This window comes from Caretta caretta, chromosome 3 (genome assembly GCF_965140235.1).
Source record: "Caretta caretta isolate rCarCar2 chromosome 3, rCarCar1.hap1, whole genome shotgun sequence".
Classification (NCBI taxonomy): domain Eukaryota; kingdom Metazoa; phylum Chordata; order Testudines; family Cheloniidae; genus Caretta; species Caretta caretta.
Window position 1 is genome coordinate 80,599,676 of NC_134208.1, and position 573,071 is coordinate 81,172,746.

The following is a 573,071-nucleotide window of genomic DNA, read 5'->3' on the forward strand; positions in this document are numbered from 1 at the left end:
GTGTCTGATGAGAGGAAGGAAATGAGAGCAGTAATTTCTGACTGCTCTGAGCTACAGAAGGTTGATATGGAGGTGACCATATGCCCTTTGCTGTCAGAAAGCTGAGGTGCAACCCCCTCAATCCAACAGAGAGGCATCAGTGGTTACAGTTACTGCTGGTGCTGGCTGGTGGAAGGGGACCTCCTCCCCTACATTGTGATGAATCTTGCACCAGTCTAGGGAATGCTTCACCTGCTGGGGAATCAACACCTTCTTGTCTAGATTGTCTGGCAAGGAAACCAGTCTGAGCCACCCCTAGAAACAGCAGAAGCTTAACTTCTCATGCTCTGTCACTAAAATGAAAGCAGCCATGTGATCCAGAAGTCAAACACAGTTTCTGACTGAGGTGTGGGGGCAGTACTGGATTGTTTTGGCAAGGCTCAATAATGTCCGGAAGCTGTCCATGGGAAGAGAGGCCCTGGACATCAAGGAATCCAGATGCCTCTATGAATTCAATGTTCAGAATGGGCATTAGTGCGGATTTTCCTGTTTCCAGCTAAGGACCAGGTCTAAAAACAAAGAAAGTGGTGTCCTTATGGCGGACAACACGTCTTGGTAGGATCAACATTTAAGTAGTCAATTATCAAGGTACAGAAATACCATGAGAGACTGACAACGCAGATAAGCAGTCACTACCAACAGAACCTTCAAGAACACTCCCAAAGCAGAGGAGAGGCCAAAGGGGAACACTCAATACAGAAAATGATCCTGGCTCCCCACAAATCCGAGGAATCTCTTGTGAGATGGGTGTATCGCTATATGGAAGTACACATCTTAGAGGCTGAGTACCCAAAACCAATCCCTTAATCTAGAGAAGGAATTATAGCTACTAGATCAACATCCTTAACTTCTGGGATCTCATGAATTTGTTTAGAATCTTAGCTCTAGAATTGGTCTCCATCCTCCACCTGGCATCACAGATTTAGGAAAGGGAAGAGCAAGAGGATAATATGGGACGGGCCACCGCAGAGGGAGGAGGCATGACTTATTCCATCTCAGTGAACGAGCATCACAATTTTTTTGTTTTATAATGTCATAGAGAGGTTTGTAACAAAATCAGCAAAATATAAGGCAGAGCGTTGGTGCCAGCCGTGCTCATAAATATATGTTTAGCACAGCAGCTATAATAACATGCGCATCATCACACAAGAACAAATTCCTGTCATCTTGTTGGAGGTAGGGAAAAAAATGCTCTCTAAAATGCCTCACATGAAAATACAATGCTCTCATTACTGGAGAGTGCAGCTCTCACAGGACAAATAAGACTACAGTCTGAAAACTATTTTAATAAATCAAAACTAAATACATGACTGTCTAGATTCTCTTTAAGGGTTTATTTTGACTTTGGCTTGGTGTTTTGTAGAGCAGATTGGCAGTGTACAAGAGCATTTATTGTATCTTTTCTCTGTGTGTGTGTGTGTGTGTGTGTGTGTGTGTGCGCACATGTGCTTATAACCGCAACAGGCAGAAAACAAGTAGCATTTGATCATAGCTGTCTCTGATCCCAGCCGAACTGCTCAAAAGCTTCTTCTAGTATGTTGTCTTGCTCATAAAAATATTATGGGCAGAATAAGGGAGGAGCAAGCCCTTCCTTTAAAATAAGAAATGGACACCATAGGCTGCAAAGCTGGGGCGGGTAGGGGGGGTCATCTGAGCCATGGCCCAACAGCTTTTAAGCATCTACGTGAAAAATAGGGTTGCCACTTGACTGGTTTTTGACCAGTCTGGCCATTTTCTTGCCAGTTGCCAGTCAAAAGATGTAATTTGCCAGGTTTTCTTGCTGCACGCAGACGGGGCTGTGCACATCAGAGCCTGAAGCATGCCGCACCTGGCACCCAGCTCTCACTCTGTGTGCTCAGCATGTCATCACCCAGGACCTCACCCGCCTGCTGCCAAAACTGCAGTGGCTCCTCTCAGTGTCACAGAGCCAGCTGGGAAGCAGGACTGACCAGTCACCCAAGGGTGAGGCTTGCTAGCAGGGACAGGAAAGGTAAGAAGTGGAGTGGGAGAGGCAGGGGCTTCTGGGAGGGGACAATGCGGGGGCTCTCTCAAGAGCAGAAGCTCCTGGGAGGGTTGGTTGTAGGGGCTCTTAGGCCACAGGGGGTCAAGTTGTTAGTGGGTGGGGGCACTTGAGAGAGGAACAGGAGGGGGTGTAAATCCATGCCCTACACACACACACTAAGTGGCACTCCACAACCTCAATGGATACAGTATGGATGATGTTGTGGGGCACTGGACTGGGATTTAGGAGACCTGGGTTTTATTTCTAGATCTGCCATTGACCAGCTATGTGACTCCCTGTGCCTTGGTTTCCCTTCCTGTCCTTTGTCTGGCTTGTCAATTCAGACCATAAGCTCTTCAAGGGAGGAGCTATTTCACTATATGCTTGTCCAGTGCCTAGCACAATGGGGCCCGATCTTAGCTGCGGCCTCTAGGCTCTATTAGAATACAAATAATAAATGTATCTCTAATTGGTTATTGTCTGATCTGTTTGTACTTGTCATCTTTGTACACTTTGTACACCAATTAATACTTAACAATATATTGATACAGGGCCAAACTGTGAAACCTTTACTCACTTTGGAACTAAGAGGAGGAACTGCAATGCAATGAACCCATTGATGGGAGTAAATGCTCACCAAGGGAAGAGGTTCAGAATCTTGTCTGCTCTGCATTTACGTATTATGCTATTATTGAATTTAACATGTCAAACGTTTATTTTGTATATATGATTACTTACATATGTATCTTTCCGGAAATATATACATGTTACTTGTGGTTGGAATCAAGGAGGGGAACATGTACAATTCTTGTGTGTTTTTTTTTCTTTTACAATAATCACTTCAAAAATTAAGCCTATATTCATTCTCATAGTTCTGATTTGTTCACTCCAGTCTGTTTTCTTTTTGTATCCAGGGAGTCAGAGCTACAAGCTTCACGAGTCAGTTCAGATCGTTATCTGCAATTTCTCTTTGTAGTGCTCTTTGAAGTCAAATCCATTACAGCGTGTGCTCAGACAGTCTTTGCACACTTAGCTCCACTGGGCCTACTGTGACATACTCAGCAGTTCACCTGAGAACCTGTTATTCATAGATACAGGAGATGTTAAAATTGATACATTAAAAAAAAATCGGTTTCATGCCTGCTCGGCACCCTTGTGACTGAATAACCTACTGCACCTTAAAATGATCTAATAAACAGCCTTTGATTTTTATGATCAAGATAAAAATTATTTTAGTCATTAGATATTGCCATTACATCCAAAGAGAGTATGATTATGAGTTCTAAAGGCCATGAAGTTTAGCCACTATGGCCCTTGCTAAGAGCTATGGCTATATGATCTTCTGCTTCCATAGCATGCCAGTTGGGAAAGTAACATACCTCCACAGCTAAAGATGTGTAAGCATCAGCAGCTGACTTCTAAATTGAAAACATGGAGCTACAGTAACACAATTTTTTTTACTTGCATGAATCTGGGTAAACTGCTATGTACAACGGGTTTTTGCTTTTTCTAATGCTTCAGCAGATTTAATATACATCATTGACCTTTTAATGGACAGACAATTAGACTCTGATATCTATAATTTGGCTCCTAGTGGCACAATAGATTAATTCACTAGGTTTTCACCTTCAGAGATAATTTTTCACATCCAGTTAAGACTGAGGTGATTATGATGGTTTGGAAGAAAAAGCCAATAAGAGAGGACAGAGAAGGCATTAAAACTCCCATAATTGGCGTATGGTCTGTCAGTTCTCACCAGAGTTCACAATTTGGGAGGCTGGTAAGAATCCCAGCTGATTTTAGACAATAAAACCATGTGACCATGATTGTTTTCCCAGGTGCTTGTGACAAGCAGATTGAAACTTTTTCTCAAGTGTGGACCTTGGTCCCAACATCCAAAACTTTATTGCCTCTAGATTAAACTACTGCTTCACACTCTATATGAAATACGCACAGAAGCTGAAGATAAGAAAGCTGCTATATTCTGCACTAAGTGGTGTTTCTTGGCACAAACACAACACTTGTACTCAGGGATCAGCACTGGCTACCTATGAGTTTCCGGGAAGAATTTCAAGTATTGGTGTTAAACTATTATCCCAAAATGGCCTGAGGTCTGCCTAGCTGACAGACAGTCTCACGGTCTGTCTACACGGCAATTCAAAACCCACGGGTGGCCTGTGGCAGCTGCCTCAGCCTCCCAGGGCTTGGGCTATAAGGCTGTTTAATTGTTGTATGGATGTTCGGGTTCAGGCTGAAGCCTGGGCTCTAGGACCCTATGAGGTGGGAGAGTCCCAGAGCTTGGGCTACAGCTTGAGCCTGAACATTTACACTAGGCTGACAAGATGTCCCGATGTTATAGGGACAGTCCCGATTTTGGGGGCTTTTTCTTATATAGGCACCTATTGCCCCCCACACCCTGTCTTCATTTTTTACACTTGCTATCTGGTCACCCTAATCTACACCCAAACCCTGCAATCCCGAGTCAGCTGGCATGGTCCAGTCATGGGTTTTTAATTGCAGTGTAGACATATACTCTTTCTGTGCAAGGATACTGCTGCAACTGCTATTAACAGAGGTGCTCCAGTTGGAGTTCCCTCAGTCTTTGTCCAGCAGAGATCTTGAAGAAATTATGGTGTCTGAACACATATAATAATTCTGCTACAAGGGGCAGAGTTAAGGGTACACAGACACCCTTAATTTTGTCATTTCCTCACTTTATTTTGCAATGATGAGGAGGTTTGGAATGCCTGGTCTGGGTACACCTTCCAGATTTAACACTAGTTTCATGGCTGACTCACTGAGCTTCCATAGGCATGAATATAGGTAATTTTACAAGAAAAGACAGATTTTTTTTTTAAAAATCGGTGACTTTAGATGTTATAAAAAGCAAGAGGGAACCTTAGTGTGTCCTTATCACACGTACTGTAATGTACTTTCTTTAAATATTCTATAAAGTGCCTTTGATTTTCAATCAAAAGGTGCTTTGTGTCTGAGAGGTACAGTACAGTAGCTTGATTACCATTGTGTCATGGCATTTGCTACGATAATGACTTTTTTTGTGAATGACTGAGTCAATAAGCACATAAAATTCTCATATACTTTCAGCATCTGTATTATTGCTGCCCTTCGGCTGAAGTAATTATACCTTTTTCTTTTCAAAAATCTTACCCAGTGTTTTCTTTTTCCTTATTACTGCTGCTCTGACTTACATTTAATTACTCAAACACTGCTTGGTTTGGTTTGAGTCTCTGTGCTGTGAAAAAGAGGATTTACAGATTAGCTGATTAGGGTGATCAGATGTCCCGATTTTAAAGGGACAGTCCCAATATTTGGGGCTTTGTCTCATAAAGGATCCTATTATTCCTCAGCCACACTTGATACCTGGTCACCCTATAGCTGATACACAAGAATTTGATCAATCACAATTATCTAAATTCATAGACCAAAAAAAAGTTGTTGTTTTTTGTGAAACTTGTATAAGTTTGTTAAATGAAAATATGTTTCACCGAATTTACTCTTGAATATTCAAGTTTCCATATAAATCCTATGACAGGGCATAAAAGCATTTCCTCGTCCCCAGTACACAATGGGTTAAACTTCATCTTCCCTTTCCCTTCCTCTGGCTCACATGTTTAGGGAAAGGCTTCTGGATAGACAGAAAGATGAGAATATCTATGGAAAAGAAGATCAGATGGTTAAGGATCAGAACCAGGTCTCAGGAGATGGGAAGCAGAGCTATTCTAATAACTGATTTTTCAGTTCACTGGTTACTCTGAAAAAAAGTAATTTTGGATCAACACAAAAATGGAATTTTTTGGAAATTTTTGGCAAATTGAAAAGTCAAAAAAATTCTTTTTTGGGTCAAAGCATTTCATTTTGATTGAGCGATTTTTAACTTTATTTTTCCGATAAAACTGAAGAAGATTTTGAAATGAAAAGTAATTTCAAATCATAGAATCATAGAATATCAGGGTTGGAAGGGACCTCAGGAGGTCACCCCCTGGTCAAAGCTTAAAAACTTCTAAGGAAGGAGATTCCACCACCTCTCTAGGTAACGCATTCCAGTGTTTCACCACCCTCCTAGTGAAAAAGTTTTTCCTAATATCCAACCTAAACCTTCGCCACTGCAACTTGAGACCATTACTCCTCGTTCTGTCATCTGCTACCACTGAGAACAGTCTAGATCCATCCTCTTTAGAACCCCCTTTCAGGTAGTTGAAAGCAGCTATCAAATTCCCCCTTATTCTTCTCTTCTGCAGACTAAACAGTCCCAGTTCCCTCAGCCTCTCCTCATATGTCATGTGCTCCAGTCCCCTAATAATTTTTGTTGCCCTCCGCTGGACTCTTTCCAATTTTTCCACATCCTTTTTGTAGTGTGGGGCCCAAAACTGGACACAGTACTCCAGATGAGGCCTCACCAATGTCGAATAGAGGGGAACGACCATGTCCCTCGATCTGCTGGCAATGCCCCTACTTATACATCCCAAAATGCCATTGGCCTTCTTGGCAACAAGGGCACACTGTTGACTCATATCCAGCTTCTCGTCCACTGTAACCCCTAGGTCCTTTTCTGCAGAACTGCTGCCTAGCCATTTGGTCCCTAGCCTGTAGCGGTGCATGGGATTCTTCCGTCCTAAGTGCAGGACTCTGCACTTGTCCTTGTTGAACCTCATCACATTTCTTTTGGCCCAATCCTCTAATTTGTCCAGGGTCCTCTGTATCCTATCCCTACCCTCCAGTGTATCTACCTCTCCTCTCAGTTTAGTGTCATCTGCAAACTTGCTGAGGGTGCAATCCACATCATCCTCCAGATCATTAATGAAGATATTGAACAAAACCGGCCCGAGGACCGACCCTTGGGGCACTCCACTTGATACTGGCTGCCAACTAGACATGGAGCCATTGATCACTACCCGTTGAGCCCGACAATCTAGCCAGCTTTCTATCCACCTCATAGTCCATTCATCCAGCCCATACTTCTTTAACTTACTGGCAAGAATACTGTGGGAGACCATGTCAAAAGCTTTGCTAAAGTCAAGGAACAACAAGTCCACTGCTTTCCCCTCATCCACAGAGCCAGTTATCTTGTCATAGAAGGCAATTAGATTAGTCAGGCATGACTTGCCCTTGGTGAATCCATGCTGACTGTTCCTGATCACTTTTCTCTCCTCTAAGTGCTTCAGAATTGATTCCTTGAGGACCTGCTCCATGATTTTTCCAGGGACTGAGGTGAGGCTGACTGGCCTGTAGTTCCCAGGATCCTCCTTCTTCCCTTTTTTAGATATGGGCACTACATTAGCCTTTTTCCAGTCGTCTGGGACTTCCCCCGATCGCCATGAGTTTTCAATGAGAATGGCCAATGGCTCTGCAATCACATTTGCCGACTCCTTTAGCACTCTCGGATGCAGCGCATCTGGCCCCATGGACTTGTGCTCATCCAGCTTTTCTAAATAGTCCCGAACCACTTCTTTTTTCACAGTGGGCTGGTCACCTCCTCCCCATGCTGTGCTGCCCAGTGCAGCAGTCTGGGAGCTGACCTTGTTCGTGAAGACAGAGGCAAAAATCAAACACTCAAATCATTTCATGTAAAAAATGACAAAATGAAACATTTTGACTTTGAGAATTTTGAGGGGAGTGAGGGGACAGACGTATGGGAGGGTTACATGAACAACTCAAAAAAATCAACATGAATTCACAAAAGTTTCAGTGTTGATGAATCTGCATTTTTTGCCAAAAAAAGTTGAGATTAAAAATTTCACTCTGTTCTTAACTGAATTCATTTCCTTGCTCTGCCAGAGATTCCCTGTGTCACTTTGTACATGTCATTGCACCTCTCTGTGCCTCAGTTCCCCATCCGATAAATGGGGATAATGGCACTTACTTTTTCCCACCTTCTGTCTGTTTTGTGTACTTTATGCTGTTCAAGGCAGATACTCTTTTAGGTCATGCTGTACGGTGCCTCATACAGTGGGACCCCAACCTCAGTCTCTAAGCATTAATATAATACAAATATTAACAATTCATGATGGAAAGCCAAGGCCCCCTACTTAAGCCCTGGTTCAACAAGCTACTTAAACAGATGCCACTGAAGTCAATGGGTCAATTTAAAGTTGTGCACAGGCTTGAGTGCCTTGCTGAATTGGGGCCTTACGCTCTGAGGGATGGAAATTGCCCACCTTGATTATCGTTACAAAAGGTCCCCCCTCGCCTCCCCAGCTCTCCTGCTGGTAATATCTCACCTTACCTGATCACTCTCGTTACAGTGTGTATGGTAACACCCATTGCTTCATGTTCTCTGTGTATATAAATCTCCCCACTGTATTTTCCACTGAATGCATCCGATGAAGTGAGCTGTAGCTCACAAAAGCTTATGCTCAAATAAATTTGTTAGTCTCTAAGGTGCCACAAGTCCTCCTTTTCTTTCAGCCTGAGGTAGTTTTTGTTTTCCTCTTTGTTTTGATGTGGGCTAATATATAAAGATTCTCCTGGTCTTAACAGACATCACTGCCTGTTGCTGTGTTTTGTTTCTGCTCAGTAATCCCTCCAGGTTACAAAGGTTGCTAAATAGCTAATTAAAACTTTTACATCTGGCAATTGGACTTCTCCATGACTGACTACAAATCCTTTCATTTACAGTTTCGTGGCCTGAAGTTTGGCTAAGGCTAGTAGCAATTTTAAAGTCATTACCATCTTAGCATTGTCTAGTTGTCTTGTTCCAGTTTCTATGGGTCAGGTATCAGCCTCATGGGAAGCCCCATCACAATTAGGATCCACAAGGACAGCTTCATCAAAGCAGAGAAACTGAATGGAAATGGAATCTGAACTACTCTGTTACTGTTGTCTTCAAACAGAGGCGCGCTGAGACAACATAGGCAGGGCTGCATGGCAAGATTGCATTGCTGCTGCCCATACTGTACATATTGTGTGGCTAAGCAGAGAACTTCAGCCTCCAGTGTTTTCATCCTGGCATCTTTCATGAGCACTAAAATCTTACTGGAGGACTATTCATTCACCCACTTTAAAAGAGTGCCAGATTGGCACATTGCAGAGGCGAGAAGTCCCATGTATGTTTCCAAATGTGAGGTCTTTTCATCGGGGAGCAGCACCAATGTGAACAGCTTACTGGGCTGGTAGGCTCATAAAACAACCCAGTGTGAAGAGGTGTTTCTACCTTCAGAAGCAATGGAAATTTTCTGGTCAGCTTAGAATGAACTTCAACTGATTTGCTCTGTGAGATACCTGTCAAGAGGTTTGACTAATGTTATGTTTTCAGAGCACACTTGTATTGACTTTTCTGATAACCTTACCAAACAAATCGTGCATGAAAACCACTGAACAGTTGTTAGATCTCTTTTTTTTTTTTTTTGCTAGACCCTCTGCCCCATTTCTTTTGTCCTATACACTGCAGCATATTACACATTCACTGCAAATGTTTATAGCGTTGCAGCAGACTTGACAATTGGGTCAAATCCTCAACCTCAGCAGAAAGCCCAAGTGAAAGAAGTTTTCTGCAGGGGTTCTCAGTGGTGGGGGCATGGGGACTGAATCCTCTCCCTGGCTGTGCAGCTTTTGCTGTGGTGTTGGGATACCAGCTGTACATTTTCTGTTAACCATTCTGAATGTCAAGGGGGAGGTGATGAGAGGCTATAGAGGAGCTACCCTGTAGTTCTTTGTGGTTATTTTTATTTATTATTTCTATAAAAGTATTGCCTAGAAGTCTGAACCAAGATTGTAGCTCATTGTGTTAGGTACTGCACACACAAAGTAGTAAAAGACAGTCCCTGCATAGACGAGCTTACAATTTAAATAGACAAGGCAGACAAAGGGTGAGCAAAAGGAAGTGTTATTATCACGGTTGCCAGCAGTCCCTTATTACAAGAGACATCCCTTATTTTTTAATGTCTGTACAACAAGTTCAGGAGTTGCTGACTGCTCCAAAAAGTGGCAATAAGTACCCCTGGCAAATGTAGGTGAGTACTGTTTATTATTAAATAAAATAAATAATAATAATAGTTAATAATAATAACAATAATATCTGGCCGAAGGGTGGGGCCGGGGTGCTAAGGAAACAGTCCCTTATTTTTGAAATACAATGTTGGCAATCCTAGTTATTATCCCCATTTTACAGATGGGGAACTGACAAAGAGAGAGACTTAAGCCCAGATCCTCAAAGCTGCTTAGGCAACTAACTCCCATTGAAATCAATTAGTTCAGTTATATCGATTATTTCAATGGGAGTCAGCCACCTAAACAACTTTGGGAATCTGGGCCTAAATGATTTGCCCAAGGTCACACAGGAAGTCTGAAGCAGACTCAGCATCTGAATCCAGATCTTTTTTTGTCCAGGCCAATACCACACCATCATTTCACTCTACTAGTTGTGGGTCCACTGGCCAAAATGCTACTTCTCTCCACCCCATACCACCATATTATGAGCCTCCATGGAGTTCTGAGGGGTATAGCTCTTATCTTCTGACATCTCAGCTAGGGGGAGGCCCCCACAAGCAGAATCACAATGGTTCCATTCTGCTCATAGCCCTGTGCCTCTACAAAAGGGAACTGGAGGACTTCTTATTTCACACACAAAACACAAGACATGAAGCAGAATAAATTACAGTGTTTAGTAAACCAGGAACTCACAAGTACAATGTTAATCCCTATCACCCACGGATCAGTTGTTGACAACAGAGTTAATTTTAAATATAGCAAAAAATTAATTAGTAACTGCAGGGTTAGTCACTATTAATTATTACAATTATAAATTATGAACAATTTTGAGTCATTGTTCTTTTTAATGCTGTTATGGATATTCACCTTGTGGCTGAACTGCGCTGGAATCTCCTGGAGCAGTACACCGTCTCATTCAATGCTTTGTGGGCTCATATTCAGAAAGCCATTTGGCCTAAAAACTTGCTGGATTATCTGTAAACACAGTGAAAGAAGACAGTTATTGCATGAAGCCCAGGCAGCGCACCTGCATGCTAATGAGTTAAATGTCATGACAGAAACACAAAACCATTATTCCGTGCTACCTTTTAGCTGGAAACCAATTTACTTTTGTAACATTTCAAACAGAAAATTATCATGTAATTTCCTATGTCAATACATAATTTATTACGTAATAAATAACTAAATACATATTTATTGGGCTTTTTTTTAATCCATCTGTTGTGCTATTCTCACTTCTCCCTGCCCTACATGTACTATTCAGACTCATCATAACGCTTTCTGTCTAAGGCTGCTATACCCTTTAAGCTCTGTAATGATTGAGGAATGTATTATAGGATTAAACATAGCTACCATTTTCTTCAAAGAATCCTAAATTACTTATGTTAGGATTTATGAATTACTTTAAATTAAACCCCCAAAGGATTTATATTAACAAAGAGGAATAAACTGAAGGAAACATTAAGTCATAGTCTAAAACACAGAGGCGTTTAAAAAAAAATCTACATTACCGTTGTGGATCGGACGAATGAAAGCCAGCAAAATCAACTCTAAGGCTGGCACTCCAACTTTGACATTCCCACCATGCCTAAGGGTATGTCCACACTACGGAATAAGGTCGAATTTATAGAAGTCGGTTTTTTAGAAATCGGTTTTATATATTCGAGTGTGTGTGTCCCCACAGAAAACGCTCTAAGTGCATTAACTCGGCGGAGCGCTTCCACAGTACCGAGGCAAGAGTCAAATTCCGGAGCGTTGCACTATGGGTAGCTATCCCACAGTTCCCGCAGTCTCTGCTGCCCATTGGAATTCTGGGTTGAGATCCCAATGCCTGATGGGGTGAAAACATTGTCACGGGTGGTTCTGGGTACATATTGTCAGGCCCCCCTTCCCTCCCTCCCTCCCTCCGTGAAAGCAAGGGCAGACAATCGTTTAGCGCCTTTTTTCCTGAGTTACCTGTGCAGACGCCATACCACGGCAAGCATGGAGCCCGCTCAGGTAACCGTCACCCTATGTCTCCTGGGTGCTGGCAGATGCGGTACGGCATTGCTATACAGTAGCAGCAACCCCTTGCCTTGTGGCAGCAGACGGTACAGTACGACTGGTAGCCATCATCGTCATGTCCGAGGTGCTCCTGGCCACGTCGGCCACGAGCACCTGGGCAGACATGGGCGCAGGGACTAAATTTGGAGTGACTTGACCAGGTCATTCTCTTTAGTCCTGCAGTCAGTCCTATTGAACCATCTTATGGTGAGCAGGCAGGCGATACGGATTGCTAGCAGTCCTATTGCACCATCTTCTGCCGAGCAGCCATGAGATGTGGATGGCATGCAGTCCTTCTGCACTGTCTGCTGCCAGCCAAAGATGTAAAAGATAGATGGAGTGGATCAAAACAAGAAATAGACCAGATTTGTTTTGTACTCATTTGCCTCCTCCCCCGTCTAGGGGACTCATTCCTCTAGGTCACACTGCAGTCACTCACAGGGAAGGTGCAGCGAGGTAAATCTAGCCATGTATCAATCAGAGGCCAGACTAACCTCCTTGTTCCAATAAGAACAATAACTTAGGTGCACCATTTCTTATTGGAACCCTCCGTGAAGTCCTGCCTGAAATACTCCTTGATGTAAAGCCACCCCCTTTGTTGATTTTAGCTCCCTGAAGCCAACCCTGTAAGCCATGTCGTCAGTCGCCCCTCCCTCCGTCAGAGCAATGGCAGACAATTGTTCCGCACCTTTTTTCTGTGCGGATGCCATACCAAGGCAAGCATGGAGGCCGCTCAGCTCACTTTGGCAATTAGGAGCACATTAAACACCACATGTATTATCCAGCAGTATATGCAGCACCAGAACCTGGCAAAGCGATACCGGGCAAGGAGGCGACGTCAGCGCGGTCACGTGAGTGATCAGGACATAGACACAGATTTCTCTGAAAGCATGGGCCCTGCCAATGCATGCATCATGGTGCTAATGGGGCAGGTTCATGCTGTGGAATGCCGATTCTGGGCTCGGGAAACAAGCACAGACTGGTGGGACCACATAGTGTTGCAGGTCTGGGACGATTCCCAGTGGCTGCGAAACTTTCGCATGCGTAAGGGCACTTTCATGGAACTTTGTGACTTGCTTTCCCCTGCCCTGAAGCGCATGAATACCAAGATGAGAAAAGCCCTCACAGTTGAGAAGCAAGTGGCAATAGCCCTGTGGAAGCTTGCAACACCAGACAGCTACCGGTCAGTTGGGAATCAATTTGGAGTGGGCAAATCTACTGTTGGGGCTGCTGTGATGCAAGTAGCCCACGCAACCAAAGATCTGCTGATATCAAGGGTAGTGACCATGGGAAATGTGCAGGTCATAGTGGATGGCTTTGCTGCAATGGGATTCCCTAACTGTGGTGGGGTCATAGATGGAACCCATATCCCTATCTTGGCACTGGAGCACCAAGCCACCGGGTACATAAACCGCAAGGGGTACTTTTCAATAGTGCTGCAAGCTCTGGTGGATCACAAGGGACGTTTCATCAACATCAACGTGGGATGGCCGGGAAAGGTACATGACGCTCGCATCTTCAGGAACTCTGGTCTGTTTCAAAAGCTGCAGGAAGGGACTTCATTCCCAGACCAGAAAATAACCTTTGGGGATGTTGAAATGCCTATATGTATCCTTGGGGACCCAGCCTACACCTTAATGCCATGGCTCATGAAGCCGTACACAGGCAGCCTGGACAGTAGTCAGGAGCTGTTCAACTACAGGCTGAGCAAGTGCAGAATGGTGGTAGAATGTGCATTTGGACGTTTAAAGGCGCGCTGGCGCAGTTTACTGACTCGCTTAGACCTCAGCAAAACCAATATTCCCACAGTTATTACTGCTTGCTGTGTGCTCCACAATATCTGTGAGAGTAAGGGAGAGACGTTTATGGCAGTGTGGGAGGTTGAGGCAAATAGCCTGGCTGCTGGTTACGCGCAGCCAGACACCAGGGCGGTTAGAAGAGCACAGGAGGGCGCGGTACGCATCAGAGAAGCATTGAAAACCAGTTTCATGACTGGCCAGGCTACGGTGTGAAAGTTCTGTTTGTTTCTCCTTGATGAAACCCCCTGCCCCTTGGTTCACTCTACTTCCCTGTAAGCTAACCACCCTCCCCTCCTCCCTTCGATCACCGCTTGCAGAGGCAATAAAGTCATTGTTGCTTCACATTCATGCGTTCTTTATTCATTCATCACACAAATAGGGGGATGACTACCAAGGTAGCCCAGGAGGGGTGGTGGAGGAGGGAAGGAAAATGCCACACAGCACTTTAAAAGTTTACAACTTTAAAATTTATTGAATGCCAGCCTTCTTTTTTTGGGGCAATCCTCTGTGGTGGAGTGGCTGGTTGGCCGGTGGCCCCCCCCACCGCGTTCTTGGGCGTCTGGGTGTGGAGGCTATGGAACTTGGGGAGGAAGGCGGTTGGTTACACAGGGGCTGTAGTGGCAGTCTGTGCTCCAGCTGCCTTTGCTGCAGCTCAACCATACATCGGAGCATACTGGTTTGGTCCTCCAGCAGCCTCAGCATTGAATCCTGCCTCCTCTCATCACGCTGCCGCCACATTTGAGCTTCAGCCCTGTCTTCAGCCTGCCACTTACTCTCTTCAGCCCGCCACTTACTCTCTTCAGCCCGCCACCTCTCCTCCCGGTCATTTTGTGCTTTCCTGCACTCTGACATTATTTGCCTCCACGCATTCGTCTGTGCTCTGTCAGTGCAGGAGGACAGCATGAGCTCGGAGAACATTTCATCTCGAGTGCGGTTTTTTTCTTTCTAATCTTCATTAGCCTCAGGGAAGGAGAAGATCCTGTGATCATTGAAACACATGCAGCTGGTGGAGAAAAAAAAAGGGACAGCGGTATTTAAAAAGACACATTTTATAAAACAGTGGCTACACTCTTTCAGGGTAAACCTTGCTGTTAACATTACATACATAGCACATGTGCTTTCGTTACAAGGTCGCATTTTGCCTCCCCCCACCGCATGGCTACCCCCTCAACCCTCCCCCTCCCTGTGGCTAACAGCGGGGAACATTTCTGTTTAGCCACAGGCAAACAGCCCAGCAGGAACGGGCTCCTCTGAGTGTCCCCTGAAGAAAAGCACTCTATTTCAACCAGGTGACCATGAATTATATCTCACTCTGCTGAGGATAACACAGAGAGATAAAGAACGGATGTTGTTTGAACGCCAGCAAACATACACTGCAATGCTTTGTTGTACAATGATTCCCGAGTACGTGTTACTGGCCTGGAGTGGTAAAGTGTCCTACCATGAAGGATGCAATAAGGCTGCCCTCCCCAGAAACCTTTTGCAAAGGCTTTGGGAGTACATCTAGGAGAGCCGCGAATGCCAGGGCAAAGTAATCCTTTCACATGCTTGCTTTTAAACCATGTATAGTATTTTAAAAGGTACACTCACCGGAGGTCCCTTCTCCGCCTGCCGGGTCCAGGAAGCAGCCTTGAGTGGGTGCAGGGGGTACTGGCTCCAGGTCCAGGGTAAGAAACAGTTCCTGGCTGTCGGGAAAACCGGTTTCTCCGCTTGCTTGCTGTGAGCTATCTACAACCTCCTCATCATCATCATCATCTTCTTCGTCCCCAAAACCTGCTTCCGTGTTGCCTCCATCTTCATTGAAGGAGTCAAACAACACGGCTGGGATAGTGGTGGCTGAACCCCCTAAAATGGCATGCAGCTCATCATAGAAGCGGCATGTTTGGGACTCTGACCCGGAGCGGCCGTTGGCCTCTCTGGTTTTCTGGTAGGCTTGCCTCAGCTCCTTCAGTTTCACGCGGCACTGCTTCGGGTTCTTGTTATGGCTTCTGTCCTTCATGCCCTGGGAGATTTTGACAAAAGGTTTTGGCATTTCGAAAACTGGAACGGAGTTCTGATAGCACGGATTCCTCTCCCCAAACAGCGATCAGATCCTGTACCTCCCGTTCGGTCCATGCTGGAGCTCTTTTGGGATTCTGGGACTCCATCATGGTCACCTCTGCTGATGAGCTCTGCATGGTCACCTGCAGCTTGCCACGCTAGCCAAACAGAAAATGAGATTCAAAAGTTCGCGGTTCTTTTCCTGTCTACCTGGCCAGTGCATCTGAGTTGAGAGTGCTGTCCAGAGCGGTCACAATGGAGCACTCTGGGATAGCTCCCGGAGGCCAATACCGTCAAATTGTGTCCACAGTACCCCAAATTTGACCCGGCAAGGCCGATTTAAGCGCTAATCCACTTGTCAGGAGTGGAGTACGGAAATCGATTTTAAGAGCCCTTTAAGTCAAAATAAAGGGCTTCATCGTGTGGACGGGTGCAGGTTTACATCGATTTAACGCTGCTAAATTTGACCTAAAGTCCTAGTGTAGACCAGGGCTAAGAGTTGTAGCAGCATATATGACTTGTAACATAAACTGAGCTGAGGCTTATAGAATACATATTTGCAAACTATTTAAGACTTCTACAATACACTTCAAAAGGAGCAGAAGAGGGAGCTTTCTTTTTCACTCACGGTTTCACTTTGGCAGCAACTGAAAGTTATTGTCAGAAGGCTACTTGGCTAATCATGTAAAATGAGATGTATTTATTTCATTACTTGGTGGTCTTAGTCTAGTTCCTTACTAACAAGTTCCGATATTTCAAAACATTCATACACACAAATGGTACTAAATAGTAGTGATGGGTGCACTTCAAAAAAGGTTCAAAGTTTGGCTTCCTAGCAACATTAATGAAACAATATACATCTAAATATATGCACAAGATATAAATAGCATATAAATAACAATATTCAGTGTTCATTATTTGTAACAACTGGGTAAAAATAAAACAAAAAAACAAACATTTCTACCTGTAAAGGTCAGTGACTAGATAACATAGCCTATGAGCATTGGGGACTAATACCTACTAAACTGAAAAAGTATTCAATAGTTTCATGTGTGGCCAGACATCCTCATTTTTTTTTCCAGGCATTTCTTTTAGACAGTCATTTTTTCCATTAATGCAGTAGTACAAAGCTTACTAAGTCAGTCTGTGTATGAGGAAAGAATTGCAGATTTCCATTTTCTCAAATAACTCCTTTGGCCTTTAAAATAGTTACTAGAATCCATTTCTTAATGTTAACTGGTAATGCCAACTCATCCAGCACCCCCAAAATACAGAAGTTTGGAGAAGATAAGATAGTAACACAAAGTTTTTGAGAGCGCATTGAATATAGTGTTTTAGAACACATGCATTTTTTGACAGGCACAGAGGACGTGTGAAAGGTTTGCATGTGGCTGTTTGCACCTCCAACATTCACTGCATGTGCCAAACTATATTTAAATAAATGTTCGGGAGTCTAATAGTACCTGCTTAATATCCTGTTCCCATTCCTAGTATACTTTAAAGAATACTTGGTGGTCCTCTAGCATTATCCTATCAGATGCTTTAATAAAGCCTCAAAGAAACACCATATACTTATTATTAGTCTGGGCAGCTCTTACCACATCCTAGGGCAGTGGGCCCCAATCTGGGGTTTACACCCTAGCAGGGGATGGATGAACAGTTGGGGGGATGCAGCAGGGCCTGGGTCAGCCCCCATGGGGGATGGGCAGGGAGTGCCTTCCAGCCTTGCTGTGTCCCCCACTCCATTCTGGCCCCCCTGGAGCACCTCTCCCAGCCCCAACCGTGGCTCCACTCCTGTCCGCAGCCCTAGCCGCACCTCCGGCCCAGCTCCTGATCGTGGCCCCCAGCCCCACCTTGGGCCCTGGCCCCGGCTCCAAGGGGTGTGTGGACTGAGTGGGGGGTATGACTGAAATATTTTGGGGACCTGTGGCCTAGGGTGACTATACATCCCGTTTTGGCCCCAGACATCCAGATATTTTTGCAAAACTGGGCATTTGTCCTATTTGCTCTTGCCACTGATCACCAGTTGTCAAGAGCAAACAAGACAGATGTCCAGTTTTGCCAAAAAGGGGCTTGGGGGGCAGGGCGGTGAGAGGCAGTGTGAGTGGCAGGGCTCGGGCCAATCCTGCCCAGGGAAGGATGGGGACGTGGGTGAGTGGCTTGGGCCAGCTCTGCATGGGGTGAGAGAGAGGCTCAGGCCAGCAGTAGGGGAGAGAGACTCAGGCCAGCTCCATGTGGAGAGACTAGGGGGAAAGGGAGAGGGGCTTGGGCCAGCTCTCCATACCACAGGCTCCATATTATGGCCTGGCCATGGGCAGGGCCTCAGGGAGAAGAGGAGCAGCACGGCGGAGGAGCGGGGCTGAGAAGGTGGGTGGGAGAGGAGCAGCAGGGGTAGGGTTGCCAGGCATCTGTTTTTTTTATCAGAACGCCCAGTCAAAAAGGGACCTGGACAGCTCCGGTCGTCACAGCCGACCGGGCCATTAGAGGTCTGGTCATCAGTGCAGCAGAGGCCCGGGGCTAAGGCAGGCTCCCTGCCTGCCCTAGTTCCGCTTAGCTCCCAGAAGTGGCCGCCAGGGAACCGTGACCAATTGGAGCTGCGGGGGCAGCACCTGCGGGCACAAGGACAGCGCACGGAGTCTCCCTGGCTGCCCCTCCACCTAGGGGCTGCAGGGACCTGGTGGCCACTTCCTTGGAGCCACAGTAAGCGCTCAGGATCCCATGCTCCCCCCCAAAACCCTGCCCCAGCCTGGAGTCCCCTCCTGCATCCAAACTGCCTCCCAGAGTCCGCACCCCGTACCCCAACCACCTGCCCCAGCCCGGAGAAAGTGAGTGAGGGTGGGGGAGAGCAAACGACAGAGGGAGGGGGGGTTGGAACGAGCAGGGGCAGGGCCTCAGAGGAGGGGGCGGGGCAGGGCCTTGGGGCCCCCAAATTGGCCAGGGCCCCTGGGCATGGGCTCCATTGGCCCATGCAGTGATCTGACACTGGTTATACTACTGCATCCTCCTCTCAGAGGTACAGCATAAAATTAGAATGTGGTGTGTTTGCCTAGCCTGGAATCAGTGCAGAGGAAAACATAGGCTCAGACTCCACAGATCCTCAACCAGACTTGCAGAGTAGTTGTCTCTCTGTGTGCCCTTCAAGTATCCTCTTCCATTCAGGCAACAATGCTGCTTTCAGTTCCAAGTTACCACAAGTTCCTCCACTACAGCTGCATATTCTGTGAGGGATTAATGCTGCAATGGCGAATTTGGAAAGAAAGAAAATTACCAAAAACTTCCAGCTCCTTTCCCACTGGAACACAATGTACAGAGTGAGCTGTGTCTGACTATCCATGCTGTAATGGGGCTTACAAACTCCATACAGAAAGAGGCAGAAGAGAGAGAAGAACCTTCCCCACTTCAAGACAAGCAGGCTAACCACATCTCAGAACTGCCAATCATCGAGACCACACCCACAATAAGGAAAACAAGCCCAACTATAAAGGAAAGAGAACAGAGAGAGAAAGGCAGATGGGTGGGCCTAGGATAATGGAGGGAAACAGCCCCCCAGGCTACCTCTAGGGAACCAATAAGGAGGTAAAATAAAGGCTTCAAGCCCTGAAGCTTAAGAGCTGATTGATTCATGTTACATTAAGTTGCTGGACTGGGCTAATTTGAGTTGAATAGAAGAGAGCCAATTTGGTGAACGGTTTCAGAGTAGCAGCCGTGTTGGTCTGTATCCGCAAAAAGAACAGGAGTACTTGTGGCACCTTAGAGACTAACAAATTTATTAGAGCATTAGCTTTCGTGGGCTACAGCCCATTTCAACTGATGCATAGAACATGTAGTACGAAGATATATATATATACATACAGAAAAGGTGGAAGTTGCCATACAAACTGTAAGAGGCTAATTAATTAAGATGAGCTATTATCAGCAGGAGAAAAAAACTTTTGTAGTGATAATATATCTTCTTACTATATGTTCCATTCTATGCATCTGCTGAAGTGGGCTGTAGCCAACAAAAGCTTGTGTTCTAATAAATTTGTTAGTCTCTAAGGTGCCACAAGTACTCCTGTTCTCCGTTTGGTGAAAGTTGTGACACCAAAAAAGAGACTGCACTCAGAGTAGTTGACACATGCTCTCTAATATCCATGGAAATCCTAATCTTCACAGTCTGTACATCATGTGGAGACACCACTTCCCTGCAGACAGACCAGTCTGGTCCGTTTCCCTGTGCAGCACAAGAAAGGAAACACTGCTATTCCCTTGCAATAGCACAAGAAAGGAAACACTGAAACCTAACTATAAACATTTTGATAAAAAAATTTCCTATTCATTTAAACTGAAATTCCCCCTTGAAATCCCCATGCTATCTATACTTTCCCACTGTGCTGATTTCCTTTCTTTAAGAATGAGAAAGGAAGTGAAGGGGGAAAAATCCCTTCATCACATTTTCTGAGTTAATCGAAGAACATGAGGCAGAACAGCAGACTTTTTGAACGGTTACATTCACGTTCTAGGGAAGATCCAGCTCTCCTTACTAGCCCGAACACTCCCCTGTGGCTTGAGTGCAGCTAAGCTCCAATTCTGCTCCTATTGCTGGCAATGGGGAAAACTATCAGTATCAGAAGAACTAAAGTCCTACTCATACAATTAAAGGAAAAAGGGGTGGGTGTCCAGTGCATGAATAATATACATTTACAGGCCTTTTACAATGAAGCCTCTAGGATATAAATAAACAAGGAAGGCCTCTTAAGAGTGAATGCTGTTGAGCCATCAGGCTGACAACTCAAAGCTGCTATAATGAATCCGTTGTGCGACGGGGCTTTTCAGACTCCTTCAACACTCTCAGCACGCAAGCAGAGTGCTTCAAGAAGCAGCATAAGATGATCATTTATGATTCTTCTATTTACAGAATTCCCCAAAGGTGGTGGCATTGAACCATAAGTATTTTTCGAACAACATCAATAATATGCACGTCATCTGTGTAAAGCATGAAGCTGTTACTGAATTACAGAAAATAGAAAGCTGTCTAGATTGAGGGAAAGAAAAAAGAACTATTTTTACAAGTGAGAGCTAGACACTATACATAGCGGGGTTTGTATTGCTACTGGAAATAGTAGCATTGCCTTTGATATACAGTAACAGTGCAAATGACACTACTCTCTTGCATGTTTTATATTGTTGCCACCAGAAACAATTACATTGCCCAGGCAAACTTGTCACAAGGAGGTGGAGGAGAAGTTCAACAAGGCATTCCCTCCCTCCTTCAGAGAGACGCAATAGTGACCAGGGTGATTATGCTTTTAAGAGGAGAAAAATACCAGTTGTCTGGAGTGTTGCCCAAGAAACAGTTCCATGGTCTCCTGTTTCCATTTTTGCCTAAAAAGGAAGCCTAATTAATTGCTTTTATTGAATCTCTTCCAATTTGCTTTTGTTGAAGCATCAGCTAATGAAAAAGAAGTGAAGTTAGCACTTACACAAAATGGCAATGCCAGGAATAGACGGGGTGTTTGGTATATGTCACAGCTCATAAAAAGGGACAGCAATTGACATCATTATTAGCTTCTAACACAGTGTAATGTCATGGGCTTGTCTGGGAAGGGGGTGTTCTACTCTTGGTCTACTGTACATTTCTGTGACAGGCTACAGGTTGAGACACTACTGTCAAAATAGGCAAAACATTTTTTAAATATTTTGTTCATAAAAAAGTGGACTGTTCTATGTAAAATAATTTAAAAATAAAGCATTTTTATTTTGCTTTCATAAATTCTTTTAAAACATGTATACTTGGGAATACTTGAATAAAGAAAGTTTGTGGCCATTTCCTATAGAATGTCAAGGTCAAGTTGTGGAGGAGCTGAGTGAAAACGAACTAATAAATACTAATTTCCAAACATTTTCCATTGAGCATCAGTAGTGATACAGGAATAAAACCATCAGCTAAGACATTGTTCATTGAAGCCTGGGAGAGCTAAAGAGAAAAGTATATGCAGTTTTTACACGTCAGAAACCCATTTCATAGCATTAGTGACCTCTGTGTGCACTTCATATTTAATCAAAACAATACTAATTTTCAAAAATAAAACATAAAAATCCTAGTCTCTCTTTAGCTTTGATCTTATCCTTTTCTGTTCACTCAGGTGAATTAAGTATAAATAGATTAAATGGCAAAAATCTTCCTTAACGCAGAGTTAAGTTTGCGGGGTGATAGTTTGTGCCTTTTTGAAAATCAGGAAATACAGAGTTAAGGTAAACACCCACACAGCTTTAACACTGTCCCCTTGGAGCTGGTAATGCCTTCTGGGAATGATCTGCATTCACTCCAGATGCACTCACTATGTTAGGTATAGCTGTGTTGAATGGTGGAAGAGTAAGTCGGAGCAGCTTGGGAGAGCTGTGATTGTGATGTGAGAGGACCTGGGGATTAGTTTGAGGAGTGTCACAGAGCTGTGTGTGTTATCAAAGGAAAGAGATGCATGAGTATCTTGAGGTTCCAGTATGGATCATTTCAATACCAACTTGTGTCAGTAGCAGAGCACTGCGGTCTTCTTGCCATGAGTCAGTAATGAGGTGGGATATGAGAGCAGTATGGACGTAATGATGGGTAGGGGAGAGTATAGGTGTCGGTGGTGTCCTTTGTGCATGTGTGAAGGATTGTAAAAAGGATATGAAGTGGTTATTAAAATTTACAAGTATGATATCCTGGGTCAGTGTGAGTAGGGTCAGTGTTTGAGTGGAGTGCAAGTGGAAGCAGTACCTGTTCATTCCTTCGGAAAGGAAAGTAGGAGTGTGTGTTCTGGGTGCATCGGGAAATGGCTCAAGGAGGGCAGAGTTAAGATTGTGTAGGTGTTTACTTTAACTCTGTATTTCCTGGTTTTCTGAAGTTTGAGTTTTACTGAATTCAATATTCAGGATGAGCATAAGCTACCACCCAGCAGTCTTAACTCTGTGTTAAAGTGTTTTGCCATTTAATTTCCTAAACAGTAAGAAAAATGTTTCTTGGTAGGAAGTAGCAGTACTTTAGACAATTGTAGCTCTCACCTAGGTTTGATGCTGATACTGTGGTTAGGTAATAATCCTGACTTTTATATAATGTTTCTCAGCAGTAGATCTCACAGAACTTTACATCATTATCTCCATTTTACAGATGGGAAACTGAGGAACAGAGAGGTGAAGTGACTTGCCCGAGGTCACCCAGCAGGCCAGCGGCAGAGATAGGAATATCTCCAGTCCAGTGATCTGTCCACTAGGCAACATGGTTGCTACGTCATTCCTTGGTGTTCTTCCCACCTCCTGTAGATTGTGTTACAGTTCAATGGAGACAATGGTCATGCTTTGAAACATTTGTAATGAGCGGGGGACTGAAGATAACACAAATTTTTAAACATCTGAAACCCAGAAAATGAATAGTGACGAACACATCAACCCTGAGGGGAGAGGGCTGCCCAGAGCATATGGGGGCGGGACCCGTTCGGAGGGTGGGTAGAGTGGGCATGGCTGAGGAAGCCTGCCTGAAGCAGGGGCAAGAGTAGTGGAAGTAAGGAGCCCAACTCATTGTTGGTGAGTAGTGGAAGTAAGGGGCCGAACTCATTGTTGAGCTCTGACTAAATAACCAAGGTAGCATGCAGCCCTCCAGTAAGCTGCTGCCTGTGGTGTGTATGCAGTGGCATAGGGCAGGAAAGAGCAAGGAGCAACTCCTTACATGTTAATGACTTCTAGAGTGCCAACTAATGGCTTAATAGGATGGGAAGGGGAAAAAGAGCTAGAAATTTGGGCAGAGGGCCATATATTGCAGGCAATGGTGGGGCAGAGAGTGGACAAGGAGACAGACAGACACACCAGTCTTCCCTAACATGCTTAAAGGGACTGTAACAACCATTTAATAAAACTGTCAAGGTTTTGGGATATCAACCATGGATGAGATTTTGTTCACCAGCCCTTTTGGCAACCTAGGGTTGCCAACCCCCGAGGATTGTCATGAAGTCTCCAGGAATTAAAGATTAATCTTTAATTAAAGATTGTTATGTGATGAAACCTCCAAGAATACATCCTCCAACCAAATCTAGCAACCCTACCCACCCCGGTTCCCAGCTTGCATGGCAGGGCAGGGAGAGGACACCACAAGAGGAGCAGGATCCCCCCATGTCCCAAAACACACCGCAAGGAGAGGGAAGGGCTCAGACCTCTTCAGAGGGGTAGGACTCCCTCAGCTCCCAGCACATGGAAAGGGAGAATTCAGGGTTGACATTCCTCCACTCTAAACCCCATCTTCCTCTGCTACTCCTCTCATTCTCCAACTGCTCCCATCTTCTACCCTTACCCCCCTTAATTCCTACTCCCTGTCCCTTACCTTAGCCCTCCAACCCTGTCTCCTTTCACTACCATTCCCATTTATCATCCTCCCCGTAATATGCCATTGCTTGCTGCAGACCCCAAGCCCCTAATTGCTCTATTACCAGCTGTTCTTGCACCTCTAATAGCCACTTCCATCCCAGTGAGCATTCACACACGATTTATTTTCTTTTAAAAATAGTTTCAGCACCATCTAAATATTCTACTGTACTCAGGTTAGATGCATAAAAATAACCCTCTCTCACACACACACACAAACTGGACAGAAGCAGATTTTTTCCCAAATGTTTACAGTTCATTTGCATATTTCTGTCTAGCATAGGTTTCAAACTTCAAAGTTGCTTGAATCTGTGAACTTAATGAAATGCAACTGGTTTTGGCTTATTTTATTTTGTTTTCTCTAGGGGCTGTATCTTGGGAACTTCTTGCACAAATGACCCTGCATTTGGAACACTAACCCTATCCTACACTCCCACAAGGCATTCTAAATTTCAAGACATTCCATGGATGTACACAGATTTTAGAGTATAAAGAGTTGTCCTTTTAACAGAAAGGGCCTCCCAACCTTAGCTAGAGCAGAGATGGTGCTCCATTATAAATTTTATATATGTTTTTTTTAAATTAGAGGGAGAATGGAGGAAAGGGGCTCTACCCACCCATCAGAAACATATCAGGCTCAGAAAGGGGTGAATGTTCCTAGCTGAGAGAGAGTACCCAATTGTGGTGTTTAGATGCTGCTTGTAATTGTTAGAACTGGGAGCACTGGCTGTTGGGAGTCTGAAAGGAGAGGAAACAGGAAGGAGTGGGGAGGAGTTGAGGAGGCTAAGTGAGAGCTACTGAGGGTGCAGCAGCAGCTTGGTAAAGAGGTTTCCACTTTAAAAATAAAGTCCTGTTGAAGTTTGTTAGTACCTTGCCTGGTTGCTACAACACCAATGCAGATGAATAAAGCCTCAAACAATAGCTCTGAGATGTATGAACTGCTCCATACAGGTCAGTGTGTGTTCCCTTCCCTCCCTCCCCAGCACTGGAGAGTCTCTGATATGTGTCAGGGATGCCCATTTGCGGCTCTTCACCCCACTCTCAGCAGTGTGTTCTTGGTGTATGCTCCAAGCATGCCTGTTCTAAGCTCCACACCCAGAAGGGCAGGGCTTCTCCAGATCCTGGATCACAGGGGAATGGGGCTCAGACACCCTCAGAAAGGCAAGCCCCTCCGGAACCTAGTTCCCATAAGGTGCGGGGTCAGACTGCCATAGATGCATAGGGCTCCCCCAACCCGAAGAGGCTGGCACACACATGAGAGGGAAGAGAGCAGGGCTCAGACCCTCATGGAGAGCAAGGGAATACCAGATGCCAGCTCACATAGAACATATGGAGAGGCTCAGACTCCCCGTCAGCTTAGGCAAGCCCCGTCTAGAATTTGGCTCACATGAGGGGGGTCACACCCCTGTAGATAGGGACCCCCAGCTCATGGAACACACATGGGAGGGAATGTTGAGCTGACAGGTGTCCCTGCCTCTATTCTCCCCCAGTCTCCTTGTCACTCACCCCCATGTCCCCTTTCCATCCCCTCTCTTTCCCCTCCCCATCCCCTGATTCCCCAACCCCTCTCCCCCTATTCCCACCTACTCTTCCACCCCAGAATATTCTGCGGTGCTCACATTATATTTGCCCAAAATGAAAATCCCCATTTGATAGAGGCAGCATAGAGAACTCTACCTGTCCCTTCCCCCTTTTTTTTTTACCTTAAGATTTCTGCCGTGAGATTTATTTGAACTCACAATGCCTGAGGTATTGCTCATATTCAATGACCACGCTATACCTTTAGAGCCACCAAGGTCCTGTGACATAAGAGTGGTTTTCCTGACAGGTAGCCTCACTTTCTGCAGGGGCTCAGTGTAGTCTGTTAGAGCCTCAGTGCACCTAATTGGAGAAGCAAACTCTTCTTCAGACAACATTTTACCTCAGTTTCCTCCAAAGACCTGGTGGGTGCACTTGTTGGGATAACCCTCAAACATCTTAGACCCTGGCGCAATGATCTGAGCCCTCTTTTGATCTCTATCTGTGAGAAAGAAAAGAAAAAAAGTGCCAGAATGTGTCAACTTTAAGAAAAGCTGGGGGATGTATCTCAGGAAAGCCATGGTCAAATGGCCCTGAATTTGGAACACTGACAGTACCCTGTACCTCCATGAGGCACACCAAATTTCATGATAATCTGATTAACCAATGTTGGTTTTTTTCCCTCTTTAATAAAAGTTTCAGATTTTTCTGACCCTCGGTGCTCATGAAAGTAAGAATCTGACATCCTGAACTAAAACCAGGCCTGTTTCAACAGAAAGTATGCAAGCTTCCTCTCCTAGCTCTGTGAATTGCTCTAATGGTGACCCAGGTAACACCCCTCTTATTACAATCCTGAGCCTCTCTGGGAAAGCACACATCAATCAAGATAAATTTTGCTAAGTGCCAAGAAACATCCGTGATGTCTTAGCTGAGACTTGCATACTCATTTACCTGGTGACCTCAGCTAGATTTTAGCCTAGGCTTCCAGAATAGTAGGGCTAGTGTATTTGCCCAGTGCTTTGAAAATTAAAAGGGGGGTGGGGTCGGGGAGGAGGGTGGCTGGGAAAGAATACATTTATTTGAAGGCCTATATGTCAGATACTGGTCACCATATAACAGAAGTAGAAAAGCAGCCCTTATCAAACACAAATCATTTGTTTTCAAAAAACAAAAACATTTGATTTGTCTTACATTTCTAGAAATAGGCAGTGTTCTTACAACCATGTTACTTCTAGAACTAGGTAGCACTGATATGTATGCCTTATATGTTTTAATAACAGGTCATGATGGTTTTAATTTTGAAGCTTATTTTCTAAACTTTAGATTTAATGTATGAAATTTTTAAAAAGTGAATTTTGGGGATTGATGTAAATCTCAGAGAACGCATGCAGTTTTCCAATTTCTGCTTTTGCTTGGAGCTGTCTTAGAGCAACATCTAGTGGCAGACTGTATTTGCATCTTCAGTCAAAACTTCAAAATGAGGTAAGCAAAATCAGAAGCGTTAGCAGAACAACTGACAGTTAAAAGGTTTGCATATGCACACATAGAAAATAAGGAAATACAGTAGCCCATTCTGAAGAATATTTTCATACCTTTTCTTCTTATTCTTTATATTAAGGGTTTGATCCTTCAAGGCACTCTGCACCTTGGGCACTCTCCTATTGAACTCAGTGGAAGGTGAGATTGTTCAGTCAATCTCACCTCTTGTGAAAGACTGATTCTTGCATAGGACTCTACTCTATTTTACCAAATAACTTAAAAAGATAAAACTTTCGTTGCAGTAGGAATCCTACTGCATTAGTGTTCCAAGAATTCAAGGGGGGAAAGTATGCAGCTTCTTTTTCTGACCCAGCACCAGACTGATCTATGACTTATGGCTTCACAAAGCCATAAACTATTTGTACTTGATCTTGCAACCTTTATTTGCATGATTAATTCTTACTCAACTGTGTAGCCCCATTGATTTCAGTGGGATTATATGCTTGAGAAGTGTTGCATTGTCTGCCTCTTTGCATCCTACTCAGCTCTTCGACTTCATTTTCTCTCAGTAAATTCTTCAGCACATACACACCAGCACCAAAGAAAAACCTATTAACTATTCAAGTGATTTCTCCTGGTGCCTGGAAGAAAGAGAAAGAAAGAGTTACTGTTTCAATAGAGCTTTGATGGTGATGAGAGTCACATAAACACCTAGGTGGATTGATAGACCCTTTGCTGATGTGTGCAGCTTCACTGAACTCAACAGGACTGTTTATGTTAGGCAAGCATGATTTTCCCCTTCTTGTAGTAATGTATTTCTGAGAGAGTAGTTGTAATGTAGGTTACATAGATTAGCTCTAGGTAACTGGAAGATATCAATGGAAACATTACAACATACCTCATTTACCTTATTAGTCTCTGCAATAAGCTGGCATTAATGCAACGTTAAGTTTGAGAGAGAAAGCACTCAGTTTTAACCCTCTGTTTGACTTCTAAGTGGTCAACTTTAACTCTGTCTCAACTATGCTTATGGTTTAAAATCTTATCTGTCAATATCATTATACAATCTTACATAAAGATATATAGTACATAACGTCTTCAGACTTGGCTTGATTTGTAAACCTTATTGAAATCTACAAAGCAAGCCATGTTTGAATGGTGGCTGGAACTCCAGATAGCTAACTCAAGGATAAAAGACTAGGATAATCAGCCTAATGTAGATTTGAATCTGTGTCTCCGAGGTCATAAGTATGTCAAACCTAATTTTTTTTTTAACCACAATGCCTCGCCCTCCAGAAATGCTTAGAAGCTCTTTTGATGTATGTTCCTTCTCTCTTTCTTTTCCATTTGCTTCTCTATCTGCAGAAAATACTTCTGCCACATCCTCTCTTCCTTACTGCCTCCTATTTCCTTCTCATTGTACGTACCCTGAGAATTTCCTTCCCCAGCCCAAACAACATGGAAAACAGTAAACCTGGAGTACAGGGAAGGATGCTTGTTCTTCATGTGCCATGTTCCTATCTGCTCTTCCACACTGAAGAGGAAACAATTCTAAGTCTTGTATATTTTCAAAGCACTCTCCAAACAGTACAATGTTTTCCTTACAGTTCTCCTGTGAAGTAGGCTAGCCGATATTAACCTCATTTTACACATGGTGAAACTACTAGCAAAGAGAGATTACAGTGATTTACCCACAGTCTCACAACAAGTCAGAGTCAGGGCTAGAATCCTAGGCCCAAGTCGAATTCACTAGTCCAGAACTTCTCAATCTGTGGAATACGATGCAAAAGAGGACTGTCAAGGGGTCGCATGCCACTGGGTGAGAAAGCAAAGTAATAATAATCAGTAAAATCCCAGGACTCAGCAGAAGCCTATGAAGGGGAGGAAGCAGCAGCTCATTCCCTCTCTCCTCTTCCTTTTGTTGTCTGTGCCCTGCCCTATGACAAAATCCAACCATCAGGCTACATGTCCTGAGCCCTCCCCACCCCTGCAGTTCTAAACTCCAGGCAGGGAAAGCACCACTCAAAGAGGCTATGCAGCTGGTTTTGAAGCTTCTTTAAGTGGTGCTTCCCTACAGCAGAGTACTAGGTGGGCAGGGAGGGGAAATAAGGAAAGCATCTCTCTACCAGCTCGTTGTCCCCACACCTCAGTACCCAAAATCAGCCGCGCTTCCTCCCTGCCCTCAGCCTCAATCCTTTGCTGCTTCCAAGCACTGTGGGTTCATCTGGGTCTCAGCAAGGAACCATAGATGGTTTTTGGATCCCATGAAAATCATACACACCATAGGTGTATGAGATTAGGAGAGTAGAGTGGTCTAAGGTGCTATTTTGAGAACATGGCAACATGTGGTGGCATGGGTTTGCATTTCACTGCTGATGCTTGGTTAGCTTTTGAGGGGAGAAAGAGTCCAGTGGTTAAGGTGTGGCATACTACAGGATATTGGTTTTTGTAATAGCACTATCCTGTTTCCCATTCAAGTTTCCTCACCTAAAATAGACCTAGTGAGTGCATTCACACATACAGCATCGGAAGTCTGACAACTGTTCCACATGTTTGTTGAAATTTGAATTGTCCACCTTGCATACCACACCAAGTCTTTTGAATTGTCCGCCTTGCATACCACACCAAGTCAACAAATGAGAGTGCTCATATACCGAGTACCAGAAAGAAATCTATGGGATGGGTACCCCAGTGAAATAGATAAGCAAAGACATTTACTTTATTTGTAAAGTTATTAGAACGTCTAACTAAATAATGTTTGCAACATGCTATGGTAGTGCAGCATGTTATTAAATCCAATGGGATATAAATAGAAATCAGGAGGAGTTGTTGGCTTTGAGCCCTGTTTTATTTTGACAGGCCATGTGTTTCTCAGAAACCACAGAAGGAGGACTTTTAAAAGTTCTTGCGTATTTAGATCATGACAGTTTACTAATGAACAGAGGGCACATGTAGATAGCTGCATAGCACACTACAGATGGAGGTTACCTCTGTTTCATACTGTGCATGTGCACTATGGTGCATTTATAAATACGTGCAATGTCTCTATTTTATGACAATCTTTTCAAACAGCTCAGCTGCTCGTTATGGTCTATCTACATGGACAAGTGTAAAGGTTCAGTTGGATTTGAGTCGTTTCCCTCCTCTCCCGCCTACACAAAAGAGAAGAATTTATATTTATGAATAGGATTTTTATTCATTCTGTTATAACTCAAACATGGCTGAAAGTATTCTGCTGAAACTAAAACATTTTTTTCAGGCATGGAAAGTATCAGTTTTGAAGGTGAATATTTCAGGAAGTAACAGATGTGTAAAAACAGGACTTCATAATGAAAACTGATCTGAAACCTCCTGATTACCTCTATAATATATTCAGATTGAAGCTGCGTTCAGCTATATCTGTACTTCACATATACAGAGCCTAAGCATCTTTGGGACTTGAATTATTGGGTCTGACATATATTTTGCAGGAAGTTGTAAGCATATGGGTAAAAGTGCCCTGAGCTACCAGAGAACTTTGCATTTGAAAGTCTTCCTGTCCGGTGTTATATTACAATCCCTTCACCCCTTCCAATAAGTTACCCTAAGGGGAAATTGTATTCTAATTGCCTGTAGGGTTCAGCGTCTGAGAGGATCCACTAGACAAAAATCTTAAAATTTGGTACGTAAGGCTGAAGTTTGTGCCATTCCCTATTCTTGTTATACTCATTGTCATTAGCTTAGATTTGTATGGTTCTAATTTCTGTTTTTGTTACAGTAACCTGGACTCCTCTAACCTCCTCATTGTCCTGAAGTTTAGTGGCTGGGTAATATTAATTATCCCTTTTTGCAGCTCCAACAACCAGTATGGCCAGATAATCATAATCAAAATTCTAAGGTCGGGGGAAGTTATTTTGCCTTGAAGAAGGAGAGATTGGCCACAGCTGGAGATGGGGCACCGGATGGAGTAGACCAGTGCTCTGAGGTGGCACATAGAATCTCTTCCTAGATGCCTGGCTGGTGTGTCTTACTCACATGGTCACGGTGTGACACTCTGTACCTTGGGGGAACACCCTGCACCCCCATGTTCATCCTTATAATATGATTGTGTGGTATCCAATGCAAAGTTTGTCGTGTTGGGTGTCTTCAGAAGGCTCATGATGCACTGAGCATTGTTGTTATAGTAATGTTATAGGTTGTAATTTCATGTATATAGTTATGAGTCTGAAAATGTGTCCTCATGGCTTAAAACAAGCCCATGCAAAAACTCTCCAGGAGCAGAGGCCCAGGCAAAACTCCTCAAGAGCAGAGGGACACTTCACACCTCATCAGGGCATGTATGGGACAAACCCAGTTCAGCCTCACAGGAACAAAGGACACTGGCCTAGGCAGCAACAAAGGATCTGTTGGACTCTCAAGTGAGCACCCCCCTTCCCTTGGTCAGTTTGGGACTATGATGGGGTAATGCTCACCTGACTTTGAAGGGGGGGGAAGGAGCCAAAAGGGAAGAAAGGACATGATAAAAGGTAGAGATGTTTGCCATGCTCTCTCTCTCTTCCACCTCCATCTACAACCACCACCACCAAGCGACTGAAGCGCTGATCAAAGGGGACAGTCTACCTGAAGAGCAACCAACCAGCCTGTGGTGAGAAGCATCTAAGTTTGTAAGGGCACTGAAAGTGTTAAGATCAGCTTAGAATGTGTTTTGCTTTTATTTAATTTGACCAAATCTGACTTGTTATGCTTTGATTTATAATCACGTAAAATCTATCTTTTGTAGTTAATACATTTGTTTGTCTATTCTACCTGAAGCAGTGCATTTGGTTTGAAATGTGTCAGAGACTCCCCTTGGGATAACAAGTACATATCAATTTCTTTGTTAAATTGATGAACTCATATAAGCTTGCAGCATCCAGCAGGCATAACTGGACACTTCAAGACAGAGGTTCTTAGGGTTGTGTCTGGGACCAGGGATATTGGCTAGCGTCATTCCGTTGCACAATCCAAGCAGTGGCTTGCCAAAAGTGCTCATTCATGTATCTGGGAGAAGCTTACATCCAGAGGCTGTGCATCAACAGGCAGGAGTGGGAGATCTCAAAGTGGAGCGGGGTAAAGCTGGCTCCCAGAGTCAAGGATTGGAGTGACCTAGCAGATAACAAGTCCAGATAACATGAAGGGGAATGTCACACATGGTCATACTGATTGCCAGATTTGGAGTTGGGAAGGTACTTTTTCCCAGTCAAATCGGAAGAGACCTGGGGGGGCGGGTGGGGGTTGTCTCCTTCCACTGCAGCATGGGGTGTGGTTCGCCTGTTGGGATCATCTGGATATCTCTCACCTAAACCAATTCTCTGTCATCGCAGGGGCCTCAGGCACTGGTGTCACCATATTTTCTCCTGTACTCTAGTTGTGGTACCCAGTTTAGTCTCCTGCAATGCTTAAGGGTCTATCTATACTGCCATCACTAGGTGTGATTGCAGCCTATGTATGTATTCCTAAACTAGCTTAAATTTAGTTAGTTTGGGTAGCATACACCTTCTCCTGCAATCCCCCTAGACAACCTACTTCTAGATGTCACCTTTTCTACAGCTGGTTTGGATCTGTACTAGCATGGCTTCTTCTCACCACAAGCCCAGGAGATCCAATATATCCTTTCTACTCCAGGCCATGTGTCTGGAACATGTAGCCAGCACGGTCAGACGTACACAACAAGGAAAGCAGATAGAGGTGTGCTCACCAAGCTGGACACCAGAATAAGGCATTTCAAAAATTTGCAGGGATTTTAAGAGGACACCTCAGTCTATGTGGCCCCTAGGTAATGGAGCTCACAATTGTGACTAGAGCAGTCAGTGTCGGGCATTGTGCAACAGCTGCTGGATGACTGTTAGGAGTGGAAATCCATCAACATCAACAAAAAACTCGCACAGATACAGACAGACATCATCTTCCTCTCCAAGCGCAAACAGATGGACATCATACCAAATGGACTGAAGGTAAAAAATCCATTGCAATCAAAATACTACACTGACTGTGGTGAGAGACTGTGCCACACACTCTCAAAGAAACTGAGGAACCACCTGATCAGCATCCTGTACAGCAGGCAGGAGAAGATCAAGAATGAGCTCTCAAAACTGGAGACTCTCATACAAAATCAACCTTCCACACAAACTTCCATGTGGCTGGACTTTACAAAAACAAGCCAAGCCATTTACAATGCACACTTCACTTCTCTGCCGAGGAAAAAGGACAGCAAACTATCTAAACTCCTACATGCCACAGCGGGCTACAACAGTGGTACCCGCAAATCACCTAACAATATTGTTAATCTATCCAACCACACGCTTAACCCGGCGGAAGAGTCTGTCCTATCTTGGGGATTCTCTTTCTGCCCCACCACCCCACAAATATGATACAGTTCTGGTCATCTGGAAGCCTACTTTCATCGTCTCCGACTTAAGGAATATTTTCAACACACCACTGAACAGTGCACTGACCCACAGGAACCCTCCTACCAACACTACAAGAAGAAGAATTCTGCGTGGACTCCTCCTGACGGTCGAAATGACAGACTGGACTTCTACACAGAGTGCTTCCGCAGACGTGCATAGGCTGAAATAGTGAACAAACAAACAGCATCACTTGCCCCATAACCTCAGCCATACAGAACGCAACACCATCCACAGCCTCAGAAACAACTCTGACATTATAATCAAAGGGGCTGACAAAGGAGGTGCTGTAGTCATAATGAACAGGTCGGATTATGAACAGGAGGCTGCAGGCAACTCTCCAATACCACATTCTACAGCCCACTATTCTCTGACCCCACTGAGGAGTACCAAAAGAAACTACACCATCTGCTCAAGAAACTCCCTGCTACAGCACGGGAACAAGTCTACATGGACACACATCCAGAGCCCCGACCAGGGGTATTCTATCTGCTATCCAAGATCGATAAACCTGGAAACCCTGGACGCCCCATCATCTCAGGCATCGGCACTCTTACAGCAGGATTATCTGGCTATTTGGACTCTCTCCTCAGACCCTATCCTACCAGCACTCCTAGCTATCTTCGAGATACCACCGACTTTCTGAGGAAACTACAACGCAGTAGTGATCTTCCTGAAAACACCATCCTGGCCACCATGGATGTAGAAGCTCTTTATACCAATATTCCACATGAGGATGGACTACAAGCTGTCAATAACAGTATCCCTGATGAGGTCACAGCACACCTGGTGGCTGAGCTTTGTGACTTTGTCCTCACCCACAACCATTTCAGATTTGGAGACAACTTATACCTTCAAGTCAGTGGCACTGCTATGGGTACCCGCATGGCCCCACAGTATGCCAACATCTTTATGGCTGACTTAGAGCAACGCTTCTTCAGCTCTCGTCCCTTAGCGCCCCTCCTCTACTTGCCCTACATTGATGACATCTTCATCATATGGACCCATGGGAAGGAGGCCCTTGAAGAATTCCACCTGGATTTCAACAATTTCCACCCCACCATCAACCTCAGCCTGGACCAGTCCACACAAGAGATCCACTTTCTGGACACTACAGTGCAAATAAGTGACGGCCACATAACCACCACCCTATACCGGAAACCTACTGACCGCTATACTTACCTACATGCCTCCAGCTTCCATCCAGGACACACCACACGATCCATTGTCTACAGCCAAGCTCTAAGATACAACCACATTTTCTCCAGTCCCTCAGACAGAGACAAACACCTATAAGGTCTTTATCAAGCATTCTTAAAACTACAATACCCACCTGGGGAAGTGAGGAGACAGATTGACAGAGCGAGATGGGTACCCAGAAATCACCTACTACAGGACAGGCCCAACAAGGAAAATAACAGAACACCACTGGCCATCACGTACAGCCCTCAGCTAAAACCTCTCCAGCACATTATCAACAATCTACAACCTATCCTGGAAAACGATCCCTCACTCTCACAGACCTTGGGAGACAGGCCGGTTCTTGCTTACAGACAGCCCCCTAACCTGAAGCAAATACTCACCAGCAACTACACACCACACCACAGAAACACTAACCCAGGAACCAATCCCTGTAGCAAACCTCATTGCATACTCTGTCCCCATATCTACTCTAGCGACACCATCAGAGGACCCAACCACATCAGCCACACCATCAAAGGCTCATTCACCTGCATGTCTACTAATGTTATATATGCCATCATGTGCCAGCAATGCCCCTCTGCCACATACTTTGGCCAAACCAGACAGTCCCTACGTAAAAGAATAAATGGACACAAATCAGATATCAGGAATGGTAACATACAAAAGCCAGTGGGAAAACACTTCAATCTTCCTGTACATTCTATAACACGTTTGAAAGTAGCTATACTTGAACAAAAAAACTTCAGAAACAGACTTCAGAGAGAAACAGCGGAACTAAAATTCATTTGCAAATTTAACACCATTAATTTGGGCTTGAATAGGGACTGGTAGTGGCTGGCTCATTACAGAAGCAGCTTTGCCTTTCCTGGAATTGACACCTCCTCATCTATTGTTGGGAGTGGACTACATCCACCCTGATCGAATTGGCCCTGTCAACACTGGTTCTCCACTTGTGAGGTAACTCCCATCTCTTCATGTGTCAGTATATTTATGTCTGCATCTGTAACTGTCACTCCATGCATCTGAAGAAGTGAGGTTTTTACCCACGAAAGCTTATACTCAAATAAATCTGTTAGTCGTTAAGGTGCCACCAGACTCCTTGTTGTTATAAGTAACTTAGTGTCTACACTCACTCCATACTGACCGTCATACATCAGTCGGGGTTCTATGCCACTTGGGGACATGGTGTTAATATGTAGGCATAGTGGGATACGCCCATCAGTGGGAGACAAGTTTAAGTGTAGATACATGCATAACTAAGTCAACACAAAGCAGCTTATGTCAACCTCACTTTGTAGTGGAGACCAGGCTTTAATGATCAAAGTGCTAGGTCAACTCTAGGCTCCTAGCACTTTGTCACAAAACTCCAAGTGAATTTGCAGGGGATCATTCATTTTCAGCCCCTTACAAACCACACTGCAAGGTTCAGTTCACAAATACCATTGCAAATCAAATCCTGCAGGTTTAGAAAACCTCTGTCCAAAAGGCAGAGACTCCTGTAGGAATTAATTTCATAGGTGAGTACCTGAAAGAATCTAGTCCACCACAACTGACCATATACGTAAAGGAAGAGGCAATCGCATAACCACTTCAGCTATGTTTTTCAGAAATAAAACTAGTGATGTAGGGTGCTTCAAATGTTGAAGAGGCCCAATTTTCAGAAAGTGCTGAGCACTACGCTCTGAAAACCAGGCCCCTTTAACGCATCTCAAATTGAACTCCCAAAAACTGAGTACCTAAAATCACTAATCATTTCTGAAAATCTTGGCATTATGGCCTATACTAATACAGACTGTATAACCTATACTAAGATCTTGAACTGCATCTTTTGGAAAACCTTTTGACAGCCAGTGTAAATTGTAGGGGACAAATGTAACAACCAATCCCCTCACTCCTACTCTAAGGAATAACTGAGCAGTAGTTTGCAAAGGATAACCCAATTACATGTTTGAAACATATTATAATAAGTTTCCTCACTAGGCACAGAGATTTTGGCATTAATGATAAGTATCTGATTAAATCCACATGTCTTAAGAGGAGAATACTCCACTAAACACCAGGGAGGGAGAGGAGTTATTTAAGTTAAGGGCCAATGCTGGCACAAGAACAAATGGGTGTAAATAAGATCAATAAGTTTAGGCTTCAGATTACACAAAGGTTTCTAACAATCAGAGGAGGGAATTTCTGGAATACCGTCCCAAAGGGAATAAGGGGGGGGGGGGAGGGAAGGGGGCAAAAAAACCGTAACTTATTTTAAAAGCAAGCTTTGTAAGTTCATGGAGGGGATGATAGCATGAGTTACCTATAATGGCATATGGCCCATCTGCAACTGCTATTGGCAAATATTTCCAAAGGCCAAAGAGGGGACATTAGCGGTGGAGGGTTCTGAGTTAAATTCTCTGAGTTACAGAGAATTTTTTTGTACATGTCTGTTTGGTGGGACTTACCCACGTGCTCAGGTCTAACTGATCACCATATTTGGGGTCAGGAAGGAATTTTTCCCTGGGTTAGCGTGGCAGAGACTGAGGGGGGTTTTCACCTTCCTCTGCAGCTTGGGACATGGGTCACTTGCTGGTTTCAACTAGAGTAAACGGTGAATTCTCTGTCATGTGAACGCTTTAAAAATCAAGATTTGAGGACTTCAGTGGTTCAGAGAGAGATTATGGGCCTATGACATGGGTGGGTGGGTGGGTGGGTGAGTTTCTGTGGCCTGCAATGTGCAGAATGTCAAACTAGACCATGATGGTCCCTTCTAGCCTTGAAGTCTATGGGTATGTCTACACAGTAAAGAAAAACCCACAGCTGGCCTGTGTCAGCCAATTCAGGCTCATGGAGCTCGAGCTGCAGGGCTGTTTCATTGCTGTATACACTTCTGGGGCTGGGCTAGAAACTGGACTTTTAGAACCCTGCGAGGTGGGTGGGTCCCAGAGCTCAGGCTCCAGCCCGAGTCTAGAAGTTTATACAGCAATAAAAAAGCCCCACGAGCCCTAGTTGCCTGGCACAGGCCAGCCACAGGTATCTAGTTGCTGTGTCAACGTACCTATGAATCTACTAAAGGTTTTAATTTTGAAGTCGCCATCTTATAGAGAACATAATAGAAATGACATGGTCTCATTTTCTAACTATAACTAGTTATTGATTAGGTGGTGCAGTTCTTAAATAGTTCATTATATGAAAGCTTCTTATTACTTCCAATATTATTCAAAGGCTCATAAAGTTATGCTAGCATTTAAAAGCCAGTGCCAAAATTCCTTTGTACTATTTATATATAGTTATATGAGGGATGCCTTATCTAGTTTGATCTGGCTATGCATGTTTAACAGCTTGAAACGGGTTTAGTATTCTCCATTTACAGAAACCCTAGTAAAATAGTGTAAAGTGACACTGAATAGGCCTGAAAGCCATCTATTCAATTCATACTCTAACAGCAATACTTTATAAAATGTAGAATTTCATCAGCTTCTGACTTGAAAAGATTGATTCGCTTGTCATGTTGAATAGACTCTAAAAGTAGTTTAAGGAACAATTGACCCTAAGCACAGTACCAGCAAAGTCTTCTGGGTATCAAGCTGAAGGCAGTTAAAGATTTCTGAGATAACTCAAATTGTCTCTGTTGTGAATAAAACAGCAACACTGCTCACAACAGACTGAAAAACCTCAAGAGGATTTTCATAATTAAGGCTAGGAAAGAAAGGCTTTACTAAAAGCTGCATTTACATGAATATAGCTAAGACTCTATTTGCTTCTTCTGCGTGAAAAAAATCTGTGCAGCCTTCTTTTTGTATTATTTTCATTTGTATTTCCATTTTTAAATATAGTTCACCAAACTTAAACAACAGTGTGATTCTAGGACTTTGGATTGTCAGCTGTTGGCATGCATTGTCAATCAAACATCTCAGACTGGAGCTACCAAAAGAAAGACACACTAGAAGAAAGCAGTGACACTGGAAGGTTAGAAGTAAAATTATGAGACACATAATAGGATTAAAATTCCCTAGAGCAATATATTTAAACATGTGCGTGTGCATGCACACACTCGCAGACACACACAACTATTAATCATGTAGTGCTCCAAAGACTATCCACAGGTTTGGTTGTTGTGTGTCTCTGAGACCAACTTCCTTTTGGTATTTTAATCCTCGGATGCTCCAGCTAACAATCCTTGTATTTGCATAGCGAGGAATATGACATTTCTCATCAGAAAGCCTTCCACTCTGTAATTCACACCCCTTTAGTGTGAAAGAATCAAATTTTGCTGAGCTCCAGCTATACTGAAAGACCTGCTTGCCCAGGCTCTCTCGAAGGGGATTATTTGAGTGGTACGTGGAAGGACAGGCCCATTTGATGGCAGAATTGTTTTGTTTCCTGACATATTATGTTATTGTTGCATTAATTGAACACGAGACTAGAAGGTGACAAGAGGTTCAGAGAATTAATTGAAGAACTAAATTAAATAAAAATATATATTGGGGTGGCCAAACCATGGCTCGTGAGCTGCATGTGGCTCTTTTACAGTCAAAGTGAGGCTTGCAGAGCCCCGCCCATTCACCACCTATTAGACTGGGGGTGGAGGAAGAGCTTGGGACCTCTTCCTGGCACCAGGGTGGTGAGGTAGGGGCTTCTTCCCAGAAGGGAGGAAGGGCTCAGGGCTTCAGTCCCACCGGGTGCACCTGCCAAGGCTTGGGGCTTTAGCAGGAGCAGGGCTGAAGCCCCAAGCCCCAGCAGGTACTTCCCACCCGACTTGACTCCCGAGCTCCGGCAGGCACGCCCCAGCTCTCGAACTTTTGAAGATTGTTGAATGCAGCTCAGTGGATCAGTAAGTTTGCCCACCCCTGATATACACAGTAAGCATAAATCAGACAGCCATTCAACTTCACATAATATTACTTAGCATTATTCAATTACAGCAAGAGGGTACTCGGTGTGGGATCAAAAGAATTTTAAAAAAGCTTAGTATCCCTTACCCCATCTTTGTAAATTGCCTTAAGAAGTAAGAACCTCTGCAGGGCAGGAGCCTATCTTCTATAAATTTTGTTTAAGTGCCTAGTACATTTATGGGTACTCTAAAATAATCATAATAGCATTTAGTATGTTCTTTTACACAGAATTCCTTAGACAGGGTTGCATTACTCTACTTCTCAGATCACTGTGAGCCTGAAGTTTTCCCTTGACTTTAATGGGCTTTGAAATCAGGCCTTATTTAGTGAATTTTCTCATTGATTTTGAAGAGGGGGAGGGAGGGAAGCAGACACTGCCAACCACACCAGGGGGCAGGGAGAGCCACGATGAGCCTCTGCAGATACAGAAATGTGGTCATCTAGGAGATCTGCGTGGGCTACAGATTTCCAGCCAAGTGACCCTTTAAGAAAGTTCCAGCATCCTTCAGGAAAGAGATACTATGCAGCAGCCATCATAGGTGCTGGATCTAGGGGTGCTGCCACAACTTCTGGCTTGAAATGGTTTCCACCATATACAGGGTTTACTGTCTGGGTCAATGGTTCTTAGCACCCGCACTATACAAGTTTTTCCAGAACCCCTGGCAGCCATTGCTATCATCAGCAGCAGGTTGGAGGAGCAGACTAGCTGAACTGATCTCAGCCTCCCATAAAGCAAGGTCTAGAAGGAATTTGGCTTTCGTGGCCTTTCCCTTCTCTCAGCAACACCAGAAATTAGCACTTTTACAACGATGAGGTCCCAGATGACATTAGCAGCTTTGGACTCAGGTGTCAATTGACAGCTGAGGGCAGTGAAGGGAAGCAGATAATTGAGGCTATGTCTATGCTACAGTCCTTAGAGGGGCACAGCTGTACCGCTGCAGCTGCGCCACTGTAAGGTCTTGTGTGTAGCTGCTCTATGCCAGCAGGAAAAAGCTCTCCCGTCGCAAAACGAGCGGTGGTAGCTATGTCCGTGGGAGATGCTCTGCCGCTGACATAGCGCTGTCCACACCGATGCTTTTGTCAGTGAAACTTATGTTGGTTGGGGGGATGTTTTTTTCACACCCGGACCGACAAAAGTTTCATCAACAAAAGTGCTAGCATAGACAAAGCCTGAGTATGGCTGTAGTTAATTAATAACCATCCCGCAGTGACAAGAGAACATAAGCTTCAGACCTGATCAATGAACTTTCTGCTCTCTGGTACTGTACACACACAGGGTCACTCCTTTCACCCCAGGAGAAGACATCTGTTTGTGGAGCAGTGTTTCTCAGCCCCCAAGAGGGCCACGACAGGGAATCAGGTGGATTGGGAGGCACTGAAAATTTTATTTCAATCTAAAACTTGCTTCCCCCACTCTTCACACACTCATATCCTTCAAGGTCAAGTATTCCCTCTCAGCTTCTCAACACACACACACACACACACACACAAATGATAGAGATTTCTTGTGGGATACATTTTTAAAGAAAATGTAAGGGAATTCCGAACTTTTTTTGGGGGGGGCATACTTTGGCTAAGGTGTTGCCAACCTGAAAAGGTTAAGAAATACTGATGAATGGGATGGAGCAGTTGCTTTAGGGAGTAGTGGACAGTGCATTACTTGCTCTTTTAAAAATATATATATATAATAGGTAGGGGGCAGCTGGAGATAGTTTATATAGAAAGGGGGAAAACAACACAAAGGAAGTACATAAAATATTATAAAAACAACAGCCATGAACCACTTTTTCCAGGTTGCAAAGTCTTCTAGGAAAGGTGTTTGTAGAGTACCAAGCACAACAGGGTCCCAATCCTGACTAGAGCCTGGGAACAGGACTGTACTATAAATAAAGAGTTGACAATCCTCTAGGCCATAGACAAGTTTATGGAGAAGGCAAATATTTCTTGTTATATTTTCTATTGGGCAAATCTGACCCTTCATAACAGAAGACCAACTTTAGCAAAAAAGAAGAAAAAGAAGAAGAAGATGATGAAGATGAAGTACTTTGATATTGGTTTGCTGAGTAACTGAAAATCCCAGCTGTCATGTTATAACCACGTTCTAGGAACAGTATTTTTCCTTTTGTCCTGAAAATATAAGTAGGTAGAAGGAAGATTTCCACCTCACAAAACTGTTAACATCACATAATTTGGCATGATAAGCAACCATTAGTAAGGAGAGGATGACAATGGGAAGAGCATTTCAGCAGAGCTGCTCAAAACCAATTTTTTTTGTGTGTGGAAGTTCAATAGAAAAATGCAGTTTTACTGAAATCTAAACATTTTGTGGGAGAGTATTAATTTCAATGTAATTTTCACTGGGTAAAGTCAAGACTAATGGTTCTGACAAGGTTGAACTGTTTCATTTAGATTTTATCATTTTAATTTTGTTTAGACTTTTATATATTATTATATGGTGTATTATATTTAATATAATATGAAATTCAAAACAATTTGAGATCCCAAATCAAAATTTTCCAAAAGTTCACTTTACAGGAAATGTCAGCTTCCCACAAAACAGAAATTCCAGTTTCCACCAGCTCTACATTTCAGGTCAGAGTGAGAACCAATATATGAGGAACTGCTGTATGTTCCTTTTTATAAAGTGTTACACAAATTACAAGTAGATTGATCCAGCTAATCTAAACTATTAGACAGAATGAACTGAGGGGGCACTGGCAGAGCTATAAAAGGAGGTTGCTCGCACTGTGTCAGGCTCTGATGCACATGGGTTACTAAAAAGTAAGAAATGTCAATTTTGAGTGTTGACTGACATCACAGTTGCCTGTTATGGCCTGCCTAAAACATTTTAACTGTTCATTAAGTCCATTAAGCCTCGAAGGTGAGGTGAATGTTATATGAGTCCCACATTAGTTTAAATGGAACACACAATGCACATGCTTTTTTCACACCATTATTTTAAATGTGTCTAACGAAGAACGAGTGCTTTTACATCAGTGCACTCCAAGGTTGAGTTGCTGTATAATGTGAAGCCAATCACCTCAACTGGCTATGTTGCCTGTGGCAAAGCATAAAAAAAAGCTTACCATTAAATTGCAGTATAAAACTACAGTGTCATCGTTAGCAACGCTCAGATTAAGGTTGTGTCAGTAGTAGCCCTTCCATTATAAACCCCCATTTTTCAGGGGGTTTATGACTAGCCATAAAACTGATTGCAATTCTTCATTCAGTGTCTCAGCTCAGTAGTGAATGTTTACTACATATCAATGTCTTTTTGCAGTTCTACCTGTTTTCGTATTTTATACATTAAAAATAGAATTTTTCTAATTTTATTTGCAATATTAAAACTCAAAGACATACCAGATTCAGAAGAAAACAGGTCAGCATTTCAGGAGGCGGTAGTCGACACTTCGCCTATTCGATACATACTGCCAAACATGCAAAGACAGCTTGTTGGGAATTTTCCATCTAAACTTTTTTGACAAAAAAATCTAATTTCCACAGAGTGTTTTCTGAAGGAAAATTTCAATTTAGGAAAAATTTTTGAATTTCCATTTTCCATTCAGGATAAGAGAACAGTTTTGTTTCAGGTTTCAAATACAGATACTTCAGTTTGCTAAACTAACTTAAGATGGTTTGTTTCAGGTTTGTTTCAATTTTAGTCTGTATCCTCTTGAGCTGCCATGATGCTTCATAGCAGTTGTAGTTTGGGTCCCTCGTGCCCCCATTCTCTTCTTTAGGCCAGACTAGATCATGGTCTCTCTGCTGACTACCCTGTCACAGTGCATCATGGGAAATGTAGTCTGGTCAGAGAGCCCAGCCCTTATAGGAGAGCAGGGGCATGAAGAACCCGAACTGCAACTGCCATGATGTATAGCGACCATCAACAATATTGAACCAATCCAAAGCAAATCATTCAAGTTCTGTTCAACAAACTGAAATGAAGTGGTTTTGACATTTCCAAATTGAAGTTTTTCAAAAACTTTCCATTCCATGAAAAACCTCAGAGACTTTACTCTTCATCCCAATTTGGGATGAAAGCAGATGTCAAAATATCAGAATTTAATGGGATATTGAAATTTTTATTTTCAACCACTTCCAGTTCTGAACAGAAGAGCCACAAAAAAGTTAGTATTTGTACAGTATGGTAAGTGGAACTGGAGAAAGCGTCAGGATTCAGGAAGGACTTAGTTTGATGTGCTGCCAGGGATTCACGAATGCAAGCTGGGTCTTAGCTGCTACCAGACAAACACAAGCCCTCAGCCAGTTACACTGCACTTTGTGAATGCTAAATAAAGAACTTTCCTACTGTTCTGCTGGCCTGCTCCATCACTCATTCATTGCTAACAAAACATGGTGGCAGAAATTTGTCTCTAGGAAGTTCTGGAGTGCAGCAACTAGTACTTTGAACCCTGGTAAATAGCCTGAATCCCTTAGGCAGGCTGGATTTTGCAGGCAGAAATCTAGCCCAGGTGTGGACCTAGAGTTTGTTCACAGATTTCACCATGCAGCAGGATAATAGTAGGAATGTAAAACTTATTTTATTTCAGTGGGGTGTTGGGTCATGAAGTATGTCCCAATCTGAAGCTCATCACCACCTGAGCATGATCAGCTGTGTTTAGAGATCTGGAGACATTACCTTAGACCTTAGTCCATCCCGTGCTTTGCTGAACATTGGACTACCCACATTAGCCATCTTTGCCTGTCAACTGCCCTTCTCTCCAAATCTTCTCATTTCATGTTGAGGTGCTTGATGTCATTCAGAACTGTTTGTTTCTATGTTATTCATGGTCTTCCTCTCTTTCTTGTTGCATTTTCTGTTTTCCATTCAAGGGTGGTATTTGGTAAGCGTTCTTTTTCCATTCTCAGCACATGTCCCAGCCACTGATACCTTCTTTTGTAGATTATTTGTGACAGGGTACCTACTTCAGTAATTTTTCTGACTTCTTCATTCGTCTTCCTATCTCTATACCTATACCTAGGCTGGTTGGTCATCAGGGACTGACATGCATAGAATCATAGAATATCAGGGTTGGAAGGGAACTCAGGAGGCCATCTAGTCCAACCCCCGCTCAAAGCAGGACCAATGCCCAATTAAATCATCCCAGCCAGGGCTTTGTCAAGCCTGACCTTAAAAACTTCTAAGGAAGAAGATTCCACTACCTCCCTAGGTAACGCATTCCAGTGTTTCACCACCCTCCTAGTGAAAAAGTTTTTCCTAATATCCAACCTAAATCTCCCCCACTGCAACTTGAGACCATTACTCCTTGTTCTGTCATCTGCTACCACTGAGAACAGTCTAGAGCCATCTTCTTTGGAACTCCTTTTCAGGTAGTTGAAAGCAGCTATCAAATCCCCCCTCATTCTTCTCTTCCGTAGACTAAACATCCCCAGTTCCCTCAGCCTCTCCTCATAACTCATGTGTTCCAGTCCCTTAATCATTTTTGTTGGCCTCCGCTGGACTCTTTCCAATTTTTCCACATCCTTCTTGTAGTGTGGGGCCCAAAACTGGACACACTACTCCAGATGAGGCCTCACCAATGTCAAATAGAGGGGAATGATCACATCCCTCGATCTGCTGGCAATGCACCTACTTATACATCCCAAAATGCCATTGGCCTTCTTGGCAACAAGGGCACACTGTTGACTCTGTCCAGCTTCTCGTCCACTGTAACCCCTAGGTCCTTTTTTGCAGAACTGCTGCTGAGCCATTCGGTCCCTAATCTGTAGCGGTGCATGGGATTCTTCCGTCCTAAGTGCAGGACTCTGCACTTGTCCTTGTTGAACCTCATCACATTTCTTTTGGCCCAATCCTCCAATTTGTCTAGGTCCCTCTGTATCCTATCCCTGCCCTCCAGCGTATCTACCTCTCCGCCCAGTTTAGTGTCATCTGCAAACTTGCTGAGGGTGCAATCCACACCATCCTCCAAATCATTTATGAAGATATTGAACAAAACCAGCCCCAGGACCAACCCTTGGGGCACTCCACTTGATACCGGCTGCCAACTAGACATGGAGCCATTGATCACTACCCGTTGAGCCCGACAATCAAGCCAGCTTTCTATCCACCTTATAGTCCATTCATCCAGCCCATACTTCTTTAACTTGCTGGCAAGAATACTGTGGGAGACAGTGTCAAAAGCTTTGCTAAAGTCAAGGAACAACACATCCACTGCTTTCCCTTCATCCACAGAACCAGTTGCAAGCTGAGGCCAGGCCACTTGACAAACACTGACCTTTCATCATGCTCAACAGAGATCTATTTCCTATAATTGCCTGCTTGCTGCGTCACTTATTGTTTGTGAAAGAGGTCCAACCACCCACAGACAAAAGAAAGGAAGTGGGACAACAGAAAGCAGGGAAAGAGGAGACATGAGAATAGTTGCTTCAGACAACAAAGCTAGATGCTTGATGCACCGACCCTTTAATGAACCTCCTTATAAACAGCTGACCTAATAATTTAATTTCATAGCTGAACTTCTGATTTAAAGACAGCAACAAAATGCAAAAGCCCTCAGACTATGAAAAGGCATCAGGAAGAGGAGAAGAAAGCATCTTAAACAGTAATGGTCATGTATTTTCTGTGTATCACAAACATATGTAATGTTCTGACATTTGCAAAGCAGATTTATGGCTACAGTATGTTAAATCTTTGTATATTTACCTCATCTATAAGATTTTGTTCCAAATCTGTTGTATTGCCCTTTTCTTTGTAGTTTACAGGCAGTTCTTCTATATATTTGACAAGTTAATATGACCTTAAATTTCATTCATATATTGATATATCTACTTATCTGAAAATTATCCCCCAAGAGTCCTTCTGCTGCTTCTGGCCTCATACTTTCTGAGTAGCTGATAAGTCTGTGATTGATACTGAAAAGCTTCTGACAATTTAATGCAGCTGAAACAGAACTATTGCTTTGAGAATCTAGACACTAGCTTCAGTCCTCCCCATATATTTGTCACTGTCTTTTGTGGGCTATGTTAATGCACACTTTACCTCTGATTAAAAGCAAAGGGACCAAATTCACAGCACAGTCTGTGCCAGCTTCTATTGGGTCAGGTGCTAGTGGGGGGAGGCTTATGGCAGCATAAAGTCCACTATAGGGAGATTTGGCCAGAATTCTGCCAGAAAAGCTCCTATGTATCTCTTGGTGAACTTAAATATGCCCCCAAATGGCAGACCCTCCATGAGAAGGAAGTGGTGAAGAAATACTCCCACGGAGCACAAAGTGACGGGGCTGGTGCATTTGCATGAATAGCTGTCTATTTTTTCCTAGGAGCCCCTTACAGATTGCCTTACTTCACCAATTACATGTTCCTCCTGTGATTAAATCTTTTTCCCCCCCAGAGAATTGCCAGATTCTTTTTGACCATGATGAGGTCCATGGGGGTGTCTTGTTAAACCTTACTCTGATAGCTGCCCTGGATACACAATTTACAGTTTTTAGGTGGTACAGAATGTTGCTGCCTAGGATCAGACAGAGCAAGCACACAACTCCAAGTTTGGCTGTGAAAAGCAAATTGCTAATCAAAGTAAGTACTTTTCTTGACCTTTAAAACCCATCCAGAATCCATTGCTTAAGTTTATCGGGTCACTTATGAGACAGCTGAGGGCACTTTAGGCACTGGCAAGGCAGTGGGAGCAGCATAAACATGCAATATTGGTTGGCCATTGCTATAGCCGCACCTTTGCATTTGAGTTACTTTTCGGAAGAAGTGGATGCACAATTTTCATATTGAAACTGAAGATATCTTTTGCCTTTATTTGTCAGAGCTCTGTGTTTTATTAACGTACTGGAGACCCCTGTGCCTGGGGTCACCCAGTACAAGCTGAAGTCATCTTTGTTAATGAATCATCTGGATATAATTACTCACTATATTCAACTATTATTAAATATTTATATTATGATGGCCCTCAGAGGCTCCATGATAAAATGTAATATATCTGATATTTTGTCTAAATGTGGCACATGCATCTGTGAGAGTTTGTTCATGATGGCTTACTTGTTATGGAGTTAGATCAGTCGAGGTTGTTAGGGGAATCAGGCAGGAAAGGTAAAACAAACAATGGCTGAGATAAGACGCAACCCAGCAAAAAACACTCAAAACCCAACAGCCACAGCTCCCCAGCTCCAATCACAGTGACAGAGCTCTTTTGCCAAGTCAGAGAAGAGAAAGATCAAAGGGAACACTAAAATATTAGGGGAATCTGCGACCTAAGAAAAGGGTGTGGGTTGAATGAGTGGCCAGAAGCTGCCCAAAGAGTGCCAGCAAAAGCTGACAGGCTGGCCAGGGAACACAGAGAGACAGGAGAGCCTGCTGTGAGTCGGACAGCCTGTTCTCCCAGCCAGAGATGGGGGTTAGCTGGGCTGAGGGGAAACTTACAAAAGCTGGCAAGGCAAGACTAAAGTTTAAGAAAGAGCCACATGGATAGGCCTTTATTGATTGTACCCTTTGCTCTCTGTGTGTCAGACCTTTGGGGAAATGAATAAATAATGCTTTGTTTAGAAGATACTGTTTCTGAGTCACTTAAATCAACTCACTGGTCACGGGTCCCCAGAAGAAATGGGTTTACAAGTGCTAGACGCAGTTTGGCCAGTTGGATTAACACAATTGGTAAGCAACTCAGAAATCTAGTGCAAAGGGGCTGGACCATAGGATTCCACTCAGAGTAGTGACAAGACCCAGGCCTGTCACTTGAGGGGTGCATTTGATAGGGACTAGAAGGGGTGTAACGGGCATTTTGCCCTGTAACTTTGCCAGGCCCTAATCAGGATTAGGGCCACAATATGCTAGGTTCTGCAAAAGCAAAGATAAATATGATAACTGATCCACAGAGTTTATAATTGAAGACCATGAACAAAACACAAAGGAGGAATAATAGGGAGACAATCAAGTATAAATAATTTGCGTATATAGGCGAGGCTGGTGCACTGCCCCGATGCACCCCAGTGGCACTGTGGAGGAAGTAATCTGATTCACATGCACAGGGGACAAATGCCAGATCAGGAGGAGGAAAGAGAGTAGATTGGGACAAGGATCCTGGTGAGGCTGGGCTCGGCTAGGGGAAAGAGACATTGAGAGCCGATAAGGAGCTGGAAGAGAATTGGGACTGGCTGGGCAAAGAAGCCAGAAAGCGGGCTGAAGAGTCCATGCTGTCAGGGTGCACATTCACCACCAGAATACTCCTTCATGTCAGAGAGTGGTGTTGCAGGGGCTGTTTTCCTCTAGCATTCCTTTATCCATCCTGGTTTCACAGTGGTCTCCCTCTTTAGTGGCCTAGCCCTCCAACCAGCACACCTCTCAGTCCATTCTCCTGCTGGGGTTCACAGAGAAGTCCAAAATAAGGAAACCCAAAGATTAGTGGCCTCCAAACCCAGCTCTTGGCCTCTCTCGCTCTTGGCTTCTACTTCCCCCTTGGTCTGGGGAAGAGGTAGGGAAACCCAGACTAGCCCTCTCCTCCGGGTTCCAGCCCAGGGTCTCCATTTTAGGAGGCTAGGAATTGTTCCATCAATCCCTTTGCCACCTCCCTAGGCTGCTCTGATCTTTGCCCTGCTTGCCAGTGTCTTCATCAGGCCTGCCGACTCTGCTATTCCCACCTTAGATTTGTGGTTCCTCAGGGATTCTTCTAAGATGTTACAGAGGCACTTCCTCACAGTCACTTCCAGCCCCTCTGGCAGCAGCTGAACTGTATTTCAGGCAGCACCCCTGCCTCTTGCTTTGAGGCAGTCAGTATCTCCCTCTTTCAGACAGGAGTTTCCTCCTGCGGTAGGGCTATAGCCAGCTTCTCCTTGCGCTGGACCCTTTTCCCTGATTAACCCTCCAGTTTAGAAGAGTAGCAACCCAGTCTTCTCCTGACACTGTCTGTCCTGCTATAAGGGAAGGGACAGCATATATGCGGAGTCCATGCCTAAATCTCATCCCAACTGGCTGGGAGAGGGGAGCCTTACCTACCCCGTCTGCAAGGCTTCTGCGCCCTTAAAGAAACAGTAATGGGATTCCTCCCAAACACGACTTCCTCTCTCCCAGTATCTCTTCCATCTTTGTACATCAGACCTCCCAAAATTTTAAAGGAGCCACACCACGTGACAGGAATGTGCTGATCCCTAGGCACTACTATCCTTAAGGAAGCAGATCACCCCATCACATATCCACTACAGCACATTCCCCTCCAAGAGCCTGGAACAGAACCCATGACTCCTGCATCTCAACATTCCTCCACTGTCGGCAAATATCTGTGAAACTCTTTGGCAAAGTGTGTCTCTAATCCATTTCCAGTCCTGGTTCACGTAGAAGATGACAACCTACTACTTCTAACAGTTACTCCATTACCTCAAGTGGCAGAAGTCTGTGCGGGGGATCTAAAGGTTCCAACCCTCTTAATGACCCATGTGGGTATCAATATGCTGCCACATGATGGAATTTCTGTTTTTTCAGTTTGCTATTTAAAAAAAAAATCTAGGCAATTACACACAAAACCTGTGTGAAAAGAACATTATCATGGTTGCAAAGTCAAGCACTCAAATGTTAAGAAGTGACAGAATTAAGGTAAAATGTTTAATTATTTAAATGACTATCAGCTGCTACTCAGTCTCATTGTTACCTGTTGGCTGATTATTTGTATTTGTTGCAGCATAACTGGATCTTGAGAATGAATTATCCTCCCTCAAATTCCATCAGTTCCATGGCTTTCTGTGCTAACTGTATGCTGTAGAACTTTGACAGCATGCTCAACCTTGTTCAGAACAAAGGGGAGACCGGCCCTAGAGCAGTTTACAAATTAATGGCTTGATCCTGCAAATGTTCACTTCCATATATAGTGATTACTCATGTGAGTGGTCCTATTGTATGGCAATAGATCCCTAGTCTATTGTTTTCATTATGAATGATGCTAGACAATACTCCTACATGTTTTAATTAGTTGAATTCTTTTAGAATAGCATTAACAAAATTCAGGACCTGTTTAATTAAGATTTTGCACAGTGAACACCACCAAGCTTTTAATAGCCACACTCTCAATGCCACAAACAAATATGCTGACCTTGAAATTTTCAGAGCTTTATGATGGCTTCAAGAACAAATACAAATATTGATGTAGATGAAAATTTCCTGCACTCAGCCTTATCACTGAGTTTCCCACATTTCAATTTTCCTAAATATGCTCAGAAACTCTGCTTTGTGATGGAAAGCGAGAGAGAGGGTATTGTTGTCATAGCAACAAAAACATTTTCTTCTCTTTAAAAATATTGTATGTTAGAGACCAGTGGAAAAAATAGTGTGTGTATATAATTAATTTTACTCCCTGTCAATTTTTTTTTTAGATTTCAGAAAATTGTTTTTGAAAATGTTATAAAATACTGAAGCACAGACTATGGTAGGAGCCACTGCAGGTAGTGGGATGCTGCTGTTGATAATGCAGTGAACCAAAGGTTCATCTACATTTCTATGCGATATTCCAATGCCTCCTTGGGAATTTTATTTCCCACTTATGCTGCTGCATTGGATAGGAAGCTCATAGTGGAGCTAAATCTGCATTTTATGTTTTGAATTTAGGACTGTTGTCTCGATGTATTACTAATAGCCGGACAAGTAACAGTGAGAGAGATTTAATATGGAGAATGGATAGTTGTGTTAAAAATCAGGTGAGTACTGCTGTAAGATCTTAGGTTTCAGAGTAACAGCCGTGTTAGTCTGTATTCGCAAAAAGAAAAGGAGTACTTGTGGCACCTTAGAGACTAACCAATTTATTTGAGCATAAGCTTTCGTGAGCTACAGCTCACTTCATCGGATGCATACTGTGGAAAATACAGAAGATGTTTTTATACGCACAAACCATGAAAAAATGGGTGTTTATCACTACAAAAGGTTTTCTCTTCCCCCACCCCACTCTCCTGCTGGTAATAGCTTATCTAAAGTGATCACTCTCCTTACAATGTGTATGATAATCAAGGTGGGCCATTTCCAGCACAAATCCAGGTTTTCTCCCCACCCTCCCCAACAAACCCACTTTCCTGTTGGTAATAGCTTATCTAAAATGATCACTCTCCTTACAATGTGTATGATAATCAAGGTGGGCCATTTGTGCTGGAAATGCCCAAGAACGCGGTGAGAGGAGGCTCTGGGCATCCAACCACTACACCTCAGTGGACAGCTCAAGCAACAGAAGGCTGTCATTCAACAAGTTTTAAAGTGGCCTTTTCCTTCCCTCCTACTCTCCTCCCACACCCCATCCGGGCTACCTTGTGAGTTATCTCCCTATTTTTATAATCAATGAATAAAGAATACATGTTTTTTAAATGATAGTGACTTTATTTCCTTTGCAAGCAGGCTGTGATCGAAGGGGGGAGGGTGGGTGGCTTACAGGGAATTTAGAGGCAACCAAGGGGGGCGGGTTTTCATCAAGGAGAAACAAACAAAAATGTCACACAGTACCCTGGCCAGTCATGAAACTGGTTTTCAAAGCTTCTCTGATGCGCAGTGCTTCCAGCTGTGCTCTTCTAACCGCCCTGGTGTCTGGCTGTGCATAATCAGCGGCCAGGTGATTTGCCTCAACCTCCGACCCCACCATAAATGTCTCCCCCTTACTCTCACAGAGGTTGTGGAGCACACAGCAAGCAGCAATAACAATGGGAATATTGGTTTTGCTGAGGTCTGTGCCAGTGACCCTTTAAATGTCCAAATGCACACTCTACCACCATTCTGCACTTGCTCAGCCTATAGTTGAACAGCTCTTTACTACTGTCTAGGGTGCCTGTGTACAGCTTCATGAGCCAGGGCATTAAGGGGTAGACTGGGTCCCCAAGGATAACTATAGGCATTTCAAAATCCCCAACAGTTATTTTCTGGTCTGGGAAGTAAATCCCTTCCTGCAGCCGTTTAAACAGACCAGAGTTCCTGAAGACGCGAGCGTCATGAACCTTTCCCGGCCATCACACGCTGATGTTGGTGAAACGTCCCTTGTGATCCACCAGTGCTTGCAGCACCATTGAAAAGTGCCCCTTGCGGTTTATGTACTGGCTGCCTGGTGATCCAGTCCCAAGATAAGGATATGCATTCCATCTATAGCCCCACCAGAGTTAGGGAATCCCATTGCAGCAAAGCCATCCACTATGACCTGCACATTTCCCAGAGTCACTACCTTTGACAGAAGCAGCTCAATGATTGCACTGGCTACTTGCATCACAGGAACTCCCACAGTAGATTTGCCCACTCCAAATTGATCCCCGACTGACCGGTAGCTGTCTGATGTTGCAAGCTTCCACAGGGCTATTGCCACTCACTTCTCAACTGTGAGGGCTGCTCTCATCTTGGTATTCTTGCACTTCAGGGCAAGGGAAAGCAAGTCATAAAGTTCCATGAAAGTGCCCTTACGCATGCAAAAGTTTCAGAGCCACTGGGAATCATCCCAGACCTGCAACACTATGTGGTCCCACCACTCTGTGCTTGTTTCCTGGGCCCAGAATCAGCGTTTCATGGCATGAGCCTGCCCCATTAACACTATGATCTCCAAATTGCGGAAGAACGCAGTTTTAGAGAAAAGTGTGTTCATGTCCTCATCACCGCGCTTCCGTTGCCTCCTCGTCTGGTTTTTCAGGTGCTGGTTCTGCATAAACTGCATGATAATGCGCGAGGTGTTTACAATGGTCATAACTGTTGTGGTGAGCTGAACAGGGTTCATGCTTGCTGTGCTATGGCGTCTGCTCCTGCTTGGACCATCCAGGGAAAAGGGTGCGAAATGATTGTTTGCCATTGCTCTGATGGAGGGAGGGGCGACCGAAAACATGGCTTACAGGGTTGACTTACAGGGAATTAAAATAACAAAGGGGGTGGCTTTGCGAGAAACAGAATGGCCCCCTCAAGGATAGAACTCAAAACTGGTTTAGCAGACCGTTGATTTCACGGAGGGAGAGAGGGAGGAGAAAATGAATACAAAACAAATCTGGTCTATTTCTTGTTTTGATCCACTTCATCTATCTTTATACATCTTGCTGGCAGCAGACTGCGCAGTACGACCGCTAGCCATCGTCATCTCTTGGGTGCTCGGCAGAAGACGGTGCAGTATGACTGCTGGCCATCGTCATCTCCTGGCTGCTCATTAAAAGACAGTGCAGAAGGACTGCCGGTAGGACTGAATCACCATGAGACGAAACTTAAAAGGGTAATGACCTGGCTGAGTCACCCCCATGTTTGCCCAGGCGCCCCTGACCTCATTGAGGTCGGTTAAAAGAGCACCCTGGACTAAGTCAACAATGGCTACCAGTCATACTGCACTGTCTGCTGCCAAAAGGCAATAAGTTGCTGCTGTGTAGCAATGCCCTGCGCCCATGTCTGCCCATGTCCGCCCAGGCGCTCGTGGCCAACGTGGCCAGGAGCACCTCGGACATGACGATGATGGCTACCAGTCGTACTGTACCATCTGCTGCCACAAGGCAAGGGGTTGCTGCTACTGTATAGCAATGCCGTACCGCATCTGCCAGCACCCAGGAGACATAGGGTGACGGTTACCTGAGCGGGCTCCATGCTTGCCGTGGTATGGCGTCTGCACGGGTAACCCAGGAAAAAAGGCATTAAATGATTGTCTGCCATTGCTTTCATGGAGGGAGGGAGGGAAGGGGGGCCTGACTATATGTACCCAGAACCACCCACGACAATGTTTTAGCCCCATCAGGCATTGGGATTTCTACCCAGAATTCAAATGGGCGGCGGCGACTGCGGGAACTGTGGGATAGCTACCCACAGTGCAATGTTCCAGAAGTCGATGATTGCCTCGGTACTGTGGACGCACTCTGCCGACTACATGCTCTTAGATCATTTGTGTGGGGGGACACACAATCGACTGTATAAAAATGCTTTCTACAAAACCAACTTCTATAAATTTGACCTAATTTCGTAGTGTAGACAAGGCCTCAGTTCTCTCTGACCTTACTGTACCAGAGAACTGGGATTCCATGTGCCTTTGTTCTTAGGAACTACATTAGCATCTATATTGATTTTGTATAGCTGGCATGCAGCCTAATCTTTGTTGTCCTGAAATACATCTAAGTGCTTAGTAACAATTTCTGCTTTCATCAACCTTGTCATTAGGCCTTGTACTTTGTGAATTATATTTAGCTGTTTATAGTCCTTCAGAGCAAGTACTGGCTTTGTTAGTAAATTATTAAGTAAAAGCAAGTCAGATCTCTTACCTTTACATATACATACCCAAACTCTCTATATTCATGACATTAATTTATTTACAGTTATATTAGGATGAATTTGGTCCACTGTCCATTACTTTCAAATATATTTAGAATCATAGTTTCATAGAATATTAGGGTTGGAAGAGACCTCAGGAAGTCATCTAGTCCAATCCCCTGCTCAAAGCAGGACCAACACCAACTAAATCATCCTAGCCAAGGCTTTGTCAAGCCTGGCCTTAAAAACCTCTAAGGATGGAGATTCCACCACCTCCTTGGCTAACCCATTCCTGTGCTTCACCACCCTCCTAGTGAAAAAGCTTTTCCTAATATCCAACCTAAACCTCCCCCACTGCAACTTGAGACCATTACTCCTCGTCCTGTCATCTGCTACCACTGAGAACAGTCTAGATCCATCCTCTTTGGAACCCCCTTTCAGGTAGTTGAAGGCTGCTATCAAATCCCCCCTCACTCTTCTCTTCTGCAGACTAAATAACCCCAGTTCACTCAGCCTCTCCTCATAAGTCATGTGCCCCAGCCCCCTAATCATTTTCGTTGCCCTCCACTGGACTCTCTCCAATTTGTCCACATCCCTTCTGTAGTGGGGAGACTAAAATGGGACACAATACTCCAGGTGTGGCCTCACCAGTGCCAAATAGAGGGGAATAATCACTTCCCTCAATCTGCTGGCAATACTCCTGCTAATACAGCCCAATATGCTGTTGGCCTTCTTGGCAAGGAGGACACACCACTGAGTCATATCCAGCTTCTCATCCACTGTAATCCCCAGATCCTGAAGAACGGCTGCTCAGCCAGTCAGTCCCCAGCCTGTAGCGGTTTGTGGGATTCTTCCTTCCTAAGTGCAGGACTCTGCACTTGTCCTTGTTGAACCTCATCAGATTTCTTTTGGCCCAATCCTCCAATTTGTCTAGGTCACTTTGGACCCTATCCCTACCCTCCAGCATATCTACCTCTCCCCCCAGTTTAGTGTCATCTGGGAACTTGCTGAGTGTGCAATTAATCCCATCATCCAGATCACTGATAAAGATGTTGAACAAAACCGGCCCCGGGACCAACCCCTGGGGCACTCCGCTTGATACCGGCTGCCAAGTAGTTATCGAGCCATTGATCACTACCCGTTGAGCCCAACAATCTAGCCAGCTTTCTATCTACCTTATAGTCCATTCATCCAATCCATACATTTTTAACTTGCTGGCAAGAATACTGTGGGAGACCGTATCAAAAGCTTTGCTAAAGTCAAGATATATCACATCCACCGCTTTGTCCAATAGCTTCAGTCTTATCACCACTGGAAACTTAACAGTGATTGATTTCACAAGATTATCAACATTCAATGTATTCTCAAAGCTATCTTCCTGAGGTGGGGTTGCATATTGTGCCTATTCTTAAGTCTCAGGAGTTTTCCAGTGCAAAGATAATGTTCCCGCCACATGCTGTATTAACTTTTGCAGGCCTCCACCTATGACTGGGAATTTTCTTTTAAATGGGGGGTCAGCGAGACATCTGCTTTGAACCAAACTGCTAAGAGCTGAACAGAGAGTAGGAAATGCAAGAGCCACTGGAGAGGCAAAGGCCCTCTGGATGAGTGGGCCTGGTCTTCTGTCTGATCCATGGGCTCTAGAGACAGAACCATTGCACACACTGCAAAAGGAGAGGGAGTATATCCCACACTTGATGGAACAAACCCAGAAAAATGTCACAAGGGCTTTCCTCCCCCAGAGTCACCTCTTGCATGGATTTTCACAGCAATCAGACCCTTCATTCTCTCTCATTTGAATCCTTAACTTAGTAACATTCCTTTTGTCCAAGGTTATACCTTGCTCATATGCAGGTTACTACATCCTCCTGTCCTTCAACTGCTATGCCCTCTGCTTGCACCACATTACCAACCAACCAACTAAAATCTCTAATCAGAACCATACAAAATGCCAGTGAAGAAATATTTGGCTTTCCCAGAGATGTGTGTGTCTGCTGTTTCTTCTTTCTTAAAAGTTTAGGAGAAAATAATCTCGACACATTCAAATTCTATGGTTGTGATTTATTCTCTGGAGTACAATTAACAATGTAAACACAGTGAAATCTGCAGCAAAGACTACCCTCAAAAGGCAACGCATTATCCAATGTGACCACTTTAAAAATAATATTTGAAGGTATCAAGTTATACCAACTATAATTACTATATAATTTGCAGTGTTAAGATAGTACAAGAAGATCGTACCATGGAAGACAGAAATGAATATCTGCTAATTATTCTGTAACAATATAGCATTTACTGTGTAAGTAAATGATCAATATTTATTCTAATTATGTAGCTTTTTACGTGGTTGCTTGCTTGTGCCCAATAAAAATAAGGGAACACCATTAGTATATTGCTTGACAAGGGCTGAAACAGGTAAATTAGAAACACAGTCTTTTAGAAGCTCTTTGTTAGGATATAGATATTCAGACCTGTCTGTAAAGGCCTATACTCTAAGAATTTAGGTATATTCTTATCACTTGGCTAGTTAGAGGTATAAAAGAAAGAATCAAAATCACTGTCTGCCAATGTAAGGTCCTTCTCTTACTGTGACAGTCTGAGGCCCTGTTTTTAGGCTAAGGCCTTTGGCAAGGCAGCAGAGGCAGCCATAAACTGGGAAGCGAACGGTCACATCCTCACATTCCAAACTAGTCACATTGAAATAAGGTGCTATTGGGCTGTTAGGAATACAATCCTGTCCTGATAATGCCTATCACCTCCAGAGAAAGGGAAGTGCCTAGAAAATGTAAAAGGAAACTTAGTTTGATAGCATCCTGTCTGGCAAGAACTCACTTATCAATAGCTGGGATGTGAAATCCTCACTTCTGTATTGTTTTGTCATTATAGTTTCCACTTTGCTATTGTTTGTCTGTATAATCTCTGTCTGGTTCTGTGATTGTTCCTGTCTGCTGTATAATTAATTTTGCTGGGTGTAAACTAATTAAAGTGGTGGGATATAATTGGTTAAATAATCATGTTACAATATGTTAGGATTGGTTAGTTAAATTTCAGTAAAATGATTGGTTAAGGTATAGCTAAGCAGAACTCAAGTTTTACTATATAGTCTGCAGTCAATCAGGAAGTGGGTGGGTGTGTGGGTGGGAAATGGGAACAGGGAATGGGGGTGGGGAAATTGGAATCATGTTTGGCTAAGGGCAGGAATGGGAACAGGGACACAGGTGTAAGGCTCTGTAGTGTCAGAGCTGGGAAGGGGGACACTAAGGAAAGAAACTGGAATCATGCTTGCTGGAGGTTCACCCCAATAAACATTGAATTGTTTGCACCTTTGGACTTCGGGTATTGTTGTTCTCTGTTCATGCGAGAAGGACCAGGGAAGTAAGTGGGTGAAGGAATAAGCCCCCTAACACTCTTCTCAGTACTTTCTGGTAAATTCCTAATAGTTTTAAAACTATTTGCTACAATTTGCATATTTTGAAAATCACATAATGCTTAAAGATTTAAAGGGGATTGACCTAGATGAGCCTCAGTCTCTTTCTATTCTGAAATACCCGAAAAGGATAATGGTGCTATTTATAGAGCTGGAAAAATGTATCAATCTCACGCCATGTGAAGAAAAATGCCTAAGCTAAGCTTCCTGTCTACTTTTATTTCTTTATTTTCTACAATGTCTTATCATGAACACTGAAAAACACTGCTTCAAAACAGGCATTGTAAATTCTGTGGAGGCTGCAGTAAAATACTGTGGGTTCATAGTTCACTTTCAGAAGATGAAAGAGTCTAGAGAATGGAGAGTCCAAGCTGCTTTTAGACAGGTACCTCAGGAACAAAAGCAGTTCCATCCTGAAATGTGCCAACACTACCAACACACTGTGGATTTATGGTTTTGTTTGTAAAATGAAATTTACTGATCATGAATATCTGAAACCCTCAGATCACCTTTTCGGAATATTTGCAGACATACAAGGCTGAAAGAAATATTGCCATGGGAGGAGGGGAGCACTCAGAGCCTGCAGGGGAAAGGATGAGAAGGGAGAAATGAAAAACATTTGGTGTGGAACAACTGTAGCACTGAAAGAAAGATGGGGACCCTGATTCTGCCTCCATTGAAATAAATGGCAAAACTTCCACTGACTTCATTTGTAGCAGGAGTTGTGTCTTGGCCTCCCAGCTTGTGCCCTACATTCCCCAGCATCTGTACAATACTAAATTGAACAAATGTCATTTCTACTCATCTTTAATTGAAAATAAGAGAACATATTGTAGCCAGAGCAGGAAGTCTAATGATCTCCATATCATAATTATTCATAAAATCTTCCACCGTTGTAGCATAGAACTGGGTAAAAAGATGTTTTTTGTGGTAAAGTCTGAAGACTTTAATGCAATTAAATAATCCTTTGAAAATGTTGCATTCCTTTTCATACAAATCTTACAAAAGTTTGATTTAATGAAGTAAAAAAAAACTTTGTGCATGAGAGAGAGAGAGAGAGAGAGAGAAATCACATTTTAGGTTTTTCTCACAGTGTTATTTCAATACAGAAAAGTCACACTGTCCAATTTTGTTTTCAACTTGTTTTTCAAGAAAAGATTAAAATGAACTAATTTGGCATACGAGTGAACTTGCCACTTTTCGCAATTCCCCCATTAAAAAAAAATACTAGTAAGGACAATGGTGGCACAGCATACAAACTTTTATTCTGATCGAATTTGGGAATTAGTGCCTGGTAAGTCCCCCATGCATCTCCATCTACAAAGGATATGCTCTCTACACAGATTTCCCCTAAATGAAGCAGAAGGAGGAGAGGTCAACCAACTACACCACCATCCTCTCCCATTCCAGAAGTAGCACCAATTCAGACATTGAGGGAGGGCAAATTCTGGTTCCCACTCCTTGGCAGGGACCCCATTCTGATCCTTATTCACCCCCGCTCCTCCCTCGGACCCCCCAGTGTCCCTAAGCTGGGGACTTTCCCCTCTCTCTTACCTACAGGGTGCATGAGCCAGTACCACCAAGAGTTGAGATCTCTGTGGATTCTCCTGTGTTCCACCATAGAAGAAGAGACTCCCCATGTGCCAGGACACAACACAATTTGGCCAAGCCACCCCTCCATCTGGATGGAAGGATGGCCAAGTCTAATTTCAAAGTTGTTATGACCACACAGCTAGAGCAACACTCCAGACCGCTCTGGCAACAGCCATATTGATTTAGTATGGGACCACTGCCTACAAGTGCTCAGGTCATGCCGCTCCTGACCCCAGCCTATGGAACTTTGAGCAAATGCAAAAACCATGAGGCAGGGGCATTTGCCCCCTCAGCTCCCTCTGACTGACAATGCTGCATTCTAGATCCCAGCAGGCTTCCTGTGGATAAGCTGTCATGGGATAAGAGGGAATGTTCTCTCATGGGTTGGTAACTGGTTAAAAGATAGGAAACAAAGGGTAGGAATAAATGGTCAGTTTTCAGAATGGAGAGAGATAAATAGCGATGTCTCCCAGAGGGCTTTACTGGGCCCAGTCCTATTCAACTTATTCATAAATGATCTGGAGAAAGCGGTAAACAGTGAGGTGGCAAAATTTGTGGATGATACAAAATTACTAAAGATAGTTAAGACCCAGGCAAACTGCAAAGAGCTACAAAAGGATCTCACAAAACTGGGTGACTGGGCAACAAAATGTCAGATGAAATTCAGTGTTGATAAATGTGAAGGAATGCACATTGGAAAACATAATCCCAAACATACATATAAAATGATGGGGTCCAAATTAGCTGTTACCACTCAAGAAAGAGATCTTGGAATCATTGTGGATAGTTCTCTGAAATCATCCACCCAATATGCAGCGGCAGTCAAGAAAGGGAACAATACTGGCAATCATTACGACAGGGATAGGTATTGAGAAAGAAAATATCATATTGCCTCTATATAAATCCGTGGTATGCCCACATCTTGAATACTGCATGCAGATGTAGTCACCCCATCTCAAAAAAGATATATTGGAATTGGAAAAGGTTCAGAAAAGAGTAACAAAAATGATTAGTACATAGGAGCAAAGGGTAACAAGACTGGGACTTTTCAGCTTGGAAAAGAGACGACTAAGGGGGGGATAGGATAGAGGTCTATAAAATCATGACTGGTGTGGAGAAAGTAAATAAGGAAGTGTTATTGATTCCTTTTCATAACACAAGAACTAGGGGTCACCAAATGAAATTAAGAGGCAGCAGGTTTAAAACAAACAAAAGAAAGTATTTTTTCATGGAGGATAGATCCATCAATGGCTATTAGCCAGGATGGGCAGGGATGGTGTCCCTAGTCTGTTTGCCAGAAGCTGTGAATGGCCAACAGGGTATGAATCACTTGATTATTTCCTGTTCTGTTCATTCCTTATGGGGCACCTGGCACTGGCCACTGTAGGTAGACAGGATACTGGCCTAGATGGACCTTTGGTCTGACCCAGTATGGGTCTTATGTTTTTATGTCTGCACTGAGGAGGGGTCAGAGACTGGGGAGATCAAGGGGAGGAATGAGTTCCCCATACACACCAAGATTCCCTCCTCAACGTAATACACAGAGCTGCCCTTTGGGAGACTTGGGGTTGCCAAGGCCAAGGGGAACCGTTGCTTCTTCATCTACTATGGAGTCGGGGGGGATCTGACAGGTTTACAGGTAACTACAGTCTTTCCTGTGTGCATGTAGGGGAGGTAAACTCTACTTTCCCAAGAGGTTGATATGGGAGGTGACACCACCTCCCCCATGCCAGAGGATCTTCATATTGATTTTCCACCTCTGAGCAGTTTCACTGTGGGCAGAGATTATCTGTCTTTAGTTTAATGTCTAACTCCTCAACCAAGGAAATTAAAGGCCAAGTGTTTGACTCTGATCTCAGATTTACCCATGCACAATAACTGAAAACAGAATGGTCTGTGCATTCAAGGGACTAACAGCACCTTCGGTCAAAAATATTGCTCTTCAGGGAGATTGGAGCCTTCCTAGAAATCAGTCAGGTTACACACATGTATAGAAAATCTTTGCTTGAAAAGCATGAAAACAGTGCAATTTGGAAAGTTTTCATTCACCTGCTTGTAAGTTTTATCTGATTTTAAAAGATTCATATGAGAGTTTCAAAGCAAAATTAAATTAGGCAGCTTGTAGTAGGGGAAGGGCGTGGAAGGAATATACAACACCAATAAAGCAGAGAGTCACACTATGGCCCCTGGTTTCCCCCCTTGCTCTGGGGGGAGGTAATCCACATGAGCCCTATACCTGACACAAAGTACTTCCTAGACACTACAGTGCTAATAAGTGATGGTCACATAAACACCACCCTATATCAGAAACCTACTGACCACTACACTTACCTACATGTCTCCAGCTTTCATCCAGACCACATCACACACACATTGTCTACAGCCAAGCTCTAAGATACAATAGCATTTGCTCCGATCCCTCAGACAGAGACAAACACCTACAGGATCTCTATCAAGCGTTCTTAAAACTACAATACCCACCTGGTGAATTGAAGAAACAGATTGACAGAGCCAAAAGGATACCCAGAAGTCACCTACTACAAGACAGGTCCAACAAAGAGAGTAACAGAACACCACTAGCCGTCACCTACAGGCCCCAACTAAAACCTCTCCAGCACATCATCAAGGATCTACAAGCTGTCCTGAAGGACGATCCCTCACTCTCACAGACCTTGGGAGACAGCCCAGTCCTTGCTTACAGACAGCCTCCCCAACCTAAAGCAAATACTCACCAGCAACCACACACCACACAACAAAAACACCAACCCAAAACCTGCAACAAACCCCAGTGCCAACTCTGTCCACATATCTATTCAAGGGACACCATCATAGGACCTAACCACATCAGCCAGCAGGAATTTGTCCAAGCAGACACATTTTGAGATGAGGGTTCAGGATGAGGATAAATACCTACCAGAATCTAGGGGTCAAATCACCAAAAATTTGGAAGAAGTTCCCAGAATTCTGTTTCCTGGGGCAAGTTTAAGCCATGGATTCCTAAGGTGAAGGATATTCAGGAGAATAAAGGGAAGTCTCCTCAGGACCAGTAAGAATTTCCATGTTTATGCTGCTTGCGACCATTACTGTGCATCTCCCTGATTTTACAGAGATAACTGAAATAAATACTATGGAGATTCATAGGTTCCAAGGCCAGAAGAGACCATTGTGATCTTCTAGTCTGACCTATACAACGCAGGCCACAGAACTTCCCCAAAATAATCCCTAGAGCATATCTTTTAGAAAAACAGCCAACCTGGATTTTAAAATGGTCAGAGATGGACATTCGACCACAACCCTTGGTAAAAACTATTCCAACACTTAATTACCCTCACTGTTAAAATTTACACTTTATTTCAATCTGAATTTGTCTAACTTCAACTTCCAGCCATTGGATAGAGTTATACCTTTCTCTGCTAGATTGAAGAGACCATTATCAAATATTTGTTCCCAAGTAGGTACTTCTAGGCTGTAATAAAGTAGCCCCTTAACCTTCTCTTTGTTCTGTTAAATAGATTGAACTCTTTAAGTCTATCACTATGAAGGCATTTCTGCTAATCTTCTAATCATTCTCATGGCTCTTCTCTAAACCCTCTCCAATTTATCAACATCCTTCTTGAATTGTAGGCACCAGAAATGGATACAGTGTTCCAACAGCGGTCACACCAGTGCCAAATACAGAAGTAAGATAATCTCTACAGAATGAACACACACACACACACACACAGTGTAAAAATTAAATAAATGCAGAACAGGCTGAAATATCAAAGGGGTAACCTGAGGTCAAATTAGCAAAAATGTAAAGGTCATTTAACTTCATTAACTCACGTGCAGCAGCTTCACATATTTCTCCACCCCCATGTATTTTGCCTATAAAATGCATTTTTTCATTAAATGCCTCATTACTTTTAGGGCCTCTGCAATCACACTTTTAAACAGGAGAAACAAATCAGACAGACAAACATTTATAATTGATAGTTTCTTTTTCAGTGCGGATGGTGGTTTAAGGGTAAGAGAATGAGATTTCATTTCATGTTATACGATAAAGGAGATGGCTCTAGCTAGCAGACAGGAAACAAAGCCAACGTGTCTACTCCAAAAAAAAACAAGGCATTGTACTAAGGGGGAAAACAAGGCACGGATGATGAGAACAAGAAACAGTATGGCTCTTTCGCTCTTGTAATTTGTATGCCTTACTGAAATAGTGCTAGCTGATTCCAAAACCCTCTATTTTCCCGTCATACAGGTATAGCATATGCAAGTACTTCCCTCTCCAACATGCCTCTCAGCTACTCCACCTCTATCCAAGATACTTCAGTCTTTATGGCCATTCACTTCACCATTCTGGTGAGATCTCCATTAAATTAGTGCAAGTTTTGATATGAACACCTAACCCAGAGAACTGGACTGGTGCTACCAGCTTCTTTCTCACAAATTCCTTACTAGCTACTAGGTGTATTTATCTGGGAGCTCTTGAAAATGAGTTCATCATAGCTTCTTGGCATTCATACAACAGTTTGAAACCAGATCGCATCTGCACAAGCAACTTGACTGGTCGGCTAACAAGAATGCAACAAAATCAGCCCACTTAGGCAATAGCCTGCAAGCACAGGCTTGCTTCCTACAGAAATATTTTAAACTATACTCCAAAAATCCACAAACTCTAGCTCTGTCAGAGCAACAAGAAAGGTGAGTTCCAGATTCAAAAGTCCTTCACTGGCAAGCCAGTCTACCAAAAGCAACCCAGCTGATACCAACTATCAAGATGGCTCAAAAGAGGAAAGGAAGCCTCGAAAGTAGGCAGGATCCCAACCAAGGGCTTTTTAGATCAAAAACAACCACTTGGATTGCACAAAAAAAGTAAAGTGGTAGCCTGTGCAGACAATTGAGCAAAGGTATAATATGTTCCATTTGGAAAACACCAGAAATAAATGAAGTGCAGAGTAATAGTTCAATCAGGAGGTCACAAAAAGGCATACAGGACTTTGGCAATGTGCACTTGTATATGGAGGGAAAACTCCTGGTTGCTGCTACTAGCAAAACACTCATCTAGGATGATCTAAAGACAAAATCCACAAAAGGACTTAAGTACTGTGATCCTAAGCATCACAGCACTTATCTTTCAGGAGCCTATAATATCACAAGAACACAATGTGATCCACAAAGCCTGAGTTAGGCACCTATGCTCCCTTTACAATGAATTGGGAAAGAGGGGTGAATTAGAATGCAATCCACAAAAGCCAGCCTGCTAGGTAGGGAGCTTCCTAAAACAGTCAATGGAAGATGCTAATGAGACAGGTGTGTGCTAATCCCCACCCTGTCTCACAGTTGGGCACCTTAGTCCAGGCTGCAGGCAGGCACCCATCTCGGTTAAGTGATCCACAAACAGGAACCCAGTGCCTGGAATCAGATGGTTTATGTGCCTAAGGTGTTTCTTGAAGGAATGGGTTAATTGCCTCCCTCACTACATGCTAAACAGCTGGAGAAGATAGAAGGGATAGTGGGTATTGTACCTAGCTTATAAAACTTTTAGTCTAGTGGTTAGCGCATTCATTTGGGCAGTGGGAGACCAAGGCTCAATTCCCCCCTCAGTCAGATGTGAGCAAGCCCTGCTCAAATCCTCTCACAGGTGAATGCTCTAACCACTGGTCTATGGGATATTCTTATGTGGGGCTCCTCCCAGGTACAAATGGACTACAGAGTAACTTTTATGCTCTTGGGCCTAATGATTGTTCCACTGTAGATAAATACTTAAATAGTCTTTGGATATGAGGGAGACAGACAGATTCCATAGCCCCGTGATTAGGGCTCCTACCTGGGAGGCCTCAGGGCCAGTCTCTCTCCTCCAATCACTCTTTCACTATTTATCCACAGTGGAGCAGCTTCAACAGGAGAAACTGAAAGAGCCCTACATCAGAATATCCCATCGCCTGTTAGCACATTCATTTGAGAGGTCAAAGACTCTCTTTTCAATCCTCTCTGCCTCAGAGGGGGGAATTGAACCTGGGCTGCTGCTTCCTAAGCCAATGATCTAACCATTGGGCTAAGCGTTATAAGGGAGTCCAGAGGGCAAGGCTCCTCCTCTTCCATTCTGAATAGGACCAGATTTGGTAGATTGACTCAGAGCATGCCTACCAGATTGAACCCTGCACGCAGTTTAAGCAGATGAATGCCTGTCTGTGAATAGCTCTGGGGCTTAGATGGGGAGATACGTGTCTGGACACTTAGAGAGGCCACATATGTGCATATCCAGAGGCCAAACATAGGCAGTAAGGCAACTGAGAACTTAGGTGCTGGGTGAGTTTAGGCACCTACTGGGTTTGGCAGGAGTCTTGTGGATTGTAATGGAGCCAAAAACTGGGACTTAGGTGCCTAAATTTGGGGTTAAGGCACCTAAGTATCTTCATGGATCCCACCCTAGGTCCTAAAAGGAACTCCAGGTTGTGAATCTCATTAATGAACACCCTCTCCTGAGGAAAGTAAGGAGCTAGCACCTGAGCCACGTGGTCTAGATGATTCCTTCTGCAAGCAGCCAATAAGGGCCAGTCACTAAAAAGGAAGACCCCCTACTATCTGGATTTAATTAACCAGGTGGATGGCTGCTCAATTCTTTCTGAAAATCGTACCACTTTAAAAGGTGTGTCAAGTTGGGCAACCCAATTACTCATCAATTTTTAACCCGATAGAAGGCTAAGAAAGCTGAAAGGGCAGAGAAATAGACAGTCTGCTCCTGATGTGAGCCTGAAGGATGATGAGGAGCCATTGAGGGACGATGGCTAGCCTGAAACCTGAGAAGGTGGAGAACAGGGCCAGCCCTACCCTGTGGATAGATGAGAGGACACAGCATTACACAGGAGACTTTGCCTATCAGGGAAAGGGGTGGCCAGCTGAGCCCTATTGGGGTTGAAGATTCAGTTGTGTTTATATTTCTTTTGGACTTGTTAAAGGACTTTGTTAGCTTGAAAGGGGTGGGACTAAATGGTGACCTGGTCAGAGGGCTGATTGACAGAAACAGAAACCACTGCAAAACTAGAGCAACTATTGGCAGGGGGCACTTGAGAAGACAGCCGCTATGCTATGCCCAGCCACAAGGGTTTGTGTGTGTGGTGAACACACTCTTCTACAAGGACTTACAATGGAAAGTGTTAAAGTTGTTAGTGATGCTGGCTGCCTATAATCAAATAATAATAAAAATCAGAGCCTCAGTTCAGAAAATCCATACTGAATATGGTAACACTGATAAAGTGTATATTTCTGCAATTTTTCACCAATTAACTGCTTGATCTCCCATTAGTGACCTGTTAGAAGCTAAGCGTGCCAAGACTGAGCTCATCAGAGCAACAGCTCTCTCACTGTATATTTGTACAGTGCCTAGGACAAGGGGGTTCTGATCTCTGTTGGGACCTTTAGGTTCTACTGTAATACAAATAATAATGAAATACATGGATGAAGCTGTACCATGTTGTGGCTTTCTTTTCTCCCTCTCCTACCTGTTGAAAACTGTAGGTCTCACTCTAATAAGCAAATGATTCTGACCCAATTTATTGAAAACAAATGCTCTCCCACTGCTTATAGGAGAAAAATGTACTTACAAGCTTTTGTCTAGAAAGTCTATACTTCAGGAATATACTGTGCATGCTTGCCTCTGAGTGACTTATTAAATAGCAGATCAATACAGCACAGGCACTGGAAGAAATAAAAACAATTAGTTTGTCCTATGGATCTGTAATGCTCTATGTTAGGGGTCTTATTCCTTCACCCACTTACTTCCCTGCTCTTCCTCACATGAACAGAGAGCAACAATACCTGAAGTCCAAAGGTGCAAACAATTCAATGTTTATTGGGGTGAACTTCCAGCAAGCATGATTCGAGCTTCCTTCCTTAGTGTCTCCCTTCCCAGCTCTGACACCACAGAGCCTTACCTGTGTCCCTGTTCCCATTCCCCCGCACCTAGCAAAACATAATTCCAATTTCCCTACCTCCATTCCTGTTCCCATCTCCCCTCCCCCTTACTTCCTGATTGACTGCAGACTATATAGTAAAACTTGAGTTCTGCTTAGCTATACCTTAACCTATCATTTTACTGAAATTTAACTAACCAATCCTAACATATTATAACATGATTATTTAACCAATTATATCCCACCACCTTAATTAGTTTACACCCAGCAAAATTAATTATACAGCAGACAGAAACAATCACAGTATCAGACAGAGACCATGCAAATAAACAATAGCAAAGAGGGAACTATAATGACAAAACAATACAGAAGTAAGGATTTCACAACTACATCTATAAAAAGAAAAGGAGGACTTGTGGCACCTTAGAGACTAACCAATTTATTTGAGCATAAGCTTTCGTGAGCTACAGCTCACTTCATCATCTGTAGCTCATGAAAGCTTATGCTCAAATAAATTGGTTAGTCTCTAAGGTGCCACAGGTACTCCTTTTCTTTTTGCGAATACAGACTAACACGGCTGTTACTCTGAAATACATCTATAAAGACATAAGGGTTTCCCAGCTGTGTCTATTGATAAGTGAGTTCTTGCCAGACAGGATGCTATCAAACTAAGTTTCCTTTTACATTTTCTAGGCACTTCCCTTTCTCTGGAGGTGATAGGCACTATCAGGACAGGATTGTATTCCTAACAGCCCAATAGCACCTTATTTCAATGTGACTAGTTTGGAATGTGAGGAGGTGACCGTTCGCTTCCCAGCTTATGGCTGCCTCTGCTGCCTTGCCAAAGGCCTTAGCTTAAGCACAGGGCCTCAGACTGTCACAGCAAGAGAAGGCCCTATACAGTCAGACAGTGATTTTGATTCTCTCTTTTGTACCTCTATAACTAGCTAAGTGATAAGAATACACCTAAATTCTTAGAGTATAGGCCTTTACAGACAGGCCTGAATATCTATATCCTAACACTCTAATAGTCATTTAAGTAGATGCATATGTACAGCTGTAATACAGTACACATTACAAATAAAATCAGCACAAACTTTTGTGGACTTGAGAGCTAAATGTACTATTTTTATGGCAAGTGTGTTTGAGCTAAACTGTGCCCTGTCCTTGTGCAACCATGCAGTGGGAACTCATGTTACTCATGGTCAGCCACAGTTGAGTCCCAAATGATAGGGCTGTGCCCAAGATGTTCCATTCAAAAGTAATTGCATGGAAAAGGGGCAGGGAGGGGCTTCCACTTTTTCACTTATAAAGCATGATCTTTGATCTTAAGCTTTCCAATTAGTAGAACAATAAGACCCTGATGCATACCTGTTGAAGTCATGAAATCATCGGTCCCTTCTAACCGTCAAGGGTCAACTAGTCTAACCCCCTGCCAAGATGCAGGATTTGTTGTGTCTAAACCATCCAAGAGAGATGGCAATCCAGCCTCCTTTTGAAAGCCTCCAGTGAAGAAGCTTCCATAACCTCATGAGACAGTCTGTTCCATTGTCCTACTGTTCTTACAGTTAGGAAGTTTTTCCTAAAATTTAATCTAAATCTGCTATGCTGTAGTAAATGAACTTCAGTGGCCTTTCATTGACTTCAGTGACCTTTGGGTGAGCCATAGGCTTGTTGCACTTTCACAACAGTAGAGAAGGAGAAGAGGCTTATGCTGACATTGGCACAGTTTCCCATTGTCATGGTATTATTTAAAATCTCAAAAAGATTATTTGTCCTTAAATAAAATGGCCATGGATCAGGGACTGGGGGGGAAAAGTGATCAATTCCTAAGTAGGAAAAATAATGTTCTATTTCAGAACCAGAAAAAGAAAAAATATGTAATATTGCCAATATTATTTCACAGAGGACTGTAGATTGATGCACTTAAAGGAATAATAATAAATTTTTTGACATTTGTATTCAGATTATAGGGGAACTTTTCTCCTCATAATTTCCACAAAACAGATAGAAAAAATGAGGGCCCCATAGGATTTCATAGGGGAGACGTGAAAATAAACTATTCTATATTTCACTCACATATGTAACTTAGATATTAAAAATTCAGCAGCTGGTGCATCCCCAGCACAAGTTTTCTACTGTGACTGGTGAGAAATTTGTAGCTTTGAGGAAATTGCTGATTTTTTTTTAAACCGAACAGATTTGCACATTTATGCAACAGCCAGTAATTTAAAACTATTTATTTAGAAAGCATAGATGGTTTTAACGCACCAGTATAAAATCTATGGATCCTGCCATTTCAGTAGGGACTGTAGATCAAAAAATGGGTATTAATTTCTACTGTTCTCTTTTTCTGATCAACTGTAGTTTAAGAGACATCTAAAATAAAATGCACTCAGGAGGAATCCCTAAACAGAGCATTGCTGTCTTGCAGGGAGCGAATTTATCATTAGGTTTCAGAGTAGCAGCCGTGTTAGACTGTATTTGCAAAAAGAAAAGGAGGACTTGTGGCACCTTAGAGACTAACCAATTTATTTGAGCATAAGCTTTCGTGAGCTACGAAAGCTTATGCTCAAATAAATTTGTTGGTCTCTAAGGTGCCACAAGTACTCCTTTTCTTTTTTTATCATTAGTCACTTCTGTTACCTTTTGTATAAATGTTTTTCAAAAGCCTTCACTCTTCATTTTTTTTAAAGTACTCATTTCACTTAATTTTAGTGAGATAGGCCATGACCTTGCAGTCTTCATTCACCCACTGGGAATTTTGGATGAATAAAGAATGGGAAGGACTCTTCTTCTGTTGTTGAATAAACAGCATTTATTTGAAATCTCATTGTTCTATTTGTCTTAGAGCATCTCTCAGGCAAAGGAGCTACCAAGAACTCCAAGAAACAACTTTGGTCCTGATTCTTGCCTAAGGAGGTTGTTACTATTAAATATTTCTATCACAGTAGTGCCCATAAGGCCCCAGACGAGACTGAGGCCACATTGTGCTAGGTGCTCTATAACACATAGTTATAGAGTCCCTGCCCTGAAGAGTTTACAATCTAAATAATATGGTGTAAATCCATTGATTTCTATGACCTTGCTCTTAATTTACATCAGAGTAAGTGAGCCTTACACCTTGTGTATTCGTACATTCTGACCTAATAGCATTTTGCACCCACTTTGCACACCTTTAGTGACTACATAGCAGAGAATGAAGACCTCTGTCTCCTACTCAGAAAATAAATAGCACTTTTTTTTTGAGCAGTCACTGACAACAGTCCAATTTGCCTCCCCTGCTGGTTACTGACTCCCAAGCTACTTGTGTCTACATGGAACAGTGCTGCATGATCCTTGGTATAATTTGTAGCAGATTCAGTGACTATTTGTTTTTTAAACTCAGAAGTTCTGAGCTGGATCTGATTAATGTGAATATATGTAAATGATGTTTAACTAAATTACAAATAAACTACAAATTAACAAATCACTCAGTCTATGCTGTAAAACTGGTTACCACTTAAATCTTTTGGATAGTTTGATATATGCATATGCCAACCACAGCTTAAAGAGAATTGCCTTTGTATGAACAAAGCCTTAACCACATAAATATCCTCAGACAGTAATTAAATAGTCTTTCTGCAGAGCCAAGTACAATACCAGCATCCAGATATGCACTACAACAACTAAACTGGAAGGCAGATGGATATGAAAGCCTGCTTATTATCAAAAGATATTTGAAGAATTCCATTAAATTTTCTGCTTCAAGAAAATAATCATTTATTTATTTTTCTTTAAATGAGCTTTAGGTCCATGGCAATCTGGTTCAGGAGTTAATGTAGATTGGAGTTTTCCCATGACAAATTTCAGCTTTTAATTTCTTGTCATTTCAGCAGATTTTTTTAATTGAGGAAATGTCTGTTATTACTTTTACTCTCCTCATATTCAAAAACTGCTGAACTGTTTTTGTTCATACTAGAAAGTAGAATTCATTTCTGAGCAAAGACAATTGCAGGAGAATTTCTACCTGCAAGGGAAAATAGGGATTAGACTCAAAATCATCAGGCAACCTTAAATGTAGATGCAACTATTCCCTCTGCTACAGATTAACAGAGCTTTGATTTTATAATTACCACTTGGTTAGTCATAAGCAGCAAGGTTCATTGGGGATTTGGGTTTTGCAAGATCTCCAGAACTTTTTAAAAAATATGGGGTTTCATAAATTCGATGAAACGATGTTGTCTGGTTTTTCCTCATTAACTTAAGCGATTTTAAGGGAAATTTAAATTTTATTAAGTGGTTTACTAACTCCATGGAAGCCAGCGTGACATAAAAAGAAAGAATCTTGTCTGAAAAATAAGTTCTTGCCCTGCTTCTAGAACTAGAAGAATAAAATATTTTACATCTATAAAATATACAGCATCAGAATTTGTATTTTGCCAGAGTTAAACAATATTTCACAATCTTTGAGTTCTGTTTTACTTTTAGAGCTCATGATTTCCACGTTTTGACAAAATATATTCTATACCTAAGGTTTTATGACTTTTGGCCTACAGTACAGCTGCACAGAGAGAGAACACCACTAGCACTATCTTTCACCAGCAACGAGTGGTATCATAATGCAGAATTCTTCTTTCCATAGCACACACTCTAATGTCTTTATTAGGTTACCTCAAATAATAGCTTTTGATCTCTTAATAGTTCAGTGGAGGAGGAGGAGAGGGTAATGATGCATGGCCTTGCACTAACACCAACTAACTGCATCAGGAATAAAATGCATGATCATAGGCTTCTCTTCAGCGAACTCAATGACCAATGTCACTAGCTCAGGCAGCAACAGGAGCCTTGCGTAGAATTGTTTGTTTTAGCATGAGAGAGGTTGGCCACAAGTTTGCATGAAGTTATTTTCATGCTCCCGTCTGGCCCCTGAAGGTGAATGCTGGCATTTGGCTGTTGCTAGAAATAGTTGCTGTAAATTCATATTGCTGATGTTTCAAATATAATGGAAATTAATGTATACAGCGAGATGGAATGTAAAGACCCCATAATGGGCCTGAAGGGGTAAAGGAAAGTACGGGCCCCAGGGAGCTACCCCAGCAGACCCTGCTCCAACTGGAGAAAGCATTGAAAAGGGAACCACCCAGCTCAGAAGGGGAAGCAGGGAAGTCCTAGCTTGAAGGCTCCTTACAAGGGTGCAGGAGAAGCCTTCCCGAGGGGTCAAGACTGCATGTTAAGCCCAGTTGGGGCTGGCAGTTTTGCTTGCCTTTTCTTTTTCTTTTCAACTTATATTGGGCTGGAAGAGAAAGTCAGACAATAGGAAGTGACGCAGGGAGGGTAACTCAGAAGGCGCCTTTGTGGGCCAGACACTGTTGGCCTTCCTGTGGTCTTGGGTCATAGCCCAGTGGAGAAGGTGGGCCCGGGCTCTCCTACAAAATTCCCCTACTACAGGAGGGACATAGACCACCTGCCCACCTCTCCGCACATCTGTTTAAGAGATGGACTGGACAGAAAATCCTACCCATAGGGAGGTGGCACTAAGGATGCTAACCACTAGGACACCTGACCCCCGAGAACTCTATTACACAGGGATTATCTCCAGTTCTATGTTGTATATAACAGAGCAAGTCTGACATATTCCCTCAAGTGAATGGTAAACAAAAACCCTGACCATGGATTCACCAGGGGCAGCCAATGATCTCTCCAGTTTCCTCAGGTCTGCTTACAGCATTGACACTACAGAGATACAGTTTGACTAGACAGTTCTCCAGTGGTACAAGAAAGTAGAAAAGAATCTTCAGCTCTTTAAGGGTATGTCTATACTGCAAAAAATGCCCCATTTCAGCGAATCTTAGAGCCTGGGTCAACTGACTCTGGCTTGCGCTACGGGACTAAAAATATGCATGTAGACATTCCCACTTTGGCTCCAAGACCCTTCCCCCTCACTGGGGCCTGGGCTCTAGCCCAAGTAGGAATGTCTACACTGCTATTTTTTTAGCCCTGTAGCATGAGCCCCACACATCAGCTGACTTGGGCTCTGAGACTCGCTGCCACTTTTTCTTTTTTGCAGTGTAGATGCAGCTTAAGTAATTATTGCATCCCCATCCACCTATGAAAATATGATCCTCAGTGTGGCTTTAGTTATAGTAGTTTTAATATAATGAAAAAAACAACATCCAGACCAGCAAGGCAGTTTTTTAGACTCTAGATACTCTTTAGTTTGGTTGCGCTTTTCCACCTGAGGCCTAAGTTGCGGCTGTTAGGCACAGCCTTGAATAAGAGACATTGCAGAGCCCAAGATCACCAACATGGATAGAGAGGACACCCACTACTATGCCTCACATGGCATGCAGACTGCTGTTCCTTGCATGCTGATACCACTCTGCATTCCCAAGGAGCAGGGAAGCTGCACCACTTGTGTTCCCAAGTGCAAGGACTACAGTTCTGCCTGGCCTTTATAGGAGCCAGGCATTCATGGGGATGGATGATTCCTCCAGCCTCTCTTCTCAGGCCCTCCCCACCACCGTACAGCACAATCTAGCCCCAATTTTGTTAGCCAGGAACAGATTATAATAACTGGATGCATCTGATAGGTCTTCTAAATAAAATGTCTACAGAAACTTTAAAAGGTGATGGAAAAGATGGCTTATGTTCTTGAGAATCCCTAGAGACATTTATTCAAGGGAGAGCCTGCCACAAATCAAGTGTTTCTGGAACAAATCTAAACCTAATTGAAACAAACTGAGTTGTACTGCTGTGACACAAGACAAATTCTCCAAGCACTCATCCCGCAAACACCTGAATGGCTGACATGATTGGGCACGTATCAGCAATTTCTATTAATCCATGTTAGAAAAGCAAAATTCAAGACCAGAGTTCATCCACTCACTGTAGCCACTGATCATTAACGAGGTTCTTGAAGATTAGCTAAGACAAAGAATTATGCCACTTCCTATGTTTTCTTTTCCAGTAACAAAACCAGGCCAGCCACTACTGCACTTCAGGAAAATAATATTACTTTAGAGAAACAAAATCTAGTCCCTGGGTCTATAAAGGAATGCCATTTTGGTTACATGGTCCTTTGGCAAAACAGAGTTTGGCCAGCTAGACACAGCACATTAAGTGTTCACAGTGAATTCTGAACTCCCACTAAGATTTTCAAGGTGAAAATAGACAATTATAAAGTACATTAGCAGTGTGATCCAAGTGCTAAAATCCAATTTTTAAAAAGGATGAATATTAACTTACAAACAACTTAACTTTTGCTAAAACACAGCTGAAAAATCTAGCTCTGACAGACAGAACTATTGCACCTGCTGAGATCCAGGGTTCTGTCTTAGCCCCCAGTTCAGCGATGCAGTGTTATAGGTAAGACATGAGAGGTAAATGTCCTGCTCTATTCAGCACTGGTGACACCTCAGCTGGAGTATTGTATCCAGTTCTGGGTGCCACACTTTAAGAAAATATGGAGAGAGTCCATAGAGAGACACAAAAATGATAAAAGATTTAGAAAACCTGACCTATGAGGAAAAGTTTAAACATGCCCAGGTTTTGGCGGGTGGGCGGGCGGGCGGGCGGGGAGGGGGTGTGTGTTTCGTTTCGTCCTGAGAAAAGAATGCTGAGGGGGAATCTGATAACAATCTTCAAACATGTTAGAGGCTTTTATAAAGAGGATGGTGATCAATTGTTCTCCATGTCCACTGAAGGTAGGACAAGAAGTAATTGGCTTAATTTGAAGCAACGATATAAGGACAAACTTTCGAACTACAAGAATAGTTAAGCAATGGAATAAGCTTCTGTGACAGGGTGTACTGGCCCTTTAAGCCAAAGGGTGGCCAGAAGATTACATTCCATGGATGTTGGTGTGAGCACAGGCTCAGAAACTGGCTGAAACTAAATGAGAGGAGGTTGTCCCAGTGAGTTAGCACTAGGATAGGAAAATTCAAGGACTCTATTACTTTAAGGGCCCGATGTCAGGAGTCCTGTAGTGCAGGAAGGGGCAAGGCTCCCTTCTCTCCTGGCCAATCAGGAGGAGCTCTCAGAAGGAGAAGAGTATTTATGCCACTTTCCATCTCAGAACACAAATGTGCTGACAGAAAAAGAAAGGCAGAGCTGGAGGACAAGGCTTCAGCTGAGCTGGCTAAAGGCTCTGTACTCAGCAGGCATATTGGAGATGGGTACAAACACTGGTGTTACTATGATGGACCTTGTGCTTGGGACACTGAGGACTACCTTGAATTACTTTGGGCTACTGACCCAGTTTCAGGGCAAGACTGAGAAAGAGTACACAGCACTCCTAAGGGGACCTGAAGAGAGGAGGTACATGGAATGTGCTCTGGAAATGCCCCTGGCCACAACAAGGAAGCTGGCGAATGGTGTCCCTGCTATAGCTCCCAAGGGAGATTGTGGAATCCCCATCAATGGAGGTTTTTAAGAACAAGTTATAAAAATACCTGTGGAATGGTCTAGGTTTACTTAGTCTTGCCTCAGTGCATGGGGGTTGGACTAGGTGATCTCTTGAGATACCTTCCAGCCCTACATGTCTATGGTTCTATGAAAGTGCTTATGCAAAGCACTTTGCTGAATGAGGAATTGTAGAGCAGGCACAAACAGCGAAGTACTCAGATGCAGCAGAGGGCTGATTTACCAACACACTTATGATTTACTGTATCCCCTATCTGCTGATATAAGAATGTATTACTCCACTATGTGGGCTGACCATAGGCTAAAAGGAGAAATTTGCTTACATAAAGCAAGTCAACTGCAGATGCTTCGCACACACACACACCCCCACCCCTGTTCCCCCTTGGGAGTCAGCAGCAATGTAAGTGGGAAAAGAAAAGTGAGAGGCTAAAGATGACACATCATGATTTACTATGTGATGCTGCAGGGAGGAATTAATGGTTCTCTCTGGAAGAAATTAAACACTTTTTGTTGAATGACCCAAGGCCTGGAAAACTACATATGATAATTGCACTACTTGGTACCCTAAACAAGGCAAACGTAAGGGGACTATTGCCCCCTTACTAACATTCAGTGGTGTTTTAGTTACTAGCTCCCAGTACTAAAAAGGGGGGAAAGGTCGATGGGGAATCAGGACTCTGAGACTGACAGCCCACAGGAACAAAGGGGAGAGGCCAATGCTCCAGGTCAGCCTGAATGACAGGGCGGGCAGGTTAATCAGGGAGTCAGGAGGCCAGGGAGGTCCCGTCCTCCATGTGAGCTGGAATTGCCTGGGTCAGACAGAGTGGAGCCGAGCTAAGGAGAAAGCAGGGGCCCAAGCTAAGCTGGGGAGCAGAGCTGAGCCAGATCCAGAGGGACCAGAAAAGCAGCCCAGAGAGAGCAGACCCTGTGCTCAGAGCAGAGCTGCAGCCCCAAAGCCAGAGGCACAGCCCAGAGAGAGCAGACTTGCCCTGGGAGCAGAGCTGCAGCAACCAGAGCCAGAGGGGCCAGAAAAGCAGCCCAGGAAGCAGGTCAGTGCTGGGAGCAGAGTCACAGAAGCAGCGGGCAGAGCAGACCTGTCCTGGGAGCAGAGCTGCAGCAACCAGAGCCAGAGAGGCCAAAGAAGCAGCCCAGGGAGCTGGAGGCAGAGCAGCAGCAGGAGCTGCAGTGCTGAGACAGAGTGGCGGAGCTGGGGCTGGAGCAGTCTGGAGCTGGGTGCAGTGAGCAGCTGGGGAGAGTGAGGGGGACCCTGGGCAGCGGGCCCAGCATAGGGAGACACCTCAGCCAAGAGGCTCTGCAGGCCAGGCTTGGATCGTACCCCTGACAGGGTGGGGGCGACACTGGGAAGAAGGGTCCTACCACTTAGAGCCTGAGAGCGTGTGGCCACCACCAGAGCAAGTGTCCAACCCACAGCATCCCTGCAGCACAGCCAGGGCCTGAGAAGAAGGCCTGGGACTTACAAGGAACAGACTTCAGAGGAACAGCCGTGTTAGTCTGTATTCGCAAAAAGAAAAGGAGTACTTGTGGCACCTTAGAGACTAACCAATTTATTTGAGCATGAGCTTTCGTGAGCTACAGCTCACTTCATCAGATGTTTACCGTGGAAACTGCAGCAGACTTTATATACACACAGAAATCATGAAACAATACCTCCTCCCACCCCACTGTCCTGCTGGTAATAGCCCATCCAAAGTGATCAACAGGTGGGCCATTTCCAGCACAAATCCAGGTTTTCTCACCCTCCACCCCCCCACACAAACTCACTCTCCCGCTGGCGCTAGCCCATCCAAAGTGATTGTGTGGGGAGTTGTCACTTTGGATGGGCTAGCGCCAGCGGGAGAGTGAGTTTGTGTGGGGGGGTGGAGGGTGAGAAAACCTGGATTTGTGCTGGAAATGGCCCACCTGTTGATCACTTTGGATGGGCTATTACCAGCAGGACAGTGGGGTGGGAGGAGGTATTGTTTCATGATTTCTGTGTGTATATAAAGTCTGCTGCAGTTTCCACGGTAAACATCTGATGAAGTGAGCTGTAGCTCACGAAAGCTCATGCTCAAATAAATTGGTTAGTCTCTAAGGTGCCACAAGTACTCCTTTTCTTTTTAAGGAACAGACTGTGAACTGCCCTAACATTCCAGAGACACTGTTTGTGATGTTCCCTGCCACAGAGCTGGGTGATGTGTTTCCTTTAACCTTTCCCATTTTCCCTTATTCTTTTTAAAATTAATTGTTCATTAAATAACTTGCATTTGCTTTAAATTGTATGTAATGGTCAGTGGGTCAGAGAAGTGCCCAGTGCAGAGAGAGTACCCCGGAGTGGGGACCCTAACCCCTCTCCTAGGTGATCACAGCAGGGTTGGGGGTCGAGTCCCCCAGGAATCCTGGGCCCAGCCTTGTCGGGGTTACGAGGACTCTGCCAGACAGGAGAGTGGAAGGAGAGTCCTCAAGGGCAGGGAGACCACTGGGTAAAGGAAGTGGGAGTGAGGACTCATATCCTTTTGCTAGCCCACTTCACCGGGGTAGTGCAAAAGCCAGGAAAGTTCCCCACAATAGCGGGACTATTCCCCTGCTTACACAACTAACTTACTGGTCTGGTGGGAGAGGAAGGAGGAACAGATTTTTGTACTCTGTGAGCTTCTACCCTTTTGGCAGGGGGAAGAGGGGATGAGGAGGAAGGAGGAAATCATGTGAGTTCTTCAGTCTGGGGCCCCAGAAATGGAATTAACTTGGGTGTGTTTTGGGGGAGAAAGGAACAAAGGGGAGCCAATATGTACAGATTTGGGCTAGGGACCTGGGACACTATGTGTGCTGTGCTATGATGGGGGAGCATATCCTCAGGGGAGATTGTATGAGGTGAATTCAGTCAGGAACTGGTTGGTGCAGGGAAGAAACCTAAGTGGTATCTTAGCTTAAAAGGAATGTGGTAGGAGATTGAGTGCATATCAGAGGGCATAGTTTGGTACAAGTTAAAAAGTTTTTTTTTTAATTTTATAATAAACCAGAAATGAATTCTAAAACATTTGCTATTAATGGGGATAATAAAATGATGGTGTTATAATGAAACACCAAATTATCTTTACTCATATTCATGTCTCTACTGCCTAAATGTGAACAGTTGCTCTGAAGTAGCAGTTCTCAACCAGGTTCCGGAGCCCCCTTGGGGCCACAAGCAGGTTTCAGGGGGTCCGCCTACCAGAGCCAGCATTAGACTCACTGGGGCCTAGGGCAGAAAGCCAAAGCTCTGCCATACGGGACTGAAGCCCAAGGCCCCAAGCTCCACCACCCGGAGCTGAAGCAGAAACCTGAGCAACTTAGCTTTGAGGGATATGGGGCCCAGGTAATTGCCCTGCTTGCTACTCCCTAGCGCTAGCCCTTTCTTTTATATGTAGAAAAACAGTTGTGGCACAGCTGGGCTGTGGAGTTTTTAATAGCATGTTGGGGAACCTCAGAAAGAAAAAGGTGGAGAACGCTTTCTCTAAAGTACCAGGAAGTATCAAGTTTTCTCAAAGCACATAGGAACGATCAAATGAAAACAAAACTGAAGGGGGGGCGGAATATTGGTGCTTCTAAGGAGTTCATAGAAACATAAATCGAGGATTAAAAAGGTATTGAGTATGTGACTTTTATGTTAACTATGCCCCATTAAAGTGAAGTAGGGTCTCCTTGTGGAGGAGTCATCAAGTTGAGCTTGTTAAAGAAAGTCAGCCAGTCTTGCCCCTGAACATGAGACCTGACCAGAAAAGTCAACAGGCCAACTAGACATCGCACCAGTTCTAGAAGAGTGCAATAAAACATACAAGCCACAATGTGGGAAGAAGGAATCATATTTCCCAAGAACATAAGAACTTGAGTTTTTTTGGCACTAGTGTGACTGCTGCTGGAATAGTATGTGCAATTCTGGTGTCTGCAAGTCAAGAAGAATGTTGATAAATTGGAGAGGGTTCACAGAAGAGCCCCGAATGATTGATAGATTAGAAAACATGCTTTATAGCGATAGACTCAAAGAGCTCAATCTATTTAAGTTAACAAAGAGAAGGTTAAGGGGTGACTTGATTACAGTTTATAAGTACCTACATGGGGAAAACATATTTATTAAAAGGCTCCTAAATCTAACTGAGAAAGGTATAATACAATCCAATGGCTGTAAATTGAAGCTAGACCAATTCAGACTAGAAAAAGGGGGTAAATTTTTAATGGTGAGTAAAAATCCATTGGAACAATTTACCAATCACTGACAATTTTAAAATCAAGGTTGGAGGTTTTTCTAAAAGTTATGACCTACGAATTTTTGGGGGGGCGGAGGAGGGGTAGCAGGAAGAGGGAAGGGGAGTTCATTGGCCTGTGTTACACAGGAGGTCAGACTAGATGATCACAATGGTGATAGCTTTTGGCCTTGGAATCTACTAATTGAACTTCATTGTGCATCTGCATTAAGATGTTGTTTATTTACATATTTGTTCCACAAGAGCCCTGCCTCATTCAGTACACAGAATGAGCAGTGCTCACTGAATGGAAAGCTATTCCATATTTCTTAATATCCTCATCATTCAAAGTGATGCTCCATGCCTCATTTGCTGTATACCATTCAGACCTTGCTCTGAATACAGACTTATTCATTTAATCTTGGTGTCTTTTCTACAGGGCTCTTATTGCAGTATCACTCAGGAACTCTGTGACAGAGGCCGGGATAGAATTCAGTTCTCCAGGGCAGTATTCAACTGCCTTAACCATGAGTTTGTCCTTTCTCTTCTTGCAATCCCCTGCCGTATTCACTACACACCTTCCAACTTCTGCAACAAATGAGGTAATGGTCTACAGTCAACAGCCTCTTTCACTACACAGCCTGATTCATCCCAAAAGCAGATGCATCCTGTGCACTGAATGAAACCAGGGGTTTTATAGGGGGAAGTAAATAGTGTTTGATCAATTAAACTAAACAGTGTATAATAATGTATAAGCACAAAGGAGTCATGGACAACCTTAATTCAAGGACATCCTAACTTTTGAGTGCTTGACTTTCCAGTCATCACTTTTAATGTAGCTTTTTGGGGTGCAATTTCTCAAGTTTTTAAAAATCTTAAAAATTCAAAAACCAGAAATTCCATCATGTGAAGCCATATTGATTCGCCACGAGTCAGCAGCAGAGTGGGGATCTTTAGATCCACAGTACAGTCCTCTACTCCTTGAACTTAAAAAAAAAAAAAAAAAAAAAGACTGGCAGGTATCTTCTGCATGGACCTGCATAAAAGGAGGAAAAGACACTTCATCTGCATTTTTCACAAGTCTTTGAAAGACAAAGTAATGTTGAGATTTGGGAATCCTGGGTTCAATTCCAAGCTCTGGAAGGGAGCGTTCGCTAGTTGTTACAGACCCTTCAGTCCCTGTCCCTCCAGCCTCCCCATTGATTCCTGCCCCTCTCCCGACCATTTTCCTATTGCCCCTTCAGGCTTCTGCCCCCTCTGCTCCTGCCTCCTCCACCCAGCTCTTGCTCCTAACCCACTCTTGCCCTCTGACCCATCTTTCCCCTTGTGCTCCCCTCTGTTTACCCTGTCCTGCATCTCTTCCTGTTCCCCTCTGAATTTGAGTCAGGTGGCTTCCTCCTCCTCCCAGGCAGTGTGCATGGAGAGCACAGGAGAGAGTGCGTCTCCCTGGACTTAATGCTAGTGCCTGTCACCACAGTGGCACTTGGCTGCTAGGAGAAGCAGTTGCAGGGAAAGTCTTGTACTGCCCGAGGATGGTGCATGCTTAGATGAATCTTTGGAGAATTTAGCTCCCAAAATCTAATAAAACCTCTACTTTTGCAAACTGCAATTTTTTGAGGTGTTTAACTCAGCCAAATTTTCACAAGGTCAGAAAAAGGCATGCCCTAACAGTAGGGCAACTTCCCCTCTAAATTGCATGTACCAAAGCACGAAGATGTTTACTGTTGTAAGAATTTTTGTAACATGACAAAACAACGTTTTTCCCAAACCTCATTCTCAAACAACTGAACAGTTTTAACTGAAACTTTCTGAAGGAAAAAAAAATTCATTCTGAAGCAAACAGCACAGAAAATGTTAGTCTGAACAGTTTAAGTATAGTGACGGTTTAAGCTACTAAACCCAGGGTCTTGAAAAGAAAGTGTTGGGCTACCTCATCTACAGGCATAGTTACCTGCTCTGTCAATGTCAAGTGGGGAAGATATAAGAAACGGTGGGAGAGAAGAGAACAAAGATTATTTCTAAGTCAGCCCCATTAACCAGTTGTTTAGTCCCAAATACAGACAAGCAGCTTCTAATATAATCTAAAGTAGCCATCTCAGCCTGCTAGCAAAGAGTAAAAGTATCTGAGCATTTGGAGAAAAACAAAGGAAGTCTGAATTGAAAATATACTTAAAACACTGTTCACAAGCCTAAGTATAGCCTATGTATAGCTTTAAGGTTTTCACCTTTTTGTCTGGCACCATTCAGAGAGTGTCAGGAAGCTGATAAAACACTCAGTGGAATTTGCCATTCCTTTATCTGTCCTTCTATGGCCTTCAGAGTTTACAAACAAAAAAAATTTGGCTTTCAACGGTATAATTATATGTGAAAAGGCTCCCAGTGCCACACAGGCTTGCATTATGTCATATTAGAATTAAATGAGAAGAAAAACTTTTCATTATATGTTTTTATGGTTGTTCATTCATGCATTCATTTAACAATACTGACTCAGGCTTGTGTGTGTCCTCTTAAACTCCAACAAACAATTGATCTGCTAGTGCTTCACCCACCAGCCAGCATTAATTAAAACGAAAAGAATAGTTCTTATTCCTGTCATTCTAAATAGAGATGGATGATCTTCAGAAGGCTCCGATTTCTATCAGCGCCATAACAGAACCGTCAGATGCACTCTTTAGAAGACTGCACTTTTTATACAAGACTGGAAAAATAATCCAGACTTAGTGAGGCATGTTGGATTCAAAAAGGTGCTGCTTTCTGCCATCACAATTTGGAGCACAAATGACTCACATAATGTATGATGGAATGCATTTAAAGGATAAATGATTTGCTTTCCATTTTACAGAGAGTATATCCAGCATCACAGGGGACCAAATCTGTGAAAAGGTTAATGACTGAAAACCTGGCAGTGTCAAAGTAAAGCATACAGAATTTCACACATTTTATGCATGCAAATATCCAGTGTGCATATGCAAGTCAAATACAGTAGTCACACCTTTCTTTTTTGTTTGGTTGGTTGTTTTAGTTTGGTTGGTTGGTTTAAGTGGTTAGTATGGGGATCATGGGCCGGGTCCAATGCCCACTGAAGTCAGTGGAAAGTCTCCCATTTGCTTCAGTTGGGGTCTGATCCAAAGCCAAAGGTACAGTAAATAGATCATGAATATAGGGAAATGCACAAATACTGAGATAATAGTATCAAGCTGTATAAATCAACTGAAAAGATTTCTTTTAGAACAACAGGGGCTGTTTAGGTACTTAACTAGCCATGAGTATTTGTAAATATAGGATTTCGAAAGCTCTGGATCCCGCTCAGAACTTTCCCAAAGCTAGGGAGTTTTCAAATCCAGGTTTGTTAGTCAGGAATCGGACTAACATAAAACACACACAAAAATGAAGAGGAAACAAAAAACCTTGAATTTTGTCCTGAAGGATGCTATTGATAAACATTGTAGAATATGGACTGAAAGAGAATTCCAAAGAGTGGATATTTTTCAGCAGAAGATGCTTCGTTCCCTCTGCTAGCCTTGCTTTCTGAAGATTAGAGACTCTCCAGCTGTCTTGTAATTTGCTTCATTGATCCATACATTTGACTTCTTTTCTGATAGAGATTATTCATATCTTCTTCCACCTATGTTTAGTTTGGGATGATTTAGTCTTGTTTCTTCTATACAGGCTGATGTTTCTTTAAAAATGTTGCAAAAGCATAACCAATTCAAAAAATGGAATGTGATTTCATAGCCTTTCATTCCGTTTATCAAAGATTTAGGATAATTATCATCAGACGTGCAGTTGTGAACATGAGCAAGATCTAAATCAAGATTATTCTTGTTCATTTTGTCAGCTAGAACGTGAATAGTGGTTGAACTCAGATAAAAATCTTATCTGTAGTATGAATAGCTTTTCAACAAACAAAAATCATAAGGGAATTGTTACAGAAACTTATTTTTTCTGCCAAATGCAGAAATAAACTCAGATCCAAAACATCAGATGCTGGCATCTATGTCTAGGTGGTGTCTATTGGATATCATGTGACTTGCAGGGAGTAGTGGGATCCTAAATTATAACCAGTTTGCCCAAAACTGAATTATTCTTTGCCTTGAACAAAATGTTTTGTTGGAATCTAACTCTGGACTCTCTATAAAGGTATCGTGGAGAAGATGATCAAGAGACTGTGCATTTTTTTTAACACTACTTCTTACAGAAAGGAATAAGGACCATTATTTCATGAGCATTTAAGTCTGTCCTCCCTTATACATTTTCGTTTTGTATGATGCTAAGCTTCATGTTACACAAAAGATCAGGTTGATGTTTCCTATGACATTTTACTTTTTTAGATTTATTCACTGACCTTACATTATCGGAAAGGACAGCATGAAATGCCCTAGAAATTGTGGACATTATGAGATGATGCTATGACTTATTTCCTTTCTCCAGGGGGTTATATTACCCAGAGGAAGCAGAGGCCAGCCTGGGGTCCCCACTTACTGCAGTTATTGCCAATGTCTTTAAGGAGGAGTAGTTTGAACAACATGCTTTGCTGGAATCCAATTTAAGGCCAACATTCTGGCTCAGATATGTTAATGAGATTCTGGCAGCTTTTCTTTGCCCCCTACTTCTTCTTCTGAGATCTCAGTACTAGGTGTCGGAACCTCTAATTCCCTGATTTATACCAGAAGTGGAGGAAAAGGGGTAAGCACTGGTTGTTTTAAATGAATCTGTTTTATTCCTTTTGGTTTTTCATTGGCTTCTTCACAATCCTTTAAAATGATCCTGGGCTCATTTCAGAAGTGTAAACAGAACCGTCATCTGAGCCAGCAGAGACTGATTGATCTATTCCTAATTCTAAAGCACCTTTTTAAATACAACATTATTAATTTCCATTATTAATAAAACTAGACAGTTAGACTAATTGTGAACATTTAGCTCTCTTTACATTAGTAATTTGTATTACAATAGCACCTCAAAGGACCCAGCCCCATTGTGCTAAGCAATGCATACACAGAGAGAGAGAGAGAGAGAGAAAAGATTATCCCCCCAGCCTGCAAATAGCTTACAGTCTAAGCATAAAATGACACAACAGGGGGCTACCAACACAGTGGAGGAAAAAGGATAACAGGGAGATTATTATGTCTTCTTCCTCTTCCTTTACCTTTCCTACCATATATCTTTTCTTCCTGTCTCTCAAGATCTTCCTGCTGTTCACATATACATTAGAATAAAGAACTGTGTGTCAGTGACCTTGCAAACTAGAACCTTTCCCAACATTTTTAATAAATACTTCAATTTCAGTGAGCCCTAAAGACTTCTGGGTTGACTGACTGGGTGGATGGAGAACTTAGTAGGTAGAGCACAGGAAGCAGAGAACACATTTCACCTGCACCTCCTTGCTAGTGTTCCAAAGGATGATGGGATAGTTATGCCTCATTCAGGCCTCAATCTGTTACCGGCTGAGATTGCTAACAAATTAACATAGGACTTGAATGGACCTCCTAAAATGTTGCATCCAGTTCCCCAGGGGTGGTGGAACAAGAGGAGACAGAGTGGGGTTAGCACAGCCACAATGGAATTATTATTGGGGGTTCTGACCCCACGTAAACTCATGCATGCCCTGGGGCTGCCCATGCAATAACAGGACCAAGAGAGGCTGGAGCTGTTGCTGCAAAGTCCAGGATTGGTTTGGGAAGCAGGACCCAGAGGGGCTGGAACAGGCCCAGAAGCAGCTAGGAACCCCCAGGAATCTCCTTCCCAGGCTGGAGTCAGCTGCCTCCCACTGCTGAGATTCAGTACCTCCCCTCATTCCCTCTTCCATATCTCCACACTGTGACATTCTATACCTTGGGGGAACATACAGTAACCCCCATATTCCTCATTTTCATATAATCATGATTCTACATATAAAGCACGACTTGTAAGGTATCAGGGGAAAGGTTATGATCTGCTGAAAGTCATTTCTCTGTCCATATATGTGTATCATTAATGCATATGAAGTTATGAGAATTATGGAGTATGATGATCACTAAAACGTGTTGTAAGTTGAGGAATCAGACAGATATTAGCTCCCCAGAGGCAACAGCCAGGAAAGCAACCAATGCCTGGGCGAGGTGTCAAACAATCCATCAACAGCCATTGTCCAGCAAGGGAGTTACAATGCAATGACTCACCTGCATGAGGCCACACCATGGGAATTGCTCAACCTTGCTTGGAGAGACTCAGCAATGCCCCCAGACATGCCTGGACTTGTGCTCCCCAAGTACATTGACTGAGGGTATAAAACAGACAGAGTGGACACATACTGGGCCCCTCTCCTGCCCCCACCTTCGCTGCAAGCAACTAAGACACTGAGAAGAAGACAAGACTCCTACACAGTAGACTGGCCCAGGTTTAAGGAACAAACCTGTATATTTAGGACTTCAATATCCAGTGGGGTGAGAAAAACTGCTTAATTTAGATGTTGCCCAGTCTAATAGGGTTGAGAATTTAGAATGCATGCTTATATTTTATTTTATGTTGGTAATCACTCTGACTTGTTGTGCTTGGATTTATAATCAATTAAAATCTATCTTTATAGTTAATAAATTTGTTTGTTTATTCTATCTGAAGGAGTGTGTTTGTTTTGAAGTGTGTCAGAGACTCCCCTTGGGATAACAAGCCTGGTACATATCAATTTCTTTGTTAAATTTAGGAACTAATATAAGCTTGTAGTGTCCAGAGGGCATAACTGGACCTGCAAGATGAAGATTCCTAGGTTTGTGTCTGGGACTGGAGATATTGGCTAGTGTCATTCAGATGCACAATCCAAGGAGCAGCTTACATGCCAGAGGCTGTGTGTGAACAGCCCAGGAGTGGGGGGTTCTCATAGCAGAGCAGGGTAAAGCTGGTTCCCAGTGTCAAGGATTGATGTGACCTAGCAGATCACCGGTCCAGATAATACCAGGGGAATGTCACATACACCCATCCCCCCTTGCAGGGAGCTTCTGCTGCTCTGCCTACCACCCCACAGTTCCCTGCTATCACAAGTAGCCCTGTATTCATAAGCTTATCAACTTCCATCTTAAAATGAGTTAGGCTGTTTTCTCCCACTACTGCTGTAGGGAGGCTGTTCCAGAAACACAGACATGTAGGGCTGGAAGGGACCTTGAGAGGTCATCAGATCCAACTGCCTGCAACCTCCAATGACAGGGATTCCCTTGGAAACTTATTCCAGAACTTAACTACCCTCACAGTTAGAAAGATTTCTCCTAATATCTAACCTACATCTCCCTTGCTGCAGATTAAGCCCATTACTTCTTATTCTACCTGCAGTGGACGTGGAGAACAATTGATCATAATCCTCTTTGTAACAGCCCCTAATAAAGCTCAGACTTATCAGGTCTGTCCTCACTATTTTTTCCCTCAAGCCTAAACAGGCCCAGTTGTTTTTTAAACCATTCCACATAGGTCAGGTTTCCTAAACCTTTTATCATGTTTATTGTTCTCCTCTGGACACTCTCCAGTTTGTCCACATCTTTCCTAAAGTGTGGTGCCTAGAACTGGCCATAGTATTCCATCTGAGGCCTAACCAGTGCTGAATAGACTGGGACAATTACCTCCCGTGTCTACCATGCAACACTTCTGCTCGTGCACCCCAGAATGATAGTAGCCTTTTTTGCAATTGCATCACAGAACCTCACTCCAGTGATGGTTAGAAACAGTCTTCTAGTTTCCAGTCCAAATTTATTACCTATTTTACCTATTTATTCTTGTCCCAGCATTGTTCTTTAGCTTAAATAACTCTTTCCCCTCCCTGCTATATACCACCTGAGGTATTTATAAGAGAACAATCATAGGCCTTCATTTGGCTAGGCTAACAAATTTATGACAATGGGATGAAAGTTTAGTGATGCAGACTCTTGTCCAATAGGAATTAGATTGAAACCCTCAAGTAATTTAACATAGGCCACTGAATAGCTATTAGAAAGTAAAAAGAGAGAAAAAAGAGGAGAGAACAACATTATAAATGTACTGGTACATATACAACAGGAGGACAATCTGTGACTGAATATCCAACTGTGTGAAAAAGCTCTGAAGTGAGTTCTTTATTCTGCAGCAGGCCTAATGCATTCTAGTTTGCTTCAGTATTCTTTTCAAATAATATCATGCACTTAAAAAAAAAATCCATGGCTCCTCTGCTTAAGCAGAGCATGACTGCCACTGTTCAATTGCTGCAATATTACTGCCAACCTTCATGCTGTGTTCCAAAAGTACTTTTTCTCATGAGACATGAGAAGAACAAAAAAGCATTCCCTTTATCTTTCTCAGCTTTTCCATTCCATCACTTCTGCAGGGTTTGCCTTGTCAGGAGTTTGCAGAGAAGCAGGGAGGAAACATGTCCACTGCTCTAAAGAGTACTGCACCAAATATATATAAAAAAACCCTTGCAAAAAGAAAAAAGCATGATGTGATAAGGACGAGAATAAATAAAGAGTATTGTGCATGCAATCTTCTTAAGCAAGTGGGTAAATAAGATCAGAGAATTAGCAAGCTTGGCACCAGTGTTTGTTGTGCTGGTGGAAGTATCCCATAATGAATTACAATGATTAGAGCTACCAAAGTGGTTCTGTTTCTGCAGAAAATTCTCCCAACCTTCTGTCATTAATCAGGTTGCTTTCCTATTTTATCATGAGGATTATGGTGACTAAAGCCATTAATACCCAGCTTTGGTGACTCAACCCATTAATACACACTTTAAACACAAAGCTTAGTGAGAAATAGAGTATATTGACTAGGGCAGTATAAACTAAGCACTCCATCAGGTATTGGATCTCTCATAAGTTTGTGGGGAAAGAAAAAGGATAGATTGCTTGCTATATGTTTTCTAGAATATGAACTATGTACATTTTATTTTATTCACTATCCCCTTGGTGAAAGTTTCTTAATAATCATCACAGGCTTAACAGGGGATACTATCCATACTATATCAGGATACTTTCATTTCTCACAACCTAACCACGACTGGGCCTGGATAAGCTACAGCCAAGAAAATCCCAAGGTATTATAGGAAGTAGTCTTGGTGTTTCAGTAGGTTCCCTTTTTCCTGATGAATCAAATGAGCCAGTACCCCACGGATAGTTATGGAGGACAAGAGGAATTAAAGACAAGTTCCTGAATATTTCCGATCCCCTGTCTCAGTATTCTGGTCAAATTGCATTATGACGACTAATTCTATCCCAATTTACTCTGTTATAACTAGATACAGTAAAGGGATTCTAAAATGTATAGATTTCTGATTCTGCACAGCACTTTGAAAATTTTTCTATGTTGATTCACATGGTATCTTTTAGAAGCTTCATAGTCCAAAAGGACTTTTTAAACCAATATACTCTGTATTTAAGATATCAGAGTTTCCCAGGAAGAAATACTGTGACAAGGAAGACCCTGGGAAAGTCCGTCGAACAGGGTCACCAAGGTAGATCCAAAACACAAGGTTTCCTACCTGGTCTGCAGGGTAGGAAATCAGACTAGCAATGGTGAAGTGGCTGTAGCTCACCGAAACTAGTGCCTAGCTGGCAAATAGAAACAGAAGGAAGAGGAATGAAATGGGAAGTGGTATGGAAATACTAGACTCAACCCAAGGTGAAATTGCCAATTTTCACTATGGAAGGAGGAAAACTTTTTTTTCCATTTGCACCCTAGAAGGGGCAGAATGGTGTGTATGATTTCTGCTAATACCTTAGGAAAGACTGTGTTGGTTAAACAATGTTAAACCTTGGAAAGGGCAAAAAGAACTTTGTTTCTTTGTTCAATTAAGTGAACTTCCCTTGCTACCAGTGAAAGTCTACTCTGGGACAAATCAATCACATATGAATGATATGCATATGCTCTAAATAAATATACATTTACAGAAATGGCTCTCTAATATAGCTATAAAATAAAGCTAGAGGATTAAACTGTGAGTTAAGGAAATAGAAAAAGGAAGAAACCCACCAACTCCCTCTGGCTACATTACTGACTACCTTGTTTCCTCACAACAAAGGAGATAAAACTGAACAAGTTGCAACTGCCTTTGAAATTTCTTTAAATTACTTCAATAATGGTTTAATGTTCAAACATTAGATATAAGTGCTCTTATTTAAATAGTCATTTACTTAATTGAATTATGAATTGGATTTGGAAACACGGTAGAATTGATTCTCTTTACTAAATTACAAGCAGTCAATGACTAATTAATATTTAAATAAGCTAGCTTTATGTGGCTAAAGCTGACTTCCCAGTCATTCTGGGAAATGTCAACACACTGAAAGATGTTTTCTTGTGTCCTTCAGGTCATTTGATTCTTCCCATACTCTGGCTGGCCCAAGGAAACTTCCTTCCAGTGCCATTTGGGAATGAAAATCGCGATTTCCCACATACCTAAGACCTGTACACAAGTCATCTGTGTTTTCTGCCTCTTTAGTGGTCAGAGTTCAGTTTCTCTCTGGAGTCACCTACTGGTGATTCTTCCCACCATCAATGGACAGCAACTCAGGCAGGCTGTCATAGATAAGCAGATTCTATTGGTTTATAAAAGACATGAGTGAAAAATCATTTAATAAAAAGGATAGATAGAAAATTCACACACCTAGTCTAATACTGTGGAAAACTGCTCTAATACTTCACGAGCTATGTATGTTAACATAATTGAAATATTGTTTAAGAGCAAAAACGTTTTGTCCCAGCCTAAAAACTGTGACCCTTTCTGTTTGTCAGATCCTGGTCTGATAGACTGTTCTCTCCCCTCATGTCTCTGGGGCATTCCCTGTGTTTTGTATCCTTCCTCTCTATATTAAGTTTAATTTTGCATATGGTATCAAGTCTTCTCTCTGAAACCAAGCCATAAGTAACATTATGTAAATGTTACATAAATTAAGTGTGGCTACATTAAAAAATTACTCAATGTTTAATGCTTACAAAAGTAATCTTTGAAATCCAAGGAGTCTTTCAGAGAGGTCAGTTGTATTTTCTATCACTCTTCTATTCTGTTTTGGCTCTCTCTCCATAATGAAACAGCAAAGCTTGACCATTCAGATAGTTCTTGGGCATTGTATTGCATCAATAGTTTTTCAAGTAAGCAAAAGTAGTAGACAGTAGTAAAACCCCTTGGCAATAGCTGCATATTGTGATAGTGCTCCAGTAATAATACTGGGTATGATTTCCTTCTCTTGTGTCTTATTGCCAATACACAATAGGGGCCTGAGGCTTATCAAGAAAATATGGCAAGTAGTGGCTGAATGTTTGAGTTTCCTATAGCTGTATTTGCAGAAGTACTTTGGCAGAAATTCAGTAAGGCTGGAGGTTATTTTACTAGAAGCTCAAAATGTTATTTTGCTGCCTGAGCAAAGCAGCCATAAATACAAGAGATTGTGAATGTCTATTATACTGTTCTGTAGAGTCCAATGGTACATTCTTCTGGTCATGGTCTTGCTTGACAATACAGAGCACTGAGAACACTAGATAATATTTTCCATTTCTTTTACTTTTGTAAAGTATTTGTAAAGTGTATCCTCATTCTGACACCAATCTTGGAAGCTCTGGTTTCAGTGTTTCACTGTTATGGTTGGCAACATGCAAGTTAGCAGCCGTGCACTGTAGTGCAATGCTGACACTTGCCACATGCAAGCCTGTTTCTAGGGTGCTGAGAGAGAGAGTAAATTCTGCATCCTTTAAATCACAGAAGAGAACATTTGCATCTCTTGTGTGTTTGAACTTTCAAGGTCCTGCAGACAAGAGAATCTAGTGCTGAGTGCCTATTTGCTTGTTCAAAAAGCCTGAGAACAAACTAGAATGACTGGCTACAGAAGAGAACCTTGATATAAGTCATTGCTGAAACAGAGCAAAAAAGTCAATGGGATGGTATAATATTGTAGTAGAAACTATCCAGGAAGGAGAGATTAGGTCATGGAAGTGGAGGGGCAGCACTATGCTGAAGGTTCCACAGATTCTAATAAGATAAGTAGAACTAGTAGAGAAAAGAGTCCCAAGTTATAAGAATACACGAACTATAAGGTATTGTTACTGGCCTCTTGATCATGGAGAGGATACTGAGCACACAATGCTGTGAGATATCAGAAAGGCACCACCACCAACAAAAGAATGGATTATCTGACTACTCCACACAGCAAATATTGTAGATGGTCATTACCTTGTTCACTTAAGGCTACTTTACTCAGGCACCTAAATGACAGATTTAGAACTCAGTAAAATAGCCTCCAGATGTAATCCATTGATGTCTATGTGTTTCAGCAAATACTGCTGCAGTGAACATTATCAGTTACCCACCACTTGACTTTCAATAAAATAATGAGTTATTACTTCAACTTCTCACACAAACTGGTCAAGTGTCACAATGGGTGCTACCACAGGAGCTCTAAATACTGTTCTAGAGAAGTAATTTCTTCGCACCTGTCATAAATATAAAGGGAGGGGTAAACACCTTAAAATCCCTCCTGGCCAGAGGAAAAACCCTTTCACCTGTAAAGGGTTAAGAAGCTAAGACAACCTCGCTGGCACCTGACCACAATGACCAATGAGGAGACAAGATACTTTCAAAACTGGAAAGGGGGAGAGACAAAGGATTCTCTCTGTCTGTGTTGTTTTTTGCCGGGACCAGAGCAGGAATGCAGGTCAGAACTCCTGTAAAGAGTTAATAAGCAATCTAGTTAGATATGCGTTAGATTCTGTTTTGTTTAAATGGCTGATAAAATAAGTTGTGCTGAATGGAATGTATATTCCTGTTTTTGTGTCTTTTTGTAACTTAAGGTTTTGCCTAGAGGGATTCTCTATGTTTTGAATCTGATTACCTTGTAAGGTATTTACCATCCTGATTTTACGGAGGTGATTCTTTTACTTTTTCTTCTATTAAAATTCTTCTTTTAAGAAACTGATTGCTTTTTCATTGTTCTTAAGATTCAAGGGTTTGGATCTGTGTTCACCTATGCAAATTGGTGAGGATCTTTATCAAGCCTTCCCCAGGAAAGGGGGTGTAGGGCTTGGGGGGATTTGGGGGGGAAAGACATTTCCAAGTGGGCTCTTTCCCTGTTATATTTGTTAGATGCTTGGTGGTGGCAGCAATAAGGTCCAGGGACAAAAGGTAAAATAGTTTGTACCTTGGGGAAGTTTTAACCTAAGCTGGTAAAAATCAGCTTAGGGGGTTTTTCATGCAGGTCCCCACATCTGTACCCTAGAGTTCAAAGTGGGGAAGGAACCTTGACATGGTGGCAGAGCGGTGAGATTAACTTGAAATCATTTTGAGATCAATTTGAGATTTTTTGAACCAGAAGCCCAGATTTTTAAAAGGACATTTTTTTTTCCTTTGGGCTGCTGGAAAGCAGGTTTTAAGCTGAAAGCAGTTAGAGGTTTTTTTGCCTCTGCTTGGGGGCCAGAGCAGAGACAAAAGGGAATTGTCTTTTGTGAGCTGGAGTTTTCTCTACCTAAAGGCAGGGTAGTTAACCTCCTGCAGGGAAATTCACAAGTCTTCACAGATCTGAAGAGGTGGGTTGTTGTTTTTCTTACCTAAGAGCAACTAGAGGGGTTTTCTGTCTATTTGCCTGGAGACAAAGGTGCCTGGGTTTTTTTAAGGATTTTTCTGTAGGCTGACAATCACTATCAGAGAACATAGGTATCCAGTTACAGCACAACCTATATATATAACAGCCAAAGAGGCTGCCCACAGGAGAGAACTGGAGGCAGCTAGAGAGACAGAAAAAAAAACAAGAGGCTGCCCACAAGAGAGCTATAGAGGCAGAAAAACACCAAGACGCTGCTCACAGGAGAGCTATGGAGGCAAAGGAAAAAGAAATGGAGGCAAAGGAAAAATAAATGGAGGAGAGGGAAAAAGAGAGGAAGCATGAACTGGAGTTGGAGAAGGTAAGGGCTGAGTAGAATCTACTGAATAACCCTAACCATCCTTCCCCAACAATCCACAAATGGGAGCAACTATGTCCACCGTATGATGAATCCAGTGATATTGCTTAATATTTTCTCACCTTTGAGAGACTGTGCACCCTCCATAAAATACCTGAAGCTCACAAGATGACCACATTGGTCACAAAATTAACGAGAAGAGCTCTGGATATATTCAATAAGAAGCCTATTGATGAGGCTTCTGACTATAATAAGTTCAAGGATTTGGTTTTAAAGCAATTTCAAATTACATCTGAAACGTACAGAGTAAAATTTCAAACCCTTAAGAGAGGGCCTGGACTAAGTAATGTGGCTTATCTAAACCAGATGAGGGATCTGTTAGATAAATGGGTCCAAGGAAGGGGTGTCACTAGCTTTGATGGAATGTGTGATTTGATAGCTCAGGAGCAATAACTGAATATGTCCAAGGAGGAAATAAAACAGTGCGTATGAGATAAGGAAATGGACTCAGCAGAAAGTCTTGCTTCTTATGCTGATCGATACGAGCAGTCCCAGACCGCCAGAGAGACGGGGCAAGCCGGAACAAAACGGGTGGAGGAAGGAAAGAGGAACAACCTTGGTCGCAGTTGGAGTGGATACCAGAAGAGACACCCTCAGACCACACCCTATGACCAGGGTCAGCCCAAGGCCCCAACTACACACCAAGGAATACTCCAGACACCTTATCGTCCTGCCACACTGTTCTCCAGCAACCCACCTCGCCTCAGTGACCCGTCAGCTGGACAATGTTTTAAATGTAACGAGCCGGGGCATGTGAAGACCAACTGCCCCAAGAACCCCAACAGATTACAGTTCATTGCACTGGAATCACACCAGAGGTCCTCAGGCCCAGATACCTCCCAGATACCCTCAGAGAAGAGGGAAACTTTGAGTGTGGGCGGGAAGAAGGTCACCGCGTGGAGGGACACCAGAGCACAAGTGTCGGCTATCCACGCTTCCTTAGTGGACCCCAATTTAATCGACCCAGAGATCCAAGTGACAATTCAGCCCTACAAGTCCAACTCTTTCAATTTGCCTACAGCCAAGTTGCCTGTCCAGTACAAGGGCTGGTCAGGAACATGGACTTTTGCAGTCTATGATGATTATCCCATCCCCAGGCTGTTGAGGGAAGAGTTGGCTAATCATGTGAGGCTAGCCAAGAGGGTGGGAATGATCACCTGCAGCTAGGCTAAGCAAACTGTCACGCCTAGCTCTGTTCCGGAAACTTCTACCAGGACCCGGTCAGAGGTGATGGACCTGGACCCCATGCCAACGTCTGCAACAGCAGTAGTGGATCCAGTCCCAGAGACCCAGACAGAGCCAGCCCCAGAACCAGAACCAGCAGAACAACCAGCACCAGACCCATTGCCAGCACTGAATCCAGTACTTGCAACCCCAACACCAGAGGGCCCCACCGAACCTGAACCGGCAGCAGTCAATAACACTACACAAGAGGCTCAGCCGGAGCCTGAATCCCAACATAGTGCACCAGCGGAGAGCGGTTCACAGACAATGGAAACAGCCCCATCCCCTATATCGCTTCTAAAAGGACCAAGCCTAGGTCCACAATCCAGTGAGGAACTGATGTCTCCAGCATCAGGGGAACAGTTCCAGACCAAACAGGAAGCAGATGAACACCTCCAGAGAGCTTGGATGGCAGCACGGAGCAACCCACCGCCTTTCAACTCTTCTAATCGATCCAGGTTTGTTGTAGAAAGAGGACTTTTATACAAGGAAACTCTTTCTGGTGGACACCAGGAAGACTGGCATCCTCAGAGACAGTTGGTAGTTCCAACTAAGTACCAGTAAAGCTCTAGAGCTTAGCCCACTATCATCCTAGTGGCCATGCTGGGGTGAACAGGACCAAAGACCTTTTGGGGAGGTCATTCCACTGGGAGGGAATGGGAAAGGATGTTTCTACCTATGTCCGGTCTTGTGAGGTATGCCAAAGAGTGGGAAAACCCCAAGACCAGGTCAAAGCCCCTCTCCAGCCACTCCCCATCATTGAAGTTCCATTTCAGCGAGTAGCTGTGGATATTCTGGGTCCTTTTCCGAAAAAGACACCCAGAGGAAAGCAGTACATACTGACTTTCATGGATTTTGCCACCCGAAGGCCAGAAGCAGTAGCTCTAAGCAACACCAGGGCTAAAAGTGTATGCCAGGCAGTAGCAGACATTTTTGCCAGGGTAGGTTGGCCCTCCGACATCCTCACAGATGCAGGAACTAATTTCTTGGCAGGAACTATGGAAAGCCTTTGGGAAGCTCATGGGGTGAATCACTTGGTTGCCACCCCTTACCATCATCAAACAAATGACCATGATACATAAATTCATAAATGAGCACTCCAATGATTGGGACCTAGTGTTACAGCAGTTGCTCTTTGCCTACAGAGCTGTACCACTTCCCAGTTTAGGGTTTTCACCATTTGAACTTGTATATGGCCGTGAGGTTAAGGGGCCATTACAGTTGGTGAAGCAGCAATGGGAGGGGTTTACACCTTCCCCAGGAACTAACGTTCTGGACTTTGTAACCAACCTACAAAACACCCTCCAAACCTCTTTAGCCCTTGCTAAAGAAAACCTACAGGATGCTCAAAAAGAGCAAAAAGCCTGGTATGATAAACATGCCAGAGAGCGTTCCTTCAAAGTAGGGGACCAGGTCATGGTCTTAAAGGTGCTCCAGGCCCATAAAATGGAAGTGTCGTGGGAAAGGCCATTCACGGTCCAGGAGCGCCTGGAAACTGTTAATTATCTCATAGCCCTCCCCACCTCCAACCGAAAGCCTAAGGTGTACCATATTAATTCTCTAAAGCCCTTTTAATCCAGAGAATTAAAGGTTTGTCAGTTTACAGCCCAGGGAGGAGATGACGCTGAGTGGCCTGAAGGTGTCTACTACGAAGGGAAAAGTGCTGGTGGCGTGGAAGAGGTGAACCTCTCCATAACCCTTGGGCATATGCAGCGACAGCAGATCAAGGAGCTGTGCACTAGCTACACGCCGACGTTCTCAGCCACCCCAGGACTGACTAAACGAACATACCACTCCATTGACACAAGTAATGCTCACCCAATTAAAGTCTAACCTTACCAGGTGTCTCCTCAAGCTAAAATTGCTATAGAACGAGAGATCCAGGATATGCTACAGATGGGGGTAATCCGTCCCTCTGGCAGTGCATGGGCATCTCCAGTGGTTCTAGTTTCCAAACCAGATGGGGAGATACGTTTTTGCGTGGACTACCGTAAGCTAAATGCTGTAACTCGCCCAGACAACTATCCAATGCCACGCACAGATGAACTATTAGAGAAACTGGGATGGGCCCAGTTCATCTCTACCTTGGACTTGACCAAGGGATACTGGCAGGTACCGCTAGATGAATCCGCCAAGGAAAGGTCAGCCTTCACCACACATGTCAGGCTGTATGAATTTAATGTACTCCCTTTCGGGCTGCGGAATGCACCCGCCATCTTCCAAAGACTTGTAGATGGTCTCCTAGCGGGATTAGGAGAATATGCAGTCACCTACCTTGACAATGTGGCCATATTTTTGGATTCCTGGGCAGAACACCTGGAACATCTACAGAAAGTCTTTGAGCACATAAGGGAAGCAGGACTAACTGTTAAGGCTAAGAAGTGTCAAATAGGCCTAAACAGAGCCCTGGTCTACACTAGGAGTTGAGGTCGAATTTAGCAGCGTTAAATCAATTTAACCCTGCACCCGTCCACATGACGAAGCCCTTTTTTTTTACCTAAAGGGCTCTTAAAATCGATTTCCTTACTCCACCTCCGACAAGGGGATTAGCGCTGAAATCAGCCTTGCCTGGTCGAATTTGGGGTACTGTGGACGCAATTAGACGGTATTGTCCTCCAGGAGCGATCCCAGAGTGCTCCATTGTGACCACTCTGGACAGCACTCTCAACTCACATGCACTGGCCAGGTAGACAGCAAAAGGCCTGTGAACTTTTGAATTTCAATTTCCTGTTTGGCCAGCATGGCAAGCTGCTGGTGAGTGCAGAGCTCATCAGCAAAGGTGACCATGATGGAGTCCCAGAATCCCAAAACAGCTCCAGCATGGACCGAACGGGAGGTACTGGATCTGATCTCTGTATGGGGAAAGGAATCCATGCTATCAGAACTCCGTTCCAGTTTTCAAAATGCCAAAACCTTTGTCAAAATCTCCCAGGGCATGAAGGACAGAGGCCATAACAGGGATCCGAAGCAGTGCCACGTGAAGCTTAAGGAGCTGAGGCAAGCCTACCAGAAAACCAGAGAGGCAAACAGCCACTCCGGGTCAGAGCCCCAAATATGCCGCTTCTATGATGAGCTGCATGCCATTTTAGGGGGTTCAGCCACCACTACCCCAGCTGTGTTGTTTGACTCCTTCAATGGAGATGGAGGCAACATGGAAGCAGGTTTTGGGGACGAAAAAGATGATGATGATGAAGTTCTAGATAGCTCACAGCAAGCAAGCGGAGAAACTGCTTTTCCCGACAGCCAGGAACAGTTTCTCACCCTGGACCTGGAGCCAGTACTCCCCAAACCCACCCAAGGCTGCCTCCCGGACCCGCCAGGTGGAGAAGGACCTCTGGTGAGCGTACCTTTTAAAATAGTATACATGGTTTAAAAGCAAGCATGTTTAATGATTAATTCATCCTGGCATTTGCGGCTCTCCTGGCTGTACCCGCAAAGCCTTTGCAAAGGGTTTCTGGGGAGGGCAGCCTTATTCTGTCCACCATGGTAGGACACTTTACCACTCCAGGCCAGTAGCACGTACTTGGGAATCACTGTAGAACAAAGCATTGCAGTGTATGTTTGCTGGCGTTCAAACAACATCCGTTCTTTATCTCTCTGTGTTATCCTCAGGAGAGTGATATCATTCATGGTCACCTCGTTGAAATAGGGTGCTTTTCATAAGGGGACATTCAGAGGTGCCTGTTCCTGCTGAGCTGTTTGCCTGTGGCTGAAAAGAAATGTTCCCCGCTTTTAGCCATGGGGAGGGGGAAGGAGGAGGGGCTAGCCACATGGTGGGGGGAGGCAAAATGAGACCTTTGAACGAAAGCACATGTGCTATATATGTAATGTTAACAGCAAGGTTTACCATAAAAGAGTGTACCCATTGTTCTATAAAATGTCTCTTTTTAAATACCACTGTCCCTTTTTTTTTTCTCTCCACCAGCTGCTTGTATTTCAAGGATCACAGGATCTTCTCCTTCCCAGAGGCTAGTGAAGATTAGAAGGTGAAAAAAAAGCACTCGTGATGAAATGTTCTCTGAGCTCGTGCTGTCCTCCCACACTGACAGAGCACAGACGAATGCATGGAGGCAGACAATGTCAGAGTGCAGGAAAGCACAAAATGACCGGGAGGAGAGGTGGCGGGCTGAAGAGAGTAAGTGGTGGGCTGAAGAGAGGGCTGAGGCTGAAAGGTGGTGGCAGCATGATGAGAGGAGGCAGGATTCAATGCTGAGGCTGCTGGAGGATCAAACTAATATGCTCCAGCATATGGTTGAGCTGCAGGAAAGGCAGCTGGAGCACAGACCGCCGCTACAGCCCCTGTGTAACCAACTGCCCTCCTCCCCAAGTTCCATAGCCTTCTGACCCAGATGCCCAAGAACGCAGTGGTGGGGGCTCTAGCCACCCAGACACTCCACCTCAGAGGATTGCCCAAGCAACAGAAGGCTGGCATTCAATAAATTTTAAAGTTTTATACTTTTAAAGTGCTGTGTGGCCTTGTCCTTCCCTCCTCCACCACCCCTCCCGGTGCTTCTCTCCTCCACCAGCCCTCCTGGGCTACCTTGGCAGTTATCCCCCTATTTGTGTGATGAATTAATAAAGAATGCATGAATGTAAAGCAACAATGACTTTATTGCCTCTGCAAGTGGTGATCGAAGGGAGGAGGGGAGGGTAGTTAGCTTACAGGGAAGTAGAGTGGGGGGGGTGGGAGAGTTCATCAAGGAGAAACAAACAGAACCATCACACTGTAGCCTGGCCAGTCATGAAACTTTTCAAAGCTTCTCTGATGCACACCGGGCCCTCCTGTGCTCTTCTAACCGCCCTGGTGTCTGCCTGTGCATTACCAGTAGCCAGGCAATTTGCCTCAACCTCCCACCCCACCATAAACGTCTCCCCCTTATTCTCACAGATATTGTGGAGCACACAGCAAGCAGCAATAACAGTGGGAATATTAGTTTCGCTGAAGTCTAACCGAGTCAGTAAACTGCGCCAGCGGGCTTTTAAACATCCAAATGCACATTCTACCACCATTCTGCACTTGCTCAGCCTGTAGTTGAACAGCTCCTGACTACTGTCCAGGCTGCCTGTGTATGGCTTCATGAGCCATGGCATTAATGGGTAGGCTGGGTCCCCAAGGATACATATAGGCATTTCAACGTCCCCAGCGGTTATTTTCTGGTCTGGGAATAAAGTCCCTTCTTGCAGCTTTTGAAACAGACCAGAGTTCCTGAAGATGCGAGCGTCATGTACCTTTCCCGGCCATCCCACTTTGATGTTGGTGAAACGTCCCTTGTGATCCACCAGTGCTTGCAGCACTATTGAAAAGTACTCCTTGCGGTTTATGTACTCGCTGGCTTGGTGCTCCGGTGCCAAGATAGCGATATGGGTTCCGTCTATGGCCCCACCACAGTTAGGGAATCCCATTGCAGCAAAGCCATCCACTATGATCTGCACATTTCCCAGTGTCACTATCCTTGATATCAGCAGATCTTTGATTGTGTTGGTTACTTGCATCACAGCAGCCCCCACAGTAGATTTGCCCACTCCAAATTGATTCCCGACTGACCGGTAGCTGTCTGGCGTTGCAAGCTTCCACAGGGCTATTGCCACTCACTTGTGAACTGTGAGGGATGCTCTCATCTTGGTATTCTTGCGCTTCGGGGCAGGGGAAAACAAGTCACAAAGTTCCATAAAAGTGCCCTTACGCATGCAAAAGTTTTGCAGATGATTTTGCAGAATCATCCCAGACCTGCAACACTATGCGGTCCCACCAGTCTGTGCTTGTTTCCTGGGCTCAGAATTAACATTCCACTGCATGAACCTGCCCCATTAGCACCATGATGCCCACATTGCCAGGGCTCGTGCTTTGAGAGAAGTCTGTGTCATTGTCCTCATCACTCTTGTCACCGCGCTGATGTCGCCTTCTCGCCTGGTTTCGCTTTGACAGGTTCTGGTGCTGCATATACTGCTGGATAATGTGCGTGGTGTTTAATGTGCTCCTAATGTGCTCCTAATGTGCGTGGTGTTTAATGTGCCAAAGTGATCTGAGCGGGCTCCATGCTTGCCGTGGTATGGCGTCTGCACAGAAAAAAGGCGCGGAACGATTGTCTGCCGTTGCTCTGACGGAGGGAGGGGTGACTGACGACATGGCTTACAGGGTTGGCTTACAGGGAATTAAAATCAACAAAGTGGGTGGCTTTACATCAAGGAGAAACAAAAATAACTGTCACACAGAATGGCCCCCTCAAGGATTGAACTCAAAACCCTGGGTTTAGCAGGCCAATGCTCAACCCACTAAGCTAGCCCTCCCTCTGGTATTTCAGGCAGGACTGAATCTCCATTAAAGTTTTCCAGGTGCCCCGACAGACCTCACCAAAACGATTGTCGGCTGTTGATTTCATGGAGGGAGGGGGGAGCAAATGAATACAAAACAAATCTGGTCTATTTCTTGTTTTGATCTACTCCATCTATCTTTTACATTTTTGGCTGGCAACAGACAGTGCAGTAGGACTGCAAGCCACCCACATCTCCTAGGCTACTCAGCAGAAGATGGTGCAATAGGACTGCTAGCCATCCTCATCTTCTGCCTGCTCACCATAAGATGCTACAATAGGACTGCCTGCAGGACTAAAGAGAATGACCTGGTCGAGTCACTACTAATTTAGTCCCTGTACCCATGTCTGCCCAGGCACTCCTGACCAACCTTACTGAGGCGGCCAGGAGCACCTTAGACACGATGACCTATTGCACCATCTGCTGCCACAAGGTAATGGGTTGCTCCTGCTGTGTAGCAATGCAGTACCGCGTCTGCCAGCACCCAGGAGACATACGGTGACAGTGAGCTGAGCGGGCTCCATGCTTGCCGTGGTATGGCGTCTGCACAGGTAACTCAGGAAAAAAAGTGAGAAACGATTGACTGCTGTTGCTTTCACAGAGGGAGGGCCTGATGACATGTACACAGAACCACCTGTGACAATGTTTTTTGCCTCATCAGGCATTGGGATCTCAACCCAGAACTCCAATGGGCAGCAGAGACTGTGGGAACTGTGGTGCTTTTGCCGGGACCAGAGCAGGCATGCAGGTCAGAACTCCTGTAAAAAGTCAGTAAGCAATCTAGTTAGATATGTGTTAGATTCTGTTTTGTTTAAATGGCTGATAAAATAAGTTGTGCTGAATGGGATGTATATTCCTGTTTTTGTATCTTTTTGTAACTTAAGGTTTTGCCTAGAGGGATTCTCTATGTTTTGAATCTGATTACCCTGTAAGGTATTTACCATCCTGATTTTACAGAGGTGATTCTTTTACTTTTTCTTTAATTAACATTGTGGAATGTGATGTGGAAAAATTGAAAAACGTCCAGCAGAGGGAAATAAAAATGATTAGGGGACTGGAACATATGACTTATGAGGAGAGGCTGAGGGAACTGGGATTGTTTAGTCTGTGGAAGAGAAGAATGAGGGGGGATTTGATAGCTGCTTTCAACTACCTGAAAGGGGGTTCCAAAGAAGATGGATCTAGACTGTTCTCAGCAGATGACAGAATGAGGAGTAATGGTTTCAAGTTGCAGTGGGGGAGGTTTAGGTTGGATTTTAGGAAAAACTTTTTCACTAGGAGGGTGCTGAAACACTGGAATGCGTTACCTAGGGAGGTGGTGGAATCTCCTTCCTTAGAAGTTTTTAAGGTCAGGCTTGACAAAGCTCTGGCTGGGATGATTTAGTTGGGGATTGGTCCTGCTTTGAGCAGCGGGTTGGACTAGATGACCTCCTGAGGTCCCTTCCAACCCTGATATTTCATGATTCTATGATTCTTTTAAGAACCTGATTGCTTTTCATTGTTCTTAAGATCCAAGAGTTTGGGTCTGTGTTCTCACCTATGCAAATTGGTGAGGATTTTTATCAAGCCTTCCCCAGAAAAGGGGGTGTAGTGCTTGGGGGGATAATTTGGCGGGGAGACGTTTCCAAGTGGGCACTTCTCCTGTTCTTTGTGTAACACTTTGGTGGTGGCAGTGTTTAACCTAAGCTGGTAAGAATAAGCTTAGGGGGTCTTTCATGCAGGTCCCCACATCTGTACCCTAGAGTTCAGAGTGGGGAAGGAACCTTGACATGGTGACAGAGCGGTGGGATTAACTTGAAATCATTTTCAGATCATTTTGAGATTTTTTTTTTGAACCAGAAGCCCAGAAGGATTTTAAAAGATTTTAAAGGGTTTTGTAAAAGGGGACAAAGCAACAAGCATAACAAAAGGGAGCTTGCTTTTGTGAGATGGAGTTTCTCTACCAAAAAAGACAGGGTAGTTAACCTCCTGCAGGGAAATTCACAAGTCTTCACAGACCTGAAGAAGTTTTTTGTTTTTTTAGCTAAGAGCAGCTAGAGGGTTTTTCTGTCTATTTGCCTGGAGACAAAAGATTTTTCTGTAGGCTGACAATACTATCAGAGAACATCGGTATCCGGTTACAGCACAACCTATTTTTTTGACAAGCCAAGTTTTGTTTGTTTGTTTGTTTTATTTCTAACTCTCGGGTGTAAAGTTAGTTAAAAACAGAGAGGCAACCATGACAGAGCCCAAAACAGAAACAGCCAAAGAGGCTGCCCACAGGAGAGCTATGGAGGCAAAGGAAAAAGAAATGGAGGAAAAGGAAAAAGCCCACAAGGCTGCCCACAGGAGAGCTATGGAGGCAAAGGAAAAAGAATGGAAGCATGCTCAGGAGCTGAGGAGGAAAGGGAGGCTGCCCACAGGAGAGCTATGGAGGCAAGGGAAAAAGAAATGGAGGAGAAGGAAAAAGAGAGGAAGCATGCACTGGAGATGAAGAAGGCAAAGGCTTCAAGACTAAGCTTCATAAGTTTATAGAAGGGATGTTATGATGGGATAGCCTAATTTTGGCAATTAACTGATCTTCAACTATTAGCAGTAGATATCCCCAGTGGCCTATGATGGGATGTTAGATGGGGTGGGATCTGAGTTACTACAGAGAATTCTTTCCTGGGTGTCCGGCTGGTGAGTCTTGCCCATATGCTCAGGGTTTAGCTGATTGCCATATTTGGGGTCGGGAAGGAATTTTCCTCCAGGGCAGATTGGCAGAGGCCCTGGGGTTTTTTCTCCTTCCTCTGCAGCTTGGGGCACAGGTCACTTGCTGGAGGATTCTCTGCACCTTGAAGTCTTTAAACCACAATTTGAGGACTTCAATAGCTCAGACATAGGTTAGCGGTTTGTTACAGGAGTAGGTGGGTGAGATTCTGTGGCCTGCATTGTGCAGGAGGTTGGACTAGACAATCATAATCGTCCCTTCTGACCTTAAAGTCTATGATTCTATGAGGTCAAAACAAGCTATCTGCAGAGAAGAGAGAGAAAGAGACTCAAGGATTCAGAAGAAAATAAGCAATGTGCAGCCAGGGGATTCTGAACACCCCAGAGGACTCTTCACAAGCCCAATGTACTCTCCTGAATGGTGAGGATACTGAGGCAAGGAAATGCATGCTGGTATTTCATTATTTTTGTCTAGAGCTCTGTATTTTCTTTGCTATCAAAGTAAAGAGTAATTTGTTTTAGAATCCTGTTCAAAGCCTGTCTGTTTGCTTTCACTATCCCATGCTCCTGAAGAGTTAAACTGTAAACCCACAGTAATCACAAGGTTGGGGCTCTGGGAAAGGGTGCACTTAAGCTATGGGGGAGTCAGTACTGGTTCCAGGGGCCTAAGCAGTTGGGCTCCATGGACCTATTTCCATGAAGAGGTGACAGACAGAACGCCCATGTCCAAGGGATGTGTCAGAGAGGCCAAGGGGAGAAACACTGATGCAGGCTGCTGAGACCCATGGAAAGTTAGAGCACATACCTGTCCAGTGAGGTGGGCTCCAAAACCCAGCAGCCTGGTGCATGGAAGTTTAGCCATGGCTGTATGCCAAAGAGCATCTCAATCAGCCTCCGTTGAAATGAACTGGGAAGTTCACATCCTGAAAGAATAGCTCTGAGTTCTGCAGGCAGACATCTCTGCAACAATTACACTTCCTTCACATTCGGAAGGTTTTCTACACAACCATAATAGCTAGAGACTCAGTTTTCATTTAGACAAAAAGCGAGAGTCCAGAGTTCTATACACACACACACACACACACACCCTAGTCCTTCATGCCCTCGGGGGGCGGGGGACCGCATGACATTGGGAAATATTGCCTTAAACACTAGTTTCTTGGAACAGCTAGTCCTAGAGCACACAAGAGGAGAAGCTATGCTCTATGCTTTAGTTCTAAGAAAAACACATGAATTGGGCTGACAAATACCTATAATTCAGCCATTATGTGGTAGTGAGCTCACTATTCTGTAATTAAGATCTACTTTTTGGGGGAGGGCTCATACCAAAATTAGCACTCTAATGCTATGCTTTAGATAGAGATTTTAAAAAGGAAAATCAAATGTAAGGAAATGAAAATCCTTAAATTCAATCATGGATAAATAGCCTCTTTAAGGCTAAGATTCTGTCATGGGTAATTTTAGTAAAAATCACAGGCAGGTCTTGGGCAATAAACAAAAATGCACAGAAGAGCGCAACCTGTCCATGGGGGGCTGAAGCCCAAGCAGGGCAGGCAGGCTGGCAGCTCCAGTCCCACCTCGCAGCTGAAGTTGAAACCAAAGTAGTCACGGAAGTCCATTAAAGTCCATTAAAGGAATCTGACCATGACTAAACTGTCTCCTTATCCATGACAAATATGAAATTCTTGTCCATAAACAAAAAAGGACAGACTCAGAATGGTTAAATGGCAACGTTTAAGAGGTTATTAGAGCCAATCAGGCATTCATCAGAAAAATGGAACTCCAACCCTAGTGAAGTCAATTTTTAAAAAGGATAACCTATGGTATTTGGAATGCAATGCAGAAACAAGGAGGTCTAAGAGGGATTTTAATGACAAATGACTAAACAGAAGAAAAAATTTCCTTTAAGCATACCAGAATCAAGAGGCCACATCAGAGAATCAGTGGGTCTGCTGGACTACGAAGGAGCAAAGGGTGCAATTAAAGAGCTTAAGGATGTTGAATAATTTATTTGAATCAGCTTTTCTACAATCTTCACCATTAAAGATTTGGGAAGAGATACATAACCCAGACCCATCCTTTTCAGGGAACAGAGTACTGAGAAAGATTGAAACATCAAAAGAGGTGGTACTGGAACAAACAGAAGGAAACGTATCAACAAGTCACCAGGATCATATGGACTCTAACCAAGAGATCTGAAGAAATTTTATGAGGTAGGCCAGCGTCTCTCTGCAGCACCATCCCTTTCTTATCCCACAGGGAGCTTGGTAGATACCACAGCAAGAATTAATGCTTTCAGAAGAGGAGCACGACACAGCTATATTCTCTCAGGATATCTCCAAAGAAGGTGGTGCTAAGGGGTGCCAATCCATGAGTTAGGACGCTTCACCAACAGCCAAATCTACATTCCAAACTACATTTCTGCTAAAGAGGATAGTGCCTAGAAAACGTATTGAGTAGATCCTGGGAGTTTCCTGGTTCCTCTTGATTCCTTCTCACACTCCCTCCCCCAATATAAGGGCTGATCCAGTACTAAATAGACTTTAAATAGAATCATAGAATATCAGGGATGGAAGGAACCTCGGGAGGTCATCTAGTCCAAACCCTGCTCAAAGCAGGACCAATCCCCAAATAAATCATCCCAGCCAGGGCTTTGTCAAGCCTGACCTTAAAAAACTCTAAGGAAGGAGATTCCAGCACCTCTCTAGGTAACCCATTCCAGTGCTTCGACACCCTCCTAGTGAAAAAGTTTTTCCTAATATCCAACCTAAATCTCCCTTACTGCAACTTGAGACCATTACTCCTCATTCTGTCATCTGCTACCACAGAGAACAGTCTAGATCCATCCTCTTTGGAACCCCCTTTCAGGTAGTTGAAAGCTAGTTGAAAGCAGCTATCATTTTTGTTGCCCTCCGCTGGACTCTTTCCAATTTTTCCACATCCTTCTTTTAGTGCGGGGCCCAAAACTGGGCACAGTACTCCAGATGAGGCCTCACCAATGCCGAATAGCGGGGAATGATCACATCTCTGGATCTGCAGGTAATGCTCCTACTTATACAGTCCAAAATGCTGTTAGCCTTCTTGGCAACAAGGGCACACTATTGACTCATATCCAGCTTCTCATCCACTGTAACCCCTAGGTCCTTTTCTGCAGAACTGCTGCCTAGCCACTCAATCCCTACTCTGTAGCGGTGCATGAGATTCTTCTGTCCTAAGTGCAGGACTCTGCATTTGTCCTTGTTGAACCTCATCAGATTTCTTTTGGCCCAATCCTCTAATTTGTCTCGGTCCCTTTGTATCCTATCCCTACCCTCCAGTGTTTCTACCTCTCCTCCTGGTTTAGTGTCATCTGCAAACTAGCTGAGGGTGCAATCCCCATCATCCTCCAGATCATTAATGAAGATATTGAACAAAACCGGCCCCAGGACCAACCCTTAGGGCACTCCGCTTGATACCGGCTGCCAACTAGACATCAAGCTGTTGATCACTACCCGTTGATTCCGACAATCTAGCCAGCTTTCTATCCACCTTATAGTCCATTCATCCAATCCATACTTTTTTAACTTGCTGGCAAGAATACTATGGGAGACCGTATCAAAAGCTTTGCTAAAGTCAAGGAATAACATGTCCACTGCTCTCCCCTCATCCACAGAGCCAGTTATCTCATCATAGAGGGCAATTAGGTTAGTCAGGTATGACTTGCCCTTGGTGAATCCATGCTGTCTGTTCCTGATCACTTTCCTCTCCTCGAAGTGCTTCAAAATTGATTCCTTGATGACCTGCTCCACGATTTTTCCAGGGACTGAGGTGAGGCTGACTGGCCTATAGTTCCCCGGATCCTCCTCCTTCCCTTTTTTAAAGATGGGCACTACATTAGCCTTTTTCCAGTCATCCAGGACCTCCCCAATCGCCATGAGTTTTAAAAGATAATGGCCAATGGCTCTGCAATCACATCCGCCAACTCCTTTAGCACCCTTGGATGCAATGCATCCAGCCCCATGGACTTGTGCTCGTCCAGCTTTTCTAAATAGTCCTGAACCACTTCTTTCTCCACAGAGAGCTGGTCACCTGCTCCCCATACTGTGCTGCCCAGTGTAGTAGTCTGGGAGCTGACCTTGTTCATGAAGGCAGAGGCAAAAAAAGCATTGAGTACATTAGCTTTTTCCACATCCTCTGTCACTAGGTTGCCTCCCCCACTCAGTAAGGGGCCCACACTTTCCCTAACCTTCTTGTTGCTAACATATCTGAAGAAACCCTTCTTGTTACCCTTAACATCCCTTGCTAACTGCAATTCTAATTGTGATTTGGACTTCCTAATTTCACTCCTGCATGCCTGAGCAATATTTTTATACTCCTCCCTGGTCATTTGTCCAAGCTTCCACTTCTTGTAAGCTTTTTTGTGTTTAAGATCAGCAAGGATTTCACTATTAAGCCAAGCTGGTCACCTGCCATATTTACTATTCTTTCTACACATCAGGATGGTTTGTTCCTGCAACCTCAATAAGGATTCTTTAAAATACAGCCAGCTCTCCTGGACTCCTTTCCCTCTCATGTTATTCTCCCAGAGGATCCTGCCCATTAGTCCCCTGAGGGAATCAAAGTCTGCTTTTCTGAAGTCCAGGGTCGGTATTCTGCTGCTCTCCTTTCTCCTTTTGTCAGGATCCTGAACTCAACCATCTCATGGTCACTGCCTCCCAGGTTCCCATCCACTTTTGCTTCCCCTACTAATTCTTCCCAGTTGGGAGCAGCAGGTCAAGAAGAGCTCTGCCCCTAGTTGGTTCCTCCAGCACTTGCACTAGGAAATTGTCCCCTACACTTTCCAAAAACTTCCTGGATTGTCTGTGCGCCGCTGTATTTCTCTCCCAGCAGATATCAGGGTGATTGAAGTCCCCCATCAGAACCAGGGCCTGTGATCTAGTAACTTCTGTTAGTTGCTTGAAGAAAGCCTCATCCACCTCATCCCCCTGGTCTGGTGGTCTATAGCAGACTCCCACCACGCTATCACCCTTGTTGCTCATACTTCTAAACTTAATCCAGCGACTCTCAGGTTTTTCTGCAGTTTCATACTGGAGCTCTGAGCAGTCATACTGTTCTCTTACATACAATGCAACTCCCCCACCTTTTCTGCCCTGCCTATCCTTCCTGAACAACCAGGTGCAATAGGAGTGGAGTTTGTTTTGTTTTTCCTTTATTTTTGTCCTCCTCCTCCTTCTCCAGTTTTCATTCCCCACCCCAATTGGGGTGGAAAAGAGTGGAGGGGCTGAAATGGGATATGGGGATTGAAGCATATACCATATATTGAGAAGGATGGAGTTTTAATTTATGGGTTGTATATTTTTATGTACGTGAATAGTTAAATACTGTCTAAATTTAACATATACAACTGAATATTTTTTAATCCCACTGCAATACAATTTTCAGTTTCAGTTTTAAATTAGAATCCAACAGTCTGGTTTTGTTCTTGATAATGTTGAAGCTATACATTATTCAATCATCTTTAGAGAAAACAATATGGACCACAACACCAGTAGCACTATGTCCAGTGACAAATATTGGAACTTAATTACTGGCATTAATAGAGAAAACAAAGAGGCCAAAAGCTTGCAATTAATTTTTTTAATTTCTTGTAATCTTGCTCAGTTATGCACCACCAAAAATCACTGAGGAAGCTCAAAATTTGAAGGTTAAAATATTCAAAAATAAAGATTCGGTTCACGTTACAATCCTAAATAGTTCCCATTTGCCATTTCAATGGAAAGAGTAAGATTTTTCTTTTTTTTTTTCCACAGCAAGTCATTAGTGACATTTTGGGGGGGGAGGGGGGGAGATCACAACTGAACAAGGCAGTTATGTTACCATACAGTTTACAACATTAAGATTTATTTTGGCCTAAGGCAAAGTTAAGATTAAAGAGTTGGTGCCGCTAAGACTACAAAGGCTCATAAAACACTAAGCCATTCCCATGACCTTAATATAGAATTTAAGATTCAAGACATCAATATTGTGTTATAATAGTCCTATGCTCATTTAAAATTCAGTTATAGTTTGTCACAGGCCCATTTCCAGTTTTCATCTAAACTACCCTGAACTTTAGCTGCACACAATATTTATTATTTCTTTATTAGTTGGTTACCTACAAAATTCACGAGGTTAAAGGTGATAACCATGAAGTCCCTGAGAAATTCAGGGAACAACCACAGCAGTATTTAGTCTGTCATCCTGCTCTCCCTTTTTAGCATATAAAATAAATGTCTCACAATAGCCAACAGAATTACTACAATGCCAGCCTCACCATGCAGGAGCAAATTTGCAGAAGCAATGGTGCCCGGTTTCTCTGTTTGTTGATAGATTTTGCATTTGTGAGATTTCAGATCTGGGATTTTTTTGATTTTTTTTTGTTTGAATTATAGTAGGAAATTATAGTTAATTATAGTGGGAAATCTAACATGTGTGCCATTTACTGCCACCCACTGTCTGGTGGTTCAGAGATAAAAGTCCTCAGAACCTAAAAAATCCCAAAACAACAACAACAAAACCCAAACACCACCACCACAGAAACTGGGCGGGTAGCAGCTGCCTTGCACTGGGAATCATGCAGCTCATAAAGGGGGCAAAGAAAATGCATTCTGCCTCAGATTCTGCCCTTCCATGTCCCCCATGCAAGGATTAGAGATGGGACTTCCAGATAACCCGTAGGCTATTCATTCAGCACCAAGTAGTGAGGAGTTATCTATGTATCGGGGGAGCTATAGGGGACACAGGGATTTTGAACCCTCCTTCTCTTGATAATCCTGCGGATAGTGGGGCAAGGTAAAGCTGGCCAGTGTGCCCATGGTCCCCAGCTGACAGCTATAAGCTGGGGACCAATTTATCTCCAACTTTCGGCAGTCGGGGAGAAAAATCAGCTTTCCTCCATCTACATACACACTCCACAGTGCCTCTATTGCCATAAAAAGAAAAGGAGTACTTGTGGCACCTTAGAGATTAACCAGTTTATTTGAGCATAAGCTTTCATGAGCTACAGCTCACTTCATCGGATGCATACTGTGGAAAGTGTAGCAGATCTTTTTATATACACACAAAGCATGAAAAAATACCTCCTCCCACCCCACTCTCCTGCTGCTAATAGCTTATCTAAAGTGATCACTCTCCTTACAATGTGTATGATAATCAAGTTGGGCCATTTCCAGCACAAATCCAGGTTTTCTCACCCCCCCCCCCCACACACACACACAAACCCACTCTCCTGCTGGTAATAGCTTATCTAAAGTGACCACTCTCCTTACAATGTGTCTGATAATCAAGGTGGGCCATTTCCAGCACAAATCCAGGGTTTAACAAGAACGTCTGGGGGAGGGAGGGTAGGAAAAAACAAGGGGAAATAGGTTACCTTGCATAATGACTTAGCCACTCCCAGTCTCTATTCAGGCCTAAGTTAATTGTATCAAATTTGCAAATGAATTCCAATTCAACAGTTTCTCGCTGGAGTCTGGATTTGAAGTTTTTTTGTTGTAATATCACAACTTTCATGTCTGTAATCGCGTGACCAGAGAGAATGAAGTGTTCTCCGACTGGTTTATGAATGTTATAATTCTTGACATCTGATTTGTGTCCATTTATTCTTTTACGTAGAGACTGTCCAGTTTGACCAATGTACATGGCAGAGGGGCATTGCTGGCACATGATGGCATATATCACATTGGTGGATGTGCAGGTGAACGAGCCTCTGATAGTGTGGCTGATGTTATTAGGCCCTGTGATGGTGTCCCCTGAATAGATATGTGGGGACAGTTGGCAACGGGCTTTGTTGCAAGTTTAAGTTCCTGGGTTAGTGGTTCTGTTGTGTGGTATGTGGTTGCTGGTGAGTATTTGCTTCAGGTTGGGGGGCTCTCTGTAGGCAAGGACTGGCCTGTCTCCCAAGATTTGTGAGAGTGTTGGGTCATCCTTCAGGATAGGTTGTAGATCCTTAATAATGCGTTGGAGGGGTTTTAGTTGGGGGCTGAAGGTGACGGCTAGTGGCGTTCTGTTATTTTCTTTGTTAGGCCTGTCCTGTAGTAGGAGACTTCTGGGAACTCTTCTGGCTCTATCAATCTGTTTCTTCACTTCCGCAGGTGGGTATTGTAGTTGTAAGAATGCTTGATAGAGCTCTTGTAGGTGTTTGTCTCTGTCTGAGGGGTTGGAGCAAATGCGGTTGTATCGCAGAGCTTGGCTGTAGACGATGGATCGTGTGGTGTGGTCAGGGTGAAAGCTGGAGGCATGTAGGTAGGAATAGCGGTCAGTAAGTTTCCGGTATAGGGTAGTGTTTATGTGAGCATCGTTTATTAGCACTGTAGTGTCCAGGAAGTGGATCTCTTGTGTGGACTGGACCAGGCTGAGGTTGATGGTGGGATGGAAATGCTTTGTGTGTATATAAAAAGATCTTCTACACTTTCCACAGTATGCATCCGATGAAGTGAGCTGTAGCTCACGAAAGCTTATGCTCAAATAAATTGGTTAGTCTCTAAGGTGCCACAAGTACTCCTTTTCTTTTTGCGAATACAGACTAACACGGCTGTTACTCTGAAACCTGTCTATTGCCATAGGCATCTGTTCAGGTTTTGTATTGATTTATTATATGCCAATTGTAGCAGCATCCAAATGCATACCTTATATATTGTGTTTTTGACTATATGACTGAGGATGGGAGAGAGGCCTAGCCATGGACTTCACACCTGGGGGAGAGTGCAGGTGGTGGTCTGTGTGGTCACAGAGTCTCTCCACAGCTGCTGACTCCAAAGGTTTCACTACCTTTTCTGAGACCATAGCTGTGCTAAAGGCTCCAAGCTGCAGAGAGGACAAGAATCAGATTTTGGCCTGAAGTTTCTATAGAGCACCATAAGCCTACCTGATGCCTTTGAAATCTAAGGGCCAAATTCTATCCTTACTAAAACTCTTGCAAGCCTATTCAAGTCAATGGGTTCCATGGCATGAGAGAAGAATTTGGCCTAGTGTTCTATGTTTGAATTAGGAACAAACATTGCCCCATGTAAGGCACAAAGGAATGTAGTGCTATTTCAATCTAGTCCTCAAACCCAGCTTTCCCTTCCCTTGCTCTGCCATTTTTCTTTTTTCCCCTAGCTGCTGCAACACACACTTTTCACACAGGAATGAATAATGGGAACAATTAGTGGATCATCCAAGGATCAAAAACTTTAAGCCCTTGTTTTCAAGTTTTTATTTACGTTTATTAAAGTTTTCCAGCTCATTTTGTTATTTTTCTGTTTACCAAAGCCTGCCAAACACCCTCTTTGGTGGATAATAAAATAATTAAAAGAAAAACAGACATCAAATCCAATATTTCTTAGCAGGGAAGCATTAAAAGAAAAATGAAGGAAAATCTTCCCATCCACAAACATTATGCAACACTAATTCTCTGATTATGTCTATTTCCTTCTCCAGTTTTCTCTGTCTTCAGAAAACTACATGATAAATATATCTAATAGGGAATGAAATCTTATTCTGTGTGTGCCTCTGAGTACCTGTCCATGTCAACTACTGCAACTGATCAAGTTTAAAAGTCTTGGCTTTAAAATGGCCCATAAACAACAAAGATGCAAAGTGTCAAAACTGATATCAATACATATTCTTCAGACTGTCACATTCACTAGTACAGCTGGCCAGACAATTTGTAGCAAACAAGTTAGTGTATGAATTTCAGCATCTTTCTGTTCATAGTTCATTAACAGACTTTGAAGAATTATAAGTGATCACATTCATACAAATCAGACACTTTTATGTAAACAAATTTCAGCTTATGTAAAACCAAGTTCATTGCTTGTATCCTCTAATCATTAGATGTTATTAATAACACGTAATTTGTCACCTAAGCCACAGGGTGGTGTTGTTTCTGTTCCCTCCTTGGATGACTGTAACTGTAATAAAAAAAAAATTAGGAGATTATCAAAGTACTGGGCCTTTCATTTTATTACAAAGAGGAGGGGAACTATTTGTGAGGTTAGGAGGAGAGAGGCTGGCAGGATTAGGGAATTTTGTGACATTTTGGGTGAAATCCTAACCCCACCGAAGTCAATGCCAAAATTCCCATTGGCTTCACCAAGGTCAGGATTTCACCCTTTAAATAAGGCTAGACATAACTGTTAGAAAAGTGAGGCTACAGTAAATTTTATAATCTGACTTAATTTTAATACAGTTTTTTAAATGTTAAGTTTTTTAAATGGCTTTTAACACATAAAACAACGTGTTAAGAGCCCTATCATGAGAAGGGGAAAGGATACTGTATTCATACAGTGCCATTATGGTATTTTCTGTTTTATCTATCCCTTTCTTAATAGTTCCTAACATTGCTAGCCTTTTTGACTGTTGCTGCGCATTGAGCTGAAGTTTTTAAGAGAAATATCGATGACTGTATGCCAATTTAGTACCCTTCATTATGTATGTGTAGTTGGGATTATTTTTTTTCCCCAATGTGCATTATTTTGTACTTATCCGTATTGTATTTTATCTGCCATTTTATTGCCCGGTCACCCAGTTTTGTGATATCCCCCTGTAACTTTTTGCAGTCAGCTTTGGGCTCAACTATATTGAATAATTTTATATCTGCAAATTTTGCCACTTCACTCTTCAACCCTTTTCCAGAACACCACAGTTCCCAGTACAGATCCTTGGAAGACCTCACTGTTTACCAGTCTCCATTGTGAAAACTGACCATTTGTTCCTAATCTTTGTTTCCTATCTTTTAACCAGTTACTGATTAATGAGAGGACCTTCCCTCATATTGCATGACTACTTAAGAACCTTCGGGGAGGAACCTTGACAAAGGCTTTCTGAAAATCCAGGTACACTATATTGACAGGATCAACTTTATCCACATGCTTGTTGACCCCCTCCAAGAATTTTTATAGATTGATGAGGCATGACTTCCCTTTACAAACATCATGTTGACTCATTCCCAACAAATCATGTTTATCTATGGATCTGATAATTTTCTAAAGTTTCTATCAATTTTCTCAGTACTGAAGTTAGGCTTACCAGCCTGTAACTGGCAGGATTGACTCTGGAGCCCTTTTTAAAAATTGGTATTACATAGGCTACCCTTCCAAACATTCAGTACAGAGGCTTCTTTCAGCCATGGGTTACATACCACAGTTAGTAGTTCTGCAATTTCATAGCTGAGTTCCTTCAGAACTCTTGGGTGAATAACATCTCATCCTGGTGGCTTATTACTGTTTAAATTATCAGTTTGTTCTAAAACCTTTCTTCTATTGACACATCAATGTGAGACAGAACTTCAGATCTGTGAACAAAAAAAGAATAGCTCTGATGTATGTATCTCCCCCACAACCTCTGCAGTGAGGAACGATTCAGATAATTCATTTAAGCTTCTCTGCAATGGCCTGTAACATGGAAAGGAAGTACAACACAAAAAAACTAACCCAGTTAATTAGTAAGTCTTCCAGAATTTTAGCTATTTAATCAAGTTCCGGAAAAGAATGTGAGCTGAGGAGGAGAGGAGAGTGGGAAAATATTTTGGTTACCATTTTTTCTGAAAGGAGTGAGGATAGGGGTGGGGGACACTAAATCTTGTCCTTCATTCAGTCTTAGTCCTTTTTCCCCCACTCCCACAAGAAATTGCAAAGTAACCAACAGTCTTTGAAATGGCTCAAAGGATACTATGCCAGTACTCACCTGATGACACTTGAGATTAAGAAGATAATTGTACAAACAAATACCTTTGACTTCTTACCATACCGGTTCATGATAATGAAAGTTTTAGGGAGCACATTGACAACACTCAGCCATTTTACAAGATGCCAAAATGACATTACTTCTCCACAGTTACAGTGTGTCCGATATATGATACAGTGTAATTAAAGATAATGATTATGCTGAAAGAATCAATGCATTGTTCAAGTGTCTTAACTAAGAACTCCGTGTCAGCAATTGCACACTAAAAGTCATTCTTGAACACCCACTGCCACCCCAAGACAAACACAGTAACCAAGAATAAGTAAAGATCACAATTCCTGATACTGGGTAAATTTTTCAAAACAACCCACATGAACTAATTTAAGTCTACATTACAAAGTTTTGCCAAAGCAAGTTAAGTTGGCATACAGCTGCCACAGTTAGCATATTGTTTGTGCATGTGCATACTTAGCTCCTTGTGTCGGCACCACATGTACTCACCAGGAGTGCAGGGCTGGATTAACGCAGGCCTTTAGGGACTACAGCCCAGGGCCCCGGGCTAAGGGGGCCCCCAGCGCAGCAGGGCTCAGGCAGGCCACCTGCATGCATGGCCCCATGCTGCTCCCGGAAGCGGTCAGCTGCTGGAATGTCTCTGTGGCCCCTGGTGGAGGAGGGGGGGAGGCAGCTCCGTGCACTGCACCCACCCCCAGCACTGTCCCTGCAGCTCCCATTAGCCAGGAACCAACCAATGGGAGCTGTGAGGGCCGCGCTTGCAGGTGCGGGCATCACACGGAGACACGCTGTCCTCCTCCCCCCAAGGGCGCGCAGAGATGTGCCAGCAGCTGGCTGCTTCTGGAAGCAGCGTGGGGCTATGACAGGCAGGTAGCCTGCCTGAGCCCTGCTGTGCCGCAGCCCAAGAACCACCTGTGGTAAGCGCCTCCTGGCTGGACCCTGCACCTTGCACCCCTGCCTGCATTCCAACCCCCTCCCCTAGGTCAGAATCCCCTCTTGCACCAAACTCCCTCCCAGAGCCCACATCCCTCACCCCCCCCGTACCCCAACACTCTGCCCCAGCCTGGAGTCCCCTCCTGCACCAAACTCCCTCCCAGAAAGAAACTAATACAACAGCTGTTCTAAGGTTAGAAGTAAGCTATTTTGAATTAACTTACCTATATTCTACATGTTTTAGACTGAAATGTAACCACAGAACAGCTTTATATTAATTAAAAGGCATGTTTAGTATTGTGTTAATAGCCTTGATGCCATAATTGTGATCATTTTGTTTTAAATTAGAAAAAAAGACTTGTATATAGGGGCCCAGGCCCACAGGACAGTTAATACGGACCTGCAGGAGTGCTTGTGTCAATGCACAGTGCAGTGCACTATGGGTAGGTATCTCAGTGTGCAACCTTCCAGTATTCAGCACACTCTCTTTTGGGTAGTTTTGGCAATGCATAGGGGAACATAAATGAGTCACACAGGGGTGACAGGGAGCAAAGGGTCAATTTCCCATAATCCAACGTTCTCCCTCCCATAATCTCTCTATCCCAGAATTTTCATGCCTAGTTTCAATTTCCCACAAACCCACACAGGACCGCCACCGTTTTGTACTATTGTCATGAGCATTGCAAGCACAGGACACACTCTCTCTGGTATTCGCAAAGCCATAACAAGTACTACAAGTAACATGACAATTTTCTGGTGGTCAGTTTGCCTTGGGACATAGTGAGAACCAATTCAAGGTTATTAGTGGTGTTCACAAAGCAGTGGCAAACAGTGGAGCATTGCTTGTGGGCTCAAGAGACAAGCACTGACTGGTGGAAATCACATTGCAATGCAGGTTTGGGATGACGAGCAGTGGCTGCAGAACTTTCAGAATGGCAAAGCCATATTTCTGGAGTTGTACACTGATCTTGACCCATTCTTCCAACACAGGAACACCAAACTGAGAGCTGCACCGACAGCAGAGAAGCGAGTGGTGATCACACTGTGGAAACTTGCAACACTGGGTTGCTACCAGTCAATGGGAAGTCATTCTGGAGTGGAATAATCCACTGCAGGAGCCACCGTCATGCAAATGTGCAGGGCCATTAACTGTCTCCTGCTATACGCAGGACACAGTGCAGCAATGGAGTTCCTGAACTGTGGTGGAGCAATAGATGACATGCACTATCCCCATTTAGGCTCCAGAGCACCTTGCCACAGAGTACATCAAACAGAAAGGACTACTTTTGCATGGTAATGCAAGCAGTAGTGGATCACCTGAGATGCTTCACAGACATCAATACAGGCTGGTCAGGGAAGGTGCATGACACTTGCATCTTTAAGAACACAGGACTGTTCAGAAAGCTACAAGCAGGGACCTTCTTTCCCAACCAGCAGATTAACATGGACAATCTTGAAATGCAAATAATGATCCTGGAGGATCCAGCCTATCCATTACTTCCCCAGCTCATGAAGCCGTACACCGGCCAACTCAACAGCATGAAGGAAAGATTCAGCTACCAGCTCAGCAGGTGCAGAATGACAATTGAATGTGCTTTTGGTAGATTGAGAGGGTGCTGGGGTTGTTTATCACCAGATTGGATCTCTGGGCAAAAAAAATCATAGTGGTTATTAGCTGCTGTTGTGTCCTGCATAATATTTGTGAAGCAAAGGAGGAAATTGGCCACAGGGGTGAAGGAGGAAGTGGAGAGGCTGTTTGCTGAGTTTGAATAGCCAGACTCATCGGCCGTTAGATGAGCTCAATGGCATAGGGAGGCTTTGAAAAAACACTAACGGTGAGTCAGCCACAGTAGTGTGCTCAACTTGGAGTAGCAGTTTGGGGGCCTGTTAGTAATTGTATGTTGTGTGCTGCACAACTGTGCCTAAATCACTGATAGTGTACCTATTTATGTTGGGGCACTTGCTGTATATTTATGATGGGATAACATGATTTTGGCAATTAATTAATCTTTAAATATTCATGGTAAATAGGCCCAATGGCCTGTGATGGGATGTTAGATGGGGTGGGATCTGAGTCACTACAGAGAATTCTTTCCCGGGTTTCTGGCTGGTGAATCTTGCCCATATGCTCAGGGTTTAGCTGATCACCATATTTGGGATCAGGAAGGAATTTTCCTCCAGGGCAGATTGGAAGAGGCCCTGGAGGTTTTTCGCCTTCCTCTGTAGCATGGGGCACGGAACACTTGCTGGAGGATTCTCTGCTCCTTGAAGTCTTTAAACGACGATTTGAAGACTTCAGTAGCTCAGAAGTAGGTCAGAGGTTTTTTGCAGGAGTGGGTGGGTGAGATTCTGTGGCCTGCATTGTGCAGGAAGTTGGACTAGATGATCATAATGGTCCCTTCTGACCTTAGTATCTATGAATCTATGATGACTTAGCACTGATCCTATGGTTTGTAAGAGCATACAAGAGCACTACTTTCACTGCCAGCAGGCATTATACACCATGGCGTTGTAAACTAAAGATGAAGAACCTTTTTAAAAAAAAAAAAGAGTTGTGTTCATTTACGAAAACAAGTGCAAAAAATAATCTGTAGAACTTGAAAGTAAATACATGTTCACTTTACAAATGTTAGAAACCTTAATAAATAAACAAGAGGAAGGAACACTGATGTCCATTGTAGCTACACATACATCAACCCAGGATCTTACGGGTCAGTGTAGGTGAAGCTGTGGTTGTCCATACTTTCTCCCAGTGTGGAGTGGTAGGAGTAGACGTGCAGGCCCTGAGGTCATGAGGAATACTAAGAGGTGTAGGTGTAGGGAGGTGCTATGCTGCAGTTCTCTACCATCTGCAGTGGGAGTCAAGCCTGGGATTGTTGAACCTGGAGCGTCACAAGAGTCTGCAGCACCTAAGTTTGCTTACAGAGAAGCTCCATTTTGTCCTGGTGCATCTCTCTCTCCCTTTGCCTTTTTCCTGTCTGCTCTTTTCTTCTCCATATTAGTCTGCAATATTCACCCTCCACGCCCTCTGTTCAAGCTCTGATGCAGCACTGGTTCTGCGAGATCCTGCGAGCATTTCCTCCCAGGTCTTCTCTTTTCTCTTCTTTATCTAGGTTAGTCATTCTGCTGGTACGGAAGGGCTACTGCTCAAGGCAGCAACAGCTGCAGCTACTGATAAAATGCACAGGAGGTACCATTGCCAGTATAGTAGGAACGGAAAGTGAAACTTCAGATTCAGAACTGCCCCCCCTTGCTCCCCTAAAGTGTTGAACAAGACAAGCTTATTGAATTTTCTGCTTTGGAGTGCTTGTGCTCGGTGTCACTCTCGGCTCAAACCATGAGGAGCTTGACTAGGGTGACCAGATAGCAAGTGTAAAAAAATCAGGATAGAGAGTGGGGGGTAATAGGTGCCTATATAAGAAAAAGCCCCCATAATCAGGACTGTCCCTATAAAATCAGGACATCTGGTCACTCTGTCCCACCATGAGTGAGGGAAAAAGAAATATGGAATTGCCTTGTTGCCTAAAACTATGAGAATAGGGCACTGGCACTGAATACTGGCATAATTTTCCACAGGTTGCAATGGCTTTAGCAGATCTCTCTCTCCTGAGGGTAACAAAGGCAGAGAGAGCATAATTGTTGATGGCATCCTGAAGTCACACAGGCCCATATGCCGCTGTTTATGGCAATGGGACCTGCCAAAGTTGTTGCTGACTGACGTGGAAAAGTGTCCTCCCGCAGAGGAAGAAATAAGGCTGCCATCCCTATAAAATCTTTTTGGGAGAGGATTGCACTGTACCTCCAGAGAAGTTTCTTAAGATCTCTCCAGAAGATTCAAGAGACATCCCTGTGTACATAAACAAACTGCTCCACAGTCCCTCACCCCCACCTAAATATAGAGGGGAAGGAAAAGCAGATAGCCATTCTACCTCTCATGGTTGTACCATTACTTCTTGTAGTTTGAGTAAATTAAAAGTCAACAGATGTGTCCGGCTTAGTTGGAGGTGCCATTACTGTAATGGGACATTGATTTACACACTTACCCTAGATTCCTTCTCCTGCATTGGGCTTGCCAGTGCTCTACTGGTAGGAATGGCTGGACTGCAGAGGAATCAAAAACAGGGCCTGGCTCACAGCACAGCTGGACCCTTCTGTTGCCTGTCCGCTGTACTTCTCCTTCCTCTTCCTCATCCACCTCCTCCTCTTTGCTCTTCGTGGCAGGGGCCTGTGACTCTGGCTCCTCAGAGGTATCCACAGTGGTGTGCGAGTGGCGGTGGGGTCTCCACCAAGTGCAGCACGCAGCTCTTTGTAAAAGCAGCAGATCTGCAGCTCTGCACCAAATCAATCATTGGTCTCCCTGGCCTTATCGTACCCCTGCCGCAGCTCTGTAGCTTTCCTGTGGCACTGCTGCTGGTCCCGGTCACACCCCTTTTCCTGCACCCCCCGAGCAATCTGCTTGTAGATGTCAATGTTTTTACTCCTGGTTTGGAGCTGTGTCACAGCCTCTTTTACCCACAGACCCAGGATATCCAATATCTCCTGTCTGGAGTATCGGAAGCATGTAGCTGGCATGGTCAGCTGAGCAATTGCCCACATCAGAGAGCAGACAGAGGTGTGTTCACCAATTTGGACAATCAGGAAGAGGCATTTCAAAAATTCACAGGGGCTTTAAAAGGGGGTGGGGACGGTCTTCCGTTCCTATGTGGTCTCTGAGAAGTGGAGTTAACAATTGTGACCAGAGCAGTTAGTGTCGGGCATTGTGGGACAGCTGCTGGAGGGCTGTTAGGGTTGACATAGGTAACACAGTGTCTACATTCGTACTGTATTGACCTCCATACATCGACCATAGCTCAACCCCACTGTAATAAGCACTTACATCAGTGGGAGACAAATTAAATTATAGACAGGAGCACAACAGGTCAACGCCAGGCTGCTTACATTGACCTAACTTTATAGTGTAGACCAGGCCTTAAGCACTTAAGTCTCATTAAAAATCACTTAAAAAGTGGGACTTAAACTTGTAATTCACTTAGCTGCTTTTGAAAATTGTAATCACTGAGGAGAGAGAGAGAGCGAGAGAGAGAGACTGAAGTACTAAGAAACCAAATTTCTGCATAGCCCACCTTTTAAGAGCTTGTGAAGAGGTATATTATATCTGTAAATGGATCACAGTACATGCCCTATATGATAGCAACTTTCAATATACCCATTTTTCAGTGTACATATATAGTAGTAGAAAATAACTTCTCTGTTAGTACAGCTAACATTAAGACCTTAATGACACTGCTAAAATGGCCTGCTGCTATTTCAGTCACTACATCCAGTTGCAAGTTTCAGAAGCAACAGCACGAACAAGGATTGCAGCTTTAGAAGTACAAGTTATTTCCACTTATGAAACTCCACAAACTTTAGTAAGCATCCATGTAATGAGTAGCTGTAAATTTAGAGCACAAAGCCAGAAGGCATCTTTTACAACTTTCAACTATCGATACTTTGGGATCTTTTTGTTTCTGTATGTTGAAGTCTTCTGAATTAGCAACAAAATAAATCAGCTTTGACAGCACTTAGCCCCTCTGTTTTATTCTCTCACTCAGTCAAACTATAAAAACAGAGGCTCATTCTTCTCACTCTCGGTCAAGAAACAAAAATAAAACAAACATCATCCACAGTAGCTTTTCTAGATCATGAACTGTAACTGACCTGAACACCAAAACAACTTTGTTCCTGTTGATTTCTTATCTAAAGATTCTGATCGAGAGGAGCAGAAAATGCAGTTGTAGTGCTTCTCTTCACTCCCCAGGTGTGTCATTCCAAATACATCAGTTCAGGTTCTAGATAGAGAGACAGACAACTATTGGTACCAAAAACTCAAAGTCACAAAAAGAAAGATTACTGTGCATGTATCCAAGGGCTGAATTTGGCCCTAAGAAATAAATTCATCATCATCTTTTTTAATACATGGCTGTGATTTGGAAGGTTATCTCCAAGAGTCAATTACTTGTCACCAGGGTATTAAGGTGCTATACTAAGCCCTTCTTGGACAGTATGACACTTGACATCTTCAGAGTCCTGCACACATATTAGTTAAGTCATTTTCAGTAACTCAGCCTCACTTGCTCCCTTCCTGCCCTTCAAATACCCCAACACCTCTCTAGCTCCCCCAAAACTCCTCAAGAGAACTGAAATAGCTCTCCACCAGGCAAGCTGATCACTGTCTACTATGTACTCTTGCCTGCCAGCTCCATGCCCAGAGCTGCTCTGTGCTCCTACTATATCTCCCTCACCCACAGAGTTGTTGGAAGTTGGGCAGCAGAAAGGCAGGTCACGTCAGTATTGGCACCTGGCTCTCCAGCCAGCTTGGACACACTATTAGTCAAGACTTGTTCCACTCTAAATTCATGAACTGGTTCTGCTTCATAAAAACCAGGAAATGTCCCTGGCTGGGATGATTTACTTGGGGATTGGTCCTGCTTTGAGCAGAGGGTTGGACTAGATGACCTCCTGAGGTCCCTTCCAACCCTGATATTCTATGATTCTATGAAACACAACCTTCCCTTCACAGCTGCCATCCAAAACCTTAGGATTATCTAGTTAACATTGCTAAATGCCAAGATGCCATTTTCTAAATGTTAAAGGCAAAATTTTCAATCCCAGGTGCCTAAAATTAAGCACCCAGATCCATATTTAGACACCTAAATGGCCAGCTTTTCAGAAATGACTACAGCTCCCATTGAAGTCATGCCAGGGAGGTGGTATTACCCCAATACGCAGGCAGGAAGAGATCTCTCAGCATATGATCTGGCCCATGAACTTTCCATTTGCTTTGGGATCCATATGGTTAGTTTTCCATCCGTAAAAGCTTCTAATTTTCCAAAATCAGAACACCCTGCTCCTGCATACAGCTGCACTACAACCAAACACTTTTCTACTTATTCTGTGTGATCCTTCTGTTATATCTCTGAGGTATTTCTACATTCAACCGAATTCTTCACTAATTGCATGGTCCTCCCTTGCTCATGGATATAACATCTGAGCAGACAAAGTGAGAGACTTAATGGCTTTGGAATGTTGCTACCTTGCTATAATTAAGATGACGGTTACACATGAAATCTTACCTCTAATCATGATTCCTTTTCTGTATGTTCAAAGCTGTGTTTCATTCGGGGGGAAAAAAACTCTACCCTTCATTATTTGTAGCTAATTTTATATTTGCTTCCTTTCTATAAAAGATATTACAGTACTATCATTACAGAAAAGGTTTCAGTATACTCACTTCCTATCATCATCACTGGACAATTAACTTTGGGGTAATTTAAGCCTAACTAGAGAATGTTGGTTTAGCAAGTAATTTCAGAATACCATCATGCCTTGACCCAACAGCACTTCTGGGAACTCTTCAAATATCTTTTGGCTGCAAAACTCATTATCTTCCAGAATAACTACCAAAATCATTCTAGTCTTATGTACAGAAATTAAGGAGCTACTACACCCACACAAGCTTCACCATTATAAAGGAATATAGTACATTTTACCTGGCCCTTTGTAAAGATCTGCTTGCAAAAAAGTCTAGGCAAGTATTCTCCAACAATCTCAAAACAAATGCTTCAATGATATTTTCTATTTAAAAATTTTATGTCTACAAACAAGTACACAAACCATTGTCCACAGTCAGGGCCAGATTCTGCATTCTCTGAGGAGCACCTTTCACTTAGAGTACACCGACTGAATTCAATGGGACTAGTAGAAGAGTAATTGACTGAACTTGCAAACACTTAAGCACATGAGTAATTTTACTCACATGAACACGGTGGGACCACTCGTGTGTGCCTAAAGTTATTCATATGCATAATTGTTTGCGGAATCTGAAGTTCCACTTTTAATAATGGAGCTGGTTAGCACGATCTAGCCCTTAATGGAAGGAGAAAATAGAGCAAATGGAACACCTTTCAGTATCAGGCTCCCCAGGGATTAAAGACAATATTCTAAAACACATCCTATTCATAGCAACATGACCAGACCAGAACACAATCCCTAATTTGGCTTCCTAGCTAAAAATATTCCAGAACACTACAATTCTTATACATCTACATACAGTATTTAACTAAACAGTAAGTCAAAAAATACCACTAGAACAACAATAACACTTTCACCTTTTTTAACAATGCACTGTACAAATCATTTATGATTATTTGTTTGTATTACCATAGAGCCTAGGGGCCCTAGTCATGAACCAGGACCTCGCTGTGTTGGGTGCTGTACAAACACAGAACAAAAAGATGGCCCCTGTCCCAAAGAGCTTTTAATTTAAGTTTAAAAAGACAACAAATGGATGTAGATACATAGGGGAATACAATGAAATGATGAGACATTGGTCAGCATGACAGGCTGTGGTCACTGAGTACTAGCAGCCTAACCATTAAGTGTTTTGTAGGTATCATGACAAATATTAACCCCACAACATCCCTGTCAGCGAATAGAGATCATACATACTATTTAAAATGAGGCTAATAAGGGAAAACAGACAGATGTAGGCCTCAACTCCCCAGCTGTCCTCAACTCCCCAGGCCTCCAGTGATTTTTGTGTTCCCACCTTGAGACACATAGGGATTGGGATTGTTCAAATGTACGTAGCATCCGATGAAGTGAGCTGTAGCTCATGAAAGCTTATGCTCAAATAAATTGGTTAGTCTGTAAGGTGCCACAAGTCCTCCTTTTCTTTTTATAGAACCCCTGTACTTCAAATGGAGTTGTGGGTGCACCACACCTTTGAAGAGCAGAGCCCTGTAGGCACTTCAAGTCAGGTAAAATGGAGGCCTCAAAAATAAATGAACATTTTTGAAAATTTAGCCTCAGTGGTTTGCCCAGAGGCACAGTGAGCCATGACAGAACAAAGATTAAAATCCAGAAGCTCTTGACTATCAGTCCACAAGACCACATGGACCATGCTAATTTTAACCATCTTCACTGTGCCTGCCATGTAAGTCCTGCATGGCAAGTTTTGACTGTGGATCTAAAAATAATTTTTTTAAGTAAGCTACAATAGCAGACCAGTGTGTCAAACAAACGTGATAGTTTGCCTAAAGTTAAAGCTGAGATCTTAATGACCTGGAAACATGCCTGTTTAGAGAGAGAATCTATTATTTCGCTTATTGGATCAAATATTTTCTCAGGCTTGAGTAAGTTCAGTAATAAAATTCACTTGCATTTTTGTCATCCACCTTTCCAGGGGCATTGTGGGTTGCACACAGTCTTCATCGTTAATCTTCGCCAGTTTTAAATTGGCTGATCTCACTCATTTTAACCACTGTGCCTATAGCTATAGATGTATCAAATAAATTTGGATGAAAGGAAAAAAGGGTCAGGCAGGTCAGCTTCAGTGAGAAACTGTTACAATCACTTTGTTATATGGGTACCTGAGGAATTTTTGACCTGCTCCTATGGTTTTGCATCCCTGCCCACCCTGGCTAATAGCTATTGATGGACCTATCATCCATGAACTATTGATAAAGTGCCCAGCTCTTCTCCCGCTATGTTAGTTGCCTCACTTAAAAACCCGAGCTTTTGAAATCCTGTACCATGCTGCTAACAAGCTATTGCTGTACTATGGCATGTCAGTAACTTTAATATTCTGTATTTTGTATCATAATCCCAGAGACCTCTGAATGATGCAGATTAAGGGCTTGATTGCTGCAGGTCAAGAAAGAAAGTGCAAGGAGCCTTCGCCCACTCTCCCTTGTGTAGCAGCAGCCAATGTAATGATGTGGGGACTAGAAACTAGGTCTGCAGACATTCCCACAGTGCTACCAGGAGTCCATGCAGAGTCACCACCAGGGAACACTGTGGAGAGTAGGTGCTGCAGGAAGTACAGCCCAAGAGACCCAGAGTAAAGCTCTCCGATTTGCCAAGTGCCCTGTTTAACCCTGGATGTGCCCCAGGAAGTTGTTTGGAAAGCACACAGACTTCAGACCTGCTGTGACTCCAGACCTCACCTAGGCTCCTGATCTCCAACCCCAGCCTGACTTAGAACCAGGTGGAATCAGGGTCAATCTCTGATCTCAGGTCTCCATACTGACTTTGACCTCAACTCTTACTTATTGAACGCCAACTACCATCCCTGAGAGGTGGACCCCAGCTGTGACCACTAGACCAGACTGCCTATGCCCTGGTCCTTTGCAGCCAGGCACCAAGGCAGGCCCTGCAGTGCCCCTTTCTATGTAGACGCTAACACAGGAGAGTTGGCTCTGCATGGGGGGCAGAGAGTGCATACAACACATTGAAAAAGTGGTGCACTAAACATGCTTCCCCTCTGCTCTTGCATCTCATCCCCCACCCAGCACAGTGATTCACACCTATTGTATGGACGATACCTATCCATTAACATTCCAAAACTGGGCAAGTTGGACACACTTGTCATACAGCTAAGGAGAGAGAAAAAGAGAATCAAAAAGGCTTTTGTGACAATATCTAGTAATAGCATTTTGCCACACTTATTTTTAATCAACTCCGAGACAGCACACTCAGTTCATTAGGCACTGTTTGAAGATTATTATTCTGATTAACCTAAGGGATGAAAGTAGTTGTCTCTCAATTACACCCGACTTGCAAGATCAAATTTTATTGCGCTATTTATGGCTTGTGGAATTGATTCTTACACAGAGAACCTTAACTCCACTTGAGTAACTGACCTCAAACCTTCCATAAAAGAGTTTTCCCTATGTGACCATTTCCTCAGCTTGCCCTGCTAGATTACAATGTACTGTTTTCTTAAACATACACAGTTCTTATCACAGGAGAAAAAAGTCAATCATGAGACTGCAATTTCAGTGGTCTCAGGTAAGAACCTTCTCATAAACAAATACAATTCTTAGTCCATCAAATTACTAATGCCGGGGAAATGCTCCCTTATTCTATACAGAAAGATGTATGACGCACTCCCTGGAGAGCTCCAGCATAGGGAAAAGCTGGATATGCTGGTCCTCTTCCCAAACCCTCTTGCCCACACACCAGGATCCAGGGGAGAGCACAGAATCAGTACAAATTAATTTTAAAATTGTATATGTACTTTGTAATCAGACCTGGCAAAGGAAGGATTAGGTATGGCAACATGCAGCAGCATCATGTCATACAGCTTCCGCTAACTGCAAAGATTTACAGGGGCAGTGTCTGTATTGAAGTTACAATCTGAACAGTGATTGTCATTTTAGTCCACTGACACAGCTTTGTTAGGTTTGGATTCGGGACCAATACCAGGATGGTAATTAAAGGCTGCCATATCACTCATGACTGGAAAGCAAGATTGGTAAATTAACCACCATTTTGTGTGATGTCAATCTATGGTGTCTGTTAGCAGGAGGGGTAAAACAAAACCTTTCAATTGATTCTTGTGACAAATGAGCTCCAAGATGCCAGGCAGTGACATACTGTGCCCCTGATGAACTTATGCATTGCATGCAACCATTTCTGCAGCCTTGACTTTTATCCTGTTTTAACCATAAGTCCATCCAACAGCTTCCCTTCTCGAGCAGCCACATGGAATGTTTTCCTGGTCGTATATTTGATTTGATTTACATGCTCAGAGACCCACAAGCTTTACAGCACCATCCACAGCACGTTCAGTCCAACTCTGTAGTGTGGGGTGATGGAGGCAGAGGTAAATGTGTTACCTACAATTAATTTGTTAGACAAAATTTAAAGCACCTTCAAGAAAATGATTCTCTATTGAGGATGGTCCGCTCTGGGAATGAGTCTTATTTAGCAACGCTTTATTCTGAACACTTTTGGAAAGGAGATTCTGCCTGACACCAGTTTGGTTACTTCACAACAGGAAAGGCCAGATTAGTGGTACCTTTGGCTTGGTCTACACTATAGAGTTAGGTCGACATAACCTGCCTTACATCAACCTAACTATGTCAGTGTTCACACTACAGCCTCGCTCCTGCTGATGTAAGTGCCCTACTACACCAATACAACTCCACCTCCACGAGAGGCATAGGGCTTATGTCAGTATAGTTAGGGCAATGCAGTGTCCATGTAGACACTGTGTTACTTACATCGGCTCTTGGCTAAAATTCTTGTCAATTTCACGGCTCCATGCTGGACAAAAAACGCTGGTAGGTTCTCTGCCTTGAACCCTGCACTTGGCTCACACCTTGGGCTGTCACCACGGGGCAGGTGGGGGGCTCCAGTTAGATCCTGGCTGCCCCCAGCTCTCAGCTTGGGGCTGTCACTCCCAGGGTAGATGGGGTGCTCCAGCTGTGAGCCCCACATGGCTGTCAGTGTCCCCACAATGCCCCACTTCAGTCTGTGCAAACGCTCCTGAGGAGGACACGCTCCACCGGCAGAAGGAGGGTCGTGTGGACACCAATAGTCAATTAAATTACTGTGGTGGCTGTAGGTCGACCTAAATTAAGTCGACCTAATTTTGTAGTGTAAACATACCCTTACTCTAGCAGCAGTCCTATTGATTTCACTAGCACTTCTAATAGGATAAATTACTACTGAACATGGGTGAGAGTGGCAGAATCTGGCCTATCATCCTAGCCCTTCAAAAGACTCAAAACAAGAATATTGAAAAACTAGTATTATAGACTCAAGGAAATAATGGGTTATCCAGTCTACCCTTGGCCAGAGAGGATTATTCTCTACAACATATTTGAGTGCAAAAGGGCAACAAAGTTGAAATGATGCAAGAATTATTTCTCCGGGTGAGATTATCTGGCCAATATGAAGAGCACAGAGAATCTCCTCTGCAAGTACCCCACTCCCTCCAGTTTCTCCATATAGAAGGGTGGGTCAGCCACTTCCATTGTACCCACCTCATCCCCACTGAGGACTCCACAGAGACTCCCTCCATTTGGTGAGAGATCTGCAGCCAGTGAGAAGACAAGCAAGGGGAAGGCCAGGGCTGAGGATATGCGTATTAAACCTCCATCCCCAAAGCCCTAAGGAAAAAGCCAGCAGAAATATCAGAAGTGTTTCTGGAGCTAGTGGCAGCTGGAAGAAGATACTGGGAGCATGGTGTGATGCTGTGTATAAGAGAGGTGACCATTTATATCACTTCTGTTACCACTATTACACAATTTCCATAAGTCTTGTACAAAGTATGTCATGTAAGGTAAGTTATGATTTTCTAAGTATGATTAACTTGTTTATATGCATGTATCATCTTTGTATCTGAAGTTATGAATATTGGCTATTACTTGTATTTTAAACATGTGTTGTATTCCTGGATGACATTCCCAGTAGATTTACATCAGGGCTAGGCAGCCATGGATTGATGGCTCACTAAGGACACTCAGCTTTCACAACGAGCCATTGAAGAATCTCATCCCACCCACTAGGCCTTTCCTGTGGATTCCTTAGACAGCAAGGAGCCAACGGCCACTTCATGTGATTCAGCAAATCATGTAAGGGCATGTGATATTCTCGTGTGACCCTAGACTTGATCTTAGGACAGTAACTTTCCACACATGGGGCTGCGGGCTTTGTTTGGGACAGTAGATTTCCATGCACATGGCAGAGGATATAAAAAAAAAAACACCTGAGACATCTCCATGTTGCCTCTTTCCTGCTCTAGTTCTCTGGACTGTAGATTTACAACTAAAAGGAGTATCTTGAACTATGGACTGAGGACCTTCCAATCTCTTGCAAGTTACCAGAGAGACTTTTGCAAGCCAGCAGTCTGTTCCATCACTGCTACAGACCTGATGTAAGGACTTTGCAATCATTTGGATGTATATGATCTATTAACCATTTATAACTCTTCTTTTCTTTTATTAATACATCTTTTGTTAGTTTACTAAGGATTGGCTGACAGTGCGATATTTGGGTAAGATCTGAAATACATATTGACCTGAAGTAAGTGTTGGATTCTTTGGGATTAATAAGAATCTCACATATGGTGATATTGGTTTTCAATAACGCCTAACTATATTAAAGTTGGTTGTCTGGATGGGAGCCACGTAGGGTTGCCAGGTGTCCAGTTTTCTACCGGAACACCCAGTCATAAAGGGAACCTGGTGGCTCCAGTAAAAGTCTGGTTGGCGACACTGCCTGAGCAGCAGGGCTGGCAGACTCCCTGCCCAAGCAGCCTGGCTCCGTGCAGCTCCTGGAAGCGGCCAGCATGTCCCTCCGCCTCCTAGGCAGAAGGACAACCATGGGAGCTCCACACGCTGCCCCCATCCCGAGCACCAGCTCCACAGCTCCAATTGGCTGGGAACCGCGGCCAGTGGGAGTTGCACAGGCTGTGCCTGTGGGCGGGGGCAGCATGCGGAGCCCCTGTGGCCGTCCCTCCATGTAAGAGTCAGAGGGACATGCTGGCTGCTTCCAGGAGACACCTGACGTAAGCGCCGCCTGCAGCCCACACCCCAACCCCTTCCCATGCCCCAATTCTGAGTCCCCTCCATCACCCACACTCCCTCACGGAGCCCACACCCCATCCTGCACCTCAGCTTCCTGCCCCATCCTACAATCTGAACCCCTCATATCTGGCCCCACCCTGGAGCCTGCAAACCCAGCCCAGAGTCCGTACTCCCTCCCATACCTCAACCCCCTGCCCTAGCCAAGAGCCCCCTCCCACATGCTGAACCCCTTGTTCCCAGCCCGGAGCCCCCTCCTGCACCCCAAACTGCTCACTCCCAGCCCCACCCCAGAGCCCGCACCTCCAGCCAGAGCCCTCCCCCAGCCCAGTGAAAATGAGTGAGTAACGGAGGTCAGGGGGATGGAGTGAGCGGGGCAGGGCCTCAGAGAAGGGGTGGGGTAGGGGCAAGGCAAGGGTGTTGAGTTTTCTGTGATGAGAAAGTTGGCAACCCTAGAGACAAGGTCTGGAATGCCTAAAAGGGACTGTGTTTGGCTTCTGCTTCACCAGTGTGGTACTTCAGAAGCTCTTTTGTCACTGGCTTGGTGAATCTAATTATAGAATAAACCACAAGCTTTGGGGATTGTCTGCCTTATTTCTTGCAGTCTGCCCTGTGTGTGGCATTGTTAGTGTGATCCATCCAGGCACCCAGTCACACATGGCTGCATTGGAGCTGCACAATCAAAGAATCCTGAAGAGCCATATGGGGCAGAGGCCAAAGGGGCATTTCTAGTACTCCAGTGTGTATCTATCTAGTTATGACCAAGAAAGTAAAGAGATGGTGTGGGGGTATTGGTAGGATTAGTGGTCATTACAGAGAACTAACTGCAAGGAATTAATTCATAAAAAGTGTAAGTTCCTTCAGCATGCTCCTTACACATTTGCACTGATGGTCAGGGCAATGACTAGTAACTAAGGCTAAGATTGTGTTGTGGGTATTTTTAGTAAAAGTCACCGACAGGTCATGGACAACAAACAAAAACTCACAGACATCCAAGCCCTGTCCCTGACTTTTACTAAAAATACCCTCGAGGGGAGGGGGAATAGACCGAGCACTGCTACGGCTTGTAGCTGCTCCAGCCCTGCTGCTGCTCCTATGGCAGGGGCTGAGCGCTGCTGCTCTGGCAGCCCCGGGGCTGGCTGACCGAACCCCAGCCACTGCTCTGGCAGCCCCGGGGCTGGCTGACCGAACCCCAGCCACTGCTCTGGCAGCCCCGGGGCTGGCTGACCGAACCCCAGCCACTGCTCTGGCAGCCCCGGGGCTGGCTGACCGAACCCCAGCCACTGCTCTGGCAGCCCCGGGGCTGGCTGACCGAACCCCAGCCACTGCTCTGGCAGCCCTGGGGCTGAAAGTTGCTCCAGCCCTGCCCCAGAAGTAGTCATGGAATCTGTGACCTCCATGACAGAACTGGCCTTAACAGTAACTAATGATCATTAATAGTAACTAATGATTAAATAAGTCTGTTAGAGCTGAGTTGAACAATAATTAATGTGGGCTGATCTAGTTAAAAGAGTAGGGGAATTAATCATATGGTCCAAATTCTGCTCCCACGGACACTCGTAAAATTGTAGAGAAGCAGCTTTGATTTCAAGGGGGTTGCCATATTCCAGATTTACACCATGGCAATGAGAACAGAATTTGTATCCAACAGAAGAAATGGTTTATTTGAAATTCTGAACATAGGAACCATATTGGAAATTCTACTGTATTTTCAATATTCCTGTAGCTGGCAAGAGACTTGCCAAATTGTTAAATGTAAAATATATTATCATAGTATGACTCTTAATGAAGACTGATTCTTAACAAAGAGAGGCCTGCAGAAACTCTTCCAATTCTCCCCCACCCCTTGGCCACATTTGGAACTTGAATGATCTGTAACAGCTTTTGTTTTCAGAGGGAATTCTGTTTAACCATTTCAAAAATAGAATTAGCAGAACTGAGCTCACAATTTAGGTTACCTTGCCAGTATCCCTTTAATGTAATATGAAACACCAAGAGGCATCTGCCAAGGTTCCTCCCCCACTCTGAACTCTAGGGTACAGATGTGGGGACCTGCATGAAAACCTCCTAAGCTTACTTTTACCAGCTTAGGTTAAAACTTCCCCAAGGTACAAATTAATTTTATCCTTTGTCCTTGGAATATCCACTACCACCACCAAACTCTAACTGGGTTTATTGGGAAACGTAGTTTGGACACGTCTTTCCCCTCAAAATCCTCCCAACCCTTGCACCCCACTTCCTGGGAAAGGTTTGGTAAAAATCCTCACCAATTTGCATAGGTGACCACAGACCCAAACCCTTGGATCTGAGAACAATGAAAAAGCATTCAGTTTTCTTACAAGAAGACTTTTAATAGAAATAGAAGTAAGTAGAAGTAAAGGAATCACCTCTGTAAAATCAGGATGGTAGATACCTTACAGGGTAATTAGATTCAAAACATAGAGAATCCCTCTAGGCAAAACCTTAGGTTATAAAAAAGACACAGACAGAAATAGTCATTCTATTCAGCACAATTCTTTTCTCAGGCATTTAAAGAACTCATAATCTAACACATACCTAGCTAGATTACTTACTAAAAGTTCTAAGACTCCATTCCTGGTCTATCCCTGGCAAAAGCAGCGTACCGACAGACACAGACACAGACCCTTTGTTTCTCTCCCTCCTCCCAGCTTTTGAAAGTATCTTGTCTCCACGCTTCCTCAGCTCTCGTCCCCTAACGCCCCTACTCTACTTGCGCTATATTGATGACATCTTCATCATCTGGACCCATGGAAAAGAAGCCCTTGAGGAATTCCACCATGATTTCAACTATTTCCATCCCACCATCAACCTCAGCCTGGTCCAGTCCACACAAGAGATCCACTTCCTGGACACTACAGTGCTAATAAACGATGGTCACATAAACACCACCCTATACTGGAAACCTACTGACCGCTATTCCTACCTACATGCCTCCAGCTTTCACCCTGACCACACCACACGATCCATCGTCTACAGCCAAGCTCTGCGATACAACCGCATTTGCTCCAACCCCTCAGACAGAGACAAACACCTACAAGATCTCTATCAAGCATTCTTACAACTACAATACCCACCTGCGGAAGTGAAGAAACAAATTGATAGAGCCAGAAGAGTTCCCAGAAGTCACCTACTGCAGGACAGGCCTAACAAAGAAAATAACAGAACGCCACTAGCCGTCACCTTCAGCCCCCAACTAAAACCCCTCCAACGCATTATTAAGGATCTACAACCTATCCTGAAGGATGACCCAACACTCTCACAAATCTTGGGAGACAGGCCAGTCCTTGCCTACAGAGAGCCGCCCAACCTGAAGCAAATACTCACCAGCTACCACATACCACACAACAGAACCACTAACCCAGGAACTTAAACTTGCAACAAAGCCCATTGCCAACTGTCCCCACATATCTATTCAGGGGACACCATCACAGGGCCTAATAACATCAGCCACACTATCAGAGGCTCGTTCACCTGCACATCCACCAATATGATATATGCCATCATGTGCCAGCAATGCCCCTCTGCCATGTACATTGGTCAAACTGGACAGTCTCTACGTAAAAGAATAAATGGACACAAATCAGATGTCAAGAATTATAACATTCATAAACCAGTCGGAGAACACTTCAATCTCTCTGGTCATGCGATTACAGACATGAAAGTTGTGATATTACAACAAAAAAACTTCAAATCCAGACTCCAGCGAGAAACTGTTGAATTGGAATTCATTTGCAAATTGGATACAATTAACCTTAGGCTTGAATAGAGACTGGGAGTGGCTAAGTCATTATGCAAGGTAACCTATTTCCCCTTGTTTTTTCCTACCCCCTCCCCTCCCGGACGTTCTTGTTAAGCCCTGGATTTATGCTGGAAATGGCCCACCTTGATTATCATACACATTGTAAGGAGAGTGATCACTTTAGATAAGCTATTACCAGCAGGAGAGTGGGTTTGTGTGTGGGGGAGAGGGGGTGAGAAAACCTGGATTTGTGCTGGAAATGGCCCAACTTGATTAACATACTCATTGTAAGGAGAGTGATCATTTTAGATAAGCTATTACCAGCAGGAGAGTGGGGTGGGAGGAGGTATTTTTTCATGCTTTGTGTGAATATAAAAAGATCTTCTACACTTTCCACAGCATGCATCCAATGAAGTGAGCTGTAGCTCACGAAAGCTTATGCTCAAATAAATTGGTTAGTTTCTAAGGTGCCACAAGTACTCCTTTTCTTTTTGCGAATACAGACTAACAGGGCTGTTACTCTGAAACCTGTCTCCTCATCGGTCATTTTGGTCAGGTGCCAGCGAGGTTACCTTTAGCTTCTTAACCCTTTACAGGTGAGAGGATTTTTCCTCTGGCCAGGAGGGATTTTAAAGGGGTTTACCCTTCCCTTTATATTTATGACAGCATCCTTCACCAATCACCTTCCAAGAGTGGATTTACACTTATGTAATGATAGAACAGCTGAACAACTTATTTAAGCCTTTCATAAGCACCAAAAATTACTCTTAGGCCTGAAATCTTGTGAAATAAGTTCCAGTCCACTTACTAAACCCCCTGAAATAGGACGTTCATAATAGAAGTGGTGACACAACCCAATTGCTTTAGTTAAAAGCATGCCATGATAATCTGTCACTTATAACTATTGCCTGAAGATGTTGTCCCCACATATTTGCTTTACATGCAAGGGAAGGGAAAGAGGCACAAGCAAGAGTGGCCTTCCTTGTCTAACATCATTTGTTGAAAAATGCACTTTTGAAGTTAATCACATTACTTTCACCTCCATAACCAGTGTAGAACCTGAATGTTTAATTATGCTACTGGTTTTATACCTAATCAATCTTTTTCATTAAAATTCAGTGAAGCAGACAACTGAGATAATTAGAAGCTAAAAATTTTAATTAAGATGATTCTGCTGTAATTAAGAGTCATTGTTTACCTCATCAGAAAGCTATTAGGATTCAGGAGACGGTTTCCCTGTTCATTTTTTGTAAGCCTTTTTTGAGCTCTGCGCAAAATAAATCATATAGGTTTTATATATTTTAAAAAGCATTATAGTTGTATCCATCCTGCATGCAAGTCAGAGTCACCATCTGTCAGTGGCCTGATACCGTGGTTATGTCCTGAGTAATTACAGAATACTTTTGCATATTAATTATTGAAGCTCTCTTACTGCTTTAAGGTCCAACCGTACGTGTAGCTCACCTGCAAATGATCTCTTACAACCTTTGCTTATTGCTTTGATTTAAAATAGGGAATTACAAAAATATCAACACTCCTCTGCAGCATTCAGTAATGTCTACCCATTGTACAGTATTGCTTCATGCAAATACCCTCACAGAGGTGAGACAAAGGATCTATCTGAATTCCAAAAGAATAATCATTCTATTTGATTAAAGGATAGAAAATACATTCAGCTCTACATATAATTATTGCAATCTATTGACATTGTTTGTGATGTGTAGCCTTACTACATTCACACTTACTGTATGGTACTGTAACCAACTGAAGAAGTGCTCGCACCAATGCTATTACAAACCATAGAAGTAACCATAGAAGAGACCTATTCAGTCATGACCCTCTAGGATTCTAAGACACAAAAGTGCATACAACTGAATATGGGAGATGCTCAGTTTTTCCCCTACTAAACGCCGGCATTCAAAATTAAACTTTTACTTCAAAGGCCTTGTCTATGGATGGAGAGGAAACTGAGTTTGGAAACTGTAAAAATGCAAACTAAAATGGTTCCTAACAAGAACTGACCAGCCATTGTGGAGGGGAGCAATTCTTAAACAGACTATGTTCTCAGATGCAATAGTTTAATGTTTTAGCAAGGAAAAAAAATATGGATCTTCTCATTCACACCTTCAGTCTGCCCCTCTCTCCAACAGACTTTCCAGGGAGTCCAAACCAGAACAACAGGATGGATGCCTTGAAACAGATGACAGGCCCTCCCCCTCAGGGGCCAGGGAACATCTATGCAGAAGGAACACCCCTATTTTAATAGGTGAAAATAACATAAAAGGTTGCCAGAGAGTTAATCTGAAGATGCTTCAGGGGTCACCTGAAGTTATTCATTTATGGAATAACAGCCCATCTCCATCCACAGGATGTATGTTTGATAATAACAGAATGTAGCCATTCTTGTGATGCAGGAAAAGAATGTCTTGGGAAAAGCAGGAGAGAAAAAAACAGCTGTTCCCAACTTTTTCCAGACTAAGCTCTTGGCTGTGCTCATCAGGGCCCACCACTGCTCAATCAGTCATGACTGGTCTAACCTGTAATAAAGCTGAACTCTGATTGCAAGTGTTTGGAGCAGCCCTTCTTCCACCACAGGTTATATGAGCATAAACAATTGAATGGTAAGTGAGTAACAGTGATACAACAGGTTTCAGAGTAGCAGCCATGTTAGTCTGTATTCGCAAAAAGAAAAGGAGGACTTGTGGCACCTTAGAGACTAACAAATTTATTTGAGTGTAAGCTTTCGTGAGCTACAGACAGAGCCCCAACAAGGAAGGCAAGTCACAGGAGCCTGACATACCAGTAGCAGAACTAGCATATCTAGGCCTGGAATCCACAAGTACAAAGGACAGGTAGGGGAGACTGTTCACAAATAAAGCCTGCATTGTAGATGCTAATGGAAAGCACATGCTAGAGTTGTTACTCATTGCAGCTATATGAAAGCTAATGACATGAAACAGCCACAGTGCCTCTCCACTGACCCCCTGTGCAATTTTAGGCCTGCCTTTTTAATTGGCAGAACTAAATCAATTTATCTCTTAATTATGTGTCACATGTGAGATGTGGCTTTTCATTTGCTTAACATTCTAATGATTGGAGCTGCAGGGACTGGTGACTCAGAGATTTAAGCATAAGGAAATAGCACTCTTACCTGATCATCCATTTTAACAGCTCCTTTGACAAAAGGAGCATTTATCTGCTTATTGAGAGATGCAATCCTAAAGCCTCTGAAATGCATTGGTAGTGAAGACTGGTTGTGAATGATCAGAAGGAAACATAAGGTTTCTCTAGATCAGGAAAATGATCCCAAGTGGGTTATCTTACTCGGATCACCTTTCCTAGTCTAATGACAGGTTTCAGAGTAGCACCCATGTTAGTCTGTATTCGCAAAAAGAGAAGGAGGACTTGTGGCACCTTAGAGACTAACAAATTTATTTGAGCATAAGCTTTCGTGAGCTACAGCTCACTTCATCAGATGCATTCAGTGGAAAATACAGTGGGGAGATTTATATACACATAGAACATGAAACAATGGGTGTTACCATACACTCTGTAACGAGAGTGATCAGGTAAGGTGAGCTATTACCAGTAGGGGGTGGGGGGGGGGAGGAGAAACCTTTTGTAGTGATAATCAAGGTGGGCCATTTCCAGCAGTTGACAAGAATGTCTGAGGAACTGGGGGGGGAATAAACATGGTGAAATAGTTTTACTTTGTGTAATGACCCATTCACTCCCAGTCTCTATTCAATCCTGAGTTAATTGTATCCAGTTTGCAAATTAATTCCAGTTCAGCAGTCTCTCGCTGGAGTCTGTTTTTGAAGTTTTTTTGTTGAAGAATTGCCACTTTTAGGTCTGTCATCAAGTGACCAAAGAGATTGAAGTGTTCTCCGACTGGTTTTTGAATGTTATAATTCTTGACGTCTGATTTGTGTCCATTCATTCTTTTATGTAAAGACTATCCAGTTTGGCCAATGTACATGGCAGAGGGGCTTTGCTGGGTCATTACACAAAGTAAAACTATTTCCCCATGTTTATTTCCCCACCCCCGCACTGTTCCTCAGACGTTCTTGTCAACTGCTGGAAATGGCCCACCTTGATTATCACTACAAAAGGTTTTCTCCCTCCCCCCGCTCCTCCGTTCTCCTGCTGGTATTAGCTCATCTTAAGTGATCGCTCTCCTTACAGTATGTATGATAACACCCATTGTTTCATGTTCTCTGTGTTATATAAATCTCCCCACTGTATTTTCTACTGAATGCATCTGATGAAGTGAGCTGTAGCTCATGAAAGCTTATGCTCAAATAAATTTGTTAGTCTCTAAGGTGCCAGAAGTCCTCCTTTTCTTTTTTCCACTCATGCAATCTAAAGTTATTGGGGGAACCTGCATATCAACCTTCCCATTATAGCCCCCCACTGCCACTCCTTTCACTTTACCGACTTCAAGCATTTGAGCTGAAATTTTTCACGCTTGTTGTCTTCTTCCAGCTGACTTTAAAGTTTCAGGAACAAGGGTTTAGCCCTTTATAAAAACAAGGGAAAATAGTGTGGTTTCTGTTATCCCATTTGTATGACATTTTAAAAAAAAAAAAGTAAGAGCTCTAGCATCGCTGTAGTTTGGAGTTCCCTGTAATTTGGCAGAGGGATAAGTCCTGGGGTCAGGAACAACAGCGTTGCCAATACCCACTTGCCTAGAACCCCTGCGAGTGCTAAGCAAGCTGTTTGGGGCGGGTGAAGAGCTCAGAGGGTAACGCCGTTGTTGGGAACACTGGGGCATGGCCACTAGGTAACTCGAGGGGATGGAAGACCACGAGTGTCGATGAAGCCCCCTCGCACTGGGCCCCGGTGTCCTTGGCCCCCCTCCTGCCTGGAGGCACTCGCAGCAGCTCTGCGTGCTAGGCCCAAGTGTCCTTGGCACCCCCGCCTGGAGGCACACACAGCAGTTATGCTGAGAATCTGCAACAGTATGTTGCAGAGTCAGACTGCCTGAAACTAAGCAAGGCCAAACAGGGGAGATATGGAAGAACAATGCTGAATAAAGCAGCTTTATGTATAGTTTAACAAATGATACAGAGAATCAGGGAACTAGCTGGGAACTGGATTGGCTGGCTATATGGATACTTGGAGCAGCTTGCTATTGGATAAGTATGCTGGGAAAAAGGATGTAGAAAAGCCTGTGTAACTTCCTGCTCTGTTGTACAGGATTTGAGATTCAAATCTCCCTGTACCTTTTTGAAGCTTCAAATAAACTTTTCTGCTTCTCCACCCCGTTGTGATTATTGGGTGCAGCACACCGGATAACGAACCAACTCAAGCTGTTGTTCAGCCTCTCGGCGCTGGGTGCCGGCAACACCTATAACATAGCAGGGCCTGGTGGCCAATAAGAACTGATTGCTGCCAGTGGCAGCTCAGAGCAGGCTCTAGTTTGTGTGCCGTGGTGCATGCAGCATCATAAAGAAACTCATTTTCCACATTCATGCAAGAACAGATGCTAAACACCACATTCATGATAGTATTGTGAGTGGCATCACAATTTCTGGTCAATTTTGAGGTGGGGCCTACCAAGAAAATATAGGCAGCTCAGTAGTTTTGTTAGAGTTGCCTGTAGTTTCCCCCTTCAGACAGAGACAACTGTGCCACTTGTTCTGCAAGTCATAGTGTTGGGGACACTGGGGCATGGCCACTAGGTAACTCGAGGGGATGGAAGACCACGAGTGTCGATGAAGCCCCCTCACACTAGGCCCAGGTGTCCTTGCCCCGCCCCCCCGCCCGGAGGCACTCGCAGCAGCTCTGCGTACTAGGCCCAAGTGTCCTTGCCCCCCCACCCCCCGCCTGGAGGCACACACACAGCAGTTATGCTGAGAATCTGCATTAAGCAAGGCCACGCAGGGCAGATATGGAAGAACAATGCTGAATAAAGCAGCTTTAAATGATACAGAGAACCAGGGAACTAGCTGGGAACTGGATTGGCTGGCTATATGGATACGTAGGGCAGCTTGCTATTGGATAAGTATGCTGGGAAAAAGGATGTATAGAAGCCTGTGTAACTTCCTGCTCTGTGTACAGGATTTGAGATTCAAATCTCCCTTTTTGAAGCTTCAAATAAACTTTTCTGCTTCTCCACCCCGTTGTGATTATTGGGTGTAGCACACCGGGTAACGAACCATCTCAAGCTGTTGTTCAGCCTCTCGGCACTGGGTGCCGGCAACAGCTTTTGGCATCCCTGGGTGGGCGACGAGGCTGCAATTTAGCCTTGCCCGGACCCCTCCTGGAGGTCGAGGATTGCGGCGAGAACCGACGCCCAGCGTACACCGGTGAGTTCATCGGGGGCCTCGGAGAAGAAGCGATTTGATTGACCCCGGAGGGCACAATGGTGCAACGCACTCATATAGTGGAGAAGCAGTTGTGGTGGACGACGGTGAAGAACTGGTCCCTTGCAGTTGTGGACGACGGTGAAGAACTGGTCCCTTGGATAAGGTAGGAACCTTTTGAAATCCGGATTGTATGCTCTGTTGGAACCTGGGGATGCCCAGAGTTACCCTGTAGGTATGGGACAGGGACAGAGCTCAGGGGTTAGGGCACGGTGTACGCACCTAGAGTGCATTCTAGCAAACTGAAAGGTATTTGGTGCAGATCCGATGACTAAGAGCCAATTAAAACAATTCTGTACAGTTGACTGGCCTCAATATTAACTAGAGGACCAGGAGTGGTGGCCACCAGGAGGGTCAATTAATTACAACACGATCCTTCAGTTACTCCTGTTCTGTCAGAGAACAAGGAAATGGAATGAACATATGTATGCACATTTGTTTCTGACTTTATGTACTCGACCAGATATTTTACAGCACTGTAATCTGACTCCGACTGGTTCGGTAGCAGCTAATGTTAGTCCCCAGACCCCCACCCCCACTGTAATGGCAGAGCTGGTGTCCCCTACACCCACACCTTGTAAGTCCCCAATGGTTGGCCTATACCCCTTAATCACCGAAACTAAAGTCACTCGGTCTGGATCAGACAGGCGTCCGGCCACGACTATGCAGGTTTATACTCATGTGCCCTTTAATCCTGTGGATTTGGCTGCTTTCAAAGCACAGGCAGGAGAGTTTTCCACCAACCCAAGCAGGTTTATATCAGTCTTTGGGGGGTGCCTCAGTAGTCACAAGCCGGATTGAGACGACTGTAATATCCTCCTAAGAACTCTGTTGTCTGAGGTAAAGGAATCAGGTTACAGCTAAGGCAAGGGGAGCGTTAGCGTTCAAGAGAAAAAAAAAAAAAAAAGGAAAGGAAGCTATCTGTCAAGTTCCTACCCCAAGCACTCGTAAGCAGCTCAGGGCATTTCTGGGTATGGCAGGCTTTTGCAGGATATGGATCCCAGAGTTTGGACTGTGGGCTAAACCCCTGTACGACTGTGAAAAAGGAGCAGATCATTACCCCTTCTATTGGACCTCAGAGGCTGACAGGGCATTTAAAATCCTGAAAAGAAAATTGATGGAAGCCCCGGCTCTGGGCCTGCCGGATCTCTCTAAGCCGTTTCAGTTGTATGTACATGAACAAAGGGGGGTGGCCCTAGGAGAGCTTACACAGCTGTTAGGAGCATGGAGACGTCCCGTGGCTTATTTTTCTAAGCAATTGGATCAGGTTGCAAAGGGTTGGCCGGCATGTTTACGGGCGGTCGCAGCTACTGCCCTAGTGCTTGATGAAGCCGAGAAGCTAACATTGGGAGGGGTTATGCAAATCTATTCTCCCCATATGGTCCGAGCCTTATTGGATGCAAAGGGAGGGCTTTGGTTCACCCAGGCTCAGGTTGCTCGGTACCAGGCTAAGCTGTTAGAGAACTCTGAAGTCACCTTACAGCCTTGCCCCTCCCTTAACCCAGCCACTCTCTTGCCAGAAACAGAGGAATAGAAACATGACTGTTTAGAGATCATAGATGTCCAGTACTCCAGCCGTCCGGATTTAAAGGATGTACCCCTCCCAAATGCAGATTATGAGTGGTACACTGATGGTAGTAGTACTGTAATAGATGGACAAAGGAGGGCGGGTTATGCTGTTGTGACCCTCCATGACACTATGGAAGCTGAAGGTTTGCCTGCTGGGACCTCTGCCCAGCTTGCCGAACTAATAGCCCTGACCCGTGCACTTGAACCGTCAAAAGGAAAGCGGGTCAACATTTTTACTGATTCAAAGTATGCTTTTGGTGTGCTGCATGCTCATGCTGGCCTATGGAAGCAAAGGGGAATGCTGACAGCCCAAGGCTCTCCAGTCAAGTACGGGCCCCAAATCCTCCGGCTCCTAGAAGCCGTACAACTTCCCTCGGAAGTGGCGGTGGTACACTGTAAAGCCCATCAAAGGGAGGATCAAGATGTGGCCAGAGGTAATGCCCGGGCAGATAGAGAGGCTAAGCATGCTGCCACCCTGCCATCCCCTCAGACTGAGAACGCCCATATGCATGCCCTTATCCCATCAGTAGGGGAGCTTCCAACCCCTCAGTACTCTGGGGAGGAGAGACAGCTAACTGACAAACTCAGTCTCCGGGAAAAGGAGGGATGGCTCCATTCCCCAGAAGGGAAGGTCCTCTTACCAAAGGGCCTAATCCGGCCAGTGCTGCAGAAACTACATCAAACCACTCATGCTGGCAGGGAAGCACTTATCCAACTAATGGGAAAATACTTTATCACTTCCGGACTCCGACCCCTAGCTGCCCAGGTACAAGCGGACTGCTTAGTCTGCCAAAAGAATAACCCCAGACCGGGACATCCTGTGCCACCAGCTGCCCTAGAACCCACTCTGGGCCCTGGACAAGTGTGGCAAATAGACTTTACTGAATTTCCCCGGACCCAAGGGTTCAAATATCTCCTTGTTATAGTGGATCGGTTCAGCGGATGGCCAGAAGCCTTCCCATGCCGTAACTGCACTGCCAGAACAGTGGCCCTCAAGTTTCTTAAGGAGATCATTCCTCGCTTTGGACTCCCCCTGTGGATGGAATCTGACAACGGGACACACTTCACGTCAAAAATCATTCAAAGCATCTCACATGCCTTACAGATCCCCTGGAAACTCCATACGCCCTGGAGACCGCAAGCCAGTGGTGTAGTGGAGCGTATCAATCAGACCCTTAAATGGCATCTCTCAAAAGTGTGCCAAGAAGCCTCACTGCGATGGCCTGATGCTTTGCCCCTTGTCCTACTCCGTATCCATGTTCTCCCAAAGGGTAGATTAGGGCTCAGTCCCTTTGAAATTATGTTTGGAAGGGCATGGCCTATGAATGGCACCCCGGTTCTGTCAGGAGAATGGGAGTTGGGTAATGGTTTTTTGTCACAGTATATGTGTTCCCTGTCTGCTGTTCTCTTGTCTCTTCACAGGTATACCAAGGATTCCCAGCCTCTCCCCTTGGACACTCCCATCCACTCCTTACAGCCTGGTGACTCTGTGCTTGTTCGTACCTGGAAAGACGAGCCTCTCCAGGAAAAGTGGAAAGGACCCTATACCGTCCTGCTGATCTCCCATACAGCGGCAAAGATCGAGGGACACAAGAACTGGATCCATCACTCTCGTCTGAAGGCAGTACCCGCCCCCTCGTCAGCAGAACAGTGGACCGTCCAACCTGCTGACTCCTCATCTAGTGACGATCTCGGGCTAAAGCTACTGTTTAAAAGACACAAATAGCGGACACCTTAATGCTAAAATGGGCCCAGCCAGGTACTGGAGGCCCTGCGTTGGGAAGACTCTGGTGATAATTAATTGGGTAACATTGTTATTCTCTGTATTGGTATTTCCAAACTGTGCATATTGAAAGCATAACTCCTTTGTTTCGCTTGCGCACCATGTTGCTAATTTAACAAACCAGACTGATTGCTGGGTATGTGCTCCAATTCCACTGTCCCCCCAAAACGGGAATGCCTCTTGACATGCTGCCCTTGACCCTAGCAGAATTAGCCACCACCAAAGAGCAGGAAAGAACGGACTCGCCGTTCTGGAATAAGACCTCTTTACAGCAGGCCACCTATCAGGACCAGGAGTATTCAGTTGCAGTACTCGCTGAGGGAGAGTTATGTTTTACCTGAAACCAATCTGATCACTATGGGCGTCCTGTGGGAAAAAGCTCCTGTGTTATTACACAGTGGGCTGATGGGTATTGGATAAAGACCAACAAGGGAGGCCAACAGTGTGGGTGTAATGGTTCCTCCCCTTTTAGGGAAACTCTTACAAATAATCTTACCACAAAAGAGGGGTTTGGAAATATAACTTGCCATCCAGTTAGTATCTCCAATGTAGCAAGCCAATGGTAGGTTTGTAGTGGTCCCTATGGCGAGTGTAATTTGAACGGCACAATTAGAAATGCCCCCACTTGTACCCAGTCAGGAGGATGGGATGCCCCCTTAGGGGCATATGAACTGTTTGGAAAAGCAGCCAAAGCAGCCTTAAATATCCCAGGAATCCCCTTAAGAAACAGTCCTTACTGGGCCCTACAGGGTCACTATTTTGTATGTGGCCGAAAGGCTTACCAGGTGCTGCCAGCCAACTGGACAGGTAGCTGTTATATAGCTCATGGAGTTCCTCATCTGTCAATAACTGCCACACTGCCCAAAGGAAAGATTAGAAATGCCCGAAACACCTCTGTTAAGTCACGAGAAAAGACCCTGTGGCTACTGACTACAGCATTGGAGGACAATATGAAGAATTCCCTCACAACCGAGAAGCTTGTAGGGTGCTCTGTACTGGGAATAGCGCCACTGTTTTCCAGGCCAGCCATGGCATGCATAGGCCGCTATACTGTAAGGCTGCAAATGGTACTTGAGAAAGTGGCCTTATAGTTAGAGGACTCGGTTAGTGATTTAAGGTCAGCAGTAAAAACATTAAATACAGAGGTACAGCAGCTCAGGACATTTTCCCTCCAAAACAGGGAGGGGTTTGGCTTTGGACTATCTCTTGGCATCCCAAGGAGGGGTTTGTGCCCTCATCGGGCCCCGATGTTGTGTATATGTAAATGATAGCAGTTATGAGATCTATGAAAAGGTGGTACAGGCTGAGGCCCATGCCCAAGCCGGAGCACAGGTTGCCTATACTGCCCCCGAGAGCGATTGGTTGCAAACCTTGTTTGGCGTTTGTCATCTTGGCTTGGTGGTTTATTTAGCCTGCTATTGAAACTTCTCTTTCCTGTATTGCTTGTATTACCAGTATTATGCTGTGCAGTATCATGTGTTAGGGCCCTTTTGCAGAAGTTAATAAGTCATTCTCTTCAGGGCTATCACAAAGTGCTTATGCAAAGTCCTATTGTAAAGAAATAAGTAGCCCAAGTGAGAAAACTCAGAGCCAAGGTTGTTGAGTGTTCTCAAAGGGGGGAGTTGATGGGGACACTGGGGCATGGCCACTAGGTAACTCAAGGGGATGGAAGACCACGAGTGTCGATGAAGCCCCCTCGCATTAGGCCCAGGTGTCCTTGGCCCCCCCTCCTGCCTGGAGGCACTCGCAGCAGCTCTGCGTACTAGGCCCAAGTGTCCTTGGCCCCCCGCCTGGAGGCACACACACAGCAGTTATGCTGAGAATCTGCATTAAGCAAGGCCACACAGTGCAGATATGGAAGAACAATGCTGAGTAAAGCAGCTTTACGTATAGTTTAACAAATGATACAGAGAACCAGGGAACTAGCTGGGAATGGATTGGCTGGCTATATGGATACTTAGGGCAGCTTGCTATTGGATAAGTATGCTGGGAAAAAGGATGTAGAAAAGCTTGTGTAACTTCCTGCTCTGCGTACAGGATTTGAGATTCAAATCTCCCTGTACCTTTTTCAAGCTTCAGATAAACTTTTCTGCTTCTCCACCCCGTTGTGATTATTGGGTGCAGCACAGCGGGTAACGAACCAGCTCCAGCTGTTCTTCAGCCTCTCGGCGCTGGGTGCCGGCAACAAAAGCAACTGCCTGCAGTACGGGCGCACAGTTTTTGGCCCTGGCTCACAGCATGGTAACAGTGTAGTGGACTCATGCACCCCCCCACCCCCCCACGCGCACACACAGAGTAGTGCAGAAAGAAGAAGTTAAGCCTATGGGAAGCTTCCTCCTCCTACTCTGCTAGCTGGACACGTGGGGCAACTACTGGAGCCTGGAAGGGGATTGACAGAGCAGGAGGCTGCAGGAGCCTCTTGGAGGAGCAGGGGGGTGCCAGTGGGGAGCTTGGAGGGCTCTGGGCATTGGTGGGGGAGGAGGGACCTGCATCTGTATGCACATTTTGTATGCATTTAGGTTGCATTTTCCACACACATTGGGAGTGGGGGGATGAGATTGAAAAACCAAAACAGAAGATATCCCCAAAACGTGTTTGTAAAAGCTTGTGATGTTTTGATTTCCAACTGATTTTTATTTAAAAAAAAAACAATTCTATTGTGGTTGACAATCCTGGAAATGTTTTATCATCTCCATGAAAATCCATCCCGATTTGACCAATTCATAAGCCACAGAAGTCACCATTTGCACTGTGCAGTAGAACTTAGACACATGCTCATAAAATCTCTGAATATTGCACCTGCACTGAGTAGGAGTCCTGGCTCCACTGATTCTCCTACAGCAGAAGCAGCTACACAAGTCACACCAAAAATACCCTGTGGCCTAGGGTCCTGAAGGCTCTGCGTTTAAGACTAATTTGTATATTGACTGATGTGAAAATCTACATTTCACAATCCTTTTTGAGAAAGATGTCATACCCCTTTTCTACCAGAGACACAAAACTCAGCCTGCTGCATTTCACAGAAGCCATAACAGAGGTTGCATACGGTGACTTCTGGAAGAGCTGGAATAAAACTTTGGTTTTTAATATGTTAATTAAACCCAGTTCTCAGCCACACAGTCTCTTAAAAAGAGCCTGCAAAAGCTATCTGCTTGGATAGGCTGTCTGTAAAGTGGGGCCACTCATGCATATGTAATATACTGTTTCAGAGTGTTATGTGGTACTTTTTGAACCTGATTGGGATAACAGCCTATTGCTGCTGCTGCCTGTTTATGTCCTTCCATTAAAGGGGTAGGAGTCTGGTGTTCAAACCTTGATGATGACTAATGTGCAATGGTAACACCTCACATAATAGAATTTAATTCTTATTAAACAGAAAGTTACATATAAAAATAGCTACAAATGCTAATGTTGCAAAGTCAAGAACTGACTAGCGAATACCAGAATTAAGTTTACTCAGGCAACCTTAATTCTGCACCCTTGTGTATATGCATTCTGAGAGTCTAATTACATGACCACACACTATTATTTCTGGCATGACCCCACCTCACTCTTTGAAAAACAGGCTTCAAAGTCACAAAAAGGCATAACCAGACCTCCCAAGAAGTTTCTGGCTCCTAGGCCTAGGCTCAGTTACCGCTTGTATGTGGTAGCATCTAGAGGACCCAACTCGCTAGGCACTGTACAAACACGTAGCTGGGACACAGTTGATCCCCAAGCCCTTATACCCCCTTTCCTGGGGAGGCTTGAGAATAATATCTGAACCAATTGGTTACACAGTGATCACAGACCCAAACCCCTGGGTCTTAGGACCATAGAGAAATCAGTCAGGTTCTTAAAAGAAGGATTTTATTTTAAAAAAAATATCACCTCTGTAAAATCAGGATGGAAAATAACTTTACAGAGTAACAAAAGATTCAAAAACACAGAGGATTTCCCTCTGGGCCAAACTTTAAAGTTACAAAAAGAAAACCAGGAATACACCTTCCTCTCACCACAGAGAAAATCACAAGCCAAAACAAAAATAAGCTAACACATTTCCATGCTAGTACTTACTAATTCTAATGGAGTTGGATTATTTGCTTCCTTGATCTGTGTCCGGCAAGCACACAGAACAGACAGACCAAAACCTTCCCCCCGATCCCCAAATTTGAAAATATCTTGTCCCCTTATTGGTCCTTTTGGTCAGGTGCCAGTCAGGTTACCTGAGTTTCTTAACCCTTTACAGGTAAAAGGATTTTGTGCCTCTGGCCAGGAGGGATTTTACAGTACTGTACACAGGAAGGTTGTTACCCTTCCCTTTATATTTATGACACAGACCAGGAGGACTGGAAGCCACAGGGAGGTCAAGTGAGTCACCCAAGGCTACCCAGCAGGTGGAGGCTAGAATATGGGTCTCCTAAGTTCCAGCCCAGGGCCCTATCCACTAACCTATGCTATATCTCATCAAAAATTAGAGATTTGTTATAATACGGTATTCTAAAGTAATGGCCACATAAAAACATTACAGCTCACCATGATGCTTCCGAAGTGATTTGGACCATTAGTGCAAAACACTATTGTATTTACTGAGGTCTTTCCAATAAGGCCAGATTCTTCCAAACCCAGCAGTAAAGTGAGCCAGAACTGCTGGGGAGTCAAGAGAGCCTGGGTTCATATACATTTTATGTATCAATGGGTTTCAAATCCTTTAAAAGGAGCATAGTATCCATCACCCAATAGGAGGAATGACGGAGATTTAAAAAAAAAAAAAAAACCCTGACAGGGATCAGTAGTGATACATTAGTACTGATACTCCAGCAGCAGTCTAAACAGGAGACACATTAAGAACGTATCGCTAGAGATGATTTAGGAATGCTACATTGTGGGATCCAGCTACCCTTAAAGCACCATTTTCTGAAATATTAATATTTAATTATGGAGGTGGCAGCAAGCCGCAGGGTTTTTTATGTACACCCTGAGCTATAGATAAAATATTGGAGATAATATGAAAGCATGTACCTCCATAAACTAATAGTAGTAATGTGGCATAGTACGGGGTGGGGGGGGGGAGACAGACCTCAAACTGTGCATAGGGGTGCTGGTAATTGGAAGAGTCAATGGCTATATGATTCAAGAAAATAGCTTCCCTTGAGAAGGAGACTGATTGTCCTGCATTTATACAGCGGCTAACCAACACTAAGCAGGTTTTCCTTTGCATACTATTGGTGCCAGCCCAATGAGGCAGAAAATTGCATCATGTCATTTAATTTCCCAATCTTTGTTGTCATTGTATTAATCTTTTGGCTTTGCTTCACTTTATAATTTAAAGGCTCAGCAAGAAGCAAACCAAATGGAAATTCAGCTTACTTTCGTGTCTAGCTAATTGTGTTCGCTGCAGTTTCGGAAAGTTTAATTCTTCATAATCCCAACCATGAATAATAATCATGTTTTTGTATGCAGACATATTAGTGTTTATTAAAGGCTGTCTTAAAAATTCTTGGGACTGTGCCCAAAAGTCAGTCACCAAAACATGATTAACAAATAGGTTACAGGAAGAAAGCAGATAGTTTTAAAACAGAATTACATGCCCTGCTGTTAAAGGGGGAAAAGAGTTTCAGAACTCTGCAAACTGATAACCAGGCTAATTATTTTAAAGTTTTAAAATTCTAAAACTAAAATGGATATACAGAGGGCTAAGGGTTATGGAGGAAATGGTTCTTTTGGGAGCAGCACAGCACATTCTAAAGCTGTCACTGAAAATCACACTTATGCTCTAGGTATTGTTATTAACCAACTGAGATTGGCAGCGCATTGTGCTAGCCACTATTCAAACAGACAGTAAGGTATGGCTACACTGCAGCTGGGAGATGTAATTTCCAGCTCAGATAGATGTACAGGTGTTAACTTTGATTAAGCTAACATGATAAAAATAGCAGAGTAGCTCTTGTGGCACAGATGGCGGCACAGGGTAGCGGCCCCAAGTACAGTCCCATCCAAGAATCATAGGACTGGCAGGGACCTCAACAGGTCATCTAGTCCAGTCCCCTGCACTCAAGGCAGAACTAAGTATCTGACACGTGTTTGTCCAACCTGCTCTTAAAAATCTCCAATGATGGAGATTCCACAACCTCCCTAGGCAATTTATTCCAGTGCTTAACCACACTGACAGGAAGTTTTTTCCTAATGTCTGCCCTAAACCTCGCTTGTTGCAATTTTAGCCCATTGCTTCTTGTCCTATCCTCAGAGGTTAAGGAGAACAATTTTTCTCCTTCCTCCTTGCAACAATTTCCTCCTTGTAAGAATTTTATGTTCTTGAAAACTGTTATCATGTCCCCTCTCAGTCTTCTCTTCTCCAGACTGAACAAACCCAGTTTTTTCAATCTTCCCTCATAGGTCATGTTTTCTAGAATTGTAACCATTTTTGTTGCTCTCCTCTGGACTTTCTCCAATTTGTCCACATCTTTCCTGAAAGGTGGCACCCAGAACTGGACAGAATACTCCAGTTGAGGCCGAATCAGCATGGACTAGAGCAGAAGAATTACTTCTTGTGTCTTGCTTACAACAGTCCTGCTAATGCATCCCAGAATGATGTTTGCTTTTTTTTGCAACAGCATTACAGTGTTGACTCATATTTAGCTTGTGGTCCACTATGACCCCTTTCTGTAGTACTCCTTCCTAAGCAGTCATTTCCCATTTTGTATGTGTGTAACTGATTGCTCCTTCCTAAGTGGAGTACTTTGCATTTGTCCTTATTGAATTTCATCCTATTTACTTCAGACCATTTCTCCACTTTGTCCAGGTCATTTTGAATTTTAATCCTATCCTCCAAAGCACTTGCAACCCATCTCAGCTTGATATTGTTCACAGACTTTATAAGTGTACTCTCTATGACATTATCTAAATCATTGATGAAGATATTGAACAGAACCAGACCTAGAACTGATCCCTGTGGGATCCCACTCAATATGCCCTTCCAGCATGACTGTGAACCACTGATAACTACTCTCTGGGAAAGATTTTCCAACCAGTTCTGCACTCACAAATGTTGTACCAATAAAATAAAAACCAGCAGGATCTTATTAAAGGGAAAAAGGCAAAATACCACATTTATTGTGAATACAGAAAGAATCATAGTAAGCAGTTAGTTCTAGTTATAACATTCCATTCAATCTCATATTTATTCACACATTCATTCATACAAACACACACACACACACACACAGGTTTTGCAAGGTTGTTATCATAGTTACCAGCCTTAGAGTTGCTCATGCCAAGCCACTGGCCAGGTGGCCTGGACATGAGGAGGGAGCAGGGCCTTGTCAGATGCTCATCTGATGCTCCTGGAAGTTGGTTTGCAGAATCAGACCCCCCAAAGTTCTCACTTTTTAGAGTCTATTTTTATAGGAATTTCTTCCTATGCCAGTCTATGGGAATTGCTTCATCATGCTGTTGCTGAATCAATCAGCAGATAGCACATTCCTGACGGCTCCAAGATGTTATCTTGTTCTTTGGTTCTCCCATTCTTGAGGCTGTTGGGTGGATTCCAGTCTGCCCTCCGGGGGGTCCTCTGGTTATTTCCACTTGACGCCTTCTTCAGCCAATGGACAATGGATTCTTAGGCTGGCACCTCCCTGATCATTCAGTTATTATCCACACCAAGCATCCATCCACATACATCCTCTATCTCTATTTTAATCACAATTGTTAATACAACAAAAGGGTGGGGAGTCTCTGGGTGTTGTTTCTGTTGTTAGAGTATTGCTTTGAGTCTCTCTCTCTGTGAATTGCTTTGAGAACAGACTCTGTCTTAGAATGTACTAACACAATTAGCAGCTTGCAAGTTTCACACATAGAGGGAGAGAAACAGTACCAAAAACCAAGAGACTTCTTAATTAGTAATACCCTGGAATTTAAACTATGGGGAATCAAACTCATTTGTGATTTTAATACAGAACTTCTTTAATATGATCCAACATGTGAACCACTGATAACTACTCTCTGGGAAAGATTTTCCAACCAGTTCTGCACTCACCTTATAGTAGCTCCATCTAGGTTGTATTTCCCTCATTTGTTTATGAGAAGGTCAGGCGTGACAGTATCAAAAGCCTTACTAAAGTCAAATACCAAGAAGTTAGGTAACTACTCGGCTTAATCTCAGGCTTAATCTGGTGGTTTAAATCTTAAACGGAAAAAAAATGTTCCCCTCCTATTCTAGGGTCTCTATGAGCTCATTTAAATCAGCCTGAAAGTACTCTCATGCTCTCATGTAACCCTTCTGCCAGGTGAAGCCGGCAGCGACCAGGGCAGCTTCAATATCTAGGGGTTCCTTTTCAACAGTACGACACAGAACTGGCTCGAGCCCCCACCCAGTAACCTGGGAAAATTACACATCACCCCTGGGTGCCTCTGAGAGGCAATACTTCCCCACTCACAAGGAGGGAAGTCACCCGACATTAATTAGGGAAAATGCTGCAAGCAGGACTCATAATCATAAAACTGTGAGCAGGACACCCACCCCAGAGTGCATGGGGCAGTGTCTTCTGCCTCGTGTTCTTGAGTTCTACAACCAAAAGTTCCTTTACTGTGCCCCTCTCTGCTCCCTCACCATATCCCACTCACTGTGATTGTCCTTGTTCACTGAGGACCCAGGGTTCAGAGGTGCATCTCTGTGAGTTCGCCTCCCACCCACGGAAAAAGGCACCTTGCTTGCTCTTCCATCTGAGCATTTGTTCTGGCTGGCTGGCAGACCAGTCACTGTTCCTCTCTACTGGCAGCCTTGGCAGCCACAATTCTGTTACACTGTCCACCTTACCAGCCACCTGCTCACCGCTCTGCCAGCTGCCCTTGCCAGCTATTTGTCAGTCACCTTCTGCTGCCATCTGCCCCTCTGCTGTGACCTCTGCCAGTCAGTCTCTTGAAGTTCCACCCAGCTCTTACTGATTGTCAGCTCTTAGTGAGCACTTAACAAAACAAAAGACTCCCAATGGAGCCTACTTAGCTCTCTCTTTGAACAACGGGGAGGGCCAGGTTAAACCATACCGAGCACTCTTAGGCATACCTCCTGGCAGGGACACCTGCCCCCATCCCCTCTTACTGTCACGGGGGTCTGACATTTGAGCCCCTGGCTTAGCAAGTTCCTTTCAGCTGAGGGTGACCTCAATCAGGCTGGTTAAGTTCAGTTCTGTTTCCCTTTATTCGTACAATAAAGATAACAACATTGATAACAACATTTCACTACCCTTGCATTCAGTACCAAAGTGATTTGTAACCCAACGCCAGCCAAAGCTGATCACTGTGAGCAATACAGCTTCTGTCTGCTGGATACCTATGCAGAGTAGGTGTATTCATGTAAATATAGTTTGTTTCTGAAGTCTCTCCCTCTCCCTAGCTAGCTGTCAGGGGAAAGCTCATTCAGATCCTGCTTACACTCAAAAAACCTGAAACCCTTCATCATAAATTCAAATATCCCAGGAGCTCATTCAAACCACCAAAATCCTGAAAGCTTCTAAGCCCTCTAAGTTTGGTACATCTGCCGAGTCTGCTTCCATACATTAAGCGTGAAGTGAGTTATAGTAAAATAAAGAATTGGAATTAAAAACATTTAAATTTGGGCTACTCACATATGTCAAGAAATTCAACATGTTTCTACCAGCTTGTAAATTCATACAATAGATGGACATCTGTCATATGTTGTGTCATGGTATAAATTTAAAGTGCTCTTTTCATAAGGGTAAAGGTGTCTCTGGAAGTTAATTACTTGTATTTGTGCAAACTGACATGCAGTCTTCTTAACCAGCAGCTGGCATAAATACTCTTCTGATATTTAACCACAGAGATAATTGGGAATATGCATCAAGGCAACCAAATTATAAATGACAGATATGAGTCCTGAAGTTAGTATTTAAATTTTCTGTTTTAGGAAATTTGCCAATTTTTTTAATGGACATTATGTTCACTGCAAGGATTTTTTGCAGGTTCAATTTCTTTTTCCTAAATTAATAGCACTTGCCTCTAACACTGTTATTTACTACCTTATGGTAATGTGGCAAAGATATGGAACTTACTTTAAAGAGCAAGGTTTATATCTTTGAGAAGGAAAGAAATGTTTAAATGAAACCATGGAAGCCAAGAGAGTAATTTGGCTATCAATATATGGGATCAAATTTACTATTTTTTTCAAAAAATCAGGGCTCATTTTTATAACTGTATTTTATACCATCCAACTAATGATGGGTCTTCTTTTGAACTTGTAAATCAGGGTGGGTATTGGACACACCCGTGCACTGCCTGAAGAACATGGATTCACTACTGAATACATTGGCGAATATAGATAAGAGTATTAATGATTTGGAGTGGGCTGTTCAGAGATCTTTTGTCTTCATTACTCTCATCCTAAGAGAAGGAGCAAAACATACAGATTCAGGATCCTTGACTCCTATTCCCTATGGGAAAAGGCAACCATCTTTTAGTATTGCCCCACCAGTGGTTAGTCTCACTCTTTGAAATTAATTTGATCAACAGGATGTCTCATCTTAAGTGCAGAAAAAGCTTGGACACTTTTAAGAAGATGAGCCATGGGTTGGGGGTGAGGAGAAATAATGGCCACTAAGCTTCTCTGTTCTTTCTGCTATACTTCTGAATAACCAAGAATTAATCCCAAATCCCTTGCCCACTTGTTCTACCACTAAACCTGAAGAGATTCCTTGTTATGCTTTTGCACATGTTGCTGATAAACACTGCTGGAAGTGACAAAAATATTTGCAAATACAGTACATTATTGAAAGCAAAGCACAAGAATGAACACTGTTGATGGAATCCCCCATCTAGTATGGCATCCCATCTCAGATAATAGCCAGCAGTCGATTTTTAGGAAGAAATCCCATAGCAGGGAATTATGGAATGACCTCCCATAGGGGAAGTCCTTCTTCCTAAACTCATCAGTTAGTGGTTGGCTTATACCCTGAAGCAAAAAAATGCTCTAGATGATCAACAGTTGAATGTAACCATTAATGTTTCATTATCCAGAAAATGTTAATGTGAACTCGGTACCTTTTAGAGCATGCCAGCAGGGTCTGCATGGGGCAGTTAGAGCACAACGCATTAGAACACACACCTCTAAAGTGCTTTGCTGTGTAAACAAGCCTTTAGTATCTTTTTGTTCTTGAATCATTATCAGAAAAGGTTTACCACCTTCTCTGTACCATTCATATTGTGCATACCTCTAGTATGTCCCCTCTTAAGTTCTGATCCTGCAAAGATTTACAGTAGGTAAGCATGTGTCTGTAGTCTCATTCAGCTCACTTGGGCTCTATGCAGGTATCAGGGTCCATCTGCAGAGATCCAATTGCAGAATCTGAGCTCAAGTGATTAGCAATCATAGTTTAAGGTAACATTAACTTCCTGGATTGCTCAGAAATGAGGTTACAAAATTTAATAATTTAGTGCATTTGGAACACAATAGAAAATGTTTTGTAGAATTTTGGCAATACATACTATATATGATAAATGGATGATCATAGGAGCCATTATAAAATATTTACCATCACTTTGGCTGTTCCATTTAACTGGACAAGAAACAATACTGAATCAAATAGAAAAAAGGCATACAGTATGTAGAAGTCTTCAATAAGTATATACAAAAAAAGAGACGTGCACAATTTAAAAATAAATAAAATACTATACAATATATTAACCCCATCCATTATAAACGACATGTATGTATAAATATCACAGACTATTTTAATAGTCTATTTATTATAAAAAGCGCAACACATGAAAGGATGCTGTTAGCAAAACTTTTTTAAAGTTCTTTACTTCTCATTAATGCAATTCCAACTGGAAATAGCGAATATATTTTTCACCATTTACACTTTGCTGATAGTTTATTTTTTTTTTCATTCAACACAGCTTGGACAATGAAAATAGACTACTCAGTTTCACTTTTGTCTGTACAATCGTCAGTTTTCCTGAATTAGCAAAGTTATAAGGTAGTGTTGACATTAGCAGAAAAAGATTTCCAGGGAACTAATATCATGAAAACATTTGTAACTTATAAAATAGTAGTCAATTTTCTCTTTCCAATTCTACAAAGCCAACAGATTTAGAGAGAGATGAGAAATTCCATCTCTTGCTTGGACTACAATTGAGTTTCTTTATTTATTTGTTTGGGTTGATTTGTTTTTCCAACTAAAAATGTTGGAAAGAAATTGAGGGTTTCTTATTCTAATTCATTTTCCTGGTATCTCCTGGATTAACAACAAGAAATAGATCTTAAAGCTAATAGCAATCAGAATAGTGTTTTGGCATTTTCTACACTTTCACCACTGGGGGATATGTATTTGGACTTGAGAGATTTGGATGGTTTCGTTTCTAAAATGTTTGCAAAACTCTTGGAATTCTTTTGGGTTTTTTTGTACTTCTCTTCCTTAAATATAAAACAGGATACAATATTGTCCAGATATAAAATTTAAAATAAATTAATTAGAAGAGCAGTTATTAGTTCAAGGCAGCAGCAACTGTATTTCCCCTCAGTGGTCCAAAAAGGGCACCCACTCTCAGGCTTCCAGCTCCCTGGCCATTGCCTTTCTTGGGTGGAGACCTGCGTCTCTGACTTGGGTATTTCCAGGCTGCACAGCTCCCTGCCTTTACTGTTATTCCCAGCAAAGACAGACTGCCCAAATGTACCTCATTCTTTTCTCTTTATAGATGGTTAACAGGTGTGATTGCTAGTTATAGGTTACCTGCACAGCACTTCTTATGCAAGCCTATTTTATTCTTAAGGTAAAAACACTACAGAGAAAACATATCCTGAACAATAAAATAATCATTATTCATGCAATTGAGTTTACCAGAGAACCCACCCCCGCCCAGTTCTAACATGGGCTCTGGGAGGAGCAGTCCTTCAACACCCTGTCCACAGCGGTTCGTTTGTGGTCACAAGTTCATCACAGCCTCAGCTCAGAACAAGCACCCTCAAGCATGTTTATAGTCCATCCTTCATGCAGTTCAGGGGTCTTTAAACAGGAGTTTTCTGGAGCAGGTAATTAGTACACAATGGTCTCCCTTCCTAGAGTGTAGCTTCAACAGATTGGCTTTGGAGGAGAGAATTTGCATTCCTCTCACACACACACCCCAGGTGTTTCCTAAGGAATCTACTTCACATGTATTGCTCAAAAAAATCCTTAAAGTTCCTAATGTCTTCCAGAGATTGCATTAATCTTGTCTTCCTTCTAAAGAAGTTCCCTCTAATCTCAGAATAGTACAAAAACATTTAATTTTTAATACAATGAACTCCAAAGATATTACACTTAATTCAATAAAGTTTAAGTTAAAGTTCATTCTGGATATTGCAGGTTCCTATCCATCTGTCCCAGGGTGTTCAACTGTGTTTCTTCTAGTAAAACATAAAAGCCTGACCCAAAACCCATTGACTTTGATGAGCTTTGGGTCAGGCATCAGATTAACTGGTTCAGATAAAGCAATTGATCTGTGATAGATCCATGTGGAGGTGCATGGAGATCAGGGCTATCTGCATTGAGGGGCCCTGTACTCCTGCAGTGGCTCTGGTCCTGGTAGTGCCTTGGGAGAATGGTTACCATGGAGCCATGTTGCCAGGGTCCCCCGCTGACTGTGGCTTGCCTCAGGAATGAGAAGAGGTTGTATACACAAAGAAATGAACACAGCCTAGCAGTATATTACCTTTTACTGATACCTTAGGCAGGGCTGGATGGGAGACTGTCTACCTAATTTCTCCCCCAAAGTGGAGTCTTCATTGCACAGATAAGGCTCCACAAGACTGGGGGAGGGGAATGTCATGGATATGTCAGAGCTCCCTTTCCACACAGAAGTGCGTTGATTCATGCCTAACTTAAAGAGGGCATGATATGGGTCCATATTTTTAATTCTACACATATACTGAGATTTTACTAACTGGTCTGAGATTTTCAACAGTTAGCCTTTTAGCAATCTTAAAAGGTCATTTATTCACCTTTAGTGAACACAGCACACTGATAATTCTCTGAAAGTATTGGGGGAAATACAGGGACACACTCTACCCTCAGTCTTTGTAGAAAATGATCACGTATGTCGAGGAAGGTGGGCAATAGCACCAAAACTAAGGAAATTCTGTAGAAAAAAAGTCATTCAATTAAAGTAATCATAGTGGAGTATTCAAGACAAGATGGTCATATGCTTGACTATCCTGCTGGAACTCTTGGTTAATACTTCTAGCATAGAGCAGTGTGCATTACAAACATGCAATACAAATCCTGTGCCCACAGGAGCTCCGTGACCAGCGAGAGATCTGCAACTATTGTCATTGTTTGTATTAAAGTAGCCCCTAACAGGTTGAACTGAAATTGGGGCATTATTGTGCCAGTCGCTGTGCAGACACAGGGTATGTCTGCACTTAGATCTGAGAGTGCAATTCCCATCTTGAGGATGTGACCTACAACCACCTGTGATCGAGCTAGTGCACTAAAAAGAGAGTGTTGCCATAGTGGCACAAGCAGCAGGAGGGGCTGGCTGCCCTGAGTACATATCTAGCATCTTGGACAGGATCATCCATTAGGCCCTCCCACCATGGCTACACTACTTCGATCAGAGCTAATGCGGGTATGTCTCCTCAAGCTGGGTACCACATCTTCATCTCCAAGTGTAGATATACCTTCTGTGAGAGAGAATCCCTACCTGAAAGCCTTACAACCTAAATAGACCAGACAGAGTGGGAGAAAGTAACTATTATAATCCCCATTTTACAGTTGGGAAACCAAGGCAGAGAGATTCAGTGTCTTGCCCAAGGTCACACAAGTAGTCTGTGCCAGAGCCAGGAATTGGACTCAGATCTTGAGTCTCAGTTCAGTGCCTTAACCACAACCAACTTCCTACCTAGGTTACACGGATCCTGCCAAAGTGCACTCTCGCAATCACCTAACTCCCCCACCCTTTCTGAGGCAGAGTGTCTGTGTAAAGATGTCACAGAAGGCACAACTTGCACTAAAGGGAGTGATCAGGTGAAAGATCCTCCACCCAAGACAATCAACGAGGGTGCATCTATCTTCTCTCAAGGGTGTGAAAAGAAAAGGAGTACTTGTGGCACCTTAGAGACTAACCAATTTATTTGAGCATGAGCTTTCATGAGCTACAGCTCACTTCATCGGATGCATACCGTGTCATCCTTCCCAGCAGTTTGGGAATTTAAGTTTGGGATTTGGCCCTTAGGGAGGACCAGATGTTGTATTTCATCCTTGTATTCCACTTCCATTGATATCCGAATGTGCACCAATGAAGTGCACTGCCCTTAGACTTTCCAGCATATTTCACCAGGTGCCAGGCCAGAGGATCACGTCTATCTTGCAGTCAAGGAAGAAGCAGAAAGTGGCATGTTGGACTGAAAGGAGATTAACATGTCAAGTTTGCATTTAAAGTTAAATTGGGAGAGACAGCAAATAATAAACAATGCAGTCAGATAAAGAAGATCCTAGTGTAGATATTTTAAATACTAACACAGCAAATAAATGCCAATGAAGGTTTGTGTAGATAAGCACATAATTAAGAGTCTGAAAGCAAAGAATAAAAAGGAGGGACTATCTGCTTAGTGGAAATCAACTGCACTAAAATGACCAAGAATGAGATCTGGGGAATAATGATAGAAGAAATCCCTAAAGCCTTCAGTGAGAACCTGATGGAAATAAACAAGAGGATAGACTATCGGAAACCACAAGAATATACTGTTCGATGTGGGTTGTTACTTTGGCTTTAAGAGAATGAATAGCATCTCCACGGTGTGGGAGTGGAGAGACTGACTCGAGTTAAGATGATCTGTATATATGTTAACTACGTATCCAATAAAGGCAGTTGTTAAATTACTAGCAATGAATTATTATGAAGACTAATGGATTACTTTAATATAAAACAACACATGGTATCAGGAATGAAGGAAGTGATAAAAAGAACTGGAAAAGTGTACAAACCAAAACAAGGTAAAAGTTGCTCAGAAGTGGAAAACAAGTTACAATGAAATTAAATGGAACAATTAAGAGTTCCCAAATATCTAAAAATGTTGAGAAATGCTGCCAAAAACTGGCAAAGATTTAAACAAGACTGATTTGTTTTTGAGGACATTGGGATCTATCTACTCATAAGAAAGATGAACAAAAGATTGTCATTTTTTTTAATATTGCAGGCACTGAAGCAATTTCATTATATCATTTATTTGCGCTTAATATTAGAGAAGGAGCTGACTATGAGTTTGTCTTAAAAAAATTTTGAGGAATGCTATGTACCAAAAAGAAATGAAACATTTGAAAGGTTTCACTTTCACTAAAGAAATTAAATGGAGGACGAGAATTTTGAATCATTTTAATAGATCTAAAGATAAGAAGTCAAATAGTAATTTCCAGTATCTATCCAAGTCAATGATAAGAGACCAATTTGTGATGAGAATAAATTCTTTCAGCATAAGAAAAAGACTGTTAGAAGAGCCAGATCTAAATCTGGAATAGCAGTGAGAATTTGTCAAACTGCTCAACTTAATCAGTAATGATTGCTCGTTTTGGAAAGAAGACAAACTGATGTGAATATAGACTGTATAAGAAAAAGTGAAAAAAAGCAAGTTTATGGAGAAAAACAGAGTGAAAGTATTAAAGTTAAAACATATCAGCATATGAAAGAATGTTCTAGATGTGGAAGTAGGCACCAACCTAGACAATGTCCAGCATACAGTCAAACCTGTTACATCTGCAAGAAAAAAACACTTTGCAAAAGCTTGTAAAATGAGAAGCCTAGGAAAAACTTGGAAATATCACTTAGCTTAAAATTCAAAAGTCTCAGATGCCAAATAAGGAATACAGAGTTAACATTACACATGAAGAAAATTTGAGTGTTTTGAAACAGTCACTCTATGAACTACAAGGAGGATTAGACAGTGACACTATCTGCTAATGGAACATTTACTTCATATGTGGCAGATAAAAGGCACAAGCTAATGAATTTCAGAAGAAATTATAAAATGTCTAAAAGTAAAATCTGTAGTAATAGAACAAATGTGTATTAATTTACAATCTTAGAGTGGTGAAAAAAATATTTTTTATGGGTATCTGTGAATTACAGATTGTAGTTAAAGATAATTTAGAAAACGTGAGATTTTTAGTAGTTAAGGGACAACATATTTCTATTATAGGTGTAGAAACATGTTTAGCACTAAACTTAATCCGTACAATTCAAATTATTCAGGATTCTGAAACACTGGGAAAAGAAAATCCATTTACAGTTATTCACTGACACTTGTAAATTGGATACGATGTATAAAACAGAGTTAAATGAAACAAAGAAACCAGTTATACGTGCAACTAGAAAAACACTCAGCTTTAAGAAATAGAGTACAAAAGGAATTGGAAAGGTTAGTTAATTTAGATATAATTTAAAAGTATGGAAGAGTCGACTATATGGGTGAATTCATTAGTACTAGAAAAGAAAGATGGATCCCTACGGTTATTTTTAGATCCAAAAGACTTAAGTAAGTTTGTTAAAAGGGATTTTAAAATACCTATCAGGGAAAAAATATTTGTACAAATGTCAGGAGCAAAATACTTTTCTTTAGATTCTTCAGTGGATTTTGGCAAATACCATTGGAGCAAGAAAGTCAATTGCTATGTATATTTAACACACTTTTTGAATGTTACTGTTTTAAAAGGTTTCAGAGTAGCAGCCATGTTAGTCTGTATTAGCAAAAAGAAAAGGAGGACTTGTGGCACTTTAGAGACTAACAAATTTATTTGAGCATAAGCTTTCGTGAGCTACAGCTCACTTCATTGGATGCATTCAGTGGAAAATACAGTGGGGAGATTTATATACATAGAGAACATGAAACAATGGGTGTTACCATACACACTGTAAGGAGAGTGATCATTTAAGATGAGCTATTACCAGCAGGAGAGTGGGGGGTGGGGGGGAGAAAACCTTTTGTAGTGATAATCAAGGTGGGCCATTTCCAGCAGTTGACAAGAACATCTGAGGAACAGTGTTGGGGGGGGGGATAAACATGGGGAAATAGTTTTACTTTGTGTAATGACCCATCCACTCCCAGTCTCTATTCAAGACTGAGTTAATTGTATCCAGTTTGCAAATTAATTCCAATTTAGCAGTTTCTCGCTGGAGTCTGGATTTGAAGTTTTTTTGTTTTAAGATAGCGACCTTCATGTCTGTGATTGCGTGACCAGAGAGATTGAAGTGTTCTCCGACTGGTTTATGAATGTTATAATTCTTGACATCTGATTTATATCCATTTGTTCTTTTACGTAAAGACTGTCCAGTTTGACCAATGTAAATGGCAGAGGGGCATTGCTGGCACATGATGGCATATATCACATTGGTGGATGTGCAGGTGAACGAGCCTCTGATAGTGTGGCTGATGTGATTAGGCCCTATGATGGTGTCCAACGCATCATCAAGGATCTACAACCTATCCTGAAGGACGACCCATCGCTCTCACAGATCCTGGGAGACAGGCCAGTCCTTGCTTACACACAGTCCCCCAACCTGAAGCAAATACTCACCAGCAACCACACACCACACAACAGAACCACTAACCCAGGAACCTATCCTTGCAACAAAGCCCGTTGCCAACTGTGTCCACATATCTATTCAGGGGACATTCTAGGAGAAAAATGGACCCGCAATGAATACAAACTATTGGTAATATTCCTTACCCAGAAGATAAGGAGTCATTACAGAAATTTTGGGGGATGGTTAATTTTGTAGGAAAATACATACCAAACCTAGCAGAAAACACAACAAATTTGAGGGCTTTACTTTGTAAAAATAATCAATGGAAATGGGACTGTCAACATCAACAAGAATTAAATCAGCCTAAGCAACTAATCAAAACAGCTCCAGTATTAAAACTATCTGATGGTAACAGACTTACAAAATTGACTCCAGGTGCACCCAAACAAGGCTTAGGAGCAGTTCTCTTACAAAAGTATGGTGTTCTATGGAAACCAATTGTTTATACATCTAGAGCTATGTCGAAAAACAGAAAGTCAGTATATTCAAATAGAAAAGAAAAGTCTTTAGCATTGGTTTGTGCATGCAAAAAATGTCACATATTTATATCTGGTAGATCAGTACTGGCAGAAACAGATCATCAACCATTAGTTAATATTTCAAAAAGGAGCATGACAGACATACTGCCTTGGACTGTTATAGTAACTTGCACTGTTACTATATTTTGGCGGTCCCCAAGGTGTGTTTTTTGCTGAACAGACACATCAGAAGACAGTCCTTGCCCTAAAAACCTTTCAAACTAAGAAACAGACACCAGGTGAAAGCAGGAAAAGGATACAGCACATAAGCAGAATGTTCTGGGTATGATGGTTTGTCATTTTGTTTTGAATAAGGAAACAATTATGTAAATACTCATTTCTTATAGGTATCCCAGTAGAAGTAGGTCTTCAGGAGGGATTTCAATAAGGAGCATCAGCTCAAAATATTTTTTCTCCTGTACTTGTGGCTTATTTTAAACATTTAATTATTATTAATTAAATTATCTTATCTTAAACATACCGTTGTCACCATTACAAAGTTGACAGTTGCCATTTGCAGGTAAAATGAGCTTTTCTGAGATGTGGCATTCCACATTAGTCTACAAATGCATTGTGAATACCATAGTAAAGTTAGCTATGCCTGCCAATAGCAGTTGCCAAATTATATATTGATACCACTCTAAGGCCTAATTTTGGGCTCCATGCCATGTTATTTTTTCAGTAAATACTGTGTAATACTTCTGGTCAATCTAATGTGAGGGAGCTTAATCTAACATTTTCACACTCTCAGAAAAGGTACACTCCTACTGTGAAAAGAGACTTCAGTTTGTGGTGGAATCCAAGCTCTTCAGGACAGAGACTGTGTCCTCTGTTTGTATAACATTTAGCACAACAGGAACCCAATCTTCATTTGGACCTCTGAGCACAGCCATAATGCAGTACTAAAAAGGATAATGAGCTCTTGTGGCCAGATCCTTTGCCCCAACAAGGCTGATTTGCACTGCTCCATCATCGCAAAGCAGCCATAAAACTGGTGTAAGTAGCTGGCTGGGGAGTCCCAAGTGACACTAAGCTGACATAACCAACTTTATTCCAGTGCCTCGGCATAAAGAGCATGCTGGGAGAGCATAGCTAGGGTAGACTTGGCAGTCCTTGTTTGGCACAATGGTGTCTTAGGAGCTGTTACAAGTTGATATAACTAGGGCTACTCTAACCTACTCTGTGGGACAAACTGTCCCTCAGACACCCCAAATATCATAATAGAGCAAAGATGGTAAGGAACTACCTTTGACCTTCCTTGGGTCCTCTGCTGAAATCAAGGGCCTAGTTTTACCATCAAAATGTGCTCCTAACACATATTAGTCCTGGCCCTGACCCTGGGTCACCTTCTGGTCACTTAATGCTACTCCACTGGTGTAAGGAAGTCCTCAGCCTGGTAGATTTGGCCCCTGGATGATCTCTTCTATGTAGAAAGGCTTCTCAGATGTCAGAGAGTTACCATAGTAACTCCTACATTACTTTTCCTGCTGCCAGCATAGTGTGTACCCGTAGGGCTCTCGTGCACCCCAGCAATCCTCAACAGCCTTGGGTCACTGATAGCCAGCAAAGGTTAGAGCAACTCCAGAGTCAAAGGAGCACAAAGGGATCTTGTTTTACTCCTCACCTCAGCTGAAGTTTAGCAATCCTCAGATGCAGCTCAGCCTTTGTGATTTTTTTCAAACTGCAAGGAAACAGAGTTATGATAAAAAATAACTATGAAAATATTCCTTCAGTTGCATCTGCTAGTGGATAAATTGAACTCTGATTCAGAAACCTCTTTTGCCAAGGTGTCAGAAGGTCTAGTTTTATCTAATCTCCCAAGATTTATTACAGGGATGTCCTCTCACCTCTACAGCTAGTACTTTGTCAGCATGTCTATTATAAACCTGTGACGGAAAACATCCCTGTATGCACTCCGTACACACCATTGTAATAATCTTTATACAAAATATGCCTAGTAAGGTATCATTTGAAAACTAATAACTTGCTGGGCAATGACATCATGGTGAAATTTATGTGGCAACATTATATGTAAAGTTATTAACATAAGCTGAAATCATGACTGAAGTGTGTTTGCCAGACAAGTCTGGGGAGAGGGTAAACCTGTTTCTCAAAGACAAAGGACAAGTTGATGCCCCAGCCATGTGTCATCAAAGCTGATGGGCCACCACCTGTGAAGTGGTCATTCTTTGGCAAAGAATGGGGGGCAGGAATAAATGCAAATCTGCATCTTAGCAAACCTCTTCCACAGCAGACTCCATGTCTCCTTGCTCTCAGCTGGAAAGAACTTTATAAAGGGGTCACTCTCCAGAAAAGGCATCTCACAGGGGGACTGGATTATAAAAGTGAGGGGCAAAACACCTCAGTTTCTCTCTCCCTACCATCTTTTTCTTTTCAGCTAAGGTGTCAAAAGAAATATATGTTGGATTTGGGGAGCAGATTCTTTTCTGACAGTTTGGTCAGCAATGTACTGAAAACATGTGGTAAGGGACTTCCCTTCAACCAAGACTAATTTGTTAAGTTTAGGAAGCTTTTTTTCTTTATTTCTCATCACCATTTCTGACTTTAATTCCTTGTTACTAGAATCATAGAACTGGAAGGGACCTCATGAGGTCATCGAGTCCAGTCCCCTGCACTCAAGGCAGGACTAAGTATTATCTAGACCATCCCTGACAGGTGTTTGTCCAACCTGTTCTTAACAATCCCCACTGATGGAGATTTCACAACCTCCCTAGGCAATTTATTCCAGTGCTTAACCATTCTGCCGGTTAGGAAGTTTTTCCTAATGTCCAACCTAAACCGCCCTTGCTGCAATTTAAGCCCATTGCTTCTTGTCCTATCCTCAGAGATGAAGAAAAACATTTTTCTCCCTCCTCCTTGTAACAATCTTTTATGTACTTGAAAACTGTTCTCATGTCCCCTTTCAGTCTTCTCTTCTCCAGACTAAACAAACCCAATTTTTTCAATCTTCCCTCATAGGTCATGCTTTCTAGACCTCTAATCATTTTTGTTGCTCTTCTCTGGACTTTCTCCAATTTGTCCACATCTTTCCTGAAATGTGGTGCCCAGAACTGGACACAAAACTCCAGTTGAGGCCTAATCAGTGCGGAGTAGTAGTACTAGTACTCGAACTCACTTAAAACCTCTCTCTTTTTAGTTAAATAAACTTGTTTTATTCTTTAATCAAAACTAAACAGTGCTGTGAACTGTGTGGGTAACTCAGTTTAAAATGGCAAACTGTTTTATATTGATCCCCTTAGAGGGGCTATAGACCTAATATATCTGGACTGTCCATCAGAGGGTTGGACAATGCAGAACACTTATTTTGGAGGGAAAATCTGCGACTAAAAGTCAACCTGCGTGTAGACACTAAGGCTTCTAGAAGCCAGAGTCTGGCTGGCATTTACTGACAGGTTGTTGGAGTCAGAGCTGCTGGACCAGAGTTGTGGCTATAACCCGTGTACAGCAAGGTGTGACCTGAAAGCTATCTGGCTGTTTGTGTGAAGCCCGGGTTGGGACGTACAGAAGGTTACTGTACACATTGCTGAGCAAAAGAGAGCATTACAGAAGGTTACTGTACACATTGCTGAGCAAAAGAGATGCCAAGTCACTACTTTTCCTCTGCACTGCTAAAGTTTGTCATTACCTCGTCAAATAAGCAGACGTCAATTAATAAATTAGTTTACAGTGAGGAGACAGTGGTGAAACTAAACCCATAGTCTTCATCAGTTCAGTCTCCAGGGATAAGGGGCTCTGTTAAAACGTTAGTGATCCTGGTTTAGTGTTAGGCAGTAGGCTTTTTGAGATGTTCGCCATGTCTTACATATTTTTTGTTCAGCGATGGCTCTTTCTATGTTCAGAAAGTTATATTTGTAGCCTATCATCTGCCAACAAGTGTAACAGTAGTGACAGCACAATGTGCTGTTCACAGATTTTAGGCCAAAAGGGACCACTGTGAGCATCTAGTCTAACCCCCTGCATCACACAGGCCATAGAATTTCGACAAGTAATTTATGCATCAAGCTCAATAATGTGTTTGAACTGGAGCATCGGTTAGAAAGACATCCAGTCTTGACTTAAAGATTTCTAGTGACAGAGACTGCATTGCATTCCTCAGTAAACTGTTTCAATGGTTAATTACCCTCACTGTTAAACATTTGCTCCTTATTTGTAGTTTGAATGTATCTAGCTTCCAGCCCCTGGATTTTCTTGTGCCATTGTGTGCTAGATTAAAGGAGATCTCTATTGTTGGAGAAGGTAGCACAATAAGGAAGTTTTATGGCATTAATGGTTAATGTTAAATTTGTCTGCTCGATCCCTCCAAACACCCATTCCAAGATGGCAGCCGTGGCATCTCCAATAGACAAAACTGAAAAGTTATTGTAGTTTTACATAAAACATATTGAAAAACAACACCTAATCTTCTGGTTAGAAGAGAAGCAGCTTTAATACCAGAGGTACTAGATCTCACAGTATCTGTCACTAGCTCCTGGTGGGGGCTTTTAAGGGGTCCCTGCTGATCCCAACTAGCCCTCCTTAATTTGCCCTCAGTCAGAACAATTCTTGGACTCTCACCTCTAATTAAGTCTAGCAGTCTGCTTCAGTCTCTTGGCTGTGTTTATGGATGCAGCCTAGGACAGGGGTGTTACCCCTTTGTTGTCCCAGGCCTTTCTGCCTCCCCTTCCTTCTCTGTATTCTCCCTTTTATAGCAGGCCTTGCCTCCTCTGTTGGTTGCAGCTGTAGGTGCCTGCTTCAGTGAATATGTTTGTAGCTAAATGTATGAGAATGAGAAAGTGGTTGTGGATGGCAAGAGGAGCAGACGCTGCAGCAGCTTGGGCAGAGAAAAGAAGGTGAGGTGAAGGGATACGTGTGGTGAATGGAAATGGAGAATAAATTTGTTGTGCTAGAAGTGCTGTTTTCCAAGCAAAAGAAATGGTTGTATATTAGGGGCTTGGCAGAGGAAAGATTCCTGGATTTGTGGTGTTTTCAGGAGATAGGTTATGTTGACTGTTTTATGGAGTGGAATCAAGAAGGCTGGTGTGGGGGTGGGGGAGAAAAGACAGGAAAGGGAGTTAGAACTATATTGAAAGGGGAGTCCCCTTACAAGTTTTGTTGATTACATCAGTAGGTGTATTAACTTGTGCTGTGATCTCATCAGGATCTGACTGAGCGGATGCCATACTTGGATAGATGGTCTTTCAGGCCATGTTGTGAGAAATTCAACCCTTGGCTGTCTTCTCTCTGACTCTGTACTGAAATGCATTAGTAAAGGTGATTTTTTTTTTAGATAAGATCAAACTAATTTCCCATACCATTTTATGAAATATGAACCACTGCCCCAGTGTTCTGCCTAAATTCCATCTCTGGTGATTATATCCTCTCCACCTAAAGTCCCCTAGTAATTTCAGCTGGATACAGTATTCTTCACTTCCTTTCCTAAACAGTTGTGTAGGGTTGCAGTGTACTGTTTTCAATTATGTTGTGGGTAAAGTGATCCCTATATACCTCTCACAGGTGAGGCTTAATTAGTTCACATTAAAGTGCATTGAAATCCTTGGCTGAAAAGCACTATAAAACTGCTTAAGTGGTAGTTTTTACTATGCAATTTAATTTTTGAAGATATATGAATCATAGCATCTGGAAAGTAGAACCATTTACAACCTAGTTAGGATGTTGGACATTTTCTGCTGCATTTATCATTTAGTTCCACAGAGAACTTGTATAAGCAGGTACTTTTCCCCAGCAACAAATACTGCAATGACACATAACGGAACTACATTTACTTTTTCTCAGACTGTCACAGTTGAAAACATTCTAAAGCGTTTCTATATTCTCTTTATCAAAATCAACTGTATAAAAATAGAATACATGTTCAAAGAGAACGTCAAATAATACATTGCAGTCTCACTATAAAACAGTCTAACTCTGGATGATGGGACTAGAGTTAACTACACTGACATTGTTACCAAGTGTTACAGCTTTAGAGACCTGCAATGCGGTAAATGTTTGATAGTAAAATGAAATGAGAGGGCTAGGAAATGAAATAGATAGGAAGATTTCCTTTCCACGTACTCACAGCATTTCATATTTCAATGTATTTATAAATATGGCCTTGTTTTAAGAGTTTAGAAAAACAAGCATAGTTTACTACTAACTTCATCCTATCTACAAGTGGCAATTGCAGCTAACAGCCTGTAATTTGTCAGTGACAGATAACAGAATGCTGTTAAACTGATCTTAGATTAACCAGATACAGTATATCTGGCATATGTGTCTGGGTAGCCCAGAGATATAAGTGCTAACAAATCTCCTGGCACACGCAGGTACGTTGTTGCCTTGTTCATCTGATTTTTTTTAATCCATATAAAATGTTCTTCCAAGGTCTGATAACTATAAAATGTACCTTTTGAACTCTGGGAAAACTGAAACTTAATGGAAAACTCCAATTTCATTCAGCATTTTGGAAAGAGGTAATGAGAGGGGGAGAAAGATTTTTCTAAACAAACGAGTTTTCACATCATAAACAATTTTCTTTATGTTGTTCTGTTTCACAGTAGAACATTAGAGTCTGTATTGTGCAATCTTTTTAAGAGGAGGGAATATTACTGTTTGTGGTTAGTTACCATTTTTAGCCTATTATTTGGAGAAAATATTATCCACTAATGGCAGCACATAGGAAATTGCTCCCTGGACAGAAATGGCCTACAGCAACCAGGAAACATCTTTGGGAATGGGGATTCATTAATAACTTTACCTCTTTGAAACTTTTTATAGTATTCTTTGTTTTACTGCAAAGTTGGCTATAGAAGAGGATATTCACTTTACCAGAGACTATTAGTCACTAAACATAGATCATGCTGTACATGGAAGGAATAAATCACTACAAATGGAAATTGTTTCTTAAAGACCAACCAAAGCATCCTTGTATAAATTGGGCCATTAGATACAATTATTTTACTTCCATCTAGGTGTAAATTTTCCAATTTGTATTTTGTTCATTTTGCCAAAGAACTTAATTTGCACTTTGTCTTTTCAGTATGAGCAAGCATACTCTAAGCTTAAATTTATAGAAAACCTGATAACGATAGTTCATTTTGTAGTAAATATGAGATAAGTACAGTGTGCACAGACTACTAAACTATCAGGCAAGTATAATACAGACTACCATTAATTCAGCCTTAAATCTAAATACTACACATAGTACTCTATCAGTGGACATTACAGAATACAGAGTCTTCAGTACACCCCTTCTTTAGACTCAGATTTAGCTGTATAGCTCAATTTTTAACATTTTGGTATTAATATTTTGCATTTCCATAGTAGCTTTCAGCTGAGGAAAATCTCAGATAGCTTTACAAGTGTTAATACAGTGTGGTTGTAGCAAAAAAATGATATAATGACAGAAAAATGATGAAAGACAAAAACACCGTATCACCTGAACGTGAACACTTTTCACAAAATGATCACTTAATATCTAACCTCTCGGTCCTCATTCTCAAAGGAAATCTGCCCGACACCTTCAAAGGATGAGCCTGTGAGCTTTAATTTATAACTTTGCTAGACACTAAAAATCATGGACTAAACAGAGACACTGGATTTATGGTTTATGACAACAATCTATAATCCACCAACAACTCGCTCCCAGCTGCCATTTTCCCCCCGGCCTACCTGTCCTCCCTGTGACTGGAGGGGTGTTAACTGGCCACTCAGGGTCCCTTGAAACACGCATTAACTACTTATGCTAAACAATCTGTTCCACCTTGTATTTACCTGTGACACTCTGAGTATAGCTACACTGCAATTAAAAACCCACAGCTGGCCTGTTCCAGCTGACTTGGGCTAAGTTAGTTAGTTACAGCTGGCGTTTAGGGCAGTGACAAAACTCTTCCAGTCCTATCAGTTTCTGGCAAGTCTTTCAATGGTTCCCCAGCTGTGCCCCAGATATTTCAGCTCAGCTTCCACAGCTCTTTGCCATGTTGTTTTCAGGTGGCCTCGTTTTCGCTTGCCTTCAGGTGCCCATCTTATTGCTATTCTGGTGATGGAATCAGTTTCCATCCGAAGCACATGGCCAATCCATCTCCAGCGCCTCCTGGTAATGATGGTGCTCAATCCTCTTGGCTAGACTGTGTCAATAGGTCTTGGTTTGAGATTATTCTGGGCCAAAAGAGGCAGGTTGTATGGAATGAAGACAGTTTGGACATGTCACACTTGGGCTAAGGGGGTGTTTAATTGGGGTGTAGCTGTTCAGGCTTGGGCTGGAGCACAGGATCTGGGACCCTGTGAGGTGGGAGGGTCTCAGAGCTCAGGCTACAGTCCAAGCCCAAATGTCTACACTGCAATTAAACAGCCCCTTAGCCCTACTCACCTGGCATGGGCCAGCTGTGGGTGTCTAATTGCAGTGTAGACATATCCTCTGAGGACTTTTCCCAGACCTGAAGAAGAGCTCTGTGTAAGCTCGAGAGCTTGTCTCTCTCACCAACAACAGAGGTTGGTCCCAGAAAAGATATGACCTCACCCACCTCGTATCTTTTGTAAGTGTTAAGGCAGGCTCACAATGATTCTCTCAAGTAAAATAGGTAAAGGATATAGAAGCAAACTTAACTCATCCCAGAAGTGCACCCACTTTTAAGGTGTAATGTAGCAGCAGACCATAGCCACACCACACAACACTGGACAATGGGAAGTGAAGAAGAATACCAGTTGAAACTGTAGGTGGTATTTAAGGATGCAGAATGCAATTATCAGAGGTGAAATTTAGCCAAGACAATGAAGTTAATATTCCTCTTCTTAGAAAAAACAAAAGTTAAATGGGATTTTTAGTGAAGGTGAACAGGGACTCTGTGAGTGTCTTCCAAACAGCAGCCACCCCAGTAGCACAAGTGCCCCAGGACACCATGCTGGAGTACTAGTTTGGGACAAATTGCCACCTACTGAATGACCACCTCCACTTCCTGACACTCTCAGATGTTCTGTGGAAGTCCTTTGTGCAAAGACTGGCCCAGCTCAACTGCACTTAGCTTTTGAGCTCTGATGGCATCACAGCACAAGATGGTACCGTTCATGGTTAGTTTAAATTTAAACATAATTCTAACTGTTATGAATATCAGAATGACTGCACCAGACAGTCTTCAGAAAAAGCAGGTTGTTTGTAGTATGCCCCGTAAAAAAACCCAACAATTTAATGAACCTGGAATTAAGAAATTATTTTAAATTGCTTTCTTCAGCCAAAACAGTCCAGTTTTCTTAAAAATAAAGGTTAGAAATCCTGACAATTCTAAGTTAAGGTTCCACTTTACAAAACAATCTGGAATATTTAAGCATATGTAGATACACAGTAAAGATCACCCAACAACTTTAATTCTGCTCCTGTAACATCATTAACCTTTCATCAGCCATTCTAACAACCCATGTGGAGAAGACACTACTTCTCCAGGTTGTGGGTAAAGTACTGAAAATGTGAACTGAATGGTAGTTTTGTAATTGATCTGGATTTGTCTCCAATATGAAGATAGATTCTTTGTTCCTCAGGAAACAAGGGGAATTTTCAAAGCAGAATGTGAGGCAATGATGATGCTTTGAGAATATACTCTCCATACTGGGCTCCATACAAGCTGTCCAGGTACTCACATCTCAGAAGGATCCCTCACATCTGGGATGTTCAGAACCTTACAATGATGAGATACTATACTCTTCTGAACAATTCTGTTGTCCCTGTTTCTTAATATCACGGGCTCTTGGCACTTCTGAAGATAGTCTATGGGTGCCCATCTCCCAGGACACACCACGCCCCTGCCTCCTCATCCCCTTGGAATACTCTAGCCACTGAGTACTCAGATAACTGGAGCATGAGCTAATAACACCTAGTTTGAAATTGCCTAGTTGTCCAGCTGTCACTTGAGCTCCTAGATTGGAGTCCAAATGATTATACCCATCCACGCATCTGGACCAAGTGACCAGGAAGTCCGTGGTGAATTAAAGATCATTATACCATTAGGTAGATAAATAGGGTTATCCCCATTTCACAAAAGTGGAAACTGAGGGTCAAAGCTTTTCCTTGCCTAGCTTCACATGGTGACAGTACCACAGATAAAACTCAGAATTCCTGACTCCCAGTCCTGAGCTCTAACCTTTAAATTATTCTCCCTTCACACCCCAACGTAGAGATTCACAATGTAAAGAGACAGTTCTTCATTTCCCCATCTACCAGATATTCCGCAACCTCTCAGAACCAGCAGGGAGGAAGGGCAGGGAATGGAAGCCACATAAGGCTTCACTCTATATGCAAATGCCAACCCATCAGGAAGATCATTATACATGATAGAACCACACCGCTTAATTTTCTCTGGAGGAGATAAATAAGGGCTCACATTCATTTGATATGCTGTACTTGCATGGCTAAAAGAACAATAACAACATTTGCCTATGGCTATATATACCATGAACATTAACTTACAGATGACTGGATAAATAATAAAGAGGAAGGTCTGATCTGATTGGGCGGGGACCGTATTTGTCACTTTTCTTTCAGTTAAGAGGTCGGATGACAATGGGGAGAGAAAAAATAGAAAAAGATGAAGCCATCAGAAAGAAAGATAAGAAATTAATAAAATAAAAGTTTCCCCTTTTCACTATTACATCAGTATCCATGTCACGTAGGGCCCATTTCAGTAAGATGCTGATCAGCCTCAGCTCCACTAAGATCAATGTGCGTTGAAGCTGCAATCAGCACCTTGCAGGATTGGGCCCATGTTCACCACTATATTAGATATCCCTGTGCAGCTTTTTAGAGCTTTACAAGTCACAAAGCTTGCTCACCCAGCTATACAAAAACACACCAAGAATGATGCAGTGTTCTTCTACGTCAAACAGCATGGACAGGAAAGATGGTATAGTGGTGAGGGTGCTAGGGTGAGACTCTGGAGGACCCAAGTGCAATTGCCTGCTCTACCATACGCTTCCTGCATGACCTTGAACAAGTCATTTTGTCTGTTTGTACCTCTGTTTTCTCTATCTGTGAAATAGGGATAATAGTCCTACCCCACCTCACACGAGTGTTGTGAGGATGCATTAAAAGTTGTAAGGCACCATATAAGCACCTTAGCTAGACAGAATGGTAGTCAGGAGGTACTTTGTGAAACGATGCTGAATGTCCTTGTGGGCAGATAACATCTTTGTTCTGTGTTTGTACAATGTCTAGCACAATGGGGTCCTGGTCCATGACTGGGAGTTTCTAGGTGTTACCCCAATACAAATACGTAACACAGTAAGACCTCTGGAAGCTTCAAGTTGAGATGAAATTGTCTGCTGAATATTAGAACTTCCTCTTCAGTTCAGGGATTGAACTGCAGGCCTCCAGAGCGAAAAGAATGAGCTGGAGGCTGTAACAGATTCACACCCTCTATTCACACCCTCAAGCACAAAGGGGAACTTGTAACACATGCTGACCAGGGTGTCACACATGAACTACATAACCCACAATTTGATAGGCCACTTATTAGCTGGAATGCTATTAACCTCAGAATAGAAATCTACCACCATTTTAACTGCTAAGAGGAACTGGTGCAAAAGAGGACAAAATGGATCAGTATTTTGGGCATGTTGTGCTTTGTGGATTAATTTGGTGTTATTCTGTGCACCCCCCAGCCAATGCTAAAATTTCTGTGTTCTCGCTCATGATCTAGGGCAAGGATTGGCAACCTTTGGCACACGGCCCATCAGGGAAATCCACTGGTGGGCTGGAACGGTTTGTTTACCTGCAGCATCTGCAGGTTCAGCCGATCGCAGCTTCCACTGGCTGCGGTTTGCTGTTCCAGGCCAATAGGGGCTGCAGGAAGCAGCGGCCAGCACATTCCTCTGCCCACGCCACTTTCCGCAGCCCCCATTGGTCTGAAATGGTGAACCACGGCCAGTGGGAGCTACAATCGACTGAACCTGCGGATGCTGCAGGTAAACAAACTGTCCCAGCCCGCCAGCGGATTTCCCTGACAGGTTGCATGCCAAAGGTTGCCAATCCCTGATCTAGGGCTTTAACCCCTTATCCTTACATGATGTTAAACCTTTTATCTTTGACTGACCTAAGCATAAAGGCAAAAAGGCAAGCTAAACTAGTGGTTCTCAACCAGGGATCCAGGGCCCCTAGGGGGCCTCAAGCAGGTTTCAGGGGGGTTTCCAATCAGGGCCAACATTAGACTCGCTGGGGCCCAGGACAGAAAGCCAAAGCCCCACCACCTGGGGCTGAAGCCCAGGTCCCTGAGCCCCACCAACTGGGGCTGAAGCTGAAGCCTGAGCAATGTAGCTTTGTGGGGATCCCGTAGCATGTGGCACCAGACAATTGCCCTGCTTGCTACCTCTAACAATGGCTCAGGTTTTTATATGCAGAAAACCAGATATTGTGGCACAGGTGGACTGTGAAGTTTTTATAGAATGTTGTGGGGGGGCCTTAGAAAGAAGAACACCACAAGCATTTCCCCCTCCTTAAAGGATGGAAACACCAAACTATTGACTACTCTCTCACAATACTGTTAATGTGATTGTGTAATTCAGTAAGATGTGTAAATGGATGTTTTATGGATGTATTTATGAATGCTACACCAGAATTGATTTTTATATGGAAAATTATATGTGTGTGTGTGTATACACACCCAGCCACTAATAAGTTACACTTTGTCAGCAGATTTCCAAGCACCTTACAAAGGAGGTCAGTATCATTACCCCCATTTTATACATAGGTAAACTGAGGCACAGAAGGGCAGTGGCTTGCCCAAGGTCACCCAGCAGAGCCAGGAACAGAACTCAGGTTCCCTGAGGCCCAGTCTAGTTCTCTGTCCACTAGCCTCCTATCAACATAGTTACTAACTGTTCTAGAACTGTTAGAAGGCAACAGCGAATAAATATTACATATTGCCCATTTGGTATCATTAGCACTGGGAACATTTGGGCCCCAATCCTGCACTTGCCACCACATAACCCCGTGCCTGCATTCAACCACATTAACTTCAGTGAGATGGTGCCTGCACATGATCAGTTATGGACCAGAGCCTCAGGAGTATTACTGCAATTGGATAAACACCCTTGTGAGCAACTGAGCATCCTTATCTCCCAGTGAAGTAGTAGGAGTGAGGTATTGAGTGCTCCCTACAAGTTCTAACTACCTCCCAGGAGCAAGCTAGTAGCGGTCTTAGTTAGCTATCCATTAAACAAGGAGAGTCCACCTATCCCGACTTCCCTTCCTTAATATATTGTAATAGTAGAATATAATTCAGTTGATGGAGATTGAATCTGTAATTCAGATGCCCAAGTACTTCATAGGTGAATTAGATTTATGTTGTTTGAATTTTGTCTAAAAGCATTTTCAGCTCAGAGATTGAAAAAAGTCAGTTATGTATTATTTAACATTTTCTTTGGTCTCAGTAACCTACTTTACCTCAGATTAATTTGCATTAGATACATCAGTGGACTAGAGTTTATCAAAAGCCTGTGTCAAATAGTTTTACAATGATGTGGATGCATTAAAAAGATTTTGTAAAAGCATGGTCTTTTTGTACAGTGGATGTTACTTGACCTTTCAAAGTTATTTGATAAATTTTCACCTTATGTATATAAATTGGTAAGGAGCAAGGTCAGCTCTATGCCTTAATTTTTCCCCATTCTGGTTTAAGTCACTCCTTGAGCCTGGGAAACTCAGATTCACTCAGCAACTAATCATATGGTCAGCAGTGAAGTGCACCATTACAAGTGGCACCAAAGAGTGGAGCATATTTTATCTTTATTTGAAACATCTTCATTATAATGGTATGCATCACATACTAATTCTCATGCTCTACTACAGATAGTTATAAGTCTAGTCACTTGTGTATTAGTTATAAGTCTAGTCACTTGTGTATCTAGTATTGTGTTTAATAAGTGGTTCCACATCATCTGTCCTCAATTTATCTCAGGAGAAAGTGCTTAAAAATATGCAGAGATCCCAGTTCACCCTTTCCCTCCACAGTTTTCAGAGTGGTTTCCACAACCATTCTGCCTTGGTAGCATTCTGTACCCACTTTTGCAGTGGTATAAGTACAACTCACCTGTCAATGTGTATTACATGCTCCTCTGTATCCAGCCCAAGTATATAGGGCTATTCCGACTGCCCACTTGAGTGCCTGGCTGCTTTCAGTTCTAGAGGTCCCTGGTGTGTTGGCCAAGATGGCTGCCATCACAAAAGGCAATGGGGAATCATGCCCACGATTTGCTAAGCAGAACCATGTAACAGTAGAATTATTCCCTTACTCAATATTTCTCATCCTTCTTTTATTTAATATTAATTTTCTTAGATAAACACACACAGAGAGAAACAGATTGTTAATTAACCCTGATAAACCCTATTATTTTAACACTTCAAATACAAAGCGTAGAAGCAAGAGAGCATCAGAGTGGAATTCATATTATTTCAACACTCTTTCTGTCTTCAGCCATCTAGCGTATCACTTCACACATCAGGTGTTGCCAGCATGTTGTATAAGGCCAACTTGTTCTGTGTCGAGCAGAGTTCAGCAATGACAGGCCAGCTGTTTGACAGAGAAAGGGAACCAGCTACTCTAATCACCAGTTTAGAGTTCCATAAAGAAGCACTGGATGACTGGGAAGCAACAGAGAGCCAGAAATAGAGAGCTATGGGCTAGAGTGCAATTGAAGGGCCCTGTGGGATAGTATTGGTAGTAATAGTGGAGATCATAAGATGAAGTGGAGAAGCAGCAAAGAGGAGCAATATTCATGTCCAAATAACCCTCTAATTCTTGTCTAATATTTAAGGGAGCTGCAGAAGGAGCAATATAACCACTAGTAATGATTATTGTATCACCTTCCATCCCAAAGGATCCCAACATACCTTACAGATTACAGAATTGTTCATCCACTATTGAATTACCACCAGGGTGGAACACAGCAGCCATTGGGCAGTACCATACAATGGCTATTATTTAGGACATTAAGAATAACATCCCTATGGAGCCAGCATGGGGAATTTTCAGTAGGCAGAATAGAATTGCCTGCTCTCAAGCATCGGAAGGCTGTGGAAAGGCAGACAGAATGTGCCCAAAGAGTACCAGCAAAGTTGCAGAATGTTTTAAATTGCTTGAGAACCTTTGGAAAAGGCCCGGAGGACCCAGGGACAAGCAGCAGAAACGTTTACACACCACATCTGGCAGTAACAGAGGAAAGGCACCAGAGAGGTGCCAGAAGCCAAGCTAAGAAAATGCCAGAAAAATTCAGTGATATCAGCCCTAGCATTCAAAGCCATAAAAGCAGCCTCATTTCTGAAGAGATGGTGGCTGAAGGCGTGGAAGGAGACATTTGCCTGAGTAAAAAAAAAAAGAGGTTCATCTTCTACACCCACCATTTCTCTTCATCTCTTCTACTGCTACTGGTTGCACTGCATCCGATGAAGTGAGCTGTAGCTCACGAAAGCTCACGCTCAAATAAATTGGTTAGTCTCTAAGGTGCCGCAAGTCCTCCTTTTCTGGTTGCACTGTTTATGCACAAACTGATGGTCTCCTCGTTCTCTGGAAGATAAATGCCCCCCCACACACTTTTTTCCCTTCCTCTATCCACCCCGCTAGCAACGTCATACTTGCCATGTTGTGTCTCTCTCCATCACCACGGCAGTAATTAATTTTATTGCTAGTGAACAGTTATAAGCTGCAAATCTATTCTTTGTATTTAGATATCTATTTGCTACTGACTGTGAAGTTATCCGTCTGCTGCACCTCTGTGAGTCTGCACCTATTGATAGTGTATCTATCTTGTCCTTTCTCAGTTAAATGTGATGCTTTTTTCCAGCTTGTTTTAATTCCCCTTTATACAGATTGTAAAATATTAAGTTGTAGATGTTCCTTTACCCTTTTCTCGAGCCATTTGGAAAGATTGAGGGGATTTCTCCTCCTTCTCCATCTGCTGTGAAATGCTCCAGCACAGGCAACACTAAATAAGGTACTAAGGATTCCAATCTCCTCTACGAAGCAAGATCATCCACTCAGATGCTCCTCACTTATATTCTACTGTGCAGCCTACAGCCTCTTACGGGCCCCTGAAAAGAACATCCTCCTGCAGGAACTGCATTTCCTGGCTCTCCCACAGCTGTGGTTGCTTCAGGATATTCATAAAAGGGAGGTTCTGTACTGCAAATTGCAGTCTTAGCTCTCCCCATCCACAGAGCCCAGATGGGTAGGTTTCCACAGTGTGCCACCTATGCAGAACTCCCCCTTTTCTGCATCTCAGGATCCTCTCATGTACAGCTGTGGGAACAACAAGCTTCTCTCCCAAGACCAGTTCAAGCCTTCTTGTTACATTTAGATAAAATCAGAAGAATGGCCAGAGTTGGTCAGATCAATGGTCCATCTAACCCAGCATCATTATGCTGACAATGGCCAGTGCAAGATACTTCAGAGGGAATGAACAGAGCAGGGCAGTTTCAAATGATCCATCCCTCGTCCTCCAGACCCAGCTTGTGGCAATTGGAGTTTTTAAGAACACCTTGAGCATAGGATTGTGTCCCTGATCATCTTGACAAATAGCCATTGATGGACCTCTCCTCCATGAACTTATCTAGTACTTTTTGAACACTTTTGCCCTTCACAACATCACTGGCAACAAGATCCACAAGTTGACGGTGCATTGTGTGAAGAAACACTTGCTTTTGTTTGTTTTAAACCTGATGCCTATTAATTTCCTCAGGTGACCCCTAGTTCTTGTGTTAAGTGAGGGGGTAAATTACACTTCCCTATTAATTTTCTCCATACAATTCATGATTTTATAGACGCCTATCATATCCCCGCTTGGCTGTCTCTTTTCTAACCTGAACAGTCTGTCTTCTTAATCTCTCTTGGTATGTAACTGTTCCATACCCCTGATAATGTTTGTTGTCCTTCTCTGCACCTTTTCCAATTCTAATATATACATAGTTTTATGAGGTAGGGCAAACACAACTGCACACAGTATGTGGGCATACCATGGAATTAGAAAGTGACATTATGATATTTTCTGTCTTATTATCTATCCCTTTCCTAATGGTTCCTAAAATTGTTAGCTTTTTTGACTGCTGCTGCACATTGCATGGATGTTTTCAGAGAACTATCCATAAGTCTAAGATCTGTTTCTTAAGTGATAACAGTTAAATTAGATCATATCATTTTGTACATTTTGTATGTTTAGTTGGGATTTTTTTTCCCAATATGCATTACATTGTACTTATCAACCTGATTGCCTTCTATGATGAGATAACTGGCTCTGTGGATATGGGGAAAGTAGTGGATGTGATCTTGACTTTAGCAAAACTTTTGATACGGTCTCCCACAGTATTCTTGCCAGCAAGTTAAAAAAGTATGGATTGGATGAATGGACTATATGTTGGAAAGAAAGCTGGCTAGAAAGCTGAAGCTCAATGGGTAGTGATCAACGGCTCAATGTCTAGTTGGCAGCCGGTATCAAGCGGAGTGCCCCAGAGGTCGGTTTTGTTCAAAATCTTTATCAATGATCTAGATGATGGGATAGATTGCACCCTCAGCAAGTTCACAGATGACACTAAGCTGGGGGGAGAGGTAGATCTGCTGGAGGGTAGGGATAGGATCCAGAGTGAGCTAGACAAATTGGAGGATTTAGCCAAAAGAAATATGATGAGGTTCGACAAGGACAAGTGCAGAGTCCTGCACTTAGGAAGGAAGAATCCCATGCACTGCTACAGCTGGGGACCGACTGGCTCAGCAGCAGTTCTGCAGAAAAGGACCTGGGGATTACAGTGGAAGAGAAGCTGGATATGAGTCAGCGGTGTGCCCTCGTTGCCAAGGCCAATGGCATATTGGGCTATATTAGTAGGAGCATTGCCAGCAGATTGAGGGAAGTGATTATTCCCCTCTATTCGGCACTGGTGAGGCCACACTTGGAGTATTGCATCCAGTTTTAGTCCCCCCACTACAGAAGAGCTGTGGACAAATTGGAAAGAGTCCAGCAGAGGGCAATGAAAATGATTAGGGGGCTGGGGCACATGACTTACGAGGAGAGGCTGAGGGAACTGGGGTTATTTGGTTTGCAGAAGAGAAGAGTGTGGGGAGGGGGGGAATTTGATACCAGCCTTCAACTACCTGAAGGAAGGTTCCAAAGAGGATGGAGCTAGGCTGTTCTCAGTGGTGGCAGATGACAGAACAAGAAGCAATGGTCTCAAGTTGCAGTGGGGGAGATCTAGGTTGGATATTAGGAAACACCATTTAACTAGGAGGGTGGTGGAGCACTGGAATGGGTTACTTAGGGAGGTGGTGGAATCTCTATCCTTAGAGGTTTTTAAGGCCAGGCTTGACAAAGCCCTGGCTGGGATGATTTAGTTGGTGTTGGTCCTGCTTTGAGCAGGGGTTTGGACTAGATGACCTCATGAGGTCTATTCCAACCCTGATATTCTATGATTCTATGAATTTCATTTTGCCATTTTGTTGCCCAGTCACCCAGTTTTGTGAGATCCTTTTGTAACCCTTTGCAGTCAACTTTGGACTTAACTATCTTGAGTAATTTTGTATCGCCTGCAAGTTTTGCCCAGCCCTCCTGTCCACTTCCTTTTTCCAGATCATTTATGAGGACGTTGAATAGCACACATGCTAGTACAGATTCTTGGGGGACCCTGCTATTCAATGTGAAAACTGGACTAGTCAGTTACTGATTCATGAGAGGACCTTCCCTCTGATCTAGCCCATGACTGCTTAGTTTGCTTAAGGTGAGGGACCTTGACAAAGGCTTTCTGAAAATCCAAGTATACTATATCAGCTGGATCACCCTTATCCTCATGCTTGTTGACTCCCCCAAAGAATTCTAATAGATTAGTGAGGCATGATTTCCCTTTAAAAACACTGTGTTGATATTTCTCTAACAGACCACGTTTATATGTGTGTCTGATCATTTTGGTTTTTTACTATAGTTTCAACCAATTTGCCTTGTACTGAAGCTAGGCTTAATTGCCTGTAATTGCCAGAATTGCCTCTGGAGACCTTTTTAAAAATTGTTGTTACATTAGCTATCCTTCAGTCATCTGGTACAGAGAGTGAGTTAAACAATAGGGTACATACCACAGTTAGTAGTTCTGCAGTTTCATATTTGAGTTCCTCTGACATCTTACTGATGTTTTCTCACTAATCTAACCCTGGGAACCACTTTTTGTCCATTTGTCATTTTTTGTTGTTGTTGAATTTGGACCCCAAGCTCCAAGAAGGAGAAGCTTGTCTTTATTTCCTTCTAAGTCACCACTCATACCTATAGCACTTTATAATAAATAATGTTCCATTTCAAACCTCAGTCACCCATTTCTGGAAACAACAAAAGTCACAGAATTCTTAGACCAGGCAATAAAGATTATACTTAGATTTCAACTCCGCACACTCGCTTGATTTTGCAATTCAAATAATCTGGAAGAAAAAATAATATAATTAGGAGTAAAATTTGCATATAACACACAAATGGGTGGAATGGTAAATAATGATGGGGACAAGTCAGTAACACAGGCCAATATTTTAATTCATCCAATGGCAAAGTCATACATCTAGGAACAAAGAATGAGGTATTTTATGTAGGTCATTTATAAGATGGGGCACTGTCTCCTGGAAACCATTGACTTTGAAAAAGATGTTGGGGTCACGATGTAGGCCTGGCTTGACATAAGTAACTTGCCTTATTTCTTAGTGGGCATGACTGAGAAGGTGAATGGATGGTTAAGTTGTAAGTGGAGTCAGGAGGTGCTTGGAGGATAGGAGTTAGCCCGTTCAGGGAGTTGACCCTAAGGATTTAAAGTGGAAGCCCATCTATAGCAAAGTTATAGTTTTCATGGCATGCCAGGTGCATATGAATGTATATGCTCAGGGGTGACTTTCTGCAGATAGGTGTCATTAGAAGCCCTCAGATACCTGTGCTAATACCAAATGTCTCTCTAGATTGTGAAATGAAACCAAGACTAACAAGAGACATTGAAATTGCCCAGAAAATGATAGTAATGAAGCAGCAGGAAGACAAACAACACTTCGGCAATTACATCAAGCTACACGGAAAGCTGTCTGTCAACAAAAACTGACCTCTTTAAGTTGTCATGCAAAAAATCTGATTGTACCATTTACCATCTATTGCACTGAAGGGAGACAAAGCTGTCAAGCATAATTTCTTTATCATCATAATTTGCTGTGGATTCAAATGCTCTTTGAAGTGAGTAAAGATTAATAAATAGAAACAGCTGGTCTGTTCCATCACTCTATGAAGATTAACATGATTGTGTCCTTGATGAAACCTTGCTGTGCAAGGCTATTTTAAACTCTGCAGTAAAAACTTAACTAACAAAACTCCTAAAGACTTTCAAGAGCCTAAACCTGCAGCCCTTTGAGTATTAGGTCCACGAAAGGAAAGTCAGGCTTTGTCTCATGAAGGCTGGATAAGTTTTTCTAGGGCTTTTTTACACTCTTCTGCAAGAAACTGGGGCCTACAGAATGCTTTCATTACCAAAGTTAGAAAGAAGAAGCTATAGAACTGCAGTACATATGGCCCCCCTCCTGTAATAGCTGAGCACCTCAAACTCTTTAGTACGTTTATCCCACAACACCCCTGTGAGGTGGGAAAGTACTATTATGGGGAACGGAGTCACAGTGAGATTAAGTGACTTGACTATGGTCACACAGGAAATCTTGGTAGAGCAGGAACCTGAACCTGTCTCTTCTAAGTCCCAGACAAGTGTCTTAACCACTGGATAATCCTTCTTCTCTCAAATAGTTGTCAAACTACTTCACAATTCATTGCCTTTCTAGATAACTTTATGTTAGCTTGGTGCCCAAGTAAAGTATGTTTCAAAAGTCTTGCAGATGAAGATAGAGAACTCTTCAGAAGGTGGGTGAGGAAAGATTTGAGATAAGTAAGATATTGCTTTGAAGGAAGTCACAGGAGCAGGTCCACCGCAGTTATGTCGCAAAACTGAAATGCTCAGCAGTTAGCTTCAAACCTGAACTAAGGAGCCCTTATCACCGACCAATCAACATAGCCTTTTCATTATGCCCTAGATTCTTTGAAGCTCATTCATTCCTCCAAATGGCTTTTGTGAGATCTTCCAGATTCTAGGCCTGGTCCATACATAGTTTTTGTACATCTATGTCAGTTAAGGAAGTGGGGGAGAGGGGGAGGTTTGTGGGAGGTTTTTTAAAACAGATCTGGTCATATCAGTACAACCCCTAGGTAGATTCAGTTATACTGTTATAGAGATGTCTTTTACCAATGTAGCTTATGCTTCTTATACGGGAATAGGGGATACCAGTATAAGCATCTTTATACTGGTATAATTGTGTCTGCGCTTGGTTTGTTTAGTTGGTATACCACTTTGCCTGTACTGATTAGTCAAAATGGTACAATTTGTGTTTGGACAAGGCCTCACTTCACTAATCTGACAGAGCTAGGCAGAGTCTCCTCCATGATTTTTGGCCAAACCCACTTAAGATCAGGTACTGTTGAGGTACATTCTTTTTCTATTAGAAAACTAGTGTTATGCTATATGGGGACACAGGCTGCTGGATTGACTAAGAATTTTTAGTTGGGATGAAGGGGCTGTATCTTAATATTCTAAATAGGTACAGTCAGAAATATCCTAGTGAAAAGCTTATTCTGTTTGTATTTGCTGGAAACTGTACACAAATTTGCTAAGTGGGTTCATGAACCCTCCAACATATCTGCTGTGAGTTTTAAGTTTGTAACAAAATCAGTAAATGGTGTGATTTCAGGTTTACTTCTCAATATTTTATCCAGAGGACAGCAGAGACTGGAACCCTGAACTATATAGTGAAACTGTTTTCAAACTTTGGGCCATTGGCAGTCCATAAGATGCTGGCATGCCACATGGCGCTGTTCCAAATCTTTGTTTCAAGCTGCTTCTGCAGGCCTCTAAGCTTGTCAAAGAAGAGCCAGCGTGTCTGTCAAAGCCGCTAAAAACTAGGAGGATCAGCCAGCTTAATTGGCACTGCTGTGTTAAAGGAGGAGAAATGCTAGCAGGAGCTGCTCTTGGGCTGTCACCATCAGTAGGACAGTTACAAATAACTACATAAACACCTTTCTAATCTCATCAGCTATGTAAATAACTCTAGTTGCCACAGCGATGGAGTGGAATTCTTTGGCATTGCCATGTGAGAGAGGAGATGCAGTTACTCAGGCATTTCTTAGAGGTGTTCAACTATGACAGTTTGAAGACCCTTCACATAGGAGGTTCATTCTGTCAGCATCAGTTATCTACTAGTTAGCCTTGTTTCTTTCTTGCGATGTTTGGTTTTAACTGGATTGTTGTTTAGTAGCCTTAAATTGTCACTCCCTGATCCAGACTCTGCCTTATGGCAGAAATTGACCTGAAATTAGCAATCCACTTCTCCTTAATATAATATCATCATTAGAGCTGATGGTTATTTTTCAAATGAAAAGGTAGTTTGGTTAAAAAAAATTGCCTTTAAAAAAAATTAGAAATGGTTTATGATTTTCAAAGTTTTTATCTAACAAAATCACTTAAAATTTGATCAGTTTTGAACACTTCAAAACAAGAATGTCACAACTTGTCACAACAATAGCTCTGTAAATTACCTATCAGCTCTAGTTATCACACTATGGAATTCAGTTTGGGAGGGAGGGGGTGGTAAAATCAATCAGTTCTATTAGGTCTCTTTTGGTTACATCCTTAGACACTTAGCCCTGGTCTACACTAGGACTTTAGGTCAAATTTAGCAGCGTTAAATCGATGTAAACCTGCACCCGTCCACAAGATGAAGCCCTTTATTTCGACTTAAAGGGCTCTTAAAATCGATTTCCTTACTCTACCCCTGACAAGTGGATTAGCGCTTAAATCGGCCTTGCTGGGTCAAATTTGGGGTACTGTGGACACAATTTGACGGTATTGGCCTCCGGGAGCTATCCCAGAGTGCTCCATTGTGACTGCTCTGGACAGCACTCTCAACTCAGATGCACTGGCCAGGTAGACAGGAAAAGAACCGTGAACTTTTGAATCTCATTTCCTGTTTGGCCAGCGTGGCAAGCTGCAGGTGACCATGCAGAGCTCATCAGCAGAGGTGACCATGCAGAGCTTATCAGCAGAGGTGACCATGATGGAGTCCCAGAATTGCAAAAGAGCTCCAGCATGGACTGAACGGGAGGTACGGGATCTGATCGCTGTATGGGGAGAGGAATCCGTGCTATCAGAACTCCGTTCCAGTTTTCAAAATGCCAAAACCTTTGTCAAAATCTCCCAGGGCATGAAGGATAGAGGCCATAACAGGGACCCGAAGCAGTGCCGCGTGAAACTTAAGGAGCTGAGGCAAGCCTACCAGAAAACCAGAGAGGCCAACGGCCGCTCCAGGTCAGAGCCCCAAACATGCCCCTTCTATGATGAGCTGCATGCCATTTTAGGGGGTTCAGCCACCACTACCCCAGCCGTGTTGTTTGACTCCTTCAATGGAGATGGAGGCAACACGGAAGCAGGTTTTGGGGACGAAGAAGATGATGAGGAGGAGGAGGAGGTTGTAGATAGCTCACAGCAAGCAAGTGGAGAAACCGGTTTTCCCGACAGCCAGGAACTGTTTCTTACCCTGGACCTGGAGCCAGCACTCCCTGAACCCACCCAAGGCTGCCTCCTGGATCCGGCAGGCGGAGAAGGGACCTCCGGTGAGTGTACCTTTTAAAATACTATACATGGTTTAAAAGCAAGCATGTGAAAGGATTAATTTGCCCTGGCATTCACGGCTTTCCTGGATGTACTCCCAAAGCCTTTGCAAAAGGTTTCTGGGGAGGGCAGCCTTATTGCATCCTTCATGGTAGGACACTTTACCACTCCAGGCCAGTAACACGTACTCGGGAATCATTGTACAACAAAGCATTGCAGTGTATGTTTGCTGGTGTTCAAACAACATCCGTTCTTTATCTCTCTGTGTTATCCTCAGGAGAGTGAGATATCATTCATGGTCTCCTGGTTGAAATAGGGTGCTTTTCTTCAGGGGACACTCAGAGGTGCCCGTTCCTGCTGGGCTGTTTGCCTGTGGCTGAACAGAAATGTTCCCCGCTGTTAGCCACGGGGAGGGGGGAGGGGGTAGCCACGCGGTGTGGGGAGGCAAAATGCAACCTTGTAACAAAAGCACATGTGCTATGTATGTAATGTTAACAGCAAGGTTTACCCTGAAAGAGTGTAGCCACTGTTTTATAAAATGTGTCTTTTTAAATACCGCTATCCCTTTTTTTTTCTCCACCAGCTGCATGTGTTTCAATGCTCACAGGATCTTCTCCTTCCCAGAGGCTAGTGAAGATTAGAAAGAAAAAAAACACACTTGTGATGAAATGTTCTCTGAGCTCATGCTGTCCTCCCACACTGACAGAGCACAGACAAATGCGTGGAGGCAAATAATGTCAGAGTGCAGGAAAGCACAAAATGACTGGGAGGAGAGGTGGCGGGCTGAAGAGAGTAAGTGGCGGCAGCATGATGAGAGGAGGCAGGATTCAATGCTGTGGCTGCTGGAGGATCAAACCAATATGCTCCAGTGTATGGTTGAGCTGCAGCAAAGGCAGCTGGAGCACAGACTGCCACTACAGCTCCTGTGTAACCAACCGCCCTCCTCCCCAAGTTCCATAGCCTCCACACCCAGACGCCCAAGAACGTGGTGGGGGGGCCACTGGCCAACCAGTCACTCCACCACAGAGGATTGCCCAAAAAACAGAAGGCTGGCATTCAATAAATTTTAAAGTTGTAAACTTTTAAAGTGCTGTGTGGCATTTTCCTTCCCTCCTCCACCACCCCTCCTGGGCTACCTTGGTAGTCATCCCCCTATTTGTGTGATGAATGAATAAAGAATGCATGAATGTGAAGCAACAATGACTTTATTGCCTCTGCAAGCGGTGATCGAAGGGAGATGGGGAGGGTGGTTAGCTTACAGGGAAGAAGAGTGAACCAAGGGGAGGGGGGTTTCATCAAGGAGAAACAAACAGAACTTTCACATTATAGCCTGGCCAGTCATGAAACTGGTTTTCAAAGCTTCTCTGATGCGTACCGCGCCCTCCTGTGCTCTTCTAACTGCCTGGTGTCTGGCTGTGCGTAACCAGCAGCCAGGCGATTTGCCTCAACCTCCCACCCCGCCATAAACGTCTCCCCCTTACTCTCACAGATATTGTGGCGTGCACAGCAAGCAGTAATAACAGTGGGAATATTGGTTTCGCTGAGATCTAAGCGAGTCAGTAAACTGCGCCAGCGCGCTTTCAAATGTCCAAACACACATTCTACCACCATTTTGCACTTGCTCAGCCTGTAGTTGAACAGTTCCTGACTACTGTCCAGGCTGCCTGTGTACGGCTTCATGAGCCATGGCATTAAGGGGTAGGCTGGGTCCCCAAGGATAACTATAGGCATTTCAACATCCCCAAAGGTTATTTTCTGGTCTGGGAATAAAGTCCCTTCCTGCAGCTTTTGAAACAGACCAGAGTTCCTGAAGATGCGAGCATCATGTACCTTTCCCGGCCATCCCACGTTGATGTTGGTGAAACATCCCTTGTGATCCACCAGAGCTTGCAGCACTATCAAAAAGTACCCCTTGCGGTTTATGTACTCACTGGCTTGGTGCTCCAGTGCCAAGATAGGGATATGGGTACCGTCTATGGCCCCACCGCAGTTAGGGAATCCCATTGCAGCAAAGCCATCCACTATGACCTGCACATTTCCCACGGTCACTACCCTTGATATCAGCAGATCTTTGATTGCGTGAGCTACTTGCATCACAGCAGCCCCCACAGTAGATTTGCCCACTCCAAATTGATTCCCAGCTGACCGGTAGCTGTCTGGCATTGCAAGCTTCCACAGGGCTGTCGCCACTCGCTTCTCAACTGTGAGGGCTGCTCTCATCTTGGTATTCATGCGCTTCAGGGCAGGGGAAAGCAAGTCACAAAGTTCCATGAAAGTGCCCTTACGCATGCGAAAGTTTCACAGCCACTGGGAATCGTCCCAGACCTGCAACACTATGCGGTCCCACCAGTCTGTGCTTGTTTCCCGAGCCCAGAATCGGCATTCCACAGCATGAACCCGCCCCATTAGCACCATGATGCATGCATTGGCAGGGCCCATGCTTTCAGAGAAATCTGTGTCCATGTCCTGATCACTCACGTGACCTCACTGACGTCGCCTCCTCGCCCGGTATCGCTCTGCCAGGTTCTGGTGCTTCATATACTACTGGATAATGTGTGTGGTGTTTAATGTGCTCCTAATTGCCAAAGTGAGCTGAGCGGCGTCCATGCTTGCCTTGGTATGGCATCTGCACAGAAAAAAGGCGTGGAACAATTGTCTGCCTTTGCTCTGACGGAGGGAGGGGCGACTGATGACATGGCTTACAGGGTTGGCTTCAGGGAGCTAAAATCAACAAAGGGGGTGGCTTTACATCAAGGAGTATTTCAGGCAGGACTTCACGGAGGGTTCCAATAAGAAATGGTGCATCTAAGTTATTGTTCTGATTGGAACAAGGAGGTTAGTCTGGCCTCTGATTGATACATGGCTAAATTTACCTCGCTGCACCTTCTCTGTGAGTGACTGCAGTGTGACCTAGAGGAATGAGTCCCCTAGACAGGGGAAGCAAATGAGTACAAAACAAATCTGGTCTATTTCTTGTTTTGATCCACTCCATCTATCTTTTACATCTTTGGCTGGCAGCAGACGGTGCAGAAGGCCTGCAAGCCATCCACATCTCATGGCTGCTCGGCAGAAGATGGTGCAGTAGGACTGCTAGCCATCCTCATCTCTTGCCTGCCTGGCAGAAGATGGTACAGTAGGACTGCTAGCAATCCATATCGCCTGCCTGCTCACCATAAGATGGTTCAATAGGACTGACTGCAGAACTAAAGAGAATGACCTGGTCAAGTCACTCCAAATTTAGTCCCTGCACCCATGTCTGCCCAGGCGCTCCTGGCCGACGTGGCCCAGAGCACCTCGGACATGACGATGATGGCTACCAGTCATACTGTACCGTCTGCTGCCACAAGGCATGGGGTTGATGCTGCTGTGTAGCAATGCAGTACCACGTCTGCCAGCACCCAGGAGACATAGGGTGACGGTTACCTGAGCGGGCTCCATGCTTGCCGTGGTATGGCATCTGCACAGGTAACTCAGGAAAAAAGGCACTAAACGATTGTCTGACCTTGCTTTCACGGAGGGAGGGAGGGAACGGGGGCCTGACGATATATACCCAGAACCACCCGTGACAATGTTTTAGCGCCATCAGGCATTGGGATCTCAACCCAGAATTCCAATGGGCAGTGGAAACTGCAGGAACTGTGGGATAGCTACCCACAGTGCAACACTCTGGAAGTCGATGCTTGCCTCGGTACTGTGGAAGCACTCCGCCGAGTTAATGCACTTAATGCACTTAGAGCATTTTCTGTGGGGACACACACACTCGAATATATAAAACCGATTTCTAAAAAAATGACTTCTATAAATTCGACCTAATTTCATAGTGTAGACATACCCTAAGTCAGGCAAATTACTGCTATCATTGCACAGCTTTCTCCACTGTTTCCCCTTTCTGCCACTGGGCCTACATACACATTTTGCAGAGTGGCAGCATGGATCCCGTAGTACGAACAGTATCGTCAAAGGGTGTCAGGTGTATAGAGACAAGAGTCTTCTCATGGATCCCCAGGCCTCATATATAGAGGGGTAAACCTCACACTTGGTAGAATAATTGCAGTGGAATGCTATGCCCCTGTGAGAACCACCTGTGTAGGGGAGAATTTAGCCTTTTATTGGTGCATTGAAGAAAAGAGTCTGAAAATAGCATATTGAGAGTGTTTTGTCTTTGGTTTGTGGGGTGGATTTTTTTGTATATTTTTTTAAAAGCATAGAGATAAGAGACATTGACTTCTTGACACAATCAGTCTTAAAACTACCTCTAGGAAACCAGGAAGATACTTATGGTTTATATGTTGATAAGAATATCAATTTGGGAGCTTTCACTCACACTGGAGAGGTATCCCTTTTTTTATTTTGGTTTCTTCTCCATCTCTCAAGTGACACCGATTAGATTTTCTTCTCCAATAATTCAGAGAGATTACCCTGATTTTTCCTCTCACCAATATTTCGAGAGTACTCTTGCTATTTGCTTTTTGTCAGAATTAATGTATCATGCAAGCCACCAGGTTAAAATGTTATCCAAGCATCTTCATTATTCTTGCGTTTCTGATCTTTGATTCCACAGTGGTGAACAGATGGGCCTTTGCTTAGTCTTTTGCTTCACCACCACTAATATTGATACTGCTATGTATTATAGTCAATTGTGCTAGAATTTATTGAGCTCTGCTCACTTGTTCAGCTGGGGCCCAGCAATAACAGTATGTGTGGGAAGTCAGGCAGGTAGCTTGACACATTATTTTGGCAGTATCTTAAAATCAGAGCTATTTGGTCAAATGTTATAGAACTAGTATAGCATTGTGTTACCTGCTGAGTCAGCACTATGTTTGCTACACGCTTCTTCAATTCTCTTGGTTAAAGAAAAATCTTAGTTTTAAATAAAGTTACAATTGCTCATTTTTGTGAAAAAATCAATTCCTAAAAGATGGAGAAGCTCATGCTGCACTTTGGAAAGATGCTGAAATGGCATAAATTGTTTCATATGAATATCTTATTTATATTAATGATAAAACTGAAGATTTCCATGTAATGGCAAAGATTTTCTCTCTTCTCTAAAGGAGAACCCAAATGTGTGTGAGAGAGAGGTACTGGTAAATAGCATCAGTTAGGACTCATGGCTATGAACCAATATAGCACTACCGGACTTCAAAATCCATTAAAGTCAATAGGAGTCTTTCAGTTGAAACAGTGGGCTTTGAATCAAGCCTTTTCTTTGTGGCAAGTATTGGCTTGCTTCTCTGATGGTCCCTAATTAATAACAAAGCCAAAACAAAATATTTTATATTTATGTTTGGGTACTCCATAGTGATGCTACATCAGGACTAGAGCCCCATTTTGCTATCTGTTGTACAAACATATGGTTCCCTGCCCCAGAGATTTTAAAATCCAAGATGACAAGTGACATGCAAAGGGTAGAAAGAAAGGGATACGAGACATACATTTAGAATTTTTCAAAGTGATCATAAGTAGATAAAGTAAGTGTCAGCTATCCACATCTGCTCATCAATCCGGCTAACATTAGAATGGATAGACTTTTTAGAAAGTGTAACTAGGAACACCCTAGGAGACTTGCAGGACTGGTGGGTAGATACGCAAACGAGGATATGTTCTCAAACTGTCTCTGATTCAATAGTGCATGGGCCAAATTTCAGAGCCACAGTGCCCGGGGGGAATAAAGTTAAGTGCACTGTGTTTTCCTGTCCCTTCTTGGTGCCTCAACTTATTCTCACCATCTTTGTTCTAGAATTTTTTCCCTGGTTGCCGTGAAGTACTCCTTTTGCAGTACATGCAATGATTTAATATGCATTTTAACCTTCTGAAATGTTGAGTCTGCCCTTGTGTTTCCAGTGTCAGAAGTAATAGCCTTTATTTGTGGACCTAGCTTCATTTCAGTTTTAGCATCGCTCAAGTGGTCTAATACTTTGCTGTAAAACAAAGATTTCTCATGCCTGAGCTCGAGGAGCAATGCTAATATTTTTCTTATTTCCTAGGGAAGGCTTTCCTCAACCATAGGCTTACATTTTACATGTGTTCTACTGTACAACTTATTGCACATTTCAGAAGTAATTATTGTGCAAGTTTCAAAGCTGAGCAACAGAGCCACTTCAGGAGCATTTTTCTTTTCTTTTGGCGGTATGATCTCATGTTAGCAGTGTGCACGCATTCTTTGCTGTTTAGTCCGAATTGCATTTATCACTCTGCAAGTGGGAACAACTTGCCTGTCTCTCTTTATGTGAATTCATGTAATTCATCGATTTCCATTACTCTAGTCATAGCTATACATTTATCATATGTCAGTACTGGTTTACTTAGAGGTCCCCTATGCTGCACAACGTAGTTCAGAACATGGAAAAAGAGAGAGAGAGAAAGAAAAGAAAAAGATTTCATGTACAATGGTAACAGTCAGCAGCAGCCCCTTCCAGACTGATGTAGCATAACTTATTGATTATGAGGACATCAGCTTTCCAGTGATTGCTCATGTTTTTATGGAGGGCTTAAAGATCTAATTACAGAATAGTAGAAAAAGAGTTGAATCCTAAACAGGTGTTCCCCCCATTCAGCTATGGCAGATGAAGCAATTTCTGGTGGTTAAAGGATTCATCTGGGACCCCCATGCTGTGTTTTTGTTCCTGGCTCAGTCACAGGTCTGCTGTTTGGCCCTGAGAAAGTCATTTTGGCCAAAAATTTGTAAGAGGTGCCTCCATTTGAGTGAGCACCCAGATATTAAGGTATTCTGTTTCAGAGGCCATTTTCAACAGTTTGATCCTTTCTGCCTCAGGTTTACAACCTTAATGTGGAGATCATTTGCTTACCTACTGGTTATGCTGGAAAGCTTAATTAATATAGAGTGCTTTTGATATTATGGTGAGTAAATGATTTGTTTAGTGTTCTTCCTGCTCCTTTTCTTAGTTTAACATTTCCAAAATTGGAGCAGTTTTACAAAATTTCCACTACATTTTTGAGGTTTTTCCTCTAAATGTTTGACTAAACTTTGACACCTGGCTAGAGGCATCAGCTTGTCCTTTGTCTTTGAGAAACAGGTTTACCTCCCTCCCTAAACTCGTCTGGTAAACACATTACAAGTCATAATTTCAGCTTATGTTCATAACTTTTAATATGCATTTTGTACACACACTATACAAGAATACTGATGATCAGTGTGTTATTAAATTTCAAATGATACCTCTGTGACGGGATCCCCAGGATGCAGCCTGGGACTGCTGTGCCCACTTAACTCTCTCCAGCCTGGCCTGTCTCTCACAATGCCTTGCTAGTGACAAGCAGCAAACCCCTCCGGGAGCTGGGATCACTCAGGACAACCAGATGTGGAAACCCACACCCAGCTAGATCGCATGAATGCTCGCAGAGCCACTCATGTGTCACACAAAGAAAGACACCAGAGCCAAATCCTCCCCATCTCCCAGCCATGTACCCCAGGTATATACTGTCTTGCACTGCTCAAGACAAGAAGTGCAAATTTATTAATTGGTTCACCACTTCATCAATGGAAAGTGGATATATACCAGCCTTTGCAAAACCTGAGCAGATTTACCACACACTTCAGGCAAACTCACTAGTAAAAATAAACAGTAAAACAAATGTATTGACCATAAAAGATGGATTTTAAGTGATTATAAGTGATAGGCAAAAAGTCAGAGTTAGTTACCAACAGAAATAAAATACAAGCACGCAGTCTAAACTCTCAACCCTATTAGACTGGGGAACAACTAGACTAAGCAGTTTTTCTCACCCCACTGGATATTGCAGTTCATAGTACACAGATTTCACCCTTGAAATCTGGGCCAGTTGCCTCAGTTGGAGTTTTCAGAGCGTCCTTGTTGATCGTAGCATAGGTGGGTGAAGAAAAAGGCCCAGCATGTGGCTACTGTGTTCTGTTTTATATCCTCAGTCCCATGTGCTTGGGGAGCACAAGTCCAGGATGTCTGGGGGGCATTGCTGAGTCTCCAGGCAAGCTGGAGCAATTCCCCTGGTGTGGCCTTATGTAGGTGAGTCATTGAATTGTAGCTCCCTTGCTGGACAATGGCTGTTGATGGGTTGTTTGACACCTCGCCCGGGCATGGTTACTTTCCTTGCTGTTGCCTCTGGGGAATGAATATCTGGCTGATTCCCCAACTTGCAGCATGGTTTAGTGACAACCATACAACACAATTCTCATAACTTCATATGCATTAATGATATATATATATGGATAGAGAAATGACTTTCAGCAGATCATAACCTTTCCTCTGATACATATAAAGCATGCCTTGTAGGGTAAGATCACAATTTATATAACAATGAGGAATATGAGGGTTACAGGATGCTCCCTCAAGTACAGAATGTCACAACCTCACAAGGCACATATTGCACAAAGATTATTACAATAATGTGTAGGATGTGAATACAGGGGTGGTTGCAGTCACATGGTAGTAAGAGCAACAATGGGCCAGAGATAATGTGTTTACCTCCAATCTCAAGGGCATCCCAACCACCTGCATGACTTTGGCATGCAGATGTACAGTGGCAATGTGGCCCAAGCTCCCTCTCACTGAGAAGCCACAGCAACTGGTCATCCAGTGTCCCCTCCCAGTCCTTTTATACTGCATAATATCAGCCCCAAACCAATGCCAGGACAACTGCTTGTCCCCCACTCAGTGGAAAGAATTAGCAGTTGTCCCCCAGATTGGCCCTCTTGCCGTGGCTGGATCACACTCTTGGGTGGATGGGAGAAAGAGGCAGAAGTGACTTTTTTTAAACGAGTACAGAGGACTGGAGGGAGAAAAGGAGGCTGGGACAAAATGTACTTTCACCAGAATGTAAAACTTGTCTCATCTTGTAATTATGCTGTGTACTTCTTTACTGTCTCAACCAATAAGACAAAAAGCGATCTCCTTCCCTTAACCTTGTTGATGGTTTCTTTTAATGTGGAGGTGCATTCAAACAAGTGAACACAGCATGCCTGGAGGGTTTTCACATAAGCAGTGCCTTTATTACATATGAAAGAGGAGTTTTAGGTTTGTGGTTTTGTTTGTTTTAAATGAACAAATTTTGCTGAGTTTCAAGAGTGCCTCGAATGAAAGGCAGTAAAAGGCCAACTCCTGAAAATCATGTGTTTTCCACAATGGTAAAGAAATATTTTCTAGTAGAAAATAAACCATGAAATTGTTGGGTTTGTGTGTTCAGAGATCGAAGAGCAAGTTATTTAAATGAGTAATGCTCAAATGTGTGATCAGCTAAGAGCCTTTCCCTGTAGAAAAAGACAAATCGTTCTCTTTAATGTTTGTCAGAAAGGACTAAGATTTTCCACTATATCACGGGTATTAATGCAATCCTTGGATGTACCAATAAGGAGTAGTAAGTAGGAGTAAGGAAGTGATTTTACCTCTGTCTTCAGCATTGGTACTAGAATAATGCATACAGCTCTGGTGTCCACATTTTTAAAAGAATGTGGAAAAATTGGACAGGATGCAGAAAAAGCCACACAGAGTTATTAGACACTGGAAAAATGCCTTACAGGGATACTTTAAAAGTTCTGTTTACCTTATGAGAAAGAAAGGTCAAGAGGTGACTTGATCATAGTGTAATAATTATCTTCCCAGGGTGAAGATACCAGGTGTTAGAGAGCCCTCTAGCACAGTAGAGAAAGGCATAACAAGAACCAATGACTGAAGTTGGGGGGGGGTTGTTTTGTTTTTTTAAAATAGTTTTTGGAAACATTACCTTAACTTCAGAACAAAACAAGTAAGTTGAAGCAATTAAGTTCCCTGCTCCCTGAAGTCCATGTAAATGCTAGTAAAAACAGAGAGCTAGAATGCCAAGTTGGATCAGTGTTCAGTTAAGGCCTCATGGCATTAACTCGGTTTTCTGTTTTTAGTGGACTTATCAACTTGTCAGACCAGACTTCTAGACTGCTTTAATGTGTTCCAAAAAGAAACAAACTTCTTCTCTTTAGAAAAGGACACCCATGACTTCTTACCTTGATGATAAAATATATCATTTACAAAAGGGGTTAAAGACAGAACCTTCGCAATTATAAATGCCATTTAAACACTTTTCTAAAGTATCAACAAAACCAGAATGTCAGCATAATTCTATTTGTTAATTTAAACTTGATTTACTAGGAATAATCCCTTTGAGCCAGTAGCTGACCTCCAAAACATTGATGTTTCCTGTGGGATATCAAGGAATAATAAGAAACATGTTACTGTAAAGAAAAAGCAAGCCTGGTGATGTGTGAAGTTTGTTCCTATGTTGTCAGTTAGACAAGCTTGTAGCAAGTACTCAGCAATAATAAGATAAATGTCCAGAGACCTTTTTCTAACAGACAAGCAGACAACTCAGCAGTTCAAAGAGATTTTTTTAAGCTAATTCACCAGCGGTATGGGCTGATAAAGCAGTATTAATCTCCTGCTTTAAATCAAGTTTCCATCATAAGGATCCATTAATCTCTCTAATGTTATCAAGTGTCGCAGTGGCAGGAAATTATATTTCCAAATTGAATTTTGTTCTGTTTCGGTGTAGTAAAGAAATATTTTCCAAACTACTAATAGGATGCATAAAGCTGTGACTCTGACAATACCTCTGAATAAATACAAGCTATAAATTAAAGCTACTTTCTTCCAAGAGCCAATGTTATAGCAAAATAGAGGACAATGATTACCCAGAAAAGAGTAAGCAAATACTGTACAAGATTTTAAATGAAATATAAGGCAGCAGATGGTTAACTTTTTAAATTTACCTTTTTTGAACAATTGGCTGTAAAGGTTAAAAACAATCCAGCTAGTCTCCTGGTGCTAATAAAACACATATTAATTCTTACCGCATACGCTTACTCTACAAGATGTCGTATCTTGCAGCTACCTCCATTAATGGAAACCGATATTGTTTACAGGAGTCTTGGCATCTAGTGTCCTTTTGTTTCAGTGGAGACAAATTTACTGTAAGTAAATGTCTATGGGTTAAATGGATTATGCTAGGACTACAATGTATAACCCCAAGCAACAAAGCAACTTCATTTTATGACCAGTAATAGAGTTACAGTGAAGATGGGGTGTATGGCAGAATTGTAGCAGCCCTTACGTATTTTACAGCCTTCTTTTCCCAAGAACAATACAGCAATTTCAATAATGTTTAAATAGATTTGTCCTGCAGACTTCTTTAGATTTTATCTATTACCGATCATGACCATCTTGCTGAGTGCTATTAAACAGCACTTGTAAGAGTGAAGCCAAATAGCAAGTTTTTGATCATAGGCAATATCTACAAAATTGCATAATGGTTACCACAAGAAAGTAAAAATACATACCTATAAGTTAGAACAATCTAATTCAGCAATGGACACTGGAATGTTTCCTAAGCTATTTCTGTGCATCAAGACTCTGAATATACAGTGGATTTGGGGACAGATCCAAAGCCAATGGAAGTGGATGAAAAGACTCATTTACTTCATTGGGCTTTGATACAATCTAAGATGCTGATCCAAAGTTAAATTGTTTATTTTTTTAATAGAAAATTGTAAATGGAGATTACCCCACTCACCCACAGAAACACATGCTGTGTTATAGACACAACATGATTTAGTTGGGGATTGGTCCTGCTTTGAGCAGGGAGTTGGACTAGGTGACGTCCTGAGGTCCCTTCCAACCCTGATATTCTATGATTCTATGAAAATAGAAATACATGATCTTTACCAGTAAGAACTTAGACGTCTTTGTTTTTCCGTGATCTCTGATGTGATGAGGGAGGGTAACAGGCAGCAAGGCAGGCATGGGGTGAGGAATGATGAACAATATAACTGTACGTTGACTCAATTTAGAGCTCAGTTATTACATGATAGTGATTGTCTTGCTTCTTGTGGATGTTGTAGTGACTTACACAATAGAGCTCTTACTCTTACTTCATTGAAAGTCTATTATAGGTACCTCGATGGCACTCATTACTGTAGCAAACTGATCACCTCTCGGTCTTTATCGTATTTATATCGCAACACCCCTGTGAGGCAGGGAATTACTATCATCATTTTACATATGGGGAAGTGAGGCACACGGAGACTAAGTTACTTGCCCACGGTCACACAGGAAGTGTGGGGAAGAGCAGGGAACTGAAACCAGATCTCCCAGATACCAGGCTAGTATCTTAACCACTGGATCTCCCTTCCTTTCCCTGTCAGTTAGTGGTTCTCAACTCTGGTCCACCGCTTGTTCAGGGAAAGCTGCTGGCAGGCTGGGACGGTTTGTTTACCTGCCACATCCACAGGTTTGGCCAATCGCGGCTCAAACTGCCCACTGTTTGCCGCTTCAGGCCAATGGGGGCTGTGGGAAGGGCAGCCAGCACATCCCTCAGCCCATGCCACTTCCCGCAGTCCCCACTGGCCTAGAGCGGCAAACCGCAGCCAGTGGGAGCCACGATCGGCTGAACCTGTGGACGCGGCAGATAAACAAACCATCCCGCCCTGCCAGGGGCTTTCCCTGAACAAGCAGTGGACCAGAGTTGAGAACCACTGCTGTAAGTGAACAAGTATGAAAGGAACCTGTTCTTTCCAGGTCACCAGAGAAGCTGCTTTGCTACACCCCTCCTGAAAGAGTCTGCAGCTACACTGTCAAAGTGTCTCACATGTGAAGCTCCAGTCAGGAATCTGGGAGTAGCACACTTCTTCATAACCACAACAAGGCGTTTTGCTCCAAGTATCTCTCATAATATGCCAATGGCATTTTGGGATGTATATGTAGGGGCATTGCCAGCAGATCGAGGGACGTGATCGTTCCCCTCTATTCAACATTGGTGAGGCCTCATCTGGAGTACTGTGTCCAGTTTTGGGCCCCACACTAAAAGAAGGATGTGGAAAAATTGGAAAGAGTCCAGCAGAGAGTAACAAAAATGATTAGGGGACTGGAACACATGACTTATGAGGAGAGGCTGAGGGAACTGGGATTGTTTAGTCTGCGGAAGAGAAGAATGAGGGGGGATTTGATAGCTGCTTTCAACTACCTGAAAGGGGGTTCCAAAGAGGATGGATCTAGACTGTTCTCAGTGGTAGCTGATGACAGAACAAGGAGTAATGGTCTCAAGCTGCAGTGGGGGAGGTTTAGGTTGGATATTAGGAAAAACTTTTTCACTAGGAGGGTGGTGAAGCACTGGAATGCCTTACCTAGGGAGGTGGTGGAATCTCCTTCCTTAGATATTTTTAAGGTCAGGCTTGACAAAGCCCTGGCTGGGATGATTTAGTTGGGGATTGGTCCTGCTTTGAGCAGGGGGTTGGACTAGATGACCTCCTGAGGTCCCTTCCAACCCTGATAGTCTCTGATTCTATGATTAATTGAGGAGACTTCATTCTCAACTCACCAATGCTTTTCTTGGAAGACACCAGATCAGTGTCTTTCTCCTATACTAACTCGTGCCCAATGATAAGGAAAAAAATATAACCAGGATCACATGTTCTTCTAAACAACACAGCTTGAGAGTCACCCTGAAGGGCTTTTCAAAATATATTATGAGGGCAGATATTAACTTTTCAGGGTCATTTTTCGGTATGGAGTGGAGTCCCAACAAGAGACCTCAATGGCTTGCGATTCCTCTATTTTGTGTTGCCCAAATTCAGCAAAAGTACATATAAATCATAATCAGAGCAGAAGCATATCAGACTTGGAGTCCTCCAGCAGGAAAGCATGGCCTGCATTCTTTGTTTTACATTTAGTAGTCTGAAAACACACATTTTACCAAGTTATCTAGAATGCTCTTGATTAGTGACCTATCCTCTTCATTGTTTACCACTCCCCCAATTTATGTGTCATCTGCAAACTTTATCAGTGATGATTGTGTTGTTTTTTCCCCCCAGATCATTGATAAAAATGTTTAATAGTGTAGGGACGATAATCAATCCCTGCAGCTACTGGGAACTAATTAAAACTCCGTAAAGAAAGAACCATTGTTTATTACATTGTCAGGGCCGGCTCTAGGGTTTTTGTCAGCCCAAGCAAAAAATTTGCTCCCCCAAGCTCCGAAAGCACAACTGCCCAAGCAAAAAAAAAAGGGGGGGGGCGCAGAATGGCTGGAACGCCGCCCCTGGAATTGTGCCGCCCCAAGCATGTGCTTGCTTTGCTGGTCCCTAGAGCCGGTCCTGTACATTGTTCATAATTGTCTCACTGTGACCTTGTCTTTCCTCCGTCTGTTTGTTGTAGCCTGTTATCGCTTGTCTAATATGTAGATTGTAAATTCATCAGGGCAGGGATTTTTTTCATGCAGGTACAGTGTCTAGCACTATAGAGCTCTAATCCCTGATTGGGGCCCATTAGTGCTACTGCAACACAAATAATAAATAGATTCCAGAGTTCTCCATATGGTATGCACTACCATAGAAGAAAATGACCTACACCTCCCGTCCCAAGGTCCTCTCATTCTGGTTTGCAAATAGATGGGCCCTTTTCTACACCCATAATTTGGTGGAAATGCCCTCCCCCCCCATTTAAAATATCTTAGGAAGCCATCCCACCAGAAAACATTCCCAAATGTGGAACCCCATTTTGCTCCCCCACCAAGTTACACTGGCCTGAGGTGCAGGATGTACAAAAGTTAGTCCGGCCCTGTGCCAGTGACAGGTTTAAGGTCAGACATCCTGCAAAGACAGAAGTCAGAGCTGTCTGATGCTGCAAAAGGAGAGGTAACAGCAAATAATTCATGATAATTACACTTAAAAGCATTCCCATAGCTTAACAATTCTTCACATAAAACCACTCCAAAAAACAAAACCAGATGTCTACCCCGGCACTAATTTTACCTCACTAACAACTGCTTTCAGCCCCTGAAAGATGTAGTTTTAAAATATTTTATTGGAACTATTTGTTGTATCCTTCCACCTGTAATGCCAGGTCTCTTCAATATCAGAATCCAAATTCTTGATGGCTCTAAAGTAGAAAGTTATAACAAAAACATTTATAATAATCAAATAGTTACACAATAGGTTTTCTATACAGAAAACTGTCCACTTTGAAGTCTGATATTTTGGGAACTTCCACTTGCTCTATATTCCACTGGAAATGTCCCAGGGTGGCAATAATCCGAACATTTATATAAAACTGGAGTTTCAGATAACCAGGGACCTCCAGGGCTGATGAGATGGGAGAGAAAGAGGGGATGACAGTTGTACCAGGGTCCAGAATTATGGGGTGAGGCCCAAAACATCTGTAATATCTGTGTAAATAAAGTACCAGTATTTAGGTTAAAAAAAATCAATTCAACTGATTAGTAGAAGCAACAAGATGAATACAAGACTGAAATATGAGTTAAAGATAAGCAAAGAGAATGCTGTAAGTCTGTGATAATAAACAATACAGTGAAGAATAAAAGGTTTCTGTATGATTTATTTTAAGATTCTCAACTTATAATGGTGTTTTCTTGCCTTTTTTTTTCAGCAAATGAATCAATAATGTCATTATACTGACCTATCTTGCCAGATCACTTTCAGTTGCAAGAGTTGCTAAGTTATTAACTCTTCACTGACCCATGATTGCATGGCGGTAATTCTTCACATGTTTGACCACACTAATGATCTTTCTGCACTGGCTACAGACTCTGGCATGCAGCAAAATATTGGAAGTGCAACAATCAGGTTGGGGAAAAGGTTCTGCAGAGAGATTTCATGCAGTCAGTGAAATGGCGATTATGATAAATGAAGGTGGGGTAGGGATTGGGGTAGCTCCCTTTTAGGGACACCCAGCCAGCCAGCTATAAAATCCCACTTAGTAGTTGTTCTCTACTTGCTTTACCTGTAAAGGGTTAAAAAGTCTCCCTGCATAGGTAAAAGAAAGGGAGTGGGCACTTCACCAAAAGAGCCAATGGAAAGGCTAGAACTTTTTAAAATTTGGAAAAAACATCCCCTTTGTCCATCTGTGTTGTTCTCCTGGATAGAAGGGACAGAGCAGCAATGCTGTAAGAAGCTTTGGGCCAGGTATGAAAAATCATCAGATCATACCTAGAAACTACTCATTTAAAACCCCAGATGTGTAAGTAGATCAGGAAATGTCTAGGAAGACATGATTAGGTTTATTTCTTTATGGTTAGTGGATTCCTCTGTGCTAACCCCAAATGCTTTTGTTTTGCTTGTAACCTTTAAACTGGACCTCAAGAAAGTTATTCTTGATGTTGAATTTTTGTAAGTGGGTTTTTTAAATTTAGCAATAACCTGAGTTTTCAAATGTATTTTCTTTCTTTTTTGTTTTTAATAAAATTTACCTTTTTTAAGAACGGGGGGGGGGGTAAAAGAACTTGAGGGTACCCCACAGGAAAGAATTCCCAACTGAGCCTTCCTGGGTTCTCAAAGGGGTTTTTGCACTTGGGTGGTGGCAGTATATACCCATCCAAGGTCAGAGAAAAGCTGTAACCTTGGGAGTTTAATACAAGTCTGGAGCGGCCAGTATTAATTAGTAAAATCCTTGTGAGCCCCCACCTTCTGCACTTTAAGTGCCAGAGTGGGGAAATCAGCCTTGACAGCGACAGTACTTCGGGGCCACTCTTTTCTTTGTCAGTGCATCTGAGAAACACTAATTCCTCTTTTACGTCACCAGAGATGTCAGTGGAATAAAATATTCAGAAAGTCATTGAGAGCAACTTCATCCTTTTCCTGAAAGGTCCATAGAAATTCAATTTTTTGACAGAAACATGCAAATGCAGCAAAACACCTTTTGAGGCCACCTATGACAAAGTCCACAAGGAGAAAGAAAATACGGTCCTAAAGACGGTCCTTTACAGGCTTGTCTTGATCACCTCCATCATCTCCTCTGTTTTTGGATGGGTGTATTGCTCCTAGAGGATTGATGTCAGTGTTTGCTGCAACACATGCTTTGTAAATTTAATTCCATTTCTCATACAATTGTTCAGTGAGAAGACCCTCAATGTTGTCTCTTTCAACATCAAGTGTAGCATCTCAGTGCTGAAGGACCAGATTCTTTTCACTGATGGGGGTTAGAATTTTCAGCCAAACTGAAGCAAATAGAACACTTAAATTTTGACATGTATTTTACTAGTCTAGGAATATCACTTCTGCTTTTAGCAGTCAGGCTCAATTCAGTCAACTCATTCTATGTCACTTGTAAGCCTTTCAGGTTATTGGCAAAAGAATGCATACAATCAATATGTGCAGTCCATCATGTACTACACATTGAATGGAGTTAATCGGGAACATTTTTTTCAAAATTTCCCATCACTGTCAACTTGTGTTAAAAATCTTGTACAATGACTGGGAGATATCCAAAGAATATACTGTAATACAGCCAATGGACAACTCAGCTGAGTCAGCATGACCAAGTTCAGTGTATGTGATGCACATGTTGGGGGTGGGGGGTGGGGGGAGAGGGGTTTGGAAAGTGCCTGAGGATTCAGTCAAAGAAGCCTGAGCTCTAGTGTACTTTCCTATGGTGCATATTAGCACCATTCTCATAAATTTGTCCATGACAAAGTTAGAAATCTAATTCACGTTCTGCTGTGATGTTGTGAATCAGTACAGCTATTTCCTCATCAGTCTTCTTGGTCAAGTCTCTCAAGCACAAAAATTGTTCCTGAATCACAAAGTGACCAGCAAGTATTTGAGGAATGTTTGTTCCTCGTGGGAGCTGGGTGGTGTCGCACTGGAAATTATTGAAAAGCATGTGGCTTATTTAACCTCATCTAGGATTGTTTTCATGACTTCCCTGTGCATTCTTGAATAAAATTTATTTTGCCTCTCAGGTAGTAAGTAATGTACCTGAACTCTCTGATGTTACACCTGTGCCTTTTACCCACAGTCAGTATGGTCACTGAAAATCTGGCCCTGCTTGGCTAATGAATCAATAATACCCAAGAAATTGCCATTGGATTTATCACTCAGCTTGCAACTTGTGCCACAGAAAGCTAATCCTCATTCTCCAAGAAACAAAATAACATCTAAAATACATTTCAGAATTTTCTTCCACTTTTCTTTTACATTTGCAAAATCTGTCTCCCATAACAAGTGGATGGTTTTATCACCTTTCAATCTTCTTGGGTCCATCCATTTAATACGGCAAGCTCTGTGTGTGCTGTTTTTTCCATAGTCAGGGATTCACCTATACAGCTGGTGCCAGCTGCAACCTGCAGCCACCCAATTAGCTTGGCTAATGTTGGAAGAACACCTTGTGTTGTTGCACCTTGTGGGAAAAGTTGACCTGGAATGCAATAAATAGCATGTCACATCACACTATCCAGACATGGTTAACTATTTCTCTGTTAGGAAGAGTACAGGGGAGAAGTGCATAAGGAAACAGCTTTTCTTTGGTATCCCTTTCTGGATGGATTTTTATCTTCCATTTATGAAGCACAAGTCTACCTATCTATGTCATCCTGTTTTACAGGTCCTGCACTTGAAAGGATGTTCTCAATGGAAAAATGAGGTAGTTCACATCCATCCTTATCCTATAGATGTTGTTCCTTCTTCTCCTAGTCCTGGTCTAGATGAAGTGCATCAGGAGGAGGATTACTGTCATCTTTCTCTTCTTCACCACTCCCTAATTTCCATCCAAAGCATTCTAAAGTTTGATGTTGTGAAGGCAAAGGCTCTAACAGGGTTCAAAAAAGAACTAGATAAGTTCATGGAGGATAGTTCCATCAATGGCTATTAGCCAGGATGGGCAGAGATGGTGTCCGTAGCCTCTGTTTGCCAGAAGCTGGGAATGAGCGACAGGGGATGGATCACTTGATGATTTCCTGTTCTGTTCATTCCCTCTGAAGCACCTGGCATTGGCCACTGTTGGAAGATAAGATACTGGGCTAGATGGACCTTTGGTCTGACCCAGTATGGCCATTTTTATGTTTTTAAAGTTATTTTCCCTGCTTCTTGTTCTGCAATTTTTCTTTCTTTTTTTCCCCTGAACCTGACTTGTATATACTTGTATTTGACTGAATTCAACTCTATGAGGGTAAACAAAGTTCAGTGCTGTGTTGCCAGCATAAATGCAATGTTTCAACATGGTTTTACAAAAGGTAGATCGTGCCAGACCAACCTGCTCTCCCTCTTTGAGAAGATCACTGATTTTTTAGACAAAGGAAATACAATAAATCTAATCTACCTGGATTTCAGTAAGGCATTTGATACAATTCCACATGGGAAATTAAGTAAATTGGAGAAGATAAGGATTAATATGAGAATTTAAAGGTGGATAAGGAGCTGGTTTAAGAGGAGACAACAACAGGTCATACTGAAAGGTGGACTGTCAGGCTGGAGGGAGGTTACTGGTGGAGTTCCTCAGGGATCAGTTTTGGGACCAATTTTATTACTGACTTTGGCACAAAAAGTGAGACCACGCAAATAAAATTTGTGGATGACACAATGTTGGGAACTACTGCCAATAGGGAGGAGGACTGGAATATCTTGTATGATATTCCAGTCCTCCTCCCTATTGGCAATAGTTCTGGGCACCTTGTAAACTGGAATAATAGAAATGAGAAATGAGATTTAATAGTGAAAAGTGCATTTAGGAACTAATAAGAATTTTTGCTATACGCTGGGGACATATCAGTTGAAAGTGACAAAGAAGGAGAAAGACCTGGGTGTATTAGTTGATCACAGGATGACTATGAGCTGCCAATGTGCTGCAGCTGTGATAAAGGCTAATGCAGTCCTAGGATGCATCAGGTGAGGTATTTCCAATAGAGACAGGGTAGTCACTCTCTCACCATTATATAAAGCACTGGTGAGACCTCATCGGGAATACTGTATTTAATTCTGGTCTCCCGTGGCCAAGAAAGAAGTCAAATTGGAACACGTGCAGAGAAGGGCTACTAGGATGATCCAAGGAATAAAAAACCTATCTTATGAGAGGAGTCTCAAGGAGCTTGGCTTATTTAGCCTAACTGAAAGAAGGCTGAGGGGAGATACGATTGTTCTCTATAAATACAACAGAGGGATAAATACCAGGGAGGGAGAGGAGTTATCTAAGTTAAGTACCAATGTGGACGCAAGAACAAATGGATATAAACTGGCCATCAACCAGTTTAACCTTGAAATTAGGTGAAGGTTTCTAACCATCAGAGGATCGAAGTTCTGAAACAGCCTTCCAAGGGGAGCAGTGGGGGAAAAAAATGAACTGGCTTCAAGACTGAGCTTAATAAGTTTATGAAGGGACTAGTATGATGAAATTGCTTAAAATGGCATGTCGCTGATCTGCAACAGCTAGTGACAAATATTTCCAATGGCTGGTGATAGGATATTAGATAGGGAGCACTCTAAGTCACTACAGACAGTTCTTTCCCAGGAATCTGCCTGGGGGGTCTTGCCCCCATGCTCAGGGTCTAACTGACCACCATATTTGGGGTCGGGAAGGAATTTTCCCTGGGAGATTTTCACCTTCCTCTTCAGCATAGGACACACGTTACTTGCAGGTTTAAACTAGTGTAAATTGTGGATTCTCTGTAACTTGAAGTCTTTAAATCATGATTTGAGGACTCAGTAACTCAGCCAGAGGTTAGGAGTCTATTAGAGGAGTGGGTGGCTGAGTTTCTGGGGCCTGCAATGTGCAGGGTCAGACTAGATTATCACAATGGTCCTTTCTGACCTTAAAGTCTAGGAGTCTCTGACAACATGGACAATGTCCCTACATCTAGGGCAGTGGCTACCAAACGGTGGTTTCCAATCAGAGCTGCTGCCAAGCTCTCTCTCTCTCTTTCACCTGCTCTTTCCCCTACCTCCTGTGGGAGGGGATGGCTCCTCCTCTCCCTGCAGCATGCCAACGAGAAAGGGGAAGGAGGAAGCCCTTGGAGCAGTCCTTCCCCCGGCCTAGAAGTGGGAGAGGGGACTGGGAACCCTGAAGCAGTCACCCCTGGCCTGGGAAATGGTGATGAAGAACCCTAGGAGCAAAGTTAAGCAGGGTGAACAAAATTGATGGGGCACTGGGAGCTGAAGTGGGCACATGGGGCCAGAATTATGGAAATGGGGGTGGGGGGCAGCCTGGAATGCATAGTTTTTAGATTCCACAGTCACAGAAGAATGGTACATTTTACAAAGCCAGCTTCCCCTGCAATGTTGTGGGATGGCCTCCACATACCAAGACAAAGAAGTTCCACAAGACTGCAGCAAATGTAGCTATATTTTTTCCTTTTCAAATGAGCTTTTTTTTATTATTAAATGCTGCTCATTTCGACTGCGGAGTTAAATATTTGTTCCAATACAATGGTCAAGCTAGCGGAAATACTGCAAACGGAACACAATTTAAAACTGAGAAAATAGCACTAGTCACTGGGCTTAAAGATTTGTCCTTACACGATGAAACCAGTGTTTCATTTTGTAGCTGATGTAAGGAGCCAAAGGACTTTCTCCCCCCAGAGAATCTTTTTGAAGGCTGAAGGTGTATGACTGCATCTGTTGTTCCAGCAGAAGGCTTTAAAATACACTGTACTGCTGGCGGAGGGAATGGGGGAGGGAGAACAAAGCTATTTCAATCTATGAATAAAAATTCTGGCATACAGATACAAAGTGTTTTTTATTAAAATAATTCAGCATCCCCTGACTACCTAAAGTAATCCCACCCGGAATAACTCCAAGATGAATGACCATATTTTGGAAAAAAACAGTTGTCATGTATTGGATTGAGAATCACAGCCTGTAAGAAGCAAGGAAAGATCCCAGATTTTCTTAGGCAGAGACTGTGTAAGTAACAGATTGGATCTAAAAAGATTAGTTCTAGTTCAGCTACAAGGTGTTGGGCTCGACAGAGTTAAGGACTGGGTAAAATTCTATGGTCTGAGTTATTTATCCAGGTGGCCAGTCAAGATGATCACAATGGTCTCTTTTGGCCTTAAATTCTATGGCCGAGGACTTGGTTTATATAAGACATTGGACATAAAAATAGATTTAAAGGAAGGGTTGGATCAAAAAGTCACCAGAAAGGGAAAGGGATTACAGAGTTAGCACTGATGCACTAGCCAAGTAAGCAGCGTCCTTTTCTTTTGGATGGAAACTTCATGATTGCTATCGATCTTTCACCTCGACGTTGGATTAGTGCAGTATACTCCACATGGTGCTAAGCCTTTCAGCCCTCTGAAGACTGCAGACAGTAGAAATGCAGTTGCCCACCTATCAAGCAGTATTTCTGAAAGGAAACACACTACTCCAGTAATCTGAAAGTTAGGAACTCTGTTTTAACCTACTAAATCCTAGATAGTTTGGGATCTACCTGCCTTATAAACTGCCTCTCACCTCCCAATTCCATGGCAGGTGTGTTTTTCTGATGTGCTGAAGGTAAAAAACCCCAACTGTAAATGATGGGGTCTGCTGAGAGGATGGTCTTCATAGGGCAATTTCTGAACTTGAATGTATTTTTTTCTTATCTTTCCCCATTGGCTCACCAGATCCAAAGGTGATCGTCTCCAAAGCAGACTGCAAGAACATCTGCTCTTCAGTGAAATGGGATGATTCATTAGCTACTGTGTTTTGCCAGTAAAGGCATTGAGTTGTGGGAGGGAGAGGGTCAGCAACTGATGTCTGGGAAAATATTTTGTTGGCAGGGTGCCATTTTCTAGTGTTGATCAATGTATTAAACTATAGCTAGATTAATAAAATTCCTGGTTAATTTTTTTTTTTTGTATTACAGTAGCACATAGAGGCCCCGTGGGCCCATTGAGATCCTTATTGTACAAACATCATAAGATAACCCCCTGCCCCAAAGAACTTGCAATATCGAAAGACCAAAACACACACACACACCAAAAAACACTGTGGAAGAAAAACATGCACAAAGAGACAAAAGTGACTTGACCAGATCAGTAGCAAAGCCAGGAATAGAACTGCAGTGTCCCGAGGCCCAATGCACTACCTGCAATCACTGGACCATGCTGCTTCTCAAGCATAAAGACAGCTGAAAGAGGCTAAAAGCCCTTACTGCCTCTGTGGAGCAAGGCAGTCAAAACTTGTATAACTGGGGTATAGGGTCTGGAGGCAAGTTAGTCACTTTTCTGACTGGGTTGATCTGAAGCAGAAGCAAGATCTGCAGCCTAACACTTCAAGGAAAGGCCAGGGATGTTTTCTGTGGAATGGGGTCTGCAATGAGAACAGGGTTTCTTATTTTTATGCTACTGAAAAAAGTACACATAGCTAAGAGCTGTAATTCAATTAACATAATGATCTCTTCAATAGTCTAAATCAAATCAAAATATTAATACAAATTATTGCAATGTATTGGAAAAGGATGACTTTTTACATTAAAGGGTTATCATAGTTTTTAATGCACTTTTTCATTACCTCAGCTCACTTTGCATTTGATAACACTATTATTAGAGTCACAACAGATCATCATCAAATAGAAAAGAAACCTTAATGAATTTTAAAAAGGCTGTAAGTAGGCTTGTCCAGTGTTTTGAATGTCATTCTTAAACCACCAGGACCTGTTCAAAGCGACACAGATTCCAGCTCTGTTCAAAAAAGTCATTTCCATCAAGAATGATAAACTTAATGCAAGAAAGCACCGTCTGTTTGAATTTCAACTAGCTTGAGTTTCAATCTTTGTATGGAAATTGCTTTAGAGTAAGGTCAAGAGAGATTCTCTCTTCTTAAAGGGAAGACAGACTACCACTGTTCTAAGTAGTTTTTAAACCACACACACAATTAATATTTCAAAGGCCTTTTCTAGACTAGGAAGGTGGGGTTGAAAATGTTTGAGCTAGATAAGGCTCAAAGGTGTAGATGTGGTAATGAACCATTAAGTTCTCTGCCCGCAGAATTTATGTTCACAGGAGTTACCATAAATAACCTAGTCATTTTTAATTATAAATGCTTCTAATAGTCAAAGAATGATGCACTCTAAGAATGGGAGTTCTTTCATATTGGCAACCTGTGCCCCATCACTAGAAGCCCAATAGGCTACAGCAAACACTGTAGAAAAAAATGCATCTCACAGCAGGGTAGGAAAAACTCACGCTAAGCAAAAAACTCTCTGCTGAATTAGCAAAAGGCCCACTATAGACTGGAGTCAATTGTAAAGAAACAAACCCTGCCAAACCCTATTTATTGGTCTTTCCTTTCTCTCCAGGTGGCTCTCCCAATTTCTGTGGTTGTGAACAACTTTTACACTCCAAACAGGGGGTGGGGGGAAGGGGAAAATCTACAGACTCAAGAATTTCTTTACCTCAGGGAGACCTGGCCAGTCCTCCCACTCACCAGCTAGACCAGGGGTGGCCAACCTGAGCCTGAGAAGGAGCCAGAATTTACCAATGTACATTGCCAAAGAGCCACAGTAATACGTCATCAGCTCCCCATCAGCCCCCCCGGCCCGTGGCTTCCATCATTGGCAGCTCCACCGATCAGCGCCTCCCCCTCCCTCCCTGCACCTCCTGATCAGCTGTTTCGTGGCGTGTGGGAAGCTTGGAACGGAAGGAGAGAGGGCAGAAAGGGGTGGAGTGGGAGCAGGGCCTGTGGCAGAGCAGTGAGCACCCCTTGGCACATTGGAAAGTTGGCGCCTGTAGCTCCAGCCCCGGAGTCGGTGCCTATACAAGGAGCCGTACATTAACTTCTGAAGAGCAGCATGTGGCTCCGGAGCCAGAGGTTGGCCACCCCAGAGCTAGAAGTATCTGTGGCCGAAGCATCCCCATCATTTCAGACATTAATTCTCAGAGCCATGAGATCTAATTTCTCACAGGCACCATTCTACCAGGGCAAACAACCCTTTGTAGTCTGCTTCCTGCCTTTAATTTCCTGTTTCTCCCCTGCTCATGCCATCCAGCTGGAGCGTTTCTGGCAGAATTTGCAAGGCAAAGCTCATTGCAGTGCCTATCTGTAGGTCAGATCATTAACCCAGTCCTGCGTGGGGTTTGTATACCCTATCATATATTGCCATTCTGCGCCGCAATAGCACACAAATATTCAGAACAAGTCCAAATCCTAACAAAACCTGCATCTATTTACATTCCTAGCAGTATGGGGTATGCTTGGAAGCGTTAGTCTTTAAATATTTGTATAGTAGACTCACAATATATAGTATATTTCTAGCATTAAATGCACAGACAAAGCACATTAGCCACTTGTGTATTTGTTGAAATCTTTGCACATCCACCCCACCCCCCTATATCACTCTTCAAATATGCAGAGTTTTCTTTCCTCTTCACATAATTTGTAGACCAAGATGTTTTTTTTATATTGGACAATGCTAGGGTTCAGTTTCCTGTCACCAAAGTGTTTAAATTTGACTTGACAGTAGCAATTGCTTTTTAATCTAAGCAAACTGATCTGTCAAAGGCAATCAGTACAGTGAAGTTATCCCTGGAGAATCCTAATAATCCAACAGTTGAACTCTTGGCATAGAATGTCACAAGCACTTAATGCAGTACATATATACAGCTACACAACATTCCTACACAAAAACTACAGGCTCAGTTGTGCACCACTTAATAGTTCCAGCACTTCTTATGAAACAATAGACCTGGTTTTGGCCTTTGTCTATTTCTAATTATATTAGTATGAAATTCTCAGGCAAAAATAAGGACACATTCAATGCCATGAAGATATTTATTACTAAGCTTCTAAATCAGTTAATATTCAAAAAGTGTTTGAGAGAGCTCTCCCTCGGGGCAGAGTAAGAGTTAGGAGTAAGGAGTAAGAAGGTACAGTGTTTGGCAACTAATCTGATGGGAAGGAAGTCAAAGTGGCTAGAAAACTGGCCTTAGAGGAAACATCTCTTGATGGCTCATTACAGCCCCCCGACATTTAGGTCCCAATCCTGTAGACACTAAGGTATGCGTTGCATTCTAAATGCGTGAGAAGGTCATTGAAAAGGAATATGTTCTACCCACATGACATGGCACAAAGGGAAAGATTAGAAATAATGGGCATCTAATAACTTTCTTTGCAATCAAAATAGAATGGAAAATTTTTGACCTTCAAATCAAAGCTGCCATGGTCTCAAAATTACAAATTAAACATTTTACTCACTCGAGCCGTCATCTTAACTCAGTGGTTTATGTCGAAGTTTTTATCTTACTTAAAATAGCTCAGTTATCTTTAAGTAAACTAAAAGAATTGCAAAATAAACAGCCGCATCATTTCCTAGTTTCCCCCCCTCCCCCCGCCGCCCCTCATTCTGTGGTCCCCCTTGTCTGTACACGATGCTTAGTCGGTAGAGAAGTTAGTTCCTTGATTTAAATTTTGCTGATCTTTGACAAACTGGAGTGGGTTTCTTGAATTGGTTTGTGTACTGTATGCCTATAAAACAGATCACGGTCTCTACCCTATCGCTGTGTATTACCTCTGGTCATAAACCGATGTGTTGAACTGAAGAGAATACTTGTATTCTTACAGCCCAAGGACCCCTAAGGAACTTGAATTATTTTAATTTGAAGCTTTGACTCCTAATATCAATTTACAGCTGCAAGTGGCTAATTTTATGTTTTAACTGGACAAATAACTCTGTTGTGTGGCATGCTCAGAAGTTCATTGTACCATCTCATGTGTAAAAAAGTTAATCTGGGGTTTACTAAAGTGCTGGTGATTTCAAAAGGTTCACTGAAAAGTTATCCAGTTTCAAAACACTGTACAAGCTAATAAAGGCATAAATTCAGTACAAAAATCTCTCTGTCCATGCTGAAAACAAAGCTTCCTTTTCTCTGCGCAAAAGTAGCTCAGTTACAAGTAATTAAAAAAAAAACAAGAAAGTTAGATTCCTCACAGCCTAGAAGAAATAATCAAATTTACAGTACTTTGCATTCTCTTTAATGTGTTTATTTCATTTTATAAACATAATTAAGAAAATAGTACAAGCTTGCTTGAAAAACACAAAGATTTTTCTCTTGTGAAACTGTCTCCCCAATTCCCCATTCTCTGTCCCAAGGGCCTCAGATTAATTCAAAAAACACTTAGAAACGGGCCACAGGCCACCACACCTGTATAGCTTGGCACTGAGACAAAGCACATAGCTCCTTCTCCCTCAGTTCTTGTTTAGCAGCCTGTTGACTGACCTTGCAATCAGCCACACAGCTGGATTTTTCAAACATTTTTCTGAAGCGGGAGGAAAGTTTTCTCTAAGACTGTGTCATCTCAGGAATAAGAAAAGGAAAACACAGAGGGAACTGAGCACTTAACAGTGGGAAACAAGAGATTCCAAAAACAACAGCCAGTTGCTAAATGACCACTTTAGGGCTGCAGATGCTTGGCTCTGTTAAATGTAAAGGGTCTGCCCCAGAAAGGTTCCCTGGGGAAAAGGTTCCTATTGGAGGACAACCCTGAAAACCTTGTGTAACTTCTCTACTGACAGCAGCCAGTGCCAGATTCGTCAGAGAGAATTAACAGAACAGGGAAGTTATCAAGTGATCCATCCCTGGCTGTCCAGTGCCAGCTTCTGGCAGTCAGTTGTTTAGGGACACCCAGATCATGGGGTTGTATCCCTGCCCATCCTGGCTAATCGCCATTGGTGGACCTAGCCTCCATGAGCTTATCTAATTCTTTTTTGAACCCAGTTATAGTTTTGGCCTTCACAACATCCCCAGGCAATGAGTTCCACAGATTGGTTCTGTGAAGAAATACTTCCTCATGTTTATTTTAAACCTGCTGTCTATTAATTTCATCATGTGACCCCTAATTCTTGTGTTATGTGAAAGGGTAAATAGCACTTCCCTATTCACTTTCTCCACATCATTCATAATTTTATAGACCTCTATCATAACCCCCTTTAATCATCTCTTTTCTAAGATGAATGGGCCTAGTTTTTTTAATATCACCTTGTATGGAAGCTGTTCTATATCACTAATTATTGTTGTTGCTCATCTCTGTACTTTTTCCAATTTCTAATATATCTTTCCTGAGATGGGACGATGCAGTATTCATTAATACATGGATTTCTATAGTGGCATTATGATATTTTGTCATTATCTATCCCTTTCCTTATGGTTCCTGACATTGTTAGCTTTTTTTAAATGCTCCTGCACATTGAACAGATATTTTCAGAGAACTATTCCCAAGACTTCAAGATCTCTTTCTCAAGTGCTAATTTAGAACCCATCATTTTGTATGTATAATTGGAATTATGTTTTGCAATTTGCATTACTTTGCATTTATCATCATTGAATTCATCTGTCATTCTGTCGTCCAATCATAGCGTTTTGAGAGATCCCTTTGTAACTCATCGCAGTCAGCTTTGGACTTATCTTGAGAAATTTTGTATCCTCTGCAAATTTTTCCACCTCACACCCTTTCCCAGATCATTTATGAATATGTTGAACAATCCAGGTCCTACTACAGGTCCTTGAAGTACCCACAATTTAGCTTCTTTCCATTCGAAAGCTAACCATTTATTCCTACCCTTTGTTTCCCATCTTTTAACCAGTTACTGATCCATGAGAAGACCTTCTCTTTTATTCCATGACTGCGTAGTTTGCTAAAGAGCCTTTGGGGAAGGATCTTGTCAAAGGCTTTCTGAAAGTCCAAGTACAATATATCCACTAGATTGCCCTTGTTCGCATGTTGACACCCTCAGAAATTCTAACAGATTGGTGAGGCATGACTTCCCTTTCTAAAAGCCATGTTGACTCTTCCCTAACATACTGTATAGGAAGCTGTAGCAAAGTGCGGCAGGGCCCCTTTGGCTCCTGCCTCTGCTAGGTCCACAAAGTCTCTCTGAGGCCCTGGGGTAGTCACCACTGATGCAGTTTGTTCACAGACTTCTTCCCACCACCATTTCACCATGTACAGTTGGCCCTTCCCTCCCTCTAGCCTGCAGATGGTGAAGAGCTACTTCCCCACTTCCACTCCCTGCCTTTTCCCTTTCTTTCTGCTTCTCTTCCCTTTCTTTCCCCCTTGGCTTCCTTCCCCTGAGGCTTTTATATAGCCCCAGGCTAATTAGCCAACAGCTGTCTCTGCTTCCCCAATTCGGGCCAGGTCATCTCCAGCCCGCTCTAATTTAGTTCCCTAAAAAGAAGCTGGTGCAACAGAGGGCTGAATCAGCAACATTTTGCCCAGCACCCTGTCACACACCTCCCCACCTTCTCCAACTGCCTGGTTCGCCCCTCCATGTCCTTCCCTTCCTCTACCGAGGGGGAGAGGGCTTTACGGGGGAGTCTCTTTCCCTCTTTCAGGTCAATTCCAGGGTTTGCAAACTACACTACATGGGGTGGACAGCCCCACAGCTCTGCTGAAACCCACAGGTCCTTGTGCCATTCACAGCCCCTGAGTGTTCCCCCGTTTTTCCCCCCTTCCCTTCTGTCATGGGTTTGTGGTTGGTCCCAGCCCTCTCTCAGACACTCAGGGCCTCCTGTCTCCAAAGCTTGTCCACTGGGGCCTGGTCTCTTCCTTTGGGAGTCCGCTAATAAGGGCCTCTGCTGGGCCTTGCTCTCCAGTCAAAGACTCTGGGGTGGACATTTCGTCCATACCTTCCCTCTCCCTTTTCAGGCTCTATTGGCTTTTTTGCTCGGGGGTCTCTACCCCCATCCTCAGGGAATCTCCTCTTTTTCTTATCTTGGGCTCGAGGGGCACCTGGGCCGTAGGGTATTGCCTCCTATCCCCAGGGACGCATTCTATGTCCATCTTCTCACGAGGAATCCACCAGTGGGCCTCACCAGCTTCCTTTGTGCCAGAGAGCAGGCCAAGGCAGAGTCCACCAAGCATTGCTGGGGTTTCCTCCCCACCATTACTGTAATGGTGGACAGCTTCCGCCCCTTCCCCTGCCCTCCAACATTTGCCCAGCCATAATCCATGTCCGGGCAATCCCCCTTCTTGTGTCCCGGTCATCTGCACTGCCAGAGACCGCCAGTCTGAACCCCATGGGGGCCCCTCGGGAATCCTCCTGTTTGTTCTTTGGGCCCTTCCCGGGCGGGGGTTTTCTGGACAGTCTCCCAGTCTCCACTTCCCTGCTCTGCCATCTCTCCTTCCTGGTGAAGTCAGTCTCCACATGCTCCTCCGTAAGCTTTAGAGCAACCTCGACCATATTCGGCTGGTGCCTCCTCACCCACACCTGTATGTTCTCGGGAAGGCCCCATAAAAACTGCTCTAGGATGAGCTCATCCATGATCTCCCCCACTGTCTGGGCATCCGGCCTCAGCAGCAGATGGCCCAGTCCATTAACTTTTGGGCAAATGCCCAGGGCCGCAAACCCCCCCATCTACCTCGCCAACCAGAACTTCTGGTGGTACTTCTCTGCGGACACAATCCAGGATGGCTGCCTTTACCGCTTCACAATTCCATGTAGGCTGCTTGGCCTTCGCCGGCTAGGTAGAGAACCAGTCGCAGGGCTCAGGTTGCCCTGTCCCATCCAGCCCCCATAGCTACTAGTTCAGATATGCCTAGGAAAGCATCGGGGTCATTGGCCAGGCCCATTTTACACAGTCCTAAGCCCAGTACCCGAACACCATTCTCTCCCATGAGACTCACCACTTTCTGCAAGAGCTGCTGTTGGATGCCGGCCTGCTCCCAAATGAAGTCCTGCAGGCTCTTCTGCTGTTCTGCCTTTCAGGTGAGCAAGGCCTGTCTCTCCAGCTGCTGGGCTTGCTGAAAACTCTGCATTGCCTTCTTCACCTCCTCTTGCTGCTTAAACCAGCCATTGCAGGGTCTCCTCCATCTCTGGGCTACCAAACACTTGCTCTAGCATGGAATCCTGGACAAGCCCCCATTTGTAGCAGAGCATGGCAAGGCCCCTCAGACTCCTAAGTCCACAAAGTCACTCTGAGACTCTCAAGTTAGTCACCACTAGTGCAGTTTATTCATAAGCTTGTTCCCACCATGTAAAGTTGGCCCTTCACCATCTACAGATGGGAGGGAAGCGCTACCTCCCCTCTTCTACTCCCTGCCTTTTCTTTCTGCTCTCCCCCCCCTTGGCTTCCTTCCCCTAAGGCTTTTATACAACCCCAAGCTAATCAGACAACAGCTGTCTCTGCTTCGCCAATTAGGGCCACATCATCTCCAGCCAGCTCTAATGTATTCCCCTAAATGAGAGCTGGCATGACAGAGGGCTGAATCAGCAACCCTTTGCCCAGCACCCTCTAACAGAAGCCTATATGCCTAACTCAGGCTTTGTAAATTCCATTGTTGTTCTAGTGGCTTTATAAATCAGGCACTGCAATGCTCAGCATCACAATGCCTAAGTCCCTTTGTGGGCTCAGGCCTTAGTTAAAGTTGTAGTGACCTATGCTTTTAGCTTTGGAGATGCCCGCTTCAACCCCCAGTCATGGCCAAGATGGCAGTCACCACCAAAGCAGGGACTTGTCTGGGAGGAGTTTCAAAATCTGTAACGTTTTGGCAACAGGCAAGATTTCCTAGCTGACTCCAAAAAACTGAGAACAAGTCAACTATTAACAGAGGACTGCTGCTAGCCAGAAAGAGGCTAAATTTTCTGTTTGCTCATTAGGTAAATTAAACTGGTGGTCTCTAAGGCTCAAAAGGGGAGAGGGTGTAGAGAGAGAGCGTAGCTAGATGTGAGAAAACAGAAGTGTAAATGTTATTCTGAAATCCTACCTCATGATACAAATGCTACAAACGAAATTTTTATTCCATGAACATGCATTGCTATAGCAGCAGAAAGAGTTTGGAGAAGTCTATATTGGAAGAACATAGTGGTGGGCTTAACAATGTCTGTTTAAAAAATGTAATGTTTTTCAAATTGCTTACAATGATTTTATTAAATGTAAATATTTGTACAGTAAGCAGTTGTTTGGTACTCTCTCTTTAATAAGACCTGCAGTCAGGATTTTGACTACAATTGCCCTGGGATTTGACTAATCTTTCTGAGACAGAACTTTGGCCTGTGCTACATCAAAGAGTTAACCAGAGGTGCAGAAAGGGGAGTGTAAAAGTTTGCTCCTGCGGGAATCTGTGCCATTGCACACACACAGAATTCATGTCCCTTGCAGAATTTTTTTTCTCTGCAGAAAATGCATTCTGCCAGAGAGGCACTGAAATTATGCCTTTCGCCCACCAGGGGCTGCTATGGTGCCAGAACAGAGAGCAGCTCCCACATGGGAGCAGCCCAGCTTTGGATAGGGAGAAGAGGCTACTTTCCTCCAGTGCCCTACCCCTGGGGCCAGGTGAAGAGACATGGGTTATGGAGGGAAGGGACTACTTAGGGTACATGGGACTGCTACATGGTCCCACACTTGAGAAAGGCTTTGAAAACTGCCCAACGTAAATACAACCACAAAGGATTTTTTTAAACATGAATTGCCAGATTTCTTAAGTGGAATTGGCATTAAATATTTTTAATAGTACAATCTTAGAATCCTCAGAAATTAGCCTACAGAAGATTTAGCTCAAAGAAATTATTTCCCTCCTTCTTCCACTTTTAGCCCGTTACTGTATATTCCATGTGAATTACAACAGTCGTAGTCATTAGGTTACTTCTCACAGTTTATGGTTTTAATGATTTTTGCAACATTAGACGCACAACATTTTCAAGCATCAAAAACCAGCCTTTCCTATCTAACATTTTTATAAAGATAATAAAAGCTAATGAGCACTCATGATCTATGATCTGACAAGACATCTGTTCTTTTCTTTCTGAGATGATAAAACACCTACTGTGTCTTGTTCTGGCACAGTGGGAGAGAACAAATATGATCCAATTAATCATTTTAAACTATAAGCTATATTAAGTTATAGTTTCTCAACAGGCTTGTCATACTCTGTTAATAGCTTGCAGGTGTTCTAAAATAGCCTTTGCAATATGATTATTAAATCTTGCTTTCATCATGTGGTCAGCTCCACCTAGTAATCCTGTTTATGTATATTAAATACAAAAAAATGGTTAATGCACATTTAAGGCTGAGCTTCAAAACCTGCAGAAGCAAGGATAGGGAATTCTACATATCATGGCAACAAAAGCTCTACTTCCTAACACGTATTTTGATAGAGTTTTTCATTACATACTCATAAAAAACTTGGCACTGATACACTAGCAGGCAAATATTCTATAAATATGTATGTAACAGAATAGAGCCCTTTATCCACGCCCTATTGTAATAATTTTGTACAAGCATGTCTTGTAAGGTGTCATTTGAAAACTCAGTTTGCTGGAATCATCCTGATAAAATATGTATGGCAACATATAATTTTACATACAAAGATTTCCCTGTATGATAACACATGTTCCCAATCCCACAGCTCTGACTAAACAGAAGTTGGTAAACAGGTCCGTCAAAAACAAAGGAACGTGTGTTCCGCTTAATTTGCATTTAAGCAGTAAACAGCAAGTAGGGAGGGAAGACAACAAAAGTTCAAACAGGTGAGAAAAAAGCAACAGGGACCATCCTTCCACATAGACTTTTTGTCTCCAGGTGCCCAGCTAGAAATGTTTCTCAAGACAGGGACTGAAACTACAAAAAAGGAGGGACAAACACCCCCAGGCACTCCACTCTTCCCGCCCATTGCACTCACTGCACCTGAAGGGACAAAGGAAGCAGTCAGACTCTAGGGGAGGGGTCCAGACCTACAAGGTTTGGTCAGTAAGACTGCTGTGAAAGCATGTGGTGAGAAACTTTGCTTCAATCTGATATAGTTTGTTAAGTTAGGTAGTAGTAGGTGTCTTATCTTTATTTTTCTTGTAACCATTTCTGTCTTTTATACCTCATTACTTGTACTCACTTTAAAATCTATTTTAATAGTTAATAAACCTGTTTTACCTAATCCAGTGTGTTTAAACTGAAGTGTCTGAATAACTATTTGAGATAATCAACTGGCATATTATTCCCTTTAAGGAATAACAGACTTAAAATATTTTATTCTGTCCAGGAGAGGGCTGGACATACATTTTGGGAGGGAAATCGGAGACTGCGGTGTGTTGGGATCATCCTGCAGTATAACCAAGGCTGATGAGAGCCAGAGTGCAACCCAAGTGTGGCTGGAAGGCTGCATTACACACAGACATTCAGGGTGTAGCTTGCATGCTGGAAGGCTGTTTGTGAGCAGCCCCAGTGGGAGCTACTTCAGCAAGGCATTGCAAGGCACTCAGGGTTGCAGGGCAGCTGCTCATTAGTCTGGATTGTACCCTGGTATGTCACAACAGATTAATTAAGTGGAAGTACAGACATGTGGACAGTGAAATATTTTATTTCTCACCATTTATCTGTGTCAGAAATGGTGTGATTGGTGACACTGTAGAACATAACAGAAAACAGTTGCCCTTTGCAATTTATCATACATGTATACCACCGTCCAAATACTTTAGGAATATTTTTCTGAGAAGAGCATTTATTTAGCTCAACTAGTATTTACACTGTTTATGTTTAGTGTATTGTATGTAGACATCTGTGACCTTTTAAAAGGGGAGGGGCAGGGATGCCACCTTTGAAATTAGAATATAATAATTAGCTCCGATCTTTTTAAAGAAAGATATTTAAAAGGTAGTATCTCTCAACATAGGAGAAGTATGGTAAAATATGCAAGTCTCTATCTTTCTGTAGAATAAAACTGCAACACGTTTGCTCAGCCACCTATAATTATACAAGAATCCATGTATAAATCAAGTTATTTTAAAACAATGTTTACTATTTGTTTGACAACACTATTATGCCAACAGGTAAAATCCCTTGAATACATTACCCCTGTATGTTTTGGTACAAAGTGGTTAGATTGTCCTATGGATCAAAGTATTTACTTCTTTGATAAGAAATTACTTTTAAAAATAGTGGATTACTTGTGTGAGCTTTGTCCTCCTTTTCCTATGTCAATTACTGTCCTTTTAACATCACTGCTTGCTGTCCAGGATCCTTAAGAATATGTAGGGATTTAAAGACTCATTTGAAGATTTTTCAGACCTCCCTCCATATACATGATAATATTTCTGCATCAATGGACTGTTGCAAATCCATTAACAGAAAAGTATAAGACAAATATAAATACAACTTTGAAAATTGTGCATTCAGTCTTATGCCATTTGATGTTTAGTGTTTTAGATATTTCTTTTTAGCAGGCAGAGTTTTATGCTCTTTGCAAACAGCTGTACTCCACAATGAAAGAGAAAATGTGAGAAGTAAATGTTTGACAGAAATTGCTTAGTCATTACAAACCAAAAGCACTTGCAAGTTAAACGCCTGACATAAGCAAAAATATCCCAGGTTAGCTAGAAAAGGCAAAAAGTACAATTTTGTAGGGAGTAATGCTTATTTTACAGAAGGAAAACAAGATGGCAGTAACACTATTCAAAAGTCTTATGGTGTAGGACTTCATGTACAACCAGGGAAAAAACTCTTATCAAGATGGATGAACTGAGCTTGTGTGTAGGTGGGTTGCCCTCTATACAAGCATCTTAGGGGAAAAAATGCCAAGACAGGAGAGTCCTCCAATAGTTTAAAGAAGCTTTTTTCAATGTAATGTGAAGTATTACTCAGGAGTGGTATGTTTTCTTTGCTAATTCTCTATGAGATGTGGCATAGGATTCTTAGTTATTACAGTCTCCTTGGTATCTCCACACATTCAAGCTTTTTCCTTTGTGCAATGTGAAAGCCTACTCAAAGCAACAGTCTTTGTCAACACAATGAAAGGTATATACTCATGCAAATGATGGTGCAATATGATTGTTCAGACCATTAATATATGAATTCGGTCCAGACAAAAACCAAACACTGGACAGTCACAGATTCTGCTAAAATATTAAAATTTAATTATACCTTTTCCACAGAGGACTATCGCAAGGCACGAGAAAAGGTATTCTTCGAATAAAGAACAGATATACATCTAAAACAATATATATAAGTTCTAAACGGCAAATTGACAACGAAGTCACAAATACTTTAATATTTAGTATAATATAGTGTACATGTTCATATAGAATATAAATTAGATCTTAATTCCATCCGCCGTTTACTTTTTCAGTGACAATGGTCTAAATTTTTACATTATATACATTAAAATACTAAAATGTTAAAAACCTTTTAATATAGGTACAATTCAATAACTGGGAAAATACATTAGATCTGTCATTTTGTACACTATCTAAATCAAACTTTCTATACAGTGTTCTCTGCAAAAATAAATGGCACTTTTACATGCAACAAGACACACAATACAAGTGTGTGTGTTAACAGCATATTATGTGAGTAGGAGGGAAACTATAAAACTCATTCACTCACACAGTTGAGAATCAGAAATAAAATTGGTGGGAAACATTGTGACAAACCTTCTCTTCTTCGTGTTATTTTAATGCTAATGAAAGTATACTGCTTTCAATACTAATCTAACATTAAAAAACAAAGATACAGTGTACTATGAAATTTAAGTCATGTAACAGTATCACAGACTTACTTAGACAACATAATGGACAGCAAACAGATCCTTTATGAATTTAAAAAAAAAAGTCAGCCCTGTCTCTGGGTCACAGCATCTAGGCTGCTTTTGTGTTGACAGTTTCCAAAATTACTTCTGCCACTCTGAATTGTGCATCAGTAGTCAGGTGAGTTTTCCAGACTTCATTATGCCATTGTGTAACCATAGCTTCCACAGTGTAATGCCACAAGAAGCCTGTTCTTAAGGGTTTCTTTGCTTGGGTATTCAGGTAACTTGAGCATGTTGATACTAAAATAAAAGCATCACCATTAAATAGGAGAAGTAGAAGTAAAAATTTGATTGTTTTGTACTAGGTAATTAACATGAAACTGTCCTCTCAAATATGTATTCAAATCAGAAAACCCTGAAGTTGTCATATTTATGAAAAAACGCACTGCTGCATTGCAGTACCCGTCAGCATTCAAATGTACTGCAAGAAAATAAGTTCCTTGTGGTTTAAAGTAAAAAGCAATACAGTAATTTAGCTTGAAGCGTCCCTTAGTGATATTGTACTGCCTTCCATTAACTACATGGGAGTAGTTAAGGTTTCTCCTTCAAAAATATACCTATTTATGGCTTAACAACCAGTTTTATGTTGGATCGTGGGTATGCTCCAAACTGACCAAAGGTTTTCCTTTTAATTAGGTTGTACAAGAGGGTTGTACCTGAAGTGTAAAACAAATAATGAAAACAATGAAAGGATTCTGCTCAGTTTCTTAATGCATTTAAATGAAACTATTTAACATACCATGTACTTGATGTTGGTAGCAAATTTGGAGTGTATGGCACAGCTGCAATTGTGAAATTCTGCAATCCACTGCCACCCATTATATGGGCAAAGCCACCATGAGGAACCCTGGAACTGAAAGCATCCACCAATTATTAAAACATTAAAAGGGTACTTGGGAGCTGAAAAACCAGCACACTGTAGAAATCTTGTATTGCCACAGCTAATGACCACCTGCTAAAAAATGGTTACCGACCTTTCCGCAACTATTGTTCTTCGAGATGTGTTGCACATGTCCACTCCATTAGAGGTGCATGTACAACTCATATACAGTTCGCAGATAACGTTTTCCCCCTCAGCAGTACTCACTGGGGCAGCTCAAGCACCCTCTACGGCCAAGCGCCACTGCATGCCAGTAGAAGAGGACAGAGTCGCGCCCAATCCTCCTCAGCTCCTTCTTACTGGATAGATTCTGATAGAGAGAGGAAGGAGGGCAGGTTGTAGAATGGACTGGGCAACACATCTGAAAGAACGACAGTTACAGAAAGGTAGGTAACAGCTTTTTCTTCAAGTGATTGCACATGTTCATTCCATTATAGGTGATTCACAAGCAGATTAACATGGAGGTGGACTTGGAGTCTACCCGATCATTGTAAAACTGGCATTGTTCCTGGACTGATGGGAAACTGCATAATGCGCAGTAAAAGCGAGTACTGATGACCAGGCTGCTGCTTTGCAAATATCTAAATAGGTACTTGGACTAGAAAAGCTCCTGAAGTTGTATGTTCTCTACTCAAACGAGCCAACAATCGTGGCATGACATTAGCTAACTGGCAGCACAAACAAATACGAGAGAAAATCCTCTGAGTGGAAACTAGCATGCCTTTCACCCTGTCCACAAATCACAACAAATGACTGCATTGAAGTTCTAAAGGGTCTGGTGCTATCCAAGAATACGGCTTTCCTCGCACCCAACAAATAAAACTTCTCCTCATCTGTATGCATGGTGAGGCTTCAGGAAAAACATCAGGCAATGTATTTGCTAATGTGGAAACTGGAAGCCACCTTGGTCAAGAATTTTGGGTGAGGGTACAGGTAAATTTTATCCCCATGGAAAATTGTACAAGGATGTTCTGAAACCACGGCTCAAAATTCACCCAATCTCCTTGTTGATGTTATAGGAACCAGAGAAAACACTTTCACAGAGAGGTAGAGTAGGGAGAGCATGTCGCAAGAGGTGCAAAGAGAGGTCCCACTGATTTTGTTAGTAAAGTTGAGATCCCACGGGGGAACAAGTCTTATACTCAAGGGTATAATCTGTTCAACTCTTAGAAATCTGGGCACTGCCTTGAGAGGTGGGCGGCTGCGGAGCAGTGGCTGTTGGCTGGGCATCAAGCTCTGAAGGCAGCGTCCTGCCAGCAGCAGTGCAGAAGTAAGGGTAGCAGTACTTCAACCCCCACTTCAATAAACTTGCAACTCCCCCCTCCCCACAACTCCTTTTTGGGTTAGGACTCCTACAATTACAACAATGTGAAATTTCGATTTAAATAGCTGAAATAATAAAATTTACAATTTTTAAAATCCTATGACTGTGAAATTGACCAAAATAGACTGTGAATTTGTCCAGACGTCGTGACCATTCATGGTGAGGGGAGAGAGTCCTGTGTCGGTGATCTGCCAACTTGTTCTACTCTCCTGGAAGGCAAACAACTTGGAGGTGAATGGAGTTAGTTATGCAGACTTCCCAAAATAGAACTGCCTCTGGCACAGTTGGGCGGAACATGATCCTTCTTGTCTATTTATATAAAACAGTGTTTAACAGACAAGATATCAACAGATTTTTTTTCCCAGAATACGTGGATTAAAGACAGAGAAGGCTAGACGACATGTAGTTTCCTGATGTTTATTCGAGTCCTCAGATTCCCATTCTTCTCAGATAAGCAGCTACCAGTGCCATTCACTTTGTAAAAAAAGAAAGGGGCTGCTGATATGGCAAATGGATGTTGTCAAGGTTCCTTCCCCACTCTGGATTCTAGGGTACAGATGTGGGGACCTGCATGAAAACCCCCCAAGCTTACTTTTACCAGCTTCGGTTAAAACTTTCCCAATGTACAAACTATTTTACCTTTTGCCCTTGGACTTATCGCTGCCACCACCAAACGTCTAACAGGGATATAATTTGGAAAGAGTCCGTTTGGAAACGTCTTTCCCCCCAAAATCCTCCCAAACGTTACATCCCCTTTCCTGGGGAAGGTTTGATAAAAATCCTCACCAATTTGCATAGGTGACCACAGACCCAAATCCTTGGATCTTAAGAACAATGAAAAAAAATTCAGTTTCTTAAAAGAAGAATTTTAATAGAAGAAAAAGTAAAAAGAATCACCTCTGTAAAATCAAGATGGTAAATACCTTACAGGGTAATCAGATTCAAAACAGAGAATCCCCCTAGGCAAAACCTTAAGTTACAAAAAGACACAAACAGGAATATCCATTCCATTCAGCACAGCTTATTTTTTCAGCCATTTAAAGAAACCAGAATCTAACGCATACCTAGCTAGATTACTTACTAAGTTCTAAGACTCCATTCCTGTTCTGTCCCTGGCAAAAACATCACACAGAGAGAGAGAGAGCGCGCGCAAGAGCGAGAGAGCTTTGTTTCTCCCTCCCCCCAGCTTTTGAAAGTATCTGGTCTCCTCATTGGTCATTTTGTTCAGGTGCCAGCGAGGTTGTCCTAGCTTCTTAACCCTTTACAGGTGAAAGGGTTTTTCCTCTGGCCAGAAGGGATTTAAAGGTGTTTACCCTTCCCTTTATATTTATGACAGATGTACTGTGAATTGGTAATATGTTCCATTTGCTATGAACCCGAGGAACTTGTGGTTGTCTGGACAGATTGCTATATGGAAGTAAGCATCCTTTAAGATGAGAGCAGTGAAGCAATCACCCTTTTCCAGAGAAGGAATAATGTAAATTGGGTGACCGTGCACAACTTTATTTTCTTCAAGTTCTTTATTTTCTTGTTTAACTCTCAAATCTAAAATAGACTGAGACAACCTTTTGCTTCAGGAATAAGGAAAGAGCAGGAATTAAAAATCCTGCCCTCTGAGGAATAGAGGAACTTCTGCTATTGCTCCCACTAGAAAGAGATTGGTCCTCCTGCTGAAGAACGATCTCATGAGAGTGGTCCGTGAAAAGAGGTGGGGATGTGGAGACAGGAATAAATTGAAGGAAATATCCCACATCCACCATGCGCAGGACCCACTGACCCGATGTGAGTCCTAGCACACAGGAAGTGGGACAGAAGACTGGCAAAGGTATGGGTAGGAACCGATTCATCTGCAAGTACTGGTATGCTGCCCTCAACGAGCCCATCACAATGCATGTTTAGACTGGGCCACTGGTTGAGAGGAACCTGCTGTTGCAGATAACTAGAGGGGTGATGGTAGCTTCCTACAATTCCTGCCTCCTTTTCTTGGCAGGTCTGGGGGACAAAGTACAAAGAGCTGATATCTGCAAGCTTGCTGGAGCCAGAATTGCATCCTCTGTTACCTCTGTGTGTAAATTCCAAGGGATTTTAGTGCTACCCTGGAATCTTTTAGGTAATGCAGCCTAACATCCTGTCTTTTCAGAAAAGAGGGATAAACCCTCAAATGGCAAATCCTGGATGGCCTGCTGTACTTCAGGAGCAAGACTAGAACAGAGGTGGGCAAACTACAGCCCGCAGGACTCTCCTGCCCAGCCCCTGAGCTCCTGGCCCAGGAGACTACCCCTGGCTCCTCCCCCGCTGTTCCCCTCCCCCACAGCCTCAGCTCACTGCGCCACCAGTGCAATGCTCTGGGCAACGGGACTGTGAGCTCCTGTGGCAGCGCAGCTGCAGAGCCCGGCCAGACCCGGTGCTCTGTGCTGCATGGCTGCCTGTCCTGGTGCAGCCGCGCCGCTAGCCACTGGTGCTCCAGGCAGCACAGTAAGGGGGCGGGGAGGGGATTGGATAGAGGGCAAGGGAGTTCGGGGGGTGATCAGGGGCTGGATAGGGGTCGAGGCGGTCAGAAGGCAGGGAACAGGGGGGTTGAATGCGGTCAGGGGACAGGGAGAAGGGGTAGTTGGATGGGGTAGGGGTGCTAGGGGGGCAGTCCCAGGTGGGCCCTCCATACAATTTCAAAAACCCGATGGGGCCCTCAGGCCAAAAAGTTTGCCCGCCCCTGGACTAGAAAATTACAGCGACGAACACCTCCTCATAGAAATAGCAAATGCCATAGAACGAGTCTGGTGCATCCGAACTGTCACAAGCTTACCTTTCGCTACCATGAGAGTGAACTCCTGCCTGGAGTCCTCTGGTAGCCTGTTCTTAAACTTCACGATATTTTCCCATAGGGTGAAGTCATAGCACAGTGATAGACCTCAGTGGTACAAGAGCCAAATTAGCATTCAACATTATCCAAAAGAGCCACAGGTAGCGTGAATTCATTTTTTCATTTACTACAGAACTACATATTCACATTTAAACAGTATAGGAGGGAAAATATTTAGTTTCTATTGGGGTGTCGAATAATCACAGTTAACTCATGTGATTAACTCAAAAAAAGTAATCATGATTAAAAAAAGTAATAGCAATTAATCAGTTTTAATAACACTGTTAAACAATACAATAGCAATTTAAATGTATTAAATATTTTGGATGTTTTCTCTACATTTTCAAATATATTAATTTCAAATTACAACACAGTATACAAAGTAGAGAGAGTGCTCACTATATAGTATTTTTATTACAAATATTTGCACTGTAAAAACAACAAAAGAAATAGTATTTTTCAATTCACATCATACAAGTACCATAGTGCAATCTCTTTATAGTGAAAGTGCAACTTACAAATGTAGATTTTTTTTGTTACATTCCTGCAGTCATAAACGAAACAATGTAAAACTTTAGAGCCTACAAATCCGCTCAGTCCTACTTCTTGTTCAGCCAATTGCTAAGACAAACAAGTTTGTTCACATTTACGGGAGATAATGCTGCCCGCTTCTTATTTACAATGTCACCTGAAAGTGAGAACAGGAGTTCTCATGGCACTTTTGTAGCTGGCACTGCAAGGTATTTACGTGCCAGATATGTGAAACATTTGTATGTCCCTTCATGCTTCAGCCACCATTCCAGAAGACATGCTTCCATGCAGATGATGTTCATTAAAAAAATAATGCATTAATTAAATTTGTGGCTGAACTCCTTGGGGGAGAACTGCATGTCTCCTACTCTGTTTTACCCGCATTCTGCCATTTATTTCATATTACAGCAGTCTTGCACGATAAGCCAGCACATGTTGTTTGCTTTAAAAACACTTTCACTGCAGATCTGACAAAACGCAAAGAAGATACCAATGTGAGATTTCTGAAGATAGCTACAGTACTCAACCCAAGGTTTAAGAATCTGAAGGGCCTTCCAAAATCCAAGCGGGACAAGACGTAGAGCATGCTTTCAGAAGTCTTAAAAGAGTAACATTCTGATACGGAAACTACAAAACCTGAACCACCAAAAAAGAATATCGACCTTCTGCTGGTGGCATCTGATTCAGATGAAAATGAATATTGTCGGACCACACTGCTTTGGATTGTTATCGAGCAGATCATCATCAGCACGGACACATGTCCTCTGGAATGGTTGTTGAAGAATGAAGGGACATATGAAACTTTAGGGCATCTGGCACACAAATATCTTGTGATGCCAGCTACAAAAATGCCATATGAATGCCTGTTCTCACTTTCAGGTGATATTGTAAACAAGAAGCAGGCAGCATTATCTCCTGCAAACAAACTTGTTTGTCTAAGTCATTGGCTGAACAAGAAATAGAACTGAGTGGACTTATAGGCTCTAAAGTTTTATTTTTGAATGCAGTTATTTTTTGTACATAATTCTACATTTGTAAGTTCAACTTGCATGATAGAGATTGCACTACAGTACTTCTATTAGGTGAATTGAAAAATATTACTACTTTTGTTTTTTACAGTGCAAATATTTGTAATAAAAAACATAAACTGAGCACTATACACTTTGTATTGGTGTTGTAATTGAAGTCAATATTTTTGAAAATGTAGAAAATATTCCAAACTATTTAAATAAATAGTATTCTATTATTAACACTATGGTTAATCGCAATTATTTTTTAATCGCTTGACAGACTAAGTTTTTATATATATTATTCTCACAACAAAATGATGAATCAAGTATTATTTTATCAAATACAACTGGCTAACAACACAGTAAAAGCTTCCTGATTGGTTAATAAGTTAGAATGGTTAATAATTAAATCACAGTGTTTTAATATGTGCTGCAAAGAGCCAAAGGAGAGACATTAAAGAGCCACAGTCGGAGTGTCACTGTCATAACATCTTAGGAGAGCCTGCTGGTAAGCAATTCTTAGTTGTAGACCTCCTGTTGAATAAAGTTATTACTCACTCCTTGGCATTGATGCTTAGTGACCCTGCCTCTTGTGCTCATTAGCTGCTGTCTCCACCAACACCTAATGGCAAGTGAGGGTTGAAGCCCTTAGAAGGGGTGGAGTATCTCCTTTCTGCCCATTTTATCATAGGTGAGAGGAAAGAAGGGAATCTGTCAAAGCATTTTATCCAGTTCCAGAAGGGCTTCATTAAATCAGAAGTGCAACTCTGGAGGGTCCAGCAAACGGTAAAATGTCCAGATTGTGGAATTTCTCATGGACCTCTTCCACGTGAAGGTCTAAAACAGAGGGCACCTTTTTAAGCAGTTCCTGGTGAGCCTTGTGATACTCTGGTGGCAGCGAATCACTCACCCATCTCTACAGCCTCATTTGGTGATGAGGAAGATGATGCACCAGGATGCAGAGACATTGGCTGGTCTGCCTCTTGCAGGGGAGGAGCTCTCAGACTTCCAGTTGCTCAGTACCTGTACAGGTACTAGGCCTCCAAGACTGTTGCCTATGCTGCCAATTATCTCAGTGCATCCTTGAGGAAGTCAACTCAGATGGGTGAGGAAAAGGTCCTAGCAGAGGGAGGGACACCCCACGGTGTCCAGAGCGATCACTGGTATAGGGTGAGGGGGTGGATCCCATGGTTGACTTGTCACTTGCAACGTGCCTATTATTGAGACTGTCTTGACTTCCATGGATCCCAGGGCTCTAATGGAGGACAACCCTCCCTTCCGGTATGGGACACAAAAGATCCCACTTCCAAATCTGACAAAGGTGACTCAGTCCTGCGATAACGGTGGAGCAGAATCATTGTGCACTGGAGACAGTTAAGCTGAACCCAGAGATGCTGATACCGGGGATATTAATGGTGGCATGCCCCTGGAGTGTACCGGCCTCCTAGGTATCAGGAGTGGCACTGGCATCACAGACTCTTGCAGAGCTGGCATAGAGACCTGATATCAGGAGCAGCTGGAACACTTCCTACACTGCCAGGGATACCGGTGCCAGAGGGTTAAGTAATTCTTTTGCAGTAACGTACACTTCCAGCATCCTCGGGACCGGGTCTGAAACAAACTTCAGGGGTTGGCCTCGACAGACCTGACACTGGCTCTGGAGTTGATTAGCCTCGCTTTGCAGCAGTGAAGCACTCAGGGGAATTGTTAGGATATAGATATTCAGGCCTGTCTGTAAAGGCCTATACTCTAAGAATTTAGGTGTATTCTTATCACTTGGCTAGTGATAGAGGTATAAAAGAAAGAAAGAATCAAAACCACTGTCTGCCAGTGTAAGGGCCTTCTCTTACTGTGACAGTTTGTGGCCCTGTGCTTAGGCTCAGGCCTTTGGCTAAGCAGCAGAGGCAGCCATAAGCTGGGAAGCGAACGGTCACATCCTCACATTCCAAACTAGTCACATTGAAATAAGGTGCTATTGGGCTGTTAGGCACTATCAGGCCAGAGAAAGGGAAGTGCCTAGAAAATGTAAAAGGAAACTTAGTTTGATAGCATCCTGTCTGGCAAGAACTCACTTATCAATAGCTGGGATGTGAAATCCTCACTTCTGTATTGTTTTGTCATTATAGTTCCCACTTTGCTGTTGTTTGTCTGTATAATCTCTGTCTGGTTCTGTGATTGTTCCTGTCTGCTGTATAATTAATTTTGCTGGGTGTAAACTAATTGAGGTGGTGGGATATAATTGGTTACATAATCATGTTACAATATGTTAGGATTGGTTAGTTAAATTTCAGGAAAATGATTGGTTAAGGTATAGCTAAGCAGAACTCAAGTTTCACTATATAATCTGTAGTCAATGAGGAAGTGACGGGGTGTGGGTGGGGGTGGGCATGTGGGTGTGTGAGATGGGAACAGGGAATGGGGGTAAGAAAATTGGAATCATGTTTTGCTAAAGGGGGAAATGGGAACAGGGAATGGGAGTAAGGAAGTTGGAATCATGTTTTGCTAAAGGGGGAAATGGGAACAGGGAATGGGAGTAAGGAAGTTGGAATCATGTTTGGCTAAGGGCAGGAATGGGAACAGGGACACAGGTGTAAGGCTCTGTGGTGTCAGAGCTGGGAAGGAGGATACTAAGGAAGGAAACTGGAATCATGCTTGCTGGAAGTTCACCCCAATAAACATCGAATTGTTTGCACCTTTGGACTTCGGGTATTGTTGCTCTCTGTTCATGCGAGAAGGACCAGGGAAGTAAGTGGGTGAAGGAATAAGCCCCCTAACAGGGATCTTTGCCTTCAAAGTCCGTCCCACAAATCTTTCTTTTACCTGACCTCAGTACCAAGATCTTACTGGATAAGGTACCATGTCATTGGCAGATGTGTCTCTCTCTTCTTCGGTACTGTCGATACAGAACATGGTGCCAAAGATGTCTTGGGAGGCACACACTGCGCTGATGGTCTAAGAATGTTCTGAACCCAATGGCTCTGATGAAGGGTGAAGTGCCATCCTCATAAAGAGACAGTTAAGTCTCGCTGCTCTGTCTTTTTGAGTAAGGCTTAAATTCTGAGCAAATGTGTTACCTGTCACTGACATGGGACTCCCCCAGATACTTTTGGCAGCTGGGGTGTGGGTCACTGACTGGCATCAGTCTGACACATGACCGGCAAGACTTGAACCCTGGAGAGCAAGGCATGACTTCAGTACCAAATATCAAATTTGATCCAAAAGGGACCTAACAACTGAAACCTAACTATGTATTACAACTCACTAACTAAGTACTAAATGGAAAAGACTATATACAGAGAGTGAGGGAACTAAACTTGCGATAGCAAGACTGGAAGTGCTCCAACCACTGTCACTGGCTGTAAGAAGGAACTGAGGGTGGATGAGGGGCAGTTCCAGCCTCTTATATTGGCACGCAGCAGTAGAGGGTGCTCGAGCCACCCTAACAGGTACCTCTGAGGAGGAAAGTTCTCTGACAACTGTGCACAAGGCACACACATACCTACAGTGGAACGGACATGTGCAATCACTCAAGGAAGAATGGTTGTTAGCAATAGGTCCCACTCTTCACCAATAGTGAAAATCTCTGCCTCACTCATGTTTTCTGTAATGCTGTTGAAAATGGGAGTGTCCCATTTATGATAGCTGTTAAATTGTTTAAACACTAGATAAGAGGGGCAAGCATGTGTTTGAGGAACTCACCCATTGTTAGCACTTGATGATTTTCCTTTATATATATATAAACCTGTTGTCTTTATAGTTGAAGAAACATCAGTTAAAAAACTACCCTTCCATTATAAAAAGTAAGTTAATCTACCAAATATTGTTGACATGTCTTTTCCAGAGCTTTGGCTTTTTTAAGAGTCAAGACTTAACAGTGTGGTATTTCTCACAGTAAAGCCAGTATACTAAAGAAAAGTGACTTAATAGAGTAATTACCAATTGTAATATTGTGGAACACTAAGGAAAATATTAACCGAAGAAATACTGTGAGCTTGACTATAAATCCATTCTCACCCTGAATAATGTGACTCACACTAACCTATAGTATGAGACTCAGCATAGTACCTATACCATTAGAGGCCATCTTTAAAATAGTGGTATAAAAACCTCTTCAATGGTGGTTGTGGGAGGGGTGTTTTGTTTTTTGTTTTGTATAGTAGTGGTGTTTTCTCTCAGGAGACATGATCCCCCCTCCCATAGTATTCAAAAACAATTAAAAAAAAAAAAGAGACAACCAGATAGAGACATAACTCCAAATGATCCCTCAACCCAAATTCTCAGTAATGAAAAGTCACAATAGTTTCGTAAAAGTGCAACCATTATTTGATATCAACTTAAATTCTTATGTATACAGTGCACATGAATGTTAAAATATAAATGACATTACTATGAGACCCTCACTTGGAATATTAAAATACTGTTCAGTAAGAGCTGTAGCTAGAATAAAATAATCTGATAAACACAAGGACATTCTTCTAAAGAATCTGAATATGACTTAAAATTCTGGATTTCAGGTACAGTTTTAAAAATATGCTTGCAAAATAATGAAAAAACACTGAGTCTTTGCAAGGATTGAATGCGGAAGGAGAATGAAATACCTTCTCAATTCTAGGGGTCAATCTCTCTTTCAAACAGGGTTAAAGCCTACTGGGTGAAGTAGTGGAAATGGGGAGGACTTGCACTGCCATGTATGTTTTGTGACTAAATAAAGGATTTTATAGTCTAACAGTAATCCAATTAATGGTACTTAAATATTTAGATGCTAAATATCAGTACTAGCTATCCATATCCAACAGATAACCAATATAAACTATTACCACGATGAGATTTAACAGACAGTTTTCTTCTTCCAGTATTTATGGTCACCCATGGATGTACAGACTTGGGCTTACACCTTCTGAAGTAACAAAGTTTCTCAAACGGAACTGTGCTTAGAGCTACAATTCAGAATGGTTACAAGTAAAGATTATAAAAGTATCCACTTGTAATGTGCTTATGGTTGTATCTCTCTAACATGATTTTTCCTCCTGAGAATGATGATCTTTTGCTCTACAAACAGTTAGAGTTCCACATTCAAATACAAAATAAAACTCAGGCCTTCTCATTCATCCAGCTATTAGCTACTGATTCTATGGCTTGGCATCTCATGTCAGTAAGTCAAAATGATACAAAATAGCTAGCTAGGGATATTCTGAAAGACTAATTTGCTACAGAATTGTGCTTCACAGTATAAACTTTCATTCTGAAAAAAGTTTTAGTCATTTTTATGAAGAAAACCTTTCAGATGTGAACCAAATATAAAGTGGTATTATGATATTAACCTCCTGAGTCTGCAGACAGTCTTCAGCAATAGCTCTCGGGGCATAAACTGTTCCCATTCATTTCAATGGAATCCAAACTTGAAGTTTAATGATAACTAAAATATAAACATTAAATATGTCCATCCTCATGATTAAGAACAAACATATCCATCACTACTGGATGACCCTGAAGCATATTGGGGAAACTGTTGAGCTAAAGAACTACAAGCTAAAGTTCTTCAAAAATTTCTACTCACCAGAAATCACAAGCCTGCTCCCACAAATGGAAGGAAAATGGAAAATGCATATCCTCCTCAGTGATAAAACATTAACCGACTCCTGGTGCAAAATCACTTTTCCTCCCATGACTTCCTCCATGCCAAAAGCCCCAAGTTACCTCCCACCCACAGCAAACGGTAGACTCCTAAGTGAGTATTCAGTTAAGAAAAAACACAGTTCTTGGTCAAGAAATGTGTCTTTCCATTTGCAATCCAGTTGATTCAAGAGTACGAGTAACATATGAAATATAAACAGAAATATTTCTCACCTGCCAGTAACAAATTGTAATAGTAACACTCGCTCTTCCTGAGTTAGTTCTTCTACAACATCCCAGAACCACTAAGTGAAAAATAAGTTTAAAAAAAGTTTTCATTTTCCATTAATTTGGAAAAAAAGATATAAACAAATAAGGGCACATTTATAAATTTATGGTTTAAATTATGGAAATTAGCTCCGAGTCGGATTCATACCTCATTTTATTATGCGACATTCCCATCTTAAGTGATTTATAGGAATACTTTGGTTAATGTAAGTTTTCATCCAAAAATAGCAAAAACTTTGAAGGATTAAAATACAATATTCTCCATCCATTCAGCTGGGACTTTACCTGAACAACAGGGTCTTCTCTTTCATAGCCACTTGTGTAGTCTGTATTTTTTATCCAATCACTCACATCAATTTCTGGCATACCAGACAGCAACAGCTCCTTCAGGGGAAAAAAAAACAAATCCTGATTAGTCTTCTCGACAAACAATTAATTTTGAAGAGTGCAGTTGCCTTAATTAAAGAATAATCCTGAATGAAACCAAGATGCCTTTTCTGTTCCAATTTGCTTTTAATACTTTATTCCTTATAATAAATAAGATATCAAATCTTATAATACAGGATCCTTGAGTCTCCTACATTTTAAAAAAGACAGGCAAACCTTTGTGTATTATTTAATTCCACCTGCAAGTCATCAGAAGTAGAAATTTAATTACAAGCAAGTGCAGTGTAAGCAAGGGAGCTAGTACAGTCCTGGTACCGGAGTTCCTCTAGAGCCAACCTATCCACCCGTCCTGCAGGCAAGGTGGATCTTTGCAGACTACTAGCTCTCCAATGAACAGAAATGGATTGAATGAAAAACCTCTCTCCTTGACTGGGAAAGTCTTGTGCCACAGCTGGAGGTAATTTTTTCTTTGGCCTTCTCTCCTGGCAAGGGGGAAGCAACGTTCATCCTTTTTGGCAGAGATAATCCAAATCCATATCTGATCTACTGTGAGACAGAAGGAAGACTAGCATCTTTCTAAACAGGCTGTTCTCAGTAGAGGGATGCCAAAAATCCATTAGAGTTGGAGGATCAACCTACGCTGAGACAATGAGGAGGGGCACCATACTAATTCATTACTTCCAGACTAAGACAATTTAATATTTTAGATATGAAAGTAGAAGTCAAAGATACAAGGTCAAAGTAGGTAAAAGCATTCTCAGACACCAGGACCCCTTTAATAAAACAGATTCTAAGGGGAATAGTTAAGTGTATGAGGGCTGCAAAGTTTGTCTGCACTGAACTACATATTCAACCTTACTATAAAATGCATCAGATCCCTTATATAAGAATGAGAAATCCTTTGTGTTTTATGGTTGCACAGACCTCTGATAATGGAAGAAATCCTCTTAAAAAGCATACTTGAATATTAAAAACCAAAACACTTGCATAACTGGAAGACTGTGGTATTAATTTCATTTTGAAAGGTCTGAATCAGTTGCTATCTCTACAATAAAACCTGCTAAAGATTTTACAGGTTAAGAAATTTTAAGTCTGTAAGTGATCACCTGATATGACAGGTTTTCCCTTTTAATAATAATAAAACATTCTTTAAATTTTAATATAATATTTTTGAATGCTATATTAAAATATCAATGTTGGTTTTAAATTTAGAGAAGTACAGGTTAGTGGCTGTACCACAAACTACTATTCAGAAGGCCAAATTTGGAGCTTAAAGCTGTGTTTTGTTCCTTGCCCAGCAGGAGCTGAATGCATTGTGGAGAAGAAGAAAAGGGAGCAAAAGAGGCACACTGTTCTTAACACTTGTCTGACACACCTTGCTGATATGAGGATTGAAGATCAGGTTCTAGACTGACCCCACCACCTTAATCGAGGTGACAGTGACAGAACAGACATGAGGGGAGGAGATACCCAATGATCAAAAAAGCATCCCTGAGAGGGGACAGAAGAAAATAAAATGCTTAATGAACAGCAGCAAAACTTTTGTGAAGGCCTCCAGTTAGAACTCAGTGGACTGGCAGAACAGCATAATCTACAATATGGGGGGTGGGGGTGTAATTTCAACATTCTACAAAAAAATAGCACATATGACGAATCACAGGGCAATATTTCAACTCCTTCAGATAGTGTGTCTAATGAACTGGTGTCCCTAACATGACAACTTGGAATTGTATTTAAGCTTGCATGTGTGCGCACATGTGTACTATGTACAACAGGATCTTAGATGTACATAGATAGGGGGCAGCAAGACAAAGGACAAAACGCTGAAGAAATTAAAGTCTGCATTTCTTTAAGAACAAGGGAAGCAAATTAATTTTCAGTGGCTTCTCTGTTCCCCCTCCAATGACCCCCTAAATGTGTGTACAAATACACATACACTTTGCAGGAGAAAACATGAGAGCATTTTAGAAATTTGTAATATCAGCACATGCCAGTGTTGGTTTCACAAGTACAAACATTAGAACACATGCTGAACTTTTCAATATGTACACGTAGTGGAGGCTAGAACTCCAATTTACCCTTCGGAATCAAATAAATGGGGCAAGACTGCCTAAGAAGGATTTTTTATGAAATTTCTGCTCTGAATTTTCTGGTTTTAGTAAAAGATTTGGGTGTTAGTTTAACTGCAAAACTCCAGTAGAAGTAAAATTTCCAATCTTAACTATTTTACATTAAATAATATTTAATGCTTGTAGTTTGATCTATATTTTTACATTCAGTGAGACTTGGGCTCCTAGATCATTATGAAAATTTTACACCAAGTGATTTTGTGGCTTAGGAAGAAGGAAAGAAGAGAAACATCCAGATAGGGAAACAAATCATGGAATATCATGGAAAACAGGCAGAAAAGACCCAGACTGGTCATTTTCTCCAAGGTATTAAGTAGGTATATATGTAGTCAGAGATGAAAAATGCAGCAACTCCACGAAGATTTTTTAGGAAAGTAAATTTGAATTTGATTCAGAGAGTAGGAAATGGGTGAAGATGATAAATAAACTAGGCAATAGGAGCGTTTCCTGAAGTTTACTGAAGGGAATTATGGACACCACAAGACACATGCACTTTCTATCTTGGGTATTACAAAGCAAGACTTTACTCTTATAATGAGTGATCAATACTACCATCTTTCAGGAAAATGCTCACCTAAGGTAATCAGCGTGAACAAGGACAGATATTTCAGAGCAGGTGTACAGAAGTGAAAACTAAAGCATGGATATCAAATTATCATCTTTCAAAACACTGAGCTTTACTTTTACCTCATTACATTAGTGATCAAGTGCTGAATGCTGTCAGTTACAAATATAGGCACTGCTGCTTACCAGTTCATATTCATCAAAAAGCTGTATAAGAGAAGGTGGTATGAACATATGAAATCCTTGCAAAAAAGCATTTATCTGAGGTTGAATGGCTCTTGTCATTCGAAGTTCAGTAACAAGTTGGACATACTCAGCCTGCAAAGAAAGATACTGAACATTAAAACGAGATATTTTATGGTAAAAATACATGAACATACATATGCACAAACAAAGTTCTGCCTACATTAGGATTATCATTAAAAGTAAATTCTAGCTGCGACTTTGAATGCATCCTTCAGTCACCTAACCGAGACTGGCAACTGCAGCACACATGGCCACATTTTCAAAAGGCCTCTTAAAAAGAGAAAGAGAGACCTACGAAGTTTGAGCAAGCACCCTTCTGTTTCCTTTTTGCCCATATAAATGTACGTAGCACAGCCATATTTTGTGGGGCATGTTTTTGGAGACTACTTCTGGAATGACAGTGCAGCACAGTCCCAGCAGGGGTTTGGATCTAGTCCAGGGGTTTGGATCTATACCAGGGGTGACCTATCTGAGCTTGAGAAGGAGCCAGAATTTACCAATGTACATTGCCAAAGAGCCATAGTAATATGTCAGCAGCCCCCCACTGGCTCCCCCCTCACTCCCAGCAGCAGCCCCACCGATCAGCGCCTCCCCCTCCCTCCCCACACCTCCCAATCAGCTGTTTCATGGCATGCAGGAGGCGGGGGGGACGGGGAGGAAGAGGAGGAGCGAGGGCACGGCCTGTGAAAGAGCCAGGGGTTGAGCAGTGAGTATCCCCAGCACATTGGAAAGTTGGCACCTGTAGCTTCAGCCCCAGAGTCGGTGCCTATACAAAGAGCCGTACATTAACTTCTGAAGAGCAACATGTGGCTCCAGAGCCACATGTTGGCCACTCCAATCTAGACCAAGAATGTTAATGGAATTTTACCTTGTCATTTTCTGACTGAATGAACAATACAACCTCAACGTTCTTAAAATCAGTTTGGATGGAATTTCCTTTTCTTGTTTTTTAACAAACAGGAGAAAAACAGAAGACTCACAATATGAAAATTTTCAGTTGGACACCACTGAAATACTGTATCCCATACATTTTAAGCAATTGCCAGTGGGAACCTCTTACTCACCACCTTCCAAGATACACACTAAATGAAACAAGGCCTTGGCTCACTCCCATTTTATCATTCAAAACTGCTACTACTATGGAGCAGACAAAAAGGAAAAGGGACTTTCAGATGGGGGCAGAAAGACAGCCCCTTCCAGCTTTACACTGCCTGGACCATGTACATAGCACCATGCGCTTGTGCACAGCTTGCCAGTCTATTCCAGCTCATCTTGATGCACAATATATAAGTCTTTAACACATTCTCTTTACTCAATGCAGACATCTTTCTACTTGGGAACCGAAAACTTATGCCAAGACTTCTCAAAACTAAGTTAAATCAACTTTGACTCCAAGTGATGCATGATTTCTAATTATTGGGAAAAAAAAAGGTATTTCCAGGCTTACCCACCAAACAGATTAACTGAGTTACTGTTTGTGATGATTTGGGGAATCTGTCTATGTACAGTTTATAAATTCTGCTTGGATGTTATGAAGTTGCTATAAAATTTTAATCAGGGAATTCTATGTGGACGTGGAATCCATCATGTGCTAACATGGACCGTAGCACATTCCTACCAGACCAGGGTCAATAGAAAGTCATTAACTTTAACGTGTACTGGACTGAAAAACTGCTTTGCTAAAGAGGCTGACTGGAACTGGAAGACGCTTCTTCCTCCAACTTGTCTGAAAGGATGGAAAAGTAGAGAGAAACTGGAAAATTCCCCAAACAGAACAAAGGGATAGAGGTGACAGAGCAGGATTTAAAAAGGACTCCCAGGGAGAAGCCTTTTAGAGGGACAGAAAGCTTGGGACAGGCATAGAAGAGACAAGTATGCTTTTGTAGCAGCGGTCTGTTTGAACTGTGGGACGAACCAAGGTCAGAGAAAGCAAGCTGAGCTGGAAAGATTCCACGTTTCTGAAGAAAAGAAAAAGTTGCAGGGAAAGGATCCTCGGCACCCCAGGGGACTCTGCCCAAGGGCAAAGAACTCTCAAAATGGTGAAGAACCCAAGACAGGGAAATTAATATAGGTTTATTTTATACACATCTGTATATTTCTTGTGCTAAGTGGAGATCAATGGTGTTTTTGGATCCTGTACAAAGTCTGTCTGTTGGCTTTCACTGTCACACACCTCTTAAGAGGTGAATTGTAAACCAGAAGGTTCACAGCTTTGGTAGGATTCTGGGGACTGTTCAAGAGCTGCTGGGGATGTCTGGGGCAGACTGCACTAATTTAAGGGCTTAGACAATGGAGTACCCACTCCCATGAGGGGCATCACACACGAAGTCTGCATCTTGAGTGTGTGCTTAGAGGCCCAAAGCCACAAACAGTGCCTAAACTCTGCCCAGTCCCATCAAGTGAAGGGCACAGAGGATTCAGCATTGAATCCCCTCACAGCTGTCTAGTGAAAGTCCAACAGCAGGAGCTCAGCCAGATCTGAGACACCATCTTGTTCCAAAACAACAAGTTTGGACACAGTTTCTACTTAAGTTTTTATACCATACCCATCACCACAGCATCTAAGCATCTGGTTTCTTGAAGAATCAATTAACCTCTCTGCCTCCAGTTCCCCATTTACACACTGAAGATACAATAGAAACTCAGAGTTACGAACACCAGAGTTACAAACTGACCAGTCAACCACACATCTCATTTGGAACTGGAAGTATGCAATCAGGCAGCAGCAGAGAAAAAAAGCAATACAGTACAGTACTGTATTAAACATAAAGTACTAAAAAATAACGGGAACGTGTAAAAAAAGATTTGTCAAGGTAAGGAAACTGTTTTCGTGCTGATTTCATTTAAATTAACATGGTTAAAAGCAGCATTTTTTTTTCTGCACAGTAAAGTTTCAAAGCTGAATTAAGTCAATGGTCAGCTGTAAACTTCTGAAAGAACAACCATAATGTTTTGTTCAGCGTTACAAACATTTCAGAGTTACAAACAACCTCCATTCCCAAGGTGTTTGTAACTCCGAGGTTATACTGTAAGTTGATATCTAAAGTGACATTTTAAAAATATCCCTATTTTGAAAGCCTGCCCAATTTCAGAGAAATCCCTTATACACCTCTGCCCCAATATAACATGGGTTTGCATACAACACAGTAAAGCAGGCCTCCTCCCCTGCACCCCAGGATCTGGGAGCTGGGGGGGGGCACTTTTGGGGGCCCCGCAGGCCCAGGTGATTAGCAGGGGGCCAGGAGCAGCCCGCTCCACTTCCCTCGCCTCAGCCCCAGCTGTGTCGCTCGGGGGAGGGAGCTTGGGGGAAGAGATCTCTCCCCCCCCCCCAACCCTCACCGGCAGCACCGGAAGCGGAGCAGCCCGACCCCAGCCCTCTCCACTCTGCCAGCTCCCAGCCACGGCGCTTCGCTCCCAGCCACCAATGAGTGCGGTGGGCATCCTTTCCCCAACCTCTCTGCACTCCCCGGCGGCAGGAAGTGGAGAGCTGCGGCTGAGAGCTGGAGGAGTGCAGCGGGCTGGGGCTGCATCGCTCCACTTCCCGCCGCAGGTGAGTGCGGGGGGCGTCTTTTCCCCAACCTCCGTGCACTCCCCGGCAGCAGCGGAAGCGAAGCAGATCGGTCCCAGTCCGCTCCACTCCGCCAGCTCCCAGCTGCAGTGGGAAGCGGAGCGCCGCTAGTGAGTGTGGGGGGTGTCCTTTCCCCAACCCCCCCGCACTGACCAATGGAGGGAAGCAGAGCGCCACAGCTGGGAGCTGACGGAGTGCAGTGGGCTGGGGCCACATTTCTCTGCTTTCCACAGCTGCCGGTGAGTGACTGTCAGGGGACAGGGATGTGGATAGGGGTCGGGGCAGTCAGGGGACAGGGAGGTTGGGTAGGGGGTGGGGTCCTGGGGTGATTAGGGACGGGGGTCTCTGGAGGGGACGGTCAGGGAACAAGGAGCAGGAGGGCCAAAGCAAGTTCGATATAACGCGGTTTCACATAGAACATGGTTTCACATATAACACGGTAAGATTTTTTTGGCTCCTGCGGACCGCGTTACATTGGGATAGAGGTGTACTTTATCCTAACAAGAACTGGTAGCCTCTTCAAAATTGGAAGAAATTTTTTTTTCAGTGTAAATGTGAGATGAATGATTAGTTAAATGTTTGTGAAGTGCTTGCAAGAGGAGAAGGGTTACTTAAGTACATCTTCAACCAAGATTCCGGTCTCTTCCAAGGTCACCACTGAATGGTAGGCTAAACCAGGTTGAGGGAACCCATGGGGGGAGAGACACCTCTGGTGAGAAAAAATGCTAATCTCCAACATGCATAGGACGGAATGGTTTAAGAACACTTTTCTAGATGCCCAAAAAGCCACAATCCCACAGTTGAGGAAGGCGGCCATAATGGTTTTAAAAAACAAAAAACCAAAACGGATTTAACAGGGAAGTGAAGACGGCTATAAAAAAAATTCATTTGTATATCAGGAGGATGTTAAATAGCGGCTACTAAAGTTAAGCATTTTAAAATCAGCAGTTCCAGACAATCTGCATCCAAGGGTCTTAAAAGCTGGCTGAAGAGTTCACTGGATTGGTAATGATTATTTTCAGTTAAGTTAACATACCGCGGAAGTTCCAGTAGACTGGAAGAAAGCTCATTATGTGCCAATATATGAAAAGAAACAGGATGACCCAGGTAATTATAGGCCTGTCTGTCTGACATTGACCCTGGGCAAGATAGTGGAACAGTTGGTACAGGAAAGAATTCAAGAAGGGTAATATGGGTTTATGGAAACATGGGTTTATGGAAAATAAACATGGGTTCATGGAAAATAGTCTATCAAACTAACTTGATATCTTTTTCTTATGAGATTACAGGTTTTCTTGACTAAGGCAATAGTGTTGATGTAGTATACTTTGACTTAGTCCCAACATGACATTTTGATAAAAAAATAGAAAGATATAAAATGTACCTGTCACTCGTTAAATGAATTAAAATCAGGCTAACTGATAGGTCTCAAAATGTATCTGTACATAGGACATAATCAAGTGGGTGTGTTTTTAGTGGGGTACCGCAGGGATCAGTTCTTGACCCTTACTATAACGTTCTTATTGAACGACATGGAATAAAACAAAGGTCAATCACTAATAAAGTTTTCAGACGACACAAAAATTGGGGAGTGGTAAATAATGAAGAGGACAGGTTACTGATACAGAGCAATCTACATCGCTTAGTAAACTGGGCACAAGCAAACAATATGCACTTTAACAGGGCTAAATGTAAACATTTCCTTACATAGTGGAAGACTCTCTCCTGGGAAAAGGATTTGGGGATTGTGGTGGATAATCAGCTGAACATGAGCTCCCAGTGTGCCGCTGTGGCCAAAAGGGCTAATGTAGTCCTTGGATGCATAATAAACAGGGGAATCTCAAGTAGGACCAGAGAGGTTATTTTACCTCATCTGCTGGAATACCATGTCCAGTTCTGGTATCCACCATTCAAGGTGGTTGATAAATTGGAGAGGCTTCAGAGAAAAGCCACAAGAATCACTGAAGGATCAAAAACCCTTCCTCATAGTGACTGAGCTCCTTGAGTCTATTAGCTTAACAAAGAGAAGTTTAAACGGTGACTTGATTACAGACTAAGTACCTACATGGGGAACATATTTAAGAATGGACTCTTCAATCTAACAGAGAAAGGTATACCATGATCCAATGGCCGGAAGTGAAGCTAAACAAATTCAGACTGAAAATAAGGTGTAAAGTACAATGAGAGTAATTAACCACTGAAGAAACTTAACAAGGTCATGGTGTCTTGTCCATCACTGAAAATTTTTAAATCAAAACCATATGATCCAGTTCTACAGCCTGTGTTATACAGGAGGTCAGACTACATGATCACAATGATCCCTTCTGGACTTGGAATCTGTACTAAGTCTGCTTTGGTGGTCAGGGAGGAGGAATCCTTTTGGTCCAACAGAGGGAAAGGTACTGCAGCCACATTCCATGATATATGCACCGCTTGACAAGACACAAAAGACATCAGTGGCTATTCACTGTAGCTAATGAAGTTCCTAGTCTTTATGACCCTTCAAGCCACTGGTCTTTGATTTCAGCAGCCCAGAGACCAAAATTGCCTTTTACACATCATAGAAAGGAAGTCCTCCAGCAATGCCAAGAGGTGAAATGTCAGGTGTAGGTGCATACTGGAAGTCAGTCACAAACCTTCATCCTTGGCACCAAGGATGTTAGGCAACATCCCAGGTGACTGAATAACCCCTTTTAAGACAGCACCGCTCACCCCCATAAAGGAAGAGGCCAGCAAAAGTGCCATAATATTGCCTGCCCAACTCTAATCTGGACAGTTTACCATATCTGGTGAATCATCCACACACTTGGTCATTCTATAAGCAAAAGAAGAGCTCTCACCATGAGGATATGGAACATATGGACTTTAATGGATAATAACAAATCAAGACCTGAAAGGTGTATATTATTAATTGCAAGGGAACTTGCAAGATGCAGCATCAATATAGCTGCCCTCAGCAAAAGAATACTTGCAGAAGGAGGCTCCAGAAAGGAACTAGGACAGAGGTCCCCAAAGTGTGGGGTGTGCCCCCCCCAGGAGGGGCATGGAGGAAAATCCAGGGCCCAGGCCAGCCCACACAGAGGCAGGGAGGGAGCGCCATCCAGCCCCGTCCTGTCCCTGGCTCCCGGCCCTGTGCCTTGGCCCCATCACCAGCCTCAGTGTGGCTCTGCTCCTGTCCCCCCTCTCCCCGCCAACCCCCAGCCTCAGCCACAGCTCCATTCCTGGCCCGGGGCAAAGCCGGGAGCAGAGCAGCACCAGGCCAGGGGCTGGCTTCTGGCCCCCAGTACAACCCAGTTCCTGCTCCACTTCCGTCCCCAGCCTCGCCACTGCTCCTGGCCCCAGACCCACCCACCAGCTGCGGCCCCAGCCTTGGCCCCCTTACCCAATCTGCGTCTTCCCCCTCCCTGTCCCATGAGCCACGTCCCCGTTCCCAGCTCCGGGGAGACGGGGGGATGCGCACGGCAGGGGGATGGGGGGGAGGAGGACTGTCAAAAGTTTGGGGATCTCTGAACTAGTAGGTGGCTAATCTTTTGGAAAAAGGGAAAAACAGCAGAGGAAGAAACGATTTATGGCATTTATTTTGCCATTAGAAACAGCTTTCTGAAGTCACTGAAAGATTTACCTGTGGGAGACTAATACCAGAGTAGGAAAAGATAGGAAGACTTGGAACGGTGTAATAAAGACCAATGGAGTTGGAAAAATGAACAGCAATGGTCTCCTACTTCAGCAAGTGTGCTGAGCATGAGCTCTATTACCAACACAGTATTTAAGCAAGCAGACAAATATAAAACATCTTGGATGCATATCTGAGATCAAAGCACTGGCACCTGAATGATTCATTATACGGCAAAGGGACGCTAATATCACCAGAGCAATGCAAGGGGCGAACAGCTGGAATCACCACACAATGATCAGAGCCATTTTTAAATTACATGCGGCTGAAGATATTAAATCTAAAATTGAACATAGCAAAGCTGAGACATCCATTTCTTCAAGAAAAACTAAGGGAAGACTTAATGGAAAAGTCTGATAACCTTACACCATCGACCAATAATGTACTGTAAAAGTGGAATATATTCAAGATCGGCCATTCTTCAAGGCTCAGAAGATATTCTAGCTATACATCAAAGCTGGCACCAGGATTGTTTCAATGAAAAAATCCTCAAGCAAAAGAATAGTGTGTGTGTCTTGGCAAAATGACAAAAACAACATTAAAGAAAGATAAATTCAAGTACCTGCAAGCCAAGGGTTAAAGACTGCATTCATTCCTACAGGAGAACTGGTGGGAAAAGAAAGCAGAAGAAACACTGCATTATGTCAATACTAACATAACATTGTTTTAGGATTTCCTGAAAGCTATTTATGACCATCAAAATCTGGACCAGCTCCACTAAAGAATTCACGTGGATCTATCTTAATCAAGGACAAATGAGGCATCTCTGAAAGATGAGTACAACACTTCACTGAGCCACTGAATCACCCTTTACTATCAACCCACAGGTGCTCGAGGAATTGACCCCATATATGAAGAAATCACCCAAACCTACCATTGAGGAGTGCAAAGAGCTATCAAACAAATGAAGTCAGGTAAATCATCTGGCAAAGATGACATTTCAGATGAAATCTTTAAAACCTGCAGGCCTAAATGCTGTCAACTATCCACATGAAATCATCAAAGATGGGAAGCCAAGCAAATTCCTCAGGGCTTCAAAGATGCAATCAGTTACACTATACAAAAATAAAGGCATCAAATCTGACTGTGGTAACTACTGGGGTATTACTCTGCTATCTGTTAGTAGAAAAATTCTCACCACCCATATTTTGCTCAATCAGCTTGTCACAACAGTATCAGAGAAGTTTCTACCAGAGACCCACTGTGGATTTAGTTCAGCTCAGGGCACCAAAGACATGGTTTTTGTTGAGACAGAGATTCAGGAAAAAAAAAGCTGAACACAGAACTGTATACTGTCTTCATTTATCTAAAAATAGCACTCGATACCGTGAGCAGAAATGGCCTCTGCAAAATTCTAGAAAAGTTTGGCTGCTCCACCAAATCTGCCAACATCATATATCAATTTCACAAAGGCGCAAGTGGTCAAGTCCTCTCAGATAGTGACCTTTTAAACAATTTCCCACACATAATGGAGTGAAGCAAACCTGTGTGCTGGTACTGGCCCTTTCTGGTCTCTTTGCAGCTGTTCTGAATTACGCAATGACCAGCCTTCCAAAGGGCATCTACGTAAGGTGCGGAACTGATGGAAAACTATTCAATTTCCAAAGGCTTACTGCAAAGACAAAAATTCTTGAAGAACTCATATGTGAAGCCCTTTTTGTGGATGACTGTACGCCACTTCGCCATAGTGAAACTGATCTACAGTTTATCCTTGGCAGGTTCTCTGAGGCAACTAAACAGTTTAAACTCAACATCAGCCTGGAAAAAAAAAAAGTCTTCTTCCAACCAACCACCAGGCAAATATCACCACTTATTGTTTAAGCCAAAGACTGAATAACTTTACATACCTGGGCAGTACTATCTTAAGAGGTGGTTCGCTGGATCAAGAAATAGCAAGTTGAATATAAAAGGCAAGCCAGGCCTTCAGAAGACACTGCCATAGGATACTCAACCAGCACACCATCCAACACTTAAAACTAATAATTCCCAATGCAGCACTATTAGTATCCCTTTTAGACAGGTGTGAAACATCAGTTTACTGCAGACATATTAAGCAACTTGAAAAATTTCACACATGCCGCCTCTACTCTATTCTGAAAGTCAACTGGCAAGACAGTCTCAAACATTAATTCCTTGAAAGAACAAAAACAGTAATTGAGGCCAGTTGAGGCCAAGTAAATGATCAAAGCTCAGCTTAGACTGACAGATCATGTTATCAGAGTGTGCTACAACAGACTTCAGCAAAAAAAAAGTTTTCTATGAGCTGGTACTCTTGAAAGCACAGGCATTTTTCAAATCTGCCAGAACCATTAAGTTATACAGTTCAAATCCAGGTCATTAAGAAAATATTGAATGAATAGGTATGTCCAAGAACTGGCATAGGATAAAGAGTCCTTGACTTTTAAATCATTAGACTGTATCTAGCCCAGATCAGTAGAAAGCTCATGAAATAGTTTGATAATCTCCACATTCCTAAGGGACTAACATCCATATTTCAAAAGTCACCACAACGATTAGCAACATCAAAAGGTGCTACGGACAATAAGGGAATAGAGATATCACCTCTAGAGGGGATCTCTGCAGGTCAGCGTTGAGCATGTAGTTGAAGTAGTATGAGAATATTTATAAAGCAAATATACATAAAACTATCAAACTAAAATATGTAAAATTCTTGTAGGGTAAGTCAAACAGAAGAATTTAAATATTAGATTAGGGATAACATCATGTTAGCAAATTTCTAACTTCATTCATATTGAAAAGAGCATTGTAAATAGACGATAGACTTTATAATGGCAACACTGAAACCACCAATTATTGTAGGATATATTATATTATATTAAAATATAATATATACAAGGAGAATTTAAAAGACTGGAAACAAGCAACAGTGTATTTGTTCCCTGACTCCATCCATGTAGAATATTGATAAAGGGGCCAAATCTCCACTGACTTGCATTGTGTAGTCATTTATACCTGTGCAAAGTGGGTGGAAAACCAATTCTGAATGGTACAAGACAGTGGAGAATCAGTCTCATAACATGCATGTTAGTTATCTGAATGACATTTCTGCCCTGATAGAAAGGAAGAGTATGCATGTAAGCATTCACTGTCAAAGTCCCAGAAACAAGAAAACGTTAAAATAAATGATGACACCAAGTGGTCATTTGCCAATATAACAGCCTAGTATCATACCAACAAAAACCTAGACAAATACTATATACCAGGGATACCTTGGGCATGCAACCAGTCAGGGAAATCTGCTGGCGGGCCGGAATGGTTTGTTTACCTGCAGCGTCCGCAGGTTTGGCCAATCGCGGCTCCCAGTGGCCACAGTTCACTGTTCCAGGCCAGTGGGGGCTGTGGGAAGTGGTGTGGGCTGAGGGATGTGCTGGCCACTTCTTCCCGTAGCCCCCATTGGCCTGGAACAGCGAACTGCGGCCAGTGGGAGCTGCAAATCGGAAGAACCTGCAGACGCTGCAGGTAAACAAACTGTCCCGCCAGCAGATTTCTCTGATGGGACCAGTTGCCAAAGGTTGCCGATCCCTGCTATACATACATCGTATGCTGAAGTCAGAACCAATGCAAAGAAAGTACAAAATTTGATTGGAACAATGTCTGCTTTACTCTTCTACAAAGTGTTAAAGTTATAACACCAACTATATTCATGCTCGTTTGCTTAACAATGAAAAGGATTATATGACTCTACGATGCTGGACTCCCAGACTCTCAATGTCACAAATAAAACTGTGATTAAAACTATTTTCATATATACTAAACAACTTATATATGGTTGGAAATGCTTCTCCTGGGAACTTTCAGATCACTACATTGAATAAACTGAGCACAGTTTTCCTTTTAAATCTATTCATACACAATGTGCTTGTACTGGTAACAGAACCACCACCAAACAACCATTTAATACATATGGAAAGATTAATGAAGAAAACACATATGGTAAATTTCTGAAGTGTCAGTAACATGAAGGCATATTACCAAATACTGAACATGAAGTGTATTCTTCATGCAGCCTTTAGCTATTGAATAAAGGACAAAATTCAATAAAAAGGAAAGTTATATCATAATTTAGAACTATTTTTTTTTTAAGAAGAGCTGGGCAAAGGATACTATTTTAACCCGTGTTATGGTAATTACACACCAGACTAATGACTTTCTTCATGTAGGCACTGCAGGAAACAAATCTCAGTACTAAATTTTAGAAGTCTACATTACTTTATATCTTTTCCAAAAAAAATTCTCTTTAGATTTCACTATTCCATTCCATTTTCAAGGGTTTATAGCCACAGGGTATACTGTACATATTTAATTTAGGTTTAGTTTTTATGTAGCACAACCAGCAGCAAGTTGCTTACAAAATATTTAGCACATAGAACAGAAACAGACTTTGCTTTAGTACTGTATTTAAATATTAGGCCCACCTGCGCTACTACACAGATTTTAACCCAGTTATAATTCTGTTTGTCAGCTTCCGCTTTACACAGATCAAAATGTTCTACGGTTAAACTCTGTTTTTGGCTCATAAAATATGCCTGGAATTGTTGAAAGATGAAAGGCCTAATAAGTTTATTTCAAAATCCTATTCCTTTCCATTAAGTGAATGAATTCACACCATGTTTTGTTCAATGATAACATAAGGCCAAACTGTCTGGGTAGCTGAGCAGCACAATTCCTACCGACTTCAAATGGAGTTTTGGGTGCTCTGCACTTCTCTGTCCCAACATACCTTAAATACGCCACTGCTCAGTGAACAGGCCATGTTTAACAGTGAATTTTGCAACACTTAAGCAACATTACCTACAGCTGTATTTTTGAAAGGCACCACAGGTGTTCCTTGTTAATATTCCCCTTCCTCTCCCCCCGCCAAGAGCCTGACCATGTGCAATACAGGTATGATGTCACTTCTAAAAAGTCCTTCATTTGAGTTTTACCTTGTTTTTCTTCATAAAAACTCCAACAAAAGAGGAGACAGACAATTTCGGAGAGCTGTTTAAAGAACTTTCTTCAGAAGAGTGGCCCAATTTACTGACACATACGAATGCGGACCATTTTGCCAGCTACTTTTTAATATTGTGGGTATGATTACTTTAAGTACATAATTTATGCTTCTACTCACTCATAAGTCAGTTCAATTGTTCTTATCAGTAACTTCTGGATAAACATGAACACTCACTTTGTTGTCTTGTGTAACAAGAATACTTGCACCCCCTGGTTTCAAAGGCACTTCTTCCATTGCTCCAAACACATCAGTCTCGACAGAGAAGGTCAGTTCCAGCCCAAGATCACCGATATCATTATCTAAAATCCACTGCAAGTTCTTTGCATACTCTGGATCAATAGATGCCACATCCTGATAATTTACAGGAATACCTGAGAAAATAAAATCAAAATCCACATATTCAGTTTGCCTTAGCCTGCTTGTTCTATGGTAGAAGATTGCCCTCTAGAGAGAGACTGGAATAATGCAAGGATAAAAAAACATTTATAGTCATGATACACTGCAGAATTTAAACTTGCCATATCTTCTGTATTTTGGACACAGCCATAGAAAGTAAAACATGTCCTTTGATATAGACTCTCCTGGTGAACCAAAAAGTTACACACCATTTACTCAAACTACAACAAGTGTACATTCCTGGGACACTGACTCAAGCCTCACTGTGAAGCCCAAGGCTTTCAACCCCATACACCTTCAGCCTCATGAAAATACACCAGTCCAACAGGTGTTTACAACCAGTAAGTTTTACAAAACCAGTTGCTTTAGTATATTTAAAAAATGTCTCTTTTCACTAAAAAGCAGTTTGTAGTTGGAAGAAAAATACTAAGAAAGTAGTTATGGAGATCTTTTATATACTCAGAATAAATTAATTTCCTTGGCTCTTTAGATTTCTTTTTTCTACAATTTCCTATGAGACTTGCTGCTCTTTCAGCAACAATTGTGGTCTAGCTACAAATCATTTTTAGTACAAAAACTAAGTTGTGAAACTCTAAACCAACTTCCAGATTTGCTTTTATAATGTAAAGAGACTGAAAAGCAAAAGTTGTTAGAGGCTCAGCTGAGTACAGAAAGAAGTTTTAGAATTTCCTATTTTTATCCCCCTTCCCAAATACACATCTAAATTACAGCTTACATTTTGAAAGCACCACTGCTAACCTGATCCTTCCCCATCTCCCCCCCCCGTGATTCCTTGGAGAAAGAGGGAAGATCAACAGCTCCTCCAATCTCAGCCCTGGTCACTCCTTGCCTATCACACAGTCATAGCCAGAGCCAAAGAAATGACTTTAATTTTTAGTTCCAGCTTTCTTCTCTGCCGGCACAGTAATGTGAACGAGATTACTTACTAGTAACTATTAAAGAGCTACCTCTGTGCAGTTCACTGCAATGTGTCACCCCTGGTGTCAAGCTACTTTGCAAAACTACATCCACTGGCAGGTGCACAAGAGTTCTTGTGTATGAGTGACATCACCACCTTACTCTACATAAGGAATTACCCCAGTTCCTTCTTCCAAACTACAGTGTCCTGATGTTACTCCACAGCAAAGAGGAAGGGGGGCCGGTAGCATGAATACAGAGAGTTAACTCTGTAACCACACTAGTTACCAGCCTATATGCTTCTCACATATGGGAGTTTAGCAAGCATGGCTCAACCAGGTAGATAGTGGGTGAGAAGTTCTTAGCTAAATATGGACAATTTAACTGCTACACGAAACCAGGCACTGGAGCATGATGCTAAGTCTAAGGAGAAGCATCTGGTGAAAGTGTACACTGAATTCTCAAATGGCTTCTTTGCAAGTCTCCACCAGGGGAAGCCAGCCTAAGATGGGCCACTGACACTGAGGTGGTGGTTGTAGAGTGAGTCTTCGAACGAGGCACTGTTTTCCTAGCGAAGGTAATATATGGAACATAGCAACATGTAATCTTGTGGAGAGTGTCTGGTAATAGGTTCTCCCACATGCTACAAATAACCAATTTGATTATTGAAAGGGCTTAATTTTTTTCCAGGTAAAGCACCCTCATATCTAGTGTATCTGCTTCCCCTGGGTGGGAATGAGGTGTTAGAAAGGAAATAGACTAAGATAGATGGAAATCTGAGACTAACTTAGGCATGAAGTTGGGATGCGGCCTCAGGATGATTTTGTCCTTTATGAGCACAGCATAGAGTGGAGTGGTGATCCAAGCACTAAGCTCACTTGCTCATCTTCCTACCAATTACCTCTGCTATCAAGAAGGCCATTTTGATTGATATATGCTTGAGAGAAGCCTGAGCGAGAGGCTCATAAGGAGGGTCCCAATAGCTTTACTAGGACAAGATTTAGATCCCGTGTTGACAGGGACTCTCTAATTGGCGAGAGGGTGGAACATTTAATATGCCCTTGAGGAACCTGTAAAGTGAAAGAAGGGTTTGTCCTTAACAAAACATTCTGATAAGCAGATATTGGTGCCACATGGACCTTCAGGGAGAGGTGAAGACTACTAAATCCTGAGACTAAGTTTAGAAGGAACTCAAAGATTGAAGTAACTTCAGCTTCAAATATAGCAAAGCCACCCAGACAACAGTTGCCATTTTTATTTATAACAACATTTCAAAGTAAAAGCTGTAAGAGAATGGCTTGAGGTCATTGAGATCAGGAACTGTTCACATTAGTCCCAGAGTAGCTTAGAAGTTAGATAACAAGTGGAGTGTCTCTATGCTAGGATGAAGAGTCCTTCCTTGCTGTTGAGACAAGAAGTCTGGGGACAGAAGCCAATGAAAAAGCAGCACCATGGCCAGCAGCAGGAGATCTGGATACAAGTGCTGACAAGACCATGTTGCAGCTATTACTATGATGTTTGCTCTGTCCAACCTGATCTTCCTTATGTGACCCTGGGAATCAGGGAAATGGAAGAGATGTTCTTATGTATCTGTTGAGGTTTGTGAGATCCAGAATGGACCTCAGACATTCACTCTTCTTGGGAATCAGGAAACCAAGGTGTTAAAATCCTTTCCCACAGTATTCCTCTGGAAACTCCTTTATGGTTCCCTTCTTGAGGAGGGAATCCACCTCTTCCATAGGACTCTCTCATGAGATGGGAGAGAATGGTGAAGTGGCCTGGTGCAGAACTGGATGGAGCATCCATCATCAGTGCTGTTCACTATCCACTGATCCAAAGTAATCGTGCACCAGAAGCTGTAGGAGGAGAAACTAAGCCATTGTCCTTGCACTCAAGTCTGAGGCACCATATGCTGGTCTTAAGAGTGTCTTGTGAGCATACAACTATCTGTGACCAAGGACTTAGCCACTTCCTTCTGTTCCTCCGGTCAAGATTCCAAGATGGGGCTCATGGCATCCCAGAGTGTAACTGCAGAAGGACAAGATGGTTTAGTCATCAGCCATTTGGGAGGTCTAGACATGTAGGCTCTCCTGCCAAAAGCATCCAGCTTACATCCCTCGGTCAGGAGCAGAAAGAGAGGTTTTGTTGCCTCTAACTTTCTCTAATGCTGCAGACACCACCAGGGAATTGGCTGGAAAAAGTTGTTTGATGTCCATTGTTTGCTGGACTGTACATCCTGTCTGCTCACCTGGTCGCAGACAAGGAAGAAAAAGGAGATAGTCAAATAGTTCTGTCATCCTCAACCCATCAAAGAATAAGAGGCAGAGACTACTCCTCACTAGTCTGTACCTGTAATATGTCAAACGGAATTGGATATCTCTGGTGCCATGACCCATTTGCAGCGGACGTGTATCTGACATTCTTCCCAGGAGCCCCTGAAACAGTCTGATTGTTTGGAGTGTAAACAGATGAGGAACCAATTTGGTCTTCAGGAAAGGTACTATCTGTATGTTCCTCCAAAGGGGACTCAGATGGTTACTCTGAAGGAGTCTCATCCCATTCCTTAGATACAGGCAGGTCCTCCTGCACATCTACTGGATTCAGTGGCAGCATCAGTGCTGATGAGGAAGGTTATTTTGGCACTGGATGAATGATCGGTACTATGAGGGCATCAATGCCAAGTGGAGCCCTGGTGCCAGATAGGGCATTGGAACCAGTGCCACAATCAGTGCCGGGTCTTCAGAGTCCTGTATGTCTGGCCACATGAGCAGCTGAAGAAAGCCTATGGCAGATTTCCATGACTTCTGGACCTAAGACAAGAGAAGAGGTCCAGTGCCCTGAGATCAATTCTGGGGACCCTGTAAAGTTCATCTCCAAAGGGGTCAGAGATATTCAGAGGCACCTGTTGATTGGGACTGGAGGATTAAGTTTCAGTTTAGAGTCAAGCAGTGGAAAAGCATGCTGTAGGGTGGTTATTAGATTCAGACACAGAAAGATCCAAAGTATTATTGGGATCTGAACTGGTTAGAAGTCCAAGTTAACTGGTGCTGAGATGTCCGACTCAAAAGGAGCTTTGAAAAGAGATGAGAGTGGTACCATTTGAGAATTTCTGAGGCAGTTGTGTGTCAGCGAATATAGGAGAGACGCAACAAATCCTCTTTTCTTTTTTGTGTCTCATGAGGAGGTGTTGCTTCTCCTTTCTTTTACCTGAATGGACCTCTGAATGAACCCTTGTAGAGCTGAGACAGTAGATGAACAGAAGGAGTGCCAAATCATCATGTGAGGAGCGGGTGGCAAGATGGGCACTTCTTGTGTTAGCACTGGCGCTAAAGAAACTTTTAAGGTGGTGCCAACTTGGTCTTTGGTGCTAGGTGAAGGATTCATTCCCAGCATGCAACCAAGGAGATTCTGGTCTCAAGCCCATGGTAAAAAGCTGGCACTGATGCCAGAGCAGTAAAACCCATCTTGGGTCCTGCATAAGACAACCTCTGCACTGAGGCTGGGGTCTCTGCACCATCAATTAGCCCAGGCTATCCAGGCTGTAGGCACACTGAGACACTAGATGAGCCTAGTAGGAAATGAAGTCACCCTCATCCAAGACTTCTCGTGCACTCCCCAAAGGACACTGCTTTTCATGGCTCTTCTGCAGCTCAATGCCAGAGACAACATATCCCATAAGGGTACTGCACAGAGGTCCTCAAAGAAGAACAGATGCGTGCTTTTTCCTCAGGGAGGAGTCAAAGACACCAGAGTTCTTAGTTTCCCCATTTCTAAAGAAGAAAGAACAGAACTCCAGCACCTTTCTGGGGACTGGAACAGTGCTGTTGCATCTGGGGCAATCTTTGAGACACTAGGGTTCTCCCACGGGAGAAAGACTTGAGGTTTTGGTGGACATGGTTATGCTGAGGCAGCTATGGCAGCCATGAGACTCTTATGGAAAAATCCCATAGAATTTAAGGTGGGTGAAACCAAAAGGGTACTATAGAAATTGGTATGAAATTCTTTGGAAACTTGAGCAAGAATAATCTCCTTTCTATTAAGAGTTGTTAGATTCCGAGAGGATAGTTTATAGAAAGGACACAAAACTTACATTCTAAATGATGACTCAAAAATAGTTCCATTGAAAAGAAAAAGAGGGTGAGAAGGCTACTGCAGCAGCATCAACGAGCCACTACTGAGAAGTAATAAATTTGTCAGGGGAAGGAATGGTTAGTAATGGCGGTGGTAAAAATACAGATTTACTTTGGTGCAATGGGATGAGAACCTGAGTGTGTATGTGGGTGTTTATGGTAAGAGTGGAGTAGTAGATTTTTTTCCCTAGATCTGGCAAGTTTCTTAGTTAAGACAACGTTGCAAATTTATCAAAGGGAGGGGGGAAGGGGGGCGAGAGGGGAACTATTTTCATTCACTGGAAAAACTTCTTAGTCAATCTTTTTCATAAGTTATCAAATCAAGCACCCTTCACTGAGGGACAGAGTTTTAAGTTAAAACCCCGAATGTTTGAATTAGAGTTCACGGATCCACTATGAAGAGATTTTTGTCAGAATTCCTGAAAGGTCTCATACTTCTAGGCTAAGGAACATAAGTAATTTCAGACTAGAACATATCTAAGAAATTACAAACCTTGGAAAACAAGGTTTAGAATGAACGTGCCATTTAAATATCAACAGGGTGTTATTACATGATAAAACTAATAAACCTGCTGGCTATAATGCCTGTACTTCTGGTCTCTGAACTAAGAATGTTTTTAAAAAGACAATCGAATGCAAAGTGGCAGTGGCCACTAATTATATATTTACACTTGAAAGGGGTTATAGCAGTGGCACTGTAATTTTTTCTTAAGAAAAATCCACAAGTGAGCTTCATATATTGGTTAATAAGAGTGAAGGACGAGCTATTTGCTCCAGTTGATATAGCGCAAAAGTTGCTCTACTAAGATTCCCCGTACAGAAGTACCCAGTATACTTCCATTTTCAACAACTTTAGTATTCCAATCTAAGTCTTTCTTCAGAGAATGCCAGTCATGACGTATTGTGCTGCAACTCTGATGCACGCAAAAAAAGACTTACTTTCACATCCACCATTTTTTACCATAGGTCACCGAAGATGAAAGCCTAGTACATAAGTAACTATACCACCAAGCCACATCATTTATATCATTTACTGAAATGAATTTGTTGTCTAAAACAGGATTTTAATAGAACCATACCAAGAATATGCTTGTAGAATGACCTTGTGAAGTAAATGTTGACCAGCTGCCTGTGATTCAGAGCTAAACCCAAGATCTGTCCAGCAAATCGAAAGTAGTTCAAGTGATCAGGATTTACAGAAGAGTTGCTGTTTGGCTGGAAGGTTGTTCCTATGAAACAAAAGGGTGCTATTATATTTAGTCATAGTTTTAGCCTGTATCTTACAACTGCAGCCTATATAATTTTTACTGTAATTTGAATCTCTCAAATATATTCAACAGTTGCAATTTGTTCGTAGGACAACAAAAACAAAAACACACCCACACTATCCCCTTTTCTGAGCAATCTATTGTGACCAAAAGCAAAAAAAGCAAAAAGCAAAAAAACAGGATAAAACTTGTAATTACTGATTAAAACTGAAACTTTGATATTTCTTACTGCACATATACATTCTTAACATTTCAAACAAAAACAACATTTCCCAGGGCCAAAGTGTGTGTACCTTCTTCGCCTCAATCTACTGAATTTACAAAAATTTGAATATTTTTCAGAAATATTTACATTCTTGCTGGTTTGGAGTTAAAGTATAAAGGCCATCTAGAGCGAATATAAAACACGCATAGCCAAAACTTGGGCACAACTTACAATAGGCAAGGTCTGACACTATGAAAAAGGAGGAGGAAATGTTCCTCTGTATAATTAAAATTTAATTATGTAATTTCAAGTTCTCGGTAACTTTCTACATAATAAAAAGTTGAAGCAAGTTCTCCAGACTTTTAGAATTAGCGTGCATTGTTCAATAGACTATCATTAGAGCCAAACAACTTGCTTAAGTGTAGCTGTACTTACCTGTGGTCTATTTCAAAGTTATTTTTCTTCTACCTAAGTAATCAGCTTGTTTGATTATCTGAAACACTGAAGTAAAAATTTGTTCTGGTTTTTGTGTGTGTTTGTTTTTAGCATATTCTAATTCAGATTGTAATTTCTGTACTACATTCAGCAGGACTAAAGTGATTTAGGAAAGAAATGGGTTAAAATGGAATTTTAATAGACAATCAGGGATACCCTCATCATAAGGGTAATAATGAGCTACTACATATAGGCCCCAATACCGACAATCCTTATGCACAGGCATCATTTTACTCACATAAGCAGTTCCATGGCTATTCACATGGCTAAAGTTCTGAACATACTTTAAGTGTTTGCAGGATTAAAGCCTAACAGCTCCTCTTCATCTATTAAAGCAAGGTGACAGAAAGTTCAGTCTCTCTCACACACCTTCCTAAATCCTTTTTCCCAGCTTTCAGGATGCAACATTTGCTGGCTGGGTTCTCTTTGCAGTTTCCTAAGAAACTGGTAGAAGGAGTGAGACAGACAATCCCTACTGCTGAAGAAAGCTTTACAGCTAGAAGATCTGTTGGGTACCCAAGAGACAAGACGCTAGGCACTGAAGAGCAATTCCAGGGAGATGAATAGCTGTTTTTACTGCAGAAACCAGTTGTGGGGCTGATGTCAAGACGTGATGAAAAACTCCCCATATCCTGCCTGCATCAGCCCAGACATACAAGTAACTGCAAGGGGAAAGACTGCACCCTTTTGCTGCTGATGCATGAGGTATGTCTTCTTACTACCAAGAAAAAGACAGGAAGATAAAACTGGAAAGTCAAAAAGACCTAAAATAGAATTTCTCCACCCATGCCAAAGAAAGAGCAATACTGGCAAGTCAGTCAGCAACACTTCAACTAATAAAAGTTGTTTAGTTCTCAGTTGTAGTTAATGGACAGTGCACACTATTTCTTTAATAGCAAAGGATTTTTTCTGTTCTTTATATCTTAATTGATAACGGTTTGCATTATGAATAATTTATCTGACCTTTTCCTTAGATTATGATCATTTGCTGAAGCAAAATGTAAAGTTAGAAGAACAAGAGATACCAACATACCATCAGCTGACTGGGTGAACAGTGCATAATCTGGATTAACTATCTCATTGGATAAGATATCAAACCATTCACGTACCACACCTTGACCCTACATGTCAAAAGGATAACAATACAGCACAAAGAAATTTAATTTTACAAATAGTTTAACAAAATGAGTAACCAAATATATTTCTTAAGCAAAAGTATAAGAGTATTGTTAAAATTTCATTTAGATTAAAATTTTAGTTAGAATTAGTATAAATGATTTATATGTATATCAAAAAATTGTTTATGAAGGTTTTACCCACCATGCCTTCTTCGCCATGGAATCGCACCGCAATCCCCTGCTTTAGCTTTGCACAATTTGCTTTAAACACAACTTCACAGCTACTCCTAAAAATAGAATCTAAATATGAAACACTAGTTAATTTTATATCTTAAAAGAAAATCACAAAAATATTACGCACTTTATACATGCACTCCTTCTCCTTGTAGTCTAATACCTCTGTGAACCAACAGGATGTCATTTTCATTGACTGGTCTGTGCACCATGTCTGAATCTGGCTGTCCAGAGTGCAAATGTTCATAGAACCACTCACAACGATCTTTAAAGGGCTACAAAACAAAACAGGTGAAAAATGCCCAATGTATTAGTCAATCATACTCAAGGCTAGTAATCAAAGCATTCTGTTAAATTCACTTTAAATATTAAGCTCCAGTAAGGGACTTCATTAAAGAGTAATTAGACATTTCAACAAGATTTCACAAAGGAACTAAAAGCAAAATCAAGCACTAATCCTGAGAAAAGAATATACAAACATTCTGTATAGCTCATTTTTGTATTTGGAAAAGACGACACTTAACAATTCAAGTGCTTATGTCCAGGCACTTTGAACATTAGATCTGTAATTGAATACATTTGCAACCAATTAGCTCACTTTTAAGTTCAATAATGAATTCTCACGAATAATGTTTTCTTTGAAACTATCCTCCACATGGTCTATTTAACATATTAACACAAGCATATGCTTCCATTCTTATTCCTCATTGATCCCCTATGCTGAAGAGGCCATAATCAATAGTACCAGACAATAATAGGACTTTACCGAATACGATGATAGAAGAGGTCTTCGGTAAAAGTGAGCAAATTCAGAATGGTTTTTGGTTGGTTGGTTTTTAAGTCAGTTATTTTCTTCAGCTTTGAGAGAAATTCAGTATGTCTGATTTGGTTTTGACCGAAGTTAGGCCCTGATCATACAACAAGTACAGTCATGTTTTTGTAACCAGTTCATGACACCCATGTGACCCAGTTATGTGTTTGTCTTTCAGTACATCACTTCTATCTCACAACCATAGTTAAAATACAATTATGCATGTGCACTTACTATGCTAACTGCATCAGTGCATTCTGGGAAATGTGGGCAGCTATCTCACACATCTCAGCAGACAGAACGCTTAGAGAAAATGCCAGAAGCAGCATTGCGGGTTACGTGTTCAGGCAAGGAGGACTGGCCTCACCAGTTACACCGTCAAGCTTTGAAGTCCTTTCCACACAGGACCGGGGGGGGGGGGGGGGCTAAGGGGGCAGATGCACTGAAGATGCATTATTTGAGATGCACTGAAGAAGTGGGTTTTTTACCCACAAAAGCTTATGCTCAAATAAATCTGTTAGTCTTTAAGGTGCCTTGTTGTTTTTGTGGGTATAGACTAACACAGCTACCCCCTGATACTTGACAGGTTATCAACTGTGGCAGCTGACAGTGAACAGAGAGTTGTGGAGACAAATCATGTTTATGGCCAACCATGCTGCTAAGTGGTTACAAACTTATTTAAATTATGTAGCATAGACAGGGCCTTAATGTGAAACTGCTCTGGTTTTTAAGAAGCTGTTTGATGAAAGAGGTTTTCCTCATTTAGGGTACTGATTCTCTGTTTCCTCAATTTAATAAAGGAAAAAGTCTCATAGACCCACCTCCCCTCACAACACCCAAAACCCCACTGTTGGATTCTCAGAATGTTTTATTTTAGAGTCCCCTGATACTCCAGAGACTATAATGAGAATTACTGACTCAGAAATTCAATATTTTAAATCCTTATTCATATGGTGTTTTGTCCACCATTGCAGGTTTATCTTAAAACTAAAAGTAGAAGCTGTTCTAAGATACAAACAAAAAACCAAATATAACTCTCGATAGAAAAGTCAACACTGTCATTAAAATGACAGCAACAATGAAAGGTATGATTTACAGTAATTCAAAGTACTTTTGTGACCTCTAATTCAATAGCAAATAAGAGCTATGGAAATGGAAACAGCCAGGATTCCCTAGAAATCTATACAAAATGACATTTTTCAGCAGATCTCACCAGAAAGGTAGTTCCATCTTGTTTGACTCATAAGATTCAAACAATTGTGGCGACTGTTAGGGATTTTGCTTAGAACAAGGCCTGACACGAGGTGTGTTCTCTCCCCACTGATCATCACTTGGGGGAAGCAGAACGTGCCTTTACTTGCTTCAGTGGATAGGATACCAGAATACGGGGCTTGGCTGGGTACAATATGGAATAGAATTGAAAATCATCTAGGGCACTGACAGCTAGCACACACCTCACACCATACCCTGAAAAGTTAGTCACATGGCAATGGATGTGGGTTCATAAACTCTAAGTTCTTAAAATATTTTTTTTCCTTCCGGATTATGGAGGAGAGGGGAATCCTCTCCAGACCTTTATAACTCTCAAAATACAGAATTTCTTTAAAGAGATTTTTGCTACTCAGGCAGCATGGCCCAGAGCTGGCCTCCATGCCTTCTTAGGATTTGAGCAAATCTTTAGAGAAACTTGTCTAAAGGACCAACAAAAATGGTTTCTTATCATAGGTCTTTCTAATGAGCAGGACTACAGAGAATATTAGGAAATCACCAGACTATCCCCAGGAGTAAAGGTGCTCTCTTGTGCAATTTGTTGAAGATTGAAAGAAACACAAAGTGCTGGCCACAAGCCACCCACCAGCAGTCCTAATGCAGACTTGGATAATGATCACATTGCAGCCGATGCTAACATGTGTGGCCTTGTTTGCAGCAGTAATACACTGACTGTACTGGGTTTTGTTTCCTGCCCTTTTACTTAACTCACAGGAACACAAAAAAGAAAGAAAGCAATTGCAATAATACCCAAGTTTTTTAACCTCAGATGGCACGTGACAGGTGGTAGGAGGTATACTACAGAGAGCAAGAGTGTCCTGGCAACATATCTGACTGAAGTGAGCAGCCATAGCAGAATTATAAATTGAAGACTCAGACTAATCATTGCGCAGCTACAGGCCAGAAACAGTTGGTCACAATTGTCCTCAAAGTACTTCAGTTATATTTTAAGTGGAAAAGATAGCAGTTAAAAAGTTCACCCTGACAACTATCACAATCTATTTGTTTAAGCTCAAATACTAGAGGTAGTTAACCTCCACTGTTTAGAGTTAATCAGTACTTTATGGCTGTGCAAATGAAAAAAAAAGAGTGTTGTATTGAAGATGTAAATAAGCAGTGCTTAACATTTACCTGTGCTTTTATGATGTGCATGAATCTTGACATCAGTTCAGGGCACTCAAGGAGAAAATGAAAGTGGTCAAAAATTATTTTGGGGTTTCTGAAAAAAAACGTTTTAGGTTGGAAGTTTACTAGTTGCAGGTGCACAGATCTAACCAAAGTCTCATGACAGAAATGAGCATACCTAAAAAGGTATTTTAAAAAGTCTAACAAACCAAAAATGATTACAGGATATTTTCAAGAAACAAGGTCATTGCATAAAGTGTGTTTTCCTGACTCATTTCGCGGGAGGCTTGCATTACCTCACCTCACCTAAAGAGGCTCTTTAGAGAGAGGACAAGGGAGTAGACGGAGCAATCCTCAGAGGAACTATGGGAGCAGCCAAGCATAAGGAGAAGACAAACTAGGCTACATGTTTCATTCAACATTCCTTTTGTGAGTAAACCAAACTCTTGGGAGATGGAGGGTAATTCTGACCGCTCGTGTGGGCTGTGTTTGGAGCAGCGTAGGAAATGGCACCTACTCACAGACCAATAGTTCTAGTTCTTTCTTGACAAGTTTTGGGATACGAAACATACAGAACAGTTGCTTACATACATATTCATTCAAGCCTCATTCCTACAAACGCTTGTGGACATGCATCATTTATGCACAGGAGTACTTCCACAGAGTGCAATGGGCCTACTAATGTGCATAATTAGATGTGTATGAATACATGCTAGATCAGGATTGTACCCAGCAACGAACACCTCTGAATCACAATTAAATATGAATTTGTAACTAACATTTTAGTCAAGTAAAAACAAACTTTTGAAGGCCTACCGGTTAACGAAGCACTTAAGAACATTGTCATGTTTGCAGACAAATTCTATAAAACGAGGTGATGTCATCCTGTAATACAAACAAAATGTACTTAGTTGTAAATAATTTTTGTTCAATGAAAATAAAACAAATGGAGAATTTAAGATTATACAACAAACCTTGTAATTTTAAGTAAAAAAATCCTATGCAATCCCTGTATCATGTTGAGGTAAAGGATTTTTCAAGTATATAACTAACTAGTTATACTATAAGATTAAACACCACCACTGTGGATGCAATGTAAAGCAAACAAGAAGGCAAGAAGAGTCAAAGAGTCATGCAGCCTGACTAGTAACTGCTCTCCTGGGCGTACGATTTATGTTACAGCCTAACTGATCACATGCTTTTTCTGCAGAATTTTTGCTTCTTTCACTATGCAGGTGGGAGTACACGCTAAATTGTATCATCCAGTGCATACATCCTTTCTACTATAACGTTAAGAGCACCTAACATCTTGAGTTTATATTTAAATATACAGAGAATGTTAACATTACTATGTTTTTAGTGGAGCTTTTAACTGTTTAAGATAGATCTCAAAAGGTATTAACATCTGAAGATGAACTAAAACATTTAATACAAACACAGATACCAAAGGCTTGTCTACACATACAGAGCTGCAGCTGCACCACTGTAGCACTTAGTGGAGATGCTACCCACATCCCTGGTAGGTACTCTGCCTCCCTGAGAGGCGGTAGCTATACTGACAGGAGAAGCCCTCCTGTTGACATAGCACTGTCTGCACTGGGAGTTAAGTTAGCATAACTGCGTCGCTCAGGGATGTGGATTTTCCAAACCCGTGAGCAATGTAGTTATAGCGACATAAGTCTGTAGTATCGACCAAGCCAAAAGACATTAATATGATCATGACCTTTCACCTGCCCACACCTGAACTCAGAAACCTGTATTTCTCCAGCAAGAGGTGATGACATAAAAGACCTCAAACATTTTAGGGAACTGCATCTTTTACACTGCTTTAGGCTTCTGATTTATCAGTTCTTGCAGGAGAACAGTTCTGGAACTTCCTCTTAACTGCCAAGACCTGAAGTTATTTTAAAATATATTAAATGCTTTTAAAAGTTTTTATGGTTTTAAGCCTACCCTATATCTACATCCAGTATTGTGCTAACCATTGAGTGGCTAAGAGTTTTGTGCAATCATTATAATCCTCACTTAGAGGGGGAACCCTATTTTTAACCTATTTTTCTAGTTTTCTTTAATCTATTTTCCAAAGTATACTCAATATTTAGAAAGAGTTGGAGACTGTAAAAGTTTGACTCCCTTCTCAACTTAAAAAAGAGGACATGTTGCCCATGTCAAAAAACTTCCATCTACAACTGATCAGCCTTCAATTAATTTTGCTCTGTTGGGAATATCCTCTGGATTCTAATCTAATCTTGTAGAGTTAGACAAGAAGTTTTTTTTTATTACTCCTACTGCTAAGTATATTTATGAAAGCAGAAACATTTTCTTTTAGATTTGAATTTGTGAAAGAAGTGTTGCATGGACAATACTATTCAATGAAATTCTAGCCTTAGTAAAACTGAGGGAGCAGCAATACAAGCTCTCTTACACTATCCCACTAATACCAACAGTGTTATGCTTCCAGGGCAAGTAGCATATTATCAAGCCAAGTTCAATCCTTTATGTCCAATAGATTAACAAGAAGAGTTCAGTTATAATGGAGACACTTGTCTACTAACTAGGTATTGGACTGCATCCAATGAAGTGGGTATTCACCCACAAAAGCTTATGCTCCAATATGCCTGTTAGTCTATAAGGTGCCACAGGACTCTTTGCCACTTTTATAGGTATTGGACTGAGACCACCAATCTATTTCACATGGGCCATTAGAACAGATGTCATAGGGTAACAGCTTTTTAGTGTCTGCTAACCTGGGACTGAATTCATAATGGGCGTGACCTAGAGATAAAGGTTTTGTACACCATTACAATTCTCTGCAACATCAAGTCAGATGAGTTCTGCCACCGGTGCTTATTTTTGCATGAATGACAGCTCTGATTTTTCTGACATCACAATTATAGTAGCAGTTATGAACATAATTATGTGAAACTAGGGAGGACTTCACATGTGGAATATAAAGTGGAAGTAGTTGAACCCCAGGAGATCACGTTTTCCCACAACTATCACATGTAATAAGACAAAAAAGGCAAAAACTACTCAAGATACTCAATGTGAGCAGAATCGCACTGAGAATTTTCATGAGACAGCAGCAACACTAAGAAAAGGAAGGTAAGCTACATTGTTTAGAAGCGTTAGGAAAATAAAATACTTGAACAAATGAAAGAAGCACAGAGAAATCCCTTCATTGTCGTTAGTTTAATATGTCAGTATTCATATTTTCACAAGAAATCAGACTAATTTTAAAAAATAAAATTTTAGATAACAAGCAGAATCCTCCTTACCCTTGAGGCATCTGACAGGAGCAGCACATATAAAACGCTTGAATGACAGCACTCAGCCTGTTTGCTGTCACTGAGATAACATCCTGGCAATCCGCACAAGCTTCTTGCTTCCTTGCAACATCATATGCTTTAGAATCCCCTGTGTCAGTAGATAGCTTTTCTCTGCTCTCAGTTCCTGCAGCATCAAAGGCAGGCTTAAGAGTATCATCCTGCTGATTTGGCCCTTTCTGCTTTAGTAAAATGGATGTAATGTTAGCAGAGTCTCTCTTGTTTTTCATCAATTCTGTAGCTATTAGAACTAGCCATTCATCTAACGAGTGCCAGAGTAATTCCAGCGGCTGCAATGCACAAGGAAATGACAAAAATGTAATTGGACATATTCGTGAATATTAGAAATAAGATCACACCATAAATAAAGACAAGTACAGCATGACTTCCATGCAAATGGTGAAGCTGCTGAATTAAATTCTAATAAAGCTTATCTCATAGATGAGTCAAGTACTTGTTCAAGTAAAATCTTTTCACATATCCATACAATAATCTAAAAAACCTACATACAACCGTGGAGAAAGGAGCAGGGGAGGGGAATCAAGTAGTAGATAAAGAAGAGATATATGATCACCTGGTGTTTTATACCAACATTAATTTATAACTCTCTCACACATGCGTGCTGGTCCAGCAGTTGCTATGTACACACCACTGACCAGAAGTAGCACTATCCTAACTGCTAGGGTCAGGCAGTGAGACAGATGAAATTCAAGTCTTAACAATCCTGAGTATACTATTTGAAATGCTGGAAGTCTGAACAAGTCTGTTCTTTTTTATATCTAGATCAAGCAAGCTGCTCCAATCAGGTAGACCCTTGCACCTATACAGAGCCCCCGTTAAGTCAACAGGGCTCTATGCAAGCGCACACTAACCATCAACATACAGTTTGCCAGAGCAGGACCAAAATTAGTATTTTTATGAGTAGTTCTGCTAGTATCACCAACATCTCAGTTCATATGGCTAATATGATCATTTCACCAGCTAGAAATAAGTTTATTGGTATAATTATGGAAGTTTCCCCACTGCCCTTTAAAAACCAATCTCATTCACTATTTTGCAACCTGATTCATAGAGCAGTTTAATTTTTGTTGGGTTTTTTTGTTTTGTTTTTGTTTTTTTTACAGGACAAGATATTTAGTATCTATTTTGTTTAAGACCATAGCTCACTAGAGGTGTAACTGAAGAGTATGGATTAAGTAAGGCAGCTTTTGTACGCACACACGTATTATCAGTTCATCCCCCATCTTAAAAGCATTATTGCAGAGGTACAGTTATGAGGTATTTCCCCATTAATCTGGTCAAACTGGAACCGGAACCAGATCAGATAATCCAGATTCTGGAAAAAACAGAAAATGGGAAAATGTGATGCTGCAGCACCATCTAGTGGCCACAGGAGAGATTGCCCACTTCTGATCCTGGAGTCCTGGTTCATCTGGTAAAATGTGTAGAGCCTGTTAAGGGAGGGTCAGTAAAGAGGGTTCTGCTGTGCTTGAGAAGTGGGATCTGGACCTCTCCCCTTATAACTTCAGTACTCTGTTCCTGCCACTGACTGATACCTGTTTTCTTTGCACCCATGCTGACAAAACAGCATACGGATGACACTTCTTAGGGGTCACATCAACTGAGTGCTTCAACATAGGAGTCATTTTTACCTCAATTATTTCTCACAAGAGATCAGAAGGTTAGCTTCCCTTCAAGTTTCAGAGGAACAGCCGTGTTAGTCTGTATTCGCAAAAAGAAAAGGAGTACTTGTGGCACCTTAGAGACTAACCAATTTATTTGAGCATGAGCTTTCGTGAGCTACAGCTAGCTGTAGCTCACGAAAGCTCATGCTCAAATAAATTGGTTAGTCTCTAAGGTACCACAAGTACTCCTTTTCTTCTTCCCTTCAAGGATGCATGACAGACTTTACCACAAAACAATGCAAGACTTAAATGTTTTAATTAAAAACAAGATTTACTGAATTACAGAAAAATCAGATTAAAAAGTAGCTGTATACATAACATATATACTCAGAAAGACAAATCTAGCCTTGCATTTCTAAAGCGTGCTTTCTCCTAAGTATTTCAGATGCTTATCAGACACCCTTCTTGATTTCTTAGGACTCCTGTTTTTTATTCTCTGTTCCATTATGCCCTTAAGGCATCAAATTGGTATTCCTGGAGGTCTGACCCAAAATTCATTCCGATTGTATTCAGAGCTGTGGTCGAGACAGTTTCAGTTCCTGTTTTCCTATTTCAACATTATAAAACTTACCAAATGTAAATCCGCCCCACCCACACACACTTCCAAAGCGGTCTACGTTTTATGCCAGCATTAATGACCATGCCTAAGCAGGATGACTTAGTTGAAGTGGTCACCAAGAAACCAACTTCATTGGCTTTTAAAAATGTAGACCTTACACTTCATTCTATAATGGTAAGAATTAATTTAATTCTATTCTATATCCAATATGAATAAGGAAAAAGTAACTGATCTCCATTTTCTCCTTGCGCAAGGGGCTGTACTTGACCTCTCAAGGCCCCTTCCAGTTTTATATTTCTATGATTCTAGCACATATATCAAACATCCTTTGAGTCACATCATTTTTATTTTGTGTGTCCAGAAAGGCTACCGTTCAGTAACACACGGCACTACCCCTTCCCTTAAACCTATTCATGTTGCTTGTGCAGCACTTTCATTCTCTACTACAGTGGTTCTCAACCAGGGGTACGTGTACAATATTTCAATAATAGTGTACTGTGACACTTTTGTATTTCTATGTCGGATTTGTAAGCAAGTAGTTTAAGTGAGGTGAAACTTGCAAGTACGAAAGACAAATCAGACTCTTGAAAGGGGTACAGTAATCCAGAAAGGTTGAGAGCCACTTCTCTACTGACCTGGAATGCCAGAAATCAAACCCAGCTCTCATGCTGCAGTATACAGCAATACCTTCCAGTCAACTGACAAATGTTTAAGTTTTAGAGCAGGGAACCACTAGTCCATAAAAGCGATAGCCATATAACAACAAAAAATCATAATTTGATTCTAGAAATGAGAGAATCAAATGTTACAGGCTTCTCTGATTAGGACAAGGAGATTATGCAAAGAGGTTCATTAGTACACTGTCATATTTAACAAAACTATCAGAAAAAAATCAAAGACTTCTTAGAAAAATCAGCAGAACAAGAGGATTAAAAACTTAATAGAGGCACTGAAGCCTACAGAATACTAAACCACAATTCAGGCATAGCATGTCTAACATTTATTTGTCCCAGTGATCTCTTAGTGTATGTCTACACTACGGAATAAGGTCGAATTTATAGAAGTCGTTTTTTTAGAAATCGGTTTTATATATTCGAGTGTGTGTGTCCCCACAGAAAATGCTCTAAGTGCATTAACTCGGCGGAGCGCTTCCACAGTACCGAGGCAAGCGTCGACTTCCGGAGTGTTGCACTGTGGGTAGCTATCCCACAGTTCCCGCAGTCTCCGCTGCCCATTAGAATTCTGGGTTGAGATCCCAATGCCTGAGGGCACTAAAACATTGTCGCGGGTGGTTCTGGGTACATATTGTCAGGCCCCCCTTCCCTCCCTCCCTCCGTGAAAGCAAGGGCAGACAATCGTTTCGCGCCTTTTTTCCTAAGTTACCTGTGCAGACGCCATACCACGGCAAGCATGGAGCCCGCTCAGGTAACCGTCACCCTATGTCTCCTGGGTGCTGGCAGACGCGGTACGGCATTGCTACACAGTAGCAGCAACCCATTGCCTTGTGGCAGCAGACGGTGCAATATGACTGGTAGCCATCATCGTCATGTCCGAGGTGCTCCTGGCCACGTCGGCCAGGAGCACCTGGGCAGACATGGGCGCAGGGACTAAATTTGGAGTGACTTGACCAGGTCATGCTCTTTAGTCCTGCAGTCAGTCCTATTGAACTGTCTTATGGTGAGCAGGCAGGCGATATGGATTGCTAGCAGTCGCACTGTACCATCTTCTGCGGGCAGGCAAGAGATGTGGATGGCATGCAGTCCTTTTGCACCGTCTGCTGCCAGCCAAAGATGTAAAAGATAGATGGAGTGGATCAAAACAAAAAATAGACCAGATTTGTTTTGTACTCATTTGCTTCCCCCCCCCTCCCCTGTCTAGGGGACTCATTCCTCTAGGTCACACTGCAGTCACTCACAGAGAAGGTGCAGTGAGGTAAATCTAGCCATGTATCAATCAGAGGCCAGACTAACCTCCTTGTTCCAATAAGAACAATAACTTAGGTGCACCATTTCTTATTGGAACCCTCCGTGAAGTCCTGCCTGAAATACTCCTTGATGTAAAGCCACCCCCTTTGTTGATTTTAGCTCCCTGAAGCCAACCCTGTAAGCCATGTCGTCAGTCGCCCCTCCCTCCGTCAGAGCAATGGCAGACAATCGTTCCGCGCCTTTTTTCTGTGCGGACGCCATACCAAGGCAAGCATGGAGGCCGCTCAGCTCACTTTGGCAATTAGGAGCACATTAAACACCACACGCATTATCCAGCAGTATATGCAGCACCAGAATCTGGCAGAGCAATACCGGGCGAGGAGGCGACGTCAGCGCGGTCACATGAGTGATCAGGACATGGACACGGATTTCTCTGAAAGCATGGGCCCTGCCGATGCATGCATCATGGTGCTAATGGGGCAGGTTCATGCTGTGGAACGCCGATTCTGGGCTCGGGAAACAAGCACAGACTGGTGGGACCGCACAGTGTTGCAGGTCTGGGATGATTCCCAGTGGCTGCGAAACTTTCGCATGCGTAAGGGCACTTTCATGGAACTTTGTGACTTGCTTTCCCCTGCCCTGAAGAGCATGAATACCAAGATGAGAGCAGCCCTCACAGTTGAGAAGCGACTGGCGACAGCCCTGTGGAAGCTTGCAATGCCAGACAGCTACTGGTCAGTTGGGAATCAATTTGGAGTGGGCAAGTCTACTGTTGGGGCTGCTGTGATGCAAGTAGCCCACGCAATCAAAGATCTGCTGATATCAAGGGTAGTGACCCTGGGAAATGTGCAGGTCATAGTGGATGGCTTTGCTGCAATGGGATTCCCTAACTGTGGTGGGGCCATAGACGGAACCCATATCGCTATCTTGGCACCGGAGCACCAAGCTGGTGAGTACATAAACCGCAAGGGGTACTTTTCAATAGTGCTGCAAGCTCTGGTGGATCACAAGGGATGTTTCACCAACATCAACATGGGATGGCCAGGAAAGGTACATGATGCTCGCATCTTCAGGAACTCTGGTCTGTTTCAAAAGCTGCAGGAAGGGACTTTATTCCCAGACCAGAAAATAACCTTTGGGGATGTTGAAATGCCTATAGTTATCCTTGGGGACCCAGCCTACCCCTTAATGCCATGGCTCATGAAGCCGTACACAGGCAGCCTGGACAGTAGTCAGGAACTGTTCAACTACAGGCTGAGCAAGTACAAAATGGTGGTAAAATGTGCATTTGGACGTTTAAAGGCGCGCTGGCGCAATTTACTGACTCGCTTAGACCTCAGCAAAACCAATATTCCCAGTTATTACTGCTTGTTGTGTGCTCCACAATATCTGTGAGAGTAAGGGGGAGACGTTTATGGTGGGGTAGGAGGTTGAGGCAAATCGCCTGGCTGCTGGTTACGCGCAGCCAGACATCAAGGCGGTTAGAAGAGCACAGGAGGGCGCAGTACGCATCAGAGAAGCTCTGAAAACAAGTTTCACGACTGGCCAGGCTATAGTGTGAAAGTTCTGTTTGTTTCTCCTTGATAAAACCCCCCGCCCCTTGGTTCACTCTACTTCCCTGTAAGCTAACCACCCTCCCCATCTCCCTTCAATCATTGCTTGCAGAGGCAATAAGGTCATTGTTGCTTCACATTCATGCATTCTTTATTCATTCATCACACAAATAGGGGGATGACTACCAAGGTAGCCCAGGAGGGGTGGTGGAGGAGGGAAGGAAAATGCCACACAGCACTTTAAAAGTTTACAACTTTAAAATTTATTGAATGTCAGCCTTCTGTTTTTTGGGCAATCCTCTGTGGTGGAGTGGCTGGTTGGCCGGTGGCCCCCCCACCGCGTTCTTGGGCGTCTGGGTGTGGAAGCTATGGAACTTGGGGAGGAGGGCGGTTGGTTGCACAGGAGCTGTAGTGGCAGTCTGTGCTCCAGCTGCCTTTGCTGCAGCTCAACCATACACTGGAGCATACTGGTTTGGTCCTCCAGCAGCCTCAGCATTGAATCCTGCCTCCTCTCATCACGCTGCCGTCACATTTGAGCTTCAGCCCTGTCTTCAGCCCACAACTTACTCTCTTCAGCCCGCCACCTCTCCTCCTGGTCATTTTGTGCTTTCCTGCACTCTGACATTATTTGCCTCCACGCATTCGTCTGTGCTCTGTCAGTGTGGGAGGACAGCATGAGCTCAGAGAACATTTCATCACGAGTGTGTTTTTTTTTTCTTTCTAATCTTCACTAGCCTATGGGAAGGAGAAGATCCTGTGTTCATTGAAACACATGCAGCTGGTGGAGAAAAAAAAAGGGACAGCGGTATTTAAAGACACATTTTATAAAACAATGGCTACACTCTTTCAAGGTAAACCTTGCTGTTAACATTACATACATAGCACATGTGCTTTCGTTACAAGGTCGTATTTTGCCTCCCCCCACCGCGTGGCTACCCCCTCCCCCCGGCTAACAGCGGGGAACATTTCTGTTCAGCCACAGGCAAACAGCTAAGCAGGAACAGGCTCCTCTGAATGTCCCCTGAAGAAAAGCACCCTATTTCAACCAGGAGACCATGAATGATATCTCACTCTCCTGAGGATAACACAGAGAGATAAAGAACGGATGTTGCTTGAACGCCAGCAAACATACACTGCAATGCTTTGTTGTACAATGATTCCCGAGTACGTGTTACTGGCCTGGAGTGGTAAAGTGTCCTACCATGAAGGAAGCAATAAGGCTGCCCTCCCCAGAAACCTTTTGCAAAGGCTTTGGGAGTACATCCAGGAGAGCCGCGAATGCCAGGGCAAATTAATCCTTTCACATGCTTGCTTTTAAACCATGTATAGTATTTTAAAAGGTACACTCACCGGAAGTCCCTTCTCCACCTGCCGGGTCCAGGAGGCAGCCTTGGGTGTGTTCGGGGGGTACTGGCTCCAGGTCCAGGGTGAGAAACAGTTCCTGGCTGTCGGGAAAACCGGTTTCTCCGCTTGCTTGCTGTGAGCTATCTACAACCTCCTCCTCATCATCGTCCCCAAAACCTGCTTCCGTGTTGCCTCCATCTCCATTGAAGGAGTCAAACAACACGGCTGGGGTAGTGGTGGCTGAACCCCCTAAAATGGCATGCAGCTCATCATAGAAGCGGCATGTTTGGGGCTCTGACCCGGAGCGGCCGTTGGCCTCTCTGGTTTTCTGGTAGGCTTGCCTCAGCTCCTTAAGTTTCATGCGGCACTGCTTCGGATCCCTGTTATGGCCTTTGTCCTTCATGCCCTGGGAGATTTTGACAAAGGTTTTGGCATTTCGAAAACTGGAACGGAGTTCTGATAGCACGGATTCCTCTCCCCATACAGCGATCAGATCCCGTACCTCCCGTTCGGTCCATGCTGGAGCTCTTTTGCGATTCTGGGACTCCATCATGGTCACCTCTGCTGATGAGCTCTGCATGGTCACCTGCAGCTTGCCACGCTGGCCCAACAGGAAATGAGATTCAAAAGTTTGCAGTTCTTTTTCTGTCTACCTGGCCAGTGCATCTGAGTTGAGAGTGCTGTCCAGAGCGGTCACAATGGAGCACTCTGGGATAGCTCCCAGAGGCCAATACCGTCGAATTGTGTCCACAGTACCCCAAATTCGACCCGGCAAGGCCGATTTAAGCGCTAATCCACTTGTCAGGGGTGGAGTACGGAAATCGATTTTAAGACCCCTTTAAGTCGAACTAAAGGGCTTCATCGTGTGGACGGGTGCAGGTTTACATCGATTTAACGCTGCTAAATTCGACCTAAAGTCCTAGTGTAGACCAGGGCTTAAAGGATATTGCTTTGGATGCACAGGGAAATTGGTCAACACCAACATCAACTTTGGGCTATTTAATGCTTAATCAATAACAAGACCATCATAATCTTTAATTTACCCATGGATGAGGCATCTGACCTTGCATATACTACCACCACTTAATTGGATTGCATTGTGTTAGTACCTGGCTGGAATAAGATGAGCTAAGTCCAATGTGAACTGAATTTGGACCAGGAAAGAGGTATTGCTACGTTTTTTGTATTCGATCTCAGGTTTAGAAGATGCCCACTCTCAAGGACATGACTATCAAGTTCAAGTGTCCTGGAATACAATTAATTTGTAAATCTGGAAGTGTGCAGATCACATCAGTATTTATTGGAATTACTAGCCAAGTTTATTGACTTCTACAGTCTTAAAATTGTCCCAGTGTTAGACCCAGATAAAAGCAAACTGGCTATGACTTAAGCAATGTAAGACAGAAGCATGCTTGCAGGGAGAAACATTTAGCATAAGCAAAAGTAGCGCCTGCATGATTTTTTCAAAGATAGTTTGCTCTTTTAGGGTCCTATTGGACAAACTGTTGCCTCCAGTTTACAAGGTAGCAAAGGTAATCTATAGTGAGCTTGAACACACAATGCAGAACAAGAAGTTCTGATCCTTTTCTAATAACTACCTCAAAGCAGCCATCCATGCCTGTTACTGACAAACTAAAGCTGCAATTTGATGTGGGACCATTACTTCAGTCTTGAATCTGAAATAATTTGAGGTATTCAATGGAATATAATGGAGAGGAGACTAGAGCCTGGTCAAAGTAAACAGAAAAGGGGCTTCTCACAGGCAGACTTTTAATTTGAGTTAAAAGGGATTTTCCTTCAAACTTGGGTTTCTAAACAAAATGTATATTAGCCAAAGGACTTCCTTGCACAGCCAAAGTTGAGTATAATCAAGCAGTGAGTTTTAATTAGCTAGTGATTCCTTCACCCACGAAGTGGGGCTGACTCCTAGTGCATTCTATCATCTGCATGACACAGGTAATACACCCACTTTTAGTACCTTTGGAATAGCTTAAATGAAGCTTGCTCCAGTAAGATCACAGCTATTCTCTTCCCTCAAACTGTGAGCTTTTTCCATGTTAGCCCATGCTCAGGGTCTATCCAAACCCTTTTCACCTCTCCATGCCAGATTACTGTGGCCATTTTTTTTTTTTTTTTACTTAAGTGTATAAGCAGGGATGGGCAAACTGCAGCCCGTGGGTAACATCTGGCCCGTCGGCCCTTTTAATCTGGCCCTTGAGCTCCCGCCGGGGAGCAGGGTCGAGGGCTTGCCCCGCTCCAGCGCTCCAGTTGGGGAGTGGGGCCAGGGATTTTCATGTAGGGGCAGCTAGGGAGCTCCACATGCTGCCCCGCCCCAAGCGCCCGTCTCCTCCTCCACCTGCAGTTCCCATTGGCTGGGAACCATGGCCAATGGGACCTGCAGGGATGGCGCCTGCAGATAGGACGGCCATGGCGCTGCTTCCGGGAGCAGCTTGAAGTAAGCGACACCCAGAGCCTGCACCCCTGACCCTCCCCGTACCCCAACCCCCTGCCCCAGCCCTGATCCCCCTCCTGGCCTCTGAATCTCTTGGTCCGAGCCTGGAACACCCTCCTGCACCCCAAACCACTCATCCCCAGCCCCACCCCAGAGCCCACATCCCTAGCTGGAGCCCTCACCCACTCCCGCACTCCAACCGCCTGCCCCAGAATGGAGCCTCCTCCCACAGCCTGAACGCCTCATTTCTGGCCCCACCCCAGAGCTCTCACCCCCTCCCACACTCCAACCCCCATTTCGGGGGCATTCATGGCCCAAGACCTTAAGCACTTCTGAAAATTTTAAAATACAATAAATCAGTATATTAAGAGGAGTAACCAGATTGCATATGATCATATTTATTAAACCACACATTTCCCTACACAGCAACATGGGTAACATTTGCTCCATCTACAGCCTTTTTAAAACAGTCTTGCAACATGTCCAAAAGGTCAGCAGATTCAGGGTCCTTTGAACCCTGAGGATTACATTCCAAAGGAAAGGGCTCCTTCACAGAGGACACCCTGCTATTCTTTTATACTTAGGGGTAGGAGGGGGAAGAGAGGACCAGTTCCCATGCCTGTACTCATCTTCACAGCACAACATGACACAGGAAGGTGGTTTCTCAAAAAGGAAATTTCTAGAGTTGCTCTTTCCTTGAAGGGCACCCAGCGGCTTCACCTAGTGAAGAATACATCCACCTGCCTACAAGAGGGAACACTTGCATACAATATCTGTTCTCAGAGCTCTGCACTAGTTCAAATGAATGCATAGCATTCATCCTTTGCACTAGTTCTTCTCACTGCTTGGTGCAATTCAAAGCAAAGCCCTAATGGTTTGAAAGCCAGCTACATAAGACTACTACTTTCATAACAGCAGTCATGAAAGTTAAGATCAACTGGAATCCTATATCAACTCCGTAGCGTACTTCGGGGAGGAGCGGGGCAGCGGCTGCTCCCCCACCAACCACAAGTGGCGCCTTTTTAATTTTCACTCACCCGGCAGTGAGCCGGGTCTTCGGCAGCTCTTCGGCAGCGGGGTGTATCCTTCAGTGCCACCGAAGACTGGAGTGAGTGAAGGACCCAATGCTGAAGTGCCGCTGAAGACCCGGAGCGCTGCCAGGTGAGTACAAGCGGGTGGCGCCTTTTTTTTTTTTTTTTTTTTTTTATCATCTCCGCTCCCCGTTTTCTGCACCTAGCTACGCCACTGGATAAACTGTAAAGCCAGTGGCAGAACTCTAAGTTAAGGACCTTTGCCTTTAAGTATCTTCCAATCTAAAGCCTAAATTTAGCAATGTTGAGGGTACTATGGAAGATATTTTAATATGATTTGACATGGTGCTTATTTCACCTTTGCATGGATTTATATTTTGACTTGTGGCAGTAACTTTTGCTACTCACTGTAGTTATTTCAGAAGCTTGTACTGATATGTATCAATCAATCGATTTTGGCCCCACTGAAGTTAACAGCAGCAGTCAGTTTAAGCATTGACTTCAGTAGGGCCAGAATGTCACCCGAGACATACATTTTAAAATGTATTAAATATGTACACATTGTTTGGTACCATTGAGAGATCTTAAGCAGCCTCCACTTGAAACAGTATCCACTGCTGACTGGCAGGCACAGTATGACGTCTTCCTTCCCAAAGGATTAAAGTGATCAGGACCACTACATACCTAAGGAAGGATTAAAGAGGAAAACATGCCTTCTGGGAGCCAAATACTTTCTGGCCCCCACCACCTAAGCTATCTGAATACTGTGAGTCCAAAAGAAGCATACTCCTTGCAACATGCCACTGAAGATTTTTAAACTAGCCCTCCCTATTGCTTGTAAAGTAAAATGTAAAACTGGAGATGAGGGCTAACACCTGAAAGTGAAAATGAATCTGTCCTAAAAATGCCCAGACAGAAAAGCCATCAGAAGCCAAGGCAGAATCCTCTCTTCAAAATTTAAGGTTTCTAAACACAGACAAACTTCGCTAAAAACAAACAAAACAAACTGAGACCCATCATGCAATTCTCACTTTTGCTAATTAGCAAGTTAAGATTTAAAGCCATGTTAGTACAGAACATCGTTAAATATACTCAGCTCATGTATTTGAAAATATAAGTTTTGCTTTATATAGTGTAAAAAGGCTATTACCAGTGTATTTTGAGAAGCAATGAGATCTTAGTAACACAAACCTTCCCCACAGCACTCTGCCATTAAATCTTTGCTGACAATAAGGGAGGGCACTGTGAGTAGAGTTTAGTGATGTTCACCTGCATATCAAGTTATTCAACTGTAATATTTCAGTTTTAGGAAAAAGCTTTAGTTATATTAGCAATATTTCTTCTGCAGTAGATTTCATATTTCCCAGTAGAGTCCACTGAGAAAAAGGACAGACTATTTTACCAACAAGAATCAGACATCATCTGAAACAGAGAGGCTTTTTAATTTATATATTTTCTCCCCTCCTTCCAGTAGGTAACACTATTCAACAAAAAGAAGAATTACAAGGTTCAAATTTTGAGTATTCTCTTTTGGGGCTGCTTTGTTTCTACCAATATATTCATCTCTCAACAAAGATACATACCTACCTCAATGCTAACGTGATTTTCACGTCATTAAGAAAATGTAACAACTCTGTTTTGAAAAGATGAAATTTAGCGGACAGCAAAAACGGAATGCTTTACAAAATAGCAAGTTACGCAATTTCCTACAGAAGTATCATATACATGAAAAATATACATTCAGAGGTGAGACTTCATTAACCAGAGCTTTGTACAGATGTGTCAAGATAGTAGAAAGCCAATAAGCTTTAAAGTATTCAGTAATAAAGTTATTGACTGAAAGTTCTTAAACAAGATTACTTCAGAAAAGACTTGGTGATGAAAGCGAAGAAACAAACAAATTAAATTTAATCTATTTTGAGAAATATAAAAGAAGTGATAAAAACCTGATAAACCTCTAATTATCATATTTTGGATTTACATTTATGCATTCTAGTATATTTCTTAACATTACAGCATTGAGATTACAAGCTATACTACTAAACCTAAAACAGAAATTAAAAACTAAGATCTACCATTACAAACACAGAGTGATAATAAGACATTTTAAATGTTTTAAAATGACATGAGATTATTAGTAGGAGAAATTAAGAAGAGAAAAAGAAAAGGTAAGTTGTAGGTCAATAAAAAAATGTAAAAAATTGATTACACAAAACGTAAAGAGGTGGGCCTAGCTTAAAAACAGATATGGGTATCAACCAAACTTACTTCCTGTTCATGAGATGTCTGATTAATGAATGCATGCTTTGTGAAATTCATCTCTTTAACGTCTATCTTCCTAACAACGTCATATACTTTTCTGACCTTGAACACCTGACTTCTTGGAGTTTTATTTCCATTGTAGCCCATGTCATTTCCATTATTGGGAGAGGATGGGCCTATGCGAAAGACATGACAAAATATCCTCACGATCCTTAAGAGACTCTTCATTTGAGCTTCATAGTTACTTGACAAGCTGGGGGGAAAAAAATTGAAGTATTTTTCCGTAAATTAAATGATTCAGTATATAAAGGGGTAAACACAACCCAACACTTCGGGATTTAACAGTTCTCCAACACACATGGCTAACAAATGATGGACCTATTTCCCATCCCAAAAGGACAAGGAACACATGCTGTAATTTTTATTGATTTCTAACCATATTTAAATTCCAGATATTTTGCAATAATAGCTAAATAAAAATAGCAAATACAAACTTTTAGGGTATATTTTGTTAGTGTTTGTATATACCTACACCATTTCTGAAGCATGGTAAGAGATAACATCTACAACAGTAAGGTCTTAACACACCACTAATCATAAACCAAGTTGACTCAGAAGAAAATGTTTTCTCCAAGTGAAATTATCTTTCAGCCTACTACTAGAACTGTGCCAGCCAAAGAGACTGTGCTAAAGTCCAGTATTAGCAAAATACTTGTGCTGAATACATCAAATTAGACCAATCTGCTTATGGGCCAGGATGATAGAAATCACACTGCTTCCACAAAAAAAAAGTTGTGATGAACAGCATGCTAGCTATTATTAATAATACTCAAAAAAGTCACTAAATAGATAAAAAGTTTAATACCTGTGTGACTACTTTGGCCAGAACTTCAACTGTAGACCAGTATCCCTGCACCATCAGTGTAATTATTAATATATAATCTAGATATCAGTGAATTCATTCAACACCACAGACTCAATCATGTTCAGATTGCTTTCTGTTAACAAGTTGTACAACCAAGCTTCAAGAATTTTTCAAGCCTGGTAAAAAGGATGCTTGTCCTCTATGAAAAATCTGAAGACACCATAACAGTTTTAAACAACTTCAAGGAGTTAAACTTAGCATTCAACATATTAAAATACAGGTGTTGACTGCCAACTCTGACTTTAAATACAATAAATCAGTGGTTCTCAACCAAGGGTCTAGGGCGAAGCAGGTTTCAGGGAGTCCGCCAAGCAGGGTCGACATTACACTTGCTAGGGCCCAGGGCAGAAAGCCAATGCCCCACCACATGGGGCTGAAGCTCATGGCCCTGAGCCCTGCCAATGAGCCCTGAGCAACTTAGCTTCATGGGGGCCCAAGCAACTGCCCTGCTTGCTACCCCCAACACTGGCCCTGGCTTTTATATGCAGAAAAACAGTTGTGGCACAAGTGGGCCATGGAATTTTTTTCGCATGTTGGGGAGGGCCTCAGAAAGAAAAAGGTTGACAACCCCTGCAATAAATTATACCCTCTAATTTTTGAGATGCATGTGGTGACATAGCTATAAAAAGCCATATACCTACTATCTTGAAGGGTATTGTGATAGTGCCCTGACTAGGTTACTGAACCAGTGAATATTAATGTTATAGCATAGGTTGTTCCAATCTATGCAGCATACCAAATAACAATCATGCCCCAACAGTATTATAATATTCCTTAAAGAAGATTTGTCAGTGAGGAAGCAGCCTAGATCTGCTGCAATGGCCTATACATAGTATATAAACACTTGGTATTAAAATGTCGTATTAGCCAGTTTTCAGTATTTCTTAAAACATGGTTTGCCTGTCCGTCGCAGAAGGTAGTATAACCATTTTTAAATAATAACCTAAACCAGACCAAACCACATATAAAATTGGATCAAGCAACATTAGAGTGCCAACAGCATATGAAGCACTGTACTAAACAAAGCACTTCTTCTGATTTTGATTGGGTCTGAAAGAGTTCATCCTCTAAAAAAGGAAACAAAGAAGGGGGGAAACTACATTTTTTTTAAAAAAGACTGCCTTTTTTAAATAAAAGGTACTACTAAAATATTTGAGTATTTAAATTAACACCTTTTCGGAAAAGTGATATGTTGAGTTCACATCTTTCCTGCTGTTGTTTGATCTTTGACCAGGGAGCTTTTTTGTAAGCCAGGATTAACAAAAAACAGTATTACAATGTGACAGAAAAGGCTGCATTTTCCCTGGTTAAATTTTAAAAAAGGAAAAAGAAAAACAAAATGTACAGGTTCAAAATCGTGGTCACCTAAGGCCTTGGTCATAGCCACACATTTATCATTTTGGAGATTCTTATCTAGCCACCACCAAAGTTTCTGAACACAAGATTTTTTAATTTAGATATGAGACAAACTTAATCCATCCATGTGGATCAGCTTAACAGCAATGCTTTCCACATTAGAATTTGGTTCCAATCTTTTGCTTCCCAGGCTGAGAATGCTTCATAAGTATATGACCAGCCCAAAAGAAGAAATAAGCTAACATTTTCCCTAAACTAGTATTAATTAATCCTGGATTGAGTTCCATCCAGTCCTCTTCTGCAAATAGTATCCCACCACATCTGCTATATATGTTTCAGAAAAGCTATACTAGACATGCTGAGTATTAAAAAGAGATACTACTTGCATTGCTCCACCTGCAAAACTAGCTTCCCTTAGTTACAAAGGTTAACTATACTAGCATCAGCACGCATTGTCTAGGTACTCATGACCCCCAACACTAATACCTGACTACCTCATAATTTATTTGAAACACTTTCGTGCGTGGAGAGGTATTATGCCCATTTTACATATGGGGAACTGAGGCACAGAGATTCAACTGTGACCTTGGGCAAATCACCTAAAGCCTGTGGCAGGGAACTAAACCCAGGATCTCTCAAGTACCATTTCTTCACCTGCACGATGCTGGTAACAAAATAACCGCTATAAAACCTTGCTGAAGTATAGAGATGGCTTGCAATGTAGGAAGTGGGAATAACCAACAAAGTTTTTTTGAAAATCTGAAAGTATTTTGTCAAATTTTTTCATTATACCCCTTGAGATATAAAATATTAAGATTTTTTTTGAAACTACTCCACATGGCATATACAAAAATGTCACTCCATTTCTGTTAGCTGACTCCTATAGGTTGCTTTCATGTTTCAGCAGGATTATGTGCCGTTTGTGACACTACCATCTTACACGGTGGTACATTTGTTGTGACTCCATGAATTTAGAGACCTAAAACAATGCATTGCAAAAATGTATACATTTAATCTGGTGTTCAACTCAAAAGTCTACAGGTCTTTTAAAACAAGAACAAAAAAAACAAAAAAAAACAAAAAGTGAGCTTATCTTTGTATGCAATACATAAAATTAAAATGGCATTAAACCAATACATTTTAATGTTGTTTAACTTGCGATGAATTAATATATTTTTTAAATATACCTTTAACGTTTTTCTAGTGAAGTAGATCCATGTCAAAAGGAGAAGGCAACAAATGAGTTTGTGGAAGAATCTGAAGTTCTAGACATAGTAGGAAGCTCTGACCTGCTACCTACAAATTGGATCCATACTCGACAATGCTGGTAAAACAAATTTAGTTGGGAGTGGAAGGGGACCTATTTGATCCCCTGTTGATTGAAAGGACAAGCTGCCAACTTCCCTCAAACTGTTCATGAGCATTGCCCAAATAAGTCCTTTCCTTTCCTTGATACAGAGAATCTATCCAATTAATACCCTCTCTCTAAATCACTCCTTTTCCAGAAAGGTTTCAAGAAGGTTTTAATGAGGCAATTCCACTCTGGAGTTATCTTATTTCAGTTAGCCCTTTCAGAGAAAGTCTCACTCACTTCTCTAGCAAGGGACAAGAGAGTCTGTGCCAATCCATTACTACTGAAAGCAATGAAATCTGGTAAACTTTCCTGTAAAAAGTAAGAGGTGTTTTATGCCAACAACAAGATTGCGTGAAGTAACAAAGAAGGTCAGTGCAAGACAGAGTTAGCAAGTAGCTTACAAGGTCTGAGGTAAAACCTATATCCCACCACACACTGTACAGCAACGAAAGATGTAGAACACCAGAGGAAGAAAGGACTTAGGTGGAGAAAGGTGCAGAAAAGATATTGCCAATGGCAGGAGCTGCTTCTCGGAAGTGCTCCTAATAGCAAATTCAAAGAAAGAACCAGCTTCTTCTGGGTGTCAGCAGACATATCCAGAGGCAAGATCCTACCAGGACATTTTAGTAGGCTTGCAAAGAAAAATCTTCTTTAAATGGAGTTCTCTAACGTACAGGGAGCCAGCATAATAATTTGACACTAGAGAAGTGAGTACACTTGTATGCAAGACTACTGACATCCACTTTCTGCACATTAGTCTGAAGAATGGGGACATAAGATACTTATACGGGTGTTATTAAAGGAGCGAGAGGAGGTGAGGGAATGGATGAGGATGGCAACAAACGAAGTTGAGGCAGTGGCATAATAGCCATACAGGATCAGACATGAGGCCCATGTAGACCAAGATCCAGCCTGCAATAGCAACATGATTCAGATGCTTCAGAGGAATACTTAAGACAATGCTGTCAAACAGCAGAAGCCTGATCTGTGGAGTAGCTAGATGCGAGAAGAGAATTCAACTTAAGGAAAATGCTAGTGTTAGACAGCAGAAGCAAAATGAAGCATGGGAGATAGGAGTACCTTGTATGTGAGGATACTCTTGCCTTGCAGAAGCACCTATGTTAGGGAAACATTTAGCTGAAGGAACATGAAGCAACAAGTTATAGCTAAACTGTATCAAAATGGTAGACATGGCCTGTAACGTTACACCCAATATTCTTCATAGAAATATTGTTATGATATGAATATAGCATAACAAAGATATGTTTTATGCAAGAGGAGTCATGTGAGATTAATGGATAGGTTATGATTTACTGAATGTGATTATCCAGTGCATATGCAGGTATCATTTCTGTACCTAAAGTTAGGAATATGGACTATGTAACTATTACAACTGGGTGTTTTTGGAAGACACCCACCATACAACAGGCCATCACATTTGATGGTCCATTAGGCAGAAACAACAAGACTGAAGATACTAATCTCTCTCCTTCCTGAGAAGCATCCTGGGACGTAGCTGTGACGCTACCAGGCCAGGTGGCCTTGTCACTTGATACTAAACATTATCTTGGACTTGTAACTTTCCACTAAAAGAAGGGGGGTGAGGGGGTCTGTCAAGTTGGAAAACAAAAAGAGTCCAGCCTTATGTAAATATTATTGAAGGGTGGGGAGGAGGGCAAATGGGACTCTACTCCATTGCCTGCCTGCCCAAGAAGAAAGACAGCTAAGAGACACCTGAAGGGATGGCAAGGGGGGAGTCCAGACTGAGACCGTGGTCCAGTCTGAAAAGAGGTATAACTGGAACTCTAAGCTCCAGAAACTTTGCAACCTGCCTAAAACAACATTTAGAGTAAGAAATTACATTTTGTTACCTGTTTCTTGAGTGTATTAAGCTTAGCTTGCGTATTTTGTTTTATTTGCTTTGTTCTGTTTATCTCTTATACTCACTTAAAATCCGCCTTTTAGGGTTAATAAATTTGTTTTGTTTATTATTAAACTCAGCTTGTGCAATTTCTAACTGGGAGGGACAGGGGGGCAAGAAGTTGTGCATCTCTCTCTTCACATTGAGGTAGAGGGTGAATTTTTATGAGTTTGCATTGTACAGATCCTTGTATACAATGCAAGACAGTATTATTTTGGGGTTATTTCCGAAAAGGGGTGTACACGTGAGTGCTTGGTGAATCCTCTCACACAGAGCTGACTTCGGTCTGTGTCTGCAGCTGGATGTGGCCCTACGTGTGTGTGTGGAGCCCAGAGAGCTGAATTCAGCAAAACAGAGAGAGGGAATCCAGGCTAGTGGAGCAGGAGGCGGGGCTTAATACATCAGATGGCATCCCAAAGGGGATCTAACCCATCACACAGTCATTAAGGATTCTAAAGACACATGGTTGAGTATTATCAACATAGGTACATAAAAATCTTAAAATTAAAAAGGTACAAATGAGATGACTAGGGAATAGGCAGCAGGAAAGGGCCAGGAGATGATGTGTCTTTCACAGCTCGGCAGACAGCTTGTTGAATTTGGATGATCTTGACACACCAAACAAAACACATTAGCCCATAATAAACCCATCCTAAAGATCTACTTACCTTAAATCTCAAAGAATGACTATGGACCCCATTCTTTGCAGCTTACTACCTGCCCTTTCAAGTGAAAAGAGGTGGCAGAAAACTCCACTAGATCCTAGATCCGTCATTACAGAGCCCCCAAAATCATAATGCCTACCTGATCTCCACTTAAAAAAAAATGCACTGTTTCTTTTAAAGAGCCTTTTAAAGAAATTCGTTTAAAATGCAAAATGAAAGCCCCACTAGGATGGTCTTTCTTCAAATGTTTCTACCAAGTATGACTGATATTTGTCTTCATGCCAGTCGGACAAGAAATCAAATGAAAATAAATATTCTGTTCTTGATATAACAAGTGGAACTAAGTATCTTTAAGCATATTTTTCATTACTAACCTACTTGCATATTTTGACACTTACCTAAGTAGTTTGTGACCATTTGTTGTAGCAACTTCAGCAAGGCTTGTTAGGATCTTAAGGTACTGGCTTTCACTCTGCTGGGATAAGTGTTCTAGAACTTGCCGTAACTGGATATGGTAAAATAAAGTAGATAACATGTTCTATTACAGATTAATCCAAAATAGAACATATAGCTAGGTGAGGCAGGAAACCCATAGAAACAGTAATATGTATGTGCCCAACCATTTCATAATTAGCACCTAATACTCAAAAAGATCTTTTAAACTGAAAATTTATTCAAAAATTTATTTTAGAAGTTGGTTTTTGTATTATAGGACTTGAGAATATAGCATGAATAAATGCTCTGAAAGTACTAATAAAAAAATCATCATTATGCAAAGTGTCTTTTTTTTTTGGTATGAAAATCCATCAAGTACATTTTAGAATTTATGAACATGTAAGAAGGCAAATTCAAGATTAGCACAAGCTTCATCACTCTGCCGATATGACTAAGTTTCTTGATTTGTTCCTTTGCTGCCCTATAATGTTACATTGATAGCCTGGCTGATCCCTAACTTTCACTACCTCCATTCTTATTCAAATAGTGATGAGCTCCAAAGTCCAAATTGTGCTAACCACCAGTTCTTTAAATTCATTCTCTCCTCTTCCTTGCTAAACAACTTTACTTCTCCCAAGCAGACTTATCTTGCCAACAACCAGAATCTCTTCTCTACCTTCAGTTCCTCCTTTCACCCCTCATCTGCACCCTTCACTGTCCAGGACCTTGAAAGTTTTCCCAGTCACAAAAATTCTCTAACTCTTCTATCTGTGCTCTTCACTACATCCTTTCATGCCTGCTGTCATCCCTTGTTACTTTTCCTATTCCCTTCTCTTCATGCATATTTTTGCATCCATCCCCCCAAAAAAAACCTGTTCCTCAAACAAACTAAAAAAACCTTCAGCCCTGCTGAGCTCACTTTCAACCCCCTTCTTTTCATACACACCCCAGCTGCAGCTTCTTGCCTTAATGCACACCAGGGAATTTCTGGTAACCATTCAAACGAACAGTGGGTCAGGCCTACCCTCCCGCAGGGAGTCTTTGGCACACTACAGTCTTCCGTCAGTTTCCAGTCCTAGCCAGCTTTCTTGCATGATGTGGTAGCTGCCAGCCTACTCTCATGCCAAGTCAGCATCCAGTTGAGCTGTGCTTCTTCCTTCCAACTCCTCCTTCCAGCCTGACACCTAGGCTGACTGGGGTCACTGAAGCTTAACAACCCCTTCCTAACGCATATGGGGTTTGTATACCCCATCACAGCTACTTTATTCTCAGGACCCGACTTTGGGGTGGGTTGGGTCACTGACCCTGGCGCCTTGCTGAGAGGGGCACTTTCAAAGCAGGATGTCCTGTCCCTCCTCCCCCTGGCTGCTCTGTGGCCATCTGCAGCTGCTGCTTCTCCTGCCTCTACCTCAGCTTGGAGCTGCCCCGGCCAAGCTGCTCCTGAGAACCTCCTGTCTGCTGTGCAGAGCACAGGTGGACGGCTGATGTTGGGGTGTTCCCATCTTCCCGCCGTGTACCCAATCTCCATTGAGCTGGGGGGGGAGGGGCAGGAGTCTGTGCTGCTACCAATTTCACAACCTGAAGAACATGTCAGTGACTGTGAAATAAGCCCTTCCCAGTGAAATCTGATCTCCCTGAAATTAGCTGGACTGCAGAGGGACAGGACTTGTCTTTCCCCTGCACAGCTGTTACCAGAGGGAGATCAGTCCTACCTCCACAGCACCCTCACTTCTGCGCTACAGCAGCCCCAGAGCTGGGCTGGGGGCTGCCTCCCCCCAGCAGCTCCTACCCATGCTCGGGTGGGCCCGGGCTGGGGGATGCCACGCCCCCCCCCCCCCGCAGCCCCTGTCCAAGCTCAGGGTGCCCTGCCCAGACTTGGGGCTGCCACCCCCCAGAGCTGCTCCTGCCAGGGCTGTAGGCAAACAGGCTCCAGCCGGAACTCGGGGCTCCTGACCCTGCAACTCTTGCCCAGGCTCAGGGTTGCCGACCCCCCACCCATCCCCCTCAGCTCCTGCCCGGGCTCAGGGACTTGGGCTGGGGGCTGCCACCTCTTGCTGCTCCAACTGGAACTAAGGGCTTTCACCCCCCATAGCTCCTGCCTGAGCTCCAGGCTTCCACCCCCTCTGCCTGTGAAATTGACCAAACTGAACTGTGAATTTGGTAGGGCCCTAGTCATGAGTGGGAGCTGCCGGCTGCTGCTGTACTTCAGACTAATGAGTTCTGTGCTTAAAGAGACAGCTCACTGTCTCTCTCTCATACACACACTCTCCCCCCCAACACATACTTGTATTACTGTTGTTGTTACTTCTTGGTACTTCCTCTCAAAATGCACAATGCACATATATTCTCTGTAACTTTATTCTTTCAAAGTTAGTTAAGGATTACAGTACTGTTATTTTACTTTATTGGTCTGCACATTTCATAATTTTATTTCTCTTTTATGTTTAAAATTCTTTGAGTAGTGAGTTCTAAAATGCCTGGCTGGAGTAATTATCATGACTACCTTTATTACCATATTGTGCTTTGTAATTCATTATTTAAAGTGGTACAACCAAATAATAGTATCCTTCTAGAATGTAAATTAGGTTTGTATTCACTTTAGCAGAGCCAGTTTAAAAAATATTAGCTAAACACATAACTTTAGACATGGTGCACATGGAGGTCACTTATTTTTAGTTATATCTGTAAAATAACTTAATTTGTATGAAAATAAATGCAGTTCCAAGTATGGTACTCATAGCAAGGATGGAGTCAAATGCTAGTGAGTCACGTACATGATTGTGATCAGTAAACAAATTCCAAAATAAATTAGGAAAATTCCCATTCTTAATAAAAGAGAAGAATCCTTAATCACATATGTTAAAATTAAATAAATACATTTTAATGGAGTGAAAAACAATGGACTAAAATACAGTAGATAATGGCACTAACAGAGTGTGTTAGAGAAAGTAAGGAGAGAGAGACTGATGTAGACACAGCATAGAAAATATGTATTACCATGTTTTCCCGTAGCTCTTCATTCTGTGTCATTTGAATAATTGCCTGGAAGAGTCTAGGATGATGCTGTATTAAAACTTCACAAGTCTCTCCATACCCACCCTGTAAGACAGCATTTTTAAAGCAAGAAACTATTATAAAACAATTTTAAGAACAAGTGCTATATACATCCTTACAGACAGGCAATCCATCCTCAGGGACCTATACTAAAGAGCAAATGCAAAAGACTCAAAGTCCTCATCTCAAAGTAAAGACTTGAAAGTTAAATAAAAAGTGAGCTTCAGGTGTTGAGTGGATTTTTTGTTAATACAGATAAATGAACATTCATGTGTCAAGCATTAGTAGTCTCAGTTTCTCTTCTCAAGGTAATCAATTTCATCTTTGAAAAACTACAATAACTTTACATTCCAGCAGCCATTTTAACTGATAATTAAGAAGAATGCTGAAAACAACAGAGTTATACATAAATCATATTAGCTCCTGCTTTCACATTTGGTGGGTATTGCTATTCTAGCTTGTTGCACCCAGAAAACTAATTCCCCAAAACATGATTAAGATGCCTTAGTTAAAGATTCCCAAATCCCAAGCTCATGAGACAATTTTTTTTTTATCTTATAGATCCCGGCAATAGGATAATCCCATAAACAATGTATAACTTTTTAAATTAAAATGAACAAGACAAGAAAATTGAAGTATTATGACTAGATATGCACCCAAGACACAAGGTTTAAAAATGAACTTCCCAAAAGCTTCCCAAAATCTGGAGTTCTGAATTGTATCACATCACTAATTTTGTTTCAGGAAATCTACCCTAGATGACTTTTTGGATTTCCCTACCAGTCAACAGCACTTATGCTTCAGTTATATTTAACAGTATTAGAATATTAATATAGGTCTTTATAACACTCAGTTTCCTCAACAGTATCACACCAGCACAATCTTCAAGGTCCTGTGTCACAATCATCTTTACAGACAAAGCTCACTAGCCAGGACTCCTTTAAGCACCAGTAAATGACACTTTAGAAGTCAGCCAAGTATAATCCTCCAGAACTAAGCACTTGCACAAACACACCCCAAGTTCCTGTAAGCCCACAGAGGACAGTACTTCAGGTATCCAACTAGAGTCATGCCAGAATATGCTGACTGATGAAGAAAATATACAAAAGCAAGCAGCTACACATATTAGAGGAATCCCCAGCTTGCATTCCTTTCACAGCTCACTCAGCACAGAACTGAATCCAGGCAGAGTTTAGCTGGCTGACTATTAGAGTCTAAAAACTAGTCTCAGTTCTGCAATCTGATTTCTCAGATGGGGGGGGAGGGGAGGAGGGAAGAGAAGAAGAATATATTCAAAATTAAATGCACCAAAGGATCAGTAACCACTCCCTTCTCATCACAAATGAGTTGAGCTACCAACGCAGAACTATTAAGAGTGAGCAATAAAAATCAGTAGTGATTAGGAAATATAGTTTTGATAACTATATAAGAAAGCCACATGCTAAGGATGGCCTAGTGTGCTATTTAAAAGGATATAAAGTATGAGTGAGTTAAAAAAAAATTGGGTAAGTTCATGGAGGATAGGTGGCTATTAGCCAAGATGGTCAGGGATGCAACCCCAGACTCTGGGTGTCCCTAAGCCTCTGACTGCCAGATGCTGGGACTGGATGGCAGGGGACGGATCATTCAATAATTGTTCTGTTCATTCCTTCCGAAGTGTCTGGCATTTACCACTGTCAGAAGACAGGATACAAGACTAGATGGGCCATCGCCATTTTTATAAAGCCTCTAACTATTCTCTTCAGTACTGTCCTAGAGGCAGCAACATCCTTAATACTCTTTCCTATCTCTAGGATTCCAATGTATCATTTACCCACTTTCTAACTTACACTGTATAGATTCCACCTACTTTTCTGGCAACTAACCAGCTATTTGTTTAATTTTTCTAATTAATGTCAAAATTTTCCACTTACAGAGAATCTTGCATATGCTAAATGGTGTCACATGAGTTCTTCCAGTCTGATCTCATGTTTGATAAACTAAAAGACACTTTACAGGTTAAACCCGATTTGGAATTATACTAAGGTATGTTACTCCCTAAGGTTTTTGTAGAACCAAAAGAAATGCTAGCAAAAACGTAGACCAGGGATTGGCAACCTTTGGCACGCAGCCCGTTAGGGAAAGCCGCTGGTGGGCTGGGATGGTTTGTTTACCTGCAGCGTCTGCAGGTTCAGCCGATCGTAGCTCCCACTGGTTCACTGTGGTTCACCGTCCCAGGCCAACAGGGGCTGCGGGAAGGGCAGCCAGCATATCCCTTGGCCCACACCGCTTCCCACAACCCCTATTGGCCTGGGACAGTGAACTGCTGCCAGTGGGAGCTGCGATCGGCCAAACCTGTAGAAGCTGTAGGTAAACAAGCCATCCCTGCCCACCAGCGGCTTTCCCTGGCCGACAACATGCCAAAGGTTGCCAATCCCTGATGTAGACTGAGGGAAAGCAGCGTACTGGAGCTGAGGGAACTGTGCCCAAAGTGATAGTAATTAAAGCCCGTAGACTTATTAGATACAAAGGTGATTCTAAAAGTGCTACGAATTGAGCAAGATATTTTACAGATTAATCTATTAAACAACTCGTTCAGAATCATCCCTCTTTAAAAGATTCCAGAAGCATGAATAGCACAATTGCTGCCAAACACATGTAGACATTCTTTAACTGTAAGTGACCAGGCATGAATCTGTCTGTGCAGTCTTCAGAAAGTAGAAGGCAATAAGAGAGCTTGCCTAACTTTTAAAGATGACTTGGAAATAGTGTATTTAATATCCTGAATCTTGACCCTTTGTCTTGCCAGACAAAAAGAAACAGGTCACTGGAGTTACAAGATACTCACTAACGTACATTCTATAAAACCTCGTAGACTTCTGACAAAACTAGATTTTGTTTTGCATGGCAGCTGAAAATGTGTAGGAACAGGAAGTCATAACATCCTCATCCTTTTTAAAATAGAGGCCTGGATGTAGAGATTGCAATACCTTTGGAAAAACTGAAGGCTCAGCAGCAAAATCTTCATCTCCTTGAAAAGTTAACATCTGAAGTAATAAGTTACTCTTACGTAGAGGCCTTCGGCTCTTAGCTGTTATAGCAGTTTACACATGAACACCTAAAAGAGAATGTATTACCCCAAGATGATATAATTATGGTCTGAATAAATGTGGCCTTTAAGAAGAGACTAACTGAATGGCTGTCTGTTTACTTCTTTTAAGACCCTAACCTCGTGAGCAGCTATTTTGTGACAGAAGCATCAATCTTCTATATGCCTACCCTAATAAGAAGGTAATCTTGGTTGATCTAGATTATAGCAAGAATATACATTCTTCCTAATTACTCAGGAGAAGAAAAATAAAACATTTTCTAATGGAATTAATAGACAAAAAATAGCATATGTTGTGCTATTCTGAACTAATCCAAGAAGTCAAACCAAAAGAGTCAGGTGGAGCCGCTTCCCTGTAACTCCTCAAAAGAGGTCTCTGACCTCTAGGGATGAAGTCCTTGTTTTCAGATAGCAGAAACAAAGGAGGAGAAAAAAAATCATTCCATATCAATTGTACACAAAACACTGGTTAATGTAAAGCACATGTATACCTGTACACAGAGATCCAGTGGTGTAACTCCATTTTTGTCTGGTAAGTATTTGGCTCCTCTCATCAAAAGGATTTGTGCGGTGTCTCTTTGACCATGGCTGCATGAAACACAGAAGGTTTACCAAAACGTATTTAGCCCCTGAGTGGTACATGTGTCTACATTAAATAGCTAATTAACAGTGCAATAGGTGTTCCTCCCAAACTTTGATTCCCAGCCCAATACAAACTAGAGACCAAATGCATAAAGTTACATTACAGAAATCCATAAGCAGAAGCACAGCATGGAAGATGACACCTCTTCTGGTCCCTCTGACATACTGCTAAGTGGCTGTTCTCCAGCCTGCTTCAAAGGTATATTACAAGCACTGGCCTGGCCTGGAATTTTTTGCCTATTCATGCAGGAACAGTCTGACCACAAGTAGCCCCTAGGCCCATTTGATGGTTCCTGAGTTTAATACAGTGCACAAGGAAAAATATAGGCATTTTTAATGATACTTTTACATTGGAAAAGTGTACTTAGAGAAGATGAGATATTATGATTCTTTCCAGATGCCTAGTAAGCTTTCATCCAATAAATTTTAAATAAAAGAATCACTTACATAATTTGTTTCTAACTAACCATGTTCTTACAATAGACTGTAAGGGTAGGAAAACAGAAGTTATCCGTTATTAAAAAACTCTTGCCAAATACAGCAATGTTAAATATACTATATTTGCATTAGTGGTGTTTGAAAGATAGAACAGACCTATTCTGTCATCTAGTACATCATCCTGACAGTGCAATAACATGGTGTATGCGTGTGGTTTTTTTACAATAAGTTTTTAGTGTCTAATCTAGATAAAAGTATTCAGAGTGATGGGCTTTACTACTTCCCTTGGGAGACTATTTCACAGTCTAATACATCTCATTGTCAAAGCTCTGGGTCAAGGAAACAATATAACTACTTTATGTAACATATAATCAGCTATTTTCTCGCAGCCAGTGGTGGCGCATTAAAGACCAAAAAGCGGTAAGTATGCCACACATCCCATACAGTTGCACTTAAGAAAATTAATTTTCCAAGTAAATTTTAAAGGAGAAAGGAAAAATTAGATATAAGTGCTTCTATAGTCACCAGAATACTATAATAGGATGTTATATTATATTGGTGTTAGCCTTTATAACTGCTCACTTTTTAGGCATATATCATCCATTACAGTAGTTTTTAATTCAGAATGGGTGAAATTCAGTCCTCCAGGAAGACCTGGCACAAAGACTTCTACACCAATCAAGGACTGTCTTTACTCTCTGCAAATGAAGCAGTTGCACAGAAGAGGATTACTTGGTTGACTACTACTCAAAACCAATTGGCCTAAAACCATGCATAAGAGCTTCCATTACTACTCCAGCTACAGAGGCTCTATGCTGCATTCTAATGCCCTAACCCTAGATTTGTTCAGCCCTTAAACATCTCCTACAAAGCCCAAGTAATGTGGCTTTAAGTGTATTACATGAATTTCATTTTGCAAATAATTAGTCTTAACCCCTGTATGCCCTTAAACATAGAAAATATTTAGCAGTCTTATAGGGGATACACACAATATTACAATGCAAATGGAATACAGAATTAGCATTTCAGGGTTCTCCCCTTAAATTTACCTGAACCAGGCAGAATAAACCAGGTTTATTCTCAACCAAGGATTTTTCATTGTTAGAAGTTACCATTGTACCCACCACACACTCCTTTCTTTTCTGAAAGGTTTAAATGCCTCTAATCTGGAGCAACTCAGCTGCTTCTTCTAATATCAATACCAGTCCCTAAATTGAGTGCCAGAAGACATTCAATTAGCTAGCCACTATTTATGCTCTCCTTCCCCTCTCCCCAACTGTCAGCATATGTCTGACCTCCAGCAGACCAGTCTCCCACAATCTAGCTCTTAGCAGGCCAATGGGTTAGCTCATTTCTCACTTTGTTTACATTTATAATTTCACCACAGGTGAACTATTTAACCTGTAATCAAAGCACCAGGATTACAGAATTGTAGATGTGCTAACAAACAGCTGAAAGGATCCAATTAGAATAAGAAGCTATTGGAAATTGAATTAATCAATGTAGAAAACAAAATTTCACTCCAATACAAAGTCTTTAGGACATGGTGTGTATTTCATGACAGATTAGTTTAGATAGCTGATTCACTTTATGTTGGTTAGTTTATAACGGCATGATTTATAAAGGCTTATTTGACCATATTATAGGTTAGCATCCATTACAGCAATGATTCCAAACCATTTCCATTATAATCCACCTTTTTCACATGTTCAATTTGCAACCCCCTGAATTTTTTTTAAATGTACAACTGTTTTAAAAACAGAACTGGAACACAATTAGTCTTCCAATGAAGTCTTAAACTTGCCACAGATATAACCTTCCTGGAAGTGTAGTACCATTGATTGTCTGAATTTTTTTTCCATAGTGTTGTTTGAGAATTGTATACAAAGAATAAATTGTATACCTAGAATATTGACCCAGCATACAAAGCTGGTTAAATACTGGTTATTTTAACAGCTTCCTTATTTTAAATCTAAAATTATGATTCATTAGTTTATTAGGGTATACCCTGGTACAGGTGTAGAAAGGTGCTTAGCCTGCAATATTGACAGACATGTATCTTATACACGTGTGCATGTCTGAAAATGTTGACAAAATATTCAAATACTATACCATACAGCATTCCAGCAAGAAGGAGAGCTTAGACGAAATACATTCTTCGTTTTTGTATTTCCTGATTTGAGTTCTTTGCTATGGATTGAATTAGTGTAGTATTGTGTATTTAAAAATTAAAATTTTAAATTTTGTACAGTATTAGGAAGTCAAACATACCATACCTGCAAGCAAAATAGAGTGGAGTTGCTCCTGACACGTTTGGCCTGTTAATATCTGCACCACTGTCTAATAAACACTGCACTGTCTTTTGGGTAAAGGAAAAAAGTAGTGTCAGAACCAGAAATTAACAAAGATATCACTTGGCTTGAAACTTTAGTTTTATGCATCTCTCTTCAGTTATACGAGTACATTTAATTTCCAGTAATACATCTCAAAAGCAAGATACCTAAAAATTAGGAAAAGGATTATGACAGTTACACCCTGAAATGCTTTCGCATTCTCTAGTCTCTATTTCTAGGACTTGGCTTTTTAATTAAAATGCCTTTTATAGGACTTGGCCATTCTGTAAGACCTCTGAAATCAGATTCCCCCCCCCAAAAAAGCTTATACTGACGTTTAAATATTTATCAGTAAATTGAGGTTAAAAAAGATATTGCCTTTTTGAAAAATATATTAAGAGGAAATTCTAAGTAAAAACAAACACTGTAAAGTATGAAAATGCTGAGCTAAGGTACCTAAACAACCTCAACTCTATCCCATCCACATGAGGTAGATGTGTCTATAATTATCAGTCTGATTACTAGCTGATGTCTTGAACCTTGTAACCCTTGACAGCTTGTCTTCAGGAGCCCTTTCTGGTGGTTCACAGAGTAACTTTCTGACCGCAGCAGAATGGAGAATTGGGTTGGGAAATAGTCTAGAGACCATTTCTTACTCAAAGTGGTCTATATCATTGGATAACAGGATCACTGTTCCATATGATCTTAAAAAAAAAAATTATTTTAAAGGTCCAAATCTGCAAAATCTATTCTGCATGTATATGCTTAATCCTAATGCAAAATCAATCCCCAAAAGTACAAACACTTAACTGTATCTGATTAAAAGTTGTCATATACGCTTTTCTGTATGTAGTCATTCTGACAAACATGGCTCAAAATACTACACATTATAGTGAGTAATGCATGAACAAATATTCAAGAACATTTAACACTACACCAATATCTGCAATCAACTATGTAATAATACATTAATCAATTGTATGAACAGCTGTGGGATGTGCATTAATTTATTTAAACTCTCAAAGGAGACTGCAGGTTTTAACAATTACAGTCAGTTCAAATGAGTTTTGTGAACTTACTGTCTTGTGACCGTTCTGGCAAGCCACGTGTAGCGCTGTCTGTCCCATTGCATCTTCAACATCTACGTTATTGACATGCTGTACAAGATCATGAAGTAGTTCTGTTCGCCCATTGACAGCAAGCCAGTGAATCTAAGTAAAAAAAAATCAAATTACTAATATTCTTAGTAGTCAATACATACATATATTTCATAAACACAAGTGTACAAAACCTAAGGCTATGGGGCCAAGATTTTCATAAAAAGGATCCTAGAATTACCTGCCTAAATATGCATCTAGAAGTCTAAATCTGTGCCTGAATTCACAGCAGCTCCCTTTGAACACGAGTAGATTGCAAGAATGTGTTTAAGAAAGGATCCTCAAACACCATACCTGCTGAGGAACGTAACCAGTAGACTGAACACCCTATTGATAGGAGGTACAACCAGAGGACAGAGTTAAATTTAGATTCTTGGACTCATGAGGTGCACGAGAGGGACTGGTGCCAGCTAAGACAATCAAGAATGTTTGAGGGAGGAGCCCTCTGCTTTGATATCAGAAGTCCACATTCATTGTTCAGGTCAGCAAAACTAGTAGTTACAAATATAATACCATGTGGTGCCACAACTTTACCCTCCTTAATTTCAAGTCAAAGCAGTTTGCTACAATACCAGTTACACAAAGGAAAAAAGTTAAAATCCTGTATAAAAGTGAAATTTTGTTATGTTGCCTGCTCACTGACGAAGGAGGTAGAAAAATAAAAAAGAACCTTGAGCATATAAAGTTGCATTTCTGAAAGTGTTTTATTTGAATCAAAGATTTTACTGTTTTAGAAATATTTTGATCAATTTTAATCACTGGTAAATTAACAGTTCCACAATACTTTACAATTATATATTAACGGGGACCCTTCCAGTTTTAATGATAGCCGAGCTCGTCAAACACTTATCAGGCACAAGGTACAGGTGTTTTCAGTAAAGTTAGCATATCACTGGTTTATTAATTTCAAGAGAAGCACTTCAGTAACTTAACTAAAATGGATAGCACTTACTGCAGTCAGACCTTCATTATTGCAAATATTGACATCTGCACTATATTCTAAGAGCTTGCTCATACATTTCTTCTGCCTGTAAAGGAAAGAACATATTCAGTTCCAGTCATGAAAGAAGAAAAAGGGTCTGCAGAAAACAAATATCTTCCCCATGCCCCTTTCAGACTAATTCATCACATGCATCGACTGCAGTATGTAAGTTTTCTTCATAACAGTGCACCATTAACTGATATTTAAAGACAAGCAAATGGTCACCAATGCCATAGCAGACTCACACAGCCAAGAGTTTTAGCTTACAGGAGATAGAGGGAGAATGCTGGGTTGATTAGACAGGTTTCTATGTTACAAATATCAGAATACTTAAGTGTCCTGTTCTAACACATCATTTCAAAATCCATAAAAGCATGCTGGGAGAATAGAGGCTGCCGGTGAACGAAAAATGACAGTTAAAGAGGGAGGGAGTTTGGGTGCATGAGGCGATGCAGGGCACAGGCTCTGGGAGGGAGTTTACGTGCAGGAGGGTGCTTGGGGCACAGGAAGAGGTGCGAGGTGCTCAACTCGGGTGGCTCCCTGCAAGCGGCGACCTATCTCGGCTGCTACTAGGCAGAGGCACAGCAGGTGGCTCTGCGCGGTGCCCCCGCTCTGCCCTGAGTGCTGCTTTGCAGCTCCCATTGGCTACGAACAGCAGTCAGTGGAAGCTGTGGGGGCCACGCCTGCGGCCGAATGCAGCATGCAGAGCCTCCTGCCGCGCATCTGCCTAGGACCCGCCCGAGGTGAGCAGCCCCCAATCCAGCACCCCACACCTCCTCCTATGCCCAAACTCCCTCCCAGAGCCCACGCTCCACACCCCCTCCCATGCCCCAACCGGCCCTGTGCCAACCAGACTATAAACCGGACTTTCAATTAAGATCAGAAATGCCGGTTTATAGAGCTTTCCATTTGGTGAAGTGCCAGATAAAACAGCTTTTACTCTAAATGGAAGGAAGGACGATCCACTCAGAAGACCTCAGATAAGTTCCCTGCTCCATGACACTTTACCTGTGTTACCTTATGCAAGCTACTTAGGCCCTTTGAATATGTCCACGCAGCATGCAGCAGCACGCGCCCAAGCTCAGGTCAACCAATTCAGGCTCGCACTTCAAATAGCTGCAGGGACAGTACCTTCAAGTTGCAGCTCAGGCTGCAGCTTGGGCTTTGAAGTTTATCCCCCGCCCCAGGCTTCAAAGAGCAAAGCGGTCAGGGTAATAGGCACATGTCTTCTTAATTTCATGTGGACTTTTGCTTTAGTGCAAGCAAGTGTGATTGTTGACAGCAATAACCTGTTCTTTTAACAAAATAACCCAGCCCTAGAATCACTGCTAATATTGCACCTACCTTTAAAAGGGACAACTTGAAGAGTCAGATTTCCTTCTGAAAATTCTGTAACTATTACCTTTACAACCACCACTTAAGATAACTGAAAAGTATTTTCCTCATTTTTTTTCATTTCACTTTGTATACTTGACATAGTATATTTTCAGTTCCACTTCTTCACTGATGGTTAATTGCATTTCCCATCATCTTCACTATCATAACATAACTCACATATGCTGCCCTAGAGAACTTATAAGTATATTCTTTCCCAGGCCCTTGAAGAGGCTGTCTGCCAGTCACACGATCAGAAAAGCGGAAAGCGAAGAGGCATCAGGCATGCATGTACACAGAGAAAAGGGTTGGATGGGAGGCAGCGAGTCAGAGCTTTTAAGTGGCGTTATTCTCAAGATGCCCCCAAAAAACCCACACTTAACCAGCCATCAGCAGGATGGCTAGAGAAATCCACTACCAGATAAGAGGGAGCCCAGGTAGGCCAAGCCCTCTTGTCCTATTAATACCATACATGTAATACTACGCTATGTCTACACTACTAAGATAAATTGACCTATGTTAGGTCGACTTATAGCCACAGCATTAGTTACTATGGTGGCTAATGTTCACACTACCTCACTTCTGTCAGTGGAGCACATCCTCACCAGGAGCATTTCTACCAACTGAAGAGGGGCAGTGTGGGAGGACTGAGAGCCAGGCCAAACATGTCAGGGGGGTCGAAGAGAGAAGAGAAGAGAAGAGAAGAGATTCACACCTGGAGTCGTCAGCTGCTGTGCGCCAGAGTTCCCAGTGTGGAGCCCAGGTGACAGCCCGGTTTGGAGGGGAGATCAGGCAGCAACAGGGCTCAGGAGCCAGGAATCTGCTTCTTATCCATTTCACACCTCCAGCAGCCAAGAGTGACAGCCAACAGCCAACATAAGGACTGCAGTGTCAGCACATACACTGCATCTCCCTAACTATGTCAACGTAAGCCCTAAGCCTCTTGTTGAGGTGGTTGTTTTATGTCAGCAAAGCAGGGGGTTACATTGGCGGGAGGAGCATTTCAGGGTGTACACCTACACCATTTATTCAACAAAAGCTCACTTTTGTCAACAAAAGTGTGTAGTGTAGACAAGGCCTGAGTCTTTTTGTCTTGCAGAAGATGTTCCTTCAGGGAACACAGTTAATTTCTTGATATCTAAATACCAATCCAAACAGTGAAACCCCTTCAACTTCGTCTTCCAGATCCTGAATAATCCAATCCATGCTTTACACCTTTAATGTATTTACCTTGTTCATTGTCAAGTGTTGTATTACATACAATTACAATATTGCAATAAGAGTTTTATTATTATGAGTCACTAAATAAAATCTCTCCAACTATCAAACTGATGATGAGCAAAAATGCTTAAATGGTCATAGAAGTTTATGTTTCTTGCTTGGTTGTATTTAGATAGATCAATATTCTAAAATTAAAAAATTAAATATCCTACAAATTCATGGTTCACATTCTGGTTTTACTTATATTTTCGAAAGTGCAAAACATAATTTAACCAGTATGCAAACCAAAATTATAAAACATTCTTAAAACAGGTCTATAATCTGTGTTAAGTAAAATCAGCATGCTTTGAGAAGGTAATAGTTTTCTTACCCATTTCTAGCTGCCAAATGAAGGGGTGTACATCCCGAAATATCCTGGTAGTTAGGATTTGCTCCCTTTTTTAACAGCAGAACTAGACATTCAACTGATCCACAGCTTGGATGGAGGTATGGAAAGAAAGAAAGGAAATGGCAAAAATCAGTAAAATGAAAATGTAATGGTAAACCATAGCAAGAATCTTTGAGAGAGTCAAATTCTACACTGATGTACACTATCATGCAACTTCAATAACTTCCACAGGTTGAAGCCAACACAAAATTTGGCTTTAATGTCACTAGGTTTTTTACAACTTGAAAACTTAGGTTACTTAAAAAAAAAAAAAAGGACACTCCACTGGAGTGAGAACTGATAATACAACATTTGGTTAACATTACAGGGAAAGAGTTAATTGACTCAAGACCAAATCGCAGAAGCATGTGCAAGGAAACCTCAAAGATATCGGATTTGCACACCCTTGGCATTATGTTTATGTTTCCCCTCAACTAATGTCCTTTCGCAGTATTGGACTGGCCAAACCTCTAACTTACTTTAATTACAACACTACTTGTTAAAAAATATATGCTAAAAAAGTTTAGTTTTCAGAAGAAAGGTAGATACTCAAATATAAGCATAGCAAAAAGAAAACACAAAGACTGAGGGTTACATGATACATCCAAATATCTGAGTCTGCCATAGTTTTGTTACATAACTGCTTTCTCTTTATTTTCTGTTTGCAACTTAATTGGTCATTATTCATAGAATATCAGGGTTGGAAGGGACCTCAGGAGGTCATCTAGTCCAACCCCCTGCTCAAAGCAGGACCAATGCCCAACTAAATCATCCCAGCCAGGGCTTTGTCAAGCCTGACCTTAAAAACCTGTAAGGAAGGAGATTCCACCACCTCCCTAGGTAACCCATTCCAGTGCTTCACCACCCTCCTAGTGAAACGGTGTTTCCTAATATCCAACTTAAACCTCCCCCACTGCAACTTGAGACCACTGCTTCTTGTTCTGTCATCTGCTACCACTGAGAACAGTCTAGATCCATTCTCCTTGGAACCCCCTTTCAGGTAGTTGAAAGCAGCTATCAAATCCCCCCTCATTCTTCTCTTCTGCAGACTAAATAATCCCAGTTCCCTCAGCCTCTCCTCATAAGTCATGTGCTCCAGACCCCTAATCATTTTTGATGCCCTCAGCTGGACTCTTCCCAATTTGTCCACATCCTTCTTGTGGTGTGGGGCCCAAAATTGGACACAGTACTCCAGATGTGGCCTCACCAGTGTCAAATAGAGGGGAACGATCACGTCCCTTGATCTGCTGGCAATGCTCCTACTTATACAGCCCAAAATGCCGTTAGCCTTCTTGGCAACAAGGGCACAATGTTGACTCATATCCAGCTTCTCATCCACTGTAACCCCTAGGTCCTTTTCTGCAGAACTGCTGCGTAGCCACTCAGTCCCTAGTCTGTAGCAGTGCATGGGATTCCTCCGTCCTAAGTACAGGACTCTGCACTTGTCCTTGTTGAACCTCATCAGATTTCTTTTGGCCCAATCCTCTAATTTGTCTAGGGCCCTCTGTATCCCTATCCCTACCCTCCAGTGTATCTACCACTCCTCCCAGTTTAGTGTCATCCGCAAATTTGCTGAGGGTGCAATCCATGCCGTCCTCCAGATCATTAATGAAGATATTGAACAAAACCGGCTGCAGGACCAACCCTTGGGGCACTCCACTTGATACCATCTGCCAACTAGACATGGAGCCATTGATCACTACCCGTTGAGCCCGATGATCTAGCCAGCTTTCTACCCACCTTATAGTCCATTCATCCAGCCCAAACTACTCTAACTTGTTGGCAAGAATACTGTGGGAGACCAGATCAAAAGCTTTGCTGAAGTCAAGGAATAACACATCCACGGCTTTCTCCTCATCCACAGAGCCAGTTATTTCATCATAGAAGGCAATTAGGCTAGTTAGGGATAACCTGCCCTTGGTGAATCCATGCTGACTGTTCCTGATCACTTTCCTCTCCTTGCAAGTTGGGGCTGTCAAGCGATTAAAAAAAATTAATCGCATTATTAAACAGCAGAATACCATTTAAATATTTTTGATGTTTTCTACATTTTCAAACATATTTATTTCAGTTACACAGAATACAGAGTGTACAGTGCTCACTATGTTTATTTTTATTACAAATATTTGAACTGTAAAAAATAGTACATTTCAAGTATATTTCAGTATATTTCACCTAATACAAGTACTGTAGTGAAATCTCTATATAATGAAAGTTGAACTTACAAATGTAGAATTATGTACAAAAAATAACTGCATTCAAAAATAGAACAATGTAAAACTTTAGAGCCTTCAAGTCCACTCAGTCCTACTTCAGCCAATAATTCAGTCAAACAAGTTTGGTTACAGTTTGCAGGAGATAAATGCTGCCCACATCTTGTTTACAATGTCACCTGAAAGTGAGAACAGGTATTTGTATGGCACTGTTATAGCCAGCATCGCAAGATATTTACGTGCCAGATGCACTAAAGATTCAAAATGCCCCTTCATGCTTCAACCACCATTCCAGAATATGAGTCCATGCTGATGACGGGTTCTGCTCGATAACGATCCAAAGCAGAGCGGACTAATGCATGTCCATTTTCATCATCTGAGTCCGATGCCACCAGAAGATAGATTTTCCTTTCTTGGTGGTTCGGGTTCTGTAGTTTCCACATCGGAGTGTTGCTCTTTTAAGACATCTGAAACCATTCTCCACACCTCATCCCAGTCAGATTTTGGATGGCACTTCAGATTCTTAAACCTTGGGCTGAGTGTGTGACAGGTTTGGCATAGCAATTGGCTGAACAAGAAGTAGAACTGAGTGGACTTGTAGGCTCTAAAGTTTTACAGTGTTTTGTTTTTGAGTGCAGTTAAGTAACAACAAAAAATATCTACATTTGTAAGTTACATTTTCACAGTAAAGAGATTGCATTATAGTATTTGTATGAGATGAATTAAAGACACGTTCTTTATCATTTTTACAATGAAAATATTTGTAATCAAAAATAATGTAAAGTGAGCTCTGTACACTTTGTATTCTGTGTTGTAACAAATCAATATATTCGAAAATGTAGGAAAAAACCAAAAATATTTAATAAATTTCCATTGGCATTCCATTGTTTAACAGTGTGATTAATCACAGTTAATTTTTTTTTAGTTAATTGCGTGCATTAACTGTGATTAATCGACAGCCTTAATCATCAGATCAAGAATATCCAGCATTACTTGCCATCAAGAAAGTTTTAAATGGGCATGAGGAGTAGTTGATTAACTTTCTGATTTTCATTATATCTTGGTCATAAGGAACATTATTAAAAAATTGGATACATATTTTATGTTTATTGCTATGGCCAGGTTCAGAGCTTAGGCCTGGTCTACAGAACGCAGTTATTTCAGACTTAGCCGAGTCATCTCGAAATAAAACTGATTCCGTCCACACGACCAAACCAGTTTTTTTCAATTTAAAGGGCTCATTAATCCAATTTCTTTACTCCACCTCGACAAGTGGAGTAGCGCTAAAATTGAGATCGCAGGTCCGGGTTACAGGTACTGTGGACGCAATTCGACGATATTGGACTCCGGGAGCTATCCTAGAACGCTCCCTTGTGACCGCTCTGGACAACACTCTGAGCTCCGATGCACTAGCCAGGTAGGCAGTAAAAGCCCCGGGAACTTTTGAATTTCCTGTTTGGTCACCATCAGCACAGGTGACCATCAGCACAGTCCACCATCACAGGCGACCACGCAGAGTCCACCATCACAGGCGACCACGCAGTCCCAGATTCGCAGACGAGCTCCAGCATGGTCCGAATGGGAGGTACTGGATCTCATTGCATGCTGGGGAGATTAATCTGTTACGGCAAAATTACATTCCAAAAAAAGAAACGCAAATACGTACACTAAAGTCTCCAGGGCCATGACGGAAAGAGGCTACTCCAGGGACACAGAGCAGTGTCATACAAAAAATCAAGGAGCTCAGGCAAGCATACCAAAAAGCCAGGGAGGCAAACAGGCACTCTGGATCACAGCCCCATACATGCCACTTCTACCGTGAGCTGCATGCAATTATGGGTGGGTGACGCCACCACTACCCCACCACTGTCCATGGCCACCTACAAGGGAAGAGTAGCACAGAGCGAGGAAGATGAGTTTTTAGAGGACAAAGAGGAGCAGGACAGTGCACAGGCAGCAAGTGGGGAATCTGTATTCTTAACGCTGAAGCCAATAGCCTCCCCCCACTCCCAAAGCATGCTCCCGGACCATGACCCTGGAGAAGGCACTTCCGGTGAGTGAGAGCTTGATCGGAACCATGGAATGGGGGGAAACCCAGCCACGCTGGGCTGTTCGCGTTTAGTTTGAAGGGCTCATCCCTGCTCAGAGCCTCATCGGAGCCCCGCGGTGGGTGGCTGTGTATGAAGCGATCATCCCAGAGAGCCCCCAGACCCTCCTTTTATATGGCAAATCCACCATACATTGCTTGCTATAGGAAAGGGGGTCCGGCAGTTTGAAAGCATTGAAATGAATGCGGAAGAAGCAGAACCCCGCGTGCCCCAGGGCTTACCATGGCTGCCTGCAAGCTGAATTCTGTTGCCTAGCGGCATGTGATGGCTTACTCACACCAAAGTGGCAGGCACTTCAGTATAAGAGGCAAAATGAGACCTTGTACAGAAAGAACATGCACTATGAATTGCCGGTTTCACTGAGAAAGTGTGTCCCCTTTGTTCTCTAAAATGTATCTTTTAAAATACTACCCTCCCTTTTTCTCCTCCCGCAGCAGGTGCAAATGTTTCAACGCAGCCCCTATCTACTCCATCCCAGAGGCTGGTTCAGATTAGAAGGCGGGAAAAACGAACTTGGGATGACATGTTTGCGGAGCTCATGCAGTCCTCCTGTACTGATAAGGCCCAGTTGAATGCGTAGAGGCAAACAATAGTGGAGTCACGTAAAGCATTACATGAATACGAAGAGAGGAGGGACACGTGCAATGAGAGCAGGCAGGATGCTATGGTCAAGCTCATGGGCGAGCAAACTGACATGCTCCACTGGATGGTGGATCTAATGCGGGAAAGGCAGACCGACCACAGACTGCCACTGCACTCCTGTATAACCGCCCTCCCTTCTCCCCAAGTTCCATAGCCTCCTCACCCAGACGCCCAAGAACATGGCGGGGGAGGCTACAGGGACCCACACAGTCCACCCCAGAAGATAGCACAAGCAGCAGAAAGCTGGCATATCCTAAATTTTGATTTGGTTTCTGCACTTGTCCTTCCCTCCTCCTCCACCCCCCTAACCCAATTACCCCCCCACACACTTCTAGCTTCTGATTTCTCTCAATGTTTTGTGCAACAAATAATAAAGAACGGTTTTTAAACAATTTGACTTTATTTCCTATATCTATATCTATCTATCTGGGGTGGGCAACTTTAAGAGAAACAAACACAACTGTCACACCGTACCCTGGCCAGTCATGAAAGCGGCTTTCAAAGCTTCTCTGATGTGCAGCGCGCCCTGCTGCGCTCTTCTAATCACCCTGTTGTCTAGCTGTGCGAAACTGGCCACCAAGCAAGTTGCCTCAACCTCCCACCCCGCCATAAATGTCTCCCCCTTACTCTCACAGATATTGTGGAGCACACAACAAGCAGCAATTACAATTGGAATACTGGTTGTGCTGAGATCTAACCAAGTCAGTAAACTGCACCAGTGCGCTTTCAAACGTCCAAACGCACATTCTACCACCATTCTGCACTTGCTCAGCCTAGAGTTGAACTGCTCCTTACTACTGTCCAGGGTGCTTGTATACGGCTTCATGAGCCATGGCATTAAGTGGCAGGCGGGGTCCCCGAGGAGAACTATAGGCATTTCAACATCCCCAACAGTAATTTTCTGGTCTGGGAAGCAAGTTCCTTCCTGCAGCTGTTCAAACAGACCAGAGTTCCTGTAGATGCGAGCATCATGCACCTTTACCAGCCATCCACGCTGATGTCAGTGAAACATCCCTTGTGATCCACCACTGCTTGCAGAACCATGGAAAAGTACCCCTTGCGGTTTATGTACTGGCTGCTCCAGTGTTCCGGGGTCAAGATAGGTGATAGACTGAACACATATCCGCTGCTGCAGTTAGGGAACCCCAGCGCATTAAAGCCATCCACAATGGTCTGCACATTTCCCAAAATCACTACCTTGGAGAGCAGCCGGTCAATGATTGCACTGGCTACTTGCAGCACAGCAGCCCCCACAGTAGATTTGCCCACTTCAAACTGATTCCCGACTGACCAGTAGCTGTCGGGTGTTGCAAGCTTCCACAGGGTTATGGCCACTTGCTTCTCAACTGTGAGGGCTGCTCTCATTTTGGTGTCGTTGCGCTTCAGGGCAGGGGACAGCAAGTCACAAAGTTCCATGAAAGTGGCCCTACACACATGAAAGTTTCTCAGCCACTGGGAATCATCCCATACCTGCAACACTATGTGGTCCCACCAGTCCAAGAATGGGCATTCCACGGCATGAACCTGGCCCAACACCCCCATGATCTCCCAAACGCCACATGCCGTGCTTCTAGGAACGTCTGTGTCCATGTTCTCATCAGTATAGTAATCGCGCTATCATCACTTTCTCGCCTGGTTCTGCAGGTACTGCACATACTGCTGGATAATGCGCGAGGTATTTACAATGGTCAAAACTGCAGCGGACATCTGATCGGGCTCCATGGCTATGGCATCTGCATGGGTAATCCTAGAAAAAGGGCGCGAAACGTAGGAGAGCAGAGTGGCAGAGGAAGCTGTGCTGTTCGGTTCACGGTAGCCAAAAAAAGGAGGAAAATGGTTGTTTTTTGTAGTTTCTGTAGTGGGAGCCCAGGACAGACAACATGGAGAAGCTCAGAAGCGCGGCAATAGCAGGAGAGCAGAGTTGGCAGCGGAAGCGTTCGATGAGGAAGAGAAAGAGTAGATAGTAGAGATTACATAGGAAGATGAGAGGTGGATTCATAGTAGCAGGAGAGCAGCGGTGCACCATCTCCTGAAAGCAGTATGGCGTCTGCACGCCAAAAAGGCGCGAAACGATTGTCTGCCGTAGCTTTCACGATGGGAGGAGTAACTGACAACACATACCCAGAAACACCCGCGAGAATATCTTTGTCATCGTGCATTTCATATTTACAGGCAAGGACTTCAGCCTGGATAGAAATGTTCAGCATACAGCCTAAAATTCTTCCCTGTCTGCTCATAATTGAGCAAAGTACCAACCCACCATATTATGACAGCAAAGCACCTAATGAATAGTGCAGCGCTTCTCACTTCCTTGATGTCATTATCATGAGACAGAATGACTGAATGCTTCCCAAAAAAAGCCAACTGTCTACTACAGAGGGGAAAAGCAAGTCTGGAATAGCAAAGCTCAGGCAGCTAGCAACTGCAGAGGTAACTCTTTAACCAACATACACCGTAAACAGGCTTTATTCCTCCCACAGCAGTCCTATTTCAAAAAGGATGAAAAAGCAACCATCAGTAGTTAATGTTGCCTATCCACAAGCTTGTCAGGATATGGAAGCCCACTTGAAATCCTGAGTGTAAGCTGCCTGGTTTTGTGTTAAAAGTTATTCTTGAAGTGGTAAGTGTGCACACTGGTAATTCAAGAAAGGTTAGGGAAAAAATATAGCAACAAATATGCACTGAAGGGTTTTCCCGTTTAATGGTCTAGATTTCTGTGGTACTGTAATCCTTTAAGTGATCTCCCAGACAACTTAAAAGTGCTAAATCTTACTTTGCTGCAATATGAAGCAAGCTCCTCTTCACACGTCCAAATGCATAATTCACATCAAATTTTGAATTTGACAGCAGCTCTGAAACAGACCTTAAGCAGATAAAACTGTGTGTTAGGGAAAAAAGTCTAAAGATAGTTTTACCCACTTTCAGATACACATCACAAAACATTTGCATGACTGAATACTTTATCTGTTTTACCATCATCTCAGTGTACCACTTTTCTCCCTTACAGCCTATAAACAAGGCAGGGCTCCACAGCTCAGTTAAAATACCTGAATACTAACCTGCAATGCCCCTTGCTCTTCCACTTCCTAGTTCAAACTGACATCAACAAATATGTCATATTGTGTGGTTATTTTGGATGTACATTAATGTGGACTAGGACAAGATGTTCAAGACATTTCTTTACTCTGGTAAGCACTGACTTTGCTTTGAGCAATTATAAATAAATGTATACCAATACTTCTCCCCACTCCTCTACATGTTCCCTGTCCACATTTCTGGCAAGTTCCCTATGCATACACCAAGTTTAGAAGGAAAAAGCGCCAATATAATAAAATTTAAGGCAGACTGTTCGACTGAACTTCCATGATTATGGAAGAACTCTGACATGTAAGACACACAGCCGTATAAACCTGGATGGATCACAGCATTAACTACAAGACACACATTTCAAATTAGGCTCAGGTTGAAACAACCTGGTGACTTGGTGTCCAGGAGGCTGCATAACTGAAACTCTAGTATATGTGTCAGCATAAACATATTGTGGAGAAGGAACAACATACATGCTGATATCAGATCAACAAATTTCAGTGCTTCTTACTTGTCTACAAAACTCAACAGGGGTAGGGAAGTAGCAGCAAACTCTTTTGACACATCCCTCAGACAGATTCCAACAGCTTCCCCGCTTCCCAAACAACTGTCATTTAAGAAGGCCCCCAGCCATCAGTCTTGTCTGATCAACACATGTTGGACAATCTCCCCTAGAGATAGATACTATGAGTTTCAATACCAACAGTACATCAACTCCTAGTGCTACATCTCATTCACAAAGAAACTACCATTGTTCTGTTCTCCCAGTATTCATTACATACTGGCTCCTTCTCCATCACTGGACCCACTTCAAACGCCTGGTCTTAAGCGCACACACAGGCATTTCCAGGATTGAGTCAACCGGATTTCTCAGGTACATAAAGTATATACATAGTCTTTTGCAGGTTTGGGCATTCAGTGAGCTAGGCCCCAGCTATGCAAGAATCTTCTCTTTGGGCAGGTCTACACTACAAACTTGCATCAGCACAGCTATACCAATGCAGATGTGTCGCTGCAGCACTTCTGGAGAAGACGCTCTAGGCAGAAAACACCTCTGCAAAAGGCAATAGCTATGTCTGGAGGAAAAACTCTCCCACCGACATTCTGCTGCCTACACAGGGGGTTAAGGTCAATATAACCATGTTGATAGGGGTGTGAAAAATCCAGACCAGTAAGCAATGTAGTTATATCAAAGAAAGTATGTAGTACAGACCTGGCCTCTGTGACCCTGGATGGCAGCTCAGCAACAGAAACCCTGGAGCCAACACTACTTTAATAAATAAAGCTCTACTAAACATGTTGCTTCCTATGCCCTTAAAAATATTTAGCTGCAGACTACTACTATGGAGGATGTTTATAGTTATTACCATTTAGACGCATGTTACAGACAGGCTAATGGTTGTAACCTTACAAGTAAGATAATTTAAAAAGTAGTAATTTACGCACAAACCTGTAGGAAGAAACACTCACCTGTGCTGGTCAGCCATAACCATTGGCATTAGTGTGTAGACAGCAGTTTCATTATCTGCGCAGAAATTAGATTATTCAGTTACCATAATATCTTGTGTGTAAATTTATCCAGTAATTATTGTCTGTTTTTAGAAGTTACTGTAGATGAATAGAATTTTTACTCTGTATGATAGACCTAGATATAGATATGACAAATTATTGAATAATTCTAAAAGAAAAGCTACTGTTGTTTATATGGAAAATATATGATGAATTAATGAGATTACTGTAGGTGAAAAACTACTCTTCCTAAGTAAGAAAAATGTACGTTACTAATTTTATTTTTAATTTTTGTCTATTCTTTTATCCTTCAGATTGCTGCTAAGTTCTCATTACTGAATTGTCTCACTATCATGCAAGTTAATTTAAAAGTGAAGATATTCTAGATTTCCTGTATTTACATATTATTTCCATAGTTGTGTTACTGATGTTACTAAAATGATTTTTTTTTAAATCTAATCTACTTAATAGTATTAATGCTGTCGACTTTTTTGTTTCAACTTATACACTGAAAAATAGTCAATTTCCCCTTTTGTTTCTAGACCTTTTCACCTTTTTGGTTCTGACAAGCACAAATCTACAGTGTTTGGGTTCAAACACTGCAGTAGAATTACTCCTGAGGGAAATTCTGCAACAAAAAATAAAAATTCAGCACACAATATTTTAAAATTCTATGAAATTCTGCATATTTTATTTGTCAATAAATAAATGTGGAGGCGCCTACATGGCCATGGGAAGCACAGGTCAATGGGTGGGAGATCACCCTGCAGCCCTCCCGCTCAGGGACACAGACTGAACGGTGAGGCTGTACCCGACCCTGGCAGTGCAAGGCCCGAGCCTGGCCCAGAAACACCCTAGGGCCCTGCACCTCCACACCAGGCCCACCAAGATAGGGAGCAAGAGGGACAGAGTTTCACATGCATGCCCAGTCTGGCCTCTGATCCAGGTGTGTGGCAAGCAGGCTCAGCCTGGCAGGATCCAACTGGGGAGGGACTTAGTATGGGGAGGATCCAGGTGAGGGGCAATCTGGATGCACAGGAACTCACTGGGGGGGTTCTGAGTGCAGATGAAGGGGGTGGGGGTTCAGCGAAGAGGTATGGGGGGAATGAGCTCAGAAAGCGGGGGGATGCTGGGGAAGTGGGGCTTGGCATCCAGGTGCAGCTGTTTGGGGCTTAATGGGGTGGGGGTCTAGGTGCAGCTAGTTGGGGCTCAGTGGGGTGGGGGTCCAGGTGCAGGGAGTTCATCAGGGTAGTTCAGGTGCAGAGGAGGTGGGCTCGTCAGGGGGAATGGAGGTAGGGGTCCAGATGTAGGCAGAGATGCTCTGTGGGAGGGTTCTGGGTACAGGCGACTCGGGTGGGGGGGTTCTGGGTGGACTGGGAAGCAACTCCCCATACAGAGTGGCCCTCGTCCAGCAGCTGAAGAACGATGCCGGGAGGAGAGGCACACCTTGTGAGGTTTCTAGGGGTAGGTCTGAACCAGCCCTAACCCCGCCTTGCAGGGGAAGAGGAAGTCCTGTCCTCCTCTGCCCCCAGCCCAGCCAGGACTAGCAGCTGAGCCTAACAAAGAACTGGAGCCACTGACCAGTGCATCTCCAACCCCCCCTCCCCAAGATTTACCTCTCCGTCAGCTGCTCCAGGTGCCCAAAATGACGCACCAGTGCTGTTGGGGAGGGGCACATGACTGCTCTTGCAGCTTCCCTTTGCTTCCCAGTTAGAAGTCATTTTTCTTCAAGGAAACAAAGAAATCTGCAGGGGACATTAATTCCGCATGCGTGCGGTGGTGCAGAATTCCCCCAGGAGTACTGGAATGTTATTCTTTTTAAAAAATTAATGCTTTCAAAACATGTAAAAAAAAAACAAAACCCAGAACCTTTATTGCAATACCTAAACTGATTTTTGATATAGTATAAGATATGAAGGAATCAAAATATTCAGCATTAACAAAAGAATATAAAGTAGAAACAGGTGAATTTGTATGAAATATATTTTGTAAATGCTTTTTCTCTCATAATTTTAAACTTGGCTCGGAAACTTAAGGCTGGTCTTACTCCATATACAGTTTGTGCCAATTTAACTATACCAATTTAGAAACAGACATATAGCAGTTAAATCTGCACAATCTCTCATAAGCACCTTTATATCAGTGTAACTGCTTCCATACTAGATGGTTGTGCAGATTTAACTATGTCAATTAACCAACACAGCTAAATCACTAAAAAAAACCTGTGCATAAACAAGCTCTTAGAAAGGGTGGTTTAGGGTTGGTTTTGTGAAGTTTTTGGTAAATCTAGCCCTTAAGAAGAAGTAGTAAACAAAATCCTATTAATTCAAAGAACAGGTACAGCACAAAGAAGAGAGAAATCTGTTCTTTACTTAGCTAAATAATGAAACTTACAATGCGACTCTTCCTTGTCCATGAAACTAACCTTTTTATTCAACCTTTGTGCAGAACGATATACACTTGAAGACAAAGAGCATATATATTTTAAACTTCATTTAGTCCTGCACAGCTAACACAACTAAGAGTGAAGGAGCTGGATTCTCCTCCATTTTGCGTATCAGCAACAGCACTTGTTTACTATTGAAGATTTGGGGGATGTTCTAGTATCACTAAGGGCATAATTTTCCCTGAAGAACCATTATTACTAATGATGATATTGGAGATGAAAACACAATTTGACTCAAAACCCCGGTTGAGTTTGCAGGGCTGTCAGTTACAAAAAACAAAACACTGATTTACTTGTAAAGTTTGAATATTTTGTAACAAAATTAAGCAATGAACAAAGCCCTACAAAGAGTTTTGTTTTTAATTAAGGAGTGACAAGTCAGAGTAGACACAAAGCCTTGCATTAAAACGGTTTAAAGAGATATTTGCCTACCCATTACTGGTGAATGCCAAGTTGAGGGGGCCTAAGCCATTAGCTTCTGAGAATTAAAGCTTTCATTTAAAAATGAAGTTTCTAGACATTACAGATTACAACAATGTTCTAAACATGAACAGATACTATCTTCCTGAGTCTGCAGATATACACTCATGCCTCTGCACAGATTTCCCAAACAGCTGCAGAATGAAAATAAGGGCTTAACTGAACACAGACATTGCATTAGTTTACTATAACCTCCTTTAAATCAGTGCAACTTTTGCACCTGAACTCTTTAGTATCCATTTAAAACTGACCCGAAGAAGAGCTCTTTGTAACCTTGAAAGTTTGTCTCTCTCATCACCAGAAGTTGGTTCAAGAAAAAAATATTACCTCACCCACTTTGTCTCTCTAATGCCTGGGACCAACCCAACTATGACAACATTGCATAGGACTGTTTATGTCAATTCAGAGAGCACCTGTGTAAATGTCCACACAAAGTTGCACCAGTTTAAGTCAGTCAGTATAACTGAAGGCGTGATTTTATGTCAGTACAACTTCCTGTTTAGACGAAGTCTAAAAGGATTATTCAGTTTTTACTGCTGCTCTTCAGAAGCCAGAGGTTAACTCCTTTCCCCTCAGTACTATTTGTTTGTATTATCATAGTAACTAAAAGCATGAGGGAAGACCCCCCCCCCCCAGAGTAGCAAGGATGCTTGAGACAGGGCGAGGGGCGAAAAGGAAAAGAAATTCTTCCTCCCTTCCAGTAGGAAAAGAGGGGAATGGAGAGCCATTAGACAGAGAACAGTCTAAAACCAGCCCTGGAGTAGGGTCCAGAGACAGTACATCAGTAAGGTTGTCCACACTACAAGCGCTACTATCCTGCTTGTAGCACGGACACCTGCTACAGCAAGGGAAGGGTTTTTTCCACTGCTGTAATAAATCCATCCCCTCAAGAGATGCTAGTTAGGTCGACAGAAGAATTGTTCTGTCCACCTAGCGGTGCCTACCCTGGCTCAGCCGAACTACATCTTTTTTCACACCCCTGAGCAACGTAGCTAAATTAACCTACATTTTAGGTGCAGACCAGGTTTCAGAATCCCAGCCACCTCCCCAGGCCCAAAAGCAGCCTGGTGGGGCCCGGACTTCTCACTGGAGCTCTGCCCTATCGCCCGTCGGGGCATCGAGTCCTAGATGGGGGACCTGGGGGAGCGGAGGGCAGCGGGATCCCCTCGCCGGGGGACGGCGCTGGACCGAGGAACCGCCCCCGGCACCGCTCCCCTCTTACCTTCGGGCAGCTCCACGGTGCGGGCGCGGCGCAGGGACCTGGTGAGACGGTTGAGCTGTTCCATGGCTCTCTCCATCCTCGGGGGGGGGGGCCGCTCCACCCAGCCCCGCGGACCCGCCTCAGCCCATCGCAGCGCCGCTTGCGTGCGGCCAGAGCGGGGCCCGCGGCCCTCTTCGCAGGCTCCCACCCACACGGTCCCAGAGCCACGGCGCATGCGCGCTCCTACGCGCGTGCCCACCGGCGGAAGGGCACCTCATTGAAGTGGCTGCCCTTACCCGCAACAGCGCCCCGCCCACCCAGCGTTGCCAACGGTACTACGGGGGGCCGGAGGGGGAGGGACGAGGAGCGGGGCCGCGGCTAGGAGCTGTGGGCGGGGCCGGAGCCGAGGGGCTGAGCTCGGTAGGAGCTGGCTCAGCAGCGGGGGAGGGGGGCGGGAGTGAGTGAGTGAGGACGGCGCAGGCGCAGGCGCAGGCGCTCCTCTCTCCCTTCGCTTTGGAGGCTGGGGCTCGAGGAAGCGCAGAGGGAGCAAACTCTCTGCCCTGGGGCTTAGAGGGAGCCACCACCGTAGCTCCTGCACCCCTCAAAATATTAGTGCCCCCTCCCGCACACCCTTCGGTTTCCTTCCCATGTCCTCAAGGGCGGGAGGGTGCTTGTGTCGCTGTGTGCTGTTGCGAGAAGACTGCGTCCTCCGGTGATTGTGCGTTGTGAAATAGAAAATGACTGTGGCTATCAGGTGACTGAATAAAGATCATAGTAGACACTAAAAGAAAAGGCGGACTTGTGGCACCTTAGAGACTAACCAATTTGTCTGAGCGTAAGCTTTCGTGAGCTACAGCTCACTTCATCGGATGCAGCTGTAGCTGTGGCTCACGAAAGCTTACGCTCAGACAAATTGGTTAGTCTCTAAGGTGCCACAAGTCCGCCTTTTCTTTTTGCGAATACAGACTAACAGGGCTGCTACTCTGAAATAGACACTAGAAGACCAGGAGAGGCACATGCATATTTGCAGGATTCAGGTCTACACCCAGAAATTGCACTGAATTATGCAATTTCTGGGTGTAGAGCTGAACCCTGCAAATATGCATGAGCTACGCCTTACTGCCAGGAGTAGTCCAACTGAAATCAGTATACTACTCCCAGTAAAAGTCAGACTTATGTAAGTGTAAACAGTATCAGGCCCCCGAGATACTGCTAAAATTCTTTGAGTAGGTCTCTTCTTTTAGTTAGACAAGTCCTTGGTGGTGTGATGAGTAGATTATTTTCACAAAAGGACATTGGAAAACTTGAGTGATATTAGCATCAAGAATACTGAAAAGAAAGAGGCTGCAGTAGTTAGGTATGAAGATGACATTGATCACTGACTTGAAAAGGACTTCTGCAGTGAAAAAGGAGAATTAAGGGCAGATTTGGGAGCTATTACAGAGATTAAACCCTCAGGATTTGATAACAGTAACCATAATGCAATGGAGAATAGAGTGACATGAGAAGTAAAGAACATGAACATATGAAAATACATACTTTCAAAATATATTGTTTGTTGCTTGTATTGCAGTAGAAAATAGAGGTCCCAGTTAAGGATCATTGAGCTAGGTACTGTATATACATAAAAGTCTAAAAGACTGAGGGGAAACTTCATGTTAAAAAAAGAAAATATAGAACTGATGTGGAGGCACACAAACATATACATAAACTGATGTAGTAAGTTTTAATATTGAAAAATGACATTAAATGTAATTTACCAGAGGATAAAATGTACTGGCAATGCTGAAAAATCCACTCCATTTTTGTATAAGTAAATGCAATTTTAAAAAATATTCACAGCATTATAAAAATTCTGTAATTACATTTATTTAAAAATGTATGTAGCATGTAAGCTATTTTGAAAGTCCTAACACAGTTGGAGCCTGATGATTACACATAGAAATATAAATGAAAGGCTACATATGTGCTTTGTTAACAGCCATTCATTTATTGTGTTTATTTTGTTGACTCAAAAGAATTAGTTAAAAGTATGCACAAGTAGCTGATCTGTTGCACAGTCAATTGTGTACTTGCATATAACTGATTAGCAAACTTACACTGATTTTAAGAAGTTAAGAATGATCAACTATAAGTGTATAGTGTTGTGTGCCCAACTTCAAATATTTGACTATATGATGTTTACATTTTTGATCAGTCTAAAAAAGGAAAAATTATGGTATCTGGTGTCAATCCAATCCTGACTCAAACAAAACTCTAGATGTTTATGGCCAGACTGCAGTCAACTCTTAGCCCTGGTCGATGTAAAGCAGCTTTTGTCGACTTAACTCTGTAAACATCTACACTAAATTGTTGCTCCCACTGATGTAATTTGCCCAGTACACTGATTAATAACTCCTCAGGAGGTGTAGAGTCAATGTTAATGCAGTTAGGTCAACTCAGTGTCAGTGTAGACACTGCATTACTTACATCAACTGTTGCTACCTCTCAGAAATCATCCCACAGTGCCCCGAACTGACAGTTAAATCAATGCAAGCACTCCCACTGAGGACGTGCACCGCCAACACAAGGAGCATAGTGTGGACATGCAAAAGCAATGTAATTACTGCGGTGGCTGTATGTTGATGTAACTTAGGTCAACATAATTTTGTCATGTAGACATACTCTTAGAAGTTATCAGATGGCTTCTAGTTTTTGTATCATATTTATTCACAACATTTTTAAAAGGTAATTGAGATGCTGATTGTGCAGACAAGACTATAAAGTAAACACCCAACTGATGATGAATAAGGGAAATTCACTCTTTCTAAGGCTCAGTTTTCCTTTATATATAACTGATAAAAATAAAGCAGATGTTTAAATTCTGAAGGCTGCCTTCAACAAGAGAGAAAAAGGTAGAAATGAAACAAAGGATCAGACTCAGGCTTGGTCTACGCTACAGAGTTAGGTCGTGTCAAGGTTCCTTCCCCACTCTGAACGCTAGGGTACAGATGTGGGGACCTGCATGAAAAATCTCCTAAGCTTCTCTTTACCAGCTTAGGTCAAAACTTCCCCAAGGTACAAAATATTCCACTCTTTGTCCTTGGATTGGCCGCTACCACCACCAAACAAATACTGGTTACTGGGGAAGAGCTGTTTGGACACGTCTTTCCCCCCAAAATACTTCCCAAAACCTTGCACCCCACTTTCTGGGCAAGCTTTGGTAAAAAGCCTCACCAATTTGCCTAGGTGACTACAGACCCAGACCCTTGGATCTTAAGAACAATGAACAATCCTCCCAACACTTGCACCCCCCCCCCTTTCCTGGGAAATGTTGGATAAAAAGCCTCACCAATTTGCATAGGTGACCACAGACCCAAACCCTTGGATCTGAGAACAATGAAAAAGCATTCAGTTTTCTTACAAGAAGACTTTTAATAAAAATAGAAGTAAATAGAAATAAAGAAATCCCCTCTGTAAAATCAGGATGGTAGATACCTTACAGGGTAATTAGATTCAAAACATAGAGAACCCCTCTAGGCAAAACCTTAAGTTACAAAAAAGATACACAGGCAGAAATAGTTATTCTATTCAGCACAATTCTTTTCTCAGCCATTTAAAGAAATCATAATCTAACACATACCTAGCTAGATTACTTACTAAAAGTTCTAAGACTCCATTCCTGGTCTATCCCCAGCAGAAACCAGCATATAGACAGACTGAGACCCTTTGTTTCTCTCCCTCCTCCCAACTTTTGAAAGTATCTTGTCTCCTCGTTGGTCATTTTGGTCAGGTGCCAGCGAGGTTACCTTTAGCTTCTTAACCCTTTACAGGTGAGAGGATTTTTTTCTCCGGCCAGGAGGGATTTTAAAGGGGTTTACCCTTCCCTTTATATTTATGACAGGTCGACATAAGCTGTCTTATGTCGACCTAACTGTGTCAGTGTCTACACTACAGCCTTGTTCCCACCAATGTAAGTGCCATACTACCAGCGGTGCTGGAACAATTTTTATAATGGGGGTGGTGAGAGCCATTTAACCAAACTGCAAACCTTGTATATAATGGAAACCATTTCAAGCCAGGGGTTGCAGCAGCACCCCCAGCTCCTGCACCTATGCTTACTACACCGACATAATAACTCCACCTCCACAAGAGGCATAGGGCTTATGTTGGTGTAGTTAGGGCAACACCATGTCTGTGTAGACACTGCAATACTTACATAGGCTGCTGGCTGTCTTGTCAATTTCATGGCTCCTCTGGAGGAGCCATGGAATTGACAAGAAAGCCAGCTGCCAGGGGGGCTGCTTCCAGTTCACCCTGACCTCCAAGCCAGGCTGCCACCCAGGCTCCCCACTCCCCGCTGAGAGCCCTGTTGCCCCCCGGCTACCCACTCCCCGCTGGGAGCACTGTGGCCAATTGGACTCTGGGCACAGATCTCCCTGCCAGAGGCAAGAAGCCCTGGGCAGCTGCCACCTCCCACCTCACTTCTGGCTGGGAGTGGGGAGGCAAGAAACACTGGGGAGCAGCTGGGCTCATGGTGGGGAGCTGCGCAGAGCTGAGAGCCCTGGCTCTAAGCCCCCCACACTGCTCCTCTTCAGTCGGTGGAAGCTTTCAGAAGGAAGGTAGTGTGGACATCAGCCACCACAGTAATTACTGAGGTGGCTGTAAATCGACCTAACTTAATGTAACCCACACACCTCCTGGGTATGGTATTCTGTGCCATCTAGTGGCACTGAGACCACTTAGAGAGAGAGAGATTAATGAGTCTGCTCTACAGCCTTATTTAAGAGCCGCATGGCTTTTAGCTCATGAAGTAGAGGTTCATGCACTAAGTTCCAAGGGCCCCAGGTTCTATCCTGACGACCGTGGTCTGTTGGTGTTACAAGTGGGTGCTCGTCCAGGATTTCAACTGGGAAGTTTCTGAAGCTCGGGATGCGCTTCCTCAGCTAAGGGAAGTATGTAACCCACATGCCTCCTGGGTGTGATGTTCTGTCCCATCTACTGGTACTGAGACCACGTAGAGCAGGGATCTCAAACTCAAATGACCACGAGGGCCACATGAGGACTAGTACACTGACCACATCACTGACACCTTTTCGTACAAAGATACAAAAGGCTGCCCGCCCACCCCTGTTCCCACTCCACCCCTTCCCCAAAGTCTCCGCCCCCTCCTTGCCCCTATTCCAACCCCTTCCCCAAATCCCCGCCCCAGCCCTGCCTCTTCTCCGCCGCCTCCCCTGAGCGCATGGCTCCTGCTCCTCCCCCTCCCTCCTGGAAAGTCCTAAGCGCCGCCAAACAGTTGTTTGGTGGAGGGAAGCGCTGGGAGGTAGGCAGAGGAGCAGGGACACGGCGCGGTTGGGCGGGGAGTGAGAGCAGGGCCGGCTCCAGGCACCAGCGAAGGAAGCAGGTGCCTGGGGTGGCTAATAGAAAGGGGCAGCAGTCCATGCATCATTGGGGCAGCACGTCCGGGTCTTCGGCCGCAATTCAGCGGTGGTCCATGCAGTGCCTCTCTTCCTCTTCGGCGGCAGCTCAACCAGGCTGGGTTTGTTTGTTTTTTTCTTTCGCCGCTTGGGGCAGCAAAAAAGCTGGAGCCAGCCCTGGGTGAGGGGCAGAGTGGGGGGAGTCTGCGCCTATGGCAGGCTGCAGGAAATAGCTCCGCAGGCCGCATGGGGCCTGTGGGCCGCATGTTTGAGACTCCTGACTTAGAGAGAGAGAGAGATTAATGAGTCTGCTCTATGGCCTTAGTTAAGAACCACATGGCTTTTGGCTCATGCGCTAAGCTCCAGAGGTCCCAGGTTCGATCCCACCCACCGACAACTGGGGTCTGTCAGTGTTACAATAGGTCTACTTAAGATTGTAGTGAAGGCATGCCCTTAGAAAAAAGGGAAGCACTGACCATTTTAACAGACCTGTGGCAGGGAGAGGAAGGATGGTCTAGTGGTTAAGGTTCCAAGCCATAACATAGGAGATGTGGGGTCAGTTCCTTGTTTCACCAAAGACTTCTTGTGTGGCTTGGCCAAGCCTCACTTCCCTATGGGGACAATAGTACTTCTTCCTTACCTCATGGGTGCTGTGAGGATGAATAAATTCAAGACTATAAGGTGCTCAGAGACTCAGATAATGGGGGTCAGATACCTCACCTTAGATAGACATGGATGAATGTGGATCTATGACTTCAAGGATTTATTTGAAAATAAATAAAAATACTTCCTGACATTATTCAAATCCTAAGTATTTAAATGTATGCTATTATTGTGTTCCAAATATTTGCCCAAAAATATAATAATATCTAAAATATGATGAAACAACGGTTAATCAGAGAAAGATAAAGTCTCTCCACTCGAAGTACTTCAGCTCTTATTTTAAAATTTCTGGGCTGAACATGGAGTTTAAATTTACAATTTTTTCTATAGTTATCCCAAATCACATGCATCCAGAAAGGAGGATTAAATACCTTGAAAAGTATCAATTCTAGCTGTTAAGTGAATTGAGCACTTCTTGAAAGCCTGAATATTTGAAATAGGAAAGAAAACAAAGTTTCTTATTAAAATTGCACCAAATACAGTTATTTTACTTTTACATAAATTCAATTAACGAATAAGGGTCACAGCATTGAAAGAACACTAATGCAGTGGAAAGCAGCAAGATGTATTAGCAGGAGTATTGTAAGCAAGACACGAGAAGTAATTCTTCCGCTCTACTCCACTCTGATTAGGCCTCAACTGGAGTATTGTGTCCACTTCTGGGCGCCACATTTCAGGAAAGATGTGGACAAATTGGAGAAAGTCCAGAGAAGAGCAACAAAAGTGATTAAAGGTCTAGAAAACGTGACCTATGAGGGAAGATTGAAAAAAATGGGTTTGTTTAGTCGAGAGAAGAGAAGACAGAGAGGGGACAGGATAACAGTTTTCAAGTACATAACAGGTTATTACAAGGAGGAGGGAGAAAAATTGTTTTTCTTAACCTCTGAGGAGAGGACAAGAAGCAATGGGTTTAAATTGCAGCAAGGGTGGTTTAGGTTGGACATTAGGAAAAACTTCCTAACTGTCAGAGTGGTTAAGCACTGGAATAAATTGCCTTGGGAGGTCATGGAATCTCCATCATTGGGGATTTTTAAGAGCAGGTTGGACAAACACCTGTCAGGGATGGTCTAGATCAGTGGTTCTCAAAGCCAGTCCACCGCTTGTTCAGGGACAGCCCCTGGCGGGCTGGGCCGGTTTGTTTACCTGCCGCGTCTGCAGGTTTGGCTGATCGTGGTTCCCACTGGCCGCGGTTCGCCGCTCCAGGCCAATGGGGGCTTCAGGAAGGGCAGCCAGCATATCCCTCGGCCCGCACCACTTCCTGCAGCCCCCATTGAGACTTTAAGATTCAGAAGGAGTGACAGAAACTATTAAGCCCCTTTTGGAAAAGCTGAGCATCTTTAGGAATAATACTGTTTTCCTTATGCTTATTAAGTTTCTCGTTCTGTGATAGAAGAAAATAATGCTTTATAACATTCTTTATCATTTTCATGACAACCTCAGCTCCTATTAGCATATTTATCTTTATATTCCTCTTTTTTGGCTTTAACTTTAATTCCTTTAAGACAAAAGATGTAATTTTGAAATAATATGTCAGGTTACTTAAATAGTAAATTATAGGGATTTAGGAATTGCCACACTGAAGGTCTGTCTACTCCAGTATACTGTCTCCCAACAATGACCAGCACTAGATGCTTCAGAGGAAGATGCAAGAAAAACCTCACAGTAGGCAGATGTAAACTAATCTGCCTGACATGAACGTCATGTCCCAATCCCCGATAGTTAGCGATTGGTTTAAGTCCTGAAACCTGCTTGTTAAGGATAGGTAAGTGTTGTAGCTGCATAAGGAATATGGTTGTCTGAAGGATACCCTTTGTGTGAAGAAGTGTTATCTCTCCCTTCCCTTCCTCTCCCAGCTCCATAAACGAGCTCAGGCTCATGGCCCCTTCCTCCCTCCCCTGTGAACTTCTGATTAAGGGAATTTGTGTCTACAATTACCTCAAAGAAATGTATCTTCAAGGTAAAAATGTCTGTGTAATATGTTTAATGCTGTAAACAGGGGCAGGTATAATTATATTCAGTATATAGCTATTAATATTAATTATATGGGCGTTCATATAGTTAAAGAAGGGTTTGGGGGGCATTGTAGTAAATGTGAGTATTTACATATTTACTTAGATAAAAAAGAGTGTGATGTGATTAATTTGGGGCTTACTCAACAACTGGGTCGAGGGGAACAAGTACCACAATAAAGAAATCTGTTTACTCAATCCATCTCTGGGTCCTTCTGCTCCTTCTTTCTATCTCTAACACTTAACTCCATGTTAATGTAGGTTTTTGCCACTGAATATCCATATAGTACTACTCATGTAAAAAAGTTAGTCATTAACTTAGCCAGCCCTTTCCTGCCATTGTAATGAACAAAACTGCAGTCAAAATATCATTAAGGGGTGATTCAAAATTGTTCTAGTTGTTTTAGGCTTTACAGCACGAGACTAGTGATGTGGAGAAGGTACCAGAAAACCTGTGGAGGGAAGTAATGGAGTTTTAGTGTAACATGGTTCAGAAGCCAGCATGTGACTGATTAAAAGTGCCTCTGATCTAGCCATATCTTATAATTACCTCTTGGAAGATTTGTGTGCTGCCAGAATAAGGACCGTGTTTGGGAGCACCTCCAAAGAACTATTTTCCCTCTGTGATGGGATTCCCACACATCATGAAAAGGGTAAAAATAGGCTTGAGAGGCAAATTAACCTGCCTGCTTGCAGGAGGATGGTGGGCCTGGCCTAATTAGTGATAAAGCACAGCTGGAGAAAGGGTTGGAAGGAGGTTCTGTGACCCTGAGGCTCCTTGGCAAAGAATCCCTTGCTCTTTACATCCAACTTTCATCTTAGGCCTCACAAACTTGCTACACCAAGCACATCCTGCAGGGTATTCATCCATCAAGAACAGCAAGTGAGGTATCTACAGAAAGCTGATAACTGATCAAGACTCAATCATGGTGAAATGCATTTCTAATACATTTATTCTTAATATTTAAGGAATAATGTAACTATATTGAAAATATGCTTAGAGTAAAAGTTAGTCACCAGTGGATAACATGTCTCGGTGATGGCCCATTCATGCAGGAGGGAGTTGCTACCCCAACTTGGTTAGCCGGAGATGTAATGCAAGGCTCAATTGTCTAGCTTTGCTCCACCCCAAGACTATTAATGGAAAACCATCAGACACCACTGCAAACAATTGACACCACTTGGAGGTAAAAATGGAATATTACAACAAGCAGAGGTTTGTCCTGTCTATGAATAAAAAACAGTATAATAGAGGAGAAGGAAAGATCCTCCGCATCTTTTCCCTGAGGAGACATGTTGGAGAGCTCTCATGAAAAATTGGATCCTTGTTCCTGAAGTCAGCCAGCTCTGCAACAGACTGAAGTTTGCAGGAGGGGGAAACCTATTTTATTAAATAGGAAAGGTAACTACTGATAAGTGTAGACCCAGGGTCATGTTTTATGATTCTCTTTTATATTGTAACCATTTGTTTCCACCACTCTCCTGGTTCTAGTTAACTCTCCATTGTTTCTTCTATAGCCTACTGTTGTTTTAATGTAAGTGCTCACAAATGCTGTAGGGATTACAGAAGTGGTGGTTTAAGGTAAAACCAGAAAATTGAGATGCATTGCAATTTTGGTGCAGAGGATTTGGGATTTCTGAGAGTAACCCATGTCAGTGTCTGGATATCACAGGGGAATGACTCAAAGGGACTTGAGGACTGTGATGCACCTATAATTAACCTGTAAGGCAAAGATGGGGCTGGCATAGCGCAAAGGAGAGTACTTGAGTAGCTAATAGGCTGGTGGTGTTAGGTCGCTAACACCTAGCCACCACAAGCAAAACTACCTCTATCTGGAGGCAGAGGATGACAAGGTGATTCACAGTCCTTGGTACCCCAAGAACCATCACAGGTTCCCATAAAAGGAATGAGCAAGCTCAATTAGGGAGAGAAGTTAGAAAGCTCCTTCTCTCTCCCCGGAAGTATGACTGAAAATGGCTACATAGATGGGATCAATCCCTGGGGTAGATCTGCAAGCCCATCAGCACAGGAAGTGGCCCAGAGAAACCACAGTGCATCTGAAGGAGCTGACCTAACAGCTCAATACAGGGTCCCTGGGCTGAATTCCCCTACCAGGGGAGGGGCATACAAGCCCATCTTAAGTACTGTTGAGTCCAGCATGGGGCTGCAAACTGAGCCTCAAGGACGGGCTGAGGAATTGTCCAAAGGTGGGAAAGAAAAATGTTTTGGGGAACTTCCGTTGTTACCCTGGAAGGGGTGGATGGAAAAAGTGACTTGGCTGGAGGGCCAAGTCAAGGGAAGAGAGATCACTGTAGGGCTGGAACTCCAGTTAACATGGGGTGCTAAATAACAAACAAGCTGCTGTGCCAATCCCAGCCACGGGATGTGAGTGCATTCTTTACATTGCTGCTTGTGAACATTAACAAGGCAAATTTCAGGTCACAGCTGAAATCAATAATGAAATTAGCTTCTCCAGAAAAACTGAAACCCAGACATTGATGCACTTGTTCATAACAGATGATACCACATGTGAGAGTGGTCCAACTCACATAAATAATTGAAACCTGCTGTTTTCACAGATTTTTCTCATTGGTATATTTGTACAACAGCAGGACTTTACAACACCTTTGACTAGACCTAGAATTTTGTCCACAGGCATACCAAAAGAGAGCCATCTATTTTGTTACTTGTGCTTGACCACATGGTAAAACCACCTGAGAGACTGAATCTATAAACACTTGTTACGAAGGTAATATTTGAATAATATTATTTCGCCTTAAATAGCAATGTTCTGAAAAATCTGGTCAGAACTAATGTCAAGTCTGTATTAAATAGTGAACTTAATTAGTTTTGTGATGATGATGTTGAGTCCCTGTTACATATAGCCTTGCATGTTCTGTTTATGCAAATGTACAGACAGTTCTGGTGCAATTTTTATTTTATTTGCAGCTGAGCTTAACATGGTTATTCCTTGCCTTAGTCTCTGTCTGTCTCGTTCTTAGGGGCAGAGCTTTTGCTCTCAGATTATAACCCCACAAGCAAACCAAAACATTACTTTAGTGGCAGAATACCTTATTCCAGTGGTCCCCAAACTGTGGGGCACACACACACCCCTAGGGGAGTGTGGAGGAACATTCAGGGGGTGCACAGCAGGGGCCAGGCCAGACCCCATAGGGGGCAGGGAGGGAATGCCCCCCCCCTCCAACCACAGCTGTCCCTTGCTCGGCTCCACCTCCAACCCAGCTCTGCCCTCATTCCTTCTTGCCCCTAGGCCAGCTCCACTTCTAGCCCCAGTTCCTCCCCCCTCTCCTGTTCTGCCCCCAGCTCCACCTTGAGCCCAAGCTGTGCTGAGGAAGCCTTGGCTGTGCAGTAATGGGGGGAGGGGTGCAGACAGATTCCATTACTGGTAAGGGGTGGCATTACAGGAAAAGTTTGGACACCATTTCCTTACATGTACAGGGGGCTTTCAAAGGGAATAAGATGGCCCCAAGTTTAGTGTGAAGTAACTGGCATGGTGGTTTTACAGTTCTGCACATCTTAAGTGACCAATTTCAGCTTGAACTAGGACAACCCTAAAAAGTCTGTTGTCTATATAAGTTTTTAGACCATGCTCAGTATTGTAGTATCTGATTGTCACCTAGAAGGACATTAAGCAATTTGCCTAAACATCTGTCACATGTTGTTCTCTCAGCCTCTTCCCAGAAGGAGAAGCATGTGCAGGGAAGTAACTTGTTTTGATTAGAAGTTTCTCTTTTAAATAATAATAATTGTAGCTGTTAGGTATTTATATTAGAGATGTCAAGGTCAAGGTTGTGTGCCTAACCCTTGACGCAGAAAGTGGTGATGTTTGTGATGGCCCTTAGTTCTTGAGGCAAGTCATTCCACAGTCCTGAAATCAGTCTGTTGGCCAGTTGTTTCCTGGTCAGTGCCCTAAGTCCTCTGTTGCCATACCAAATTGTTGAGGCGGGGAGGGGGCGTTGAATGTTTGCTTGTTTCAGTTTAGCAGCTTTAGATGTTTAAGCTACTTGGGGGTTATTTTAGTTTAAAAAGGGGGGGGGGGCTTAAAGCAACTTAAAACCTAACCCTCCACCTCCTGAAAAATCCACACCCTTCTGGGAACAGGAAGGGGGCTGGAGAAATGGACTTGCACTGCCTTAAAAGTGTTCTGAAGTGCATGCTTACAAGGGCATATAACATGCAGAGGGAAAGAAATGCATATCTAGCCTGGAGAACTAAGAGAAACAAGTTGACCTTTGGCCAACTGGTGCCTGTTAAATCTAAAGGGTACAGTTTACTAATGTTGTTGTTAAAAACCTAGGGAATTAAATATAACTAATATATTTAATATAATTAAATAACTGTTAAGGTTAGACAGTTAAGCTACCAAAAGTAAGAAAATGTGAAACTTTTAAGACCAAATGCAAAACTTTCATTCTACCCATTTAAATATAAACGGTGACAGGAGGAGAGCTAGAAGTTGACAGGTCATCATAGCTCCCACCTGTGTCCACCATCAGTCAGGACTTCTGCATGATGACAGATGAGCCCTCTGAGACACAACCACCCCTCTTGCCACAGCTTAGTACCAGAGGCAGCAGTGGTGCTAGAATTTATTGGACCATCATGGCTCCATTCCTTCCATACCTAAACCTAACCCACACCAGCTGGGGCTCTTCCTGGGGGCAGGGGGTGACCTCCTTTAAGAGGGACATGCACACTGCCCCAACCATATGACAGCAGTGAAGCAGAAAGGTTGGGAGCTGCCAAGTCGTCATGGCTCCAAACCATTCTGCCTCCTCACCAACCATGACTCTTGCACAGTGAAAGATGAACCTCTTTAAATCCATTCAGGCCCCTTTAGGTCAACTCCATTTTGTTCACTGGGGGCTGTGATGGTCTTTGCTCATGGCAATTGTTGCCTAGTGGTCAGGGATTAGGTCCTTCAACATGCAGGAGCGGGGTGGTAGGGGAGCCCAGGGCCTCGTGAGGGTCTGACACCTAGGAGCACCTTCAGGCTGCCCTCTGTGGACTACTTCCTACCACCTTGCTATTGTCCAAAGTTTAGCCTATCACAGGAGGCCGTGTAGAGGGTCAGCTCACCACATGGCACCGCTTTGCAGCCAGGCATGGCATGAAAGCTCTCTCCCTCTTAAGACAGCAGTTGTCTCCTCTCCTCTAGCCAGGTCAGTTCCAAGTCTTTCCCTTTCAGGGGTGGGCCATAAACACATCACAAGGAATTAACACAAACTGCGTGAGAGGGGAAGCTCTTCCTTCTCCAGGTATAACAAAAACCAGCCCTTCCTTCCCTCGGAGAGGGACCTTCAGGCAATTGTTGAGGGAGATAGGCTGCCTTCCCTCAGCCCTTTTCTCAGGAGCAGTAAGGCAGAGTCCTTTTTCTTTTCTGACCTGCACACATGTGAGCTGTTCTACTCCCTTTTAATTCCTCCTCCAGTCTGTCCATCTCTTGCCCATATGGCTGGACAGGGCTGGCTGATCCCAGAGCCGGGCCCTAACCCCTTGTTGCCCAGTGTGGGGTTTGTCTATTCCAGGGGTTGGCAACCTGCGGCACACAAGCTGATTTTTTGTGGCACTCTGCTGCCAGCCAGGGTCCCGGCCGACAGTCCCGCTCAGCCCACTGCTGGCCTGGATGGACGGAACCCCGGGCTGGCAGCAGGTTGAGCAGGGCCGGTGCCGGGATCCTGGCTGGCAGGGGCCGGTGGACGGAACCCCAGACTGGCAGCAGGCTGATCGGCTCAGCGCACTGCCGGTCTGGGGTTCCATCTGCAACCTGCGCTGCCGGTCTGGGGTTCTGTCTGTCGGCCCCTGCCAGCCAGGATCTCAGCCACCAGCCCCGCTCATCCCGCTGCCGGCCCAGGGTTCTGTCCATCCAGGCCGGCAGCAGGATGAGTGGGGCTAGCAGCTGGGATCCCAGAGCAGCAGTGTGGGTGGCAGATGGAACCCCAGACTGGCAGTGGGCTGAGCGGCTCGTGCTGCTGGTCTGGGGTTCCGGCCGCTGGCCCCTGCCAGCACCGCTCAGCCCGTTGGGTGGGGGGGCCCTGTAAATGTAAAATTTGTTACTGGCATGTGAAACCTTAAATCAATGAAGACTTGGCACACCGCTTCTCAAAGGTTGCCGACCCCCGGCCTATTCCGTCACAGGGGCTAAGCACAATAAGATTTTGTCTGGGTGTTTTTTTGCATTGGTTGAATATAGTACCCAATATAATGTGAGCAAGCCTTTCGGCCAGAAGCCTACTCTGCTTCGTGTTCAATGGGTCTTAGAGGCTAGATTCTCATACCCTTATTCACAGAGAGTACCACCTTAATTTTCAAATAGACCCACTGAAACCAGTGGGATTACATTTGAAGAAAGGTACTACCCATTCAGGGTGGATTGACTTAAATCACCAATTTTAATCATGATTTAAATCAGCAAGCAGGAAACCTTGATTTAAATAATCTATTTTAATTTTATTTTTCATTTGTTCTTTTTAGGACTTGCCAATATAAGGCAAGTCTACACTACAAACTAAAGTGGACCTATGTTAGGTCGACTTACAGTCACCACAGTAATTACTGCGGTGGTTCATGTCCACATTGCCCTCCTTCTGTCAGTGGTGCGCATCCTAACTTCTTCCCTCCCCCAGGCTCTTGGCTCCCTGCTCCCCACCAGAAGCAGGGCATCCACCCAGGCTCCTAGTGAGAAGCTCCACACCCCAAGCCTGGACAGCTCCCAGTGGGGAGCTGGGCAAACATAACCTGGCTGGGAGCCTGGGTAGCAGCCCGGCTGGGAGCCAGGAGCCCCACACCTGCCCCAGGGTGACAGCCTAAGCTGTAAGCAGCTTTCTTGTCAATTTCAGGGCTCCATGGGTGGTGGGTATGGTATGCTGGTGGAGGCTGTGCCTCCCCAAACAGCCTAGCATGGCCCCACCCATGCTCTTCCCCCCCAGGCAGGCCCCCTTCTCCAGTTCCCAGCCCTCTGTCCTGGCCCGGGCTGGCTGGCCTGCCTCCCGCAGGGACTTAGGGTGGCTGGCACTGGGGCAGCGCTGCCTGCCTGGCGCTTGGACCATGCTACCTCGCTGCCCGTAGCACCAGGGCTGCCGAGGCTGTGGCTGCACTGCCTGGGGCTGGGGGTGCTCTGGACTCCTGAGGGCGTAGGGAGCACGTGGATGAGGAAGGGAGGGGCCTCGGGCACAAGGAGAGGGGCTGGGGACTAGCCTCCCCCAATGGCCGGGTCACCAGCCACACGTCCATGGAGCCCTGAAATTGACAAGAATTACCACCAACTGCCAATGTAAGTAACCCACAGTGTCTACACAGACACTGCATCGCCCAAACTACATTGACATAAACCCTACGCCCCTCATGGAGGTCGAATTATTATGTTGGTGTAGTGGGACACTTACATGAGTGGAAGCAAGGCTCTGGTGTAGACACTGACATAATTAGGTCAACATAAGCTGCTTTACATTGACCAAACTCTGTAGTATAGACCAAGCTTTAGTGCACAGAAAGCTGGGGTGAAAATCTATCTTGTACTAGATTGCTGTGTACTAATTGTCCATGTGAACCAATGCTCCTGTGCATTAGAAGTTCTCTATTGCACTCTTATTTATCCTGCTTTTGAAATTTTCCTTAAAAATAAATTTTTTAAAAAGGTTGATTCTCATTGACTGGTAACCATTAAAACATGTTGAATTGCAACTAAATATAGCCTTTATATAAACGTGATGCTGGTTTTGTTAACTAGGAGAGTGTGTGTGTGTGATATATACATATAGTATAACGTACATTTATTTATATTCTTAATTTTTACATTTGTATTACATTAGACAATGGTGAATGATGCATTTCTTATTTACTATGATTATTATATGTTTACCTGGGATTTGTCAAGCTGTTTTTGGATGGAAATTCAAATTCAGTTAAAAATGCACAAAAACTGCATTTCAAATTATTTGTTAACTAAAACTATCTTACATTTGCTGTGTAAATAAGGGGAAAGTTCATATTTTGTAGTAAAAGTGATGAATTAATTCTTGTTTATCTGTAGTTAGTGAATTAAGCTGTCTTTTTTTTTTTTTTCTGGTCTCCATGTCCTTCAAGATTTTAGAACTAGTAGATCTTATCCTCTCACACTTAGTTCTTATACTTAAATTGGAAGAGGAAAACAAACTTCCCTGCTTTGTTTTCAACTCCCATTGGTTTCTTAACTTTGAATGAACTAGTCATTGAACTGAACTAGTTGAATAAAATGAAGTGAAGAGAACATTCTCTGCACCTGCATAAGAGGCTACTGCTGTAAAAAGCTATTTCAACAAACTCAAATTCCAGGTGCTTAGCCAGTAACTACCATTTTAGTGGTTTAACTTTCTTTAAAACTTGGCAGCAAAGGTGAACTGCTTAACATTTTTTTTATTTTATTTTAAATCTAGGTCTTAACATAGGTTGTTATAATTTCAAATGGGTTTATTTTTAAATTGTTTTTTTTAATTCAGATTTTTATTCATCCCGCTACCCAGCATGAATAAGGGTATCTGAATCTAACCTTACTGAGTAAACAGGGTTCACCTCCTTATGTCTGTTTTGGAACTATTTTAAATCTTTGTATTACTATGTCTAGGGGTAATGGGGAAGGCATAATACGTATAGACACTTTTTAGCAGAACATAATGCAAATAAGTCATTGAATTAAAAAATGAACTACATTGTAAGAAAAGCTGTCTCATTGAAAAAAGTTTAAAATGGAAAAAAAATCTCATAATTTAAATCCATTTAGTCACAAACTTCAATGATGTTAGAATATTTTTTGAAAAAACAGAATAGATTAGACTGTAGACATTCCTGTCTGAGAGCAGTATGGTTCAGAAATCCTGGCTAGGCATAAAGGAGTTATTTATGTTCTGAAACAGAGCAGACAGAAATGTTAGCATTGGCTTATATAAACCTGATATATAGTATTTACATTTCATTACATTTACATTTCAACTCCAGCCTTCAGCTGGATGATGAGAAATCTAGTTCTGCTGCATTTCTCCCCCTATTCCACCTCAAGGGGAAAAGAAGTCCATAGTAATAGTTTTTAAATGAAATTAGGGACAATCAGCATGTAAAATATGACAAAACAGTGTAGTGTTTTCAAGTCGTATGATGACATAATTTCAGGTCATTAACAAAAGGGGACAATTCAAGCTATTTTTAAACTAAAACTGATTTCCACAGTGCACACTTACATAATTGTTTTGTGTGTTTATTATGTGTATTAATTAGCAAAGGTATATGCACAGGTTCTGTCACTTTACTCAGGTTGAATAGTACCTTGCTTTATAAGCCCCACTGAAATTAATGGGACCACATGTGGAGTAAAGTACTACTCAGCATGATTAAAGGAATCAGAATCTCTTCCTTACTGGATAATACATGCTTATTAATATAAGCATTATCTAGTGCCCTATTAAGCAGATTATCTAATGTCCTACTAGGCACAAATGCAGAGTCTAACCCTTCAGGAATTGTGGACTTCTACAGGATAGTGTCTTCATCTAATCGTGATTACCCCAATCTTAAATCTGAAGAGAAAATTCCTTCTCTCTCTCATTGATACCTTACTCCTGGTTTCCTATAATATGTACCCCACTAATTATATAAAAAAAAATTGAAGGCATCCTCCTCTATAAACACATACAAAAGATAGCTCATATAGATGAGGCATACATTTCAGATTCTCTTATCCTATTATGCTGTCCAATACTATACACACAAAGATTCCACGATGTTTTTTTACTAATTACTAGACGTGTGTTTTTTCTACTCCCTTTGGCCAAATTCAGAGCTAATATAAGAACTTCACTGACTTCAACAGAACTGCACCAGCTTGGTTTTATGCCCTTGATAATATTACAGAACAATTATATGGACTCTGCACTGTTCATCTCTAGGTGATCCAAGAGGTCCCTTCCCAACCATACCATCTATGATTCCATCAATATCACAAGATCCTTCTCTTCTAGGACCAAAGTAGGGAAGTCAAAACAGGCCAATGGATAGGGATCTTCCAAATAAAAGGGGCTTCTTACCAGAACTAGTGCAAGATCTTCTATATGTCCCTTTACACTACTGTGCATTAGAATCAATATGGTTAATTAACCAGTCTTAAAATACAGCTAAAAATTCAAGCGTTGCCTTACCCTAAATAAGTCTTTGGTTTGTACCTTAACAAATTTTAAACCAATATGTTGCCCCGCGTGAGAACAATTACAGACACAGACATGCCAAAGATACAACATATGCCTCAAATAGAGTATTAGGGCCATGTTATAAGAAGAATCTAAAGCTTCAGTGCCTGGTGTTAGAAGATATACCATCATATTCTAGCGAGATGGATTAACTTTGACTATCCAAAAATAGCTTCTGTGGCTGTGTAAAGTGAGTTTTGGCTTTGGAGAATCTGGATTAGTGTTTCACAGGAAGGAGACATAGTCTAACAAAGACTCTCCCCTTAATCACTTCCCAGGGAACAGTGGTCTGAAGACCAGCCAAATGAACTGCTGACCAGGCTGCGCAACACAGGTTGGACAGTTTTGACTTTACACCGCTTTGCCCCCCATTTCTGCTGTATATGGTCCATAACACATGAGCTGCAAATCAATAAATGACCCTCATATGAGGTAGCAAGCTTTGGACACAGTAACAAATGAGCATCCAGAGGTACTTCCCTGACAGCCCTATATAGTGATTAATATTCAAAACATTTACCATAGTTCTTTAAACTTGTCCATTATGTAATTGCTATCTTTCTTACCTTTATCTTGTTTCCCTCAATCCCAGCTGTAGAATGTCAGTGATAGCCTGACAAGCATAAAACTACCCTGCCTAGAACTATTCAAGTACAAATAGTTTTTAAATTAGAGGTTTCAGAGTAGAAGCCATATTAAAAAAGAAAAGGAGTACTTGTGGCACCTTAGAGACTTACAAATTTATTTGAGCATAAGCTTTCGTGAGCTACAGCTCACTTCATCGGATGCATCCGATGAAGTGAGCTCTAGCTCACAAAAGCATGCATCCGATGAAGTGAGGTCTAGCTCACGAAAGCTTCTGCTCAAATGAATTGGTTAGTCTCTAAGGTGCCACTAGTACTCCTTTTCTTTTTTTAAATTAGAGTTTTTCTCTGTCACTTGAAAGCTTGGTTAACAAAAGTACTATTGCCCACTTTGTAACTGGAGCAGCTAGTCAAAGTTCAGGGTCCTGGGGATATTCCAGCTGGGAGTAGAAATGGATGACTTTGTCTTTTTTTGGTGGTTGTTTGATGCAATCTTGTTTATGTACAAGGATTTTGTACAACATTCAGGCACTGTAAAGAGACAAAGTTTACACTAAAATCCCTGGTCAGAATAGCAGGAAAATGGGGCACCTATTGAGAAAGCAATGTTACAATAAAAAAAAAAAAAACACCTGGGAAAAGAGAGACTGTAACTATATATCATGAAATCCTGCCCCAATGATTATAGACTTAGAATGTGAGTCTGCTACACCATACAATTCAAGATTAATAAGATGAAGATGTGGATAGAGATCTGTAAGAAGCAGGAGGTCCCTGGGTGGGAAAAAATGGAAGGGAGAAGAGAAAGGTACAGGAAGCACGTTGGGGTGTCTGGCAGGTTCTGGAAAAGGGTGACACAAACACACGACTGTTCTAATCTGGGTTGAAAAGTCAGTGATGTTGTGCATAGGTTTGCCCAAATGAAAATTGAATTAGTAAAACATGATAGATGGCGAGCAGGTTTGGGCCCTTAAGTAGGTCTGTGGTGGGTTGTGCTGAGAGCAATAATATTTGTGGCTTTAGAAATCTAAAATGTATATCCTGCTTTGAGACCAATATCTCCAAAGATCTGTATGAAAAATGTGTATTGTTATGAACTGGGTTCAATCTTGTTAGGGGTTGAGTTAAAACCTCATTAAAACTGATCTGTGAACATGCCTTTTACTTAACTGATTGTAAAAGACAGTGAAGGGGCCACACCTAAAAGAAGGCCTAATGGAGTCTGCCCAGAAACTAGCACCATAGAATATCAGGGTTGGAAGGGACCTCAGGAGGTCATCTAGTCCAACCCCCTGCTCAAAGCAGGACCAAATCCCCAATATTTGCCCCAGATCCCTAAATGGCCCCCTCAAGGATTCAACTCACAACCCTAGATTTAGTAGGCCAATGCTCAAATCACTGAGCTATCTCACCCCCCATGTACAGAGAGGATTTCACTGGGTATTCTGACGGGGGCGGGGGGGTGGTGTGTGTGTCTCAGATAAGCAAGCGTGAAGACTTAGAAACAGACAGAACACATAAAGACTCAGAGACAAAAAGCAAGAAAGCCAAGCAGCAGCCTGGCTGTGAGCACAGTATAGGACTCTGAAAAAAGCTAGAGAGGTGTGGTTGGGGTTTTTTGAGGGGGGGCTCTGGTGTTAGCTAATGAGACTTGGGGCTGCAAGCTAAGAAACTATTCTTTTGTTTCTGGTTCCTCCCATGTTTGGAGAATCAGGACTTTGTACATTCCTTGTACATAAACAAGATTTCATCAAACAACCACCAAAAAAAGACGAAGTCATCCATTTCTACTCCCAGCTGGAATATCCCCAGGACTCTGAACTTCAACTATCTGCTCCAGTTACAAAGTGGGCAATAGTACTTTTGTTAACCAAGCTTTCAAGTGACAGAGAAAAACTCTAATTTAAAAAAAGAAAAGGAGTACTAGTGGCACCTTAGAGACTAACCAATTCATTTGAGCATAAGCTTTCGTGAGCTAGACCTCACTTCATCGGATGCAAGCTTTCGTGAGCTAGACCTCACTTCGTCGGATGCATCCGACGAAGTGAGCTGTAGCTCACGAAAGCTTATGCTCAAATAAATTGGTTAGTCTCTAAGGTGCCACAAGTACTCCTTTTCTTTTTGCGAATACAGACTCACATTCTAAGTCTATAATCAACAGGGGCGGGATTTCATGATATATAGTTACAGTCTCTCTTTTCCCAGGTGTTGTTTTTTTTAATTGTAGCATTGCTTTCTCAATAGGTGCCCCATTTTCCTGCTATTCTGACCAGGGATTTTAGTGTAAACTTTGTCTCTTTACAGTGCCTGAATGTTACACACTACAAACTCCCAAAGGATGTGATCAACTGTTTCTTTGATTTTACATGTTTCACACAGCCCATCTTGGTGTTTATTAATTAAGGTCAAATTATTCTTTAATCCACAGTGTCCAGTGAGTATTTGGAATAGAGCTATCTCACTTTTTTCCTCAGGTTCTTGCAGCATGTCAGCATTTTCAATTCAAGAGCATACTTCATATACTCTTCTCCCCTTGTTTCTTCTGTCCATATTTCCTGCCACTCCTCTCCTGGTTCATTTTAAACTCCTGTTTACTTATAGGGATCTTTGTTGGGTGGTGTTTTTTTTTTCATTTTTTTTGCAGCATATTTTGCTGCTTTGTCTTGTCTTCATTTCCTGCTATCCCAACGTGACTGGGATTTATGCTATTTCAATGTTTGTTCTCATCTGTGCCAATTCTGTTAACAAATTTTCATTAATTATATAATTCTGCCATCTGAATTCTCAGTTTGGATTTCCGGTAGTGCCGATCGTGAATTTGACAAGAAGACAATGGAGGCACGTCACACATTCCATGTAATGCCAACATTAGCCCTGCTAGTTCGGCCATCATAAGGCTATAAAATTTTGATAGTCGAATGGATTTCTTTATTCCGCAGAATGCTGTCCCCACAATCCCGGTTTTTTAATCTTTAGACTCCTCCATAAAGATTTAGCAATGTTTTCTCCATTTATCACATATATATTGATTTAATACATTTAGCTCTCCTTTTCCTCTTTTAACTATATTGTAAAGTTCCACATTTATATGGGGGGAGTATTTTTTTCACCCATAATGCTTTTTTCCATGACTATATATGCTAATTTCTTTTAGGTCTTTCTTTTCTCTTAATTCCTTTGTCCATATTTTAATCCTATTCACATGAGGCATTCCGGGGTTTTCCTACCCACTAAATCCCCAGCATTCTTCATATATTTTAGCGTTTCCATCTTCTCTATTTCCTCTGACTCTTGCCAAAAGGTTAAGTCCAATAATTTCTTTCTTAACACTACAGCATTTTAGCAGCAGCAATCTGTGTTAAACACAAAGGGGTTGCAATAAAGGCACCATATATAATGCCTGAACTTGGATTGAGTCCTACACCCATCTGACCCATGTCCTGGCTTTTATGATCAGCTGAGGTCACGTGATTAGGCACAGGTGAGGCAGGGCTCAATTTCCCTTATAAGAAAAACCCCTCAGTGACAGAGGTTGGTAGAGGGTTGTGAATAAGAGAGGTGTTTCAGTTGTCACTTATGATGGAAAAGCTTTCTCAAAGAGAGAGGCTTTGCAACATTTTCTAAAGATGGTCAGACTCTGAATTTACCTAATCTTCTCTGGAAGTGCATTCCATAGTATCCGAGAATGGCTTTGTCCTTAGCTCTCACGTGCTTTGTGTATGATCTGCATTGTCCTAGAAGAGCATAGTTGTCTTCAATGTAGCTGGGGCTTGATCCATTAATTGCTTTGAAAATCAATGGAATAATGACAATTTATGCCAGCTGAGGATCTTCCCCTAAATACCTGGGGCTCTCAGCCTCATAAAAATGGTTGTTCCATATCAAATTTCCATCCTGGTTTTGTCCAAGTTTCAAATAAGGCAGAAGAGTGGATACGCTTTCCAGTCATTCCCTGGGATGGTAGAGTTCTTGTGACAAAAATGACTTGGATGACCACAATTACTTTTTATATGTTTGATAGTGCCTTCAAGTTGTATCTGCCAACTAATTAGCAAGTAACTATGGGAGGAAGGGGGTTAGTCATTTTCACATGCATTAGTACATGCAGAAGGAGAGTGTATATGCTTAGCTCTATCTGTTGAGAAAAGCCTCCTCACTTCCCTTGGGTATCCAAGGGCAGACCTAGCTGAAGACTTAAAGGCACTATTGTCTTATTTAGTTCATGGAGGCAATAGTTACCCTTGAGGACCCAGCCAACCCCTTGCTCCCATGGCTCATGAAGCCATACACAGGCAGCCTGGACAGTAGTAAGGAGCAGTTCAACTATAGGCTGGGCAAGTGCAGAATGGTGGTAGAATGTGCCTTTGAATGTTTAAAAGCTCGCTGGCGCTGTTTGACTAGGTCAGACCTCAGCACAACCAACATTCCCATTGTTGCTGCTGCTTGCTGTGTGCTCCATAATATCTGTGAGAGTAAGGGGGAGATGTTTGATGGGGTGGGAGGTTGAGGCAAATCGCCTGGTATCCAAATCTGAGCAGCCAGACACCAGGGTGATTAGAAGAGCACAGCAAGGTGCACTGTGCATCAGAGAGGCTTTGAAAACCAGTTTCGTGACTGGCCAGGCTTCGGTGTGACAGTTGTGTGTGTTTCTCCTTGATGCAAACCCGCCCCCTTTGTTGATTTTAATTCCCTCTAAGCCAACCACCCTCTCCCCTTCTAAATAAAGTAACTATTGTTTTGAAACCATGCATTCTTTCTCTCTTAATTAAAAAAAAAATAAAAAAGAGATAGCGGACAAGGTAGCCCGGGTGGGGTGGGGGAGAAGGGAAGGACAAGACCCCATTGTTTATTGTAGCCACACTAAAAATCAAACTGTTTGAATGACAGCCTTCTGTTGCTTAGGCCATCCTCTGGAGTGGTTGGGTGCCCGGAGCATCCCCCGCCCCTGCGTTCTTGGGCATCTGGGCGAGTAGGCAGTTATACAGTGGATGCAGCGGGGGCGGGGGGGAGGTCTGTGCTCTTGTTGGCTTTCCTGCAGCTCCAACAGCTGCTTCATCATGTCCGTTTGCTCCCCCATTAGCCTCAGCATCATGTCCTGCCTCCGCTCTTCGCGCTCACTTAATTCTTTCCTGGCATCTGCCACTGAATGCCTCCATGCATTAAGCTGTGCCCTATCAGTGCAGGAGGACTGCATGAGCTCGGAAAACATGTTAGCATGAGTGCATTTTTTTTTTGCCTTCTAATCTGCGATAACCTCAGGGACGGAGATGATAGGGGTAGCGTAGAAACATTTGCACCGGGGGGGGAGGAGATAAAAAGGGAGAGTAAAACTGGGTTGGCTTCTTCTGCCTTCATAACATGGGGGAATGTTTTCAAACTGTAGCACCCCCCTTTCCCCGAACAAGCAATGGGCTGGGTTTCACATTTAAAAGGAGGGGCTACAGTATTGGGGTAGATGTGCAGCCCACACCTACCCCCAGGGCTGGCTCCAGGCACCAGCTTTCCAAGCAGGTGCTTGGGGCGGCAATCAGAACGGGGCGGCCGTCCATGTCCCCCTGCAGCGGCAATTTGGCGGCAGCTCCGCCGCTCTTCCCGCTGCAGCGGCTTCTGGGTGGCAGCTCCGCTGCTCTTCCGGGGGCGGCGGCAATTTGGCGGCGACTGCTTGGGGTGGCAAAATTGGTAGAGCTGCCCCTACCTACCCCCCCCCGCCACATGGCTATTCTCTGGGATGATCCCATCACCCCTCCCCCCGCCACATGGCTATTCTCTGGGATGATCCCTGTTAGACAAGCACAAACAGACCAGCATGAACGGGGTCCTTTTACTGTTCCCTTACAAAAATTCCCCTCTTTCAACCAGGTGACCATGAACACTACTGGTTTTAAACCCTGTACTGTAGTTACAAATGTGCACTCAACAGAGGTGCCTTCTCTGGCTTCAGAGTCGGGGATCCCGCCTTGGGAGGGTATTGGCTCCAGGGTGATGAAAAGGTCCTGGCTGCCAGGGAGAACGGATTCATCCCTTGCCTGCTGCGCATTCTCCTCCTCCTCCTCCTCCTCCACAAAATCCTCCTCCCTGTTGCATGAGACTCCCCCCTTACAGGTGTCCACAGACAATGGTGGGATAGTGGTAGGGTTCCCCCCCCCCTGAATGCCATGCAGCTGATCATAGAAGCGACACGTATGCGGCTTTGACCCGGAGCAACCATTTGCCTCCTTTGTCTTTTGGTAGGCTTGCCTGAGCTCCTTCACTTTCACGCAGCACTGCTGTGTATCCCTGTTGTAGCCTCTCTCCACCATGCCCTGTGAGATTTTGGCAAATATATTGGCATTTCTTCCTTTGGATCAGAGTTCGGCCTGCACAGATTCTTCTCCCCATACAGCAATCGGATCCAGTGTCTCCCTTCTCGTCCATGCTGGAGCTCGTTTGCGATTCTGGGACTGCATGGTCACCTGTGCTGCTGAGCTCGTCACGCTGACCAAACAGGAAATGAAATTCAAAAGTTCCTGAGGCTTTTCCTGTGTACCTGGCTAGTGCATCGGAGTGGAAAGTGCTGTCCAGAGCGGTCACAATGGAGCACTCTGGGATAGCTCCCGGAGGCCAATACCGTCGATTTGCGTCCACCCTACCCCAAATTTGACCCAGCAAGGTCGATTTTAGCGCTACTCTCCTTGTTAGGGAGAAGTACAGATGATGATTTTAAGAGCCGTTTTGGTTGACAAAACGGGGTTGGTTGTGTGGATGCGGTCATTTTGAATTTGACCTAACTCTGTAGTGTAGACCAGGCCTTAGAGGCAATTAAGGCAACTTCGTAGATGATCTATTCAATAATGAGATGTTGACTCCCACCTCTAATCAGCCAATGATGGTCGCCTCCATCGACCACTTGTCTGAAAATTTAACAAGTATCTTTGTGCTTTTTCCCGTGCTTGAGAAGAGCTCCATAAACAAAACTAATGTATTTTCTTCCTTCAAATTGCTCATTAAAAAAACTCCTTCTCTATTATGCCTACAAAAAATTTGATAATAGTTATTCTGCTGGTGTGCAGAGATCTCAGACTACCATGCTGACCAAGATTGTCTCATTGCTCCTTCCCTCATCTGCCTGTGTCCATCTGTTTTCTCTTGTCTTATACTTGGATTGTAAGCTCTTTATTGTCTTTTTGACCAGTGTTTTGTACAGGGGCTAGCACAATGAGGATCTGGTCCATGACTGGGCACTGTAGTAATACAAGCATAACAAATAATAATAATAAATAATCAGTTTCTTCCAGGTGTCCTAACTCACCCATTGTCTGCCAGTCCTGCTCACTTTGTGGACTATGCCTGCAGGCTCTAGGCCTCCTAGAGAAACAAGGTTTGTGGAAGATTTGTGTGGCTACAGCTTGGGTCTCCCCAAGAAGAACTCAAAGAGTGAATGATGACAAATAGACCTGAAAAGAGAATGGTCAGCTCAGACCTCAAATGGATGTCTCTTCTGTCTTCAACAGACTGTGTCTTGACCCTGGAGATAATGAGGGGATAAATCCTTTATCCCCTTCTTTCTTTCTTTTTTTTTTTTTTTTTGGTCGTCCTTTCCCACTTCAGTTTAATGACTAGTTAGTTAAAGAAGGGGAGAGAGAGAGAGAGAGAGAGAGGCCTCTTTTCAGTAGACTGCTAGCAGTGTTTAAAAAAAGAAAAGGAGTACTTGTGGCACCTTGGAGACTAACAAATTTATTTGAGCATAAGCATCCGATGAAGTGAGCTGTAGCTCACGAAAGCTTATGCTCAAATAAATTTGCTAGTCTCTAAGGTGCCACAAGTACTCCTTTTCTTTTTGCGAATACAGACAACACGGCTGCTACTCTGAAACCTAGCAGTGTTTAAGTATCTTATTTAGATGTTCCCAGCTCTCACATAGTACAAGAGGATGGCTCTGCAGAATTCTATGAGACTTGCCTCCTCTTATTAAGATCCAGTTCATGGTTGAATGGCAAAGGGATTTAAGTCAAATTAGATATAAGATACTGGAAAGGATTATGATGAAGGGTAGGAAGTGTCTATTTATCTAATAAGGATTTATGCAAAGCTCATCACTGTGGTATCTCACTATCTCGTTTCCATTTCATTGTCCTTTGAGAAACCTCACTACAAAACAGTTAATGGGAACATATGACATGCACTCAGGCTGAAGCATGCAAATCCCAGTATTTCTCATTTAGAGTGGAGAAAGTGCACGCAGTGGGTGGACTCTCCTCCATTCCTTCTGGATTTTTCCCCAAATTGTTGACTTTATTGTTTGTTTATTGGAATTTTACTGGGTGCTGAGATGCTAATGAACTTTGCAAAGGGTTCCTTTTTCTAAACTCTTGTCAGATGAGCATACCTTCATTCTGAGGAGATAAGGTGGCAGGGCCCACTGCCTAGGGGTGTTCCCTTCTTCTGCAACCCAGCTTTTCTTCCTAGCCTTCTAGTCCAGCTAGGATCCCAGAGTTTATTCTCCCTCCCCACCCCCAGGCTCACTTCTCACTTCCTTTCTATTCCCAGAGAGTCACTATAGATGCTCTTTCTGCTACAAACTTCTTCTCCCTATACTAATCAGCCTGCTCCTGCCAGAGCTGGGCTTTATGGTCAGTTAAGCCTGACTCCCTTTCCAGGTGCAGCATGGTACCTTTAAATGGCCTCTCAGGTCCACATTAGCACATTGGGTACACACGCCATAGAATCATAGAATATAAGGGTTGGAAGGGACCCCAGAAGGTCATCTAGTCCAACCCCCTGCCATCACGGGTGATAAGTGAAAAGTAGCATTAGCAATTGGTTAGTGTGTAGCTAGGGGACTGCATCTCTCTTCTGGCTGGCACTTTGTAACAACAATCAACATAATAAATAGAAGAGCTTTAGAGGTGGTCAGAAAGATCATAGTCATCCTTGCCCTTTTGAACTGTGCTCATGTATACCTCCACCCCGGGCTGTAGCGTGGGGCCAGAGCATCTCCAGTCTTGGGGCCACAGTGGAGGGCAGGGCAGAAAGGAGCAAAAGGGGTTGCAGGCTAGCATCCCTGTGCATCAAAGGGAACACTGAGGCAGACTCATGACTTGTCACAATCTTGTTCAAATAGCAAGGCATTCTGAGACTGTGTTTTAGAAGGACTCATGAGATGTATAGGCTGGAGAGTAATGCTTGCTGGGAAAGTGGACAGCTATAAAAGAGCTCCTCCATTTTTTCAGTATAAGAGAGAAGCTAGACCTGGTGTGGGTTTCTACACAGAAAAAGAAAGATGTGAGTACAGCAGTGGTAGTTGAGGCATCTCTCCAGGATGGGCCCTAGAAGGAGTCTGAGCTGTGACTAAAAAGCGTTGAAGCACAGAGGAAAGAGAAATCCCAAGCAGGGGAGTTCGTTCATTTTTGGTGTGTTTAAGGGGTTTCGTTTGAAGATTTATTCCCCCCCCCCGTTGAAGAAGTGGCCCTATGCATTGAAACAGAGATTACATACCCTAGAGTGAAGAACTGCTACCTTCCAGGGCCCCAGCAGGGTTAGCACTTCTGGTAGACCAATGGAGGAAGTTCCCGCTGTAGCCAGCAGGGGAGCTTGTCATAAACTGGCAGAGAGCCTAGGACCAGGTAGCTGAGGATCTGGACCAGTATTTGGTGGGAACCCTATATGTTTGTCACTTACTTTCTGTACAGCAGCTACAGAGTTGAATTGAATCCTCAGAAGAAATTCAAGGTAAAGAAGGAACATGACCAAGAAGTGGCTTGTTTCCCTGGGCTCTGTGCCAGGGAGGCTGTTTATTTTGGACCTTTGTTACTCTGGAATGGGTATAATTCAGTTTGGCTAGAGGTCTAAACTACCATTACCAGAAAGGCAAACTGAGGGGCAGCACCACCATCACAGGAGGAGGCAGAAGATCTGAGACACTTGGCAAGGGTCAGCATCCATTACCCAAGAGGTTATTGTTCCAACTGAGAGCCTTTGAATTTTCCACAGCAACCTAGTAGTACTTCTAATTGTTGAGATGGGTGAAGCTGGCGTGGAGCAGTGTAGTTACTCCTAGGCTCAAGTCCACTATTCACCAAGTGGTTTGAAATCTTTCTATCAACTATTATGAAAAATCTAGTCCAGAAAGGTAGTTATGTCAAATTCTTATCCTGCCTGCTTACATGAGATCCCTATATGAAATAATGACAGGTTTCAGAGTAGCAACCGTGTTAGTCTGTATCCACAAAAAGAACAGGAGTACCTTTGGCACCTTGGAGACTAACAAATTTATTAGAGCATAGCCCATGAAAGCTTATACTCTAATAAATTTGTTAGTCTCTAAGGTGCCACAAGTACTCCTGTTCTTTTTTTATATGAAATAAGTTAGTGATCTCTACCTTGTTCCTAATGGGCACACATCAAGAGATGACACACATCCCTGTCACAACTGGTATTAATTTGGCAATATCTGTAGACACGACAAATATGGAAACCTCTTACGCACCACCATTATTATTTGTATTACAGTAGTGCCTACATTGTACTAGGCACTGTAAACACAGTGAAAGAGTCCCAGTCAGGAAGAGCTTACAATCTAAATTGACAAGATGGACAAAAAGAGGGAGAGAAACAAAGGCACAGAGGTGTAGACTTGCCCAAGGTCACACCGCTGGTCAGTGGTAGAGCTGGAAATAGAACCACAGTCTCTTGAGTCCCAGTACAATGCCCTAGACCTGTGCTTCTCAAGCTATCTGATGTGGGGGACTGGCAATTTTTTTTCCCCAATGTGCAAGCAGACTGGCAGCCAATGGCTCGCGGACTGGCACCAGTCCGCGGACCACCACTTTGAGTAGCTCTGTTCTAGACCACACTTTCTCTCATACTACACTCTGATGCCTAGATGGTTCCTTCAGGTCAAAACTGATGCATATTGTCTCAGTAAGGGTGTCAAGGTTCCTTCCCCACTCTGAACTCTAGGTCTAGATGTGGGGACCTGCATGAAAACCTCCTACGCTTACTTTTACCAGCTTAGGTTAAAACTTCCCCAAGGTACAAATTATTTTACCCTTTGCCCTTGGATTTCCACTGCCACCACCAAACTTTATCTGGGTTCCTGAAAAAATGGAGTTTGGACACGTCTTTCCCCCCAAAATCCTCCCAACCCTTGCACCCCACTTCCTGGGGAAGGTTTGGTAAAAATCCTCACCAATTTGCATAGGTGACCACAGACCCAAACCCTTGGATCTTAGAACAATGAAAAAGCATTCCATTTCCTTACAAGAAGACTTTTAATAGAAGTAAAAAAAAAATAATCACCTCTGTAAAATCAGGATGGTGAATACCTTACAGGGTAATTAGATTCAAAACATAGAGAATCCCTCTAGGCAAAACCTTAAGTTACAAAAAAGACACACAGACAGGAATATTCATTCTATTCAGCACAGCTATTTTCTCAGCCATTTAAAGAAATCAGAATCTAACACATACCTAGCTAGATTACTTACTAAGTTCTAAGACTCCATTCCTGTTCTGTCTCCAGCAAAAGCATCACACAGACAGACACAGACCCTTTTGTTTTTCTCCCTCCTCCCAGCTTTTGAAAGTATCTTGTCTCCTCATTGGTCATTTTGGTCAGGTGCCAGCGAGGTTACCTTTAGCTTCTTAACCCTTTACAGGTGAGAGGATTTTTCCTCTGGCCAGGAGGGATTTTAAAGGGGTTTACCTTTCCCTTTATATTTATGACAAAGGGGAACCTGGCACAGCTATGATCCATGTTGCAATTGTTCCAATCTACAGTAGATTCTGTTTTAAGTGGCTGTCAGTCTGGGTCCTTTCAACACCACCACATTCACTTACTAAAAAAAGAAAAGCAAATACAAACTATATATATATTAGTGTATATCTTTCACTTCGTAGTATATTATTTCTTGTTCTAACCATTATTTGCTTAGTAACTCTCTTTTCTTTAGCATCTCAGGTTGTATGTTGGCTAATTTTAGTCTCCTTTTTTCACTGTTACATATCTTTACTTCTTTCCAGGATTTTTTTGGTTTAATGATTCTCCATCCCATGTAGTAATTCTATTTCTTCATAAGTAGAAAGCAGGCTAGATGGGCTTCAAATTATCCTCTTCTAAACTAACTGCAATGCACCTATAATTTACAATAGAAACAAAAGGTTTAGTATACCAAAGGTCATGGTAATTGAAGCTGATTCCATTAGACAGTGTGGGTATGTAATTGTTCCCAGTGTCAAAATCCATGTGTAAATCATAGGGCTAGAAAAGACCACAAGGGTCATCTAGCCTAACCTGACGATAATGCATTTATAAAACTGGGCCACAGGAAATAATCACTTTTCCATTAATTGTGGGTCACCTGCTAATGTTAGCTTAATTGGGGTCATAAACTGACACTGCCAATAAATAAATGTCATGTGCTTTTATTAAACCAACTCATTAAGGGCCAGACTCAGTGCCCCTTACTCACTTAGTAGAAACTTTATACCATGGGTGTCCTGCAAGGAAGGGTGGAGAAATCTGGTTCCATTTGGCTTGCATCTTTTTTCCCCCTAAGAGTAAAATACTTTGGAATTAAGAAATTTAGGGTCATGTGCTCATTGAAGGTTCAGATGAATGAAAATAAAGCTACTGTTATGATGACATATCATAGTTATATGAATTCAAATGGGTATGCTTGTTTTATCTTTGGAGGATCTGGGGGTGGCAAATGCACCTCCATATTGACACCCTGCACACTAATGTAATTATCTTTGTACAAAATATGCCTTGTGAGGTATCATTTGAAAACTAAACTCACTGGTCAATAATATGGTGAAATCTGTGTAGCATGAACGTAAGCTGAAATGACTGAAGTACGTTTACCAAACAAGTCTGGGGAGAGGGTAAACCTGTTTCTCAAAGACAAAGGAAAAGCTAACACCTCTAGCCAGGTGTCAAAGTTGATTGGCAATTGACTGGTCAAGTGGCTGAACTTTGAAATGTACCTGCTCCCTTCCATTGCCAATCTCCATTTTAGCAAACAACAACATGGAACCTCTTTCACCATGGGACTCCATGTCTCCATCCTCACAGCTGGAAGGAACTTTATCTAAGGGGAACCCTCAGGAAAATGCATTTCAAAGGATGACTGGACCTTAAAAGTGATGGGCAAAACACACCCCAGATATTCTCTCTCTCTCACCTAAGACAATGAAAGCAGCCATTTTACTTTGGGAGAGAGCCTGACATGAGAAGCTGTCAACCATGTTGCTGAGAACATATGGTAAGGATTTTACCTTGAACCAAGTCTAGTTTAAGTCAAGTCTTAAAACACTTATCTTCATTTCTCTTGTGACCGTTCTGACTTGTACTCACTTAAAATCTTTTAAATTTAATAAACTTGTTTTTATCCTTTAATCAAAACCAATCCAGTGCTGTGTTTAAACTGAATTGTTTGGTAACTCCAATTAAAGAATAAGCCTGGGGAAATTCTGCAGGACTGCGTGCCCATTGAGAAAACACCCCTCCCCCACAGAACACCTGTGGTTCCCTGCAGAAAATGGCAGGGAAGCCATGCAGGGGTGGTGATGGGGGGAGGGGATGACTGTGTGCTGTTTTGGGGGGATTGGCCCCCCAATCAGAGGGAAGGCATGGCGGGGGGCATAGAGGGTTACCTGCCACTGCCCCTCCTCATTTCTGCAAGTGCAGAGCTGCCCCACTGTAGGAGGCTGCATCTGGGCTCCAGCTGACTCTGCAGCTGAACGCCACCTCCTAGGTCCTAGTGCTAGTCGGGCTCCCCTTCTGTGTGCTGGAATCTGGGGTGAAAGTAATAATAATTTCTTACTGGTACACGGGGGCAGGGCTCTGGCCCCCAGAAGGGGCGGGGCTGAGGGATCCGCCTCCCACAGCCAGCCCATCCACACTGTCTGGCCCCCACCACCTGAGGCTCTAGAGGTGATTTAAAAGGGCCCAGGGCTCTGGCCCCTGCCGTGGTAATGGCAGCGGTAGCCAGGAACCCTGGGCCCTTTTAAATCGCCGGCCCAGGGGCAGCTTCACTTTTGCCGCCCTCGCTGTCAGCAGCCCAGCGGGACTAAAGGGGCAATGACTTTAAAGCGCTGTGGCAGCACTTTAATGTTGCTGCCCCTTCTCCCCCCCCCCCCCCCGCCCCGCATCGGTGGCCCTGCCAATACAGACTCTACCGGCAGGGCCACCAGCAGGGAAGGCAAAAGGGGCAGGGACATTAAAGCGCTGCCGCAGCAATGCTTTAAGGTGGGCTGCTTGCGGGCCACTACCGGCTTCTCAGCGGTATGCCATACCGGCTCACTTTCACCCCTGGCTGGAATCCTCCCTGTTTTCTGTGCAACAGTGAGTGCCCGTGGTGGGGCGGGGAACGAAGGAAGGGGGTGTGAGGTGGTGGGGGAGAAGAGGCAGTGGGAGGGGAACAGGGGATGGAATAGGACAGGGGATGGGGCATGGGGAAGAAAAGGGGATAGGGCAGTCAGGGGGTGGAAACAGGAGCCCAACATGGGGCATCCCCTGGGCAGCAGCTGGGGCTTTCCTCACTCTGTGAAGCCCCTATACCTGGACCCCCTGATGAGCTGCCCACACACACACCCAGACTCCCACCCCACTTAGCTCCAACCAGCTGTACTTTAGTCTCCCCACCCCATCAAGCCCCAATCCCCCAGCACCCAGATTCTCCTCCCCCCCACACACACACACACCCTGCCAAGCTCCATCACCCTACACCTGGACCTCCCACACCCAATCTCCCCCCCCCCCCCCCGCTGAGCCCTATTGCTCCACAACTGTATCCCCACTGAGGCCCCCAGCTCCCTACACCCACACCCCTACCAGCTGAGCCCCAACTACCTCAATACCCTGCAGAGTCCCATTGCCCTTGCACCCAGAACCCCTCTGTGCATCCAGATCTCCCACTGAGCCGCCTGTAACCAAATTGCCTAGCACAGAAACCTCTCACCCCACACCAAGCCCCTCCACACTTGGATCCTGCTGGGCTGAGCCTGCCCACCCACACCTCGTGCGCCTGGCCTGGCACAGAGAAGCAGGGCCCCAGGGTGCTTCTGGGGCAGGCCTGGCCCTTGCACTGTATAAGGGCTAGGTGCAGTCTCACTGCCATGTCCCTGTACTAGGGGAGGTGGGTGTTTTAGGGTGTACCTCAGTGCAGCCAGGGGCCTGTGCTCCTTACTGCCATTCTGAAGCCACATTTATCTGAGAAATAAAATTTGCAAAATATTAAAATATTGTGTGAATAATTTTTTTTGGTGTAGAAGTTTTAATTTTTTGGCACAGAATTCCCTTTGGAATAAAAGTAGCAAATTTTTGTACATGGACCCCTTTGAAGGGCAAAGGACCTATAAATGCTGAACTGTCCAGGAGAGCTCTCGACAGAACAGAACACATATTTTGGGGGGAAATCCAGGACTGGGAGTGTGTTGGGGTCACCCTGCAAGTGGTAACCAGGGATAGTGGAAGCCAGAGTGTGACTGGAGTATTGGTGGCAGGCTGCAGCCATACACAGACACTTAGGGTCTGACCTGCTTGCTGTTTGGCTGTTTGTGAGCGGCACAGGTTGGGAGCCGCAGCAGCAAAGCATTGTGAGGCACACAAGATTTCAGGCCAGGTGATTCTTGAACAAGATTGTTACCAATGATAAAAGTCAGTCTCAAAGGTCCTTTGTTGCACTGGAGTACTAAAAGCAGCCATGCCTAGGCTGAAGCATAAAGAAAACATTCTAAAGGAAAGACTGTTTAGTTTCTTCATGCATAAAATGAAGTTTTCAATCTGTGTTCTAAAAACTCTGAATCCCCTGTAGCAAAATGAATTTTTCACTGTTTAAAAAATAAGAGATTGTTATAGGAAATCATACTGGAGAGTGGAGTTGGGGGTGCCAGAAAATGCTAGAATACACATTGTAGTTCCCCCTCAGATGAAAGGCGAACTGTCGAAGTACAAAGTGCTGTATGAAGATGAGCAAGTATTTCTCTCTCCTCGTGGCAGAAGGAGGAGGGAGGCAGAGAGTTTAAGGACAAAAGCTTCAAACTTCAGTGCCTAATATGATATACATTGATATTTAGATGTCTAAGTACTTATATAGCTCCCATCACTGTTGTATCCGAAGGCTGCATTAATCTCTGGGATGGAGTTACAGCAGGGATTAATTTGGCTGTGAGCTTAAATAGCATGATATCAGAGTTGGTGCTCTCACCAAGAAACTGTCAGTTCTCAGCCCCTCAGAAAACCAAGCCACTTATTTAGCTATTTACATTTCAATACCCAGCTTGCCATCTGCCTTCTGAGCCACCTGACCCCAGTGGCTCCATTTTTTCTCTCCCTTTCTCTGCACTGACTCTCTCACTTGCTGTGTTTGTCACCTTTCACCGGCACTCTCAAATCTCTCCATTTCAGTTTCCCCTTTCTGATTGTCACACTTTCTCCTCTTTCCCTATCACTCATCCCTTCAGTGACTGTCAGTCTTGGAACCCTGGACGACTTTGCTACTCTCTCTACCCTTTTTTTTCTTCTTTTTTTAAATCTTCAGGCCCTCTACCCTCTCTAATAGTTACTACTCTCAGCTCTACCTATTTCTTCTACACTTGCCTACTTTGTTCTCTATCATTCTGCTGGCTGTATATGTTCAGACTTGGTTCTTCCTTTATCTATTTATGTCCACTCCTGCTCTCACTCTGCTACTTGGGGAGGAAGTCCCATGACCTTGCCATTTCCACCAAGTCCTTTTTCTCTTCCTTCATTTCTGTTCTTATTATGGCTAACCAGTCTCATTTCTTCTCCCTCCATCCCACACCTTTAATCCTTGGCTACTGTCTGTTGCCTTTGACTTTCTAGGCAAATTCATAAGAGGTGACATTGTCAGGATCAGAGGAGCTCTCTCACCCCCCTTCCCCTCTCCTTGAATTTTTTTTTTTTTTTATTTCCCGTAACACTTATGTTGAACTCTGTTCATCAGGTTTCTATCTGTCTTCAGCTCCTTGACTTGGCCCTGTTTTCTACTGCTTCCTTACCTCTGTTCTCCATTAATCCTCTTTTCTCTTAGGAATCACGCTCCTCCAACTGCTTTCCTTCTGCCTTCAGACAATGTTTCCCCTAGCCTAAAGAAGTCCTTCCCTGACCTCTATGCCCTCTCTATCACCACCTTTGTCTTCTTCTTGTATACTCTGCCCTTCACTGGAACTGCCCTCGGAATCATCAGTTAGCTCTTCCTTACCACCACATCTAAGGGTCACTTCCTCATACCTCCTTCTTGCCTTTGACATAGTTGAAGAGTCACTATTAATCTTCCATCAGTGTGCCCTTTCATGGCTCATTCTGCCTTGCTAGTTGCTCTCAGGGCTACCTTCCACTGATCCCTTTCTTCTTCTCTGATCCATAGGGCTCTTATCCTTCTGCCAACTCATTGTCTCTCATGACCTTAACCAGCCCCATAATTTCTTACTACCTTTTCATTATTATTTTATTTAATACTTGTTAAAGATACTTGTCTAACTTAGCACCTAAAGGACCAATATTTAAGAGTCAAGCCAACACCTTGAATTCTAAACCTCTTACACTCTATTTCTTCTGTACTCCACCTGCCATGGTCTTCTACTATGTGTTGTGTTCTGTCTGATTTACATGATAACCACATTGGAAAAGGGACCCTGTAAGTCTCCATGCACAAACGTGGTGCTATACTAATAACTAACCCTCTAAAACATAACAAGGTAAATGAAAAAGGAAGGTGATCAATTCAGAGTCAGCAGATTCTGAAAAGAGGGCAAAAATCAATATAGTATAGAATCTACAGTAGGACTCATTAAAATGACTTAAATACTTGGAAAAAAATTCAGACAAGGCAAGATAAAAGACTATGCTTTAGCTACCATTATTTTGGATTTTTTTTTTTATTTAATAGTTTATGGAAAAATATTTAGCAAGACCATCCTCTAAGATAACACTCTCCATTACCAGCATTTCAAGTGGCTCAGAGTGGAGTTTGTCCACTGTCTTGTAGCATAGTGTATCTCGGTCTTTAAGAGTGAATTCTAGTTAACTAGAAATGAAGAGGTTCAGGAAGGGCTGGGGGAAAACAGAGTTTGTCCAGGGTCCCAAGGGGGTCATGCTGAGATTTCTCAATTAGGGCAAATTGCAGAGAATGGGGCAGACAATCCCCCAAAACTGGTGGTTATTCTAATACTTAGATCCACCAAGCTAGCAACAAAACAGTTTCTATAATACCTTATTGGTTACCCAGAAGCCAAAAAAACAGTTACCTTAAAGCAACCAAGCCTTTGGCCTTCCACCCAGACAGTCAAGTCAAATATGATGAGGATTACCGAAAATCTTATACATCAGATGAAAAGTTCTACTAATCCCAAAGGATTGGGCACATTACCTCCAGGTCTATGAATATTTCAGATCTTACTCAAATACATACTTACAGCCAGTTCTTATTAACTACACTAAAATTTATTAAATAAGAGTATTGGTTAAAAGATTATGCATACAGGTATAAATAGAGTTCTTAGGTCAGTTTCATAGTAGAGATGGTGAGCTGTAGATTTGCGAAGAGTTCTTTCAGAATCAGGCTATAACTTCAGTCCAATGTTCCACATCCAGGTGATCCAAAAATGGGACTGGAGACCTCAGTCTTTCAACTTACACTTTGCCTGATGAAGCTTAAGGAGTTCTGAAATGAAAGGATCAGGTCCCAGGAGTGTTTTAGTTTTCGAAAGCTCATGCTCAAATAAATTGGTTAGTCTCTAAGGTGCCACAAGTACTCCTTTTCTTTTTGCGAATACAGACTAACACGGCTGTTCCTCTGAAACCTGTCATTAGTTTTCTGGCAGGCTATAAGAGTCTCTTGACAGCAGGTGTTCTTTGGGTGAAGTGTAGTTGCTTTGAAATGGAATTACCGATTTCCTATGTATACACAGGTTAGTTGCATTCATCAGCATGAGATAATTATCCATTAAGCAATTCATAGACTATATACTACAAACGTCTAAGAGAAATATAGGCAATGACATTATTACACCCAAGTTTCATCTAAATGTTAATATTCCCTTTTGATCTCTGAATTAATAGACATAGAAACAGACAGGAACCATCCGTTTACATGGTTAACAACAAGATATAAGTAAACACATACAATTAGTATGATCTCTAATTCTCTAACAATACAGGTTTGCATTTCAAAGCTCTAGTCCATTTAACATGGCTATGTTAACTATTGATAAGGAATACTCCTAATTACCATATATATACTTTTCTAACATGTCTTTAAAGGTTGAATGTGGGTGAATTAGCTTGCTAGTTGTGTAACCCTTTCTGACCCTATGCCACACAGAGTTTTCTTTGAGGGTGTATTTTTGCAGTGCTGTAACAGTCCACTCAGTCAGTTCCTGTTAAACTCATCATTAGCAATAAAAGGTGATACTGCTTTATAATGCTTTAGAAGTGACTACTCTAATTGTGTCACATTTCAGTTCAGCGAGGAGGGCACAGGGAAGCCCTCTAAATATTGTTGGTTTCTGTCATGCTTTTCCATAGACGAGAAATGCTGATCTAAATGACTAATTACTTCTCATGACTGTGTAGGGGACTATAAGGCAGGTCTTCACTACCAATATTAAAGCGCGGCTCTGCCAGCACTTTAACATGGCTGTGTAGTCGCGGCATCAGTGCTGGGAGAGCTCTCCCAGTGCTGTTAAAAAAAAGAAGAAGAAAAAAAAACACCACCCCAGGAGGGGAGTAGCGACCAGCACTGGTGCACCGTCTACGGGTCACTTTACAGCACTGAAACTTGCATTGTTCGGGGGGGTGTTTTTTCACACCCCTGAGCGAGAAAGTTTCAGCGCTGTAAAGTGGCACTGTAGACAAGGCCTTAGATAAAAAACAACGCAAACGTAGAGATCAGCGATGGCATATCAACCCACAGATTCTTAAAGAAGGTACTTCCTTTCCTACTCAACCCACCCTTGCAGCCCCAAGTAATCATTACCCATTTTCCCCACTGTATACTCTGAAACATGTTTTATATGCAAAAAGAAAAGGAGTACTTGTGGCACCTTAGAGACTAACCAATTTATTTGAGCATGAGCTTTCGTGAGCCACAGCTCACTTCATCAGATGTGTACCGTGGAAACTGCAGCAGACTTTATATACACACAGAGAATATTCTCTGTGTGTATATAAAGTCTGCTGCAGTTTCCACGGTACACATCTGATGAAGTGAGCTGTGGCTCACGAAAGCTCATGCTCAAATAAATTGGTTAGTCTCTAAGGTGCCACAAGTACTCCTTTTCTTTTTGCGAATACAGACTAACACGGCTGTTCCTCTGAAACATGTTTTATATGATTTCTCTTGCCTGCCATCCAGACATTTTTGAGCCTGCAGTTCCCCAAAGGAACTAGTTCAAACTCATTTCATCAGGCTTCAGCAAGAAGATAAAGAATTGTGTTGATGAAGACTGCATACTACATAATGCAATAAAAGTCACAACCAGTCTAAATCATAACCAGATAAAACGTATTCCCAATGTGAGGCTAGCATTTCTTATGGTGACCATAATTAAAGGTAGATTTTAAATGTGTTGGTTTTCAAATGTAACCAAATATGCCAATGAATTTCAAAAAGTATTTGAAGACTACTGGATTTCCAGTTGTACCTTGTGAAATAATTATTTAAAGGGTGTGTGACCCAAGAACCTCTTAATGCCAATTGACAAGGAGCCCAGAGGGGCCCTCTAGGGATTACTGGGATATCGTGGGTCTGGTATTTGTTGGTGAACTGAAATGTAGAGTGTCATGTGAGCTAGTAATGGGGTTCACTACTGACCCCTAGGATACCTTCTCATGAGTCATCTGGGATTAGCTGGCCACTGGTTGTCTTTCTGGAGTCACTTATCCTGTTGTTTCAATCTCACCTTCTAGGACTCTGGATAGTCATCTTTTGTGACTTGGCTACTCCCTCTTTTTGATTTGGCCCTCCAGCCAGGTCACTATAGTCCTCCCCTTCTGGGGTCTGTCAGAGTCCCTCTGAACAAGCTGTCCCCCTTCCACTCCAGGCAGTCCTCCAATCTATGTCCAAGGCTGTACCACTGTTCCAGTGGCTGGTAGGGGAATCCGGTCCCACCCTCTACACTGGGTTCCACTGCAGGAACCCTATGCTCTGCAGCTATGGTCTACTCATTCCCTACTCCTGAGAGAATTCTGTACCCAAAAACAAAAACCTGCATCCAATTTTAAAATTCTGCATATTTTATTTGTCAATAAATGTGGAGGCTCCAGCATAACAAGTGGGAAGCACAGGTCACTGGGTGCACAGAGGTGGGAGATCACCCTGCAGACCTTCCCCATCCCCAAATACAGTGCAAGGGCCGGGCCTGCCCCTTCACGCCAGGTGCACCAAGACAAATGAGAGAGAGAGAGGGACAGAGTTTCACATGCACACGCAGACCTGGCCCCCAAGGCCAGGTGTGGGACAAATAGGCTCAGGCCAACAGAATCCAAGTGTGGAGAGAGAGGGTTCTGTGTGGGGTGCCAGGGGAATGGGACTCTGCAGAGGGGGCCACATGAAGGTCATCAGGGCTCAGTGGGGGGGGGTCCTCAGTGCAGGGGGGATGGGTCTTATCAGGGTAGGGGTTCAAATGCAGGTGGTCTGGATACAGGGATGGGGCTTTGGATTCAGAGGGTGAGGCTTTTTGAGGTGGGGGTTCAGGGGGTGGTCAGATGGGGCAGCAGCTTCACATACAGTGACTTCACACAGCTAGGGAGTGATGAAGGCTGGAAGCAGGGGAGATGCACAGTCATGGGGTGGGTCTGACATGGCCCCAACCGCTCTTTGCGGGGGAAGAGGAAGTCCTGTTCTTCCGCATTCCCAGCCCAGCCAGGACTAGCAGCTGAGCCCCACACAGCATAGGAACCACTGCCTGGGGCATCTCCAGTTCCACCCCACCACGATTTACCCCTTTGTCAGCTGCTCTGGGTGCCCAAAAGGACACACCCACACCGCTGGGGAGGGAAGCACACAACTGCTGTTGCAGCTTCCCTTTGCTTACCCATCAGAAGTCATTTTTCTTCAGGGAAACAAAGAAATCTGTAGGGGATATGAGTTCTGCACACCCCCAGTGGCGCAGAATTCCCCCAAGAGTAATTCCCAGACTGTTTGCTGCTTCCCTGGAGTCATACTACTCCCTCTTTCTAGTCTCTGGCACCTCTGAGATTAACACCCATCTGAGTTTCCTCCACTCCTTGTGGCTTCTTCTTCTACTAGCTTCTCTCCAGACCTTGTAACCTCCAGCACACCTTCCTCTGGTCAGGAAGTAACTACAGATAACTTCCTCTTTCAGCCTTCTTTTGTTCTCAGCTTCTTAGTCTTATGGAAGCCCTTCCTGTTCCTGTCCAGGTGAACCTCATCCTTAATTAAGCATTATTGATCCCCGGCTCCCCTCCAGGTGCAGCCTGTGCAGTTAATTGGCTCATGTAATCTCCCTTAGCCCATTCAAGACTGGTGTGGGGTGAACACCCCATCACAGAGGTCTCTAATAAAAAGCCTGTCACACTGGTCATTAATATCATTGGGAAACACATGTATGGATGTTGTGTAAGGAATTATGGATATACATTGAAAATTATGTTGTTAAGGCCTGCATCTAGGGACTAGTAATCAGGAAAGGTGAAAAAACAGGTTATTTCAGGCAAGAAATCTTTATCTGTTTGTTTACATGTAAATTAAGTACTGCATGATTCACATCAGGCCTCAAATCACCAGTATGAACTGAATGCTAAAGAAGAATTGTGAAAATTTCAGAGAGAGGAAAGTACCAGGAAGAATTAAAGGTGGGTGGGAAGGGACATATACAATATCTCATGGTGCACATCAAAGGTTTGTTTTGGTATATTTGGTGGGCAAAGAGGATATCCTGGCATCCTTCTCCTATGAAGTAAAGGGACAGTGAGTTTGCTTCATGAAAGAGAAGTTTCAGCCAGACATGGCTGAAAACACTGGAGAGAAATTTGGGTGAGATAAGTTTATTTAGACAGGAGGATAACTTGCTAGTTTTATATGTAACTGTGACGATATGAGGCCCTCAGTGCCAACTGACAAAGGGGTCCCTGTCACATAAAAGCAACTCTCATCAGGCCTGACAAACTCACTACACCTAACACTTTGCTGTCATAGTATTTAGCTATAAAGAATGTCGTGTAAGGTATCAGAAAAAAGCTTATATCATACTGGGATCATAAGCATTGCAAGATGCATGTGCAGGTGTCATACATACAACTTCCTGCATGTACTAAAAATATGTTTAAACCATGGACCAGGCAGGGTTGATAAATAAGTTTGTTCTAGACAAAGGAATGTTGATTTACCTGTTTGCATGGGTCTCTGAAGTAAATCGAGCATTGTAAAAGCCAAAACACAATGGAAGCCCCACACTCATATTAAATCAACAGGAAAACAGGTTGATGGGAGATGTGAAATCAGCATGGTAGACCAAAGCCACAGGAGGCTGTCTTGTCTCTGGTGTCAAAACAATGAGTTTTGGAGAAATATAAGGTGAAGCAAAAAAGGCATTTTGTTATCCATGTATTTACTGATGAGACCTCAGTAGAGGGGAGGGATCATGAAAATCTGGATCCTGATTTGACTGAAAATCAGAGGCGGTACAGAAAAACTTTGAGAATGAGAAAAGTGCTTTTGCCAAAGGACTGTAGCTTGCTAAAGTGCTGTTTAGTCTTAGAAACATGTTATACTTTTGTTTTATTTGTAACCACTTTTGTTTCCACTGTCCTTACTCAATACTCACTTGAACATGTGAATCTGTTCTTTAGTAAAACTTACTCTTTACTATAAAGTCATCTCACTGCTGTGATGTTAAGTAAAGTGTGCCTTCTCAGTTGAATCAAGTAAGCCCGTATGTACGCTCTTTTGAGGAAGTAGAATTGATCATTACTGTGAGCTTCCAGTGACAGGGGCTGGATACTCCAAGGAAACAGTTTTCCAGGGGGATTGGGAAATGAAGTGCACCACATGTTACCTGAAAAGCAATGGCTGGTAGAATCCTGAGAAGTTTGTATGGGGTGACTAATAGCCTGGAGTCACAGGGAGCTGTCACCCATTTAGCATCAGCAAGTCTCTCTGTCACTGAGGCCAGGTGACTTACGTTCTCAGAGTGCCCAGAACTATGTCTTACTATTCTTACTATCACTTGAGTCTCATTTATTTGTTAATAAACTTATTGTTTTGACTATAAATATATCTCAGTGCTGTGTGTTACGCAAAGTGCTGGTCCTGAGTTGACTATACTGGGCTGGATTAAGGTTATGAGGGGTCTAAGGCTAATGGGAGGGAAGGGCCTAAGTATGAATTACATATTGCAAAAGAAAATTATGAAGTTAGCAGACATTTATCTACATACATATTTACATATTTATGTAAATTTAACAAGTTTATTCTACTCTCACTACACTCAATTCTTCAAACAATTTTTCCCCCCTAGCTTTAGCTGTACCAAAGTCATGAATTATATCATCATAATTCAAAGATCTGATGATTTCATTCTCAGTGCTCAAGAGGGACAAAGCACTAAGATGCTCTTGAGTCATGGTGGATTGGAAGACATTTTTTACCCTTGTTAGAAGAGAGAAGAAACGTTGTCCACTACAGTTAGTGATCATTAGTGATAAATACAGCCATAATGTAGTTTCAACATTTGGGAAACATTCTATCACATTGGATTCAGTGATAACTTGGTACATCCAAATAGTTTTGCTTTCATCATCTTTTCTCTGTGATGTGAATTCAATAAATTGAAGAAATTCTTTAGTAAAATCTAGTAGGAGACTGTCTGGGTGCTTCTGACCCAGGTGTTTGATACCTTTACTGACTTGGGAACTTGAAATGTTAGGCGAAAAATTTGTCAATACACTAAAGGTTTTGTCAATATTTTTATAAGCCTTGATCTGATGGTCTAATGGACTCTTCAGTTTAATGATTGTGATGAAGGTATTAACTCTGAAGGCCTCCTTGTCACTGAATGAGTGGGCAGTTGCATTGTAACATGTCTTCTGTCTTTTGCGACACATCTGGTGCTGAGTCGACGGACACTGAAAAATATCCCACATCTTTGATCTCATCTACAGTGGCCAATAGCAAAAACTTTGCCAGTAGTGCAATGAATTTGTCACAAATAGTCTTTGATACATATGATGTATGGCCTTTTCTATGATTTGCCTGTTCCTTGATGTGCTGAGCTAAGAAAGGGGCGAACTTAGCGATTAACTCCAGAACACCAACATAATTGCCATTGTGTTTCGATCCAACAATCTCATCTGAGCCACGGAATGGCAGACCATGCTCAGCAAGAAAAACAATGGTTTCAACTACGCATCTGAGAACGTTCTTCCAATAAGCAGGAGGTTCCAAAAAGTGGTTTTCAATTTGGGTGTCAATTCTGCAACTAACTTTCTTTCGGGCATGGTAGCTGCTAACTGACAATGTAGGCTGCTCACTCATTGCATGATTGGTAATGTACGCAGTATTCTTCCAATCACTGAAGCCTTCGCAGAACATTCCCCACCCACTTTTTGGTATCAGAAAACAGGCGGCAATAAAAACAGTACGCTTTCTTCTTAGAAGGGAATAGATGAGCCATTCTTGCTTGCCAATCTGTGTGTTAGGCTTCACATATTCAAACATTGATTTGGTCAGATAACAATTCTGATTGGTACTCATTTTGTCAATGAAAAGTCAGCATCTAGATTCTGGCATTTCTGTGGGCCTTTCTCAGTCCAGTATACAAGGAGACTTAAGAAGTCATATCCCACTCGCCTGGATCGTTGGAGAAGGATATTTTTGGATTACTGTCATTGGGAAAGTCTTCAGAGGAGTGGGGTGAGACTGCAGCTAGAGAAGTCACAGGAGGCTGCTCCTTTTCATCAGGCGCAGGCGCAGCAGGTTCACTTGGGTTCATATTTGCCCGGACTTCCTCACCACCAGACATAGTAGGAGGAAAAAATGTTAGGAGAGAAGGAGTACCTTTCAGAACTACATCTTATTTTTGCCGTCTTTTTTTGGCCTCCTTCATTTCTGCCATCCTCCTTTCTTCGACACGGTTTCTATTGTCCAGGGTAGGCCTACTATGTACAAAGTTCAATATTGCTTGGGCCCACAAACAGTTACTTAGCCCAGAAAGACAAAATCACAACCACCATAAATTGAATTCACAATCCCCTTTCTTCTCCACACTGTCCCCTGCCCCATTTCCCCCACCCCCGTATCTTCCCCCGTCCTATATCACGCCTCTTCCTTCCCCCTGAAGAGAGCAAGGCTTAAACACAATTGTCAGCGTGCACACAGTGTGGCTGTAGAGCTGTAATCTGCCTCTTGGATGGCTGTTTAGTCCAAGCTATGATTTAGAGACCCTCTTTGTGGGGACTCTGGCTACCACAGGTGGCTTTTGGTTAGTGTGGGAGTTAAAGAGCCTGGGGTCTCTACACTGTCCTGTCTGTAGTCAGCAGCCTCAAAAAATAAATACATTTCCTCTGTATTCATTATAACTAGGTCTTGTCGTTTCTTTTCCAGGATGGGGGATGCTACGTTGTCCTTCTCTTAGGCCTCCTTCCTCCTAGGTAGTGGACTGCTCATCTGTTTGAGGATGAACACTGCAACATTCACCATTCTGCTCACCTCTTTCCGCCTTGTGATTCACCCTCAGCTCTTCACATGGCACGGTGCAAAGCCAAGCCCTGTAGGTGTTTCCCCCAAGCTATGGACTCTACACTGCATACCCTATCTCACTCTGACTGCAGTCTGGGAGGCAGCCAGCTTTTAATATGCAAAAGAAAACCACTCAGGTGTAAAATCCACTGAAGTAGAGGAAGTAGTAGTGGAAAAATTACATTGGGTGGCATTGTATTTTAGGCTGTCTTGCTCTGACAGCTGCCTCCCAGTGTTGCACCTTCTGAGGACAATGAATTACTGTTTTCACATTGAACCCAAATATTATTTGTGGGATGATACCCAGTTTATGTAGTTAATCTCCAGTGATTCACCATATCAGGCCATTCTGTCACCAAGCTCTTCCACAATTAGAATCATAGAATAGAATCATAGGATTGGAAGGGACCTCGAGAGGCAGGATCTCATGGCAGGACTATGTATTATCTATTCTAGAATGTTCGATCAGCAGCTTTGACATGAGGTTTAAGCATGAGTTCTACGTGCAACAGCCCTCTACGGTTTGTATTTGTTTGTTTTAAGCTTTCTCTAAGAAAAATGTAACTGCTAGAAGTGACGCAGATCTTTAGATGATTGCCCAGTCATAATATTTTGCACTTCTGTACTATGTTAGCTCTTCAAAATCACTGTACAAACTTAATTTAAAGGCCTTTCAGCTTTTAAATGACTAGGAGTTGACAAAACAGAGCTATTCCCTGTTGTGTTCTCTGCCTCCCTGAACAAAAAGACTTCACTGAAAATCAGCATCTTAAAAGAACCATTAAGGATCTTTCAAAAGAACAGTCCAACCAAGACTGCTGTAGTTGCATCAGGTCTGGGGTTTGTTTAAGGCTGGTGTAGAATGAAGGGAAAGCTTCCTGTTTCATTTGCATGTATAAATCAAGCAGACTTGCTTATTTTTTTTCCTTAAAGTGCTCAGAGTTTAGGGGAGGAAAGTGAAAGATTTTGCTTATACCAAGAGTGAAAAAGCAGAAGGGACTAAAATCTATTCTTGTGCAAAAATCTGTTGTCCCTGAAGTCAATAAGGCTACAGAGGTGTAACTGTCTGCAGGAATTGGCCTGTGTTCTCATTCCCTTCCCAAATCACTCACCTTCCATGCTTGCCCAACATTTTTCACTTGGGAAGGAAGTTAGTTTGAGTTGAGGCAGAAAAATGAGGACTAACTTCAGGTTTATTTAGCTTTAAGTTTTTGGAATGAAACTCAAAAGAAACCAAATGTGAGGTACTTTTATGATGGATTGAACAGCTAGAGAACTAGCAAATGGACAGAACCTACCTTTAGCCTATTCAGCCAATCTTTCTATCATAGCCTGCTAAGAAGTGGATTTAAAATCCTGGAGGGAGAGGGGAGGGAAACACCTAAAACATTGTGTGTTGAGCTTCCTCTGAAATGTTCGTAACTCTGAACAAAACATTATGGTGGTTCTTTCAAAAGTTTACAATTGGACATTGACTTAATACAGCTTTGAGACTTTACTAAAAAAAAATAAAGGGAAAACAGCATTTTTCTTCTGCATAGCAGTTTACATTTAACACAGTACTGGACTGTATTAGCTTTTTTTAGTCTCTGCTGCTGCCTGATTATGTACTTCCGGTTCCAAATGAGGTGTGTGGTTGACTGGTCAGTTTTTAACTCTGGTGTTCATAACTCTGAGGCTCTGCTGTACTTTAAAACAGAATTGTGACACTGTATTAGAAGGTGAGAACTCAAATTGACTTTCCAATTCCAGGTTGGGTTTCGGTGCTTGGTGGGTAAAAAGAACATCTTTGTACTTGTAAACTGAGCCTATTTGGTTGAGAAATCACTGAGTGACAAACATTAAACTCTATCATGCGGTTTATGCTTGACCTTTAAGTGATTGATAAGGCCTTGAATTTCACCCTAGTAGTATAACAATTGCCCTATAAAATATTCAGAATAAATCAATTCAAACACCATTTAATTGCATATCTACAGCCAAGTCAATTATATCAAACTATATATCTTTCTCACTTGGGCATCAAACCAGCAAAGTGCTTACAATCCTCAATTGCTACCGAAGTTGAAGGTGCTGAACACCTTATAGGACTGAGCCTTAACATCCCACCGATAGCATAACTGAATTATGGGTAGCATTTCTAATTCTGAAATAACTAAGGGTAGAAAATAGTCTGTTGTGCCAAGTCCAGTCCAAAAGTTGGAGAGAAATGCTGACACATTAGACTAAAACTGAATGAATGCATATTATACATGTTCAGCATGCAACAATAAATCTTACAAGAAAAATTCCATTTTGCTTTTTTCCATTATTTATACACAACCAATGCCTACACACTGTCTCTAGGCACCCTGACAACAATTAAATTTACAATCCATATTAAGATCCATTCAGCAGCATAACACAATAAGTTAATATACTAGCCAGTACCCCACTTCATCTAAACTCCACACTATCAGCCCTACCCAAAAGCCCTATCAAACAGCCTATTGAATGTCCTTACAATCAACAAACTTAAGCTATTTTGGATCTATAAGTCTATGTTTTTAGTAGTACAGTTGGTCATATGAGACTGTTAAAATCCTAAAGATTTTTATAAAATTCAAACCATTTACAGAAAAGTAACTCTGAAATTAAATATACACTTATTTGTGAGTATTGAATCAGATCAAGCCAGACAGTATCTTTTTTCTGGTATAGAACTTGATTATTCATTTGTATTCCATTAGGCCCCAATTAATACTGGGATTCCCACTGTGCTAGGGACTGCATGCGCACACATACATGCATGTGCATGCATAAGATGGTCCTGCCTTGAAGAATTTTCAGTCTTAATAGATAGACAAAAGGTATTGACATTCAATTGTGATGGCTTGAAAATGTCATGTTAGTTCCATGATTTGTTTGTTCTAAACTTTTGGGGGTACACTTTCATTTATTTTACTTTATCTATTATAAGACAGGAATGGGGCAAAGAGGGAAGGCAGGAAAGGATTAGCTAAAAGGGAAGACAAAAGAAAAGGAGAGGGACCATTAAAGAGAGAGCAGTGATGGGAATGGGGAGGGAAGGATGGAAAGGAGCATGGAGGATAGCTAGAGTGAATTTAGGCACCTACAGGGTTAAGCGGCAGCTGAGGTGGGGGTTTTGTGGATTGCGGTGTCACCTAACATGGGTCTTGGGTGCCTAAGTACCTTTGTGGATTGCACTCTTAGTCTCTGGTCCTCAATTTCCCATCTGTAAAAAGAAGATAAATATGTTAAAGACTGTGAGGTGCTCAGCTACTATAATAATGAAGGCTATATACGTACCTGAGATAGAACATGCCAATATTTTGAGCACCTAATTATCCACTTTCTCAAATTAGGAACAATACAAGTATAACTTAGAGAAGAATCAGAACCTGATTTTTAAACTTGTAAAGAAGACTACTTGTTCTTCCTTACAATAAATAAGAGTATGTGCATCTGCTCTAGGGTGGGTGTGATTTCTCAGAGGGGGAAAGCACATGCACATATAGGGGAGTGCACGAAGATGAGTTGCAGCAAATTAACCTAAAAAAAGAGTTTCTATACCGATTGGTATAATTTTCTTGTGTAGACAAGGCCAGAAAAGATGGCAGCAGTGTGGAGCGTAGCCTCAGAACTAGATCGAATTGGAAGATCTGAACTCCGACCCCACAGCTATTGGAGCATACCCGTGGAATACCTGCCTCTGCATAAGTTGTTCATCTTTCCCCATCCCCATCAATGTGTCTATGTCTTCACAGCAAACAAAGTGTGTTTCTTACTTATTCATAGATTCATAGATATTTAGGCCAGAAGGGACCATTATGATCATCCAGTCTGACCTCCTGCACAATGCAGGCCACAGAATTTCACCCACCACTCCTAAAAAAGACCTCACATCTATATCTGTGCTATTGAAGTCCCCAAATTGTAGTTTGAAGACCTCAAGGAGCAGAGAATCCTCCAGCAAGTGACCCGTGCCCCATGCTACAGAGGAAGGCGAAAAACCTCCAGGGCCTTCCAATCTGCCCTGGAGGAAAATTCCTTCCCGACCCCAAATATGGCGATCAGCTAAACCCTGAGCATATGGGCAAGATTCATCAGCCAGATACTACAGAAAATTCCTTCCCGGGTAACTTGGATCTTACCCCATCTAAAAACCCATCACAGGCCATTGGGCCTATTTACCATGAATATTTAATTACCAAAACCATGTTATCCCATCATACCATCTCCTCCATAAACTTATCGAGTTTAATCTTAAAGCAAGATAGATCTTTTGTCCCCACTACTTCCCTCGGAAGGCTATTCCAAAACTTCACTCCTCTGATACTTTGAGATCCTGATGTCAAAAACACTGATTTTTTGTAGTGAAGACAAAAATTATGAGTGCTCTAGACCCATGCTGCTATTGATCCTTTAGCCTGCAGCAATATACCTTCTCTCCAAGAGAGTAGAATGCATGGTTCAGCTTCATACTACATGGATCACCATTGAATTATGATTGAATTTCCTTCCCAAATTGTGTGGATTTTGTAGAGGAGCTGCTGATCCACAGTTCTATTTCTCTTCTCATCCACCCCTTCAAAGCCAGCCAGACCCTTAAATCCCAGAGACTTCCCTCCAAATACATATTGTTTATTTCCAGGGTGTCACATGACTCAGCAAAAGAAGAGAGAGAGACTGTGGAGAGCAGCAGAAGTCAAGACCTTTACATAAACTATTCCCAATGGACCATTTGGTTAGCCCCTGTGATTCTCCACATGCAGAATCTCTATTGATTTCAGAGGGAATTCAGTTCACACAACAACTACAAAACTGCAACACTGAGTGATTTTCAAAGTTTTCTTGTTTTTTGTTTTGTTTGTTTTGTTTTTAAATGTCAGAGGGCTTTGGTGTACACCCTTTATGAAAAAGATGATGAAAGTTGAGTTATGTGAGCTGCTTCTGTATGTAAACACGAATGTAATGATTGATTAATTATCACTGCAAACTCAGAAATCGTATTTGCTTTGGGAAAGATCTCTGCTGTTCCAGATGGCCACAGCAGATGCAGAAGACATGGGCTTAAGTGTGGTGCTGAGTCACATCATAGATCCCTGAACGCCAGCTGGCAAGCACGTTACAGGAATGTCCTGATTCTGGTATGTACATTCTGGTTCACCAAAGATTGTCAAGTGAGGTCTTAAATGAAAGCCAGGATCCTACTGGTCATGAATATCATTGTGAAATGTAGGTACAGATATTATACAAGGAGTTTTGTATATTTACTGGAAATATATGTTTTAAAGTCTGTAGAAAGGTGGAATTGACACAGGTTTAGAAATGTTTATTCACCTGTCTGTCAAGATGTAAATCAAGCATTGTAAGCTAACACAATGGATACTATTTACATACAAAGTCAACAGAGATGTGACATCAACAATGAAACAACACACAGGAAAAATAAGCCACAGGTAGTTATCCTGATTGAGTACAGACAATGAGCTCTAGGGATATCAGCAGAAGGCAAAGACAACACCCCTTGATCCTGCATGTAGGAGGCAGTGAATTTACATTCATGAAATTAAGATTGCAAACATCCTTGGTTGGAAACACTGTAGAAGACAGTGGGTGTGAGAACCTCCTTAACCTGTTTAGACTCTAGAAAGCACATTATGGATTTTGTTTTATATGTAACCATTTATTTCTAATATTCTTATTCACTATCAGTTGAATCTTAGATATGTTTATAGTGAAAACAATAATATGTTTATTATCAAAGTGTTGTGATATTAACCAAGGTGTTGGTCCTGGAATCATACAAGCTGGTGTGCACATTGCTCCTTTGGGGAGAGCAGACCTGGTATTTCTGTGAGAGTTCCATGAATAAGGAGTTGAACACTACAGGGGAATGTTTCAAAGGAGCTTGTGAACTAGGGTGCACATATTGCTAATCTGCAAGGCAAAGTAAGGGCTAGTGTTGCCCAGAAGAGAGTGCTTGGGTGACTAACAGGCTGGTGGTGTCAGGAAGCTGACACCCAGATAAGCACAAATCTCCTTCATACTGGAGACAGGGGGTAACAAGGTGACTCACAGCCCTGAGTATCCCAAGGACCATCAGAGTAGTGTATAGAAAGGTTTTGACTTATGTTGCCCTCCACTATCTTTCTCTCTTCTTTTTTTGCTACAGTATGCAGAAGACATGGGTTTCAGCGTGATACTGAGCCACAGCATAGTCAGTTCACTGCACCTCTCATTGTGGTCATAAATTGATTGTAGGTACCTTAGCAAAAATATGCCTTGCAGACATTTCTCCTACATCCTTGGAAGTTGAAAGACTAGTTAGGAATCTGTCTCTTGTTAAAGTTGATAACGCATCAGTATATTGAGGAAGTTCTCATATGAAGAGTTTGGGTTCCAGAAAGGACTATGCCTTGTTGGTCAACCCATAGAATAGCACAGGTTTTGGCCTCAGAGGAAGCTACTTGCATGGTTCTGTCCCCTGACAAGAGGAAGAGCAATTTACTGTGAAGAGAAGTATTGACTTAAAAATGGGGCTGGAGGGGATAAAAAGAGGACTTGCTAACTTTCTTATGAGAGGTAAAAAATGTGAGACTAGTGAGAGGATTATTTAAAAAACTTCCATATTTGTTAAAGTCCTTTTAAAACCTTATTTTAAAATGTACAGATTAGTGTATGCATATTGAAACCAATCCCCTCTAACTGTACAATAAAAACCGTATAAACTACTTTTCTGTAGCAGATCTCCTTCAACTGAGAGGACAGGAAAGGTCCTATCTGAAAGGCTGTGCTTATCCTGCAGCATCTCCCCAGCTCTCCAAAACTTCTTCATGGAAAAGAAGAAGACTGTTGTCTTCCCTCTGCCAAAGGAGAACAACCAAAGGCAGCCTTCTCTGCTCTCTAAGCAGCATCTTCACAGCAGAAACCTTTGATTATTTCAATAAATTTCCTAGAGACAAGAGCCCAGAGCCCCTAACCAGATTAAAAGGAAGGAAAACTCTTTATGACACCTTTGACCTCTCTAGGTCTTAGTGTGTATCAAATTTACAAATGAATAACACCTACACCACACAGGAGTCATGGGAGGCTAATAAGCCCTTTGAGTTCTTTGAAAAACAAGTAGTACTCAAATGCAAAGTATCATACTGTTTCGATGTGACCTTACACTCAAACCATTGGTGAGCAACCACAAGTCTGTTAAACCAAATGTATTGCCGGCAGAGTATGCAGTCAGTTTACCACATGCTGTTGTTAAAGTCATAATTTCCCTTCAAGGCCCAGTCTACGCTCACTTAGATTGACTCAGCTATGTTGCTCAGGGCTGTGAAAAATTTTGTGCAATGTAGTTAAATAGACCTAATCTCTGATGTAGACACAGCTAGGTCAGTGGAATAATTCTGCTCTCCACCAAACTACCACGTCTCAAAGAGGCAGATTAACTACGTCGACAGAAACCCCCTTCCCTCACTATAGGAAGGGTCTGTGCTACAGCGTCACAGCTGCAGCGCCGGAGCTGTGCTGCTATAGAACTGTAATGTAGACATACTTTGAGAGTCTGGAAAACCAGAAACATCCCTTAATTTCCTGAGCCAAGAGTTCACTCCCTTTGGTGACTGGGAGCGTGTGCACATGTTGTGTGTGCATGCCAAGAAACCCTGGCCCAGCCCAGTAATTCTGTTACAATGTTATACAGAGTTATTAGTAATATGCTACTTATGAAAAATCAAATCCAAAATTATATATTCAACAATGAAAGCAAAAGACACTCACAAATTAAAGGCATTTATACTTCCCTCATAGATTTCCACTGCAATTTCAACAGCCACCCCCCATCCAATAAACTCTCTAGAAGAGGGATTGGCAACCTTTGGCACGCGGCCCATCAGGGAAAGCCGCTGACAGGCCGGGCCAGTTTGTTTACCTGCAGCGTCCGCAGGTTCGGCTGATTGCAGCTCCCGTTGGCTGTGGTTCGCCGTTCCTGGCCAATGGGGGCTGCGGGAAGCGCGGACGCTGCAGGTAAACAAATCGGCCCGGCCCGCCAGCGGCTTTCCCTGACGGGCCGCATGCCAAAGGTTGCCGATCCCTGCTTTAGAACATTCCCATATTAGTGTCAGCTTCCTGGACACCATGATCGGCTTCAACAATGGAACCCTACCCAACAACTGAAAAACAAGAAACCCATGGCTAATCACATCTACCATCATAGATCCAAAAACCACTCCAACAGATTTCTTGACGTGTTTATCTATAGCCAGGCACACAGAATATGCTCAGAGAAGAAAGTCTGGGACATACACCTTAAAACACTTAAAACCGCCTTCAACAAACAAGGATGCTCCAGAGAAGTAGATCCCAGCATGGAATGGGTCACCCATATATACCGAGAACCTGCTTCAAAACAGAAATAAAGCCCCATCCCACGCCCATCACTAGCTGTCACATATCACCCCACACTGGAACCCATATGGAGTATCAAACAACTTCAACCCATATTCGATGGGACCACATCCTGAAAGAAATCTTTCCTGAACCCCCCATCTGGCATTCAAACAACCATCCAATCTCTCCAAGCTCATCATCAGAAGCAAGTTCCCCACAGACCAGGACACACCAACTCAAAGCAGCACCAGATCCTGCCAGAACAGATGCAAAACCTGTACATATATCTCTGCTAAAATGATCAATACCCTGTCACAACACAACTATCGAGATTCATTGGTGTACACATGTGGTGTACGTCATCCAGAGCACTAAATATCCCAATAACCACCATGAGGGTGCAACAAGACAATCACTACGCTCTCAAAAGAACTCTTACAGTACAATGATAAAGGACAAAAACACCATTTCACCTATGGGTGAACACTTTCACAAAACTATCATGCTATATCTGACCTCACAGTCCTTGTCATCAAAGGAAACCTGCATACCACTGTCAAAAGACAAGTCTGGGAGTTTAAATTCATAACTTAGCCTGAGTTTTTAGTATCTAGCAAACAGACACACACTGGATTTATGGCTTATTGCAACAATCTGTAACTCACTTAACCCCTTCCTCCACCCTTTTTTCCTTCCCTCTTTTCCCCCTATGAATGGAGTGTTAATAAACCACTTCACCTTGAATGGTCCTTTGCTTAGCGTAAGAAGTTAACACATTTTTCAATGTTCCATCTTGTATTTAGCTGTGACACTCTGAGAACATTTCTTAGACCTGAAAAAGAGCTCTGTAAGCTTGAATGTTTGTCTCTTGACAACAGAAGTTGGTCCAAATAAAAAAATTTTTACCTCACCCACTTTGTCTCTCTAATATCCTGGGACTGTCTACAGGATACATGGCTACAACACTGCATGCAGGTATTTACTTGTCCTTTGTTAACAATATACGACTTAGACACAATTATAGGGTAGGCTTTTTCTTCCTGTAAAAGATAACTTTCTGACAAGATGATTTATAATGCACAGCTGTATTTTGCATCTACAGTAATTGTATCTAACTGCAAACAAAATCATCTTTTTAATGTGTTTCAAGGTAGATAGCCAAAAAACTTGCATTCCCAATCCTGATTCCACTGATTTCAACAGGGTTTGGACTGGGCTCATTATGTTGATATCAATCAGTAGTGACCATTTCATTCAGAGCAGATCTTCTGAACATAAACCTTTGACATTATAAAAGCTTTATCCTGTAAAGTGCTGAAAACTGCCTAGGAAGTTCTGGATATGTTCAACTCCCATTGAAATTAATGGGCACTGAGAGGGCTTGGCAACTTACAGAATCAGCCTCCAAGACTCAAGATAATGTCCAGAAAGATAAATCTTTAAAACAGGTAATATGCAACATAGAGCAATACTCAGTTAATTGTATGCAGTATACCCACTTAACAAAAACCACTAGTAGCATGAGTATATAATTCTATTGGATATAGTTAAGGATACGATTTAGTCATGGATTCCATTACTCTACCGGACCTCCGGGACTCCGGCTTCAGCTATGTGCCCCCTCTGTCCCCTGCAGCTTCAGCCTATGGCTTGGGCTGGGGCCAGGGCTGGAGCCAGGGCTGTACCCCCCCCCCGCCATTCTGTCTCCTGTGGCTGCTGCCAGAGCCTGGGCTATGCACCCCCCAGCCCCCATGGCTTCGGCCAGTGCCGGAGCTGGGGCTGTGCATACCTCTGTGGCTTTGGCAGTAGCCGCTGCTGTGTGCCCCCACCCCATGGCTTTGGACAGGGCTGAAACCGGGGATGTGCACCTCCCCCATGGCAGTGGGCTTGGGGCTATCAATCCTTCCCCCCCATAGGGCCCCAGCCCTCTCTCTCCACATTTATTTTTCGTAAAATTCATGGACAAGTCCTGGCTCCCATGATTTTTGTATATTGCCTGTGACCTGCCTGTGACTTTTACTAAAAAAAATGACAAAATCTTAACCTTACATATAGTCAATGACCACAGGTCTGTGCCAAAGATCCTAGAAGTTCTCAATACTCACTTGAGACCACAGCCCAAGGAGGGGCTTGTCTACGGCTAGAGCTGCAATGATTTAATTAAGGGCTTCTCAATGTAAGAATGTCACACTGGATGACTTAAACCAATTTAGTTAAACAGGTGCTGTCTGGTTTAATTTAAATTGATTATGAACAGATTTAAGCTAAATTCCAATAAGCCAAACTTAAATAGATGCAGGGTTTGGAAAGTATCATGTAGACAGTCTCAAAAGTGTTATATTTCCTTCCACTCTGAGCAATGTAATCATGGCTACAGAAAGACTTTAAATACTGAAATAGTCCCCTACCATCCTATTTACTCAAATTCAGACTGCAACAGTTGTGAGGAAAACAACTCTGTTAGGGTATGTCTACACTACGGAATAAGGTCGAATTTATAGAAGTCGTTTTTTTAGAAATCGGTTTTATATATTCGAGTGTGTGTGTCCCCACAGAAAATGCTCTAAGTGCATTAAGTGCATTAACTCGGCGGAGCGCTTCCACAGTACCGAGGCTAGAGTCGACTTCCGGAGCGTTGCACTGTGGGTAGCTATCCCACAGTTCCCGCAGTCTCCGCTGCCCATTGGAATTCTGGGTTGAGATTCCAATGCCTGATGGGGCTAAAACATTGTCGCGGGTGGTTCTGGGTACATATCGTCAGGCCCCCGTTCCCTCCCTCCCTCCGTGAAAGCAAGGGCAGACAATCATTTCACGCCTTTTTTCCTGAGTTACCTGTGCAGACGCCATACCACGGCAAGCATGGAGCCCGCTCAGGTAACCGTCACCCTATGTCTCCTGGGTGCTGGCAGACGCGGTACGGCATTGCTACACAGTAGCAGCAACCCCTTGCCTTGTGGCAGCAGACGGTACAGTACGACTGGTAGCCGTCATCGTCATGTCCGAGGTGCTCCTGGCCACGTCGGCTGGGAGCGCCTGGGCAGACATGGGTGCAGGGACTAAATTTGGAGTGACTTGACCAGGTCATTCTCTTTAGTCCTGCCTGCAGTCAGTCCTATTGAACCGTCTTATGGTGAGCGGGCAGGCGATACGGACGGCTAGCAGTCGTACTGTACCATCTTCTGCCGAGCAGCCATGAGACGTGGATGGCATGCAGTCCTTCTGCACCGTCTGCTGCCAGCCAAAGATGTAAAAGATAGATGGAGTGGATCAAAACAAGAAATAGACCAGATTTGTTTTGTACTCATTTGCTTCCCCCCCTCCCCTGTCTAGGGGACTCATTCTTCTAGATCACACTGCAGTCACTCACAGAGAAGGTGCAGTGAGGTAAATCTAGCCATGTATCAATCAGAGGCCAGGCTAACCTTCTTGTTCCAATAAGGACAATAACTTAGGTGCACCATTTCTTATTGGAACCCTCCGTGAAGTCCTGCCTGAAATACTCCTAGATGTAAAGCCACCCCCTTTGTTGATTTTAGCTCCCTGAAGCCAACCCTGTAAGCGCCCCTCCCGGCGTCAGAGCAACGGCAAACAATCGGGCATCTGAGAGTGCTGTCCAGAGCAGTAACAATGGAGCACTCTGATGGGGCTAAAACATTGTCGCGGGTGGTTCTGGGTACGTATCGTCAGGCCCCCGTTCCCTCCCTCCCTCCGTGAAAGCAAGGGCAGACAATCATTTCGCGCCTTTTTTCCTGAGTTACCTGTGCAGACGCCATACCACGGCAAGCATGGAGCCCGCTCAGGTAACCGTCACCCTATGTCTCCTGGGTGCTGGCAGACGTGGTACGGCTTTGCTGCACAGTAGCAGCAACCCATTGCCTTCTGGCAGCAGACGGTGCAATACGATTGGTAGTCGTCCTCGTCGTGTCCGAGGTGCTCCTGGCCACGTCGGCTGCGAGTGCCTGGGCAGACATGGGCACAGGGACTAAATTTGGAGTGACTTGACCAGGTCATTCTCTTTAGTCCTGCAGTCAGTCCTATTGAACTGTCTTATGGTGAGCGGGCAGGCGATACGGACTGCTAGCAGTCGTACTGTACCATCTTCTGCCAGGCAGGCAAGAGATGAGTATTGCTAGCAGTCGTATTGTACCATCTTCTGCCAGGCAGGCAAGAGATGGGGATGGCTAGCAGTCGTACTGTACCATCTTCTGCCGAGCAGCCATGAGATGTGGATGGCATGCAGTCCTTCTGCACCGTCTGCTGCCAGCCAAAGATGTAAAAGATAGATGGAGTGGATCAAAACAAGAAATAGACCAGATTTGTTTTGTACTCATTTGCCTCCTCCCCTGTCTAGGGGACTCATTCCTCTAGGTCACACTGCAGTCACTCACAGAGAAGGTGCAGCGAGGTAAATCTAGGCATGTATCAGTCAGAGGCCAGGCTAACCTCCTTGTTCCAATAAGAACAATAACTTAGGTGCACCATTTCTTATTGGAACCCTCCGTGAAGTCCTGCCTGAAATACTCCTTGATGTACAGGCACCCCCTTTGTTGATTTTAGCTCCCTGAAGCCAACCCTGTAAGCCGTGTCGTCAGTCGCCCCTCCCTCCGTCAGAGCAACGGCAGACAATCGTTCCGCGCCTTTTTTCTGTGCGGACGCCATACCAAGGCAAGCATGGAGGCCGCTCAGCTCACTTTGGCAATTAGGAGCACATTAAACACCACACGCATTATCCAGCACCAGAACCTGGCAAAGCGATACCGGGCGAGGAGGCGACGTCAGCGCGGTCACGTGAGTGATCAGGACACGGACACAGATTTCTCTGAAAGCATGGGCCCTGCCAATGCATGCATCATGGTGCTAATGGGGCAGGTTCATGCTGTGGAACGCCGATTCTGGGCTCAGGAAACAAGCACAGACTGGTGGGACCGCATAGTGTTGCAGGTCTGGGACGATTCCCAGTGGCTGCGAAACTTTCGCATGCGTAAGGGCACTTTCATGGAACTTTGTGACTTGCTTTCCCCTGCCCTGAAGCGCATGAATACCAAGATGAGAGCAGCCCTCACAGTTGAGAAGTGAATGGTGATAGCCCTGTGGAAGCTTGCAACGCCAGACAGCTACCGGTCAGTCAGGAATCAATTTGGAGTGGGCATATCTACTGCGGGGGCTGCTGTGATGCAAGTAGCCCACGCAATCAAAGATCTGCTGATATCAAGGGTAGTGACCCTGGGAAATGTGCAGGTCATAGTGGATGGCTTTGCTGCAATGGGATTCCCTAACTGTGGTGGGGCCATAGACGGAACCCATATCCCTATCTTGGCACCGGAGCACCAAGCCGCCGAGTACATAAACCGCAAGGGGTACTTTTCGATAGTGCTGCAAGCTCTGGTGGATCACAAGGGACGTTTCACCAACATTAACGTGGGATGGCCGGGAAAGGTGCATGATGCTCGCATCTTCAGGAACTCTGGTCTGTTTCAAAAGCTGCAGGAAGGGACTTTATTCCCAGACCAGAAAATAACTGTTGGGGATGTTGAAATGCCTATATGTATCCTTGGGGACCCAGCCTACCCCTTAATGCCATGGCTCATGAAGCCGTACACAGGCAGCCTGGACAGTAGTCAGGAGCTGTTCAACTACAGGTTGAGCAAGTGCAGAATGGTGGTAGAATGTGCATTTGGACGTTTAAAGGCGCGCTGGCGCAGTTTACTGACTCGCTTAGACCTCAGCGAAACCAATATTCCCACTGTTATTACTGCTTGCTGTGTGCTCCACAATATCTGTGAGAGTAAGGGGGAGACGTTTATGGCGGGGTGGGAGGTTGAGGCAAATCGCCTGGCTGCTGGTTACGCGCAGCCAGACACCAGGGCGGTTAGAAGAGCACAGGAGGGCGCGGTACGCATCAGAGAAGCTTTGAAAACCAGTTTCATGACTGGCCAGGCTACGGTGTGAAAGTTCTGTTTGTTTCTCCTTGATGAAACCCCCCGCCCCTTGGTTCACTCTACTTCCCTGTAAGCTAACCACCCGCCCCTCCTCCCTTCAATCACCGCTTGCAGAGGCAATAAAGTCATTGTTGCTTCACATTCATGCATTCTTTATTCATTCATCACACAAATAGGGGGATGACTACCAAGGTAGCCCAGGAGGGGTGGTGGAGGAGGGAAGGAAAATGCCACACAGCACTTTAAGCACAGCACTTTAAAAGTTTACAACTTTAAAATTTATTGAATGACAGCCTTCTTTTTTTGGGGCAATCCTCTGTGGTGGAGTGGCTGGTTGGCCGGAGGCCCCCCCACCGCGTTCTTGGGCGTCTGGGTGTGGAGGCTATGGAACTTGGGGAGGAGGGCGGTTGGTTACAGAGGGGCTGCAGTGGCAGTCTGTGCTCCAGCTGCCTTTGCTGCAGCTCAACCATACACTGGAGCATACTGGTTTGGTCCTGCAGCAGCCTCAGCATTGAATCCTGCCTCCTCTCATCACGCTGCTGCCACATTTGAGCTTCAGCCCTGTCTTCAGCCCGCCACTTACTCTCTTCAGCCCACCACTTACTCTCTTCAGCCCGCCACCTCTCCTCCCGGTCATTTTGTGCTTTCCTGCACTCTGACATTATTTGCCTCCACGCATTCGTCTGTGCTCTGTCAGTGTGGGAGGACAGCATGAGCTCGGAGAACATTTCATCGCGAGTGCGTTTTTTTTTCTTTCTAAGCTTCACTAGCCTCTGGGAAGGAGAAGATCCTGTGATCATTGAAACACATGCAGCTGGTGGAGAAAAAAAAAGGGACAGCGGTATTTAAAAAGACACATTTTATAAAACAGTGGCTACACTCTTTCAGGGTAAACCTTGCTGTTAACATTACATACATAGCACATGTGCTTTCGTTACAAGGTCGCATTTTGCCTCCTCCCACCGCGTGACTACCCCCTCAACCTTCCCCCCTCCCTGTGGCTAACAGCAGGGAACATTTCTGTTTAGCCACAGGCAAACAGCCCAGCAGGAATGGGCTCCTCTGAGTGTCCCCTGAAGAAAAGCACTCTATTTCAACCAGGTGACCATGAATTATATCTCACTCTCCTGAGGATAACACAGAGAGATAAAGAACGGATGTTGTTTGAATGCCAGCAAACATACACTGCAATGCTTTGTTCTACAATGATTCCCGAGTACGTGTTACTGGCCTGGAGTGGTAAAGTGTCCTACCATGAAGGACGCAATAAGGCTGCCCTCCCCAGAAACCTTTTGCAAAGGCTTTAGGAGTACATCTAGGAGAACCGCGAATGCCAGGGCAAAGTAATCCTTTCATATGCTTGCTTTTAAACCATGTATAGTATTTTAAAAGGTACACTCACCAGAGGTCCCTTCTCCGCCTGCTGGGTCCAGGAGGCAGCCTTGGGTGGGTTCGGGGGGTACTGGCTCCAGGTCTAGGGTGAGAAACAGTTCCTGGCTGTCGGGAAAACCGGTTTCTCCGCTTGCTTGCTGTGAGCTATCTACAACCTCCTCATCATCATCATCTTCTTCGTCCCCAAAACCTGCTTCTGTATTGCCTCCATCTCCATTGAAGGAGTCAAACAACACGGCTGGGGTAGTGGTGGCTGAACCCCCTAAAATGGCATGCAGCTCATCATAGAAGCGGCATGTTTGGGGCTCTGACCCAGAGCGGCTGTTCGCCTCTCTGGTTTTCTGGTAGGCTTGCCTCAGCTCCTTCAGTTTCACGCGGCACTGCTTCAGGTCCCTGTTATGGCCTCTGTCCTTCATGCCCTGGGAGATTTTCACAAAGGTTTTGGCATTTCGAAAACTGGAACGGAGTTCTGATAGCACGGATTCCTCTCCCCAAACAGCGATCAGATCCCGTACCTCCCGTTCGGTCCATGCTGGAGCTCTTTTGCGATTCTGGGACTCCATCATGGTCACCTGTGCTGATGAGCTCTGCATGGTCACCTGCAGCTTGCCACGCTGGCCAAACAGGAAATGAGATTCAAAAGTTCGCGGTTCTTTTCCTGTCTACCTGGCCAGTGCATCTGAGTTGAGAGTGCTGTCCAGAGCAGTCACAATGGAGCACTCTGGGATAGCTCCCGGAGGCCAATACCATCGAATTGTGTCCACAGTACCCCAAATTCGAGCCGGCAACGTCGATTTAAGCGCTAATCCACTTGTCAGGGGTGGAGTAAGGAAATCGATTTTAAGAGCCCTTTAAGTCGAAATAAAGGGCTTCATTGTGTGGACGGGTGCAGGTTTACATCGATTTAACGCTGCTAAATTCGACCTAAAGTCCTAGTGTAGACCAGGGCTTAGTAAGTGCAAGTACAAAAGCATTAAGCCTTGCAGTTCTTTTGATTTCTTATGGAGCTGCCTGCATAAAGGAGTCTGGCATGTACTGTGAAATCAGGCCCTTTCTATAAATGACCACTTGTGGCTAAATTTGTTTGTGACCCAACCAAGTTAAAACAGTTTGGCCAGATGGAGGGGGCTAGAGCCAAGGCACATTACGGCTAAAAACCTGCGTTGGTTCATTTTTCATAACTCTAATCAGGTCTGCTAAGAGTCATGCATCCAGCAGTCCTGACACACACTGCTACAGCTCAGCTGAGATGTCAGTTCCAGCTGTGATACAGGAGGGTTGCAGGTGTTTGGCTGCTACTGGCCACGGAAGCACCTGCTGAGCAAGCAGCCAAGCACCTCCCCTCTCTGCTCAACTTCCTAGATCAGAACCCAAAACAGCCGCTGGAAGGAGGTGGCAGCCAGAGGAGAAGGTGGCAAGGGCAGGGACAGCAGCACAAGGGGAATAGTGAAGAGTATCATACTTGCCCTAAACTCCCTCCACCCTGCAACCAGCTAAAGCAAGCTGCTCCTAGGTACCCAACCTGCACCTTTTACTCCCAGGAGTCCACCCCCAAGGAGCCCTAGCATCTCCTCCTGCTTCCTCCCTTCCCACCCCTTGAGGAGACTCTGACCCCCAGAATCCTCTACTCTGAGGAGCCTCCTGGCCTCCAGCAGCTCCTGCACTCACTGCCTCCCCCACAGCACCCACCCACTCCCCAGGAGTTCCCTGCATCCCAGGACTCCGTACCTCCCATTAGCCCTCGAATCCCACGCAGCAGCAACAGCCACAGTGGAGACCCACCCAATACCTACACAGACACTGAAGCACCTACCCCAGCCACAGATGCCTAGTTTTGTGCAGCTTCGTGTCCTACCCTGGCCATTGCTTGGGGCGAGGTGTGTGGACGATAACTCATTTATGGTTATACGCAAATTACCTCATTATGTATTTTGTGGAAAATGTTCCACTTGAAGCGGAACACAACTTGACAGCTATGCCCAACGCTATTTTCAACACCAAATTGACATCCAAGACCACAATCCTGCAATGAACTCTGCACATCTGGACTCTTGTGCAGAGTCCCGCTGACTTAAACATGGCTCTGCACAGACACAGGGATCACCCTGCTCAGAGTTCTCTGCAGGACTGTGGCCCAAGAGGGCTGTGATCTCTCTGCAAGAGCAAAGCTCTAGGAGACAAGTGCAAGTCTTTCCAATAACAAAATGAGGGGCACTGAGGCTGAGCAGCCCTGCTCTTATTAGTTTCCTGGCAGAAACAGCCACCATGAAAGACAAATGTCCACAGTTGTTCGCACTAGCCTGGCCAGCCATAGCAGGGCCGGTGTCTCCTTTCCTAGGCATAAAAACCAGCAAATGTGCTGAAATAATTCTTTCAGTCTGTGATGCACTGTACCCAAAGTAACACCCTGGAACCCCCTTATTTATCACTTGTATATGGTTGTGATATTTCATACGAGGCATGTCTTGTAAGGTACCATATGGAAGGTCATGATCTGTTGAAACTCATTGTTCTGTCAAAATATGTACATCATTAAAGTGTATGAAGTTATAAGATTTTGCTATATGGTTGTTATTGAAATATGTTGAGAGTCTCTGGGAGATGCCCACTGCTGGCTCTCCAGTGGCAACAGAGGAGGTGACCCACACCCAGGTAGGTGTTAAATGACCATTGACCAGTAAGGGAATTGTAAACAAGAAATTTACAATTCAATAAGAGACAGTTGTGCAAGCAACACAGTGGAGATTGCTCAACTCTGTTACTCAGCAAGGACTACCAAGTCATGTCTGGGCCAGTATCTTTCCTGGGACATGAACTGAGAGTATAAAATAAGGGACAGTGGCATCTTGAGACCACCTCTCTCCACCTATGCTGAAGGCAACAAGGATGTTGGGAAGACAAAGACTTTGAACTGAGGAGACTGGTCCCAGCCTGAGACAGAAATTCAGCCTCTGTATTAAGAACTGCAACCTTCCTGCAACATCCAGTAGGGTGAGCAAAGATTGCTTGATACCAATCTTGCTTAGTCTGATGAAGTTCAGGATTTAGACTGTGATTTTACTTTTTATTTATTATGTAACTATCTCTGACCTTTACCCCTACCACTTAGTCTTTCTATAGCCAATTCCCCAGTGGCAAGTGGTGGGGGAGCTAGGGCCACCCACAACTCCAGGTCCCCGGTCAGGGACCCTGTGGATCACAGTCTCCTGCTCCACCTCAAATTCCTCTCACTGCTGCTATGTCTCCCTGGGCCATCTCCCCATGGCCCTAGCACCTTCTTCACTGTTCCTCAGGGCATGCAACTACCCAGTCCCAGCAGTCAGCCAGGAGCTCCTCGTGTTCTTCAGTTCCTGCCAGCAGTTGCTCTCTCCAAGGTGCTGCAGGTCCCTCAGCCTGCTAGAGAGACAGTCTTTGCTCCTTGAGCTGCAAGCAGTGACTGACTGCTACTGGCCCTGCAGCTCCTTTTATATGGGCTTGCTTGGCCCTGATTGGCTGTTCCTCACAGCCCCTCTCTATTGACTGCACAACCTCCCTAGGCTGCTTTTAACCCCGTCTCTGCCAATGTGGGGCAGATACCCCATCACACTCTCATTCCAGCCTCAGCTGCTTATGCAGCATGTCTGTTCTGCCACTGATCATTGTTTTTAGGAAGATATCACAACTTAAAGCTGACATTTGGAGTAATTGTTTCACTCCCATTGGCAGAAAACACCCAAATGTAGTCCCCAGACCCTGTCAGGTTTAAACAGACATACACACACACGTTAATTAGATGCACACACCAAGGAAATGTATGTCATTAAATTCTACAAATAGCCACAGCATAAAAAAATAGATGGGCTAGGCTGCATACCAAAACTGTCCATGCTTGTGGGTAGAATCTTCACAGATTTAATGGAGATAAGAATTCCTTTTTAATTTGTTTTTTCTCTGATCATCAACTGCCATGGCAAATCTCTCTGACACCCGCTCAACCAGTTTCTGCACCAGTTTAAACAGCAGGCATCTCCTCAGATTTGGAGCAGTGGACCATTCTGGTGCTGGCATCGTGTTTTCAGTCTTCCTGTAATAAAAGAGTTGCATCATAGCACATGTTTCAATCAATAAAATGAACATGTACAAATATAGGCTCTGTAATTTTTTTTTTTTTTTTTTTTGCTTTGATTGCCATACTGGATGCTCATTTACCTGCATAGCTGCCTGACATTTGGAGGCAGAATGGAAAATGGTCTTGAAAATGTTATATTAAAGGTTTATTTTATAATTTCAAGGCCACAGAATACAGTAATGCATATTTTTGAGAGAGCTGTTCCACACTAACTTTTTTTAAAAACCTCTTCCTTTTCCTAACACTTCCCGCCCCCCCCCCCCACCCTCCGCAACAAGAAAATAAAATAAAAAGGAAGATGTAGTGTGACATTGTGCTCAGGACACCCAGAATTGTGAGCCACTTACCCCTCTGCCTCAGTAAGAGTAAGTGTTGCTTCTGCTAAGCTGTGTCAGCTCCTTGTCACACCAGCCTGTCTGTCTTGCCACTAAACTCTTCAGGGCTCTGCCAGTGCATTATGTTTGCTGCCTCCAAAGAGGCTGAACACACACCAGCCTGTTAGGTTAGCTGAGGATTCACCCTCCATGATCAATACACAGCGCCGGGATGGTTTTGTAATAAAACCAGAATGAATTTATTAATAAAGAGCAGAGATTTACGTGATATGAAACAAGAATCAATGAGACAGGTCTGGTTGCAAACAAAACAAAACCCATTTTTTAATGACTAAAACTTAATTTTAGGAAGTTACAGTCTTTGTCTCAGCAGGTTTCTTACTTTCATCAAGTTTTTAGCAGCTCTTTCCTTTCTGGCCAAGAGGATCCAGCATTCCTAGGCTCAGAGGGTTCCTGAAGCAGGCCCCAGAGCAGGCTTTGGGACAGGAGCAGCATCAGCACATCCTGGGGCCATACTCAGAGGAGCTGTTTGATGTCCCCCGGAGGAACAGCCCACTGCAGAGCCTGCAGCGGTCACAGATCGGGCAGAAGCTGCCCCTGAGTCCAGTACTTTCGAGATCCATATGTTTATTATACAGCAATGAGGGATTTCTGCTCTATGAACCAATGCAAAAGTTACTAGCTGCCCCAGCTAGCAACCTGTATCAGCTAATGGTGGATTGTATGCCAGCAACGTGGCTCACCCCTCCTCATCCCCCACCACATGTAGTTCAAAATGGCAACTGGGAAATGTAAACAGTAAAACTGCCTTGAAAGTTTTTTTTTTTTTAATTTGAGAAGACAGATTTTTGCTGGGGCCATTCCTGTTTCTTTAAAATAACAACCTTACACTACCATACCTGTGAGTACACTTCTCTGCAACCACTCAGCTGTGTAATGAGCCACCTGGAACTGTGGTGGGAGGAGCTAGAAATGTTCTCCATCTATAGCTCAGGCCATTTCAGTTACAAGTAGTCTATGCAGTTTGAGATTTTGTCCAGAAATGTGGCAGTGAAGGATGGGGATTAGGAGAAGGCTGTGGAGTTGTGTGTGTTTGCATGCAGCCATGACAGGGTGAGCCATGTGGAAGTGAACACAGCATCCTGTTGATTTCCCTCATGGATTATGACCCAATCTTAGGTCCTGAAAGCTGCAACTCTAGATCAATAGTCACGTTGCGGGGAAGGGCGTATTTTCCAGAGCCACCTCGATAGCTGACCAGCCAGATGTGCTTTTTTGGTCACTTTTATTTGAATACTTTGATTGCATAAACTGGAAGATTTCCCACTAGCAGCTTGGAACAACATCTCCTTTGCCAGTCGGGCACCACAAAGACTGATATGTCCTTTGAAACATGGAGGATCTGAAATGATAGAAAAAGCTTTTATAGCATGACCACTGATGGCACACACACACCCAAACCCAAATAGTTCTGCAATTTTTAGGGGGAAAAAACAACTTTGAATTTTTAACTTACCATTGTCTCTGCACTTCCTTTGCTGTGTTTAACAAGGCTGTATCTGTGATCTGAAGCCTCCTTCTCACACTATATTGAAGTTCAGGTAGGAAAAGAAACATTTTATGTCCTTGAATTGCCTCAAGAATTTTTTCTGTGTTCCTCCACTGAGCTCTTTGAGGCAATAACCCTCTGTGTCTTGTCCTGTTCCAGGCTGCACAACCTCTACAGGCTGCAGTACCTTCACAACTCGCCCACACTGCAGTACAAGCCTGGCTCACCATACCTTCACAGGCAGTTCCAAGAGCAAGTGTTTCCATGATGAACACTTCAACATGATGGTTGAAGTTCTGGACAGGGCCAACGAGCAGGTCCAGTACCAAAGACAGAGGGACTTGTGGCTAGAGGAAAGGTATGACAAGAGGCAAGATTCAGGCTGCACAGCTCGAGGATAGGGTTTCAGTGCAGGTGTAGGCACTTGCTTTGCAGTTCCTGGAACAGGAATGGAGGCTAAGGGAGGAGGACAGAGCTCAGCAGAGAGAACTGTTTGAGTGTCTGATATCAATAATGGCTCCTGCTTCATCACTCACATCACGGCCTGAGTCCCTTGTTGTGATGCAGTCCAGAGACAGCTTGGAAAACTCAGTGGCTGGGTAGCCCATGCAATTGACCCCCCTGAGCAACAAGGCAGAGCAACTTTGCCCAAGGGAAACTTCCATATTGACCCACTCCCCTGTGGATGCCTCAATCCCCTTCACTGGTAACAAGTGCACAGTAAATAGGGAAAGGAGAACAGGGGGTCAGGGACATACAACAGGAGGGGGGTTCTGTCTTGTAAATGGTTTCACTGTTTGCACTTGTTCACGCACTTTGTTTTGTGTATGTTTGTTTTGTTAAGATTCTGCTGCTATGGTGTGTTGGTGTGGCAATGGCTGGTCTGCCTGGCAATGGGTTGAATGTTGTATTTTTCTAATACATGTTTGTAAATAAAGCTTTTTATTTTATCAAGAAAGTTTATTGTTATCACTGTATCACATCATACAATATGCATTTAAAATAATTAAAGGTAAATACATGATCAGGGACAATTAGGAATTAGTATGCAAACACTATTCCTCAATACAGTTGTGTACATCAATCCATACTTCAATCACTTCTTACAATCAATCACCCCCACCTCCATTGATAAATGGTCACATTATTCATAAGTACATTGTATGGCAATCAATCCCCAAGCGCAGAAACCATACACTATGAGCCCAATCCCCCCCGAGCACATTCATAATGGTACTATTCCCCTCTTCTCTGGGGTCATGCAAGTCCATAATTTGGCAGACAGAGCATCCCTGACTTCTGCTGCCCAGGTGCACCCAGGTCCAGCAGTGGTAGGTCCACAGTCTGGCTGAGCGTACCTCTTCAGTGGGCCCACCCTGTCATAGGTCCATTCAGGGGGAAATGGCTCACCGCTGGCTTCACAAAGGTTGTGAAGAGCACAGCAAGCCACAGTACTGCAATCAGCACTGATGACACTGGCATGCAAACGAGTCTGTAAACATCTCCAGTGGGATTTCAATCTGCCAAAAGCACATATAGCAACCATTCTACACCTGCTGAGAGTGTAATTGAACCGGTATGGTTCCATAAGCTAAGGCAAAAGTGGGTATACAGGGTACCCCCGAATAATGGTGGGGACAGTAACTCCATTTATTATGTCATTTGACAGGAACAGTGTCCAGCCTCTCCATGAATACAGACTCCCAATTGGTGAAAAACACTGGCACCATTTACTTTCCCAGTGTAACTCACATTAGCATTTATAAATCAATCTCTGTGGTCCATTAGGGCCTGCACTACAATAGAGTAGTACCCTTTGGTTTATGTACTCATGTGCTCCTTGAGGAGGACAAACTATGGGCATGAGTCCCATCAATGGCCCCAGGAAAGTTTGGAAACCCCATTCTTTCAAAGACAGCAGTTAATTCAGGGAAGTCTTTTATGCCTGCCACCTTGGGATAAATCACACACCTGATTGCCTCACAAACCTCTACCTCCACTTTATCCACAGTCAACTTTTCAACACAGAACTGGTTTGCAACAGGCCTGCAGCAGTCTGGGGTAGCCAGTTTCCAGACAGTTATAGCAACCTGCTTCTGGATCAGGATGGCTGCCCTCATGTGTGTATCTTCATGGTAAAGGGTCCAAGCAGGTTGCTCACAAAGCTCCAGAAATTTAGCCTTCTTCATGCAAAAGTTCTGGACTCATTGCTCATCCCAGGTCTGCAGGACAACGTGATCCCACCAGTCTATGCTTGTGACCCTGTTCCGGAACTGCCAGTCTATGTAGGGGATATCAGCGGCTATATTGAGTGTCATGAGCAGCATCAGCTAGTCAGAGTCTGCCATGGCTATGTCCTCCTCCTCCTGTTCCTTCATAAGCTCTGTCAGGGACGTTTGGTGGTTCAGAAAACACCACCAAAATGTCCACTAATGCCTCATGGAAGCTCTGCCCATTTCCTGACACAGAAGTGAAAGTACAAGCAGGATAACTTCTTCAAAAGACTCCTCCATGTTGGTGACTCAAGTACCTGGGAGCACACAGACCAAAATGACTGCTTGGCCAGGATGGGCAGGGATAGTGTCCCTAGCCTCTGTTTGCCAGAAGCTAGGAATGGGCAACAGGGAATGGATCACTTGATTACTTGCCTCTGTTCATTCCCTCTGGGGAACCTGGCATTGGCCACTTTTGGAAGACAGAATTCTGGGCTAGATGGACCTTTGGTCTGACCCACTATGGTTGTTCTTATGTTCCTGGCAGGATGTGTTGGTGGACTGTTCAAACTTCCTGTAATATGCAGGATGGACAGTCAAGTTTTCCCACAGTGCACCATGGTTAAAGGGCTAGAGCAGCCACATCTCAGGATGCCATGAGGGAGTCTGGGATATGGTCGGTTTGCTTCAGGTCTGTGTGCTGCAGTGTGGATACCAAAGCCCCAGGTTCAAGCCTGGGTTAGAAAATTCTTAACATATGATTAACAATCAGAGTAGATGCTCAAACCTTTGGGTTCTCTAGCTGACTTAAGTTCCACTAACCTTGGGCTTATATTGGAGTGTAGACATGGGTGCCAAAATGGCTTTTTGCTTCTACTTATATTTCCCAAAACTCATTGTTTTGTCCCCAGAGTCAGGATGACCTCCTGCTGTTCTTCCCTTCCTGTTGATTTCTCATCCCCCTGCTGTGGAAGTATAACATTGTATAAGTATAACATTGTATAAGGGGACATGCTGGATACATTGTATATGAGAGGGCATGCCAAAACATGTTACAAAGTATCTGAGGGAGCACACGTAGGGACAGTTAGCTTTTGAATGGAGAAGCAATTAAGATAGAGCCAGCACATCTAAGAAGCAGGCATCAGAATGGAAGGTGTGAAGGGCAATTAGTTAAGTTAACTGGAAGCTGTTAAAGGAGATTGTTAAGGGTGGCAGGTAATTGAAGATACGTGACTGGTCTCAGGGATCTCGAAGGGTGGTGACTAAAATCTTTTTCTTCTTTTGTCTGTAACTTCTCTGTAACTTGTTCTCCAAAAAACTGTATAAATTAAAAGACACAAGCCCCACTCGGGGGGCTTACTTCTAAATGTATTAGCAGAGCAGCTTTGCTAATAAAACAGAGTGGTCTGATAAATTGTGAGTCTGAGTCAAACTTTGACACTGCTGATTCGTAAATAAATGAGGTTGCCATTGTTTTGATTCCATAATGCTTAGTTTACATTGGAGAGAGGTAGGTAGCTACCTTCCCTGCTCTCTGGGAGAAAACCTGTTTCTCCCTTTGTTTGGTCACAGACTTTAAAGCATAATATCAGTGAGTGTCCATAATTCCTCATGTAGTGCTAATACATACATTTCAAAGTTATATTAATCACCATTGTACCATTAGCTTTCATAAAAGACCTGACTCAATACTTTTTTATAATATAGTAATATTGTTTATAGTCAGTTGATTCAATTGATTTTTTTCTTTGGGATTCAGACTCCCTGTTCTCCCCCAGACAGTGCTGTTCCACACTAGCTTTTTAAAAATCTCTTCCTTTTTCCAGCCTTAACAAAACAATAAAATACAAAGGAAGATGCCTGGAAAATGAAAGAATGCTCTGATTTCCATTGTAGGAGCAACATCAATCTTTCACTGGATCATAAAAACACAACCTCACAGCTGCACTCTGAAGAGGCAGTCACCAGCAGAAAGGCTCTACAACTGTGTAAAGCCATTGCTGGCCAATAAATAGAAGAGAGAGGTGGCATTCATGACCCATGGTGAGGGAGAGGGAGTGCAAACTGGAAATGGAGAACAAGGACCTCACTGGGCTCATTCAGCACTGCATTTTACTTTAGCTTTGCTGCCAGCATGAAGACAGCTACAGCATCAGGCCTTTGCCACCCACCTCTCGAGCAGAACTCTACCTATCACACATTTACAGGGTTAGTTCAATCTGAGGTCCCCTATGAGCACACTTGATTGGGGCATCTTCCCAAGTAATCATTCATTTGGTCACCACACACCCAACGTTGTTAAATCTGCATGATGTATGTATAAAATTGCACACAAAACTACATTAAAAGAACACTATTAAGGTTGCAAAGTTAAGCACTCACAAGGTAGGAAATGCCAAAATTAAAGCTGCCTGTGCAACCTTAATTTGGCTCACTGGGGATACGGATTATGATACCATCTTTAATTACGTGATCATATTCTATTTTTTATTTAAAAAAAAAAAAGCCTGCCTCATTCAGTGCACAGGATATACGGTGCTCATTTAATGACCAGCTATGAAACATTTTGTTTTCCTCTCAGTGATCAATGTATGGCACCATGCCTCATTTACTATACACTATTCAAACATTGCTATGAATTATTTCATTTCCTCATGGGCTTTTCATCACTATAGTATTTGAGTGTTTCAGAAACATTAATTTATCTTCACAAGACACCTGTGAAGTGAGGGGGATGGTATTATTCTCCATTTTACGGATGAAGAAGTGAGGCACAGAGCGATTAAGGTAAAAAACATCCACTAGTTTTGGGTACCAAATTCAGATGTCTAGGGGATCTGATTTTTCAGAACACTTAACATTATAGATCACTTTACATGTATTCAAACACAGCTCCCAATGACTTCAGTTGCAGCTGTGAGTGCTCAGCGTTTCTGCAAATCAGGCCCCACAGTCTCAAGTTGGGCACCCAAAAAATGAGAAACACACAATTAATGGTCACCTTTGAAAAGCTTGGTTTAAGTAACTTGCTTAGCTTCCTACAAGAACTCAGTGTCAGAGACAAGGACAGAATCCAGTTCTCCAGGATAGCATTCATCTACCTTACCCATGTCCTTTCTTTTCCTGCAATCACCACCTCATTCACAATAAACCTTCCAATTTCTGTAATAAATGAGATACAGGTCCTAAAGACAACAGTCTCCTTCACTACATTTCCTAACTTGTGAATGCTTGACCTTACATATTGTAAAATATTTTAATATAGTTTTGTATGTAATTTCCTGTTTTTTCTTAAAAGAAAGCAACCTGAGCACCCCCCCCCCGCACGAAATTCCATCCTGTGGCACCATATTGGTACCCACATGGGTCATTAGCACTGGTGGAACTTTTAGATCCATTGCACAGTCCCCTGACACTTGAGATACCAGAATAACTGGCACAAGAGTATTTTATCATCCTTTATGTTATTGTGGATCAGTACTAGAAGAGGATCAAACACATACTTTAGAAAAACAGTTTTATTTATTTATTTAGGAAGTTTTAACAAGTTTACAAATCCTTATCATGTAAACATCAGAAACAAAAGAACCATTACAACAGCTGACTTTCGTTTAAAGAGACTTATACTGTAATATTGTCATCAGATCTTTCTATTTAGCAGGCTGTTACTATATTACAGAATGAACATCATTACAGCGCCTATAGTATGTAATTTCTAGTGATTTTATTAAGTTGAGTGAAATCTCAATATACACATATTTAACAGACCAGGTATGTCTATTAAATGTTAATATTGGGAAAAAATGGACAGGTATGCTGGGTTATTTTGCAAGTGAATGTACTTTGAGTACTTTATAAAAGGTAACATAATATCTAAACATCTATCTATCCTCTGTCTGTTTTGCTGGGTACATAATTGGTGTGTTATTTTTCTATTAACCACAACCTCCCATATTTTTTGAACCATTCCTCAATGGTTGGGCTGTTTTTCTTTTTCCAGTGAGAGGCTACCATTAGCTGAGCAGGTACAGGCAGATAAGAGACTAATTCTTAATTTCCTTTTGTGTGATCATTTCTGCAAGGAAGCCCTGGGTGGATTACCAGGGGTAATAAATATCCAAATAAATATTTGTGATATTTGGTTACAGATTGCATCCCAATACTCTTTAATGAGTGTACACATCCACTCTATATGCATAAAAATCCCCTCTTTCACCATCATTTCTCCAATATTTATCCCTATTCAGTCTATCTATATATTTTTAACCTCACTGGAGTGAGGTGCCATTGAAACAGTATCTTAAAGAAATTTTCCTTTTTTGTGCTAAAGGCTGAGATTGCTGGTACTCTGTTCCAGATCAAACAACATTTCTCTGGGGTAATTTGTCTATCCACATCCCTTTTCCAGCATGCAATATATGGACACTTTTTCATTAGGAAAGCTGTCTCCAAAAATTGATATAAATTTGTTAAAATTGTTATTTGTTTATTTTCTAATTGACCAGACACCATTGCTTCTGTTAAATTTAGCTTTCTGTATAAAACAGTGTGAACCCAAGTGCCTGGAGGGGCCACGCTGAGAATGCTTACTCAGGGCAAACTGCAAGGAATAAGGCAGACAATCCCCCAAACTGGTGGTTTGTTCTATAATTAGATTCACCAAGCCAGGAGCCAAACAGATTCTGTAATATCGCACTGGTTATCAAGAAGCCACAATACAGACCCCTTTAAGCAATCCAGCCTTTGGCTCCCACCCAGGCAGCCAAGTCTAAAATAGTGAAAGATTACTGAAAACTTTATTTGCCATACTTAAAGTTCTACCCATTCCAAAGGACCAGACACATTGCCCACCAGGTCAATGAATATTTCAGATCTCACCCAAATACATGCTTACAGCTAATCCTTATTAACTAAATCTAAGATTTATTAATAAAAAAGAAAGTTATATATAGTTAAGAGATCAATATACATAAAAATGTGTGTAAAGTCCTTAGGTCAGTTTCATTGCAGAGATGGTGAGGCTGCTGATTTGTAAAAGTCTTTCTGGAACCAATTTAAAAGGTTATAGTACAGTATGCAGTCCAGGTACAGAGTTGGTTCAAATCCTTCCATGAAAATACCAGGGTGAATCCAGAGTAAACCTGGAGACCTAAGTCTTAGGGCTTCGAATTTCCCTGTCAAAATTTAAGCAGATCTGAGATAAAAAAAGATCAGGCCTGAAGCTTTCTTTATAGTTCTCTAGCAGGCTGATAGCCTCTTGACAGCAATTGTCACAGCAGGGCCTTCCTCGAATGAAGAATAGGTAATGTATATTGCTGCTTTGAATAATATTCTGTCTCCTATGCAAACACAGATAACTAGTTGTATTAATTAACACAGGGCAATTAACAATTCAAACTATCAAGGCAGTTTATTATGACTTAGACAATTAAATTGAAGATGTAAATAACATGATTAATTCCTACAGTATCTTTGAGTCAATAGAATACAGTAATGAATCATTAAAAGACAGGAATAGGATTTTAGCATCTACAAGTGAATTAGATCACACGGTTAAACTTCTAACAAGATATAGGCAAACACAGTTGAATACAATTAGCATTTACTCTTGATTCTCTAACACTACCAGCAAACATGTTAAAGATTCGAGTCTAGTACACTTCTTTGAAATGCACATAAAAGTAGATTGTCTTGATTACATTTCAATGCCTCCCGTTAAGTTATTATGGGTCCCACACAATTGACCAGTCTGTCAGTGTCACAAATTCCCAAATTTTGAAGCTCTCTAGTTTCTGGATTATTTGCAAGGGAGAAACCCACACTTTTGCCAGTGGGTTTCACAAATATTTCACAGAGGAATAGTGAGACTCAGAAATCTTGGGTTCCTGCCCAGGTTCCATAGGAGAGTGTTCTTTAGCAAGCACCGACTCTTCTGCTTCTTTCCCTGTCCCTTGACACCCTTCTGTGTCATCCACTGGTCTCTCACTGGCCAGTGCCTGTCTCTTCCCCTCCAGCACCTCAGGTCTTTTTCCTAGTCCTATTTTCCTTGCCTATCCAGTCTCAGTTGCCACTCCTTGGGCTTCTCATACCAGTCCCAGTCTTCTTGCCTAGCCGGTCTTAGTCTCCTTCTCTGGGCTCACTATCTGAGTCCCAATCTCCCTCAGATCACTGTGTGTCTCCCCCTCTTCTAACCACTCCCCATCTCCTTGCCCACCAAGCCCCAGTTTCTCTCCCTCCCAGTTCCTCATCTGATCTGTCTGTCCCCTCCCATCACACTTTCCCAGTCATTCTCACAAGGTTCCTCATCCAATCTCAGTCACTCCCACACACCTTCCATGCCTTTCTGTTCCAGTCTCTTTTCCTAGCCAGTGCCAGTTCTTCCTCTGCAACCCAGCTCCTTGTCAGAACTTTCTTTCCTCCCCTTTCCCTTCGTTTCTCCCCAGGACCTAGTCAGATTCCTTCTTCAGTCAGTCCCAGTGTCCACAAACTCCTCCTCTGATCTCAGTGAGCTCAGCATTCCCCACCCTCAGCCAACTGGCTTCCAGTCCCCCACCCCATTTCCCTTATGGGCTTCCAGTCCCCTCACCCAACCAGTCCCCAAACTTCCCTTCTCCCCCAACCAGTTCCAGTCTCCCTTCCCATTGGCTCCCAGTCAGTCTCCCACTCCACTTCCCAGTCACAGTTTATCTTCCTCCAGTCCCAAGTCTCACCAGAATCCTTATCCCAATCTACTCCTTTCCCTCCCCACAGCCTGGCTTTTGTCCCCTCTGCATTCAAATCAGATAGCTTCCTCTTTCCAGTGTCCTGGCTGCCAGCAGTGGGGTGACTGAGAGCACAAGAGAGACAAGATCTTTGCTCTTAGTTCTGGTGCCTAGCACCACCGCATTCTGGAGTGGCTATTATAGGGAAAGTCCTTCTGAGACCCTGTAGAAGGCTCTGTCGCTCTACGGGGATGGTGCATGTGCAGTCTGGTCAGCACTAGGAGCTGTGAGAGGCTCAGACATGTTCAGCGAGGATGGTATATTTGGAAATAGAAAAGGAGGACTTGTGGCACCTTAGAGACTAACAAGTACTCCTGTTCTTTTTGAGGATACAGACTAACATGGCTGCTACTCTGAAACCTGTCATATTTGGAAATGTTAGCTGTTAATCTGTAACAAGTCTCTACTAAGCATGTGAAAACTGAGCTTACAAAGGCTTATAACGTCTCCAAATTTAGGTGGATTTTCAGCAGGATAGCAAAATGCACATCCCCGACACAACGGTTACCCACTGCCAAATTTCAAGAACCTGTTCCAAAGCACAAGGATTCTAGAACTTTTCAAAGAAAAAGTCTCAAGTATTCTTAACATGGGCAAAACAACATATTTTTTCCTAGTCTCATTTTCAGAAATGGCTGAAATTTTCAACAACAAAAAGAGAAAGAAAGAAAGAAAGAAAGAAAGAAAGAAAGAAAGAAAGAAAGAAAGAAAGAAAGAAAGAATCAGCCTGAGGCAGACATCTACCATGGAAAATTTAAGCCCAAACAATTAAATGTTGGTGCTGCCAGCCCCTCCCATAATAAATAACATATATTACTATTGCTAATAAAAATATACAAAATCCCAAGAATTGTACCAAACCAGAATATTTTTAGGCTGTGGGGCTGTGGGGAATGACACTGAGGTTTCCTGTCAAAGGATCTCCCGTTCTTTGCAAACAACTCTCACCTCAGACCTGACAAACTCACTACACCAAACACAAGCCTTGCAGGAGATTTATAAAGAGTAGCATGTGAGGTATCCACAAAAAGTTTGTAACTTATCAAGGTTCATAATCATGGTGAGATGTATGTACAGGTAATATTTAAGGAATAATGTAACTATATTGAAAGTATGCTTTAGAGTCTTGGACTAAAAGTTAGTCACCAGTGGACAATATGTCTTGGTGATGGACCATTCACAGAGGAGGGAATTGTAACCCCTATCTGTTTAGCAAGTGATGTAATGCAAGGCTCAATTGTCTAGCCTTGCTGCTTCCCAAGACTATCAACAGAAAACCACCATAGACAACTATAAACAATCAAAACCACTTGGAGGTAAACAAAGAAACACTACAACAGACAGAGGTTTGCCCTGTCTGTGAATAAAGACAAAACATGGTTTCAGTATAACAGATTCTTTAGATTCTTTGACTGAAGAGACATCTTAGGAAGTAGAGACATTCTCATGAAAAACTGGATCCTTGTTCCTGTGAAGCCAGCCAGCTCAGCAATAGACTGCACTTTAGATAGAAAAGGTAACCATCAATAACTGTAGACATAAGTTTGCATTTTGTTATTTATTTTGTATAGTAACCATTTGTTTCTGTCACTACCTCTTGTTTCTAGTTAACTCTCCAATCTTTCTTAAATAAATCTACTTTTGTTTAATTATAAGTGCTCACAAGTGATGTGTGATATACAAGAGCAGTGGTTTAAGGTAAAACTAGTAAACTTGGGCACACTGCTCCTATGGGACAGAGGATCTGAGATTTCTGTGAGTAGTCAGTGTCAGGGGCTGGATATCACAGAGGAACGATTTGAAGGGACTTGGGGACTGTGATGTCCCTATTGTTAACCTGCAAGGCAAAAACAAGGCTGGCATAGACCAGAGAAGAGTGCTTGAGAGGTTGCTGGTGTTAGGGAACTGACACCCAACTAGGCACAGGCAAGACTCCTGCACACTAGAGGCAAGATGTAGCAAGGAGAATTCACAGCCCTGGATGCCCTGAGAACCATCACAGGAGGCAGTAAGAGACAGGCAAATTGGGGATTGGGGAGGATGCTGAAAGAGAAGAAATCTGGTATAATGAGGATGGGAAGGCTGAGAGGAGACGTGTATGAACATGAAATATCAGATAGCATGAAGCTATGGGGACAAAGGAAGTACCTGGATGGTTGCAGCACTGGGGAAATGGAGGAAATTCTGATAAAAGCTTGAGTAGCCACTGGGAGAGGGACATGAAGGTAGCCATGGTTGGTGGCAGAAACAGCCCCCAGAAGGTGGATGGTGTCCTGAAAGAAACTTTACTTAGGCCAGGAGTCTGGGAAATTCAGTCCACAAGAGTCTCTAGAAAACCTGGCAGTTTCTTATTCACAGTTTCAAGGGCAAGTGGCATGTGTAACAATATGTAATACTCCATAGTTAGAGGTACCATTAGAAGATAGAAAATGAAATTATTTATCAGATGTTCCACTTTTATTTTACCAAAGTGACAAAGGCTCCCATAAACTTCACTAGAAAAATGTCATATTTAAATGGGTTGAAGCAGTCTCATTAACTCTGCAGCATTTGGTGTTGAAAGGAGCAGAACAGAGAGGGACTATATGTTATGTTTTAAGCAGAACATGCAACTTCACAAGCTAAAAGTGCTTCTGTATTTATTTTTCCAAAATGTCAAACCTGCCAATTCTTTTTCACAAGCCGTAACAACTCATTGATTTTAGTGAAAATATTATGTTCTGGGAAAATGCATAAACTGAGTAATCCACACAGAAACTGGTAGAATTCACAAAGGCTCTCAGGAATGAAACCCTGTGAATGAGCATTGTGGATCAAAGCTGGGGAATGGAACTTGCAAGTGGAAGGAATGCTCAGCGACATCAGGGAGAATGACTGTGCAACATGTTGTCACCCCTCTGCCATGTGGTTGTAATGTCGAGACCTTAGAGCGTTCAGTTTGTTGTCGGAAGAGAAATCAGTGATACAGAGTCTGGGTATTTTCTTAGTATAACTTGTTTTACTAACACTGTATACACCAGTCCTTCAACAGAGGTGGTCACAAGTGCCACACAGGCAAATCCCTCTTTCAAAAATCTCAGCCCAAATCCCAGTGCCCAATTCCCAGGAAGCAAGTCTACTCCTGGTGTTGACTCTAGATAGAGAGAATAAGGTGGAGAGCAAACTCTCTTGCTGTTTACTGCAGCTTCTAGAAAGAACCTGCACCCCACAACTAACAAAATATGGCGTTTCTTCAAAGACTATATGTTGCTCACACCCTAAGGGTATGTCTACACTACGAAATTAGGTCGAATTTATAGAACTCAGTTTTGTAGAAAGCGGTTTTATACAGTTGATTGTGTGTGTCCCCACACAAGTGCTCTAAGTGCATGTAGTCGGCGGAGTGTGTCTACAGTACCGAGGCAACTGTCGACTTCCGGAGCGTTGCACCTTGGGTGGCTATCCCACAGTTCCCGCAATCTCCGCCGCCCATCTGAATTCTGGGTAGAAATCCCAGTATCTGATGGGGCTAAAACATTGTCGCGGGTGGTTCTGGGTACATATCGTCAGGCCTCCGTTTCCTCCCTCCCTCCGTGAAAGGGGCAGACAATCGTTTTGCGCCTTTTTTCTTGAGTTATCTGTGCAGACGCCATACCACGGCAAGCATGGAGCCCGCTCAGCAAACCGTCACCATATGTCTCCTGGGTGCTGGCAGACGTGGTACTGCATTGCTACACAGCAGCAGTTCGTTGCCTTTTGGCAGCAGACAGTGCAGTATGACTGGTAGCCATCATCGACGTAGTCCTGGGTGCTCTTTTAATCGGGCGCCTGGGCAACTATGGGAGTGACTCAGCCAGGTCATTTCCCTTTTAAGTTTCGTCTCGTGGCGATTCAGTCCTACCGGCAGTGCACTGTCTTTTAACCTCCAGCCAGCAGAATATGATGGCTAGTCGTCATACTGCACCGTCTTCTGCCGAGCCCCAGGAAATGATGACGGCTAGCGGTCGTACTGCACAGTCTGCTGCCAGCAAGATGTATAAAGATAGATGAAGTGGCTCAAAACAAGAAATAGACCAGATTTGTTTTGTATTCATTTTCTCCTCCTTCCCTCTGTGAAATCAATGGCCTTCCAAACCCAGTTTTGAGTTCTATCCTTGAGGTTCTGAGTTCTATCCTTGAGGGAGCCATTCAGTTTCTCGCAAAGCCACCCCCTTTGTTGATTTTAATTCCCTGTAAGCCAACCCTGTAAGCCATGTCGTCAGTTGCCCCTCCCTCCATCAGGGCAACGGCAGACAATCGTTCCGCGCCTTTTTTCTGTGCAGATGCCATACCACGGCAAGCATGGAGACCGCTCAGATCACTTTGGCAATTAGGAGCACATTAAACACCACGCACATTATCCAGCTGTATATGCAGCACTAGAACCTGGCAAAGCAAAACCGGGCGAGTAGGCGATGTCAGCGCGGTGACAAGAGTGATGAGGACATGGACACAGACTTCTCTCCAAGCAGGGGCCCTGGCAATGTGGGCATCATGGTGCTAATGGGCCAGGTTCATGCGGTGGAATGCCGATTCTGGGCTCAGGAAACAAGCACAGACTGGTGGGACCGCATAGTGTTGCAGGTCTGGGACGATTCCCAGTGGTTGCGAAAGTTTCGCATGCGTAAGGGCACTTTTATGGAACTTTGTGACTTGCTTTCCCCTGCCCTGAGGTGCAAGAATACCAAGATGAGAGCAGCCCTCACAGTTGAGAAGTGAATGGTGATAGCCCTGTGGAAGCTTGCAACGCCAGACAGCTACCGGTCAGTCAGGAATCAATTTGGAGTGGGCATATCTACTGCGGGGGCTGCTGTGATGCAAGTAGCCCACGCAATCAAAGATCTGCTGATATCAAGGGTAGTGACCCTGGGAAATGTGCAGGTCATAGTGGATGGCTTTGCTGCAATGGGATTCCCTAACTGTGGTGGGGCCATAGACGGAACCCATATCCCTATCTTGGCACTGGAGCACCAAGCCGGCGAGTACATAAACCGCAAGGGGTACTTTTCAATAGTGCTCCAAGCACTGGTGGATCACAAGGGACGTTTCACCAACATCAACGTGGGATGGCCGGGAAAGGTACATGACGCTCGCATCCTCAGGAACGCTGGTCTGTTTCAAAAGCTGCAAGAAGGGACTTTATTCCCAGACCAGAAAATAACCGTTGGGGATGTTGAAATGCCTATATGTATCCTTGGGGACCCAACCTACCCCTTAATGCCATGGCTCATGAAGCCATACATAGGCAGCCTGGACAGTAGGTCAGGAGCTGTTCAACTACACGCTGAGCAAGTGCAGAATGGTGGTAGAATGTGCATTTGGACGTTTAAAAGTGCGCTGGTGCAGTTCACTGACTCGGTTAGACCTCAGCGAAACCAATATTCCCACTGTTATTACTGCTTGCTGTGCGCTCCATAATATCTGACAGTAAGGGGGAGACGTTTATGGCGGGGTGGGAGGTTGAGGCAAATCGCCTGGCTGCTGGTTTCGCACAGCAGACACCAGGGCGGTTAGAAGAGCACAGGAGGGCGCAGTGCACATCAGAGAAGCTTTGAAAACCAGTTTCATGACTGGACAGGCCACGGTGTGAAAGTTCTGCTTGTTTCTCCATGATGAAACCCACCGCCCCTTGGTTCACTCTGCTTCCCTGTAAGCTAACCACCCTCCCCTCCTCCCTTCGATCTCCGCTGTCAGAGGCAATAAAGTCATTGTTGCTTCACATTCATACATTCTTTATTCATTCATCACACAAATAGGGGGATAACTACCAAGGTAGCCCCGGGAGGTGTGGTGGAGGAGAGAAGCACCAGGAGGGGTGGTGGAGGAGGGAAGAACAAGGCCACACAGCACTTTAAAAGTTTAAAACTTTAAAACTTATTGAATGCCAGTCTTCTGTTGCTTGGGCAATCCTCTGGGGTGGAGTGGCCGGAGGCCCCCCCACCGCGTTCTTGGGCGTCTGGGTGAGGAGGCTATGGAACTTGGGGAGGAGGGCGGTTGGTTACACAGGGGCTGTAGCGGCGGTCTGTGCTCCTGCTGCCTTTCCTGCAGCTCAACCATACGCTGGAGCATATTGGTTTGATCCTCCAGCAGCCTCAGCATTGAATCCTGCCTCCTCTCATCACGCTGCCACCACACTTGAGCTTCAGCCCTCTCTTCAGCCCGCCACTTACTCTCTTCAGCCCGCCACCTCTGCTCCCGGTCATATTGTGCTTTCCTGCACTCTGACATTGTCTGCCTCCACACAGTCATCTGTGCTCTGTCAGTGTGGGAGGACACCATGAGCTCAGAGAATATTTCATCACGAGTGCGTTTTTTTCGCCTTCTAATCTTCACTAGCCTCTGGGAAGGAGAAGATCCTGTGATCATTGAAACACATGCAGCTGGTGGAGAAAAAAAAAGAGGGAGGGGTATTTAAAAAGACACATTTTCTAGAACAATGGCTACACTCTTTCACGGTAAACCTTGCTGTTAACATTACATAAACAGCACATGTGCTTTCGTTCCAAGGTCGCATTTTGCCTTCCCCCACCATGTGACTAGCCCCTCACCCCCCCATCCCCTCTTCCATCTCCATTGAAGGAGTCAAACAACACAGCTGGGGTCATGGTGGCTGAACCCCCTAAAATGGCATGCAGCTCACCATAGAAGCGGCATGTTTGGGGCTCTGACCCGGAGCAGCTGTTCGCCTCTCTGGTTTTCTGGTAGGCTTGCCTCAGCTCCTTAAGTTTCATGCGGCATTGCTTCGGGTCCCTGCTATGGCCTCTGTCCTTCATGCCCTGGGAGATTTTGACAAAGGTTTTGGCATTTCGAAAACTGGAATGGAGTTGGACTAGATAACCTCCTGAGGTCCCTTCCAACTCTGATATTCTATGATTCTATGATTCTGACAGCACGGATTCCTCTCCCCATACAGCAATCAGATCCCGTACCTCCCGTTCGGTCCATGCTGGAGCTCTTTTGTGATTCTGGGACTCCATCATGGTCACCTCTGCTGATAAGCTCTGGCCGGCGTGGCAAGCTGCAGGTGACCATGCAAACAGGAAATTGAAATTCAAAAGTTCGCGGGCCTTTTCCTGTCTACCTGGCCAGTGCATTTAAGTTGAGAGTGCTGTCCAGAGCGGTCATAATAGAGCACTCTGGGATAGCTCCCGGAGGCCAATACCATCTAATTGCGTCTACAGTACCCCAAATTTGACCCAGCAAGGCCAATTTAAGCGCTAATCCACTTGTCAGAGGTGGATTAAGGAAATCGATTTTAAGAGCCCTTTAAGTCGAAAAAAAGGGCTTCATCGTGTGGACGGGTGCAGGTTTACATCGATTTAACGCTGCTAAATTCGATCTAAACTCCTAGTGTAGACCAAGGCTAAGAAAAGCAACTTGTAAGACTAAGCACTTGTAAGACTAAGCAACTTGTAATAGCACTATTTGATTACTTTTATGTTGAGCTCTAAGAATGGAACCCCAGCCACAAGAAAAGCAGGAATCCATGATGGCAGCTGAGTGAGCAAAATGTTTGAAGGTCTGAGAATGGTACAGTATGTTGTGTAACTATACAGCACAGGCTGAGATCATGTAACAGAACTTTGTGATCAGCATGTAGTACATAGACAAAAGGAATTAAAAGCTACACATTGTAAGTACAGCAACCCCTTACTGGAACCTCATGACTGCAATGTATGTATAGAGACCTGGGAATAGAATTCTGACTAGACGGCATGTTCAGAGACTCAAGAATTAAATCCCAAACATGGGTGGGCCACTGGAGACTCAGTAAAGGAACTCCACATGTGAGATCTGAGACTAGAACCTTATGAGCAGGGCAAGTATGCCAAAACTACCAATGGAACCCTATACACACCATGCACATGGGCCCAGGAATGGGACTCTGCAAAAAAGCAACCTGTTCTGAGACCCACTTTTTCACTCTAATTTGAACTGTGGCAGTGGCACATAATAAGAGCTATGAATGGTATGCTGTGAGCAGGTCAGTTAGGTCAAGTCTGAGAAAAAGAACTTGGAAGTAGGTGATGGATTCAGAGACCTCGGCATGCAACACTGTCACCATGCAACATGTGATGAGAGTTGAGAGCAGCTCATGCACAGAACAGACCAGGTATTGGAATTAGAACACTGGAATGTGTGGGCTGGGTCAAGACCTGGAAATCTGGAAGTGAATAATATGCTGAGACCCAGAAATGACAACCTGGTCAAGACCTGGGAATAGAACCTTGTGTGTAGCACAAGCCAAGACACAAGATTGGAGCCTTGCAAGTGATTGGCACACTTAGAGACCCAGGAGTGCAAGTGGGTTGAACATACTGAGTGGTGAAGTCAGATCAAACCAAAAAATGGAAGCCTGAGTGTGCAGAAAATACTGAGATCTGGAAATGGAGCCCTGACAGAAACCTGGACATGAACTGTTGAGACAAGGAGGTACCTGCAAACTCTTGGAGAACAGGTTGTTGTGATGTCAGGCACATTCAGAGAGAGGAGTGGAGAGAGAGGAGTGGATCTCTATGCAAGACATGTTTTGGCCCTGTGGGATAGGACCTTCTGCGACCTGATCAGACAGAACCCTGTGCCCGTAGAACAACTTCTTACCCTGGGGGACAGAACAGGGGATTGCCTTGCTTAGTTTCTGATGGCCGCTCACTGCTGGGGGCACCAGCAGAGACCTTGGGCTAGGTGACAAAACCGTGTGATGTAATTACTGGTGTTGTGTAGAGTAGACTATGGGATGGAGGGAGGCACAGCCTGGAGAGAGGGAGGAACTGCCTGGGGGAAGCCTGTAACATGGGGGGTTGGGTGGTCTCTGTCGGAAGGCAAGGGCTGGGAAATGGAAGAAGGTTTCAGCCCCTAGGGAAGGCGGGAAAGCGAACCCAGCGCCGGCCACCCCTTCTGGAGGCAGGGGGAGGAGCCCTGCGTGCGGCACAGCCCGAGCAGGGGCGGAGCATAGCTGAACCCGTCTGGGTGGGCTGGGAGCGCCTCAGCCCCTGGATGGCTCGGCCTCGGTGCCGGTTTCAGGCTGGGAGCCTGCCAAGGAGGGGAGGTGTCAGACCTGGCCGGGGGCCGGGGCCAGGCTGAGGCGGGGCGGGCGGGAAGCGCCCTGTGCGGACCGGTTCCAGCCCCGAGGCTGGGGGGCGGGTCGCCCCCCGGACAAGCCGAGTCCCCCCGGGCTCGCGTGGGAGCCCGCCTGGGGAAGTGACTCGCGCTTGGGCTTCAACCTGCCGCGCCCCCTGGTGCAGCCAGGGCGGGCCGGGCCGGGCAGGTGCACGCCTGCCGCGGCGTGACCCAGCGTTGGAGCGGTAACGGGCTGCTGCGTCCCTGCCCAGCCATCCAGCCACCGCCGCTCCGCCACCGGCTGGGAGCGTGAGCGCCGCTTCCCTCCCCCGCCGCCAGCCCCGCTCCGCCGCCGCCCCACAGCGCCTTAGGAAGCCAAGCGCCACCCGCTGCCCCCCCCCAGCCCCGCCCGCCCGCCCGCGTAGCCCAGCGACCATGGCGCCCGGGAGGTAAGCGAGCTCCAGTCACTGCTCCTTCGCCGTCCGTGCCGCGCCGGGTCCCGGCCGCTGCCAGCGCCGCAGCTGGCACCTGCCCGGCACCTTGCCCGCGGAGTCCGCGCGCCCTGCGCAGATGCGGGGAGGGGGGGGGGTTGTGGGGCGCCTTCGCTTCCCCTGCAGGGAAAGTTGCTTCCCGCCGCCCGAGCGCCCCTTTATTTCTCCCCAGTGTTGCCATTGAGATGCTGCTGCCGTGCCGAGTGTACTTCCGGGTTCACACCTTTCCCCCCCCCACCCCCCCACTACCGCCCTTCTCCGAGGGCTGCGGTTACCCTGGAGAAGATCAGACGCCTCGGAGCCCAGCGGCCAAGTTGCTGCTTCCCCTGGGGGGGGGGGAGAGGGAGGGGGGGAGAGTGCCTTGCATGTGATATTACAAATAAAACAATAATTAAAAAAGGGATCGAGAGACAAGAGCCGAGCCTCCCTGGCATGTCACCCCGGGGTGCGCGAGGAGAGCGGCAGCGCTCGCATGGTGCATCTGCAAAGCGATGGGCAGCTCCAGGTGCGAGCACAAAGGGATTGTATTAACTTGCTCCGGTCAAGGTACAGGTTGGGATGCCCGCAGGTGAAACTGCGCCCGTTCGACGCCAGGGGGCGTCCCGTGCTCTTGGGATCCCTCCACTCCCTGCCTTTGCCCTCTGGTAGCAAAGAGATCTTTGTATTTGTAACCTACCAAGGAAACAATCTTGTACTGTCAATGTGTGTGCGGGGGGGGGGGCGGAAGGGGGGGAAGTTTGTGGGGGGAGGGAAAGATGCAGAGGCACAAACACAAATTAGGACTCTGGAGGAGCGAAGGAGAACGATCCTGGAGCTTGAGCTGTTGCAAAAGGAAAGAGAAGGAGGAAAGTAGATGGACAACTACATTGTGTTTGCCAATCGGTGCGTCAGCTTTAAACTGACTAGAGAGCAGAGGATGCAGCTGTCTTGTACGGATTTGTGCCCCAAAGGACTGTTTTTTAATTGCACCTTGGTAACTATTCCTGCCCTTTAGTGCTTTTTTTTGGTGGGGGCGTGGCGGGCGGGGATGTTACTATTTGATCTCATACATAATTCCGTGTCCTCTCTACGGGGGTTTTAAATGTAAGTAATGGTAAGGCCGCCATTTTGAATTGTTTCATGCAACAGAACGAAATCTTAGGTCGATCTCCGTGTTTCCTTGCATTTTCCCCTCAGTGTTTTTTATAAATTGCTCCTAGTGGTACTGTGTATAGTTGGGGTCATTTTATAGTAAACTTAAAAAAAAAAAAGTAGCACTGTGCTATTCTCCTGTGAAGTTGTCCTGTTGATGGCATGTAATGTAAGGGAAAACAAATAAATGTCTTTAAACTTTGTAGTTTCTGTTTTCTGGTTTCAAACACTGATAGAAATCTGGCTATGTCAATTTGATTTATGAGTATAGACTAGAATGGCTGGCTTCAGAACTAGTTTCAGAAGTATATATTTCTCTTTTAGCAATGTAAAATTGAATTCAATCCTGGTCCAGGAAATATTTTGTATTTAATTTCTTGTTTTGAGTTATATTTTTATTAACATTTTAATTAAGCACATGTTATTTTAGTCATCTGATTTAACAGGAAATCAGTCAATTCAGACCCTGTGTGTATATGCATAAAAGATCAGAAAATATAACTACACACTTAATGTTGCTATTTAGCCAAGCTCTTTTAAAAGCGTAACACCAGTATATTTTAAATAGTGTAAATTCTAAAGTAAGTTTTAGAGGAAGAGAGGTTTAACACTTGTTTGAGTTACCTATTTTAATTTGTTAACATCACCTAGAAAAGATGCTAGGCATTTAATTGTTCATCACTTTTCCCTGAGTGTACTTACTTGATATCTACTTAGTCTCATATTGTAGTACAAATGAATGAAATAGTAATACAGGTTATCAACTTTTGCTAAAGGATTTAGGCATGTTACTTATGTAACCAGCATTACATTTAAAAAGCCATTAACTAATATTCTAGTTATAGTCTGTTTTGGAACTTCACATTTTATGTGCATACGCTGTCTAACTACATCTACAGCAAAGTATGTGTTGTCATCAGTATTAGCTACTGTTAAGAAAATAAGAATTGTAGCTATAGTTTTATAATGGTCTAAATTGTTTTCAACATTTTAATTTAATGAAGCATCCATCAAATTTATATTAAATTACAGTAACAACCATTTAGAGTTAGATTGATACTGGATTGTACAGTAAACCATATAGGAAACAGACATTTCATTTTTAAAGGTGTAAAGATGGTACCTTATTTGTTGGGGGGAAATATTCTGCCATTTACTTTTTTGAAAATTATTCACAGGATATGCAGTTAAACTGTAGTCTTCTGAAAGAATGATACTGTACAGCAAGAAAGATCACTAAAATATGGAATAAATATATAACCTCAAATTTATTAATAAGTATACCAAGAAGTCAAGTTGTCTTTGTTCTCATGAAACAATGTAACACAAAATAGCAAAGTAATGGTTACTTATAAGCAGACTGTTTAGTACATATTTAAAAACAGCTGAGGTAGAAAATACAAGATTGCGTGAAGAAATGAGCTATCAAACTTACATGTATATAAAAAAAATCTTACCAGAAATCAATAGTAAAGTCAATGTAGGAGACACATTAGCTGATATGTATTAGAAACTTGAGGAGACAGGAGAGGAAAAATGAAAATTTCATATGTCTAGGCCCAAATCTTCATTGCTAGGATGCAGTGATAAGTCACAAGCAGTGTTTCAGATCACATTCTCCAAGCAGAAGGATGACTTAATAAGTCTTAGGCAGTTAAAGGTTTTGTTCTTCCTTTTTTCATTTTGAAGTAGCTTTTTGTTTGCATCATAGTTAAACAATGTGATTTATAATGTGATCTTGGGGAGGGGGAGAGAAAGACCTACCAGATGATTCTCCTATTACAATATGTCTGGACAGAAGGTAGGTTCTAAAGGAACCATTTTTCCTCCAGAATGAGCCTAAAAACAATACATTGTGAGGCATAACTGCTAACTTGTTAATCAGAATAATAAGATTCCAGTTATCAAGTATGACTAAAATTCACACTATTTATAGCTGGCAGATGTACTTTATAAAGCCAGCTGTATTTTGAAAATATGAGGGTACATGCCTTTATGGAGTAGCTCCTCCTATGACATGATACTGTATGATGTCGCTGACCGGAGTGCTGAATCAAGACAGCCATGTTGATCACTACTAAATCCAACTGAAAAACACATCCTGAAGTTCTGTGGAGGTTCAAATACAAGAATAACTATAGTAAGTTTTGTCTTTATTATCTTATTTTTGCATCATTCATTCACTAAATGTAGTAGGCAGATAGATGCTGTCTCAAGGAAGCTTTTTCCAGTGAATTGTATTAGTTTGGTATTGAATGAGTATAGGAAAATCAATTAGATCAATACTATGGCACTCTCTTGTTTTGAAAATGGTCCTTTACCACCATAAAGACATTTTAAACCATCTTACATAAAAATTAAGCCTAATTTTAAAAAAATACACATTTTTGAGTCAAACAAATTTTAGACCTAAGTTTGCTATTAGCCATTTTTAAACACAGTTTCAGATTGTGAAAGGGTATTTTGAGAGCTAATATCAAAGCATGTGATCAGTGACTAAAAAAAATCAATGATGATATGGACAAAGTTCATGTAATTGCGTATACGCATTAACAACAAAAGATATGAGCATGAGGCTTTTGTTAAAAAGAGTTAAAATTTGGAGGAGCCAAGCAGACTATAGGAGAATCTTCTCTAAATTTGTTTTGTGTTCCAATATCTCTGGTAGGAAAAGCTCTTTCTTACATAAAGCATTTTGTGGACTAGTTCATGGTGTGTGTTATTTCAAAAACAGTTGTATAATAAAAAAGCAAAATAATTTTAATTTGCTACTCTTTTTGATACATAAGTGGTAAAAATTTTAACACAGGACTTTGACATACTGCTTCTAAAAATAGAATGACTTGATATGCAGGATCCTCAAATTAAAGGTCAAAGGTGACAAACCAGGACAAAGGTCATGCAGCTCATTTTCAAGCAATCAGTTTCTAGTTTTTTCATGGCTGAACAAAAGCTTAATTATACAGAGGGAAAAAAAAGAGGCCTGTAATGTTAACTGATCAGTTTTCACAAAGAAATCGAGATTTACACAATTTCCCAAATAATGTACATTCTCAACTATGATTCTTAATACTGAATTTATGCTGACTTTTATAGAAATATGTATATACATGTTTAGGTTTAAACACTAAAATGTCTTCCTTAATTTAATATTTTACCATCTCTAAATGGTCTAGATGCTAGTAGTATGTACAACTGGGAATTTGTAGGATGGAATGCAGTCATTTTTCTAATAGTATATGGTAAAGTTCTTAGATATATATCTAATGTTTGCTTTAAACAAAATTCTAAAATTGAAGACCATGTATTCTGACAGTGGTGTATGTGTAGATGCACACTAGGTTAAAAATAATCCCCCTCCCCTCCAAAAATGTATCCAGAATAAATAGCTCTCTATATCAATAGCTAGTTGCTAGCAAAGAAACAGCTTCTAAAACTGTCAATTTTATATTGTTGGAATAAACCTTGTTATTTTATTACATATAGTGTTGTGTTCTGCTACCCCACTACCTTTCAGAAAGGTGTGAGGGTTTTATTTTTAACTACAAACACATTTTAAAATGCTCTTATTTCTCTGTGTAGGTATGCATGCTATTTAGGCCAGTTATTTTTAATAATTTAACCCTGTTCAATGTATCTTACATCTATCTATCATCACTACCTATGTTACTGACAGTACTTCAATGCATAAAAGGTTTTTCAGTCTGGCCACAACATACACATGTAGATTGTTAAACTAGTGTTGAAAATATTCGCACACTGAGCATTATTTTGTAACTCAATACTGAGACTATTTGTTTAGTAATATTTTAGATGTTCTACCACTATTGTACATACTTCATAATAAATTCTTGCATGTGCAATCCTTCTGTAAGAAAAAATAAAATTCAAGATAAATGACAATTTCTAATCTCCAAGAATTTAGTATCAGTGATACTGTTCTGTAGTCTCATTTTAAATTAATAAACAATTTCAACTAAAACAAACAAGATCTACCATTGCATTATTTTGTTCAATAACTTATTTTAAACAATGACTCAGCAGGAATGTTTATTATATGGAACTATTTTTTTTTACAATTAGGAAAATTTCACATACCCTGAACTGTTTATGCTGCATTACTCAAACTTATGTGAAAAGAAAATTTCAATATTAGATTGACATTAGTGTTGTAAGCACTGTCTTTTGACAAACACACATTTTACTTTTAATATGTTTTCTTTAGCTTGGTTGCTTTGTTCCTGGTAAATTCCTAATATTCACACCAAAAAGAAGACCTATAAAGGAGCTGAATTTAAGCTTGTGAATCTGTTAGACTCCGAAATGATAATTCACTAATTATAATTACAGAAAAAAATTGTTGTTTTACAGGTAAATGGCCTGTATAAAGGTATAACAAAAGTAGTGTGGGGCACAAAGGATGTAACAGAGATGAAATGTTAACTCCATGAAGAGTAAATATTAATTTGAAGTACAACAAATGACCTTAGAAATGCTTCGGTAGCATCTACAACCAGTCATGCTGAAGCTTTTACAGAAGTATATGAATTTTTTTAAACATATAGAATATTTTTAAGTAAAATTTTAAAAAGTAGTGCAATACATAAAGAACAGCAACTTCATCCACTGAAGTAGTTTTAACATGGTTAAGTTCTAATTGGCAAAAAATGCTTTTATTACCTGACTGCAAATTATACATTATGCAGTTTACAGTTTCATTTTATTTATAAATCCAAATTCTGATTTTGGCTTAATTAATTCCATTTAAATTGAGGCTCTGAGTTTAGGGAAAGGTTACAAACACAGATTTAGAATTATTTTCTGTGTGATGTTCATACCTCATTTGTACTGTAGAGGACATATCAAATGTAATGTCATTATGCGGAATGGAAGAATTGTACATATATTTTTATAAGTTAAAGCTGAATAATTTTAATTTACAATATTGCCATAACAGCTCTTATTTGATACACATCTTTCCAACATTTATTAAACATTATTTCATTCGTGAGCAAATATTATTCTTAAAAATGGCTTCAAAATGAATATGAACCACAAGTTTAAGATACATTTACATTTGTTTAACTTTTTAATAACTTGAATACAAATTAAACCAATGATCATAAGTAGGCTTTTCAGAATTAGATTTTTTTTATAACTGATGGATAATATTTATTTTTTAACCTTTTTTTCCCCCAGTTGTTATCTATTTAAGTTGTCATAGTTGCAGGAAACTATAGGGGTGTCAGAGAATTAATAATAGTAGATGGTGAGATTTAAAAAGTAAAAGCTGTATAACTGATTAAATCAAATTCTGATAAGTTCTCAAGAAGCATTTTTCTTTCTCTGCCTATCTTTAAATTTTGATTGTCAGTAGAAATATTTTTTCATTGGTTTGTGTGTGTGTATGGTGAAATCACTGTTGACATTTGACAATAAAAATCTAATCCTTCAAAGCCTATAAACTATGCAAAATATCTAATAAATTTGGATTTTTTTTATTTGTCTCAGTCACATGGGTACTCAAGTTATTGTGAACAAAAGAACAATACTAGCAACTTCTGGAGATAATCACTTTGAAAGCTAAATGAAGTAAATTGTTAGTAAATGAAGCCCAGTAAATGAAGGCTATTTAACTTCATTTGCTTAAGAAAATGCAAATTGCTCCAAATTTGGACAAATTAGCTTTAAATTACTATTTTACATGCTAGCTGTAAATTTGAATAAAATGCTGAAAATATGACAAGTAAAAAGAGACTAAATAGTTGCTTTTCAAAATATTTTATGTTTAGACATATTTTTGTACCCTTGAAAAGTAAAATTGGTTACAATCATATGAAAATATAGTCACTATTCATATTATGGAATTTTTTTAGATATACAGAACATTTTCTATTTAAGGTATTTTTTCAAATTCTTCTAAATACAGAACATATAAAATAGATCATATGGATTAAGAACAATTAATCTCACTAAAAGGCAATGAGAAATGACTTTATCCAATTGTATTTCTTGATTATACAATTATTGTCATTTTACTACTAAATAAAAATGTAACTTTAGTGCATATGATTAAAGTTTTAGCCTTGTTGATCTTGGGGTCAAAGCACATCATTTAAAAGAAACTAAAAATTAAATTGAATGGTGGTATTTCACTTTTAAGAGTCAAATGTTGGTTCTGTTGGAGTCAGTGGCAGACTCCACACCATCGAAGTCAATGGAGCTAGTTATTCCCAATTTACATTGCTTTACTAGAACAGTCCAGAGTCTTGACATCAATGGGTGCAGATTTTGTTCTTATGTGCTCCTGTTCCAACTGAACTCAAATGGGAGTCTAGTAACTGATTGAGTGGGAGCAGAACTGGGCCCTCTGGTTATCAGAAATGCCTACATTATTGTGTACCAAACAGTCCACCTTACTCCTTTCATATGTCAGCAAAACATAGCTAGAGAATATCACCAAGTTATTCATATTGTTAACCACAAAGGGTAATCAATTTAACACATAACAAAAGATTCAAAGGTTCAGATCAGCAAAGAAAGATTAAACCTCTATTTGCTGATCATTAAAAAACAAAACAGAACCAAGTCAGTTTGAAGGATTTTTACTAAAAAAGTGTGTCAAGGTGAATTCTTGAATTTAGAAGATAATTGAAAGGAGTTACTTTTCCCATACCTGCTTTATCACTTCACTTCCTAAAAATGTTTATTGCAATGCTCACAGTATTGGGATGGGAAGAAAATTGTGAACAAAATTACACAATGTATGTAATTACACAAGAAAATGAAATCTAGTTATATAATTTCAGAAGAGAATAATTCACAGGAATTATGTTGTATCTTTAGCAAATTATACAATATTGAATAGGTAAGCCACTGGTTTGAGGATGTGGATCAGTTCCAATGTTTTTCTATGTGTTTTATTTCCAAACTTTGAGATGTTTTGAATTTTACAGAATGCAATTCAATTTCTTTGGGATATTATAAATTGATTTCTGTACCTTACTTAATGAAATATTAAAAGAAAGTAAGGGATACAATATCAGATACCTTTAAAAAAAAACACACATTTTAATGAAGTGTAGACCCATCACTTAGGATTTTGTTTTAAAACTATTGATATTTCTAAAAATTCAAAAATATTTTAGCATTGTTAAGTGTCAGGTAATTTGTTTGATTTAGCACTCCTCTGCAGCATTTGCAACTAAGATAGTGCAGCATGGTGCTAGTGCATTCAATCAGAAGTTGAAGTGACTATAAACAGAAATAAACTGATTAGTCTGTGTTACTGTCCAGCAGCTGAATCAAGTGCAAAAGGTAAAGCATACACTATATAATATATAAATATATTTTTTTTAATTCACAGTTTTTAAACAAATTCGTTAATGTTACCATAAGGTCTTTATTTTTTTTTAAGAGTACCTGGCATTTTCTCTTAAAAATAAACAGCCTGTAGTATTTAGGTGTTCACAATTTATCTAATTCAGTTTCTATGACAGGTACACCTGAAATCCTTAAAAAAAATCCATCCTAGATAAGGGTTGCAAATAGAAAATAAAGGAATGTTGTATCTTTTTCTGCCCCATATGAAATTTGCTCACTAGTTAGTAGTGACTTTTTATTATTGTATATTTTACTTTTGTGTTCTGATGCATTTTGTAACTGTTTTAAACAATATTAATAAAATATTGAGTCCACTCTTGCTCACAGTAAAATCAATGTCCAAATTTTGATGGATTTCAGTGGAGGCAGGAGCAGGATCATTGTTTTAAAATTTTTGTTCTAGCTAATCTCTGAAATAGAGCAAACAATTTTCTAGGTAAACAGGCAAACTATAAATACCTGATTTTCTAACCCTATTACTATACATTCAATTTTCATATGGCAGTAAAATTGTTTAAATTAACACTCTGCATTATGTGAAATCCAAAACACTGTATAATTTTGCTGGTCACTAAGAATTTTGGGGAAAAATGAATGATTGGAGGCATACTATTGCCTTTCACTGTCCAATATGAATGAACTGCCAAAGATAAACAGTAAGTGGCAGAAAAAAACCCTCAAATTATTTTATGTGTTATCTGTAACAAAGGTAAAGATTATTTCATAGGTATAATTTATAACTTTAACTTTCACTCTCCTTGAGTAGGTTTTATTTCCTGTTCTGTGATGATTGCATGATATCTTCAAATATCACCTTATTCCTACAACTAGTTTCCACTCAGACATGTTACGATTAAATGCCTATAGACATTTAATCAGGCTTTTAAAGCAAAGAACAATTTCTCTCCAAAACCCTCTTACTAGGCTTGATTATTATATAATCCTTGATAAGCATTTATTAAATATTAGCAATTATGAAGCCTATTTAAATATGAATTTCAATTTCAGCACTAGCAGATCCCAATTTGCTTGAAATATTTATACCGAAGTAGTGTAGGAAAATACTAACCTATCACTGTTACTATTAGTTGCTTTAGGGCCCAAGCCTGCTCCCATTTAAATCAGTGACTAAATTCCTATTGGCTTCAGTATGATGCAGTAGAATATATGAGGACTAGTTTTTTGTTTATACAGTTTTAAGAATTAATTTAATAGAATTAAGATGTTCAGACTTTTGAAGTTATTTTTATAAGCTAGCATTTCTTACAATTATATGTCAAGACTTCTATAGCCTATTAAGAAACAATTAACACCAAGTCTTTTAGAACAGTTACATCCCATTTACTTTCTGTATAATAATCTATTCTGATGCTTATGATATCCACATATTTATATACATGTTTACAAATACATTGAAGTGACAAAAACAAGGTTTTTTTTTAACCCTATCCAATTTTCAGAGTACCAAACTCGGTAGTTACTGCAATTCTTAATATATTTCTTTTCCAAAGTATTTTGAATCCTCCCATAAACTAAAGCACATCACTTGTCAAAGCCAGGAAAGGATCTCTTACTCTATGTTTGCATATTTCATTATGCTGCATAAATAATGTAGCTAAATCCGAGAGACAAAAGCCACACAGCTGCAGGTTGGCAGAAGAGACAAGTAAAAACAGGGATTGGGCTGTAATAGTTGAAGGTGAAAAGGAAGGACAGGTTTAATATTAAATTTATAAACTGCCAAGGAAGGATAGGTTTAATATTAAATTTATAAACTGCTCTACTGGAAAACAAAACTTGATATAGATGATCACAAAAAAAAAACCCGAAAAACAAAAAACAAAACGGAGACCAGTTGCTGGTGTTATTTCACTGCAAGGGAAAACAAGCTGGCTATCACCTTTTCTAGTTGCTGATGCTGTATAGAAGTGGGGTTAACTAGAGGATAAGAAGTTAATATACAGAAATTTGATTCTCACTTGTCTTTGGCTGTTCACACAGTGAGAGAAGGAAGGTGGAGATTCCACATTTGTAGGAAAAGGCTAGAATCAACAGTCAGGACATGATCTCCAATTGCAAAAAATCTCAATTTTCTTTAAAGGAAGAAGAGATTTAGATTCACATCCAAATAGAACATGAAGTGGTTTATTTGCTTTGGATGGGTCTTACTTAAGGTAGAGTGTATAAAAATCAGGTAGAGGGAGACAAAAAGGACATAGGCTGGTAGCAGGTGAGTTTGTGTATGTTCAAATCTATTAATCTTCCTTGCTCTAAATAATCTGCACAGCCTGAGCAACAAGATTACTCTAAACAGAGTCAGTGGCTTTCCTTGAGTGTCTCTCACTATCTACTGTACTATGTTACTGCATGGCATTTTTGCTGTCATTATTATGCTATGAAATCAGATAGATCCTGCTTAATTGGAAGTGGACCAGAAATACATCTAGCACCAACAAAGCCATATTGTGTGTTGGTCTCTGATCAAATATTTTTGTTAATTTATTGAGACTTTCCTGGTTTAAAATGCAAATGATTGTCTGGGATTTTACTGTATTAAAGGGAAGGCATTTTCCTACTGATTCTCTTAGGTTGTTACTATGACCTATAATGTTTAGTACAATTTGACCAAAAATTTATTCCAAGATACTTCCTTTGAAATATATGTAAAGACACACATTGATTGAATTTTTTAAAATGATTTAAGGTGTACAATTTAAGCATGGCAAAGCCAACAACCACTAGTACTTGAGTTACCTATTGCGATGAAATATTGATAAGTGAAAACAACACCTTGCAGTATCCAGCAAATCTGTGTATTTGTCTACTTCCTCATTAACTTGTATAAAAAGATTATTAATGGGGCAATGCCTTTAAAGAATGGAGAAGGCCCCCCCCCTTTTTTTTGTAACAGGCTGATTGTTACCTCTTGGTTATCTAATTGTGGTTCTGATGAGCTAGGTAAGTCGCAAACAGTTAAAAAGTTTACAGGTCACTTCACAGAGTCAAAGCCCTGGCATTTTATGGCCTTCTAATGAGCCGTTAAACTGGAGAAGGGGTAATTAAATACTGTGCTCTAGTACAATTTGCCGGCTAGTACTGACTTCAGTTCTCTGATTTTAGGTTCCTTAGAAGACGATGAGGTCATTCAAGAAGGTCTCCTCGGGACCAGGTCAGTCTTTTTTTTTTTTTTTTATAAAGTCTTACATGGCTGACTTTTCATATATGATTGGGGAATTGGTATTTGATAACTACTTTATGCCTCCCACTGTCACAACAGAATATACTGTAATGAAGCTAATATCTGTCTGGAAAAGTGCGATTGGACTCGAAGAAAGAATTTCATTCAGTTTTCTCCAAGGTATAACTTTGGAATTCTTGATTGGTCTAACGGTTTGTAAATGGATTTTTTTTTTCTGGGCTGGGGGCAAAAAGACAGTATAGAATGTTTATTCCCAGGTGTCATCTTGTGAGCCTAAATAATGGATTTAAAGACATCTTGAAATACATTACAGAATTACTCTTAGAAGAAATATGGTGTGTCACAGCCATCTCTAACAGGTCGAGTTATTAATGATAAAAAACGCAATAGTTTAAGTACTGTATAACAAACATATCAACAAGTAAAAGGTCAGTGCCCATCTTTTAGCGATATTAAATTGATTTTTAATGCAGCAGCAATGTAAACATGTTATCCCGCACAGTCCTCACATTTATAGACAATTCCTACCTACATCTATTTTTGAGGCAGTACTATACGTTGCCAAACCCTGTTTTTGGCATATGAAACTGGAGAAGAACAAAAAAAAGCCTCAGAGTTCACTGATCTTGGTCAGGTTTCATTAGGCAGTATCCATTGATTTTATTCCCTGGAAGCTGTGCTAACAAATCCTGTATTTCACTTTGCAAATGGTCACCTGGGAAAACTCATTGCCCAACTACTCTCCCTACAGCAACACCCGCTGTTCCCATTTTGTTTCCCCATTTGTCCACTGCCTGCTGTCTGGCTCCTTAGAACATGTACTACAATAGCCGCGTCAGGAGAAGGGGTGACCATATTCTGTTGCTTACCTTGGTTTCAAGAGTTTGCATAGTTGTATGTAGCCTGCGTCCAGCCCTGCTTAGGCTCTGTAGCGTTGTTGGGTGCTCTCCTGTTGCCCACTGAAGTTTAGTGTTTTGGGCTCTGTTCCGAAGTTGCTACTTTTTTGTTAGGCGCATGCCTGTTAGGGATCTGTAAGGTGCTCCTGACGTCACTCAGACTAGCAAATAAAAGGGGCCGGGGGTCCTCTGGTGCGATCCTTTATCCTCCTCCCTGGGGCACTGAACACATACCGCTGAGTGAGGCTTATGCAGCGCCGCGGCACAATGGTCTGGGAATTCCGTGCATGCTTAATCACAAGCTACATCTTGTGCTTAAGGCAATGGCTTTGGTCAGCTATAGCCGTTCAGAATAGTCAGTGGGCAACAAGCGTCCATAGCATCCAGCTTCTCTGTGCAATAGAGAGCTGCATATGTATTTATATGCACCACATAATACAAACCCACCTTCAGATTATACCTCCATCTAGGGCCCGATCCTGCTCCCTTTGGGAGTGTTGCTGTTGACTGCAGATGGGAGCAGGGTTGGTCCCCTAATCTCTGTAGCAATATATTGTAGTATGCGCACGTGCTGTTACTAAAATGGGTAACAGAGACTGGTGTGTCTACCTGCCAGTGGGCGGGACAGCCTTAAACACACACAGTCCCGCGCTCTCGCTCCCTCTCAACCCAATGTTTACTGCCATTGCTATGAAACTTGAAAAAGCAATAGGAGCTTTGAGAAGCAGCTGCAATCTTTAATTTCTTGGCTTCTCTTCCTTTCCTTCGTTCCCGAAATGAAATGTAGGGAAGCATATACAATGTCTCCTTATGTGCCATCTATTTTGAGTATTTTTGACAGTGAAATGCAAGTGGTCTTACAAAAGCGGGACTCTTCTATAGGGCTTGTTTTCCAAATATAACCACGTTTTCCGCAAGTTACTGATGTGGCGCCTCCTTAAATATAACCATGGAAGCAGTCCTTATGAGTCCTTGCAAATCCACAGCTGAAAAACTGCTAATGTACATGAGGCCACAGCTTGCAGTGAGCTCTGGAAGGGCTCTCAGTGTTCTAATGCCCTTGGATTACATCTAGGATTAGAGCAGTTTCTGGTATTTTAATAATGCCTCTCCAAACCATCAGAATTACAGGCAAAAATGCAGAGTGCATTGTTAGCTATTCCAGAATGTTTACAGTATCACTTTTGATATCAACATTCATTTTATTTTTTTACTATCAAATATTTCAAATCACCTATTTTAAACCTTCCTCCCCCAAACTCTGGTTATTAATTAAAATAACACCACCTATGGACGAAAAAAATAAAACACAGGCTTTAAGATATGGAATATTTTAGTCAGAAATGAGGAGAAAATCGTGGTTCATAAATATTTGTTAACACATTAAAAGTTCAGATTTAAAATAAACTTTAGGTATATTCCAATCATTCAGCTACCTCCTTGAGATGTGACACATCCTTTAAAAACATTAATTCATCATCAAGTTTTTATATACGTCACTATTTTCCACTGCAGTGTGACGTCAACTTTCTATAACAACTTGTACAAAATACAAATGGCAGAAAAAACTATCAATTTTTATGATTAAGTATTTAATAACTTTTGGAAAACAATGGAAATATTTAACGGTCCGTTAAACTAATCGATAATTAACAATAAAATAATTAAAAACGTGTAAATAGCGACGGTATTGGCATAAAATGTTAGTCACTTAATATTCATAGATGTATACAAGTGTATGTTTGAATTTTTCGTAGTTTATAATTATGGAGAGAACGATTCAATCGTAACGGGGTTTATTTATTTTAAAATTTAAATTAAGTCTAAGAAGCATCTTCGGTTAAGAAGTATAAACTTATACACACACAAAAAGAAAAGGAGGACTTGTGGCACCTTAGAGAGTAACAAATTTATTTGAGCATAACCTCACGAAAGTTTATGCTCAAATACATTTGTTAGTCTCTAAGGTGCCACAAGTCCTCCTTTTCTTTTTGCGAATACAGACTAACAGGGCTGCTACTCGGAAACTTTACACACACACATACACACACCCCTGAAGTTATTTACAGGTGTTAACTTTTATAGTCGGGACATCGGAATCTTCGAAAGGGGTAAGGAAATCACCGTAAACAATAGTGAAATGGGGAAAGGAAGAAAGTTTCCCCCCTTTTTAAAAAAAGTGTTTTATTCATTGGAACCGCTATAGCTGATTTAGGGCGTTGTTAAATTTCTTCTCGCTGTTTTTCTACACACAGCCCACGTTTCCTGACATGAGGGCAGCTAAGGAGGAGTCTTCAAAGCTAAAGGAACAAGTAAAATTGACAGAGCTACCTAGATCCAACAGGACAGGCAGTCTTTGCAACAAAGACAGCTAGCCAGCTCGAAGTGGTCGTTGTATTGCAGGTCAATAATGGAAAGTGGTTGCGGTGGAGGGATTATATAGGTAATAATTAGGATCTTCACATAATGAAGATTTGAATATGAAAAGCAGCCATACCAACCTCTCTTGCATTTCAAATTAATGCATGGAATGCATTAATGATCCCAGAAAACTCTCCCGGAAAAACTAACGCTGAGGGTTTAAAAAAAAAAAAAAAGAAATGCGTGTGAGAAAGGAGATCATTGCCCTGGCCCTGTTTCTAATGAACGCTGGGGTGCCGAGGAAACCCCTGCCCAGGCTGCAGCGGAGAAGGAACCAGAGGACAATTTTGGCGCCTGCGCTGCAGGTGAGACCATGGGCTCGAAGAGCCTTTGCACCCGCTGATATTTTCTCTCACGCCGTGATCTTACCCCCTTGCAACTCCTCTGGCGAAACCGTTCGACATGACACGACACCCGATATACTACAGCCCCGACCGGGCAGTCTGACTGTGAAGAGAAACACGGTGTGGAGCGGGGCGGGGAGGGAGGGAGAAGGTGTTATTTCCCCGACACACAGACTCTGGGTTCCTAACGTGAGGGCTCAGGAGGAATCTCCAAAACTAAAGAACAGGAGGACTTTGTGGCACCTTAGAGACTAACCCATTTATTTGAGCGTAAGCTTTCGTGGGTTACAGCTCACTTCATTGGATGCATCAAAGCTTACGCTCAAATAAATGGGTTAGTCTCTACGGTGCCACAAGTCCTCCTGTTCTTTTTGCGGATACAGACTAACAGGGCTGCTACTCTGAAACCATCTCTAAGGTTGGCAGCGTTACCTAGATCCACTGGGACAGACCCGATCTTCCTAGCAGGGAGCAGGTTCTGTGAGTGGGGAATTCGCCATCCCAGGAGAGCTTTTTCCTCAAACATGCAACTTCCCGGGGGCATCCCTGCCGGTAACAACCTGGAGAGGACGGGCTCTCCCTGAAGCCGAAGGGGCTGGACTGGGCGGCCCCCCAGCGCCAATGAGAAAGCCACCGTGAACCACCCCGTGACAGGTCCACTCCGCTTAGCGCGGCTCGGGCGGGACCTTGCGGATCCCCCTCACGTGGGGAGGGGCCGAAAGTTGGCTGGCTGGGTGGAAGCAGACCCGGGTTGGCTAGAACCAGGAGGTGCCCGAAAGGCGGGAGTCCACCGGCTCTCACGTGGGGCCAGGCTTGGAGGGCGCCGTCGCGTCTGGTCCCTGCCAAGCGGGTGAGTTCCGAGGCAAAGCCAGGAGCGCCCCTCAGCCAGGTCCTGGAACCGGGCTCCACGTGGGGGAGGAGAGATGGGTGGGTGACTTGACCTGACCAGCCCCAGTGGCGCTGCCCCTCCCCCTCGTTTTCGGAAGAACCGCAGCAGCGGCGGATCTGGTTTTAATAGAGACCATCGCACCAAGCACCAGGCACTTCTGATCTGCACGAAAAGAAAGGACACCAAGCGCGGCGCGCGGGGGCTCCCTCTTCCCCCGCAGCCACACCGGCACGGTTGAGTGAAATGGGCCGTCGGGGGAGGGGAACCTGGGGCTTCCAGCTCTGAGTGATGATAATAGTTCAAACAGAGAAGCCCCCACCCCCTTTTCGATGTGGTTATCACAGGGCAATGGCAGAGGCGCGCGCTCCTGCTTTTCTTGATTAGCGACCTGAGCAAAACTACAAAGTGTTTTCAAAACATGGTAAATCGAAGTTATCTTAAGAGCTCAGTTTTCACAGTGTTAAACATGAGTTTTGATCCAAATACATGGAGGTGGGAGGAGTGGAAAAGGGTATTAAAAGAAATCGGAAATGAGAAAAAAATTAAAACCAGAGAAGTTTTAGAAACATGACAAATTAGAAAACAGGCACCCAGAGCTCTGGCCGTTTTGATGCCAAAGGAGTCCTGGGACAGCTTCATGAATACGTTTCTTTCTCCGCGTAATTATCTCAACGAAAAAGCACGTTTTCTGTGGGGAGAGCAAGTCGATGTTAAAGACAGCGGCATCTTTCTAACGCCTGAAATATGACCATGATCCTGGAATTCCCCCGACCTGGGTCTGCTTAAAAAAAGTGGGTGTTTGTGGCCGATTGTTTGTGAATGAATTTTGGAAGGTTTTTGAGGGTTCCCAGCTGGCAACAGCTCTCTACCTTCCACAAAACTTGAAAGGCTGATGTCCTTTGCAGGAAATGAATGAGTCGATAACATCTGACACCAGTGACCAGTCCGGTGACCCCAACCTTAATTCCAGAAATACTGGAGGCCTGGAAATCTCAGTAAAGACCACTTGCAAATCTCCCCCCTCCCCAACACGCGTAATTTACACAATCAGCATTTATTTTGTAATGTAGGAAATCCTTTCAACTAGCTCTTATACTTGCATTCAGCTTTCTTTTGCTGTTTTCACACTCCTCCCTTTACTCTGATAAAAAGCATAATACTGTATTGCTTTAAAAATATCAAACTATCTGGAAACAAAGGACAGTTTCTCCATAAAAAAACAACGACCTGGGTCAACTTATTTGCGTCCAGTATCGGTAAACCCAAGAGCCTAGTCTCCATTGCATTTTTCAGCCAAATGCGGATAGAGGAGACCAATCTGAGAAAAATACAGACTCTTATAACAGATACTATTTTAAAAAATCATATATATATAGATGCCTCCTGGTTTTGGTAGACATATCAAATAGTTGATAGATATTTTCATATATACACTACATTCGTTTTCAATCTTTTTGCAGAAAAACGCTTTAAATATTTGTTCTCTCCAGCTGCCCTGCTTTTATTTTTCCATTGATTATATCAGAATTGAAATTATATATAGTAGTTCATATATATATATAGATTAGATATAGATATAGGAAATATTTAGTTTTTAATCTTTCACATAGATAAAGTGAGTTGAATACTGATTTAACTTAGTAAAATAATTGCATTTATTAGGAAGTGGAAACGAAAAAAGGAATGGTTTATTGCACAAATGTGTAAAGGCAGGTCAGTGTAGGAAGTCGACCTCCACTGTTGAAATAACCTATAGGAAATTTACGGTTGAAGACTGCAAAGGAATTTCAGGATTTAGAGTTTCTGCTCCACTTGCCAGATTGCTTGTATTTTTACACTTTTGCCCACCCCCTTCTCTTTTTACCAAACGTTCAACTGGGCACCTTGTTATTTCAAACAGAAATTAAAGACAAAGGAAAGAGATTTATACACTTTCCTGAAAAGCAACAAAAAGAGTAAACAGGCCTATCAGAGCAAAGGGGGTTTGCTTAATTGGGCAGACTGAAACAGCAAGTGCTTTGAAATTTTATAAAATACAATTGTACAAGATCTGGGCGGATCACAGTTTGTTGTTTTGGCTTTTTATTTATTTATGTTTGTGTGGATGGGACAGGAGGGGTAATGCCAGAAAATAATCAAAAAATAATTTAACCCAGTGTCCTCAGATTTTAACAAGGTATAAACTACCTTTTAAATGTTACAGGGGCAGAAGTGTCACCAAATCTTAGTTTATGATTGTGTAGTGCCTGTGAATAGGATGTTTACTGACAAGAAAAAATGGGCAATGTGATTTTATATTTTTTATGCCTACCCAAACATATACTGTATATTTATCCATGTTCTTCCCCAGGAAGAAAAGGAAGGAAATAGGCATTTTTGATAAGTATTTTTTCTTAACATATTAAAACCTATTATTTGAAATACGTGGGTTGCGAAGTACAGTAGTAGAAATAACACATTGTTCTTTCCTACTTGTATACCTGAGAGAGGTCCAATGCCAAGGGAATTCGTGAAGGAACACGTGAAAGCTGTATCAAGCCAGTTAGATTTTTTTTTTCTTTTATGTGCTTGACTCTCCCACCCACTAGTAGTGGAGATTTAAAAGTGCAGTCTCCAGGCCAGCATTATTCCTCTTCTCTTTGTCTTCTTCCTCCTGTTTTTTTTTTTTTTTGTCTTCCTCCTGCCTAGCAAATTCTCCTGTTCTCTTTCAGCCTTTCCTCCTCCTCCTCCTCCATCATGCTCCTGGAGAACAATCGCTGCTGATTGAGGTTCACTCTAATGCTAGGCTTGAAAACTGGGCTCTTATTTAGGAAGTCATTAATCACATCTCCTCCCCCGGAAAGAGATGGCGGAGAAACCTGTGAAGTGCAATCCCTCGCCCCGTCCCCCTCCAAAAATGTTTTGAAACGCTAAACCTCAACACATTCTGAACCATATTAAGGTGATATCGCGTTTCCGGTACGCGTTTCTTTTGAATATGAAATAGTCATGTGAAACAAAGGGAGGAACACTAGCGATTCTCTGTGTATATGTTGAACCCAAGTGTGTATATGTTTCTGCGTGCAGTACATATAAAGTTTTCCTGGCAACCTAAGTAGGTTAAAATAAGGTGATCAGCATGTTAAATTCCCTGAAGCAGTCGAATTTTGGCTAACGTGTCTACAAGAAAATAAATACAAGGTTAAAAGGCAAAAATACAGTTATAATTCAAAGGTGTTTAAATGCCACTTTTATTAAGGAAGTAGCAACACTTGCAAATATGTACATTTTTTTGTACACACGGCAATGTGTGTAGTAAGGTGTGTATCTGTACAGAGTGCACATATGGTTATGCATGCATACATAGTATATGTGATCCTGTATACATATTTGTGTGTCTATTCACATAATATATCTCCTCCCTATGACAGTATATATATATATAAAATCTCAGTTGTATGTCTAGGGGTTGGATGTAACTCCATATGTAGCTATACGTGTATCTCTACACATATGTGTAAATACACACGCGCACAGAAACCCCCAAAATACGTCATCTTGATTTCCCGTGGAGTGTGCAAAGTAGCTGTAAGACAAGTTCGTATTTGAATTTTCTTGTTCATTCATAAATTATTTTGGTGTGTCAGCCTAAGTTGAAATGGCGATTGGCTACTTCAGACTCTTGCCAACCCCTTAAGGATCTGATGTGAAATTAGTCGCAAGAAAGCATGTAATTGACAAAGTCACGTGTGCGTAGGGGGCCAGAAACTGAGGGAGAGACAAGGGGAAAAATCAAAAGAGGGAAAGCACATTAGACCATGCGAGCTAAATTTGTGATCGTTCAAAATCAGGATGTTAGATTGATGCAGAAGACCACTTCGATCCAAAGGGAAAGTTTTCATCTCACGAGTTTGGAGCAGAGGGCCCGTGGGGCAACATGGCCGAAGGTTAATTTTCTTATTCTATTGTTTTTCTATTATTTTTTTCTCTCTCTCTCTTCCTCTCCCCCTCCTCCTCTTTATTAACCCCACTAGGCACCATTCTTTTTTTTTTTTTTTTAAATCGGATCGCGCAGAGGGGCTTTCTACAAACCTATTGTTACGAATTTCCAAAAATGTTCCGTACCGCCCACACCGATTCACACAACTTGAAAAGCTTTCATGGGGCTATTGTTTGAATTGTTCCTGTACGATTAAACACAGTTTCAGTGGAGGGATGCGAAAACGTTTGTACACCTGTCCCCCCAACTTTAACTGAAAGTGATTCCAAGGGGGGGGGAGGTGGATGCACGTTGGAAAATAGTACTGGATCCGCCGCTGTATGTGCAATAACACGTTGTTGTGCAATCTGCCCCTTTTTTGCTCATTCCCTCCACCCCCACCCGCGCTTTGCAAGAAGAGAATAATTTAGCTGAGCATTTCTGTTGGAAAATGGGATCGGTCCTAAACCAGCAATATTCAAGTAAAGTATCGCGTTCTGCGGTGTAGTATGGCTGAAAGTCGGCGTAAAATGGAAAAATACACGTATACACAGAAACGTGGGCTGTTCCGGGCGACAGAGAGCGAGCATATGCTGGGTTTCCTCTCTGTTACCCTGGCTCCTTTTTGGGTTGTGTGCTTTTTTTAAATGGTTTTCTGTGCAGGGAAAGAAAACGGGTTGATTTTGTAATGTGCGGGTGTGTGGGGGTGGTTGTTTTTCTCCCCTCTGAGCAATCCCTTTGTACAAGGCAAAGGACGTTTACCAGAATTTAACTCTTTGCTTTGCATCGTGTGTGTGTGTGTGTGTGTTTTTTCCCCCTCCTCAGCAGGGGCGAGTAAAGGTGGAGACGAGCCCGGGAAGTTGCCAGAGCAGGAAGAGGAGGAATCTCAGGTTTTGCATGGAACAGGCCATTGCAAGTGGTTCAATGTGCGAATGGGATTCGGGTTCATCTCCATGATCAACCGGGAAGGAAACCCTTTGGAGTCTCCAGTTGATGTTTTTGTACACCAAGTAAGACCAACTTTTGTCTCCCATCTTCTCCCCCCACCCCACCCCCCATCCCCTTTCTTTTTGGGTTGAGTTCAATGGTGATCGAGTTACACTGGAAGGGAAACAATCAATCTATCGTTCTAGATATTTAAATGCATCTGTATATATGTAATAAAAACTGCTCTAAGAAGGGGTTCTATCTACATCAGCCCATTAAAACTCAAATAAGATCAGCATCCATAGTTGGTGGATTGTGCAAAAGGATATTTTATCTCTTCACAATGCAGGGCTGGGGTACAAACTTTTCTTTTTGAATTCTTTTTTTTTAAATAATCTCATATCCTGTTTCTGATAAGGTTTAAACTTTTCAGCTATGTCATCTGCTCAGGAGCAGATAGGTCCTTCCGTGCAAAGGTGATTAAAAAATATACACAGAAAAGGAGAAATAAATATATTCATCAATTAGGTCTGTTGTGAACAAATATTTTTTGTAACACTCTTCTTGTAGAATTAGACATTTTTTAAAAGTAGTTCATCCCAGATTAGTTGGTGAGAAGTAAATGTAATTAATAGGTTTATTTTGCAATGATACAGACATGAAAACATCCCTCTGATAATACATGACTCATCAAACTCTGTGTGTATGTGTGTGTGTGTGTGTGTTTGTGTTTGTTTGTTTGTTTGTTTTAAAAATCTCTTTTGGAAAACATATCTAGTAGTAAATAAGACTAAGGACATTGTCTCTTTAAAGACACTGAACATAAAGATGTGTCCATTGTTTATATTTTTAACATGTCTAACTGGTATCTAGAGCCTTATTTTGTACATGGAAACTCTAAGACAAATGTCTTCATTTGAAAAAGTTTCAGCTGCAAGAAACGTTAATCAGGAAGTTTAGAAAACTTCTTCCAAGGTTATTGATGTGATTTGTGAGAAACCAGTGTACCTAGATCTCCCACATGCTTGTATTAGTCCCAAATTGCAAGAATGACATTTTGAATTTCATCACCCTTCTGAGTTGATCAGAGAAAAAGAGAACAATATCTGCAAAGTAAAGAGACTGTTTCAGGCTGGGTTATGGCCATGTCAGGAAAGCTAAAGGCATCTTAACTTTTCACGTTGTTGTCCATTTCCTATGACGTTTACAATGATTTGGGGGAGGTTTTGTTACGTGATATTCTATCTTGATGGTCTAGTTTTATTCCATATATTATTGTACGTTTGGGCTCATTTTCACCATTCACGTTTAAGGAATATATACTTAGGATGAAGCTGATAGGAGATAACTGAAACAAGAAACAATGCTTGCTGGTGTGTTGCTTTGCTTTGTGGTGGTGTTTGGGTACATTTTTGACCTTTTTGTGATATGTCCACCCCTGCCTCCAGGGTCTACTCATCCATATTGTCTGTTTGTATGTGGAATTAAGTATAACTGTGAAATGAAATAGAGCTTTTATTTTTAATGTAAAAGGAATACTTTGTTTTTACATTCTTACACTTCCTGCTTCGCACTGTCAGGCATGGATGAAGCAGCTCCTTTCCTGCTGCTTTTCATGAGACTGAATTACTGAAATCATTGTCAAATCTGATTGCTATCAGTTTCCTTGCCTTTTTTCCCCTCTGAACTGTCTTTAGGTCATTAATTGCTCTTTGTGATTACATAAATGTATTTTAAAGATGAAAGAAAGAAAAAAAGTTCTCTTTGTCTAATACCCTGGCATATTTTGTTCTCCTTGCTCCTCTAATATTAAAAAAGCAAGTGTTTAAAGGATAGCAAATTGATTAATAAAATAAAATATTTGAAAACAATATTCTTAGAACTGTGTAACTGCAGAAAATGTTAAGTGATCATATTATGTGTAGGACTTTGCTATTGATACACACTTTAAAGTAAGTCATGTGTAATTTACTTACACAATAGAAAATATTCATAGAAAGTCAAAAGATAATCAAATAAAATTGTAGGAAATGTTGAAGCCAGTTTGTATTTTGTGTCACATAGAAGATGGGGACATTTAATAAGCCAGTAAGTGAGTTATGCAGGAGGAAATCATTTCAAGCATAAATTTTTGGAGATACTGAACTAATCTACATGTCATAAATATTTGTATGGATTTACAGATTTCTGCTAGTACACAATACCATAAAAGATAGTATAGCTAATTGGTTTAAACTGTGAACCTCATTAATAATTTTGGATTTTTCTCAAATATATGTCTTAATGCACTAATTTATCAGTGGTTCATAATTAATTGCTCTCATTACACCAAAGAAAGTATTTTAATATATCCCACTTTGTTTTTTCTTGGTGAAATATTCATTAAATGCAGGGCTTATGGTGACATTAGTCTCTTCTCTTTCCCAAAGCTTTAATATAATGGGGGGGATTATAAGAGGAGCAACGCCTAACTCGGGTTGAGTTTGAATTTCACATACTTCATTATTACAGAATAATTGTGCTACTTGGCTAGCTGATTTGAAGGTGACAGTAGCCACTGGTGGATAGATAGCCACAACAACATAAGGCCCTTTTAAAATCTGAAATGTTATACAAAGAAGAGATTGCATGCTGTTAAAATAGAGTCTGGTATCTGTACGTTCAATGGGCCCCATCCTCCAAAGCTGTACTTGTGCAATTAGGTCTTAATCATTTGACTATTGAAGTCAGAAATATTGTTCATGTGAGAAAGGGTTTGCAGTCATATTATGAATTTGTCAGGATAAATATTGCTGTATACTATTTTAGAACTATTGTGTCTTCTACTACAGCACATACTTATGTACAGGGCTTGTCATACATACAACTAGACTTTTTAGATACTATGTATCAGAGAATCCTACAAATTAAGAATAGGAAAAACCCACATAATTTAGTACCTATACAGGATTGCTTATGCAGGATTGTTCCCTACAAATACACTTCTAGTGTTTTGTCTAGCCGAGCTTTAAATATTCCCAATGATAGGATTTTCCATCCCCTTCACTTGAGAAATTGTTCAAAGCCTAAGAGATTTTGCTGTCAGGAAGACTTTCCTGATATTCAGTCCAAATTCCCTTTAATGATTTCATCCTATTATACCCACTTCTATTTACTTGTAGCACTGTAAATAATTTATCTCCCTCTGTGGTGTTTACACCCCTCAATTATGTGTGCATTATAATCATGTTTTCCCTTTGTCATTGGTTAACTAAGCTGTGCATATTTAGGTCTTTTTTAGAGCCCCTACTTCTTTAAGTCAATGGAAGTTCTGTGCATGGAACAGCTGCAGTATTGAGCCTTTAACTCTTCTTTTTAAGTTATTCCCTTCAGCACTCTGATTTTGATTGATCTTCTCTGAACTACCTTCGGCTTGTCATTATCTTTCTGGTAATGAGGTACTCAGAGCCAAACACATTATTTCAGATGGAAACATACCAGAGGTCTCTCTATATTTATATATTATAATTAAAGTAGAGTACATTTGTAAACATTTACACTCAAGTCCTTTTCAGATTTGGTTTGCATATGCCTGTCCATGTATTCAGCATCTTCATGTTGATCTTTTGTTTGAGCTATTCATTATTTCCAGAAGGAAGTTATAGAATAGTTAACCTGTTTGTTTCTGAATCACTCTTTACTCAAATTGCATTAATGGGACTATCATTTATTTTTATAAGAGTAAATATAATGGGCCAAATTCTGCATAGTGTAACTATGTTGACTTCAACAGAGTTGTACCATACTGGATTTGGCTCAGTATTGTTGTTCTTCGCACCTTAAATTCCACATTAGCTGCTTTATAATAGATCCTGTCTTTAGTGGGAGATGCGTGTATTTATCAGAGGGCAGAGCTGGGCCTAATGAGTGTGCAATGATAGAAACTTCTTGTGATTCTGCATAAGTTTAAGTACAGCAGTTTAAAAGGTCTACAGTTCTGTAAACTAAAAGGGATTATATGTGAGGTTTTAGCCCCAAGATCACAGTAAAAGGGTTGATGCTTGAAGTTAGTTTAACTGCTGAGATGTTTGTATATAACGTTTTTTTAACCAAGGGGGAGGGGTGAACTCTGACCCACTGTAGGTCCCTTCCAGCTCTAATTATTCTATGGTTTACCTTGGGAAGAAGGTTTAACTTTGAAAGTGCTTAACAAGACTGTTTATGTGATCACACACACAAAAAAGAGCAGTTTTTGTTGGTTTTAAATGTAAATAGATGCAATTTATAAGTGTTTATTACACATGAAAACTTCATAACCTTGTGTTCTGTTTCTGAATTTTAAGATCATTGCCTAGGTGGATTTGTTTAGAAGATGCAGATAGTGGGGATGTCCTATATTAGGGTCTGGTCCTGCAGCCCAAAATTATTGCCATAATGGGATTGATTTTTGCATAAAGATTTTGGGACTTAAAACAGGATGCTTTCTATATCTGTATTTAAATGACCAGCATTAGCTAAAAGCACACATTTCCATCTGAAACTTGTTTTAACTACTATTGTTACACTTAAGTCTACTGAAACTGGAAGAAATCTGAGGATTTTTTGTTTTGTTTTGTTTTTCAGTTACTTCATGCATTTGACCTCATGTTGTATATAGTAAATTGCATTCTTTCCCTTGTTTTAGTGGGTCTTTCACGCAACACTGGAAAGTGATAGAGAGAAAAAAAGCATCTACAATAATATACAATGTAATTTTAAAACACAAGAAACAAAAATATTGATTGGGGAATTTAGGGGTAGATATAATACCCCAAATAGAATCTGTTTTCAACTATTGTTTTTAATCACTAGATTTTAAGTTGATTGTCTCTTTAAGATTAGGCACCTGATCATGAATTTCTTTTGTATCCAAAGCTGCTACTGATGTCAACTAGGGCAAGCAAAGTTTTATTGGTACAAGAAATGCAGGACTTGGCATAGTGTATTACATTTAATATCTAATGTCCCTGATGCCAGGGTCTAGATCTTCTCCGTGTGTGTGTGTGGGGGGGGGGGGGGGGGAGGTACATCTAGTGATCTAGTACATCTCTTTCTTATGATGATCCGGGCTTGAAAAAGCTTGTATACAGTGACTTGAAGTTTTGATGAGCAAGAGGGGTGAATGGCAGGCTGTTTTCCCCTGCTGCGTGCAACATAGCAGTTCCACTTTGGAGTACAGCAGTCTCTGTGTGAGGCCTGCTGCTCCTAACCTGGCTCCCTGAACTGTTGTTTGGGGGCAGACAAACCCAAACCCCAATCTAAAAAAAAATGGATGGAAGAGACTTGAGGAGCCAGGAGAGAGAAGCCTGTAGGTGAGCAAGTGAGGAGCAAACTGTGTGTCTGTTGGCAACAAGGAGATCAGAGGGAATCAGGCTTGAACTCAGATCTGCAATAAAAAGTCTGGGCCCAGCTATTGGTACTGAGACTTGCTCAGGGGCCTGAGCCCATTCATTGGGAATCTAGGCAGTGGCTTGCAGGGCCATCATGGAATGGTCATGTGGGAGGATTCCAGGAGAAGTGGCAGAGTGGATACCTGATGAGGGATTCCTGGGGAGGAGAGCTGCTTCCTTCAAACCAGCGTGCGGAGTGTACAGGTTGGATGTTTGGAAACAGCTTTAAATTGCTGGGTGGAGGGATTTGTGGTGGTGGTTTAGTTCTGGTAAACCACAAAAAAATCTTAATGAGTGTTTACAACAGCGGCGTATTAATGCCTAGACCGACAAGGCCTAGGCCTAGGGCAGCAAATTTGCTGGGGCAGCAAATTTATAACAGCAGCCAGAGGCTGCTTCCTGCAGCATTGGTTTGCGCCTTCCGCACCCGGCCCCGCCCCAACTCCACACCTTCCCCACCCCCTCCCTGCCCCTATTGGTCCCCTTCCTCAAATTCCCGCCCCAGCCCTACCTCCTCTCCTGAGGGCGCTGCATTCCCCCCTCTTCCGCCCTCCTTCATGAAGCTGTTTCGCGAACAAGCAATGGCAGGGAGCAGGGAGAAACAGGACCTGGCTGCATGCTCAGGGGAGGAGGCGGAGCGGACGTGAACTGGAGTGGGGGGTGGGGGTGGCAATTATTTCAGGGCCTAGGGGCGGCAAAATCTTTAATCCACCACTGGTTTACAATATGATTCACAGTTAACTGAATCAGCCTCTCCTTTGAGAATCCTAGTAAGGGAGCCTTCATCTGTGATAAATGCCTCTGAACAGAATCTATTTACATTTAAAGCTAACATCTTTGTGTGTTTTTAATCTGAAGACACATGCAGTATGGAATTCCATTGAAGTCAGTGGAAAGACTCCCATTGACGTGAATGGAGTTGGATCAGCTCCTGTCATGCTAAGCAATTGTAAATATTATTTTTTTCTAGACATAAATCACAAATTGTTACACCTTCAGGGGACCTACAGTTGGTCACTATTGGTCCAATTATTTGGGACCAAATGCTCCCTTGCACGAGCAAAGGGAAACACAAGTCTACAGATGCTTCTCCAGAACTTACTTCTCCCTTCCTCCAACTCTGAGGAAGTCTTGCATGAGCTTGGGAGCATGGAAGGAGGAGGACATTCTGTTTGGAACACTTTTTACCCTTCATACAGAGAGGGTATCCAAGCAGATATATGTGCCTACATTAAAAGAAAATCAACTTGAAAATTTTTGTTATTATTTGTCCTGAGATAGCACGAGGAAGCCCCAGTTAGGGATCAGGGCTCCATTATGTACACTCTACATTCACCTAGTGAAAAGACAACCTTGCCTCAGAGAGCTTACAATCTAAGTAAATCACATTGGTGTGAAAATTTTGTTCCTAATACAATTACTGTAACTGAAAAAATATTTCTCTTTCTTTTTTAAGTTTATTTACTTTGTGTTTTGACAGCACATTGTTTAGAATCTGTTTCCCCTGTATAGCCAGTTAGGATGACACCGGTGAAGGCAAGGTCAGACCTTTAGATAGGCTGAGATTCTCAAAGGTGTTTAGACACCTAACTCCCATAGACTCCAATGAAAGTTGGGAGCTTAAATACCTTTGAGGCTCTTGACCTTACTAGTTTGGTGAAAAGCCCATTATAAATATCAACAAGAGAGCAGAAGAACATTTTTATAACATTTCTTAAGGGAATCTAAACAAAATGGATCTGCAGTTTAAAGGATGATTTTCCAGAAACTGGAATTTCTAAAAATGAGTCAATTGAATTATCAATTACGTAATTCAATTGACAGTAATCCTTTCAAGTTTTTCAAGGGTTATTCACTCAGGTCAGGTCTACGCAAGAAACTTTTACTGGTATCATAATATCAGTGAAGGCTGTGTTTCTTTAAGACATTTTTCTACTGCCAAGAAGCCCCACAGTAGACACGATTATACCCATAAAATAGTTAATTTTGCTGGTATAGTTTAATTCATTTGTGAAACGGGTATAAGCAATTCTGGCAACATTTTTTGCCAGTATAAGCTGCATCTCCACTAGGGGAAGGCCAGTATAGCTATTGTGGCAATCTAGTCTAGGGAAGACCTAATCAGGTTCCAGGGTGACACCACTGCCCACCTGCCTTTCCTCTTCCCTATAGACAGAGTAGGGTTTTTTTTTCCTTCCATAGATGCAAAATGCTAGGACTGTGGGAGCATAGCTCCAGTTGGGGATGGAGAGCCAGAGTTAGTAGTGCTAACTTTTAAAAGGGTTCCTCTGGATCCTGGAGATCAGTACAGTAGGAGAGGCTGCATCCCTGTCTCCTACAAGATCCTCTCACCACAGAGGAAGACTTTGAGGAAATTCCGCTAAAGAGTTTCTTAGCCCTTCATATTCCATCCTTTGGGTAGATACGCAGGATGGTAGAGTCCAGCCCAACTCTGACATATCTCTGAGTGTCTGTAGTATCAGCCCTAAACTGTGGCATTTTAATGGATAAATTAAACATATTTTGCTGTTGCTTTAAAACATTTTAAATATGGATTATTGTAATAATGGGAGTTTCTAGATTACCCAGTATTAAAAAATAATAGTTATGTGTACTCTGATTCAATTTAGCTGGTAATACAAGAAAGCTGTCACTAAATCTGTGAAATATTTATTAATTAGTATGGAGAACATAACTCTTGAGTTATTGATCACATTTAGTTCTATGATCATCTCATTTCACAAAAAGATTTATTTTAAAACATCTCATTCTAATGAATAACTTAAATTATTTCTCCTATAGCTGTATGAATATTAGTGAAGAACAGAATGTAGCAATATTATATTTTCATATTTTAAATATTTTTTACCAAAATTATAGCAATATATTAATAGTTTAGAGCTTGGCCTGTATTTTTTGTATATTTTCCAATTAAATGTTAGTGTTTAAGTTGTTGTTATAATTTCAAAAATATGACTTTATGAAATGACAAGTTTATAATTTGTAGTGTAGTCATTTCCTTTGAGTTGCTTTAAAAAATTCTCTTTTGAAAATATCCTTGTTTCAGTTGCTTTTTATCTATTATCTATTAATTAGGATATTTGTCTTGTAAGAATCACTGAGAAAAGACATAATCAACATTAATTTGGAGTATATGGAGTTGGCTCAAAAAAAAAAACAGAATTCCTTCATTGTTTTTATGGAATGTATACAGCTTTATTAGAAAATATTGGATATTATTATAAAATAATTATACTAATGAGTGTGTATTTTTAATCAGTGAAGCCGACATCAAAGAAATATTTTCCCAATTGAGGTCCTCTATTAATGAGTCACAGTAATTTATAGATACACAGCTTTATTTTTCTACTATAATATTATTATAGTACCACTTGAGGCTCCTTTACCATTTCTGTTATAACTTCCTATTGTTCATGGTTATATCAATTCATATAACAAAGTTATCCCTCAGATGATTTAGCATAAAAGTGCTTTCCCGTGTGTAGTTTTGAACAGACTAAAATAAATACAAACATGGTTGTTTTTGAAGTACAGAAGTCCTTAAAATCTATAAACTAACCCTGTGCACTAACTTTAAAACTGCTCTATGTTTTTTACAACAGCATTTTGTAAGGCGTTACTGAAAAGTCTTGGTCGACTTTATAGGCTAGTTTCAAAAATACAATATTGGCTGAAATATGGGCTTTAAAAACATTTCCTGTGCCTGTGCAGTAATGTCTCAAGAATGCTTACTAGACTTTTGATATTTGGAATGTACAAATGCATATATGGCCTGATCAAAAACCCACTGAAGTCACCTGAAAGACCCATTGGCTTCTGTAGATTTTGGATCAGGCCCATATAGATTTAACATTTTGACATGTATTGATATCATATATTGTTAAGTTGTGTGGTCTACTCTAAGACATACAATTTTGACATTTGAACAGTTAGCCATTATTGATGTGAAACTAGAAAATAATGAATTGAATGAATCATTAACACATCTCTTCTTATTTCTACATGTCGATCTTTTTTTTAAACTGCCATAAACAATGAGGTCAAGAAATCACATAGATCTATGTCAAAGGGACTGAGCTGAATCGCTGAGAGAAATTCAGGCCTATTATACGTAAATCATTCCACATTGTTTTTCTTAGATATTGCAGCACAGAAGGGCTAAATTCTGCCCACTTTTCTAACATGGGCAGTCCCCTTGACTTTTGAAACCCATTCAATACCTACCCCCAACATGGTGGATTAGGAATGGATTTTAAGCCTACCCTCTGAATTTCCTTGCTGTTATTGATTTAATTCAAATCCTTTGGCTTGGTCATCACTAAAAAGTTAGGTGGACCCAGCAACGTCACTCAGGGGTGTGAAAAATCAACCCCCCTGAGTGGTGTATTTAAGCCAATGTAACTCCTGGTGTAGACAGGGCTGAGTCCATGGAAGAATTCATCCATCAACCTAGTTACCGCCTCTCAGAGAGGTGGATTATTTATGCCAATGGAAAAGCCTCTCCTGGCAGCATAGGTAGTGTCTACACTGAAGCGCTACCACTGTGCTGCTGTTGTGTTTCCAGTGTAGTTTCCTTAATATTATTTAATCATAGCTTTCTTGTGGTTTAAAGATAGTGAACTGTAGTCTGTCCTGATATAGTCCCTGTGAGGTACATAATGTGTAAATCAGCATCGAGTTTGGTCCAGTGTCTTTAATTCAAATTTGTTTACTTGTCCTTAAAATTATATAATATAAGATGTTGTAGATCACAAGTTCATGAACCAGACTGATCATGTAACTTTTTATATCATGTTTACTACATACTATTTTCTAGTACAATATATGTGTGCTATGTGTCGTCTCATATGACTAACCTGTCAATAGACCACTAATCTGCCAATCTGCTTTGATACATTAAGATATGCAAAGCTCCCATGCTGATAAGGCATTTTTAGTTTTTTCTGTTGAAAAATTACTTAAGCTCAGAGCATCCTTTCCCACAGGAAGGAAGGATGTCGGAAGAAATTTGTGCGATGATCCCCAAATGGAATGACACCCTCCACCCCACACATATACATCCTGTTGATGGGAGGAATTTGCCCCTCCAGTGGGAAATGCTATGACAATTGCCACAAACTTGCAGGTCGAACCATGGTGGAGGCCCTGTGCCTCCACACCAGATTTGAGTATTGTGCTCAATATAGTATGTTACTGTATGAATGGATATGTATTTTTATGAAAACGTATGTACATACATCTCTGCATAGTTTTCTGTGTGTTAGTAAGTATATTTTAAACTGCCATTTAAAAATATTTCTGCAAATTGAACTTTAATATGCTAATGGAAAAGTCAACGGATGTTATTTTGTAATTCTGCAAAAAAATTCGAGCACAAAAACTTTTTTTTTTTTAAATAAATTAATTGGTACATTGTTTTTCACTGAGTGTAAAACTCTTTAGGAAAAATCAGTCCTCCTGGACACGTTTTCCTCAAAGAAATCAATACCTTTAGAAATAGCATATCATTTTATAGGGAAGGATTTTTTTTTTGTATTACAGCAGTTTAATTTTTAGTTGTATGTTTTAAAAAGTATGTAGAAAGGAGTGTTTAAATATTACCGTTGTTTATTTTTAAGGAAAACAGGCCATACCATTCAGTGCTTGTCATGCTTGTGTCTACCGGCTTAATCTTGCAGACTTAGTCACATGGGTAGTCCAGCTCATTTGGGATGACCCATTAAATTGAGGACTATTTCTTTGCATAAAGATTTCTAGGACCAGGTTCTAATACCGCAGCATTTTAAACACTAGCCCTTTGGAAAAGCAATATTAATTCTTATGAGAATTTTTAACCTTCTGACTTTTCAATAGTTTGTCTAATGTTTTAAATTGTAGACTGATCAGTCTGTTTCTCTTTTTTAATAAGACTATGATTAGAATAATTCTATATAGGTATCAGTACTGAAAACAGTTCGTTTTTGTGTACAAAATGATGTAGTGCTTATATAGTCATCTCCGTTTTTTACAGTGCCTGTTTCACTTAGTATTGTTTGTTTAGTTCACTGTATAACTGGTATATGCACATTATTCAGTAGGGAAAAAGTGAGAGCTAAGCACTATTGAGCTCATTAGATCCTCTGTGAAATATAGCTATAATATGTTATATTCTCTTGAGAAATATTGAGATAATCAACATGAAATGATTGCCTTCTGGTGTATCATGATATCATTATTTTCTAGAGAGATTAATATAGTCCACTTGTTAAATGATTATAAAATTTGAAATAATTTTCTAAAACAAAAATGACTAATGCATCTTAATTTGACTTTTTTCCATAATTAAAACTATCTATTGAAGGTCCAAGACATTTTAGTTAGACTTTAAGGGCCCCATTTTGTTGAAATCAAAAAAGGTAAAATCCTGGCTTCTTTAAAATAGTGGCACAAATGCATTTCCTTCAGTGGGGCCAGGATTTCACCCAAGGATTTTTTGCAGTGACTTCAGTGAGGAAAATGAAGCCTTAAAACACAAGTTTCCTATCAAGTAAGCATTTAGGTTTCTTTATATATGGGGGGTGATTACTCAGTATAGCTCTGTCTATTTCCAGTGGGAGTTTAGTATACCAAGCCCCTCACTTCCTTTAAGTAGCAGAATGAAAAGAAAATTAATTGTGTAGCCATTTCATTTGCATGAACGTAAGATTATAATGTAGCACATTTAGCTGTGCATGTGCATTGAAGGTAGCGTATGACCCCCTCATGTTTACATCTTATGTGAGAGAAATTGCTCCTTTGGCTTCCTTTGTTTTGTTCCACCAGGTTCTTAATGGTTAATTTGAATGCAGCTTCACCTTTGTGGGTATGTTCGTTTGAAATTCTTAGGGTTTCAAATAGACAATAAATATTCTCAAATCATCCTTCTTTGAAATAATCTAGAGCAAACTATAGATTTATAAAAACCTACATTTTCAGAGAAAGAATCCTGTTAATATTTTGTTGTGAGACTAATATATTTACTATCTGTTGTTTGTATAACTTTTTTCTCCTACACTGTGTATTTAATTTGGAGTATACAACTCATTATTAGGCACTTCTATGAGGCACAGTTGCATCACTGCCAAATTGTAGAAATGATAGAAAGATAGCTAGTTCTCTTAATCTCTGTGGAAGAAGATTATCAAGTAACATATAGTTTATTCAGAACTATGGCTGAATTTGCTTGTTAGAAGATACTAAATATTACATTACTGTAGTAAAAAAGAGTTTTGACACATTTATTAAAGAAAATATTTTCTTTATCAGTAACACTTGTTCATTTGTTGAACTGTCTAGTTTCCATGAAGCAAATGGTGAGAAACAGTAGTAAGAGATCTATACAAAGGTTTCCAGCCATATTTATAATATCAATTTTTACCCTAAAAATCACAGTAGAATTGTATTTGTCAAAAAGCTAGTAAAATAAATCCAAGTGATAGCCAAAATGCTAAAATAAACATCTTAAACATTACTGATTTGAATTGCTTAATATAAAAATGTGTGTATTAAATGTTTATTTTTTAAAAGAATAGGAGCAGCATCTTTGCATCTTTCAAAGCCTCACTGAAGGAATATGTCTAACCATCTTTGTTATTTGCAGTTTTTGATCATGCAGCATGCTGTGTAAAGTAATTGAAGAGACCATACTTATTTTCAGATGGGTTTTATATTGGTCGGTGCCATTTCATGACCATTGCATTCTCATAGCAATATAACTACTTTTGGTCCATTACTGATTGTAGATACTCAGGGCCTGAATCTCCACTTACACTTTTTTTATGCCAGTCATAGCTCTGTTGATTGCAATGGAGTACTACACAGATAAGTGTGGAGCATCAGACCCTCTATTTTCACCCTCTGGCTTCTTACACAGATCTCTCTATGACTTCCTTGATCTAAATGTTTTATTTATTCCTCATTCATTGTGTGATATTCATATTCAAGTAGTACATGTTTCTTCAGCCTATATAAAACTGGCTTTGTTTCCTGCTGCCTTTATAATGAGGGTGCTGCAATCTAAGCAGGTTAAATGCTGTAGTAACTGCATTGGTTCAAAAGGATATTTGAATTGAATTCCTTTAAGAATAGTTTCCACTTAAGCATATTTTTCTCCAAAGATGGCATTTTGAACTGTATGAATAATAGCTGATTATTACCAAAACTAACTTAATGAACAGAACACCTGGAATCCTTTTTTCAGCTCTTCAATGTTTCTTTTTAAAATATTGATTAAATGACATGATTGATTCAAAGACACAATCAGTCCAATCCCACTCCTGTTCAAGTTAGTGGCAAAACCATTGACTGCAGAGGAAGCAGGATTGGGTCCTTAATTTGACTTTTTTAAATGAATGAATTAAAAATGAATAGTTTTGCATGAACCATGAGTCAGTTTAAGGTTTTAACTAGAAGAAACAGACGCTCATTTTAAAAGGAGGCATATAATATATTGCAGTTTTCTAACAGATATAATACACCTGGGCGTTCAATGAACTCAAATAAATTCAGTATGATTTTTTGTGTGTAAGAACAGAGTAATTCAGAGGTTAAGTTGTAAACAGAGTCTGCATGCAGATGCATTTGGATGTGTGCCTCCTTAACAGTTTCCTCCCCCACTCCATTGAAGAATTCTGAATGGTGAGGAATTTGCACCCTTTTGGCTCAGGTTGCAGACTCTCTTGATCAAACCAGGGAAACCAGGGTCAGGGGCGGGCTATTCATTGCCTATCCCTTCCTTGGGCCATTTATAACCCAGTCCTCTGCCTCTAGTTAATAGTGCTAGTGATTGATGTAGAAGATTCAAAGATTCTCTTTTTATTAGTCTCTTAATATGGTTTAAAGTGTTTTAAAAGGCAGCTAATTTAGCACATGATACAGTACTGAAAATACTTAATGTCTGTGAGAATCCAAATAATGATATCTCACATATGGGGTTGTTCAGAGGATCTGACTCATTCTAGGTTTCCGAGTAGCAGCCGTGTTAGTCTGTATTCACAAAAAGAAAAGGAGTACTTGTGGCACCTTAGAGACTAACAAATTAGTACTTTTTTAAGTTAAAATGCATAGGGTTAAATTTGGTTATTTCACAAAGTGAAATGGCTATATATTTTTCAACTTAATTTAGATGGGAACATTATCAAAATACTAGTGCAGTGAGAATATAGGCTATCTTGTTTTTCCATTGTAAAGACCCAGTGTGAACAACTGCAGAATAATTAAAGATAGATTGCTGTAAATAAGGCTTAGAGATTTAATACGTAAAAATAAAAAAAAAATCAGGATTTATACGAGTATAGTCATTTTTTTCTTCAAAAGTTTAGTTATATTTATGCTGACACTTAGAACAATACTAGCATATGTTTACATGAAGCACTATTAATGATGTAACCACTTTTAAACTGAACCTAGGTTTAAACAAACACCCAACACTTTGTTCTTATCTTTGCATCCCAAATAAAGTATACAGCCTTTAGTTCAAGACTTTAGGACCACCCAACAGCCTGGTCATCGGATACTCCTATTTATTCAAGAAGCTCCTGAAGTGTATAGAGTGCTGAGTGGGGGGGGGATGGTATTTTTAAAAAATAAAGATGGCAGCACCGTAGAGGTGATTCTAAAAAACAAAGAGGCTCCATTGTTTCTAAATTGTGAATGACGCCCCAGTAGAACTGTTTCTGTTGTAGTTCTGCCCTGTGTACAATGCCTGTTGTTTTCATGTGAGTGCTGTTGCAAGTAGACCTGGGGGGTGAAGGCTGTTTTCGTGTTTTTTTTGGTGCATTCAGAGGGTTAAAGTGGGCCCCCATTAAGATTAACCTCAGCCTATTACAGCTTTTTGGCATGCAGGCCCCACCCATGAATGGCCCTGGACAGCTAATACCAAGCTTTTGTTTCTCCTTCAGAAAGGTTTTGGGTGTTCCCCACCCCCCCTCCTTCTCCAGAAAGGAAAGAAAACGGTTGTTCCGTTCACTGCTTTAGTCATGTGACTTCCCTTTTAGTGAGTCAGAGATAAGGTTGAAGGTGAATCAGAATGAATCAGACATTAGAAATCCAATTTTAGCATTTATAACAATTTTGGTTGAAATGGATCATATGGAATTCATAACACAGGATGCATGCTAACAATAATTGATGTTTATCTTGAAATGCTGCTCCTTGTTTAAAACCATGCTTTTATTTTAGTAATGCTTAGGATGTGTAACTCAAGATAGTAATGTTTAAAAAAAAAAACAATACTAATCCTTTGCATCTTTCTAAAGTTTGCATTGTAGAGTTGTGCTGAGCTTGGGAGGAAAATGTTTCCTATCCCGTCTTCTAGCTACCTTTGAGGTTTCTGAATGTTACCATATTTTCTCAGAACGCACATGGTAACTGAGATGGGGGAGGGGTACCCACCCACCTAGCTTTTGTGTGGGGGTTGGGTTTGCTTTTTATGTCAAAGAGAAATCTGATGATAAACACATTTTAACAGCAGTAGTGTGCCTTATTTCTGTTTGTTTATACTACAAACATAAATCCTATTAAAAAGGAAACATGTTATAACTTTATAATGATAAGATAGGATTCATTAATTTGCTTGCTTATTTTTTGTTCAAAATAAACACAAGTATACTTTTCTGGAGGCATGTGTGCAGTTATGGTGAAAAGTTAGAAATTCTCTGGCTTCTTCAGTCCTCAAATCAGTAACTAGATTTCTTCTTATTTATTAAGCAAAATGTGTGCTGCTAAAGAAGGATATTTTAATTTAGTATTTTAGAACCTTGAGTATTTTTTCTGTAAATTTTACTTTGTAAACATAAATGCATAACTTTTCATCAGCAAGAAAATGCCCACTTTTTCTATCTGGATCAAATGTTTTAATTCTAAATGTTTTTATAAAATGTTCTTGAGCTTCCTTTTGATCTTGTACCTTACACTTTTCTGCTAAACGATTTCTTAGTTTCTTTTAATGCTGTAACACAAACAGCAAGAAAGCCGTCATATACTCCCTAACATTTTTTGCTCTTGTTTGATTTGAAGGAAAAAATGGTCTTCTCACATGAGAGAGATTCAAATAGATTAATTATTGTAGATCTTAATCCTGCAAACATTTACCCTTTTGAGTAAGGACTACACATGTAAACAAAGGGGTTTCTAGATTAAGTCCATAAAGATATGACAGTTTTAGATCTAAATAATTATTGGACGCAGAGTCCATTGCTGCAGGCTCTCCAGGCAAAATGCCTGTTGGGATTAATGGGAATTTTCTCTGTGTAAGGACTGTAATATCAGGCCCTAAATGCTTGTGACTTAAATAAATAAGGGAGAGGAGAGGACATCATTATTTTCTCTTTTAAAAATGCTTCATCCACACTGAGAATTCTGTTATAAGGGAAGTCTCTTTAAGATACATTTTGTAAAATAGACCTTGATCCGTTGATTTTCATTGTGTGCAGGGGGTTGCGTTAGCAGATCCTGATGCAGGACTGAGGTTGTAACTATTTTAATATTAAAGTATGAGCAAATCTTTCTGAATTTCTTAGTAGAACAGACAAATCTTAGTAGAACAGACAAATTTGTGTGTATAAGTGTATTCAAATGTGCTGTTAGATCTCAAAAGGCAGTAATGATGATGTAATCATTCTGGGACAGATTCTCAGTTGGCGTAAATTAGTGTAGTTCCACAGACTTCAATGGGATTGTGTCAGTTTACACCAAGTGAGGATCTAGCTCTCTGTCCTCTCATCACAACTCTGATAACACATTTAACTGTAATAGTTGTTCTAAAAATATATGTATGTATGTTCTGGAGGGTTTTTTGAAATAATGAAATGTAAGTTTATGTTAAAACAATATAACTATGATTTTGTATCAAAAGAACATAGTGTTGTGATGAAAGATTATTGTATTTAACTCTTATGTTGTCGATATCTTCAATGATATTTATTGTTAGTTTGTTAGGTGGCAAACCTGTTTTGTAAAATTATTTATAAACCAGAATTATTTAACAATGCAAATACAATTTGCATTACCTCTGTGATTTTCCTCCAGTTTCGATCAAGCATTTCATATGTACTATTGATGGCAATAGCTAAAGATATAAATTAGACATAGGGAATGTGTTACAAGATATTTTGGTTATTTTTCATTGTACATATTAAGTTACTGGAATGCTTAGCTGATGTTTTCCTTAGGGTTGGTAACTTTACTTAAAGTTCCAGTGTAAACTTTTATCTCTGTTCTTTTTTACATTTATATTTGATTGTTTTTAAAATCCCCAAGTACTAATAATGCTTTTCAAAACATGTAATTATGTTGGAGCCTTTTAATTGTTCCATTCCTGTGAACCCTGTCTAATGACATTTTTGTTGACATACTCCAATTGGTACTGTATTTGAGTAGGGTGGTGGTGGGGTTTTGTTTGTTTTTTTTAGTCCAAGGGCCATAAGGTACTATCAGTTTTACAAAAGAATTCCCCATTAGAGAGGAATTCTGCAGGAATGGTGTGATCAGGCCCCAAGCTTTTAAACTCTGGATATGGCATTATGTGCTTTGAATATGAGAATTTAGGGGCCCGATCCTTCAACCCTGGAGTCATTGTGTCTCTGACAAACACAGTGAAATCAGTAGGACAGTCCACCTGAGCAAGGATTACATACCTGAGTAAAAGTTTGTAGGATCAAGAGCATCAGTTGTATTATAGGCCACTTTTTGTTTACCAAAGGATAAGTTAAAATGAGAGGTTAACAAGTTGCTTTCATGTTTGTAATTTTTCAAAGTTTGTTAGGACACTGTCAAATTCAATTTTTTGAAATAGGTTACTTTTAAAAAATAAATCCAGTTTCTGATAGAGCATCTTTAAATATTATCTCCTGACATATATTTAAAAAAAAATTACAGAAATGTTTGCAAAGGTTTTTTAGTTGAGCAGTAGCAAAACTCCATCTGGGCACTCCCTACTGATATATAGTTGGCAGAGATAACAGAGCTGGCCCCTTAACCTGTCCTGTTCCTTACTTTGCCAATGGGGGAATGACAAAGCAGAACCTCTTATGAAGATTCTCCACCAGTGCAACATTTCTTAGAGGACCTTACTCCAGTGCTATAGCTTAAAGCAGCTCGTCAGCTGCTGGAACTAACGGCAGGGTTGAACTGATGCTGCATCAGTAAGTTATAAGTCGCCCCAAAGCAGAGCCTGGACATGGGGGAGAATTGATCTCCGCAACTATAATTTACCATTTATGTAGTTCCACCAGTGGTAGCAGCAGCGGAACCAAAGGCTTTGGTACGCCACTGGTTTCACCATTGCTATACTACCTGTGGAATTGTGCGGATGGTGAATTTTGTAGCTATGAAATTTGCTAGTCTGCATGCAGATAGCAAGAGAGCAGAAAAACCCTTACTTTTTCAAAGGATTTTTTGTTTTAAATATCAGGCGATAGTCTGTTGACAAGGTGATGTACCAGAAATTGGACTTGTAATAAAAGCAGACAGTTAAAAAAATTAAAGTTGATCATGTTAAAACAAATTGAAAAATTGCAGCAGTAGAGAAATGTATCCTTAATTACACACACAACACACACAATTATGTTCATGATACATATACTCTCGATCCAGCAAATACTTACTTGTATGTGTAATACATACTCATCTGAGTAGTCCTATTGACTTCAATGGACTTGTATGAGTGAGGCCCTGATCCTGCAATGAGTTCTCCACAAGAGTCCTTATGTGTGGAGCAAGGTCCTTGATTTGTCTACCAAAGTGAACATGGGGCCAAATTCTAGCCTACCATGCAATGTTATTGCAAGTAATGGAGATGTACAAGCAAAACCCAGAACAGAATTTGTCCCATAGTGTTTAAAATCTTGGGGCCCGATCTTGCTATGACTTTTAAGCAGACATCTATACGCTTTTTTAAAAAGTGATAGTACAATGTGATGGTTGGACTCTCTACACTACAGTATGGCACTGAGGCTTGTCTGCACTGCAGCTTCCACCATTGCTATCCTAGTTTGAGCTGCACCAGTGGTGAATAACAACTATAACATTTTGTTAGTGTAAACAAAGCCGTTGTTATTTTTAAGGGCTTTTCAACAAGAGAGGAAGCTAATTGATTATATAGGGGAAACATGAAACTGACTACATGGAAAGTGCTATAAAACATACATTAGACAAATTGAAAAGAATAGAGTTGCTTAATTAACTTACTCAGTTATAGTAGTCATAGGTGTTAACTGTAACTGTAGAAAGTACATTTACAGATAGGAAAGGTGTTTGTTTATACATATCTTGTCTATGCCCTGATCTTGCAAGCTGTTTTGTATAGGCAGACTACCACACTTACATGGTGTCCCATTTGGGATCTCAGGGCTCATTAAGCTCAGTAGCTCTTTCTTTCATGGTGCAGGATCAGGGTCTTACTGATGAAGTACTTTTTTTTTTACAAAATTGTTTATGGTTTGATGTTCCAGTGCCATTTTTTCCCAGTAGCATCTAGCTATTATTTTAGAAAATAAACCAAATCTAAGTGAAGGAGTACTTGTGGCACCTTAGAGACTAACCAATTTATTTGAGCATGAGCTTTCGTGAGCTACAGCTCACTTCATCAGATGCATTTTCCACGGTATGCATCTGATGAAGTGAGCTGTAGCTCACGAAAGCTCATGCTCAAATAAATTGGTTAGTCTCTAAGGTGCCACAAGTACTCCTTTTCTTTTTGCGAATACAGACTAACACGGCTGTTCCTCTGAAACAAATCTAAGTGAATTATTAAAACTCTTTGTTGTTTGGCCCTTTGTTTACTGCAGTAATTTGGAATTTATTCTTGCAAAGAGCAAGGTGTATGCTTAGCTTTATGCACTTACAGTAAGGTTGAACAAGATGGGCACAACCCTTTGTTTCTGATACAATAATTTTTCAGATTAGGAATAGCCATGATTGCAATGTTTGGTGTATTAGCAAAATTTGAATGTATTTGGGATGTTGTTCTTATGTAGACTGTATTGTGTGAATGATTCTACAAGGTGTTTTTATCAGTATGTTGCTTTTGCAGAGTGATACTGATCCCCAGATTCCGGTAAATAAGCATGGTGCTATTAATGGTGATATATATATATTTTTAATCAGGTTCAGTTGTGCCCATCAATTTATTATGCAAAACCCCCCACATTTTCTTCTTCTTCTTCCCTCACTCTTTTGTAAACCCAATAGCTTAATTCAAGCAAATATTTCCAAAGAGAATGCTATCTCTGAAATTAATATGAAATAGTTACAGATACATTTTTCCATTTAAAGACCACATTTTGTATTACACTATAGAACAGTGTTTCCCAAACTTGGGATGCCGTTTGTTCAGGGAAAGCCCGTGGCGGGCCCAGCCGGTTTGTTTACCTGCCATGTCTGCAGGTTTGGCCAATCGCGGCTCCCACTGGTTGCAGTTCGCTGTGCCCAGCCAATGGGGGCTGCGGCCAGTGGGAGCCGCGATTGGCCAAACCTGCAGACGCAGCAGGTAAACAAACCATCCGGGTCCGTCAGGGGCTTTCCCTGAACAAGCGGTGTCCCAAGTTTGGGAAACACTGCGATAGAAGATTGTATTTTTTTTCTTGCGGAATGAAACTGTTTAGGATGTTCCCTATGTTCTTTCTTAGGATAAAAGGTAGGAACATGCATTTCAAAACAATCTTCCTCCCATCAACTCAAATTATAGACCTCTGCATATTATGGATCATTATGTTTACATAGATCCTTAGGTTATTTACTAATAGCTTATCATTTATGATAGATAATGCTTTCAAGATAGCCCTTTAGAAAGTTTTTTGGGTTGACCTAGGAAGATGTTTCATGAAATCCTTTTTTGTTCTTCAGTCGTGATAAGGAAATGCTACTTCACTGGAGCTGAACAAAATATGCTGTAGGCATTTCTGCTGGCTTCCCTTCATCTTCTCAGGGTGCCCCCTCCTCCTAGCCCCTCCTCCATTTTGTTTTCCTTTTTCACAAGTCTTCTGGTCATGCTTTCTCTTGACCCCACTCTGTGAACCTTTAACCATACAAGACACTGGCAAGGTCAGAGAATGCCACTGTTGGATTAAAACATGAGTGCAGAAGTCAGAAAAAGGAGGGCAAGGCCTAAGGGAGCAGGAAAATGAAGATCTGAGTTTGTTTGTTTTTTAACAGAGCTGCCTAATGCTTGGATTTGAAAGGTTTTGTACATATACTGTATATAGTACTCAGGTTATTTTAAAAAGGACTCCAGAGTGGATCCAAGATTTCGTAATCTTTGTTATCCTAAATTTTTTACAGCAAAACACTCAACATTAGTACCCCACAAGGCAAGCAGACTCCGGTACAGTGATTAAACATGTAGTATTCAACAGTCTGTAATTCAAATAAGCTTTGCTACTACAAACCCTTGAAAAATACAGACCATGTTTTAGTTTTTAACCTGTCCTTAAGACTGTATTAATTCCCAACAAATGGCCTCTCTTATCCATATCCAAATTCCTTTTTTTAGCTCATTCAAAAAGTTTGCTTTTGATAAAAAGATCCAGGTTAAAACATGTAGGCATGTGTGCATACTTCAGATGTTTTCACCCTCCACTCCTCTCCCCCCCCTTAGCCGCAATTTGTAATACAGGCTTACATTTTCTGCGGGGGGTGGTCTATATTTCTAATATTAAGATGAAAATTGATCATGTTAACGCATATAATCTTACTGGTCAGTATTAGAATTCAGTGTACTGTAAAATGGTGAGTCTATTTCAGATATGTATACAGAAATGTCTTACTTGACTAGGAAAGAACTTGTGTAGCAAAACATCCTTCCTCCTCACCATCTGAGTAAAGGAGCAGCTTCACAAAGGTGCTGCATACAGTGCACATTATGTTGAACAGCACAAGCTCATACTCTTTCTTATTAACACAGTTAAAATCACATTTAGTTCTCATTTCATCCGTTTTAATGCTTTTTCACCTGTGTTAAGCATGTGAGCCTACATCTAAACTTAAAAGAACATATTCTACTGACAATTTAAAATTCCCTTGGGATTTCTGCAGATGGAATGAGGATAGAATATAGCTTCATTTTACCATCTTTGTGAATCTGGTGCTGTATCTATGTTTTTGCAATTCCCAGAAGTCCAGTTCAGTGTGTAATTGCCACAGAAATAAACCCTATAAATAGAAGAAGTGAACTCTGCATTACCTTTTGACTGTATACACACAAAGGACTGAAATTATTTTTTAAACATGTTTGACAGTGGATTCAATTTCACAATTATTGCATTAAGAAATGCTGTTATGAGTTATTGTTTGTTTATTTTCCAGTAGTGGCTAGAGGCCCCTACTAAGAGCAGGGCCCCATTGTGCTAGGCAGTGTACAAACACATAGTAAGAGACAATCCTTGTAAACTCCAATAAGTTTCGGATCTAAATCATGGGTGGAGGGAAGGAGACTTTGGGGAGGCTAGCCCCTGGTTCCGCCTGTGTCCCCACCCTAACTGGAGCCCCGAGACACACAAATCCCTGCAGCTGGAGCCCTGAGATCCCCTGCCCTCCCGCGGCTGGAACAACCAGTCCTCCCCTACCGGAGGAGCCCTGAGCGCACCCCCCATACTGCTGCCTCCCAGAAGAGCCCTGAATTGGCCAAAGCCCTGGTTGCCAAGTTTTCTCTCCCCTCCCCACCAAAACTGCCTGGAGGAGCCCCGAGGGGGCCCCCTGCCGCTTGCCAGGAGGAGCCCTGGGACAGCTGCATCACACCTCCCCTCCCCAGACCCCAAGGCACTCAGGAAAAGCTGCAGCATGAGAACGTCTCTTCCCAAAGAACCTGAGCTTTTGATATGCCCCATGCGAGTTCCAGGGCAGCTGAGGAGGCAGTATGTGCTACTCAGCTTCCTAGGTTCATCAGTAATCTCCCTGGATACCGCTTCCTCAGCCACCCTGGAACCTGCATGGGGCATAATAAAGCAAAAACTTCCCCCGCCAAACCCACAACCAGGCGTCCGGCAGCAAGTGACAGCGGAGGCAGAGCCTCCCCTGGCCTATTAGACTTGCCACCACCCATGATCTAAATAGGCATTTAAAAAGACAGATAAAGATTGCTGGTTGGGGGTGGGGTGGCGGAGGCACAGAGAAGTGAAGTTTTTGCCCATAGTGGCAGGGGAAATCTGACTTCCAATCCAGTGCCCTGTGCACTTAACCATAATGCCTACATCTGTTTACCAAATTTTCAGTGCTTCATAACTGTATTTTCATTAGGAGTAAATATAGTGTATACAGGATTTGGTCAATCAAGTTTTACGTGTAATATTCTAGTACAAGTAGCTCTGATTGAACATTTATGTAGAGAAAACTATACTGAAACAGTTGTATTTGATAAAAATTGAGTACATTTTAGATTTCATAGAATCTACAAGGAAGGAACTAGGTTTCCTAGTAATAACTTTTCAGATCTTCAAAAAGAATAAAAATCTTTTGTCAACACTTATCGAACACAAATGATTAATATTTTGGAGAATGGAACCCTTTGCTAAAGATTTCACTCCCTTACCCCTTCCATGATGGCATTAGAACTCACAATATACAGTCTCTGAGATATCTAAGGCCTTGGCTACACTGGTGGTGACGGTATATAGGGTACATTTAGCTACATGCTGCAGCAAAGAGCAGGCTGTGTCCCAACTGAGGTGTGTGTAGCTACACATGGCAGTGAAAGTCTCTGACTGTGCGGAGATAGTGGGTAAAAGCTCTGCTTGGGCATGGAGAGTGCTGTGTAGGGTGCATACCTTAAGGTTCTGGCATGTCTGTACTGTACTCGCCTAAGCAGAGTCTCATTTGCGTTGTAGCAGCGGGGAGGGAGCAGGACACTACTCTGCTGTTTTTAGCAGTGTAGGTGGAGGAGGTGCTGCTTGGGCATGCAGAGAGCTGGGTAGGCTAAATACCCTGAAGTTCTAGCATGTGTGTACTCTACTCACCTAAGCAGTGCCTCATTGTGTACACTACTGTTTATACCTGTGCTAAGGGGATGTGCAGTGTGTACACGCTACAGGCTGCTGTAAGTGTAGACAGAGCTTTCAGCAAAACCAGAAGAGACCAGAATTATCATTCCTGATATTTCTAAGGTAAAAATCAAGCTAGGGGGCAGGTGGGGGGAATCAGGCCTTCTTCGTACATATTATAAAGATATTATTAAAAGCTTCTGGCCTCTACTGGATCCATGGGAGATTATGGAGTAACACCAAAGAATCTTGAGATTTTTGCCAGGGGGGATTGTGGGAGTTATCCTTCTTCAATTCTCTTAGGTGCTCTACATCCTACAGCAGGCCGTTCAGAAACCATCCACAGTGCACCACTGTTTGGAGTGAAGGACTAGAGTGGAAGTGGGAGGTAAAAGCAAATCCACTTAGCACTTGTGCAAATGGCTACACTGACTCATGTGAACTCCAATTGTGATAATTTTATTGAGTTACATATGACTGGTTTAATTCTCTAGTGAAGAGGTGCCTTCTGACAGAACAGCAAACTAACTAAAATATGTATTTAGCAAATGTACAGTTTATATTTGACTGTCAAGATACCAACTCTTACAGGAAGATCATTCCACTGAAGGTCTTTGTCACAATACAGTGAATTAAAAACATACTTGACACAAACCACAACCTCAGTCTGGTCTGAACAAGATAAGCACTTGGCATTAGATCTGTGCAGGGTGGCTTTTTGGACTTCCCTGCATGTGTTTTCCAAGTACTGCCTGAGGAATATATGCACATTTTCTGGCTAATGCTCACCTTAAGGTGCACCAGTTCTTAATGCCCTTGCCCTTGTACACAGGACTGGTTATCCAACTCTTTTATTTGACAAACCATTTTGTAAAAGAGATCTTGACATCCCCTACTTCCCTGTTTAACAGCCCAGTCACCTCATGGTTAGTTCCAAATACTTTGTGTTGTGAACCACTCGGAAGGCTTTATTAGACTGCTAGTGATCCACAAATCAGTCTGAAAACAAACCCGATCTGGAGCTGATGTTCAGGGTATACATGAAGGTAATTTTTTTTATATGGGCTAGATAATCAAATTTTCTGAATAGCAAATTACTGTATCAAGGATGTAGAATCAGCAATTCTTGTCCCTTACTTGGTTTTCGGTACCTCAGCACAATAATTTGTGAAGACCCTCGAAACAATGCTTGGCTGTCTAGTCTGATCTTTTTTCAGGGTTACTTTTCATTCCCAGTTAATATTAGTTCCCAGTTAGTGTAAATAGCTGACCCTCTTAGTACTCATTCCAATAGTAATCAGCTCTGTAATTCAGTATGTTAATGTTTACTAATCAATGATTCTCTAGTTGGTTCTCTAAGGCTGTGGAAATATCAGATGGGGTCAGAAGGTCACATAAGAAAGAGTGGAAAGACTGAAGAAAATTCTGTATCTTAATTGGCTCTGCTGCCTGTCACTTATGGAACAGGAGGATCAATGTATCAGTTACAAATTAGTGTGAAAATATGCAGAAAACCTGTTCACAGGAAAAATATTTATTTGTTTACACAAAAAATATCACTGGAATTTTGACTTTATATGCGGGAAAATTCTCTCTTGGTCTTTAGTTTTGTAAAAGCTTTGATAGGTGTCCCTTTAACTTGTTTGTTAAAACACAATAATACCAGGTTGATTTTATTCTGCCTGAAGTTCCTGTGAACAAATATCTATTTTTATGTTACTGCCTCACTTAATCGTCATGATCTTACGATAGCCTGTAATGGCTCATCTGGCTGGTACTCTAGATGTAATCTTCAATTATAGAAATTTTACAGAGAGTATATAGTCTGCACAGCAAACTCATAATGGGCCCAATTCTGCAAACCTTCACTTTCATAGCTACTCCTTATTCATGTGAGTAGTTCCATTAACTTGTAAGCAACCAACAACAGTCTTGTTTACTAAAAAATCATTTGTCTGATCAGTTCACTGAAATTGATTAGATATATTTACTTTCCTGAAAAGGTCATTACAGTATTTAAACAAGTGATATTGAGTTTACTCAGATGAATTCAGTAGCTCCATAGCTTATTTGGTTTTGTGGTGCTTCAATAAAAGTTCAATTCTTGAAGCAAGATTAGTTTGCCTATATTTTACTCTGTGAATTTGGGCAATCTTAAGAGTGTAAAATATTTGAATAAGATATTATGTATGAAGAAGTGCTATATAAAAAAAAAAGTTATTATTTCACAAGCAGTTAGTCTATAATACAACCTTAATTTATTTTGTTAATTATTTTTTAGAGAATCAAAATGTTTACATTTGAAGAATAACCTAATGGGTTCGTTTAATAATTTTCTCATTTTGTATCAAGAGTAAAAGACTTGAAGGCAGAAAAGATGAGAATAATATAATTGACCAGAACAACTAGGAGTGTTACAGTACAAAACACAGATTAGCATATTTTAGGCATTTAGTATGTGGTTAATATATAGTACATGTTTTTTCCCCAACAATTCCCATTAAATACTAAAGTTAAATATGATGAAAAGCTAAAACATAACTAATTTTCATGTGATAGATCGAGAATCATGGAAGGATTGCTCATTTTTTACTAACACAATGAAGCCGTGCTCTAGGTATACTTAATCCTGCCTCAGTATGTGGGGGGAGGACTAAATGACCTCTTGAGGACCCTTCCAGTGCTACATTTATGTGATTCTATCTCTACATTTAGAACAATAGATGCTTCACATCAAATAGCATTAATGCCCATGCAGTGTCACACATTTGTGCGGAAAAAGGTATTATGGGATGCAAAATAGCTGCAACACATGCATGTATAAAAGATTGTTTGTTTAAAAATGTAAATCCTTATGTTCTTTGTAATTTGTCAAATTTCACTACTCTGTCAAATTGAATGAATTCCACACGTTGCAGATCGCTTGTATAGACAGGCAGAGCCCCTGTTTGCATCAGTGGAGGTTACTATGGTTTCAAGCCGGGGGCACACCACCAAAGCAAAGAGTAGCCATACCAGTGTATTCAAGAGACTTGCACTACGTTGGTGGCTTAACTATCATTGACTGTCACTGGAGCAAATCTCCATTGGAGAAGAAGCCATGGAGGAAGAAGACACGGGTCCTGTGCTGAAGAGCTAACAATCTAAAAATAAGGAGGGGGAGAGGGAAACACTAAGGACAGGGGGAAGGAATATACATAGAAGTAAGACAGTGTACTGGTAGACACATGTCATGTCATTTTTTAAACATATGTTTTAATTTTATTACAAATACTTTGCTTTTGTGCTTTTTGGAGGGTGGAAGGGACTCAGGTTTGAAGCAGAGGAGAGGAAGGGTTTGTTGGACTTAGGCAAGACTGAAGTGATGCTGATTTGAAAGGAAAAACACTTAGAAGAACTAGCTGAGATGCTGTTTCCACCTTCTATTAAAGGCATTAGCCCCCATTCATCAAGGTGGCTTGAACCCCCAAGGCCCTCTTTGACTCCTCGATAAATTTGGATGACCAGGTAGTGTCAGTGTCTAAAAATGCTTTCCTTCCCCTTCAGATCACTAGGAAGCTTTGTTCCTTCCTCCTGGATGAGGACCTGGCCACAATGATCCAAGCATGTATCATCTCCAGACTGGATTACTATAACTCATTGTATCTAAAGCTGAGTGGATACAGTGCACAGGCTGAGCTAGTACAGCATGTGTCTGCCTGCTTTCTCCATGGCTCAGACTGTTGTGAGCACATCAGGCCTGTGCTCAAGTCCCTCCACTGGCTCTGGCTCCCTGTCAGCTTCCTATACCAGTTTAAGGCCTTGGTCCTAATTATCAAAGCACTTAATGGATCAAGCCCCAGTTACATCAAGGATGGAATTTTGATCTGTGAACCACAGCAACAGTTGTGCTCCTCTGGGACCATGCAGAGCACAAAGCCCAGGATGAAACATGTGAGAGTTAGGGACAAAGCATTCTCTGTTGAGGGGATTCAGCTATGGAGCAATCTTCCAAAGGACATCAGGGGAATCGAGGATCTTTAGGGAACATTATAAAACCTTCCTCCAGGGGAGAGGGGGAAAGAGAGAGAGAGACAGAAAAAGCCTTTCCACAATAAGAATGACAATCAAAATACAAACAACCCATTCTGTCCCTAAACCTCTATAACAAAACAAAAAACAACAGAAATGAATAAAATTTAAAAGATCAAAACCCCAAGCAGAATTTTACTGACAACAGGGAGAAATGCCTGATGTTAGTTACTGGATGAACTGTACCTCTGACCCCTCATAGTCTGTCTGCCCACACCACCTCACAGGTTTCAGGCCACTAGCCAACACCTGTGTCTTGGTATGGAATTGTGCAATTCTCTGCTCTCCGACAAGGGCCCTGGCTGCAGACCCCTGTATATCAACTGTGACTGCCTCAGCAGGTTTGACTTAGGCTCAGACTTTGCATTTCTCTACTTTCTGGGCTAATGACAGTGGTTAATATAGTAACCACACAGCCTCCTTAAAGCAATGTTTCATTTAGAACAAAAGCATTTCAGAGAAAACATCTTAAAACATTTTCTGTTTAAAAATTTCTGTGCATTCTGTTTCAAGGGCATCCAACGATCTAACCAAAGTCAGGACCTTGTTTATTTCTAGTATTAAAAAAGCAAACAAAAATCAACAGTCAGACAGCTATTTAGGAGCTATCTTTATATAAACCAAAAAGGAGTAGTACAGATCACAAACAACCTTTTGGGATTTTTTTGCTTGGCAGTCAAGCTTTGGTAGTTGTAGCTTTCATTAGTGTTAAGTAGATCCAGTGTACCAGGCCAGATAATCATATTAATACAGGCACTAAGTAAAAAATAAGAGTCAAAATCAAAAGATGACATAATAAAATGACTTCAGTTTTGATAAAGATAGCAAGCAATTTTACAGGGGAAAGAAATCTCCTATTGGAAAAAAAGTATCATCAGAACAGAGGGAAATAGAGCCATTAAACAGAGAAAATTTGTGTTGATGTCACAGATATGCTGAACATGAGTAAACTTCTTTGAGTTGTGGCTTAATTTAAAAAAGCACAGTTAAACAGTTTTTTACTGAATGGGTCTGATTGCTGTAGAGCCAGTGTCCCCAGTCTTTCAATACCCTGAGCTAGAAAGGACTTTTCAAAGAGAAAACATGTTCACTCTTCACCTTTGGTATTCTCCCCCACCTGGTAGAATAACCTATAGTGAAAATTCTGTCAATAAAAATGTGTCTGATCTAGAATGACCATACGTGAGACTCTCCATGATGATATTTGAAATCTGGGTGTTTTGCATATCCAATAAAATAATGTCCTACACTGGTATGTAACAAAATGTATTTAAATGTATTTTAGTATTTAAAATGAAGAATATTAGAGTGAGTGGACACAGCTCAAGCCATGTAAAAAATTCAAAGGATGCTGCTTGATGACACACATGAAATTGTGGGAAGTGTAAAAGGGGGGAAAATATTTGTGGGTGAAAGGGTTTCAGTTGTGGGGAATCTGCCTTTTAACACTGTATACTTTTGTTTAATCAACACTGGAATTACTTGTATGTGTCTTTTATGAGACATATACATTTTATTAAGAGTTTTACTTAAACCTACAAAAGCATGGAAATTCAGGCTGACACTTTTGAGTATATGTTCTCCTCTCATCAATGTTAATGGGAGTTATGTGCATTCATTGGAAGAAGAATATCTCTTTGTCCTTAAGTAACCCCCTTGTGCCTTTGTATTGCAGATGATGTAGTCCTCTTTCAGGGGGCCTCAAAGCAATTGCAGTACTTAGGCTTAGTGTGGTAAAATGAGGACAGAAAAATGGCAGACTCAACTCTGAAGTCTCTCAATATTAAAGCCAACAATAGTATTTTGATTAATGCATTGTAATAGAACATATTCCAGTTCTACAATATTTCCTCAAGGAATATAATCATGGCTTCATGGTATTGTGTTGTTATTTAGAAAATAACATTTTGCAAACATTTCTGAATGCCCTTTATATTACATTACAGTAATAGATCTCAGGGGTTTCTTTTATTTTTTTAATTTAATTTAATTTAATTTTTAATGAGTCTTTTCCTCTGCAACAAAAAATCTCTTTATTTTCTTCCTGATCCTCAGCTCTCCTGCTGTCATTTTATATTTATTTTTCATATTTCTGATAAAAGAAAATTTGGGATCAAATTCTGCTCTCATCTACACCAATTTAAATTCAGAATAGCTTAATTCAAGTCAGTGGAGATACTTGGGACTTGCCCTTTGTAACAGAACAGAATTTGTCCCATTACCCAAACAGCCATTTCCTCCAACTGTTTTAGATGTACTGTTTAAATAGTGCATTTCATATCAGTTACAAATGAAATAAACATATTTCTTAAAAAAACTAAGTACAATATTTTTAGGGTATTTTTCTCAAAGTTCAAGTTAAATAGAATCGAGCATTCAGAACTAAACTCACAAACTCTTTTCAAATCATCAGCATTGACTCTTACTATGATTATGCATTTCAATTATATAAGAAAAACATTAATTCCTATTCACCCACTCATTTCCTGTTATGTCCAGACAGTGTTAGTCATTTACTACCAGCTTTGCTGTATTCCACTACCTGTAGACTGTTACATATTTAGATGATATGTCATTTCCATAAAACAGTGACACAGGTTTAAAGTATAAAATTACTTTGTTCTCATTAACATTTCAAGATACAGTATTTTTTTTATTAAATTATTAGAATTTCTGAATGAACCAATCAGTATTTTTAGTTCCTATAAAATTATTTTATTGTAAGTAAAATATAATGTGAAATAAATCAGTTTGGTTTTCAATCATCTGTAATTTTTAGGAAGATGGAACTGATGATGCTAATGAACAAAAATATGTCCTGGATTATGTATTATTTGTTTTGTAATGTTTTTCTGAAACAGCTATGAATGGGAGGCTAGTCATATTTTTTAATCTTAATAAAAGAAACTGGTTATGCTATAGATCTCAAATTCTAAATCTGGAATTGTTAATGCAGTATAAATGTTGTGTATATTTTTCTTGCATAGAAACCATTAGAGTATTTGGTTGTTACAGTGTAGATAATGACATGAAAATAACTGCACTTTGTTTCCCTTTTTTTAAAGAAAAGATAGCTATTAAGTAATTGTTTCATGGGCGATTGTATTCTAACCCCCTAATAATTTCCCAAGATAATCTTGTCCTATCCCTTAGTGCCTTTATTCCCTGATATTATTTTAAGGTAATTAAATACATTAACAGGTATTTCAAAATTGTGTTTTAGTTTTTAGGTGGTGTATTCGCTTTATGCAAACCTGGGATAACTAGGCTTTTGTAATATACTGAATCCTTATGTCAGTGGAACTTTCAAAGGGGAATAGAAATCCAGCTATTAATATGTGCACTCAGAGATGTGTCCATGAGTCTTGGAGTTATTTGTGGGGGGAGAGAGGGGAGAAGGAAGAGGGCATATGAAAGAGCATGATAGAGAATATGTGACATAGATGTGGGAAAGCACAGCCTGCAACATCCATGAGCCTTCTCAGCATTTGCAGGATTTAGGTGTCCAGGTGGGGACCATAAATTAAGGAGCAGGGATTTGGTTTTAAAATATGCAGTATTTAATAAACATCCTCATTAATAAACCTTCTTGAATTATACATGTTAAATGGACAATCTTTTCTTGATTAGGGGCTTGATCTTGCAATCCTTACTCATGTGAATTGTCCTGTTAATGCAGTGGTTCTCAGCCTGAGACCCACAGGCCGCTTGCGGCCCAATCAGTACAGACCGGCGGCCCATGTGGCATCCTCAGGGCCATACAGGTAATAACACATTGTGGGCCTCGTGTGTCATAAATATAAAGGGATGGGTAAATGCCTTTAAATCCCTCCTGGCCAGAGGAATAACCCTTTTACCTGTAAAGGGTTAAGAAGCTAAGACAACCTCGCTGGCACCTGTCCAAAATGACCAATGAGGAGACAAGATACTTTCAAAGCTGGGGTGGGGGGAAACAAAGGGTTCTCTCTATCTGTGTGTTGCTTTTGCTGGGACCAGAGCAAGAATGCAGGTCAGAACTCCTGTAAAAAGTCAGTAAGCAATCTAGTTAGATATGCGTTAGATTCTGTTTTGTTTAAATGGCTGATAAAATAAGTTGTGCTGAATGGAATGTATATTCCTGTTTTTGTGTCTTTTTGTAACTTAAGGTTTTGCCTAGAGGGATTCTCTATGTTTTGAATCTGATTACCCTGTAAGGTATTTACCATCCTGATTTTACAGAGGTGATTCTTTTTCTTCAATTAAAATTCTTCTTTTAAGACCCTGATTGCTTTTTCATTGTTCTTAAGATCCAAGGGTTTGGGTCTGTGTTCACCTATGCAAATTGGTGAGGATTTTTATCAAGCCTTCCCCAGGAAAGGGGGTGTAGGGTTTGGGGGGATTTTGTGGGGAAAGACGTTTCCAAGTGGGCTCTTTCCCTGTTATATTTGTTAGACGCTTGGTGGTGGCAGCAATAAAGTCCAGGGACAAAAGGTAAAATAGTTTGTACCTTGGGGAAGTTTTAACCTAAGCTGGTAAAAATAAGCTTAGGAAATTTTCATGCAGGTCCCCACTTCTGTACCCTAGAGTTCAGAGTGGGGAAGGAACCTTGACAGAGGTAATAACACATTGTGGGCCGCATAAGTTCTCCAGAATCTAAGCTTTCATTTTAAGAAAAAGTAACTTTCCTAGCACACATGGCTACAGAGCTAACCTTCCAAATGGGGACTGAGTGTATCCAGTGCAGTGAGGTCTGCTTGAGTCTGCAGAAAGCCTGAATCAGTGACTCAGAGGTGCAAGTCCTCTATTCTCAATTAGGCCAGGTCTACACTACCACATACTTCAGCGTAACTTATGTCAGTAACGGGCATGAATAAGCATCCTGCCCCAAGTGACGTAAATTACACCAACCTAAGCGCCAGTGTGGACAGCGCTATGTCTGTGGGATAGCTTTTCCCGCCGACATAGCTACCACCTCTCACGGAGGTGGATTTGTTATGCCTCTGGGAGAGCTCTCTCCCATTGATATAGAGCATCTTCACCAGACGCGCTGCAGCAGTGCAGCTGCATCGATCCATCTGTGCCGATGTAGCACTTCTAGTATAGTCTAGCCCTAAATCTGGAGTGTCAGTGTTAAAACTCAGTGATGATGCTTCAGTGTGAACATTAACTGTTTAACTGCTGATCGTTTCAGTGGATGGAAAGGAGGCAGAGAGCGGGTGTGAAGCCTGCTGGGTTGGGAATTTAGAGTTGCTATCAGGAAGGAAAAATAGAAAAAAAGAACAGAGGAGATTCACAAAGACAAGGAAGCACGAGAGAAACAGAGAAAGGCTGATGGAGAAGAAAGAGAAACAAAAGGCAGAAATACTGGAGGCCTAGAAAGGAAGAATGTTTTCTCACTGAGTGAGAATGTGACAATAAAGCACTGAACAAATAATAAATAACTAAATCATTAGTTACTACATAGGGGCCATAATCTCCCCTTGATCTCTGTGCAACCCTCCAGCTCATATCAGTGGGCATTCTCTGGCCTGTGGATTCAATCCTCTGCAAAGGATTTGACACCACCGATGTACACAATAAATTATGTTGTCAGTTTTTGGAGGTAGGAGCCGTGAGTTCCAGAGTGTTTGTACCACACCTAGCACAATGGGGCCACTGGGCATACTGCATTACAGATAAGAAATAATGACTGCAGTAGCACAAAATACTTAATGATCTCTGAGGTAGCTTCCTGTTTACGAGGCAATAATTTTATCCTTGGCTAAATGAACTCTGAGACCAAAGGCTGAGGAGCTTAATAGCTCAGGGTATGATTACTACCAAGTTGGCAAGAAATATGATCAAGTTGTTGTTACACTGACTGAAATGCTCACTTACTTCCTTGCTGCCCTGCTAGGGCTGTTTTCAAAAAGTCTCTTCTTCCCTCTCATGGGTGGAGGGGGTTCCACAGGATGGAGCATGCAGCTTAAAGTTGTATTAACTTCAGAGAGCATTTCCCACAGGGTAGTGCAAATGTCTCTGGCCCCATTTCCCTCTCTACTCACAGATCCTTGACCTCTTAGGAGCTGTCTCCTGGGTCCATAGTAGGGGAACAGCTGATCTCCTTTCCCCCCCACCCCCCCAAATGGGCTTGATTTCTTTTTGCATTTTTATGTAGTTTATTGGAATGAAAGGGGATGATAAGACAGTGGGGGGGAGGAGAGGCTAAGCTTCACAGCTAAACAAATAAAACTTTTATTGAGAAGGAGAGCTAGTCTTTCCTGAGCAAGTGGATGTGTGTGCATTGGAGAAACTGAGAGGAACTGTACTGATGGAGCTGAGAAGTGGTGAAAAGCTGAGGTGGCTAGACTGGTTTCAGCACATGGAAGGAGATTTCTGAAAGGTGCACTAAAGCCAACTGCAGGGATCTGCGTTTAATGCATGTATTTATAAATAAGTGTACCACTGCGGGTCAGTGACTATACATTATTCCTGTGATCTCACTGACTGACATAATTTTATTTTAATACTTGAAATATGCAGCAAAGATAATAAATTGAGCCTCTTATAGCATTCCTGTGCTTCAGCACCTCCAATGGAAAATATTTGTCTATAGTATGATCCGCGTTTACAGGACTATACAAGTTAACATTATTAATTATTGAAAATCAGCTGTTCTCAGATTTATGACTGGGGAAGAGTAATCTGAGACAGCTCAGTGTATTATTGAAAACCCCACAAATTAAATGAGTAAATCATGGCCATATTGCAGTCCTCACCATCCTTAAATTCATGGAAAAGATCCCAAAGGGAGGAAAAGCTCAGTGAGATTCATATCACAGAATTTGCTCCAAATGTACCCTTTGTGAAAGAAGTAGGAGGCCCAGTCTCCACTCCTGCAGATCTCAGGGAATTTGCTAGAGGTCCTGGCCATATATACTGAAGCCCTGTGCCTTTCCATTAGCTCTGGGAGCCTGTGCAAACTTTCCCCTATTCCCTGATAATGGAGCTATGCTACAAGAACTACGTCTGTTGACATCTGATTCAGGTACATTACAAAATGGAAGATTTTACTGAATTAAATAGCAAGCATAGTACAGTCACTACAGAACTCCTTGTATTGTTTAATTTAAGATTCTGCACTGAGAACCACATGGGCATGCCCAATTGTGGTCCCAATATTTATTTTACTACACCCTCAATTTTCAATGTGCTTTGGAATTCAGGATCGAAAATGCATAATTTCATTACAGAAATTGCCAGGAGGAGTTGGGGAGAGCGGGGGGCGGAAGAGTTTCAACTTTTGGCAACTAAGTAGAGGACAAGTGGGGCTTTTGGTTCTTGGAAAGGTGGTGGAGATAGTTTGAGATAGTGGAATAATCACATTGGGCTGGATTCTCCAATCTGATCATTTGGCACAAAGTGGTCTTAAAACTTGAAGATGGCCAGCTGAGATTTCCCCTATGTAGAGAACTGCCTCTGCTGCAAGCCACAACCATTCTTCACCTCCTCCTCCAGTGTAAGTAGGTGGGGTGGGGTGGGGAGTGCGTATGAGGAACCAGAGCTTCACTACGCATGATCCTCCAAAGTGGGGTAAGGTCCTTGAGTGGTGTAAGTTAGAGCTGCTCCTGTGCAGCTTCAGCTTGTACCAGAGTTGGGCAGCTGATCATCAGGGAGCTACAACCTGCTTCCCCCAGCGTTCCTCTCCACTGCACTCAAGCAGTGCTCCAACAAGGTGGAGAATCCACCCCATTACGTGGATGCTTCTGCTAAAATAATCAGTAGTGAAATTTAATGTTTACGTTTAGGTCCTAATTCAGCAAACTATTTACATATATGCCTAACTTTAAGCAAAAATAGTCCTATTGAAGATACCCCATGCTTGGAATAGGACACATGCTGTTGGACTTTGCTGAATAAGGGCCTGATATAGTCATCGTTAGTTTTCAGAATTAACACACAATTGACGAGAGAGCAAGAGACAGAAAAATCATATCTCTAAGAGCTACTGTTTTAGGTTCCCTGCATACTCAGGAAGACACAATACATCAGTTCACACTTAGGTCATGTTCAGAAGGTTATGTCTGCAACTGTAAGGGCTAGAAAATTGTTTAAATAGTCTTCATAATTCTGTAGTAAGGGATACATTCAGTGCCAAATCCCATGACATCCTACAATACATGGGGTCCTAGTAATAGTGTGAACACAGCTCAAAGGCCCCAATCCTGCAAACACTTAAGCACATGCACAACTTTACTACCATGAATAATTCCATTGATTTCAGTGGGACTACTCTCTGTAGTAAAATGAAACGTGTGTTAGTATTTGCAGTGTTAGCACCTTAGTGTATTTCTTTTTCCTTCCGTTTCCTATTCATTTAGTTTACTTTGCTATCAGTACTAAGAAGATCGAGGACAAATTAACGGCTGATATAATTGAGTACAACTATTTTGACACTGGCGGTGGTAGGGCCATTTACTCATGTGGTAAACATGAGCCTTTGTTATCTAGTAGGCAGTAGAAACAGTTTAACAACCAATGATAATGATAATGAATAATAATAATACTAAAAATGTTACCTTAAACCTTTTTTTTTAAAGCCTTAATTTACAGTGCTTTCCTACATGATATTTCTAAAACTGTAGAGACTGTTATTTCTGTTGCTTCTATTTCTTTGTATTGAAATATTGAAGAAAGCATATCTTAGAGTAGGCAGACATACTATATATTCTATCTATAAGGTATAATAACTGCTGCTCTTATAAAATATTAACTATTGCTTTTTGTGCTTGTAATTTGAAAATACAAAATAAGAAAAAAAAATCTACTTCAGATACCATCTCAAACCAGATTAAAAACTACAGTACACTGGATACATAGACCTGATTTCATGTACTTCATGTTTAAACAGCTGTTCTAATCTGCAATAGATTGAAATTTGTGTGGAGCAGCCAGTCAAAGTCACGTGGCAGAGATGCCCTTTCCAAAAGGATGCTAGCTAGCTGTAGTCAGTGGGAGTTCTGTGCTAGATTCCGGGGGGTGGAGAGGGTGGAAGGAGTGTAAAATTCCAAGGTGTTCTCTTTGCTCTTGACATTATTGTCATATGAAGTGAGTTTAAGTGAGGGATTTAAAAAATAAAGTTGCCTCTTCAAAACAAATTTTTTCCACAAACCTTTCAACAACAGCCACAGGGGAGGGATAGCTCAGTAATTTGAGCATTGGCCTGCTAAACCCAGGGTTGTGAGCTCAATGCTTGAGGGGGCCATTTAGGGATCTGGGCCAAAAATTGGGGATTGGTCCTGCTTTCAGCAAGGGGTTGAACTAGATGACCTCCTGAGGTCCCTTCCAACCCTGATATTCTATGAACCAGTGTTGGAATCTTGCACCACCACTGACAATTATAGGGAATTCTTTCATTTTGGGCCTCGCTCAGGTAGGAGAGCTAATATAGATCTGTTACTACTCTATCCTCTAACACTGCATGACGCAATGGTCTAGACTAGAGCTCACACTATTACTAGCACTGGTGGAGTTGCACTGGTGCTAGATCAGTGGAGGGAGAATGCCTTAAAATTTCAGTGTAGACAAGCTTCAGAATTTGATCTGCTTTGTGCTTTGCCTGGATTATTAACAAATCAGGGCAGAGACTCTGACTTTTTCTTTGTAAAGTGCCAAGTGTACTCTGATAGCACTTTGCAAAAGGAAAAGGAGTACTTGTGGCACCTTAAAGACTAAGCACTTGATCGTTATGCTCAACAGTTTTTTAAAAAAAACATTAAAAATACAGAAAACTATAAACCATCTGAGCAAAATTGCCCCTCCACAGAATGGTTTTCAAAGAATTTTATGGCTGCGTCAGCAGGTGTTTAAGATGCTGACTAGAAACCCACAAAAGAAAGGAAATTCTGAATTAAGGCTCGTTATGGGGGCCTATTCTCTCCTCCATACGTACATGTTAATAGGAGTTATGCACGCATATCAAGAGGATAATAGACCCCCATAATGAGCCTTAACTCAGAACTTCCTTCCTTTTGTGGGTTTAAGTGAAAGTCTTAAGCACCCACAGGCAGTGCTGGGAAAGCATTCTTTTTAGGCACACTCCTATTTAGATGGTTTATGTTTGTTATATTTTTCTTCTCCGTTTTCATACTGAGGGACACTTTTCATGAAAATAGGATTGTTTTTAACTCTTCCTCCTGTTTGTTACTCACTTGAACTCGTAAGCTTTTTGCGACACACTACTGCTTGTGTTGGAGATGTGTGCGGCCTTACAGCATAGGCTGCAATACCAAGGAATAATAGCACATCCTAGAGGAACACTGTCAGGTTAAAAATCACACTCGAGTCTGAAATTGCTTTACCCACTGTGGCTACAAGTAACTCCCAAGGTTGTTTCTAATGGAAAGAGAGTAGAGAAACAGTGTCTATTTTTTCATTTGTTTACTTTGTGTGTAGTCAGTTTGTGTTTCCCCTTTTCTAAGGCCTGTTCCGGCAACTGGATATAAATGGGTCAGTCCTTCTTGGACCCATGTAGAGTCTCACTGAGGCCAATGGGTTGGGATGGTCCGTGTTCAGAGCTCTGTCATGTGATTGCAAGATATATATAAATTAATGGCAGAGTGGGCGTAATTGAGCTAGTCAGGAAACCCCTGACGTTTTTAAAAACAAAAGTGGGAATTTTAAAAAATTACCAATATTGATTCACATATTTCAACCAACTCTATAAAAACTGTTTAAGAGGGCAAGCATTTGATCTTTCCTATTTGTTTCCAGGCCACTTTCTTTCATTATGCTTCAAAATAGTGGTGCATCCTCAAAGAATCTTTTTATTTGGAGGCTGACAGTTTAATAAATATTTACACAGTAAATCAGAGGAGCGCCATGTCCCTCTGTAATACTGTGAAGCTGCAAAGATATATTGTAGCAGGGTGCAATGTGAAACCATTTGGGTTTTTCTCTCCATATAATAAGCAATGCATAGTGTAAAAGAAATCATACCGTGCTTAATAGTTGATTATCAAGGTTTGGTAGCTGTCTTTTAAATGTCTTTTAAATTGCATTTTAATGTTTTTTAAATGTCATAGGTGTCCATAGTAAATTTTGAGTGTTGTTTACAAATGAAAGCTTTGTTAAAGTAGAACAATACAAAAACATTTTAAGCCATCATTACTGCTCTAAATAAAAGAGGATTTAAAAGTTTAACCAAAATTAGTTAAAAAAATACCTAACAAGCAGAAACAAAATAGGTAACACTTTTTACCACATATCAGCTTCCAGCTGTTTGCTTTCCAAATTAAAAGTCCTGAAAAAAGGGTTTATAACCTAAACACTGGCACAGCTTTATTTACAACAGCATAAATTTTATATATATATATATATATATATAATAAAAAGTAGCCCATATCATTGCTGATGTCTCTGGGATACCATTGTCTCTGTCTTCTTGGTACTTACAGCTTGACCGATGCCCTTTGTGAGCAGCATACTTCTCTGATCCATGTTGACTATCCCATTTGGAACACTTGTCTTTATGGTTATGACAAGGACAAAATATTGTTGTTGTAGTACAACATGCTGTCTCCTAATGTTTTTCCATGTGGCTGCTGTAGCACCAATGAGGTACTGCTGTATCTGTGAATGAATTCAGGGCCAGGTAAAATGGGATTAGGATTATTTAATATTTTCATTATCATAGCACCAAGAAGCCCTAGTCATGGACCAGGACCCCATTGTGCTAGGCAGTCCCTGTCCCAAAGAGCTTACAATCAACGTATAAGACAAGAGACAACAGATGGATACAGACAGACGGGGGGAGCACAAGGAAACAATGTGACAGTATTGGTCAGCATAATAGGCAGTGGTCTCAGCACCACCAGCAGCCACTGTCCAGTTTTTTGTAGGCATCACAGCAAAGGAGAGTTTTAAGGAGGATGTTTACAGGAAGTTCCTCACAACTCTGAGGGACAGCATGAGAGAAAGCACAAAGGTGCTTGTTATATTTTAAAACAGTAAGGACAAAGGCACAGTACTCCACTTAGGAAGGAATAATCAGTTGCACATATACAAAATGGGAAAAGACTGCCTTGGAATGAGTACTGCAGAAAGGAATCTGGGGGTCATAATGGATCACAAGCTAAATATGAGTCAACAGCTAAGTTCCCTCTAAGCTGCGCAGCCACCCAGCAGTCTATCAAGGGCCACACACTTCAGTTGCCCCTCCTCCACCCCGCCACACTGCTCCTGCGCTCTGTCTTGGAGCCTCTGGCCAGCTGCTCCTGGGAGCCTCCTGCTTCCTGTGCAGAGTGTGGGGAGGAGGGCGGGGAGCTGGGGATGCTGATGTCAGAGTGTCCCCCTCCCTTATACCCCATCTCCGTGGGGGTGGGGAGACACGACAGGGCTCAGGAGTGGGGTGTGGGATGGAGCTTGCTGGCAGCTGCTGCTGTGTCTGAACAAGTAGGCTTCAGACTGGTGAGTGCCAATCTACTTAAAGGGGCAGCATACTTAATGGGGAAGCGCATCTCTCTCTCTCTCACACACACACACACACACACACACACACACACACACACTGTGTGTCTCTGTCTCACACACACTCTGTCTTTCACACTGACCTCCCAACACATACTTGTATTATTATTGTTGTTGTTGTTGTTACTTCTTGGTACAATACTCCCTGCAATGCACATATATTCTCTGTAATTTTATTCTTTCAAAGTGCTGTTATTTCAGTTTTTTGACTGGTCTATGCATTTCATAATTTTTATTTCTCTCTTACACTCAAATTTAATTCTTTGAGTAGTGAGTTCTAAAATGCCTAACATGTCCTGGCTGGAGTAATTATCCCTATGGTAACTTTTAAAAAATATATATTATATCTAGTTTTTTTGTTTCTATGGGTGGTGCACATCTGTACATTACCTCGATATTGGTGCACATAACAAAATTCGTTTCACACATGGATGGAAAAAATTAGAGGGAACATTGGCAGTGTAATACTGTTGCAAAGAAAGTAAACATCTTTTTGGGATGTATTAGCAGGAGTGTTGTAAGCAAGACATGAGAAGTAATTCTTCTGCTCTACTCCTCGTTGATTAGGCCTCAACAGGAGAATTGTGTCTAGTTCTGGGCACCACATTTCAGGAGCAATGTGGATAAATTGGAGAAAGTCCAGAGAAGAGCAACAAAAATGATTAAAGGTCTAGAAAACATGACCTATGAGGGAAGACTGAAAAAATTGGGTTTGTTTAGTCTGGAGAAGAGAACACTGAGAAGGGACGTAACAGTTTTCATGTACCTAAAAGGTTATTACAAGGAGGAAGGAGAAAAATTGTTCTCCTTAACCTCTGAGAATAGGACAAGAAGCAATGGGCTTAAATTGCAACAAGGGAAGTTTAGATTGGACAGTAGGAAAAACTTCCTACCTGTCAGGATGAGTAAGCACTGGAATAAATTGCCTAGGGAGGTTGTAGAATCTCCATCATTGTAGATTTTTAAGAGCAGGTTGGACAAACACCTGTCAGGGATGGTCTAAATAATCCTTAGTTCTGCCATGCGTGCAGGGGACTGGGGACTGGATGACCTCTCGGGGTTCCTTCCAGTCCTGTGATTCTATGAAGTGGGCAGTGAAGGCCTATATCATGGGCCAGTTGGAGGCAGGAGTCCATTTCAATCAGTGGCTGAATGTGTCCTCCCCTGCTCATACTGTGAATTTATAATGATGCCTGGAAATCACACACATGTGGCATGAGTCCCTCTAATTCTATCCAGATATTTTAAAGCGGAGTGCTTCTTCCTAGATCTTTTTTGCAGATCACACAAGCTAATATAATAAATACTGCATTCCAATTATATTTTTCGATAATCTTAGATCACTTTGGATCGTCCTTATCAGCACCTTTACCTTCATTCCCAGCAACTGCCAAAAGCATAAAGTGGAGTACTGATAGCTGCAAACTCCTCCCTTTCTTGTCTTTTCCTTTTAAACGGTGGGCACTAAGGCCATCTACACTGCAGCTGGGAGTGAGCCTCCCAGTGTGGGTTAACAGACTTGCAAGAGCTTTGCTCAAGCTAGCATGCCAAAACTAGCAGACAGGCTGTTATGGCTAGCCCCAGACTCAGAGCCAGGGGTCAGGCGGGCTTGGACTTGAGTTGCTAGCCTGAGCTGCCACTTGTGCTACATCATCTGTGCTGCTATTGTTAGCGCCCTAGCTCCAGCTGAGTTACCCCATCTACCTACCTACTCTGGGACACTCGCTCCCAGCTGCACTGCAGACATCACCCCTCTGACCTGAAGAGGCCTGTGTTTGCTCCACGCTTCACACGTGTTCATCTTGGTGCAACAACTACTTCTACCCGAGCTGCAGGATTGGTCATGCCCGAGCCCTCCTCATCCTAACCAGTGGATCCATGAATCTTCTGTGCTTGTAGCTCCTGAAAAACCTGCAATTCCTTCCCTAAAGGCAGCCAGATCCCTTTGTCAGCCTGAACTGATATTGTGACTCATAGTGCATTGGAATCCAATAGTACATTTCCCGTACCACCACGAATGACCACTGATCAGTAGACTGTGGGAGCCCAGTAGATAGGAGTTCTTTTACTGTGTGCATGCCTGTGTGTGTACTCACTTAGTTTCTTCCAAATGAATATTTCAAACAGGTTTACAATCATTAATTTAATCTCTCGGTACCTTGTGAGATAGGTAAGTATTTGATAGTGTCTACTTTACAGATAGAGAAACTGTGGCATGGAAAAATTAAGTGATTTCATTTGCCCAAGCCCACACAGGAAGTCTGCAGAGATAGGAACAGGAGCCAAATCTTCCTGTCTCAGTATGGCTTCCATGCCTTAACCACAAGACCAGGCTTCCTCATTGTACTTCCCACAGAAGATATTACAAAGGGGATGCCAGGCTCAGCTGACACAAATGGGGGTCCTAGCAGGCTAGTATAGACTCACTGTCCCCACAATTTCCCTTGTGATGTTGGACTATTTGCTGCCTATGTGTGGTCAAGAGCATCCCTTGATGTTCTCCAGCTCTACCCTATATGTGGTTGAATGGAGAAATGTTGACCATTGACAGCTTTAGTGTCCAGCTACCTTCCAGACCACTACAGTGCATCCTACCTCCACAGTTAAGATTGCTTCCCTTTGTTGACTCTATGGTTTAGCCAAGAGAGTACTGGCTGGGTAGCTTGTATGAGTCAATCCAGATGTGTTGTCTATTCTGAAGTATTCACAAGCCAATAACAACAACAAAAAAGTGTTCCCCTCTTTGTTCCCCTTCCCTTTAGTTTTTATAAGAAACATAAAAGCCCAGTTTAAGTATTGGGTATTGCCAGTGATTCTGTAATACTCACTTTATAATCCCACTAATCTTGTCTGTGTTAAATATAACATTTTGAATAAACATTTAATAAGACCAGAGTCTATTATTGTCTTCCTTTTTACATTCTATTCTGTTTCACTTAACTTGCTAACCATTTCGTCCAAGTTTTTTATTCAGCAGATTTATCCTTGGATATAGATTTAGTATTATACAGCATTCAGAGGATTTGAGGTGAGGAGTGAAATCCTGGCCCCATTCAAGTCAATTGCAAAACTCCCATTGACTTAATTGGGGCAGGATTTCACACTAGAAGTATATACCAAAAGATTATCAGTGTTGCTGTTTTGTTTCTCTGACCCTGGTGATGATGATTTGCTTTTCTTGGATTAAAGAATAAATCCATACCCAGATCATACCAACAAGATAGGTTTTACCGGCAATGAATGCTAACTTAGCAGTTCACCTGGAGTAACTGAGTTACCTTTTGCAATTCATTTTGTTGGTAGCTCCTTTTTCATTCTTTTTGCTCATTATTCTTTACTTCTGCTAGTTTGAAAATTGATCTTTCCTTTCCCCCCTTTTCTTTTATAGGTTGCATTTTGATTATCAACTAGAACTCAATATCTAGGTTCACTTAGAGAGGGAGCATTTGCTCTCTTTTCTTCCTATTTTTTAAAAAAAACCTATTTGCTTTGTCTTCTCTGTTTCTATTAAAATGCCTTAAACTGCAGAAAGTTTCTACAGAGCACTGTATGAGCATACAGCACTTTTAGATTTGTACAGCCCAAAAGCCCATATCAATTCAGCAGAGAATAAGGACATTATTATTTCAATTTTGTTCATATCCAAAAAGAGAATCTCATTATTTCTTAAGCTTGAAGAATGTTTTCACCATGACCATAAGTATAGACTCTTTAGTGGATCTTATTAAGGGAACCCCAATTCAACCTGTGTCTTGTAGGATAAACATAACAGGAAAGTTAAGGTTGTCCTGTTATTATAATTGTCAACTTTGTTTTTAAGGCAATAGTAACCAAGAATATTTTTCCTATTTACAGAGCAAGCTTTACATGGAAGGATTTAGAAGCCTAAAAGAAGGAGAACCAGTGGAATTTACTTTTAAGAAATCTTCCAAAGGCCTTGAATCAATACGGGTAACAGGCCCTGGTGGGAGCCCCTGTTTAGGAAGTGAGAGACGACCCAAAGGGAAGACAGTACAGAAAAGAAAACCAAAGGGAGATAGGTAATTACTTTACTTTGTTACTCTCCTCCCCTCCATCCCACCTTCTTTGCGAGTTTTTCTGAATGTTGTATTTTCAGTACTCATTCATATGTGACAGGAAACCCTTTTGTGCAAGTTTGGTTTGTACAAGTTGCCTACTACTTTGATTAGATATCCTGATCTGTATATGTAGAAATACATTTTGCTCATTTGATCGCTTTCATTTTTAAAATCCTTGCATACTGAGTTGGGGAGAGCTTGCAAAGGAATGTTAAGGTTATATTGAAAATATTGTGATTAGACTAAAAAGAGAGGTCACACTGAAGACAGGTGAAGCGATGTAACGCTCAGTTGAGATAAGAGCATGCAGAAATGAATGCATGCATGCATTTGTTACATGGATATCTTTAGTACTGTACATCTGAAGAAGAAGACATTTTGTGCAATTTAGGTTGAAAAGCTAATGTTAACTTGGTTTATAAATTGGTTAGTTATATTTTCACTTAATGAACAAAGTTCTGGGTGCTTCCAAATGCCTTAATTTTTGATGGTCTGCAGAACAGCTCATGGTTTTTTAAAGTAATTTTACAGATTATGGGCCAAATCCCAGAGCTGCACTCATTCACATCAGCTCAGGATCTCACCCTTTATCTATCCACTCCCAGTTCAACTCTACATCTAATGGTCTAAAGAAGTTTCATGATGCTTTTGACTATGCCGCTATAAAGACTGTACTTTAGTCCAGGGGGTATTTTCCACTCAAAAGCTGCTGTATGATGTGAATTTCAATGGCACCTAAGTCTCCATATGTCATAAATATAAAGGGAAGGGTAAACACCTTTAAATCCCTCCTGGCCAGAGGAAATACCCTTTCACCTGTAAAGGGTTAAGAAGCTAGGATAATCTCGCTGGCACCTGACCAAAATGACCAATGAGGAGACAAGATATTTTCAAAGCTGTGGGGGTGGGGGGGGGGGGGAGAAACAAAGGTTCTCTCTGTCTGTGTGATGCTTTTGCTGGGACCAGAGCAGGAATGCAGGTCAGAACTCCTGTAAAAAGTCAGTAAGCAATCTAGTTAGATATGCGTTAGATTCTGTTTTGTTTAAATGGCTGATAAAATAAGCTGTGCTGAATGGAATGTATATTCCTGTTTTTGTGTCTTTTTGTAACTTAAGGTTTTGCCTAGAGGGATTCTCTAAGTTTTGAATCTGATTACCCTGTAAGGTATTTACCATCCTGATTTTACAGAGGTGATTCTTTTACTTCAATTAAAACTCTTCTTTTAAGACCCTGATTGCTTTTTCATTGTTCTTAAGATCCAAGGGTTTGGGTCTGTGTTCACCTATGCAAATTGGTGAGGATTTTTATCAAGCCTTCCCCAAGAAAGAGGGTGTAGGGTTTGGGAGGATTTTGGGGGGAAAGACGTTTCCAAGCGGGCTCTTTCCCTGTTATATATTTGTTAGACGCTTGGTGGTGGCAGCAATAAAGTGTAAGGGCAAAAGGTAAAATAGTTTGTACCTTGGGGAAGTTTTAACCTAAGCTGGTAAAAATAAGCTTAGGGGGTTTTCATGCAGGTCCCCACTTCTGTACCCTAGAGTTCAGAGTGGGGAAGGAACCCTGACACCATACTTTCCGCAGCTTTGCCCAGCATGATAGCCATGGCAATGTGGATCAAGAAAAGGACACCTTGTGAAGCACTGATCATGCTTAGTGCCTCCCCGAATGTCCAGACTTGAGTATTCCAACAGCCAGCCTTTACCCTGAGGTATTCAACCAAGGAAGAAAACTTACAGGGATAGCATGGCTCACAGATGATGTGAGTTCTGGAACAAAGTACAGTTTTGCAAAGAAAAGGGTACCAAAGCATCCCCCCAGGAGGAGGAAAGATCTCCCTTACCCATCCTCTATCTCTTCAGCCTACTGTGGTAGTGTCTCAAAGCCAAAATCAAGATGAGGATGCTGCTCTGCTATGTGCTGTACATACATGTAGCGAGAGACACTGCCTGCCTCAAAAGAGCTTAACATCTAAATGCACAAGACACACGAAGGCTGGGAGAAAGGAAATATTACATCCCCATTTTACAGGTCAGAAACTGGGGCAGAGATACAAAATCAATGACTTGCCCATGGTAACACAAAAAGTGTGTGGCAGAGTTGGGAATTGAGCCCCAATGTCCTGAGTACCAGTGCAGCGCCTTAGCCACAAGACTGCACTGCCTCTTTGTGCTTAGTGTCTACTTGAAGTTGATTATTTTTGAGAAGGTTGAAGACAAAACCTTTAAACTGATTGTGAATTAGGGAGGGTGAAAAAAATAAACACTTTTCTGTTCTTAGAATTCTAACTACTCTAAAATGTCTGAAGTTTAAAATTTGGAACTAGGCATCAGTAATGAGAAGGGTCTGTCAATAATTCCAGCTCTTAGCTGTAACCAAAATTTAAAAAGAGAGCAAAATACTTAGTACACTCCTAATGAAATCCAGGAATCTCAGCGCAGTCACCTCTGGGTGGGAGCAGGAGGAGAGCACTGTCTTTATTAAATATAAAAGACTGCCCCTTAAACAAGTTTAATGCAAGTTTAATTCTTGGTGGTATGGTTAAATAACAAAATACTAATCTCATCAACTGTCATTTGGGACTGCTTTTTATCTGAGGCCTGGTCTACACCTACAAATTAGATCGAACTAACTACATAGCTCAGAGGTGTGAAAAATTTTGCACCCTGTGCATCATAGTTAGGTTCACCTAATACCCACTGTAGACACAGCTAGGTCAACAGAAGAATTCTTCCAAACTACCACCTCTTGGAGAGGTGGATTAACTACACTGACTGAAACCCCCTTTTTGTCAATGTAGGAAGTATCTGCATGAAAGTGCTACACTGGCACAGTTGCAGTGTTAGACATACCCCGAGTCAGAGATCAGTTTAAAAAGTCTCTGGAGATTTAATATTGGAATCTGAGGAACAATCTGCAGCTGAGGATCCTACGGTGATGGTCACTAACAGCCCACAGTCTGGTCAGTCAGCTGAGGTAAAATTGAGGTATCTGGTGTGAGGTACGCAAAGGTGAGGGTAGAATGGTATTGCTGACGGGACTTGTGTCAAACTGCTGCTTGTGCAAGGTCATATAACTAGCTGCACTGGGCAGGTAATTAAAAAAAAATGTTCCATGATACAGGGTCTGGTAATTTCAAATTCCACCCCGTGAATAAATCATTCTCAAGGGGGTTAATTTAATGTTTTATTTGTTAGGAAAGCTGTCTCAAATTTAGAGGGATTTGGGGGGAATAGGGGTGGCAGATGGAGGGGCAGAGAGAGATGAGCAAGGATAGAGATGTTGGAATGAGAACTTGAAAGGGAGGGCATGTGATGGGGCAGGAGGAGCAGATGGAACCACATTTGGAAAGTTGATGGGTGGAAGTCTGGTAGAGAAAGGAACATAGGGTGGTCATTTGATCAATGGAGGAAAGAACTGGCAGAGAGAGCTTAAAGAAGGCACCCAGTGGTTGGGCCATGTGGGTGACATGGGAGGGAACAAACATCGAGAAACGTCTTGGAGAAAAGGATGGGAGACCTGTATCCTTTTGTTGTGACAATGCACAGTCAACCTGTGGAACTCGTTGCCAGGATGTTGTGAAAGCCAAAAATATAACTGGATTCGAAAGAGAATGAGATAAGTTCATGGAGGATAGGTCCATCAATAGCTATTAGCTAGCCTGGTCAGGGACACAACCCCATGCTCTGAATATCCCTAAGCCTCTCACTGCCAGAAGCTGGGACTGGACGACAGGGGATGGATCACTCGATAATTGCTCTGTTCTGTTCATTCCCTCTGGGGCACCTGGCATTAGCCATTGTTGGAAGACAGGATACTGGACTAGATGAACCATTGGTCTGACCCAGTATGGCCATTCTTATGTTCTTATGACATGGTACCAGCACCTCACTGACAAGAGGTTAATGTTTCCTACAGCCCTATAAGGTTGATAGCATTTACAGTTCTGCCATTTTGCAGAAAAGGAAAGACAGAGAAGTTTAGTAACATAGTTATTGCAGGCTCCATGTCGTTTGCTCAATCCACTTGAACACACTGTCTCTCAAAAGAAACTCATAAATCTGTATCCTAAAAATAAAAAATTTGATCTTTTCTTTTCCCTAGGTCTCTTTTCCATGCTTGCTTTTAGATTTTGTGCATTTTTTCCTACCCTCTTATTTCTACTAATCTCTCTTTCCCCATTCTTTCTTTTCCTGTCCATTTCTCGCCAACTTTTCAATAGCCTTTTCTTTGTTTCCAGTCATCACCTTCTGTCTGAGGCCCCTCTCCAGTTGGGAAAGTCTCCTAAGACTTTCATATTGCCATTTTTTCCCTCTCAACGTCTAACTCCCAAAAGGCAACTATGACATATTATGGCAACTGTCCTTTCAGCCAGAAAGAATTGGGTGCAACTCTCTCCAGGGTTCTTTAATAGTGTTCCTTCTGAATGATTATTCACACTCTGTACAAAATGCTGTACAAGGAAACAATTATCAGGATGGTAGGCCAGAAGGATTGTTTAACTGTGATGTGAGCTCTATTGGTTCCTGACTGCACCGAGTCTCTGCTGACCATCCCATAATAAAGGACTCAACTAATAATGAGAGTTGTGCATTATAGGCAGAATTGGTAGCAATGCCTCCAGTTAAGGTTGCCTAACACTTTCCATTAATCCATTATTTTCAGTTCCTTATAACTTTGCTACACTTTAACCGTTTGAAATTAACTTTCAGAGGGGTAGCCGTGTTAGTCTGGATCTGTAAAAGCGGCATAGAGTCCTGTGGCACCTTATAGACTAAAAGACGTATTGGAGCATAAGGCTTTCGTGGGTCAAAACCCACTTCGTCAGATGCACGTAGTGGAAATTTCCAGAGGCAGGTATAAATATGCAAACAAGAATCAGGCTAGGGTTAAAGAGGTTAGTTCAATCAGGGAGGATGAGGCCCTCTTCTAGCAGTTGAGGTGTGAACACCTAGGGAGCAGAGGGGCATTGCTGACACATGATGGTGTATATTACATTGATGGATGTGCAGGTGAATGAACTGGTGATGGCGTGGCTGATCTGGTTAGGTCCTGTGATGGTATCGCTGGTGTAGATATATGGGCAGAGTTGGCATCGAGATTTGTTGCATGGATTGGTTCCTGGGTTAGAGTTACTATGGTCAGAGTTACTATGGTGCGGTGTCCACTAATGTAATATATGCCATCACACAATAGCAGATTTAAAAGTAGCCATCCTACAGCAAAAAAACTTCAGGACCAGACTTCAAAGAGAAATTTTGCAACAGAAAACTTCAAAAACAGACTCCAACGAGAAACTGCTGAGCTTGAATTAATATGCAAACTAGATACCATTAACTTGGGTTTGAACAGAGACTGGGAGTGGCTGGGTCATTACACATATTGAATCTATTTCTTTAAATTAAGTATCCTCACACCTTCTTGTCAACTGTCTAAACGGGCCATCTTAATTATCACTACAAAAGTTTTTTTTTCTCCTGCTGATAATAGCTCATCTTAACTAATTAGCCTCTCACAGTTTGTATGGTAACTTCCAACTTATCTGTAGATGTGTGTGTGTGTGTATATATATATATATATATATATATATATATATATAAAAATCTTACTATATGTTCCATTGTATGCATCTGATGAAGTGAGCTGTAGCCCACGAAAGCTTATGCTCTAATAAATTTGTTAGTCTCTAAGGTGCCACAAGTACTCCTGTTCTTTTTTCAAAGAGAAACTGCTGAGCTTCAGTTCATTTACAAATTTGACACCATCGGTTTAGGATTAAACAAAGACTGTGAATGGCTCGCCAACTACAAAAGCAGTTTCTCCTCCATTGGTGTTCACACCTCAACTGCTAGAAGAGGGCCTCATCCTCCCTGATTGAACTAACCTCGTTATCCCTAGCCTGATTCTTGGTTGCATATTTATACCTGCCTCCGGAAATTTGAGAGGTTGCATAAAATCACTTCGTTCAGAGCTGGGCTCACAACCCTGTAGCTCATAGGGAAGATTCAAATCTCATCCACTTAGCCATACTGCCTTTCAGCAACCCCCTGTGTCCAAGCCCAGATGGTAAGCTTGGATCTCAGCCTGGAGCCGCAGTGTCCATACTGCTAATTTTAGTGCGCTACCTGGAGCTGAACTAGCATGAGTCTGTCAGCCTGAGCTGGGATGCATGCTCCTGGCTGCAGCATAGACATGCCCTCTGCTCCAACAGGGTGCTTTCAGCCAATAGACTTCCTGCTGAATGCTTCCACCAGTAGGGGGACTGGGTGCTCAAGGCCCCCTGCAGTAGCAGAGGGCACAGCGAAGTTCTCAGCTCCAGCAACAGCAACATAAGACACATTTTCCATTCTCTATCTCATTACTCAGGAAAAAAGTTGGCAGCCTGCCACAATACCAGCTGACTGTGAACATTCTAAAGAGCCATAGTCACATCACTGCTCAAGTGGTGGCAGCAGATTCTGCACTGGGAACTGCCAGATGTGGTAGCTGTGGGAGAGGGGAGAAGAACCAGGCTAGACTGAGCTCCCCACATAATTCCCCACAGACCCAGCATGTGGACCCAGTAGTCTATCCCCCCTGTTACATGGGGCAGGGTAGGAGACTCCCACGTCCTGTGGGGAGGAAGAGGGTGATGCCAAGCTGGGTTTCACCCCTCAACCCAGCACATGGCACCAGCAGCTCCCCTCTGGGATAACAGCCCGTCTCCTGCTGCCAGCTAATGTACGAAGCTCTGTAGGTCAAATGGTAGAAGGTCTATACTACAGTGCTGAAGGTTCAGCATTGAAATATTGTTACAATTATACATAATAGAATTGGTGTTTTACTTTTTTCCCTTCTAAAAAAAAAAAAAAAGCTAGCGTATTGCATACAAAAAACCCCTAAATTAACAGAACATTTTGGCTGCAAAGTCAAGCACTCGTAGCTAGGAAATGCCAGATATAACGTTTCCTGTGCAACCTTAATTCAGCCCTTTGTGCACGTGCATTGTGATACATTCTTTCCCATACTATTTTTCAACAAGATCCCTGCCTCATTCAGTGCATTGGATGGATGCGTAAGAGAACAGAGTTAAGGCTGCAAAGGCAACTGTAAATCTGGCATTTCTAACTTTTGAGGGCTTTGCAACCTAAATAACTTGCTTTTAATATCTTTTTTTTAATGTAATATATAGACACATTTTTAACTGCCAGCCCAGCAAACTCACTTGAATATGGTCTAAAAGTCAAGTGGGATTCTTTCTAGCTGATATACCATCACAGTATTTTCCACTGTATGCATCCGATGAAGCAGGTTTTAGCCCACAAAAGCTTATGCTCAAATAAATGTGTTAGTCTCTAAGGTGCCACAAGGACTCCTCGTTCTTTTTGCTGATACAGACTAACACGGCTACCACTCCGAATACTGTTTTCAGTATCATTGCACATATAAAGAGGAGGGCAGCACTTGGCCCTTATCCAGCAAAGCACTTAAACCATACTTAACTTTAAGCATGTGTGCTGGCTCACTGACTTCAATGAGATGGCTCACATGCTTCAATGTAAACTTTAGTGCTTTGCTGAATCAGGGCCTTAAAACTCAATGGCAAGCCCTGAAGTTTACCTGGTTTGTTATTCAGTGCTTATCCAAAAAAATTCCTGTTGATATATATGAAAGGTGGGATAAAGACAGAATGGGACCTGCTAGTTATCAGTTCTGTTGATGATGTATGCATAAAAAGTATCAGACCTCAAATTTCTCATGGCTACATTATAATGAGCAATCCAAACTTTTCTCTAAAGTAGATACAATACCACATACACACAAGCAACACATCTGTTCAGTACGAATGTATCGTTTTTACACAGCATTATGTAGAGTAGAAAAATCAGAAGCAGAATCTTTGTACAGCAGATGTGTCTCTTAGCTACATAAGTTGTTTTCAGAACATTGCCTTTTTTTTTTTTTTTTTTAGTAATAAGTATCTTCTACTCAGTTCTTCTGTGTATTCTGACTAGTTTAGGATCCTAGTGTGATTTGCTTGAGCATACGACAATATTTTCAAACTGTCCAGTCAGATTTTTTTATACTTTTACAATACTTCAACCATTTTATATTTTTACTTTGTATTGTCTGTGTTTATGATTATCAGCACTATTTGGGGTTTCTTTTTGACTTTATATCCAGACTCGTCATTTTATTTATTTATTTTGTACTTTCCTTTCCTTTTCTCCATATGGAAGTCTGTTTTCTGTCTGTCACTTTTGTGCAGAGAAGTTGAGGCGGTTTTTTAGAAGGGCTACGTCAACTTGAAAAACTCCTGAAAATGTTATTACAATTTTTTTATTATTTGTATTTCAGTAGCACCTATGAGCTCCAGTTGTGGACCAGGGCCCCATTGTGCTAGGCACTGAAGAAATACATAACAAAAAATGGTCTTTGCGCCAAAGAGCTTACCATCTAAGTCATAGGCACTGACTTCCCCTCTGCCCGGTGGGTGCTCGACACCCCCATCCCTGCCCCCATTCCACCCTCTTCCCCCTAGTCCCCACCCCTGCCACGCTTCTTCTTCGCCACCTCCTTTGGGCATGCCGTGTCCCTGCTCCTCCCCTTCCCTCCTGGAAAGTCCTAAGTGCCGCCAAACAGCTGTTAGGCGGCGGGGGGGGGGAGGAGCGGGGATGCGGCATGCTGGGGGGGAGAAGGAGGCAAGGACGAGGGAGCTTGGCTGCCAGTGGGTGCAGAGCACCCACTAATTTTTCCCTGTGGGTGCTCCAGTCACGGAGCACCCACAGAGTTGGTGCCTATGATCTAAGTATAAGAAAGAGACAGCAGATGGATACAGAGAGGGTGAGCACAAAGAAACAATGAGACAATATTGGTCGGCATGGTAGTTAGGGGTCTCAGCACACCATTTGTACCTAGTGTTCTTACCAGGAAAGCTTAGGAGCACTATAACTTACAAGTGATTTAAAAAGAAAAAGTGTTTTCCTGAATATTTTAATGTGTTTGATTTGTGCATTTGACAGCACTGTGCGTAGTCAGCTCAGCTCAGAGGTGGGCAAACTGCAGCCCGTGGGCCACATCCATCCCACAGGACCATCCTGCCGCCCTTGAGTTCCCGGCCAGGGAGGCTAGCCCCCAGCCCTTCCCTCGCTGTCCCCCCTCCCCCACAGCCTCAGCTTGCCATGCCACCAGTGCTCTGGGCGGTGGGGCTGCAAGCTCCTGCCAGGCAGCATGGCTGCGAGAGCCACCAGCCTGTCCCGGTGCTCTAGATTGTGCGGTGGCGGGGCTGGCTCTGGCAGGGCAGCACAGGTGCCACACCTGGTGTTCTGAGCGTCATGGTAAGGGGGCAGGGAGCCGGGGGAGGGGGTTGGATAAAGGGCAGGGGGTCCCGGAAGGCAGTCAGGGAACAGGGGGCCTGACAGGGGGTGGGGGGGTGGATAGGCGTCGGGACAGTCAGGGGACAGGGAGTAGGGGGGATTGGATAGGGGGTGGAGTCTCGGGGGGCAGTGTAGGGTGGGAGGTTTCAGGGGGGCGGTCAGGGGACAAGGAATGGGGGACTTGGATGGGTTGGGAGTTCTGAGGGAGGCAGTAAGGCAGCGGGAAGTGGGAGGGGGCGGATAGGGGGCCGGGGCCAGGCTGTTTGGGGAGGCACAGCCTTCCCTACCTGGCCCTCCATACAGTTTCGGAACCCCTATCTGGCCCTTAGGCCAAAAAGTTTGCCCACCCCTGGCTTAGCTGTTTTGATGAATGTGCACACCCTTCCCGAGGCTCTGCAAGATGGGGATTTTACCAGGAACAGCAGCAAAACAGCTGAAACTGAGGGGTAGCCGGCAGGAGTTTGCAGAGGGAGAATGGTGATGGAGGAAAGGTGGACCTCAGCATGTTTGACATTGGTGCTCTTGTGCCCACCCAGAAGACTCCAAGTAGCATCACTAGGGCCTCAAATCAAGAAAGCATTTAAGCTTGCCTTGGAGACCATCCCTGTTCAGGACCACACATCAGAACATGCTTTGTTTTAAACATATGCTTAAGTTTTGTTGGCTTCAGTGGGACTTAAGCATGTGGTTGCAGGTTTGGCCTGAATAGGGATACTTTCTTAAATCAGGAATTGGGGAGAGGAAAAAGCCTTATATTTTGTAAAGAATTGTTTGGTTTATTTTTAAATTCAGGATATCCGCTTGAAAGGGAGCTCTGTTGGAACATTTTTTTAAGCAGTCCATTAAAAAATGATGTTGACAGTATCCATTTAATGAAAAACAAAACAAAAAGAGAGCATTTTGATTTCAAGCTGTCTCCCATACCAGTGACACACTCACGTGCTTGTCATTTCATGTCAGTTGTAAACTGACAGCTCTCTCTGCATACACGTACTACCAGGCCTAGTACTTACTCCCAGCTGTTCTAAAAGAAAGCACTATAAATGGAGTGAAACAGATAATATACTGTTTCTTATATTCCTGAGGTAATGTTTCCTAATCTCTTTGAGGAATTGGATAAAGTGAAAGGATTTAAGAGTGAGAGTGTGTTGGCATTTATGCACGGTCCAGCAGAACCAATGCAGGGCCTCAGTAGAGGTATTATTTAATTTAATAAATATTTTAGTAAATAATTTGAAAACATTATTCATGTTCCTAAAAATAACAGTAAATAAGAGTGCATTTAAATGGCAAAATACTTTGTTAATGCAGATCTAAGGTTTCCCAGTGACAGATAACTAATATCCTTCCAGAACATCCCATGCAGCAAAATTCAGACTTCAGAAAACTAGAAAACAGAGGGTATAAAAACAATTAAACACCTGAGACTGGCCCAGGTCAGCTGACTCAGGCTCGCAGGGCTCGGGCTGTGGTGTTCTAAAACTGCAGTGTTAGATGTTCAGGCTTGAGCTTAGGCTCTGGGACCCTCCCCCTTGGCAAGGGCCAGCCAGAGGTGTTTAATTGCTGTGTAGACATACCCACAGAGTTAAGATTAACACTCACACAACCTTAACTCTGCCCCTATGGAGCTAGCAGTAGCTTCTGGGAATTATCCACATGTACTGCAGCTGCATTCAGTGTATGAGCTGTACAAAATGGTTTGACTGGTGGAGACAGGAGGTGGGGCAGAGGTGTGTTTGTGAGCTGAGGAGATGGGGATTAGTTTGAGGAGGCTCACAGAGCTGTAATTGTGATATGAGGAGATCAGGGTTTGGCCCCACACCCCCACATTTGCAAGTAAAGAAAGGACGTGTACCTTGAGGAGCTAGTCTGCATCATTTTATTGCAAAATTGTGTCGGTTGTCTCAGTAGTAAGGCACTGGGGGTGTGCATCTTGCCTCAGGAATTGTCAGAAGTGAACTGGGAAATGGGAGCAGCCTGTGGGTTTAATGATGGTTAAGGGGAAATATAGGTTTAGATGGTATCCTGTGAATAAGTATGAAGGGCTTGTTAAATTTCACAAGTGTGGTATTCTGCCAGGACGGTAGGCTCAGTGTTTGAGTGTAGGGCAAGTTCTTTTCCTTTACAGTGAAAAGGCAGCATGCAAGTATGGGTGTTTTGAGTTATCGTGCAAAGAGGGCAGAGTTAAGGTTACATGGGCATTTACCTTAACTCTGTATTTCCTGGTTTTCTGAAGTTTGAATTTTGCTGAATTCTGTATTCTGGAAGGGCATCAGCTGGCAACGGGAAACCTTAACTCTGCATCTCCTGCTGACATAGCGCTGTCCACACCGGCTCTTCTGTCAGTGTAACTTATGTTGGTCAGGGGTGTGTTTTTTTCACACCCCGATGGACAAAAGTTTTACAGACGAAAGTCCTAGGTTAGACATAGCTACTGTGTACTCTAGGTAGGTGTGGCACACAGCTCTACACATCAGCTGCAGCTGAGGAGGCTCAGAAGGTGTGAAGTGGCTCCTACATCTCAGGGTGATGGTCTCACCAGAATGGGAAGACCTCATGGAGATGAATACAGCCTGAAACAATAAACAACTTCATTCACATCAATGGGTGTTCTCATTCTCTCTCCACAGTGCTGAAAAGCCTGTGGTATGCAACAAGCGTGCCTGCTCTCAACTCCTTACCCAGAATCAGCAGCATGTTCTTCGTCCATGCTCTCGGCATGCCTGTTCTGAGCTGCACATCCAGTGGGGTGGGACTTTCCCAGATCCTGTGCACGTGGCAGGGGAGGGTTGAAAGGGAGGCTCAGACCCCCAAAAAGGACAAGTTCTCCCAGTTCTCATGTAGGTGGGCCAGTGGCCCCCAGATTGTGACACACACAGGGGAGGGGAATGTGAGGCTGACAGGTGCTTCTGCCCTTATTTCCCCCCAGTCCTCCTGTCACTCACTCACATGTATCCTTTCCTAGTGTCCCACCCCTTCTCCTACCCACCAACTTTATTTATCCCCCAAGACTCCCTTGCTATACCCCAAACTCCTCTGCCCCTATTTCCACCTCCTCTTCCACCCCCAATCACCTTCCCTTCCCAGTGAGTATTTGCATTAATAGTGTATTTTCTTTCACAAATAGTTTCACTATCTTCTAAATATTCTTGCAGCATTCAAATTACATTGCCCCAAAATAAAAAAAAGCTCTTGTGATGAAGGTAGATTACCTCCTTTTTTGTTTCCAACTTCAGTCCTGGGATGGCTTTGAACTCAAAGTTCCTGTTTGGGCTCAGATTCAATGGCCAGCACAGTCCTTCAGAATCACACAGGTGCTGTGGATCTTTGGTACCTTTCAGCACTCCTGGGCTCTCTCTCTCTCTCTCTGCGCAGGCACAGTATAATCCATGAGGGATGAGAGCCGTGGCAATGCTTGCCAGAACACCCGCCTGGAGAAGCAAACTCTTATTCTTATAACATAATTTGATTTGCCCCAAAGAGCTTGTGGATGTCATGCACTCTATTGGGGTAACGCTTGAGCATCTGAGACCTTGCTGCAATGGTCTGAGCACTGGTTTGATCTCTGTCTGTACACAATTTTTTAAAAAGCTGTTTTTTTCTGGGGGCTGTACTTTGGGCTCCTTGGCCAAATGGCCCTAAATTTGGGGCACTGACAGTACTGACATGCACCCCCATGAGGCACGGCAAATTTCAAGGCAATCCAAATAACCATATGGATTTTAGAATAGTCAAGCTTCAAACAGAAAGCTGGTCTTCACCTTAACTGTAGCAGAGCTGGGGTGGCGAGGTGGCAAGCTCTGGCCATGGGACTTTGGGCTCCAGTCCCAGCCTCCAGCAGCAGGGCTTCAGGCTGTAGCTCCCCGCTGCCTACCCTGGCCCCATATCCAGGGATTAATTTGTCCCCCGGCTTGCTAGAGTTAAGTAAGTCTGCTGTGAAAAGTGACACTTGTATGTTTGTAAATATCACTTTTCACAACGGTCTTACTAGCTGGCAATAAATAAATTACAATGATTTGGACATGTATATGTGCATATTTATTTGTTTTTCCTGAAGCTAATTAAGTATTTTAGGAAAAAGCGTGAAAGTGGCCACCAGCAAGAGTTGGTGGTCACACTCTGAGGCCACCAAAAAATTTGCCCTGAGAACCCATTCTAAATACATAGGAAGAGACAGCCTCTGCCTCAAATAGCTCCAATCTAGGGTGCATCTACACTAGGAAATTTTGTAGATTTTTCTCAGGACATGGAGCTGGCAACAGCATAAACTCTAGTGTAGACATGATTTAAGGGGTTTCACCATCTAATCATCAATTGCAGCAGGGCTGAAAATGGCAAGCAGTTTTCCTAGTGTAGATGAAGAAGGCAATACACAGACGAATAGAATCATAGAAATGTAGAGCTGGAAGGGACCTCAAGAGGTCAACTTGTCCATCCCCTCTGCGCTGAGGCAGGACCAACTATACCTAGACCATCCCTGATAGGTGTTTGTACAACCTGTTTTTAAAAATTCCCAGTGACTGGGATTCCATAACCTCCCTTGGAAGCCTATTCCAGGGTTTAACTACCCTTAGAGTCCCAAATAAGAGCTGCTGTGTCTCTGTGAGCCCAGTTCTTATCACAACCTCCTGTCACATCTCTGTCCCCCTCGTGGGTTATTGGCAGAATTGGAATCTTTAGATCCATAGCATAGTTCTCTGTCACTTGTGCTAACAGACTAATGTTAGCAGTAGAAAGTTATTTTCTATGTGGACCTACCACTTGAGGAGGATGAGACACACATTTGATCAGTTGGTTTCACAGCTATTTGCTAAGCAATAAAAGAATATTAAGACTCTTGGGTTCAGAATTCCAGGTTCTGCAAGGAAGTGTGCTCCTCCTGCACCCCCAGCCCTTCTTGCTCCTGCAGCTCTCTGTCACATCTCTGCCCACCGGGCTGCTGCAAAGTCATACTGAGTTCAGGTGTTTTACCTGCCAGAGCCTCCCATTGTTGAGTATCAAGTGTTCAGATGTTGGGTGTTCCTGTTCTCTTTCCAGATGCTCCATTGATATGGGTTGGTTCCAGCCAGTCCTTAAATGACCCATTCATATCATATCACCCCAGACAGTTATGTGATACAAACATGTCATGTATCCTGGTTTGCCCCAGAAGCTGCATATTAAGCCATTTGCACCCATTGGATAGGAATACCCAAGTGATAGGTACAGAGTCATATAAACAGGTCATAAAATATTACCCACATGCATCACAGCATTATGGCAGTCTTTAATTACATCATGACAAACTATTTTTTCCCACGGGACCCCTGTCAGTGCACAGGACAGAGTATATGTGCTGGGGATGAATCAGGGTTATGTAGTGTATGACTCTATTGTCTGTAGGATTCCTGCCTCATTTGTTGCAGATGTTGGAAGGTGTGCAATGAGTGAGGCAGGGGACAGCAGGAAAAGACCTGATTGCTTCATAGTTAGGGCAGTTGAACAATATCCTAGAGAAGTGAATTCTATTCCTGCTTCTGCTACAGAGTTCCTATGTGATGCTGGGTAAGTTACTTAAACCAAAATTCTCACAGGTGGCCACTAATTGTGGGTTCCTCATTTATTTTGGGTGTCCAATGTGAGATACCTGGGGTTCGATTTGCAAAAGTGCTGAGCTCTGACAGCTGTAACTGCTGTCAAACTGGAGCTCTGCTCTGAACTTGTAAAGTGCTATAATATAGTGAGTACTCTGAAAAATTAGGCCCTAGGTTCTTCTTTGAGTGCTTGCTCATGTCGATTCCATTGTAGGGATGTGCACGCCAATGTGCGCAGTCATCAGAGATTTTTACCTTAGCGGTATCCATAGGGTCGACTGTGGTGCCCCCTGGAGTGCCGCGCTCATGCCGTGGTATATCAGGCTCTGCCAGCCCTACACTTGTTCAGTTCCTTCTTACCGCCCATGGTGGTCAGTCGGAGCGCCTCCGTCCCTTGCTTTGCAAGCGGCCAGCAGTTCCTTTTCCTGTCTCAGCCTTGTGCTTCCAGTTGTAAATAGTTCTATTGTCTGCTGGTTAGCTGTTAAGTGTTCAGTTAGTTAGGGTCCCAGCGGGGACTTTGCCTCAGGCGGGACATGCTCCACGTGTAATAGGCCTATGCCTGTTAGTGACCCGCACGATAGTTGTCTGCAGTGCCTCGGGAATCCCATGTGAAGAAGCATTGTCACATCTGTAAGAACTTTTGTCTTCAGACACAGAGGGTACGCGACATATGACTAAGGGCCCTCCTGATGCAGGCTGCCCTGCGCCCAGCCTCAGAGCTGGCTCGGTCCAAAATGGCACCCAGTGCTTTGCCTTGGTGCGTAGCGCACCTCCAGTACCAGGCTACTCCTAGCACCATTCACCATCCCCAGTGCTGAAACAGAAGCTAAAAAAGATGGCATTGAGCAAGCCCAATAAAGATGCTATAGGCAAAGACCCTCTTCAGGCCTTATGCCCACTCTGGACCCGCACAAGGGCTCTGCTCTGGGGAGTTCCTCTCCCCGAAAAGACCCACCACCAACTCCGGGGAGCGGTACAGGGTCCAAGCCGATGGTACAGTCAACTCCCTTTCAGCTCTCTGCGCCTGCAGAGCCAAGAGAGCTCCCATCACAGCTGGCACCGGGTTCAGCAATGGAACTGGCTAAGGCTCCCTGCAAAGGCAAGCCCGCCAGTTAGGCCTCACACAAGGTGAGAGAGTGTCATCGGTCTCTGGAGCCAAGACAGAGCCCTAGGTTGCCATGCTCTTGGTCTCTGCATCGGCCCAGGTCTCCATCCCATCGTTACCAGTCATTGGTACCGCACTCCCGGTCCCCATTTTTGGACCGAAGCTCTCCCAGGCGTAGACAATCTCTCCGGCACCAGTCCTCGTCACATCGTCAGTCGCTGACGCTGAGACCTCGAGGCCCCTCCCCGACATGGTGCTGCTCTCCCTACTCCCAACACCAGTCACGGTGGCGACCGTTAGCCGCCAGACCCAGGCCTCAACGGCCATGCTGTGGTCACTGGAGGGCAACGACTTCTCCGGATCGAAGGCGCAGTTCAGCCCCTCACCCAGGCAGCAATGGGACTGTGCTCCAGAGGGCATGTCTGCGGCATTGGGGCCGGCCTGGCAGCAGGGCCAGTGGCCAAGCCAATGGCCTTATTGGAACACCTTGTCAAGGTCCTACAAAGAAACAGGACACTGGGTTTAGCTGCTGCCGCCCATTTTCATACTGCTCTCCTGCACAGCCTGCCCAGCGAAGCACCAAGGGGGCCAGAAGCGCTCATTTTGAGGGTGCGCCTGGGAGCGATGCAGCAACCATCTGTCCGGATCCTTCCCACCGTTTCCTCGACTGCCTTTTCCCTTACCATTTGGCCTGCTCCAGGGTTACATCGAACTGCTGCATCCTGGACGTAGTCGCTCGGGGCTATACCCTGCAATTTTTGGCCACCCCTCCCTCACACCCTCCCCCCACCTCCTTCCCTGTTCCTCTTCAGGGACACTTGTCATGAGCAACTCCTCATTCAGGCGGTCGAGAAACTCCTGTGCCTGGGAGCTGTGGAGGAGGTTCCTCGGGATATGGAAGGAAGAAGATTCTATTCCTGCTACTTCCTAATCCCAAAGGCAAAAGGGGGCCTCAGACCTATTCTGGACCTGCGTGGCCTCAACAAGTCTCTCAGGAAGTTGAAGTTCCACATGGTCTCCCTGGCCTCCACCATCCCTTCCCTGGATCCGGGGGATTGGTACGCCACTCTCGAATTAAAGGACACATACTTCCATGTCTCCATATTCCCAGGACACAGAGGGTTTCTGTGCTTCATAGTGGCCGGGCATCACTATCAGTTCATGGCACTACCTTTTGGCCTGTCCTTGATCCCCAGGGTATTCACGAAATGTGTGGCACCAGTGGTGGCTTACCTCAGACATTGGGAGATCCAGATCTTTCCGTATCTCAATGACTGGCTCATCAAGGGCAGGTCTCCGGAGCAGGTGCAAAGGAGCCTCAATCTGGTGTGTTCCACCTGCAGCAACCCAGGCCTGTTGATAAACATGGAAGAGTCCACATTAATGCCAGTCCAACACATAGAGTTTATCGTAACGGTTCTCAACTCCACGCAGGCCAGGGCCTTCCTTCCTGAAGCATGTTTTCAGGCCATGGCAGGTTTAATCTCCCACATAAAAGCCCACCCGCTCACCACAGCCCACACGTGTCTGCGACTGTTGGGCCACATGGCCACGTGCACATACATGGTCAGCCATGCCCGACTTCATCTGAGGCCTCTGTAAATGTTGCTGGCCTTGGTTTACATTCCCAGCAGGCACCAGAGGTGAGCAAAATATGGCCCACGGGTCAGATCCGGCCATTCTAACATTTTTGTCTGGCCCACCAGGCTTTTTGACTGCCCCTTTGTGATCTCCAGACCACTAAAAGTCCCGCCATGAATGGTCGCTCCATGTGGAGGTGGTCAGCCTAATCTTCCGCAAGTGTGAGAATCCCCAGGTGGACCTGTTCACATCCAGGCAGAACAGGAAGTGCCATGTGTTCTGCTCTCTGCAGGGCAGGGACAAGGGCTCCCTGTTGGACACCTTCCTGATTTCATGGTCGGGAGTGCTGATGTACGCCTTCCCGCCAGTGCCCTCGATCCACAGGGTCCTCCTAAAGGTGAAGCAAGACAAGGCCATGGTCATCCTTGTGACCCCAGCGTGGCCTCATCAACACTGGTTCGGCATGCTCCTGCCTCTTTGGCCAGATCTGCTGTCCCAGAACCACGGCAATCTGCTGCACCCAAACCTGGTGGTACTGCACTTGACAACCTGGCTGCTGTGTGGCTGAGTGGAGAGAAACGAAAGTGTTCCACTGGTGTCCAGCAAGTCCTGCTGGGCAGCATGAAGCCTTCTGCCTGAGCTACCTACGTGGTGAAGTGGAAGCGATTTACGTGTTGGGCCTCAGATCGTCGCATCGATGTGGAAGAGGCCCCTCTGCAAAACGTCCTGGACTATTTGCTGCACCTTAAGCTGCATGGCCTGTCGCTGTCTTTGGTCAAGGTGCACCTGGTGGCCATTTCGGCATTCCATCCTCCATTTCAAGGTGGGTCGGTCTTCGCCCACTCTATGATGGCATGCTTTCTGAAGGGCCTGGAGCACCTTTACGCACATGTCTGGGAACCGGTACCCCCTTGGGACCTAAATCTTGTCCTGTCAAGGCTCATGGGTCCCTCCTTCAAGCCCCTAGCTTCCTGCTGTCTCCTGCTTCTCTCCTGGAAAGTCTCCTTCCTAGTCACCCTAACTTCAGCCCATCGGGTGTCCGAAATCAGAGTGCTAACATCTGAACCACCTTACACAGTCTTCTGTAAGGACAAGGTTCAGCTGCGTCCGCACCTAGCCTTTCTGCCCAAGGTCATCTGCCAGTTACATACTGTTCAAGACATATACTTGCCAGTCCTTTGTCCTGATCCCCACACGATGGTTGAGGAACACAGGTTGAATACCCTGGATGTCAGACAGGCTCTGGTCTTCAACATAGACAGAACGAAGCCGTTCTGTAAGTCGACACACTTGTTCTTTGCGATCGAAGACAGGATGAAAGGTTACCCGTGTCTGCCCAAAGAATATCATCATGGATCACGGCCTGTATCTGCTACTGTTACAAGCCAGCGAAGGTGCGCCTGCCGGTGATAGTGACAGCTCATTTGACGAGGGTGCAGGCATCCTTGGCAGCCTTCCTCACTCAGGTGCCGATCCAAGAAATCTGTCAGGCCACGACCTGGTCGTCCATTCACACATTCACGGCACACTATGCGCTGACCCAGCGTCGAGATGACGCTGGTTTCAGTAGAGAGGTGCTCTAATCTGCAAGTCTGTGAACTCCGATCCCACCTTTGAGGATTCTGCTTATGAGTCACCTACAATGGAATCAACATGAGCAACCACTCGAAGAAGAAAAAATGGTTACCTACCTTTCGTAACTGTTGTTCTTCGAGATGTGTTGTTCATGTCCATTCCATTACCCGCCCTCCTGCCTCTCTGTTGGAGTTGTCGGTAAGAAGGAACTGAGAGGGTACAGGGCCGGCAGTGCCTGATATATCACAGCATGAGCGCAGCACTCCAGGGGGCGCCACAGCCTGCCCTACGGATACCGCTAAGGCAAAAATCTCTGATGACTGCGCACATGGGTGTGCACACACCTACAGTGGAATGGACATGAGCAACACATCTCGAAGGCGAAAGGTAGGTAAAAGGATTTTGGGTTTTTTTTCAAATTGGGCACTAAAATCATAGACATTTCTGATCATTTTGGCCTGAAACTTTGTACTTCAGTTCCCCATGTGTAAAATGAGAATAATAATACCACCTAGACTCACAGGTGCATTGTAAAGATAAAACTAGTGTTTGTACAGCATTAGGATATCATGGTGAGAGCACCATAGAAAAAGCCCATGAGGAAATGCATAATTTTGTATTCAGTGCAGGGTTTGGATCATTTAAAATAAATAATGCATGGGGGGAACACACTGAATGAGGAGAAAAAGAAATATTGAATAACTACCTATTCAGTGAGTATCATCCATCCTGAGCACTCAGCAGGGCAGAAATAACGTATTGGAGGAAATAACATGTGATCATGTAATTTAAGACTATCATAATGCGTACACATAAGGGCACCAAATTAGAGTTGCACAGGCAGCCTTACTTCTGGCATATCCTAACTTGTAAGTGCTTGACTTTACAACCTTAATAGTCTTTTAATATAGTTTTGTGTGTGATATATCGATTACCCCCAACTCCCTCTCTGCATAACTGTGATTAGTTGCGTAATTTCTTGTAGACATCTCAGTAGAAGAAGGTCTTGAAGAGGGATGGGAGGGGATAGTTTTATGAGCTAGGCCAAGGAGGAGGTTGCATGTATATAGACAGTGTGGAAAAAAGTGCAAAGATGACTGTGATAAAAGCAGAGAAATGCAGAATTGAAGCTGGCACCGTGGCTGGAGTGGAGAGGGCTGGGTGAACTCAATAAGAGAGCAGTGGATAAGTAGGAAGGCGAGAATTGTGAAGGGTCACTATAAAATATGGGAATGAACCTAAATTTTTTTTTTATCTCCATTATTTATAATTTTATTTGTATTGGGTCTCATGGCACTAGATCTTTTCAACTATTCAGTATACAGTGCGAAAGGCGATTTTAAATTATACCAGTTTTACAGTGAATGGCTTTCCTTGGCTTAGAAGTAACTAGAATTGGTTTTAACTCTTTAGCTTTTGGACAGTTTAAATGCTGGCCATTTACTTTAGTTCCGACAGCATTGAAACAATAGCTAACCACAGACTGCTCTGATTTCATTGTTTGCAATTTATGTTGCACCAGCCTTTGCCTCAAAGTTTAACCAGACTGCTTTGATTTCCTGTGATATATGGCTATATTTGGACTAATATATGATTGTTAAATTGTTGAATGTTTCAAGTTCAATTTCATTCAGAGTTACTGCATTAATTTAATTAATACACTTTCTTTTTAGTTGCCTTTACTCTTAATCGTAAAAAATGAGTCTGGAGTAACGTGTGAATAGAATTCATTAAACACTGAATTGTTTAGGAATCTTTTTGTTTTCTTGCCTGTTATTTACATTGTGAGATAGCAGTTGTTCTTTTTTCTGATGATTAACTCAGAAACGCATGTAGCTGGAATGTAAAGAAATCCTATTTATAGACTTTTAAATGTTTATAATTCTGTGTAAATTAACATTGCCTACTATATTAAAACACTTCTTTGCTGTTAAGCATACAATAATGAGAAGTACGGTTATTTGAGCGATATTTTCTGAGTCAGTAGTATCTATTCAGTTTTTTAACTTGGGATACTTATTAGGAATAATGCTTAACTCCTTGTGTGAGCAATATTAGGAAAATATACCTAATGTTTGTATCTATTCATTACTTTTAATATATTCCTCACTTTTTATATTAGAAAAACTAAAGTAATTAGTTTGTATATCACTTTATTTGCCTTTAGATAGCCTAGTAAAGAATTGTGTCTTCTCACTTTTGGTCTTTGCATGTTTATGAGTCACTCAGAGATAGAAATTATATAAATCACAAGGCTTTTGATCCCTGCATTTCTAACTCCTTGGGGTTTCATGAGGTTGTCCTTTCTACTTATGGGCTGTGTGCAATATTTTGAAGAAAGAGCCATTTACCCTCTGCTGAGAGAGAGAGAAAGAGAGAGAGAGAGAGAGAAAAGCTGCTGCGTAGCTAATTATGGCAAGAAAACTAAAATAAGAGAGAAAACTCTCCCAATTATCACTAAAATTAGCATAAACTGACATATATATTATTTCCACTTCCAACTTTACAGGGAAACAAACCATGTTTAAGAAGTGCCCTTAATAAAAAATGCTAATGTACTTACTTTCTACAATATAGATTACCAGCATTTAGAAATTATTCTTTTGCATGGTTAAGGTAGCTGGTTCCAAATTCTCTGCCCTAGGGGAAGAGCTTTCCATTTCTATTTTTGAAGTTTAGTCATTATTTTGGGCTGACTGCACTGATTTTGTCTCTGTCCAATAGCAAAAAAATAAAAGAATTTATAATTTTAGGTAATGTCCTCATAAACTGCTTGACTGTAACATATCACCAAGTTTCAGTAAATACAACAGGTTTGTGCTTTATAAGACTTGGTAGTCAGAATTTGGAGTTTGCTTTTTAGTCATTTCTTTTGTGAAAGAGAAATCTTTCAGGCATGAATTGATAGTCCAGATCGTTTGAGGTCTGTCTGTTCTAACCTATGACCTCTGTTCTTACAAGGTCAACATCTGAGGGCAGGAGATTAAGGCAGTTTAAAGACTGGAATGGGAACTGGAATGGAAAAATTAGCCAGCACATTTTGGGTGCAAAACATCAAAGTCATCAAACAATTTGCTTATTTTAAACCCAGGTTAAGGGTAACAAGCTAATTGTACTGTGCTTGTTGAAGTAAGCAATCTTCTTAGATATTACAGATTGACATGGAAGCAATTTCTTATTGGTGAATAATACCATGGATATAATATAACAATTTTATATATTCAACATACTAAATACTTTGTCCAATATTTTGTAATATGATACTTGGGATCTGATTATACAATCTTTATTTGCTCAATTATCCCCTACTCTCTCGAGAAATATCATTGGCATCAACAGGACTAATTGCATAAATAAGAAGTACTTGCCTTGAGTAAGGGTTGTAGGATCTGGCCCCATCCTGCTAGCTGCCAAGTATCCTCAACTCCCATTGATTTCACAGGATCAGGTCCTCTTATCGTGTTGAAATTGTTGTTCTTATGTTAGAATTTCCCAGTGCTAATGATTAAACCAATATGTGAGGATCTTTTTTTGTTACAGCTATTCAAAGTTGAACTCATTCTACACATTCTTGTCATCAGGGAGTGTCCTTTCGTAAATTACAAACTGGAGTATTCATTTTCATGAAAAGAGACCCATATATGTGATAGTTCAAGATCTATCGCAGAATATATTTAAAGGAGAATGATGATTGATCCTCTATCTGCACAGTCATTTTTAAAGTCATTATATATGTATTATTCCATTCCTAAAACCAAGTAATACAAGGGTGGGGATTTTAACATGTAACCTATTTGTTTGTTTTTTAAAACCCACAAATGGAAGAACAGTGATTTCAGTATCAACACATGAAAGAAAGATTTAGTGTCTAATCTACAGGCTCTTTTAGCAAAAACGTGCCATGTCTCCCTCAGTTCAGAATCTGACTCACATCTTTATAGATTCCAGTGCTTCTTGGGTGTCTGTGTCACACCGAATGGATTAGAGACCTGTAAATCATAGTTAGAAAATAAAGCACCAGGGCTTCCATCTGGTTGCCTGTTTGAATGTATATAGCACATTCTTAGGTCTCTCCTGACAGTAAATGATACACAGACACTTTCATTCTAACTCCTCTGCCACAAGCTCAAAACCTTCCAAAATATTCTCTCCTTAGAGCTGCAACATTTCGTTTGTAGCTTCAGCTCAAAGGTGAATTTTTGGGGAAACCCAGTGGAGTGGCTTCCACCCTTCTACCCTCCCACCCCAATGGAGGGGAAAGGAGAAAATGCAGTAGGACCTAGTGTAGACTCCAGGGGCTGGACTGCCCAGGAAGGCCCCTGCCTTTCTCTTCCAGGAGCACCAGCTTCCACCCCTTCACCCCATTTGGGGGTTGATGGCAGGAGAAGCTGGCAGAGACTCAAAGGATTGGGATATCCATGCAGACTTAAGAGTCAAAATCCCATTGACAATTGATGGGATTTAGATTCAAGTGCCTAAATCCCTTTTGAGAATGAGACTTAGAATCCAAAATCAGGTAGGTGTTGCAACACTGAGCAGAGCAGTCCCTAAATTCCTTTAAAAATCTGGGCCCTAGACTAGAGTGAATGTTTTCTGTGGTAGGCCGTATATGATTCTTCCTTGCTACTCTCAGTCCTGGCGCTGATGTGGGACAGGCAGGGTGGAAGGAGGGCTCACTCTATTTAATCAGGTGATTGGGGGTAGCAGAGGTGGGGAAATGTGTAGTCTCGGGCACCAGGACTCATTGGAAGAGGGAGGGGAAGAGGCAAGTGGTTTATATAAAAGAAAAAATTAACAGAACTAATGAGAGATGTGCCTAACATCAGTTTAGGTAGTTTGTGCACTTCACAAATCCTTTGCCTGTTTAGACTATAAGCTCTCCAGGACAGAAACTCTGCCTTCCAGTATGTCGGTCCAGCACTTTGCACAGTTTTAATACTATCATCTCAATTTCGGTAATTAGCTTGAAGATCTTGGCCTGTTGAATTATTAAAAAATGAAATTATATGCATTTTAAGTCATTCTTTTACTCACTGGAAATGCAAAAACTGCTGAGAAATGCCTCCAAGTTTTCATATAATCGATTGTAGTGAGAGGCAGGTGTTTTGCTGAGCTTGCAGGGTTGGTCTCAAACCTGAGTCTGAGCCCAGCTTACACTGCAGTGTAGACATAGACCTCTGACTGCAATCCCGCAACACTTCTAGAATTACTGTCCCTCGCCAGACTCTTTGATTTGCCTGTACTGAATCATTTAATACTAGTAAGCTATCACAATGATATATAGCACATACTGAGTATATTTAAAATGCCCTCCTTTTTCTAAAATAAGAATTCATCAGAAAGGGTATTTGTAATAATGTAATCTAGATCAGAGGCTCTCCAACTGTGGACTATTGGTGGTCTTTGGAGAGCTGTGTGATCACATGGTTCTTGCTCTCCTCCTCTGTTTCTAGTTGCTTAATTGCATGAAAAGTCAACTACAAATACATGAGATACTTTACTTTTCCATGTAAGCAGTTGCTGTAGGCTGCCACAACACTATGTGATCTGGAAAGGGATGGGAAGGGGTCTATGAAGTATTCTCTGTCAAGTCGTGGTTCACACTGAAAAAGTTTGAGAATACCCTGGTCTAGATTATTATTTCATTCTTCCGAGTGACTAGCATCAGTTGCTTAGTTTATTTGTAAAATATAAACCAGCAGTGCAGAGTTAGTGAGAGAAACTTGGATGCTTTTAAGACAGTAATTTCCTTATATTGACTTATATGTAACTTTAGGTAAATACATGTTTTGATACATTGTATAGAAGCTTGACTTTTCTGATTGGAAACAAAATGTCAAAGCTATTATACACAGAAGGTATCTATTAGAAGGTTGTCTCTAGACTGCATTTGGAGAAAGGGGTCAAAGGGGAGATGATTTAATCAGGGGTCAGGTTGAGCCCGTACGGGCTGGTACATTGTACCAGTGTATCTCTGGCAACCTCATCAGTTTCTGCAAAATGTAAGCCTTCATTAAAAAAAAAAAAAAGTCTACTGCTTACATTTGCAAAGTAAACCTGAAATGAGCTGATTTGGTGCAGTCTTCTTCAGAATATTGAAAGGTAGATGTCCTGTGTATACTGGAACTTTTAACCAAGTTTGTAACCATTTGTTACAATACTCAGTTAGTAATCATGACAGCTAGCATTATTTTGTGATTTCACATGATTGGCTTCTTGGAATTGATTCTGCACCTGTTTTTTGCAGTGTATACAGGGCACGCCTCTCCCCCAAAGCCATGTCTATATAACTAGTTTGGCCAGTCTGCCTCCTTCCACATTCTCTCTGTGTTAGGGCATCCCAGAGTGCATTGCCCTAGATGCTGTTTGGCATCTCTCATTGTGCATGTTTTTCTGGCACTCTGTGGCCTGCTGAGGCACTATGGCATAGTGGCCAAGATTTTCCCAGAATATACACAGTCAAACATGGTTAGGCAGTGTTGACAGATGTGGACATACAAACACAGTTGATATGTGGCTGGATGGACACAATTCAGCATTTGCTGTAACCAGTTCTGCTGAGTGTCACAGACTTCCTACAAAACAGTTGCACTTGGAACAGAGACAGGATCTAAAACAATAGCTTTGAGAGGTGTAAAATGCACCTTTCCCTCTCAATGTGGGATTAATGCTGGAGCTTAAATATGGCAGCATACGCAATGTTAACTAGACAGATCACTGTCTCAGAAACATCCAGCTGCTATGGGATTCCGTGTGGTGTTCGAGTAGAATACCGCCACATTTCCACCTCATGTTGATGGGTGGTAAATTTGCTTAATCCTGATATTCTGTTTTACTTTTACTGTAGAGGGACTGCTGTTTCTGAATGGTATATAAATCTATTTTGATTTGACTTCAAACTGTTTCTTTGAAGGGCAGATTCCCATTTATAAAAGAGAATATTCCACTGGGACTGTTCCATGTCAGTTCTCCGCGAGTGTAGATTTAAAACAAATCTGTTTCAAAAATTTCATGTTCGGTTTAATAAATACCAAGCGTAAGAGAAGGATAGTTCAAACTTGTCGGTTTAAAAATCCTTCCTTCCTAAATGCATCCAGCTGTGAGCGCTAAAGTGACATTGATATATGTCAGTATTTAAAAGCTGCATGTGATAAGGGTACATGGTGTGGGGAGCAGTTATGGGATGGAGGGAGTATGTTGAGCAGTAGGGCTGTGGAGGCGACAATGGTAAAGGAGTTTCTGGGCATGGGCTGCATGAACTAACTGGGTACACAGAACAGTAGGGGAGCAGCAGGGGACATTTAAGGATGGGAGGTGCGGGAGTATGTGATAATTGTGAGGGAGAGGCAGAGGTGTTTCTGCTGAGTTTCTTAAGAGCTTGCTGATTTCAGTGTCCCTGATACTCTTGTCTTTAACTCATTTCTGCTAGGAGAGTCAATGGGAGGCCGTAGTCCTTCCCTTTCAATTCCTTTTTCTCGGGCTATGTCTACACTAGCACTTGTGTTGGAATAACTTATGTCGCTCAGAGGTGTGGAAAAAACACCCCCGGAGTGACGTAAGTTACACCGACAGAAGTGCTGGTGTGGACAATGCTAAGTCAGTGGATTAATTTGTCAACCAATGAGACACAGTGTTGACAGATTATCTGTTTAAGATTTTTTTTGCCTTTTGAAGGAACATGATAAAGCTGGAAATATCAGTTTCAAAAAGGGATATTACAGTAGTTTCAGATACTAAACATACACATTTTTGTGGTTTTATGGTCACAAGTCCCTATTTTAAAATATTTTGCTCTCCCCTGATGCTCTTTCAAAGACCCACATAAACAAGGGAAATGGACTAACTGAGTAGGCAGATGAAACAGTAAACCTGAATATAAGAAAAATGCTGTAAAATGCATAAAGCAAGCAAACAATAAAGAGAACACTATTTTTTCTAAGTTGATGGTATCCCTTCAAAATTTATGGTACCTTTAATTCCGCAAGTTTATTCTCTCTACATTTGATCAAAGGTGGTTTGGGAAGGGACTGTGTGTGACTGTTTGGCAAATGGTGATAAAATCACCTTCTGCACCACACTCTGTAATAATGGCAGAGGACTTCTGAGCATAGTGTCCGTCTGGCATCTTTACTAGTAGCCAGATATCTTCTGTTGTCATCGTAGGAAGACAGATGCTAAGAACCCATGCAACATAGGGAAAAAGAGAGCAGAAAAACAGAGTCCGGTAGGGAGATAATTTTCTTTTCCAAATCAAGTATAGGTCCCCCAAATAATTACAGGTGAAAGTAAACAATTTCAGGGCCTTATGAGGGGTGCATAGCTGGGCCCAAGTGAGACCTGCTCTGTTCAAGCTGTGTACATTTTATCACCAAGAAAATCTGAAATAAATGATACATTGTGTCTGTACCCTGCAAGAAAAATTGTTGATACTTAGTATGAATAGAGCCTTGCTATGGCTTATGGTCTCCCCTGTCAAAGGAGAGAGAAGGCATGAGAGAAGCAGATCCTATCTACTTAAGGTACTTTTATGGCTCCCATCACTATAGTATCTGAGCACTTAATGGTCTTTAACCTTGCACCATCCTTGTGAGCTGGGGAAGTCCTCCTATCCCTACTATTTACAGATGAGGAACTGAGACACAGAGAGGCTAAATGACTTGAACCTAGGTCTCCCAAGTCCTGGGCTGAAGTCCTAGCCACTGGACCTACAGGTATTTTTGTGCTGTGCTAGTCCCTGTAGTCTTTAACCTGGCTCTCCTCTCCTGTGAATTGATGGGGGATTTAATGTTGCAAGATGCAGAATGAAACTGCCTGTGGAGTTCTGACTGAGAATCTAGATCTGAGGCGACAGTATGCAATACAGAGTGGATGCTTCACAGTTCTACCACGTCCCATTCCAGCATTCCCTCCCCAAAACTTGCAAAGCCCCAACCACAGTGTTCATGCAAAGAGGTTTCAGCAGGGTCTGAGGAAGGGGATACACCTCATAGCCATTGCTGTTCTCCCTCTCCCCCAAACTCCATCCACACATACTGTATTGAGGGTCTTTCCATCCTTTTTTGTATTCATTTGAACACCTCCACACAATGGAGTGAAGAGGAACATTTCGGGCTTTATACAAAAAGGCAGATTTAAAATGTGCATTAGATACTCCTGCATTTCCTGCTGGGTCTTGGGGCTTCTGCCCAGTGGGGCACACCTGCCAGGTGTTGGGGCTTCAGCAGGAGTGGGGCTGAACTTCCGAGCCCTGGGAGGCACCTCCGGTGGGGCTGAAGTCCCAAGCCCTGGCAGGTGTGTGCCAGCTCTCAAACTTCTGAAGATTGTCGTATGCGGCTCGGATGGTCAGTAAGTTTGGCCACTCCTACTGTAGTGTCAAAAGCCTGAATTCAGCAATGCATTTAAACATGTGTTTTAATGTTCAAATTGTGCTCGAGTGTATCCCTATTTAGCAGAGTGCTTTGCTCTGCTGACTTGGCACCCAAGCACAGGGATATTTCCATTGTCAAGTTTCACTTTTCAAACCCCAGCCATTCAGTTAAAGGTTACAAGGTTTATTTGTTTATATTTTAAATAATGGTAAAACAATGTATTTTCCCCTCACATTACGCGCAATGAGAAAATGGCGGTGTGCCATTGTTGCTCAAATCCCATTTCTCTCCCTTTCCCCCTAAAATAATAATTTAATAATAAATAAAAATGTTCAACTTATCAGGAACAGAAGTGACCACTATATAATTAAGTGTTACAATAAAATATTCTATTTTGTGAGAAAACAAGTTTGTGCCCAATCCTGCAACTTTTTCTCAATATACTAATTCATGCTGGTGTGTGTAAGAGAGCAGGATCAGATCCTGAGTGTGTGAAGAGTAGAGCTGAGTGAATAACTGGCTTTTTCGGTTCACTGGTAATTCCAAAAATTCAGAAAAAAATTGGGTTGAATTGAAAAATGTTTTTTTTTTTAATTTTTGGCAAATTGAAAAGTAAAAAACTCACCAGTTTCAGGCTGAACAAAATGTTTCATTCAAAATGAAATATTTTGTTTCATTCAATTTTAAGCATTTTTAAATGTTTATTTAAAAATAAAACTAAAGAACATTTTGACACGAAAAGCCATTTTGAATAAAAAAATTGGAACATTTCATTTCAAAAATTCCAAAATGAAATGGTTTGATTTTTTTCTGATTTTTTTGACTGAAAGAATTAAGTGAAATCAGCATGAATTAGCAAAATGTTTGCCTCACCAACCCTGCATTTTTCACCAAACCAGATTCAGTCAAATACTTTTGCTGAATACTTTAACAAGGAGTGAGGGAAAGAAATACAATCCAACAAGCATGAGAAAAAAAGACAATGGTACAAAGAAATGAAGGTAGTGTATGATGTGATTGACAGGACATAGTTAAAGCTTCTTTTGACCTGAGGCCTGATAGATCAGTATTCGCCAGGGTGGAAAAAAAAAAACCCTGCTGCTTACACCATTAAAAAAAATAAAAAGCCAGCTGCTCTTTGAGCAGAGCTTGATCCTTTCAGTGCCTTTAACAGCACAGCATATATTCAGAGGAGGGGAATTCATGAGGCCCTATGGACCTACACCATGGCATTACACAAAAATGCAAAACAGAACAATGGGTGGCCCCGGAGGTTCCATCTGGCTCCCCATTAACAAGGTTAAAGTAAAGTGGGTTTCCTTGGTTGTGACATATACCATTTGTACTTCAGATATTTTACATTTAAAGCAGGGCTGGGGATAGCACAATTGTAAATGTGCATGACAATAATGTTTGGCTTTAGGTAAACACATTCAGTGTTGATACACTTGAAAAGATATTTAATAGAACTTCAAGATAATTTATAAGCATGTTTAGTGGCTTTGTGACTTTTTGCTGCTTTACAAAACTGCAAAAAAACTGTCAATCAATTAAAAGTAGGGTAAAACCTTGTTTATCCAAAATGTTCTGGGGACATAAGAATTTTAGTGGTTCAGCTAACTTGCAGAATTATTAGGTAAGGGTCTGAGAAGTGCTAAACACCCTGCAATAGTCATAGGTTGAGAACTTAGATTTGGATAGTAGTTTCAGGTTATTGGGGTTGAGGTAAATGGGGTTTTACTATACATGCCAAAGCGCTGATTATCCAGACCCTCCCTCCCAAAAAATACATAGCCGTTTAGATTGTTAGCTATCATAAATATTGATTATTCAAAGAACTGTACCAACATTAACTAATTAAGCCCCTGTGAGCTTAATATATTACCCCCATTTCACAGAGAGGGACACTGAGGTAGAGAAATTAAGTTAGAATTAGAATTATGCCATGCTGGTTGTGTTTCTTAAACATAAATATGTATTATCTTGTGAAATACAAGGAAGTAATTTTTTCTCAATATTGAAAGGGGAAAGTTAGCCTTCCTCTCACACTCAATTTTTCATTTGACTCATCAAAAATTGTTTTCAATTGCCCTTTCATGTAATGCTGAATCTTTGGACTCTATAGTTATGTGTTTTCTCTACTTGGTTAGAGGGTGTCTTACAGCTTGGTTTGTGACTGTATTTTCAAAGTTCAGCATGTGTTATTCAAGATGTTCAGCATCTTGAAATGATTTCTAGCAGTTCTATATTGATCCCTAAAATATCATTGTGATGTGGTATTAGTTGATTTCAGAGTTGAGGTCATAACTTTTCTAACTTTTGCGCTGGGTTAATTCAGTTAATAAAGCCTGGAACACCCTTCCCTACAGCTCCAACTGGACATCTATCCATAGTCTGGCAGAATACACTCAGCTTGCTGTCTTGCTAATTTTCATGCACTTTAGCACAACAAGCCAGGTGAATTACTGGCATCTTCTAGGGATTATGCTCTTTGCCTCTCAGGTTTAAAATTTTTACCAGGATCCTACCTATTAGTATTGTGCATCCTTTGATAGTACTTTGAATTCTATGAGATAAAAATGTATATGCCATTAACACAATGGTAAAGGCATGTATGTTGGATTCAGAGTAGCAGCCATGTTAGTCTGTATCCGCAAAAAGAACAGGAGGACTTGTGGCACCTTAGAGACGAACAAATTTATTAGAGCATAAGCTTTTGTGAGCTACAGCTCACTTCATCAGATGCATAGAATACAAAAGCTTATGCTCTAATAAATTTGTTAACCTCTAAGGTGCCACAAGTACTCCTGTTCTTTTTAGGTTGGTTGTAAGTTCAGTCAAGTTTTCCCTAATACTCCCATCATATTTATTGTTTGCTATGTTCTCTACTTTGGAAGGAATATGTTCTGTTATGATACCTCCATTGCATGGAAGGAAGGCAGAGAGAGAATTAGTGTTATGGAGGTGATGATCGTGACTCTATAATTAAACTTGAGTTGAGTTTTACACTTAAAACTGGAATTCAACCTTTTTATTTAATCCATGAAAAATAGCACCCTCATCAAAATTACAGCACCTACTTTTCAAGTATACGATGAATTTTCCTGTAATGTACAAGTGTATCTGGAGTATGAATTTAAGATTAATTTAAGAGTCCTTTAAGAAATGTAGCACTCCTTGTCAGACCGTCTTAGTCCCAAATGATCTTAATAATGTAATAACGCATATACTTCACACTTGCACGCTAGTTAAAACTCACTGAAATTGCATACCTTTGAAGAATTAGGTTGTAATTAAGCTAAATTGTAAAAAAAAAAATAATAATAATTAATAACTAAGTGTTACAATCATAGACCATAGCCAGGTCAATAGCTCAGGTCATTCTTAAGTGACATCAGAGGTAACAACCAATCATGATCCTTCCCCCCTACTAATTTGTAAGCTGTAGTTCTGTGAAAGAAGTCAGAGTGAGAGTGGCTGTACACATGTCAAGAGTTCTCGTTGGTAGATTACTTGGTCCTATGTGTCATTGTTTCTTAGTGATTCTCTGGTTGCCTGCTGGCTCCCGTACTTTGCTTAGCACAGATCAGATCCACTGAAGCAAATCTTCTGCTGGACAAAGTGAACACCTCTCCACACTGCCTCAATTATTACGTATCAAGCAGGAGTCATGAATTAAGTTCCCTCTAAGCTACATGGCTGCACAGCAGCCTATTAGCGCTGTGCAGGCACTCAGGGCTGCATCAGCCCCCAGCCCCGAACCTGCTGTGGCGCGGGGAGAGGAGCCCCGGCCCCAACCCAACCCCGGCCTGAAGCTGCTGTGATGGGGAAAGGCACCTCTCCCCTGCCCCTCAAGCCCAGGTGCTGCTGTGGGGAGAGAGAGCTGGGGGGAGTTCTCTCTTCCCGCTGTAGCCCGAGAGCAGCCTGCACTCCAAACCCCGCATCACCGGCCCCACCCCAGAGCCCTCTGCCCCAGCCCTGAGACCCCTCCTGCACTCCAAACCCCTCGGCCCCACTTCTGCCACATGAATTTTGTTACGTGCACGAATATGGAGGTGATGTGTCTTCTGTTCCAGGCTCTTCACTGGTTCATGCTTTATTAGCAAGTACAGGGAGTCAGTCTAGGCATAAATATTCTCTTTTCCCCTTATCCTGTCTCCAAGACAAACAAAAAACCACCATGCCACCTTTCCTGAAATAAAGAAAAGTATCATCCCGCTCCTGCTAGGTCAGATGAATGTCTGAACTGTCAGGGGACAGGTGCACCATATCAGGGAGGTACAACTCTGCTGCCACAGTACCCCTTGTGGGGCAGGAAGTGAGTCTGGCCCCACAAAATGCCTGTTCCCGGTGGAGTTTCACAATACTGCTCATGCCTACCGCAGGATAACGACTGGAGAGTGCTTCCATCAAGCCCCATCCACTAGATGCTCAAAGGATCCTGAAGGTACAGTTACACTCAGTGATGAGCTGCCAAAATCTTAACAACGGGTTCCCTCCTCACCCCATGAGGGGGTTGTTGCCCACCCCCGCCCCTTGGGACTCCTGCCCCATCCTACCACCTCTCGCCCCCCCCCCCCCCGTTCTTTGACGACCCGCCAAGGACCTCTGCCCCATCCACCCCCCTCCGCTGTCCCCTGACTGCCCCCAGAACTGGGCAGGAGGGTCTTGTGGGCCACCGTAGTGGGTGCCCACCCCACCCCTAAGAGCCAGAGGCACCTGCCAGGGGGCGAGGTGCGGAGTCCCGGCGGTGCTTACCTAGGGCAGCTCCCAGGAAGCATCCGGCAGGTCCCTCTGGCTCCTAGGGTCGGGATAGTGAAGCTGGGGGGGAGCAGGGGGAGCGGTCGCTCCCCCACTGATCACATCAAAAGTGACGCCTTAGGCACCGACTCCCTGGGTGCTCCGGGGCTGGAGCACCCACATGAAAAAATTGGTGGGTGCAGAGCCCCCACTGGCAGCTCCCCGCCCCACGCCCAGCCCCAGCTCACCTCCGCTCCGCCTCCTCCCCTGAACGTACCGCCCCGCTCTGCTTCTGCCCCCCCCCCCACCGCCTCCCCACTTCCCGCAAATCAGCTGTTCGGCGGAAAGCCGGGGAGGACTGAGAAGCAGGCTGCGGCTTCACACTCAGACCGAGAGTGGCGGAGGTGAGCTGGGGCGGGGAGCGGTTCCCCTGCCCCCCTCCCCCCCCCCGGGGTTACCTGCTGCGGCGCGGGCGGCCCTCCTCACACCACCCTCACCTCCACTCCGCCTCCCTGGGCCTGAGGGGGAAGCTGTGGCCTGCTTCTCAGCCTGCCCCAGCTTCCTGCGCGAACAGCTGATTTGTGGGAAGCCTGGGGGGGCGGAGAAGCAGAGCGGGGCGGCGCGTTCAGGGGAGGAGGTGGAGCGGAGGTGAGGTGAGCTGGGGCCGAGGGTGGGACGGGGAGCTGCCGGTGGGTGCTCTGCACCCAGGGAGTCAGCGCCTAAGGCTCCACTTTTGGCCGGTTAAATTTAGAAGCCCTTTTAGAACCGGTTGTCCCTCATGGAACAACCGGTTCTAAAAGGGCTTCTAAATTTAACAACCAGTTCTAGCGAACCTGTGCGAACCGGCTCCAGCTCACCACTGGTTACACTGCAATAAAACACCCATGAATGGCCTGTGTCCGCTGACTTGGGCTCTGGCTGTGGGCTTATAAAATTGCAGGGTACACCTTTGGGCTCAGGCTGGAGCCTGGGCTCTAGAGCCCCGTGAGGGGGAAGGGTCTGAGAGCCCAAGCCCAGACACCTACACTGCATTTTATAGCCCCTCAGCCCATGCCCTGTGAGCCCAAGTCAGCTGACACAGGGAAGCCTCTGGTGTTTTATCGCGGTAAACATATACTGTGAGAGAGTAAGAATTAAAGCTCCATTCAGTCCCCTGCTAGTAATGGGTTCATTCTTTCCTTTGCTGGTACCTCCATGTGTATTTCTGTCTTTCTCTTTTTAAAGAGAATTTTTAATCCCCCTCTTTTCATTATATGGCATCAAAGACGTAGGGAGCCAGGGGAGAAGGAGGCAGGTGTGGTGAACAACGTTTGCTGGGTAAAATTTTCAGAAAAGTGATTGAAGAGACAAAGTTCCAATGACTTTCAGTGGGGCTTTGGCTTCTAAGAGACTGTCACTTTTGGAAATGGGATTTACACTCCTACATCATTGAGACACTCAAAAAAAGTTTACCCATTATCACTCCAAGAAGGTCTAATAAGGGAGTGAGTAGCTACGTTCTTGTCCTTAGGCCCCTTCACAGTGGCCTTTAGTTGTAACTACTTTAAAAGCTATTAAATTAGTGAAACGGAAATAAGATTCCGGTTCACCACATTCCATTTCTAATGTCTCATTGGAAATTATTTTCTCTGGAATAAAAACCCTTAAAATCTGATGCAAATAAAACTTTAAGTTTAGAACAACACACAGCAGATGTGTGGGGGGAGGGGGGTGGGAGGGATCTGGAGAATGATGGCAAAAATAAGATTTTTTTTTTTCTGTACAGAACACTGTGTGACAGGGTCAGGCCAGATGGCTACAGGAGAGTGGGTTTTGTTTTGTTTTGTTTTGTTTTGTTTTGTTTTGTTGTTATTTTTTTCAGAGGCACAGCTTTACTTGCCGGATCGAGCAATCCAAGCTCTGGGGAGAAGGCAGATATATTAGTCCCAGATTAAGCAGGTCCATTTTCCCTGGGTAAGGTAACAGGGGCAGTTCCAGAACAAGAAGGAACTTGCTGGAACAAATTCAGGCAGGCAGGCTAATTAGGACACTTGGAGCCAATTAAGAAGGTGCTAGAATCAATTAGGGCAGGCTGATTAATCAGGGCACCTGAGTTTAAAAAGGACCTCACTTCAGTTTGTGGCATGCGTTTGAGGAGCTGGGAGCAAGAGGCACTAGGAGCTGAGAGTGAGAAGGTGTACTGCTGGAGGACTGAGGAGTACAAGCATTATCAGACACCAGGAGAAAGATCCTATGGTGAAGATAAAGAAGGTGTTGGGAGGAGGCCATGGGGAAGTAGCCCAGGGAGTTGTAGCTGTCACACAGCTGTTCTAGAAGGCACTCTAGACAGCTGCAGTCCACAGGGCCCTGGGCTGGAACCCGGAGTAGAGGGCGGGCCCGGGTTCCCCCGAAACCTCCCAACTCCTGGTCAGACACAGGAGGAGTTGACCTGGACTGTGGGAATTGTTCCCCTTCCTTTTTCCCATGCTGGCCAGTGATGAGGTTAGCTGAGTGAACGGCAGGTTTGAGCCACTAGCAAAAGTGGCCAAGCTCAGGGCTGCCGTGAATTTCTGAGGCAGGCAAATCTGCCAATAAGGCAGGACCCACCAAGGCAGAGGAGGAACTTTGTCACAACTGGTATTAGAGCCTGTATCAAAAGATCATGTGCTTGAAAACCATTATTAAATCTACAAACAGTCAGATTGCAGTTATTTCTGAATATTTTGCTATTGAGGATTGAATCAAAGTTTTCATTTTGTTCAGCTTTGTTTATTTTCCTTAAAAAATATACAAAGTGTATCCTCCTATGCCCTTAAAAATCCTCTGTTTTGAAAAATATTCCTACTGGGACTAGAACATTTTTTTCATTATTACACTGTATGACAAAGATGGAGGAATAAGCAAAGGCTGGAAACAAAAGATAATCTGCAGTTTACTAAACAATAAAATTGCTGTTTTTTTTTTTCTGATATCTCTAAAACAACTCATAATTGATACCAAAAATTATTAACTATCATCTGAATTCTCTTTATTAGGTTTCCAGACCTCAGTTCTAAACTTCTCACTAAACTCTGTTTAATTAAAAATGATATCTAACAGATTTTAAACTCTGATAACACAGACCTTTTTTGTACCGTCTCTGTTTAATTATTTAAAGAAAAACTAATTTATTGTAGGACAAGAACTGAATTCAGAGTTGAAATCCAAATCCCTAATATATCCTTGCTTTCTGAATATCAATATCATCTTGTGATTCTTTATTCTCCTGTAAAAATTGCTTTCTGGGTTTATTCTGGATTTCTGTTATGCCGAGAATTTGTAAACAGGCTTGATAAATGGAAGCTAAAAGAGGCTCATTATTTCTTTCTATATTTAGTGGTGTTGTCTCTATGGTGTTGATTTCTTCACATTTTTGGTAGGACTTGAATTTATTTTAAAAGGTGTATCTTACATGTGATTGATTTTGTTCAGCTCCTGCTTTTTTTCATTTGAAATAATATTTTTAATTATATTAAAGCCTCAAAAATAAATGTGGGGAAGAAACCCCTTGTGTCAATCCTCTTGCTGCAAAGTTAGTGGCTCACTGCTTCTGGGGCTGTCCTAGATCACCACCGTTTATGCCCTATGAAGTCACAGAACCTATTCAGTATTCATGTATCAACTATCTGTGTCATGCCCAGTGTTGTGGGGGTCAAAGTCACACTCTCAGTGGCTTGCCACTAAAAAGTGTGGAGTCCACCCCAGGAGACCCTACCACCACTTCCCAGCCCAAGTAGCATTCTCAAGGGACTAAATTCACAAGGGGGACTTAGATGCTCAGCTGCCATTTTGGGGGCATACGTCCAACATTGAGGCACAACTGGCATTCACAAAACCCCTACTTAGGTCCTGCCTAACCCTGTAGGTGCCTACATTTCCACCAGTAAAGTTCCTGTGGCACTTGCATGCTCAGAGGCTGCCTAAGAACATGCCTACAGGATCAGACCTCACACAAAACACAGCTGATTGGGCCAGTGCCTGTCCCCTTTATCCAACAACCCAGTGGTTAGCGCACTCGCCCAACATGAGGGAGACTTGTGTTCAAATCTTCACCCTGCCTGAGGTGGAGTAGGTATTTAACCCCAGGTCTCAAGCTCCCATGTAGGTGCGCTAACTCTGTCCTGTTGAAGCTGTCCTACTTTCTAGGAAATTCTTAAATATTCCTTGGAGCAGGGACTGAACCTGGGTCTCCCGAGTCATTCTCTTTGGCCCAATGAATATTTAATTATTCAACAGGATAGAAGAGAGGCCAACCTAAAAATACCCTACAGACCAGCGGTTAGGGCACTCACCACGACTGTTTTTCTTGGAAAAGAGCAGACCTTGTTTAGACATATTCCTGTAGGCTGTGAATCCCAGGTGGAGATAGATGCCTACCTACATCTATTAGAAGGGTGGTGCTTAGCCCCATACACCCGTCCTTGGCATTTCCTACGGCTAGTTCAGGCAGCTCTCCATTCAGCTTGCTGGCTTTTGTGAATTTAATTCTTAGTCACCTAACTCTTCCCAGTCATTTTATTGGAGCCTGGGGACCTAACTCTGAGTGTGGATTCCACAAGGCACTAGGATGCCTAAAAGTTAGGTGGTGCAGTGTCTTGTGAAGCTTGCCCAAAGTGTTCAACGTATGAGAGGAAACTAGCACTGAAAACTAACCAAAGCAATCTGCTGCTGGCCTTAAGGCTATTCTGGCTTAGGCTGTTGCAAGATAAAGGAAGCTAGAGACTGTGCTTCGGTCTTCCAGTTTTCATTTTTCATGTTTCCCTTCCATTCCTTGTCGAAGGGAAGAGGGAAGGAAAAGAAAAGAGGTTTTTTATCTTTGTTTTTTAAAGGGAAAATAAAAAAGTCCACCTATAAGGAGAAAAATTGCCAAACATTTTTTAAGAACTGGCTCTGAGACACTCCCCCTTTTGTTAGGCCTATACATGCTACAGCAGCAGCTATGCCACTGTAGTGCAGACACTTGCTGCTTGATGGGAGGGGTTTTCCTGTCACTGTAGTAAATCCACCTCCTTGAGAAGTGGTAGCTAAATTGACAGAAGAATTATTCTGTCAGCCTAACAGTGTCTGCACCAGGCTTAGGTCAGCTTAACTACGTCTCTCAAGGGTGTGTGAATTTTTCATACCCCTGATGAGATAGCTAGGTTGACCTAAGTGCTAGGTGTAGACCAGCACTTCTGAGCCATGTAAAGGGAGTGAATCTGCTGTTTTTTGCCATCTGTCTGTGACTCACAACCTGGTGTTCAGCCAGCTGCTAGGTGGTCATAACAAGGAGAAAGCACCTCTGCTATTCTGAAGCAATCCTTTCTCCAGCTCAGCATGTGCTCCACGCCAGTTCCACATCCATCTCTCCTCTGTCTTAAGTACTTACTACAGAAATGGGGGCTGTATATCTGAGCTCCTCATGATCTTAAATGTATTTATTTAATGTATTTATCCTCAGATCATCCCTGTGAGGTAGGGAAGTCTATTATTCCCCTTTCACAGACAGGAAATAAAAGTACACAGAGGCTAAGGGTTAGATTCACAAAGGAACTTAGGCCCCTCAGCCCAACAGTTAGGTGCCACTGACATTCATAAAACCAGTGCTTAGCTGCCACCTAACCTCACGGGTGCCTAAATCCCCTTAGGTGCATAAGGTAGGATTTCAGTGGGAGTTAGGTACCTAAATACCTGTGTGAATCCTGCCCCTTAAGTATCTGCCAGTTGGTATGTGCAAAACCATCTGAGTCCCAATGCTGCTCGGATCTACCTCATCCCTAAGTCTCAATGCTATTCTCAAACTAGGCAAATCTTGCCTGTGGTGGCTGATCTGGTAGGTGTGCTCAGAGCACTCCTAAGCCAAGCAAAAGAAAGCCAAGGACAGGTCAGGAATTTTGGGGCTGGTTGGCAGGCACATGCCTAGGAATACTCAATAGCCCAGTGGTTAGGCACTCACCTAAGATGTGGGAGACCCAGGTTTGAATCACAGCAACGCTGCCTGATTTGGAGCAGGAGCTTCAACCCAGGTCTTCCAATATCTCATATGAATGCGCTAACCACTGGGTTCTTGGCTTTAATGGGGGACCTGGTTTAGGCACATAACTTCAGGAGAGAATCCACAGCTGAGCATCCCAAGCTTAGGCACCTGAGGCCTAGATCAGTGGGAGGTCAGTGCCTAAGTACCTTTGTGAATCTGGGCCCTAAGCCTTGCCCCTTTTCTCTGTATTTCACTCCTGGCTAGCTTAGGCAGCTCCCTGCTCAGCTTTTTGGCTTCTGAGAATCCGTTTCTTAGGTGCCTAGCTCTCCACATACAATGCAGGGGGGTCTGCGGGCCTAACTTTGGACTGTGAATTCCTGTGAGTGACAGGGTGCCTAGGAGTTGGGCATGGCAAAGCCTAAGTCCCCTTTGTGAATCTAGCCCTAAGTGACTTGGCCAAGGTCACACAGCAAGTCTGACAGGGCAGAGACTTAAACCAGGTTTCTCAAGTCCTAGGTTAGTGTCCTAACTACTTGGACCATGTTTCTCCATCCTGCGTCATATGGCTGGACTACTGTAAAGATGGCATTCCCTCTCATAGCACAACCTCTGTAATATTCCGTGAGCCTGCAAGCTGCATTGTCACTACAGGGGAACCTCCGACAATGGTTTCCAGCTGCTTCCACTTAAAATACCCTGAAACTAATCCTCTAGAATTAGTTTGAGCAGACTAGCATCTGTTTTTCAGGTCCAGTTCTCTGAAGGTTCCCCACATTCTCTCCCCACCCTAATTAGCACCTCCGTTGCCACCTTTCAGCCTATCACTAACCATAAGCCAGTTCCCTGAAGTTAAGTTCCTGTTTTTTCACCCCGTCCTCCACTTGCCCCAGGACCATAGGGTGGGAAAAATCAGACTTCTCCTAAGGGAAATTCTTGGATTCTCTGGCCCTCGCACAGGAGTCTGAGCCTGAGGGCAACCTTCCTCCATTCTCTGGCTATCTGGAATCAATTATTTTCAGGTGTCTCATTTGTTTAGGGGTAGAATTACCTAAGGAGGAGGATCAAAGGCACATACTTTGACAAGCCTCGGATCAAGGCTTTCAGCCTTGCCCATGTACAAAGCCTTCCTGGATATCAAGAATGAGGCCAGTTTATTACACATTCAGCATGTCAGACTCTCACTTAGTGTCCAGCAAAGTATCCAGCATCTTCCAGTGAGGCAAACGCATATGTTGTTCCAGTCACTGGTGAATGCCTGATAGCATAGCTCTTAAATCAAAGACCACCTTCCTGACAGATTTAAATGGAGGCCCCTTTTAAACAGTACAGCAATGCTTGCTTAAATTCCCCTCCTAAGAGCATATCATAGAATCATAGAATATCAGGGTTGGAAGGGATCTCAGGAAGTCATCTAGTCCAACCCCCTGCTCAAAGCAGGACCAATCCCCAATTTTTTTTTTTTTTTGGACCATGGATAAAATATTCAGAAGCACCTAAGTGATCTATGAGCCCAAGTCCCTTTTCAGAAGTGACTTAGGGACAGGTTTTTAAAGGTATTTAGGCACCCCCTCCCCACCCCATGCATGAGGAGAGTTAGACTCTTAAGGAAGGGATTTTCAGAAGCCAGCCAGTAAAGCAGGAGGCCACTTAAGCTAGCCAGGAGTGAACAACTTAGGAAAAGAAAAGGAGTACTTGTGGCACCTTAGAGACTAACCAATTTATTTGAGCATAAGCTTTCGTGAGCTACAGCTCACTTCATTGGATGCAGCTCATGAAAACTTATGCTCAAATAAATTGGTTAGTCTCTAAGGTGCCACAAGTACTCCTTTTCTTTTTGCGAATACAGACTAACACGGCTGTTACTCTGAAACCTGACTTAGGAGAAGGGTGAGGAGAAGAGAGGAGAGTGGCTTAGGTGTCTAAGGAGCTGACCTGTTGCTCCTGGCTGACGGGCCAGAGATAGGCGCCTCCTTCCACTCAGGATCCTCAACCACAAACCATCTCCTGGAATTAGGCAACTAAGCCAGGTCCACCGCTTTGGTAGTCCATATCCTAGCAGCCAAATCTCTCTCTCTCCTGCTCACACTTTTAGTATCTCTCACACGCCCCCTACATTTCCCTGTGCCTCTGGCTGCCTTTTGTGCAGGGGCTCTGCTGTCCCTCCACCAGTCAGTGGCTTGCACCCAACCCTCTTGCTGCAGGGCCTGGCAGGTAAGAGGAGTTAGGCATGCACAGATCCTGCCTATGGGATCAGGCCCTGCTGGTGAGATAGGAGTTCCCTTACCTAATTTGAGAATCCCTCTCAGGGCCTCCAGCGCTTCAGCTTTAGCTAAGGCTCCGAGCAGTTCGGGGCAGCATCAGCGCTTAGGTGACTTTGCAGATACCCACCAGCAGTAGCTTACATGCCATGGGAACTTAGGCGCCTGCGGAGTTAGGCAGCGGCTTAGTGGTGGTTTTGAAAATGCCAATGGTGCTTAAATGATGGAGGTAGATGCCTAACAAGGCAGATAGGTGCTTTTAAGGATCTGGGTCTTAGGACCCTAAATCCTATTAACTTTCAATGGGAATTAGGCTCATAAAATTTTACCCCATGCCTCTTAAGATTGAACTGGACACTAGCTTCATGGTCAAATTGGTGAAGATAGACTTGAACCAGTTCTTTGTTCTCACCTCCTCAAACCTAGACTGGAGGCACAAAGTATGAATAAGCAGGACAGATTGTCAACCATTGACAGGCGTGTCACTTCTGAAAGTTCTGTGATTAGCAATGCTAATTTCATTCACAGCATCAGCAGGATGGCGATTCTGTGAAGCAGCAGAGGTAGCTGTGATCTAATGCTGAATTCACCAATGTGTACCTATGTCCATAGGTACTTTTCTCCAGCGGTGCTCCACCACTGTTCTCCCCCAAGGCTCCACCCTCCACTCCACCCCCTCCCTGAGGTCCCACCCTCATTCTGCCCCTCCCCCAAGGGCACGCCCTCACTCTGCCTCTTCCTGCCCTGCTCCACCCCCTCTCCGAGGCCCCCGCCCACTCACTGTTCTCCACCCTCCCCCAAACTCCTCCCCCAGCTGCCAAACAGCTGTTTGATGGCACCTCTAGTCAGTTAATTATGAGCACTGCCAAACAGCTGATTGGGGGTGTCGCCAAGCAGCTCTGGCAGGTGGGTGCTAAGCACCCACTATTTTTGGAACACCCATGGAGTCGGCATCTATGCCTATATCAGTTTCATTTTATTATCTAGCTGGAAGTGAAAATCAGAGTATATAACTGTTGATTCCCAGAGTTTGTACACATGGTGGGTTAGAGATCCAGGAAACCATAACCTATTCCACTCCCTCAAAGATTTAAAAAAAAAAAAATCAGAAATATTAAATTAAGCAGAAATTGAGTCTAACAGATTCTTCCATCTTTCCTGAGTGGATGCACAAAAGCCAGGCCTCTTTCCCTTATGAGTACATCCTACTGTGGTGCTTCATTGCAGAATAAAAAGTCATCAAGCACGGGAGTCATTCACACAGTGATCATTTCTATCTGTCTGGCTGCTTATATGGCCCTCATCATCAGAAAATCTGAGCATCTTGCATATTAATGAACTTTTCCTGACATCATCCTTGGCAGGCAGGGAAATATTGTTATCCCAGTTTTGCAGATAGGGAACTGAAACAGAGAGCAATGAAGTAACTTGCTCATAGTGACATCGGAAATCAGTGGCAGAGCCAGGAGTTGAACCTACATCTTCGAAATCCCAGTACAGCAATGCTTCAACCACAAGACCATCATCTCAATCTTTAGTATTTATTTTGTGGATGAGATTTTTTTGGATTTATGCTCCTAAACCACCTAAGTGCTCTTGGAAATCTCACCCTATAACGTCAGTAGCTTCTTCACATGTACATGCTTAACATAACCACACTGCATATGCATGCACACACACAAAAACTCACAGGCTGGGTCAAATTCATCGCCAGCAGCTTCAGGGTTTACACCAAGGATACATTTGTCCCATAGTGCCTTAAAATTCCACCTATCCTGCAGAGGGCAGCCTGCCCTGCAGAATGAATGCCCTTGAACAACCGTGTTCCAGTTATAGGTAGGAGTTTCAGCAAGGGGAGGTTGGTTGGTTGGCTGTCATTTAGAGACTCTCCCTTCCCTGTAGCCCACGTGAGATGTTAAGGCTCCAGGAGTTCAGTCATTAACCACTTTATTGTGCTTTGAGCCCGCTTTCAAAATATTTGGCTTAGGACTTGTAACTCAGACATAGTTGGAGCTTGAAAAGTTGATCAAAACATACTGATGGCTTGTTTTGTTTTGTGCACTACACGTAGACATATAGATGCTACTTATTATAGTTTGCAGGCCAAACACTTTGTTAGCATCCAAGACTTCATCCAGTGGACATTCACTTTGATCACAAAGGGATCCCCTTATCTGGATCTTTCCTGGCTTTCAAACATCTATGGCTGATATCTTATCTAAATCTTCTGATGCACAGTTCATCAGTCATGCCAAGAAAATTGATCCTTGGCCTATAAACACTCTTACTTTCTGAATCTCTGTAGCTTTTTGCTTCTTTCTTTCTTCCTTGCCAAATCCTAAAGGCTGAACCCATGCTGGCAAACAGAACTACACACTTCAGTCCTGTTCTCTGGCACTTTATCTTCCTAACTTGGGATTCATGCTACATTTTTCACTTGTGTTACATCAATTAAACTAAACAATTAGTTTTACAATTAGTGTAATATGTTTTAAAAGCGTTTATATAGGAGGGACCACATTCTACTCTGTTACATTAATAATGTAAATGCAGATTAGCCCCACTGCAGTGCAACCAGTGAGGTTACTCTGGATTTACACCCATGTAACTAAGCACAGAATTTGGACCTGTAAGCAGCGTGTTTCCTGGATCATATAATAGTTTTCAAAAACATTTTCTTTTATTTACATTTTTGCTGCCATTTTACTGGTGTGAGAACAAGAAGATATTACGTATAGCTGCACAAGCGTAGTCACAATTAACATGTGCTAGAATGTTTTCTTTCACAGCATCTGACACATTTGTTTTAGTAACTGTTGGTAATTAAGATTAATTTTAACCCACACACAGTATCAACAGAATTCAGAGAAAGATATATGAAACCCAGACCTGTGTGTGTAAGCTTCTCTTTCTCAAGAGATTAGTAATCCTATGGCCAAGCTAAGAAAAAATAAATATAAAAAAAACCCTTGCTTCAGTAATTGTAAGGGGCTATATTGTTGCAATCCTCTTGAGCACTTAAAAACCAGACCTTAGGTACACAGTTTGATTTCCAACTTCCCATGTAAGTAGTTAGACATGCAGGTCAAATGTAAAAGTGGTGTCTCTAAAGCTCTAAGAAAGTTGCAGGGGTTTTTGGCTACAAAATTGTGCTCATGGTTGTTACAGTTGCAGTTTTGGTGTGGTCAGTTTAAGTACCATACTCTGCCTTCAGGGCAGGGTGGGGCGGGGGTGGTGGTGCAGGACCTAAGCTGTTTTTTGTAACTGCCTAGATGTCAAGCTGGCAGCAGGCTCCTTTACCTTGCAACTGGGGTTGGATATGCCCCCTCCACCCCGCCAATTCCCAAGGCGAGGTGCGAGGGTCTGCGCCTTAGAGCAGCCCCAGCTCAGAGATCCCTGGTGGCCCTGTCTGGGCCTGGCACCAGCAGGGCTCCCTTGTCCCAGCCTTGTGCCCTGTGGGAGGCACAAACCCAAGCCCCCCTCCCCCGATCCCCAGCCCCACTCATCAGCAGTCATGGAAGACAAAGTCCTTGAGGTCATGCAGGAGATGTTGCTGGTCGGTGAGCCTGGCCTGTGCCACCTGGTGGAGGTGAAATTGCACCTAGGCAAAATGCAAAGCCAGTGCCAGTAGGGTCCAGTCCAGGCAGTGGCACTTGGCATGGAGCCAGGGTAGCGAGCAGGGCAAGCCCCCTCAGGAGCCTGGCCTCGACCCACATGCGGAACTGGCCCCATCTGCCACCCTCACCCTGCATGCACTGAATTGCTATGCCGCTTCACTGAAATATGACTTGGCCTTACCTCTGTCATGACAGAGAGGCAGTAGGCCAAAGTTCTGTGAGTGGTATTGCAAAAGAGTTGCCGTGAGCATGGGAAGTTTGGTAAGCATTGGAAATTGAGGTTTCTGAAATTAAATATTGGCCTGCAATTTTCTTACAGCCTTCCATATCTCCCTATATATGGAGCATCCACATGACTACATCAACTCTCTCATACAAATTGAGGGTGGATAGCCAGAACTTTGATCTAGGCACATGTAGGCCAACATCTTCGCAGATTGGTGTGCCTCAGACTTTGAATGCCCAGTGAGATTTCCATAGCCAGCTAGGATTTGAAAATTAATAGGAGATGTGTGTCTAACTTGCCTAGTTGTTTTTAAAAATCTCACCTTGTGGGCCGGATTTTCAGAGATGCTGAGTACCCACAGTTCCTACTGAAGTAGGCCTTTCATGTACACAAGAACCCATCTTGTCAGAACTCAGGACAAAGAAAAAACTAGCTGATACAAAACCCTATAAGATATACAGCTGAAATTACTTACTTCACCCTGTCACCCACTGGAGGGCCCCTAGCGAGTTTGGATTAGCAGGAAAGCCTCCAGAAAGGAGGAATTGATACTCAAGCATTTAGGGCCCAGTTGTGCTCCCTCCCCCACATGCCCCCAAGTTACCATATAACATACCCTCATCATGCCCTAAATGTTGGAATTTCTGTGTTTTGACATAAAATTCTGGAAATTTTCAAGGTTCAAATTTTTCCTAGAAATGTTGAAAGCTTCAGAAAAAATGTCACTAAATATTTATTTTCATCATTTTTTCAATGCCACACTGTGACTTTATGGAACAGCTAGTCCATTGTGGACTTTTAAGGAGTACAAGTCTGGAGAACTGCATTAAAAGTAGACTACTTTGCTTCTTAGTAAACAGGTATGCAGATTTTCATTACTGGTAAAGTGTGGCTACTGCATGCCTGATCACTCCTAACTCTTTAGGCAACAGGATCATTGAATACATGATCTTACAGATATTATTTCAAGGAAAACCAACCACCATATTCATTGTCTTTTTGATATACTGTAGCAAAAAGAAGTGCAACATGTACGTCATATGACATAATTTATTCTATCAATTCCAGGAGCTATGGAATGAACCCCTCTATAGATAACTGACTCAACCTCACCATGCTGAATGTGCCAGGCTATACCTGTTCTCACATTTCTTAAGAATGAAATGAAGCTATGAATTATTGGCCAATCCTGCAACCCTTAATCACACGAGTGGCCTTTACTTACACAAATCCCATTCACTGAGAAATATGAGAAAATGTTGCAGGAGCACGCACTATTTATGCAATAGTCCCATTACCAAACATTCATAATAATTTGGTTTTGGGTGTCAAATTCATATGAGATATATGAAGGCAGATGAGTTTAAAGCAGGTGTTCAAACATGCCAAATAAGTGTGAGGGTTTCCCTACAACTTTATTGTACACCATCATACAGTACATTTCATATATGTGTGTGTGTGTGTACGTACACATGTTGATTCCAGAACAGTGCTTAGGGCAAGTGCAGCCCAGCCCTCTTCCCACCCACTATCACTACCGTTACTCTAGCAGCTCCCAAGTATTCCCAGTGCATTGTGGGCTGGGCCCTAGATTAGAATGTCCATGTCCATTTCCGATTGTGGCATGCTGCCAAAATTTTGATGACAACAAAAGTAGCAGAAGGGAAATGGCAATTTTTAACAGTTTATAGCTCAGCTAAAACTGAAAGGAATTTCATGGGATAAGCAAAAGGCATGTGTCTAGCTTGGGGGGGGCTTTCAGCTTGCTGAATTTCAAAAGTCTGCTGCAAACAAAGTAGGTGTTAGAGCTACGAGCTCCCCCTACAACAAATGAAAGAGCGAGTGTTTCACAGTGTGGTGTACCTTACAATGTACCTCAGTACACTGGGTACTCACTATAAAACATATTTTAGATATATGCTAAGGCCTTCTAAGGAGAATAGGTGAAATCCTGACGTGGTATGAGAGGTTCAATTCTCTTGCAATTCTGTAGGACAATTTCTGTGTAAAGTCTGGTAATTAGTATTGTAAATGACATGCTGCATGTAAATTTGTCAGAAAATAGATGTAATTGCTAAGCTAACATCTGTGACATATGCACATTACTGGCACTGAATTGGTATTCAGTGGGTGTACAAAATGAGTGCAATTACATGTCAAGGGAACAAAAAGAGGTGTTATGTTTTACTTATGCCCTCATGTTGTTTTCTTGCTATTCCTTCCTTCCTTTGGCTTTGCACCTCACCTGAATGCCAAATCAATGTGAGTTACACTTCCTTCCATTCACACCTATTTACTGATCAGCTTACATGAGGTATGTGTGTTCCACCATCCTGTAGGCCACTGCAGAATTTGGTCCTATGTAACTAAAGTCTGGTCTACAATACAAAGTTAGGTCAACATAAGTCACCTTGCGTCAACCTAATTGTGTGTGTGTCTACACTCAAAATTGTCTTCTGCTGAAGTAAATATCACCAAAGCCTCCCAGAAAGGCACTGAGCCATGGCTGACCTACTGTGGTCAATACTGTGCAGCATAGATACTATGTGACCTATGTCGATCCTAACAGTCCTCCAGCAGCTGTCCCACAATGCCTGACTCTGACCGCTCTGGTCAAAACTGTGAACTTCACTGCCTTATGGAGACCAGAAGCAACCCACCATTTAAAAAAAAACCCATGTATTTTTGAAATGCGTTTTCCTGATTGCCCAGCCTGGTGAGCACCCTTGGCAGCTCACCTTTGTTGTGTGCAGATGACCTTTCTGGCTACATGCTCCAGACGTGCTCCTACTCTGAGGTGCTGGGCCTGTGGAGAAAAGAGGCTGTGCTGGCACGAGCAGTCATAGAAATGTGGACATCTACAGTCAGATTGCACAGGAGATGCAGGTGAAGGGGTACGACAGGGATCAGCAACCTCGCTGCATAGAAGCTAAAGAACTGCTGCATAGAAGCTAAAGAACTACCGGGAGGCCACCAGTTGATCTGGTGCTGAGCCTCAGCCTCACCAATTTTACAACGAGCTGCATGCCATGCTTGGCAGAGCCCCACCAACCCCACAGAGCACCATGGTACCTCTCAGAACCTGAAACACAGCCCCCTGCCATGAACAGTGGAGAGGAAAAGGAAGATGGCGGTCATGTGATCCTGGGGTCCAGCTATGCCGCAAGCCAGGATCTGTTCAAGACTCCACCACTATCAATTAGTCAATTTATCAGCTGAACACAGGTGACCCAGATGCAGGGGAAGGAACCTCGGGTAACTGTGTGAATGCATTTCCCATTGCATTACAATGTTTATATGTACAGATGGCACCTGTCCCCAACGTAGCTGGACACAAATATAGACTTTTAATTAAGTTCCTTGTACTAGAAAAGGTGGCAGTACAAGACGGGGAGTGTTATCTACTTTTCATTCCCCTGTACAATTAGGCGGGGGGGCATGTGGCAAGGATGTCCCCTGAATCCTCCTGAGAGATCTCAATGAAACTTCCATGGAGGTGCTCTGCAGTCCTCTCCCAAAGGTTTCTAGGGATGACAGCCTTATAGCTTCCTCCACAGTAGGATACATTCTCAGGCTAATCCACCATGACTTCAGCAGGAACCATTGCAGGAAAAAGGCTGGCAGCATACGGGCCCAGGCGGCTTGGGGATGCCAGTGGCAGTTGTGCTCTCTGTCTTTTCATTACCCTCAGGAGCAAGATATCAGCTAAAATCAGCACCACATGTGGAAAATAGTGCCAATGCTCCAAGCCATTACCCTGCACTCATCCATGGAAATAGGGGATGAAATGGTATTGTTTCATACAAGGAAAAACTGTTCTGAAATTTAACTTTTGCTTTCCATTGTGACTGTACAGACAATCGTACCTCAGTGTGTTTTGTCTGTAGCTGCTGCCATGGAATGCCTGACCATGATAAGGAAGAGAAAGAAGAGGAGACAGCCAGGAGGATATGTTCAGTGAGATCCCTGCAAGCCAGTGCTGCATTGGACCATGAACAGAAGGGCTTGGAGGGTGAACATTGCAGAAGAAGGAAAGAGCAGACAGGAGAAAGGCCCAGAAGTCCCAGCAGGAGAGGGAGATGCACTAGGACATAATGGGGCTTCTGTGGCAGCAAACATAGATGCTGGAGACTCTTGTGGATCTACAGGTTCAACAGTCCCAGTGTTGCCTCCCTTTGCAGTCAGTGAATAACTCCCCTTTAGCACCACCCTACACTCCCCAACAGTCCATGTGGCATCAGGGGCCACATCCCTACCATTTCAGGCTGAGGGCCAGTAAGAGGAACCACCATTTCACATATGCTGAGCTGTGAGAGCCCCTCTTGTTGTATGTAGAGCCAGTATGGACATGAATGTTCTTTCCCCTTGTTAAGTTCTGTTCCAGTAATTTATTTCAGAAGTTTTTATTATATTTGTTTGGGGTTTTGCACTGGTTTTGATATGCAATAAAAATCTATTGGGGGGGGGTAAATAATTCATCTTTATTACTTCACAACATATGCAGCAGAGTGCCTAGCACTCGTGAAAGCACCCACAAATTGTTTTTCTACAGCAAGCACTGCACAATTCCTAACACCCCCAAAACTTTAGGGCCAGATAGAGCGCAGTCCACCACACCACACTACTGACTGTTAAAGTGCTCTTTCAAGGCCTCCCTCAGTCACATAGCTCTGTGTTGAGCTCTTCTAATAGCCCTTGTGTCTGGCTGTTTGAACTCAGGAGACAGCCGCTCCTCCTCCATTCCATGGCAAGTTTTCTCTCTTTGCCTCACAGATATTATGCAGGACACAAAAGGCAGCTATAACCCTTGGGATGTTTTTTTTTCACCAAGATCCAATCTTGAGTAAACAACGTCAGTGTCCCTTCAATCTACCAAAAATGCATTCACTGGTCATTCTGCACCTGCTGAGCTTGTAGTTGAATCTTTCCTTCCTGTCGAGGAAGCTGGTGTACAGCTTAGCAAGGGGTAGGCTGGGTCCTCCAGGATCACTATTGGCATTTCAACATTGCCAATGATAATCTACAGTGGGCAAGAATGTCCTGCTTGCAGCTTTCTGTATCGTCCTGTGTTCTTAAAGATGCAAATGTCATGCACCTTCCCCAACCAGCCAACACTGACATCAGTGAAGCATGCCTGGTGACCACCAGCATGTGCAAAACCATAGAAAAGTAGCATTTTCTATTGATATATGCTACGGCGGGTGCCAAAATAGGGATATGTATGCCATCTATTGCCCCAATGCAGTTCGGAAACCTCATTGCTGCAACTCCATTCACTGTGTCTGAGAGTCACAGTCCTGCCTAGCATGGCCCTTTCACACCTGCATGACAACAGCCACACACACACGGCACGCAGATTTCCCAATTCCAAAATGGGTTCCCGCTGACCCGTAACAATACGATGTCACAAACTTCCACAGAGTGATCGCAACTCGCTTCTCCACTGTCAGTGTAGTTCTCACTTTGGTGTCCATGTGCTGGAGGACTGGGGTGAACTCAGCACACAGATCCAAAAATGTGGCCGTTCACAACCAAAAATTTTGTAGACACTGCTCATCAGTCCCAAACCTTCATTATGCTGTGATCCCACCAGTAAGCGCTCATTCTTTGGGCCCAGAAGTGGCACTCCACCATCTGCAGCTGCTCCGTGAATGCCTCCAACCACCCTGAATTGTTTTTTGCTGTGTCCCATAGCAGTCTGTCCTCCACAAAATCGTCATGTTCCCCCATTGTTGCAGCTCTTCCTGCGGCTCTGCAAATACTGGAGGATTGCACATTCTGTGTTTGCAATGTTCATGACAATAGTGCGGAGCTTTACACACTCCATGCTTCTGTCAGAGATGGCAGGCAGTGAGAAGTGCTGCTTGGTTTTGTGGGATTTTTAAAAATTGTGCCGAAATTACGGGATATGGATAGCATTGAGAAAGTTGCATGATGATAACTTGATCCCCTTGCTCTCAGTCACCCCTGTGTGACTTGTTTCTGCCCCAGCATGCATTGCCAAAGCTTCCCAAAAGACAGCGTGCCAGATGATGTGCATTGCACACTGATCCCTACCCATAGTGCACAGCACTGTGCCTCAACATAAGACTCCTGGTGAGTACGTGTAGCCCTGACACAAGAAGCCAAATATGCATGAGCATAAGCACTATACTAACTGTGGCAGCTTTATGTTGACATAACTTTCATCAACCAAAGTTTGTAATGTAGACATGGCCTTAAACAGCCTAACATCCTGCCTACAGTTCTGCTAAGATTCCCAGAAAAACCTAGTCCAGCATGTGCCGCACATGTCGTGTTAGAACCATGACCTAACACATCAATTAGCATGACTACAGAGATGCATGTACAGCACTGGGCCTGATTCAAACTCACCGAGGTTTTTCACTGATCTAATGCCCATGACTTGGAGTGGAGTTACTTCTGATTGACAATGGTGTAAGCAAGAACAAAAACAGACCCTCTGTGTTTTCTACCCATTAGAAACATGGTTTAGTTTTTGTTCCCCAGTCACAATGTTGTACATCTGAAATACATACTGGTGGGACACACACAAAATCCCCCAAAACAACAAGAGCAGCCACAAAACCACAAAAGACTTCCACCACAACAGTCTGTGGATTTTTAAAGTGCTTAGAGCTTGTCCACACTTGAAAGTTAATTTGGATTAAGGTAGGGTGTGTTTTTAAAGCACGAGGCAATTCCTGGATAACTCCATGTGTAGAGAAGCCATTAGTCTTAGTTTTCAAATACACACATGCCTAAAGTCAGGCATCTCATTAAAACTTGCCTGATTTTTAGATGTGCTGCATACCTGCAACTCCCACTTACTTAAAAGACAGTTATGTCTATTGCAGGCACCTCTGAAAAATCACTGTGTCTAGATGCCTAAATATGGATTGAGATGCCTAACTTTAGGCACCTCTTTTTGAAAAATTCCATCTTAGGGCTTGTCTTCACTACCGGGGTAAGTCGACCTAAGTTACACTACTCCAGCTATGTGGATAACATAGCTGGAGTCAACGTAGCTTAGGTCGATTTACCCTGGTGTCTTCACTGTGCTACATCGACGGGAGATGCTTTCCAGTCCACTTCTTTTACTCTTCTCGGGGAGCTGGAGTACCAGGGTCGATCGGCGAGCGCTCTGTTGTTGATTTAGCATGTCTTCATTAGACCCGCTAAATCGACCCTTGCTGCATCAGTTGTAATCAGGTAGTTTTTAAGTGATGTGAAACTTGGGGTCTGCAAGACGAATCAGACTCCTGAAGAGGGTACAGTGGTCTAGAAAGGTTGAGAGGCACTGACTTAGAGTAGTGTTTAGGCTACTCTCATTCATGGCAGCTTCCACAGGCGTGCCCCACAGTCCAGCATCCCCTGTGGTGATGAGTGCTATGGGCACGTCAGGGGCTGCAGGTGCGGACTCTGTGGCTTATGTCAGGTCCATGTGGTTCTTTGTGGCTCTTTAAGATCTCTCTTTGCCATCAGAAGGGCATGTAAGGGGCTGGGGCAGGAACCAGTTTTGCTTCCCTACCCAGTTACGTTGTATAAATAGTTGGGTGAGTGGGTGCAGTTAATTACTTTAAATGGAAGTTGATAACTTCTTAACCATAGGCTCCTAAGAGCTCCTTGTGGAAATGAGCTACTTTCTCCTCAGGTCCAGTTAAGATTTAGTTGCAGGAGGATGTAAGATTCAAACACAGGAGGAATTGTTCATAAGGCACTTGGAAATCCTGCCGCACTTTCTAATGAAAAAAGTCATTTATTTTTCTGTAGCAGAACAATGTCCCAGTTTAGAACCTATAATGTTGAATGCTAGGGAAGGATTAGGTTTAGATTAATGTGTGTGACATAGGCATTATTCTGTGTTCCCTGCGCTATGTCAGTAGCTGTGTCTGTCTACTGGCAATGTGTATGCACAAAATATTTTAAAATTTCTCTTTTTAAAAATAGTAAATAGGTCAATGTGTACTTTCTACCCAGTTAAATTAATTCATTGTTAGGTAATAGATATTTTTGTATGTTTAATTTTCATATTTTGGTGCACACTACTTACCTCTTAGATCAGAGAATGTTTGTTTTTATAAAACAAACAAACAATATATATTATGGTACACTGGTTCATTCTGATAGAGTATTTTCTGTACAAAATGGGTTAGTAAAATATTTCTGTGCTGAGGTCTTGCATGCTAAATTTAAGAAAGTTTTTTAGAAACTGGTTACCAAAATCCTTTCTGAAAAACTATTGTTAATTCTGCAATTCCACTTACAGCTTTATGATAGATATTTTAAATGGAGCCACTTTAATTTAAGGTCATAATTGCTTGCCAGTGTCAAATATCAAAGCTCACAGGGAACATCATTCTGTTTTTTGTATATATTTTTCAAAATGTAAGTGGGTTGGCTCCTAACTTTAGGATTTATCTGAATTCATAGTTCAATGTTTCACACCTGAAACGTATAATTTATGTGACTCTTTTCAACATGGTGTATTTAAATGGTTACTGAATTTGAAATGGCTCTATCATCTAGTAAGAACTGAGTCCATTTTTAAAATATGCATTTTCATTTTGTGCTGTGTTAGTGCTGTGGACAGATACACATTTTACCTTTTAAAATCTGACATGTAAATATTGTATTCTTGTATCGAGATTGAACATCGTAAAATTGATTCTCAGAAGTTCTTAACTCCCGCTAGAGAGAAAACAACTGTGTTCATGCACTGTTTAATTTTTACAAATTGAAGTAAAGCCAAAGCATTTTTCCTTCAGGAGACATATTCCTTACCTATTTTTTATGTGATTGCTTGAAAATAATTTCCCTTCCTGTCTGCAAACTAGACTGAGTGAACAGTGTAGATAAGAGTCCATGGAAAGGAAAGAAATTGTCAGAGAAATTTTTTTCAAGAGCTAATGTCTGTGTGGTCCTCTCCATTTTTAGAAGAATAATAAAATGGCTGAATTCTATATGGGTCTGTGCGGTTTAACCACCATCTTACGTTTATTGTTCTGGTTGCTTCTTATCAGGAAAACAAAATCTTTTAGTAAACCATAGTAGCTCATTCTAAACCAATTATTTTCCCACCAAACTGAAGTTCATCGTATCACCAAATGCCTAATTTATCAGACAAATGTTCTGCCTGGTTTGTTAGCTCCTTTGTTGGAAAAAAAAATCATCAACAAAAGAATATAACCTATTGATATTACTTCTAAAATACACTAGGGAGAATAGATTGAGTTAGAACTAACCACATGAAACTATTCAGTCGGATGAGTTTACAATTAGGCATTTCATTTTTTGTAATGAGCACATACATCAACAATAATCCATGCTATGTTACTGGAAACCATGCAGAAAGTGTCTTCATGACAGCATGTTGGGGTTATCTAAATGTGGGGAAAAGGCAGTCTTAGGAGAAGAGAGAGGCTTTTAAACAGCCTCTACAAAAATTTAACCTCTTAGATCTTACTTGTTATCCTTGTGATATAGGATTTTTTATTTTGGAGGGGGAGGGGATATATAGGTGAGCAGATCAGCTTTTCATTCATCTCAAAAACAGTGAAGCTGTGAATTTTCAAACAGAATTTCACTTTAAAAGCCCCACTGCTGCAATTAACTTCCCCAGCATGGACCCCTGTAGGCCCCCACTGCAGCTAACAGGGTCCCTCCTGCATGGGTGGGTACAAGGGGCCAAATTAGCAGATACAGTTGCAGGGTCAGGCCCCTCTGTTTGTAAACATTGGAATTTGATCCTAAGGTACCATCGTCTAAAATTCCAGCTGGGTTAATTTACATAGTTTTTTTATATGTTTTATTAAAACAATAAGAGCATAATTAAAAAATATAAATAAACATTTTAATGGGTAAGTAAATAATATTGGTTTTGTGAGATTCTATCTGCTTTAATCGAAAGGTAAGAAAGCAAAATGACGTATTAAATAAAATCAGTGTGTGAAACAGGCAGAGTAGTTTCTGGAAAAATCTTAAACCTCAGCTGGTCTTTTTCTTTGCTTAGAATGAGCAGAGTATTTTTGTGGGTATGTCTCATGTTTGTTACAGGTCTCACATTAGTTTTTCCCTTCAAGAAAGCCTGGTCATGATGCCCTCCTAATTTACAAACCAATACAATGGGATTGCAAAGAATGTACACCAGTGTAAAGTGTGTCCTGATGAGTTGTGAAGCAGCACTGTGAAATTCTGGACAACTGCATGAATACAATTCCTATGCCATGAGCAGTACTCATGTCAGTTTTGAACACAAGTGAGCAACACCATTGCTTTGTTTCCTCTGGGATTTCCTGAATTTTAAAATGATTAAGAAAATACCCTCCCTTTAAAAAACAAATAAACCTCCATTTATAAGAATCAGAGTGAAGATATTAAATGGAATGGGTAGCAGGCTGCATAGAATCTACAGCTAACCTGAATTCCTGCCTGCCCTTCCCCCTTCTTTTGCTCTAATTTAAGGTTCCACATGCATGACTCTATGTAGTTTTCTTGACTGTTCACGTAGAACTTGTTTCTTTTGTTTCTGTAGCAGCTGACAAAAAATAACCCCACCCCCCTTCCCATGACAGTTGCTGTCTGTTTTCAAGTTGTGATGATTTTGACCTCATATTCAGCGTCTCTGTCTCTTACTGTTCACAGTATCTGTAAAGACATCAGATATATGCCTGCCTGCCATTTATATTCTTAAGTAATATGAGGAAGAAGTCCTGTTTAAAACAAAAGTAGGTTAAAGTGACTTCCTAGCACTCAGTCAGGTTGACGTTTTTACTGTTGATTTCTTTACAAAAAAATTAACAAATAAAAGTTCTTTGGCATTATAGCCTACAGCGACAGTGGTTAGCCTTTGCATAACGCGAACATCTTAAAGGCTTGTGTTTAGCTCCAGGAAATAAAATGTGATGCTCTCAGCTTTTAGAATGCTTATTGGGAAAGGTTTAATATCCAGTCTTGGGTTATTAGAACCTTTAAATCATCCATAAAAATTATTCTAGATTCCTATGAAAAATGAACTCATAGATTAGCTGACTTTAGACAGACTGAAGCATCTTGTAATGCTGGAGAAGCATTTCTGACTTCAGCTGCTGTATTGCCCTGACTGAAGAGAATGATAAAACAGCATCAGGGGCAGGCAATTTTGTTACAGTTACTCTCATCATATATGTTCTGCGGTTAATTGTTTACATCTGAACCAGGCTCAGCAAGGGAAGGTGTGGGTGTTCCCTTCTTCTCCTGCCCCCCTCCCCCCAACCATCTTGTTCTTCAGACTAATATCACTGAAGCCTTTAAATACTGAAACAATTATGTTCAGTGTTAATCTTTTTGCTATATCTTGGATAGTTTAACTCCCCTAGCATCAGAATAGGATAATTAGAGAAAACTTCCCTGTGTTTTGCTTGCAAAACTCTCATTTCCTCAAGAATGTTGTGTAGCTAATGACCAAAGAAAACTTTATTTATAAACTTAGGTCTCTTTTAGTCTATGTGTCATGTGTTGTAAAACCTCTAATTTGCACTTGCTGTAAAATAACATGCCATCTTTCAAAGCATTTAAACCACTAGCCCCCGCACTGTATTAGAAACCATTCACTGTTCACAGCGCACCAAAATGCAGTTTTTATTACTGGTTAGTATTTAAAGGAAAGGAATTGGCTAGGGAACATTTAAAAGATGTTAAACACCGCTGCCCGCAGCCCTTCCCTTTCCCCTGCCCTTTAAGTAGATGTAAAAAATCATGTAGTCACCAGTAAATAATTTAAAGTTTTTTCTGTCAACAGATAACACCATACAGCTACACAATTATTCTCTACTCATCATATATATTGGATTATTGTCCAAATCATATTATAGGTCAGCGTGAAGACGCACACAATTGTGCTGGCCTTCCTTGTTGCTTAGATCACCCAAGCTGTGGCAAACTGTTTGCAAGACAGTGCTGGTGTCACTATAAAACTGTTTCTAAGTATGAACATGAAAACATGAGTTTAAATTAAGCAAAGCTAAATGCTAGAAGTGTTTTTTACTTTGCATTTAAGCTTCTGAAGGCATAGGTAATTTTAAAATGAATTCCAGTCATCAGTTTGGTTACAGTTAATATTGCACCTATTACATTCATATCATTTTCATTCCTATTCATTTAAGGTTTTTCTTCAACTTTGTAAAATTCTCAGTTTAACTATGAATTGATGGTGAACTGGTGTTTGGAAGGAGAAGTGTTTCTTAAATTCCTAGGGTGGTGGGTTTTTTATATTTCCTTTCTCAGCTGTAGATTTTAATAGACTTGTTTTCTTGCTGTTGATTTTAAAGTATGTTGAGGATGTTATTAAATGATGCTAGACAGATTTCCTAAGGCTTTCATTTCATGACATTTTTCATTCCGTGTCTCAGAAGCAGTCTTAATCTACCTCCCTTACTCAGCTAACTGTACTGAGGCAGTGTTCCCATTTAGGATAATTGTCATCTCTTTATCTGTATTTCATGTTGCGTTAGGTTTTGAGCATGCAGTCACCTAATAAATTATCAGAGCCTATTAAGACTATGAAGGGCTGTTCCTTTTATAGCAGATCGTTTCCAAGAAACAGAATCAGGAGTTGCTCATACATGTTTTTGCTGTGCTTTAGACTTTATGTTGACCTAAACATCATGTGATGTATAGTAGTTTGTTTTATTTTAACTTTATTTTAAGATGCTGAGATAAATCACCATGTTTCAGTGGTATTTTTATTTTGGATAATCATTTATTCCAGTGTTATTGGTTTGGATTATGTGTGCATGTTCAAATGTGCACTTGCTTAATTTTCCTTTGTATAAGCTTGCCTGTCTATTGTTTTGTATATTTATGTGTACAGTGTGTACACAAGAATATACAAATCCATACATAGATCAGCCTGTGCCTGTGTATCATAATGTATTAGGTTTCATTTCATTGTGGTGTAAGGTAAGAAGATACAGCTGACACATTAGCAATTACAAACAGTTTGTATTTTGAATTCTCAGCTAGAACAAAAGGGTTAATACCACATTTCAATGTGCATGAATGATACCATGTGGTATCATTTGTGTGCTCCGAGGTGGCTGACCATTTCCATTTTGGTGTCAATCCCATGAGAACGAAAGCATTTCAGAGTGGGGTGTGAGCTGTCTTGCTGGTAAGAGTGATTGACAAGGAACGAATAAATAGTCAGAAGAACTGAATAAATACCACCCTCCTGTTTAAGTCCAGGCACACATGAACAGGCACATACACAATTTAATGCAACACTTCAACCAGTAGACTGACTTGCTTGGTGACAAAAACATGGCTGAAAAGCCAAATTACAGTTTAATTATAATAGCTTTTATTAAAACAAGGGCAACAAAAAACGCTACTAGAAATTTAAGTAAACTGGGGGGGATTAAACTATTTTGAAAGCAGGATGTAATGATAAATATAGATGCAAAAGCTGATTGAGGCCCCTGGAGTGGAAGTGGGGGCCCTGACAGCAGGTTTTTGGTCAATTGGTGAGGCGAAATGGTTCACTGAATTGGATAACACAGTGCATACCATAGTGACTGATTAAATTGATTTGTCCGTGGCTGCAGCCTACTCTATTACTGAGGCCCTTTAACCTATTTTCGAACTCTTTTAAAAGAGAGAGAGAGAAAGGAAGCTTCTGGATGAATGTGATCCTAAAGGAAGGAAGTGAAAATAAGTTAAATTTACAGCTATAAAATTCTCTCCAGAATTAAGGTCAGATATATCATTCCCAAAGTGGATTACAATCCTTACTAACACATAGATAAGAAGTCACAGAATAAATACATATCTTATACTATATAGAAAGAAAGCAAGAAAATGCCATTCTTTAATATCAAATTTAAATCATAACACCCCCCCTTATTTTTTAGTATCTTTCTAGAACTTTGGGGGAGGAAGGCTAAGGGAAGGAATCATTGCCATTATTTTTCAGTTGTCACTCTTACTGTTTTATCTAGTGGTTCTGGAGAGATCTTATCTGACAAACATAGCTATATACCAGTAAGAGACGTTAATTTGGTCATTTGTTTTGCAATAGCTTCAGTGACTGAGGGAAAGGAAACCAATGTACAATGTTACAATGTACAATGTACAATGAAAACATTTTTACTAAACATAAGAAATATCTATCATTTTGGTCTTAGAGAATAGGATGGGTGTGAAGTATCTAACATTTTATTTAACTTGGCTGAAATATTGGGGAAATAAATGCTAGATGACTGTGGTTTGTAAAACCCTGCCTATTTTCTTTTTTTCCTTTCAACTGCAGAGGGTAATTAAGATTGCTGGGTCAGTTTACAATACATGCAAACAGACTCAGTTTGAGAAACAGTTCTTCCATCCTACTGGCCGATTACACAAAAAACAGATGTATACTGAATATTTAAAAATGTTAGCAGTTCATCTGAAGCCACTTAAAGACTCATTTTAGCGGGTTTGGTTTTTTTGTTTTTTTTTTTTTTGGTTACACTTTTAAAAATTGGGCACAGCTGATGTCATTAAAACATTCTATGCAAGGATTTGTAAAAAATCATTGGAATTCTATGTATCATTTTACTTATTCAAATTATAAATTGCCCTTGCAAAATTCAGCTTGGCCAAGGCAAAGAATTTTTTGGATCATGCTAATGGGTAGGCAAGAGTTGTTAGAGGGAAAGGGTTCCCCCTCCTTGCCTGGAAATATTAATGGCAATTTTTCAAGGCTGGTATAAACTTTATACTATTTTTAGCAATTTTTCTTCCAAAACTGAAATCTATTTCACAAGCTAAGGCAAACATGCACACATCCATGCTTCAGTTTGGGCATGCAAGTAGACGAACACAGCAGTCACAAAGTTAAATATGTTCACAAGTGATTGCAGGGTTCTGGCTACAACTGCAATTTTCCAGTGATCTGCAGTTTTAAATATCTAACCACGAGTTAGATCGAAAGCCCACTGAAATCCATGGAAAAGTTCGTAGTGACTCCAGTGGGCTTTGAAGCAGGTCTATGTAAGCAGAATTTCCCTTGTTTAACAGGTTTGTAAGTTAAGCATGGAAATCACATCATGTGATTTGGTGTCACTTTCCTCAGCAAAATGGTAAACAATGAATTAAATTTATGCATGTATAAGATGTATAATGCTAATTATAGAAACACAGCAAATATCTATACAAAAGTCAAGATGAATGTAACATGATGGTCCTATTACGTCAAAGAAATTATCTTCACAGACCTGCATTCTGTGCATGATTTAACAGTTCATGCAATTATTTTCTTTTTAGCAAATAGTACAAAAATGTATACTGTGCTCATTTAAAGAAATCATAAATGGAGCCTGTCATATAAATAAGGATCATTCAGTGAGGTATTTCTTGAGGACTGCAGGATTGAGCCCTTAGTTAACAAGATTACCAGTAAAGTATTTACATTCTGGCTGTGTGTTTAATCATTGGCATGACTGTTTTAAAGGTTAAAGCCATGTAATAGTTGAACATTCTGGAGTTTGTCTACTTGTTTTTGGAAGACTTAAATTTAGTTGTGTTGAATTCTGGGTTTCCAAGGAAGAAAACAATAAACCCATTTTACGATGCTCACTGTTATATTTTCAGAACCATGCTGCAACCTCTTAGCAATAGGTATTGCCAATAGCTTCCTCCTGGCCACCATCTCCCTCTTACTATGTCCCAATGATCCAGGCATGGAGAGGACCTTCCACTCAGGCTGCTGGGTCCATGACGCCATTCCCACTCATCCCCTTGCAGCACTGTTGGGATCTGGTGGGTGAGCTGGGGCTGGGGACACATCATTCCCCCTACCTACTAATCCATGCAGATATTACTGAGAAAGGTAACACAGCACAGGATTGTATAACTTTTCCTACAGAACCTCCTCTATGGTGAGAGAACATCCCTTTAAGGGCGGTACAGGGGGCAGCCTGGGGCAGGAGAGTTCACTGAAGTCATGCAACAGAGGGCAGTGGGGAGAACCCCCGGGCTCCAGAACTGCCTCCTATAAACCTCCTGGATCATGGGAGGTTGAATTCCTCTTCTCTGCCCCACAGAGGAAAGAATCAGGGAGGAACTCTTCTTCAAAGGGATCCTTGCAGAGATTTCCTTCCCATTACCTGGTGGGGGAAATGATCTAGCTATTATCATCATAACTTCCCCTTTGCTCTGTTGGATTTGACTAATTTGGATGCCATACAGTTTTTAAGGTGGTGTATACCTTTGGAAGGGTTGGGTAAACTGTGAGACTGTTTATCAAAGAACATGAACTTCTTTCTTATCAAATTTCACCATATCATTCAACTTTTAATGGAGGATTCTTTTCTACCTTGTAGCTAATATGGCACAAACAGCACTAATTAGTGAGGATGCACTTGTAGGCAATCATAGCCTGATTTTTTTGCAACCACACCTTCAGTCATTAACCCAAATTAAACACACTAGCACTCAAACAGTTTATTGCTGCAAATATTCAAGTAAAGATATTTAATCTACATTACATGAGCTACAGACTTTATTGTGGGCACATGTTTGAATATTTGGTGCCCTCTAGTGGACCATTCTAATGTTATCAGCCCAAGCACATTCTCTGAGATTATTTATTGCAGAGAAATACAACTGGTACATTTTGGCAGAGTCCAAACATACATTTTTACAGTTTAATAAACTATAAAGCTTATTTTTGATTCTGGACTTTAACTTTTGTTACCACTGAGGGGTACATAAAGTCATTATTATTCCCTTCATATATTTTTCTAATGTATTTGCACACAGCGTCGGTGACTGTTGGGTCTCACACTAAAAAGCCCTCACAGTTTCACCTCTGGTGTCCCTAGGCCATGTTTTTAAAGCTAATAAATGCATCTTTAGGCACCTAAATACCTTTGAAAATCTGGCCTTAGGACTTGATCTATTACAGTCAGTAGATAGACTCCCATTGACTTCAGTGGGCTTTGAATCAGACTCTAAGTAAGGGCCAGATTCTGTGTGAGTGATACCAAAGTGTTTGTGGTGGAAGATACTCATCAGTATGAATGAAGGTGGCGGAATCTGGCCTAAATGAGGATGAGATTTTCATAGTACCTAAGTGATTGAGGAACACAAGTCCTATTCCCTTTCAGTGGAACTTGTGCTGCTAAATCACTGAGAAACTTCTGAAAAAAATCTCACCTTAAATCCTTACAACCAGAAAATAAATACTATAAAATATTGAGTGGAAACTCCCACTGTTTTACAAATGAGCTGTGTGTCTTCACATGAAATTAAAAATTGTTTACATATCTTAAGATTTGGTTCTTCCTCGTTCTTTCTTTAATGTTTTGAAGAATATTTTTATTGACGTATTTTATAACGGACTCTCTTTTTCATTTGTAGATGCTACAACTGTGGTGGCCTTGATCATCATGCTAAGGAATGTAGTCTACCTCCACAGCCAAAGAAGTGCCATTACTGTCAGAGCATCATGCACATGGTGGCTAACTGCCCTCATAAAACTGTTTCACAACAGCCCACTAGTTCTCAGGGAAGATATGAAGCAGAACCACAGCCTTCCACTTCTGCTTTCCTGAGAGAAGGGGGAGGGGCTTATGGCCATTCATCTCCATCATATTCTCAAGAGGGAAGGTCAGAGATCTTAGAACGTTCAGGCAGGTCACCACAAGAAGCTTCCTCCAGTAAGTTATCTGCATCACCTGAAGAACAAAGCAGAAAGGGGCCTTCTGTTCAAAAAAGGAAAAAAACTTAGAGCTTTGTCGTAACCTTTCATTTTCTTTACCCTCTTGGAATGTCTACCTCATGCAAGAACAGGGGAAGTAATTTCACTATCAGTAGCTGACCTGAAATTTTAACTACTGTTGAGGAACTGTGAATTTATTTTTTTTAATAGACAAATCACTCCAAGCAAATTACATTTGAGCAGGGTGTCTTGTGTTTTACTGCCTGTGTGGGTGGGTGTGCACGAGTGCATGTGTCTCTATCATGTCTTTCTGTCTGTATGTATACATATCTATAATCACTATCTCTATCTCTGTATATGTATACATACACACACCAGCAGAACATTCTCCATTTCCCAGGATACATCATCCATTGTGAAGCAATAGTCATGGTTCAGAATGTTTTTGGATACTCATTCCTGGCAGCAATCTTGAAACATGCTTTAAAAAACCAGTTAAGATCATGACTGTTACTTTTGTGTGAACCAAAGGATACTTCACCTCTCCAAGCTACCAATGATATGGTACTAAGAATACTAAGACATTCCCCTAACTCTCTATTTTGGGTAGATATTTTGTTCTTGATGCCCAAAGTGTAGCAATGCTGTTTTTTTCTCCACACACCTGTCAAGGGCATGCCTTGATTAAGTATGGCTCTGTTGCCACAATCTTTGTTCAGGAGTAGACTCCAGAAAAGACAATGAATGTGTAGTTTCTGTGCTGAGATCTCAAATGTTATGTTAAATGAATATGGTTTAATTTTAAGTTAGGTGACCATTGTGTCAGGGAGAATGTGTCAGTTGTTCTGAACTGATTGGTTTGAGTGGTATCAAGCTACCACCCTGTCTGCCCCCTTTGAGTTTTGTGAAAATCTTGACGGGGGTGGGGACAGGGGTGGTGGCAGCAGCTGCTTCCCTTGGTCCCAATTTGTCCCCCTGAGTCAGTGTATAGATCAAGGGGATTTCCGCCTTGTTTACTACTGAAAGTCTTGGAGAGAACTCCCTAGGGTTTTTTAAGATAAAGGAAGAAGAAATACAAAGTTAGTGACATATTGGGGTACAGCCTTGGTGGAGAATAAAACTATATGGGCACTTACAGTTCATCAGCATCCCCTGCTATTCATATAGTAAAAGTACAGTACTGAGTGAAGAACATACACAGTTGACGCAGAGAGGCCTTAGAGCAGGGACATGCAAACAGTGCGAGACTTGCCAGAAGCCCTAGGACTCCATCTGCTTTCCATGAAATGGAGAAGACTGCAGACCAGCCTTGGCTCAGTGCATGCTGGGACTGCTCCTCTGCACTGAAGAACGTGTCTGCAAGCCCCATTCTAAAACTCACTGGGCTGCACTTTAACCAACCCATGGCTACACTTTGGCCATCCTTAACCTGGTCCATTTGCAATTGGTAAATTAACAAATTATACCTAAGAAAATGTCCTAATCATCCCATTGCAGATGTAATTTCTTTGGAGAAACCTGTATAATCCTTAACACTGGCAATAAACATAGGCTGTTACAAAAATTGAGACAGGAAGGTAGGTTTAAGCTCAGATAATCAAAAAAGAACTATAGCATGTCTGAAAAGGCCAAATTCATATCTGTTGTAATGCCATTGGCTGCAGTGGCCTTACACCAGCAGTGCATCGGGCCCATTATATGGCAAGGCCTCCCTCCCCAAATTGTCTTGCCACATGAAACTTTTACTGTAGCTGCTGCTGCTGCTGCAGTAAATAGATACAGATCAGCTGCCTCCATGAAGGGCAGGAGTCCTGCAGATGAACTTTGCTTGAATTCCATGACAGTGTTTGTGAGAATCTCAATGGTTTCTACTGACGTTCTCAGTATGCTGTAATGCAAAGCTTACCTTTGACGATATTGAATGTGATGTACCTCTAGAGAAGTACTTCCTTGCCTTACGTGAGGATTGTAAACTTATTTAAATTATGTAGACAAATCAAAGTGGCATTGCTTAACCTTCTAGCAGGTGTAATAACCAGATTAAAGAGCAAAGATGCAAAACTTAGGTCACTTTGAAAATTTAAACCAAAGTTCCTTATAGAAATAGGCCATTGTGGATTTGAAAGTTGGTCATTCCCTGTTTACATATAAAAAGTTCAGAGCTGAGATCATTAGGAAATAAGTAATCCTGACATACAGACCTTCCTGGTGCAGTTTGAAAGAGTTTTGTGCACCAAAACCAGACTGAACTGCTAAGAGCACATACCAAACCTATCTTATTATTGAAAGCTTAGGTTTTATTTTTGTATATTAGAATGTGATCACTATTACATAGCATACTCAGGACAAAGAACTTTGCTCAGGGAATATACCATGTAATGTTGTTTTTTTCTTTACAGAATAGTCTACAGGCCTGCTTACTCAGAACAAAACCAAATAGACTTAGACCTTTATATCTCTATATAAGTGTTGTATACTGACAATAATAACTACCTCTGAGTTGACATACACCTACGTTTCTTATAATCAGATATCAACTTTTTGTATTATGATTTCCTGTGAAAATAAGCGATAAAGCAGTATTCCTGTACTGGTTGCTTATGTGAATATGTGTGACTTTACATTCACAGGGTCTGATTTTCAGATACGGTGAGCAGCTGCAGCTCCCATTGATTTCCAATGGCAGTCCTAGGTGCTCAGACCTTCTGAAAAAAAAAGTATCAAGCCCACTTCGTTTACATAGGTAACAATAAAATTATTATTCTGTTTACAGCAAAAGGCTACCTCATACTTACCGCATAAACACACCTTTGTGCTGCTCTGGCCTTAAAGGTGGCTGTTGATCCTATGGTACAAACCTATTTATCTGTACTATATATGTAAATTGGTAATTCACCACTGCGTACTTTAGAGCAAATACTTGTTTAAAATGAAGCATCCATTTGAAATTGTGAAAAGTCTCCAAACAGTTCTTTACAGTTTATATATTGTTTTTTCATCAAAAAGATTGTGGGCACTGTTCACAAAAAACAAAACACAGACACTAAAGCTAACTACAGAACTGCAGAGCTGTGATAAGTAACTAATTAGCACTGGATTGCAATAGGAAGTCTGGTTTTCATCCTCAATTACTCAGATTAAATAAGCTGCTTCAAATGAATAAGAGAAGGAGATTTATGGGTCCTTGGGAATCCTATACAGATCCATGTTTTGGGGTCCTCCCACTGTTCCTTCACTTTTGATGATGAAGTGTAGAGTATTCTCCATTTAAGAGCCCATTATAGGAGCAGCCTTGATTCCCATTTCCCTGACTACATGTGCCAGAACACCTCACAATGGAACCAGTCCACATAATTGTATTAAAATAGTTTCTGAAAGGGCTGTACTCCTAGCTTCCCCACACTACCGGAGATGAAATTTAAAACATGGGGAATTTCTCTCCTTCTGCATCTCCTCCTCCATCCAAAATAAGATACTGGATTTGATCTCCTCTCAGAAGACATTGTGGGATGATTTTTTTGTCCTCCAATAAAAGCTAAAACAAGGTGCACACTTGCATACTGAAAAGATTAAACTATTTTTTAAAAAATAGAGCCTATTTTGGCCGGGGAAAATCAAGTGGGCATTTTTGTTGTAGTTGTTGTCGAATTTGGCATCTTTAGCCTCCAAAATGTTCTGCTTTTAATCAGCTTTTGGGGACTGCCAAATGTAGTATGTTTTAATCCTCATGCCTTCCCCTTTTTTGGCTCAATTTTATTTTGCACCAGTGCTATCCGAGAGTTACTGCTTAGTTATATACTTAGTTTTGTGAATAGAGCCCCATAAAAGTGTTTATAGATCCTGTAACATTCTTTGTAAGAAGAATTATAAAAGGGCATGGGAAATCTCATTAAGTCTTAAAATTAATTTAAATTAATTTATCTGTAAGAAAATGTTTATCATAAAAATATATATGTGTATTCCCCTGTGCTGGATTTAAAAGTAATTGGGAAAGCTTTGTACATGTGCAGATGCACTAATTTTAATTTTCTAGGTATCTTAATGAGATTTGATTATTTGTTTTAGAGACAAGCAAAGCCTTGTTAAATGCATCAGACCTTATTTTGGTTACTATCAACAGCCTCTTTAAGATATGTTGGTTGTGTTACCTCTGTCATAATTGTTGACTGGTGAGGTTGATCTATGAACACACATTTCTGTTTTATACTTAAACAGGGCTGCAATTAAATGACTCTGGTAGAATTTTTATGAGAATATTGGAAAGTCCCAGGATATTTACTACCACTGTCAGTAAACCAAATGTCAGAGTAACTAGCTTTTAAAAGGATGATGGTCTTGACTACCTCTTGGATTACTATTTAAGCAACAACTGGTTGACAAACATCGCCAGACTGGGTTTAACTAGTATGCGTTGCTCATGGTAATAACAACAATAACCATACTAGAGACCAAAGTGAACACTGATTTCTATGTCTTTAATACTGTGTCTTATCTAGTGGTTTTAAATTATCCTCTGTAGTATAGATTACCTCATTGTCCATTTTGACTTGGATGTTGTTTACAAGGTGAAATAAAAATCACTTGAATTGTATTTTTTTTTTTAAAGACAGTGAGTTGAAGTTTTGAAGATCATTTCACCTGTTTACTGTCTTCTTAATGGACTAAAGCACTGATTGCCTTTCTACATATCATGTATTTTATATTCTCATTTCATTGTCTAATGTCTTTTTATTTCTGTCAATCATGGATATTGTGAGGTTTAAATAAATTACTTGATTAAAAAATAAAACATATAACGTTGACATTTACAGTGGACTCTGGAGATTTTCTTTGGGTCAAATGGTTGAAGGATAAAGGATGCTGTCCCTACACCAACTATTCATACTTAAGCACAGTTCATTCTTTTCAGCATATCATCATCAGAAAAGGTCTTTTTAGTTATATATATTTTTGCTTATTCAGAACGAAGTCCCATAAATGGATAATTGTACTTCTGTGTCATATCAGCAAGGCTGCATAAATTACCCCAAAAGCTGTGTCCCCCTGTCAAAATGAAGCTTTCAAAGATCATCACTTTTGAAACTGGTTCACAATATCCACCATAAATTTTAAGTTATTCATCTACTTAGGGACAAAAAAATGTCTGTTTTGGTAATTAATTCCCATGCCATCACTTATTCAATAACTTCTGAATCTCTGCTCCCATCTGTTTCATAGGGATTTAAAATTTGAAATGCACAATTTTTTAAAATTAAATAGTATCACTTATAAATCATCCAGCACTAACTGAAAACTTCACATTCCAAATCTAAGTTTAGCATAATGTGAAATCCTGATGCCACTGAATTTAGTTTCCCCCTATATACATGCAAGTATACTGGAATTCGCATTTTTTAAATCTTTCTATATATTAAATTCCAACTGTGTCCCTTTATATTTAGATATTTTTACAATGGGTTTAATTTTGAGTACATCATATAGAAAGCAGAATGGTTTTATGCATTTGGATGTTTCCACAACAGTAAGAGTTCCCACCCAACCCCTGTAGTAGCATCCATGAAGGATTGCTTTTTTCAAATAGCTTTACATTGACACATTATGTTCATTTTCAGCTATCAAGAGTAATTTTGATCTAGTTTCTGGTTTCTTGCAGGAAATTTTATCTGAGATCGAAAGGCAAACATGACAAGTCCCCTTGACCGCTTAACTGTAATACTTATCACCCAATTACAAATATAGCATTTGTTTCAGTCTAGGAATATTTAGCGTCTCTGCTGTAGCTAGTAATGATCAGTTTAAGAGGGTCTCTATCAAAGTATCTAATCACATATTTTGTTTTTAATACTGTTAAAATAGATTAAATATAACATCACATAGTATGTGTTCTGTAATATTGGTAACATCCATAAGAACAGCAATAGATCTGTAGCCCAATCACTACAGCAGCTCTTAATGATTATCGGAATGGAAGCCCATGAAACTAAAGCAACTTTTTCAGAATGGAAGGATTCTTGGGGCTTCCCACAACTCAATGAAAATGAAGATTGATGCTATTGTTTCAGGACCAATAAGAATATCAAAACTCCTGGTATTCAACCAGCTTGATTAGTCAATAGATAGCAATGTGAGCTAACATTTTATTTATCACTGGTCAACCTAAGGTGAGTCACAGAAGTGATGCCCGCAAAAGCAGGTGAGGTGAAAGCAAAACTCTACATTTCAGGAGCATTCCTAAGCAGCTAGAAAAACTGAAGGCATTTAGCCGGAGCAGTAGAGCTTTAGCCGGAGCAGTAGAGCTTAGCTGTGACTTGATGACTTGAGCTGAAGCTAGATAAGAGACCCACTGTCCTTGCTTGGACAAGCCCCCGCGTTGAGCATTACTACGCTGAGATAGTGAGGATTCACACACACACCATTAATACATACAATATTGTGGAGGGATGGAACTGTCCAATTAGGGCAAAAAAACTGGTACACAGATAACTGAGACAACTTAAATTGTGAATTGTACTGCCTACCTTGAAGTGTTCAAATATCATGAGTCAGGCCTTAAAAAAACCTCAGCGGATTTTAAAGTAATAAGTTTTGCATTCTTTTCATTTGCCTTTGGGTTTTTGTGTCTTTAAGCCTCACACTTTCAAGCTTTTCGTTGTAACTTTGAGGATTAGAAACTTTTTCATTTTAAAAGTAAAAGTTTAATGTCTCATAGAGTCACATGACTCCAGGAACTGGAGCGTTAAGGAAAACACCAAATAATGTGAGAGTTATCAATGCTGTAAATAATTCTACCACCAGTCCTTATGGTTAAGGTTTTGTAACCTCCACCCAACATAATAATAAAAAAAACCCACCGAAAAGACAACTTATCTCACACATATTAGGTCATGATCTCTAATGCTCTTTAGCTTCTTCTCTGCCTTTCACTCATCCTATAAACACTTAAGTAGTAAACTGAAGGGAGAGTGGCAAGGATTTATTATTCCAGTTTTATGTCATTCAGAGGTTACTTTTATTTACATCCGATAGCAGATCAAGTGAGAAGACCATAAGGATAAGAGGCAGGGATAAACATCCCTGGGACAATTACAAGCCTATGTCCTTTTTATTTCAGCTGGACACTTCCGAATTTTAAAAAATTTTAAAATCTCAATATGCAACCAAACCCTAAAGGCAGAATTCTGACACGCTTCTTTTGCTTGAATGCGCAGAATGTCCAGGGTCCCTACTGAGGTGAGAGTGGGATGCTATGCAGCCCCCCCACACGCTTTGCATGTATGCATTATGATACAGTCTTTAACTACATGAGTTCCTACTGTTGTTTCTACAAGACACCCACCTCAATCAGTGCACAGGCTGGAGGGTGCTCATTTAATAAGCAGCTATTCACTAGTCTGTTTAGTTTCCTCACACTATTCAAATCCTGCTATGAAGACAGAATTATCAATTTCCTCATGAGCTTAGTTAGGTTGCTTAAGAACATAAGAATGGCCATACTGGGTCAGACCAAAGGTCCATCCAGCCCAGTATCCTGTCAGAGGTGTTATTACTATGCCTTCGTCGACTAGATTAAAGAGCACTGTAGTACCTGGTATTTTCTCCCTGGGAAGTACTCATACACTATAATCAAGTCACCCCTCAATCTACTTTTTGATAAACTAAACAGATTGAGCTCTTCAGGTTTCTCACTGTAAGGAATTTTCTCCAGCCCACCAATCATTTTTGTGGCTCCTTTCTGCACACGCCAGTACTTCAATATCCATTTTAAAATGTGGCCACCAGAACCGTCTGCATGCAGTATTCCAGTATCGGTCTCATTACTGCTGTATACAGAGGTGCAATCACCTCCCAACTCCTACTTGCTACTCCCCTGTTTAGATATCAAAGGTCACTGATTAGACAACAGCATCACACCTGCATCAACAGCATCACACCTGACGCTCATGTCGAGTTGTTTTTCCACTGTGAGCCCCAAAGTCTTTTGAGAATCACTGCTTTCCAGGATATAGTCCCGCATTCCATAGGTGTGGCCTGCACTCTTTGCCCCTTATAATGCTTAGCACTATATAGCACGTTCTATATTCAAGTACAGCGCCAACTGACTTCAGTTGCAGATAAGAGTGCTCAACACTTCAGCAAATCAGGCCCTGCAGTGTCACAAGCTGGGCACCCAGAAAAAGAGGAACACACAATTAGTGACCACTTATGAAAAGTGTGGTTTAAGTGACTTGCCCAGCATCACATAGAAATTCTGTGGCAGAGCCAGGGATAGAATCCAGTTCTCCAGGACAGCATTCATCTGCCTTAACCATGAGACCCTCCTTTCTCTTCCTGCAATCCCCTGCTGCATTCACTACACACTTTTGAATGTACGCAACAGATGAAGTGAGGGACCTACAGACAACAGCCTTTTATGCTACGTAACCCTGATTCATGCCCAGATCACCAGTCGGCCCTGTGCACTGAACGAGGCAGGGGTACTGTGGAAAAATTAGTATGTGATCGTGTAATTGAAGATTATCATAATGCATACACACAAGGGGACCAAACTGAGGTTGCACAGGCAACATAATTTCTGGCATTTCCTAACATCTAAGTGCTTGATTTTACAACCTTAAATGATGGTCTTTTAACATTAGTTGTATGTGCGTGCATGAGAGATAGCGCGCGAGAGAGAGATTTCCTAGACTTTTTCTCTGGGCATTTTACAAAACAGAAACTTCATTACGTGGCTGTAATGTAAGTGCTGTCCCCCTTTATGTGGAGCAACACTAGAGGAGGATGAGACACAATTTTGCCAGTGGGTTTCACAGTTGTCTGCTGACGGCAGAGAAATGGTAAGGTTTTGGAATCTTGGGTTTTGTTCCAGGTAGTGTGACCACCTTTTCAAAAGGCAAAAGTGGGACACATATAGGAGCCCCTCTCCCTCCGTGGCCCTTCCCCCTGCTTCTCCTCTTCCCCCAAGACCGCACCCCAGACCCTCCTCTATCCCTGAGGCCCCACCCCCTGCTCCTCTTCTTCCCCCCAAAGCCCTCTCCCCCGGCCAAGCTGGAAGCTAGAGCCAAACTTGGTAAGAGTAGTGCAGGGAGCCCAGACCACTGTGGGTAGCCCCGCACCCTCCACTTGCCCTAGGCAGGGGCCTGGACTGCCCAAAAGCAGCCCCCAGCCCATGTCCCCAAACCCTGGGGCACACTGCCTAGGGCAGGTGGAAGGTCTGGGGCTCTCCAGGCAGTTCTTACTACTGCTCAAGACTTGAAGTTCCAGGCTCTATAGGGAAGTGTGCTTTAATGGGTACAGACTCTTATGCCTGTTCCCCTGAAGCTTGATCCCTTCTGTCCTGTCTCCAGTCTGACTCTCGTCTCTTCCCCACCTCTGGCTCCTTGTCCCAGTCCCAACTCATCAGGCTTCTCATCCCAATCTCAGTCTCTGTGCCCAGCCAGTTCCAGTTCCCCCTCTCCTCAGGCTCCTCGTCCAATCTCAGTCTCCCCAGCATATCTCCCTGGCTCCTTGTTCTAGTCTCTGTGCCCAGCCAGTCCCATTTCTCCACCAGCAACCCAGCTCCTTGTCCAATCTCAGTGCCCTGTGCCACATCCCCCTGCCCCACCTTCCTAGTACCTGTCTACCTCCCACTCCGGTAGCTCTTTGTCCAATCTGAGTGCCCCCAGCCAACTGGCTTTCAGCCATCCCCCAGCCATAACCCCCTTTCACTCACCATAGCCTTGTCCCTGTCTCCCTGACCATGGCACTCAGTTCCATCGTCCCCAGTCAGCGAGTCCCACGGTCTATTCCCAGGTTCTCTTTTCCAAACCACGCAGAGCAAGTTTTCCCGCTTCCCCCAGCATGCTACTTTACAGTGTCCTCTGGTGGTGGACTTATGACCTCAAGTGTGAACATAAACATTGGCGTACTGTGTCCGGTTCTGGTGCCCACACTTCAGCAAAGGAAGTTGCCAAATTGGAAAGGGTTCAAAAGAGCTACAAGAATTATTTTAGGTCTGGAAAACCTGTTTGACAGTGAGAAACTCAAGAACCTCAATCTATTCAGCTTATCCAAGAGAAGGTTAGAAGGTGACGTGATAATGCTATACAAGTATCTATACCTGGAAAAGATCTCTGACAGTAGACAGTTCTCTAATCTAGCAGAAAAAGGCATTACATGTGTGAAACTCCACCCCATATTTTTCACAGTGCTATTATTAGGCTATGATTATGGCATAATGATGATGCATTTTGTACAAGGCAGGTCACGTGAGGTGTCATTGGAAGGTTATGATTTGCTGAATATGATTATCCTATTTATATGCATGTATCATTTTTTTAATATGACGTTATAAATAGTGATTGTGTATTGCATATGTAGTCACACCTGGGTGACACCCAGTCGGCAAGATGCTTCCAATCTAAATAGCTACTTGGGAAGGGCTCATTCCGGGTGATGGCCCATTAGAGAAAACAATAGGTCTCAAGAGAAGTTTATCCCCCACCTGGTGAGCCATTCTGAGAATGGTACAGACAGCCTATAAGTAATAGCTGCTATGACTCTGCAAGGATATGTAACCAGCCCACATGACTCTGGACTCCATTTTGGGTACCTTTCACAAACTGATCTGGGAAATGAATTTGGAACAAAGGGTTCCCGCCAAATACTAACGCTATATAAGGCAGGGGGTGACATCATCGGTTGTTCTTCACTCCCCACACAGGAGGACTTTTGGAAACTCCTGAGGCACAAAGACTGAACTGTGAGAAGTGCCAGACCCAGGCTAAAGGGATTTCTAGCCTGTGTACGGAAACCTGAGGAGCCCAAGCTGCAAAGCAAGTGCAGCTTGTGCCTTGAGAATCTCCAAGCCTTCTTGTTTCATCAGTCAGGGTGAGAAACAGCTAATTCATATCCAATGTATCTAGTATGTTAAATTTAATTTTTTATTTTTGTTTATTTGCTAGGTAATCTGCTTTGATCTGTTTGCTATCCCTCATAATCACTTACAATCTATCTTTTTGTAGTTAATAAACTTGTTTATATTTTAACCTAAACCAGTGTGCCTTTAAGTGATGTATCTGGGGGGGGGGGAGAAATCTCAGCTTGGTTACCACAAATGTGCATATTCCTCTCCACATTGAGGAAGGGGCGGACATATTAATGATCTTACACTGTACAAATCCCTGTGCAGTGCAAGATGATATAATTTTGATTTTATACTCCAGAGGCGGGGTGGGGACCTGGGTAGCTGGCAAACTGGCTGGGATCTGCTGTTTGTACTTGAATGGCTTAGGTAAAGTACTCTCAGGGAGCTCAGTTTGGGTTTGTGGCAATACCTGCTGTCATGTTGGATGATAACAGGGCCTGGGTAAGCCTGGCTATGTCTCCAACCAAGGAAGCAGTGTGAGCAGAGTCAGTCCAACTGAATGGTTAGAGGGATGCAGCGGTTTCTCACAGCTCCCAGACTCTGCACCAGGAGCAGCAACCCATCAAAACATGATCCAATGGTTGGAAGCTGCAGCTAGACAAATTCAGGCTAGAAATAAGGGTCAAATTTTTAATGAGTGTTATTAGCCATTGGGACAACTTACCTGGGGACGTGATGGATTCTCTATCACTTGGAGGCTTTAAATCCAGATAAATGTCTAAGACAGTGGTTCCCAAACTTGTTCCGCTGCTTGTGCAGGGAAAGCCGCTGGTGGGCCGGGCTGGTTTGTTTACCTGCCGCGTCCGCAGGTTCAGCCAATCGCAGCTCCCAGTGGCCATGGTTCGCTGCTCCAGGCCAATGGGAGCTGCTGGAAGCAGCGCGGGCCGAGGGACGTACTGGCTGCCACTTTCAGCAGCTCCCATTGGCCTGGAGCAGTGAACTGCGGCTACTGGGAGCCGCGATCGGCCGAACCTGTGGATGCGGCAGGTAAACAAACTGGCCCGGCCCACCAGCGGCTTTCCCTGCACAAGTGGCAGAACAAGTTTGGGAACCACTGCTCTAAGAGATTCTGCTGTAGATGAACCAGAAGTTATTGTCTTGATGCAGAAATTACTGAAGGAAATTTGATTGCCTGTGTTATGCAGGAAGTCAAACTAGATTATCAGGATTCCTTTGGCCTTAAAGGCTCTGAACTGCTGATATATTTGTCAAGTCACACTGCCAAGGCTAGAAGGTCAAAGACCAAGCCTTCAAGAATCATGGGTGATTTGGGGTGTCTCCAATTTGGGTGCCTGCTTGAAACATTGCAAAAGGGGCCCAGTGATCAGAGTGGGGACATACTTAGCACTTTCTGAAAACCTGGCCCCTTTACGGTGTTTTAACTTGGGCACCCACCAAGTTGACATACCTAAATTAACGAGTCAGTTTGAAACTGTTGGCCAAAGTTACCAGAGCAGAAAAGCAGATTAAACCCTGGAGCACCAGGCTGGATCACACTTTCAAAAGGCATCTATTAAGCAACATGCATTTGCAATTCTCTTTCTTCCCTTAGCCAGCCGGAGGAAGATGACTCCCCATAGCACACACACCACTTCTCTCTGCCCCCCGCCTGCACCTGGCCTCCCGTGCTGGCTGCTGTGGTGCAACAACAAAAGCTCAAATCAAACTGTCAAACTCCGGCTTCCTGGAAAGTTTCAAGCAATGTTTTCCCCAGGGATTTAATTGAGGCGGAATGCGGGGGGGGGGGGTTCAACTATACAGAGGGGTACTCAAATACACAGGGCCGACGAGGGTGAAGGTGGGTTGTATGGCACTATAGCAACAACTGAAAAATGTTTCATGATCATCTTATTAGATTTAACTCATGCTTTAAAATCATCACACAAATTAAAGCTGGCTACTCAAGTCTACTATGAAGTGTTACATCTACATCTTTCTTGCTGTAATTTTGCACAAGTCCATGAATTAACTTCTCAAATGCAGTTAATTCATCTTTGCTGGCTTCTCATGTGTCCGGTTTTTCCAGTCCTTCATGACATGCTCATGATCCAGGAGAAGGCAACTTCTTTCAGAGCACAACATTTTATTCAACGAAGAAAAAAGAATGCTCAGCTGTAGCTGTTGTGACTGGGAGTAGCAAGAGATGAATTCCTACTTCTTTCATCCCAGGAAACATAGCGCAAAGATTGGGTCGAACCACTAGTGATGATAAAGAAGAAGTTGAAGTCAAATCTTAATTTGTTCATTGTATGATATTCCACCCTGTCTTCAAATTCTCTATTCTGTTCTGATCACATGGCAGCCCCATTACAGGTAGTGCCTGCCTCACTCCACTCAACTGTCGGTGTTTTATAAGACAGGCACCTGTAAAACTTATTTCAGAGTAGCAGCCGTGTTAGTCTGTATTCGCAAAAAGAAAAGGAGTACTTGTGGCACCTTAGAGACTAACCAATTTATCTGAGCATAAGCTTTTGTGAGCTACAGCTCACTTCATCGGATGCATTCAGAAAATACTTATGTAGAGGTTGTGCAGAATCCAGAAGTTGCTGTTGTAGATTTGTAAGAATCAAGTCTGTGTACTTTTTCAGCTGGCTTAACAAACATTTCTTGTCCTTTTCACTTAAGGAGTCAATATAAGTGCTTAATTAGTCAACTTCTGAACTGAAGTCTTTGCTTCTTCCAATATGTTTTCAACGGCTAGATCTCTGATTGATCCAAGTGTAACTTTTATTGCTGGACAAAAATCTACTGTTGTTGTAGCAGATGCCTGGATGGCATTAATGACCCAAGAGGTTTCAACAGTAGACTTACAAGAAAAAGAATGGCGATAGTCTTCTCTGAACTCAGTAGCAAAAACAGTCCACCAGCCTCACTACTTAGATCCATTCCATCTCCGTAGATACTTTCCAAAGCCAATAATAATGGTTGCAGTAATTTTAAGACAACAGCCAAGGATCGTTCATGAGAAAGTCAGCGTTAGACTAATTTGAACTTCAGTCCCAGTGTATCTTCTATTTTTTCCAAGATGTTTAGTCCCTTTGGATTCTTGCTGAAAAAAAGAGTATAACAAAGACATTAAATTTATGGATTTTTAACTGTCTTTTGTAGATCCTGCAGCTCATACAAATGTTAGTTGGAGTAGATGGTCTCTGCAGTGTATATAGGAGAGATTAGGGTGACACTTTTCTCTGAGCAAAGCTTGTACTCCACTATGTCTTCCAGAGAAGTTTGCAGATCCATTAAATGCACAAACAGCCATCTCTTTGGGGTTCAATTTAGAAGCATTTAACTTTTCTAAGATGTGGGTTGTCACAGATGAAGCCGATGTGTCTTCTATAACCTGAACATTTAGAAATGCATCTAGAAAGACATCAAGCTAATGTATACAGTGACTTAATACTTAATGCCCATTTGCACTGGTTCATTCATCAGCCATGTTTGCACGTTTCCTGAATGTGGTGAGAGAGTTCTTCACTTTTTAAACTGCTGAGTCTTTCACTGTTGCACTGCATGCTTCTAACCAGTCAGCTGAGTTCTTGCAGAAAGATAGTGAGCATTTGCTGGTCTTGGTTGGAACCAGTGTCCAACTTTAGGATGAACAAGTGACAATGCACTTAACACTGGCCTCCAGTTTGCAGTGTGTGGTATCTCTTGCTTAAATATAAAGTATGATGCGACAGCCATATTTGTTTGCATAAACTGTGTTGTGTCTCCAGCATTCTTAAAAGCCTCATTAAATACTTCTTTGTAAGTGTCTGGCTGATAAAGTTTTCTGCATGTCGATGCAGTCCAGAGGCTTGGTGTTTTACAGCCTTTTCATGTAAGTTGCCAGCATTGGCTTTGCTGATCGGTCTGGTAAACCAAACTCCTCCACTTTTACTATATAAATCCATGGTAAGCCCATATCTTGAATAATGCATGCAGTTTGTTATGCAGACAAAGCTACACAGGATCGTTTCAGGGGACAAGACAAGATGTCACGTTTATTATAACAAAATTTGATTTATGACCAATAACGAATATCTAATCCCTATGTATATACACACACACACACACACACATCAAATGTTCTGCAGCTGCTGTATAGTTACCAGTCCTGAATGTAGCTTGAGTACGTGGCTTGGGTTTGTAGCTTGTGGCGGCTAACTGGCCAGGAAAGCCAGGCACAAGGAAGAACTGGGTCTCTGCTGGGCATGCACTGATGCCCTTTCATGTTGGCAGCAGAACGTTACCCTCCAAAGTCTTCCATCTCACCCATCCTTTTTGTAGGCTTTAGTTTGAATCCAGAGTCTATAGGTCTTGCTGTGTCACGCGGCCTCTGGGTTTGGTGTGATTGATCACCCGTCAATTGCAGACATGACTTTCAGCCTAGGACCTGGCTTTGATGTTTCTTCAATTGTACTTTTGTTCTTTTCTTTTGAGGGTGGACTCCTCTTACTTTGTCAGGGCTGTTGTCTGCACCTTCAGCCATTGGGTGTTTACACTTTATTTCATCAGGACAGGCTGGGGCTGGAGGTTGATTCCATCATCCATACATACCTCATTCACACATCTAAACTAAACTAGTAAGATTACAGCAGGGTTTTGCAAAATGGAGTGAGCATTTTAAAAATGGAGTTTGGGTTACAACATAGACAAGTGTAAGGAATGGCAAACAGTGAACAGAAGTTCACAGTGAGTGCAGGCTGGGCCAGCAGTGTCTTCCACGGAAATACTCTCCCACAGCAGGTCTAAGCACTTAGACCTGATTATCAGTGATTTCAGCTCTAGCGGTCACTTAACAAAACAAAAGACTCTCTATGGAGCCAAATCAGCTCTGTCTTTAAACAGAGAAGAGGGAGGGGCAGGTCAGCTAGTGCCTGTGGCTCTGTTTTGTTTGCCAGAAGATGCCTTTTGGCAAAAAAACTCAGCAGTGTGGACAAGCCCTTCGGAGGAGCCCACACTACCAAGCAAAACCCATCTCCATCCTTTCTCTCTCTGCATGGGGATCTGCCATCCAAACCTCTTGCTTAGTGAGTGCAGTTCAGTTGAGGGTGACTAGTGCTTAATTTGTAATGAAAGAGGTGTCAGGGTCAAGCAAGTTTTTTACTTTCATAACGGATGTGGCCCAGAAGTCCCGAGGCAATGAACTTCCAAGCATGGCTGGCAAAAATTAAGCACTAACGGTGACCCCCTCAATCAGGATAGGCTAAGTACAGTTCTGCTGCCCTTTACTCATACAGTAAGGATAACAACATTTAATTACCCCAACATTCAATACAATTTGTAACCAAAACCGGCCAAAATTGATTACTTGGGCAACACAGTTCTGTCTGCTGGATACCTAGTCAGAGGAGGTGGGTTCATGTAAATACAGTCTGGTCCTGAAGTCTTCCCTCCACACCATCTGGCTCATCACTAGCTGGCAGGAAGAGCTCATTTAGACCTTGCTTACAGATCATAATTTGAAATTATTAGGTTGGCCAACATTGCTGAAATGAATGCACTGACATTGTCATAAAAAACAACAGCTGTGTAAGGAAGCTTGTCTTTGTTCATACTTTTCAAACCCATTATGATTTCTCAGGTACAAGTATTTTAGCCTATACTGTATATGCTTTTAAAGCGTGTATTAATGTTTCAATTTCAATTAAAATTTCTAGTCAATGACTACACTGGCAACACTGAAGTAGCTGACAACTGGGGGGGATGTCAGGAGGAGCGTACACCTCCCCGGGTGGGTATAGGGAAATCGCTGTTTTCAAGACAAATTGGTGTCAGAAAAGCAGCCCTTCCTCTGGAGCTGTGGGGCAAGGTGGAAGCTACCAGCGTGGAGAGCTGATGAGAGCCTAGAGGAGCCCTTGTCTCAGAGCCTAGAAGCAGAAGCCTAGGAAGAAGTGTGAAGGCGGGGGGGCGGGGGAAGGCGGGGGGGCGGGCGGGGGGGACACAGCAGTTTTCCAGGCCTGACAGAGCTGTGGATTCCCATAATTCTGAGGAAAGCATGGCCAGATTAAGGCACTATGGGACCACGCCTCAGGCTCCAGCTCCTGGAATCATGTGATTACAACAGAATCTCAGCTTTAATTTAAAAAAGGGTTTCTAGCCCTGGCAAAGAAAGCTTGAAAACATGAGCTGAGCATAACTGATTCAGTGACATCTGCCTGAGCCGTGTAGTAAGTGCTCCATGCATCTCAATGGCATATTAACCCCAAGACCAATGTTCTGTATCTCCCACTCCCCATCCCGGCAGAGGATTGGGTGTGTGATGGGAGGAAACAGCAGCAGTCCAGTCCTGCCCCTGTCACCGTCCCCAAGCACATACACCCAGCTGCTGAAGCAATAATGGGGAAAGGGGGGGGGGGTCTTCCTTTTGCCACTCCTGCCTCTGTGTCATGGTGTGCTTAGGGTCCTGGATTGCTTTAATCTGACCCTGCATGAAAGAGAAATGAATACACGTAACTTAATTATTAGAGGCCTCATTCTGATCTCATTTAAAGTGACTTCAGTGGAGTTACTCCTGACCTACACCAGTGTGAGTGAGATCAAAATCAAACCCCTAGATCATGAGAGTCAATAATGTAATGCAGTGGCAAAAAAGGCTAATACTGTCAGGTATTTTCAGAGGAGTGTTGTATGTAAGACATGGGAGGTAATTGTCCCTCTCTACTCAGCACTGGTGAGGGCTCAGCTGGTGTACTGTGCCCTGTTCTAAGCACCACACTTTGGGAAAGACATGGACAAATTGGAGAGAGTCCAGGAGAGCAACAAAAATGACAGACACTTTAGAAAACCTGATTATGAGGAAAGGTTTAAAAAACAACAACCTGGGCATGTTAAATCTTGAGAAACGATGACTCAGGGCGAATCTGATTACAGTCTTCAAATATGTTAAGGGCTGTTATAAAGAAGATAATGATCAGTTGGTTTCCATGTCCACTGAAGGTAGGACAAGAAGTAATGGGTTTAATCTGCCACAAGGGAGATTTAAGTTAGCTATTACGGAAAACCTCTCTAACTCTGTTAAACTCTGGAATAGGCTTCCAAGGGAGGTAGTGGAATCCCCATCATTGGAAGTTTTTAAGAGCAGGTTGGACAAACAGCTGTCGGGGATGGTCTAGGTATAGTTGGTCCTGCCACAGCATAGTGGGCTGGACTTGATGATCTCTCAAAGTCACTTGCAGCCCTACATTTATATGATTAATATGATCTTTCAAATTATTTGTATTTGAGTTTATCTATGGTATAGCCAGCTCTCATTTAGACACCATGAGGATTATTTTGATAAATGCTTGTTTTGGTGGGAGACAATTTTGGGCATTATCAGCCCTGTAGTTGAGCATCCCTTTTGGTTTGCTCACTTTTAAGTTCTCCGCTCAGCAGAATTCTGATTTAGTTTACTTTGAAAGAAAGAGACATGAGGCCACTCATATATGGGCATTCAAAAAAAGCAAGCAAGGACAGAACATAAGGACCCTTAGTGTTGATGTTCTGTGATGAAGTAATAGGATTTATGCACGAACCTTAAAGCATGGGTGTCTGAGTTATCCTTGGTTTTATCTACCATGCATTTTCAAAAGGGCCCTCCTCTCCCTGCTTAAATTCATTACTGACAAAGCCCTTTGTCATCAGAGTTATACAATTCTTATTTCCAGCATTGGTGTTGGTCCCCCGAGTGACCTATCCAGAATATAGTGGATAATCTTTAATATTTAACTGAATTGAGCAAACAAACCAATCATGCAATGACAATATGAAAGCATGATATCTAAAAGTGGGGGAAGAGGAGGGAAAGAAAGGCTGTATTTATTTCATGTGGTTTATGCAGACCCTATATAAACTTTTGTAGGATACTAGACAGCTCTGCTGAATCAGTCCCCAAATAAATATATTCAAAGTCTAGCTTCTCCAGAATTGGTCCCAGATTCAGCCTCTCCATCTCTTCCCCGTTTGCTTTTTACCTCTTTTGATCTTTCCACTCATGGGAGGCTGTCTTCTTTCTGCCTCTTAAAAATCTGAAAATTAATATAGTGACAGTAAATGAGGAAGGGAAATTAGCATTGATGTGATCCAAGCAGAGCTTTGCCAGGCACTGTTCAGTCTCTGGCTCTGGCATTGCTCCTTAAACCTGGCCTGCTACTCAAGTCCTGGGCCTTTATTGGTGCCAATCGTGCTACATCGTGTGGTACTTTGTCAGGTGTCTGACACAGCGATAGGATAGGATCACAAAACCACATATCTATTCAGGGGACACCATCACAGGGCCTAATCACATCAGCCACACTATCAGAGGCTCGTTCACCTGCACATCCACCAATGTGATATATGCCTTCATGGGCCAGCAATGCCCCTCTGCCATGTACATTGGTCAAACTGGACAGTCTCTACGTAAAAGAATAAATGGACACAAATCAGACGTCAAGAATTATAACATTCATAAACCAGTCGGAGAACACTTCAATCTCTCTGGTCACGCAATTACAGACATGAATTGCTATCTTACAACAAAAAAACTTCAAATCCAGACTCCAGCGAGAAACTGCTGAATTGGAATTCATTTGCAAATTGGATACTATTAATTTAGGCTTAAATAGAGACTGGGAGTGGCTAAGTCATTATGCAAGGTAGCCTATTTCCCCTTGTTTTTTCCTACACCCTCCCCCCCCAGACGTTCTGGTTAAACTTGGATTTATGCTGGAAATGGCCCACCTTGATTATCATGCACATTGTGGGGAGAGTGGTCGCTTTGGATGGGCTGTGACCAGCAGGAGAGTGAATTTGTGTGTGTGTGTGGGGGGGGGGGGTGAGAAAAACCTGGATTTGTGCTGGAAATGGCCCACCTTGATTATCATGCACATTGTAGGGAGAGTGGGCACTTTGGATAAGCTATTACCAGCAGGAGAGTGAGTTTGTGTGTGTGTGTTTTGGGGGGGGAGGGTGTGAGAAAACCTGGATTTGTGCTGGAAATGGCCCACCTTGATTATCATACACATTGTAAAGAGAGTGGTCACTTTGGATGGGCTATTACCAGCAGGAGAGTGAGTTGGGGGGGGGGGGAGGGTGAGAAAACCTGGATTTGTGCTGGAAATGGCCCAACTTGATTATCATACACATTGTAAGGAGAGTGATCACTTTAGATAAGCTATTACCAGCAGGAGAGTGGGGTGGGAGGAGGTATTGTTTCATGGTCTCTGTGTATATAATGTCTTCTGCAGTTTCCACAGTATGCATCCGATGAAGTGAGCTGTAGCTCACGAAAGCTTATGCTCAAATAAATTGGTTAGTCTCTAAGGTGCCACAAGTACTCCTTTTCATTTGGCCCTGTAAGTTTTGGTGATGTAGCATATTGGCTAGTGTGTATGTGTACAATGCACACGAGTGCTCAGGAGAGCACGACTGGATCAAATGTTCCTCGTAGCAGGCCTATGAAGTGGATATAAACCTGAATTCTAACCAGAACAATGGGGGATGCTCCTTTAAACCCAGCTTATGGGAGACTTTGATTTTAACGCTGCGCGCAAAGTTCTGTGAATGCACAAGCTGGCTTCCTGACAGAGAGGAATTAAAGCGAGTAACTACACAGCAAGAGCTGGGTACAGGTTCTGAGCTTGCTTGAACCCAGCTAGTACAGGTAACATAGCAATGAAAACAGCTCAATGTGGGCAGAATATGCCCAGCATGGACCCTGGATATGTACTTGGCTTGCTAGCCTGCACAGCGCAGCCTTCACTGCTATGGTTACCTGTGCTAGCTGGATTCAAGCCAGCTCAGGTCGGCTAGCCCATGCACCGCTCTTGCTGTGTGGACATACGCATAATCTTGTGGTTCGAGTACAGCATTGGGGATTCCTTGCCCTGCCACTGACTCCATCTGGGCGCTCAAGTTATTCAAACTCTCTGGTTTTCAGTTTCCCCATGTGTGCAATGGGACTGATGATATTTACCTCCCACAGAAGTGATGAGGCTTAATTCATATTTATAAAGCACTTAAAAAATCTGCAGATGAAATCTGTTCTACAAAGGGCAGAGTGGTGTTGGCCCGTGTTATTACTGTTGTCTCCAAATGTAAAAGGCTAGGGCACTTAGCTGCCCCTTCCACCACCTATTCCCTAATGAGACCATTATGTCATAAGTAGTTTATAAGCTAGCTTTCGTATTTGTGCCCTTTTTAGCATAACTGGACTTTCATGCATCATAAGGAGGCTTGCCACTGGCGAAGGGGATGACGAGGTGTTTAGAAGAGCTACTTAAATAAAGAAGCTTCCTGTCTGTTTCTGAGACTGCATCTGGGCTATCAGTCTCAGTGGAGGAGTTCTACATTTCACCCCCACCCCTCCACACATACACAGACTCTCCCCCTTTTTATTCATATCCCGAGAATAAGGAAAAGAGTCATCAAGACAAGGGCTGTCTCAGTCTGTAATGCTATTATGCGGAAGTGTGTGATCATCACAAAATGCTTCATTTCCCCACTCCCACCATCTTCAGAACGGAAAGGGGAGGGAAGGCACTAACTAGTACAGGCCTTGAAGTATGAGCCCTTAAGTAAAGTCGGATATTTCTGTGTTATTACTCTGCAGTTCAACAGTCATGAGCAATTACCGGAGCAACTTCCTCAGCCCCATGAGTCACACAGACCCTCACTACATTCATTAAAACAAGATAATAAATGAACTGGACCATTTCCTCAACTATTACCACCCAAAGAGATTAAAATAGAAAGCTGAGTGGCAGGGTAGAGGAAGAGAGGGCTTGGCGGGGGGATGACTGAGGAAGACTGTAAACAGGATTTCTTTCAGTAGATACCTTAACGGTGCAAAGAAGCCAAATTAAAGTTTGTGGGCAGATTCTGCTCTCACTCACACTGGTGTAAACCTAAGTAGCTCCAGCAAAGTTTCGCAGGCTTACACCAGTGAGAGTGGGATCTGAGTCTTGCCCTTTTCTCCACCCATAATTTTCACTGCAACCACCACTCAAAATATGGCTTGCTTATTCCCAACACTCATGCCTGCTGTGGTCTCTATTTGGGCACACTTCTGGTATCCCTCAGATCAGTGGGGGAGGACTGTGCCCTTGGGGAATAAGATCCAAAGAAGGGCTTTTAAAAGCGGCACAAACTTGGGAAAAATTATTGTTTATTTTAAAAAAGAAATTGGCCTGTCATTAATTTTCTCTGTTCACACACAGGTCCTGCACTTGTCTAGTCACACTGCCCTCCACCCTTTCCCACAGCTTAGCCTGCAGTCAAGTCACAGTCCTGCATTTAGGATACTGTTTTATTGCCATCGATATTATTGTGATTTTACTAATTCATTCTGATAGCTTTAATCAGGAAGCAAACTGCACCTTCCAAAAAGAAAAAAAGAAAACGTGGGGCAACCAAACTGTCTGACAACAGCCCCACATCTAGTGTGGGTGCTCATGTAATGTCACAGCCAGAGCAGAGGCCTGGGACACAGCACTCCTAGGTAGAGCTGGTTGGGAGTTTTCTGATGAAATGGCATTTCATTGGAAAAATACTGATTTGTCAAACCCAAAATGTTTTGTGGAAATATATTGGGTGCAGTAAACTTTCAAAAACTACAGGCAGAGTTCCACCAACAGAACTGTACCTGCTTTCCTGCCAGAGAGCTGGCACTTCCATGTCCCAGGGCAGCCCCACCCTGCAGATTGCCCCAGCCTATGGAATCCAGACTTCCCCTTGCCACAGAGCCAGAAAATCCCAGGAACCTGAGCTGGGAGTCTGGAAACCCTGAGAGACTCAATTTGAGCCGGAGCTCTCAGGTTTTCTAGGCTTCCTGCCACAGAGCCAAGAAGTCCTGGAATGGGCTTCCAGAGCCTGCAGCTCTGGCACAGCCTTGCCAGGCAGACTGCCCAGAGTCCAAAGACCCCAGGGTTTCTAGACTCCTGGGGCAGCTGGCTCCCCTGGCTGTGGGAGTCAGGCAGTCCAGGGAGCCATGGGCCCAGGAGTCTGGAAGGCCTGGGGTTCCCAATCCTGGAGTAGACCGCATGGTGCTGAAGATCCTGTCAGCTGCTGACTGAAACTGAGATGGTTCTTGTCAGTTTCACTGCTGCCCACCACTTAATAGCATCATCTCAGTTTCTGGTCCTGGGGAGCACATTTCATTTAGGAAACACCAGAATGAATGCAAATTTCACAGTGTTGAAATTCCCTGCAAACTGGAAATTCCAAGTTTTGGCCAGCTCTGTTCCTAGGTTCTGTCTCCTGCTCTATCCTTGGCCAAGTCATGTACTCTCTGTATCAAATAGAACAAAGCCAGCGAATTCACAAGGGTGCTGTGAGGCTGTACGTTTGTAAAGTGCTTTGTGCGTCTTGGAAGAAAGGTGCTACTGTAAAAGCCAAGGACAACTTGTGCTAGGGAAGAAGGTTATACATATGGGGTGTGGTGTCTTTAACCCATGGTGGGGGGAAGCGAGTGATATTAGGCCCTCTCTCTTTGTCCTCCCCCTCCCTCAAAAAAAATGGATGGTATGCTCTAGTTCAGAGGTGGGCAAAGGACCCTCCTGGCCGGGGAGGCTAGCCCCCGGCTCCTCCCCCGCAGCCTCGCCTCGCTACCAGCGCAATGCTCTGGGTGGCGGGGCTGTGACTCCTGGGGCAGCCCAGTTGCAGAGCCCGGCCTGACCCGGTGATCTGTGCTGCGTGGTGGCGGCAGGGGTGCGGCTGTAGCATCGCCAGCCACCGGTGCTCCAGGCAGCGCGGTAAGGGGGCAGGGAGCGGGGGGGGGGTTGGATAGAGGACAGGGGAGTTTGGGGGTGGTGGTCAGGGGTCAGAGAGTGGGGAACGGGGTTGTTGGATGGCGCAGGGGTCCTGGGGGGCAGTTAGGAAGGAGGGGGGGTTGGATGGGGTGGCAGGGGGCAGTCAGGGGATAGGGAGAAGGGGTTGGCTGGGGCGATGGGGGGCACTTAGGGGTGGGGGTCCGGGGGTGGTTGGGGACAGGTAGCAGGGGTGTGTGGATGGGACAGGAGTCCCGGAGGGGGAGGGGTGCAGATAGGAGGTGGGAGCTGGGCCTCGACCCCCTCCCCTAACCAGCCCACCATACAATTTCCGAGACCTGATGCAGCCCTCAGGCCAAAAAGTTTGCCCACCCCTGCTCTGGTTGTTCCAAGCAACTGATTTGCAGATATATTTTCAAATCCCTATTTTAACCAGTTCTGTTGCTGGTTTCTGTTGCAAGGAACTGCCACAACATTCTTCAGTAGGGACTGGAGGAAAATTTCTCCCTGTATTGATACTAGAGTTAGGCAAATATTGTGTATACACAAAAATCTTCCGTTCATATTTATATCAGTTTTTATACAAGTTTGTTTCTGTGATATTTGTGCCCTTTGGTGCTTGATTTCTACAAACATTCTAGTGAGCGAGTTTTACTGGCTGGAATGTGAATAAAACAGTTAATTTTAGCAAATATTGGAAAATATTCCAGGAAAGCAGTTTTTTTATTCGTAAAGATTAGCATTTACATCAGAAACCGTATCCCAAGAGTTCCACCCATTCTAACGCAACAGAAACATATTTCACGACTTAGGTTTTCAGTCAAAAACTAAACACAACAGCACCAGTTTTGAACGTTTGTAATGAACTCCTGGCAAACAAAATTATCCACAGAAACTATCTGGCAAACATTTTCCAATAGCCAATAATTCTGAGTGAGTCACAATTTGCTTGTGAATAATTTACCAACAGAAAGAAGTGACATTTGAGTACCTTATTTGTCCAGCTGTTCTTGGTACTTTATGTAGTACTAAAGAGTCTAAATTCAGATCTCCATCTGGTCCCTTTTCAGTACTATCTGAGCCTCCTCATTATTAGTGTATTTTCCCTCGCAACACTCTGAGGGAAGGTTAACATCACTATTCCCAGATGGGGAAGGGAGGACGAGAGAGACTAAGTCACTCAGCCAAGCTCACACATAATGTCTGTGGTGGAATTGAGCCTGGGTCTAACCGCTGGATAATACTTATCTCAGCTTTCCTTTAATCAGTGTAACATTTCCATTTGCACAGTCACAAATAAATGCTTTATGGAAGCATCCTTTTTAAACTACTTGTTCCATTCACACACATAGTGCAATACTTTTCAAAGGCCTATCTCACCATCTCTTCAGCACAAGCAGTTTTTCCTGTCCATATTTTAGTTTCATCATTCTCTCTGGGCACAACACGCTGGCTCTTTTTCTGCCAACATTAAGTACGTTGATTCAGACATACAATGACAGCTGTCCACTAGACTCTCACAGCAGAGGACTTCATGGCACAACCCGGCATGAAGGGCGTACACCTTCCTCGGTATTTTTGTTCCCCTTATGTGCAGGTGTCGCACTTTCCTGCTTCCTCTGTGGAAATACTGGGCCGGATTTTCAAAGGTGCTGAGCAGTCAGAGTGCCAGCTGAAGCCAGCCTTGCTATTCCCAGGTGCCTCTCCTAAGCACTGGTGTCAGCATGATTGGTATTGCACAGCTTTGTCATGTAGACAAATGTCTAAGAGCGGAGAAGGTTAAAGGGATACAGTCAAAATTGAGGGGGTCTATAATTTAACCTACCATTAAATATATTAAAAAAAGAGTGAAGTGTCTTGTTCTTGAAAAATAGCATGTCCCCAAAAAGAAAGTGCTGACAGAAATCACACGGGGTGATCTGACAATAAACGTGGTGAGCCAGGTTTAGGATTACATGCACTGTCCCTTGTCTGCCCTCTTCAGATTGATCTAAATCCCACTCAAGTGAAAAGAAAAACTCCCAATGACTTGAATGGGCAGTTCATCAGTTCACATATGAGCAGCATAGTTTTGAAATATACAAGAATGTTGTGGTCTGCAGTGCTTGGAGATACTTGGGTGGTTTAATACCCTGTCTCGTCACGAGAAAAGATCAGAGTGGCAGAGCAAAAGAATGGCATGATGCACACACTTGCTCAAACTAGAACAGCTGGTAGTCCTAATATTAGGTCAATCAACTTTGAGGATATTATTTTCACTTACGATTTAAGCACATACAGTAGAGAAGTGAAAGGAGAATTCAGCAACCTGGGGCATTAGTTAACTCCATGAATATATATATTTTTCATTCAAGATTTTACATGTCTAGTGTTCATTTTGGGTCCACTTAGAAGCTATTTAGTGCCCAATCCCAATATGCAAAGTTTGTAAGGAATGCCATGCAAATAAGAAATTGCCTGCATAATTTATGTGGTCAAGGCAAAAGGAATTTTAGCACTGAGTGATTGTGTGTGTAATTTTCATGGGCCTTATTTGCTGCCCAATACATGTTCATATAAATTGTTTATCTCCATGGCTTAGACCTGAAGTTGTACCTAAAAAAATAAACATGAAATACTTGTTGACTGCTCACTATTTCCCATCCATACCTCTTGTGTTTTCTTTGTTTTTTTAGTTCCAGCTAAAAAGGTGTCAGATTTATATCAAAATAAGACCCCCACATTTATTATTTTGAATTCGTGATTTCTTGGGGGCTGATTTCTGAATACTCAATGCTGGCAATACTACGACGTACTGACTCCCTATTGCACTTCCCTCCATGTTTTTCTTCTTGAAGATTAAAACAAAAGAAATCAAGGAAGGTGCCTCTTCATTCCTTGATTTCCCTGCAACCTAATACTGCTACCACATTTTCCTTCCCTCCTTTCTCTCTTCCATCAAAGCCACTAGCCCATCATCAACCTCATCTCTGCTGAAAATAAGTAGCTTCTATCTGGCCCCCTTCCCAACTTCATGGCTAGCTTCCCACCTCTGTACCCTTGCTACTTATTTACTACCGGCATTAAACATTCCCTCTGTCGGGATTCCCTTCCGGTGAAATTCAAAATAGGGCTTTGGTGGGTGTTTAGTGGTGCTGATACCTTGTGCTGTCCCTCCAAAGAAGGCTGGATTTATTTTTCATCCTTGCTTACTACATCACTAGCCTGCTTCCTCAGCCAAGCTCTGAAGAAAATGGCCGACATACCTCCACCCACTCCATTGCCTGCTTTGCTTTCAGTTTAGGTTTTTGAGCCTTTCATGTGCTGAATCTGCTTTTCTCAGGGTGGTTAATTCCCTACTTCTTGCCTCTAGTCCCAGAGCTTGTTCACTCTTCTCATACTGCTTGATTACTGTGCAGTTTTTCAATATTATTGATTGTGCTGTCCTGCTTCGGCACCTCAAGCATGTCCATCAAATCTTCAAAGGGTGGTGGTGGACTCCTTGTCAAGTAGCAAACAAGTTCACGTTACTCAGTCTTTAGTTTACTCTGATCATTTTCAAATGCATCAGACAAAAGAAGTCACCATTTCCGCTCTTTTTCGGGTGGTGGAGGCCTGTCCATAGCTGTAGTAGTACCGAGAGAGAGAGAAAAGAGTCTGAGGAGCCTCATCTCAGTTCACAAGCAGCAGAGCAGGATCTCTCTCCAGTGCTAAAGGAGAGCTGAGGAAAATGGCAGCTAACACACTAGGTCAGATGCTGTACTCCTAAGGAGGCATGGTTTAGAGGGAAATACTCAGCTAATTCAGCTACACTGGCAGCATCCCCTCCAGTGTGTGAATCCACAGCCCACTCTGAAAGCACTCTCCATGACTATAGGATTTCTGTAGGAGAGGACACACCAGACAGCCTCTCTGCTCCACTTCACCGCATGGACCAGAGCAAGATTTGGCCGTTAGTTGGTTAAGACAGTAATGAGAGCAAGTCATTAGAGTCAGGAAGAAAATAGGAAATATTTTCTGCAAGTTTTGGGTTTATTTTTTTTTTTAAGTATTTTTGAAAATTGGGATTTTTTGGTCAAAAAGCTGGAAAGTTTCAAAAGGAACAAAAATTTTCACTAAAAAAATTGTCTAACAGTACCATTTCTGCTGTTACAAATGAGAGTTTACTGTTGCTATTTATTTGTATGTTGTCCTACTTGCAAACAAGATTGTGTTCTGGGGGGGGGAACGCTGCTTTCAATGGCTCTTCAGTGCTTCTTAAAATACATTGGATACTCGGGTTAATGTGGTGCTGGATAGGAATAGAACCTCCCCAAACGGATTGCTGCAGGGCAGGAATAGCTCAATAGGGCTCTTAAGAGTTCTCGCAGTGATATCTCATAGTAATAAACTGTCTGTGTTTCACACTCTGTGATATCTACAATACTGCTGGATATTCTCAATGTGTCCTATTGTGCCTAGTTAGTGAAGGCTATAGGCTGGCATCTGAAAAGGGGGATCAGGAACTGTAAAGGAGAGGAAAGGTTGGGGGGGGGACTAGAGCTTTTAAGTTGCTTGGCTTGCTAATGGTGCACTATATTAAATGGTACTGGTGATCTTTTAGGGTGTTAGTTTTTATGTATTATTCAGTTATGTTAGGGGTACATAGAGTACCTCTTACCCATAGGCACTTTTTTTTAGCATTGTACAAATATGCGTAGAGGGAAAATTCCCCTCTTCTCGTCTTGATCTAAACATTGTCTAGCTTTATTCAATGTGTATCATAATGTTTTAAGTTGATTATGTGAGAACTGCCTTTTTAGGTCCTGATCCTGCAAAGATTTACACATGCATAAATCTTTGTAGAATCAAGGTCTCATTTAACCATTTAATTTTTATATAGTCCAAGAAATATTAATGGCATCGCAGTCTTAATATTTTCAGAAGAGGGTGTATGTATGTGGATTTTATCCCCAGTAGAGGTTGCTGTTTACCTGTCTTACTGCTGCCTTGTAACTATAGACAATTCTTAGTATTTATGCAGTTATACTCCTAAAACTTCCATACACCACAGGCTCATCTACTCTGTAGCTATAACCATGTCTACTTAACCAGCTTCTGCCATCCCCATCTGACAGCCAAACAGCACTGACGCAACCTACTGCTATTTTTCTACAAGCATTTAGGCATAGATTTCAACGTGACACTCTTCAGGATTTAAATGCTAGCTTACCGCATTCGTTTAGTTGGTAAGCTATATCAGACCCCGAGTAATTTTTTATCTTCCTCATGTCAGACACAATGCACATGCAGTATATGCTTGCAGCCACTGAAGAATTAGCTGTCCGGTGAGCTTGTTATTTGGAGAGTGCAAGCAACTAACACAAACTGATCTACAAAGTAATCATTCTTCCGAGATCAGTGTGATGAGCTGACAGAAAGTTTAAAATCTAGCACAGTCCTTCTCACCCATTAAGACTAAAAGCCAAAATAAAATGTAAAAACATATCAGCTTTGCACTGTACATAATGTAAGAAGTTTTATAGGCAACTTATAACTAACTCCACTTAAGTGCAGTAGATGTGAACCAAAGAAAATCACAGAGCCATCAATCCATTTAAAACAAACGGAAATTAACATATTTAATAAAATCACTGAGGTTTACATATTTTCTGTGATATAAATTTAACTAATTTGCTCACCCTCCCGTTTAAGCCACTATAGACATGAAATCTGGGACTGACAACCCCAAGCATGAAATCCTGAGTCAAGTCCCAAAAGTCATGAGGTTGGCTTAAAAATCATGAGATTTTTAAAAGATTAACTTTGGGGTCTTTTTATTTGCCTGCTTCATTTTGAGCCTCTGTGCTTCATATAATCCTGCTGTTCTGTGCAAATAGGAAGGTTACAAACGCCCTTTCTTTTTAGATGGAAGTTGAGACACAGGATTGCCTGAGCTGGGGCTTTAAGAAAAATACCAAGTAATTTTGGGAGGGTATCATGAGAGTTTGCAACTCTGAAAATCCAATTTTTCAAGATCAGCTCAGACATTTGACTGCTACATCTGATCGAATGAAGAGAGAGTTTCTTAACTGTCATATAAATATAGAATTGAGGCAAGCGGAGGTCCCGACTGGGCAAGTGGATCTGTGTAGAGACCTCTCAGCCAGTTGCAAGACTGGGGCCTGAACCTGCAACTAGATTCTCCCGAATGCCATATCCATTGTCATTTCTTTGAACATGAGGAAAAAGTGCACAATCTCCAGTCATATCTGCCACAAGCCTATGAAATACCCTCATTGGCTTGTTGGGAACACTGGGCACTACACTAGGTAACTCGGGAGGGCGGAAGACCACGAGTGTCGATGAAGCCCTCCTCATCTAGCCCCGGATAAACCAAGGTCCCTTTGCTTCTTGAACCCTCTGTGATCCTGCATAACACTGAGGAAGCTAGCACTCAAACAGACAGGTTTGCACACAGCTCGCCAGCCAAGGCCAGCTTCGGCCTGGGAAACAGATAGATAAGGCAGAAATGTTTAGCAAAAACTAGTAACAAATAGGACCAAATAAGGCAAGGCTCGGGCAATGCTACTGAGGAAAAACACAACTGGCTGCTTTAGCTGATTGGCTACGGTATTTTACGGGGCAACAGGTAATTGGTTGCATAAGCTTGTGTAGTGAAGTAGGAAAAGGTATAAACTGTATACTGGAATCTGCTGCACTGGGGCAGGATTTGAGACAGCTCAATCTCCCTGTGCCCTATTTGGAGCTCCAAATAAACTTTTCTGCTTCTCCACCCCGTTGTGTTTATTGGGTGACGCACACTGGGCAACGAACCCCTGCTGTTGCTTGCCTCTGGCACTGGGTGCCGGCAACAGGCTCATTAAAATATTCCAAATTTTGATGTTTTGAGAAAATATGATCAAAAATCAAAATTTTGACACCCCCCCATCCCCCAGGGACATGCTTTTTTGAAAAAATAAAAAACATGAAAAAATTCTGTGTTTTTTAATCAGCTCTTCCCTTTGATTCTATATTTCCCCAGGATCCAATGAGATATGTACAGAAATCCTCTAAATTTAAAGTTCAGCACAGTTTGTTGCACTGTTTATCATAACAGGCCAATCAGCTTTCAGCTGAACACATTTTAAACAACATCACACACTCCGTCTCCCTTGCTCTGGCTATAACTCCTGATTCAGTGCTCATTGGTGTCAATGAGACACCGTCCCATGATTTCAAAAAGGATTGGAGCAGGTCCTTATGCAGTCTGGAGGCAAAAATATTAAATTCCACAACCAAATGTATAGAATAAACACATCTCAGAGTTAAATATCAGGTTAGCAAAGATGCAGAGATACAAAGCAGTGAGGCTTGCCATCTATAGGAAAAATGTGTGGCAAGGCTTTTTGCTCTTCCAAATTAAATAAGCGTGTCTGACAGAATGGGGAACCAACTGAACAGCTCCAGAGCTAGCTCTGGTTTGTAGGGGAGATTATTATGGGTTGGAGAGAAAGCCACAGGTGCTGGAGATGGGAAAGGGCATGCCCCCCTAAACAGGGGGCTTGCCCTCCACTTTTGAGAGCCTGCCCCTGGCAGGGAATATAATGGGGGAGGGAAAATCAACCTGGCCCCTCCCCCACTGGAGCCCTGACTGGAGCTGGGTTGTGGAAGGGCTGAACCCCTTCCCTGCTGACATGACTGAGGGGTGGCCAGGCCAGATTTGGTTGGCATTGTGATTTTATGCACCAGATGACATCACCACTCACTCAGATTTGGCCCGGATAGTGCTTAGTCATGAAGGAGGGGGATGGCCAGGCCAAATCTGAGTGCATGGTGTTGTGAATGGAAGTACCTGGGTTTAGAGAGGCCAAGAGCTTCAGAAAAGCTGAGGGGGGGTGGGCATTTGCATTTCGTTTTTAAACATCTTTACAAATATCGTGATTTAATTTTAAATGATGAAAAAAAGTTTAAAGTTGATTATTTTGTTATAAAAGACCACTTTTCACTCTTTGCCTATGCAGCATACAGTGCTTACACCACCACAGTCAATACCATCAGATTGAAGCACCTTCTCTCCTAGACGTTACAACATGCTTTAGATTCTTGTCACATCCTAAAGCCTGTGGGGTACTTACAGTCAGTAAAATGAGTTGAGGAAAAATAAGTACCATGCTTCCCCCAAAGGTGCAGGATATACAACTTCCACATCCATGCTGGAAGGTGGATTTGCCAACCTTCCCGAAGATTTCTGCATGAGAAGGTAGCTTTAATAGCCACTTGATCGTGCTGGTTGAAAAATGCGAATGCGGTTTGGTGGGAAATTTGGGGAAAATGTCTTTTCCTTCCATAATCTCTGTGACATTCTTCCCCCAGATTCATCATAAAGGCATGATTATGATATGATTATGACATAATTATGATGCACCTTGTATAAAATGTGTCATGTAAAGTGTCTATGGAAAAGTTATGATTTGATTAATATGATTATCCTATTTATAGGCATGTATCATTTTTGTATATAAAGTTATGAATATTGACTATGTATCTGTATTTCAAATGTGCTTGCGCTGTGTAACACCCACAACTAGCCTTTCAGGTACAACAAAGAAGAAGCTAGATGATGCTAATGGCCCATCAGCAGAAACAAAGGGCCATGGAAAAGGCTTGTTCTCACCCGGGGATGCTTCAGACAGCCAATAGATAATGATTGCTATGACTCAGCAAGGCATACAAGGACATGTGACCAGACATGATACTGAACTCCATTTTGGTACTTTTTTCAGAGTAGCAGCCGTGTTAGTCTGTATCCGCAAAAAGAAAAGGAGTACTTGTGGCACTTTAGAGATTAACAAATTTATTTGAGCATAAGCTTTCATGAGCTATAGCTCATTTCATCGGATGCACGAAGTGGAAAATACAGTGGGGAGATTTTATATACACAAAAACTTCAAAAACAGACTCCAACAAGAGACTGCTGAATTGGAATTAATTTGCAAACTGGATACAATTAACTTAGGCTTGAATAAAGACTAGGAGTGAATGTGTCATTACACAAAGTAAAACTATTTCCCCATGTTTATTTCCCCCCTCCCCCCACTGTTTCTCACACGTTCTTGTCAACTGCTGGAAATGGCCCACCTTGATTATCACTACAAAAAGTTCTTCCCCCCCGCTTGCCTGCTTGTAATAGCTCACCTTACCTGATCACTCTTGTTACAGTGTGTATGGTAACAACCATTGTTTCATGTTCTCTGTGTATATAAAATCTCCCCACTGTATTTTCCACTGCATGCATCCGATGAAGTGAGCTGTAGCTCACAAAAGTTTATGCTCAAATAAATTTGTTAGTCTCTAAGGTGCCACAAGTACTCCTTTTCATTTTGGTACTTGTATTGTTCCACAAACTGGCTTGGAACAAAGGGGTTCCTGACATATGGAAGAAACTATAAAAGGGGGAAGTGACATCACCAAGGGGCCTCACTCCCTCTACAGCTCAACACCTGAAAACATCTTAGGAACAAAGACTGACCTGGGAGAAGTTCTGGTCTCAGGCTGGAAGAGAAAATTCCTGCCTGTGTATAGAATATTTACAAACTGCTTGTACTAGCTAACATGATGAGACATTGTTTGATTCAAATCCTATCTAGTATATTAGGCTTAAAGTGTGTTTTCTGTTAGATAATTTGATTTGTTTGCTATCCCTTAAAATCGATCTGTAGTTAATAAACCTGTTTTATGTTTTCTCTTAACCAGTGTGTTTTTGAGGGAAGTGTTAGGGAATCTTAGCTCTGTTAACAAAGGCGGGTGAATATCTTCCCCACACCAAGGGGGAAGTGGACTAATAAATGAGCTTGCACCATACAGATCCCTGTCCAGTGCAAGATGGTATAATTCTGGGTTAATACTCCAGTAAGGCAAGGCTGGGGAGTATTTTGGCTGAAGCCTCTCTATTGTTGGTTCATGCAGTGGCTGGCAGAGCATTCATGAATACAGCTGGGAAGGGCCTCTGCCTGGGGATGTTACTGTGAGTGCAATCTTGGAGAGCTTTGCAGATTGTCAGAATGTCACAGTGTGAGAAGGAACCCAGATTAGTAAAACAGAGGGCTCAGCTGTACTCCAGTTCCAGGTGGCACCCTGGGGGGGACCCATCACAGTCTCATCCCCCACAACATGTTGGATAGAAAACAAAGACAACAAACAATTTTTTGTTTTCAAACAGCACTTTTGGGGAACATTTTGGCGGGGTTGGTAAAATGTTTTCCCCCCAAAACTGAACATATCCCACCCCCCCCACCCCCCAAAATTGGTACCACAAACCTGAAGTGTTTCTTTTTAATTTTTAAACCAAAATATTAGAATATTTACAGAAAAAAAAATGTGTTCTGGTTTTGCCATTGGAACCCTCTCCCCCTGCACCCCTGGAAAATTGATTATATTTAAAGTTTTTCATAACATTTTTAATTTTGGTCAAAAGGCCAATTTTTATCTCAAAAAATAGTAGTTTTGACAAAAACACTTTGACCAGCCCCACCAGGGGAGGTTCTGTAGCTGGAGGAGGCTGCCTGAGAAAGGCACTGAGTCAGTACATCTCCTGGTCCTACTACTCATGGGCTAACCTGCATTGGGGCTTGCTCCAGTCAGCTACCAGGGCTCTTAAAAATTCTTCTGACTGAAAGTGTTTTGCCTCCCATTGTGACAAGTTCCAGAATTTTTTTTTAATTTTTTCGCTTTGTGCCTTTGCAAACAGATTGTCTGTAGTCAAGTCTGTTTGTTTCCTTGTGTAAGAAATCATTTCCCTAGTATTTATATAAGCCTTTTACACAACAACTAGGAAGAAGGAATTAAAAAACAAAACAAGAAAATTGTATTGTAAAACTGCTGGGGGTTTAAAAAAATAAAAAGAGGGCAAAAAGACTTTAAAAAATTCAATTAGCCTTGAAGATTTTTTTATCCTATCATAGTACCTGTGCAGACAATTTACTATTGCATTATGAGATTCCTTAGTTTTCTGAACTAAAACACAGCACACGGGAATGAAGGAAGGTGACACAATAGTTTGTAAGTGGACACATTTCAAGAAGCTTCACTCTTGATCACTCCTTTTACTATAAAGGATGATGGGGAATTCTTCTCCCAAAGGCACTTTGCACAGGAAGTCAGGATGTGGCCCTAATAGATATTATTCTCTAAGGAGGAAGTTAAGGAGCAGCCTGAGAAATTCAAGTACTGTAAATTACAGTAACCGGATGGTATTAATCTGAGAGATCTGATAGCAAAGCTATCTGGGGATATGCAATACAGGTAAAATTTACCCAAGTGCAGAGGGCCCACTTAAGGTCCTACGTATCACTTAAGCCTTTAATAGGGGGCTCAAAATGTGGGAAGGGTCTTGTGCTGGCTTGTACTGGGATGATTTTCAACCTTAAGTCTTAAAATCAGCTGTCTTGAATATTGAGAAGTCACTACTGTTATTTGGCTTAAAAAAAGAGCCCAGGGCAATCCTGAGATTTGAAGACAGGCAAGCTTCACCTCAATTCTAGGCAAACTGACTGAATGTCTCAGGATAGAATAGTCAATGTGTGCTGATCAAATCTTCCCATGGGCCTTCTGTAAAAGAAAGTGATCACTTTATAAGCTCTTAAAGCTAAATCCACAATGAGATGTCAGTGCTTAAGTCCAAAATTTAGGTCTTCTATACCCCCATTCAGCTGCTGGCTAGCCCTGCAGGCACCTAAATTCCCTAAGTGCCCAAATTGTCACTGGCAAATCTTCCAGGAACCTACACTGCTGCTGCTGAGCATGTACAGAGCAACCTCAGGCCTCGCTCCCAGGTGCATAGCTCATGCCAGCTCAACTCTCAACATAGGATCAGGCCCTGGCAGTTTCCCCTGCAGGGCCTGATCCAGTAAGCATGCTCCAGATCAGACTTTGTACAGAACACAACTGCTGTTACTTCCCTACTAACCCAGCGGTTAACAGATTCACCCAGGCCACCTGGGTTCACATCTTCCCCCTCTACTTACGTGGTAAAGGGATTGCCCGTGAGTGCAATCACCACTGGGCTATATAGTCACATGCGCTCCTGCTTGCCCTCTCTCTCTCTTTGTGGCCCAATGAATATTTAATTAGGAATACACAGCGGAACCGCTTAAACAGGAGAGAGTAAGAGACCCACCCCAGAGCACAGGGGTTATGGCATTCAGCTCTGAAATCCCCTATCCTGGGTAAGTGCTCTCACACTTGGACTAACAGTTATCCTGGGAAAGGAGTGAGGGTGGTATGCAGTGGCACCACCCAAATTTAAAAAAAATTTTGAGAAAAAGTTTAAGCACCTAACTTCAAGAAAGGGCTTGTGGCTGTGAATCCCAAGCAGAGGGAGGTGCTGCCCTCTAGCCCAGACATAGGTACCTAAGTCCCTCATTAGCATTTCTTACTGGCTACCCTCAAGTAGCTCCCCTGCTCAGCTTACTCACTTTTGGGGATCCCATTCTTAGGTGCCAAACTCCATCCAGGTATTGTCTAGGGAACCGGGTGCCTAACTCACCGGTGTGGACCTAGATACAAGCATTGCAACACCTAACGTCTACGCTCCTTCTGCGGATCTAGCGCTTAGAGTTCTTTAGCCAATCTGTATGTGTGCATACAGGCGCTTATATTAAAAGGAACATAATTTACTTGGATTTTCCAAAAGATTGTGTGTCTGTGATCAAAGATAAAATCTTGTGCTTTAAAATATGGTTACCGTGTAGGCCTCCTCATTTCCCCTCTATAAGTTTTAGAATTGTGTTACTAAGCATACAAGGATTATAATCATACCAATTGAAAAGCCATTGGTTTAAAGTAATGACAAAACAGCTAGCAGCCAATAGAATGGTGCCATTTTTTCTAAACCAATGTACAATTGCAGACTTTTGTTGGTGGTGAGAAGCATATAGACTTTACCCCGTTACTGCTGAATACTTGGAACTTTTTGTTTTAGCATTGCCTCTGTGAAATCTCTAAATGACTCTCATATTATCATGCTTACAGGAAGTTTAAATGTCAGGACTAATTAATGAAGACAGTTTGTCTTCCCTTATTCATCCATTAAGTAGTCGGAACCTGCTCTTTCCTAATCAGAAACAGCTGGGACTAGCCTTGCGTGAGGGAGGAAAGACATTTTACTCAGTCCAACCACCATTTCCTATGACTACCACATTTCTGAACCCATCATTGGAATAACTGTCACTGTTCTTCCTAGTAACAACATAAAAGCATGTCACCAAAATTTCATTTTCTGAGATTCTAGGACAATGATTTATGAATGTGTAGTGTGAAGATCTCTCCATAAACATTGCTTGTGAAATTGCCATCTCTCATGCCTAGAAAGAGAGACTTCCTGAGGCCTCAGTTCTACGACAGGCTCTCCGCGGAAGCAAGGATGGGCCTGCAAAGTACGTAGTAAAGGATCCATCCCTTAATGTTTTATTGTATCAGGGTTTTACTACTGAATTTCCTCTTTAATTTGGTAACTGCTAAGCTGCCAGTGTCTTGGTCACTTTAAGCAGAGTACTGATTTTTCTCTAGCGCATTAGCATTTTGTTATCGTTCCCTCTCACTGTATAGCTTATGATAATCCTGTCTTATGGAAAAACAGACTACAGTTTTCATCTATATTTCACCATGATCTTACTTAGTTTTTGGTATTTAAATACAATGGATCTGTTTATATGAACAGCAATTTTAATAAAAATAGACTTATCTGAATGACATTCATTTGGCTGAAATTGTTTTGATTGCCGACTTTCCCCATTCTGAACGTATTTAATTAACTTTCCATCATCACTGAATCGAATACACACATGGCCAAACTTTAGGCACCTGAATAAGTGGCCTGCTGAGCAGCCGCAACTCGTTGACTTCGATGAAAGTTGTGAATATTTAACAGCTCCAAAAAAATTAGACCACTTATTTGAATGCTTAAGTATTGATTTTAGTGCCTAACTTTGAAAACATTGGCCTAGGATCCTGTAGAACAGTACTACCTACCTGTATGGTATGTCCATATGAAAGACTTGTTCCACTTTTATTTTAGACAACATATTTAATACATATTTGCATATTAAGGGCCAAATCCTGTAAACTTTTATGAGTTACGTTAGAATTGCAGAAAATATGAATAGACTTCATCTTTGCCGAGATGCATCTAAGCATGGCATGCTGGTGCCTGATTTAGACAACACAACAAACAACAAGACAGACTATTAGAAGGCTAGGAAAAATGCAAAGTAGAAAAGACTTAGTGAACAATGGAGAGTTTATTTTGTAATACAGTTGTCATAAATATAAAGGGAAGGGTAAACACCTTTAAATCCCTCCTGGCCAGAGGAAAAACCCATTCACCTGTAAAGAGTTAAGAAGCTAAGACAACCTCGCTGGCACCTGACCAAAAGGACCAATGAGGAGACAAGATACTTTCAAAGCTGGAGGGGGGAAAACAAAGGGTTCTCTCTGTCTGTGTGATGCTTTTGCCGGGACCAGAGCAGGAATGCAGGTCGGAACGCCTGTAAAGGGTTAAAATAAGCAATCTAGTTAGATATGCGTTAGATTCTGTTTTGTTTAAATGGCTGATAAAATAAGTTGTGCTGAATGGAATGTATATTCCTGTTTTTGTGTCTTTTTGTAACTTAAGGGTTTGCCTAGAGGAATTCTCTGTGTTTTGAATCTGATTACCCTGTACAGTATTTACCATCCTGATTTTACAGAGGTGATTCTTTTACTTTAATTAAAATTCTTCTTTTAAGAACCTGATTGCTTTTTCCTTGTTCTTAAGATCCAAGGTTTGGGTCTGTGTTCACCTATGCAAATTGGTGAGGATTTTTATCAAGCCTTCCCCAGGAAAGGGGGTGTAGGGCTTGGGGGGAAAAGACATTTCCAAGTGGGCTCTTTCCCGGTTATATTTGTTAGATGCTTGGTGGTGGCAGCAATAAAGTCCAGGGACAAAAGGTAAAATAGTTCGTACCTTGGGGAAGTTTTAACCTAAGCTGGTAAAAATAAACTTAGGGGGGTTTTTCCATGCAGGTCCCCACCTCTGTACCCTAGAGTTCAGAGTGGGGAAGGAACCTCGACAACAGTATACAGAAATGTTGCTCTTATTTCCTCAGTTGCTCCTCGTTCTGCACTTATTTCCTTCCTGGACCGAAAGATACCCTCCCCCACCTACCCAGCCCTGTTGTTTAAGGAAGCATTTGCGAACTAGCAGGAGTGAGAATTACACCAGGTGCATGGGATGGGGAAAGCAGGGCAGGCACAGTCACCCCAAGAGTCTCAACCATCCTGCCTCCAAGCAGGCAAAATAAAAAATGGTTACCTACCTTTTGTAACTGTTGTTCTTTGAGATGCATTGCTCATGTCGATCCCACTCTAGGTGTGTGTGCGCCCACAAGCAATATCCATAGGGTCAGCTGTGGTGCCCTCTGGACTGCCCCACTCATGCATCGGTGTATCAGGTGCCACCCTCCCTACGCCCTCTCAGTCCCTTCTTGCTGGCAGCTCCAACAGATGGGCAGGAGAGTGGGTAATGGAATGGACATGAGCAACACATCATGAAGAACAACAGTTATGAAAGGTAGGTAACCGTTGTTTCTTTGACTGCTTGCTCATGTTTCCATTCTGGATGACTCACAAGCAGTATCCCTGGAGGTGAGCAGCTTACAATACTACTCTGCTGAAGCCAGCATCGTCTCAGGCTTGCCGGATAAGTGTGTAGTGAATGTGTGAATTGATGACAGGGTGGCAGCCCTGCAGATATCTGGAATTGGCACATGGGCCAGGAAGACTGCCAAAGAGGCCTGCGCCGTAGTCAAGTACAATCGCCAGTGGAGGCACTTTCATCTGATTATAGCAAAACTGGATGCAGGCAGTGATCCATGATGAAATTCTTTGGGTAGATACCAGACAACTTTTCATCCTATCCGCCACGGCGACTAACAGCTGGGTCAACTTACGGAACATTTTGGTCCTTTCAATGTAGAAGGCTAGCGCTCTCCTGACATCCAGGGAATGCAACCTCTGCTCCTCCTCAGACTTATGAGGCTTTGGGAAGAAGACTGGCAAGAATATGTCCTGGCTCATGTGAAATTGTTAAACCACCTTGGGCAGGAAAGCTTGTTCTTGAAAAACATTGTACAGGGCAGCGCTGTGGTAAGTGCCCTAATCTCAGAGACCTTTGGGCAGGCGTTCTTGCCACGAGGAATGACACTTTCCAGGAGAGCAGAAGAAGGGAACAGGAAGCCAAGGGCTCAAATGGACCTCTGATGAGCCATGTGAGCACTGGTGGGGAACGTTCCTGTGGTCTAGATGACTGCAATTGACGTCATAGAGTGGGTCAGCGGGAGGATGACCAGTGCCTCCCTTTAGGTGACTCTTATCGAGAGGGTGGAGACTGGGAGCATGGTGCCGGCGATCTGAAGGGGTGAACCAGTGACCGGGGCAGATGTGGAGACCAGGGGCATGGCGACAAAGAGCTCTGCCTTGGCTCCGGAGACTGGCAGTACTCACTCACCTTCTGGGGGCTTTCACGGCTGGCTTGCCCTCGTAGGGAGCCTTTGCCGGGTCCATCGCAGCACATGGTGGGAGGGATAGCTCAGTGTTTTGAGCATTGGCCTGCTAAACCCAGGGTTGTGAGTTCAATTCTTGAGGGGACCGTTTAGGGATCTGGGGCAAAAATTGGGGATTGGTCTTTGTCAAGGTTCCTCCCCCACTCTGAACTCTAGGGTACAGATGTGGGGACCTGCATGAAAACCTCCTAAGCTTCTCTTTACCAGCTTAGGTCAAAACTTCCCCAAGGTACAAAATATTCCACCCTTTGTCCTTGGATTGGCCGCTACCACCACCAAACTAATACTGGTTACTGGGGAAGAGCTGTTTGGACGCATCTTTCCCCCCAAAATACTTCCCAAAACCTTGCACCCCACTTTCTGGGCAAGGTTTGGTAAAAAGCCTCACCAATTTGCCTAGGTGACTACAGACCCAGACCCTTGGATCTTAAGAACAATGAACAATCCTCCCAACACTTGCACCCCCCCTTTCCTGGGAAATGTTGGATAAAAAGCCTCACCAATTTGCATAGGTGACCACAGACCCAAACCCTTGGATCTGAGAACAATGAAAAAGCATTCTGTTTTCTTACAAGAAGACTTTTAATAAAAATAGAAGTAAATAGAAATAAAGAAATCCCCCCTGTAAAATCAGGATGGTAGATACCTTACAGGATAATTAGATTCAAAAACATAGAGAACCCCTCTAGGCAAAACCTTAAGTTACAAAAAAGATACACAAACAGAAATAGTTATTCTATTCAGCACAGTTCTTTTCTCAGCCATTTAAAGAAATCATAATCTAACACGTACCTAGCTAGATTACTTACTAAAAGTTCTAAGACTCCATTCCTGGTCTATCCCCGGCCAAGGCAGAATATAGACAGACACACAGACCCCTTTGTTTCTCTCCCTCCTCCCAGCTTTTGAAAGTATCTTGTCTCCTCATTGGTCATTTTGGTCAGGTGCCAGAGAGGTTACCTTTAGCTTCTTAACCGTTTACAGCTGAGAGGAGCTTTCCCCTGGCCAGGAGGGATTTCAAAGGGGTTTACCCTTCCCTTTATATTTATGACAGTCTTGCTTTGAGCAGGGGGTTGGACTAGATGACCTCCTGAGGTCCCTTCAAACCCTGGTATTCTATGAAAGTCCTTTGCTTTCTGCGTGCTGGGAGGGCGTAGACTCCGCCATGAGTTTGGGTCCCCTACTGCTCCCTGGAGTTGGTGGCAGATCCATTGGGGAGGGTAGGAGGTCCCCTAGGGAATGTATCCCCATGTGGCTCCGGAGTAGGTGGGCAGCTCAAACAGGGTCCTTTACTCAATGCCCCTTGCTCAATGCCAGGTCCTGCTTTTTGGACTTTTTCTTGCGCACCAGCTAAGGGGGTCAGTGCCGGGTAGAGCCCGGTGCTGGGGATGCGCTATGCACCAAGGCCAAAGTACGGGGAGTAGGGTCGAGGCAGAATGGCTCTGATGCTGGGTGGAGAGCAGCCTCCATGAGGAGGGCTCTCAAATGGATGTCAGGCTCTTTTTGTGTCCTGAGATGAAAGTTCTTACAGATGTGACACTTTTCTTTTACATGAGATTCCCCCAAGCACTTCAGACAGCTGCCATGGGGGTCACTAACAGGCATAGGCCTGTTACACTCAGCCGGAGACCGGAGCATGCCCTGCCTGGGCCAGAGTCCCTGCCGGGACCCTAACTTACTAGCTACAGTAAACAAAACTATTTACAGATCTAATACATGAAACGAAGAAGAAAACTGCTGGCCATTTGCTAGGCAAGGAAGAGAGGTGCTCCAACCAAACAACAATGGGTTATAAGGAGGAACTGAGAGGGTATAGGGCCAGTGGTGCCTGATATACCGCAGCATGAACGCAGCACTCCAGGGGGCGCCACAGCCGACCCTACGGATACCGCTAAGGCAAAAATCTCCAACTGCGCACATGGACATGCACACACCTAGAATGGAATAGACATGAGCAACACATCTCGAAGAAGAACCTCCTTCCTCCCTGGCAAAGTACCCATCTTTCCAGTGACCCCAAACAAACCCAAGGAAGTTAGCCAGTCCTCAAGCGATGTTCATATGAGGATTTGACAGTTTTCTACTGGTTAAAGCAATTTTTGCGACGGATGGGAAAGGGCTCTTCTCTTTTAGCCCTGCTTCTCAAAGCTCATGTGGCCTGGGGATCTTCCTCTGGCTGAAGAGAGCTGGAGGCATTTTTATCCAGAGGAGTCACTTAAAACATGAAAGACATGACTTCCCACTAAGGAGGCTGAGCCTGCTGCTGACCAGTGTTCCCAGTGCACAAGCAAGCTTGGCATGTGGACCACAATCCCGGGCTCCCTCACCAGTTGGCTGCATGGCTGCTTGACAATCAAACTGACAAACAAATTCTCAAGAACAAACATAAAAAGGGTGAATTTGTGTTTGAGACTGGCTGTATTTTAAGCTAAGAACTTCAAAGTTCTGGATTTATGATCTTCACAGTACACTGTAATATTTCTG

At 42.5% G+C, this 573,071-nt stretch overlaps 3 protein-coding genes and 1 long non-coding RNA gene across 13 annotated transcripts; 1 reads left to right on the forward strand and 3 right to left on the reverse strand.

Moving 5' to 3' along the window:
- Window positions 1-10,900: 10,900 nt before the first annotated feature.
- LOC142071475 (uncharacterized) lies at window positions 10,901-377,522 on the reverse strand. Its single transcript, XM_075126218.1, has 3 exons — window positions 376,639-377,522; window positions 14,763-14,833; window positions 10,901-10,963 (listed from the first exon to the last, which is right to left on the reverse strand). The coding sequence occupies exons 1-3, from the start codon at window positions 377,219-377,221 to the stop codon at window positions 10,901-10,903; spliced, it is 717 nt and encodes a 238-aa protein (XP_074982319.1). The 5' UTR covers window positions 377,222-377,522.
- Window positions 223,369-315,575, reverse strand: HACE1 (HECT domain and ankyrin repeat containing E3 ubiquitin protein ligase 1). Of its 4 annotated transcripts, none has more exons than XM_048844918.2 (24): window positions 315,335-315,574; window positions 311,148-311,202; window positions 309,364-309,453; window positions 301,571-301,675; window positions 298,576-298,651; window positions 297,546-297,677; window positions 296,410-296,492; window positions 293,545-293,641; window positions 289,909-290,010; window positions 286,875-286,981; window positions 280,358-280,508; window positions 267,397-267,734; window positions 264,935-265,003; window positions 264,125-264,212; window positions 261,077-261,188; window positions 260,882-260,979; window positions 260,595-260,682; window positions 258,673-258,822; window positions 252,324-252,520; window positions 239,835-239,966; window positions 236,854-236,952; window positions 236,515-236,585; window positions 224,802-224,915; window positions 223,369-224,302 (listed from the first exon to the last, which is right to left on the reverse strand). In XM_048844918.2, the coding sequence occupies exons 1-24, from the start codon at window positions 315,546-315,548 to the stop codon at window positions 224,200-224,202; spliced, it is 2,871 nt and encodes a 956-aa protein (XP_048700875.1). In that variant the 5' UTR covers window positions 315,549-315,574; the 3' UTR covers window positions 223,369-224,199. The 4 variants fall into 4 exon arrangements, with proteins under 4 accessions (XP_048700875.1, XP_048700874.1, XP_048700877.1 ...); XM_048844917.2 differs by having other exon boundaries at window positions 280,262-280,508; XM_048844920.2 differs by lacking the exons at window positions 309,364-309,453; window positions 311,148-311,202; window positions 315,335-315,574 and adding an exon at window positions 305,598-306,884 and having other exon boundaries at window positions 280,262-280,508.
- Window positions 377,523-397,351: 19,829 nt separating the features above from the next.
- LOC125634998 (uncharacterized) lies at window positions 397,352-401,322 on the reverse strand. 3 transcript variants are annotated; one of them, XR_012667625.1, is made up of 4 exons: window positions 401,110-401,322; window positions 400,053-400,217; window positions 398,256-398,391; window positions 397,352-397,995 (listed from the first exon to the last, which is right to left on the reverse strand). It is a non-coding gene; the product is annotated as an uncharacterized LOC125634998 (long non-coding RNA). The 3 variants fall into 3 exon arrangements; XR_012667626.1 differs by lacking the exon at window positions 401,110-401,322 and having other exon boundaries at window positions 398,256-398,633; window positions 400,053-401,054; XR_012667624.1 differs by lacking the exon at window positions 401,110-401,322 and having other exon boundaries at window positions 400,053-401,008.
- An 11,476-nt stretch (window positions 401,323-412,798) lies between these two features.
- Window positions 412,799-535,201, forward strand: LIN28B (lin-28 RNA binding posttranscriptional regulator B). 5 transcript variants are annotated; one of them, XM_075126600.1, is made up of 4 exons: window positions 412,799-412,849; window positions 422,213-422,397; window positions 467,145-467,329; window positions 530,115-535,201. In XM_075126600.1, exons 1-4 carry the CDS (start codon window positions 412,816-412,818, stop codon window positions 530,482-530,484), a joined length of 774 nt encoding a protein of 257 aa, XP_074982701.1. In that variant the 5' UTR covers window positions 412,799-412,815; the 3' UTR covers window positions 530,485-535,201. The 5 variants fall into 5 exon arrangements, with proteins under 5 accessions (XP_074982701.1, XP_074982704.1, XP_048700871.1 ...); XM_048844914.2 differs by lacking the exon at window positions 412,799-412,849 and adding an exon at window positions 421,077-421,355; XM_075126601.1 differs by lacking the exon at window positions 412,799-412,849 and adding an exon at window positions 421,394-421,869.
- Window positions 535,202-573,071: the final 37,870 nt, after the last annotated feature.

Bases quoted from the DNA above. Each gene is read 5' to 3' on its own strand.
- HACE1 (XM_048844917.2), bottom strand. From the start codon at position 315,548: ATGCGCCGTGGCTCTGGGACCGTGTGGGTGGGAGCCTGCGAAGAGGGC. The intron at 298,652-301,570 runs GTAAGAAAACTA...TTTCCTTTACAG, and splicing joins CATTTGGCAGCTAGAAATGG to GCAGAAGAAATGTATGAGCA. The intron at 236,953-239,834 runs GTAAGCAGCAGT...TTTCCCCTGAAG, and splicing joins TTTTTGATGAATATGAACTG to GAGCTGTTGCTGTCTGGTAT.
- LOC142071475 (XM_075126218.1), bottom strand. From the start codon at position 377,221: ATGCAGAGCTCATCAGCACAGGTGACCATGATGGAGTCCCAGAATCGC. The intron at 14,834-376,638 runs GTGAGTGTACCT...TTTCTCCACCAG, and splicing joins AGGCGGAGAAGGGACCTCTG to CTGCATGTGTTTCAATGATC. The intron at 10,964-14,762 runs GCACTCGAGATG...CTGTGTTTACAG, and splicing joins AGATTAGAAAGAAAAAAACC to ATAATCCAGCAAGTTTTTAG.
- LIN28B (XM_075126600.1), top strand. From the start codon at position 412,816: ATGAGGTCATTCAAGAAGGTCTCCTCGGGACCAG. The intron at 422,398-467,144 runs GTAAGACCAACT...TCCTATTTACAG, and splicing joins TTGATGTTTTTGTACACCAA to AGCAAGCTTTACATGGAAGG. The intron at 467,330-530,114 runs GTAATTACTTTA...TTTCATTTGTAG, and splicing joins AGAAAACCAAAGGGAGATAG to ATGCTACAACTGTGGTGGCC.